The sequence below is a fragment of the Kogia breviceps genome, chromosome 9, assembly GCF_026419965.1.
Source record: "Kogia breviceps isolate mKogBre1 chromosome 9, mKogBre1 haplotype 1, whole genome shotgun sequence".
In the NCBI taxonomy this organism is placed as follows: Eukaryota; Metazoa; Chordata; class Mammalia; order Artiodactyla; family Physeteridae; genus Kogia; species Kogia breviceps.
In genome coordinates, this window is record NC_081318.1 from 112,441,603 (window position 1) to 113,018,318 (window position 576,716).

The following is a 576,716-nucleotide window of genomic DNA, read 5'->3' on the forward strand; positions in this document are numbered from 1 at the left end:
ATCTCTCTTATGGTTATTGTTATAAATCTTTTCTTATCCTTTTGCTATCAACCTATTTGTGTCTTTGAATCTAAAGTGTATTTTCCGTAGATAGTGTGTAATTGAGTTTGGTTTTATATTGCCTGACAATCTGTATCTTTTGAATGGGATTTTTTTTCATTTACATTTAATGTAATTGCTGATATGGATGGATATATGTCTGTCAGTTTTTAAAATTTGCTTTCTATTTGTCTCAGGTCTTTTTTATTGTTCTATTCCTCTTTTACTGGTTTTTTTTTTTTCGTGTTAGATAAATATTTTTAGTGCACTATTTTAATTTCTCTAATTTTTTTTACCATATTTTAAAATGTTATTTTCTTACTAGTTACACTAGGAATTACATTATACATCTTATCACAATTCACTTCAGATAAAAACTTTGCTCCAGTACATCTCCTTTCCCTCACCTCTCCTTTGAGCTATTATTGATATATATTTCATGTCTATATAGGTTATTAATTTAAGAATGCAGTATTATAAATTTTTGCTTTACACTACCTTATGTCTTTTAAAGAAGTTAAGAAAAGTAATAAGAAAAAATATAAAGTGTTTTATATTTATCCACGTATTTACTATTTCCAGTGCTCAATATATCATCCTGTGGACCTGAGTTACCTTTTGGTGAGACTTCCTTTCAGCTGGAAAGATTTCTTTTCTTTTTAAATTATTTTATTTTATTTTATTTTATTTTATTTATTTTTGGCTGCATTGGGTCTTCATTGCTGTGGGAGTGCTTTCTCCAGTTGTAGCAAGTGGGGGCTACTCATCGTTGCGGTCTGCAGGCTTCTCATTGTGGTGGCTTCTCTTGCTTTGGAGCATGGGCTACAGGTGTGTGGGCTTCAGTAGTTCTGGCTCGTGGGCTTTAGAGCACAGGCTCAAGTAGTTGTGGTGCATGGGTTTAGTTGCTCTGTGGCATGTGGAATCTTCCTGGATCCTGTGTCCCCTGGAACCTGGACTGGAACCTGTGGGCTGGAACCTGTGTCCCCTGCATTGGCATGTGGATTCTTAACCACTGTGCCACCAGAGAAGCCCAGAAAGATTTCTTTTAGTAGTTCTTGAAAGGCAGATCTGCTGCCAACACATTTTCTCAGTCTTTTTTAGCTGGGAATATTTTTATTTCTCTTTCATTTTTGAGGAGTAGTTTTACTAAATGTATAATTCTTAGTTGACAGTTTTCTTTTTAGCATTCTGAATATGTCCTTCCGGACTTCCTTGTTTCTGATGAGAAGACAGCATTCATTGTATTGTCTGTCTCTTGCCCATGAGTCCTTTTCCTCGTGATGCTTTCAAGATTTTCCCTTCATCTTTGTCTTTTAAAATAATTAACTAAGTTGTGTCTAAGTGTGCATCTCTTAGTGTTTATCCAACTTGGGTTTATTAAACTTCTTGGATTTGTAGATAAATAGTTTTTCATCAAATTTTGGAAGTTTTTAGCCATTAATTTTTTCAATTTTTTTATGCTCCCCTCTCTGATTCTTCTAGGACTCTCATTACCCATAAATCGATACACTTGATATTGTACCATAGGTCTCTGAGTCTTTGTTCATTTTTGTTCAATCTTTTATCTTTGTTATTCATATTGAATAATTTCTATTACTCTACCTTGAAGGTTACTGCATCTTTTCTCTGCCATCTCAAATCTTCTGTTGCAGAAAGGAAAAATTTTTATTTAAGTTATTATTAACTTCTGATAATAATTCAGACCAAAATTTCTATTTGGTCCTTTAAAAAATAATTTATATCTCTTTATATATATTTCTATCACTATCTTTAAAGCTGGGTTTAAGCCTTACTGAATTTTATACCCAATTAAATTTGCACATTTACAAATTGGTTATATGTGTAAAGAGCAGGTCTCACACAGTTGAAAATTAAAATAATATGTGTAGTGAAAACTGAGAGAAATTCTACTAGCTTTCTGAGGACAGAGGGAAAAAGATGAAGATGGAAGAGAAGATGGGGATTATGAAGGACAGAGACAGAAAGCTGACCAAGTGTTTCTGGGGTTTTAGAGGGAGGAAATAAAGCAGTTAGAGTAGAAGGAACAAATAAAGTAAGAGCAGATTAAAATTCTACTGACCTAATAAAGGAGTGAACTGATATACAAGCAAAATTAATAAAATCAAATCTATCAGACTTACCCTGGCAATATTTTTGAACTACAAAGATAACAGCAAAAACACACATTCTTATAAATATCCAGAAAAAAAAGGAAGAGATGGAGCACCCACAAATGTTTAATAAATATACTTAATCTCTTGGCTTTCCTCTGTAACAGTATTATGAGGAAAAAAAAAGGCAGAAGCAGTGTCTACAGAATTTTTAGTGCAAATGATATGACTCAAGAATGTGATGTGCCACCAAATTTTTATTAAGCTGTGAGGGCGATAAAAAGACCTTTCCAAATAGTCAAAGAAAATACACCATTTGTAAACCTTCTTTAAATAATAACATAAAAATTTGTTTCAGCCAACCAAAAAATAAACTGAAAGAAATCAAGGATGAGAAAGTGAAGATATCAAAGGACTAAAGGTGAAAATTAAATTTAATTATTATAAAATTAGTTAAAAATTAAATCCAAATGTTAATGCTATTTATGAAACATAAAATAAAATAATTCAATATGTCATCTAACTAACAAACGTTATTGCTGGGGCAGCACAAATTTTATCCTGTATATCAGTTCTGACCGGTTTCTATAACTGCCTAGAAAACAATACTGTAAAAGATTCTAAAGCCACATCTTGACTCAAAGGGAAAGAATTCTGTGATGAATTAGAGGTATTTTCTATAATCAATCTGTGATGTCTACCTTGGGTGCACAAGTGGGTATAAAGGCTCATGTGCTATATTCATGGCACCTTGCATTTCCATAGCCTGGAAACAAAGTCAACATAATTCACAATCTTGACTAAACCTAATATCAAAAGTTTATTGAGAGTTAAAATGTAAGGCAATAGAATAAACGTGTCATATGTGTGTGTGTATATATAAAACATATTATAAATCTGCAAGGTGGGGATTTCATTTGTTAATGGTTTAAACCAGGAATATAAATCACTTTAAGGATCTGTTGAAACATTTTCTGAGTAGTGTTTACAGACTACAAGTTCAATGAGATATTAATCTTAATTGGTATGTTAAAAATAAATCTTTTCCAGAACAAATAACCTTGGGAAAGCTACACATTAAATCAACATCATAGATATTGATTAAGATTAGAATATTAATGTCTTTAAGAAATTCTACATTGAAAACAACTCATAACAAGTAACTATAACCCTTAACCCAACTTACCAACTATAAAGCAGGCTTGGTTGCCAGCAATAACTAGTTAATATAATTAGGAATAAAGTTCTATTCATAAGAACACAATACAAATAAATAATCTGTTAATAATACTAATAAATATGTGCAGAACATATAAGAGAAACATTATTGAGAGGTCTAACAGAAAAATTTAATAGTAAGTTATGCCATATTTCTGAGTGGAAAAACTGAAAATAGTAAACATATCAGTTTTTGACAAATCTCAGCCCAAAGTGCTATAAAATTATTCTAGGAAGCTGAAATAATTATAGTTAAGTTTATATGATAGCACTAATAGGTAAAGCTGGTTATAAAATTAAAAAAAAAAAAGAGCCAAGATTGTGTAAAGTAATACTATTAATTCTGGAAAAAAACAGAATGAACTTTTTGGCCAACCCAATACAATCAGGTATTAAAATGTATGGTAAAGAGATACATTTCTTCAGATAATGGTCAATAGTTTATTATGAACAAACTTCCACCTATTAAAACTAGAAGTGCTGGATTAAAAAATAAAAAAGAAGACATTGGAGACCTATCAGGAGAGCAGAGAGAGACTTAAAGCTTCAAATTTTTTAAAATAAGGGAATTTCAGATAGGTGGACTCTATATTTAAAAGGTGGAAGAGAGATTCCTCTAGTCTTATGGGGCAGAAGTGACCAAAATTACAGTTCAGGAACCATGAAAGAAGTCAGACCCTGCTAAGTCAAGGATTTTATTTGGGACTCTCAGGGGCAAAACCAGAAACAGATCAGCATCACGAAGATTGAAACAACTCTGTCCTTGGTGGGATTAAGTTGACCTGCTGCTACATTAAGTGCCTGCCAGTAACAAAAATAAATCCTACCTAGAGGGATATAAAAGTATTTAGAGCCATAAATGGCCTGTAAGATTTTTCATACATGATGTCCAGCAGACAACACAAAATTACTAGGAATATCCAGTAATTGGAGTCAAGACCATATGACCAAAAATCAGTAGGGATAACATACAGTGAAATCAAAATCACAGGAAATCCAGGAATTGGAGTTATCAGACACTGATTTTAATTTAATTGTAATTAATATGCTCAAGGAATTAAATAACAAGAAGGAGAATAACAGAGAACTAGGAAATGAGGAATCAAGGAAAATCTTTAAAATGTAAAATATAATAACTGAAACTATTGAGATGCCTTTAATAGCAAATAAGCATAGATGGGGTGATGATGAGCTGGAATAAGGTAGCCAGGTGGAAAAGGGGTAGAAAATATAGACAAGAACGTCAGAGACATTTGGGACATGATGAAAATGTCACACATCTATGTAATTAGATTTCTCGGAGAGGATAAATAGTGGAGCAAAATCATTATTTAAAGAAATAATGAAAAAAAAAAGAGGTAATGGCCAAGAATTTTCAAATGTGATAAAAGGCATCAGTCCCCAGATTCAAGGAGCTGAAAGAAGCCAAAATAGTATAAATTTAAAAAAAAAAAACTGAGACCCAAATACTAAGAAAAAATTTAGGAGTATTTAGAGGGAAAACAAAACAACCAAATTTCAAAGCTGCCTGAAACCTCTGGGTGGGGGGCGGGGGCAGATCAGTGGGAACAAAGAAGCTTCTGGGCTGGTCAAGGGTTACTTGTGGCTGAATTGGAGGGGGGGCAATAAGGAGGATCCCATGGACTGGAGAATCTTTTCCCCCACCTTGAGGCATCAGGTAGCCTGGCTGGAGGGAACTCCCCTTGTGCCCTCTGGTAGCATTGGCAGGGATCAAAGGAATTCCCAACAGAACCAGATAAACCAGAGGAAATAACACTTCAGAGTCTCTGAAAATGACATTGTCATTGGAACTGTCATCCACAAATATAGGCCAGGACCTGTGTGCTAAACTGTAAGTGAACAGAGCTGCAGAGGCCTGAGGAACAATAACAAGTGATTCATCCCTCACTGGAGTCCAAGAAGGAAAGGAGAAAGAGAGCAAATCGGAAAAAAGAAGTGTTGCTGAAAACTTGGGATCTAAAGAAATTGAGAGCTGAAAACATCCAAATGCAGAGGGAGACGTAAGCCTATAGATTCAAGAGTTCAAATGAATCACAAATAGGGTCAACTCCAAGAAATCCGTGCTAAGGCACATCATAGTTAAACTTGGGAAAACTAAAGACAAAATAAAAATCTTGAAAGCAGCAGAGAGAAACAACACATTCGCTAGAGGGGACATCAATTGGGATGATAGTAGGTTTCTCACCTGGAGCCCTGGAGGGCAGATGGGAGACCACTTTTTCAGATGCTGAAAGAGATAACTGTTAACTATAAGTTTTATATTTAGGGAAATGATCTTTCAGGAATGAAGGGGAAATAAAGACATTCCCAAGTGAAGAAAAACTAAAAAGAACTACTCACATAAAGACCTACCCTTAACAAATGGCTAAGGGAAGTTCTTCAAACAGAAAAGAAATGAGAAAAGAAGAAATTTTGGAGCATTAGGAATGAAGGAGGAACAAGAAAAAATAGAAATACCCGTACATACAAGAGACCATTCTCACTGAGTTTTATAATGATATTTGATAATGGAAACAAAAACTATAACAACACCTGATACTCAAGACGATGGTATTTAAAAGTGGGGACAGTAAAAGGACACAAGTGGGAGTGGGGTTTCCACACTTGAGTCGACATGGTAAAATGTGACGGTGAGCGGACGGTACGTCCCACGCGTGTCTTGTCACACCCCGAGCCACCGCCAGTAAGAACACCATACGAAGAAATGCACTCAAAAACAGAATAAATAAATCAGGATTAAAAAATTAATAAAATGGAGAACAGGTTAGTGTCACCAGGGGTTAGGCGTGGGTGGGGTGGGAGTTGTTACAAAAATACAGCATGAGGGATGCTTGTGGCGATGGAAGTCTTCTGTGTCTTGACTGTTGCCAGTAGACCCACACATGTGATAAAATTGATAGAACTACACACACAGAGACACACACACACACACACACACACAGACACACACAAAGTATAAGTAAACCAGGGACTCTGAATAAGATCAGTGCACTGTATCAATGTCTGTACTGTGGTTGTTATACAAAGTTTTGCAAGATGTTGCCATAAGGGAAACGAGTGTCAGGGTACACAGATCTCTCTGTGTTATTTCTTGCACCTGCATATGAATCTATAATTACCTCAAAATTTAAAAGTTTAGTTACCTCCCTCCCCCCAGCATGAAAACAATATGCCAAAAGGCAGGAAGAGAACTCTAACATTGCTTAGGAAGTGGTAAAATACTTATAAATAAGCCAAGGAAGCGTGTTGTAATATCTAGGGTAACTGCTGAAAGAACAATAAAAGACTGTAAAACTATCAAATAAATAGAGAAAGAAGAGAAAGCATTTTTAAAAAACAGTTGAATCAAGCCCACATGAAGCATGGAAGGAGAAAAATGAAGCAGAGAACAGGTGCTAGAAGTAGAAAATAAATTGTAAAATGTTTGATTCAAACCTACATATAAAAGTAGTTAGGAAAAGAAAAACAGAAGATGTTCCAAATAAAAAGACCATGATTGTCAGACTGAATTTAAAAATGAAATATATTAAGATTTACACCTTGGATATAAGGAAACAGAGAGCTTGACAGTTACTTCTTTGAAAAGGCCAATCAAATTGGTAAATCCCTGACAGACAGAGCATATCTTACCAATATTAAGGATTCAGACGGGGACATTACTACAGAAACTATGCACAGAAAAGCTAATATAAAAATTTTATTAAAAGCTTTATATTAATAAATGTGCAAATTCAGACAAAAGGGTGAAATCCCTAGAAAAATACAGCTTTTCTAAACTGGCACAATAGGAAATAAAATGTTTGAATAATCCTACATCTACTGAAGAATTTGAATCTGTTATGAAATCCTTCCAACAAAGAAAACTCATCCATTTGTCTTCATTGGTGAATTCTTCCAGACAGTAGAAAACTAAAAACCTTTCAACTCATCTTTACAGTGCTAGCATAATCTTGATACAAAATCTAGAAAGAATATCACAATAAAGAAAAATGAGCAGCCAAACCTTTCTCATGAACACAGATGCAAAACTCCCATCAAAATATTAACTGAACTCAGCAATATAATAAAGAACAATTTATCCCAACTTAATTGGCTTTAATTCGGAAAGTCAAATTTTGTTTAGCATTTGAACATAAACCAGTATCATTTACCACATTTACAGATTAAGGAGAAACATCTTATGATTACCTCCACAAATGAAGGAAAAGCATGTGATAAAATTCAATACTCGTTCAGGATAAAAATTCTTAGGAAACTGGGAATAGAAGGATCCTTTCTTAATCTTATAAAGAAAACCCACAGGGGCTTCTCTGGTGGCGCAGTGGTTGAGAGTCCGCCTGCCGATGCAGGGGACGAGGGTTCGTGCCCCGGTCCGGGAGGATCCCACGTGCCGCGGAGCGGCTGGGCCCGTGAGCCGTGGCCGCTGCGCCTGCGCGTCCGGAGCCTGTGCTCCGCAACGGGAGAGGCCACAACAGTGAGAGGCCCGCATACCAGAAAAAAAAAAAAAAAAAAAGAGTGTGGCTCTGGGGCTTCCCTGGTGGCGCAGTGGTTGAGAGTCCGCCTGCCGATGCAGGAGACGCGGGTTCGTGCCCCGGTCCGGGAGGATCCCACGTGCCGCGGAGCGGCTGGGCCCGTGAGCCGTGGCCGCTGCGCCTGCGCGTCCGGAGCCAGTGCTCCGCAACGGGAGAGGCCACAACAGTGAGAGGCCCGCGTACTGAAAAACAAACAAACAAACAAAAAACCCACAAATACAAAACAGAACACAACAAGGCGAATCAACCTATGGCAGCTTCCACTATGGCTGAGTAAGCTCTGTACCAAACCTCCCAGAGGCCAACTAAAAACTCCAGACAAAACACAAAATACAAGCTGCAGGTTCTCTAGGGGAGTTGATACTTGCAAGAAGAAAACGATACGGGGCAACGTTACTTTTTTGGCTTTTCGCTTGTAGTAAGGCCCCAGTTTGCACCATGTAGCCCAGCTAGCGGGTGTCTGAGCCCAGCTGGGATTAGAGAATCACCAACACAGGGAAAGGCAATGATTGGAGATGGGTTACTTCCAGGGAGGCGAATCACATAAAAATAACAAGAGTGGGGTTCTTAACGCTGGAGGAGGGTGTTACCAGTACGGAGGCTGCAGACTGTGCTTCTGGGTTGAATTCGGAATTATCCGCGTGAATTCATGGTTTTGTAGATAGATGTCGATCTACACGTATAGTATCTGTGATGTACACAGATACTCCACGGCTTGATCCACCGAGAAAGGTTGAAGCAGTGAGCACACACAGGCCCAGTTCTTGATTTCCAGCACCATCTTCCACCAAATGGAGCCGGAGCTCCTTGAAGGAATGGTTGATTCCCCGGGCTGGAGCAGGGAGAATATGACACGAGCCTGCAACATTCTGTTGTGTCAGACCATGACGACATAGTTAATTTGAACGGGAACCTATCAAAAAGACACAGATATCTCAGGTCATCCTGACATACTGTGTACTTTGGAACAATTTTCTTGGACCTCGAAACTAGAAAACTAAACTAACCGTACTCTCAACTTTATGACACATTGTAATCATTCGTCCACCTCATTGCCATTGTTCTTATCCTACAGACAATAATTCTGATGTGTTTAGTATATATTTCGGGAGTGTTCTTTCAAAATGTGTATTGGTATCTTGTATGCATGTATTTTTAATTGATTCCCATGGTATCAAAATATAATCTCATGCTGCTTATTACTCTTTTTTTTCACTAAGCACTATTTTTTAAAAGGTTTTTCTATGTCTTATTGTATACATCGAATTTGTTTCTTCTAACTCTTAAATAATTCTCCATGGAAGGCGTCTACCATACCTTTCCTACCCACTATTCTAGGACAGATTCCCTGTGGATGCTGCAAGAAGCATTGTCATATGTGAGCCCTTGAGGACTGCTGGGTTGTCACCGAGGAACCGTTATATGTCCTTTGACTAACAGTACTAGACTGCTCTCTTTAGCAATTCAAATCAATCTATATTTCTACCAGTATTGTAGGAAGGGGTTTATACCTCACATTTCTACTCATGCTTTCAAATTTTGTTATCTATGAACTTTGCCCGTGGTTTTCGTCATTAAACAGAAATAATTTTAATATGATCTAATAACAGGTGGTTGGTTTTCATTTTACTTAAGCTCTAGGCTTCTGTCATTCTTCAGGGTCACTAAGGTATGGTCTTACATTTTTCATAATTAACTTTAAAGTGTTGTCTTTCACACTGGAATCTTGGATCCATGTAGAACTCTGCTAGATTTGCTCTTGTACACTTGAAAGGTGACCAGTGCACTGAGGAACTGAATTTGAATTTTATTTGGTTTTAATTAATTTAAATGTGAAATCTGAAACTGTTATTTTCCGTCACACAAAACTAATTGTTCTGATAGGCATGCATTTAACTATTACATTATATAAGATATTATTGTTTTATTGTGGGGTGTTTGTCGGGCACATGCATCATTTCTATTATTACACATGAACATATTACCAATCTAATTGGTGTCTCCCAATTGGTTTAGTTAAAATGATTTTATTGGGCTTCCCTGGTGGCGCAGTGGTTGCGAATCCGCCTGCCGATGTGGGGAACGCGGGTTCGTGCCCCGGTCCGGGAAGATCCCACGTGCCGCGGAGCGGCTGGGCCCGTGAGCCGTGGCCGCTGAGCCTGCGCGTCCGGAGCCTGTGCTCCGCAACGGGAGAGGCCACAACAGTGAGAGGCCCAACTAGCACAAAAAAAAAAAAAAAAAAAAAAAGATTTTATTCTATACACTGATGTAACATCATAGTGTATTTATTGAACATATTATGAAAACAGGAAGAGTTAGAGTGATACTTGTGGAAATTGTAATTATTAAATACATTAAAAAATTGTTATTATTTAGTCAATGTATTTAATATCTTTCTAGTCTAAAAATAAGTATTACCAAATTTTTGTGTTTAAAATGAAGCCATACTACTGATGCAGAAACAAGTGGAGATGTAGATGTATATAACAAAAATCAGTAAAAAATGGAGAGATGTACGTAACAAAGTTTATGATAAATGGCATTTACAAATTGCTCTAACACAGCAAAAACATAGTAAAATTTAAACATAAGAAAGAGGATAATATTAAGAGACATTTACAGCAAATACAAAATTTCCAACCAAAAATAATTGATAAAACTTAATCACTTGAAATCAGAATTAAATGACCAACACAAAAATTTTTTATGATTTTTAATAGAAACTGGGTTTATAACTTTTGCCATCTATAGAATGGTTTAAATTCTTACACAGAAAAAAAAAGAATTTTTAGATAGGAAGGTGGTAAAGAAATTATTAAGTTATAGAAATTTTGTTAGAAAGTTACAAAGGAAAGACTAAAAAATATATTTTACTATAAGTGAAAACCTGCAATTAAGCCATCAAATAATTGCCCACAAAATACAATACTTCTCTAAGAATATCAAAGACCAATTGAGTCAACATTTGAAAAGCTGTAAACACATTTTTTAGCTTTAGATGTGTCATCTGTTATGAAATGCCACTCAACTAATACTTTTGGTATGCTTTATCCCAAAGAACTTCCAAATATATTTAGAAACACCGTCAATTCACAATCTAAAAAAATTGAATTTGTGGCATAGATCTTGTTGACTCTTTTACATCTTTTCAAAGAATAATTTCTGATAGATGTGGAGAAATTAGCTCCATTTACAACAGACAGTGTTCCAGCTATATTAAAAATCTGGATTCCTTACAATTTTAAAACAAGAGACTGGTGTTTCTCTTATGGCTTCATTCTACAGTTTGATAGATACTGAAAATATCTTTTGCTCAGTTTTCTGAAGCTTTTGATGAGCTACTAGGTCAGATGGTAATGGTGATTATTACCTTTGGTTCTGGTTTAAATAGAATGCACATTTTTTTCATCAAGTAAATATTTACTATAAATTGTTGGCATATACGATGAAGTTCTGTCATGTATCTCAAGGTAACTATTTCTCCATTTATTTATAAGTTCATATTCTATACCAGAATAGCACAGAATTCTCAATGTCTGCCATCTCAGTTCAAAAGACTTATTTAAAAAAATGATTTATGCCATGAGTTTTGTCTTATAAATGTTTTTCAAAGGGAACTACTAATGAATAAAGGTTACTATTTCTCCATTTATTTAAATAGTCATAATGTATTTATCCTTAACATATTAACATGGCAGATTACATTATAGATTTTCTTATACTGGACTATACTTATGTTCCTAGCATTTTATGACAATATTTTAAACATACTATTGAATTTAGTTACCCATATTTTATTTAAGATTTTTGCATCTAGATTCATAAGTGAAATGGACTTATAAATTTTTCTTTGCTTGTTTGCATGGACCTTATTTCGTTTGGGAACCAAGAATACACTAACCTCACAAAATGAATGGGACCATTTTTTTTTTTTTAAGTCTGGAACAACTATTTCTTCAGGTTTGGTAGCTGTGACCCAAAATCAAATTGGTAAGCTACCCATATGAAATGATATTCAGAGACAGTGTAGGACAAAGTCATCTTAGTGTTTTACTAATATCAGTGCTGTTGGTATTTATTCAGCTTGTTTCTAAACATTCTAAAATATTCCTCTTAGATTATAACAACTTGCCTTCCTGCAAAACACTTATAAAATATTTTCTTACTGGCTTTAAAAAATAAAATTGTTTAAAATATGTTTCATAGATGCATTTTATGGTTAATATACTTTAAACTGTTGACACTTTTCATGGATTTTTCTCTTTAGAACTTACTTTTAATTGAGAAAAATTTCTCCAGAGGTGCTGAGATTTCTGGTAGTTCAGAGTAAAAGCTACTAAATGGTGAATATTCTAATATTTTTGTGTTAAAATGTGTGTAAGTCTAAATATTTTCATAAGCATCAACTTTTTGCCTTTAGTCATTAGTACCTCCCTTTGACAAACATTTATAAGACAAAGCTCATGACATAAATCATCTTTTTTTCAAGATTCTTTTGAGCAGAGATGGCATGCATTGGGACTTCTGTGCTATTCTGGTATAGAATATGAATTTATCCAAAATAAAGAAATAAGAGCTCTATTGAAATAGTGTTTCTACACATCTAGATAATCCAAAACGCAATTGTAGATATTCGCCATTAAATCTAGTATATATCACTTGAGTTCCCATTTAATTTGTTCCGTCCCTTTTTTGCAACTTTGAGCTGGATACAGTAACTGGATAGGTCCTTAGGTGGTTTCAGTTTAATTTCCAAGAATTCCTTTTGTTAAAACAGAAATGCTGAAGATTTTTAGCCCTCCACTTGTTGAATATTTTTATTAGAGATCTCCAGCTGATTTGGAACAAAATATACCCCAAATTTACAGAACTTGTTTACAAACTGGTTTTTAACATGAAATATATATATATATCTATAACACGGCAGCAGCCAATATCATACTTAAGAGGGATCCGTTAGAAATGACCTAATTAAAGTAAGATAAATGGACCCATTATTTAACATTATACTAGAATTTGTAGCCAATAAAGCAAGAAATAAAACAGAAATGATGGATTCAAATATTGGAGCGTAGACAAAATTTTCATTATTTGCAGATGATATAATGTATATCTAGAAAATATGAGAATATTAAGTGCAAAACCTATTACAGCCAATAAGAGAGTTTGGTAAATGGGCCAGACACAAAGGAATTTCTTTAATTAATACTAGCAATCAATAACTGGAAAAATATCTGTAGAAGATCCCATTGACAGGGACAACATCAGCCAAAATTGTAAACTATGTTATACTAAATACACAGAACAGAACAAGAAGATCCTAGAACTTTCTTACTGGACGTAAGCGAAATGCTTATGTAAGTGGTCGTATCTGATTAAGGCAGCACGGGTGGCAAAGGCAGTATAACAAGAGAGAAGAAATGGGGTGTGTCTTCCCCACCATCTGGTTTCTCTCTGAGGAGAGGTTTATTGTCTCTTCCTTGACCGTCCAGCCCCTCCTCCACAGAGAATTACAGTCTGACCTCTGGAAGTTTTGACCCCAAGGCTGATCTCCAATCACCAAGATGCTTTGCCAACCACTCCCCTTCAGAGTTCATGCAAGAGGAACTAAGAAGCCCAGTTTAGGACTTATGCCCTGAGCCACGTTCTCTAACCTGGTGCTACTACCTGAGTGTAGTGTCCTTGCCCTTCTGTTTAATAAAGTCAGCACTTACTTCCCATGCAGAGGAGATGTGTGATTAATTTGTAGTTTCAAAAACCGATGACCGGGCTTCCCTGGTGGCGCAGTGGTTGAGAGTCCGCCTCCCGATGCGGGGGACGCGGGTTCGTGCCCCGGTCCGGGAAGATCCCACGTGCCGCGGAGCGGCTGGGCCCGTGAGCCATGGCCGCTGCGCCTGCGCGTCCGGAGCGGCTGGGCCCGTGAGCCATGGCCGCTGCGCCTGCGCGTCCGGAGCCTGTGCTCCGCAACGGGAGAGGCCACAGCGGTGAGAGGCCCGCGTACCGCAAAAACAGAACAAAAAAAAAACCGGTGACCACCCTGCCAAACCCATAACTGCATATTTTTTTTCCCTTGAGTTCTTCTCTCTTTAAGAGGCACAATGAAAGTAAAGGCCTATAGGAAAATAGCTTACGTCTGATGTCACAAGGGGCAAAAGAGAATCTGTGGCTTATTTTTCACCCTTGAGCAGATTCTTTCTGTCTTTGTTTTTTTCTTTGCTGTGTTTTAAATCTACCAAAGTATTCAATGATTAATTATTTTAACGGATATTTATATTAACCTACTATGTGCCAAGGACTGTGCTAAGCATTGGGGGTAAAATAATGAATGTATATATAATGTGTGTATGTGTATATATAGACACACATATGCATATATATGTTGACATGTATGAATGCACACACATATGTCTTATTTATGAAAATACTTGCACAAAGGAAAAAGACTGCAAGGGAATACAAAATATGGCAATGTCTAAGAGGTGATATTACAGGTGATTTTTAAGATATATATTTTTTCAAATGCTTATAAAGAGCATGGGTTACGATTTTTTCATCTAGGAAAAATATCCTGAGGAGCTTTTCAAAAATAAAGAGATTTGGGCTTCCCGGGTGGCGCAGTGGTTGAGAATCCGCCTGCGGATGCAGGGGACACGGGTTCGTGCCCCGGTCCGGGAGGATCCCACGTGCCGCGGAGCAGCTGGGCCCGTGAGCCATGGCCGCTGGGCCTGCGCGTCCGGAGCCTGTGCTCCGCAACGGGAGAGGCCACAGCAGTGAGAGGCCCGCGTACCACCAAAAAAAAAAAAAAAAAAAAAAAAGATTTGAGGGACTTCCCTGGTGGCACAGTGGTTAAGAATCCTCCTGCCAATGCAGGGGACACGGGTTCGAGCGCTGGTCTGGGAAGATCCCACATGCCGCGGAGCAACTAAGCCCATGCGTCACAACTACTGAGCCTGTGCTCTAGAGCCCACTACCTGTGTGCCACAACTACTGAAGCCCGTGCGCCTAGAGCCCCTGCTCTGCAACAAGAGAAGCCACCGCAGTGAGAAGCCTGCACACTGCAACGAAGTGTAGCAACCACTTGCCGCAACTAGAGAAAGTCTGTGTGCAGCAGTGAAGACCCAACACAGCCAAAAATAAATAAATAAATAAATAGATTTAAAAATAAAGAGATTTGAATTATTGAATCCTGTTGCCTGTTGCTATGCCCTGGGCATGTACTCCACACTGTGATGGGGTATAGATTTCTGCTTAAGAACCACTGCCAGGCTGGTGGTGGGTCACTATAATTGCAGGCTCAGCTCTTTTCTGAGATGGCTATATCTTCAAGGTAATGTGGTTCCCGAATGTTTCCGTTCTTATTTGTAGTCGCTATCTTATGTCTTTAACAGAGGAGCGCTGTGTTTGGCATTGATGAGCAGCCAAACCTCTAAAATATCCAGTCATCCACTCGCAATGAAGTTTCACGAAAAGGATGCATTAAATAGAGTTTGGAGACAAGGAGGCATATTAGAAAATGATCAGAACAATCCTGGCATATCTTAAGTCTCCTACGGTCCCAGTCGATTATTTATACATACACAAATAATTCATTGAATAGAGACTTGCCCAAATAAACCCAATAAGTTTTCTTTTAGTTGCCTCTGATATCTCTCCAAAGCAAGGTAATTTGTTTCCTTCCATCCTGGGTCCTTCGTTGCTGGGGTCCAAGTAAAGACCTCTCAGCTTTCAGTACAAATTACCTTTGCAACCAGGTGACTTCAGGATAATTGGATTTTTTCCCACACAGTCACTTTCTCAATCCTCTTTTATGTTGAAAGGTTTTTCCCAGAGGTGACTTCTGACTCTTAGGCTTTATAAACAAACAAACAAACAAACAAAATTACTCTGACTACTCTCACAGTGGACTCTGGATAGAACTGACATTCTTCCCAAATAGTCTTCTTAAAAGAAGTCACTCTTGGGCTTCCCTGGTGGCGCGGTGGTTGAGAGTCCGCCTGCCGATGCAGGAGATACGGGTTCGTGCCCTGGTCCGGGAGGATCCCACATGCCGCGGAGCAACTAAGCCCGTGAGCCATGGCCGCTGCGCCTGCGCGTCCGGAGCCTGTGCTCCGCAACGGGAGAGGCCACAACAGTGAGAGGCCCGCGTACCGCAAAAAAAAAAAAAAAAAAAAGAAGTCACTCTTTTTCATCATCCTTACTTATCCTCAGGCTTCTCCCATTTACCAACTCCTGGGATGCCTGGTCGGTATTTCAGAAGTCTAATTCATAGTTGAAATTTTCGCCAACTGGAAAGCAGAGAAGTTTTGCGGTTTCATCTATAACACAGATGAAATAAGGAGCAACGCCAAATCAACAAGAGAAGAAAACGTGAAAACAGACATTAAATTTCTCAAAGCTAAGATGTGTGTTTTCTCATATGTTCACATTCCCCATGTTGGGATACATTTTCTGATCTATATGTGATTAATGTGTATATTTTGATCATACAGTGCATTCTAAGTCAGAAACGTTAACATGTAGGAAATTACTATTTCCTCACCTTGAATGCTTACAGATGTGATTACATCTACGGTAGGTTTATAATCAATGGCATCCTGGAATGAAGAAAATAGAAAGTAGAGTACATTTCCCTCATGGTAAGCCCTGTCTTGACTATGAATATGAACGATTGAACATTTAACAGAGTAATTTGAGAACTTGAGTAATGCAGAATGGACATTCTGTTCCTCTCCGTTTGCAAAATTCAGCCACAAGGCAGAGCCATGTCTGGAGCCAATGGGAGATCTATATTTACATGTTAGGACGAGACTTGCTTCCTTTAAACCCTAAAATACTGCTGAAGATCTAGAGAAAAGAGGAACACTTAACTGGAAAGGGTTTGTATTGCTTTTCTCATTTTAACAAGAAGAGCAATTTTACTGGAAATTTAAAATGAACTGTATTTAACAAGATAAGGATGAAATTCTCTTTAACTACAAATGCAGATTATAGTACAATATTGGGTCCTCACTGGAGAAGAGACTGGAGGAGGAGGACGTAACACCTTAAAGGCGGCATTTGTGTGTGGCATTTTGTTATTTTCTTCTTCGATGTGAATAAATTGAAGAAGTCTCCAACAATTAGCCCTCGCCAAAGAGAACTGGTGAAATGCGTGCTGTCCTGTCTCTCATTCACTGAAGCAGGCAAGTGATAGAGAGCAGAGCTGCAGGCCCTCCAGGGAAGTTTGAGGTGTTTGGAAAGTGATACCAGGACACCAGTGACATTCACAACAGACTCACTGGTTGTGGGGCAGGGGGGCAGGGACACAACTGGCTGTGCGCCAAAATGCTTACTCTTCTGCATGTGAATCTTAATAAGATTATTTCAGACAAGCAGCAAGACAAGAAAAATACCTCGATTTTGATGCTAACTGTAATTACTCCACACTTGCCCTCACTGCCCAGTTTACACACCCAAACACGTGAATTTGGGAATTCCCTGGTGGTCCAGCGGTTAGGGTCACTGCCGAGGGTGAGGGTTCAATCCCTGGTCGGGGACCTAAGATCCTGCAAGCTGAGTGGCCAAATAAATAAATCCGTGAACTCTTCCTCCTCTCTCCCAATTTTTAAACCGAGTCAGTCAGGTAGTGTTACAATCTATAATAGAACGAACAAAATAGGGAAGGTGACCTTTAGTGGAAAATAGAAAATTTAATTCTAAGAACTCTCAGCTTGAAACCCAAATCCTGGTTCCCTCTGCTAGATAATGACGCAAAGGGTTCCTCTGTATTAATAGCAGCTCAGATGCGTTAGCTGTCCTGAAAGAATCGCCCCCAGATTGGAAACCTTAGCTCCAAACAGAAAATGTTTGGTACTTACCACCCACTTAAGAGAGAAAGGAGAATCCCAGCTTCACCCACCCGGTTACCAAGTAACCAGACCTGCCTCTTCCAAGGACTCCGGGATGGACAGCGTCAAGGCCAAGGGATTGCTTTGCTTTAGAGCTGAAGAGCCATTTCTGGGAGTTTTTGCTTGCAAATATAGAAGGGGGTATGGTGTAGTGAAAGGAGCCCTGAATTTGAATGAAAGCCTCTGCTGGGAGTCTCGTCTCTATCATGTTTGGACTGTCTTTAGACCAATCACTCACTTTCTGGAGGTGTGGTGAGGGGACCGATATTAACCATACAGCTCAAAAGATTATCATAAGAATCAAAATAAGACAATGGTTAAAAAAATGTAGCCTGAGCATTATGACATTATTGTTATTAGGAAGTTTAAGTGATTTGTTTAGCATATTCAAATTTTTAAAGTATGAATATTCTAGTTGTGTAAAATCAGGATGTTTTCTGGTACTTTCCCAAGTCCAGCTGTCTGCCACATCTCCCTGTACTGTGAACCAACCCTGGTGAAATTATATGTTATCTAATCTCAACATCGTTAACACGTATGCAAATCAGGTATTAGATTGAATTGAACTAAATTGTCAATTTTGGAGGTAAAAAAGGTCCAGTATTGACTTTTTTATAAGTTTCAACCTAATACTGCCATTCTCATCATGTAGATGAACAGATGAAGCTGACAGAGAGAAAAAAGATGAGCCCAAAGTGAAACAGGCAGAACAGGAATTTGATCTCGGGTCTGTCTGCATTATCACCGAGTCAGCTTACTTGAAGTTTGCACCATTGCCTGGGATGTAATTTTCTTGGCCTTGAACTGATTCAGCACAGCCTGTGGCTCTCATTTCCCCATTCATCTTGGGCTTCGTTTTCCTTTTGTCAGGAATTCCCCACACTTTCCACCACCAGCCCTGGCCACTCCTCCCTCACATCTCTTCCTCTGAACAGAGCCGAAAGAGTGATCTTTGCTGTAGTCAGTTTTCCAGAAGTCTCACTGCATTCTGACGACCGAGCATCAGCTCATATTTTGGGCCTGGATTGTGTGTTCTTTCCACCTTGTGCATATTCTTTGAACATTCCAGCCCGAGCTGGAGCCCTGAGCGTTTCTGAGCGTTGCTCGAATCTCCTTGAGCACACATCCTTTTGAGAGTCTTGGACCACGGAACGCAGCTTCTTTCTAATTCTTTTTTTTTTTCATGCTGATGACACTGTGCCTGGAAATCTGTTTTAGGGAGAAATTCTGTGTTTGTAAGTTCATTGCATCAGAGGCCCAAACCATTATTTTTATCATGGTTTTTTTTTTTTTTTTTTTTTTTTTTTTTTTTTTTTTTTTTTTTTTTTTTTTTTGCAGTATGCGGGCCTCTCACTGTTGTGGCCTCTCCCGTTGCGGAGCACAGGCTCCGGACGCGCAGGCTCAGCGGCCATGGCTCACGGGCCTAGTTGCTCCGCGGCATGTGGGATCTTCCCGGACCAGGCCATGAACCCGTGTCTCCTGCATCGGCAGGCGGATTCTCAACCACTGCGCCACCAGGGAAGCCCCTATCATGGTTTTTATTAACTCTTTTCTTAAAGCCATTTATTGACTAACGTACACCAACCCACGCATGGATTTTTGTAACAGCGTATATTTTCGAGTGCTCTTTACCTGTCAGTCACTGCGCTAAGTGTTTTACATGTGCTGTGTATTTTAATTCTCATACTAATACTCTGGGTTAGGTATTGTCATCAACCCATCGAACAGATAAAGAAAAGGGAATCCAGTTTCAAGCAGAGGGTTAGGGCCTAAGGAAGACCCTGCCCTTATGTCTTTTTTCTTCTATAAAATGACAATGACACTACTTCCTTGAGTTCCCAAATATTTGTCATGTGCAAACATCTTGCGAAGTTGAAAGCATGACACATGTTGGTTATAACACTTTTTAAAAAATAGTAGCATATAAAAAATATTTTGCAACCATCACTACGCTTTAGTTCAGATATTTTGGCTCACCCCAAATGGAAACCTGTACCCGTTAAGAAATCACTCCTTTTCCCTGCTGTGTGGAGAGGCCGCCTGTTATATATCTACTCAACGGTCGGTGGACATTTGGGTTATTTCTACTGTTTGGCTATCATGAACGGTGCTGCTATGAAAATTCATGTGTAGGCTTTGTTTTCCCACATGTTTTGAATTTTGGGGGGTATATACTTAGGAGGGGAATTACTGGGTCATATGATAATTCTATGTTTAAGTTATTGAGGGGCAGCCAAACTCTTTCCCACAGCAATTATACCATTTTACATTCCCACCAACAGTGTGCGAGTTTCCAATTTTTCCATATCCTCACTGACACTTGTTATTTTCCACTTTTTCAATTACGGCCATCCCAGTGAGTGTGAAGTACTACGTCCTTGTGGCTTAGAATTCAGTTTCCCTGATGACTAATGTTATTGAGTCTCTTTTCATGTGCTTGTTGGCCCTTTGTATATCATCTTGGGAGAAATGTCTATTCAAATCCTTGCATTTTTAAATTGGGGTGTTTGCCTTTTGGTTGTTACTTTGTAAGAGTTCTTTATGGAATTTAGGTAACAGACCCTCATCAGATATAAGATGTAAATATTCTCTCCCATTCTGTGAGTGTTTTTTCCCCTCTATTCTTCCGTCCATAACTCCCATTTAATTCTCTAAACTCACACATTTCCAACAAAATAAATATTTCTCACCATGAAGTAGTTCCGATGACGTAGCATGTTCCAAATTCTTAGAAAAATAGCCTAATGCTGCAGCAAGAGTAAACAGCCATTACGAAGTGAAAATAATTTATTTCTTTAACTTACCTAGCATAAAAGTTGAAATCCCTGGTTAGACTTAATCAGAATATCTAAATATCTTTAGACATTTAAAAAGTAGAGAAGTTGGAAATGATAAGCAAACGCTTCCGTCTTTTGACATTATCCTTTGATGCACGAAAGTTTTAAGCTTTTTGATGAAATCCAATGTGTCTGTTGCTTGTGCTTTTGGTGTCATATCTAAGAAATCGGCCAAATCCTTGGCCATGAATATTTACTCCTATGTTTTCTTCAAATAGTTGTAATATTTTAGTCCTTATATTTAGGTCATTGATAAATTTTGAGTTACTATTTGTATATTTTGTGAGGTAAGGCTACAATTTCATTCTTTTGCATATTGGATATCCAATTGTACCGATACCACTTGTGAAAGACAGTTCTTTATTGATTGAATGGTTTTGGCACCCTAATCAAAACTCAGTTAACCATAGATATATAGCTTGATTTCTGGACTCCCGATTCTATCCATTGATCTATATGTCTACCCTTATGCCAGTACCACTGAAGTGGTAGATTTGCAATAAGCTTTGAAAATTAGAAGTATGAATGCTCCAAATGTTATCAGGATTCTTTTGGCATTCAAGGTCTCTTGCAATTGTATATGGAATTTAGGAATGACTTTTCCATTTCTGTAAAAAAGACTGTTGGGATTTTGACAGGGATTGCATTTAATCTGTAGATCACTTTGGGAAGTGTTACCGTGTCAATAATATTAAAATCTCCAATCCATTAACGTGGTATGTCTTTCCATTAATGTACGCCTCCTTAATTTCTTTCAGCAGTGTTTTGTAGTTTTCAGTGTACAAGTGTTGCCCCTCCTTGGTTAAATTTATTCTTAAGTATGTTATTCTTTTGGATGCTATCGTAAATGAAATTGTTCTTCTAATTTCATTTTCGCATTGTTCATTGATAGCTTATGACTGATTTTTACATATTGATGTTGTTTCCTGCAAAATTGCTGGACTCATTTCTTAACTCAAATACATTTTTTGTGGCTTCTTTAGGATATGCTATATACAAAATCATAACACCTGCAAATAAAGATAGTCTTACTTCTTCCTTTAGAATATGAATGTGTTTTATTTCCTTTTCTTACATGATTGCTGTAGCTAGAACCTCCAGTACGATGATGAAGAAAAGCAGTAAAAGTGGAACCCCTTGTCCTGTTCCTATATCAGGGAAAAAGCATTCAGTCTTTTCCTACTAAGATATAAGTTGTGGGTTTCTCATAGATACCTTTTATCAGGTTCAAGACATTCCCATTTGTTATGGACTGAATTGTGTCCACCCTAAATTCATATATTGAAGCCATAACAACCCTCAAGGAGACTACATTCGGAGATAGGGCCTTTAAGGAGATAACTGGGTTTAAATGAAGCCATAAGTGTGGGGTCTTAGTTTTATAGGACTCATGTTCTTATAAGAAGAGGAGAGACACCATTATTCTCTCTCTCTCTCTCTCTCTCTCTCTCTCTCTCTCTCCATGCACACACAGAGGAAAGGTCATGTGAGGATGCAGCAAGAAGGCCACTATCTGCAAGCTAGAAAGAGAGGTCTCAGCAGAAACCAACTCTGATGATAAGTTTATCTTGGACTTCTCGTCTCAAGATTTGTGAAAAATACATTTCTATTGTTTGTCACCCAGTTCGTGATATTTTGTTATGGCAGCCCTAGCAGAAGATTGCACCATTTATTCTTAGTTTTTTTTAGTGTTTTTTAAGATCAGGAAGGGGATTTTTCTGCATCAATTTAGCTGATCATACAGTTTTTTTTCCTTTTTTTAATCGATATGTTGTATTACATTAATTAATTTTCAGATATTAAACCAACCTTGAATTCCGAGATAAATCTTACTTCCTGTTTATACACGTTTTATAATTCATTTAATGTGTTGCTAGATTTTGTTTGCTAGCATTTTGTTGACAGTTTTTGCATCTATATATTTTTTTAAGATCTTTTTTGATGTGGACCATTTTTAAAGTCTTTATTGAATTTGTTACAATATTGCTTCTGTTTTACGTTTTTTGGCTTTTTGGCTGCAAGACACGTGGGATCTTAGCTCCCCCACCAGGGATCGAACCGGCACCCCCTGCATTGGAAGGTGAAGTCTTAACCACTGGACCACAAGGGAAGTCCCAGCATCTATATTTATAGAAGATATTGGTCTGTTTTCTTTTTCTCGTGGCAATAGGGATTTTAGAATTTATGGAAGGTAGGGAGCAGGGGCAGATTACAAGTGTTCCAAAGATCCTAACCAACCAGGGAAATTTCTTCAAATGACAAGATAGTGCAGAGTGTGCAAGAAAGGGCTTATTGCATTTTATCTCTATCTTTGACACTTACATTAAGGCTTTCTTAATCCATTTTATGCCATTTACATAGTTAATTTTTGAATTGCCTAGAGAGAGTGGAACTAGGCTTTGTATCTGTGCCGGACCTGGTATCAAGCATATAATGTGCCTTTGAATGGACTTTTTCCAACCCCTTTGTTTCTTTATATTTGAGGTATTATCTATTAAAATCCTATTAAAAACAACATGAGCCTGTCTCATTGTGTTTGGCTGAAGTCAGATTCCAGTAACGTTAGGATTCCTTCTAATCACTACAGTAACTGGAATTAGTGACTGGGAGGCAACATGCTAGCACTGCAACCATTTTCGAGGTTGTAACCACATGGCATTAGTCACTTAATTTCTCCCTAACAAGTTGTGTCTGTATATACACATACATATATGTATTATATATACTTGTGTAGATGTAGCTCTGTGTATATATGATTAAACGCAATTCTATTTTTGAACCTTTAGTGGGAATTATGAGATGGTTCACAGAGATGATCTGGTTGGCTTAAGTCTATAGTCGAAATTGTTGCACTGGGTTAAAAAGTGAAATAGTGCATGGAAATCAATTTCTCATCTTAGGTTGTTTTGCATTTTCATAATAGTTCTGACATAGATTTGAGGTCTGAAATCTTAACCTTGGCTGTTTAATTTTCTTCTTATAAGCTACAAATGATTGTTCATTGCTGGTACTTCAGCACAGAACTAGAAGTGTTCCTCCACTACTCCCCCCACTGAGGGAAGGGCCCCAAGCTCCCAGGGAGTTAGCCTCACCACTCCAGGCAGCCACACCCCTCCCCGCTTTCCATCCGGGTGCCTCCCCGCTTTCCATCCGGGTGCCTCCCCACAAACTAGTCTCCTTTCCATTTCCTGCTGAGCTTGGTGATTGCCTAGTCCCTGCCAGTGTTACCCCACTTCCTCTATTTGGAGGTACTCTTCTACCCCTTTCCTAATTCATCTTCATGACGTGTGTTAAACTTTTCTATGTGAAATTGTCACTAATTCACTTCCTTCACTCTGGTGGCTCCTTTGAGCACCTCTATCTTGAAATTAGGTGAATTTTATAGGAGGAACTCCATCTTCAGCCATGTAGGGAGGTACAGAGGTGGGTCTAGGTAGTGCTTAGTCTGCCAGCCAGGGCAAGCAAACAAGAGTTAGAGGAACCCACGGGGCTGAGGATACTGTCTGGGGTAGGGGAAGGTGGACAAGAGTATCCAAGGGGCACATCTCAGTCAGGGATCAAGAAACACTGCCAGCTCTAAGAATGGGATTGGGATAGGCAGGAGGTGATAGGACCCCAGTGGGAAATGGAGTGTAGACTTTCAGCATTTCAGGTACATGATGCCAGGTGGGGGGAAAGCATTTGGAAAATTGGTTTCCAAAGACTAGGTCCTAGCCACCTTGTGAGGTGTTCAGAGACCAGGCTTCAAACTCCAAAGGCATGAGATCTGCCATGAACGAGGGGTTCAGAGGGCTGGATGGGACTGCAAAAGGGATCAGAGTCATTGTCCACAGCCTGGGTTGCGCACAGGGCAGGGACCAGCAACTGCAGACCTGAACAGGAGCTCCCCATTCAGGCCAGTGAGGACAGTGATGGTATTAAATTCTACCTGTTTGAGTGAGGAGAAGGAGATGGCTGCAGAGCTTTAAGTACTAAGCACCTTCATCAAAACTGATTCAGGACCTAAGGATGGGATAGAGAGGGGACATTTGGGTACAGGTGACTATTCAAATAAGTGTTTTTAAAGCTATGGGATAGATCTGGGGCAGTGAGGTTACAGCATCATGTCAGCAAAGGAGGCCTACTGACCAGGTCCAGGGTAAAGGCCTCAGATTTTTCAGGTTGGAGGGGATCAAGTTTTTCAGCGCCTCTTGAAGTGACCACAATCTCAGAAAAGAATTCACGATATTCATGAACTCGTGGCAGCTCACAAGATGCCAACTTATAGTTATTTTGTTAACTTCCAACATGAAGTACAGTTGACCCTTGAACAACACGGGTTTGAACTGCACGGGTCCACTTACACACAAATGTTTCCTGATAAATACTACAGTGCCATGTGATCTGTGGCTGGCTGAATCCGCAGGTGCAGGACTGTGGGTACAGAGGGTCAACTGTAAAGTTATATGGGATTTTTGACTACATGGAAAATGGAGTCTAACCCCCTAACCCCCGTGTTGTTCAAGGGACAACTGTATTCCTTTCTAATGACGTTCATACGTGCTACCCATGGCACCACTTCCAAATCAATAACCGTCAGGATATGATTAAGGGCACAGGATAATGGATGACATTTGAGGACCCTGGGAAAACCCACAGGACAATTCCTGGTACTACTTAGGTCTGTTAAGTGCTACTATCTGCCCAGTCCTTTTTCTTTGGGTGCTGTTGGCAGGCAGTCACTCACACCATTCCCCTTCTCTCTTTTCTAAACCATCTGCCTTGTACTGGTACCCTTTTCTCAGGCATGGTACTACCATTGGTTGGACCCACTGCCTCTTCATTTGATTTCTGCATGGTCTTGCTCTCTCTTTGCTTTAAGAGATACCCCGTCTCCTAAAGACTACTGCAGTGTGGCCATCTCCATTAGGTGAGAAATCTGATAATTTAAACTTGGAAGCTCAGCTTAAGCCTGAAGACATGCTACTTTTACTCCTCTGTATTGACCAAGCTGGCCAAACTAACTTAACGTCATGACATAACCTGTGTCCTTACAAGACGTTTTACCCTCAATAATTTGGGTGAATGGTTGGATGCAGAGATGGACAAAGAGCTTGTAAAACTCAAAATCAATGACAGAGGCAACATCTACTGATCTCCCTGTCTTTCATGAACTCTCACTTCCTGTCTGCATTTTATTATCACATTACAACATTCATTTCTCAGGGGGACTTTGCTTATTCTGCCTCATAGGACTCCTTCTCCAGAGATTCCACAGCCCCTTCCTGACCTGGGAACGTGCCACCACCCGGCTTGGACGCTGAGACTTGAGCCTAAAGGACTAGAGGACAAACCACAGGAAGGCAGATTCGTCGCCTGAGAATCTCGATAGAATGCAGACTCTGATGCTAAGGTTTCAGGCAGGACTCAAGGGTCTGCTTTTCTAACGAGCATCCCAGTGATCCAGACGCTGCTGGCCTGTGGACCTTGAGTGATGAACCCCTAGTGGTAAAACCGTGGACCTTGAAGCCTCCCTCTCCTGACTGGTTATCTCGGTTTCCTCCACTGTCAGCTTCATGACCTTGGGAAAACTCCTTCACCTTTCTGAGCCTAGTTTCATGTCTACAGAGTGGGAATTCTCCTTGGTTCCCAGGCTCCTGTGAGGATGGAGGGCATGAGTGCTCAGTGGCTTGGATAGTATCTGTCACCTTCAATCCTCCTCTTCCAGCCTAACCCTTTCCTTTCAGGCCCATCTAAGTCCAGCCGGTCTCCGGCCTCTCTGCCTGGATGATCCCACAAGCAGGACATGGGACAGCTGTTTTGAGGGCTTTTTCAAAAGCATTCAATCTTCTCAGGCTCCAACTAGCTCCTTGGTTTGGTCACAGGCTCCCTTTCTCAGCTGGTACTCACCCTTCCTCTGGCCCCTGGATCACAGCTCCCGACACCTGGGCTCTTCCTGGGCCTGGGAGTTCTGAGCACACCTGGCTTAGATTCTCGCCACCTATGGACACTGTGAAGAGAAACCCCACCTTTGTGACATCATCCAGGGAGGGCAGGCAATACCTTTCTTTCACCCTAGCAAGGCTGCTGTCTGGATATAGTGAGAAAGTCTTGTTTCTAAACTGAATGAGGTTCTTGTTCATTTCAGGAGCACGTGCCCTCCTCCTGGTGGTCTGTCCCTCTGAGAAGTTGGTTGCTGGCCCACATTTTCCCAAAGGCTGGGTGACCCCGATGGCACCCTCAGAATGGCTCCTTTCTAGCCTTTAAAGACGACTCCAATTTCATCGCCATGAGAGCTGTGCAATCTCATATTGTTGATTAGAGCTTTGGTCACTGGTTTCCTGCCTGCAAAGAAGAGAGGAGAGTCTGGCATTTCTGCTCCAAAGAAGGGCAGGACACTCTTGTATAGAGAACAAGGGGAAATCATTAAGGTGTCCACCATTACCAAAGTATATGTAAGAAATGTGTTGTCTAAAGTGGAAATTGCTACCCTTGGGCAACAGGAAAAGGCTGGTCATTACATTATAAGTAGGAAATGGGAGATAATGAAATAGATGCCAAGCACACAATGCAACCTCTTGATAAGGGAGTTTGCATCAGAGGCCTTCCAATTCATCTTCGCAGATGGTTCTTCTCTCGGGCATTTAAACATTGTCTCTAATATCAATGGGTGAAATGAGCAAAGAGATTTGCCCAATTGTTTTTATTGTTGCCAATAAAGCGCTGGTCAGATATCCCCACAATGTCTGCTCAGACAGGAGAGCAACTTAACAGATCCAAGCTGGCTTGTGTGTTTCTGTGCTTCTGAAATGCCCCGCGTCAGGATGGCCCGAGGAAGTCGCAGGGGATTCATTGCATTCGAGTCTTAACGGACTCGGGCTTCAAACAGGCAACACGAATAGAGAGAATTCTGTAAAAATGTTTTCGCTCAGTTCCCTGAAATGCTTGGGACCATTTAACCATAATCTCTGGCTTGTTTTCTTGGATATCCCAGCCAGCTAACGGGTGGTAGGATTTCCGGTGAGAAATGTGGCACAGTGGGTGATTTCCCCAGCATATCAGAGAGGCAGCATCACTGTAAGGCCAGATTCCCACGAGGTCTCCATCCCGAGCGGCCATTATTATAGAATCCACGCCAGCTGGTGTCACAGACCCCTGGAGACCACCTCTGGCTTCTGCAGCTTCAGAACACGGGTCTCCAGGATGGAAAGTCCATGACTGTAAAGTCAGGACATAAGTTGGGACAAGGGTCCTGAGCCACCCCATTAGGTGGGTGGTACCGTATGAACCCTGACCTTGCACATCTGGCTCGCCCTCTGCTCTCATGGCGGTTGTCAAGTGAAGTGCGCAGCGGGGAAATGCAAGTGAGGCCACTAGGACACCCAGTGGAGCTCCCATTCACAGAGGGGCCTATGAAACGGGTGACTCCTGGCATTATGCAATGCACAGCCCAGGGGGCCGGGTGCGTGACCCACGCTTGGAAAAAGCTGTGATCTGGCCCCAAATCAAAGGGCCCCAAAGCATGGTAACTACGGAGAGAGTGAAAACTCCGAGTGGCAACCAATCCCAAGAAATCAGAGCTCGGGCCTGGGCTCCTTAGTACAGAGCTGGGGGGACCTAAGGGCTGAATCGGGCCCGAGGTGTGATCCATGCCCTCATGTCGGAGAAGGGGAAGCTTGGGCCCCAGTGGGAAGTGGTTTGTTTGCCCTGTGTCACTCAGAGCATCTTTGGCTGAGCCGGGGTGGGGACCCGCGGTTTCTGGATGTGAGGCCCGTACACTCTCCCATGAGGCCTGAGATGGTAGTGGGAACCCTGCTTGAGGAGGGGCTGTTGGGGGGATGTTAGGTGGACGGGTGGACGGCTGGGACCAAAGGTCGCGTGACACAAGAAAGTTTATGACACGTACACAGGCGCCTCTCTCTGAGCCGACAAGAAGGTGTTTCAGTGCTTCCTTTCTCTCTCTCACACACACACACACACACTGCTGCCCACCTGTGACTTCTCTTTCTCTGTGGACCCACATTGTTCTTAGCTCTTCACCGCAGGGGCAGGATATTCTTAAATCCAGCCACCCCAAGACTCTCTTGACTCCGCCTCCACACCGATGCTGCGTGCGGACGTGTGGGTCCCTAACTCTCACCTGTGGTTGAAGGGGGGGGTTGGCAGGGACACCTGGAAAGAGGGGCGGCCAGCAGGGGTCCCTGAGGACCCAGGACTCCTCACATGGGGCTTTGAAATGACCCCGAACTGCTCCCCTCGGCTGCAGCTCCTTGTCCCGGATGCTTGCTCTGCCTTTGGCTCCACATTGAACTTCGTCTTCCCTAGTTTGAACCCTGCTGAGCGAGGCTCCCCCGGGCAGAAGCTGCAGGATCAGAATGGAGCCTCACTCCTGAAGCAGAGCCATGAGCCCCAGGACACCCAGCTGCGTGTCCCCCCCCCTCCTGCTGGCACCCCCGACCCTGCAGATCTGGCAGCCGGCACACCGTGCGTCCCGGTCCTCCAGCCCTGGACGCCACAGCATCCAGACCCAGATGGACGTGGGACTTCGCCATCCTGCTCTGGGAACTGAGTCTGTTGCTGAGTGCTGAAGGGACGTCCGTCTGTCCATACCGCTGGGCAGACCTCATCCAGATGAGTGAATTCTTGACTTCTGGGTCACACAGAACTTGGTTGCAGTTTTGTAAATTAAATGATGCACGTTCACATCCCCTCATTTTGACTGTTGAGCTGAAGACCCCAAGAGGTCCGGGCCGGTGCTGAGCCTCATGAGGTCATGGCGGGACAGAGGGGCTGGGCTGACTGGTGTTGCTTGACCGGCTGCTCTGCGCCTGTTGCTGTGCTACACCTTCTACAGATTATCTCAGAGGGGCAGGTGGGAAAACTGGGGAACCACAAATTTTGTAACTTCTGACATCCAGGAAAGGACAGGCCTTAAGGGAAAAAGATAAGGGGGAGAGAGACACACATTCGGAAGAGCCGTGCTGGGCAAGGCCAGCCTGCAGCCGGCAGACCCTCTCTTGAACCGTCTCTGCTGCAGACGTGACTCTGCTGTGAGGACCTTCCCAGCTACAGCTGCCAATTCACGCCCAGCGTGAGCTGAGTGCCCGGGAGATCTGGGGGACCTCTCCACGCTGCTCCGGGAACGGTGGGGTCCTCCAGCTTCCCAGGGGGCAGGTGAGGCCCGAGGAAGGAAGCCAGACACCCCCAGGCCAGGTCTGGGAGCAGGTGCCCTGGTGATTCTCTGTTGCTAAGCCCCGTCGTCCCCAAGACTCTCCAGGAGAGCAGTGGCTGTCTGCTTTGCAGACACTGGGCAGCTGGCCCACTAGCCCAGGAGCCTGGCCAGTGCCTGCAGCAACAGCGCGATGAGCACTGTAGCCACGTGACCACCCAACAGCACGCTCCTTCCAAGCGTAAGAGTTTTCCCTCTTGCACCCCACTTCCAAGCTGCTGAGCCCGGCCTGCCCGCGCTTTGTGGCCCTCCTTCCCCCGGGGCACCCTCAGGCCTCGGTGGGATGGGCCTGACCCGCCTCCTGAAGAGCACAGGAGGTGAGCAGCTGCGTGCCCTCCCCCAGCCCAGGCCGTGAGAGCGACGCGCGCTGATGGAAGGGCGGCTCTGAGCCAGGCAAACCGATCATTTCCGAACGTCACCTGCCGAGCCTCGTGCTGCTTCCCTGCTTTACAGACGGGGAAACGGAGGCCGCATCCCCCCCAGACCCTGGGATCTGACCTCACGCTCCTGTCCTTCCTGGGCTCAATGCCAGCAAAGCAAAGGCAGCTCGTGTGGGGGAGCCACAGAAGCGCGTGCCGGAAAGGGGGCGGGCGCGAGCAAGATTCAGTGGGAGGGGCCTGGGGAGTCGCCCCCGTCCCCCGCCCCGGCCCGGAGGAAGCCAGCACCTCCCGCCAACACCGGGGCTGGGGCCCAGGCCCGTTTGCAAGCATCATCCAGCCCCGAGCGCCACCAAAGGGCCGGGCCGGGACCGGTGCTGTTGCGTGCGTGTCTGCGGAGGGGGTGCTGAGCGTGTGGGGCCCTGAGTGCAGGGGAGCGGGGATGCGGAGGGCAGGGCAGGCACGTGTGCAAAGGCCAAGAATAGCAGGCGGCCGCGCTCTCCAGCGGGGAGGAGACCCCATCCCAGCGGGCAGAGCGGAGGCTCTCAGGAGGAAGCAGGGACAGCTGGTGGAGCCCAGGGGCTCTCCAGCACGGGGCAGTTCCTCTCGTGTAGAAGCCAAGGTACGGATGTGGTTTCCAACTCTCTGGAGGCCCCCCGAAGATACGCATCCTGGCCGCGTGCGTGCCTGATTTAGAGATAAGTGCTGTTCTGGAGCCCAGGAGCGGGGGATGGGGGAAGGAAGGCGGGGGGCGGGGGAGGGGGGGCGACGAGGGGCGCCCAGTGCAGATCTCGTCCTCCCAGTGTCCCCTGCCCTCCGCCCGCCGCCCTGCGCGTCACGCCACTGACTCCCTGCCCGGCCGAGCCCTGGGGGTCTGAGCCTGTCCAGTGGACCCACAGAGGCCCTCCTGCTCTCAGCGCCCAGGGAAGCAGCTGGACTGAGGCTGGAAGGACTTAGCAGGGCGTTCACCGGACACACTTGCCTATCTCGGTCCATTTGCCGGGGGTGGGGGGCCCCCGCCAAGGTCTCCACCCCGACCTCACCGCCCAGCTTTTCAGCCCAGTCCCCCCCCCCCGACGCCGGACGCCCCATCAGCACACTTCCTCGTTTTACTGGTACCATCTCCTGGTGCATCTGCACTCCTCACCCAATATATCGTGGCCTCAGAGACGGAGCCACGTCTCCCTGACCTGGTCACCTCTTCCTGCCTCTCCTCCCGCGCCCCGAGTGCACCCTCACCAGGACCAAGAATGTGAAAATGCGTCCAGGGCGAACTGTGGCCTAGAGTATCCTACGATGCAGGACCAAGGACAGGGCAGCAGGAGGGCAGGCCTGGGTGAGGAGGGGAAGAGGAGGGGACCCAGGAAGGCGGGGACAGGCACTGTTGACAGTTGGGCCCTGGGCATCTCCCCTAAGGGTGGCAAATGGCCTTGCTGGCCCGGCTCAACTTTCCACGGCCTGGGAGGCGACCCAGGCCCCGGGAGGGCAGGTGACGGGTGTCACAGTCCCTCGGAGCCCAGAACGTGTGCATCAGTGCACACCTCCCAGCGCCAGCCAGCGTCTGTGCTCAGCTGCCGGGACCTCTGAACGGGGTCAGACACACCTGGCTGGCCTCACGTCTCTCCTTTCGCGTAGCTGCCTTGGGCCGCGTCTGCCCCAGAGTGAAGGCTCCTGCCGGCGAGGGCCCTGGGAGAGGAAAGAAAGCAGGACAAATGACCCGGCTCCGATCTCGGTGGCTCCCCTCCCTCTTAGGGGCTGCCATGTACATCAGTGTGACGGCTGTGGCCGCGTAGAGACCCCACTCTCCACGTCACACGGGCTGTTAGTGCAGGACCTGTGCTGAGTCAATTACAAAAACCTTCAGTATCAAGCACGGTGTTTGCTACTTGTCAGGGATTTAGTGATGGTTATCACACGAATGAATGAAAGAAAGGACGGCATGCTGTTTTTCAGCCCGCGGGTACACATTTGACTGTACTAGCCAGGATACAGGCAGACGCGTGGGGTGTGGAGGGAATTAGCACGTTCAAGTCCCCCCTGCAGCCCGGCAGAGAGCTCACTGCTTTTCCATCCCGCATACCGGATGGGTACCCCTTACTCACAGAAGCTGAGCAATCGTAATTATTCATTCTATTAATTCTCCTCACCCTTAATCAGACATCGCAGTTTATGTTTGCAATTTTCTTTGATAAACATGAAAAGAAGTCATGTTTTAATGCTGTGAGATGGAGATTTTTATATTTAAAAACTATGAAACCATTCCCCAGAGCATTACTAGTACCTAAAAAATAGCAAACAGATCAACATTTAAAAACTTCTGTGGCTAAATACGATCCATACAAGTCATAAATGTGTCTGCTCCTTTACAATCTGTTTTCTCGGATCCACAACGTTACTGGCTCTCCACCGCACCCTGTGATGTGGGTACCGTCATTTTCCTTTCACCAAAAAGATGCTACCAATACTCAAAACCTGCGTCGCAAGAGGTATTTATTATAATACGTGCGCATCCTTTCTAAGGACGCAAACTATGAGATTACAAGTGGCCCCCGGGGGGACCAAAGGGATGGATGGTGCGAAATGAAACTGAGAAGACGGAGACGTGGGAGGTGACCCTGATGCCCGTGGGCAGCGGGCACCTGGCTCTGGTCCCCAGGGTTGACCCAGAGAGACAGACACGCTGGTACGAGTAATAACTCCATCCTTTTGCATCTGTTGAGTAACCTCCGCTCATTTGATACTGCCTTATGAGGGAGGATAGTCGGGCATTTATCATGACACGTTAAAGAGGAGAAACCGAGGCCCGGGGCTGACCACGCCCAGCCCACCCGTGCAAGTGGCAGGAAGAGAGGGGGAACTTCTGTCTCCATCCAGCGCCTCCTGTGCCCAGGGTGAGGCCCCACCGCCTTCCAGCTCTCACACTCCACCCTCGGCACTGGTCTTGGGTAAGAGGGTTCTGGATGCGGCCGGTTGCACAAGGGCTGCTCAGTGAAGCCACCGATTGTCCTCCGGGCCTGTGCTGGGCACACGGTTATTGCACAGCAGAGAACGCCCAGATAAGGAGAGATTTGCGAAGTTCCCCGGTCGGTTTGCACACACTCCCATCTGACCCAATGAAATCACTCGCTGGTGGGCGAGTCCGGCGAAAGCCACGGGTGCCACCTGCTAACTCGGAATATGTGGCCTGGAGGCCCACAGCCCCCGAGCCCAGCTCCAGCGTGTTCTGTGTGACTTAGGGCAGATAACTTCTCTGGGTGTTGGTTTCCACCTGTGAAAGCGTTGCCCAGACAGTATTTATTTCACAGGGCGCCGTGGAAGAGAAACAAGGTAACTGCCCAGAGCAAGAGCCCTGTAAGTACGGACTGCAACGCTCCTCCCCGTAGAGCTGCTGGAATGCAGACGAGGCCTCTGGACCAACCTCCTCTGCTCTCTGGAGAATCGTTTCATTTACCTGCTACTTCGATGTCCAGTGTGACGGATGGAGGTATCTTTGGTAGCATCTCCCGTTAACGAAAGGGCAGAGCCCAGGCCGCAACTCGGTTCACATCCCAGGCCTCACGGCCGAATCTGAAGAAGCACGAATGGGCTGGCTGTGTTGGAGTCTCCTCCATCTCCGACCTCCTTCCGGAAAGGGAAAGAGTCTGTAGGGTCTGTAGGGGTGGCAGGGGGGCTAATGTGTGGAATTGTCTGAGTTACGCTCGAAGGAACCATGGAGGAGAAAGTCCAGCCAGCAGACTCCGGGCAGGGACAGGGCAGGGAGGGATGGGAGATTCTGTGGCATCCCCGGCGGGTCCAGTGACCTGCTAACCCCAGCCAGGCACACGGCCCTGGGAGTCCCGCACGTGGCCATGACTTTCCCAGCAAAGAGATGCTTCTGTTTGAGTCGTGAGGCTGCTGGCCTGTCCTGTGGTCTCACTGAAAAGACGTAAAGTTACAGCCATCAGACTTTGCAGAAAAGATTTTCAAAATCTATGTCTTCTGAAGGAAGATATTCTTTCCAGCAGGCGTTGTGAATGGGCCCTTTGCCCTGTGGCTCTTCTGCCTGATTCGAGATTCCACGCTGGCTGTCACGTGGGTCGGGTGGGAAATTCCTCCTCCAGGCTGAAATCCACCCTTGGAAAGCTGTGTGCTCTTGGACAACCACTTCAGTTTTCTCATTTGAAAAATACCTGCCTATTGGTTTATAATACTCAAGTTCGTGCTGACATCTAAAAAAGCAACAACCTATCATGCTTTTGAAAAAAAATATTTCTGCGACGAAAACAAAGATCTGGCTTTATGGATTTATTTTCTCCCATTGGCAGGAAGCCACCTTAGTTTTCTGTTTTAAAGCCTTTCTAAGGTTCTGTGAAAATGTTTGAACATATTTTATTCCTGAAAAATGCATCCTCACCCTTGGAGAGGACAGTTTCTTCAGAGAAACAGAAAATAAGCTCTGCCCATTGACCGTCGACGTGGGACACCTCAGCCATGGCACGGTACCACAAAGAAAGTCGGGGGTCTCTTAACAGAAGTGGCTTCTGTCCTTCATGCTATGTCTCTCTTCTTGAAGAAAGAAGAGAGAACAACTTCTGATCAGACAAGGCCGTTCTGTGATTTCAGTTATGGCCTCATTCCATCTGTTCTTGTCAGAAAGCACTCCGGACACGTGGATGCTCTTTGCAGCTAATAAAGAGGCGGGAGGCCTCGCTCTAATCAGTGCTAAGAACATAAAGAAACAAAAGAACACAGGCAAGGTGGAGAAAGGCGGCGGGCAATGGGGAAAGCCGGGCTTCTTATGGCAAATGAACTGGACCGAGATGCCAGCCTGGGGAGGAGTGTGGGTCTGTGATGAGGGCCGAGGGCAGGACCAATGGCCAGGCAGTGTGGGCCTGCTGTGCGCACCAGCAGGAGAGGTGCCGGGTAGCACCTAACAAGTCCCCACCCGTTATTTGGTACCCATGTGAGCATCCATCCTCGCATCCATTATTTGGTACCCAAGTGAGCATCCAACCTCCCACCCGTTATTTGGTACCCACGTGAGTATCCATCCTTGCATCCATTACTTGGTACCCAAGTGAGCATCCAACCTCCCACCCGTTATTTGGCACCCAAGTGAGCATCGATACTCCCACTCAATCCTCCATCAACTGAAACGTGGCTTTTGCCAGAAACCTCATGACGTCACACCACCGTCTCCAGCCGCGTGGCCTCAATGTCACACAGTTGATCTTTCAAGGGCATTTCATCCAGCTCCCTTTTCACTGTCCCCCTTCCTCTGCCCTGACACACTTGCTCCATCAGCAGGTTTTCACAGTTTCACCTTCACTTCTGACCACATCCTGCACCTACACGCTTCTCCTCACAGTGTCTGCAAACTCCTGCCCCATCTCCCTGGGCCAGGGCTATGGCCTCACGTGCATGCGTGCCCTCCAATGTCTTTTCACACAGAGACCAGAGAGACAGCTGTACCCACCACTGGACTCTGTCAGCCTCACCTACAACCCCCTTCCTCATTCTCAGAGGAAAACCCGCCTCCTTTCCGGGCCTGGACATCTCCCTGGAGGGGTCTGCTGGCTGCACGTCCTCCCCTTCTTCCCCAGCCCCGCTACTCCTCACAAGCGAGCTGGACCATCTCTCACCTCCTCAGTGCTCCCCTCGTGCGATGGGATGGGGGCTCCGGGGCTCAGCTCTTATTCAAGTCCCTTCCTCAAGGAGGCTACCCTGGCCACCGCCCACACCCCCCCCCCAGCCTCTACCAGGGTCCACCGTGGAGGGGAAACAACTGCACTGACTTTATGTCTCCCTGCTCCTCTGGCTGTAAGCTGAGCTCCCCATGGAAGGCGTGGTCTCTGGGCCCCCACCTGTACCCCAGCCCTCATCCCAGGCAGTGCTGAGTGGCTGAGTTTGAGGTGACAACCAATGCATCACTTTTCCAACATCGACTTCCCCTGAGACCCCCGGGCTTGTGCCCAGGCCTCCCCCCTTAGCTCTGGACGTCTGCCCGACCATCGTGGGCAAAACAAGCCACGGGGCCGCCACCCAAGGTGTACAGGAGGGCTCCCCCTGTCCCCTCATGCCTTCCGCCTCGGTGCAGCCGCCGGGAGGGCACCGTCACCCCCGCCTGCACTGGACAGCTCTGTCCCTCACCTGTTGCTGCACCGTCTCCTGAGGACCCGCTGTGTGCGGACACTGAGACACACGGAGACACAAGCACAGAAGCGTCCTTCTAGCAGTTTCCAGAGTGCCAGCGTCATCCAGGGGACAGACAGACAAGTTATGTGGTGACGCCAGTGATGCTGATGGGAGGGAAGAGAGATGACAGAGGCCGCTGTGGGGTCCGCAGGGACGCCGGCTTAGACTTGGGGGCTGGGGGGCTGGGAGGACGCCCCCAGGCCCATCCCCGCCTCTGTTCCCTCCCCACCGGAAGTCCTGGCCCAGCCGCTCATTTCAGGAGGGATTTCCAGCCCACGTGACGGCTTACGCTGTCGTCCGGCCCCGCGAGGGAAGGACTCAGCTGCCACCCCGCGTTTCATTAGACGTCCTCCCTCCCGCCCGCAGCACCTCAGGCTGCAGGCCCCCGCCCCTTGGCTTCTGGAACAGCCCTGCAGACCCCCGGCCTGGCCCACGGCCGGGCGGGCCCTGCTCCCCAAATGCCACGCTGGGAGCTGAGGTGGCCGAGTGACAGCCCCTGCCCGAGACAGGGAAGATGCTCAACTGTTGCCCAGCTACTGGGGGACAGGGGCGTCACCCCCAGAGTTGGCCCGTTTCTCACCCAGAGCTGGGAGCCCGTTCTGATTGGTGGGTGCCAGGACCCATCACTACTGCCACCTGCTGGCCAGGTACCCCACCTGCAGGCTCGGCTCCGCAAGGCATCTCTGATCTTTAGGTTGGTGCAATTCCCGATCCTTCCCCAGTCCTAGGGGAAGAAGGGTTCCTCTAGGGTGAGAGAGAGAGTTTCCTTCCTGTACTTCTTTCTCTCCTACTTCTCAGCGTGACCCAGACATGCGCTTCTCGCAAAGACAGCTCCCGCAGGAGGAGCGGCCTGGATCTCGAGGGGCCAGCAGCACCTGTCGGGCTGTCTGTGCCGAGAGGCCTCCAGGAGTGGCGGTGTGGCCTGCCCTGAGCTCGGCTCCAGGCCTTCAGCAGCACTGACTGCGCTTAGGCCAAAAGAGGCCATTTTACAATGTCTGTTAAGATGCCAGGCCCTTTGGTACCTGACTCTTTTGGAATTCTGGTTTTCTCAGGGTATATGCCTAGTATTGACAGTAGCCAGGACATGGAAGCAACCTAAGTGTCCATCGACAGATGAATGAATAAAGAAGATGTGGCCCATATATACAATGGAATATTACTCAGCCATAAAAAGGAACGAAACTGAGTTATTTGTAGTGAGGTGGATGGACCTAGAGTCTGTCATACAGAGTGAAGTAAGTCAGAAAGAGAAAACAAATACTGTATGCTAACACATATATATGGAATCTAAAAAAAAAAAAAAATGGTCATGAAGAACCTAGGGGTAAGATGCAATAAAGACACAGATATAGAGAACGCACTTGAGGACACGGGGAGGGGGAAGTATAAGCTGGGACGAAGTGAGAGTGGCATGGACATATATACACTACCAAATGTAAAATATTTAGCTAGTGGGAAGCAGCCTCATAGCACAGGGAGATCAGCTCGGTGCTTTGTGACCACCTAGAGGGGTGGGATAGGGAGGGTGGGAGGGAGGGAGACGCAAGAGGGAGGGGATATGGGGATATATGTATATGTATAACTGATTCACTTTGTTATACAGCAGAAACTAATGCACCATTGTAAAGCAATTATACTCCAATAAAGATGTTTAAAAAATAAAAAAAAGATGCCAGGCCCGACCAGCCACATTCTGGCTGGTTTACGTTTCCTTGTGACTCTAATCGTTCATGAAACAAGGAAGAGCTGGCCACCGGCTGCTCCCCTCTGGGGCTCTGTCAGCATCTCTCACTGGGACCGCTATCCCAGCGGATGGTAACTGTGTGTCCTGCTCCTCTGGTCCTTGCAGCGATGACCTTGGCCCCTCGAATGTGGGATCAAGTTCCCCTAAGAGCCAGGCCCTGCCGCCTGCCTGGCAGGCCGTCCAGACAAGCAGCCAGTGGGCAGCTGTGTCTGTGCGTCTGCTGGGTGGGGATGCCTCTTTACCAGGACACGCTCCTGCCTCTGACACAGCTTTCCTGATGCTCTTGTGTCCTCACCTGCGCCTCGCGCCCGGGTGGCCTTTGAAGATTCCCAAGAATCCCGACTTAGAATTGTGTGTTACGCTAAGCCTTTTCCGTCTTCTCTGTCTCTGAATTGTAACAAGGCGTGGATGGGGCCTGGGTCTGGGGCTTGGGGTGTCTGAGTGGCCAGGAGAAGGCTCACAGGAGTATCTCCCGGTCTTTCTTGGAGAAATTACAGGAGGGACCCTCAGAACAGAGGTGAAGACACGAGGCTCCGGGTTGAGGACATGAAGGAGGAGGAGATGAAGGCGGGCCCAGCCTCTTGGGAAGGACCCTGCTCCCAGGTGAGGGCTTGGCCTGGCACCCTGCTTGGTCACCTGCAGGCTCAGGGGTTACCTCTGAAGACCACCAAGGGAGGTTCGTTCATTCATTCACTTATTCGTCCGATAATAATTGAGAGTCCACTGCCAAGGACCACGCCAGGGGCAGGAGTAAGACACTGAGATGAAACCTCCACAGTTTCTGTTCTCAAAGACAGACGTGAAGAGTAATGAAAAATACCACTTGCTGAGTGTGTGCTTGCTTGGAGAACGCTGCCTCACACATGACGGGACAGAGCAAAGGGAGTCACCTGGCCTGGGCTCTGCCAGGCTCCCCTGAGGACGGGACCTCTGTCCAGAGAGCTGAAGGATGGAGGAGAGTCAGCTCGGTCGCGAGGGGGAGAGGAACACCCCCCGACAGAAGGCAAAGAGGCTCAAAGTTGCCAGGGCAGGAGGGAGAGGGACCTCTTTGAGGATCTGAAATAAGCTGTGAGCTGCAGCAGGGGGGTGCTAGGCTGGGGTCCCCTGCCTGCTCCCTGGAGACACTGGGGGAGGAGGCACAGTGAGCCCTGGGTGGTCTCTGTCCTGGGGGAGATGAGCAGACAACTGCATGCATTGCAAGGCATGAGAGGATGGTAAGAGCGGAGTTGGGGGGCTCCTCCCGGATGGGGGTGTCCGTACATAAAGCAGCACCGGGGCTCCCACAGGTGCTCCGTATCTGTTGAGCGAATGAATGACAAGGGGCTCTGCCCCATCCTTGGGAGGTGGCCTCCAGCACAGGAATGCTCCCAGGTCCTCCCGAGTTTCCCACCTTCCTCCCTCATCCCCAGTGAGGAGAGAAGGATGCTTCTGGATTGCTGAAGTCCAGGGATAACGAATGGGTCATTTTCTTCTGTTGAGCGTTAGGAAGTGAGATACAACAGAAACGGGCGATAAGACCCCTGCTCTCCTATTCTGTCGCTCTGGTTCTTGTATCCGGACTTGCTTCTCCTTGCTGGACATTTCCCCCACTACCATAAAAGCTCCAGGAATGATGCTACAGGTTGAGGCTGAGGGAACGAAAGATGGAAGGAGGTTCGTCACCCTGCTCCCTCGGGCGTAGGCTGGTGGTGCCCCTGGAGCGATCCCCCGTGGTTCGGGCCCTGCTGAGGCCAAGGGGGACGCTGGTGGGGACCTGGGCCCGAGGTTCAGGAAGAGTTTGTGGGTATCACCATTCCTGTCTCTTCTGTTTTAATGTTTGAAGACGGAGTGTGACAATAGCATTAAAGGTGAAAGCACAGGGGTTGAAGAAAGTGGAGGCATGGAAAAAAAAAATGCAGATAAAGGAAGTAAAACTGAGGGGGGCTGAGTAACTGTCCTGAGGCCACACAGAGAACTCTTCCAAGTGGGGAAGCAAACTGGTCACCCAGGCTCCAGGACTTTATTCTAATGGCTGCTCTGGGAGCCCCGGGGTCAACGAATCGTACAGATACGGATCCCTACACGTTCGTGGTAGCTTGCAGACTAAGGGCAGAGATTCCTTCCAAAGTGCACGTGTGCCGCACGACAATGTGGTTCTTCCCTCCGGAAGCGGTGTGGATTTCCCACCCCTGCCATCTGGAGCTGTGACTTGTATCGGTATCATTGATCATAAAATGAATGGAAATGGAACTGTGCAAGTTCGGGGTCTAAACCTTGGGAGATCCAGTGGTTTTCCTTTGGATCTCTTGAAACTCTGCCCTGAGACCACCGAGTAGGGACACCTGTGTTGTCTTCTGGAGACTGAGCGGTCACGTGAGGAGAACAGAGGCCAAGATCAGCTGCCCAACATGTGACCTCAGCCCCGCTGACCTTGAAGCTGAATGGAGCTGCGGCCTATCCTCGCGGCCCTCAGGGATCTTACTCATCGGTGTTTGAAGCCACTGAGTTTTGGGGTAGTTGGTTACGCGTCAGTCAATCGCAACACCACGTCCTTCACACCGGAAGCTCCCTGCGTCGTCTTGTCCCGTCCTCATGATGACCCTGCATGGTTCTCATTTGTCCATTTCACAGACAAGGAAAGTGAGCCTCCCGGAGATAGTGCAAAGCCATTAAGTGGCAGAACTAACGTTTGCGTCCTGTCTATGTGGCCCGTGGGCCACGCTCGCCCCGTTTCGCTCACCTGTTAAAACCACAGAGGTGGGGTCAGACGGCATGTCAGGTGCTGGAAACAGAGGCTCCCGTCTGGGTCTGTAGCACGATCTCAACTCATCTGGTCCCAGGACAGAGGGTACTGGAGAGTCAAGGGAAGGCACAGGAACCTCCAGGACACCCGAGCAAAACGGATGGGCTTGCGCTTCTACTGGCTTTACTGCATGGGAACTAAAAACTATTGTGAGTGCAGAGCTCTGATGACTGAGACCTCCACGGCTGCTCTTCTGCACGAAGCTGCACAGCCTGAGATGCGAGGGCAGAAAACACTGATGGTGTTGGTATTATTACTCACCTGCTGCTGCGTAAAACGTTGTCCCCAAATTTAGCAACTTAAAGTAACCTGAGGGAGGCTTAAAATTGCAGCGAATGTGTCGGCCCGGGATGCAGTCGTTGGAAGAGGCTGAAGCATCCACGTCTAAGCACGATGCTAGTGGCCGAAGGATTCGATCCATCACAGGGTCCGGAGGAAGAGGGGCAGGAGCAATGAGGAGGAGGGGAAGTCAGAACCTTCCATACCGTAATCTCGGAAGCCCCACACCTTTACCTGAGGCCGTGGATCGCACAAGCACTCCTGCCTGCGGCAAGGGGGGAAAAGGCGACGCCGGTGGGAATGCAGGAGGGGGTCACTGGGGGTCACTCCGACCCCAGGGTTCTTGCAGACTCGGTGACACTGCCGTGCCCACCCCTTCAGAGGAGGGAAATAGTGGCAGGAAGCCGGATCATCTCTGCCCCGGTAACAAGTGGCGCCGTGTCTTTTGACTCTGCAGATTTACCATGCAGAGGCTTCCTCAGAAGGTAGAACATGAAAAGGCTCATGGAAAACGAACCGGAGTGGAGGAATTATCTGATCATTCAAAGCAAACATGTATCACTTGATTGCATCCCATTCCCCAAAGCGACATAACGAAACATATCCACAATTTTCTTTTTTTTTTTTTTGCGGTACACGGGCCTCTCACCGCTGTGGCCTCTCCCGTTGCGGAGCACAGGCTCCGGACGCGCAGGCTCAGCGGCCACGGCTCACGGGCCCAGCTGCTCCGCGCCACGTGGGATCTTCCCGGACCGGGGCACGAACCCGCGTCCTCTGCATCGGCAGGCGGACTCTCAACCACTGCTCCACCAGGGAAGCCCCACAATTTTCTAAATGTCTATTACTCTCTGCCAGTCTCAGAAGTATTTCCTTAACATTTTCCAAAGAGAAACGGAGTCATTGACTTAGGGTCAGTGCTCTGCCAATTCTATAATCTCAAGTCTTTACTCAAAAGGTTGTTTCCTCTCCCGGGACAGCCCTTGCCTCCGCTGGCGCCATGGCTACCCAGTCATTCTACTCCCTCCATCTTAACTAAATCTATTTGATAAAGACGGAGACATTCCCACCTGGCTTGTTGATCTTTGATCAAAGAATTGCAAGAGGGAGAATCATTCATGTAAAGCCAAGAAGAGCAGACAAAAAAAGAGAGAATAGCACAATAGAGGAAGATAGCCGAGGAAAAGGGAGGAGGCCAGCATGTCCCGGCATCACCATCTGGGCTCCAGGCCTGAGTCTTCCTCACAGAGAAGCCAGAAAACTGCATGTCCAGGTGTCCAGAGGTTGGAAGGCCCATCGGGCACTGGACCACTACAGCTGAACACCTGCCGGAGAAGGTCCTCACCCTGAAGACAGAGCCAGAGCTTTCTATGCGCTGAAATCGGCCACGTCAGCGGGCAGCAGGTCCTGCGACCACCTGTACGGGTGTGTGTGCTTTGCCCGGAATCTAAGCGTGAATTAGGACAGGATTTCTGATAAAGAAGAACCGTACTGACTAAACACCGTTCATGAAAAAAGGAGCTTCTCCATTTGAAAATGTTGTGTTACCATACATATAACATGAAATCACTATTTAACATTTTTAAAACTTCTTTTATTTTTTTGAAGTATAGTTGATTTATAGTGTCATGTTTGTTTCAGGGTTATAGGAGAGTGATTCAGTTATACAGTTTTCTCAGATTCTTTTCCCTTATGGGTTGTTACAAAATATTGAGTACAGTTCCCTGTGCTCTACAGTAGGTCCTTGTAGTTTATCTATTTTATATACAGTCGTGTGTATCTGCTAATCCCAACTCCTAATTTATCCCTCTCCCTTCCCCTTTGGTAACCATAAGATTGTTTCCTATGTCTGTGAGTCTGTTTCTGTTTCATAAATAAGTTCATTTGTACTTTATTTTTAGATCGCACATATAAATGATATCATATGGTATTTGTCTTTCTCTTTCTGACTTACTTCACTTAGTATGATAATCTCCAGGTCCATCCATGTTGCTGCAAATGGCATTATTTCCTTCTTTTTTATGGCTGAGTAGCATTCCATTGTATATGTGACCACATCTTCTTTATCCATTCCTCTGTCGATGGACATTTAGGTTGTCTCCATGTCTTGGCTGTTGTAAACAGTGCTGCTATGAACATTGGGGTGCATGTATCTTTTTGAGTTATAGTTTTCTCTGGACATATGCCAAGGAGTAGGATCATATGGTAGCTCTGTGTTTAGTTTTTTAAGGAAGCTCCCTACTGTGTACATTTCCATGGCATTAAGTACATTCACATTGTTGTGCAAACATCACCACCATTGTCTCCAGGACTTTCACCGAAACTGAAACTTTGTCCCCGTTAAACACGGATGCCCCATCCCTTATCCCTCCCACAGCCCCTGGCACACCCAATTCTCCTTTCTGTCTCTCTGAATTTCACTAAGTGCTTCATATGATGTAACCTTACAGTATTTGTCTTTTTGCAGCGGACACTTCACTGAGCATAAGTCCATCCGCGGACTTCCTCAAAGTCCATCCATGTTGTAGCACGTGTCAGAATTTCCTTCCTTTTTAAGGCTGAATATATTTTGTTGTATGTATATACATATATATATATATACACATACCACATTTGTTTATCTATTCATCCATCACTTGGGTTGTTTCTACCTTTTGGCTATTGTGAATAATGCTGCTATGAACGTGGTATACAAATAATTTTTGAGACAGTCCTTCCAATTCTTTGGAGAATATGTCCAGACGGGGTTAGTCCTGATTGTCTGCTCAATTTTCAGAGGAACTGCCGTACTGGTTCCCACAGTGGCTGCACCAGTTTACATCCCCACTAGCAATGAAAAGTTTCCAATCTCTCCACATCCTCCACCTCCTTGCCAACACTTTTTAAAAAAATAAAAGTCGTCCTAATGGATGTGGAGCTTCTTTGTTTTATAGAGTAGGAAGCCAAGACAGCAAATTTAAACAGTTTGCTTAAGGTCACCCAGCGAATAAGTGACGAGGCAGGAATGGCACTCAGGGGTCTGAATCCAAAGGGCAGGGTTTCCTTTCGTTCCCTTCCCAGGTTCGTAGCACACGAGCTCCGACTTAGAGGGGCTCCTGCCGGTTGCAGGGAACTGCTCATCGGGGAGAGATCTGTGCTTGGTGTGTGTTGGTAATGAGGAAGAGGTAAAAATATTTCCAGTAGCTAGAAGTGCATCTGCAATTGGTTTGGTCAAAAACGAGTCGATAATCTGGAACAGATAAAATCAGAATACCTCCTGATCTTTGGTGTGAATGCCCAGGGATCTGAATGTGGATAATTTTGGAAGCCAACTGAAGAGTTGAGTTATGACTTGTCTCAAAGCTTCCTGCTTTCGGTTGGGACTGGAAATGGCCGTGCGGGCCCTGCCAGGAGGTCTTCACTCGTGGTTTTACTGGTTGGGGCTAATTTAGGAAGTGCTGGAAATCTTGTAGAAACCCCTTGGGAAATTTTTACCTTGTTTTCCTGCATCAAAAGTTCCACTCAGTTAAGAAACCTCAAAAGTGACATCTGGTCACCCTATACTGGCTTATCTGGGCTAAACCTCGCATTCTTTCTTCACTGCAATTCGGTATCAGGCAGCACAGCCTGGGGACATAGGCCAGGCTGGGCAGAGAGATTTACTGGGCATCCTGTTGGCACTAGTCTGTGTCGTCCCATTTCACACACGTGTCACCCCGTGAAATGCGTGTTCCTACCTCCATCTCACCCCAGAAGACCCGGAAGACCTGGGGGTGCAAATAAGGTGAGTGAATTTATCCAACATCCCTCAGCTAATAAACAGTCAACAAACCTGACACATGTGGTTCCACAAATGACACTTTTCTCATTACCCCTGTGTTTCAAAAGAAAGATTGGACCTCTTACTCTAGGAGGTGAACACTGAAATTTCCCCATCCAACAGAAAGCATCCATGTGGCTTTAGGTTCAAACTCCGGCCCCCGTGGGCTTCCCTCCTCTCCTCCTATGGCCACACCTGCTGCTCTCCACACCTGGACAGGCCGGCCCCCCACCCCCACCCCCCTCCCTTGCCTCATGCTGTTCCCTCACAGGTCCGCAGCCTTCCAACCTTTTAAGGCCCTGCCCAAAGGGTCCATCAGAGACCCACAGGATCTCCCGCTCTCTCTCCAATTCCCCCAGCACATGCCTCACAGCTTCTGCACGTACACCCCCGTGAGCTGCCCACATGTCTCTTTTCACCTAAAAGAAGTCATGTGCACAAAATGCCCAGCACGGTGATGACACGTTCGGGAGTTCAGTGGAGGATGACATGAGTTACAGCCCAAAGAAGGAAAGGAAAATGTCTATGCAAATCTCAGGGGAAAGAAAATGTGAACTTGAAGCAGAAAATGAGTAACCTTTTAAGATTAAGGTTCGAATGGTTGAGATTCGGGGCTGGGGGAACAGGGGACTCAAAGGATGGAAGAGAGAAGTGGGCCATTCACAGTGAGGAGGGGCTCCCTCTGGCTAAGGCGGGGGTTCCTATAGCACACTCGCGGCGGACCAGGCTGAAGACCTTACGGTCTTTGAGAAATCAAGCTTGACATCCCTTCATGAAACAGAAGCAAAAAAGTGCACATCACCCAGTGTGAAATCAGCCACTACTCATTCATTTGCATAATCCACCTTTGTGCATGTTTACCATGTTCAGCGAATCACAGGTGGGTTCCTGCCCGTTTAGAACAGACAGTTGAGCAAGAAGGATCAGGACCCAGACTACTGTCTTTCCACGTGATGTCCACTGTGAAGAGATGCTTGGCAATTCACACACTTGAACAAGGGCGTTCATCATTTTAGCCTGGAGAACTATGTCCTACAGGCATAGTTTACTGGTGGCAAACTTGTAATTACATTTGCTCACGGCTGCTCATTAAGAGTGGAAGATCAGGAGAGGAAATTCCAGCTCATTTTTTCCTCCTTAAAATCAATTTTAATAATTATGAACTGTGTTCCATGGCCAAGTCATCCAATTCTCTTCCTTTGAAAAAGGAAACAGGGAAAAGCTTTTTTTTTTTTTTTTTCCATTGGAATATATTTGATTTACAAGGTTGTGTTAGTCTTGGGTGTACAGCAAAGTGAGTCGGTTATACATATGCATATATCTAATCTTTTTTAGATGCTCTTCCCATATAGGTCAGTACAGAGTAATGAGTAGAGTTCCCTGTGCTACACACTAGGTCCTTATTAGTTGTCTGTTTTGTATACAGCAGTGTGTATATGCCAATCCCAATCTCCCAGTTTATCCCTCCCCCACCTCCCCCTGTAACCATAGGTTTGTTTTCGGTGTCTGTGAGTCCAGATACTCGTTATTATAAAGACACAAGAGACGCTTGCCGTCTTGCTTTCTCAATCTGTGATTCAAATGTGTTCTCAGCCACTTGGAAATTACGTGTAAGGTCTTCAAGCTGCATTTACACATCCAGCAACATTTTGAGCTCGAAAAGAAATTAGAATCAGAACATCACTTATCTCTGGAAAACTCGGCACCCAGGCTGGGGGCAGCCCCCTGTTAGTCACGGCCCATTTCCATACGCCCACCCAGCAGGGCAGGAGGACCCCTGCGCCCACGGGGGGCGGCGGTGAGTCAGAGCGACCTGGGTCTGGCTTAATGTGTGACTCGCGGACGCCAGGCCCCTGGGAGCCTCCCTACCTCCTGCCCCGGCTACGAGCTTCCTGCAGCCTGGTTCTCAGGTCCCAGCTTCTCTTGTGTTCGCAGAGCACAGCCCACAGGCCTTGTCATCTGACTGGGTCAGAGACAAATCAGCTATTTTCACATGGGGATCCGTCTCTGGGGTCTGAATCAGTCTGCGGCGGGGGGAGGGGGGGCTCGTCCTCTGTTCTTGGGTGCGGAGCAATTTGGTGCTCTTCTCTGTTGCCTCGTTGCTTCTGAAGAAGACAGTGCACGTGCAGTGAGAGGCATCGACTTTCCTGGAGGCAGAGGGCTTTTCTGCCCAGGTGACGGGGCTGATGATCAGGAAGCATCTGTTTCCCCCCACCTTGTTCTGTGACCGTGGATGGGGGTGAAGATGGAGCTGGAGTTTGGGGGGCATCCTGAGGAAGAAGGGGGAGACCCAGTGACGTGGCAGCTGCACTGGGATCAGGAGAGGCTGCAGGTGGATGGGGCTGAGCGATGCCAGGAGCAGGACCAGCTGACATGGCTTCAAGTTCTCCTCTCTACACCATAATCCCCTATGTTGGCCTCAAACCTGGGGAGAGTCATTAGAGATGACAGCCTCAAGTTTAGCTGGGATGTGAGGCTAAAAGGGATAAGCTCTGACAGTGATCTCATCGTAAGCAAGCTGGAGACTTCCAGAAACCTGGAGGGGTGACAGGAGCTGACAGCGCCCATCAGGATGGATCTGGGGAAGTGAGGGTTCCCCAGCGGGCTGCTTGAAGGGTGGGGCTGCCCTGGCCCTGGCTGGGAGGATGATGGGAAAGGCAGGGGTGGTTAGGGGACACTTACATTCTCTCATGTTGATGCAGTTCTAGAGGAAATTTATCGTAGATTGAATGTCAAGGTGTCCTAAGTCTAAGGTCTATTCACATATAATGCCGGTGAATAAGCAAGCTTAAGAGCACGTCCTGTGAAGGTCAACGTGAACCAGAAACACAGAGACCCCCTTGAGGCCCAAGGGGAGCCCTGAGAGCAGAGAGGTGGAGGTTTGCAGCCAAAGACCCCAGGGAAAGGGGAAGGGCCAGCCAGGGCCCTGGAGATTGTCTGGGGTTGGAATCTACCTTGTATTAAATATTAGCAGCATGGCCTCAGCCAACTGACAGGTCCACCCATGTTAATCACTCAGACTGAGTGTCTACATCTTCACGTGGTGTGATGGTTAATTTTCTGTGTCAACTTGGTTAGGCTCCTTAGGCAGCTTTTGGCCAAACAACCACTGTGGATGTTGCTGTGAAGGGTATTTGTTTGTTTGTTTAGGTGAGATTAACGTTTACCTCAGCAGATCTTGAGTAAAGCAGATTGCACTCCATACGCGGGTGGGTCTTGTCTAATCAGTTGAAGGTCTTCAGAGCAGAGACTGAGATCCCCTGAGGAAGAAAGAAGAAATCCTGCCCCAAGACTGCCCTTCTGTTAAATCATGGACACACACATACATGCATGTTTTAGGATCTCACATCTTAAAAGAAGAAGATAAAAAAGCCCCACTCTTGGTCTCCTATCCCCCTCCTGCTCCTGGACCCTTTTCCTCTCAGGTGTCCAGCAATGCTCCCTGCAGGGTGGTTCCCGGTCACCCAGCACTGCTGTGCTTTGAGCTCTCTGTTCCAGCCCTTCCACCCCCTGCAGCTCTTGCCGGGCACCGAGGAACTCCAGGCCCAACCCAAAGGGCACATTTAGATCTTAGCTAATTCGACCTCTTGACAGTAGTCAGCACCATTTCCTTCTTACATCTGCTTCTCCTGCAGGCCTCTGGGGACCCTTAGCCCATGCTCTACCTCTTATCTCAGCCTCCTTTCCAGTCTCTCTGCTTGGTGTTGAAACATTGCTGGGCCCAATGGCTCTGATCCAGACCGTTCACTTCTTCACCTGAACCTCTTCCAGCTCTGTGGATTCAAACACCATGCTCGTGCTTATTACCCCAATTCTCTTTCTGCTGGTCAGGGCTCTCCCTGAAAATCCAGACTCTCACCTCCAACCATACACTTGGCACGTCTGCCATCTTCTCAGGGTCATAGCCGAGCTCTTAGCTCTCACTGTCATTAAATGGGTCTTCCTGTCTCAATGAACAGATCTGCCCTGTTGCTCAGGCCATGAATAAGTATCATGCTTCTCTTTTTCTTTTCTTCTGTACTTGAATTTGTAGCAGTTCTATTGAGATACCATCCCATACCTGAGAATTCACCTGTTGAAATGGTACAGGTTGGTGTTTTTTCTAGTATATTCACAGAAATGTGAAACTATCACTGCGATCAAAGTTAAACATATTGTGTCACCCCCAGAAGAAACTTTGTACCTTAGTAATGACCATACCCTCCCACCCCAGCTCTCCTCCTCGAGCCCCTGGCAACCAATAATCTACTCTATGTCTCTATAGATCTGCCTCTTCTGCACGTTTAATAAAAATAGAATCATATAATATGTGGACTTTCGTGTCTGGCTTCTTTCACTTAGCATCACGTCTTTGAGGTTCCTCCACGTCATGGCTGCATCGCCACTTCATCTCTTTTACTGCCAAACAATGTTCCATTGTATTGATTTCCCATAGTCCTCAGTTGATGGACGTGTGAGTGGTTTACACTTTGGGGCTATCGTGAATAGTGCTGCTATGAATGTCCGTGTACCAGCTTTGGCGGGACACACATTTTCATTTCTCTTGGCCCGGTGTCTGGGAGCAGAGTTTCTGGGTCACATCATAGCTCTGTGCTGAGCCATTTGAGGAGCTGCCAGACTGGTTTGCAAAGTGGCTTCACCACGTTGCCTTCCCACCAGTGGTGAATGGTGGTTCCAGATTCCCTCCCTCCTCGCCAGCACTTGTCATTGTCTCTTTTGGCTCGAGCTGTGCTATCTGTGTGACTCATTTGGTGTGTGTTACGGGCTGAACGTTCATGCCCAGACCCTTCCAGAATTCATATATTGAAATCCTAACCTCGTGATGTAGCAGTGTTAGGAGGTGGGGCCTTTGGGAGGTAATTAGGTCACGAGGGTGGGGCCCCCATAATGGGATTAGCACCTTTACAGAGAGACCCCAGGGAGCTCTCGAGCTCTCGTGCTGCCATGTGAGGGCACAGCAAGAAGACAGCCATCCATGAACCAGGAAGCGGCTCCCCGACAGACATGAAATCTTCTGGCACCCTGACCTTGGACGTCCAGCATGCAGAACCAGGAGAAACGAGTGCTTGTTGTTTAGGCCCCAGTCTTCGCTGTCTGTTACACATCCCGAGATGATGGAGTGCGAGATGCCTCGCTTTTCCAATAACCACGGCCCAAGTTGTGGAAATCGCTGGAAGCTTTCTCTGGGACTTGGCATGAGAACAGGTGTCAGAAGGATGGAGAGGATTTCGGTAGCTGTGGGGAAAAGGGGAGGGTGTTCCCGGGCAGTGTGAGAAATTGTTTCCCTTCACGGGATTTTTCTCTGACCCTTTGGCTAAAGCGTGGGCTACCCTGTGATGTCCTGTTGCCTGAGGCTGGAGGCTGCTCTCTGAGCGGTTCGGGCACTTTGACAGCCTAGACGCTGGAGAACGACGGTCACGACCAGGCTGCAGTGCCATCCCCACCCCCTACCCCTGCTCTGCGTCTTTCCTCATTCCCCGACGAGCCCCATGCCGCAGCCTGGCTCACGTGGGACGCACTGGACAAACGAAGAGTCATATTTAGGGTTTCTCCCCACAAGACCACAAGCGGCGAAGGGTGGTCAGGGAAACAGGTGAAGTTCACGGGACTCCATCCATCTAGGGTGACGTCAGGAACATTTCAGCAAGAGTGTGGGAAGACAACAGAGTTGGCTAGAGTTGGAGATGCCTGGAGGAGCCAGTAAGAGACTCAACAAAGCTCACCTTTCTCTTACATATCAGAGGTACCAGTGTTTAAACAATGAATACCCGGTTTGAATACTCTATTTACTCAGTGACTTCAACCACAGCTTTGCGTGGCGGAAGCAGAATTCCACCTTGGAAAGGATGTCTGTTAAACAGGAGACATTGGAGCAAAATCTCTCCGAAGGCAGAAGAGAGAGTGGCTTTTTTTGGACTTGAGACACCATCCCCTCCACAGGGGTTCAGAGCCCCGGGGAAAGGGGGTGGGCCAATTTAGGTAAAGAGCCCAAAGCCTTCGGAAGGGAAGGGATGAGGACCCCAGGCCCCTCCGACTGGGGTTTTAACTAAGCTCCTCCACCAGCAAAGGACCCCAGCTCAGCAGGAGGTCAGGGGCCGAGGTGGGCCTGGGCACAGCCAGGCCGGCTGCTTGGATGGCTGCCCTATGACTGGGGGTGAAGGTGAGCCATCCTGGATGGGGCGGATGCACACGGGGGGTGACCCCAGGCTCCCGGCAGGGCAGCCCCGTAGCCGGGGCCTGGGACAGCCCAGGCGCCGGCACAGAGCGGACGGTGGCCGTCAGACCAGCAGAACGGGTGTCCAGCGGGAAGCGGTGACAGGTGAGCAGACCTGGCCGGGTGTCCCCTGCTCCGTCCCTCTGCTTGGAAGGGGACTCAGAGCTGTTTCCTTGGACCACCTCGGCCTCCGAAGAGAAATACAGACATTTTTGCTAATAAGGGCAAGTGGAGGCTCGAGCAACGAATAAGAAAAAAATGTGATTGACTTTGAACCCCGCGCTGACGAAGCAGCTCACCTACAGATAGCAAGAAGGAAAACTGTTTTCTACTCCGGGAGGTGAACATAGCTTGGCTTCTTCAGACACACCTAACGGATCATTATCACCCACAGCCTATAGAAAGAGTGATGGAAAGTCAATAGCCTTACATTTTCTACCTATTATGCGAAGGAATTATCTGTGGGTATCCTAAAATTTTAAGCGAGGATTAAATACTCTCGTTGCGTAGATTCTACGTATGTGGAGTCTTAAAAAAAAGGTACAAATGAACTTATTTGCAAAACAGAAAGAGAGTCACGGATGTAGAAAACACACCTATGGTTACTAAGGGGGAGGGGGCGAGGGATAACTTGGGAGATTGGGATTGATGCATACCCACTGCTGTATATAAAATAAGTAACTAATGAGAACCTGCTGTAGAGCACAGGGAAGTCTACTTAAGACTCTGTAATGGCCTCTATGGGAAAAGAATCTAAAAAAGAGGGATATATGTACATGTATAACTGATCCACTTTGCTGTACACCTCAAACTGACACAACCTTGTAAATCAACTCTACTCCAATAAAAATTATTTAAACTGTGTGCCTGCATCTCTTTCCCCTGATGACACCCCCTCCCCCATTCAACGCGGTGGCTTGATAATGAGAAACCAAGTCCCCATTCATCTCTGGGCGCAAACGACACTGCGTGCAGACGTGGGTTGCCGGGTTCTTTGTCCTGGGCCTGCACCATCCTTCTCATAATGGCCGTGGCTTTTCTAGCGGCAGAGAGAAGAGGCAGGTCTGAAAGTCAGTGCCCAGGTTGAGGGTCTGTTTTTATTGTCTGAAGTCTAAGCAAAATCATATCACCTCCCTGGGGTCTGCTGTGTGTGTTGAAAGGACGTGTGAGGCTCAATGAGACGAGAAGCGACTGTGGCCTCCCTTCTCACGCTACCGGCTGCTTGGAAATAGTTTGTCAAGTTGTATTTATGGCTAGACAGGCTCATGCGGTAGCTGTCGAGTTAGCCGCCTGGAACTATATTGGAAATGGAAAACGAACGAGGCAAGCGAGTAATAAAGGGTCAATTAAGGCTCGGGGGAAGAGAGGAGAAGAGACAAATTCAGAGAGAGTGGTAAAAGGGGTCAGAATGTTTTATTACTGCCTTAAAATATCAAGGGAAAAGGAGTGCATAGAGAGAGTCTCTCCTCCCGTCTATGGAGAACGCACACTCAGAAAAGCACCAGGCAGCAAATTGAGTTTCATCACCGTCGTCATCCTCGTCACCACCAGAGTCACCAGGCTTCAGGTGACAGCTCTGCCCCATCATCTAGTGTAACTGTCACCGGGTGTGTAGTGACGTGGGGTTATGATTACCCCAACTTCACAGGTGGGGGCAGTGAGGCTTAGGGAACTGGAAGTGTCCCGCCCAGATTCACCCAGAAGTCACTGAGGGAGCTGGTTTTCCAGCCTCACTTTCTAACTCCTAAGCTTTGCTCTTTCCGCCAGACCACAGCCTCCACCGTGGAGACAAGGATGGAAAAGCTTCGGCCAAATTCTGGCCCCCGCTGAGCCCGTGTGGCCTGTGAGTCAACTGGAAGCTCCGTGAAACCCTGGCCCCCACGAAGCTCATGGGGGCCCAGCGGTGCCATGAAAACGGGGGAGGGTTGCCAGATCATCTCTGGGGGGCAGCCCACTGGCTAAGGGGTGAAGCCCGGGTTCCTGGAAGAAAGGACAAGGAAGCAAGGGCTGGTGTGCAGGAAGGGGTCCCCAGGATTAAAGGTGTGCATAAGGAGAGGAGATAAAGTCCCTGTTGGGGTGCTGGACCCCACCCGGCCAGGGCCCTTCCGGGGCTGTGGGACGCACCCCAGAATTGCCCCCGGAGTCACAGAGGAGGGGCGTCTGTCCTCTGGCTCCACTCCCTGGGAACAGTGGGTGTCTCTGGTACCCTCACTCCTCACACCACTAGTTGGGCCCGATTGCAGCATCTGCATCCGAGGGGGACAGGGCTGGAAGACAGAGGTCCTCTGTACAGTTGAGGCAGAGCCGTCAGCAACCCCAGTGGCGGGAGGAAAAGGCAGGCGGCCGAGAGATGGGAGCCTAGAGCCACCAAGTGTGGACACAGCCCTGCTTCCAGGCGGGAGTCAGAACCTGTGCGTATCCGTCAGGGGCGCGTGCACACAATCAGGAGCTTCTGTTCTACAGGAGGGTAGCTTCCGCAACATTGTTAACCAACTAGATATAAAATTTTCAAAAGAGGGTAGCTTCCTCCTGGCTCTAGGACGGCTAAGGGCAACTAGCCCAGGAAATCTCCAAGAGTCTTTTCCCGGTTGAACCGGTGACACTGTGGCACGTTTGCACAGGGCTTTACAGTTTACAAAGTACCTCCGCACACACCACCTCACCTGATCCTTCTGGAGTGTTCCATGAGCTAGTCCTTGCTGAGAGTGCCATTTGCCAAGGAGGAAACGGAGGCCCTGAAGGGCTACACAGCTGTTAAGGGGTGGGGGGGGAGGACAGACAACTCCAGAGTTCTTCTTTGCTTTTTTTTTTTTTAAAACATCTTTATTGGAGTATAATTGCTTTACAATGGTGTGTTGGTTTCTGCTGTATAACAAAATGAATCAGTTATACATATACATATATCCCCATATCTCCTCCCTCTTGCGTCTCCCTCCCTCCCTCCCTCCCTCCCTCCCTATCCCACCCCTCTAGGTGGTCACAGAGCACCGAGCTGATCTCCCTGTGCTATGCAGCTGCTTCCCACTAGCTATCTCTTTTACGTTTGGTAGTGTCTATATGTCCATGCCGCTTTTACTAACCGCTTTGGCTTTCTACAGGTTCACATGATGACACAATGTGGATGCCTATGCACGTGCTTTCCTGGACATTACTGAGCCTTCTCTGCAAATAAAATTCATCCGGGTTCCCCAGCATGAGGTCCATTAAGCCACCTTTGTGCTTTGCAATGGCAGGGGTGGGGGCCTGGGAAGAGAGATAGTAGGGGCTTAGGTCTCTCCCGCCAAGAGGGGGCACTTATAGTTCTTCTTTCTTTCCACTTTGCTTCTGGACCAGAGGTCTTATATTTATGTCATCACAGAACAAACAGAGCCATGAAGATGTTTCACAGGTTTCACGACTGATTTTGTGGGCACTCCCGGTTGGTGTATCATGTCTCTTTCCTGAGTGTCTGCTTTGTGCCAGAGAGTGTGTTAGCTCCGCAGCAGCCCTGACTGTGAGAGGATCACCGATCCTACTTTATAAACAAACCTGGGCCCGTGGAGGTGGAGTCTTACCCAGACGCCTGCAGCTAACAGCCAACCTGATAAGACCCAACTCCACCTCGCCTTTGGAGAGAGAGAGGGGGATGGAAGATATTCGAGGGACATCACCCCTCATTTGGGGGAAGAAGTTATTTGTTCAGGTCGTAGAACCGGTAACCGTGTGGGTACAGTGTTCTCCGGTTCTAACCCATCATCCAGGTATGGCTGCCTCTGGGCTGTAGCTACCATGGCCAGGGGACTGACGCAACCATCATTGTCATAAAATATTCACTTACATTTATTGAGGACTTCTATTTTCCTGGATCATCTTATTTTCCAAATGGGTATAATGACTGCACCCATTTTACAGACAAAGTAAACTAGCCTTTCAAAGATTAAAGACAGAAACAGGGCTTCCCTGGTGGCGCAATGGTTGAGAATCCGCCTGCCGATGCAGGGGACACGGGTTCGTGCCCCGCTCCAGGAAGATCCCACATGCCGCGGAGCAACTAAGCTCGAGAGCCATGGCCGCTAGGCCTGCGCGTCCGGAGCCTGTGCTCCGCAACGGGAGAGGCCACAGCACTGAGAGGCCCGCATACCGCAAAAAAAAAAAAAAAAAAAAAAAACAGAAACAGAGTCACAGACATAGAAAACAAACATAGTTACTTACCGAAGGGAGAGGGACACATTATGAGTATGGGATTAAGAGGTACAAACTACTATGTATAAAATAGATAAGCAACAAGGATGTATTGCACAACACAGGGAAATGTAGCCATTGTTTTGTAATGACTTTTTTTTTTTTTTTTGCGGTATGCAGGCCTCTCACTGCTGTGGTCTCTCCCGTTGTGGAGCACAGGCTCTGGACATGCAGGCCCAGCGGCCACGGCTCACGGGCCCAGCTGCTCCGCGGCATGTGGGATCTTCCTGGGCCGGGGCACGAACTCGTGTCCCCTGCATCGGCAGGCAGATTCTCAACCACTGTGCCACCAGGGAAGCCCTGTAATGACTTTAAATGGAGTATAGTCTATAAAAATATTGAATCACTATGTTGTATACCTGAAACTACTATAATATTGTAAATCAGCTAGACTTCAGTTTAAAAACATGCTCAAGGACAAACCAGGGCATGTTAGAGCTGAGAGTCCAGCCTGGCACCCAGGCTCCCGAGAGAGATGAGAGGTCCAGGGAGAAAGGCAACAATTGTCTTAAAGCAAGACTCAGTCCCGTCCTGAAAAGCAAGTTGCTTAGGACTGTTTAATCTTCCATAACTCATTTGAGAAGCAAAGGACTTGTGGAGGCTCAACCGTCAGACAGTTTTACAAAAGTGTAAAGTTTCACAACATGGAGACCAATTGTGTTCCATGCACCTCCCAGCACCTTCCACGGAAGAAAACACAACAGCTTAGATGGGGCGTCCTTCCCTAATGGTGGCTTTGGAGCTCTGAGACTCTGGGAGACACATGCAAAAATGTGTGTATGGATAAAAAAGATGTGGTACATATATGCAGTGGAATATTACTCAGCCATACAAAGGAATGGAATAATGCCATTTGCAGCAACATGGATGGACCTGGAGATTATCAGACTAAATGAAGTAAGTCAGACAGAGAAAGACAAATATCACATATATCACTTACATGTGAAATCTACAAATATGATACAAATGAGCTTATTTACAAAAGAGAAATAGACTCACAGACATGGAAAACAAGCTTATGGTTACTAAAGCGGGAGGGAGGGATAAATAAGGATTTTGGGATTAACAGATACATACTACTATATATAGATAACCAACAAGGAGCTAGTGTATAGGCCAGGGAGCCCTACTCAATATTCTCTAATAACCTACAATGGAAAAGCATCTGAAAAAGAATATATATATATATATTCAAATAACTGAACCACTCTGCTGTACACCTGAAACATTGTAAATCAACTCTACTTTAATTTAAAAAAAATTTCAGGAAACAGAACCAGCTCCTGTCAGACGGGACATGGTCATTCAGTGCCTTATGCGGTAATACTTCAACCATGACACTCTGGCTTGTTAATCTCTAATAAAAACTTTGTAGTCAACATCCTCGGAAAAAAAATGTGTGTCTGTGTGTGTGTGTATGTGTGTGTGTGTGTGTATGTGTGTCTAGAAGGGGGCGGGACACGTGGACCAAGGGAACAGAATGGCACATCTGTCCTCAAACGCTGCGGGTCACCCAGGGCTCTGGGTCCACAGAGAGGAATGTAGTGTCACCCTCAGCAGGGTGGACGGCCTGGTGACTGAGGGCTGCAGGAGGGTGATGTGATGACGTCACCAGCAGGGCTCCCTGGGCTCAGCATGCGGCCAGGACACGTGGGAGCCTCTGCGTATGGCTGCGTTGGTTCCTCTGCCCAGCTGTGCTCTGGGTCAGGTGAGCTGTGCTGAGGGCAGTGACAAAGGAGACAAGGAAGGGCATTGTCCCAGGACCAGAAGGAGAAGCTGGGCTCCCGACCGCAGGAGCCCGTGGGCACCACACCCTTGCAGCACGCAGGGGGCAAGGGCTGGTGTTTCTTGAGAATTTTCTCCCTGTGACCCTTTGGCCCAGTGCCAGCCCCGCCCTACGCCTGGTCCCATGACGGTCGGGCAGCAGCCCTGGATGTTCGCTGCATCTTGCGCATGTCTACCTCTGGCCTTGAATGCAGAGGGGGAAGGTCTAGTCCGAACTTTGGCAGAGAAGTAGTTTGGGGGCTTCATCAAGAGGCAAACAGCAAACGTGTGTACACATCAGTGGGCCGGCCCACTGTCTAAAAGGATGGGTGTCTGTTTACCTGGGCATGTGTTGTTAGCACGCGTCTGCCAGGTAAAGGGAGGTGGGGGGGCTGGAGAGATGAGCAGAGTCGGGCCGATGCCTTCAGGGGTGCCTACATTCAGAGAGGAGGCAGGTGTGTGCGTCATCAAAGGGGAAGCTGCAGGAGAGCCAGATGGGAACTGAGAAGAGGAATATCCTTCTAGATTCTGGGCCACAGCCCTGCTACGTGATGGCAGGGATGGAGGACCCACTGGAGGTTGGAGCCAAGGCATCTTTGAGAGTCTGTGGCGTCACAGGACCCATTAAATATCTGGACCCCCTTCTTCCCAGATTTTAAGACTTCTCTCCATTGGCAGCAGGTGTGAAGGGACCTGGTTCCTCTGTGTTTCTTTTCCCCTTTGGGAAATCTCCGTTCTTATAATTGCTGCTCACCCCTCATCAGCTAGGATGATTTCCCAGCTGCTGGTCTCTGTCCCTCTTCTCTCTTAAGAGATCATAGACATGGATATGATGGTTATTAGTATGAATCTTTAGAAGAGAATAAAAATCTTTTTAAAAACCTCTTATTCAGAATCATGGCATCTGAATCATTTTGGAGCTACCAAACAGAATTTATTTGGGCTAGTTTAAAGGCTAATTGACACAATTTCAATTTCAAATGGAAACACTACTTATAATGCATTGTCATTCATCTTAATGGGTGTTAATGTTGAAACATAATTGAGACTCTTTGCCTAAGAGCATCATTAACCCCGTTATTGCTGATCAATGTACAGAGATGTTCAAATACAGATGCTCGTCTGCTCTGATTGGATGCACAGTCTGGGGTCCCCGTCCTGAGAATATCTGGAAGAAGAAGGAGCCTTGCAGATACTTTGGTGTGTAAGCCTTGGATGTTGAGGAAATAAGATAAAACATGAGGTGCCTAGCATCCTGCCTGGAACAGAATAAGGACTCAATAGATAGTTTCTGTTTCTCACGGAGATGATAATTTTTGCAGCTGTTCTCCAAAAGCTATATTTATTTTCTTTTCCCAAGCCGCTTGGAGATCCCCATTGGGTCTAGAACGTATATTAAGCTACAGAAAGTGTCTTAGGATACATAAGCATCGCGACCGTCATTTGCACTTTCTGTATAGGACGGGAACGCCACAGAAGCTTTCGTATGCGGCAGAACATCAATCTTCACAGCAGCCCCATGGCGTACGCGTTACTGTTCCACTTTCCGCATGAGGACTCGGAGGTTTGAAGATGTTAAAAAGTCCCCAAATTCACAGGTAAGGGGCCTTTTAAGGGATGGAGCTGAAATTTCATCTGACTCTTTGGCCCAAACTCCTAATGATTACACCGGCCCAAACCCTGATGTAGGACGCGCCACACGTTTCCAGAAGAAAAAAAAGTGATTTCAGCTGGCTCCGTTCTGTCGTAAACCTCTGCCCTTTTCAGTTCCCTTTGCCTCAGGCACCCTTCACCCCAGGGCCCAAAGCCCACCACCGTGACCGTTTCCCTGAACGCACTGCCCGGTGTTTCCTCAGCCACTGGGGATGTGGTGGGTCCCAGCTCTGCCCTCAACTCTCAAGGGCAAATCTTCCAAAGCGTTGCTGAGAACTCAAACGTCTGGGCTTGTCTCCCGTTGACGGTGTTTTTGCAGGTCTCTCCTGACGGCAAAGACCATAAGTGGGGGCCTTCTTTTTCTGGCTTATCAAGGTGGGAAGTGCATTCAAAGCCTCCCGGCATCAGCCAAGCCTTGCTGCAGCTGGACGTCGAACCAACACATTTACCCAGAGCATATGTTACGTGCCAGGGCTCTGGACACCGTGTACACGTATAGGAAAGACCTTGCCTCTGATAGGAAGGCGCTGTCTGCAGTTCAGTGCAGAAATGCAGGTGTAAACAGTACAGTGGTACGAGGCGATGACGGTGACGACAATATTTAGCTTTCCTGAGCCTCTGTGCCAGGTGTGAACGTACTCAATCTGGATCAATCCTCACCGCGAACCCTATGAAGGAGCGTTTTTCATGTGGGGAAACTGAGGTCTAGAGAGGTCAGAATGACTTCCTCGAGGTGATGCGGCCATCAGGTGACAGGATCGGGATGTACGTCTCTTTCGCCTGGCCGCAGAGCACGAGCTTTTGAGCACCCCACAGGGTCCACCGTGGAGGGAGGACAGACAGAATCTCCAAGCTTGAGCAGGAACTTGCCGAGTGAACCAGAAGAGAGGACTATTCCCAGCTGAAGAAATACTACGCGCCGAAACCCAGAGGTCAAGGTCATCTCGGTGGGAAACCCATGCAGTGTTACTGAGGCAAACTTCCTGGTGATGGGTGGGGCGGGGACACAGGGAGAGAAGAGGAAGTGGCGAACAGGAGGTAGGGGCAGGTCACAGAGGGCCTCGGGGCTCTGCAAAGCCAGGGGCTCGGTCCAGCTGTCGATGGGGAGCCCCTGAAGAAGGCGGGGGCCCCCTAAGCTAGGGCCAATCCAGTGCCAGGGTTAGGACGGCCACGTGGCTGTGTGTGGGATGGGGGGAGGGGGTGCGGCTGCAGGCCGTGCACCTGGACTCGGGGACCAGGGCTGTGCCCCGAGTGCGGGGCTGCTGCGGGGGTCCAGGTGGGGCGGGAGGAGGACTCTGAAGCCGTTTCATGGGTAGAAGCATCAGTACTTGGTCAGAAAGTGGACGAGCGCCTGGGGGGGGGTGGTAACGGGGTGTCACGGTCTGTGTGGCAAAGGAGCAGAAAGGGGACCACTTAGGCAAGAAAGGGGCTTTGTCTGGAGAAAGTTAGGTAGCATAGCTCAGAGTTAAGAAGAGTTGAGACCCCCACCTCGGAGCTCGTTCGGGTCTTGCTAACAGGAGCATGAGGTGTGAAGCTCCATTTCTTCTGGTCTCTTTGAGTCCAAATGTGACCGAGTGCTACTAGATCGGAGTCCACGGGAGGCCCGGGAGGAGATGGGGGTCCCTCGTAAAATTGGGCTTTCTAGAGAATGCGGCGGAGTTTGGCCAAGGCCCCCCAAGACTGCAGTCCAGGCTTCCCCTCTAGCGAAGGACACCACGAGCCCAAAGGAAGACAAACCGTCTATTTTGTAATGAGTAGAAAGATTACGCTTTACAGCGCGTGGATAGTATCTCTGACTGTGAAATGCAAACCGATTTTAAGAATTCACACCCCCCTCCCCCAACTGAAAAGGAAGTTCCTCTGTGACAGAAGTTTTCGGTTTGTTGAGGTGTGTGTCAACCTGGGGTCAGCTCGCCATGGACAGTGCCCACTGGCGGTCCTGCAGCAGGAACTGTCGGAGTCTGAGCTCTGAGGGGACGAACGGAGTCAGGTGTGCGAGGATGGACAGGCAACAGGCCTGGGACAGCAGACCAGCCCTGGCCGTTCCTAGCTGGGTGCTTGGGGTCAAAATCCGTGAGTATGAGTTTCCTCGGAAATTTCAGCAAACACGTCTGTTCCAGACCACACCTTCTTAGCTTCTGATTCAGTAAGTTGAGTCCTTAAAAAGTTCCAGAGGTTCAAAACCACAATGAGGTACCACCTGACACTGGTCAGAATGGCCATCATCAAAAAGTCTACAGGGCTTCCCTGGTGGCGCAGTGGTTGGGAGTCCGCCTGCCGATGCGGGGGACGCGGGTTCGTGCCCCGGTCCGGGAGGATCCCACGTGCCGCGGAGCGGCTGGGCCCGTGAGCCATGGCCGCTGAGCCTGCGCGTCCGGAGCCTGTGCTCCGCAACGGGAGAGGCCACAGTGGTGAGAGGCCCGCGTACCGCAAAAAAAAAAAAAAAAAAAGTCTACAAATAACAAATGCTGGAGAGGGTGTGGAGAAAAGGGAACCCTCCTACACTGCTGGTGAGAATGTACGTTGGTGCAGCCACTATGGAGAACAATATGGAGGTTCCTCAAAAAGCTAAAAATAGAGTTGTCATATGATCCAGTGATCCCATTCCCGGGCATATATTCAGACAAAACTCTAATTTGAAAAGATACTTACGCCCCTATGTTCATAGCAGCATTATGTACAATAGCCAGGACATGGAAGCAACCTAAGTGTCCATCAACATATGAATGGATAAAGAAGATGTGGTATTCATATACGATGGAATACTACTCAGCCGTTAAAAATGAAATAATGCCATTTGCAGAAACATGGATGGACCTAGAGATGATCATATTAAGTGAAGTAAGTCAGACAGAGGAAGACAAATACGATATGATATCACTTACATGTGGAATCTAAAATATGACACAGATGAATTTATTTCCAAAACGAAAAGAGACTCACAGACATAGAGAACAGCCTTGTGGTTTCCAAAGGGGAAAGGTTGGGGGAGGGATAAATGAGCAGTATAGGATTAATAGATGCACACTACTATATATAAAATAGATTACCAAATAGGACCTACTGTGTAGCACAGGGAATTCTGCTCGATACTCTGTAATAACCTACATGGGAAAATAATCTGAAACAGAATAGATATATGTATATGTATAACTGAATCACTTTGCTGTACCCCTGAGATTAACACAGTATTGTAAATCAACTATAGTTCAATAAAAAGAAAAAGTTCCACGGGTCATAGGATGAGCAACAAGGGTGAAAAACTGATCAACAGGAAACCCCCCAAACAATCATGTTTCCACAGCCACTCAACTCCCACCACGTGCCAGGGTCTGTGCCGGGCGCTAGGACCAGAGTCATGGACGAGACAGGACCCTTCGCCTCCTGGAACTTCATGTCGTGGAAGTGGTCATCCGTGAATGAGCCCGATGAGAGAAGGAAGTGTTGTCACGTCAGTCCGGGTGGGCCCTGCTTATCACCTGCTGGAAGCTTCCTGGAGCCTCGTTAGCTCCTAAATTCCTAAAAACTTTTCACTGGCGATTCTGGACTTGGAGATGGCTCCCATTTGCTGCCCACCAAGTCCCATGATGGAACATTTCGGAAGCCACAGGTGATGGGGGGAGGGGTGGAGTGGGGTAGGCAAACTTGGGCCCGAAATGAAGCCCTTTCTCCAGCCCTCCCTTTCTCCGGATGTCCCTGTTACATCACGGGGATGGCTTTTGTGCTGCCCGGAGACATTTTTCTGAGGATCAGTGCAAGTCTCTTGGGTCTGGTCCCTGCCTGGTGCACCCCTGAGGCCCCCTCCACGGGCTCAGCCCCTCCTTCGGGGTGCATCCCGAGCAGAGGAGACGTGTACCAGCGGACATGCCTCCGAACAGCTGGGGATCCAGACCAGCTGCTAGAGATACAGGTCTGGAGCCGCAGCCTCTGCCCTGTCTGGATGCTATGGTGACTCAGAGTGCAGAACGGAGCTTTCCAGACAATTAGGCAATTCGAGGGCGGCAGACCAGCCTCCAGATTGAATCCAGCCACGAACTGGTGAACCTGCACTGCCTGGCCGTGTGCATTTCCACGGGGCAGAAGCCAGGAGCCTGCAGTCTGGGAAGAGCTGCCCCCGGGGGGAAAGAGGAAGCGTGTGTGCGGTCAGGGCGGGGGAGGGCGAGGCGGAGAGCCGGAGGAGGCGTCGCCTGGCCTCGGGGGGCCTCAGTCACATTCTCCACGACCAGCAAACACAGTCGTCTGAGGGGCTAAACGGTTCACTGTGGGTTCACGTGACACACGTGTCTCTGTGCAGGTGCAGAGGGGTGAGCGTTTTCATCTGGCCGGCCGGCCGGGAGGGAGCCGGTGTCAGTGAACGTCTGGGGAGAAATGCTGGCTGACGGGGGGGAGTGAAGAAATGGTAGAACCCTGATTAGAATAGAGATGCCGGCGGCTGATACGGCCTTGGGTGCCGTGGAGATGGATCTAGGCTTTCGCCTAAGCACAGCCTCACAGCTAAGATCATGGGCTGCGATTAGTCATCTTGGGTTCAAATCCCAGCTTGGCCACTTGTTAACTGGTGCCGTGAGTCTGTTCCTTAACCCTCTGCATGCAGGTTTCCCCAGCTCTAAAAGGGAGTAGTGATAGTACCGTGTGTGTGTGTGTGCGCGTGTGTAAAGGCTGTCACTGTAAGTGAGATGCTTAGAACCATGCTTGGCAAAGCGTCAGGTGTCTGAAATTTTTAGCTAGTATTACTAGTTGTAATGGCAGCTGTGTATGTTTGGACACGTGTAACCTAAGCCCCAATTTTCTCATATTTTCTAAGTCTATGTATAGGCTATATATATACAGACAGACCTCTTGGAATGGCTGTACAAGATGAATGGGGTAACGTAGCTAGTGGCATCTGGGCCCAGACCTCCCCGACCACTTGACTCTTGCAGACAGAGACCACCGTGTTACAATTTTGTATTGCCTGCATTTTTGCTTCCCTTTTTGTCCCTTAGGGCTTAAAACTACAGGCACGGAGTGCAAATATGTTCTTAAATAAAGTGATATTTGAGGTTTCCAGGGATGGAGCAGTTAGCAGGGAGAGGTAGGGACAGAATGCACCATTCTCGTATCTGACGAATCTGGCTTTTAAACCTTGGCATTCGTTTTCCCGGCTTAGGGAATGGCCCTCCATCTCGGGGGCCCTGGTAGCCCCGGTGAGACTTCATCATTTCCAGGAATCGCTGCATCTGGAACCTACACATCCACCCGGAAACCCGGGAGGGATGCCGCCGAGACAGCTGCGGCCGCCAGCGTGCGTCCCAGAAGCCCTTGCAGCAGGGACCACCTCAGAGGCTGCCCGGGTCCCTCGGCCCAGGGTCAGGGGGACTTTTCGCTTGGGACCCTTGGGCAATCCCCTGCTGTTACCCAAACGGTCACAGGGCCTGTCTGAGACACAGCGCAGGACGGGCTTCTCTGAAAGTTTCTCCTGAGAGGAAATGTGAGCGGGCAGAGGTGCTGGATAAAGGGAACTTCTGGGCTGGCTTTGTCCAGAAATTTCCTGTCAAGTGTTTCACTTCACATTTAGGAAAGGATTGAGGAACTCTTGGGAATCTAATTAAAAAAGGTTCAGACTCAGTGAAAAGAAATTCTCTACCCAGGCCTCTCTTCAGGGCCTGGGACACTGCTTCTCAGCGGCACGTGCCAAGGAGGTTATTTTACAGCCTCTCTTTGTGTCTTGACCTTCTGGTGGCCCCGAGCTTGCACTTGGCATTGTTTTTGTTGTTTTCTTCGGGTCTCAAAAAAAAAAGAAAAGAAAAGAAAAGAAAAACAGGAGGGCTTCCCTGGTGGCCAGTGGTTGGGAGTCTGCCTGCTAACGCAGGGGACGCGGGTTCGAGCCCCGGTCCGGGAGGATCCCACGTGCCGCGGAGCGGCTGGGCCCGTGAGCCACAACTACTGAGCCTGCGCGTCCGGAGCCCGTGCTCCGCAACGGAAGAGGCCGCGACAGTGAGAGGCCCGCGCACCGCGATGAAGAGTGGCCCCCGCTCGCCGCAACTAGAGAAAGCCCTCGTGCAGATACAAAGACCCAACGCGGCAAAAATAAATTAATAAACTGCTACCACAAAAATCTTTAAAAAAATGCTAAAAATAAAAAATTACAAAAAGAAAAAGAAAAACAGGAAATAGTGTAAGTGGTTCATGTCTGCAGTACACCCTTGCTCTGCAAAGCGCGTGAATAAACATGGCCACTCCATCCCCAGATGCTTTTCTGTTTCTCCCAACCCTTTACGCTAATAACCTTGCCCCAGGCCAGACCTGTTACTGTAATACTTCTATTAAAGTATGCATTAAAACTTCATGCAGAAACGAATATATATTTTTCAAAGAGAGCGTCTTCTCAGCCCTCCTCCGTGGGTGTTAAAGAGTAGATTTTGGAAGACTGGAGAGAAAGAAAAGAGGACGGGATTTTCTTTTCATTTCATGGATCCTTATCCCGTATTTAATGCAGCCTCTGGATTTGAGACACAGCAAGTGAGCTCGTAATTATTTCAAACAGTTAAAAAAGCTAGTTAATGATGTTCAACACAAGTAATCGTGTTAATAGTAAAATTTAATTTCTTACAAACTTAAGTCCTCATATCTTGTGGGATGCATTGTGCTCTAGGGTGTCTGAGTGAATTAAATTCTCTCCTGCACACTAAAGCATCAATTTCCTTATGGTAATTATCTGCTAGATTGGATCTGTCAGAGGCAGGGAAGCAAGCCTGACACTATACCCTCTTTACAAAAAATGATTACAAAAAATTAAGACGAATGAGTAAAATTAAGGCCGCGGCTGGTAAGCCTCTCCAAAGCTCTCACGGATCACTCTACATAAGATACCATTGTGCCGGGGACTAAGCCTTTAATGACTTAGCCGTATAATCAAGGCAAGTCCATTAAAGGACACCAGAAGTTACCGATCACAGAGATAACAGCGAGAAATGATTTTTCGCCAAGGAGAAGCAATTTATTAGACACAAAAACGCATTTCTGATGGAAGCGTCTGGAGAGAGGAGGAACTTGGTAAAGTTGGCAGGATTCCTTTCCTGGAAAGTCGGACAAATGCCGCGCTGCCGGGCCCCGAGTGGGCTCTGCCTTTGACCCCGGCGTCCCTGGGGTCCAAGTGGCTGTTCTGAGCTGGAACCCACAGGGTCTGCTGTGGCCGGCGGCTGCCTCTGGGGTTCACGCTGCCCCCAGACCCGGGCTCTCTGGTCCGGATCCCTCAGAAGCTGACCCGGACGGAGGCAGCCTTTGGCTCGGGGCTGAACTCTCTGACGGCATCGTGGCAGCCAGGCCGTTAACCTGCTGATGCAGAGCCCAGCCACGTGTGAAGGCCCTCAGGGTATATAACGGCCCCGCTATCACGGCCAGCACATGGTTTAATGAACTCGGAGTCTAAAGCAAAAGCAGAATCCCCATGGAATCCCAAGGCGAGCTGCCCGATCTCCGGGCACAATGAAAAACACATGGCTTGGAGTTCAAGGCCCTGGACCAGTCACCCCTCCCATCTCCAAGGTACTGTCCCTGCCACCAGCCCCAGCCGCGTCTTGGTCTGGGCTTGTCCTCTTGCCCGATCATTTCCAAGGGCGCCCCGGCCCCTCGGCGATGACAGGCTGCTGGCCCCACCACTGCTCTGCTCTGGGCTTCGCACCATTCTCCCCGATTTACTGAACTTCTCCGGGTCTCGGTTTTCCGATCTGTAAAATGGGATTTCTCGCGGCAGCACAACCTCTCCGGTTTACGGGGGCGTCCAGGCAGCGCCGGGCTGGCGTGTCCTGGGCACGTTCCAACCCGAGGGGGACTTCTGCCAGCAACCATGCTTCTCCTGGCTTCACGGCAAACTGTGTGTCCATCTTCCTCTTCTCTGCTGCCCTCTGTGAGGGCGGGGAACGCGTTTTGGTTTTCATCGTGTTCCCAGGACCTAATGCAAACGCGGACAGATAGTAGGTGCTTTAAAACGATGGCTGAATGGCAGGTGTGGGGAACTGGAATTGTCCAGTCTGACGTGAAAACTAGGAGCAATGAATTCTCACTGTGAAACCTCAGTTTTCCGCCATTTGAACGCCCTTGAGAATCTGGGTTCTGCCCAAAGGCATCGCATTGGTCAGGGATGTGCGTGGCACCTCCCGAGGGGAACGCCGAGGACGGGGCAGCCTTTCTTGGGCGGCCGGTGGCAGGGGTGGTGTCAGGGCAGGGAGGCCAGGCCTGTCCGGCTCAGACGGTCACTGCCGCCAGCCTTTCCTGTCCTGAAGCCTCTGTCCTCATCACCTGTCAAGGCTCCTGGGTTTCCAGAGCCTGCTCCAGCCACGTGGGGTCGGCTATTGTGCTGTCGCCTGGACCCTGCACGCGGTCAGCTCCTTCCTTAATCCGAAAGACCCCCGCTCGTCCTGAAGGCCACGTTTCCTCTGACGGCTTCTCTTAAATGCTCAGGGAAAAGAAGCTGCTTTCATGGCACTTTCTTTAGATTTCCCTAAGAGCACCGATGAAATTATAGCGCCGGCTAATTGGATACGATCTGTCTCCCCCGGTCGTTAGCTACCGAAAGGCACAGGGCATACGTTTATTCTCTGTTTATGCCCACGGTGGTCTGCAAGCCTGTCCTGGTATCAACCAACACCCAGGAAGGTCACCTTACTCTCAGGTGACCAGGGATACACAAGGTGTCCATGGGACGGTGCAAAATATTTATGCACCAATTGGATTGAGTGAGCTGCTTTGCCTCCAAACTGGGCTTCTTGGGGGCACCTGCTGATTCCTCTCTCTTAGCCTTCACCCTCCTTTCTTCCTGTTGTCAATATTGGTCATTTCTCACAGCATGAGGTTTTTCTTTTTAATAGTGTTAGAATACAGATAACGAAATGTATCATCGTAACCGTTTTTTTTTTTTTTGTGATACGCGGGTCTCTCACCGCTGTGGCCTCTCCCGTTGCGGAGCACAGGCTCCGGACGCGCAGGCTCAGCGGCCACGGCTCACGGGCCTAGCTGCTCCGCGGCATGTGGGATCCTCCCGGACCGGGGCACGAACCCGCGTCCCCTGCATCGGCAGGCGGACTCTCAACCACTGCACCACCAGGGAAGCCCACCAGAACTTTTTCACCTTGCAAAAGTGACACTCTGTTCCCATTAAACAATCCCCTTCTTCCCTGCCCCACCCAGCTCCTGGTAACCACCATTCGACTTGCTGTATCTGTGAATTTGTCTTCTCTACACAGCTCATATAATGGAATCACAGGGTATTTGTTGTGTGTGTGTGTCGGGGGGCTGGCTTATTTCACTGCACACAATGTCCTCAAGGTCCATTCACGTTGTAGCATGTGTCAGAATTTGCTTCCTTTTTAAGGTTGAATGGTATTTTATTCTATGTACAGACCTCGTTCTGTTCTCCATTCGTCCTTGGGTAGACGCTTGGGTGGCTTCAACTTTTTGGTCACTGTGAACAATCTTGACACAAACATAGGCATGCAAGTACCTCTCCAAGACCCATTTTTAACTCTTTTGGATTTATACCAGAAGCAGAATTGCTGAATCATATTTTTAATTTTTTGAGGAACCTCCATACTGTTTTCCATAGTGACTGCACCAGTTTACATTCTTACCAACAGTGCCCAAGAGTTCTAATTTCTCAACACCCTCACCAACCCTTGGCATTTTCTTTTTCTTTTCCTTTTTTTTGGACAGTAGTCATCCAAGTAGGTGTGTGGTAACATCTCACTGTGGTTTTGATTTGTATTTCCCTAAGGGTTAGTGACATTGGGCATGTTTTCACGTGCTTGTTGACAATGTGTGCATCTAATTTGGAGAAATGTCTATTCAAGTCCTCTGTTCATTTTCTAATTGAGTTATTTATTTTTTTGTTGTTAAACTGTAAGAGTTACTTTTATAATCTGGGTATTAACCTCTCGTCAGATTTGTAATTTGCAAATATCTTTTCTCATTCTATAGGTTGCCTTTTCGCTCTGCTGATCGTGTCTTTTGATGTACAGGAGTTTTTGTGTTGTCATAGTCCAACTTCCTCACTTTTATTTTTGTGGACTATGATTTTGGTGTTAAATCCAAGAAGTCATTGCCAAATTCAACGTCATGAAGCGTTTCCTCTGTGTTTTCTTCTAAAAGCTTTCTAGTTTTCGGTCTTATATTTAGGTGTTTGATCCATTTTGAGGAAATTTTTAATATGATGTAAGGCAAGGATGCAGCTTCTCTCAGAGCATAAGTTTTATACTAACAAGTTTTTAATTTTGTTAACAAGTTAACAAAAAGGGAAGGGAAGGTAAAAGCTGAGAAGGACATCCTGAAAGACAAAGACGATCTCATCCTGCCATATTTCAGTCCACCAACACCTAACTTAGCAAATGTTTCTCAACTGAGTACACATCTCTACAGGGATAATGCGCGTTGAGTTTGTACCTCAGTCTAACTGCGTGAATTCCTTGCCCTTAGACCAGAATTTTGCTCCTTCATTGGCATCTCTGTCTGTTGAACGCTCCCACCACCATTGACGAGTTTGGGGCACAAGGGGCAGTCCCCTCTCCCAGGAGGTCTGCAGTGGGTGATGAGACCCAGTAAATCCAAGCCAAGGTTCTGGAAACTGGAGAGAATTAATACATATTGCTCAAAGGGTTGGAGTGGGACCTAAACAGGAAGTTGGGAGAGTTGGGAACTGAAAAGAAGTAGCAGTACGTCAGGACAGGTGATGTGGTCATGTCATGACTGCTATGAACCCCATGGACCCTGTGCCATCCACGACAAGTCCTTGGACCAGCCTTGGTCCCCAGGAAAGATGGTGGAGGCAGACCGGGATCAGAGGTCTGGTCTGCACCAAGGGTAGATGGGCCTGGAGTAACAGGGGCTCTGAAGTCCAGCAAACACCACACTCTGACTGGACGGCCTTGACCAAGCTGGGCTCCAGGCCTGGTCAGGGATCTTGAGAACAACTTGAGTTACCCTAACGGAAGCTAATGGAATGCTCTTTGGTCACTCTTCTCTCTGCCATCCCACCCCCACAACTCCCCACCCAGGGATGGTATTGGGTGAGGCTTAGGCACCCAAGACCCTTAAGATTGTGACCTACACCCCAAGAACATGGGAACTGAAGTCCCAGGTTAGCAAAACTGCGTGGACCAGCTTTGTAATCAATGCACTTTGTGTGAACCCAGCCCCTGTGATTCTGTTTGGGAAGTAAATGAAAAATCAAAAGAGGACCCAGAGGGCCTGGTGGCGCAGCGGTTGGGAGTCCGTCTGCCGATGCAGGGGACGCGGGTTCGTGCCCCGGTCCGGGAAGATCCCACGTGCCGCGGAGCGGCTGGGCCCGCGAGCCATGGCCGCTGAGCCTGCGCGTCCGGAGCCTGTGCTCCGCAACGGGAGAGGCCACAGCGGTGAGAGGCCCGCGTACTGCAAAACAAAACAAAACAAAACAAAACAAAAAAGAGGATCGAGAGATCTAAGTGGCCATATAAACCCAACAAGCACCTGAAGTAACCCATGCAATCCTCATAGGTACTTCATAGTCAGCCTATATTGTCAGAAGGTTCTAGCTACTCATGACATCCTGAAGAGTGAGTGGACAAGAACTTAGAAATCCTTGAACTCTATCCTTTAATTTACAGGGGAACACCTAGGACCCAAGGTTGCCACATGACCTGCTTGATGACATCATGCAGCTGATGCAAAGTAGAGGCCACTGTCCCCAGCATCTTTTCTATGTCATTTCTGCTCCTGCAACTCCTTACAGACCAATTGACAAGGTTTAAGAATTTCCAAGGCCATCATAAAAAAAAAAAAAAAAAAGGTATGATTATTTTGTCGAATACTTTTACCTAAATAATTATGGGCTATTTACCTTAGTTTTAATACTTTGCCTGAAAAAAACATTTTGACACGATGACCATTCACACAAAGTACCCACCTGTTCTGTAAGTAAAATTAATGGCAGAAAAGCACAAACTGGGCTTCAGAATGAACTCAGGAACAATCGGGATGCTAGGAAGAGATCTTGCCCGGGACAGGAAATCAAGGGAGTAGGTTTCCAGCTAATGAACAGACGGGAATATTTTATTTGAGTTAAAAGAGCAGAAAATCAGCTTCATAGGGAAGGGATCTGAGAAGGTTTCGTGGCAAAGTCTCCCACCTGAACCAGCCAATGACCTGGATGTGAGAAAAGGACGCTTGTGGTAGTAGAAATTGAGGAATACAGCTGGATCAAGTCATCCAGTCAAATTTCACCATCAGTGGATGGCATCAGAGCCAAATGCTTTATACCTTGATTTGCTTCCTCTCCTACCTGACCAGCTCTCTCGGACAGACTCAGAAGTAAACTTCCCCTATTTTATTCTAAATAAGCTTCAGCAGAAACCCACTGCCTGAGGGATTTCACAACCACCCTGCAGGATGCCTCTCTACTAGCAGGCAGCCCGTCTCTACTGTTCACACCTTCCTGAGTTCTTTCAGGTACAAACTTCGCAGGTGAATCAGTCCACAGGTATCTTCCACTCCGGGCAAAGTCTTCTCCACACGTCTGCTCGTGTGGTCCTAGGGCAGAATTCTTTTTAGCTACAGTATATGCCAAGTCTCATGTGTATCTGCATGCAGAATACAGGGTGCTTTTTTTTCCTGGGCTATAGTAGGATTTTAGTAAGTGTTTCCTAAAATAGTGAGAAATCAAAGTGAATGAGTTTGCAATTTTCCCCTCTTATCCTCACCATCGTAGGAGTCATGTTAGATAAGATGGTGGAGATGTAAATGGATACGTGGTCTTTCACAGACATGAACCCCAGTTTACTTCTTCCAACATCTGTTGAGTCCTCAGTATACTCTAGGCAATGTCTCTACCGTTACAAGACATAGTTGCTGGCATTACAGGACAAACAGTCATATAGATAAACAATTATGAAACAGTTTACAAGTAAATAGATATATGTATAAAGCACAATAAAATGATGAAGGAGTAATTCATTTCCCCAGGGGGCTAGTAATTAACTCCCCCTGGAATATTACTATCTAGTGTTTACGTTTGGGGTGAGGAAGTTGGTGGGAAACGCAGACCTTCCAGGCAAAGGCAAGAGAGTTTGTAAGAAGGTGTAAAACAAAACTGGCCACCTCGTGACGGCCACGTGGGATGGGTGCAGGCGAGCCGAAGCTGGTCTTGGAAAGAAAGGTAGGGTCCGTGCTGTGTAAGACCTGGGGAGCCCTGCTAAGGGCTGAGGATTCTTTCTGGGGTTTGTTGGGATTTGTTCTGAAGGTAGAAGGACTCTTAGCAAAAAGTTGACATACACAGATGTGTGGTTTCGAGCTGTCCTGGAACAACACTGAGGAAGACGGATTTGAAAAGCATAGAATGAGGGAGGGAGGAAACACTGGAGGCTGTTACAGAAATATCAGACGTGGGGTGACGAAGGCCTTGTGAATGAAAAATGTTGCCGCCATATCAGTAAACAAAGGATGTTGCAGCCATCACGCCATCACATGACAGCTGCCCCAACAGTGACCCCTGAGGGGACCCAGGATGGAGAAGAGCAGCGCACTCGCCCCAGGTAGCTGAGGTGCACATCAAAGGGATGATTTCAGGGAGCCCAGACTCTGGCATCTTCCCATAGATGCATAGAGAAGCGCTAAATTCCTTAACTTGAGACGTGTGGTTTTCTTTAATTAACAGTCATCTTTTGATGTTCCTCCTACCTGGTTTTTGTTGCAAATCTCCGGAATATCCTGGGTTCCCCTTACCTCTTTGGAGCCGTCCCTCAGAGCAATCTCAGAGGCGGCATCCCGGGCTTAAGACCTCAGTTTTGTCTGCCAAATAAAACATAATTCTCAACTTTTAGGTTGTTTATATTTCTTCAGTTCACAAACCAGAAAAGCAGAACCAGTGGCATATAAGTATATGCGTGGGTGTATGTGTTTGTATATATCCTGGTGTTGGTATACAAATGTATATGTACACATGCACACACACACACACACACACACACACCATTTTCAGTGAACTCAGTAACAGAAGGGGGCGGGCCGAGCAGCCCAGTCTTTGCACAGCTGGAAGGCAGCGCTGCAGAACCCCATCGCCTCCCTTCCCACCTTAACTCTAGGGGGAAGCTCTCCATTGCCCGTCCTCACCGGAAACACACTGGAACAGAAATCCTGGGGAGTGGACCTCAACCACGAACTACGAACATGGTTCAATTTCCATATTATTGCAACTAAACTTGAAGCAACGACCTCTTGTGACTTTTAATATAGAATCAAAGAAGCATAGCCCCAATTGTCTAAAAAGTCTGTTAAGACATGCCTCTCCTTTTCCACGATCTATGTGAGGCTTCACTTTGTTTAATATACTGCAAAAACACCTGTTGCCACAGATTGCAACACAGAAGCAGACACAAGAGTCCAGCTGTCTTCCAGTAAGCCAGACACCAAAGAGATCTGCAAAAATTAAAACGATGAGGCTCATTTAATTTTTTGTTGTTTTGCCAAATATAGTTATTTTTCATAAAAAGTAGACTGTGTTAACACGTAATGGCTTTGTTATTATGGCTTTAAAATGAATTAATAAAAAGTTTAAAATTGATCAGTTTTAATTTCTAATACAGTAAATACGAATGACATAATCCAGATGAGCAAATGCCCTTGGTGACTTTCGTCATTTTTAAGAGTGTCAAGCAGCCCTGAGATCAAATGTTTGAGACCCGCCAGCCCACACAATGGAGGAAGTCAGCTCACATCTCTCCAGTGCGCCATGTACTTTCCTCCTCTGCTCTGGCTCCCCTGTTGCCTAGAAGGGTCTCCCCTCCCCCCCCTTTAGTGAGGTCCTAGGGTCATGGACCCCAGGAAGAATCATCTGTTTTCCATTCCTCCCTAAGGGCTCCCTAGCTACACCTACTGCACCTGGGACCCTGCCTCACCTCACGCTGTTTATCCCTGCAGCTGGGCCACACTCCGTCACCCCCAGAACCTAGCGTGCTGGAGGGAGACCCCTACTCTGAGGTTCCTTAACTGAAGAACCAGAGCAGCTAGCATAGCACACTCAGATCCATGCTAAAGGCTGAGAGGTACATGGAGCTTGATACAAAAAAAGGTTGTGGATGTGTCTACATCCAGGCAGATGGATCTCATGCCCAGAGAAGCAGGACAGTCACCTTTTCTGGAATGGAACATACACGTAGAGTAAGATGTTGCTTTTTTGAAGGAATTTGGCAGTTCCATCTGGCAGGTAAAACCTGAATTACAGGTATTTTCAAAGAAATAGTTTCTTCTCCCTCAATAGCAATTAGAATGAGTGGTACTTGATTAAATATAATTTGTGATAAGCTGCAATCAGAATATCAGTTGTCTGAGGGGGTTGGAAGGAGCAGATCTACAGAGGCCAAGGGTTTTGAGGAAGCCAGACACCAGCTAAATTCCTCATTCTGCCATGAAGCTGGGTATAGCCTCGGGTACGAGTCTGAATTCAGTTCCTCATCTGTAACATGCAAGAAACAATACCCACCCTGTAGCGTATTGGGGGTGATTAGATGAAATATTGCTTTGACCTAGCAGTGCTAGGTCAAAGCTAGCAGTGCTTTCACTCCTTTGCTTCCCTTCTCTTCTGTCTGCTCCTCCCCTCTTACTTAAATTGAGATGAGGTCTCCAATCCACAGTCAGCATTCTTTTTATAGTGTCATTTACATCTTCACTTGCCAAATTCAGAGAAAACATAATAAAATTATTTAAGAATCCTGATGATTGGGTCCAAATTAGTGAGACTGTACCGGATAAAAAAAATCTTTATCATGTACCAAAATGTTCGTTGCAGCTCTATTTACAATAACCAGGACACAGAAGCAACCTAAGTGTCCATCAACAGATGAATGGATAAAGAAGATGTGGCCCATATATACAATGGAATATTACTCAGCCATAAAAAGAAATGAAACTGAGTTATTTGTAGTGAAGTAGATGGACCTGGAGTCTGTCATACAGAGTGAAGTAAGTCAGAGGGAGAAAAACAAATACCATAGGCTAACACATATATATGGAATCTAAGAAAAAAAAATGTCATGAAGAGACTAGGTGTAGGACGGGAATAAAACACAGACCTACTAGAGCATGGCCTTGAGGATATGGGGAGGGGGAAGGGTAAGCTGAGATGAAGTGAGAGAGTGGCATGGACATATAGACACTACCAAATGTAAATTAGATAGCTAGTGGGAAGCAGCTGCATAGCACAGGGAGATCACCTTTGTGCTTTGTGACCACCTAGAGGGGTGGGATAGGGAGGGTGGGAGGGAGGGAGACGCAAGAGGGAAGAGATATGGGGACATATGTATATGTATAACTGATTCACTTTGTTGTAAAGCAGAAACTAACACACCATTGTAAAACAGTTATACTCCAATAAAGATGTTAAAAAAAAATTGACTTTTGAGATCCCTTTCTATTTTCATTCAAGTTTTAACTTCAGTTCCACATCTTAAAGGTCAGTGCCAAGTTCCCTGACCTGAAAGTTTCTTTCTTTTCTCTGAGGCTCTAACGTGTGTATAGTCTGCACCATGTAATTTAGCCCTTAGTGATATATGGTCTTATTGTTAATGAAGATTCTTAAGCTAAAGTAGAAGAACTTAACATGTTGTGTGTCCCAGATGCTCTCCCAGTAAAAGTGTGCACAGATTTGCACACACACACACACACACACACAAGTTAGCATGTAATTTCCGAAGCTCAGGTTCCGCCAGCTGGGAAGGGAGAAATACAGATACTTCTTCTCAGCACTAAGCAGAGATTAGCTGCTCCTCCGTGCGCTGGCCAATGGGAATGCAGACAGAGCTGCAGATTCAAACTGTGAGCAGTGAGGCGGGCACTGGGAGAGCAGAGGGAGGCGGAAGGCAAGAGTAGGAGGGAAGTTGACCTCGGCACCAGGTGAAGGAAATGCTCTGAGGGAGGAAACACGGGGAACAAAAGGAGGGCGTGAGTGCGGGTACTGCGAGAGAAGAAAAAGCACATTCCGTTTTATGAGTTGTAGGTTCAAACTCATTTTCTGCTAAGGGAACTGCTCAGAGTCCAGGGTGAAGACTTACCCATCCACCCATCTGTGTGCCTGGTCATACATCCATGTGTCCATCCTTCCATCCATGTATCCATCCCCCCAACTACCCATCATTCATCCACCCACCCGTCCACCCACCCATCCATCCATCCTGCATCCACCCACCCATCCACCCACCCATCCACCCACCCATCCATGCATCCATCCATCCACCCACCCACCCATCCACCCACCCATCCACCCACCCATCCATGCATCCATCCATCCTGCATCCACCCATCCATCCATCCATCCACCCACCCATCCACCCACCCATCCACCCACCCATCCATCCACCCACCCACCCATCCATGCATCCATCCATCCTGCATCCACCCATCCATCCATCCATCCACCCACCCATCCACCCACCCATCCACCCACCCATCCATCCACCCACCCACCCATCCATGCATCCATCCATCCTGCATCCACCCATCCATCCATCCATCCACTATTACACAGATATTTTAAAGTATCTAATAAGCACCTGGCTAGGTATAGGACCTGGTTGATACCTAGATAAATAAAACACAGTTCCAGACTTCAAGGAATGGAAAAGGAAAATACCTAAGCAGATCTTATCAAGACAATGAGATAATTGCTATAATATATTACAATACATACAAAACCTAAGTAAGGCAATATTAGCAGACAGAAATAAGAGAGCTTATTTGAGAGCTGTAGCGAAAGAGAGAGAAAGTAGAATCCAAACTGGATGTCAGGTGACTCTCAGCTTCCAGCTTCAGCACGTGGTGAGTCGTGGAATCACCTGCTGGCTGGGATTGCAGAGACCGAGCAGGGTCGGAGAACACAGGACACGGTTAGTGGTGGGAGAAGGGCTGGTCGTTACGTGAACAGTGCATCCACTCCAAGAAGGGGAGCCAAGGTCTGTTTCAGACGAGCGTTATTTTTAATTATAATACTACTAGTTAATATCATTGAATATCTCTAATGCAGCAGTTCCTTACGTATGTTCCCTCCTTTAACAACCAGCCAGCATCTTCCTAGTGAGAACGGTGAATACTGAGGACATAAATTTTTTACGACAAATCAAGGCAGGTGCTGTGCAGTCTTACAGCTCCCCCCCCCCCACCCGCCCTGCCTGCTCTGGGGAAATGCAGACTTTGACCTGGGCCAGTGAGTCAGCTGTGAGGGAGGAGCTCATGGAGCCCACTGCTCCTTCCCAAGGGGATAGGTCTTCACGGGATACCCATGTCAATTTAGAAAGTTAGAAAAATCAGCATTCAGATTTAGGAGAAAACTTTGACCTAGAGGAAGCAAATGCCCTGCTCTCATATTCAGGGGCCCCAGGAGGAGCTGAGTGGGAAATCTGGGGTCCCCACCCCTGTACCCAGGAGGGATTCTCTGCTCTGGACCCCAGGGAAGCTCTGTCCTCCTGCTTCTCCTGGGCCCCCTCCAGTTCAGACCCACTGCTTTCTTCTCAGGCAGGAAGTGAAAAGTCGCTCACAAGAGGTGCTTCTGATGCAAAGTGCTACCTCTTGGTGGGGCCTGTGGGGAAGGAAGGGGTGAGGTCACTGTGATTGAAGGGGGCTGAGGCTTTCTGAAGAAAAGCACCTTCTCTCGGGTGCCCACTCCAGGCACCCAGAAGGGCAAACAATGCAGAATTCAAAGGAACGGTGAACAAACTGCAGCAAAAACAGACACTGTACCCCGCTTTCACTAACCTCACCTTTTAAGCAGAATAGGGTACAGGTTCTGCAAAGGTCCCTGGGCTTTGCAGAAATATCAGGCGCTGCCACCTCCCTGGCGTGGTGGCCTCCACCCCTGAGCCCCAGGGGGCCCTCTCGAGGGGCAGCCTGGCACTCGGCTGTGCCACTCGCAGGCCAGGCAGAGCCTCCCTCATCGGCCTCTGCAGACCCCTGCCTCCAACTACAGAGGCCAGAGGGCACCTCCAATGTTCTGCGCCCCAAACAGGCAGTGGCCAGACCTCCTCGGGCGACCTGGAGCCCCAGCTGAGTCTGCTGAAAGGAGTCACACGTAGGGGGTGTTTTCCACCAGAAGGCCCTTCAAGAACACCCCCGAGAGCCACCATCCCTCCACGTACCCTGCAGGGCCTTCCTCTGCGCACAGACACACAGACACACACGTCCCTCTGGGGACCTGGTTTGCTCTGTCCCCGATCATTCAGGGCGTGTGGACCTGCTTCCCTGTCCTCCTGCTGTTTTCAAAAGGTCTCTTTGAAAGCCCCTTGTGAATTTCCCTGCCGACTCCAGAGACCCCCTTATCTTTTTTCAGCTGGTAAGTTCATCATTAAATAATTCTTAGAGAGACACAGGCCACTGATTTTCTGCAATTTGCATCACCCCACTTTAACATGTGTTGAAAGCTGAGCCTTTTGGTCCCCTGGTTTTAGAAGTACATTAAGATTTCTGTGACCTTTACGAGATGGCAGGTGAGACATATTCTTTTCAATAGCAAAAGCAAGAACACCGATAACCTAAAGTGCATATTACTGACCTTAGTTTGATAAACAAATTAGGAGAGAGAACTCTTTTCCCAAAGGGAAAAGAAACTCAAGGGGTCTTGAAAAGTTCAAATAGAATAATTATGGACAGATGTTATCAGACAGACAGATAGATCGAGAGATAGATAGATAGACGATAGATAGATAGAGATAGATGACAGATAGATAGATGATAGATATAGAGAGATGATAGATGATAGATAGATGATAGATGATAGATTCCAATATTTTGCAGGCATGATTCAGATTCATCCGTCTTTTGATGTGCTGCAGGGCTTCATACACCAGCTCCATGTTACATCTTAGGGAATTTCCTTGAGTTTTTAAAGGATTACACATCTGGCCAGGACCTGGAGGACAGAACACGTGGGAGACGGGTCAGAGTGCACTGGCAGCTGTGCCCCAGGGCGCAGCCACAAGCCCCTCCCTCCGCATCAGTGTTGGTCACGGCCGTCAGCACGTCCTAGGGCTGAACCTGCCCTCAAGACCTGGATTTAGTCTGCGTGGACCTCCTTACTGGTGGGTCCAGGCAGTTGAGCCACTGTGTCCATGCCACCAGCAGAGCTCAGCTGGGGGGGACGTGAATCCCTGTAAGTGGAACCCAAGTCACAGGAGTGGAGGGGACCCGACGGCCACGGTGTCTCTAGAATCCAGGGTCCTCCACTGCAGTGTCCAAAATGACGGTGACCTCGGGGTCTTGGTCTAGCTTCCTTGTTGGCCTAGGGTCTGCAGTGGGCTTGCGGACCTCTCAGTAAGGATCCCCCGCCCCAGGACACCCTGCTCAAAGCACTGTGACTTTCAGTGACCCTCTCAGGGAAGATTTACTGTTGCATTTGTCCTCTTGGGAAACTAGTTGAGGAGAGAGAGGGTGTCCCTGAACCGTCAAATGCGGCTGAGATGGGTTTGAAATATCAGATCTACCAAAATTAGTTCAGGTCTCGCCATCCAGCTACCTGAGTGGGTTTCTCCTAGACTCTGCTTCGACGGTGCACGTCAACCCTGCCACCCGCCGCGCCCCAGACCTGCCCCGACACTCACAATCCTGCCTGGGATCCCAGGGCTGTGCTTGGCACTGGGTGGGCCCCACCTGCCCCGTCCTCTGCACAGATGCCCAGAGGTCTCCCCACCAACACCCAACAGCCCCCGGGACCCGCACCTGCCTGCCCTCCTTCCCACCACAACCCCCCCCCCCCCCCCCCCCCGCCACCAGGGCACATTGCCAAGTCTTCTCTGTCTGCTGCCTCCTGGCCCTGCCCACAGAAGACACATAAAAGCGGTCAGCCAGCAATGGAAAAACCGATCTATACAACACGTTAGCACTTTATTTCCAAAGTGGGAATGCAAGGATGTGAAGCTGTTTGCATCCCAGTCTACAAGCTTGCAGCAGAGTGGGGTTTGCCCGGAAACCCACGCTGGGTGAGCGCCCCGCGAGGGCGGCGCCCTTCCTGCGCACCTGCCATCAGTGTGAATGCTGCGTGGGAGTGGCCTTTCATGTCGATTTGCACCGGCGTGTGAGGAACCTACGTTGTACGGGGGTGAGATGGGAACTGCCTTGATGACAGTAATTGTGAGTGTATTCACAACCAGCCGTAAGAAGAAAATACCAGCGCATCAAATAAAACCACAGTGCAGCGTGTGCACCGTTTGGATAGAACACAGAAGGACTGACGGTGACTCAAAGTCCGAAAAACAACCACCAAAAATCAGGGCGCCCAGATAGCGCCTTTTCACGAAAGTTTATAAAAAATATATTGTGCGCCTACTGGGTGCCCGGTGCTCTTACGGATTCGCACTTGTTACCACGCCTCCCCAAAGCCGATATAATTTATTTCCATTTTCCAGAACAGCCTTCATTTGGGTAAACCAAGGTCTTTTATGGCCAAGAGATATAATTAGTTCCACTGGATGATCCGGTAAGTGGATTTGTGTGTATGCGCTTACACAAGTACACCTGTCTTGCGATAGGAAATCTTTTTACTTTGAAAAATGCAGCGTAGTTTTTTGAAGAAAGGTTGCTCAATTTACGACACTAAGGATTTATTTTTATTTTATTTTTTTAACATCTTTATTGGAGTATAATTGCTTTGTACTGTGTGCGTCAGTTTCTGCTGTGTAACAGAGTGAATCAGCTGTACATATACATACGTCCCCATATAATGTGTGTATGCGTGTGAGCTGAGAGGTGAGCACATCGCTATTGTCTGCAGCCCCCTTGGCACAATCATCGTGTTTTTACATTTTCTACGGCTCCTGTTTGTTCGCCAGCGTGAATGCTGGACGAGGACTCACAACTCCTGAACCCCGGGCATCTCACACATTGTTTCTTCTTGGGATATTTGCTGAACGACGAATGTGCGCCAGACAAGGGTAGACACCTTCCACGCTATCTCAGGGAACGGGGTTCTCGGTACTGCTGGGGCTACTGTCATACCCGTGTTTGTGATTGTAATCATAGCACTATTTCTATATTCCTATGAATACGGAAATATATTATGTTCTTTCCCTCTCCGAAGTGTGTCTCAGAGCCGTGAAGCAGCTCACCAGCACGGGGAGGAGTTTAGTTCCCTTCAGGCTGATCCTGAAACCCAAGCTTGTAGCCAGAATGCCGCCTTGCCTCCCGGGCTTTAAATGAGAATAGTGATAGAAAACTCCGTCTTCAAAGCAGATGTTTAAAAAAAAATCAATCCTGAAAATGTGTTTTGCAGAGAAACATACCCGCTCCTCAGTTAATTGTAGTTATTTTGCATTTTCTTCTTTGCCTTTTTTTATTTGAGCAGTTTATAGATCACAAAGCAGAACTCTTTGATTCCTGGAGGTTAAAACAATCCAGTCCACCCTAGACGAAGCGAAGCAAATGGGCCTACTGTAGAATATGCTCATTTATTAGCAAACAGTCCTGGGTCATCAGCTTATTCCTGCTGCTGGGTGATTTGGCCCAATCCTGCCGCCAACCTGATTCAGGCAGGACCAGCAGGGCTGGAGGTTGCCCCCAACCCAAGGCAATTGGGACAGTTTTTACCACTCAGTCCCGGCTTGGGTTTTTCCTCCCTTAGCCAGTGCTCCATTATTTTGCATGCAACACTAATGCGGAAACAACAAAAGTTTAATGTAATCTGTGTCTTATCAGTTCCCCCAAGGGTGAAGGCATCTCCTAAGAGTACAAGGCTCTTATAGTAGGAACAGAAAAATCTGAAACCATGTGAAAGGAGGGGACAGCAGGTACACTGCCCCCCAGAATCAGTGGTCCCCGGCTTGGGCATGTGCCAGAGGCCTCCAGAGGCCTGTGGAACACCCATGTTGAACCGGAGGCCGGGTTCAGGTCTGTTGGGGTTTCTAAGCTAATTTCTTTACTTGATACGCTTTGAGCTTCCTGGCAGGCATGGAGAAATGGAAGCACTTCCCATTTTAGCGTTTTCCATTTTCAGGAACTGTAATTTCACTCCTGTATGTATTACAAATCATCAAATTTTAGAAAAGACTGAGGCAGATGGCTTACATAATCCTCAAACTCAGACACCACTTCTTCCAGAGGGACAAACGTTTTCCTGGTACTCAATTCATAAAAGAAATTTGGGGGGTAGTTTCCTTTATAAGGGGTTTTGAAGTTTTAAGGATATTGTCTTCATATGACTTTTCCAATTTTCCAACTTTAAAGAAATACATGTCTACTCTAGTAGCAGTATAAAATACAGAATTAAAACTATTAACTTTTTTAAAACATTTTCCCACATTATTCTATATGTTCACATATAAAATTAAGATAATTAAATATACTGTTGTAAATTCTGCTTTTTGCACTTACCAATAATTGCATGTGTATCCTTCCGTGATAATAAATACATAGAGAGCCCCATCATCTTTTTTTTTTTTTTTTTTTTTTTGGTACGCGGGCCTCTCACTGTTGTGGCCTCTCCCGTTGCGGAGCACAGGCTCCGGACGCGCAGGCGCAGCGGCCACGGCTCACGGGCCCAGCCGCTCCGCGGCACGTGGGATCCTCCCGGACCGGGGCACGAACCCGCGTCCCCTGCATCGGCAGGCGGACTCTCAACCGCTGCGCCACCCGGGAACCCCCCATCATCTTTTAATGCATGTATTGTATTTTGGTATATTCATGGACAGCAGTTTATTCAATTTTCTCTTGATGAGTATTGAGTTGTTTCTAATTTCGCAGTTACGAAATGCTGTACCTTCAACTCCTTTATAAAACATATTTGCTCACTGGTGAAATTATTTGCTTGACAAAATCCTAAAAGTGAAATTGCTAAGTCTGAACTTATGCCACTTGGAAAAGCTCTTGAAACATTTTGCCAAATGCCCTCTGGAAAGGTGTTAGCAATGTCAAGACCGACTAGAGGAAGGTAAAGATACGGATCTCTTCCCATGAGCGCCGACCACAGGTGAAAAGAGAAATACTACTGTTATTTCTCTAATACTCCAACATTTATTTATTGGCCACTTATATTTCTTGTTTTGAATGTATTTGTTAATATCCCTTGTCTTATTTCTATTGGTATAATTATTTTTTACCGTTGCCTGTTTTTAGAATGAGGATATGAATCTTCTGTCTGACGTATTTTCCCAACAGGCTTGTCTTAAATTTTTTTGGCAGTATCTTTTAATACTAAAAGTAGTTATTCTTTTCGTCATGATTTCTGGCTTCAGCGGCCTCTTTGGAAAAACTTTCCATTATCCACATGTTATAAACCAGTTCTCCTGTATTTCGAGGTCACCTGTCCAAGGCTGTAAATTATCCATTTAAAGCTGTATTCCAGGAGCAGTTCTCTTCTGTTCTATGGGTGAGACCTGGATCTTTCCTTTCTGTTTTGTTTCCAAATCGTTGTCTCTATATCATCTATTGAGAAAAAAATCTGTCCTGGGCTCAGGGGTTTAAAATGATTTCTTTATCTGTCCATTTCTAGATTGTCTTTTCTGCTCTCCCATGAGTGTCATATTTTTCATAGTGTTACACTTGTGTAATGTTTTTACAATCTTACTTTGCAATACATTTATTTGCTAGAATGAGCTCATTCGTGTGCATTTTCTCTTCCAAGTGAACTCTTCAATAATTTCCGACACTCTCTTCCGCCGATGTTTTACAGAAGCTGCAGAGGTTCTCTGTGTCTCTGTCATCCCTGGTGATAAAGGAAAGCTGAGGCGGTAACACGGAAGGGAAGCCTGGACTTGGGGACAGGAGCAGAGGGCAAGCATCAGAGTCATCCAAGACCAGAGTTCAGAACTTGAAGAGCAGATGCAAATCTCTGAAGCTACCTTCCTTTTGATTTTTATGGTTTTTCAGTTGAGCTGCTGCCCATGGAAACCCAAGTCGTACAACTTGCACTTGGAGGTAAGGGCCAGGGACGCTGGTGTTGCCATGTTGGCCTTGGACTCTGGATCTGTGGTGAGCAGCGTTTGCATTTGAGCTTCACGGGGGAAACGTCTGAGCCAGTGGTTGTGAAAATGAAGAGCCGCCATCTCTCTTCTGGCTGTGGTCCAGGGATGCTGCGGACAAGGCCAGCATCCTTCTAGAAGCAGCTTTGGAGGTGCTCAGTGCTCTGATGGGTACCTAGGGATCTGCCCCGCGGAGGATGGAAACAGTTATCACAGGCTGCAGGGTGTCAAGATCGGGTGCCGCGGGTGCCCTGCCATAGAAAGGCCCAGAATGACAAACAGGAGCCTTGGATTGGGAGCAACAACTCCTCCTGACAAAGTGACCTGCCGGGGATGTTTACCGCAAAATGTGATCGCAGGTCCCTGAATTCATCTACCCCCTGGACAGGGCTCATCCTTCCCATCCGTGTTTGGGTGAGAATCTTGCAGAGATGAAGATTTTTGTTTTAGTCCCATTTTTTTGATAGAACTGCTCTTTCTGAAAATAATTGCACTGCACGATCGGGTTCAGGTAAAGCCATCCCTTTTCTGTGAAGGCAAGTCAGCTCCGCAGGATGGATGGAGGGTGGACGCCTGCCTTCCTGTGCATCCTGGTAGAAAGGCAGTGCGCAGGGCGGGTCTGCGGTCAGCGTCTAGGTCTGCAGAGGTGTCAGCTCGGGCAGCAGATGATCCCCAAGCGAAAACAGCTGATTCTGCCCTTCCGATGGGAAAGCAGGGCCAAACTACCCCCAGATGATTTACACATCTGTTTGGAGTTCTGTGGGATCCCCATCTCATTCTGAATCTCTTGGGAGAAGGAGAAGTCATCCTGCCTCTGTTTGCTTGTTTTTTAATAACTCAGGGAAGGTTATTTGTTGTGCCGAGAAATGGAGTGGCCAAGGTTCTAAGTCCGGAAAGCCTGGGTTCTAGTTCTAATTCTGCTAATGATGAGTGTGTGACCTCCGATCAGTACTTCCCTTCTCCTAGTCTCAGTCTGCTTATTCAGAAAATAGCAAGAGGTTTGAAAAATGCCTGCTGTGGGGTTGTGGATCACATGTGCTAAGGTTTACACAAGCGAACGGGATCTACAGACGTGTGGATACGAATATAACCTCGTGCGGGAGGACGGAGGGATCCCACACAGCCCGCATCCATGGCTGAGAGATTCTGGAGCTGGAGCTCCACTCGGTCACGGCCCAGCCAGGCCACACGCTGACCCTAATGTGGTGATGTGTGGTCTCTCCTGCCTCAGACCCTCACAGAGCCTGGGCTGCTCTTGTGTCTCAGAAAGAGAGACACTGGAGCCAGGCAAAGGCCGGCTTTTGTCTTCTGTATCACAGGCGCTGTCCCCATGCGATACACTCTGTGTGACAAGAATGCCCCTTTCTCTCTTCATATTCTGTTTTCTCATCGACAGCATACGGGCCTTGGACTGGATAATCTGTGATCGTAGAATCTGTGATCTAGGCTCCACAATTATAATCCCCGCATGAACCCCAGCCTCTAGGTAGGCATTCCAACTCGAAAGAAGAGTATTCTAAAATAACACCTCTGCTGCTGGGGGCTTCCAGAAGACCTCGGCTGCCATCCTGGAATGGTGGCACCACCAAACCTTGTCCAGCTTGTACAGACACACTGGGAACATGCTTTATTTGATTTCTTTTATTTCCCCACTGTACTGTGCATGGCGCCTCCCCAAGGCTCAGGTGTCACTCAGGGCAGGTCCCTTTCAGTAGCCTACAGTTTCCTTTTCCTTCTTATTGAAGGGGTTGTAGGGTTTCACAGTTGTGACCATTCTAGACAGTGGCCCCTGGTGACGGAAGAGGTCGACTGCTGTTTCTCTCCATACGATGCTGTAACAGAAAGGAGGGGAAAAAAGACACATAAAATAAAATAAAAGCATATAACCTCATCTATCCTCCAACTAATGATACACACGTCGGGGTGGGGGGTGGGGGCTGGGAGAGAAAGAGGAGAAGCACAGAACAGAAAATGGTTAGTCCTTGTGTGTATTGTTTCCTTTATTTCATTTATTTGCATTCAGTTCATTGATTGCATTCTATGCATTATACACACATATCCATTCAGTTTCATTGATTGAAAATCTACTTTGTGCCTAGAATTACAGTAGGTGCTAAGAATACAGAAAATACAGACAAAAGGAGGTGAGGCTGCAGAGGGACACCTGAATAACCCAGGGCTACCACACAAAGCCTCCGTGGGGGTGGGCTCAGGGTGTGAGGGCACCCAGAGGTAGAGCCACCTTTCTGGGTTGGGGAAGGACATCCACCCAGCGTCTACGTCAGGGAGGAAGCAGGAGGGTCACGGTAAAGGCCAGCTGGTGCAAAGGTCCGAGTTCAGGGGGACGGGAAGGTGGGAGGGCATGGAGCATGCGGGCAGGGCTCGGAGGGGGAGAGGGGGACAAGGGCAGAGCGGGAGGGCCCACGTGCAGGGCTGAGAGCTGGCTTCACCCTGCAGGTGGGGTAACCTGGTGGCTCCCTCACGATGCTCTCAACCCACACCGTAGTCTGCTCATCTCTCCAACGGAAATGAGGCCCCACCAAGTTTCCGGTGAGCATTAAAAGAAAGGAAATAACCGTGAAAATGTAGAATGCTATGAATGCAAATGATGCTTTCCCCCTTTGGTGTCCAGAGGTGTCCACCGCAGCATGGACCTGGGTCACGCGATCTCTCTTGAACAACTGCACACAGCCCGTAGCAATCCTGCCATGAATTTGCTGCCACGTGAATCAGACACACACACACCGCGATGCTCGTACGTGGCAGAAGTTACAGAGGACACGGCCAATGAATCTCCAGCACCCTCTTTTTGCGCTGTGATGATCATGAAGTAGCAATGTTTTTTTCTTGTGCTGTGAAAAAGAGGCTGTTGGAATGAGAACTCCTGCTTCTGTGAAGGTTGAATTCCGGTGCGAGGGGAGCACAGGGAGCACTGAGCTGTGCTGGACACAGGAGCGGACGCCCTTACCCTCAGACCTGGAGCCTCACAGCACCCCTCTCTGACCCGTCTCCTGCGCCCCCGTCTCCCCACCCGGAACCCCGGTCCCATCATCCCTTCCTGCTCCTTTGCCTCTCCTCTCAGCAATACCCATCCCAGGGCACTGCTGGTGTCCTGCACACCACCCTCCGCACGTGTCACGGGGACCGCACGGCCCTCCCTCCCTGGGCATTGACATTCAAGGCCTAAGCTACTCGACCCCAGACCACCACTGCGGCCCATCGGCCACTGTCTCCACCGCAAGTGCGCCGTTCTTGCCCTGGGCGCGAAGGGGGGCCCTCGGTCCCTCCCCCCCGTTGTCCTATGGGAGCTTTTCACGTGACAGCGAGAGGAGAGCCCAGAGCCCCAGAGGGGAGAGGGCTGGGAGGGCGTGGAGCAGCGAGGGCGGGCAGGGTGGCTGCTCCAGGGGGAGGTCTGATTCTCCAGCGGGGAGGCCCTGGGCCTGGCCAGCCAGCAGGGAGGGAACAGGGCTAAAGGGGAACCGGAGCTCACAGGGAAGGAAGAACCTCTGAGGCCAGTGGGAGCTTGTCTTTCTGGGAGGTAAGGAAACAGAAGCAGTGGTGGAAGTAGCGATTCTGAAGTGGGGGGAGGACACGGGGTGGGGGTCCGCCAGAGCAGGTCGGCGGGGGGGCCTGGAGAGCAGCAGGGGGGCCCTCTGCAGGGGCAGGAGAGGGGCTGCTGCCCCCACGGGGTGGGGCCGGCTTTCCATGGAGGGAGGGCGGCGAGGGGGGAGAGCATCCCTCCGGAGCGCCCAGGGCAGGCGCCGGGCAGGCGGCTTCTCAGGAACAGCAGAAGAAACCAAGAGGATCAGGAGGCACCCAGCTCACTAAGTTCCGTGATACTCATCGGGTAGAGACTTAGACTCTCACGGTCGCTGGAAATTTTTAGCGGAGAGAAAAACAACGACAACGACAAAAACACACTAAGTGTCGTGTCACAAAACATCAGAGGCAGTACTTCGCCACGGAGAACCTCAAAGACCTGACTTTTTCTGATCACAGGCGCCAGGACAGGTGCAGGCCACTGGCCGCCCTGCTGCAGGCCGCCGGCCCGTGTCAGCAGAGTGCTTTTAACAATCTACGCGCCCCCTGTGCTTTCTCACCGCAGAGCCCTGCTGCCGCGTCAGGAGCCCTGGTCTGGGGGCACGCAGGGGTCATCTGGGCTCCCAGCCCAACACAGGCCTGTCATTTCGTGTCACACAGTGGGTGACACGTGTATTGCTGCCACTGTCTGTGCTTCCAGAGCCGCTGTGCACCGAGAACCCCAGAGAAGACAGCTCCGCGGGTCCTTGGGCCCCACTCTGGGACGGCAGGTGACAGCTGTGTGTGCGGTCTGTGTGGGGTGAGTGCGGGGCTGCCAGGGGTCAGCCTGAATCTGCTGCTGCGGCCACTACCACAAATGGCCTAAAGACTCGGGCTCTTTTCTCAAGTAGCAGCAGTGACCACAGTAAGAACAGGAGTAGTAACGGTGGAGGCTAGTTTCCCACGTAGGAATAAAGATTCCTCTGAAATATATTAGGGACTTCGGACGGCTAGCTCACGTGGCTGCAGAAACACGCCAGACCACGAGGCTGTCGGGGACGAGGTCTGAGAGATTCGGGGCGAGAACCGGCTGCACTTGCCAGAAAAAGTATCCCCGAGTTTGGTCTCTCCTGGCTCGGGAATTGCCCAGACGCAGGGCGTTAGCCTAGCTTTCCTGGGCAATAAGTCTAAACGACAGATATAAGGATGCGTTTAATTTTGACGTTGTTTCTTTCGGTCTTTCAGAGGGAGTAAAACACTACGTCTAAATTTCTACCAGCCCTGCCTTGGGAATCTGTGTGACGTTTGATAATGTGTCTTGAGAGAAAACGGACTGAATGCAAAACACCAGCCTAGGAAGCCAATGACCCGCTTTCAAATGTTTCCCACTGGGTGGCCCAGAGATGCCGGCCCCTTGTCCAACTGTCCGAGCTGAGCTCAGCTGACGACGCGCCCCGTCGTCCTGCGGCCACTGCCCTTACCGCGCGGCTCTCTGCACACAGTTCACACGGCGGCGGGCGGAGGCCTGAGAGCTGCCTCGCTTAGACCCCGCGGCTGCGCGATGCGGGCTGCCTGGGGCGGGCGGAGGCCTGCCCTCCAGTATCTGCGAGACGAAGCCCACTGCCCCGAGAATCACGGCACGGGCCACCTCCTCCCTCCGTGAAGTCTTCGCTGCACCCACACAGATGCCCTGCCGGCCTGGAGCCTCAGTTTCCTTACCTGTCAAATGGGAAAACAAGAGACCTTCCTCCCAGGGTCACAGGGTTGATGAGACCAGTCAGTCCTTACAGGGCAGCGTCCCAGAAGCCCTCAGCTGTTAAGTGACTGTCACTATGGCGACCCCGGGCATCCTCCAGGGTAACTGGTTTATCCCTTGCTCACCGCTAGACTGGGAGCTCCTTGCAAACTGGATCTAACTCTTGGGAACTCCTGGCACCGTAAACATTCGTTGACACAAAGAAAGAACACACGCACACGAGTGTATGATGAGTGAACTGATGTATGAACCGCGGGCCGAGGCCCCCGAGGCCCCCGCCATATCCTGCCTCTCGGGATGGTCCGGAAGCCCATCAAGGCAGGAGCTCGGACTCTGACTGAAGGTCAGCACCCACCAGCCCCCCTGACCACCCAGCTTCCTGGGTCCCTGCCCAGGCTCTCTCTCGGACGTCACCCTGCCTTTTCTTCTGCACAGCATGTGTCTCTCTCCAAAATCGTTTTAATTCATTTCTTCAGATACCTGTATGCCTCTTTGCTTCTGTCTTGCATGCCAGAACGTAGGTTCCTGAGAGCCTGGAGCGTTCCTGCTCAACCCGGTGAGCACAGAGCCTTCAGCAGTGCCTGGCCCAGGGTGGGTGCTCAAAGAATGTTTCAGGAATGAGTGGATTCTCCACCAAAAAGGAGAAAAGGCACCAATGGAGGTGGGGGGCTGCGTCGGTCCCCCTCCCAGATGCACACCCACCGACCCACCACGAGAGCTTATTTACTGGCACGGGGCCGGCCTCTGGACCCTGCATTTGCATCTTGGGGGCTGTGTCATCTTATCTGCAAGGCCAGGACGCCCACAAGATGCTTTCAAAGTTGAGGTGTAACGAGCAATAATGCACTGCTTCTCGCTGGCAGCTTCAAAACACAGGGTCTGCGCTGAACTGCCATCAGAGGTCTCCTGTTTTCAATTTGCAAAACGGTGTTTAAAAATATATACGGCAGGCTTCCTGGGTGGCACAGTGGTTGAGAGTCCGCCTGCCGATGCAGGGGACGCGGGTTCGTGCCCCGGTCCGGGAGGATCCCACGTGCCGCGGAGCGGCTGGGCCCGTGAGCCGTGGCCGCTGAACCTGCGTGTCCGGAGCCTGTGCTCTGCAATGGGAGAGGCCACAACGGTGAGAGGCCCACGGACAGCAAAAAAAAAAAAAAAATTTATATATATATATATATGACTTTCAACCAAAAAAGTAAGGTGGCTCTTCACAAGAAATGAATACGTGTCTCATGCAGTGTGTTCCATGCATGTTCTGAGGATAATGCAGAAGGGTGATGTGTCTGCAGAGCTGAGCCCAAGAGGCAAAGACGCTGTCCGCCTAAGATGCATTAAATATCTTAATATGCTCCTTTGAGCCACAACAGCGGAGAATGAACTCTTCTGTCTTTCTGGACTCGACACCCTATTTTTTAAACAACGTAAATGTACTCTTAGTACTCAATTGCTCTTTAATGGGATCATCATCATTAGGACACCTCCCCACTGAGTAATAAGACTCCTACTTACTGGTGCACTTCTGAATCTGGCAAGGGGGTCGTTGATGGATGAGCAGAATTTGCTGGATGGGTGGCTGTGAAATGAACCTTGCCAGTGTATCCTGGGATATTGGCAGAGCTAAAGGAGAGAGGGCAAGAAAGGAAAGGAAAATAACAATCCGTGAAATAGTCACGGTCACCAGCACCCAGCTAGGAAAACCTAAAGGAGGATGCAGTCTAAAGGTTTTGTCCCACGTCAGGTCTGGGAATCTGGCTGCCAGACGGCAAAGCGTGCAGGCAGGGGGCAGAGATGTGCAGATGACAGCCGTGCTCTAGGACTAAAGAAACTTACTTCAGGTCCATGTTTTTCTACTGTTGCCATTTGCATGTGTTTTACATACATGATTCACAGTTGAGCTCTGTTTTCTCATGAAGGTGGACAGGTTTTTCTTATCAAAGGGTGGACCTGGGTCCCACATGGAGCTCTGTGACACCAACTCCAATATCAGTCACAACTGTGATTTTTTTTTTTTTTTTTTTTTGCGGTATGCGGGCCTCTCACTGTTGTGGCCTCTCCCGTTGCGGAGCACAGGCTCCGGACGCGCAGGCCTAGTGGCCATGGCTCACGGGCTCAGTTGCTCCGCGGCATGTGGGATCTTCCCGGACCGGGGCACGAACCCGTGTCTCCTGCATCGGCAGGCGGATTCTCAACCACTGCGCCACCAGGGAAGCCCACAACTGTGATTTTTAAATAATAGTTATTTCTTGCCACCGTTAAAGTACTGATTTCATATAATTTCCTGAAATTGCACAAATTTAACTCAATTCCACTTACTCCTCTGCTTCCCTGGTCCTTTTCCCCTCCAGAGAGAGAGAGAGAGAGAGAGAGAGAGAGAGAGAGTAAAAGAAAAACACAAGAAGGTCTGGCAGGGTTTTTCAGTGTGGGTATAAGATCCCTCTCTATAAAGGCTAGCAAACATCCAAAAGAAATATTTTAATGGGTAATTCAGAGAAGTGTGAATAATAAGTACTGTTTTTGCCATTTTTACAGCACCTGAAACCCTTTCCATGGATTATTTCCTGAGGAAGAGGTGGGCCCAGTCCGAGTGCTGCTTAAGACATGCAGCCTCGCCCCAAGGTGCGAGGAAAAATGTGAGGTTGAGACTATTTGCAAAGAGCAAGAACACACTCTCTGCAGATCACAAGGCTCCCTCAAATAACACCCATCTTTGTGAAGTTCGGCTCTCACGGTCCTCTTGGTGCCATGGCGAGGAGAGGGCCAGGGCTCAGCTTGCCCCGGCCGCTCCACGGCCCCTCCTCGGGAGCGTGACATCCCTCCGGAGAGGGCCCTTATCCTCGATGGAGGCCCAGACGCGAGGCAAAGAGCGGCGAGGACCGAGCCCCCGCGGAAGGCAGGAGGGCGGCTCCTCTCAGGGCCTCCTGGTCTCGCCCCGTGCTTTCCACGCGTGCAATAAGCCAAGGAAACCTCCAAGCACCACTGACCGCAGGAGGAATTTTCAAAATACGGAGCTTCAGGGAGGGTGCTCCGTACAGACTCAGGGACAGACAGACAGTGGAGGGCGGGGCAATGAACGGGGCGGGCTCAGGAGCCGGGGCTCAAATCTGGGCCTCAGCTACGAGGCCATGGGCAGGAGGGAGGCCAGATTCTACTCGTGTCTGTGGGCAGGCAGGTCCTCTGGTGTCCTTCTGGGCACGGATGATGTGCCCCTGGCATCCGCACGTTACGGGAAATGACGTATCAGGTAGGAATTGCACCAATAAAGTCCCGTGTCTCTTCCAAGAGCATCAGTCTACAACCAGCTGGCTTGCAGGCAGTGAAACAGGGGACCCCGATGCAAAGTGAAGGGCAAAGCACATCAAGGGCAACAGCAGAGTAAGCAGTGCAAGTTCATGGATCTTGTGACGCCAGGAAAGTCAGGGAGCCAGGCCCGCCTGGACCTCTTCGCCAGCAGCAAGACTGTCCTCGTCTTCGCCAGCTGCAGCCCGAGAGCGCGTGCGGCCTCTCCCAGGGCCCTGGGGGTCAAAGGGATTCAGTGAAGGTGAAAGCAACCGTCGAGTCTTTAGCACTTAGTAGGTGCTCAATTAATTGAGCATATTAAGATTTTAAAGAAATAAGAAGTGTACAAATTAGGAGCCTGGCAGGCGAAGAATGCAGTTCATCCGGGACAGGCAGCTTGAGAGACGTGAAGACAGACAGTGGTTTCCAAACGCTGCTGAGCCCTGACAACTCGTGGGGATTTTTCAAAGGTACTGATGCCTTACTCTTACCCCCAGACATTCTGATTTAATTGGCAAGCGGTGTAACCTGGGGATTGGGGTTTTTAATCTCTCCAGATAACTCCCGGGGGAAGCCAGGTTTGGAAGTGTCTGTTTCAGGCTTGTTGCAGGGACCTGGGTGAGTAAACCAATGCTGTCCAATTCTAGGCAGGGCCCTTCAGGGTTTCTTGGAATTTCCTTGAAGAATTGCAGCCGTATGTCAGAGAGGTAACAAAAAATGGGGCAAACTCATTCATGTGTCGTGTCTCTCCCCAAACGTTCATTAGAGCTTCCATGCATGTTACAAAGGAAATCCCCTTCCTCTGCGTGAGAGGTTTTTTCCACTGCCCCTAAAACACCTGCAGAATGAAAATGCCTCTGAAGTCACAACCTTCCGTCAGAGCAGTTAAGAAGTCAAACGTGGAAGCAAGTGATGTGTCGGTCCCAAGAAGGGCTTGATTTAAAACGTCACCCCACTATATGTGCCTTGTGGCATACGGGTTTATTGATGTTAAACGGTATTATACATTACGTTATAATAATGATATTATATCACATCATATCTAAAAGTACCACCCATGCACTAGTGGACTAGATTCAAGATAAGCTGCTTAGGCCTGAGAAGTGAATTCAGTTGCATAATAAACTGCCACATATTTGAAAACGAAAGTCCTCACCCACGCTGCTTCTAAAATCTCTTCCATTTAACCCTTTGGCAGGGGCGTCACAGGGGGGCTTTTTTCCATCTTAAGTGCGACATGTTGACCTTATATCAAGAGGAGACCGGTCTCTGGGGGATACTCTGCAGAGCTGCGGCTGATGGGTGACACGGTGTTTCAGATGGAAGAAACAAAAGTATTAAAGACACTGAAATGTACAGGCTCTACGAGAATGTCCAGAGCAGTTGTACATTCAAACCCACTCCCCCATTTAAGGAAAGCGAGAGAAACAGGAAACCATTTAAAAATAAGCGAAAAAAAAAAAAAAAAAAGAAAGAAAAAGAAAATAAACGAAGTCTTCATGTTTGCCTTTGCTCCATAGCTGCTATAGTCTTTTGAACACCTTTTTTGGTACCCAATTCCCACAATAAGCCTAGAGTTGGTTCGCTAATGGGTGAATTTGAATAAATTGTTGCCTAAGTTTACAGCTAATTGGTTTTGCTCAGCAAAGCATAATAAAGTAGAAATTAAATAACTTGAGAAATATAAGGAACTTCAGTAAGTCAGTTAGAAGGAGGGAGCCCAGATGGTGTGCAATGAAAAGCTAAATAGAAAATAAAGAAAACACGGAGAAAACCATGTTACATGTAGACCATAGGTCTTGCGTACATGGATTAGAATTCCAGCGTGCACACGTTCTTTCTCTGTACCACAGGCCTGACGAACCCTCACTGAATGTGCACCCTTGAGGACACTTAACATGAGGTGACTGATTCAATCTCCCAACACTCTGGGTCGCCGGTCCTGGTATCATGCCCCTGTCATGGATGCGGGCACCGGGGCCTCAGAAAGAGTCTAAGTCACGTGCCCAGAGACAGCCGAGCTGGCAGGTGGCGGGACTGACCCGGCCCAGGAGGCCCCCGACAGCCAGGCTGCCAGCCAAGGCGGCAGAGCTGTGCCGGGTCAGGCCGGTCGGCCGTGTTCAGGGTGTGGGTGTCGTGCAAGTTCAAGTCATTCGGACCCTCGTTGATGGAGAGCTATTCTGTGTCAGGTACAGACCTAGCGGAACTCAAACGGGCCTGATTCCTGACAGCGTTCACATTAAGGAGTAACGTTGTTGAATGCACAACTAGAGGTTTCCAGAACCCAAGTGGGGGCAGAGATCACCGAGGCACAGCTGGAGCCAGAGGCTGAGAGGCACACGGAAGGGGAGGCGTGGGCTCACAGTGTCCGAGGCCTGGCATCGGCCTTCGGGGCTGCCCCCCGCCAGCCCCGTGACCCTGGACACAGGGGTGGGGGGATTTGCAGCTCCCTTGCAGGGGGCGGGGGGCCGGGCTGGCCGGGCCAAGTGCTGGCCTAGGGCACGTGTGGACGGAGAAGGAGGCGGGCCTGGGAAGGCTGAGGGGAGGGAGGGCCTGGGAGCTGTGACTGGTTTCGCTGATCGTTCTGTGAGAAATCGCAAGAAGACCAGAGTCATTCTGGCCACTGGGCTGTGCCCCCCTGAACGCAGTAAGATGTGGCAAGATCTCCAGGACCTGCTCAGGGATGAGTTGCACCCCTACCGTCGCCATGCTCTAGGCGGTATGTTTTTCTCCCTCTGTTCTCAGGGAACCTTCACCTCTTGCATCTGGGAGGGGACACAGAAAGGAGCCGACAGCCCCGTCAGAGAGGGGCTGACGCCCCGGAAGCTCTCACCGGCCAGAGGCTGCCCTGGGGTCTGAGGGGCTGTTCTCCTCGCCTCTCAAGGAGTGAGTACCTGGACCTCTTACATAATTTACTCGGCCTCAACCTCCTCATCTGTGAAGTGGGGAGAGAACCTAGTCCCCCCCCCCACCCCCCCCCCCCGCCTCTGGCTTCATCACACTGCTTTGAAAAACAAATGAGAGAGTCGATGTGAAAGTTCTCAGAAAAGGCAGAAGTGCGGGTTAGCGTAAGGAACTGCTATTCACAGCCCTTCTTGGACCTGCCTTGTGGTCAGATTTGGTTAAGGGTGCAGCGCCCCCCGGGGACGGGCAGGGCGGCCCCTTCTTCCACCCTCGGGCCTTGGCCCAGGGGTGCCTGGAGGTCACTTTGGACAATTACTCATTATTTGCAAATGCTTCGTCAGAGAGACGACAGAGGTAAAGGCGCAGTGAATACGAAACTGGGTGAAGTCCTGAAACAAAAGATTATGATTTAGTGGAAGACAGCACGGCGGAGGCGCCAGGCTGGTCTGGGAAACCAGACGGCAGTGTCTGGAAAGCACCGGCTATGGGGTCGCGGGGCGCAGCCCCTGCTCTGTCACCTGGACGTGCCTCTTTCCTGCCCAAGCCCCAGCGTCCTCGTTGGTAAAGGGAGGGGCTGGACCAGCCGAGATGCTCGTACGTGAGAGCCCACGTGGTCCATGGCAAAAGAAAAACACTCTCCGTTTTCTTAGGAAAGGGCAAGGTTCCATGCTTTCGGATCTGCTGTCACACGTCACTCTGTAGTCAGGCACTCCGCACTGATGACTCCTGAACGCCAGGCATTTTGAAACAATGTGGGCCACAAAATAATTACTAACCGAAAACAGACTTCTCTTCCATCTCATTTTATAATAAGCTCTTGCAAAGACTATGGCTCTAGTATTTAAGAGTAGGATGAAAAAACAGATTTGGAAAAAAATGGTGGTGGGGGGGGAATCTCTACGTTAGTCTTACCTTGTTTGCTTGACACAGGTTATAAGTGAGGATGGACTTTTTACCTTTTTTTGTTGTTGTTGTTAATTCCTACTCAGTGCCTGAGCTTCAAGAGCTGTTGAAGCCAATGGATATTGTGGATTCTAGTCCCTGAACTAGGCCCGAGTTAGAAGTTAGGAACCTCAGTGGAAACTGAATTAACGTCTTGAGTTCCTTAACGAAATATCTTCCAATAACTGGGCATCACTACCAAATCAGAAAATAGTTTATTAATTTAATGAGAAAGCTCATGCAATAATTCTGCTTTTAAGGAGTTGTTCTACAGAAATGGATGCATAAAACCATGCAAAGATATATGTGGAGGAGGTCTATTGCTGTATTTTTTTTAGCAATAGGAAAGATTTTAGTAACTACTTCGCCTATGTGAACTATGATATAGCTTGTAGTGGAATATCACGCAGCCATTAAAAAGGATTTTCATAGCCCTGCATAGAGCCTGGGAAAACGTCCATTGCACCTGTCAACCCAACACCGCCCCACACTTGCATACACACACAGCAACATGCGGCGACCTACAGGCAGAAACTTATGCACGTTGGGCGGTAAAGGCTAAAACATATATCACTTCTCAATACTGGCCCTGAAAATTAAAGAGGTATTCTACTATTGACAACCATATTTGAATTGTTTTGATAATAAACACAGTCAGAAGGAAAAGAATATGCTATTTGGTGAGCTTTAAGGCCAGCATTGAAGGTGTGTGTGTATACACATTGGACATAAACTCTGGTTCCACTGTACATTTTTATAATACTTCCAGGAAAGGATTTTGCAACATGCTTAAGAATGTTTAGGTATTTTGACCTCATGATCCATTTCAAGGAGTCTCCCTTAAGTAAATAACTCCAAATTAGAAGAAGAATCACTTAAAGAGCGTTTGACAGCATTATTTATCATAGCAAAAAATGGAAAGAGTTTACATATGTAACCTAAGGGAACTAGTCAATGATAGTACATCTACACAAATAAAAAACCATGATGAGTTCATAATAACATGTACCCATGGTGATGTTGCAATGTTCAGGTAGTAAAAATTATATATGTACTCTGATCATAGCTATAGAAATATACACAAACAAGATTCAGGATGACAGATGGAAATATGCCAAAATATTAATAATACCTATGTCTCTGTGTAAAAGTTTAGTTATTTTCAAATTGTTATTAATTTTTCCTGTACTTTTTTCTATAACGATCAGATTCAGTTCTACAATTTTAAAAGTTATTTTTAAAACTATCAGTATAATCACCGCCAATACACTGGGCATGTCAGATGGCGTGGTGGCCAGAATACAGAATCAACGAATGAGGAAAATTTGAAAACATTTACCCTTTGGGGAAGTTGGTGATTCCAACCATCTGAACCCAAGAGGCAGTAGCCTTGACTCTGTCTGAAATGTGGCCTCCACTGAAGGAGTAGCGGCAGGTACAGCTCCTGTCCTAATTGTCATGGGTTATGAGAACCTTAAAGATGATCTCATAAACATATTTCCCTTTAAGAAAGTTTAAGATGAGGAAGCAAAGGAAGAGTCATATTTGCTTTTGAATAGGATGGTGCTCTACTCTACTGGGCACAAAGTAAGTTTATGTGTTTCTGGGTTTTGGACCTTATGCAAATGACGTCATGTTGTATGCAGTCTTCTATACTTTGCTCAGTGTGGTACTGTGGAAAGGACACACAATTTTGTTTAGAGATTCAAGTATATGTAGCCAAACTATCAAGCAAAGCAAGCAAAGGATAAGCACGAAGTCTGATGTGATGACTTCTGGGCTGGGAAAGGAGACCAAGGAGATGAGGTTGAAAGGAATATACAGGTGGCTTAAAAGATACAATACTATGTCCTTAGCTAGGCCCGGGGTGCACAGGCATTTCCTTGTTATTTTACTTTATATGTTACATATGACACTGTACATTTTGTATCAGTAGCTCATAATAAAAAATGGAAAACCTTTCTTTGTGTTAAAAGGTTAAGATTCTGTTAAAAAATGAAACCTCATCCAAAGAAGAAACTTTGCAACCTTGGAGGCCCTCTAGTGGCCAATTTTGGGAAGTACAGTTAATGTCCAATTCTTTTACATAATCCATTCAACTTCCTTTCCTTAAAAACACTAATTAACAGCAAGATGAGCTAGAACGGCATGCTCCCAAATTTACTCAAGTTAAATGGTATGTTCTACATCAAATTTTTAAAATGCTTCCAGACTGCTCTTTACTATCCTTGAAGAATGACCCAGAAGAATACATTTTATTCTTTAGCAAGAATGTTTCATAAAACATTCCAAAATTCAGATGTACATTTCAAAGGAGAAATAAAATTGTATGCCAGTAGGATATTTTCAGTTGGGTTTATCCTCATATTCTTTCTTGAAATTTTTTGAGAACTGCCACGTTTAATAGCAATAATTTCCTTGCAGAAATTATGGAAGAATCATAACCAACGAACCCTTCCTCAGGACTCAGCTAAAACATCACAGCCTTCAAGTCTCGTGGGTGAAAGTGGCCTCTCTGTACCACTGAGATCAAAAGCACTAAGCTCACTGCTCAGGAGACTTACTCCATGCTGCCCTATATTATCATTGCTGGGGTGCAGGTTAAGTCTTTGTCACAGTACATGGAATATTTTATGTATTCTCTCCTCTTTTTTCTTTCTTTTGTGTTTTTGGTTGAAATAGATCAACTCATTTCATTCTTCAATGCAATAAGTTACAGAAATATATTTTAAAACCAAAGTTAGGGACTTCCCTGGTGGCGCAGTGGTTGAGAGTCCGCCTGCCGATGCAGGGGATACGGGTTCGTGCCCCGGTCCGGGAAGATCCCACGTGCCGCGGAGCGTCTGGGCCCCGTGAGCCGTGGCCGCTGAGCCTGCGCGTCTGGAGCCTGTGCTCCGCAACGGGAGAGGCCACGACAGTGAGGCCCGCGTACCGCAAAAAAAAAAAAAACAACAAACCAAAGTTAGTTTTGAAGCCTATTTTAGTTTGGCCAAGGAGTCAAAAGAATTAGAGAGCCAGAATATATAACACGGGAAAATTCAAAATTATTATAGGGTGTAGAATAGGTCTGAAGGACAGCCAATGTGAAATTTAGCTATTTCGTCTCATGGGCACAAATGATGTTTTAAAAAAATAGAAAGCAGCTAACATTTAAAATACCGTCGTGACTCACACTATATAGACTTGCAGGGCACCTCCTGCAAGGTTTTCAGTCACCGCAGAAACTGATGGGGTAACAGGCGTGATGTGGAGCAGCTCAGTGGCGTAATGAAGACAATGTGGTATGTATATACCACAGAATATTACTCAACCATAAAAAGGAATGAAATAATGCAACTTTGCAGCACCATGGATGGACCTAGAGATTATCATACTAAGTGAAGTAAGTCAGACAAAGAAAGACATATCATACGATATCACTTATATGTGGAATCTAAAAAAAGGGTAGAAATGAACTTATTTACAAAACAGAAATAGAGTCACAGATGTAGAAAACAAACTTATGGTTACCAGAGGGTAAGGGCGGGGAGGGATAAATTGGGAGATTGGGATTGACATAGACACACTACTATGTATAAAATAGGTAACTAATAAGAACCTGCTATATAGCACAGGGAACTCTACTCAGTACTCTGTAATGACCTATCTGGGAAAAGAATCTAAAAAAGAGTGGCTATATGTGTATGTATAACTGATTCACTTTGCTGTACACCTGAAACTAACACAACATTGCAAAGCAATTATACTCCAGTAAAAATTAAAAAAAAAAAAAGACACAGAACGTCAGCTTCCTGTAGTGTATCCTGTGAATCCTAGGGAAGTAATTTCGGAGGCTCAGTATTTCCACTGGTGAAAGTGAATATATACATACTTTTTGTATATATTATATATATAATATATTCATGAAACATAGCATGTAAAGATATATTGCATATATACGTAGGCGCCCAGGTTAGTGAGTGCTCAAAACTATAATCTCCTTTGTGAGAAACTACGGTCCTTTCAGGAAACAGGTATCTTTCTTCTCAAGCAGTGAGTAGCACCAGGTTGTTTTTTTTTTTTTTTTAATTTTATTGAAGTAGAGCTGATTTACAATGTTGTGTTAATTTCTGCTGTACAGCAAAGTGACTCAGTTATACACATATACACCCTTTTTCAGATTCTTTTCCATGATGGTTTATCCCGGGAGATTGAATATAGTTCCCTGTGCTGTGCAACAGGACCTTGTTGTTTATCCAGGGCCGGTTTTTAATTGCTTCATCCAGTGCAAAGCCCATGACCACGTTTCCTCCTGAATAAGAAAGTGAGGGGAGTAATCGTAAGTGGAACTCACCAACTTGAGCTCGTATAAAGAATTTCAGAGCTGCGAGGCTTGGCGAGAGACGTGATGTCTCCGCGGGGGGTGTCAACGTCATCAGCGTTTGTAGAGTGCACGCAACCCCTGTTAGCATGAAAAGAACCGTAGACAAAATAGATGCACACCTCCTAACCTGCAAAGGAAATCTTGCCAAAATAGATCAAAATGCAAAATGCAAAAAATTAACCATGGTGATGGAACAATTTGCCTTAAAAAAAAAATAAAGTAAGGAGACTTTCTCTCTCTAAAGTAAGAGTTGAGCTTCGGTCTGGGCCAGAGTGAGAGCAACAGCTAGTTTGTGGGTTTTTTTTTTTTTTTTTTTTTTTTGCGGTACGTGGGCCTCTCACTGTTGTGGCCTCTCCCGTTGCGGCGCACAGGCTCCGGACGCGCAGGCGCTCAGCGGCCATGGCTCACGGGCCCAGCCGCTCCGCGTCACGTGGGATCTTCCCGGACCGGGGCACGAACCCGCGTCCCCCGCATCGGCAGGCGGACTCTCAACCACTGCGCCACCAGGTAAGCCCCTGGTTTGCGTTTTTGAGCAAAGAAGCAGCTGCTTCTGCAGCTCTGAGCCAACTCCTCCCTGGAGCTTGGAGGCAGCCGGGGCGAGGCAGAGATGGGTGTCGTCATAGCTGAGGGGCCTCCTGCGGGCACAGAAACGGGGCAGGTGCCTGGGATTGTGGACAACTGGCGATGTGCCTGTGAGAAGGTCCAGTTAGTCCACAGCGGTGAGAGGGTGTCCCGCGGGCACTTCTGGGGCCACTCGTAGGAAGATGAGTCAGCTCTAAAGTGGAACTGGCGTCATGAGGGGGGAGGGCAAAGATGAAAGGCCCAGATTCCTCTGTTTTCTTGGATTTCCTTTGTTCCAAGGTACTGTGATCTGAATGTTTATGCCCCCCCCCCAATTCATACGTCGAATTCCTAACATCCAAAGGTGATGGTATCAGGAGGTGGGAGGTACTAGGGTCATTAGTGTTCTTATAAAAGGGACACCACGAGCTCCTCGTTCCCTGACCCACGCGTGGACACAAGTCTGTGACCGCTTGGCCGTCCCTCACTTCCAGCCTCCAGAACTGTGGGAAATAAACGTCTGTTGCTTACAAGCTGCCCAGTCTGTGCTATGTTGTGACAGCAGCCCAAGCTGACTAAAGCACAAGTTTTTTCTCCACTATAAAGCAGAGAAGACCCCAAGGGCGGATGACGGGACACCTGTGCCGCCCACGGAGAGCCAAATTTAAATAGAAAAGCAAGAGATCGCATTTCCTGCCCTTAGCTTTGCTGAGCACATTGCAGCTTCCACATCAAGTGTAAAAGCCTTTCTGGTTGACAACACCCAATATTAGTAACATCCAAGGTATTTTATTTCATAAAATAACCAATTTGGGAAAACTGAAAATACTGCTCCCCCTTTCTTTCTTTTAGTAAAATCTTTAACACATTTTTGATGAAACTCTGGACAGGTATCAGGCTAGGAAAACATTAGAAATCTGTTAGAAAGCCTAAGCTGTTTTAAAAAGTGAATTACAAACATGAGTGAGCTGAAAGCAACTACAATTTAGATGTAAATCTAGTAATTTTTAAAACATTAAGAAACATTGCTTACGTATAGAGAGGAATGCATTTGCTTCTGGAACTTGGACTCACACTTAGAAAAAGAGAAAACATGGGCAACTGAGTTACTGACATTAATAAACATCAAATGATTAGATTATTTCTCTTATTAAAAAAAGTTTTCAGAGATATCCCATAGGAATGGGCTTCCAAAAGTTTGTAATGTTAAGCAGAAAAGATTTAAAGATGTCGTTTTTAAGTGATGAAAATCAAGCACACAACAAATTGACTCCAAACAGCCAAGGACACGTAAGTCCCTGTTGACTCCTATGATTTAGTTCCAAAGCCTCTTCTCCCGGGTTTTTCTTTGCTGCTTTTGTCCTCAATGGTTAGACATGTCATATGTGGCAAAGCTGACCTCTCACTTTCTTAGACACGCAGAAGGTCCACATTTGCCTGGCTCTTACTGACCATCTAGTGTAACTCTCCATGGTGGAGAGGAAGCAACAGTGGCCCAAAGGAGTTCAGCGACTTACACAAGATTGCAGTTATTTAGGGTGCTTAGAGGAGCTTGGGGTTTATTGTGTACTTTCCCTGCTCCAACCCTAGAATCAGCCATTTTTTCCAAGGATCTCACAATGTCTTTTATTGGAGAGTGGCATTTTATTTTTTTAATTATTATTATTTTTTTTTGTGGTACGCGGGCCTCTCACTGCCGTGGCCTCTCCCGTTGCGGAGCACAGGCTCCGGACGCGCAGGCTCAGCGGCCACGGCTCACGGGCTTAGTTGCTCCGCGGCATGTGGGATCTTCCCGGACCGGGACACGAACCCGTGTCTCCTACATCGGCAGGCGGATTCTCAACCACTGCGCCACCAGGGAAGCCCGAGAGTGGCATTTTAAACCAACGTTTTGGAGCTAGACGTGCTTCTGGCTGCTTGTGTGTCCCTGCTTCTAGGCCCTCCCAGAGGACAGAACTAGGACTATCTGGGTGTATTTGAACCCGTGTGTATCCATATATCTACATATATTTCTGTATTTACTTTCTGCATATATATATATAATATATATATATATATATAAATAAAGGGATACCTCAGAGATATTATGGGTTCGGTTCCAGATCACGGCAATAAAAGTGAATACCACAGTAAAGCGAGTAACACAAATTTTTTGATTTCCCAATGCATATAAAAATTATGTTTACACTAAACTGTAGTTTATTAAGTGTACAATGGCATTATGTCTAAAAATGTCTATACCTTAATTTAAAAGTACTTTACTGCTAAAAAATGCTAACCATAATCTAAGTCTTCAGCAAGCTGAAATCTTGTTGCACTAGTAACATTAAAGATCACTGATCATGGGCAACCATTACAAATATAATAATAATGAAAAAGTTTGAAATACTGTGAGAATTACCAAAGTGTGACACAGAGATGCAAAGTGAGCAGATGCTGTTGGAAAAATGGCCCCGATAAGCTCGCTCAAGGCAGGGTTGCCACAAACCTTCCATTTGTAAAAAACACAGAATCTGTGAAGCACAACAGCACAAAGTGTGCCTGTAAACATGAGTTCGTGGGATGTCCCCAAGTCTGATCAGCACCACAGGGCTCATTCTCAGCCTTTTCTCCCTTATTCACCGGTTCCTTCTCTCACCATCTACCAAAGATTTACTTTTTGTCACATGTAGCAAAATGTGACAAAAAGGCACAAGTCGTGCTACATGTTCTTACATGTAGTATACGTGTAAGAAGTGTAGAATTGCCAACCTGTGTCTTGGTGAGAAACACATTTACCAAGTAGAGTATAGATAGTATTTACATACAGTTCTTTTTGTCCTTAGCCTTACAGTTTTGTGTCAAAATACTGTTTCCAAGTTCATGAAGGTCCAAATTTAGGATCACTCCTGTTTTCCCCCATCCACTTCCATGGAGTTATGTCATTTGTTTGTAATACAGATTCACTTGTTACCTTCTGAATTCCATCCTGGATTTTCCCACCATCCTGGTATATATTTCTCTCTCTTTCTCTATTTTTTTACTTTGCATTCAGTACAGTTTGTTCTCCATGGTGTACATACAGTTCCATGGGTTTGACAAATACAGTCATATGGCCAGCACCACAGAACCGTATAGAACTGTTCCATCACCCTAATGTTTGTTTACAGGCTCTTTGTCTTCAGCTCTGTCTCCCTCCCCCAAATCCTGGTAGCCACTGATCTACTCCCACCCTTGTAGTCTCGCCTTTTCTAGAATGTCACATAAATGGAATCATGCAATATGAGATCTTTTGGATCTGGTTGCTTTCATTGAGCAAAATGCTTTTAAGATTCATCCTATTGTTGTGTGTTGCGTTTGTTCTTTTACATTGCTGAACAGTATTCCATTGTATAGCTCTGCTCTAGTATCCTTATCCAATACATGTTTTTCCATTCACCTGTTGAAAGCAATCTTGGTTGTTTCTAGGTTTTGAAGATTATGATTAGAGCTGTTATGAGCATTCACATATAGGTTTTTCTTGCTAATGGGAGCAGCATTTACTAGAGGAAGGCTCCAGGGTGAGTGGATCCCTCAGGAGTTCTGAGATGTGGCAGAACTGACTAGGACTTACAGCTTTTAGTTGAGTAGATGATTCATCATTAAAACAATAAATGCAATGGATGCATAGAAACTGGGTGAGCTATTTGCTATTTTACCACATGACATGTACATGTCATGCTAATAAAGATGCTAATAAAATTTTTCTTTTCTTTTTTTTTTTTTTTGGCTGTGGCACATGGCTTGTGGAATCTTAGTTCCTCAACCAGAGATTGAACCTGGGCCCATGGAAGTGAAAGGGCCTAACCTAACCACCATGGCAGTGGTTAGGTTGAGTCCTAACCACTGGACTGCCAGGGAATTCTCCCGAATACAGTTTTTTATTAGCACTCACGTAATATTAAGAGTCAGCACCAGCAATTTACATCTTTATTCTTTTAAAAGATATTTGAATGGGATTATCAACTATTTCAGCTTGCTGTGTTTATAAGGAACTTATATTTTGGATGTTTTAATCTTTGATTTAAATTATTACCATTCAATTTATACATTGGAATCTATTATTTTTATTGGGGTGTTTTATAACTTTGGTTAATAATCTTTATCAAAACTTTACATATGCTTTTAGAATATGGCTCAATAAAATCGGTTTGCTGACACAACTCAATATTTTTCTCAATACTGTCATTACTTGCAATTCCAGATTCAGCATTTAAACTTGATTATGATTTTGCATATTTCCAGTTCACTATACTTTTTTATTATAATAATAAAAAAAAATCCTTCTTTTTTTTTAACATCTTTATTGGAGTATAATTGCTTTACAATGTTGTGTTAGTTTCCGCTGTATAACAAAGTGGAATCAGCTATGAGTTGATTGAATAAATAAATAAATAAATCAGCTGAGTTATTGACATTAATCTACATCAAATGATTACAGTATTTCTCTTATTTAAAAAAGTCTTCAAAAACTTCAGTCTTCAAAAAAACGTATCAATCAGTTATACGTATACTGATAGGAGATATCCCCATATCCCCTACCTCTTGCGTCTCCCTCACACCCTCCCTATCGCACCCCTCTAGGTGGTCACAAAGCACCGAGCTGATCTCCCTGTGCTATGCAGCTGCTTCCCACTAGCTAGCTATTTTACATTTAGTAGTGTATATATGTCAATGCTACTGTCTCACTTAGTCCCAGCATACCCTTCCCCTTCCCTGTGTCCTCAAGTCCATTCTCTATGTCTGCTGCCCCTAGGTTCCTTAAAACCATTTTTTTTAAGATTCCATATATATGTGTTAGCATACGGTATTTGTTTTTCTGTTTCTGACTTGCTTCACTCTGCATGACAGATTCTAGGTCCATCTACCTCACAACAAATAACTCAATCTCGTCTCTTTCTATGGCTGAGTAGTATTCCATTGTATATATGTGCCACATCTCCTTTACCCATTCATCTGTCGATGGACACTTAGGTTGCTTCCATGTCCTGGCTATTGTAAATAGTGCTGCAATAAACATTGTGGTACATGTCTCTTTTTGAATCATGGTTTTCTCAGGGTATATGCCCATTGGTGAGATTGCTGGGTAGTATGGTAGTTGTATTTTTAGTTTTTTAAGGAACCTCCATACTGTTCTCCAGAGTGGATGTATCAATTTACATTCCCACCAACAGTGCAAGAGGGTTCCCTTTATTCCACACCCTCTCCAGCATTTATAGTTTGCAGATTTTTTTATAATAGCCATGGACACATAACAGATACTCTATATGATTTTCGACTAAGTAAAAAAGTTCTTCAAACTTCTCTGCTCTCATTTTCTATGATGCTGGACATCCTTATCTTGTCCTCTCTCTCTGAGCCTTTCCTTTCTGTTTTGGTTTTATTTTTCAATAAAATATAGGTTTTCTTCCTTTAACTGTTTATTTTAGCAATCAATGTAGGTAAGTAAAGAATTGTGTCTGATAGTCTTTGAATTCCTCACAGGATCCAGGATATTGTGGACACAAAGGAGATGTGTTATTAAAGAAAAAAGAAATACATTTAAAAATCAAATTCTAGGGCTTCCCTGGTGGCGCAGTGGTTGAGAGTCTGCCTGGCGATTCAGGGGACACGGGTTCATGCCCAGGTCCAGGAAGATCCCACATGCCGCGGAGCGGCTGGGCCCGTGAGCCACGGCCGCTGGGCCTGCGCGTCCGGAGCCTGTGCTCCGCAACGGGAGAGGCCACAGCAGTGAGAGGCCCGCGTACCACAGGAAAAAAAAAAAAAAATCAAATTCTACTGGGGAAAAATGCTTACTTTTGTGTAGAGGACTTGTAAAACGAGTCTTTTGCATTATATTTCTTGTTTGATTGTAAAAGTGGTTCTCCATCATCCTAGAAGGGGCAAATAGTAAGTTTAAAAAGATTAGATGTAAATGAACATTGCTAATGTTTTATATTCACCATGCTTTCTTTTTCTCTCTTTCTGCATTTTTCTTCTTTCAAAGCACGTCTTGGATCCAACGCATTTAATGCTTTCCTACTTTCCTCTGTTGTCTTGGAAATTTACATTGTGTGTGTGTGTGTGTGTATGTGAATGTGTATACTCCTACTAATTAAAATTTACAAATATATGTTATTCTACTCATTTCTGATTTTTGGCTTAATAATTTTTTTAAGATTGAAATGTATGTCATTAATTTTAGACCTTTCTTGTTTTCTAATATATACACAAAAGACTATTTTTTTCTTCTTAGCACAGTTTTAACTCCTTTATACAAAATTTGATATGTTTCATTTTCAAATTTAGCATTCAGTTTAAAACATTTTCTAATTTCTCCTGTGATTTCTTCTTTGAGCCATGGATTATTTAGAATTGTGGTGTTTAATTTTAAAATATTTGATGCTTTCCTAGACATCTTATACTTATTTATTTTTAATTTAACTCTGTGATGGTTTGAGAACATATATAGTAAATTACAGTTACTGATATTTGAATGCTAAACAAATCTTGCGATCCTGGAATAATACCCACTTAGTTGTGATGTATCATCCTTTTTATATATTACCAAATTCAATTTAGCAAAATTTTGCTAAGGATTTTTTTGTCTGTTCATATCAGACTAATTTTTGTTGTAATATATTTTTCATATTTTGGTGACAGGCTTCTTTTGTCCTAAATATATTAGGTAAAATGATATTATTTCTTCCTTAAATAACTGATCTTACTCATCAGTAAAACTATCTAGCCCTGGAGTTTTTTCTGTAGAAAGTATTTTGATAATCAACTAAACGATTTAATAGATATAGGGTTACTCCAACTTTCTTATTATGTCACTTTTGTTGTGTTTTCAAGGAATTTTCTCATCTTAGCTAAGTTGTCAGATTGACTGGCATAAAGTTGTTTATCATATCCTTTATTAAAATAATAAACTGTAGGGCTTCCCTGGTGGCGCAGTGGTTGAGGGTCTGCCTGCCGATGCAGGGGACGCGGGTTCGTGCCCCGGTCCAGGAAGATCCCACATGCCTCAGAGTGGCTAGGCTCGTGAGCCATGGCCACTGAGCCTGGGCGTCTGGAGCCTGTGCTCCACAACGGGAGAGGCCACAGCAGTGAGAAGCCTGCGTACCACAAAAAAACACACAAAAAAACTGTATTGAGGTATAACATACTGCAATGAACTACATTCGATAAATGCATACAATTTGATGAGATATTATAGCTGTGTATACCCATGAAAACACAACAGACAAGATTCAGAGCATTTATATTTTGCAGAAGTATTTCTCATGCCCCTTTGCATCCATATCTCCCCCTGTTCCCAGGTCAGGGCAACAAATGATTTGCTTTTTGTCACTCTCTATTGGTTTGCATTTTTAGAGCTTTATTTAAATAGAATCAGTTGGTATGTAATATTTTGTTTCTGGCTACTTTCATTCAGTATAATGATTTTGAGATTCACTCATGTTGTTGCATGTATCAGTAGATTTTTATTGCTGAATACTATTCCATTGTATGACTATGCCACAATTTGTTCATACTTTCACATGCATGTGAACATTTGTTTCCACATTTTGGCAATTATGAATAAAGATGCTTTGAATATTTATGTTCAAGTCATTGTGTGGATATACATTTAAATTTGTCTTGGGTAAATATCTAGTAGAATGGCTGGGACACTTTATAGGTGTGTGTTTAACTTCTAAACAAAGTGTTAAAGAGTTTCCAAAGTATCTGTAATGTTTCACGATACCACCAGCAGTGGATGAGAGTTCCAGTGTTCTGGATCCTTGTCAACACCTGGAATTTTCAGTCTTAAATTTTAGCCATTGTGGGGATATACTGTTTTTTGCTAATGACTCAGCATGTTGAACATCTTTTCAAGTATTTTTTAGCCATTCTTATTTTTTTGTGTGAAGTGTCTGTTGAGATCTTTTGTTCATTTTTTACTTGGGTTGTTCGTCTTGTTATTGATTGATTTTAAGAGGTTTTTATATATTATAGATACAAATCCTTTGTCATATATGTGATTGTGAATATTTTCCCATTGTGTGGCTTGCTGTTTCACTTTCTTAACAATGAATTTTGAAAATCTAAATATTTTTAAAATTTTACAATTTTAATTTTATACTGAGGCCTATTATCCATTTTAAGGTTAATTTTTTGTATATGTTAATATAGTAAAACTTGATTTTTTTTTTCCCCATAGGATATCCAGTTATTTTAGTAATATATTAAGACTTCCCTTTCTTCACTAAAATGCCTTGGCACATTAAAAAAATCAAATGGTAATATATTAAGTGGCTCCACTTCTGGACTCTCTTTTATGTTCCATTAATCTGTATCTATCATTTTCCCTTTGGTACTGATTATTGTAACTTTATAGTAAGACTTGAAATCAGGTGGCACAAATCCTCCAAGTTTATTCTTCTTATTCAAAATTGTTTTAGCTATTTTAAGTTTCCATTTTATATTGGTTTTATTATCAGCTTGCCAATTTCTTCAAAAGTGCCTCTTAAGATTTTGATGGAGTTTGCACTGAAACTATCTATAGATCAACTGGGGAAGCATTAACATATTAACAATAATAAGTCTTTCAGTCCATAAACTTGGTTTGCTTTCCATTTATTTAGGTCTTCTTTAATTGATTTCATTCAGCAATGTACTCTAGTTGTTGGTGAAGAAAATGTGCATGTGTTTCACTAAATTCCCTATTGTAAACAGAATCTTTTGAAATTTCATTTTCCAATTGTTGGCTTCTGATATGCACAAATACAATTGGTTTTTGTATATTAACAATAAACCTATGCCTTTAATAAATTCAGCTATTACTTTTAGTAGTTGTTTTGAAGATTCCTGAGGATTTTCTATAAATATTATGTCATCTCTATGTAAAGATAGATTTCTTACTTTCCAATATTTATGACTTCTACCTCTCTTCCTCATCCTGCTGCAATAGCCATTACTTCCATTGGATGGAAAATAAAAGTGGTAAGAGCAGGCATTTTTGTCTTGTTCCTGATTTTAGAGAAAGAAAATTGTCTTTCATCATTACTTTAGCCTTAGTTTATCACAGATGCCTTAGTATCAGGTTGAGGAAGTCTTTATAGATCTAATTTGTTGAGAGTTTTTTTTTTTTTTTTTTTTTTTGGTTTTTGTGGTACACGGACCTCTCACTGTTGTGGCCTCTCCCGTTGCGGAGCACAGGCTCCGGACGCACAGGCTCAGCAGCCATGGCTCACGGGCCCAGCCGCTCCGTGGCATGTGTGATCTTCCCAGACTGGGGCACGAACCCGTGTCCCCTGCAACGGCAGGTGGATTCTCAACCACTGCGCCACCAGGGAAGCCCCTGTTGAGAGTTTTTACTACAAATGAATATTGATTTTCCCTTCTTCCTAGATTAATTAAATAGTGTACAATTATTTGTTATTTATTATTGGAAGAGATCTCTTGGGCACTATTAATCTGTGCATGTGCATGCAGACAGGTTGGGGATGGTGGTGACACAAAGGAGTTTACTGTGTAGATAATTCAACCTAATGATAAGAGATGAGCAAATATAAAAGCTGCCTTCAACAGATATTGACCTCACCACAAATGAAAGCAGATGAATATATAAAGATGGAAAACAGGTTTCCTGGTTTTGAGGTGCTCATGAACAATGGAAAAGACAGACATGTAAGTAGGTAATTTCAGTATAATGTGGTGACTGTGATAATTGTTGAGCTCTGAGTGCTCTGGGAGTGCAGAGGAGGGACATCTAATCCAGCCAGACTGTAGGGAGTTAGGAACATCTTCCTCAAGACAAGACCTGACCTCATCTTGACAACTGAGTATGACTTGGATAACAAAGGGGAAGTGGAGGAAGAAGAGTCATTCCAGAGGGGGGAACAGTACGTACAATGGTAGGCTTGCCCTATGAGAGCAACATCACAACTCTTCCTGAAGGTTGGGTACAGCTACATCTTGAAATGGCAGCCAGGGAATGGTGGAAGATGAACAAAAGAGGTAGGCCAATGTCAGGACATGAAAGCCTTGCACCTATCCTCCTTAGTTAAGTCTTAATAAGAGAGACTGAGAACTTTGGCAAATGACTCTGGTTTGGACAGGGGACTAGTGTAGGTGAAGATCATGGTTGTACCATAGAGATCCTTTTCCTACCCCATGGGGTCTTCTAACTTGGTCCTCTACTTTTTAGCTTTGTCCCATGAATTAATCTAACTCAGCGAAAGATGAACTAAAATGTTAAAACTGGGAGCTAGCTGGACAGTACAGAGATATCTAAGCAGACGTGAGATGAATTGTGAGAGGGATTTGGGATAACACAGGAGCACCCTGGTCACCGTGGACAGCAATCTGGTGAAGCTCCATAACAGACTACAGCAATACTTGGGGCTTAATAATGTATATACTTCCTGGCTAAGGTGCCATTGTGACCTCGTGAATTATTTGACCCCCCCCCCCGAGTCTTATTTTTCTTACCTTTAACGATTGTTGTCAGAGTTGTAAAAACTACCATTAATGTATTTAAAGGAATTGGCAAATTTCTGGCATGCAGTTTATAACATTAATTACCAGTTAGTAGTTGTAACATTATTAGTACCTGTAGTAGTAATGTAGTAATATCATCTTCATAATGATGATGTTGATTCAGTCAATATTTGACCAATCAGGACAGAACCTGCAAACTCAGAAGTGGCAACGAAGGGCTGGAGAACAGGGGACCCTCTGTGGATTCTGAAGGTAAGTGTGAGAGAGTAGCAAGTGAGAAGGCCTTGACACAGCACTGCTGACTGTGAAGATGGAGCAGGCCATGTGAGAAGACTCCAGGAGCAAAGTGCATCCCCTGCTGCCAGAGAGCAAGGAAACGGGTGCCGCAGGTGTCAGGGACTGTATTCTGCACAGCTGGAGTGAGCCCCAAAGTAGATTTCTCCCCAGAACCTCCAGATATGAACAAAGAACACACCTTGACTTTGGCAGTTGGATCTCAAATAGAGAACACAGTTAAGCCTGCTCAGGTTTTTGACCCACAAACTTGTCAGTAATAAATGGCCTTTGTTTAAAGGTGCTCAGTTCGTGGCAGTTTGTTATAGCAGCAAGAGGAAACTAATACAGAAGCAGAGGCAAGAGGCCAAGGCAGAGTGAGGGAGGCAGTGCCGAATTCCACGATCATTTCAGTTTTGAGAAGAAGGATAATTCTGTCTGTGACTCAGCTGGTCAAAGAAAACCCTCCAGTAGATTCTCATGCCATTAGCAGCAATATGGCACTTTTTGGTATCCTCTGATTTGAAGCCATTCTAGCAGCTACTTAGAAAAAAAAAAAAAAGGAAAGTAGAAAAATAAGAAAACTAGAAAACTAAAATTTTGACTTCAAGCCAGAGTAAAAGTAAACAGGGCAATGAATTACAACTATATACCTCAGGGGCACTACGCTTACATCTAAGTATGATGACATCCTTTCTTCTACCTTGTTTTAGTATCTACTGCTGCAAAATAACCTCAAACCTAGTAGCTTAAAACAACCATTCATCATCTACTGGGACTCTGAATTGTTCTGTCATAAGGTATAGCTCCGATAGCTGAAAATGTTCAAAATGACCTCACTCATATGGCTGTCAAGTTGGTATTGACTGTTAGCTGGGAGCTCAGCTGGCCCTGATGACCAATGCCTTATTTTTCTTCCCCTCTGGATCTAGGTTGGGTCTCTCACAAAATAGTGACTGAAACTCCGGGGGAAGAATCCCTAAATGAGCAATCTCAATGTGCAAGTACTTACCAGGCCTCCACTTGCATCATGTTTGCTAATATCTTATTGGCTAAAACCACTCATATGTCCAAGCCCAGAGTCATCATGAGAAGGAAACAGACTTCATTTTATGGTAGGAGAAGTGGCAGGCACACAGAGGAAGGGGTGAGCTGCCAAAAGCCACTTTTGGGAAGAGCTATTACATACCTCTCCTTCATAACCCACAGTCTCACTTCGTTGCTTTCATGCCACCAGACAAATATCAAGTCTTTTGTCAAGGAAAGCACTGTATTATTTCCTTGACAAAAGTATTTCCTCATTTATTAGAGATTTAACATGCTTAAAGCATCTCCTGCTACAGCACTTGGTCTTTGCCTTTCCCACATGCTCCACTCGCTGCCTACCAGGCACATTCCATACAGGAACACCGCCCGTGGCTTTCTTCTGGAAGTTTCTCACCACTTCTGGGCCAGGCTTGTGACACCCTCTGGGAGTTCTTACAGAGAAACCAAAAGGTGCAGCAGTCAGTGAGTGTTCATCAAATTCTGCCTCCAGGAATGTGGTGGAGTTATTTATGCAGGGGTTGCCTCTCTTCAGCTCCTGTTCTTACAAGACCCCCAAATTTACTTTCAACTACTTTCCCATTGCATTTCAGCTCCTGTAAACTCTTTGATAATCATCCGCAAATTAATTTTTTCAAAGGAGAGAGACAGATAAGGATGCATGATACCCAATTATCAAAGTTAAATATAAATTCCTTTGTGGCAAAATTAGGTTATCTGTGCGTTTAGAATAAATTATCTTATATATACTTTGTGTTGGCCACATACTGATGAATGTATTTTTTGAAAACCAAATATTTTTTTACAAACAGGTTTATAAAAGGCTTATCATTCTTATCACTTTTTCCTTACAATCCCTAATTTAAAAATAAGAATTCCTTATTTGGTCTTTTACAATTTTACGTCAAATGAACTGCTAAATACTGAATCTTAGATCCATGCTCTTCTCTCTCATTTGAGTGTTTAAAAATTACAAAGCCCATGTCACTTCATTTACCTCCAAGTCTTGCTCTGATGGAAATGTCTGGTACTGCCCTGGAATTCCATCTCCTGTCCTGTCTTAGTTCTTCTAATAACATTTTTTTCCTTTTTAATGTCGTCTGAAATCCTGTGTCTGGCCTGGGAACTCGATGTTGAGGTTTCGCATCACTGAAATCTACCAAGCTTGGTATGGTTCTGCCAATGCCAGGCTTTAAGTCAGCATCACCACCAGGACTCACAAACCCTGAACAGGGGTCAGCTAAGGGTACATCATCATGAAGTGGAAATAATGGATAATCTGGCCCATATGGTGGGGGATAAGGATAGTGTAAATGATAGTCTGGCAGGACTGAAGGGGGATAAGGGTGAAATTTAAGAAAAGTAGGGCTGCATTTCTCTTCCATTCTGCCACAGTCATGTCTGTCCTCAACTCCTTTCACAAAAGGCATGTTCAGTTTTCGTAAGAGAGCATGATAGTGTGGGTAGTCTATATTCTCAACAGCCTTTGTTCTTGAAAGGAAGGATCCTTCAGAGATACTTATCTTTCCAGGTGTGTGCTGTGAATCCATATCTACGGCCTTTCTCTTTAAAATTGTGGGTGACTGTATATTAATTGCTTCTGAAGTCTCCTTTCTCTTTAACTATAAAACCACTGAGGATTGGTTAACCTAACATAGTTATTGATTTGGCTTTCTCAATGTCAACAGAGTAGAGTTTTTTCTTTAAAAAATTTTTTTAAGGTAAATATTTTTTCTCCATCAAAGGAAGTAAGGGACCAGAACAGAAAAAAAAAAAAAACCAAAATGAAACAGAGTCCATGTTGCTTGGCAACAACTAGAACTCTTACACATTGGACCATTTATTATATACATCATAATTCTTAGGAAAAACAAAAACAGATTTGTCAGTAAGATCTCCATGACAGTTTACTCAGCAATGCTCAGGAAAACTGTGCTCATTTGTTATTTTTAAATTTTTCCATAAGTTGATACTTTATGGGTAAATGAGATTCAGTAAAGGGTATAAATAAAGCAGTTAATAAAGAGGCAATATATTTTTTAAAGCATATCTCTGATATACTTTAAGTATTTACCTGACATAAAAAAAGTACAAAACACACTGCCTATACAAATTGTAAATTTAAATGCAGTGCAAAAAATGAACATGTATTACAGCTAAATCAATGTATCTAACTTTTAAGGAAAGTAACTTGCAATTTATAGTCAAAGTACAGGTTCATCTTTTATGTGCCCTACATTATCCTTACTTACGTTTTTGCTACCATGATGGCAGAGTAAGAGCAATGAAGTTCTGAAACTCATTTCAGGAAACTACAGTAAGTAGCAGCTATTAGCTCAATGCAATAAGAGATATCATCAATATACTGTTCATTTAAAAGCTCATTTCAACTAGGTAACTTGGTCTTGCATGAAAACTGCTATCAAAGGAATTCCAGACAGTAGAATATGGTCACAAAAGCTAACACCATCCCTACTGGAGTAAAAAGTGCAAATACGAATGACAGACCCACGTTCTTTTTGATTTTCAGCAATCAGCTTTCCATCTTTAGAATCACACCAGACATTAACTAAGATCTCTAATATTACTTCCTATTCTCAGGTTGAATATTAGGAATTTACACAGCAGACCACGGCAGGAGGGGCTGCTGAATTACAGAAAACAGAGATTTCAAGATTTAGCATGGTCTGAACGGTCCTCTCTGCCCTTTATTCTCTGTAAGTCCACAGTCCAAAATTCATTTGGTAAAAACCATGCTGTGCAGGTTGACTTGTTTATAAAAATTTAAAGGAAGTTTAGCAGAATATATATCCAGACAAATACAGTGATTTATTGGGCACTATTCAGTAAAATTTGTTTACTAGGTGTGCTCAAAGGAAGTGCAAGACCTTGACCAAAATGCTGGCTGGATCTAAATCATGCAGGTCTCTTTACTAAGACATGCCTGAACAGGCTGAATTCAATTCAGGACTTTATACAGATTAGAAAGGATTTCTAAAGAAGTAAATCTACTGAGTAGAATTAACTGTACTGGATACATTTTACCAATTAGCACATGCATAAAGATAGCCAGTAAACCCAAGAACTAAGCACAAATTTCAATTTCCTTTGTTAATAAGAACGAAGGACTTCTTTGGATATTTACGTAATCCTTAAGAAATGTCTTCATCCTGGTCCTGGTCCAAAATGAACTCTCCTTCCTTTCTGCTAGATGTTTTCCGTTCTTTTCTTTAAAAAAAAAAAAAAATTATGGTTATTTGAATGCTTACTTTATACCAGGAACTATCCCAGGAGTTGAGGTTAACATGGTGGCGAAACAGACACGATTGTAGCTGTGAAGACACAGTTGGTAAAGCAGGCCAGCTGAAAGACAGCAAGGGGCGATGCTCTCTGTGGCACAAACAAGATACATCTGAAGGCATCGATGTTCGAGATACGCCACCGAACAAAGTGGACTCAGGTGGGTGCTCAGGCTGTCAGTTCGAAAACCCTCCTCTGGAGTGGAGGACACCTAGCGATGGCTTTCAGACCACCCTGGACCACTCATTTCTTCTGATTACACAGGGTCATTGGACATTGTGTCTTCTGTTGCTTAAACTTCATTCTCCTATGTACTTGTACCAACTGGGTAAGATTTACTTGTATCGTAGCTCCCTTCACGTGAAGTGAATCCTTCCCGCCGCAGAAACGCAGAGGATTCTAACACGTTCTGGCTATAAACGCCCACGTAGGCGGACGGGTGGTTTTATGCATCTTCCTGAACTCAGGTGATAAAAGACCATCTTTCGGGCTGAGCGCTGCACGCGGTCCATTCCATCTAAGGCTTTTGCCTTGTTCTTCCCCCCCAGCCTCTTCCTGGGGCTCAGGGCCCACTTCCATTCCCGGTGGCTGGGCCTTGCATCCATCGCCCAGTTGCTTCCCATCAATCCGTAGGTAGTCAGCAGCCAACGTCAGAAGAGGCAAGCAGCCCTCTCGGGCTGCACCAGCCCTCACTCCCGTGACCCTCGCCCTGTGATCCAGAGTCAGCCTCAACGCTCTGACTCGGCTAGCCCGTCCCTTGGCCCGCGACTCTTCTGCGGCTCCACAACTTTCCACAGGTCGCCTATGCTTTCCGGGTTGCCTGAGCGACGGCGGGGTCCTGAAGGCGGGCGACTTCGCGCCCCACCCCCACCCCGGCCTCCATGACCCGTCCAGACCCGCCCCCGCCCTGCCGGAAGTGGTGGCCCCTTTTCCGGCCCCTCTTCCGGTCCGCTGGCGGGCGGGTGGGCGCGAGCTGCCTAACGACCTTCTGCGCTGAGTGTCGGCCGGCGGCGGCGGCGGCGGCGGCGGCGGCGGCGGGTGGATGGAGGCCTCGGCCCCCGGCCGGGCGCGGCGGGGCTGGCGGCGGTCCCGGGCCGCGGGCTCCCCGCTCTCCCGGGCCGCGGTGGTCCTGGTGTTCTCCGCGCTGGTGCTGCGGGCACCCCCGTCAGGTGAGGCGGCGGAGGGCGGCTCCGGACCGCGGCTCCCGGAGGTTTTTGTGTGTCACGTGCGTCCGCTGACGGGAAAGCCTGTGTCACTGGTCCCGCTCTTGAATTTAATAGGAAGGCTGGGCACATTGATGTCGTATAGACTGGCGAGGTCATTCAAACACCCACAGCTCAAGGCTTGAGATTAAATTGGCTGTTAACAAGCCCTTTATCAGCCCCCGGGTCCTTTGCCAGCGTTCCACGACGTACGGGGCTCAGGATTTCAGTGTATTTCGAAATGAAATAGACATCCCGCCGCTTTTTCATTTCCCGTGGTCCTGGAGCTCCATCTATCGGTTTTAGCTATAAAGTACAGGAAAGACTGGGAACTTAAAGTTTTGATATTCGGCTGCCGCCGTTTGTTTCCTCCTTTTGAGTCAGAGATCCGAAATACTTTCTCATGTTTTCAAAATAGAGTTAAGATACCGAAGGGAGTGCTTAATTAAACGGTCGTCATTTAACTAGGACGGTTTTGGCTGCGTTATTTTGCGTTCAAGTTTTAGACTTCTTAGAAATAAAGTATCTCCCAGAATTGAATCATAGAAAGCACAAAAGAGGTTTGTTTCAAATACAATTTGTGCAGAAAAGGGGCAATGAAAAAAGAAGCCCTCCAAGAATATAAATGAGGAAGGGCAGCGGAGGTAGACAGGGGATAGGAGGAGAATGGAAAAAATGGAGTGAAGAGACATTACAAAATATGCCAAAGTCCAAAGGTCATTCTAGTTTAAGTAGATACTAGCCAATAGCCGTTAATTACCCCGTAGGAGAAGGGTGCTTCTTGTGGCCACGGCCCATGATCTTATGCTAGGTACGACTCTGTGTGTGTGTGTGTTGTCTTTTGATCCAAGAACAAGATCCGGCCTGAGGATATAAGAAGTAGACTAAGAACGCAGTATCTTAATATGTAAGGTATGAATAGCGAAGCAACATGTATGTAGCGTTTTATAATTTATACAATAGTCCATTCAGTTCCTACAGAAACTCTGAATCTGGAATTTAGTCTCATTTTGTGGATGAGAAAACTGAAGCTCGTGGAGTTTTAAGTGACTGTCCTAAGACTAGTTGGTGGAAGTTGGGATTTAAATCCAGGTCATCTGACTTTGAATACCATACTCTGCTTTGTCCTGTGCCTCCTCTCTGTTAACAGCAAAGAGGATTTGGATCTCAGCTTTATTGCATTTTTTCGCTGCTCCTCCCACTTGTCTGTGCACACTCCTGTGTCCATCAACATTTACTTGTTCAACGAGGACTGAACATCAGAATATATCATATTTAACAGTTATTATTTAATATTTGCTATGGGCAAGGTATAGTGCTTGACGGTTTATTTTTTTCTTGATTAAATCTTCTATTTGCTTGCTGGTTTTTGCAGAGTCAAAGCATGGCTTACAAAGACCTTCCCAGTCTGGCCCTAACTTCCTCTTCTGCTTCCCATCCCTGTGTCCTCCAGGCTTAAGGAACATACTTTTTTTCTTCCAGTTTTATTGAAGTCTAAGTGACATACAGCACTGTATAATTTTAAGGTGTACAACATAAGGATTTGACTTACATACATCATGAAGTGATTATCACAGTAAGTTGAGGGAATGTCCATCATCTTATATGGGTACAAAATTAAAGAAATAGAAAAAAGTTTTTTTTTCCTGTGTTGAGAACCCTTAGGATTAATTCTTAACAGTTCAAGTGTGACATACAGCAGTGTTAATTATATTAATCATATGTTTATCATAATAATTTATAGTATCATATGGTTTATTACATGCCAAGTATGTACTTCTCTTATAACTAGAAATTTGTACGTTTTGACTGCCACCTACTGAATGGGAGAAGATATTTGCAAAGAATATATCCTTTAAGGGTTAATATCCAAAGTATGCAAACAACTCATACAACTCAACATCAAAAAACAACAGTCTAGTTAAAAAATGGGCAGAGGATCTGAATAGACCTTTTTCCAAGGGAAGACATACAGATGGCCAATAGGCACGTGAAAAAGATGCTCAACATCACTAATCATCAGGGAAATGCAAGTCTGAACCACAATGAGATACCATTCTCACACCTGTTAGAATAGCTATTATCAAAAAGGCAACAAATAACCAGTGCTGGAGAGGCTGTGGAGAAAAGGGAACCCTCCTGCACTGTTGGTGGGAAAGTAAATTGATGCAGCCACCATGGAGAACCGCATGGAGGGTCCTCAAAAAATTAAAAATAGAGTTACCATATGATCCAACAATATCACTCCTAGGATTTATCTGAAGAAAACAAAAACACTAATTAGAAAAGATATATACATCCCTGTGTTCATTGTAGCATTATTTACAGTAGCAAAGATATGGGAGCAACCTAAGTGCCCATCAGTAGATGAATGGATAACGAAGATAATAGGTACATACAGTGGACTCTTACTCAGCCATAAAAAAATAATGAAATCTTGCCATTTGTGACAACATGGATGGACCTAGAGGGTATTATGCTAAGTGAAATAAGAGAAGGACAAATGCCGCATGATTTCACTTATATGTGGAATCTAAAAAAACAAATGAACAAACTTATCAAAACATAAACAGAGTTATAGATAGAGGACAAGCAGGTGTGTGCCAAAGGGGAGGGAAGAAGTAGATGAGGGAGATTAAGCGGTACAAATTTCCAGTTGCAAAATAAATGAGTCACAAGTATGAAATGTACAGTGTAGGGAATATAGTCAATAGCAATGTAATGTCTTTGTATGATGACTTATCATAACTAGACTAACGGTGGTGATCATTTCAAAATGTATAGAAACATCAAAGCACTATGTTGTATAACAGGAACTAACAAAGTGGTGTGGGACAATTTTATTTCAAAAACAAACTCATGGAAAAAGAGATCAGATTTGTGGTTACCAGAGGCGGGATTGAGGGGAATTGGATGAAGGCAGTCAAAAGATATCGATTCTCGATACGTTGACGTAAACACTGATCCTACTGTTGAGCTTATAGTCAAATAAAGAAAATTATGTCTGTGCATGAAGAACTGTAATACAATGTAGAGTGAGTGTTGCTGATGATGTACTAAAGAGGTAAGAAATGAGGACAAACAGAAGGTTTGAGGGAGGAGGGACTTGTGATTTGGATCTTGAAGGGTGGGGATTTGGACTTATTGAGAGTATTCTAAGTGGATGTAGAAAAAAACTGAAGGTGAGACATAATAGGGAAAGCGGTGGGCATGTTAATTTCATTGGAGCGTATGAAGGGAGTAGAGCTGGAACAGAGATACCAGATATCAGAGGATATTGATTTATGGCTCCCCTCCAACAAACATCAAATATACTGCGATACTATCCTATTCGAATGTCTTGAAATTTGTAATGAGCAAGATTGTTGATTAATTCTGTTCTTTTTGTTTTTGATAGTTGGATATTTGGCTCAATTACCCAGAGGTATTCACTTGACCCAAGAGTCAATGAAAATAGTGGGATCACCAAATTTTCCAGGTATTAATAAATAGATTTTCAGTAATTGTAAGAAAGTAATTGGCATTTGTTTAAATTTTATCAATCTTTTGCAAAAGGCTAGTGTTCCCCAGTTATCCTAGTTTCCTATGGCCCTTTTCCTCTATGGAAATGGATTAAAGTTGTTTCCACAGAGTTAGATTCATATAGTTTAATTCTGTTTGCTGTAACTTCTTAAGTATGCCTAAAATAATTAATTCTAAGAGCTATCTAATTAAAGTTGTCTACAGTGTTTTTGCTTGTTATTGTATAATAATTAAACATAATATTAAATGTATGCACTTCTTTTTTAAAAAAACACTTTTTAAAAACATTAATTAATTAATTAATTTTTGGTTTCATTGGGTCTTCGTTGCTGCACATGGGCTTTCTCTAGTTGGGGCGAGAAGGGGCTACTCTTTGTTGTGGTGCATGGGCTTCTCATTGTGGTGGCTTCCCTTGTGGAGCACGGGCTCTAGGCGTGTGGGCTTCAGTAGTTGTGGCATGCGGGCTCAGTAGTTGTGGCTTGTGGGCTCTAGAGCGGAGGCTCAGTAGTTGTGGTGCACAGGCTTAGTTGCTCCGTGGCATGTGGTATCTTCCTGGGCCAGGGATTGAACCCATGTCCCCTGCATTGGCAGGCGGACTCCCAACCACTACGCCACCAGGGAAGTCCCCATATGCTGTTCTTATGCTAAAACTTTTTAAAAATGGGATCTGTATATCATAAAGATTTTGGGTTAATAAGATTTTGCAGTAGTAACATGAAGCATAGCATCTACAACTTTTTTTGTGGATATATATTTTTGAGGTAAATTCACATGCTTTAAAATTCCTCCTGTAAAGTATACAATCGAGTAGTTTTTAGTATATTGACCAGGTTCTGAAACCATCAGCACTATGTAATTCCATAACATTTTCATCACTCTAAAAAGAAACACTGTACCCATTAAGCAATCATACTCCAGCCCTTGGAAACCAGTAATCTACTTTCTGTCTCCATGAATTTGTCCATTCTGGACATTTCATATAAGTGGAATCATATACTATGTGGTGTTTTGTGTGTGGCTTCTTTCACTTTGTATGATGTTTTCAAGGTTCATTTATGTTACAGAATGTATAATTTATTTTTATGGCTGAATAATATTCCATTGAATGGATATATTACAATTGTGTATCCATCAACTGATGGATATTTAGGAAGTTTCCACTTTTCAGCTATTTTGAATAGTGCTGTTATGAACATTTCTGGACAAGTTTCTGTGTGAACATATGTTTTCAGTATACCTAGGAGTAGAATTGCTGGGATATATGGTAACTCTATGTTTAACATTTTGAGGAACTGCCAAACAATTTTTCAAGGAACCTGAACAATTGACACCAGAAACTTATGAGGATTCAAATTTCCCAACATCTGTATTAACATTTATTATTGTCCATCTTTTAAAATTTTAGCCATCCTAGTGTATGTGAAGTGGATTCTCATTGTGCTTTTTATTTGCATTTCCCTAATGACTAGTGATGTGGAACCTCTTTTCATGTGTTTATTGACCATTTGGATGTCTTCTTTACAGCCTGTTCAAATACTTTACCCAATTTTTAATTTGGCTGTCTTTTATATTACTGAGATGGAAGAGTTTTTTTTTTAATATGTTCTGGATACTAGATCCTTATCAGATGTTGGATTTGCAAATATTTTCTTCTATTCTATGGATTGTGTTTTGATTTCTTGATAGTGTTCTTTAAAGCACACATTTTAAACTTTGATAAAGTCTGATTTCTATTTTTTCTTTTGTACTGGTGCTTTAGGAGTCATGTATCAGAAGTGATTGCTTAATCAGCAGCCACAAAGTGTTACTCCTACGTTTTCTTAAAAGAATTTCATAGTTTTAGTGCTTTTATTTAGATCTTTGATCCATTTTGAATTTTTGCATATAGTATGCAGTAGGGATCTAAATTCATTCTTTTGCATGTGGATATCCACTTGTTCCAGCATCATTTGTTTAAGAAACTTTTCCTTCTCTATCGAATGTCTTGGTGCTCTTGTTGAAGAGCAGTTTGCCATAGATGTATGAGTTTTTTTTATGGACTCCAAATTCTATTCCTTTGATATATATGTCTTTCCTTACACTAGTGCCACACTGTCTTGATTGCTGTTGCTTTATAATAAGTTTTGAAACTATCAAGTGTGAGTACCTCAAATTTTCTTTTTCAAGATTGTTTTGGCTATTCTGGGTCCTTTGAAATTTCGTGTTACTCTAGAATCAGCTTTGGCAATTTTTGGAATAAAAGCCCATTGGGATTTTTATAGGGATTGCATTGTATCTGTTGATCAATTTTGGGAGTATTACCACCTTAATGCTCTACAGTCTTCCAATTCATAAACATGGAGTGTCTCTTCGTTTATTTAGGTGTTCTTTATTTTCCTTCAATGATGTTTTACAGTTTTCAGTGTATGAGTCTTGTACTACTTTTGTTAAATGTATCCCTAAATATTTTATTCTTTTTGATGCTACTGTAAATAGAATGTTTTTATCAATTTAGTGTTTAGATTGCTCATTGTTATTGTATAGAAATACAATTGAGATTTGCAAATGGATATTGTATTCTGTTATCTTGCCGAATCATTTATAGCTCTAATTTTTTAAATAGGGGGGAGGGGGAGTTATTCCTTAAAATTTCCTGTATATACTATCATGTCATCTGCAAATGGAGGTAGTTTTATTTCTTCTTTTACAATCTGCCTATTTTTCCTTGCTAGTTGCTCCAGGTAGAACCTCCAGTTCAATATTGATGTTAACAGATATCTTTGTTTTGTTCCTGACCTTGGGGGTCTGGGAAAGATTTCAGTTTTCGCTATTAAGTATTATGTTAGCTGTGAATTTTTGTAGATGCCCTTTATCAGATTAAGAGAGTTCCTTCTGTTCCTAGTTTGTTGAGTGCTTTTATTGTGAAAGGGTATTGGATTTTGTCAAATGATTTTTCTGCGTATATTGAGAGGATCAGTGGTTTTTGTCCATTATTCTATTGATATGATAAGGTATTACATTGATTGATTTTTTGTATTTTGAATTAGCCTTGCATTTCTGCAATGAATCTGAGTTGATTATGATGTATAATCCTTTTTCACATTGCTCGATTTGGTTGCTAGTATTTTGAAGATTACATGTACATATTCATAAGGAAAAGTGGTCTGTAGATTTCTCGTGTTGTCTTTGTCTGATTTTGGTTTTACGGCAATAGTAGCTTCATAAAATAAGTTGGAGTGTGTTCTCTCCTCTTCTATTTTTTTGGAAGTTTGTGAGGTATTGTTAATTCTGCTTGTTTTGTAGTATTCACAAGTGAATTCAACGGTGCTGGGCTTTTCCTTGTGGGAAGTTTTTTTTGTTTTTTTTTGTTTTTTGCGGTATGCGGGCCTCTCACTGTTGTGGCCTCTCCCGTTGCGGAGCACAGGCTCCAGACGTGCAGGCTCAGTGGCCATGGCTCACGGGCCCAGCCACTCCGTGGCACGTGGGATCTTCCTGGACCGGAGCACGAACCCATGTCCCCTGCATCGGCAGGCGGACTCTAAACCACTGCACCACCAGGGAAGCCCGGAAGTTTTTTAAATATTTCAATCACTTTACTTGTTTTAGGTCTATTCAAACTTTCTATTTCATTATGGTTTCTGATGAGAAGTAAGCTAATTTTATTGAGGACCATATTATGTAATGAGTTGCTTCTGTCTTGCTGCTTTCAAGAGTGTTTCTGGGTTTTCACAGTTGATTATGATGTGTCTAAGGTGTGGATCTCTTTGAATGTTTCCTAGTTTGAGTTCATTGGGCTTGTCTGATATGTGGATTCATGTTTTTCATCAATTTTGGGAAGTTTTTGCTATTATTTCTTCAAATATTCTTTCTGGCTCTTTCTCTCCACTCTTCTGTGGAACTTTTATGCATATACTGGCATGCCTGATGGTTTCCCAAAGGTCTCTGAGTACTGTTGATTTATCTTCACTTATCTTTCTATTTTTCTTTTTCTCAGATTGGATAAATCCCACATTGATGTAACGTAAAGTTTGCTGATTCTTTCTTCTGTCTGTCGAGATCTGTTATTGATTCTTTACTGTGAATTTTCATTTGTTATTGTACTTTTTAATCCAGAATTTCTCTTTGGATCTTTTTAAATACTTTCTATCCCTTTATTGATAGTTTCTATTTGGAGAGACATGATTTTCATACTTTTTTAGTACTTTAGGCATGATGTTCTTTGATCATATTTTAAATAACTGATTTAAAGTCTTTGTCCATTAACTCCAAAATTTGGCTTCCCTCAGGGACAGTTTCTATTGGTGGCATTTTTGCTGCCTCTGACTATACTTTCTTGGTTTTTTTGCATGACTCATATTTTTGGTTGAAAACTGGACTTTGTAGGGAATATTATGTAGTACTCTGGAAATCAGATTCTTCCCCTTTCTAGGTATTTATGTAGTTGCTTTTTGTTGTACAGGCATACTCAGAGATACTGCAGGTTCAGTTACAGGCCATCACAATAAAGCGAGTATCACAATAAAGTAAGGCACATGCATTTTTTTGGTTTCCCAGTGCCTATAAAAGTTACGTTTACATTGTACTGCAGTCTATTAAGTGTGCAATAGCATTGGGTTAAAAACCAATGTATGTACCTTAATTAAAAAATACTTTATTGCTAAAAAATGCTAACCATCATCTGAAACTCAGGATTGCTACAAACCATTGATGGTAAAAATGCAAAATCTGTGAGGTACAGTAAAATGAAGTACAGTATATTGAGGTATTCCTATAGCATTTGTTTAGCATTTTACTTTTCTGAACTAATTCTCTTTAAATTCTGTATTCTTTGTCATGTGTGGCCACTGAAGTCTTTGCTTAGTTAGCTTAGTTAGGCTAATGGTTCAACAGAGATTTCATTAAACACCTGAACCAGTTAGTCTCCTAATATTTTCTGAGAATCCTTATGAGCTTGTCATGGCTTACCTTAAACGTTTAGCCAGGCGGTTGACAACTCCACCATATCCTTCACTTTCTGCTGTACAGAGGCTCAATTTCAGCCAGAGGTGAGAACTTTAAGGCCTCTCATTCTTTACTGAGCATGCCCAGTCTTGGCCACATGGCCTACTTTGTGCATGCACATGCCCTTCTATTTTCCTAGGAACGTGTCAGAAGTTTTCAAAGCTCCCATTGACATGTCATTACCCAGCTTTTCCTCTTAAGCTTTTGGTTAAGCTGATGTTTACTCCCACTGCTTCAGGCATTTACAAAGTTAAGTGGCAAGCTCTAGTTGTTTTTGACAAAGACTCTTGGGGAAAAGGCTTTTTACAGTGGATGTGCTCCAAGTTAGGTCATGTAAAGATAGCTTTGTGCATAGTGTCTTCCAGGACACTGCCAGAAAGGTGAAATAATGACAATTCTCTGGGAAGGAGGCACTGAAGTCCATCTAATCCCATCTGCCCCTCTAGTGGCTACCAGGCTGCTGGTTGTAATGGGAATAGAGCAGCTTAAAGTGCTACAAGCTCACTGTTTTTACCAGGTGTATTTGCTAGGGCTACCATAAAAAATTACCACAGACCTGGCAGGTTAAACAACAGAAATGTGTTGTCTTACAGTTTTGGAGGACAGAAGTCCAATCATGGAGGCTTGGGTGGGTCCTTCTGAGGGCAGCAGGACAAGGACCTGTTCCAGTTCTCTTTCCTTGGCTTGGAGATGGCCATCTTCTCCCTATATCTCTTCACATTGTTTTCCTCTGTGTTTGTCTGTGTGTCCAAATTTCCCCTGTTTATAAAGACACCAGTCATACTGGATTTGGTCCTACCCTGATGACCTCATTTTAACTTGGTTACTTCTATAAAAACTCTATCTCCAATTAAGTTCACTTTCTGGGGAACTGGGAATTAGGACTTAAACATATGACTTTAGGGAGAAGCATAATTCAGGCCATGACACCGAGATTCGTTTGTTTTTCCTGAGTACATTTTTCCTGGGTGCTGTAAGTCTGATTAATTTCCAGAGTTCTGAAAATGTTGATTCTAACAATATGTGCCATTTTCTTATTACCTTGATGAAGGGGATGATTTTTGGAGTTGTTTACTCTGCCATTTTCACTGATACCACAACTTTTATCACAGCTTTTGTTTTAGAACTACAGCTTTCAAACCTAAATTATAAAACAGTCATCTATAACTAACTTCGCTTTTTATTGGATGTGCTTAAATTTATCCTTAAAATGAATTAACATTTCAGTTAAGAAAAACAACTGAATCTCAGTGTGATGGACTGAATCATCCTTCTCCCTAAAATCATATGTTTGAGTCCTAATCCTCAGTTCCCCAGAAAGTGAACTTATTTGGAGACAGCATCTTTATAGAAGTAATCAAATTAAAATGAGGTCATTAGGGTAGACCCAAATCCAGTATGACTGATGTCCTTATAAAAGGGCCAGTAAGTCGTGCTGAGGAATGACACATTAATACAATAAGCATTTATTAAAAGTAGAAAAAAGAAGAAACATTTAAACTGAGGTGAGTAGGAAATAAAATGAGGAGAAATTAATGAAAGAGACAAGAGAAGAATAATAGATTGAATGGAACCAAAAGCTGTCTTTGGAGCAATTAGTAGACAGAGTTTTGGTAATTGTTTCACAAGAGAATAATGAAAGTAAAAAAATATTATGAATAAATTAAGATATGGTGAGATTTAAAAATCAGAACTTAATATTCTGAATAATTTTATATAATAAACTTACAGTGAATAACTCTACCAAAATATAAGTTTCTAAAACAGACTTGATTATTACTTGTAAACTAATAATTAAATTCTCCAGATTGTTAATCAGAAATTTGTTTTGCTTCTTCCTCCCTTGCCAAAAAATAAATACCAGGCTATATAGTTTCCAAGGACAAAAACACTTTACGTAGTCTTTCAGAGAAAATTTATAGAAGGAAATCTGCCTAATTCATTTTCTGTGGCTATTATAATCGTAGATGCCTAGCTTAATAGTGCTGAACACTAAATAACAAATTTGTACTGAAGTTGGAAAAAGACAAAGGATAATGTAAGAAAATTATATACAGTTACATTTATGAATATAGGTGCAAGTGTCCCAGGAAATCAAATTACCAAGAATTGAGGGGAACTTTCTTAACCTAAGTAAGGGTAGCTATCTAAAAGCTACATTCAATAAGCATGATGTTGTATGGTTAAAGTTTAGAGACAGTTTCTTTAAAGTTAAGGAGAATTTTGATTCTCATAGAAACAATTTTTATTTTACTGGAACACGAAAGTCTTAGTATATGGTTGATTAGTGAAGTGTTGCCATGGGATTACTGAGGAGTTTCTAGAAGCTTTTCTAAAAGCTTTCTTATGAGTAAATGCGAAACAATTGAATCTTTACCGTGTTCCTTTTGTATCTCCTAGAGGATACTATTTTTGCTTGTTTAATGAGCAGTGCTCTAAATTTTAAAGCAAAGTGGGAAAAATGCTTAATAATTAAAGTCAATCAAAGCACATATTTGTCAATTTTTAAATCACATTACAATTTTAAAATTCATACACTGTGTTACATCATTGTGAGTAATGTATTGTTCCCTAATCTAAACAAATTTATCTTGTCAGTTTCTTTCAGGTTTGGTGTCTTTGCAAAACAGATGAAGTATAGATATAGAATTATCTTAATACTTTGTAATTAAAATAATTTTATGACAACAAAGTAAGTTGATATATGAACTCTGAATAAAAAGACCAATGCATAATGCTGAGATTAAGATACACTTGCACATGCAAATAAAATAAGTGTATGTTTTTGAAAGTTAGTTATATGGAATGCAATTAAATTTAGTTCTTACCAAGCAATAGCAATAATCCAAAGAAAACTTCTGAAAACATGTAACCCAGACTACAAAAATGTAAACCATTATAGATCATGAACGAACATAAAATATTACTGGAACATTTTAATATTTATTTTCAGTGAAAGTCTATGTTATGCTCCATCAAAAGAGTCCACACATGTTATGTGTAACCCAACGACTGCGGAATTCTGAACTCATAGACCCATCGTTCCAGTGGCATGGGCCGAAAGGAAAAATCATTTCAGGTGGGCTTCTGTTTCAGTAGTTATAATTAAAAATTATATGTATGAAATGTACTCAGAACAAAAATAATATTTGTATCTCATATACATTTATGTATTAGCTCACTTCTTTTTCTTGCGATTTCTTTTTGGAGTTAGAGTCTTACAATGTAGATGGCATGACCATTTTTTTCCAGATCTTAATTTGAGATAGAGACACACTGGATGATTAAACTGGAGAATTCTCTAAGCATCCATATTTCAAAAAATTTTCCTTTTTTATTGTAAAATTCATAAAATCATTTTGGTTACCTCAGTTAGACTTTTGTTAGCAAAGTATGTATGAAGAAGCAAATAGGATTCTGGTTTTTGTTAAAAATACAAATGAGCACTTTGAGCTCTAGGTTTAAAACTCTGGTTTTGTTTGTTTTATACAGCCCCACATAGGGACAACTTGAGACTTTATTAGTAGTTACGATTTTACATTTTTTATCTTGTATTTCACTCTGATTAAAATCCTGACCAGACAGTATGGATTATATTTGAATTTAACCTAAATATTAATATCCATTTTGAAAAAACTGACTAAATTTAACATTCAGTATTTTAGTATGAAAAAGCTCTTAAATATACTGCATGGTTTGGCAGTAGCTGTGTAATAATATGTTACTGATGCTGTGCTTACAAAAGAGGAATTGTAGTACTCGGGTACTCATCCAGAGGAGAAGATGGACTTGAGATACATCTGAATAGTAGCCTTACAGTTTTCAGATTTTTGAGAAAACAAGGTCTTATTCTCATGAAGGTACGTTTTTCCACATAGAGTTTACTATTGGTATGATTGATTTGATCAACATTTTCTCCATTCAACTTATTTTGTTATTTTGAAATGCCCATCTTACCTGTATTCTGATATTTCATTTGCTAAAAGCTGATTTGTTTTTGCAGTATAGTTTAAAAAATATCGCTTAGCTGTTTTTGTTTTCAGCCTTGCTGAAAATTCAGATAATGAATTTTCATCCTAAATATCTGTTCAAGGAAGTACCTTTTGCATACCTTCTGTGGAAGTTTTTCTTTATTGCTTTATTCACCCTGTTTTCTTTCTCTCTCTTTTCCTTCCCTCCCTACCTTCCTCCCTTCTGTTCCTTCTTTCCTTCCTTCTTCTCCTTTTTTTTTCCCTTATTGGTGTTTTGAGATAGTGCTTGTGGATGAAAACCTACAGGTTTATTTTATAGACCTGGATGGAGGAAAGCAGTATATTCATACAAAGACTTGCTCAAGAAACATTCATAAGACATATTTATTTTTTAATATGTTTTAATTCATGTTTTATATAGTTGAACAATCTAAGTTGTACATTGCTATAATATTTATGTTGATTCTAAAATAGCTCAAGGTTTAAAGAGTTACTTCACTCTTTAGGTTAGGTGGTATGTCTCCAAAATGAATTACTCGGCTCTAGGTGAGTGACTACCTGGTGGCTGCCATTGTGCCCAGCTTTGCAGGAGGTACACAGAGCAGCGTGACCTCTGCCTGGCTGCAGTACTAGAGAGTGTAGGAGGGGGTCAGCAGAGGTCAGGGACAGAGGTCCTGAGAGGCTAGGCAGTTAAGATAAATCAGCGAAGGGGGCCAGGAGTAAAGGTATCCAATATTGAAAATAAAATCAACCTTTATTTTTATTGCTTTCTAATAGCAAATAATATAATGCAAGCATGTATATTAAATATATTTTACATTTGTTATTAAAACTCCGTGAGTTCAAAAATAGAAGCATTTAAGTATTGATTTGTTGTGTTGTAATTTGTTACTCCTTTGATTTGAAAATTGAGATGTGAAACGTGCTCTTCTCTGAGATGCCAGGCCAGGTCTTGCAGCTTGTATTGCAAAGTATAATATGTAAGTGAATTTTGAATCCTTCAACTAGAAGTGACATTTTATATTACTTTCATAATGGAAAACAGATGTTCAAAAACGTAACTGTTTCCAGGTAAGGATAAAATCATATAGATGCAATGGTTTTGTATTTGTAAGGACTATTCTCAGAAAATCCTGGTATTCTGACATCATGATTACAGTTGTGTTTTCAGTGCAGTGTCACATCATAGTTTGCTGTGTGCCAGCTTTAAAGCTCAGTACTATCACTGTAATTGCAGAGAGACGTGGAAAATGTCTAATTTTATTAAAGCTTGGAAAACAGAGAAGCTTTTTGGACTCTAGGTTAAACTACACTGTACTTTTGTTATCTTTTTATGGATATTCCAAAGATGGTTCCCCTACAGGTGAACCAAAGAAACACGTAGTTACGTACTTGCACCTCCCTTTGGAGAGAAGCATCCAGGTTGTTTAGATGGTTGTACAGTGTGGAGGCCAAGTCTTAGACTTCCTAGGCTCTCTTCCTCTCACCCCCACTGCCGCCCTGTTCTGTCTATCTGTCTTCCAATATTTTTGGTTTACAAAGGTAAAGCATTTATTGCAGCAAACCCTGTACCTCTTTCTTCAACCCTAATACCATTCTGATGAATTAGCTCTTTTTGGTGTGTGGACTTTCCCACTTTTTAAAATGTTCACACAAACCTATATAAGCATGCGCGCGTGCGCGCGCACACACACACACACACATTGAGCTTTACCCTGTAACTGCATCCTTATTATGTTTTTTTAAAAATGAGATCATAGATTATATCTTACTCTACCTTAATATTTTTATTATGAAGCATCTGATAAATACAAATCTGTATAACAGATTGTAAGTTATGAAGCGTAATAAAACAGACATTCTTGAGCTTGCTATAGAAGCCATGATATACCATTATCATGAGTGTTGAACCTTCTAACATTGAAAAATCCCATTCTTCTGTCCCCAACCCCTCTTAGGTAAACATTATCCTGAACTTTTACAATATTATTCCTTAGCTTTTTTCATGCATTTACTGTGTGTATGAATACACACACACAAATACATACATATATCTATGTATGTGTGTATTCATACACGTAGTAAATGCACATATTTAAATATATATAAATATAGATATACATGTATGGATATATTCTGCAAGCATATTTTTACTTTAGTGTTTTTATTTTGAATTTTATAAAAATAATCAACACGTATACTTTTATCATGTAGCAGATTCTGTTCTAAGCAATTTACATATACTAATCATTTAAGTTTCACAACAGCTCTTTGCAGTAAGTACAGTCATTTTCTCCCTTTTATATGTGGAAAACAGGCATTGAGAGAACAAGGTACTTTCCTGAAGTCAGGTGCCTTTGAAGTCTGGCTTCAGAGTTCACAGATGATAATCTAAATGAGGTAGGACTAGGATTTTCCCTTCTCACCATTTTGTGACTTTTTGTAGTTTGTGTCTTTCAAGGAATTTGTCCAACTTAGATTTTTTTCAACTTGTCGAATTTATGTGCATAGTTTGTGATATTTTCTTGTTATCTTTTTGATATATCCAGAATCTCTATGATATGCTCTTGTTCACTCCTGGTATTGGATTGGATGTCTTTTCTCTTTCATTTTGGTCTCTCTGGCTACATGGTTAACAATTTTATCAATTATTTCAAGGAACCAGCTTTTGAGTTATTTTTCTTTAGTATTTTTCTGTTTTCAGTTTCATTGATTTCTGACTTTATTATTTCCTTTCTGTTTGCTTTGGGTAAAGTTTGCTTATCTTTTTCTTTTGCTGGTTGTAGAATTCTGGATTGGCAGTTTTTTTCTTTCAACATTCCAAAGATGGCATTCTGTATTCTTTTTGCTTGCATAGTTTCTCGTGAGAAGGCTGCTATAAAATAGTCCTTATCCCTCTGTAGGCAGTGTGCCATATTTTTCTGATTAATTTCAAGATTTTTTCTTTCCCTTTCACTTTCAGTGATTTGAATACTAAATGCATTTTTTTTGGTTATTTGTATTATTCTGCTTGGTGTTCTATAAGCGTATTGGATCTGTAGTTTTGGTTTATCATTAATTTTTGAAAATTGTTGGCCATTATATCTTCCAATATTTCTTCTGCTTCATCCTGTCTCTCTGCTCCTTCTGAGATTTCTATCACCCTTATGTAACACTGTTTGAAATTGTTCCATAGCTCTTGGATTCATTCTTCTTGGTGTTGTTTTGCTTATGTTATTGTTGTTGCTTTCTCTCTTTGGGTGAATTTCTTTTGATCTATCTTCAAATCATTGATTCTTTTCTTAGCTGTGTCAAGCCTCTTTATGAGCTCATTGAAGGAAGACTTCATCTGTGTTACTGTGTTCTTTTTTTATAGTTTTTGTTTTTTTGGTTTGGTTTTAGTTCTAACATTTCCATTTGATTATTTCTTATGGTTTCAGACTCTGCTGAAATCACCTATCTGATCTTGCATGCTTTCTACATTTTCCATTAAATTATTTAATACGTTATTCATAGTTATTTTAAACTAACTGCCTGATACTCCTGACATCTGTGTCATTGCTTGGCATTTTGGAAATGTGCCATTCCTTACCCTTCTGTATGCTTCTTAATTTTTTAAGAACATCTTGAATAAGATAGTAAATATTGAGATAATTATTTTTATATTTAAGATGAACATTTTTAAAAATATTATTAAGGCTTTAATATTGGGAGTTTGTGTTAAACTAGTCAGGAATTGTCTGGCTTTCATATTGGTTATTTCTGTGGTTACTGAAAACTTATTTTTCTCCATTGTCTCATCTTTGGCTTTCGTTTCTCCTTTTTTGCTTTCTCTAGAGAGAATCTTTCTTGCAGCTCTCTTAGCTTGATTTCACTGCATTTTTGCTGGACTCTTATTAGTGATGGGCAGTTGGGAGAGAGGGGCAGTCTCTAGTGTTCAGATTCAGCATTAGTCTTTGGCAGGTGTGGTGTCACTGGACCTTGTGGGTGTGGCCTTTAGAAGTGCTTCAGCCTGTCTGCCGGCTTTAGTGTCGGCCTAGTACTTCTTGCTGACTTCCTCAAGAATGAGTTTTTTTTCTTCCTGTTTCCTTCCCTAGTGGGAACATGTTTCCACAGTTACCACTAGGCAAGTGACCATTTTTGTTTCTTCTCCCTTGTAGGTTAAAGCATTGCTCGTCACCAGGAGGTAGGGGAGATGGGCAAGGGTGGAGTTTTGGCAGGGCTGCTGGCCCCCTCCTCTAGCCAGTACCCTGTGGGAATCTTGCTCAGGGTTCCCCTGATCTTCCTTTGAACACCCAAAGGTTTTCATTAAGGTAAAGCCTGTAAGAGGGTGCAGCTGCCTCTGCACTCCCCCTGCCCCCACCTGTGGTCCTCGGAGGCTTCACATGCTCACACTGGACAGCACTTGGCTTTTAGAAATTTATTGAAAACTTTTAGCCAGATGTTCTTAGACCATTGAAGCAAATGCTTAGGTCTAGGTTCTACCGGCAGGCCCTGTTCATTCCTGGTTCTCAGGGTTACTGGTTGCCCTACCTGCCTCATTTGTTTGATGGGTTCAAGAAAATTTGTCGGTTGACAGTTTGTCTCTTTTTCCTTATTGTTGTATGATATTGTTGCTCTTATAGTCACTCTCCATATCTGAGCAGAAACCAAAGGTATAAACCTGTTTTTAAAAATAAGTTGTAATGAAATGGTGCTTAAATTTTGCCATATAATTTTAGAGCTCTAAGGCATGTGCCTCTAGAAATCTAATCCAACTCTGAATTTTTAGATGATCAAGCTGAGTTTTAGAGAAAGAAGTTCTGACTTCAGTTTAATTATTTATTGACTGTCTGCTGTTGTATGAGTTCTTATAGTGATATCTTATAGTGATATGCCTTGGCATCCTGAAATTCCCATTTAAACTTAGTTTTGTAAAAGTCTGTTTGTTAAGTGGTATTTGTTAAGTGGGTTCTTCTCTTGGTTATGAAATCATCTGGGTATCTTTTCAAAGTATGCTACTTTTAAATTTTTTAAAATAAGAAGGTAGCCAGAGAGTGTTTTCTTACAAATTGTATGATACTAGATTTTCTGGCTGTCATAATATTTAACATAGTAGTAGGCATTCAAATATATACTAATACACTTATTAATGCTTCTGGTTTGGGAAATTTTATTTCAAATTTTTGCCAGGGAATGCATAGCTTCATTGCTGACATGATATTCTAAAATTTCTTTACGATTTATGGGCACCTTTTATCATATTACTATGATGTATCTGTTTGTGTCCGCTGAAATATATATATAGCAAACACTTGAAAACCTTAATCTGTTCTAAAAAAGAGACAACATGTTATGATAAATATGTACTCTTTCATCAAAAGATATTCATGAAGAAATAGGCAGTACAATAGAAGTGTATTCTAAATTTATATCACATTTTTCAGCTTTATCCAGGATATAGAAATGGGAGTTCTCAAGGCATAATGCTCTGTGTAAATCCCTTGAGGGTGGGTATATCCATCTATTCATTTCTCCTTCAGTATCTGAAACAGGGCTTTTCATGTGCTAGCAACTCAACAAATTGTTAGTGAAAAAATTAATAATGAAAATTTCTTCACTAAGAACATTCATCTTTTGTCTTATTTTGAAGCAATAAATTTCTTCAAAATAAATTTCAACTTGACAGTTATAGGCAATAAATTATTTTCTTAAAATAGAAAAAGATGAGTATTTATTAAGATAATATTTTCAATTCTAATGAATAGTTTATTAAATTATTGAATGAGTTTTAATATCTAATAATTTTTTCTAATGCAAACCCGTGGTTATGAACTTTGAGAGTAACCATTTTTAATTGCTTAATGATTTATAGCTTTTTCAAGTACTTTAACATTTCTTGTATTTATTATTCAAAAACAATTCTGAGATATATTATCATATATTATGATTCTTTGTTGTGCAAATGAAGGAGCTAGACTTAAGAAAGATTAAGTGATTATCCCCAGTTACACAGTTTATGAGAAAGAAAGGCACACCTCAAAGCCAATTCCTAACCCTCTAAATCAGACTTCTTTCCCATTACACAACATGGCTCTCTCCCAGTGTGGTACTTAAGTGATGCTGAAGTGACAAGTGACCTTATGTCCAAGTTCTGACTCCCAGCACTGCAGTTCTGATTGTGTGACTTCGGGTGTCAAGTGATCCAGTCTCCTGTTTTCTTTCTTCTGCAACCCTCAACGTTGTAATCCAAATTTTGCCAAGTACCTTGTGTAATGACAACAAATCCCTAGGTGTTTGTGATTATATTGAATTAGCCTTTGTTCTGGCCGCACTGTTTTATCCGTTTCATATATATTTTTTATGCTTAATGAGAGAATAACTCATCAATAAAGTATTTATATGAATATATACAAATATAATTACTTGATAGTATGTATAAGTATATACTATATTATATGTATATGAGTACTGATCGTGCCATTTCAGTGCGACAAGCAGATCAGGAGCACATCATGTGTGTGTGATTGTTAGTCTCTTACCACTTAGGCAGCCACACACTTGATGAACTCTGGTTAGTGAAATTCTGACACTAAGAAGTTCATCTTGGCACCCACTGTCAAGAACCACCAGACACAATGACTATGTCCCCGACTCCTTCAATGATTCTGTAGGTAAATTTGGATGGTTTTTCTCTGTTAAGAAAATATTTTGTTATTTTATCTCAGTCTCATGTAATTTAAGCTACTGATCACTGTATCTTATTCCTCTATTAGGAAACAGCACCGCACAAGTGACCTCCACAGGAAGCCTTGTATTCCAGAACTTCGAGGAGAGCATGAGTGGGGTTTACACGTGTTTTCTGGAGTATAAACCTACTGTGGAAGAAGTCGTTAAAAATCTCCAACTGAAATATGTTATATATGGTAAGAAGGGATTTTGGTTGTATTTTAACATTTCTTAATGTTTTCAAATATTTACATATTTTAACAGGTTCGTTTTAAAGGGATTTTGTTATGTTTAATCTCTCTTAATTAAAAGTTTCTGCCTGCCTGTATTTTGTGAAGTGCTTTGTAAGGGGTTAGTGGTAAGGGAAGATCTTTTTTCTTCAGGGGAATGTTGACATGTACAGATCCATTTAAGACAGTGCATAAAAACAGGGTGGTATGGAAATCGTGTTTTCAGAGAATGAGCATTATATTGTACTCTGTACTGCTTTTAAATTCCGAGTATCCTCTTGATGGTGCACTGCCATCCCCGTGAACAGGAGCATAAATTGCTACTGTATTAAAACCCCTTTCCAAAAGTAGCTTGATCTGTTGAGGTCTGAGACTGGAGAGGTGAGTTGGTCGTGGAGTGGCCAGGAGAAGAGCCTGAGTGAAAGTTCCATCTCACTGCTGGGACCCACGCATGGAGAGAGAGTCAGGGTCCTCAAGGCTGTCGTGTCTCACCTCCAGAGCTTCTGAATATGTTACCCTACAGTAGCAGGTTTTGCAGGTGTAATTAAGATCTTGAGACGGGGAGACTCTCCTGAATTACTAGCGTGGGCCCAGTGCAGTCACAGGGGGTCCTTAAAGAGGAAGGCAGGATAGCCAAAGGCAGAAAAAGGAGACGTGGCAGTGAAAGGAGAGGGTGGGGTAGGGTCTACAAGCCAAGGAGGTGGCAGGTCTCTGGAGCCTGGCACTTCCAGAGCGAATGTACCTTGATTCCAGCCTTGCAAGACTCACTTTGGACGTCTGATGTCCACAACTGTGAGCTAATACATTTGTGTTATTTTAAGCCACAAGGTCTGTGGCTTAAGAAGTTAATATACCATTGAAAGCAATAGGATGCTCATGCAGCATTGTTTTCACAGCTGGGATGCAGAACAAATGGCAGAATTATTAATGGTTTCCTGATCATTTTTATACACTAAAACACGGTGTTCCATATATCCAAAGAAAGGCATAATTTTCATGAGAAATTATATTAACTTTGTTAGGCAAATAATTTGTTTAAACTTTGTAATCAGTCACACTTCATTTTTGTTACATAGTTTTTCCTGTAATATATGATATGTGTTATTTCATATAATTTATATAGTTTATAACAAGTATACTTTGAAATCTCTCATAAGGGTATATTCACATAAGCTAACAAGTGTAACAGTGCCTAAAATGAATGCTGGTTTATAGTAATGAAAATGATAGCTAATATTTACCAAGCATTTATGCTGTGTTTTTACGTGTAATTATAATAATAACAGCAAAACACGTATATTGCTTATTTTTGCAAGGCTGTTTTTTGAAGTGCTTTATTTATATTCAACTTATTTAATTCTCACAACAAACCCGTACAGTAGGTGCTGCAATTTTCTGTGTTGTCGAGATGAGGAGACAGCGGCACCGAGTGGGTTAGGTGACCTGCCCAAGGCCACACAGTTAGAATGTGGGACTCAGATTTGAATCTAGGGATTCTCATTCTAGAGTTAGTATTTTTATCTCTCTTGATATCCTGCTGTGCCCCACTGTTATAACAGTGGCAGCGGGATGACACATCATTTAATAAACTGATTTTGGAGACCTGCTATTTTTGTGCTTAAAAAAAATTATGTAAGTCATTCTGTTTCACTCTAAGGATCCACTTTAGTGTTTCCAATGCCACATGGTATTCCAGATTTTCCTTGCACATTCCTCAGTTGATGATTGTTTCATGTGTGTCAGATTTTCCCTGCCTCAAACAGCAGTGTGTGGAACCTTGAAATAAGTCCTTCAGTCTCTTCCTCCCTGAGTCCCTCTGTGCGTGTCTCTGTGTATGAGTCCCTCGCTCATTGATCTGTGTGTAAACACACACACACACACACACACACACACACACACACACGTGTTCTTGTATTATAGATGTTAAATTGTTAGTATTTCGCTGAGGTGATTCTGTAAGGTAATATCTTCTACAGGGTTTTCACAGTGTTATTTTGATGATTCTGCCAGTTGCCCTGCAAAGAGTGTACAGTTTGTATCCCCGCCACAGTACATGAGAACCTCATTACCTAAAATGCCCTTAGTATACTGTATCTTGAATTGTTGCTAATGTAATAGGTTAATAATGGTATTTCATGGCTTTAATGTTTATTTTTTGGTCATTGATGGGGTTTTTTGAGTTTTGCTATTTACGTGGGCCGTGAACAAAAGTTTTGCTTTTGTTGCTTTTACTTTTGGTGTTGGATTAAAAAATTTATCTCTAAGACAGTAAGTCAACGAGCTTACTGCCTGTGTTTTCTGCTAGAAGTTTTATGGTTTCGGGTCTTACATTCAAGTCTTTAATCAATTTTGAGTTGATTTTTGTGCATGGTATAAGACCTTGGTTATATTCTTTTGCATGTGGCTGGCCAGTTCTCCCAACACCATTTACTGAAGAGACTGTCTATTCCCCATTGTATATTTTTGGCTCCTTTGTTGTAAATTAATTGATCATATATGTATGGGTTTATTTCTGGGCTCTCTGTGTGTTACATTGATCTGTGTGTCTGGTTGTATGCCAATACCGCATTGTGTTAATTACTGTAGCTTTGTAATATAGCTTGAAATCAGGGAGCATGATGCCTCCAGCTTTGTTCTTTTTTTCTCAAGGTTGCTTTGGCTATTTGTGGTCTTTTGTGGTTCCATATAAATTTCTGATAGTTTTATTTCTGTGAAAAATGCCATTGGAATTTTGATAGTGATTGCATTGGAGCTGTAGATTGCTTTGTGTAGTATTTAACATTTTAACAATATTAATTCTTCCAATCCATGAGCACAGAATATCTTTCCATTTATTTGTTTCTTTTTCTATTTCTTTTCTTAATGTCTTATAGTTTCCAGTATTTTTACAGAGCCAGAGTTTTCAATTCAATGAAGTCTGATTTATTAAATTTGCTTATTAGTCATGCTTTTGTTGTCAAGTCTAAGAATTCTTTGCCTAGCCATAGGCAAATATTTTCTCCTCTTTTGTGATAGTTTTGCTTAACATGATGCAGTTTCAGTTAATTTTTGTGTACGGTGTGAGGTTTAATAACTTTCATTAGGATATCCAATTGCTCCAGCATGATTTCTTGAAGTGTTTTTGTATCTTTGTCAACAGTAAGTTGAGAATATTTGTGTGGGTCTATTTCTGGGTTTTCTAATTTCTTCCATTGATCTATGGGGTTTGTTCCTCTGCCAGTGCCACTGTGTGGATCACTGTAACTATGTAGAAACCCTCAGTACCAGGTAGAGTAATTCCTTCCACTATTTATCAAAATGTTTTTCTTTTTTAGGGCCCACCCCTTTCCTTATATATTTTAGAATAAACCTATACGTATCTACAGTGTATGCTGCTGGAATTTTGTTGGGAATTGCATTCAATCGATAGATAAATTTGGAGGATGTTTGCCATCTCTCTCTGTCTTTTTTTTTGGCCATGCCATGAGGCATGTGAGATCTTAGTTCCCTGACCAGGGATCGAACCTGTGCCCCCTGCAGTGGAAGCTGGACTGCCAGGGAATTCCCTCTTTCATCTCTATATACATGCTTTCTTAAGTGTATACCTAAGTATGTTTTGGGCTTTTTTTTGCACAATTGCAAATTATGTTAGATTTCAAATTTTGGATTCTACAGGATTATTGCTAATACATAGAAAAGCAATTTATAAAAAATAAGAAAAATACCCATTTATTTGCTCATCCATAAGAAGCAATTCCTCATTTATTCAAGTTTTATCATGAGATTGCAGCAATTCAGTCACATATTCAAGTTCTACTTATAATTCTGTGAAAATACCAAAATATGATACAAAGACACAAAGTGAGCAAATGCAGAAAAAAATGGCAGTGATAGGCTTGCTTAACATAGGGTTGCCACAAACCTTCACTTTGTAAAAATGCAATATCTGCTAAGCACAATAATGTGGAGCACAACAAAACGAGACATACTGTAAAAAAAAAAAAAGTGGTTTATTATTTGTGTCTTGATCTAGAATTAAAAAAAAATGTTTGTAGATTCTTTGTGAGACTGTCATGTCATATGTACATAGGGACAGTTTTGTTTCTTTTCAATCATATGCCTCTTATTTTTCTTTTTTTATTGGGGACACTAGGGCTTCTGGTACTGTGTTGAATAAGAATGGTGAGAGCAAATATCCTTGCTTTCTTTGTAATATTAGGGGGAATCATCCAGTCTTTTACTATTAAATGTGGTGTTAGATTGGTTTTTACATAGATGCCTTTTATTAGGTTGAGGAAGTTTCCTTCCATTCCACGTTTGTTGATATTTAATTTTTTATTGTGAAAGGATGTTGGATTTTGTCAAGTGATTCTTCTGCATTAATTGAGATAATCATGTTTTTTATTTTCTGTTTTATTGATACGGTATATTGCATTAATTGATTTTCAAGTGTTGAACCAAGCTTGGTTCCTGGGATAAAATCCCACTTGGTCATGATGTATAATGCTTTCAATATACTGATAGATTCATTTTGCTGGAATGTTGTTGAGAATTTTTGCATTTATATTCATATGAAATATTGGTCTGTAGTTCTATTTTCTTGTGGTATCATTTTTATCTGGTTTTGCTTTCATGATAATACTGAGTATGACTTGAGAATTTTTTCTTTCTCTTCTGACTTTGGAAGAGTTCATTAAGAATTTTTAATATTTCTTTAAATGTTTGGTAGAATTCATGAGTGAAAACATCTGAGCTTGGGTTTTTCTTCCTGGATAGTTATTTTTTCTGATTACTAATTTAATCTTTTTGCTTGGTATAGCTCTATTCATACAGTCTAGTTTTTCTTGAGTCAGTTTCAGTAGTGTGTGTCTTTTAGAGATTTTTCTATTTCATCTATCTAATTTATTGGCATACAGGTTTTTATAGTATCCCTTCGTAATTCTTTTTATTTCTGTAAGGTCAGTAATACTGCCTCCATTTTTATTGACAATTTTGTTAATTTGAGTCCTCTTTTTTTCTTGGTCACTCTAGCTAAAGATTTATAAATTTTGTTGATATCTTCAAATAACTATGTTTTTGTTTCATTGATTCTATTGTTTTTCTATTTTCTATATCATTTATCTCTGCTCTAATTTTTATTATTTCTTTCCCTCTGCTTGATTTAAGGTTAGTTTTCTCTTTCTTTCCTAGTGTCATAAGGTAAAGGTTTCAATTACTGATTAGAGATCACATTATATTTTATACTTATATATATAATTTTGTATATATAATTTCCCACAATGTACTGCTTTAGCTGTATTCCATAGGTTATGGTTTTTTTTTCAATTTATATCGTTTTTTTTTGTCTAACTTCTCTTTTGATTTCTTCTTTGACACATTGGTTACTTAGAATTATATTGTTTAATTTCCACACATTTGAGAGTTTTTCAGATTTTTTCTGTTACTGTAATTTTATTACATTGTGGTCAGAGAAAATACTTTGTATTATTTCAGGCCTTTAAAATTTATTGTGATTTGTGGCTTAAAATAGTCTCCATCCTTGAGAATGTGCCAGAGCACTTGAGAAGAATGTATATTCTGCTGCTGCCAGGTGGAGAGGTCTGTAGATGACTTTTGTGTATATTTGGTTTCGGCATTATTCAAGTATTCTGTTTCCTTGTTGATCTTCTGTCTAGTTGTTTCATTCATTATTGGAAGTCTCCAAGCAATATTTTGAATTGTTTTTATCATTGTTTAATGGTATAATCATTATCATATCATCAAAATGATTACTTCTTTTATCATTTCTGTCAGTTTTTACTTCATTTTGGTGCTTTGTTCTTAGGTGTGTGTGTGTTTATAATTGTTCTCTCTTCCTGAAAGGTTGTCTATTTTTATTATAAAAAAATGTTACCCTTTAGCTATAGTAGCATTTTTTGTTTGTTTTAAAGTTTACTTTGCCTGATAATTGAATAGCCATTCCTATTTTCTTGTGATTGCTGTATACGGGATGTATTATTTTGCACCCCATCACTTTCAGTCTATTTGTATCTTTGCATGTAAAATGTGTCTCATGTAGACACTAAGTAGTTCATTGCTTTTAAAATCCAGTTTCATAGTCTCTGCCTTTTGATTAGATAATTTAACCCATTCACATTTAATGTTATTATTTATATAAGTGGATATGCTCTATCATTTTATTTTATATTTCCCTGTCTCATGTGTTCCTCTATTTCTCATTGTCTTGTGAATTAAGTGACTATTTTCTAATGTAGCATTTTAATTACTGTAATGATTTTTTACTATATATTTTTGAGTCACTTCCTTATTGATTGCACTAGAAGTTACCACATATATCTTAACCTATCAGAATCAGTTTGACATCTTTACAAATTTAATTCTAGTGAGATATAGAAACCTTAGTCTTATGTAGATCTATTCCTTTTCCATGCTTTTTGTGGTATTAATATTATACATATTACACCTGTAAATGTTACAAAACTAACAATACATTTTTATAATTATTATATTGTGTAACTTTAATTCAGAGAAGCTGAAATTAGGAGAGCAAGTGTATATTTATAGATTTTGTTACATTAGCCTTCTTGTTTATCATTTTTTATTTTCTTTCATTGTTTGCTTTTTTTCAAGTTTCCACCTGTAGTCATTTCCTTAGTCTAGTATAGCTTTGCTCCCACCCACCTCCATTGTGCTCCTATTGAAAAATATATATTTATGTTTGGTCCTAGTGATACATCATATACAAATTCTTTTATAGAATTGCTTTTTAAATCAGTAAAGAGGAAAGAAAGTAGAAGAAATATGCACTTATTCTGTCTATATAATTACATAATTTACTGGAGTACTTTGTTTTTTTGTGTGGATTCAGATTATTGACTGAGGTCATGTTCTTTCAGTCTTGTTAAAAAACAAAATTCAAGAAAATTTGAAGATCTAATTAGCTTTATTAGGCAATTCATGAATCGGGGAGCATCCCATCTAGCGACTAGAAGGTGGCTCTGAGGGGTTGTATGAAATGGGAGTTTTTGTAGGCAGGAGGATGGAGCAAGGGAGCTATTAGCAAAAGAAAAGAAAGGATTATTTTTAGACTAGGCCCTCTTTTCTTGAGGGCGTGGGGAAGGGAGTGGCAGAGCAGAGGTTTTGGTTTTATCATGCAGGTTGCTTCTTCCTCTGGGGACTGGAGGAGGCCTGTGTGATAGTATACTTTACTGTTAGACTAGAAAATTCCAGACTGGTTGATTAGGATTACATTTCTGGGAGAGGTTGAAACTGCCATTAGATTAGATATTAAGTGTAGTTTTGGTATCTTGGGATTTAGCACATGTGAAATAATTTTGGGCCTGTGGTTTTCTTTTTAACAGTCTGAAAAACTTTTAGCTGATTCTTTATTCTGTCAGGTCAGATCTACTTTTGAGCTTCAAATTGTGTTTTTCCTTTCAGTGTTTTTACTTTTTACCTGCAGAATTTCCACTTGATTCTTTTTTTTATAATTTTTTATAGATAGTTTCTATTTGATGTGACATTATTAAAATACCTCCCTTCATTAATCATGATTTTTTTTTGTTATTTTAACACATTTATAATGAATGCTTTGAAGTCTTTCATTCTTAATATTTATCTTTAAAAGTGACCACATCTGGTCACTCTTAAACAGGCAATTTCTGCTTCCTCGTTTTTTCCAGTGTATGGGTTGTACTTTCCTGTTTTGTTGCATGTCTCATAAATTTGTTTGGAAACTGGACTTTTTCAATAATGTATTGTAGCAACTCTGGGTACTGGTCCATTTCCTTCCCCCACCCTCCAGATTTGTCATAATTTTATCCTGTTTATTTGTTTAGCAACTGACTAGATTATTTCAGTGAGGTTCACTCCCCCTACCACCATAGTGTGAAGCCTCTAAAGTCTGTCCTAGGAAGATGCACCTTGGGTGTACCCATAGAGGTTTCATGTATATGTTGTTTTAAACAATGCCCTAAGGCATAAATTCCTCTAAAACCGATGCAGTTCATTTTGGGTTCCCCAGGCCTGTTTGAGATTTGTTCTGACCTCAAGATTGCTCCTTCCAGCTGACTCCTCCTGTGTTGCTCTCTGACAAACTAGGCTGCCTACAGTTTCGCCTCCTCCCAGTTGTCTTTCCCCATATTGCCAGTGTTTTTGAAAGTGCCCTGAGGTTGGAGCTTCCCCACAGTTTATCACAAGGATGTCAGTCCCTTTGAGAAGAGATTCTGAGCTCTCTGTTCTACAGCCTGCTGCTCATCCCTGGCAGATTCTCTGAGCCACCACTCTGGAGCTGGGGCTGGGGACAGTGGTGTGCTTCTCTGTGAGTGACACACTGCTTTAGGAACTTATCACCTGTTGGAGGGGGTAGCAGCAGCAGCCCAGGGTCTCCACAGCATGTTTTTCCTGGTGTGGACACTTCACATGACGAGCTGGATGAGGCTGATGGGCTCCCATTGTTTTCAGAATTGCTGCAGCCAGGTTAGAGCCTCCGTCTCACAAAGAAGGGATGGTGGAAGGAGGGAGCCTTCACCTCTCAGCTGTACTCACCCACAGCTTCCCTTTAGCACCAAGTAGCTCTGGTCTGCATGAGAAAGGCTGACCTCCTGTCCCTTCTTGGGGAGAGGAAGCCTTGTGCCCTTGTCTGCCCCAGTCTGGAGTGGGGCTTCCATCTAACTTGGATTTTGTTGACTCCTTCATGATCTCTAAAAACCTTTCCTCTTAACTATTTATTTCTGGAATACCAATTAAACATATTTGTTAGGGCTCCTTAATTTATCCATATCTTTTCACTTGTCTTTCATATATACACATCTTTAAATGTGTTTTAGGTACCATTGTCCAATTTATCAAACCTCTCTTCAGTGGTATGAAGTCTGCAAGTTTAGCTAATCTATTCACTTTCTGTTTTAACTTTGGTGCCGTTTTTCTATTTCAATGATTATACTTTCCATCCCCAGTATTTCCAATTGGATCTTTTTCTTTAAAATCTCCACTTGTTCTTTAGTCATATGTACCAGTTTTTGTTTTATATTTTCCTATTCTTAATTTATTACTTTAATATTTTGAGATATATATTTCTTACTTTTATTTTTAAATTTTCATAACATGTATGAAAACTTGTTCGTACCCATATCCCTCACAAAAATAGGTGTTATTGCTCTTTTATTTCTATAGGGGTATAAAATGTTATGCCACTGTTGTGATTGCATTTTCCTTAGTACTAGTATCTCTGAGCATCTTTTTCTGTGCTTATTATTCCTTTTGAGATTTTCTATTCATATTTTTTTACCTGTTTTACGAAGTTATTGTGTTCTTGCCAACTTCTAGTAAGTTCAAATACTCTTAACTCTGAGTATAGATCAGTAGTTTTCAAATAGTAATCTGTGGACTCCTTGGAGTCCCTGAGTCCCTTTCAAGGGGTCAGTAAGGTGAAAATTGTTTTTGTAATTATACAATGATATTATTTACTGTTTTAACTGTGTTGAGATTTACAGTTGCAGTGGGTAAACTATTGTGGAACAGTCATCCACAATTACCCTAAAAAGCTGTTAAAATGTTTCTTTCTAACCAACTACATATCGCTATGAGGCAATAAACCAACATATCATATGTCATTGAATGCACAAGCAAGTATAAGAATCCAGCTGACTTCTATTAAGCAGAACTTAAAGAGCTTTTCAAAATATAAAACAATACTACTGTTCTCACTGATTTTTTTTGAAAAGTATTATTGTACCTAAAAGTGGTTTTTTGTTTCTTGTTTTTTGTTTTTTTGTGTGTGTGTTACGCGGGCCTCTCACTGTTGTGGCCTCTCCCGTTGTGGAGCACAGGGCTCCGGACGCGCAGACTCAGCGGCCATAGCTCAGGGGCCCAGCTGCTCCGTGGCATGTGGGATCTTCCCGGACTGGGGCACGAACCCGTGTCCCCTGCATTGGCAGGTGGACTCGCAACCACTGTGCCACCAGGGAAGTCCTAAAAGTGTTTTTTTATGTTACTGCCTGATGAGTTTCTATCATTTTAAAATGAATAAACATTTTAAAAGTTTTTCAGTTTGAATTTTTTGTATCATAAATATTGGTAGATATATCCTACATTAAAGTTCTTTGGTGGTCCTTAGTGATTTTAAGAATGTAAAGAGATTCGGAGACCAAAACTTTTGAGAACAGCTCCTGTAGATGTTTTTGTCATTTTTTTAAATCATTCTCATTTTTCTAGAGCCGTATATGTCTTTTTTCTTTTAAAGCTTCTGATTTTCATATGAGGATTTTATTTTTTAAACTGTTGCAGGGATTCCCTGCAAGGACTTGCAGGACTCAGCAGAGTTGTACTCAAGGCTAAGGTGAGGGATACCCCGTAGGAGTGGCAGGGGGAAAGTCATGGGCAGAGCCAGGTGAAATCCATGTACAGGACTGCTCTGCTATTCTTCCTGTGTGAGGTTGCATTGAGCCCCCTCCTTTCCTTAGTGGTGAAAATCCAGTAACCCCTGTGCCGACTCGGCAACCAGGCACTGACTGGGAGCTAGTCGTGAAGGCTCCCTCTGCCTGACAACGACAGAAGTCCCAAACTCCCAGAGGTGCAGGGTTCAGTTCCTCAGGTGGGGAAACAGTTTTATCATATGGGGAGCAATGTCTGTCCATTTAGGGAAATACTTACCAGCCAAGGGCCAATCCTGTAGGCAGCCTCCAGCCTGCTATGTTCTCTTTCATACAACTTGTTAATAACTCATTTACAAGCGGATCCTGAGTTGCTGTGTGTGTAAATGTGTACTTCTCCCAGAGATAAGAAGCTGTCTTCAGACAGCTTTTGATCAGTTTGATCAGTTTTTGAGGGCATTTTGAAGATATTCTGGCTTATATTTAGATTTCTTTCTATCAAAGGTAATAGCATGATACATGCCAGATTTCTGGAAGGAAAAAGGAGTTCTTTTTTAGCCAGTGAAACAGAGGAGTGCTTGCTCTGTCTGCAGTCCTTGCTGTGAGCCTTGCTGCAGCTTCCAGGTCCATCTGATAAGGTTCACTCTTCTACGTGGTGCTTGTATGTATCACATCACACAGCTTTGATGTGATCAATCATGATTTAATCAATATAAATCAGTCATTTATCATATGGGAATATATGTATCAGTAAATGCATGATATTGTTAGGTTTTTAAGATTTATGTCTCAATGTGACATTGTTTTTCAGTTTTCTTATTCACAGTTTCATGGACCTTTTTGGTGTGGTGACACAAATCTTTCTTCAGCTTACAGAGTGTTTTCCCTTTTTGTCCCCTGATTACCTTCTCCTTTGTCTGCTCTGTTCTCTCCTGGAACTCCTTCACTTTGACATAGGATATCTGGGATCTCTCTTCCTTTTCTCTTCCTTTGCTCTTGTCATTTTGTTTCTAATTTTGATCTATGCTATGTGAGAATTTCATTACTTCATCTCCAAAGATATATTTTTAACCTTGTTTTCATTTATTACTTCAATTAATTTTTAATTTTCAGTATTTGTATTTAAAAATTTTTTCCAGGATGCTCTTCGTATTTACCATCACTTCTCTTCTACAATAGCTTTATAATAGTTTTTTGGATATATTTTCTATCTTTACTAGTTAGAATTTTAAAAACTTATTTCTAAATGCTTCCTAAGAAAACACTCCCATTTACTATTGCAACAAAAAGTAAAATATCTAGGAATAAACCTGCCTAAGGAGACAAAAGACCTGTGTGCAGAAAATTATAAGATACTGATGAAAGAAATTAAAGATGATACAAATAGATGGAGAGATATACCATGTTCTTAACTTGGAAGAATCAACATTGTGAAAATGACTCTACTACCCAAAGCAATCTACAGATTCAATGGAATCCCTATCAAACTACCACTGGCATATTTCACAGAACTAGAACAAAAAATTTCACAGTTTGTATGGAAACACAAAAGACCCCGAATAGCCAAAGCAATTTTGAGAACAAAAAATGGAGCTGAAGGAATCAGGCTCGCTCCCTGACTTCAGACTATGCTACAAAGCTACAGTAATCAAGACAGTATGGTACTGGCACAAAAACAGAAATATAGATCAATGGAACAGGATAGAAAGCCCAGAGATAAACCCACACACATATGGTCCCCCTATCTTTCATAAAGGAGGCAAGAATATACAGTGGAGAAAAGAGAGCCTCTTCAATAAGTGCTGCTGGGAAAACTCAACAGGTACATGTAAAAGTATGAAATTAGAACACTCCCTAACACCATACACAAAAACAAACTCAAAATGGATTAAAGACCTAAATGTAAGGCCAGACACTATCAAACTCTTAGAGGAAAGCATAGGCAGAACATTCTATGACATAAATCACAGCAAGATCCTTTTTGACCCACCTCCTAGAGAAATGGAAATAAAAACAAAAATAAACAAATGGGACCTAATGAAACTTAAAAGCTTTTGCACAGCAAAGGATACCATAAACAAGACCAAAAGACAACCCTCAGAATGGGAGAAAATATTTGCAAATGAAGCAACTGACAAAGGATTAATCTCCAATATTTACAAGCAGCTCATGCAGCTCAATAACAAAAAGACAAACAACCCAATCCAAAAATGGGCAGAAGACCTAAATAGACATTTCGCCAAAGAAGATATACAGATTGCCAACAAACACATGAAAGAATGCTCAACATCATTAATTATTAGAGAAATGCAAATCAAAACTACAATGAGATATCATCTCACACTGGTCAGAATTGGCCATCATCAAAAAAATCCAGAAACAATAAATGCTGTAGAGGGTGTGGAGAAAAGGGAACAGTCTTGCACTGTTGATGGGAATGTAAATTGATACAGCCACTATGGAGAACAGTATGGAGTTTCCTTAAAAAACTACAAATAGCACTACCATATGACCCAGCAGTCCCACTACTGGGCATATACCCTGAGAAAACCATAATTCCAAAAGAATCATGTACCAAAATGTTCATTGCAGCTCTATTTACAATAACCAGGACATGGAGGCAACCTAAGTGTCCATCATCGCATGAATGGTTAAAGAAGATGTGGCACATATATACAATGGAATATTACTCAGCCATAAAAAGAAATGAAATTGAGATATTTGTAGTGAGGTGGATGGACCTAGAGTCTGTCATACAGAGTGAAGTAAGTCAGAAAGAGAAAAAGAAATACCAAATTCTAACACATATATATGGAATCTAAGAAGAAAAAAAAAGGTCATGAAGAATCTTGGGGTAAGACTAGAGAATGGACTTGAGGATATGGGGAGGGGGGAGGGTAAGCTGTGACAAAGTGAGAGAGTTGTATGGACATATACACTACCAAACATAAAATAGATAGCTAGTGGGAAGCAGCTGCATACCACAGGGAGATCAGCTCAGTGCTTTGTGACCACCTAGAGGGGTGGGATAGGGAGGGTGGGAGGGAGGGAGACACAAGAGGGAAGAGATATGGGAACATATGTATATGTATAACTGATACACTTTGTTATAAAGCAGAAACACACCACTGTAAAGCAATTATACTCCAATAAAGATGTTAAAATAAAAGCTTCCTACATTAATTTTCTTTTATCTTATTTTCCCTTGCTTTTCCATTTTCATGCTTTTCTTTAGTGCTTTTGAAATTCCCCACGTTTGGTTAGGAGACTCTGTGGTTTTCATTCATGTTTGTAAATGAATTAGAAGCTGTCGGTCTCAAACTTGAATACAAAGGCTTAGAGTAGCTTGGTCTGTGCACTCAATTTTGGCTTAAACGAGCAGGTAGGAAAGTGAACAGTGGTGGCTGTCACTTTAGTGTGAATGGAGAGTGTCTCCTCAGCAGGCCCCTTGATTAACAAAAGTAGCAACAGAGCTCCTTGTCTCAGAAGGTAAACTTTTCTGATTTCTAGTACCATGGATTTATCATTTTTATATTTCTTATGTCATTTCAGTGAGATTTTGAAATGGATAGAAAAAAAAACCTATTCTCAGTTTCAGGTGTTGTTCAGGAGCTCAATAAAGCTTATAGATAAGTTAGAAACATACTTTTTTTTTTTTGCCTATTGTTGGCAATTATATGACTCTTTTCTTCTAAGATGAATATTTAAACTTAGGGAAGTCTTGTACCTGAGTTTGAGGCAGCATGACATGGTGGTTAAGGGCACAGACTCTGGGCTAGGCTCCTCAGCTAGAGTCTCAGTTTTGATAGCACAGGCATTAGGCATGTGACATAGTGTCCCTCAATACATGCTGGATGTGAAGATTATACCAATCTTTAATAATCTTAGGAGATTTAAATGAGTTTCTATTTTTAAAGTGCCTATAACAGCATTTGCCACTTAGTAGCTGCTAGATAAGTGCTTGTTAAATTAAAAAAATATGTATATATGGCTGTATATAAGAACATATACAGTTCACCTTTGAACAACATGGGTTTGAACTGTGTGGGTCCATTATACATGGATGTTTTCAGTAGCAAATACTGCAGTACCACACAATTACACATCCACACATGCAGAACCCTAGATTCAGAGGAACATGGGTAAGGAGGGCTGACTATAAATTATATGTGGATTTTCAACTGAGGGTGTGGTTGGTGTTCCTAACCCTAACCCTGCGTTGTTCAAGGGTCAAATGTATTACAAATAATGATTTCTTTTGAATAGCTGAAATATATTTGAATTGCTTAAATAACCATTATTGTATTGTTCTCTGTTTAATTTTTTGCAGCTTATCGTGAGCCGCATTATTATTACCAGTTCACAGCTCGATATCATGCAGCTCCCTGCAATAGTATCTATAATGTTTCTTTTGGGAAGAAACTTCTTCAGATTTTAGGCAAATTGGTTCTTGACCTTTCCTGTCAAGTTTTCTTACTGAAGTCTGAATGCCATCATGTTAAAATGCAAAGAGCTGGTTTGCAAAATGAATTGTTTTTTACATTTTCAGGTAAGTATATGCAATTCTTTAAAGAAAACAGTTAAGACTGCAAAACTAATCTTAGAGACATGAGTTACTAGTGGCATTTTTAGAATGTAAATGCTATAGATCTTAATGTTTCATATTCTTTACTTTCACTTCTTAGATCTAATAGCCCCCAAATACATTTCTGCTGATTCATGTACTTAATGAAAAGTTTGGGTTCCCAAACAACTTAAACGTTGCTATGATAATTTACTATAGAATGGAATTTAGTATGAGGAATATCTATCATGATATTTAGCTACAAAGATTTAATTTGTAAAAGTATATAATTATATAATCTAAGTTAACAGTTTAGACCAGAGGGACTGTTCTAACAGCTTAGGTTGCTTTTCCTGACAATGCAGAGCAAAAGCCCAGTATATTCTGGAAAACCAAGAATTGGACTTAATATCTGGACTTTAGATTTATAAAGGGCCTGTTTATGAATGAACATTTAGGAATACCCATGCATGTGTTCTTAATGGGTCCCAGTGGCAAGAGGACCCTCTCCACTTTTCATCTCAAATGGTATGTTGCTGTTTCTTTCTTCTTTACCCTCTGTCCTTGATTCCTCTGCTGTCAGTGTTTGATTATACTTACCAATTTCTCTGATATTCCCTCTCTTTCTTGGCCATCTAGGATTGAATGTTTAGATACAAGTGAGAGGTGCAAAGCTTTCAGAGAAAAGAATAAGAGGTGTTCAACCCCATTTTCACTATCTTTTATCTTCCTTACTTCTTTTCTCTTCTCCAGAAAAACTTTTGAGTGTTGTTCTCCAGCCCCTGAGGCAAGTTATGAAAGATAGGCTGAGTCTTTCTTTAGCTCATCAAAGACCCACTGTTAGCATTTATAAGAGTTATGGGGTCCTTGTACCTGGTGTATTGAATAGGTGCTATTAATAGGCATTTAATAGTCTTGAGAAAACCTGAAAGTGTACTTGAACCCATAAGAGAAAAGAGATGATTTTTCAGTAGAAATGAGTTCACTGTGGGCTTAATTTGCATTTCTCTAATGACTCATGATGTTGAGCATCTTTTCATGTGCTTATTGACCATTCGTATATTTTTTTTTGGAGAAAAGCCCATTCAAGTCCTTTGTCCAATTTTGATTTTTTCCCTAGCTTTATTGATATATAATTGACATATAATAATATGTTAGTTCAAAGTGTACAACATAAGGATTTGATGTATCTATATATTGCAAAATGTTTACCATAATAAGGTTAAACACATAGGTCTTCTCATATAGTTACAATTTATTTATTTCTGCAGTAAGAACTTTAAAAATCTACCCTTCTAGCAACATTCGAATATATACAATACAATATTATTAACTATATTCACCAAGCTCTGCATTACATCCTGAATTTATTTGTACCCTTTGTCTTCCTACATTCATTTCCCTCACCCCCGATCCATGCCCCTGGAAATCACCAATCTGTTCTCTTTTTTTGAGTTCAGTTTTTGTAGATTCCACATATAAGTAAGGTCATACACTATTTGTGTTTCTCTGACTTGTTTCACTTAACAAAATGCCCTCAAGTTTTATCTGTGTTGTTACACATGGCAGAATCTCCTTCATTTTTATGGCTGAATAATATTCCTGTGTGTGTGTGTGTACCATATTTTCTTTATCCGTTCATCTGTTGATGGATACTTAGGTTGTTTCTATGTCTTAGCTATGGTAAATGATGCTGCATTGAACACGTGGGTACAGATATCTCTAAGAGATAGTGATTTCATTTCTTTCAGATGTATATCCAGAAGTGGAATTGCTGGATCATATGGTAGTTCTATTTTTTTTTTAACCTTTTGAGGAACCTCCCTACTATTTTCCATAGTAACTATACCAATTCATGTTCCCACTAAAGGTGCACAAGGGTTACCTTTTTTCTACATCCTTGCTAACACTCATCTCTTGTCTTTTGGATAATCATCATTCTAACAAATGTGGGTGATATCTCATGGTTTTGATTTTCATTTCCATGATGATTTGTGATGTTGAGCACCTTTTCATTTACCTGTTGGCCATTTTAATACTTTCTAAGAAAAAATTGTCTATTCAGGTCCTTTTCAATTTTTAATTGGGTTATTTGTTTTTTGTTTTTGAATTGTATGAGTTCCTTATATATTTAGGATATTATTGTCTTATCAAATTTATGTAGTTTTCAAATATTTTATACCATTCTCTAGGTTGTCTTTTCAGTTTGTTGATTGTTTCTTTTGCTGTGAAGAAGCTTTTTCAGTTGTATGTAGTCCCACTTGTTTATTTTTGTTTTCATTGCTTGTGCTTTGGTGTTATATTCATAAAGTCATTGCCAGCGCCAGCTTTTCTCTGTGTTTTCTCCTAGGAGTTTTATCGTTTAGGTTTTACATTTAAGTCTTTAATCCATTTTGAGTTAAATTTTGTGAGTGGCATGAGATAGGAGTCTAGTTTCATTCTTTTGCGTGTGAGTGTCCAGTTTTCCCAGTACCATTTATTGGGGAGACTGTCTGTTCTCAACTGAGTATTCTTGGCTTTCTTGTCAAATATTAGTTGACCTTACATGCATAGGTTTATTTCCTGGGTTTTCAGTTCTGTTCCATAGGACTATGTGTTTGGTTTTATGCCAGTACCATATTGTTTTGACTACTAAACCTTTGTAATATAATCTGAAATTAGAAGTTTGATACTTCCAGCTTCGTTCTTTCTTAGAACTGCCTTGATAACTTATTCAGGGTCTTTTGTGATTCCATACAAATTTAGGATTTTTTTTTCTATTTCTGTAAAAAAATACATTGGAATTTAGTAAAGATTACATTTAATCCATAGGTTACTTTGGGTTGTATGGATATTTTAACAATATTAATTTCATTCAATTCATGAACATGAGGCATCTCCATTTATTTGTGTCTTCTTCAGTTTCTTTCATCACTGTCTTGTAATTTTCAGTTTACAGACCTTTTATCTCCTTGTTTAAATTTACTCCTACATATTTTTTTGTTTTAGATAGTATTGTAAATAGGATTGTTTCTTTATTTCTTTTCAGATAATTTGTTATTATATAGAAATTATACCAATTTTTCCATGTTGTTTTATATCCTGAAATTTAACTGAATTCATTTATTAAGTCTTAACAGTTTTTTGCTGAAGTCTTTAGGATTTTCTCTATGTAAAATTACATCATATGCAGACAGAGATAGTTTCACTTCTCCTTGTTTGATTCAGGTGTCTTTTATTTGTTTGTCTTGCCGGACTGCTCTGGCTAGGACTTCCACTACTATGTTATATAAGGGTGGTGAGAGTGGGCATCCTTTCCTCGTTCCTGATCTTAGAGGAGAATCTTTCAACCTTTCATATTGAGTATGATGTTAGCTGTGGACTTGGCATACATGGCCATTATTATATTAAGGTAGATTCATTCTGTACCTAGTTTGTTGAGAGTTTTATTTTGAATGGAAGTTGAATTTTGTCAGATACATTTTTGCATACATTGAGATGACCATGTGGTTTTTATTTTTCATTCTATCAATGTGATGAATCACATTTGTTGATTTGCATATGTTGAACCGTCCTTGCATCTCAGAGATGAATCCCACTTGCTCATGTTGTTTGATGCTTTTAATGTGCTGTTCATTTTGGTTTGCCAGTATTTTGTTGAGGATTTTTCCATCTATATTCATCAGGAATATTGGCCTATAGTTTTCTTTTCGATTAGTGTCCTTATCTGGCTTTGGTATCAGGCCTTGTAAAATGGTTTGAGCATGTTACCTCCTCTTCAGTTTTTTTGAAGTTTGAGAAAGATTGACATTAGTTCTTTAAATATTTGGTAGAATTCATCAGTGAAGCCTTCTGGTTCTGGGCTTTTTTGTGGGGCTGGGGGGAGATTTTTGGTTAATGACTATTTCCTTACACACTATTGATCTGTTCAAATTTTCTACTTTATGATTCCGGTCTTGGTAGGTTGCATGTTTCTAAGAATTTATCAGTTTCTTCTCAGTTGTCCAATTTTTGGTGTATAGTTATTCATAGTAGTCTCTTTGGCTCCTTTGTATTTCTGAGTATCAGAGTAATGTCTCTTCTTTAATTTATAATTTCATTTATTTGGGTCCTCTTTTATTATAGCTAAAGGTTGTCAGTTTTATCTTTTCAAAAAACCAAGTTTTGGTTTTGTTAACCATTTCTATTTTTTCCTATTTCATTTATTTCTCCTCTAATCTATTATTTCTTTTCTTCTGCTAATGTTGGAATTAGCATGATTTTCTTTTTCTTATTCCTTGAGATATAATATTACGTTTTTATTTGAGATCTCTTTGCTTGATGTGTACTCATTTTGCTTTTTTCTAAGAATTTTGAAGTTTACCACCTACATTTAGGTCTCAGATTCATTTTGAGTTAATTTTTGTATATGGTGTGAAATATGGATCCAACCTCATACTTTTGAATGTGGATGTATGATTATTCCAACACCAATTTTGAAGAGACTGTTCTTTTCTCTTTGAATTGTCATGGTACTCTTGTTGAAACTTACTTAGCCACAGATATGTGAATTTATTTCTGGGCTGTTAATTCTATTTCATTGCTCTGTATGCCTATTCTTGTGCTAATCCACAACGTTTTGATCATAAGGTTTTGATAGTAGCTTTGTTTGTAGTAATATTTGAAATTGGCAAGTGAGAGTCCTTAAATTTTGTTCTCCCCTTTTCAACATTGTTTTGGCTATTTGAAGTCAGTTGCAATCCCATGTTTTTTTGCATCTGCTTTTCCATTCCTGTTGAACAAGGCCATTGGGGTTTGCATTGAATCTGTAGATGTCTCTAATGTTACCTCCTGAACAATATTGTCTTCCAACCCATGAACACAGGATAGCTCTCCCTTTATTTAGGCCTTTGTCTTACTCTGTTGGGCTGCTGTAACTAATACCATAGACTGGGTAGCTTATAAACAATGGAAATTTATTTCTCACATTTCTGGAAGCTGTAATTGTGAGGTCACAGTGCCACCATGTTTGGTGAGGGCCCTCTTAAGGGTTACAGACTTTTCATTATGTACTTACATAGCAGAAGCAGCTAGGGGTTTCTCTGGAGCCTCTTTTGAAAGGGCACCAATCTCATTCATAAAGGCTCTATTCTCATGACCTAAGCACTTCCTAAAGACCCCATCTCCTACCATCACATTGGGCATTAGCATTTCAACATAAGAACTGCGGGGGGGGGGGGGGGCGGACAGAACATATTTAGACCATAGCAGACTTCTTTATCTATCAGCAGTGCTTTATACTTTTCAGTGTATAAGTCTTACACCTCTTAATAAAGTAATTACTACATATGTTATTGTTTTTGATGCTATTGTAAGTGCAATAATTTTCTTTTTCACATTGTTCATTGCTAGTGTGTAGAAATTCATTGATTTTTTTGTGTGTATCTTACATCTTGGTTTAATTAATTAAGAGTTTTTTTATGGTGCTTGTAATTTTTAGTATTTTCTACATGGAAGATTATGTCACCTAAGGATAACAATAGTTTTACTTATTTCTTTCCAATTTGTATAACTATTATCTCTTCTCTATCTATTTTGTGCCAAATTGCTCTTGCTAGAATGTTAATATATTGTTTAGTAGAAATGGCAAAAGTGGACATCCTTGAATTGTTCTTGATCCTAGGGGAAAAGTTTAAGTGTTTCACTATTGAATTTGATATTGGCTGTGTGGGTTTTTCATAAAAGCTCTTTATCAGGGTGAAGCAGTTACTTTCAATTCCTAGTTTATTGAGTGTTTTATTTTTTTAAATCATGAAAGGTTGTTATCTTTTATCAGATGTTTCTTCTGTATCAAATGAGATGATCACGTGGTTTTTTTCCCTTCTGTGATTGTTGTGCATTGTAATTTTTGATTTCCACATGGTGAACCACACTTGCACTCCTGCAATATATCCCACTTGGTCAGGGTATATATATTTTTTTAGTATGCTGCTGGAATAATTTTATACTTCTATTATTGAGAGTGTTTGCATTCAAATTGATATTAGCCCAGAGTTTTCTTTTCTTGTGATGTTATTGTCTGCCCTTGGTATCAGGGTACCACTGGCTTCATGAAATGAGTTTTAAGAAGTGTCCCTTCCTCTTCTATTCTTTTGAAAGTGATGGAGAAAGATTTCTTTTAATAGTTAATGTTTGGTAGAGTTCACCACTGAAGCCATTGGGTCCAGAGTTTTCTTTATTGGAAGATTCTTGATTACTGATTTGATCTTTTTGTTACATGCCTGTTCATATTTTGTGTTTCTTCTTGGGCCAGTTTAGGTAATTTATATTTTCATCTATTTCATGTAGGCTATCTAATTTTTAGCATACTATTGTACATAATATTCTTATAATCCTTTTTATTTATGAAAGATAGATAGTAATGTTCTCTACTTTAATTTCTCTTTTTTTCTTTGTCTAGATGTTTGTCTTTTGTCTAAAGTTAATATTGCTTTTCCAGCTTTCTTTTGATTCATGTTAGTATGGTATGTTTTTCTCCACCCCTTTACTTTTAGTCTATCAGTGTCTTTATGTTTAAAGTGGGTCTCTTGTAGATGAGATATAATTAGATCTTTAAAAAATTCATTCAGACAGTCTCTGTCTTTTAATTGGTGAATTTAAACCATTGACTTTAAAAATGATTATTAGTGGAGTTGGATTAACATTTATCATATTTGTTACTGTTCTGTATTTGTTGCCCCTTTTCTTTTTCCTCTTCCACTTTTTTGCCTTCTCTGGTTTTAATCAAGCATTTATATGATTCCATTTGTTTCTCTTAGCATATGAATTATAATTTGGTTTTTACTTTAAGTGTTTGCCCTATAGTTTACAGTACACCTTTATGACTAATGCAAGTATACTTTCAAATAATGCTGTACCATTTCATGGGTAGTACAAGTACTTTACAATAGAATTCCCAAATATAAAATTATAAAATTATAAAAATTATAATATATAAATATATATATAAATTATTATTTTATATATAAAAATTATAAAAATGCAATAATTTATTTTACTCATCCATAAGCTTTTGAAAAGCTATTGTCAGATCAGTTAAGAATAAGAAAAACAGATTTACTATTACCTTCTTTTATTCCTTCTCTAGTGCCCTTCCTTTATTTAGATCCAAGTTGTGGACATGTATTTTTTTCCTTCTTTATGAAGAACTTCTTTTAATGTTTCTTATAAGTCTGGGTTTCTGGTGACAGATTCTCTCAGTTTTTGTTTTTCTGAGAAAGTCTTTGTTTTTATTTCAGTGTTGAAGAATAATTTCACGGAATTCAGTGTTTTCGTTTGGTGACTTTTTTTTCTTTCAATACTGTGTTTAAAATCATTCACACTATTCTCTTGCTTGCATGGCTTCTGAGGAGAAGTCTGATTTAATTATTTTCTTTTTAATTTTTTTCAATTTTCTTTTTGTGGTAAAATACACATACATAAAATTAATCTTAACCATTTCAAGTATACAGTTATGTCATATTAAATTCATGTCTAACTGTTATCATCATTCACCTCCAAAACACTTTCATTGTGGGAAGCTGATATTCTGTTTCTACTAAACAATAAGTTGCTCTTTTCCTTGCAGCTCCTAGCATCTACCCTTCTACTTTCTATCTCTGTGATTTTAACTAAATATCTCATATAAGGGGAATCATACAGTAGTTTTCTGTTTGTTTCTGGCTTATTTCACTTAGGAAAATGTCCTCAGGGTTCATCCATGTTGTAACATATGGCAGGATTTTCGTCCTTTTTAAGAACTAATAATATTTCATTTTGCGTATATACATTTTGCTTCTCCGTGAATGCATTGATGGCCACTTGTGTTGTTTTCAGTTCACTATTGTGAATGATGCTGCTTATAGGTGTACACATGTCTTTGTGGGGTTTTTTTGAGGAACTGCTACTGTTTTCCCACAGTGGCTAACAACATTTAACATTCCCACCAACAGTGTACAAGAGTTCCAATTCACCACATTCTCACCAACACTAGTTATTTTCTTTTGTTTTCATAGTAACCATGCTAATGGGTATTTGGTAGTGTCTCATTATAGTTTTGATTTGCATTTTCCTAAAAATTAGTTATGTTGAACATTTCCTGAGCTTATTGACCATTTGTACATCTTCTTTGGAGAAATTCCTAGTCAAGTTCATTACCCATTTTTTTTTAAAAAGTATTTATTTATTTATTTATTTGGCTGTGCTGGGTCTTAGTTGCGGCATGTGGGTTCTTAGTTGCAGCATGTGGGATCTAGTTCCCTGACCAGGGATCAAACCCAGGCCCCCTGCACTGGGAGCATGGAGTCTTAACCACTGGACCACCAGGGAAGTCCCTCATTGCCCACTTTTTTTTTTTGGTTCATTGCCCATTTCTTAATCTGGTTGTTTGGTTTTTTTTTGTATTGAGTTTTAGGAGTTCTCTACATATTCTGTATATTTATCCCTTATCATATATGTGACTTGCAGATATTTTTTCACATTCTGTAGCTTGCCTTTTAACTCTATTGCTATTGTGTTTTGATGCACACTTTCAAAAAATTGTTTGAAGTCCACTTGTCTTATTTTTTCTTTTGTTTCTTGTACCTTTGGTGACATATCCAAGAAATCATTGCCAAATCCAATGAAGCCTTTGCCATAAGTTTTCCTCTAAGAATTTTGTAGTTTTATTTCTTACATTTAGGTTTTTGATCCATCTTGAGCTAATTTGCATGTATGGTGTTAGGCAAGAATCCAGATTCATCCTTTTGCATGCGGATATCCAGTTTTCCCAGCACCATTTATTGAAAAGACTGTCCTTTCCCCATCGAATAGTGTTGACACTATTGTCAAAAATCATTTGGCCATATATTTGAGGGCTTATTTCTGGGCTGTCTGTTACATTGGTCAATATTTATGTCTTTATGCCAGTAACACACTCTTTTGGTTACTGCAGCTTTGTAGTAAATTTTGAAATCAAGAATTGTGATTTTTAGCTTTATTCTTTTTTAAGACTTCTGGCTATATAAAGTCCCTTGTGATTCCACATAGATTTTAGCGTGGATTTTTCTGTTTTGCAGAAAATGTAGTTGGGATTTTAATGTTGATTGCATTGAGTCTATAAATGTAACAATGTTACGTTTTCCACTCTATGAACATTGAATGCATTTCTATTTATTTATGTCTTAATTTCTTTCAACAATGGTTAAGTTAATTGTAAGTTAATTCCTGAGTATTGGTTAAGTTAATGGTTAATTAATTGGTTAATTCCTCAGTATTTTATTCTTTTTGATGCCTTTGTAAATGGAATTGTTCCCATAATTTTCTTTTCAGCCTTTTCATTGTAGTGTATAGAAACGCAGCTGATTTGTGTGTTGACTTTGTATTGTGCAACTTTGCTGAATTTATTTATTAGTTCTTAACAGTTTTATTTGTGGAATCTTCCTGTCTGTGTATGAGATCATAGCATCTCTGAACAGAAGTAATTTTCCTGCTTCTTTTCCAATTTGGACGCCTCTTATTTCACTTTCCTGCCACAATGCACTGGCTACAACTTCCATTACTGAGACGAAATGGCATAGTTGTATGTTGGCCCATCCCTGAATTCTGGCAATAAACCCCACTTGTGCATGGTGTATGATCCTGTTAGTAAGCCCCTGAGTTTGGTTTGTTAGTAAGCCCCTGAGTTTGGTTTGTTAGTATTTTGTTGAGTTTTTCATCAGTGTTGATCAGGGATATGGGTCTATAGTGTCTTATGGTGTCTTTGGCTTTTGTGTCTGGGTAACGCTGGCCTCAGAGGATGGGTTTAGAAGTGTTACCTCCTCTTCACCTTTTTGGAAGTGTTTGAGAGGATTGGTATTAATTCTTCTAACTGTTGTTAGAACTCACCACTGAAGTCATCCAATCCTGGGTTATGACGGTATTGTTTAAGACCTCTGTTTCCTTACTTACCTTCTATCTGACTCTTCTATCCACTATTGTGAGATATTGAAGTCTCTGAACGTTATTGTAGAAATGTATATTTCTCTCTTGAATGCTGTTAGTTTTTACTTCAAGAATTTTCATGGTCTGATATTAAGTGTGTAAATGTTTATATTTACATTACATACTCTTGCTGTGTTAAACCTTTTATTAGTATATATTGTCCTTAGCTGTCTCTTATACCCTTTCTTGATTTTAAGTCTATTTTATCTCTTATGAGTATAACAACTCTTGTTCTGTTTTGGTTACTATTTTCATGGAATATCTTTTTCCATCCTTTCATTTGCAATCTATTTTTGTTTTTGTATCTAAACTGAGTCTCCTATAGACAGTACATAGTAGGATTATGTTTTTTAATTCATTCTCAAATCTCTTCTCTTTTGACTTGAGAATTTAATCCACTTATTTAGATACTTATTTATTTTTGGCTGTGTTGGGTCTTCATTGCTGCATGCGGGCTTTTTCTAGTTGTGGTGAGCGGGGGCTACTACTCATTGCGGTGCGTTGACTTCTTACTGTGGTGGCCTCTCGCTGTGGAGCATGGGCTGTAGGTGTGCAGGCTTCTGTAGTTGTAGCACGCGGGCTCAGTAGTTGTCGCGCGTGGGCTTTAGGGAGCACGGGCTTCAGTAGTTGTGGCTCGCAGGCTCTAGAGTGCAGATTCAGTAGTTGTGGCACACGGGCTTAGTTGCTCCATGGAATGTGGTATCTTCCTGGTCCAGGGCTCAAACCCATGTCCCCTACATTGGCAGGCGGATTCTTAACCACTGTGCCACCAGGGAAGTCCCCAATCCGTTTACTTTTAAAATGATTATTGATAATGCAGAATTTACCTATGTCATTTTGCTACTTGTTTTCTTTATGCTTTATAGCAGTTTTGTTCCTCATTTCCTTCTATTATAGTCTTTTTTGTGTAGTTGACTTTTTTGTAGTTAAATGTTGAAATCTTTTTGATTTCCTTTTGTGTATATTCTATAGTTGTTCTCTTTGTTTTTACCCTGGGAATTACATTTCACATTCCTAAGTTTATAACACTCTAATCTGAATTTATACCAACCTAACTTCTACACCATATGAAAACTCTCCTTTAACAGCTGTATCCCCACCTCTTTCAGTTGTTGATGACATAAACTTGCCACTTTATAAATTGTGTGCCTCAAAATATAAACTAATAATTATTTTAAATGAATTAGTCTCTTAATTTATATAGAAAACAAAGTGTGGAGTTACAAACCAAAGTTACAGTAATACTAGCCTTTAGACCAATTGTTTTTTCTTAAGTATATTAGACTCTTAAGTCATGTATAGAAAAATTGCTGTTACAATCCAATCTGACAGTAACAGCAGCTTCTGTCGTCCGTGTGCTTACCTTTGTTGAGGTCTTTATTTCTCTTCATGCAGCTTCACGTTACCTTCTATTATCCTTTCACTTCACCTGCAGGACTCTCTGAGCCGTTCTTGCTGGGCAGATCAGGTGGTCACAAACTCCCTCAGCTCTTGTTTAGTTAGGAAAGTCTTCATTTCTCTCTCACTCTTGAAGTACAGTTTTGCAGGTTATAGGATTCTTTCCTTGCTCTTTCTTTTCTGGTACTTATCACCTTATCACAAAATATGTTTCTGTAATGATGACTGTTTATTGTTTTTATGTATTGTTGTTTATTCTCATTTTCTGCCTTAGAATATAATTTCCAAAGAGTCAGGGAGTTTGTAGATTTTGATCACTTATGTGTCTCAGACTCTTAGAATAACTCTTAGTATGTAATAGATGCTCATAATTACTTATTGAGTAAATAGGTAAATGAATGCATGCATATATGACTGTTCATCATTTTAGTTACCATGGCCACTACTGTAGTCCAACCTCATTCTCTTTTCAGTATTGTTATAATCATTTATCTCTTGGTAGAGATTAAGAATTGAGTTAGTCAAATGACTAATGCTATATTATATGGGTAGAGTTAAGTAGAATATTGAATGAGTAAACACATTTATACATACATATATATGGTACAAAAGGCAAAATAATTCCATTGTTAAAAATTGTATGATGTCAATTGCCACATACTCTTAAGTTCATTGCAATAGGTTTTCCTGATTTATATAAGATAAATTTTTACATTAGATTTTTGGCTGAAAAGAGTGATTTAACATTTGGAAAATTGCTTAATTTTTTAGTGGAATAGAAATATTAGACACATGGTCTATTTTATATTTCAAAAGCCAATTTAAATATTGTGATATAGTAGATTAGACCCATGAAAAAATATAAAATATTTTCTCAGTTTCATCTCTAGACACTGCAAAAGGACCCAAACCATGTGCAGACCATAGTTGTGAATCTTCCAAAAGACTATCTAAGGTATGTTATGTGAGGTGAGAAAAAAGAGGAAATGGTGAACATGCCCAGGGTGTGAGTAAGCATCTTAGGTCTTTATAGAACACACCACCACCACCCCCAACACACACACTTAGGGAATGCAACAATAAAAATAAAATTTCATCAAATAACATCAAATAATAAATGACAAGGATTTAGTGGAGTTAATATTTTTATGAAATCCTTTGAAATTTAGCATTTTGTAACTGATTGTATTAGGCAATAGGATTTTCCCATTTATATGGCCTTGTTTGCTATTGCAAATTAATTTATAACTAATAATCCAGAAGAATTCTTTCCATGTTACTGTTATTAATCCTAAATAATAAATTTGATCTATACTGTTTATTAGCTGTTTTCACATTGCTCTATACTCAGCATCTTGTATCTATGCTTAGGGTGAAAATTATGCTGTAGCGTCCAGCAGCAGTTTAATTTAGTTTTTTCTTTTCATTATACTTAACATATTATTCATGCTCAGTAAATTTATGGCAGATTTCCCTACTTCAGATTACTCTTCAGTGACCCTGAACACTTTATTAAAAATAATATTTTAAAATATTTGGAATACAATGTAATTTACATTTGATGGTTGTGAAAATTTTCTGTTAAAATCATAAGTAATGCATATTTATAGGTCAGTATCCATTACTTTTGCCCAGTGAAATTGACAGGAGGATGATTTCTTAATTTGTACTTATTAAGCCTCCTGAAATGTAGTTTAAATCATCTATTTATATATAACCAGATATTTCCATTTAAAAAACTTCTGTAGGGGTTACCTCTCATCCCAGGGATATAGTTTTTCCTTTACTTTTGAAATAGGAGTTGAATTTTAGGGCATTGAGGACAGAAAGCAATCTTATTTTTCTAATTCTGTTTCTTAATCCATGAGTACTATTTTAATTATTATTTAGTATACCCCACAAATTTTGTTAATATTTTGTTGAAATTTAAAATTTTTAAAATACTTTTTAAAATTTGTCTTGAGATATCTTCTTTGACCCATGTGTTAGAAGTGTGTTGTTTAATCTCCATTGATTTCAGTTTAATTACATTATGATCTGAGAGCAGACATTGTATGATTTCTGTTCTTGTTAATTTGTTAAAGTGTGTGCTGTGGTGGAGAATATTGTCTGTCGTGGTGAATGTTCCACTTGAGCTTGAGGAGAATGTGTATTCTTCTGATGTCATATGACTCAGTCTATAGAAGTCAGTTTTAACAGGTGATTCATGGTGGTGTTGAGTTCAACTATGTCCTTAGAATTCCTTCTTTTTTGTGGCTGTGTAAGATTCCATTATGTTTATAGGCCACAGTTTTTTATATATCCTTTCAACCACAGATGGACTTTTAGGTTGCTTCTTTGTCTTGTCTACTGTGAATAGTGAACATGGGAGTGTAGATATCTCTTTGAGACCCTGATTTCAGTTACTTTGGATATATACCTAGAAATGGAATTGCTAGGTCATATGGTAATTCTATTTTTAATTTTTTATGGACCTTCCGTACTGTTTTCTATAGTGACTGCATCAATTTACATTTATTCCAATAAAGTTATAAGGATTCCCTTTTCTATATATCCTTACCAACACTTTCTGTCTTTTGTTTTTCTGATAATTGTCATTCTGACATGTGTGTTGTGATAGTGCATTGCAGTTTTTATTGCATCTCCCTGATGGTTAGTTCTGTTAAGAATCTTCTCATATACCTGCTGATTGTATGCCTTTGGAGAAATGTCTCTTCAGTTCCTTTGCCTATTTTAAAATTCAGATCATTTGCTTATTATTATTATTATTTTGCTATTGAGTTTTATGTCTTCCTTATATATTTTGGAAATTAACCCTTTATCTGATACAAAGTTTACAAATACACTCCCATTTCATAGGTTGCCTTGTTGTTTACTTGTTCATTTCTTTTTCTGTTCAGAAACTTTTTAGTTTAATGTAATCCCATTTGTCTGTTTTTGCCTTTGTTGCCTGTGTTTTTTGGTATCATATCCAAGTTTTCATTGCTAAGACCAGTGTCAGACTTTTTTTCTCGATATTTTCTTCCAAATATTTTACAGTTTCATGCCTTACATTTAAATCTTTAATATATTTTGAATTGATTTTTGTGTATGGTAGACGATAAGGGTCCGATTTCATTCTTCTTCATCTGGAAAACTCGTTTGCCCAACACCATTTATTGAAGAGACTATCCTTTCCCCATTGTGTCTTCTTGGCTGTCTTGTGTAAGACCAGTTGACAGTATATGTGTGGGTTTATTTCTGGCTACTCCATTCTGTTTCACTGGACAATATATCTGTTTTTATGGTTTTTATCAAAACCATATGGTTTTGATCAATATATCTTTGTAATGTAATTTGAAATCAGGACATGTGATGACTGCAGCTTTGTTCATCTTGCTCAGAATTGCTTTGACTGGGATATTTTGTAGTTCCAGATGAATTTGGGTTTTTTTTTTTTTTCTGTTTCTGGAAAAAATGCCATTGGGATTTGGAAGCAAATTGCAATGAATGTCTAAATCCCTCTAGGTATTCTGGACACTTTCACAGTAGTCTTCCATCTGAATGTAGGGTATCTTTACATTTATTTATTTAAAAAAATTTCTCTCATCAATATTTTTTAGTTTTTAGTGTACACATCTCTCATCTTCCTACTTAATTTTACTTCTGAGTATTTTATTCTTGTACTCATGTAAATGGGATTATTTTCTTGATATCCGTTTTAGATAGTTTCTTGCTAGTGTGTAGAAATACGATTTTTTTAATGTTGATTTTGTATCATGCAGCTTTACTGAATTTGCTTATTCTATGAGTTTTTGTGGAGTCTTCAGGGTTTTCTGCATATATGAACATTTCATCTGAAAACAGATGATTTTACTTCTTTCAGATTTGGGTGATTTTTATTTGTTTTTCTTTTCAAATCGCTCTCTTTAGGACTTTCAGTACTATATTGAATAGAAGTAGCAAGACTGGGCATCCTTTCTTTGCCCAGGTCTTAGAGAAAAGGTTTTCAGTTTTTCACTTTTGAATGTGCTGCTAGCTGTGGAATTTTTCTGTATGGACTTAATTATTATATTTTGGCAAGTTCCTAACATTCCGACTTTATTGAGAAGTTTCATTATGAATGGATGTGAAATCATGCTTTTCTACATCTATTGTGATAGTCATATGATTTTTATTTTTCATCCTGTTAATGATTGATTTGTGTATGTTGAAACATCCTTGCATCCCAAAGATGCATCCCACTTGGTCATGGTATATAATCCTTTTAATATGTTGTTGAATTTGGTTTACTAGTATTTAGTTGAGGATTCTTGTATGTATGTTAATCAGGTATATTATCTTATAAATTTCTTTTCTTTTGGTGTCTGTCTGCTTTTGGTATCAGAGTGGTACTGGCCTCACAAAATGAGTTTGGAAGTGTTCCCTATTCTATTTTTTTTGAATGAAGTTTAAGAAGTTCTGGTATTAATTCTTTTTTAAATATATGGTAGAATTCATCTATGTTGACATCTGGTCCTGGAGCTTTCCTTGCTAGAAGGTTTTTGATAACTGATTCAGTCTTCTTATTTATTATTGGTTTGTTCATGTTTTCTGTCTTTTTCTTATTTCTGAATTCAGCCTCTCTATTTTGTATGTTTATAGGAATTTGCCATATATTCTAACTTATTCAATTTGTTGGCATATAGTTTTTCATAATAGTCCTCTTTTATGATTTATAAAAGAAAATATTTATGAAAGAAAATAATCATCTTTTTTCTTTCTGTGGCATCAGTTGTAATTTCTCCTCTTCCATTTCTGATTTTATTTTTTCTGATTTTATTTAAGTCTTCTTCCTTTTTTTTTCTTTGTTAGTCTTGCTCATTGTTTGTTTTCTTAGTTTATCTTTAAAAAAAACAGCTGTTAGTTTCATCATTGTTCTAGTTTTGTGTTTTCTGCTTCATTTATTTCTGCTGTAGTGTTTATTCCTTCTTTACTTCACCTAACTTTGGATTTAATTTGTCTTTCTTTTTCTAGTTTCTTGAGGTGTAAAGGTAGGTGTTTATTTGATATTTTTCTTTTTTTGTAACGTAGGCTTTTATTGCTAGAAATTTACCTCATAGTGCTGCTTTTTCTCTATCTCATAAATTTTAGTATTTTGTGTCTTTGTTTACATTTGTCTCATGATATTTTCTTGTCTTTATTCAGTGGTCCCAGGATGTGTTGTTTAAATTCCACATATTTGTGAATTGTTTCATTTTCCTTCTATTTTTGATTTCTAGGTCCACTTCATTGTGGTTGGAGGATATACTTGGTGTGAGCTTAATATTTTTATATTCATAAAGACATGTTTTGTGACCCATGCTAGAGAATGTTTGTATACACTTGAGAAGAATCCATTTTCTTCTGCTGTTGCATGGAACATTCTGTGGATCTGTTAAGTTCATTTGGTCTATTGTGTTCAAGTCTGGTAGTTCCTTATTGATTTGCTGTCTGAATAGTCTATCTATTATTCAAATTGGAGTATTGAAATCTCCTACTATTATTGTATTGATGTCTATTCTTCCTTTCAGCTCTATCAGTGTTTGCTTTATATATTTATATACTCTGATGTTGGATGTATATATATGTTATATCTTCCTGTTGAATTGATTCCTTAATCATTATATAATGACCTTTTTTGTTTCTTATTACAGCTTTTTATTATTATTATTATTATTTTTTTTTTTGCGGTATGCGGGCCTCTCACTGTTGTGGCCTCTCCCGCTGTGGAGCACAGGCTCCAGACGCGCAGGCCCAGCGGCCATGGCTCACGGGCTCAGCCGCTCCGCGGTATGTGGGATCCTCCCGGACCAGGGCACGAACCCGTGTCTCCTGCATCGGCAGGCGGACTCTCAACCACTGCGCCACCAGGGAAGCCCAGCTTTTTATTATTTTAAGGTGATTTTTTTGGATATATGTACATCCACCCTTGCTCTGTTTGGTTGTCATCTGCATGGGATCTTTTTCCACGTTTCACTTTCAGCTTATAAGTGTCCTTAAATCTACACTAAATCTCTTGTAGACAGCATATAGTTGGATGATCTTGTTTTGTCCATTAAGCCATGTCATGTTTTTTGCAGGGGAGTTTAATCTATTTACATTTAAAGTTATTATTGATAGGTAAGGGCCTACTATTGTCATTTTGTTAATTATTTTCTGTTTGTTTGTAGTTCTTTTGTTCCTTCCAATGTTGCTCTCATCCTTTGTTATTTGACTTTTTTGTGCATTGATACACTTTGATTCCTTTCTCTTTTTTAAAGATATTTTCTTTTTGGTTATCATGAAGCTTACATATAAATCTTATAACAGTCTACTTTAAGCTGATAACTTAGTTCATATGCATGTCTATATTGCATATGAATTGCATATGAAAGTCTATACTTATACTCTCCCCTGCACAGTATGTTATTGATGTCACAAGTTACATCTTTCATGTTGTACATCTGATTACAGATTTTTATACTTATATTTTTGATACTTTTGTCTCTAACTTTTATACTGGTTTAAAATGTGATTTATGTATCACCCTTACAGTATTACATTAGTCTGTATTTTCTGTGAGATTTATACTTTTTAATGTTGCTGTTAAGTGTTCTTTCATTTCATTTCATTTGGTGAACTCTCTTTAGCAATTCTTGTAAGTCAGTTCACTCACTTGGGCAGAGCACTGAGATGCTGGGACTTCTAATGGTGTTGAACTCTTTCAGTTTTTGTTTTTCTAGGAAACTCTTCATCTTTCCTTCATTTTCAAAGGACAGTTTGACAGGTATAGTATTCCTGTTTCATAGTTTTTTTGTTTGTTTATGCACTTTGGATGTATCATTATGTACTCTCCTAGCCTGAAAGCTTTGTACCGAGACATCCACTGACTTCTAATCACTGATAGTATTATTTGTGTTTGGGGGTACCCTTTATTTGATGAATTGCTTTTTTCTAGCCACTTTCATAGTTCTGTCTTTGTGAATATTGTCAAATTAATAACAATGTTTCTTGGTGTAGTTCCCTTTAGTACAACATATTTGGTGTTCTTTAAGGTTTATGAATCTGGATGCCCATTCCCTCTGCAGATTTAGAAAGTTCTTTGGTATTATTTCTTTAAATAAGCTTTCTAGTCCTTTTTCTTTCTCTTCTTAAGGGAACTCCATAGTGCATGTATTGATTTAGGTAATGATATCAAATAAGTCTCATAGAATTTCTTCACTCTTTTTTTCTTTTTGTTTCTCTGACTGGATAATTTCAAATGATCTGTCTTTTAATTCATTGCTTCTTTTCTATGCTTGATTGAGTCAACCTTTGAAGCTCTATTGAATTTTTAAGTCCAATCACTGTATTTTTCAAACTAGAATTTCTGTTTGGTTCTTTTCTATGGTTTGTATCTCTTTGTTGTACTTCTTGGGTTTTGTGTGTATGTATGTGTGTGTGTGTGCGCGCGCGCACACGCATACACATGTGCACATTGTTTTCTTGATTTTGTCTGTGTTTTCTTGTAGTTTACTGAGTTTCTTTAAGATTATATTGAATTCTTTTTAGGCAATTCATAGATCGTCATATCTTTGGCTTTTGTAGCTGGTTATTGGAGCTTTTTGTTGTTGTTCTTCTTCTATGGTATCATGTTTTATTGTTTCTTTGTGATCCTGGCATGCTGGAATTAGTGCCTGTGCTTTTAAAGAAAAGTTTCCTCTTCCAAACTTTATGGTCTGGCTTCAGGAGAGAATGATCTTTACCAGACTAGAGTTTCTAGGAGTCTCTCTTACCTTTCTTATGGCTACACCTCCTCAAGTCTTGCTTTTTCCTAGGGTGGATGTCTTAAAATTATTTCTTCTCTCAATCCTACAGAGCCATGTCAGGTTATGAGAGTCACATCAGGTGCTAAGAGCAAACCACTCATTTTTCCTGAGGGCAGTGCCTGAAATGCCAAGGCTTTTTATGCATCTTCCATTTCTCTCCCTCCCTCCTAAAGGGGATGCCTTGGAGTTTGCTCCTTCTCTGTAGTCTGCAGAGTCATGCCAGTGCCCCAAGAGTCACCTTTCTCTTTTCCCCACGGAAGTGCCCTTGATTCTGAGCCATGAGTTGCAAGCTCCATCTCTCTTCCTCTCTCCTGAAGGAACAGTCTCAGGGTTTGTGTGCCTTCACCAAATTTTGCAGAGTTTAACTTGCTGCAGGCTTCCATACCGCCTGCTTAGATCTGTGTGCCAGCTCTCAGGGCACACATGCCAGGTGCCATGAGTTTCCACCCCTTTTCTTCGTTCTCAGATTTCTCTAAATGATTCGGCCATGCTAATTTCCTCAGAGTTCTAGGTGCAGTAAGAGAGAAGTAGACCTCCAGAAGGAGTCCGCATGGGAAGTGACCCCAAGCTTGGGAAAGACAAACCTTCATGTTGCATTTTCCTTCCCCTGAGGGAGAAGTTGTGGTCGAGAGGAATCTCTCTGGGTGCTGAGTTTTGGTGACCTGGGAAAGTGGTGATGCAGTCAAAGTGAAACAGTTTCTCCTACCATTTTCAGTGTGTTTTATCTTGTGTTTTGTGGTCCTTGGGGGTGCTGGAACATTTCTACTATATTCAGGAGTTCTTAAAAAGTATTTTCATCCCTGAATCGTTGTCAAATCAGTGTTTTTGTGCAGTGAAGACTGGAATCTCCTATTCTGCCCTGTGGCTAACAGCATTCTTTTTGGATATAGTTAACAAATCAAGTTAATAATCCCTGCCTCTTAATTAGAATATTTAGACCAATTACATTTAATTTAATTATCAATGATTTGGATTTAAATCCACCATTTTTCCATTTTTTTCTATTTGTCCCATCTCTTGTAACTTTTTCCTTTTATTCTTTTGGATGATTGTGCCTTTTAAAGAATGATAATGTTTTATAGTCTTGTTTATTGCTTTATTGTTTTCAAATCATACTACTGCTTTATGTGGATGGGTTTTTATCATTCTATTATATATATCATTTAACCTGGTTTTCTATTCTTCTGGTTTTGCTCCTTCCCTATCTTCTTTGGATTGATTAAACATTTTTTAACTGACTTTTTTCTTGTTTTTTTTTTTCACTCTTTTTCTGGATTTGTTTCAAATTTTATCATATTCTTCGTAGCAGAACCCAAACTTACTTAGTTTATAGTACCTTCCAAAAAAGTACAAAAGCCTTAAAGACCTTTAACTCTTATGACCTGTTTTCATCTTTCAAGGTTTTGTTTTCTAGTATTCTAGTTTTTTAAAAATTTTTCACTTATTATTAAGATTGTTTCAGAATGTCAGTGTCTGTTTAGATTTCCCCACAGTTTTATCCATTTCTTTTCTTACGATTTCTTCTTGCATCTCAGTCTTTCCTTATCATGTATTTTTCCTTTTTCCTATGTTTATTGTTCCACTGAAATCTGAGGATTCATTACTTTGATCAGTTCTGGAAATTTTTCCTGCCAGAACACCTTTGAAAATTACCTGTTGTCCCATTTGCTTCTCTTGAACTCCCATTTAGTATGCTTCAGGTTACCTCATTGATTTCTCCACCTCTCTCTTACTTTTTTTTTTCTTTTTAAAAATATGTTCTTCATTTTGAGTTATTTCTTCAATTATTTATTGCATTTAATTGTTCTGGCTCCAGCAGGGCCTAATCTGATGTTCAGTCTGTCCACTGAGTTTTTAATTTCACTCCATTTTTTATTCCCTTCATTAATTGTAATTTAAGTAGGTAATTTTTCAAATATACTTTTTCTTTTATTGTGATATAAATTTCCTTTTCTGTGTTTTCATACCACTTTTATGTCTTCATGTGTTCTAAGGATAGTTCATATCATTTTTTGCTATTTTAGGTCACTGGAGCTCCATTATCTGAATTTCTTGATGGTCTAATTTGGCAGTTTGTTGACCCCACTGTTGTTTCTTAGTTCATCCTCTGCTTCATAATTCTGGCTGATAAGTCATGTTTGTCAGTCCTTTATCAGTAGATGTAGCTCCTTTGGCTTAGGTTGTGTGTGTTTTTCTGTAAAGTTACTATGTTTGCTTTTGCCTCATGTTCCATGGTTGTTCTCAATCAAAGCCAAATTTTTATGTTAATTTCTGACTTGGGGATCTTGTGCTGCACAGAAAGTACAACAAAACCCCACACCCACTTTGAAAGCAGACCATCGTGTAGGAATTCACAGAGGAGTTTTGCTTTCCCCCATTCCTCCACTCCATCACCGCCTCCTGCTGCCCCTCCCTACTCTATTGAGAGGCTTTCTTGTTATTTCCCTTTTGTAAGTGAATTTCTTTTCCTGCTCCATTGTTTTACTTAGAGTCTTTCTTGGTTGTTTATTTTGTTTGTTTTTAACAGCTTTAAGCCTTTTTTCAATAGCTCTTTTGTTTGTTAAATTATAACAAATACTGGAATACTCAGATTGACTTGAAATGAAATAGAGACTCAGCTAATATTAGGTTTGTAATTTTCATTTTTAGCAACTTTCTCTCTTTCTTTCTGTCTCTCCCTGTCTTCCTTTTTTCCTTTCTACATTTTTCTTCCTCTCTTATTGTTGAAATATAGGTACACAATATCTTTGCTTTGTAATGTTCAGTTAGGTGATTTTTAGTAGGATGATTTTTCAGACTATCTAGTGCACCATATGGTTGTAAATATGAAATCTTTTTCTGTATTTTTAAATGTCATTTCTCTCCTCTCCTATCTTATCTGCTTGCTATTTTTCAATTAGAAATATACTATTTAAAAAACTTTAATATGACAGTTTAAATCTCTAATAATTTCAAAACCTAAATTATAATTTATCTTTATTCTTTCTTTTAAAAAATCTGGTTTTCTAATACAGGTTTCATTTCTTGTGGAGCAACTACCATTTCAGTGACAATGCTGAGTGAAGGGTCGATTCTTTTGTCTTTTGCTTCAGGACTGAAGTAGACTACATTGCAAAGTTAAATTTTTCTTTATTCTAAAGTTCTGGGATTCATTATGCTTCTTAGGAGTGGATTTCAACTTTCATAAAATTCAAACTATTATATAACCCTTTACTTTCTTCCTCTTCCCTTTGGCTCTTTTTTGAAACTGAGCTTTATGTTATAGTTCTCTGCCTGTTTTACTGATATGAGTGAGTGTACATCATCCATGTTGGTGTTCCTACCACGAGAGGGAGAACTTTGTGTTTTTGTTCTAAACTTTTTAAAAAGTTCTTCATTGGGACATCGTCCTGCAAGATCTGGACACCCTACCTCTCGTTTGTTCACTGAGCACTGAGATTACCAGTCTTTTCTATGCAAATTCACAATTCTTTCCATTTCATCCAAGATACTTGTAAGCCTCTCCTTTTTTGTTTTTTTGGGGGTTTTTTGTCTTTTTAATTCCAGCCCCATTTGATGACTATAGTCATTTTCCAAAGAGATTCCCCCAATATAGGTGTTAACCAAAGGTTTCCAATGGACTCTATCTTAAAAGTGTGTTGTCCATAACACCTGGTACATAATGAATTCTCCCCTCATAGATACTGGAGCTCCAATTCAACTCTGGTCATGTATAATGTATGACATTTTTTGCCTATCCTAGGACTCCCATCACTTGCTGGACTAATGTAGAGCACATATTAAGCCTTCCTAGTCACCTTTTTTAGTACCTAATGTGTCATGATCAGTTGAGCATATTATGGTATTTAAAGTGAGCTGTTCAGCTTCTCCATGCAGAAGTTTATATAGTTTACAAACTATTGTTGAAGTGGTAATGATTTCTTGTTCTAGTCTTGTAATCAATAACCAATAATTATAGAACATATTCCTTTCATATATGTTTACTAATTCTATAAAATTTGGGGTGGGTGGGTGAAGGGAGGAGTAGCTTGGGCCAGGCAATCTGATGTTTATTCAGTTGTATTAATTATTTGTATCTTAAACCAGGTGATTAATCTATGAAGAATTTCTATAACTATGATTTGTTCTTATGTCATCCAAATTTGTCCAAAAATTTTTACTTTAAAATCTTTAATCTTTACCCAACTCAGAGATTTCTTCAGTTTCACACTTTGTTTGGTACAAATAATTAACCCCATGTCAACCATCAACATACTCATTATTTTAAAAAAATTTAGTCAATGATTCAAATAATTTCTTACCTTCTTTCCATTTTTATCAAATAAGAGATTTATCTTCATTCTCCTTCTTAGAAAGAAAACAGGAAACAGGAATCTGATATACATGATAATTTTTGTTCTTGTCAGGTTTTGCAAGGTATAGTTTCATTGTTTTTTTTTCTTTATTTTTCCTGCATAGGGTGTCAGGAAGCCAAGTGATTATAATCATGTCTCCTGATACTTTTATTTGTAGTCTTGCATTTAAATATAGTTAATTGGATACCAGATTAGTAGCTAATTAATTCATAAGCACTTCCTTAACCAAAATTGTAAATAGCAAATTTGACAGAATTTATTAGAAGTACAAGAAAACCATTTAGACTGTAAAAATATAGCAATTCAGTAATAGAATGAGTTGAATACAGTATATTGAAAAACACTTTTACAATTATTTATAGAAATTTTCATCGGAAGGATGTAATTTGTAAGGTATCTGGAGAAGTCAGTAGATTGAGATGCACCATTAGTGGTTATAGATGAGCACGATTTCATTTACCCCTGCTCCTGATTACATGAGGAGTACAGGTGAGCATAGGAGAACTGAGCAGAACTAACTAGCTTGTAGAGGGTGTGAACTCATGACCATACCTCATGCTTTACCAGGTAAGGCTTACCAGCCACTGAAAAGTATAAGCTTCTTGTTACTTTTAGGAATCAAGCCAGAATAATTACTATAAGTAAAAAGGTAATTAATTATAGATCAGAATTATGCCTTAATTATTTTGTAAATTTGATTTTTGAAACAGAGCTAGAAGTTTTAATGTGTGCTGTATTCCATCTTTAAACCTAATTTTTCTTTATTTAAAGAGTGGAGCAGATGTGTCAGGATATGCTTCTTAAAGATTCTTAAAGTACATTTCTTTAAGAACATTTAATTGTTAGAGTACCTTTCTGAAAGTACATTTAATTTCAAAGAGCTGTCTTGTTTTTGCTCTTATGCCCATCCATATATTATTCAAAACCAAAGGGACCAAAAAGTTTGGTTATATATTGAAATATTTTCTTTGTGTTGTATATGGAAGTACATTTAGAAATATTTGAGGTTTATAGGTGATATCTTTTCAGTTTTACAGGTGTTATTTATATCCTATGAATTCAAGAAAAAATAAGGACCTTGAGAATTTGTTTCCCCTGCTTCTAAATACATAAGCATCCTTATTTATTCTAAAATTACATTTATGTGATAATTTTTTCATACTGTATTTCTATTTCAGGCTAAAAATCTCATAGAGAGATTTTTTAATCAACAAGTGGAAGTTCTGGGCAGACGCGCAGAGCCATTGCCTGAGATATACTACATTGAAGGTACTCTCCAAATGGTTTGGATTAATCGCTGCTTCCCAGGGTATGGAATGAATATCCTGAAACACCCAAAATGTCCTGACTGCTGTGGTATGTAATGAACTATGATTTTATGGTTTATACGTATGAAAATTCACTTGTCTTCATTATGCCTAAGTGAATGTCTATCACTTATTTTTACTATCATTTAGGTTTGAAGTACTGTGTTTGAAAAGACTATGTCAATCTGAAGATTTACAAGAAAAAGGCCAACTTAGTTCTGGCCTTATTTTAATACTGGAGTGAAGAGGGGTTGGGGTGTTAGGAAGTTGTCTGGGAGGAAGCACAAATACTAGTTATGAGACACCTAGAGTTACTTATCTTAACAGCCAAAATATATTTCTTTTAGAATCAATTTTTGAAGAGTTTACATTTGTATAATCTGGATTAGGTAACTTTTTACTTTTTTTAAAAGTAAGTATATGAGTTGCTTTAATACCAGTTGTTCCTTCTGACCGTTGATCCTAGCACTAAAGGATCTGAGCAGCTATCTGGCTTCCCCATCTTTGTGTTCATTATAGGACTGTCTGTAGAGGCTGTTTAGGATGAGGATGTGGATTCACAGTCTCTGAATTTCCATCTGTAGCTGTGGAGTGAGCCAATTAACCTTCAGTCTTGAAAGGCTTTCTAACATAAATATCACTACATTAGTGCCATTGTTTGAGTCGTCTCTGTTCTTCCCTCTTTTCTACTCTTATGTTAGATTAAAAACCTTTTCATATGGTAGAGCACTGACTATTATTTTTGCTTTGCTTTATTTAACTTGGTTAGATTTTGCTTTACTTTTTCATAATTTTGTTTTTGTTTAAGGATGTGAAATTTGACAAAATATACTGAAAATTTATCTCAGGAAATACAGTACAAATTTAACAAATAAAGCACTTACAGATGCCAACCTTGTGACTGTTTTGATAATCTGTGATTATGCATATCACTCTAGAGCACAGAAAATTATGAAGAAAAGCCTGGCAATGCCAAACAGTGAAACAAAAACTTAGTAGTTTAGCTGTCTATTAAGTGCATTTATATTGTCTGTCAATAAAGCCTTAAGACAAACTACAAAATTTAAATAGTTGCATCTCATTAATTCTAAGAATTTTGAAATAAACATAGCTCTTTCAGTTGAAATGATAGGTTTCATCATAATGAGGAAATTATTATGAATAATAGTTTCATCATAATGATTAAATTATTATGAATAATAATTTCATCATTGGAGTTTTTTTGCGTTTATAAAAGTTCAGATAACACAATTTTCAGGTACTCTGATTTTACCATGTAATTATAACATTCAAGTTATTATATGCTGTACTATTTGATCAAGTTCATTAAGCAACTCTTTTATTCTTGACAACAAACACCATGGGAAGTATATAATGAAACTGTTATATAAATCTCCAAAATATTTTCTGCCTGTAAAATACTGCTTTGCTCTCCCAAATATATGTCTTGGCCCACAGAGCTTAGAGATACAGGAGGTGCATCCAGGAAACAATTAGAGAACAAGAGACCGCCAAACTACAGGGAAGAGAATGGAAAGGAGATTATATAAAGCAAACTAAGTTAGAGATAGGATGACTCTCTATATAGGATAAATATAATTGAAAAAAAGGCTTTCTGAGTGATTTGAGACTTGAGGTAAGACTTTGAAGATACAGGCTTAGCAAGTACCACCCAAGCAAGGGCATGACTGAGTGTCAGATTTCTGGGGGAATTTTGCTTGACTGGGACTAGAGGATTAGTATCAGAGGAGCTGTGGGGAATGACAGGCTTTGAAAGCAAAGTGGGAGAGTTCACATTTAATGTGGCAATAAGAGTCATATCTTTGCATAGAGGAGAGAAATAACATTTCTTTTTTGAATTTTATGGGATCATTATCATTGCTCAGTATACTTATCAAGTAATGATTTACTGTATCTCATTTTGTGTTGTTCTATGGTAAATAAATATTTTAATTTAGAATTACCTTTATGCTATTATCATCTCTGTTTGATTACTTAAGTGAGACTGAACTCCTTTTTTGCACAGAACTCATTAAATATAATGTGACCTTCAGGTCCCCATCGCATACAGTCATTTTTACAGAATTTTTACAGTGATTAATACAGTCTATATTACAGAAGGTTATCACTAAAAATTTTAAAGTGCACGTACTAGCCAAAAAACATTTATATCATTCTCCAAATTGGTAGGCACTATAAAGTATAACAATAGTTACAAGACAAAATTAACATATTAAATGAACTTATCCATTCAAATGTGAAATGGAATACTAGATAGAAGCACATAAAACATATGAGATACTTTGTAAAGTGACTTAACTTCCAAAATGAAGACATACCAAGTTTATGTTCATCAGAGATTGAGATAAGCATGTCTGTTATGTTAGGGAAGTTTATGTACTTTCTCAGCAGTTGGTAAAGTAAACAGTGACATTTTCTTTTTTGGATATCTTTACTCGATTAATCTTTATGTCTAGATCACAGATAAAGATCATTTGCTTATAAATCTAGAGACTTAACATTTCTACCTGTATTATTTTTCTCATTTCTAGTTAATTTAGCATTTTAAATTGATTTTCACTGAAAGTACTTCTTTACACATTTATCATTGCTTACTATATGCATCATTTTGTCAATCATTTGACACTGAATAATGAAAAAGTTCTAATTTGTGAATTATAGATGTCTCATAATTTCATTAATTATATCATAAAGATACTACAGCCAAAGACCAGCTAGAATATTATGTTGTTTCTGATAGAATTTTTTAAAACACAGATTCTAAAATACGTTTTACTGTGTAATTTCTGTAGTTTCTATTATTTCTTTAAGACTGTATATTTTGCTTTCCTTTTTATTTTACTCCTATTTCAGTTCATCAAATAACATTTTTTTTGACATAATATCCCACTCCTCCTTCTTCCTCTTTAAGCTATGGCACTGTCTCAAAGTTACCTGAAGACCTTCTCAAAAATATATCCAAGGTGTGGGAGCCACACATTTACGTTTATAAGCATCCTAGGTGATTTGATGGACATGAAAGTTTGAGTCTCTTGAGTATTGGTGTTGATAGAGCGCTACCTAGATAGGACACCTTTCCTTCTAATGAGGCAGCAGACTGTTTTTCATTGACTGTTATGGATGAATGTATAGCTCACTAATAGTTTATGCAGCACTGTTGTTTTCTGTTGCTTTCTTTATAAATAAGGTTTTCTGTTGCACATCCAAAACTTTGGGGAATCCCAGGAAACTTACGCAAGGAGCTCTTTCACAGTGATATAGTGTCTGTGTTAGTAGTTAGAAATAATTAGGTTACAGGTTAAACATCTTGAGATAATTTTATTAATAAAGTATATTTTTGTAATTTAATTATGCAGTGAAAGTGAATTGTTTAGTAGATACAGTTGTTTTTAATAAGGTATTTTAGACTCTAAAAATTTATCCTGCTCAGACATGCAACCATGAACTCGTTCTAATTTTACATATAAGGACCAAAAAATTGATAACAAAAAAATGTGCTGTCAACAAAGCAGACTTTAAGGAAAGAAGTCTTACTAGTTACACAGAGAGGCATTAAGTAATGATGAAAGGATAAGTCTAACAAGAAGAGGTGAAAATAAAATATTTCTAAATTTGTGAGGACTTAACATAGTTCTGAAATACATAAAATAAAAATTGTGAGGTAATACTGGCATATAAAACCATATAGAAAAAATTAAGATTGGACCCAGCTAAAAATTCACTTCCAGGTGTATTACAGACATATATACATAAAGAACTGTAAATGTTTTAGAATATAACAAGAAAATATCATGTCTTCAGTATCAGAAAAAGATTTCCAGAAAAACACACAAAAATCACTAACTTTAATAAAAAAAAGATTTTGTCTACATAAAAATTGAGTTTATCAAAAGACACTGCAAAGAGAGAAAAGATAATCTACAGAATGGGAAAATTATTTATAATGGATATAACCAACAAAACTAGTATATATAGGGCTTCCCTGGTGGTGCAGTGGTTGAGAGTCCGCCTGCCGATGCAGGGGACACGGGTTCGTGCCCCAGTCCGGGAAGATCCCTGGGCCCGTGAGCCATGGCTGCTGAGCCTGCGCGTCCGGAGCCTGTGCTCCACAACGGGAGAGGCCACAACAGTGAGAGGCCCGCGTACCGCAAAAAAAAAAAAAAAAAAAAAAACCTAGGATATATAAAGAACCCATAGAAAACATTTTTTTAAAAGACAAAACAATTTTGAAAAATGGGAAAAGATTTGAACAAGTAATTCACAAAAGAGTAATTCCAAATGGTCAATGGATCCATGAAAATATGTTCAACCTTTTTGTAATCAGGGAAATGTAAATTAAAAACGAGCTCCTACTATGCAACTATCAGGTGGGCAAAAAATAAATAGTCTCAATACACTAGGTGTTCAAAAAAATGTGGAGTCTTGGAGCAGCATACACTGCCTGAGTGAGTATAAATCTTGCCCCTTGGGCAACAGTTTGGCATTACTGTAAACATGACGATGCACATACTCTATGATCTAGCATTTGACTCTCAGGGAAATTTCCTCTCAGCATATTTTCTCATAGTCCCAAACTAGGGACAACCCAAATGTCTATTCATAGTAAAATGTACAAATAAACAGTGATGTATTCATACAATGGAACAGCTATAATTGGTGAATGGGAATTAACAACCACATGAATACATTTTATAAACATAACTTGTGGAAAAGAAGCTAAGCACAATGGAATCCATGTAATTTAGGCATAGCTAAACTCTGTTTTATAGAGATTTATTTGTGAATGCTGAAAGCTAAAACTATAGTGCAATCCAAGGAAGTTATCACCATGATACAGAAGAAGACTAGTGCTGACTTGTGGAGGGGAAGGAGTGTAAGTGGGTGGGACATAGGCAGAGTGTTAAGGGGTGGCAGATTTCTACGTTATGGCCTCAATGGTTTCCAGACAGGTTTTCTATGCAAACATTCATTATATTGTACATTTATGTCTTACTTTTTCTATGTGTTAGATTTCATAATAAAAAGGTAAAATATTAAAATTTTCCCTTAAAGCCTGAACACCATTGTTAACAACACTAAAGGCACGCTAAGGAAAAATAATAAGTGCTGTCTTTCTCTAATAATTCAAATTTATCATTTGTGTGTAGTATCACCTGATTTTTGTCTTCATAAATTTATAATTTTAACAGAGCTATCAATAAATGGTTCAGTGGGAATAATGAAATTATAATGACTTTTTTTCTGTTAACCATTAAGTTGTAAATATCATTCCATATTACTCTACTGTTTTCTTATTACTTTTATTTGTTAAAAATGGCCAACTAATTGTAGGAGTTATGTTTAAACATTTTGTTTATGTTGGAATTTAGATTATTTCCTATTTTTATTATTATAGTAAATGTTATTTACAAGAATACTTACCCAGCTTTTATTTTTTGAGTATTTCCTTGTATAAATTTACAGAAATGTGAATACTAATCTTAAATAATGAGCATTTTGAGTTTTCACATTTTTGGTGTACTATTTTAACAGTTCAAAACGTTCACACTATCTTAACCTCACAATGTATGTGTAACTACAGACATTTTTGAATGTCCTTTAATTGATTCTGAGCATGACTTTTCAGAAATTAAAAAGCAAAATTTTATAGCTGTGTAGAATAAAGACTGTATCTCTCACCCTGCTGTGTTCTGCTTAGACTGACATCCTTATCTGGGAGAGTTCAGAGGTCTGCCTTACACTCAGGGCTTGTTAACTGGACAACCGTCCATAGCACTTTATAACTGCTCATTCCCTTCTCTCTCGCCCACTGCCTTCCTACAGTTAAATTCTTGTTGAGATCTTCCACCCAAGTTCATCTGCTTGTCTTCATTCCCACTGTAGTCATCTTAATTTGGATTCCATTTTCTTGTGCCTGGAATGATTAGTTTTTTCCTAACTGGTATCCCTTTACTTTTTCTCCTTTTCAGTCCATATCTCACATTGCTTCCGATTATACTTGTAAATTCCAAGTGTAATCATCTCATTACTTTAAAACCTACAATAATAAAACCCTGGCTTCATAGGATAACTTACTATACCCTTTGTAAGCAAAATCTTCCTTATCTTGAGCAACTAACCCTTTATTGTAACACTGGTGTCATTTTTTATATTTTATTCCTCCAGGAAATGTGTTAGAATTCAGCAATACATAGCATGCTTACTAAGTGTCTGGCACTGGGGATACATTGATGAGAGACATGAACAAGTTGCTTCTCTGGTGTTTATATTTTGTCTGGTCAAGCAGCTTATGAACAAACAGGTGAATAAAGTCATTGCATATGATGATAGGCACAATAACAAGCATTAAACAAGGTGATATGATGCACCCTAGTGTACCTGGCAGTAAACAGGACGTCTGCTCACTTGAATAGGGTTGAATAGGGTTGAATGAAAGTGCCACTGTCAGAGGTCTGGGTAGGGATAAGGGATGTTGAGGCCCTGGGACTACAGCATCTTCAAGTAGCTACCATCCATAGGCTTGAAGAATGAAGATGAGGGACGAATGAGACAGTGGCCTGTGAGAGCTGGGGAAACAGGGCTGTCTGACACCAGCTGAGCTGTAGGCGCACAGTGAGGCAGCCACTCCATAAAACTGGCAGGAGGCAAGAGGAAGATAAATGTCCTGTCCTGCCGTCCTCTCATGGAGCCTTCCTGTGGCCAGACCCAAAGGAAGGGAACCTGGGTGATGGAGTCCATAGACGTTAGCTCCAAGAGAGGGAGCAGGGAAGAGAAGGGTGGGTGATGGACCAGGTTTGGGGTTCAACTGGAGAGTGTCTAGAGTGAAACTAGGGTATCCATTAATTGGATTGTCAAGGATGACTTCACTCAGAAAGTGACTCCTGGGACTTCCCTGGCGGTCCAGTGGCTAAGGCCCCCGTGCTCCCAATGCAGGGGGCCTGGGTTCGATCTCTGATCAGGGAACTAGATCCCTCATGCCACGACTAGGAGTTCATGTGCTCCAACTACAGATCCTGCATGCTGCAACTAAATTATCCCACGTGCCACAACCAGGACCCGGCTCAGCCAAATATAAATGAATAAATAAATTTGTTTTAAAAAGTGACTCTTGAGTTGAACCCTGCATGATAAGTGGGAGAAGATTATACAGAGATTTGTGTACCGAGTTTTCCTGGCAGAAAACACATACAAAGGTATGACTAAGCATGACATGCTTCAGAGCTGATTACTGGCCACGGCAATAGAAAGTATATTCAGTATATTGAAGACACAATCAAGAAAAAGTGTTTATGGAATGTAAAAGCAGGAGGAAAGGGAAGAATAAAGAGTGGTTCTTATGTCTAAGCATGAGTAGGTGGTATATACTGAAATCCCAGTTGAATTTTTTTATATTATGTGAAGCTGTAGTCTGATTTTATTTCATGTAGAACGCCCAGTTTCTCAGTATGATTTATTGAAAAGTTCATCCTTTATCCAGTGCTACATTTAAGTATCTCTAAAGGTAGATATGTTTCTGAATACTCTTTTTCCACTGATACATTAGTCTATCCCCAGCAATCGCACTACTGGGCATATACCCTGAGAAAACCATAACTCAAAAAGTCACATGCACACCAATGTTCATTGCAGCACTATTTACAATAGCCAGGACGTGGAAGCAACCTAAATGTCCATCAACAGATGAATGGATAAAGAAGTTGTGGTACATATATATAATGGAATATTACTCAGACATAAAAGGAAATTAAATTAGGTCATTTGTAGAGATGTGGATGGACCTAGAGTCTGTCATACAAAGTGAAGTAAGTCAGAAAGAGAAAAATATCGTATATTAACGCATATATGTGGAATCTAGAAAAATGGTACAGATGAACCCCTTTGCAGGGCAGGAATAGAAACGCAGGTGTAGAGAACGGACATGTGGACATGGGGGGAAGGAGAGGGTGGGATGAATTGGGAGATTAGGTTTGACATAAATTCACTACCATGTATAAAATACATGGCTAGTGGGAACCAGCTGTATAGTACAGGGAGCGCAGCTCAGTGCTCTGTGATGACCTAGGTGTGTGTGGGGGGAAGGAGGTCCAAGAGGGAGGGGATATATGTATACTTATAGCTGATTCACTTCATTGTACAGTAGAAACTAACACAACAGTGTGAAACAGTTATACTCCAATTTAAAAATAACAGTTATAACTTTTAATGAGTCTCAATCTCTGATAAGGCATGTCCTTTTGTATTGGGTTGGCCAGAAAGCTGGTTCGGGCTTGTCTGTAACATCTTACAGAAAAACCCAAGCAAACTTTTTGGCAAACCCAATGTTATGAGATCCGTTGCCTCTCCATTCAAACTTTTGGATCAGCTTGTCAAGCTCTATAAAAATGGCTGTTGGATTTTGATCACCACTTCACTGAATCTACAGTGCTATTTGGGAGAATTGTCATCCTACCAGTATTGAGTCTTTCAGTTCATGAACATGATGTGTGTGTGTGTGTGTGTGTGTGTGTGTGTGTGTGTGTGTGTGTGTGTGTGTGTGCGCGCGCACACATTTGCTTCTTCATTAAAATATATCCCATTAAGTCTTCATTTAAATGTATCCCAATTATAATTGTTCCTATAGAGGTCTTACAAATATTTTACTTAGATTTATATCTAGATAATTGTTTTAAATGTCTTATTTTGATATAATGTTAGACTTCAGAAAAATAGTACAAAGTATTCCTCTTTAACTTTCACCAAACTTACTGCTATAGGCTGAATATTTGTACCCCCTGTAAATTCATATGCTAAAACCTAATCCTCGGTGTGGTGGTATTTGGTGGTGGGGACTTTGGGAGTTGATTTTTGTATATAATGTAAGATAAGGCTCCAACTTTATTCATTTGCATGTGGATATTCAGTTTTCTGGCACCGTTTTTTGAGATGACTATCCTTTACCCATGGAATGGTCTTAGCCTCCATGTTGGACATCAGTTGACCATGTACATGAGGGTTTGTTTCTGAGACCTCTCTTCTATTCCATTGGTCTGTATGTCTGTGTTTATGCTAATATCACACGGTTTTGATTACTGTAGCTTTGTAATCAGTTTTGAAATCAAAAAGTGTGATTGCTCCAAATCTTTCTTTTTCAAGATTTTTCTGGTTTTTAGTGGATCCTGGAGTTCCACGTGGATTTTAGGATGAGGTTTTCTATTTCTGAAAAGAAAAAAATACATTTGGGATCTTGATAGGGATTGCATTGAATTTTTAGATTGCTTTAGGTAGTATTTTTATCTTAATATTAAGTCTTCCATGAACACAGGATGTCTTTCCAAATTTACATTTCCCTTCATTTCTGTCAGCAATGTTTTGTAGTTTTCAGTGAATAGATCTTCTGCCTCCTTGGTTAAAGTTATTGCAAACATTTTATTATTTGTTATGCTATAGCAAATGAATTGTTTTATTCTTTTCCATGTTGGATTATTCATTGCTAATTTATAGAAATACAACTATTTTAGCATATTGATTTCACATGGTGTGATTTTGCAGAATTTATTAGATTTAGTAGGGTTTTTAGAGTGTTGAGGATTTTATACATATAAGATCATGACATCTTTGAACAGAAATAATTTTATTCTTCTTTTTCAATTGTATTCATTTATTTTTCTTACCAAATTACCCTGTCAAGAACTTCTGATAATGTTGAATATAAGTGGCAAATGTGGACATTCGTAGTGTTCTTATCTTAGGGGGAAAACTTTCAGTCTTTCATTGTTGAATATGATGTTAGCTGTGAGTTCTTTGTATATGGCCTTTAACATGTATAGAGAGTTTTCTTCCATACATAGTTGATTATTGTTATTATAAAAGGGTACTGACTATGAAAAAATGTTTTTTGTATATAAATTGAGATGAGCATATGTTGTTTTCCCCATATTTCATTCTGTTAATGTGGTGTATTTTATTGATCAAAGTTTTGTATGTTGAATCATCCTTGCATTCTGGGAATAAAACCCACTCCCTCACAGTTTACAATCCTCTAAATATGTTGCTAAATTTGGTGTCCTTATATTTTGTTGAGGATTTTTGTATCAGTATTCATAAGGGATATTGGCCTAATTTTCGTGTAGTGTCTCATCTGGCTGGCTTTATAGGATGAGTTAGGAAGTGTCTACTACTCTGAATTTTTGGATGAGTTTGAAAAAAGAATTTGTGTCACTTCTTTAAATTTTTGTAGAATTCACAAGTGAAACCATCTGGTCCTGGGTTTTCTCTATGAGGAGGTTTTTGATTACTGATTTAATGTCTTACTAGTTTTACATTTATTCAGATTTTCTATTTCTTTATGTGTCATTTTGGTAGATTATGTGTTTCTAGAAATGTGTCCAGCAACTATACTCCAAAAAAAAAAAAAAAATCAAAGAAAAAATAAAAATAAAAATCCTAACCCCCCCAAAAAAGAAAGAAAGGTGTCCATTTCACTTAGGTTATACAACTTACTGGTGTACAGTTATTCATAGTATAGTTTTATATTGCTGTTTGTGTAAAATCAGTAGTAATGTCCCCACTTTCACTAATATTGTTATTTTAGTATTTTAAGTCTTTTCTCTTTTATTCATTGCCAGTGTAGCTGAAGTGGTTAATTTTGTTGATGTTTTCAACAAAGCAGCTTTTGGTTTTGTTGATATTCTCTATTAATTTCCTATATACATATATATTTTTTTACCTCAATTTTAATCTTTATTATTTCCATCATTCTGTTGGCTTTGTGCTCAGTTTGTCGCGCTTTTCCTACTTCCTTAAGTGAAGTCAGTTTAATAATTTGAGATCTCCCTTTTTTGATCTAAGTATTTAGAGTTAGCATTCTTTTGCTGCATCCCGTAAGCTTTAGCATATTGTGTTATTTTCATTTGTCTCAAGTATCTATTTCCCTTGTGTTTATCAGTTGATTCATTAATTGTTTAATAGTATATTATTTGATTTCCAAATATTTGTGTACTTTCCAGTATTCCTTAATGTACTGGTTTCTAGCTTTATTATATTGTAATCATAAAAGACACTTTGTATGATTTCAATTTTTTAAAGTTTATTGAGACTATTTGTTACCCAACATGGTCTGTCCTGAAGAATATTCCATGTGCACTTGATAAAAATGTGTATTTAGCTATTCTTGTGGAGGCTTCTCTGTATGTCTCTTAGGTCTAATAGGTTTATAGTGTTGTTTAAGCTCTCTATTTCCTTATTATTTTTTTTGTATGGTTATTATTAATGGTGGGTTACTGAAATCACTAATATAGCTCTCTATTTCCCTTCAGTTATTTCAGTGTTTGCTTTATATATTTTGAGACTCTGTGTCTAGGTGAGGTGCATATATGTTTATAATTGTTATCTCTTCTTGATGAACTGAATTGTCCATCATTAATATGTAATGTTCTTGTAACAATTTTTGTCCAAAAGTTAATTTTGTCTGACAGTAGTATGGCCACCCCAGCTTTCTTTTGATTAATCTTTGCATGTAAGATCTTTTTCTGTTCTTTCACTTTCAGCCTATTTGTGTTTTAGAACTAAATGGGTCTTTTGTAGTTAACATCAGTTGCATCATGTTTTTTTTCTTTTAATCCATTCTACCAATATCTGTCTTTTGATTGGAGATGTCAGTCCATTAACATTTAAAGTTATTACTTATTAGGAAGGACTTCTGTCATTTTTCTATTTGTTTTCTATATGTCTCATAGCTTTTTTTCCCCCTTATTTCCTCCATTCCTGCATTCTTTTCTGTTTAGTTGATTTCTTATAGTGACACTTTTTGATTCACTTCTCATTTCCTTTGTATATATAGTAAAGTTCTTTTCTCTGTGACTACAGTGGGAATGAAATATAACATTCTGTTATAACAATCTAATTATAATGGTTATCAATTTAACTGCATTCAGATATAAAAATTCTCATCCTTTACAACTCTGCATCTCCCTTAAATTATTGATGTTCTAAATTATATCTTTAATATTGTGTCCCCAATGACATAATTTATAATTGTTTTTATGCATTTGTTTCTTAAATCCTGTAGAAAACAAAATTAGTGGTTACAGCCTGAAACTACCATAATACTGACATTTATACTCACTATGTGTTACCTTTACTAGAAATCTTTATATCATCATCTGACATTGAGTTACTGTCTAGCATCCTTTCATTTGTACCTTGAAGGGACTCCCTTTAGCATTTCTTTTAGGACAGATCTAGTTGTAATGAACCCCCTCATCTTTTCTTGATCTTAATTTCTTGATCTTGGCTTAATTTCTCCAAAAGTTTTGAAGGATATTATTGCTGGATATAAAATTCTCAGTTGACACTTTTTTTCCCCCAGCACTTTAAATGTATCTTCCTATTCACTTCTGGCCTACAAGGTTTCTGTTGAGAAATTAGCTGATAGTCTTATGTAGGGCCTCATGTAAATGATGAATCACTTCTGTCTTGCTGCTTTCAATATTTTTCTATTCCTTTGTCAACAGTTTGCTTATAATGTGTCTGCTGGTGTGGGTCTCTTTCAGTTTATCCTACTTGGAACTTGTGTTTTTGGATTTGTCGATTCATGTATTTCATCAAGTTTTTGGACATTATTTATTTTTCTTTCTCTTCTTCTGGGATTCCCATAATGTATATACTGGTATCCCACAAGTCCCTTTGACACTAGTTACTTTTCTTCATCCATTTTTCTTTCTGCAGCTTAGATTTGGTAATTTGAACTGTCCTGTTTTCAAATTCACTGATTTATTTCTTGTGCAGCCTCAAATATGCAGTTTAACCCCTCCAGTTAATTTTATTTACTGTTGTTTCAGCTCCAACATTTCTGTTTCCTTTTTTATGATTTCTATCTTTTATTGTTATTTTCATTTTCTTCGTACACCATTTTCCTTATGTTCTTTGTTCTTTTTACATCTTTAGCTCTTTGAACATATTTAACATAGTCATTTTAAAGTCTTTTTTTTAAATAGGTCTGATATCTGGGATTCCTCAAGATTGGTTTCTGTCTTTCTCTTTCTGACTTACTTCAGTCTGTATGACAGACTCTAGGTCCATCTACCTCACTACCAATAACTCACTTTTGTTTCTTTTTATGGCTGAGTAATATTCCATTGTATATGTCAATTTACTGTGTTCCTGTAATGGACCATGTTTTTTTGAGCTTTTTAAAATTATTATTATTTTTTTCAGTTGAGCATTGGAATAATATAATGTGGTGACTCTAGAAATCATATTCTGCCCCTTCCCCAGAGTTTGCTGCTTTTGTTTGGTTTTTACTGAAGGTTTTAGTAGTCCCTTTGTTTTGAGACTTTTCCAAACTATTTTTGCAAAGTGTAAAACTATTTTACACTCGGTTGTGTGTAGTCACCAAAATCTCTGTCTTTGGACAAATCCTACTTCATTATTATATGCTGCTGGATTTAATTTGCTAATATTTTAAAGATTTGTGTTATTATATTATGTATTTTGTTGTAATTTCTTTCTCGGGTTTGGTATTAGGAATGTGCTAGCCTTAAGAAAGCAAGTTGGGCAAGTGTTCTCTCTTCTGTATTCAGGGGGGTGGGGGGGTGGGAACTGTAATTAGGTTTTTTTTAAAAATTAGGATTTACTTAAAATGTCATATGATTCATTAATGAAAACATCTGGTCTGGGGCTTTATTTTTTGGAAGGAAACTTTTCCACATTTGATGTGAATTTGGTCTAATTTTCTCATTTTTTGAAATAATTCTGTGCAGATATGTTTGTCTTTTTATATTCATTTTTAAGGTATTTGGGATGTCTTACAAAATTTCTAGTCCTTTTCTGCTAGTAGATTTATTTATTAATTTGTTTCAATAATTGGAGAGGGATTCTGTGCCCTCCAGATTTTAGTTCTTTCTTCTTGCAGGATTTAATTTTTTTCCCCTTTGCTAATTTTTCACTTCACCATGCAACGGCCAAAGGACACTTTTCCCTTTTTTCTTTTTTCTCTTCAAAAAATTTGTGAATATTTGGAGATTTTCAGGTATCATTTTGTATTGAGTTCTGACTTAATATGTTACTTATTAATTTAATTCATATATATAGTTATTTTATTGGAAACAATGTATATTCTGTAGTTGTTGAGTGTATTAGTTTATAAATATCAATTATGTCCAGGCAGTTAATAATTTAATAATTATAAAGGGAGAAATTGGAAGGAAGAAAGGGGTCACTGGTCCCAAGCAAGTTTGAAATTTAGAAGGGAAAATTCCAGTGTATTTCTAGTCTTGAGAATAGTCCTCTATAGCTCAATCCTCTGCCCACTGGACCCACAGAGGCATTACATTCTAGTCCATGAAAGTTCCATTATCCTCTGTTTCAGGCCTGTGGGTCTGACTTGGTCCACCACTGGACCCAGTACTTTTCCATGGGAGTCATTCCTTTTTTATTCAAGTGTAGTGCATGTTTGCAGATGATTAATTCTACCAGCCCATTTCCTGCTTGTAGAATTTTGGAAATCTAAAAACTGTCTTTAATTTGATCCTGTCTCTGTTCCCTTTAGTCCAAGTTAGCAGTGTTTCTGCTGTAAAAAATTCTTAAAAACCTTGCAGTTCTCCTATGTATATCATGGGTATTCACAGCATTAGTCAAGAGGGACACCTCTTGTGGAGGCACAGAACTTTCCTGCAATTCCATATCTCAGTTCCAGGTTTCTTCCAGGATAGTTGAGTGGACCTGTGAATACATAGTCTTGGTAGCAAAAGTTTATCCAGCCATAGCATTACTCTCTAGATCTTGCTTTTTAACAGTGGACTTCCTGATTTTAGCATTCTTTGAAATCTGGATAGGTTTCTAATTACCAGATGATGGTTCCTTTTTGCTTAGCAGTGCCATCGTCAATTTAACTCTTTCCTCCTGCATTTTACTGTAAGCATCAGGGCAAAGACAGAGTACACCTTTTATTTTGTTTTCTTTGTTGGGAAGTGTTTTTTGTCTTTTGGGGGGTTTTTTTTGGCTAAAAATTCCATTTCTTTAATACGTATGGCTGTTCAGGTTTTCTTTTGGTGGGGGAGTGGGTAATGTTTTGATAATTTGTGGCTGTCAAGATATAAACTTCTCCCTAGCCTTAGTGGCATCTCACAAATTTCGACATGATGTATTTTCATTTCCATTCACTTCATAATGTTCATTTCTCTTTAGATTTCTTCTTCAAGCAATTGGTTATTTAGAATTGTGGTGTTTAATTTCCAGATGTTATGGGAATTTTCAGAGATCTTTCTTTTATTGAAACCTAATTGAATTCATTTGTCAGAGAGAATATGTGTGGTTTGAATACTTTTTAATTTACTGAAACATGTTTTATGCTATATCTTTCTGGTTATTTTCATGCCCCTATCATTATGAGATATTTTTTGTTCCTTGTAATAATCTTTTCTCTGACTTCTTTTTTTTTTTTTTTTTTTTTGCGGTACGCAGACCTCTTACTGCTGTGGCCTCTCCCATTGTGGAGCGCAGGCTCCGGACACACAGGCCCAGCGACCATGGCTGACGGGCCCAGCCGCTCCGCGGCACGTGGGATCCTCCCGGACCGGGGCACAAACCCGTGTCCCCCACATCGGCAGGCGGACTCTCAACCACTGCACCCCCAGGGGAAGCCCCCATATTTCTTTTTGTTAGTGTTATCGTGGTTTATCAGTCAGGGTTCCACCAGAGAAAAGAATCAGTAGGATATATGTATATTGAGAGATTTATTGCAATAAGTTGGCTTATATAATTGTGATAGCTAACTAGATAATTCCAAAATTTATAGGGCAGGTCTTCCGGAAGGGCAGACAAAAAACTCTTGGCCACAGTCTGAAGCTGAAGTCCACAGGCAGAATTTCTTATTCAAGGGACCCTCAGTTCTGGTCTTAGGCCTTTCAACTGATTAAATCAGTCCCACCAGATTATCCCCTTAAAGTCAGCTGATCCTAAACATTAATCTTATCTACAAAATACCTGCACAACAATGCCTAGATTAGTGTTTAATTGAATAACTAGTATTGCTTAGCCAAATTGACACATAAAACTGGCCAGTACAAATGCTATGCCTTTTGCTAGCCCCTTACTTTAACTTTATATCTTCTTATTTAAGATGTATTTATTTAGGCAACATACAGTTTGATCTTGCTTTTTAAATCCAGTCTGACAGTATCTGCCTTGTAATTGGCCATCTTTAAACCCAATTTAATGTAACTACTCTCATTGTCAGGTTCAAGTGTATCATCTCACTATTTTCTATTTCCCCAACTTATTTTTTGCTCCTTCTTTTCCATTTTTTCTTCATTCAATTAAATTAATTGAATAGTGTTTGTGCTTCCATTTATCTGCCTTGTTGACCTATTAGGTACAGCTCTGTGTGTTTTTATTCTGGTGGTAATTTTAGGCTTATGGTGTATATCATTAATTTATCATAGTCTACCTTTAATTAATATTATACCACTTCATATGAAGTATAAGCATCTTAAAATATTATATTTCCATTTCTTCTCTCCTGACCTTTGTGCTATTGTTGACATCCACCCAGTTAAGCTTACCTGTGTCACAGATCCCACACTACATTGTTCTGTTTATTAAACAGTTTATCTTTTATGGGGATGTAAATGATAAGAAAAAATCACATGTATTTACCCATCTAATTATCCTTTCATTAGTCTTCATTCTTGGTGTAGACCCAATTCCACCTGCAGTTCTCTTCTTATGGCCTGAAAGATTTTATTTAACATTTCTTGTAGTGTGAATTTGCTATTGAAGAATATTTCATTTTCTTGGATTTGTGGACATGCAGTGCTCTTCAAATTTGGAAAATCGTTTTACTTATTTATTCAAATAATTTTTCTATTAGTCGCTTCTCCAGAGGTTCCAATTAAAAGCATATTAACCGGACTGACATTTTGCAACAGCTCTTTGTTGATCTCTTCATTAAAAATGTTTTCTGTGTGTTTTATTCTCTGTAGTATCTATTACTGTATCTTCAAGATTGGTCATCTTTCCTTCTACAATATCAAATCAATCAGTAATCCTACCCAGAGTGTTTTTCATCACACACAACATGGTTTTGGCCTCTAGAAGATTGATTGAAATGCTTTTTTTAATATCTTCCATATGTTATCTTAAGTTTTGAACATATGGAATATTGTTACATTAATTGTTTTAATATCCTTTTCCACATAGTCAGGGTGGTTTGCAATTAACTTTTTTCTTGAGTCATATTGTCTTGTTTCCCTCATGCCAAGTAATTTTTCACTGAATGCCAGATATTTGTGAATGTTCTGTTGTTTGGCATTGAATATTTTTGTATTTTTATATCTTTGCATTACAGAGTTTTGGGGATTTTTTTGAATTTTATTTACTTTTTTATACAGCAGGTTCTTATTAATCATCCATTTTATACACATCAGTGTATACATGTCAACCCCAATCTCCCAATTCATCACACCACCACTGCCACCCCCCACCGCTTTCCCCCCTTGGTGTCCATATGTTTGTTCTCTACATCTGTGCCTCTATTTCTGCCCTGCAAACCGGTTCATCTGTACCATTTTTCTGGGTTCCACATATATGCGTTAATATATGATATTTGTTCTTCTCTTTCTGACTTACTTTGCTCTGTATGACAGTCTCCAGATCCATCCACGTCTCTACAAATGACTCAATTTCATTCCTTTTTATGGCTGCGTAATATTCCATTGTATATATGTACCACATCTTCTTTATCCATTTGTCTGTCAATGGGCACTTAGGTTGCTTCCACGACCTGGCTATTGTAAACAGTGCTGCAGTGAACATTGGCGTGCATGTGTCTTTTTGAATTATGGTTTTCTCTGGGTATATGCCCAGTAGTGGGATTACTGGGTTATATGGTAATTCTATTTTTAGTTTTTTTTTTTTTTAGAAGATGTTGGGGGTAGGAGTTTATTAATTAATTTATTTTTGCTGTGTTGGGTCTTCGTTTCTGTGTGAGGGCTTTCTCTAGTTGTGGCAAGTGGGGGCCACTCTTCATCGCAGTGCGCGGGCCTCTCACTATTGTGGCCTCTCTTGTTGTGGAGCATAGGCTCAGTAGTTGTGGCTCACGGGCCTAGTTGCTCCGTGACACGTGGGATCTTCCCAGACCAGGGCTCAAACCCATGTCCCCTGCATTGGCAGGCAGATTCTCAACCACTGTGCCACCAGGGAAGCCCCTATTTTTAGTTTTATAAGGAACCTGCATACTGTTCTCCATAGTGGCTGTATCAATTGGCATTCCCACCAACAGTGCAAGAGGGTTCCCTTTCCTCCACACCCTCTCCAGCATTTGTTGCTTGTAAATTTTCTGATGATGCCCATTCTAACTGGTGTGAGGTGATACCTCATTGTAGTTTTGATTTGCATTTCTCTAATAATTAGTGATGTTGAGCAGCTTTTCATGTGCTTCTTGGCCATCTGTATGTCTTCTTTGGAGAAATGTCTATTTAGGTCTTCTGCCCATTTTTGTATTGGGTTGTTTCTTTAATATTGAGCTGCATGAGCTGTTTATATATTTTGGAGATTAATCCTTTGCCCGTTGATTCGCTTGCAAATATTTTCTCCCATTTTGAGGGTTGTCTTTTCGTCTTATTTATGGTTTCCTTTGCTGTGCAAAAGCTTTTAAGTTTCATTAGGTCCCATTTGTTTATTTTTGTTTTTACTTCCATTACTCTAGGAGGTGGATCAAAAAAGATCTTGCTGTGATTTATGTCAAAGAGTGTTCTTCCTATGTTTTCCTCTAAGAGTTTGATAGTGTCTGGTCTTATATTTAGGTCTCTAATCCATTTTGAGTTTATTTTTGTGTATGGTGTTAAGGAGTGTTCTAATTTCATTCTTTTACATGTAGCTATCCGGTTTCCCCAGCACCACTTATTAAAGAGACTATCTTTTCTCCATTGTATATCCTTGCCTTCTTTTTCATAGATTAGTTGACCATAGGTGCATGGGTTTATCTCTGGGCTTTCTAAGTTTTGAACATAGGGAATATTGTTACATTAATTGTTTTAATGTCCTTTTCCACATATTCAGGGTAGATTGCAATTAACTTTTTTTCTTATCGTGAGTCATATTGTCTTGTCTCCCTCATGCCAAGTAATTTTTCACGGAATGCCAGATATTTTGTCAATGTTCTGTTGTTTGACAGTGAATATTTTTGTATTTTTATATTTTTGCATTATTGAGTTTTGTTCTTACACACACAGAAAAATTGGAAACAGTTTGGTTATTTCTGGTCTTACTTTTAATTTATTTGGCTGAACCAATGTTCAGTCTAGGCTAGTCATTGTCTTCTATTGAGGGAAGAGTTTTCTGTTTACTCTGGCCATAAGCCTGTTATTCGTGAGTGTTTCCATACTAACTCATGGGATTATACACATTAACTGGCCCTGTGTGAGCACTGGGCACTGTTACATTACAGTATGGCAGTGGAATCTAAAAGCTCATGTCCTAAGAAAACAATAGAAAGCCATGACTTAGCCTCAGAAGTCAGCTGGTGTCACTTGTGTCATACGAAGTTCCACTTAGGAACAGAGGAGGTGACCTGGATGGATTATACTGCTCAACAAGGTGACAAATGTAAGAATGTGTAGAATGGGATGTATATATTGTTAGCCATCTCTGGGAAATACAGTCTGTCACAAGGCCCTTATATTCCCCTATTCATTTTAGAATCAGCTGGTCAGTTTTCATTTTCAGTAAGCCTGATAGGATTATGTTTTGGGGAGAAGGTGCCTTCATATTCATAAATGTGTTATATCTCTGTGTCTGTTTTTCATCTTCATTGTGGTATAATTGACAAAGTTGTATGTATCTAAGATATACAACTTGATGTTTTGATATATGTATACATTGTGAAATAATCACCACAATTAAACTAATTCACATATCCATCATGCTCTATACCTCACATTGTTACATATATACATATATATATATATTTTGTGTGTGTGTATGGTGAGATCATTTAAGATCTACCCTTTTACTAGATTTCAAGTATGCAATGTAATATTTTTAATTAGAATCATATTGCTCTACTTGGTTCTCCAGAATTTATTCATCTTGCACCACTAAAACTTTGTAATATCTCCTCATTTCTCCCTCTCACCAGTCCGTGGGAACCACCATTCTACTTCCTGCCTCTGAATTTGACTATTTTAGATCATGCAGTATTTGTGGGAAAATTTTTTTAATCAGCTTTTTTAAGGTGTCATAAATACACTCATTTTTAAATGTGCACATTTTAATTGTACAGTTCAGTGAGTTTCAACAAGTGTATTCATCCATTTAACCAATACCACTATGAAGATATAGAAATTTCCATTCCCCAAATTGTCCCCTTAAGCTCCTTCACAATCACAACTACTTATTAAATTTACCACTGTTTATTTATACATTCAGTTTTTGACAGGCATTTGGGTTGTTTCTAGGTTTTGGCTGTTGTGAATAGAGCTTGTAGGAACATTTCTGTGTACGTTTTTTGTGGACCTATGTTTTCATTTCTCTTGGGTAAATGCATAAGAGTTAAGTTTTAGGATAATATGGTAGAGTATTTTTAACTGTTAAGAAACTCCCAAACTTTTACAAAGTAGTTGTGTGATTTTGCATGTCCACCAAGCAGTGTATGAGATTTCTGGTTGTTTCATATTCTTGCAGTCTTGATATTGTCCATCTTTTAAATTTTAATCAGTGTAGTGCTATTTTATTTGTGATATAATTTGTATTTACCTTATAGCTAACGACATCAAATATCTTCTCATGTTCTCTGTGAGCATTCACATACGTTCTTTTGTGAACTATTCACATCATTTCCTCTACCCTTTTTCAGGTTATGATTCTTCTAAATATTGACTTACAAGGTTTATTTATGTATTCTGGAAACAGGTCCATATATATTCGTTTTACTTTCTTAATGGTGTCTTTCAAATACAGAGGTTTTAATTTTGACAAAACTAAGTTTCTTAATTTTTTTCTTAAGGAACCAAAGATATTGTGTCCATCCAAGAAATTTCTGCTTACCCCAAATTCATGTAGAATTTTTCCTATTTTCTTCTAAAAACATTGACCTTGTATTGTGTGGCCTTGCTAAAACTTATAGTTTTAAGTATTTATTTTTTATTTTTAGGATTTTCTTCATACCTAATCATCTCACATAAGAATAAAGGCAATTTCACTGCTTTATTTCCCATTTCCATGCTCTTTTATTTCTTTTTATTGCCCCCATTAGTCTGGCTAGAATGTTCAGAAAAATGATCACCAAAAGTGGTGAGAGTTGACACTCTTCCTGTTCAATTGTCAGGGCCCATGGGCTTTCCCCATTAGCTGTGATGCTAGCTGGCGGCTTTTAAGAGATGCTGTTAATCGGGTTGATGAAGGAAATTCCCTTCCATTCTCTATTTATTTTGATTTTTCATCATGAAGGAGATTGAATTTTGTCATGTCTTGTATACACCATTGAGATGATCATATGTTTTGTATCTTTTATCATGTTTTATGATGCATTGATCGATACATAGAAGTTAAACCAACTTTGTATAAACTGACCTCTAATATAAACTATATGTGATCATCATTCATAATTTCTACATATCGTTCGCTGAGGTTTATATGCTAACATTTAGTTAAGGATTCTTGTGTCTATGTCCATAAGGAACTTTGGACTATAGTTTTCTTGTAAATATTTATAAAATTTTATTATTAGGGCACTTGCTGTTTTAAAAATGAATTGCAGTCGTTCCCTCTTCTTCCTTTTCCTAATGGTTTATGTAAAATTTATATAATTTTTCCCTCAATACCTCATTGAAGCTATCTGTACCTTGAAGTTTGTTTAGTTTTGGTTTTCAGGGAACGATGCATGTGTGTGTGTATGTGTGTGTGTGTCTTTGATTTATTATCGCTCTTTGGAAATAAAATTTTTCTTTATAATGTTATATTTCAAACATCTAGAAATATAGAAAATGATGTTATAAACAAGTATGTTCAGATCACCCATTCCAAACAAATTTCATATTCTGTCACTTTCTTTGTATCCTAAGATTTAAAATGATTTAAATAGGACACAGCTGAAGCCTCCTGTGAAGGCCTCAACAATCCATTGTCTTCCTCTTCTGCTCAGATATATTCATTATCAGATCCTCTTCTGCTCACATATATTCATTATCAGAATTGGATATTTTTTACCCCAGTCCAGGATTTTATACTTTTAATTCTTATTGAGGCAATCAACAATGACAAATAGTATTGGTTTGCATGATAATCAATAAATGGCGTCTTGCCTTAAATAACCTCTACAACTTGCTTTGTTTGGGCTCCACAATGATATACAATTAAGTACGCATATTGAAATTATACAGTTTAATAACCTGGACACATATACATCCATGAAACTATCACCACAATCAAGAAGAAGATCTCTGCCGTAACCCTGAATTTTGCTTATGCCTTTTTGTAATCAGTCCTCCCTCAATATCCATTTCCAAGCAAATGCAGATATGCTCTGCATCACTATATATTTGCATGCATTTTAATAATTTTTAATAAATGGAATCATGCAGTATATAATCTTTGTCTGAATTCTTTCACTCGGCATAATTTTGAGGTTCATCAGTATTATCACATGTATTAATAGTTTGTTCCTCTTTATTGCTGAGTAGTAGTCCATTGTATGGATATACCACATTTTATTTATCCATTCACCTGATGATGGACATCTGGGTTGTTTCCAGTTTTAGGCCATTACAAATAAAGCTGCTATGAACATTCCTGTACAAGTCTTTGGGTGGACATGTGTTTTCAGTTCTTCTGGGAAAATACCTATGATTGTGATTGCTGGGTCATATGGTAAGTGTATGTTTAACTTTATTTTTTTTTAAAGCCAAATTATTTTTAAAGTGGCTGTACAATTTTCATGTTCTACCAGCAAAGTTGTGGAGTTCCAATTGTTCTAAATACTTTCCAAAGCATAGTATGGTATGCTCACTCTTTTTTAATTTTAGCCATTCCAATGTGTGTGTGTGTGTGTGTGTGTGTGTGTGTAGTGGTATCTCATTGTTTTTTTTTTTAAATTTATTTTTTATGTTTTTGCGGTACGTGGGCCTCTCACTGTTGTGGCCTCTCCCGTTGCGGAGCACAGGCTCCGGATGTGCAGACTCAGCAGCCATGGCTCACAGGCCCAGCCGCTCCGCGGCATGTGGGATCCTCCCAGACCGGGGCACGAACCCGTGTCCCCTGCATCGGCAGGCAGACTCGCCACCAGGGGAGCCCTTTCATCGTGGTTTTAATTTTCCTTTTTAAAATGTATTTTCAAGTTTCTATAGGATATTGGTATTCCTTTGCACAGTATCTGTTCAAATATCTTTCTCATTTTTTTAAGTGGGTTGTTTGTCTCACTGAGTTATAAGAGTTCTTAATTTAGTATGGACAAAAAGTTTTTTTCTGATGTAGGTGCTGTGAATATATTTTCCCAGCCTGTGGCTTACATTTTTGTTTTCAAAGCAAAACGTTGAAGAAGTCCAATTTATTAATTTTTTAAATTCTGTGATTCATGTGTTTTTGTGTTCTAATGAACATTTTCCTATCCTAAGGTCACAAAGATTTTCTACTGTGGTTTTTGTTTAGTACTTTTGGGTTGTGCATTTAAGTCTGTGATAGATATTGAATTAATATTTCTATTTGGTATGAGGTAAGGGTCAATAATCATTTGTTACAATACAGATAACCTATCCTGGTGATACAGCACCATTTGTTGAAGACTTTTCTTTTGTCATTAAATTTTCCTTGGTACCTCTGTCAAAAATTCAACTGACTATATTCATATGGGTTTAATTCTGCTCCATTCATCCTTTTGTTTATCATTTCACCAATACCAAAGTGTGTTGATTAATTGCTTGCTCTGTGTTTTTGAATTACTATAGCATATTGATTTTTAAATATTAACGTGGATCCCATATGTCTGTTTTATTCAGTGATTAGATGTCATAATTATTTTGTAGACCCTGTATTTTTTTGCAAGAATAAACATATCATCTGCAAATAACAGTTTTACTTCTTCTGATATCTGTGCCCTTTTTTCTTTTACTTTATCTCAGTGACTAGGTCCTCTAGTATGGTGTTGAATAGAAATAAAAACAAGCATTCTTATTATTTTTGTTTTGTATCTTATGTTTGTTTAACAAGCTCTAGCTGGAGGTTTATCAGTTTTGTTAGTTTCTTCAAAGAGCCAGATTTTAGTTTATTGGATTTTTCATTTGATTTCTATGTCATTAATACCTGCTCTTTAATTTTTTGTTTTTTTGTTTTTTTTTGCTTTCGTCCTCATCTGAAACTTAATGTGCTCTTCTTTCTTTAGTTTCTTAAGGGAGCAACATACCATCGATACATTGATTTTATATCTTTTTCTTTTCTTACATAAGTATTTAAGGCTATATATTTTTTCCTACCATTGTTATACCTTCATCCTACTAATTTTATTTATTTTTAAGTTTTCACTCTGTGCAAAATATTTTCTAATTTTCTTTGTAATTTTCTTTGTCCCAGGGCTCATTTCATAGTATTCTGTTTAATTCCCATATAACAGATCACTTCCAGTGTATCTTTATATTGTTGATTTCCAACAGCAGAGTGATACATTTGTTGTAATTGATGAATCTACAATGAATGAAATATCATTATCACCCAAAGTCCATGGTTTACATTAGGATTCACTCTTGGTGTACATTCTGTGTTTTTTTTTGACAAATGTGTAATGACATATGTTTACAATTATAGTATCATACAGTGTAGCTACACTACCTTAAAATTTCTCTGCTTTCTGCCTATTCATTCTTCTTTATCCCCAAGCCACTAATCTTTTTACTGTCTCCATAGTTTTGCCTTTTCCTGAATGTTATATTGTTGGAATCATACAGTGTGTAGCCTTTTCAGATTGACTTCCTTCACTTAGTAGTATTTCTTTTTAGCACTGAATAATATTCCACTGCCTTCTAGCAGTTATTGCTTCTAGTGAGAAGTGAGCTGCTACTCATACTTCTTCCCTCTTGCACCCTGCATTTAATGTGTCATATTTTTTACTCCATAGCATTTAGATTATCTTTACTCGGAGTTTATAGCAGTTTGACTATGTTGTGTGTAGGGGTGGAGGTTTTGTACATTTCATGTTGGTGTTTGCAGAGTTTTTTGGATTATTCATTTATGTCTTTTGTTAAATTCAAGGCTTTTGGTTCATATATGTCATTTATTGTTTTCTGCATTATTCTCTCTGTCCTCCCTTTTTGGTTATCAGTTACACATATGTTACACCAATTTATATTGGCTCAGGGGTCACATGAAGCTCTACTCATTTTTTAATTGAGTTGAAATTCATATAACATAAAGCCATTTTAAAGTGGATAACCCAGTGGCATTTAGTACATGGTGCTGTGCAACCAACACCTCTACCTAGTTCCCAAACATTTTAATCACCTCAAAAAGAAACTCTGTGCTTATTAAGTGGTTACTCCCTATTTTTCTCTACCTTCAGCCTCTGACAACTACCAGTCTGCTTTCTGTCTCTATTCTGGATATTTCATACAAATGAAAAGATACAATATGTGTCATTTTTCCTCTGGCTTCTTTCACTTAGCCTAATGTTTCAAGATTTAACCACATTGTAGCATGTATCAGTATGTCATTCCTTTTTATGGTTGAATAATATTGCGTTGTTTGTTTATACTTTATACACAGGCTATCCTGTGTTTACCTTTTTTGAGCAGTTTTCAAACTATTAAACACAGTGCCTGCACAATTTTACAGTGCTACCAATAATATACAAGGGTAACTATTCTCAACAACACTTGTTATTTTCCTTTAAAAAAGTTATTGCTATCCTTGTGTGTGAAGTAGGGTCTCAGTATTGACTTGCATTTCCCAAATGACTAATGATGTTGAGCATTTTTTCCTGTACTTGGTGGCCACTTGTATATTTTCAGAAAAATGTCTAGGCAAGTCTTCTGTTCATTTTTTCCTTTTTTTTTTTTTTTTTTTGCAGTACACGGGCCTCTCACTGCTGTGGCCTCTCCCGTTGCGGAGCACAGGCTCCAGACGCGCAGGCTCAGCGGCCATGGCTCACGGGCCCAGCCGCTCCGCGGCATGTGGGATCCTCCCGGACCGGGGCACGAACCCGTGTCCCCTGCATCGGCAGGCGGACTCTCAACCACTGCGCCACCAGGGAAGCCCTTCTGTTCATTTTTTAAATTGGGTTTTCTTTCTTTTTGTTGTTGAGTTCTAAGGGCTATTTACATATTCTTTATACTCAGACCTTAGCATGTGTATGATTTCCAAATGTTTATTCTCAGAGAGTTTTTTCACTTTCTTCATTTATTGTGTTGTTCATCGTTGTTTGCTTCCTCTTTAGTTAGTTCTTCTAGGTCCTTGTTAAATGTTTCTTACATTTTGTCTATTCTATTTCTAAGATTTTGGATCATCTTTACTATATTATTCTGAATTCTTTTTCAGGTAGACTGCCTATTTCCTCTTCATTTGCTAGGTCTGGTGGGTTTTTACCTTGCTCCTTCATCTGCTGTGTGTTTTTGTCTTTTCATTTTGCTTATCTTACTGTCTTTGGGGTCTCCTTTTTGCAGGCTGCAGGTTCGTAGTTCCCGTTGTTTTTGGTGTCTGTCCCCAGTGGCTAAGGTTGGTTCAGTGGGTTGAGTAGGTTTCCTGGTTGAGGGGACTAGTGCCTGTGTTCTGGTGGATGAGGCTGGATCTTGTCTTTCTGCTGGGCAGGTCCATGTCTGGTGGTGTGTTTTGGGGTGTCTGTAGCCTTATTACCATTTTAGGCAGCCTCTCTGCTAATGGATGGGGCTGTGTTCCTGTCTTGCTAGTTGTTTGGCATAGGATGTCCAGCACTGTAGCCTGATGGTCGTTGAGTGAAGCTGGGTCTTGGTGTTGAGATGGAGATCTCTGGGAGATTTTCGCCATTTGATGTTACATGGAGCTGGGAGGTCTCTTGTGGACCAGGGTCCTGAAGTTAGTTCTCCCACCTCAGAGACACAGCCCTGACGCCTGGCTGGAGCACCAAGAGCCATTAATCCACACGGCTCAGAATAAAAGGGAGAAAAAATAGAAAGGAAAGAAAGGAAGAAAGAAAGAAGATAAAATAAAGTAGGATAAAATTAAGTTATTAAAATAAAAAATAATTATTAAGAAGAAAAATTTTCAAAGGTTAAAAAAAAAAAAGGGACGGTCAGAACCCTAGGACAAATGGTGAAAGCAAAGCTATACAGACAAAATCTCACACAGAAGCATACACATACACACTCACAAAAAGAGCAAAAGGGGAAAAAATATAATATATCTTGCTCCCAAAGTCCACCTCCTCAATTTGGGACGATTCGTTGTCTATTCAGGTATTCCACAAATGCAGGGTACATCAAGTTGATGGTGGAGATTTAATCTGCTGCTCCTGAGGCTGCTGGGAGAGATTTCCCTTTCTCTTCTTTGTTCGCACAGCTTCCAGCATTCAACTTTGGATTTGGCCCTGCCTCTGCGCATAGGTCACCTGAGGGCATCTGTTCTTCGCTCAGACAGGACGGGGTTAAAGGAGCAGCTGATTCGGGGGCTCTGGCTCACTCAGGCCAGGGGGGGGGAGGGGCATGGATGCATGGCGAGCCTGAGGCGGCAGAGGCTGGCATGACGTTGCACCACCCTGAGGTGCGCCGTGCGTTCTCCCGGGGAAGTTGTCCCTGGATCCCGGGACCCTGGCAGTGGCGGGCCGCACAGGCTCCCGGGAGGGGAGGTGTGGAGAGTGACCTGTGCTCGCACACAGGCTTCTTGGTGGCTGCAGCAGCGGCCTTAGCATCTCATGCCCGTCTCTGGGGTCCACGCTGATAGCTGCGGCTTGCGCCTGTCTCTGGAGCTCCTTTAAGCAGCACGCTTAATCCCCACTCCTTGTGCACCAGGAAACAGAGAGGCAAGAAAACGTCTCTTGCCTCTTCAGCAGCTCCAGACCTCTCCCGGACTCCCTCCCGGCTAGCTGTAGCGCACTAGCCCCTTCAGGCTGTGTTCATGCCGCCAACCCCAGTCCCCTCCCGGCTTCCCACCTGAAGCCCGAGCCTCAGCTCCCAGCCCCCCGCCCACCCGGGCAGGTGAGTGCTGGTCAGCACCGCTGCTCTGTGCGGAAATCTCTCCGCTTTGCCCTCCGCACCCCTGTGGCTGCGCTCTCCTCCGCGGCTCCAAAGCTTCCCCCCACTGCCACCCGCAGTCTCTGCCCACGAAGGGACTTCTAGTGTATGGAAACCTTTCCTCCTTCACAGCTCCCTCCCACTGGTGCAGGTCCTGCCCCTATTCTTTTGTCTCTGTTTTTTCTTTTCTCTTTTGTCCTACCCAGATACGTGGGGAGTTTCTTGCCTTTTGGGAGGTCTGAGGTCTTCTGCCAGCGTTCAGTGGGTGCTCTATAGGAGCAGTTTCACGTGTAGATGTATTTCTGATGTATCTGTAGGGAGGAAGGTGATCTCCGCGTCTTACTCTTCCGCCATCTTCTCTCTTCCCTCACTTTCTTAACAATGTCCATTTGTGCACAGAAGTTTTATATTTTTATGAAGTTCAGTTTATTTTCTTTTTTATTGCTGATGCTTTTGGTGTTATTTCTAAAAAACCATTATGGAATACAAAATTGTGAAAAAATTACCCCTTTCCTTTTTTTCAAAGAGGTCATTGATGATTTGAGGTAAGTTCTAGAAAACGGTATGAGTTACAGGTCCAAATATATTCTTGGCTTGTGGCTATCTGGTCATCACAGGACTTTTCACTGAAGAGACTGTCCTTTCCCCCTTGCGTGATCTTGTCATCCTTGTTGAAAATCAGTTTGCCACTGATGGCTGTGGCTATTTCTGGACTCCCAGTTCTATTCCATTAGTGTACCTTCTCTCCTTTTCTAGTACTACACTGTTTTGATTATGGTAGCTTTGTAGGGAGTTTTGAAATTTAGAAGTGTGAGTACTCTAGGTTTGTATTTTTCAAAACTATGTTGTATATTTTTGGCCCCTTGCAATTCCATGTGAATTTGAAGATCATTATTTCCTCTCTTCAAAACAAAATGTAAAATAGATAGCTAGTGGGAAGCAGCCACATAGCACAGGGAGATCAGCTCGGTGCTTTGTGACCACCTAGAGGGATGGGATAGGGAGGGTGGGAGGGAGGGAGACGTAAGAGGGAAGAGATATGGGAACATATGTATAACTGATTCACTTTGTTATAAAGCAGAAACTAACACACCATTGTAAAGCAATTATACTCCAATAAAGATGTTAAAAAAAAATGAACCTGAGGGATTGTGATACAGGATACATTGATCTATAGGTTCCTTTGGATTGTATTGTCATCTTCACAATATTGTCTTCCACTTCTCCAACATAGGATGTGTTTCCATTTATGTAGGTCTTCTTTTATTTCTTACAACAGTGTTTTATAATTTTAATTTTACAAGTCTTCAACCTTCTTGCTTCAATTTACATCTAGATTTTTTGTGGATTATCATGCAAATATAATTGCTTCTCTACTTTTCTTTTGGGATTTTTCACTGCTAGTGTATAGACATAACCACTTTTTGTGTGTTGATCTTGTATCCTGCAACTTTGCTGAATTCCTTTATTAGCTCTAGTACCGTGTGTATATGTGTATTTACAGGTTTCTCTCTCTCTCTCCCTGTGTGTGTGTGTGTGTGTGTGTGTGTACATACACACAATCATGTCATCTACAATTAGTTTACTTTTCCTTTTATAATTCAGATGCCTTTTATTCTTTTTCTTGCCTAATTGCTCTCTGTAGAACTTTCTTTAGGACATTCTTGCCTTGTTCTTGATCTTAGGGGGAAAACTTTTAATATTTCACTATTGAAGATGATGTTAGCTTTGGGTTTTTCATAAAAGACCTTTATCAGATTGAATTTTTTTTCATTTTGTTCCTATTTTGTTGAGTGCTTTTATGATGAAAATTTTGGATTTTGTCAAATTCTTTTTCTGCATCAATTGAGATGATCATGTAGGTTTTTTTCCCTCCTTCTATTTGTATGGTATTTTACTTTGATTGGTTTTTATATGTTTAGCCACCTTTGCAGTTCCTGGGATATATCCCACTTGATTATGATGAATAATGCTTTAATATAGTGTTGGAAGTTGCTTGTTAGTATTTTGTTGAGGATGTTTGCATCTGCATTCTAGAGATATTGACATTTATTTCCTTGTCTTAGTAATAACTCTATCTGGCTTTGATGTCAGGGCAATGCTGCTATCACAGATTGATTAGTAAGTGTTTCCTCCTCTTCTGTTTTTGAAAGAGTTTGAGAAGAATTGGTTTAATTCTTCTTTAACTGTTTGGTAGTATTCACCAGTGAAGCCATCTCACCCTGAGATTTTCATTATTGGAGGTTTTCAGTTACTAGCTCAATATCTTTACTTGTTATAGATTTCTTCAGATTTTCTGTTTCTTCTTCAGTCGGTTTTTGTAACACGTGTGTTTCCAGGTATTTTTCATTTTTTTTCTAGTGTACCTAATTTGGTGGCATATAATTTTTCTTAAAATTGGCTTATCCTTTTTATTTCTGTAAGTTTGGTAGTGATGTTCCATCTTTCTGGAAATTTCTCTCCTCTCTCTTTTTCTCAGTCTACCTAAAGGTTTGTCAATCCTTTTAGTCTTTATAAAATCAACTTCTGTTTTCCTTGCTTTTCTCTATTTTTTAAATTCTCTCTGTCATTAATATTCACTTTAATCTTTTAAAATTTTTTCTTCTGCTATCTGTAGATTTAGTTTGTTGCTTTTTCATCCCTTCAGATGTAAAGTTATGTTATTGATTTAAGATCTTTCTTTTTTTTTTCAATATAGGCATTTACTACTAATAAATGTTCCTCTGCTTTCACTTAATCTCATATGGTTTGGTGTGTTATGCTTTCATTCTAATACATCTCAATATGTTTTCCAATTTCCCCTTTGATATCTTCTTTATCTTCTTGGCCTTTTAAGAATGTGTTGTTTAATTTCCACATATTTGTGAACATTCCACGTTTTCTCATGTTACTGATTTCTTCAATAGCTTCATTCTATTGTGATTTGTATATCATTCATTCTTTTTTTGTGTGTGGTATGCAGGCCCTCACTGTTGTGGCCTCTCCTGTTGCAGAGCACAGGCTCTGGACACGCAGGCTCAGTGGCCATGGCTCACGGGCCCAGCTGCTCCGCGGCATGTGGGATCTTCCCAGACCGGGGCGCGACCCCATGTCCCCTGCATCGGCAGGCGGACTCTCAACCACTGCGCCACCAGGGAAGCCCCTGATATCGTTCTTTTTAAATTTATGAAGGATTGTCTTATGTCCTAAAATATTGCCTGTCCTAGAAAATATTCCATGTGTACTTGATAAAAATGGGTATTCTGTTGCTATGAGTGAAGTGTTCTATACACGTCTGGTAATTTATTTGGTTTATAGTGTTGTCAAGTCCTCTATTTCCTTATTGATCCTCTTTCTAGAAACTCTTTCCATTATTGGAAGAGAGGTAATGAAATCTCCAAGTATTACTGTCTTGGAGCTATGTCTCCCTCTGTTCTCCCAGTGTTTGCTTTATATATTTTCTGTACCTGTTGTTTGGTGTGTATATTTTTATAACTCTTATATCTTCTTGGTGATTTGATCCTTTTAGGAATATGTAATTTCCTTTTTCTCTTATAACAGTTTTTGACTTAAAATCTGTTTAATCTGAATTAGTGCCAGCTCTTTTTTCATTACAGTTTCCATGGACTATCTTTTTCCACTTTTTCACTTTCAACCTAGTTTCATTTGGTCTAAAGTGAGTCTCTTCCAGATTGCATACAGTTGGATCATAAATATTCATTCTGCCAGTTTCTGTCTTCTGATTGTAGAATTTAATCCATTTACATTGAAAGTAATTACTGATAAGAAAGGACTTATTTCTGCCATTTTACTATTTCCTATTTGTCGATTGTTTTTTAGAGTTCTTTGAAAGTTAATTCTGAGAGTTTTTGCTTGATTATTTTCATGTTTCTTTAGTTGGGACTGTCATTTGGAACTGCCAGCATCTTTGCTGATGTTACTCTATTCATTTTTTTAAAACTCTTATTTCTCTTTCTTCTACACAATGGACAGTTTCTATAGGTATGTCTTTGTATTTACTGACATATTCTACTTCTGTCTTTATTCTGCTATTAAGCACATCCAGTTTTGTTTTGTTTTGTTATTTACTTCAAATATTTTACTTTTGGGGTCTAGAATTTTCAGTTCTTGTGCTTTTTAGTTTCCATTTCTCTGATAAGATTTTTCAATCAGTTTACTTATGATAATTTACTCCTTTATGTCTTTGAATACATTTATGCTAGCTGCTTTAAAGTCTGTATCTGCTAATTACCCACACCTCTGTTATTTTGAATGTTTTATTGATTTTTTTCTCTTGACTATGAGTTAGTTTTCTGTGTCTTTGAAAATCTAATAATTTTTATTATATGCTAAACTTTTTTGGTAGTGCTACGTACAGTCTTCTGGCTTATTTTTGCTCTGAAGAGAGAAATATGCTAGATTCAAAATCTAAACTGTCTCTCCCATTGTAGGCAGCATCTTCTCAGTTTGTTCAGCTTTCCAACTCTTCCTGGTTTTGAACTTCTTGCAATATCATTGACTAATGTGAAGGTCTCACGTCAGCCAGTGATCAGCATGGAATTCATATGAGATTTTAGAGTTCTTGCTTCTGTTTCTACCTGTTTCCTTGAATTTCTCCCATTACTTTCTATATCTTCTGGTGGCCTAGAAGTCTGTCCTCTCATTTTTTTGTAACCAAGTAGACATAATTTTTGCTTCAGTTTTAGCCACCCATGCACCACCACATAGTGTGGTGATTACCCACTGCTGAAATATATAATAATACTTTTACCCATTTGCCTGTCTTTGCTGCCTTTTCAAGGCTGTCAAATAGTGTATGTTTCCTCTTTCCAGATGTTATAAGTATTTTGTGCAGATTGATTAATTCAATATAAGCTAGAATTAGAATCCTTGGCCACTTGATTTTTAGCATTGTGGACATTGTCTTTGGTGCATTATTTTTTGTTTAATATTGTATAAGTCTTATTGCTTATTTTCTCTATTTGTTTGCCCTTATAAAAGTCTTACCTGCCTCACAACCAGGAAAAAATTCTCTAATAATTTATTTTATTAATTTTAAATTTTGTTTCTTTACTCTCAGGTCCATAAAATAAGGGTACATACCGTGTGTGTGTGTGTGTGTATACGTACGTATATATATACTTATAATATATGGTTCATATATACACACACCTACATTTGTATGTATATACACATATGTGTACATACACACAACTATATATGTCTTTTAAAGGGTACTCTTTTGTTTTACTGTTTGTGGTAATTAATGCCTTGATGTGTAGAGAGGGTAAACCACCTTTTTTCTTTTTAGTTGTCCATTTTAAATTGATTTGTCAAGTTATATAAAATAAAATTGTAGTTGAGGTTTTATTTATGAGTGCAGTGCAGGTGTAGATTAATTTGATTAAAATTTACGTTTTTACGTTAACAGCATAAAGTTGGATTTTTAAAAATCCAGTCTGAGAATCTGTCTAATGATAGTCTATTTTAACAGATTCACAGTAATGCAAATTGTATCTGTGAGATTCATGGACATTTTTGTGATTATTACACAATTTTTAAAAATTTTCTTTTCTATATAATATTCTATTTTATGAATATATCAAGGAGTATATATCTGTTTTATTGTTGGTTGAAATTTCTTCCTACTTCTCAGTTTTTCTACTGTGACAGACAATGGTGGTGTGAATATTTTTGTTTGTATATCCTAGGTTTTTAGATAATATTGGATCATAAGATGAGCAATTCATTAAAATATGTCAGATTGGGTTAATACAAAAAATTTAGAAAACACTTTTACAACGCAATGTAGGACAGATCCTGTCTACATCTATGCCAATTCTTTGCATAACCAAACTTTAAATATTTGCAATCTGATGATTATGTAATATATCACATTTTTTATTATGGTAAAATATTATAAGATTTAACCTTTTAAGCATATTGAAAGGTACAAATTAGTGGCATTAAGCACATTCACATTGTTGTGTAAGTGTCAATACCATCCATCTCCAGAATTTTTTCATCTTCCCAAACTGAAATTTTATACCTATTAAACACTAGCTCACCATTCTTCCCTCCTTTCAGTCCCTGACAACCACCCTTCTTCTTTCTGTCCCTGTAAATTTGGCGACTACTCTAGGTACCTCATGTAAATGAGATCATGTGGCATTTGTCCTTTTGTGATTGGCTTATTTCACTTGGCATCTATGTTGTAATATGTGTCAGAATTTCCTTCCTTTTGCAGGCTAAATACTATTCTGTTGTGTATGTATGTGTATATGTATCACATTCCCACCTCCAACATGTGTAGTACATGACCATCATACATTTTCATCCCATTCCACGGTACTTTTTATAATTTCACATTCCCACATTAACATCACTTTAGGTGGCCCAGCACTAATGTACCACATTTTCGTTGTCTGCATCTGTATGCCACATTTTCTTTATCCATTCATCTGTCAATGGACATAGGGTTGCTTCCACCTCTTGGCTATTGTGGATAATGCTGTACTGAACATGGGTGTGCAGATACTCTTCAAGATCCTACTTTTAGTTCTTTTGGATAAAGACTGTATTAGGTTGGGCCGCCATAACAAAATTCCGTATACTGGATGGCTTAAGCAAAATTTTTTTCACAATTCTGGAGGCTGGAAGCCCAAGTTCAAGGTGCTGGTGATTCGTTTCTGGTGAGTTCTCTCTTGGCTTGCAGATGGCATAATGGGCCACCTTCTCATTTTGTCCTCACATGGCCTTTCCTTGGTTCAAGTGTGCAGAAAAAGTTTCGATTTTGATGTAGTCCAATTTAATTATTTGTCTTTTGTCCTCATGCTTTCAGTGTCATATAAAAAAATCATTGTAAAATCTAATGTCATAAAGCTTTTTCTATGTTTTCTTCCAAGAATTTCATGGTTTTAGCTCTTATGTTTAGGTCTTTGATCCATTTTGAGTTAATTTTTGTATATATGGTGTAAGGTGAGTCCAGCCTCATTCATTTTCAAGTGTATATCCAGTTTTCTCAGCCATTTGTTGAAAAGACTGTCCTTTCCTCATTGAATGATCTTGGTATCCTTGTTAAAAATTATTTGGGAGTTTATTTCTATTTTTATTTGTCTGTAATTCTGTCTTTATGTCAGTACCAGACCACTGAAATTACTGTAGCTTTGTAGTACTTAAGTCAGCAAGTGTGAGATGTCCAACTTTGTTATTCTTTTACAAAATGGTTTTGGCTATTCTGAGTCCCTTGAGATTTCAAATGAGTTTTATGATGGATTTTTTTATCTCTGAAAATGCCACCACTGGGATTTTGATAGAGCTTTCATAGAATCTAGAGATTTCATAGATAGAGATTTCATGGATAGTTAGTAGTACTAACATCTTAACAATATTAAATGAACATGGGATGTCTTTCCATTTGTGTCTTTGATTTCTTTCAGCAATTTTTGGTAGTTTTCAGTACATAAGAATTTGCCTGATTGGTTAAGTTTTCCTATTATTTTCTGTCATTTTCTCATTGATTTATATGAATTGTGTGTGTTTTCTGAATGGTAGTGCTCTGTTGGTTATATAGCTGCAACTATTTCCTAGTTTTCTTGACTATTGTTACTTTAAGTTCTTAATTTTAATACCACATGTATCAATTATTTTCTATTATGGCTAGTCACTTCCCTTTTTAAGGACTTATTCCCTATCCAAAATTCATTAAGATATTTTCCTGTATTTACTTATTTCTTCATATGTCGATACCGATCAGTCACCAATGCTTCCTTCTCTTCTTATTGAAATAATCAAGTTTTAATCAGGCTGCTCTCATAACTGTAGCTGGGAGATGGTTCTACTCACTGGGACTCAGACCTGGAAGAAAAGTTCACTAATTTTGTACTTTAAATAACATTTTAGCATTTTTCCTCAATTCCATTTAAAAGAGAACAAAGTATTTCAGGATATATCCTAGGAGAGAGTGCTACAGATAAGGGCTCTGTGGTATAACACGTACTATATTATGAAGGTCTTTTAAATTATAAGAATATTTATTAGAATATCATTATTTATTTAAACTTTGGTTTAGATGATTTTACGCCAGTATCAGTTCTGTTTGTTACGGTCATATATAAAGTCTGTGTGTAAAGACTGCATGCAGGTTTCTCTTCTCCATATGTAATGATTTGACACTTTCAATACATTCACTAAATCTTTCCATATTTGTGCATCAAGAAATAATTAATATGTGTTTTGAGAGAAAGTGTACCATGATCACACACCTTTGAGAAATATTATATCATTAGAATTTTGCCACATACCTTTTCACTTTAAACACTCCTATTACTGCAGCAAATAAATCTATTTAACTTTGTTTACCAATTTTTTTTCCATCTGGAACATTAATTCCCAAATAAAATGTCTATTAAAACTTGAGGAACTCTGTGGAACCTAGAATGGAAAATACTTTTTCTGAGTGGCGGTTAAGATATTTCCCAATTTGAAAAAATCTATTTTAAAAAGAATAAGAAATTAAATAATATAATATGACCCAGACCCAGTCAGTGACATGTATTATTAAATCAGGGTGCTAGAAAAAGAATGTTTTTTTTTTTTGCGGTACGTGGGCCTCTCACTGTTGTGGCCTCTCCCGTTGCGGAGCACAGGCTCCGGACGCGCAGGCTCAGCGGCCATGGCTCACGGGCCCAGCTGCTCCGCGGCATGTGGGATCTTCCCGGACGGGGGCACGAACCGTGTCCCCTGCATCGGCAGGCGGACTCTCAACCACTGCGCCACCAGGGAAGCCAAGAATGTTTTTTGATGGCCCATGATACCCATGCCTTAGATGTGCTGTTAGTAACATCTTAGTGATCCCTTGGCTGACCACATCTGCAATAGGTTAGTCAGAGACCCCAGCCCAGTTAGGGGCTGATGGCATCCCATGACCTTGATGCCCGCCCCCCACAGTGGAAGAGGTGAGTAGAGGCAGCAACCCCGCAATGCATAGGGTTAAGCATTTATTGAATGCCCATCACATGCTGGGTGCCTTTTCATCTAAGTCATCTGGTTTCAGTCCTTACAATAATGCTATGACTTGATTGTTACTGTACCTGTTTTACAAATAAGGAAACTAGAACTAAGAGAATTGACTACTTTGCCCAGGATCCCAAAGTTAATCAATGGCAGAGAATGTATTTGACCTTGGTTTCTTCCTGCCTTTCTTTACTTTCCATCGCACAGAGGGAGTAGTGGTGACGTATTCATGGTATACATTGTCCTTATGTTAGGGATGACCAGACTGAGTTACGTTTTAGGCTAAGTAATTTTTCCAGAATTACACCTTTAGCCCATGATAGAAATGGGATTTGAAATCAGAGCATTGTTAGAAGTGATTTGCAAGTCCTTCCCTTATGGGGGGCTGTGTCTTTATTCATGTAAATCGTGGCCACTTTGCACCATCTGGTAGCCACATTTGGTCCTTGACCCCTTGTGGCTTCTTCTGTAACTTACAGGATGGCCCAGTCAGCCTTCTGCTGTCAGCATCGTGTGGTCAGTAAAGCTATGTTAGGTCAGTCTTGGTTTAAGCTGGATTAGAGTGAAAACTTAAAACTTTTGACTTACCTGAGGCATTTAGAGGAGTCAAACTCATAGAAACAAATTGTGGAATGGTGGCTGCCAGGAGCTGGGAGAGGGGGAATGAGGAGATGTTTAATGGGTATAGAGTTGCAGTTCTTCCCAGATGCAGAAGTTCTGGAGATTAGTTGTACAATGATTTGCATACATTTAACACTACTGAACTGTATACTTAAAAATGGTTAAAATGGCAAATTTTAATGCTATGTGCATTTTACCACAATTAAAAACAAAAAGAAAAAAAAGAACCTTCTTTGAAAATTTATCCTCCATGTAAAGTTAATTTACATGGCATTAGGAAACCATTACTTATTAACTTATTTTTTATTCACAGTGATCTGCAGCCCTGGATCTTATAACTCCCACGATGGAATTCACTGCCTTCAGTGCAATAGCAGCTTGGTGTTTGGAGCAAAAGCATGTTTATAGGCCATTATTTTGAGCTCTTCGGTGGTTGTTAAACACAAAAGTATATTTTTGAAATATTACTATATAATAAATCACTATTATGCCAAAATTAAATATATTAGATATTACCAAAATATGGTGTCATCCTTTTAATTGAAACATGGTATGTCCAAATGCTTTATATACAGAACATCCAGTAATCTTTATTCATTAGTGCCAGACCTACGTATGACTCCAAAATATTTCTTGGATCACTGTTTTTAAAATAGTTTCAAATATACTGTATTGGGTTAGCCCAAAAGATTTTTTTATGATTTTTCAAAAATAGCCCATTCTATCATTATTATATGTTGACTAATCTCAGGCCACCATATTCTTCCACAATCATTTTAATTTCAGCTTGTTTCATTCCTTTAATTTTATGGGATTTGACCTTTCATAGCTCAAAGTCACCGCAAGTCTTAATTATTGCAATTTTTAGCCACTTTAAGACCTAGTCCCAAACACACTATGAGTTTTTAATATAGTTCAATGTGGTGATCTTAAACTTTTCAGTTGAAAGTCCCTCAAATTACCTTTTTGACATTTTTTGAATGGAGTAATCATTGTATGTGCCTAAATTAACATTTGAGCTTTCACAACGTGGAGAGAAAGAGAAACTAAGCAGTTTCTTTCCCCAGCAGCACCTCTAGGGGTGAGAATCAAGCAGTCGTTTCACTTCCTTCACTGTTACAGTGTTCTGTGACAGATACCACTGCTGTGACCACCTAATACTTACTCTCTCACCCTGGGATGTTGTGTTTGAATATGAAAAACTACCAAAATTTAAATATTAATTACCAGGAAAATACATGAGTAAATTACAAAATTAGTAGCTTCTCAGTTTTCTAATTACTGTTTTAATTATATTCGTATCCACTTTACACTCTCTTGTAACGTTCCCTGTTTTTCTTTTCATATTTCCTTTCTGGAGACGTGAACATATGTAAATGGCAAATGCACACAGATTGGATCTGGGCACAGCTGTGCAGCACACTGGACAGGAGAGGCATGTACTTACACCGAGGCTCTGCATGGCTTTTTGAAAGTGTCCAGTAAATACATTAGCTTCTCCGTCGTCCTGTGGACAAACATTACTCTGGAATTCTCACACAAATAAGAGAGGGAAGGGAAATGACATTTCTTTGTTAGCCCTGTTGATCTTTCTTTAACAATCCCTTTGGACTTTCCTAATCATGACGTAATTGTTTTCATATATTTTTGAGAGGTTTGTCAAGAGCCGTCTTTCCACTATTAAGTCACGTATTTTTGCCGTTTTACTGTGTGGGTGAGATATTGTTCCTCTAGCACATGCTTTCTGTAACTAGCAAAAGCCCTATTAAGTCTCCATCTGTAAAAGTAGTGCAAGCTTCTAAAGTTTTCCAAATTTATTAATTTAATAATAAGATGCATTGGAGTACATATTCTTTGCTTTGTACTCCGTAAGTCTGGATTACTTTCTTCCTATTATTTAAAAGTCCAGAGAAGTTTAATTTCTGATACATCCTTCTGAGGCGTGACCAGTACTAGCCCCCTAGCTGGTCAGCTGGGAAGGCAGCGGCAGGGGTGACATGGTGAGGACGGGCACTGGAGGTCAGAAGAGACGGGTGATCTGGAATGAGAAGAGACAAGTGACAGGAGAATGAGTGGAGCCAGTCATGGACTTTCAGCTTATGAAGGCAGACCAGAAATGAGGCCACACAAATTCCAGGGGGCAGAACAGGTCAGATTTAAAAGTCCAGGCAAAAAGAACAGCTGGTAGAAATTTAAGCAGAGGATGAGCTAGGAAAAGAAAGAGAAGTGTTAATTACTTCTTTTTCTTGGTTCTCAAAGTGAGATGTTCTTGGCTCTGTTTTACCACATATCACATTTATTTTAGTTGGTTGTGTGTCTGTCTTCCACATTCAATTATACTAGTGTATTCCTAGTTCCCTAGTCATCTTCAAAGCACATAGTTATGTGCTTAATAATTTTTAAACTAATTCATAGATTATTAAAGTCCTGTGAGTATAAATAATAACTAAGATAAAAGTTGCTTCTGTTATATTAATAGACAGGTTGTGGAATGTTGAAAGTTGTTTTAAGCAATTGACAATATGTATGATAAAAACTGTAAACTAATCCCTAAGAGAGATTGTTGTCATAAGACACTTACAGGTGTTCATTATTTTTGTTTATATCAAAATAAGATCTTACATTTATATAATGCCTTAATTTTAACAAAACATTTTTTTCTTAATTACACAATCTGACGTTTACATTGACGTGTGAACTTATGGGAAATACGGTTCCCATTTTGTATTTTATCAATTAGATTTTTTTCTCATTATAGGTGTGTAATATGTATTCATTTGGCAATATGTAAAAAGAGTCTTAACAAGTTTGGTCCAGTAATTTCACTTAAAGGACACTATCCAAAGGAAGCAAATTAGAGATCAGGTGAAATATTCCATCCGATGGTACTAATAATGAAAATGGAATTAACAGAAATTATCTACAAGAATAAAATGGTTAAATAAATTATGCTGTTTCCATATGGTGGAATGTTGTGTAGTATTGTTTAGAGTTTTAAAACAAATGAACCAAAATGTTAATAGTGGTCATGCTATGTGATAGGGTCCTGTGTGAGGTTTTTTTGATACCCTCTGTTTTCCAGGTCTTCTACAGTGAAATAAGTTACTTTGGAAAATCTTGGAAGCAGTAAACATACTTTGGCAAATGACAGGAGTAGGCATTTGGGGAAGGCATTGTTGCTCACTCTCCAGTATCAATTCGCCCCCCTTCTTCCCAACAGAGCACCAAGTTTGTTTACTCCAGAGGACTATCCTTCTTGGCCAGTCAGCACGTGCCTGTTTTTTGGCCGCCGCTTGGTTGAAACCGTGAGGTGAACAGCCTGAGGAAGAAGCCCACGCTGAGGACCCCGAGTGGAGACATGGCAAGAGCCGGCACTTGATGCTGCTGCTGAATCGCTACCCTTATTGTGTCTGAATCCCAGCCTGCCCTGGGCTCCCCAGTTCTGTGAGACAGGAAAGTTCCTTTCGTTAAAGTAAGTTAGGTTTTCTGCAGCTAAAAGCATCCTAATTGGTAGAGAGTTCATTACAGGAAATAGGTAAAATAGAGGAAATTAGAAGTAGGGGGAAAATGCCATTTACAGTTTCATAACCCAGATATCAGCAATGTTGACATTTTGGTAAATTTCCTACTTTTGTGTGATTTTTTATTCATGTTATATGTTTTATTCATGTATATGCAGTCAGTATGTCCCTTAATACGTATTTTCCATACCATCTTATACACCTCACTAACATAATTTGAATGATTATTATATATGATACATTTCAGCAGAATTACTATAGTATGGTTAATCATTTCTAATTGTTGGACATTTCTGCTGCTTCCAGACTTTTGCTGTTTTATGTAGCATTACAGTTAACATCTTCTTTCTTAATACTCTGTGGTATTTTTAAGTCTTCTTTCTGCCCAGAAGTAGAATTACTGGGTTCAGATATTTCTAATCCTTAGGACCATTTGCCAAATTTATTTCCTAAGAATTGTATCAATTTATAGTCCCACCAGTGATATATCAGAGTATACATTTCACTGCACCCTCTCTGAATTCTATTTTTTTTGGGGGGGGGCACACCACACAGCTTGTGGGATCTTAGTTCCCTGACCACGGGTTGAACCCAGGCCCAGCTGTGAAAGTGCGGAGGCCTAACCACTGGACCACCACGGAATTCCCTGAATTCATTTTTTAAATTATTTATCTTGACAGATGGAAATAGTTTCCCATATACTTTCATTTTTCTGCAGTACTGGTGAGGTTGAGCTTTCCTTGTATAATTACGCTGCTGCTGGTGCTAACGAGTGTTATGTACCAAGTGCTTATTATGTGAAAAGATTTGTTTGAAATCCTTTGCGTATATTTTCATGTTTTTTTTACCCAATTCTGTGATTTATTACTGTATTACTCTCATTTCGTACATGAGAAGATTGAGTCACAATAATTGTATAACTTCCCCAAGTTTACAAGCTGATTAGTGGTGAAGATGTGTGTCAGTTACAGAGAGCCCTGATGCAGTGGTTTCCATTCTCTCTCGAGTCCAGCAAAGGTCGGGTTAGAGCTGGTGCCGTGTCTCTATAGAGCTGTCCTTACCTTGGGCCACCTGTTCTTTTTTGCTCCACCTTCCTTAGTGTAGCTTTTGTCTTTATGGTTGTAGGTGGCTGTTGTACATCTAGACATTGGATTGACCTTCTATTCAGAAAAATGATGAGATGAAAGCCCTCTACAAGACTTTTACATCACATTGAAGGGGACAATGTCCCAAGGACACGTAAGTGGGAAATTGATATATTCCTCTTTGATTCTCATTAATAGAGAAGAGGGGTTAAAAGTGGACATGGACTTGGAATGGTGTTGAGTGGGCCGGTGTCTTTATCTGACACAGAGCATCCATTTCACGAGTCTGCGTCAGTACATACCCTTCACATTAACAAGCTCTGCATGTCACATGCTCAGTGTCTCTCCCTCCCGCGTAATACAGGTTCAAACTCTCACCCAGTGAGTGCATTCAGGTTGAAGTTCAAAATCATGGGTGATGTGTGGAAGGTTGCATCAGGTCCAGGGTCCCTATGGTCTAGAGTTGATGTGCCTCCAAACTACCAGTATAAAATGGGTGCAAAGGAAGAGAGTGAATAGTTTAAAATGCCCATTCAGAAAAGGGAGTAAAGAGAAACACATCCCCGTCATCATCTTCCTGCCATCAAATATGGGTGAGTTCTTTGATTGGTCCCTGGCTCTGACCTCAGTGGCTATCTTCCTTCTCTATTCTATTCTACTTTCTGGAAGTCAGGGGCCCAGAACACTCATAAGCTATCACTGCCCAGATTTGGGTATCCAAGGGCAGGACAGTTCTCTTATGTTAGGTTGTGTTGTGTCCTCATGGTTAAGCTTGGTGACAAAAGATGCACAGGTGCCCTCAAAGGCCCCAGCTGGCCCCCACTTCTCCTCTGCTGTGCGTCTGACTTGCTGCCAGCATTGACCAGCAGTGACCTCAGTTATGCCACCCACTGCCTGATGTCCAGAGGCTGAGCTTCCCCAGGGGTCTCAGTTTCCACAGATCTGTCCTTTTATAGATGTAAAGACAAGATGGACTCCACTGATGGTGGTAACGCCTGGCATTTAGTGGGGAAACATCATTTAAATGATCACCTGTCATCACTCAGGGCCAAGTGCCTGTGGAAGACAAGGCTGCAGATGAAATATTACATTTTAATGAAGACAGTGAAGTATAAGGACCGCGATGAGTTGGTTGCTTCTAACTGCACTTGGTGAAAGAAAATGATGAGTTCAGGGCTTCAAAAAAACCCAGAAAGTTCCTATGACTGCCACGGAAGGGGCTCTCTTTTCCTGTGGCCACACAGATTTTTGATAAACAAACTTAAATTCGAATCCAATGGTGGATTGAATGATAAATCTACTTGAACTCACCACCTAATATGTTTCTCATGATAGAGGCCAGGCACTGGTTGGGAAAGAATTGAGGTGAGGACATGTGAAAGTCCCAGTGAAGCCAAACACATTAAGCCCAACATTCTACTGGGATTTGTTTGTCAGTAAGAGCAGCCCTTCCTCCCCTGAGGAGCCTAAACTTCCCCTTGCCTGAAGAGCCTATAATGGTCGTCCTAAAACAGCTGTCCTGTTTCCTCCCCCAAACTATCATTTTTCATTGCTTCTGAACCTAGACCTTAACTTGAATCCTGGCAGTCCCCAGGGTGTTTGGTTAGCAAGTGTTACCTACTACACGTATCAGAAGGATTGTAGTAGCCAGTTTACAGCAGAAGCTTACTGGGGACATGCACAGGCGACATTGGAGACACCTGATCGGGAATCCCCTGGCGAGTGATGTCTGGTATAATCCTGCTCCCTCGAATGCAGGCAGAACCTGTGACTTGATTTTAGACGACAGAAGATGTCAAAGATGGGAGTCACTGAGTTCCTTTTTGCTGGATCTGGAGCAAGAGATCCTTGCACTGGCACAGAAGCAGCTGCCATGTCGTGAGAGGACCTGTAAGGGGACCAAGTGGCCAGGGCCTGCAGTGGGCTCGGAGAGCTGAGGGCAGTCCCTGGCTGTCAGCTGGCAGGAAAGCAGTGCCTCAGTTCTAAGACTGCAAGGAATTGGATTCTGCCAACAGCCATGTGAGCTGAGATGAGGACACCGTCCTCCAGAAAGGAGCCCAGCCCAGCCAGCACCTGGCTGCAGCTCTGTCCCGGGCAGAGGACCTAGCTAAGCCATACCCCAGAAACTGGGATGCAAACGGGTGTTGTCCTCGTCCATGAAACGTATGGTGATGTGTTACACAGCAACCGAAAGTGTATAGCCGATGCGTAGGGAATAGGTCCTCGGTGTACTCAGCCAGAGTGGAAGGGATGCCGTGTTGGGTGGCGCTGAACGTATTGAGACGGGTGTCATCGCCGGAGAGCCTGGATTCAGTGTATTCGTTGGAGCAGCTGGGAATCGCACTAACAGTCCAGAGTGACCAGACTCTGAACCCAGCGGTGGGTAGCTTACACTGAATAAAGTTGACAGCCTGGAATTACTTGGTGTGTCGAGTAAGGCATCTGAAGGCTTAGGGAGGCTGGAATGCTGGAGTGGACGTTTTATGTGAGATGTCCATGCAGACTCCCCTATTTCTGGCCCCTGATGGGTCTAGAGGCCTCTCCCTTCCAGGGCTCAGAGGAGTTCTTGGTGAAGAGCGTGCTGGCATCTTGAGGTCTCTACTGGCAGCGCTCTGTGGTCCAGCGATGGGAGTTGAGATGGGCCTGGTGAATTACATGGGCTGTTGGCATCCAGGAGGAGTGCCATGCAGAGGCCAGAGGTGCTGGGTGTCGAGGCTGAAGCAGCGATCAGAACGACCAGACCACGGGGGTCTTGGCACATTGCTCATGGTGTCCCCAGACTGAAGGAGGTGGAGGGCAGTTCCGTCTGTGAGATTCAAATTCAGGTTGGTTTATCAGAGCTCCAGGCCTGTTTCAAAGAAGCCTGACTAAGCCATGGCAGTTGAGAATCGTGACTTCTTAGCTAATTTCCAGAACTGAATCAATTCACAGACTCAGAGGTATGTGTACCTTGGGGCAGAGGCAGCCCACGGGGGCTCTCTTGAGGAAGGACCCGCCACACGGCCCAAGATGTATGCTGCACAGCTTTCCAGCCTTCCCGGAAGGGACCCGCAGCCGCTTGCTAGGGTGGCTGCGTAAGAGAAAGAAACATACCAGCTATTTTGGAGATGACTCGACTCTGGCTCTCAACTGATGTTCCTCCCGGGAACTCACGATACCGCCGTGCTCAGGGTGGGGACTAGTAAAGGAGTGTGGGGTCAGGTCCGTGTCACGATGGGCTGCGTGGGCTCCCTGGTCCACTGCCTGACTCTTCCGAGCTGCATAGTCAGAAGAGCAGCTGGATGAATTCCTCCTGTTGGTTCCATGAGCTGCGGAGTTACTGGAACTGGAAAGACCTAGTGGAGCCCCTAGAGCTGTCCCCACCTAGGAAGATAATAAACCCAAAGCAACGTTGCATTTCTGGAGGGATTTAGGAGATTAATGCCATTTTCAAAGACTAGAAGGAGGAAGGATAGTGATTCCTCTCCCATCATCGTGCACGCATCTCTCTGACCTGGGCAGAAGACACTGGGCCTTGGACAATGACCGGCCAGCTCCATCAGGTGGGATTCCAGCTGCAACTTCCTTTACACTTGTTGTTTATTTACTAGAATAAATTAAAACGGTCCCTGATGCGTGGTGCAAAGCTGCTGATCTGGTGAATGCTCTGATCTTTGTACTTTCAGGTAAAGTCCACCAGAAGCAGTTTGTTTTCAGCTGGCCAGACAATAATAACACTTTTACTGTCCTACTGTAAGACTGTCAAATTCCAACTCTGTCATCATCTTGTCTGCAGATAACCTGACCTTTCCATTCCACAGTGTACCAGGCTGACCCACTGTGTTAAAGGCACCGTGCTGACTGCAATGCTAAACAGGAATCACCAAATTCTTCACACAACTTTGTGAGACACAGACGTGTCCGAAGGTTGGATGCAAGCCCCACAAGATTTCAGGATCCTGCCACCTTGGTGACATTTCTAGGGGTCTTGTGATCTGGCCCATGTTGATTTCCTTCCATGACTGTAGAAGAATTTCTTCGTCTGGCTTCTTCCAGCAAGAAAGAGGTGCAAAGCCAAAGAGGGGAATTCTCTTGATTTTGGAGTCCGTATTTATTTCTACTGATGTGTTTCTCCGGCTAATTTACTAAGTACCCTGGCAAGCTGCCAGTTTTGAATGAGACTCAGGCAAAAGATGGCTCTGCGGCTGTTGCAGGCCCCTGCACGAGCTGCTCCTGCCACCAGCCCTGGGCGTGCTGGACGGGTGTGCGTGAGAAGGGCTCGGGCGGGTCCTGAGGCCCGGGGAAGTTGATTGTACATGATATATTGGAAGCATCCCAAAGTGGACAGTTACAGCCGCGCTCACAGGTAGTCCCATAAGAGCGGTGAAGGGAAATCTTCTCAAGAGATGCAACTTGGAGCAGTGCCCTTGGTTTCCCACTTGGTCAGAAGTGAGAGTTGACTAGAAGTATGGAGCTGCATGGATTTTTAAGCAATAAGCAAAAGTTTAGTGGGACAAGATTGGAAATTGGGTGACGAGGAGGAGATGTTTGTGGCTGCATCTCTCAGGATAAGCACAGAGCATGGAGGAATGCACTCTAAGGGGAAACTCAGCTGAGAGAGCTTTGACCATCCAATACACGAGATGACCGTTCTGCGGACAGTGGTCCGCCTCTCCTTGCCATGAACCAAGTGCATGTTGACAAAGATGGAGGCTCTGCCTGATATCAAGACACAACCTGGCTGTAGCCTCTTCTGAGTGCCCGATCTTCCAACAGGAGAGTCCAACAAGGAGCCCCCATTACGGCAGCATTTACCAGGGAGACAGCCAACCACTGGGATGGCAGGTCCAGCAGCATGGGACCAAGGCCATCCTGAAAGGGGCCGTGCTTTGTTCATACTGGCACTGGGTGCAGATTTTCTTTCCATTATTTCTGCCAAAACCACCACCTGCGGATTTAGCAAATGCCGTTATCGCTGTGATTATAGTCCTCACAGCATTGCTGCTGAACAGGGAACTTACAAGAGGTGAAGCATGACAATAGACTTGTGCTCTTACAGTTTACTAGTTTCACCCTGCTCCCCATTACCTTGAAACATCTATAGTGACAGGATGGTGGGTTGGTCTGGTGAGGACTCTTCTGGTGCCACCTGAAGGGATCACTTGGAGGCTCAGGTGATGTCCTCCTGGGTGTGACTTATGCTTTGAATCACCAACTAACAGCAACGGCCACACTCTCCTCATTGATTTTACTCCTGTAGAATTACGGTGATTATTTGGAGAAGGGTATGGTGGGAGAACTGTCCCTACCTGTGTGGCAGTAGTATCTGGTAGTGTCACTTCTGTAGTTCAGACCCTCGTGGGTCTCCGAATCGTGTGTGTGTTGGGGAGTAGGTGACAGGAATGGCTTCTCATGATTACACCACAGACCAACTAGCAAACATTAGCTTCTGGTCTCTGCAATCGTGGACTCTGCTAGTTTAAAGGCAGTATTTATCAAGGGAGGAATGCATCTATTAAACTGTGAGCTGGAACTTGCATCTCATGCTCTTGAATCAATGCATAAGAGGGAGCTGACTGTAAGGTCAGAGTGATTGACTCTAGTGTTCTAGAGGAGACTGGGTTTCCCCAGCACTGTGGAGACAGGCAGGAAGGGTGGGGTCCTCCGTGGCGAGTCTGAGCACCCCGGTGTCCCGTGGCACAGTGAACCGAAGACCACAGTGCCCAGGATAGACGGGCTGGTGATGGCACAGGATGTGGGTGTAACAGCTGTGACAGCGCGCCTTCCCCACCTTCTGCCATAAGGTGTGACTGACCTATGGACACACGGCTGTGCTCTGCATACCCTGCTGTTTGCCCTGGCCCCGCGCTTCCTGCAGGCTGTGTCCCCCAGTGACTGAGCTCCGTGGAGCACAGAGCTCAGGCCCGTTATCTGCATACATGGGGTTTCTTGATGGGTGACTGTGGCCTGAGGGCTGCCCATCACCCAGCCTGCTCTGTCTTGGACCCGCGCTGCAGCCTCCAGCTCCACCCAAGGCCTCCCCTCCTTCCTCCTTGCTCCTCGGGGTCCAACCTGCATCTTACCCCAGGCGCTCCCATCCTCTTCTCTCTTTCTCCCCTTTTTCTCTCACACACATTTTTCCAAATAAGTCTCTTACACATCTGATCTTATTTTTGTGACTGTTTCTCAGGAGATCCTAACTGACCCAAGGAACGCCAGGAGCCAGGAGTAGTCGGGGGACACAGGCAGTAACGTGGGGCTCAGGGACTTATTCCCTGAGCAGCCAGTGGGCAGAGAGCGAGCTCACCTGTGTGCCGTGTGCTTGCAGGTGTGAACATTTGAAAGGTGAGGGGACAGTGATGCCAGCAAGGCCAACTGTTTTGGCAGAATACTGTTAAGTCAAATGGATGCTTTGAAAAGGAATAAAGAGAAACAGATGATTGAAGACTATGGGTCGAGCCAGAGGCCCCTTTGTAGCTACAAAAAGGCCCCATTCATTGCACTGGCAGCAACCAGGACGTTGGAGTGTGAGGGCGTTTGGTCAGAGGAACTGGAATATGAAATGGACTGTGCAAGGGTTCACTGAGCAGGACCCTTTCGGGGGGTTCCCCCGGCAAGGACTCCAGGCTATGCGCAAACTTACTGCTGGGGGGGCGGTGCTCTGAGAGGCCTGGGAAAAGTGATGGGCCACACTGAGCAGAGTGGAAGTGATGGAGCAGCCCCGGGAAAGTGATGGAGCAAGGAATGCAGACTTAGGCGTGCAGGAACTGATAACTGACACGAGGCCGAGAGTCCCAACGGAGCACTGTGTTCCACAGGGAGCTCAAGGGCACACCACTCACAGGGCCATCAGGGACGTGAGGGTCGCTAAGCACTTCATCGGCGGGTCTCCTCCACAGGCCAGGGCTAAAGGTGGGAGGGGCGGAGTAATGCAGTAATAAAGCCAGAGGGAGTGCCCAGCTCTAGGCACAAGTGACCACGGGCCCAGAACCGCCCACTGGGCGCTGAACCTGGGCTGACCCAGCAGCAGTCCGTTGTTGCCTGGAAGTGGTCCACTGAGGACTGAGTCCAGACAGGACCAGCGAGCCCAAGTACGCTGTGAGAGCTGGCAACCCCCAACCCCCATCTGATCCACAACCATGGCACCAGGGCCCTTCCCCACGCTCACATCAGTTCAACCAACTCAGGGATGAGGAAAATCCCAAGCTTGATGTATGGGTGCACTGGCTCCGTCGGTGAGCGCAAGCCAGAATTTATGAGCGGCTGCCCATTTCAGAGGTTGCAGAAAGACTGGAGAGGGGACGCTCTATACCTGCTCCTGGCCGGTGGTCCACAGGCTGGCTGCAGCCAGGGGCCTAGAAGGAAAAAGGCTGGAAGACTGGATGCCAAACTGTCTGGAGCGGGGACCTGTGGATGGACACAGGGCCATAAGCACAACTATGAGAACGTGGAGTCTCACGTTAACATCCAGCAGGAAGCTGTGCCCTGGAAGAGGCCCGGAACAAGCAAGTGGGTAAAATGTCGCAGCCAGCTTTCATCACGTGGACACATGGACAGAATGGCCAGGGTAATGAGGTGGAGCTCCGTGTGCTCCCAATGGCACGGACCTCCACTTTCCCGGACTCTTCCAGCTCACGCCACCTCTGAGTCCCTGGTATGGCCCCCTCCTCAAGGACACCAGCAACTGGGTAGCAGCTTGATGACATTCATCTTCCAACGGTCCGTCCTTTCAGGAATGTACACCCACCCGCTGCGTGGTCAGCACCACTGTCCAGGGTGCCACTCCCAGCCTGGCCCCAGCCATGGAATCCTGCACAGAAGAGTAGCCAACCGAGGGTGGGACCACTCCATAGCGTAGAAGGTGCAGGAGTGGACCCCCACCACCCAGCAGGGCAGCAGCAGTGCCACCTGCCTCTGCAGGTGGAGGGCGAGTGGGAGGCCAGCCCGCCCTCAGTCCACTGAAACCAGGGGGGCCTACACTTTTCTGGTGGCGTGTGCCCAGGGTAGGGTCGGAACGGGCAGAAACGTCTTCTGTCGTTTGGTCATCCTTTTCCCATCCTTTGGCCTTGCTTGGGGCACTTCTGTCTGTGCTATTGGCGGGCGTGATTTCAAGGGGAGACAGTAAGGAAACAGGGAACTCTCTGCGGTGGTCTTCCCCAAATCCCTCGGAACTTAGGCAGCCCCCTGCTTCTTTGCAACCTCCAGAGTCTTTTGTTTCTTTTGAGTGATGTCCAGGGTTTTTAGTAGAAAGAGGGAGAATCTTCGAGGAAGGGAACTACTGTATTTTGGCAGAACCAGACGTCTCCTGAAGTATAATTTGATTATCTTAATATCTTCCAAGTCTCAAGTGACTTTGCCTCTTCCATTCCTGACATTTGTTATTTGTACCTTTTCTTTCTTTTTGTTCTTGGTCAGTCCATCAGATTTATAATTTTCACTGTGACATCTCATTTGTCCACTGGGATGTTTGGGATTCTATTAATTTGCAACATATGGAGACTTTTTACTCAGCTCTTCTTACTTACTGATTTATGCTTTAATTCAACTGTTGTCAGGAATTACAATCTGGATGATGTCAGTTCTTTATAATGTGTTGAGACTTTATGGCTCAGCATAAAGTCATCGTTTATAAATTTTCCATATGTGCTTGTAAAAAAATATGTATTCTGTAATTTTTTTAAGAAGAATTATGTACATGTCCACTAGGTCAACTTTGTTAATTAAGTTATTCAGGTTGGTAAAATGTCTCTGAGTATTTTGTCTCCTATTCATTTTACCAGTTATATATAAAAATACTACCCTATAAATTCTAGTATATATTCTTATCAAGATCTAATGTTTATTTTTTGCTATTTTATATCCTTATAGTTTTAAGAATGCAGTTGACATAAAGATATTTTCAATCAAACAAAAACTGAAAAAAATCGCCACCAGTAGAAATTCACTAAAAGAGATACCAAAAAGTATTCTTTAGGCAGAAGAAATATGATTTGCAATGAAAATGAAGGAAGGAATAAAAACCAATAAAATAGCAGATACAGGGATATAGCTAAATGAATAATGACTCTCTGAAAAATAATAGTCAAGACCTGTCAGATATAAAACACGTAGAATTAAAATACTTTAAAATAATGGATATACATAAGGAAGAGGTAAATGGAGTTAAATTGTACTATGGCTTTGCCTGTAAAGTGATAAAAGCATCAATAAATATAACATCTTAATAAGGCAACTACTTATGTATACTACAGTCTGTACGGTACTGTTGCTGTATATGAAATTCGAAGTTGGCATTTATTTTCCTTCAGCACATTGATGATATTCAGGTGTCTTCAGAATTCCATGGTTTCTTTTGATACCAAAAGAAGAATTATACATTCTGTCCAGCTTCTTTTGATGCTTTTGGCAGGAAGATTTTTCTAAGTTATCCAATCTGCCAATTCAGGAATGTGAAGTTCTTAGCTTTAAAAAGAAGATTTTTGGTTTTTATTTATTTATTTTATTTATTTTTTTAATTTTTAATTTTTTTCGGTATGTGGCCTCTCACTGTTGTGTCTCTCCCGTTGCGGAACGCAGGCTCCGGACGTGCAGGCTCAGTGGCCATGGCTCACGGGCCCAGCCGCTCTGCGACATGTGGGATCTTCCCGGACCGGGGCACGAACCCGTGTCCCCTGCATTGGCAGGCAGATTCTCAACCACTGCGCCACCAGGGAAGCCCCTTTATTTATTTTTAAAGAAGTCTTCCTCCATGCTACAGCGGAGGAAACTCTAGTGAAAGTTTGCACTTAAGGTATTTACTTACTGTTAGACCCTATTTCTACTTACATAGTTTAATGAGCATTGCATTTAATTTTATATATATATATATATATATATATATATATATATATATATATATATATATATATATATTCTGGCTACACTGGGTCTTTGTTGCTGTGCATGGGCTTTCTCTAGTTGCAATGAGTGGGGGCTACTCTCCGTTGCAGTGTGGGCTTCTCATTGCGGTGGCTTCGCTTGTTGTGGAGCATGGGCTCTAGGCGCACAGGCTTCGGTAGTTGTGACACGTGGGCTCGGTAGTTGTGGCTCGAGGGCCGTAGAGTGCAGGCTCAGTAGTTGTGGCACACGGGCTTAGTTGCTCCGCGGCATGTGGGATCTTCCTGGACCAGGGCTCAAACCTGTGTCACCTGCATTGGCAGGCGGGTTCTTAACCACTGTGTCACCAGGGAAGTTCCATATTTAATTTTAGAAACAACAAAATGAAAACATATTGTTATCACAGTCTGTAACGTGAGGCAAGTTTATATTATAGATACTACTTAGTGTAATGTCCATCCTTTATTTAAATAAGAAGTGAAAGTCATAATATATATTGAAATAAACCTCAAGGATTATATTTAAATAACTCAAAATATTTATAGCATTTTGAGTATTTTTTAAATGACACATGTTATTATTCTTGTTTAATTTACTTTAAAAGACTGAACTATTTCAAAAGTATTTTTTTAAATGTAACTCTGTGTGGAAGTGCAAAACGCAGCTTAAAAAATAGTTTACTTTGGGGCTTCCCTGGTGGCGCAGTGGTTGAGAATCCGCCTGCCGATGCAGGGGATACGGGTTCGTGCCCCGGTCCGGGAAGATCCCACATGCCGCGGAGCGGCTGGGCCCGTGAGCCATGGCCGCTGAGCCTGCGCGTCCGGAGCCTGTGCCCCGCAACGGGAGAGGCCACAACAGTGAGAGGCCCGCGTACCACAAAAAAAAAAAAAAAAAAAAAAAAAAAAAAAGTTTACTTTGTAAATCAGCTCGACACACATACCCATGAAACAATACATACACATTGGACCTAATCATATAAATTCAACATCACATATAATTAAATATTATAAAACATTTTCCTGGCAGATATCATATATAAATAGGATAAAAACTAAGATATTATAGGTTTTAAATTTAAACATTTGAGAGGCATAGTATGGGGAAAAAATGAGTCCTAAATTAAGACATTCACTTTTACTTAATTAGAATCTTCAAAAAAAGTTTTATTATAAAATATTAACTATATTCCCTGTGCTGTACATTAATTACAATTACATCCCTGTGACTGATTAGTTTCATAACTGGTAGTTTGTATCTCTTAATCCCCTTCGCCTATCCTGCCCCTCTCCCCAACCCTCTCCCCTCTGGTACCCACAAGGTTGCTCTCTGAGTCTGTTTCTATTTTGTTTGTTCATTTGTTTTGGTATTTAAATTCCAAATATAATTGAAAACATACTGTATTTGTCTTTCTCTCACTTATTATTTGTCTTTCTCTGACTTATTTCACTGAGCATAATACCCTCTAGGTCCATCCATGCTGTTGCAAATGTCAAAATTTCATTCTTTCTTATGTCCGAGTAATATATATATATATATATCTATATCTCATCTTCTTTATCTATTCATCTGTCCATATCTTGGCTATTGTAAATAATGCAATGAACATGAGGGTGCATATATTTTTTTAAATTGAGTGCTTTCATTTTCTTTGGATCAATACCCAGGAGTGGGATTGCTGAATCATATAGTAGTTCTATTTTTAGTTTTTTGAGGAAATGCCATACTGTTTTCCCTGGTGGCTGAACCAATTGACATTCCTACCAACAGCACACAAGGGTTCCCTTTTTTTCCACATCATCACCAACACTTAATCGTTGTCTTTTTCATAATAGCCATTCTGACAGGTGTAAGGTGATATCTCACTGTGCCTTTGATTTGCATTTCCCTGACAGTTAGTGATGTTGAGCATCTTTTCATGTGACTGTTGGTCATCTGTATGTCTTCTTTGGAAAAATGTCTATTCAGGTCTTCTGCCCAGTTTTTTAATCAGATTTTTTGTTTCTTTGTTTGATATGGAGTTCTATAAGTTCTTTATATATTTTGGATATTAACCTCTTACTGGACATATTCTTTCCAAGCATTTTCTCCAAAATGTCTTAATTTCAGTAGTCTCATATTTCCAATGTATTAAGCAGTGAACACTTTTATATGGACCTCGTGCTATATAAATATATAAATATGATCTAGTCTGTGTGTTTTTTACAAATATTAACTCATTTAATTATCTTAAGTGTTGGTACTACAGTCTCTATTTTATTGATGAGCAGGGTGAGAGTTGGAGGTAGGTAGCGTGGACTTGATCAACATTCAGTAAGTGGTGGGACTGGGATTAGAACCAGCCTCCAATGGCGAAAGTCTTAACTGCTAAGTTACGTAAAGCAAAGAGATTGCAAACATCTATTAAGGATAAATGTTCAAAGGCTGCTCTGGCCTTTGTTTCTGGTGATTTTGATTCTGTGGATGTGGAATAAGGCCTAGGCCAGGGATGAGACCCACTTGCCTATGCCTTTTCACTCCTACCATCCTCTGCTGGTCCCAGATCCATCCCTCCAACTAGCATGTTCTAGCCCTTATTCCTAAAAGCATCATGGGCATTCCCTTTAGATCAATTTCCTCGTCTGTTTTTCCCCAACAGGAATTCCCCAAGTATCTTCAGCACTGAGCATGATATTCTCTATCTGTCAGATAAGCAGGAAAAATGGTGGTTGGAGAATTCTTCATTGTTACACTTGGTAGATAAAATCGATGTTGTCTGATAAATTTGCACAGGACATGAACACTTACAGGCAGACTCGCTTTCACTAAAGGACTTTAAAAATACATCATCACATATATATGTGTTAGCATACGGTATTTGTTTTTCTCCTTCTGACTTACTTCACTCTGTATGACAGACTCCAGGTCCATCCACCTCACTACAAATAACTCAGTTTCATTTCTTTTTATGGCTGAGTAATATTCCATTGTATATATGTGCCACATCTTCTTTATCCATTCATCTGTTGATGGACGCTTAGGTTGCTTCCATGTCCTGGCTATTATAAATAGAGCTGCAATGGGGAGGGGGAAGAGTAAGCTGTGACGAAGTGAGAGAGTGGCATGGACATATATGCACTACCAAACATAGGGTGGATAGCTAGTGGGAAGCAGCCGCATAGCACAGGGAGATCAGCTCGGTGCTCTGTGACCACCTAGAGGGATGGGATAGGGAGGGTGGGAGGGAGGGAGATGCAAGAGGGAAGAGATATGGGAACATATGTGTATGTATAACTGATTCACTTTGTTGTAGAGCAGAAACTAACACACCATTGTAAAGCAATTATATTCCAATAAAGATGTTAAAAAAATACATCATCAGGGCTTCCCTGGTGGCGCAGTGGTTGAGAATCCGCCTGCCAATGCAGGAGACACGGGTTCGTGCCCTGGTCCGGGAAGATCCCACATGCTGCGGAGCAGCTAAGCCCGTGAGCCATGGCCGCTAGGCCTGTGCGTTCGGAGCCTGTGCTCCGCAACGGGAGAGGCCACAACAGTGAGAGGCCCGCATACCGCAAAAAAAAAAAAAAAAATACATCATCACTCTCAGTCTATAGGAAAACTGTGTAATTCATAAATGTAGTAAATACAATCCCTGCAACAGTCTGTTAAAAATGAGAACAGAAACCTATGGTTTTATATTCATCTGGTACCTTGTAAATCATCACACATATTTGTAAATAATGCCATTTAAAATAATTTGGTTTTGGTTTTTTTTTTTTTTCATTTTCAAATACTGGGTCTGTGGAATCAGTATCTGAAATTATTCTTTTAAATTAATTCAAATAATAAGTAGTAAATAACACAAATACATATGTGTCTATATGCATGCTTATACTTACAGCTATGAGCAAACAGTAATAGACTTTATGAATTTACAGAAACAAATGAGAATGACAGAGTCCTGAGTAGCATCTCTCTCAGTCCGCTCCACACACCTTTTACTACTTCCATCTGTCTTTCTTTGATGTCGGACATCAAATTTTGATTCTTACTTCAGTGTCACTATTTGTAAGATCTGTATTTTTATGGTATTGATTCACCATAATTAATCCCAAAGAAATGCCTGCCCAGTGATGCATTGCTTCTTTTGTCTTTTGCTTGTTTTGTTTCAATCTGATCCTACTTATATTTACATTTATACTTCAGATCTCGGTGAATTCAGAGGGTAAATGTTTAACCATGTGTTTAGATGCACGCATGTATGGGAAGAAGCTTCCACCTGGAAAATACAGGTAGTTCTGAGGAATATATTGAGGGAAATTATCTCGCCCAAAGACTACTTTAAAAAATGTATTTTCTTTCTTTTTTTTTTTTTAAGAAAGGGATTCAACATGTAATGTAATCTTTGAGCTTTTAAATCATATTCCCAATATTTTAAAGGTTTCTAACACACTTTTTCAAATCTATATTAGTCTAAGTTTCAACCTTTCCATTTTGGTTCCAGATCCAAATTAATCATTCCCTTTACATTTCCCCCTTATTAGTATATAACATTATCTGTCCTTTCAAGAGTAGGTATGTTGTTTATTGTACTAAAAAAGCCCATTATGTTTCTTTTAAAGGCACTTATTTTTTTTAATTGAAGGATAGTTGATTTACAATGTTGTGTTAATTACCGCTGTACAGCAAAGTGATTCAGTTATACATATATATACATTCTTTTAAAATATTCTTTTCCATTATGGTTTATAAGATGATATTAAATAGAGTTCCCTGTGCTATACAATAGAACCTTGTTGTTTATCCATCCTATATATAAAAGCTTACATCTGCTCACCCCAGCCTCCCACTCCATATCTCCCCTAACCCCCTCCCCTCCTTGGCCACCACCATTCTGTTCTCTATATAAAGACATTTAGTTTTTCCATAAATAGAGGACAAATTTTGATTCTTACTTCAGTGTTGCTATTTGTAAGATCTGCATTTTTTTGTGGTATTGATTTACCATAATTAATCTAAACCTACAAAAAGATCAATAGGAAATCATATTTTATATGAAGCTCCTTTACTGCACTGATGCCTGTTTTTAAGTAGGAATGCTTTCTTCTAGAGAAAACAGTGAGGGAGGGTGGGAGCTGCTGGACTGACCTGGCCAGGGTCTGCCGACTGCTGGGACCTTCTCACCCCCTCAGCCACTCCCACCGCCACCGGAATTGTTTGCACTGGGGACAGTCTTTGGTTTTGTTTTGAGAAATAGCATGTGCTTTGAAATCACAGATTTAATATCATGTTGGGTTGGCAAAAAATTGCCTTCAGTTTTTAGGTAAAAATAAAAGACACATTTTTCATTTTCACCAAGAACTTTATTGAACAGCATATTTACCTTTTTGTTCCACTACCTTCTGCCGTTTTTCAAGCAACTTCATAATTCCATCTTCCCCAAACTTTATCTTTTTGAGCAAAGAACTGTTCCAGGTGCCTTTTACAGTCTTCCAGGGAATTGAAATTTTTTTCCATTAAGAGAATTTTATAAAGACAAAAATCAATGGAAATCCAAAGGTGTGATATTTGGTGAACTCAGTGGATGAATCAGAACTTCCCAGCCAAGCTGTAACAGTTTTTGCCTGGTCATCAAAGAAACATGCGGTCTTCCATTATCCTGATGGAAGAGTATGCGTTTTCTGTTGACTAATTCCGGACACTTTTCGTTGAGTGCCACTTTCAGTTGGTCTAATTGGGAGCAGTACTTGTTGGAATTAATTGTTTGGTTTTCTGGAAGGAGCTTATAATAGAGGACTCCTTTCCAGTCCCACCATATACACAACATCACCTTCTTTGGATGAAGAGCCAGCCTTTGGTGTGGTTGGTGGTGGTTCATTTTGCTTGCCCCACGAGCTCTTCTGTTCCACATTATATACAGTATCCACTTTTCATCGCCCGTCACAATTTGTTTGAAAAACGGAACATTTTCATTACATTTAAGTAGAGAATTATAAGCCGAAATACGGTCAAGATGGTTGTTTTCACTTAACTTATGTGGAACCCAAACATCAAAGTGATTAACATAACCAAGCTGGTGCAAATGATTTTCATTGCTTGATTTGGATATTCTGAGTATGTTGGCTATCTCCCGCGTAGTGTAACGTTGATTGTTCTCCATGTCTCGATTTGATCGCTATCAGCTTCACCTGGTCTACCCCACCGTGGAGCATCATCCAGCAAGAGATCTCCGGCACAGAACCTTGCAAACCACTTTTGACATATTCAATCAGTCACAGCACCTTCTCCATACACTGCACAAATCTTTCTTTGCGTTTCAGTTACATTTTTACCTTTCTTGAAATAATAAAGCATAATATGCTAAAAATGTTGCCTTTTTTCTTCCATCTTCAATATTAAAATGGCTAAACAAAAATTCACCAATTTTGCTGTCTTTTTAAAAATGCACACTGATATGACAGCTGTCACATACAATCTAACAAAATTGTTTCAAATGAAGTTAAAGACAACTAAGCACTAGTAGAGCCATTTTATGGAAATAAAAACCGAATTTTTTTGCCAACCCAATATAATGTGTGAAGATTATATTTATAATTAATTTATGTGAGTTAAATTAAACTGAAGTTTACGAGAATTAAATGAAAAAACGTGTGCAGAGTATAACTAACCCAGGAAGGCACTTAATACCTTTTTAAAGTCATTGGTTCCATACAATCTTAACCTCATAATTCAATCTCTACTGTATATCAGAAGGTAACAAGATTTTTTATTTTAAATTATAAATGACAATACCGATACAAGTTAATGACTTTAAGCAAAAGTTCAAAGTGGAATTTAATGCCATCCCTGTTTTTACTGACTTAAGGACCTGTAGGTGTCCTAGACCAAGAGTTCCATTGGTCCAAAGGCCATAGGTACATTTCTTGGTCATCCAGGCCTAAACCATACTTGACCTATAGGATACACTCAAGAAATATCTGTAACATGACATCACTGGTTGCAGGAGGTCAGCTGATACTCCTCCGGAAGAATACTTGATGCCGGTGGTACCACCCATTCCAGCCCTGACTGTGCCCCATGCAGGGAAATGGAAGCAGACAGACGTGGCCTTGGTTCTATCACTGAAACTCAGACACGTCATCTACCACGTCTTAATTTCCACATTGAGACAGCAAAGTTGATAAAATGAAGAAACCAGAGAATCTGAGATATCTATTATAGTACATGTCATATAATTGGCACACAATAGATGGCAGCTTACTTCATTTAGTTTCAGGAAGGTGGGTCCTAATATTTGGTCATATTTATAAATTTCAATGCAAGGACCATACCTAAACAAAGACATAAAAACCACTACTGATGCTTGAATACTCTTAACAAGAGATCTAGATATAGTTTAGTTAGGAGTAAAAGTATACGACAAACATTTAGACTAGGGAGTCATATTTTGTGAGGAATTACCTTTCAGTCTCACAACTGTTGAGATTGCCTTAGTAGAATTAGGGGAATCTGTGGCTGTTTGTTCCCTATATTTGTGTGGATTAGAGAGGAAGAGCATTTTGGAAATTCCTGTCTAATTTCTAAAGGCTCTGCTTTAAAGTCCCAGGCTCTGGTATAAAGCACAGTCTGTTTTTTCTGTTTTTTGTTTTTTAACATCTCTCTTGGAGTATAATTGTTTTACAATATTGTGTTGTAGTTTCTGCTGTATAACAGTGAATCAGCTATACCTATACATATATCTCCATATCTCCTCCCTCTTGCATCTCCTTCCCACCCTCCCTATCACACCCGTCTAGGTGATCACAAAGCACTGAGCTGATCTCCCTGTGTTATGTGGCTGCTTCCCACTAGCTGTCTATTTTACATTTGGTAGTGTATATATGTCAATGCCACTCTCTCACTTCGTCCCGGATTACCCTTCCCCCTCCCTGTGTCCTCAAGTCAATTCTCTATATCTGCATCTTTTTTTGGTGTGTGTGTGTGGTATGCGGGCCTCTCACCGCTGTGGCCTCTCCCGTTGTGGAGCACAGGCTCCGGATGCTCAGGCTCAGAGGCCATGGCTCACAGGCCCAGCCGCTCCGTGGCATGTGGGATCTTCCGGACCAGGGCACGAACCCATGTTCCCTGCATCGGCAGGCGGACTCTCAACCACTGCACCACCAGGGAAGCCCCTATATCTGCGTCTTTATTCCTGTCCTGCCCCTAGGTTCTTCAGAACCTTTTTTTTGTTTTTAGATTCCATATATATGTGTTAGCATACAGTATTTGTTTTTCTCTTTCTGACTTAATTCACTCTGTATAACAGACTCTAGGTCCATCCACCTCACTACAAATAACTCAATTTCATTTCTTTTTGTGGCTGAGTAATATTCCATTGTATATATGTGCCACATCCATCTTTGTTATCCATTCATTTGTCAATAGACACTTAGGTTGCTTCCATGTCCTGGCTATTGTAAATAGTGCTCTAATGAACATTGTGGTACATGACTCTTTTTGAGTTATGGTTTTTTCTGGGTATATGTCTAGTAGTGGGATTGCTGGGTCGTATGGTAGTTCTCTTTTTAGTTTTTTAAGGAACCTCCATACTGTTCTCCTATCAATTTACATTCCCACCAACAGTACAAGAGGATTACTGTTTCTCCACACCCTCTCCAACATTTATTGTTTGTAGATTTTTTGATGATGGCCATTCTGACCAGTGTGAGGTGATACATCATTGTAGATTTTTTTAAATTAACTAATTAATTTATTTATTGGCTGTGTTGGGTCTTCATTGCTGCACATGGGCTTTCTCTAGTTGTGGCGAGCGGGGGCTACTCTTTGTTGCAGTGCACGGGCTTCTCATTGCAGTAGCTTCTCTTGTTGCAGAGCATGGGCTCTAGGAGTGCAGGATTCAGTAGTTGCAGCAGTAGTTGCATGGGCTTAGTTGCTCCGCAGCATGTGGGATCTTCCTGGACCAGGGCTCAAACCCATGTCCCCTGCATTAGAAGGCAGATTCTTAACCACTGAGTCACCAGAGAAGTCCCCCTCATTATAGTTTTGATTTGCATTTCTCTAATGATTAGTGATGTTGAGCATCCTTTCATGTGTTTGTTGGTAATCTGTAGATCTTCTTTGAAGAAATGTCTATTTAGGCCTTCTGCCCATTTTTGCATTGTGTTGGTTTTTTTTGATACTGAGCTGCATGAGCTGCTTGTATATTTTGGAGATTAATACTTTGTCAATTGCTTCATTTACAAATATTTTCTCCCATTCTGAGGGTTGTCTTTTCATCTTGTTTATGGTTTCTTTTGCTGTGCAAAAGCTTGTAAGTTTCATTAGGTGCCATTTGTTTATTTTTGTTTTTATTTCCATTTCTTTAGGAGGTGGGTCAAAAAAGATCTTGCTCTGATTTATGTCATACAGTGTTCTGCCTATGTTTTCCTCTCAGAGTTTTATAGTGTCTAACCTTACATTTAGGTCTTTAATCCATTGAGTTTATTTTTGTGTATGGTGTTAAGGAGTGTTCTAATTTCATTCTTTTACATGTAGCTGTCCAGTTTTCCCAGCACCACTTATCGAAGAGGCTGTCTTTTCTCCTTTCTATATTCTTGCCTCCTTTATCAAAGATAAGGTGACCATATGTGTGTGGGTTTATCTCTGGGCTTTCTATCCTGTTCCATTAAGCTGTATTTCCGTTTTTTGTGCCAGTACCATACTGTCTTCATTTCTGTAGCTTTGTAGTATAGTCTGAAGTCAGGGAACCTGATTCCTTCAGCTCCATTTTTCTTTCTCAAGATGGCTTTGGCTATTCGGGGTCTTTTGTGTTTCCATACAAATTGTGAACTTTTTTGTTCTAGTTCTGTGAAAAATGCCATTGGTAGTTTGATAGGGATTGCATTGAATCTATAGATTGCTTTGGGTAGTATAATCATTTTCATAAATGTTGATTCTTCCAATCCAAGAACATGGTATATCTCTCCATATGTTTGTATTATCTTTAATTTCTTTCATCAGTTTCTTATAGTTTTATGCATACAGATCTTTTGTCTCCTTAGGTGGGTTTATTCTTAGGTATTTTATTCTTTTTGTTGCAGTAGTAAATGGGAGTGTTTCCTTAATTTCTCTTTCATATTTTTCATCATTAGTGTATAGAAATGCAAGAAATATCTCTGCATTTTGTATCCTGCTACTTTACCAAATTCATTGATTAGCTCTAGTAGTTTTCTGGTAGCCTCTTTAGGGTTCTCTATGTATAGTATCATGTCATCTACAACCAGTGACAGTTTTACTTCTTTTCCGATTTTGATTCCTTTTATTCTCTAATTGCTGTGGCTAAAACTTCCAAAACTATGTTCAATAATAGTGTTGAGAGTAAGCAACCTTGTCTTGTTCCTGATCTTAGTGTAAATGGTTTCACGTTTCACCACTGAGAACGATGTTGGCTGTGGGTTTGTCATATATGTCCTTTATTATGTTGAGGTAAGTTCCCTCTATGCCTACTTTCTGGAGAGTTTTTATCATAAATATGTGTTGACTTTTGTCCAAAGCTTTTTCTGCATCTATTGAGATTATCATCACAGTCTGGTTCTTAACTCAAGGCCGTCATTCAATAGAATGAAACTTGAGCTGGTTTCTGAACTTTCTGAGCCTACATTTACTTTTCTGCAAAAAAGGAGATAATGTTAACTACTGCCTGGGGAAACTGCATAACTCTTGGCTTAAAATATGTATTTATTGATTGCCTAATAGTAGATTATTTCAAACTACAAAATAAGTAACTCTGTTATATATAGGATGTTAATAATTTCATAGACATTACTTATTGGATACTTTTCACTCGTTTTCATTTTAATTGTAGGAAATACAGGCTTCCAAAGGAAATAATCCCTGAAATCAAGTAGAAATAAACATAGAATTGTATTCATTTGATAATGTAATTACAATAAATAAAGAAAATGGGAAAACCAATGTTCCCATAAAGTATACTGAAAGGCAATAGGCCTGAAATTAATTCCAGGAATTTTTAAAAATAGGAAATTAATCATTAAATGTTATTGAATATTAAATAAAATTGGGAAATGTTTATATTTCTTGAAACTTGAATTTAAAACTTAGGTGTCAATATTTACAATTGTTTTTATTCATCAGACTGTGTCAGTAACGTACTAAAATGACTGCAGGTATATCCTTTGATTTTTAATTAATTTATTTATTTATTGGCTGCCTTGGGTCTTCATTGCTGTATGTGCGCTTTCTCTAGTTGCAGCGAGCAGGGGCTACTCTTTGCAGTATGCAGCCGTCTCATTGCAGTGGCTTCTCTTGTTGTAGAGCATGAGTTCTAGGTGCATGGGCTTCAGTAGTTGTGGCATGTAGGCTCAGTAGTTGTTGCTCATGGGCTCTAGAGTGCAGGCTCAGTAGTTGTGGTGCATGGGCTTAGTTGCTCCCTGGCATGTGGGATCCTCTTGGACCAGGGCTTGAACCTGTGTCCCCTGCATTGGCAGGCAGATTCTTAACCACTGTGTCACCAGGGAAGTCCCTCCTTTGATTATTTTTGATAATTCTGTGTCTCAATAATGTGGCAGCCACTGGCTTTATATACTTCTCTGAACTTAACAGGTAGGAGTTAAACAGAATATAGTTCTTAGACCACAAAATGCCCATGTGCCAAGCAGTTAGAGCACATTTTCACTTACATTTTCTGAATGTTATTGAAACTCTGGTTGAGCGCTCTAGGCCAGCATGACTGTCCAGTGTCACTTAATGTTCAATGGAATTTATTACTTTTAAAATTAGCCATTTGTACTTAATTTCCACATTTCTGTGTTAGGTTACAGTAGCAGATTCTTCACAGTTTGACACTGGTGAAATATAGACAACCATCACTTTTTAACACTTTTCCAACAGGCTATGGAAACTTGTATTTCTGTACTGATAACTCAGTTCATTGATTTATTAATTCATCAGATACCTATTGAGGTGTTTAATTATATTATGTGAAAAAATTAAAATATTCAGAAATACTCAAAACTGTGAAAGAAAGTCAAAGATAAGAGATTTATATTCCAAAAGTTGGAAATAATCAGTAAAGAAATACCAAAACTGTGAACTTGACTTGTTTTATCATCAATAAGTACCAGTGTCTCCTCAGTATAAGAAATTACATTCAGCATCAGAAATTTTACACCAAAAGCCATTTGTTTCCTGACTTGCATCATAAATGGCCCATGACTATCTCATGGCTACTCACCCTAAACTCAGCAATACTGGGGACTGGGTAGGCGTCAGGTTCCTGGCCCGGGACCTTTGAGGTCTGCAAGTCAACTGAGACACCAAGAGACCACTGGGCAGGCAAACAGTAATGGGAGCTTTGAGTTGCTCTTCAAGAAACATGTTGGCCTTAAACAAGGGCAGCAAATAACTGAATTTATATGTTGACAACAACTCAATAAACCTTTAACATAAAGGTACTGGGTGATATTCTGGGGATGGAATGGTCCATAGCCTGAATTAAAGAGATTTAGAGTAAAGAATAGAGCAAAAGTAAAATGAACTATAATGCAAAGTACGATATGATTTCAAAATCATGCTAAAATACACTATTCACAACAGCCAAGACATGGAAGCCATCTAAATGTCCATTGACAGAGGAATGGATGAAGATGTGGTACATATATACAATGAAATACTACTCAGCCATAAAAAGGAATGAAATTGTGCCATTTGCAGCAACATGAATGGACCTAGAGATTATCATACTAAGTGAAGTAGGTCAGACAAAGAAAGACAAATATCATATGATATTGCTTATATGTGGAGTCTAAAGTATGACACAAATGAATTTATCTATGGAACAGAAACAGACTCACGGACCTAGAGAAGAGATTTGTGCTTGCCAAGTGGGAGGAGGGGTGGGAGAGGGATGGATTGGAGTTTGGGATTAGCAGCTACAAACTATTATATATAGGATGGATAAACAACAAGGTCCTACTGTATAGCACAGGAACTGTATTCAGTATCCTGTGATAGACCATAATGGAAAAGAATATATTAGAAAAAAAAAAAATATATATATATATATATATGACTGAATCACTTTGTTGTACAGCAGAAATTAACACATTGTAAATCAACTATACTTCAAAAAATAAATCATGCTAAAATAAGGTACCAAATGTATAGCAGGGTATAATATGACCATCCAATTAGGACTGAAGAATTCAGAAGTAATGGCCTTTGAGTTTGATACTGAAAAGTGGCTCATCTCTCCCTGTGCTGAAAAGGCAGGGGTGGCAGGTAGAGGCAGGTTCAGAGCCCAGTCTGAGGCACCGTGATCCTAAGGTGCTGAGAGCCAGCAGGGCCGGGTCAGGGTGTGGACCAGGACCCACATGTAAAGATGCCAGCCTGCCATGCTGAGGAGTCTGGCTGTTCTGTGTGCGATTGGGAGCATTCAGTCAAAATGGAAATCTAGGTTTAGGAAAATGAAATCGTAGACTGGGGAGGTTCTTTGGAGTGAGGAGCATGGAACAGTTCTACTGTGGAACCACAAGGAGTGGCAGCTGGGATGGGAAAAGTACGAACGGTAAAAATGCATTTATTCTAGAATAAGTGAATTGCTCACTCTAAACCGGATTCTTCAGGAAAAATGACTGCATCAGCCATCGGAGTGATAGTAAGTGGGCAGGTTTAGTAAGAACATTATGTTTGCAAATTATATTGGCCAGAGAAGCCATACGCTGTCACCAATGGTGCCCACTAATTGGGACGCCTGGAACTGTCCCCTTGTGCCAATGGGATGACATCTAGGTCACCTTTGTTAATTTTTTATTAATTCTAAAATGTCAGGTGTGTCCTCCAATGCAACACAATAACATCTGACTTTTTAAAATTAATAAAAAGCAGACTTGCTCTCTTGCCTATTAAAGCAAATAGAGTGAGTTGTTAATATTTGCTTATTTGGCTTGTGTCTATACTTTTGTTTTCTCTATGTTTCAATAATCTATATTTAAAATAATCGATGCAGTTTTCAATAATGCTTGTTAGAAACTGTATTTTTCATGTTTCAACTAATGGACACATTAAGAAGTCCATTTCAATGCTTAAAATCAAAAACAAACGAAAACATCTGAATTCTCTGAAATATTTTGGACATTTTTTAACATTGTACACATACAACACTTACATTGGGGGAGTGAAGAGAAGAGTTTATTAAACTTATTCATGATGCCACAAATTTTAAAATGTATAAGAATTCATCTCTTTATGTTTTACTGCACACAGGAGATGAAGACACTGAAGGTATGAAAAGATTGAAAAGAAACTAATGTGAGTTTCAAGGCATATAAATTCCTTGAGGTCAAGCATACACTCCTATCTCCATCTGTACTGCAGACTCTGGCATGTGGCGAAGGGTGCAGGTAAGGTTTGCTGTGTGCAGTAGTGAAATAGGAGCTTCTGTGAAATGTACAAGTACTGATGGATCCATCCAACAAGGAAAAGAGCCTATGGCTGAAAGAATGAATCTTAATTTGAAAATCTAAAATATCAGATTAGAAAATTCTAGAGTCACTCTATTGCTTATACAAGTAGCTTCAGGTTTTCAGATATTGATATAGGTTGAATAATTTGAAATAAATTCAAGGTAAGCTTGGAAATTCATTGGTAAGCATGGTTTCCTTTTTTTCACTTGAATAAACCATTCAACAACATTTATGAGGTACTCATGGAGTAGGCCTATTTGAATGTTAAGAATTATGGCTCTCCGATCACTTCTGCACTAGAATTTTGAGGCTCCCTTTTCAGTACTATGTCAAAACTGTGTTTTGAAATCAATAACTTGGACCCATACTTTCCTCTGTTAGAGCAGTTTCATCATTAGGAATCTCAGCAAATGTTCTATGGAAAGAGGAGGAAACCAAAATTTCCCCCGATATACTTTATGGATGTGAAAGTCTAATATCGACAGCATGAAGTAAAGAACCTGAGAATCACACACGTCTCTTGGATGCAGATAGTATTCTACATTAAGCCTATGCAGTGTCGTTAATCCAGGTTCTGCCCTGTGTTTGGCTATGTATTGTCCTTATGTGGAAAGAGGAGGGGCGGGGATTACTTTACTGTAATAGCGGCCCTGGGGCTCCGGTCGGGAGCATGCCCAGGACAAGGGTGGGACGAGTTGAGACCATTTCACAGGATGGTGTCAGGTTCACACTCTGTGCAACAAAATACCAGGTTTCCTGGAATTCTCACCACGTTTGAGGAGCCATCACCATGATTTCCAAGCTCACCGCCCACCCGGTAGGAGTGACATGACCAAGAGGAGCAGGGAGACTCTGGGCCCCCCTGCTGGGGTCTGTCTAGTTGCAGCGTGTCTGCTGGGGTGAGAAGAGGCTGCTTGTGTGCTGAGACATCCCTGCTGACCCACCTCTCCAGGAGGCTGGGGCCATTTGTCGACAAAATCATACCCTGATATAACCTCGGCTCATAAAAATCTTCTCTTGGATGATGCAGAGATGGCTGATTTCTAGTAGCCTTTAATACAAAAAAGTAAGTTCTGGAAAGCTGATCACACCTGAGCACGTCTAGATGGTACTTCCCCTGAGGATTTGCATGGAAAGCTGAGTGCAGAGCCCATTCGGCCCAAGGTGTTCTTGATAAACAAGATACAAATTAAATACAAGCATATGTAAATTTCTTGAGGATTCAGTTAGTGGTGGCTTTGCAGTTACTAAGGTCTACAGTGGGTCAACTTTTTAGTGATGACAAAAGTATCCATTTTTCTTGGGTATTATTCAAGCGTTAATGACTGAATGATTTCTTCTGTATGGAATGAAGCCTCTCTGACCACCCTTTGCTGACCTCTAGATCCCACCACGATTCACAGTGGTTTCTTATTTGTGTTGCACCAGAGGCCGAAAGTCCATGAAGGCAGGAAACCATGATTTATTCCTTTTTTTGTGGTCACAATAATTTGTACTTAGATGCTTAATTCAAAATTTTGGAATCAATAAATGTATGTACGGGGGAAAAGCTTTTAAGGCATTAAATAGTGACCTTAGTTCTGCCTTTTATCCCTAAACCTATTAAAACTCTGGCTACCTTTTTCATCAGCGTGTCAGGTGTTGATGTGATTGATAAAGGCAGAAATATTCTGTAACATGCACTGATCAGATCAGCGGGATTAGCAGTGGCCTTCTTTTATCCAAATGAAGAGAAGTGGTGTTGGTTTGGAGTGACATGTAACTCCAGGAACGTTGCCCGTGACCTTCGGCGCTGTTGTTTTAATATATTCAACAGAACTGCTTTCTCACTGGGCTCTTGCACAGTGACTAATACAGGTCTCTCGTTCAGGATTGGACTATGCCTGCCATGTAGGAGAGGATTGTCCCCAGGAGAGCCACAAGTCCATGGACTAGAGAGGTGGGATGTCCGTGCCACATGTAGACCGCAGGTAGAGACTTGTTCAGGGGTTGTTTCCCTTCCCTCTCCTCCAGAGAAACAGGGGTTCCCCTATTTGACTGTGTGCTTCCGCATGAGGTACCAGTGATGCAAATAATCCAGCCTATCCTGTTCCTCAGTTTGGGACATGATGTAAAGTCGTGTTCAGAAGAGAAAGTCAGGTAAGTGAAAATGAAATATCTGCATGCATCCATCAATGGCCCACGACATGGGAGCTTTGAATGAACAGAAAAAGCGTGTATTAGTTATCTTTGTACCTGCATCTCCCAAATGACTGAGAACGAAGATACTAAAAGCAGTAAGTTACAAGAAGGAAATATTATATTTGTGTGAATTCGACTGGATCTTCTAAGGATCGACACTATATATCTCTCTGTAATGAAACAGAATTTGGAGAGGATCTCAGGGAAAATCAGTTCCCTTATCTTATGATCCATTAATGGGTGCACTATTCCAGGATTCGAAGGAGAATCAGCGACCACAAATAAACCGTGATGGAATCAGAAATGCAGAAGAAATGCAGGTACGCGGCGAGGACAGTTGACAACACAGCATTTTTAATCTGTATCTATAGAAAACATTTATAGAAGCTGTCTAACAGAGGGATTATAGAAATACATCTCATATATAATAGTGTACTTACTGTGAAAATAGCACATTTATTTAGAAGTGGACTTTTTTGCCCAAAGTTCTTGTCGATGTTTTGAAATATGTCCATTTCCTTCTCCTGCAGTTGTCGTGACCAAGAAAAGAAAAAGTACCAACAGTTTTCCACGATTCCTCATCAAAAGTCTGCTCCTTTCGGTCGTTATTTCCCAGAGGCATCCAGAACGTTCAGATAGATCGGGAAAGGATCCTAGAAAACACCTGTGGTCCGTGCGGCCAGTCTCACATCTGCCGGCACTCGTGCCTGGTGCACATGGCCTGCCTCTCGATCCTCCAGGTGCCCTCCTCGTAGGTGCAGTGGCAGACGGTGCACTCGTCCGTCTTCACTTCCCTCCCGGCGGGGATGACAGCGGTCTCGGCAAAGCAGTTTGGGCCTGGAAAGAAGAAACCGGTTGCACTTAATTAGGGACTTAGCTTTACCTTGCATGTTTTATCCACTCCCTTTCAGGAAGGACAGTGAAAAAGTTACCATTTCAGGACTATGAAGTGTTCCCATTTTTTCCTGAAATGAAAGCCATGTTATTTTAAATGACACAAATGCACTTATTTACAAAACAGAAACAGACTCACAGACTTAGAGAATGAACTTAGGTTACCAGAGGGGGAAGGGATATTCAGGGGGTTTGGAATCAATGGACATGTACACACTGCTCTATTTAAAAGGGAGAACCAACAAGGACCTACTGCACAGCACAGGGAGCTCTGCTCAGTGTTATGTGGCGGCCGGGATGGGAGGGGCGTTTGGAGAATGGATACATGTATATGTATGGCTGAGTCCCCTTTGCTGTGCACCTGAAACTATCACAACATTGCTTTTTCTCTCTCTTTTTTTTTTTTAATCACAACATTGTTAACTGGCTATACTCAAATATAAAATAAAAAGTTTTAAAAAATTAAAATAATAAAATTTTTATGAATAACAATCCTGTGTTTTTCACCCACTGTGATTTTCAATTCGGGGGCCTTCTGCATGGGCTGGATCTGCAATCGTTTGATTCAATTAATTCCAAGTAATCATAGAAAAACTTGATTAACGGGGACTTTCAGAGAACCAGGCTTATCAGGAGAGACAGCAGAAACAAGCAAGTTGCTTGAAGTGACATAAATCCAGTGTGACCACCACAGCTCTTAGAGCAGGTTTCAAAGGGCAGCTTACGGAACAACCACCCGGACGGCTCTAGAAGCACTGGTTAGTGGTCCCACCCCCTAGCCCTTCTGACCCAGGTTTGGGGCTGTGAGTAGGGAATCTGCTTGGATAAAAGTCCCCAGGTGATGCCGATGCTGATGCTGGCCTGGGGCCACACTTTGAGAGGCACCGACTCAGCACGCACCAGGGCTACATCGTCAAGTCTTCCCTGAGAACCGCAGACCCCTCGATTCTGGACCAACATCACCTGCCAGCTTCTCTGCCAACAAAGGTGCCACACGCGTGCACCTTATTCCATGTAAAATCCAGGACACGAAGAAATGGTGATCAGGGAGATTGCCGGTGTGAGTTGTTTCGGTTGAAACAGATGGTTTCTGTGTTACAGTTCATTCCCCTCCGTCGTATGGGAACAGCTGCTCAGCCTCCAAACCTTTCTCTGAAGCGGAGACATCGGTCCTTACCGCAGCCTTGAACACGGGGCTCTCGTGCCCATCTCCCTTCCTTCGCTTCTACAGCCTTTGACAACGTGCTCACAGCAAAGCACGTCCAACGACGCTGTATCAAGCCATCAAAGAGATGAAAAATGTTCATCTACAAAACCTAAACAAATGAATCCACCAAAACCCTAGGATAAAAACTGGCTTTTTTTGTAATTCTAGTCAGAATAATTCAAAGCAGAGTAACTCACGCTTCAGTGGCTCTGTTTTCGGTGTCAGCCAAGGGGCGAGGATCACGGATCCTGAAGGTGGCCCTGGAGACCTCACCCCCGGGGTACTGCCCCTTCTCCCGCCGGGAACTCCGCTTTCCTCAGGCCCCTCCACGCAGACCCGCCCTAGATTCCTCCCCTGACCCCTACCGGTCTCCCTAAAACCTTGAAGCATTAACAGTCATCCAGCTAAGGAGGACCCCAAACGGAGATCCAAGCCGGTTTTCTCTCTCGAGCACTGCTCCTGGGTTTTCAGAGGTTGGTGGTCTCTGCAGGTTGCTGACACTCCACGCTCACATGCCTGGAACCACTGCCTCTCCGGTCCCACGTGATGGCTGTGTTGGTGGTAAAGTCACTCCTGCATCAGCTTTGGTGAACCAGGATACTTGTACTCCAGACCCTCCCCACCTGTAGGCCAACAGGAGGTTCCTGACCTCCAACCCCCTCACCCCGCCCACCTCCTGTTCCTCAGCCTCGGACCGTGTCCTCGGCTCTGTGAGGTGAGAGGCCAAAGGGCCACAGCAGCAGCTCCAGGGGGGACCCACCCTGTGAGCACTGGTCCCACTCGGCTCCTGGGATGCCCCGACTTTGACATTTGGCACCAGGTCTCTTTGGTGTGCTTTTTTCTTTGTTTCTTTTTGTCCCTTTCTCAGAGTTTAATTTGAGGGTCCGATCGCCTTCTAATTTGCCCTAATATCTATCAGTGTGCTTTGCACATAGAGGGTACTCCATAATTGCCCAGAAAACTTGTACCTTTAGATACAGATATTCACGGAGACTTACCTGTCTCCTCTTCAGAAAAATCTGGGTTCAAAATCTGGTACCACTACTTACTAGTTAAGAGATCTTGGACTAAGGGATTTCATTGTTTTGAGCCTTAATGTCCTCATCTGCAGAATGGGAACGCCATACATCACCAGGGTCCTGAGGATTAAACCAGAATAGATAGTACACTTCTGCCCTCAAGCTATTCAACAATTCCTATCCCTCTTGCCTGAATTAATCTATGTCATTGTAGTAGTCACTCCTAATGAGGTTTTTTTGTCTATTTTTTATATCACTGTAGGACTTTGGATCTTTCTTTTTCAATGATTTGCAACCACTGCAGTCTTTATTATTTTTTATATTCAAATTGTCCCAATTTGGCTTTTGAGTGGCCCCAGCTTTAGGCCGCTCCCATGTCCTTCAGACACACCCCCTCAGCTGCTACCAGCCTCTGCCACATCTGTGCCAACAACGCATTTTCAGCTCACTTTGCCCACATCTGAAATCAGCCGTTTCTCCGAGGGGCCCAGATTCCTTTGGTGGAGAGGAAAATTGAGGGTCCAAGGCCTGATTATTGCAAGTGCTCATTATTACTGGGGTGTCACTGCATCCAGCCCCTCTCAGTGGGCACAGGTGGGGACACACACACACGCGCACAGGTATTAAATTGTGAGTTGACATTATTAGGATTCATAATTCTCTCTTCTTAGATTTTACATGTGTACATCTTTTCTCTTACAGTGAAACACTTCAACTTGAGCATATTTATTTATGTAATTGATCCTATTAACTCTTTGCTTAACTTTACTTAGATTTTAAATTATGTACCTCCTCTTCCACTGAATCTCTTGTTTATTAAAATCACTAGCATATTCACCTATTTTCTCTCTCGCGCGGTTACGTAAAAGAGATTTAAAATGACACTGTAAGTGCTATTCCTAACAGGAAGATTTTCTTAGTTCTTAGAGTCGGTGTCCTTTGTTCCGAAGTCACCCAGCTCTTCTCTCCACGTGGCCGTGTGAACAGTGGTGCGTAGCGTGAGGCTCGTTTGTTGCGCTGTGCTCTCCCACCCAGCCACTGCGATGACCGGCTTCCCTAGCTCTAATGTATCCCCTGGGGTAACTTTCTTTAAAAGAATAAGCAAATTATTATTTATCTGTCTTTCTTTCATAAAAGGCAGCATACTCCTAACTCTACGTACCCGGCTTTTTTCACTTAAAAATATGTCCCAGGGGGGTTCACTCCACATCCGTACACAGGGCTCGTGTGAGGCAGCGCCCCCGTGTCCCCGTCACAAGCAAGGTCAGTGGGCATTCGGAAGCCGGCCTCCCAGACCCCCCGCCGTGTATAGGAAATGCTTAAATGCTGAGAGCATGCATTATCATTTGCTTCAGGCAAGGAAGAAATATGGTAAAGTGAGGCTCACAAGAACGTGCTGGTAGTGTATTAGTAAACTCTGTATTCACGAAGAAAAGCAAAATCCAACAAAAACACCAAGTGTTCAAAAAGGTAATTTAAACACCTAATCTTAGAGGTAGAAAGCAACAATTTACGCTTTGTCTCCTATAAGAAAGTGTTTGTTTCATAAGCTTTCAAAAAAGTCATCTCCTTATTACTGCTTAATGCATAGTGAGAAGAAACCCTGATTCTGGGTCTTCACTGAGTCTCAATTTCGGATTAAACTCAGGTCGAAAGTGCTACAAGCATCTGACTGTCAGGTATTTGTCTCCCAGGCCTGTGATTAAAAAAGAGTAATTATTCCTGGTAAAAGACTTTACTATGACATAATTTGTAAATTTTTGACCTTTCTTGCATCTGGATTATGTTATAACCACTTTCCTAACCCCTTGTAGAACTGTCTGTGTAGGTTTGGACACCACGTGGGGATACTTTTGTCTGACACGGCAAGACTGACAGGAGGGGAGAGGGAACTGTTCCAAATTCGTGCATTTTGTTCAAAAGTCACTTAACTCTTTTCCCTGTGTGGTCGTATCAGTGACACAGAGTTAGGCTGCACAAGTGTCGACCCTTGAAGGATTTATAAAATAAGCTTTCTTCATAGATATATAACTGAATCACTGTGCTGTACACCTGAAACTAACACAACACTGCAATTTTAAAAAAGAAGAAAAATAAGCTTTCTTCATCTAAAATGATTTTAGTCTGAGTAGAGGGTTATTCACATGACTTAGAATTATATGCACTGTTGCTATTTTTTCCTGCTTCAAATATTTGCTTCTGATATAGTTCAACAGAGTTACTGCTCCTGTACTTTGTAAATTCTTTTTGAATGAAAACCCCATAAAAGTGTTTGGTAAATTATGCACATTTCACTAAAATATAATTTGTACAACCTACTGATATTTCTATAACAGGTTCCAATTACTGAAAATTTCTAAATCTTCCATCTTAAAAGCAATGTTCCTATAAATTAACCAAATTATGAGACTCGTGTACCCAACTCCCTCTGAATATGTGTTTGTATGCACACACGCACACACACACATTTTCCTATGAACCATATTACTTTTTTAATTTTGAAGTTATAGATTCCAGTCAAACCAGGAATTTGGTACTACAGGGAGATTCTCCATGTGCCTTTCACTCAGTTTTCCCAGGTTACATCTTACACAGTTACAGCACAAAGCCAGAGGGAGGAGCTGACAGGTACAGTGGGTGTGTGCACACCTGTGTCATTTTATCATATGCGTAGTTTTGTGTGACCATCACCAGACCGAGATCCAGAACCGTTCCATCACCACCAAGACCACCCTCGTGCCTCCTTTTAGAGTCACTATTATCACCCTCCCCACCCCCCCCAACCCTAACCCTGGAAATCACTGTCCTTTGCATATCTATGGTTTTGTCATTAAAAGAATGTTATATATGTGGAATGGAACAGTACGTGACTTCTTAGGTTGGCTTTTTAAACTCAGCATAATACCCTTGAGACCCTGCCAAGCTGTGGAAAGTACCAATGGCTCATTCCTTTTACAGAGAAGATGTGTCCATGCTATGGATGGACCCCACTTTATCCATGCACCTACTGATGAACATTGTGGATTTCTTCCCAGTTTTTTGGCTATCGAGGATAAAGCTGCTTTAAAAACTCACGTACGTGTTTTGTGTGAACATAATCTTCGTTTTTCTGAGATGAGAGCCCAGGAGTGCAATTACTGGAGCCTACAGCACTTGTAGGTTCAGTTTTATGAGAAACTGCCAAACTGTTTACCAGAGTAACTGTGAAATTTACATTCCAATCAGCAGTCAGTTTATTTGCATTCTCAATCATAATTATTTTAAAATTCTGGTTTGATAATTCCAACATATCCTACCTGACTCTGGTTCTGGTCTCTTCAAACTGTTTGTTTTTTGCCTCTCAGTGCACCTCGTTAATTTCGTTTTGAATGGTCACCCATGATGCACTGGGGAAGAGGAACTACTCTAAATATAACTTCAGTAACCCTGACAGCAGGGTGGTGGGAGGGTTCTCAGTCCCATAATTAGGTCTTAATCTTTTCGTATTTGCTTCTGGACTGTGAGCTTCACAAGTGTTTCTTAGCCCCCCACCTTCCCCCTTGGTTGTACGGATGGCTCCGGGGGCTGGAGCTGGGTATTTCCCTTCCCCCACTTCAACTGCGCTTTGATAAAACCTCAACAGGTTAGGCTCTGGTCAAGTTTCTCCCGAGATCAGAACTTTTTTTAAAAGAACAGAAGGTTCTGAAATATTTCAAAAAGGATACGTAGCCCCTTCTTCTGTCAAAAGATGTCAAAGTTCACGTAACTGTGAGGACCCTCCATGTCTGGGGCCCCCGGGGCTCCTGACTCTCAGCAATTCGTCGCGTACAGGTTAGGTTTTCCTGCCCCGGCGCTGATTCGCACGGAGGTCTCTGCTCTGGTGAGTTTGATTCTCTACGTCTCTCCAAATTTTAGGGAGATTCAGTTTGCTTTGTGACCTTACTTCTCTGATGGATCTAAGAAGTGTTACCGATTTTTCCATTTGTTGAGCTTTTTACTTGTTTTTAGGATGGAGAGGTGACTGGAAACCCTACTGATTGACTTTTGAGCCAACTTTGCATTCCTGGAAAAAAAAATCCCTTGAGGTCATAACATAAAATTCTAGTTATATATTGATGTATTTGACTTGCTAATAAGAAATGTTAAGAAATGCTGTTGATTTATTAAAGATATTGGTTTGTACTTTTAAAAATATTGTCTGTGTTTAGTTTGGGTATCAGGATGATACTGACTTCATAGAATGGGTTGGGAAGTATTTCCTCCTCTTGTTGGAAGATTTTATAGAAGTGATATTAGTTCTTTAAATGTCTGGTATTTTTCTCCAATGAAAACATCAGGGCCTGGAGTTTTGGTGGACTTTTAAAATTATGAATTCAATTTCCTTAGTAGCTTTCAAACAGATTATCTGTCTCACATTCGTAAGTTGAGGCAGCTCATATTTTTCAAGGAGTTCGTTCATATCCTCTAAATTGTTAAATTTATGTGTGTAGAACTGTTAGTATTCCTTTATTATCCTTTTAATTTCTGTGGGATCTGTAATGACATCTCCTGTTTTATTCTTAATATCAGTAATTTGCATCTTCTCTATTTTTTTTCCTGTGTCATGTTAAGTGTTTATCAGTTTTATTGATCTTTAAAAAAAACAGCTTTTTATTTCATTAATTTTCACAACTGAATTTCTGTTTGCAGTTTTATTGACTTGTTTTTTTGTTTGTTTGTTTGTTTTTTTTTTTTGCGGTACGTGGGCCTCTCACTGTTGTGGCCTCTCCCGTTGCGGAGCACAGGCTCCGGACGCGCAGGCCTAGAGGCCATGGCTCACGGGCTTAGTTGCTCCGCGGCATGTGGGATCTTCCCGGACCAGGGCACGAACCCATGTCTCCTGCATCGGCAGGCGGATTCTCAACCACTGCGCCACCAGGGAAGCCCTATTGACTTGTTTTATTTTTATCATTACTATTTTATTCTTTCTATTACTTTCAGTTTGTTTGCTTTTCTTTTTCTTTTTTAAATAAATCTATTTATTTATTTTATTTTGGCTGTCTTGGTCTTTGTTGCTGCATACGGGCTTTCTGTAGTTGCGGTGAGCAGGGGCTACTCTTGGTTGCAGTTCACGTGCTTCTCTGTGGTGGCTTCTCTTGTTGTGGAGCACGGGCTCTAGGTGTGTGGGCTTCAGTAGCTGCAGCATGTGGGCTCAGTAGTTGCGGTATGCGTGCTCTAGAGCACAGGCTCAGTAGCTGTGGTAAACAGGCTTAGCTGCTCCGCAGCACGTGGGACCTTCCCAGACCAGGGCTCAAACCCGTGTCCCCTGCACTGGTAGGCAGATTCTTAACCCCTGTGCCACCAGGGAAGTCCCTGATTTTCTTTTTCTAGTTTCTTGAGTTGGTGATTTACATTATTGATTCGAGAATTTTCCTCTTTTCTAATGTAAGCATTTAGTTCCATAAATTTCCCTTTCAGTTCTACTTTAGCTGTGGTCTCATAAGTTTTGATGTGTGGTAGTTAACATTTTCATTTTCATGAAACACTTACTTTAAATTTATAGACTTGAAGCCCAAGAACTACTAAGAAACTTGAAAAAAAGAAAACACATATGATAACTTGATGAGCTGAAATATAAATTACTGAAGAGAATCCTGCTGTACAAAAGCAGTCTGGTCACTATAATTATTCAGTGGCAAAGAAAGCCACATATTTATATATATATATGACTTCATTAGTAAGTAGAAGAATAGCAACAGTTTTTAATCTTAATCTAATATCTGATATTTATATGGTACTTTAAAATATATGATGCACGCAGAAGAATTTTATAAATGGAAATGAGATTTAGAGGGAATAAACATTAGTCCAAGTCACATGGCTCCTAACTAATTATTGATACACTAAATTCTATTGCTGGCCTGGCTGTTACTCAAGGACGCTCAGGCTAAAAATGGCTAATTTCAAAATGAACACAGCATATAATGCCTTTTCTGCCTGAGGAACAGTTGTTCAAGCAGGCAGTTGCTGGGCGTTTGCTACCCTGAACTTTTCTGTGCTGCTCTGACTTCAGAGCAAGGAGTCCACACCTGTCGTTCACGTCACCTGCACAGTGACTGACTCGCAATGTCAGAATAGCTTGCATCAGGCCCAGCCCAGGACCCGAGGTGCTGGCGGGGGACTCAACCCCAAGGAGGTCTCTCATCCCCTTGGGAGCCCCATCCAGTCTCCCGAAACGCAGAGTCTGTGTCAAGCCCCCAGTTTTGCCCTAGTTACCAGTGTGAGTGAACCAGTGTCGCTGCCATATCAGTACAAAGGATGTTGCAGCCATCAAGCCATCACATTACAGCCTCCCAGATAGTGAGCCCCGAGGGAGCTCAGGATGGAAACAGGATGCCCTCAATCCAGCCGTCAGCCACCGCAGCCCGTCCCCCAATAGTGAGCCCTGAGGGCACTCAGGATGAGAAAGCACAGGACACTGGCCTCAGATACTTGAGGTGCAGAACAAAGGAATGATTTCAGTGAGCCCGGACTCTTGCATCTTCCCGTACTTAGAAAAGCGCTAAATTCCTTAACTTGACATGCCTGGTTTTCTTTAATTAACAGTCATCTTTTGATGTTCGCACTACCTCGTCTTTGTTGCAAAAACTCCTCTATATCCTGCCCCCCCCCCCCTTACCTGTTCAGAGCAGTCCCTCAGAGCTCTCCGAGAGCCTGTCTGGGCTTAAGTCCTCAGTTTTGTCTGCCAAACAAAGCAGAATTCTCAATTTTTAGGTTGTGCTTTTTTTTTTTCAGTTGACACTAATAATTCCCAAGTGAGAAAGGAGAAGATGCTAAGTAGCCGTGTAAGATAGGACGTTAACCTGTAAAAACTGGTCAGGTGTTTTCACTGTTTAGGCAAGTGGGGATGGAGACTCAAGGATGCTATGGATTTATTGACCTGTAAAAAGTCAGACAGCAGGTCATGGGATTTAGCAATCTCCTATATGCATTCCTTTCCCGGATGATTCTATGCATCCCTGTATTTGAACAGGCTCTTTTGTCTTCTTGCTGGTTCTATCCTTAGTGAATTAAACACAACTTTGCATGTGTAGTCTATCCATTTATGTAAAAATATAATTTATATATAATATTTTATATATATAATTTTACATCAGTTTCACAGTTTAGAGCAAGTACCCCTGACCAACGACTATTAGGATAATTATATGTACAGCGTAAATGTATGTGGTTCTTTATTGCTAGGAACTCAGTCTTGCTTTGCGCTTTGCTTCCCCTCCCTTTGTTCCTACAGGAGATGCGGGGTGGGAAAATTGAGGTGGAGAATGTTCGCACCACAGATATTAGACCTTGGAGATCTTTTATTCAGACTCCCTCAACACAGAGATGGGAAAGCTGAAACCTAGAAATAGCAAGAGATTAGAGTTGAGATTGTACATTAGACTTTCTTTTGCAAAGCGTGGATTTGTCTCTCAAGCGTTTCTGGTACAACAATCTAACATGCCAGCTGGCCCACCTGTTTCAAAACTGCAAGTGTGAATGACGACCACAGGGCACCCATTTGCTGTTGCCAAAGGCCTACGGAGGCTTCTTGAATTCAAATGTTATATTTTTAAAACATGTAAATCAAGTTTTTCACTTATTTCCGATTTAGACCATTTCTCCCAATACAGTTTTAGTGGTCACCGTGGAAAGCCGGGGTGGGAGCCTTGGAGCTCCTGGGACACACTGCTTGTTCTCAGGGTGCAAGCGGTGTCCACAGGGATGCCTGTGTGTGTCCCCAGATTCCATCCAGCCTACCACCCTGCAGCTGCCTCCTGGTTTCCTCCCCTTGGATGGCTCTGGGTCTCAGCTCCTGGGACCTCCTCCTTCAAGGGCCAGTCTAAGGCCCGAGCTCCCAGCTTCTGCCAGCATCTTCCACCTTCTCCTGCAGTCTGTGCTCCCCTCTCATCCCCGTACACAAGATTCACCTATGTGGGGAAACACTGGCGCCGCTGCCGGACCGTTTAAATGATTCTTCATCTTACTCTGGTAGTTAGACCTAGCTCTATTCAATACTACAGCACGTCATCAAGTTTAACCTTCAAAATAGAAGCCTAAGCAGCATCCTGAAAAAATGGAAGAAATGGTAGCTCCAGGAAATAGCCTTTATCCAAATGCCATTCATGTATCTGTGGACCAAAAAATGTCACCTGCCCTTCCAGTAAACAATGAATGTTGGGGCCACCAAGCCATCAGCCACTGTGGCCACCCCAGACTATGGGCCCTGAGGGGAATTCAGGATGGAGAAAAACAGGATACTGGCCCTGGGTAGTCAAGGTGTGCACCAAAGGAATGATATCAGTGAGCCCGAACTCTTGCGTCTTCCCATACATAGAAAAACACTCAATTCCTTAACCTGAGATAGCTGGTTTTCTTTACATAGTAATCTTTTGATGTTCCAACTGCCTGGTCTTTGTTGCAAAGATCCCTATTTTTGGCTCCCCCCCTTACCTCTTCAGAGCTATCTGAGATGCTACTACCTTCCAGGCTTGAAGTCCTGGGAAAGTCTGCCAAATAAAGCATAATTCCAACTTTTAGGTTGTGCACTTTTTTCAGCTGACATATCTAAAAAGCCACCTGAAACATACACAAGGTCAGCAGTGAAGATGACGTGAACGTTGTGAGATCAGAAATGAGCCCACCATGATGCACCAGCAGCAACTAAAGGTACACGGTCCATGGACGTCTGGTCTCCCTTGCAATTCCGGGTGTGGACAGCGACATCGCTGGCCTGTCCGCACATCCTGGCCACCCAGGCACTCGGATGAGCTTCTGAGTCACCCCCAAGACGGATCCTGGATTGGTCGGACCCCCCCTCATATTGGGCTTGTACAGAGGCCGAGAGGGTCTCATCAATTCTGAATGGTAAGCTTTGCAATCAGTAATAATGTTATGAATTAGAACAGAATCTATACTCACAATAGAATAAAATGTATTGAAACCACAGTTTTCCTAGCCTTCTTCAACACATACATTGGTATCTGAACAAGAACCGGATTTGGGAAATCAGTGAGTGTCTAAACCACAGCTGCAGAGCTGACAACGTGGATCAACACTAAGTCATGGTGAACAAATAAGGAAAAGTACACCAAGCATTGCCTGTTATGTCACATGAGCCAGGATTCAACCTAAGGAGGAAAGAGAAGAAAGGAGGTCTAGTGATGGTCTGGAAGGCATTTGACAGCCGGCTCTAAGATAGAAAAAGGATAAGGAAAGAAGACCAAGGAAGCAGAACGGCCAGTTACACTTTCATCGAGTCCACCCAGGAGCTGCCAACACGTGACTTTGGAAGGAGCCGCAGACTTGGGGACAGAAGTGACCTCCTGGGCGTGAAACCCAGGCTGCTCAAGAAAGAGAAACTTGCCCTCAGCAGGAAGGTTTTTTGATGATTTTGTCTAATTCGATTCTATGGGAAGACCAAACCTACGGCACACAGGACAGAAAATTATGAGACATTTTCAGTAGACCCAGAAATAGTCTGCTTCATTGAGAGTTTCCTCTTATTTTTTTTTTTTGCGCTACGCGGGCCTCTCACTGTTGTGGCCTCTCCCGTTGCGGAGCACAGGCTCCGGACGCGCAGGCGCAGCGGCCATGGCTCACGGGCCCAGCCGCTCCGCGGCATGTGGGATCCTCCCGGACCGGGGCACGAACCCGCGTCCCCTGCATCGGCAGGCGGACTCTCAACCACTGCGCCACCAGGGAAGCCCGAGAGTTTCCTCTTTTATTAATAAAAGTTCCAATTGTACAAAGTATTCTCCTATACCTTTAAATTCAGCTCCACAGCTAGTATCTTCTCTTTATTTTCCCTAGATTTATAAAATCAGTGCTTTTCATCTTTTTCTTTATTTGGCTTGTTAGCAGTCATAATTTCATTGATTTGGTCGAAGATAGAATTGATAAAACCAAAACCTATTTTTTAAAATCTTCTAACTCGTTATTTTTCTATTTGTTTTACTAGCTGCTAACTTCTGTGTTATTTTTGGACTTTTTGATGTTCTCTCCTTTGGAATCTTTGCTTGATTTATTTTTATCCTTGTTTAGAAATGGAAATATTTAAGACAATGATCTCCTTGAAGGATAGTACACATTCACAGCTGACTAGCTCGACGGTTTGTTGTGCAGAATCCCTTCCTTCATTCTTCTCTCTGTGTCCCTTTAGTTCGAAGTGGCCGTGTTCCTGCTGGTATAATCCCGTCTCCATTCCCGGCTTCTGCTGAGACGGCTGATTAAGTCCACAGCTCACCAGGATCACTGTATCAAATAGTTTTTCAGCCGCACCCCTAGTATTCTCTTTAGAACCAGCTTTCTAATTTTCTGAAACACTGGATAGGCTGAGAATGTTCCAAACCTCCACGTTCTGATTCCCTTTTGCTTAACAATTCTGTCTGCAGTTCGCCTCTCTCCTGAGAGCTGGCTGTCCTGACCCCTACAGCATCAAAGTGCTTTCCTCACCACCGGGCTCCGGGGGATTGCTGGGCGCTGCTCTCTCCTCTGCACAGGACAGATCCAAGGCCAGTAAGACTTTCTCTTCTTTGTTGGACTCTTTCCTTCTTTACTCCAGAAATTCAAACATGAACTACTTTATGTCTACGTACTGGACTCTCTTCACTGCTCTTCACTGATGCTTGGTGAGGCATTTCCATTAACAGACTCAAAAGTCTCTTTAACTAAGAACATTTTGTTGTTGTTAACTTGTGATCAATCTGTTCGCTGTTCCGATGTCTCGTTTAGGAAGTGAGATTTCACGCTCTTCCCGACTCTTCTCTGTCGACGTTTTCCTTTCCATCTTTACACACCATTTGCCATGTCCACACCTCTGAGCAAACTCACGTCACTTCTCCACTGCAATTTTGAAACACTGGAAAATAAAATTTTAGTTTTCTCATTAGCGTTCCTAATCTCCCTGAATTTCTTTAAATCCAATTTCATAGATACAGACCATTCTTGTCAACGTTTATTTTGAGAACCTAAATTACCTTTTATTCCAAATTCGTTTCCTCTTTCTTTCGGTACATTTCTTTCGGTACATTTCTTTTTGCACATGCGTTTCTCTTTTCGGATCCCTAGGGCATCGGTCATGCATCCATCAGCCTGAGCTGCTTCTCCACGGCAGGGCCTTGCTTTGATGTCCGGACCCTCTGATCTGGGAGGAGTCTCCCTGGACCAGGTTTCTGTTTGAGGGTACGGATCGCCTGACTTACCATTCCTCCCTCTCTCCTCAAGGTCAGACACCTCCCTGGCCTCCCTCTTCACTTCCTCAAAGATGTTTCTTTTTGAAAATCTCTTGCCTTGTCTAATCGTGTCTTGGCATCTCTGACTCAGAGGGCCCAGGCGAGCCCAATGAGGAGGACAAAGTCCGGGTTACAAGGTCGGGGGGCGGGGGCAGGGAGGGGGTGACATAAAACACTTGAAGGCGTGACGAGAGGACTGAACCTTGGGGTGGCTTGCCGCTTCCGAGCAGGTAAGGGGGAGGAAAATTCAGACAGGAAAGAGATGTAGATGAAGCTTATACATTGCCTTAATTCCCTTTTAGGAATTAAAGTAGAGAATCAGATTCCTTTTAATAATTTTTTGCCTGTGCTTCTGGAATGAGACAATTCTGATCTCATGGCTTTAGGGTTCCACGTTACTCTCTTCAACTGCAGTCTGGGGGTGCGGCAGCTACAAGCTTGCCAGGAATCGACACAACGCTGTGCTTCAACACCTGTCCAGTCTCTCCCTCCCTCCCTCCCCTGTCCCTCTCCACTCCTTTCCCTACACAGCTTGCAGAGTTGTATCCAAACTGTTATAATGACCCTCTAAATTACAGGATGTCTGGGGAAAGAGACTAGAAGAGAACACAAAAATGAAGACAGTGGATGCTTTACTGATGGGAAATAGTAGCGTGTTGTTCTCTTGTTTTCTAATTTATTTTTTATTGCCATAATATACATGTAAATGTTTTAAGGCGGGGCGGCAGGGGGATGGGGGTGGGGAATGAAGCCAGGCTCTATAGAACAAATGGAACATTCCAGAAATCTATCCTACTTCTATTTGCCAACTTTGGACAACTTCCCTGTAAGGGTGGGTCACTTCCCTTAGTTTTGTTTTCTGTTCAATCAATAAAAGAAAAGAACAAATATTGATTGCATCACCAGTTTGTTCTCCAGTTTTATGGCATATGTAAATCTACTCTTAAATATTTATATACACTCATTCTCCATGTTAAATAACTTCTAAAACAGAAAAATAATCTGTGAGTAGCAGTTAAGCAGGCAGATGGTGCTTGGATGCTTACCTAGGGGCTGTTTTCCTTTTCTCTCAGGCACATAAAATGATGCGAAAATACAATTTATTTTTAAGACAAGTTTCAACAAAGAATAGAAAAACTTAATCAGTTGCAGATTATGCCAAATAATAAAAACTTTTATTTTAGTATTTGTTCATCCTTTCTAAATATATCTGTAAATTCAACTCCAGGTATATATCTCTTTAATAATACAAAAATAAATCACTAATTATTTCAGTTAACATTATTATTATATTAAAAAATTTCAATCATTATTAAAAATAGAGAAATTTCCTTTCAAAAGCTTATTTATGGTTATGCTAATAAAAATCTAACCAAAGACATTTAGGGAAAATTGATACATCCTAGAACAATATCATGGTGGTATGTTTCAAGGACACAGGCAAAGCATGATAGATGCAGACAATAAGAATGTCTCAAAGAAACTGTAGAGCAGAACAATTTGCACATGCACCGCCCCCAAATATGTCTCTTTGGCATGAGGATTAATTTAGACTGATTATTTTGAAGACACAGAACGTCTTACATTTTTTCTTATTAGTTAATTAATTAATTAAATTTTGGCTGTGCTGGTCTTTGTTGCTGTGCGTAGGCTTTCTCTAGTTGCAGCGAGCGGGGGCTATCCTTCATGTGGTGTGCTGGCTCCTCATTGCCGTGGCTTCTCTTGTTGCAGAGCATGGGCTCTAGGCATGTGGGCTTCAGTAGTTGTGGCACGTGGGCTTCAGTAGTTGTGGCTTGTGGGCTCTAGAGCGCAGGCTCAGTAGTTGTGGCATGTGGGCCTCAGCAGTTGTGGCTCACAGGCTCAGTAGTTGTGGCTCACGGCTCTAGAGTACAGGCTCAGTAGTTGTGGCACATGGGCTTAGTTGCTTCGCGGCACGTGGGATCTTCCCGGACCAGGGCTCGAACCCGTGTCCCCTGCATCGGCAGGTGGATTCTTAACCACTGCGCCACCAGGGAAGCCCAGAAGGTCTTTCTTTTTACCTCCCCCTTAGCTGCCTAAAGATCTGAGATAGAGGGACTGTCCTTGGAACAGAGTTATCAGCAGTGACGGATGTCTGCAAAAAATTGGGACTAGGGGTGGGGGTGGGGAGGAACTGACAGAGCCCAGAAGCCAGATTCCACTCTGTGTCCCACTGTCCCAGAAAATATTTGTTTACCAACATTTGCTTTTCCATCTCCACGTGAATTGCCTTCACCCCCTTTGAATTTCCAAGCCACTACTCCCAACATCCTCTTTCGTCTTTAGCTGAAGATGGTATTTAAGATGAGGGCTTTGACCATTTTAGCAAGTTACTCAGTTTTCCTGGGTCTCTCCCATGTATACGTATTATTAAACTTTGTTTACTTTCTCCTGTTAATCTGTCTCATGTCCATTTTACTCTTAGACCAGCCAGAAGAACTTAGAGGACAGTTTCTTCCTCCCCAATAAAACTATGGGGCACATTTTGTAGGTCTCATCACACATATCTTGTAATTACATAACTAATTAGTTTTCTAATTATTTCCCAGGACAACCCACAGAACTAAAGCCATAACAGAAGAAGACAAAGGGACATAGAGGTATGATAGGGGTGTGGACTAATGAGCCCCTTATTGTTTAAACATTCTAATAATTCACCATTATTCCAGATTTCCTGTTACCCCCAATATAATTTCTGCCCTGGTCTTGTGAATGTCTCAAGTAGGACAAGCTGTATTGTCAGATGGGATGGAGTTGCTATGCAGGCGGGCAACACTCCAAAGATGTGAACTAGTAAAACAAAAAGAGAGAAAGACTTGGAGAGCTGGGGCCAAACTGGACTCTCCTCTCCTCAAGCTCACGTACCTTCACCTCCTGGACCAGTTGCTCCTAAGGCCCCAGGACAACTGCACGCATGTGAAACACAAAACTGGGTCCGGGGACCCAAAAGAACCAGGACCAGGAATGGGTAATTCCGAGCAAGGCCTCAGCCCCCAAGGAATGGAAAAGGAGCCAAGAAAGTGTGAAACATTTGAATGGATCAATTACCATAGGAAAGCTGGATAAAAAGTCTACTATTCAAAGAATATGCCAATGCCAGGTAAACTGATGGTTGATTTTAATGTAACCTTTAACCCTAGAGCTATTTAAACTATTCTGTCATAGGATAAAATAAAGATACCCCCAGCAATATCATGAAGCCTGGAAAACTTTAATTCCAAAGTCTAATAAAGATGGTAATGATGCACTGAGAAATGCAAGCATGGTTCAACATTAGAAAACTTACCAACATGTTTTATACTAATACCTATAACAGCAAATCCTTTATCATATGAAGTCATTTGATAACATTTAGCAGCTACTCTTAGTAAAACACTGCAAAGGCAGAAAAGCTCCTAAATAAAAGGAAAGCTGTTCAACAAAATCTAATGAGAGCTGTCCTCTTAAATGATGAGGCACTAAAATCATTTCAGTTAAAATCAAGGACTAGGGGTGCAGAGTCAAGATTGCGTACGAGGAGGATGCGGAATTCACGTCTCCGCACAGCCAGGGCACCTACCAGGCACCCGTGGGGGACCGTGGACACCTAAGGGGAAGGAAGGAACCCCAAGCGACCGGGTAGGATGTGGGGCATGGGGGGAGTGAAGGGGGAGGAGAAGTGGAGGTGGGACAAGACTGGCACCCCTGAGGAGCATGGATCCCACACCCAAAGGGGGAGATTGGGGGACCATCGGGAGGGCAGAGGATCAAAGGGGAGCGTGGCCAGGTGGATCCCCAGGAACCTGCTGAGATCCCAGGCCTGATCCTCTGACCACCAAGGGCCCCTCCAGCCACGCGGGTCCTGAAGGAGAGGGAGGGAGGGAAGGGGGAGCAAAAGTAAAAAGGCCAGACCTCTGGGACCAGCACCCCTGAGGGGCGGCTGGGGGAGGGGATGGGTTCCTACACCCAGTGGGACCCACCCACGGTTAGGGGTCCAGCGGGGACGCGGGAGACCCTGGGGGAGACAGTGGGGGAGGGGCACGAAGGAATGGAAGGGAACAGGGCTAGCGCTTTCCCTGTCCACTTAGGCACCGGGGAACCTGTTTGGCTCCCAGGCCTAATCCTCTGCCCTCAGAACGTCCCTCCTGCCATGCAGAGCTCAAGCTCCGCCCCTACGCCCCCACCCAGGGTCCCACCTCTACACTCAGAGACCCCCTCCGACAAGCTGGGCCTAAACCCCACCCACATACCCTCACTCAGGGCCCTACCTCCAAACTCCGGAACTCCACACTCCAGAGGCCCTCCTTTCACATGCTGCTGCTCCCCTTCTGCACAGGTCCTAAGCAGAGGCCCCTCCACATGCTTGAATGATGCCCCAACTAGGCCCCGCCCCCAGGGCCTTTTCTGGCTGCCTGGGTCTTGAGACTGGGCCCCACCCCATGCTCAAATGTCACACCACCACCCGCCTAGGTCCTGCCCCACACAAAACTCCATACCTGCCTAAGGTCCACCCCTGCCTAAACTCTGTCCCCATTGCCAAGACTTTATTATTTTTTCTTTTTTCATCTTTTAGATTGGGGTTCTGTTTTACCTAGTGGATTCATTGCTGTTGATTCATTTATATTTTTATTTTTTCTAATAAATCTTTTATTTTTCTAATTTGATTTTATTCTTTATACTTTGTTATTGTTCTCTCCTTTTGTCTTATTCCCCCCCCCATTTTTTTTCTCTATTGTGGTTTTATTTTACCATGTTGCAGTTGTTTCCATTGTATTTTTATTTTTCCTAATGTATTTTTTATCTTTCTAATTTTATTTTGTGTTTTATTCTTTGTTATTGTACCATTCCTTTTTTCTTTTTCTTTCTCTTTTATTCTTTTTTCTGCCACACCATGTGGCTTGTGGGATCTTGGTTCCCAGGCCAGAGTTCCGGCCCGAGCTCCTGTGGTGGGAGCTCTGAGTCCAAACCTCTAGACTAACAGAGAACTTCAGACCCCAGGGAATATTAATCGGAGTGAGGCCTCCCTGAGGTCCTCATCTCAGCACCAAGTCCCGGCTCTAACCAACTGCCTGCAAACTCCAGGGCTGGACACCTCAGGCCAAGCAACCAGTAAGAGGACTAGAGCCCCACCCGTCAAAAAAATACATTACAGATAAAGGAGCAAGGTAAAAACCTACAAGACCAAATAAACGAAGACACAATAGGCAACCTACCTGAAAAAAATTTAGTGTAATGATAATAAAGATGATCCAAAATCTTGGAAACAGAATGGAGAAAACACAAGAAACATTTAACAAGGAACTAGAAGAATAAAGAGCATACAAATAGTGATGAACAACACAATAACTGAAATTTAAAATACTCTAGAAGGAATCAATAGCAGAATGACTGAGGCAGAAGAATAAATAAGTGACCAGGAAGATAGAATGGTGGAAGTAACTGCTGGAGAGCAGAATAAAGAAAAAAGAATGAAAACAATTGAGGACAGTCTCAGAGACTTCTGGGACAACATTAAACACACCAACATTCGAATTATAGGGGTCCCAGAAGAAGAAGAGCAAAGGAAAGGGACTGAGAACGTATTTGAAGAGATTATAGTCGAAAACTTCCCTAACATGGGAAAGGAAATAGTCAGTCAAGTCCACGAAGCCAGAGAGTCCCATACAGTATAAACCCAAAGAGAAACATGCCGAGACACATATTAATCAAACTATCAAACATTAAACACAAAGAAAAAATATTAAAAGCAGCAAGGGAAAAGCAACAAATAACATACAAGGGAATCCCCATAAGGTGAGCAGCTGATCTTTCAGCAGAAACTCTGCAAGCCAGCCAGAAGGGAGTGGCAGGACATATTTAAAGTGATGAAAGGAAAAAACTTACAATGAAGAGTACTCTATCCAGCAAGGATCTCATTCAGATTCAAAGCTTTACATACAAGCAAAAGCTATAGGAATTCAGCACCACCAAACCAGCTTTACAACAAATGTTAAAGGAACTTCTATAAGCAATAAACACAAGAGGAGAAGAAAAAGACCCACAAAAACAAACCCAAATCAATTAAGAAAATGGTAATAGGAACATACATATCGATAATCACCTTGAATGTATTACATAAATGGATTAAGTGCTCCAACAAAAAGACAGGGACTGGCTGAATGGATATAAAAACACGACCCTTATATATGCTGTCTACAAGAAACCCACTTCAGACCTAGGGACACATACAGACTGAAAGTGAGGGGATGGAAAAAGATATTCCATGCAAATGGAAATCATAAGAAAGCTGGAGTAGCAATACTCATATCAGATAAAATAGACTTTAACATAAAGACTGTTACAAGAGATAGGAAAGGATACTACATAATGATCAAGGGATCAATCTAAGAAGAAAACATAACAATTATAAATATTTATGCACCCAATATAGGAGCACCACAATATATAAGGCAAATGCTAACAGCCATAAAAGGAGAAATTGACAGTAACACAATTAATAGTGGGGGACTTTAACACGCCACTTACACCAATAGACAGATGATTCAGACAGAAAATAAATAAGGAAATGCAAGCTTTAAATGACAATAGACCAGATAGAGTTGATTGATACTTTTAGGACATTCCACCCCAAAGCAGAAGAATATACTTTCTTCTCAAGTGCACATGGAATGTTCTCCAGAGTAGATCACATTTTGGGTCACAACTCAAACCCTGGAAGATTTAAGAAAATTGAAATTGTATCAAGCATCTTTCCCACCCACAACACTATGAGATTAGAAATCACTTTACTGGAAAGAAACAGTAAAAAATACAAATAAATGGAGGCTAAACAGTGCACTGCTAAATAACCAAGAGATCACTGAAGAAATCAAAGAGGAAACCAAAAATTACCTAGAAACAAATGACAATGAAAACACAATGATCCAAAACCTATGGATGCAGCAAAAGCAGTTCTAAGAGGGAAGTTCATAGCAATTCGAACTTACCTCAAGAAACAACAAAAATCTCAAATAAACAATTGAATCTTACATCTAAAGCAACTAGAAAAAGAAGAACAAAGAAAACCCAAAATTAGTAGAAGGAAAAAAATCATAAATATCAGAGCAGAAATGAATGAAATAGGAACAAAGAAAACAATAGCAAAGATCAATAAAACTAAAAGCTGGTTCTTTGAGAAGATAAACAAAATTAATAAACCTTTGTCCAGACTCATAAAGAGAAAAAGGGAGAGGACTCAAATCAATTAGACTAGAAATGAAAAAGGAGAGATTACAACTGACACCGCAGAAATACAAAAGATCATAAGAGATCATACAAGCAACGATATGCTAATAAAGTGGACAACCTGGAAGAAATGGACAAATTCTTGGAAAAGTACAACCTTCCAAGATTGAACCAGGAAGAATTAGAAAATACAAACAGGGCTTCCCTGGTGGCGCAGTGGTTGAGAATCTGCCTGCCGATGCAGGGGACATGGGTTCATGCCCCAGTCCAGGAGGATCCCACATGCCACGGAGCGGCTGGGCCCGTGAGCCATGGCCGCTGAGCCTGCGTGTCTGGAGCCTGTGCTCCGCAACGGGAGAGGCCACAACAGTGAGAGGCCTGCGTACCACAAAAAAAAAAAAAATTAAAAAATTTTAAAAAAGAAAATACAAACAGACCAACTACAGGTAATGAAATTGAAAATGTAATTTAAAATCTTCCAACAGTCAAAAGTCCAGGACCAGATGGCTTCACGGGTGAATTCTATCAAACATTTAGAGAAGAGTTAACACCTACCCTTCTCAACTCTTCCAAACAATTGTGGAGGGAGGAACACCCCCAAAACTCGTTCTACAAGGCCAACATCACCCTGATACCAAAACCAGACAAAGATATCACAAAAAAAGAAAACTATACACCAATATCACTGATGAACATAGATACAAAAAGCCTTAACAAAATACTAGCAAAGAGCATCCAACAACACATTAAAAGGATCAAGTAGGATTTATCGCAGGGATGCAAGGATTCTTGAATATACACAAGACAACTAATGTGATACACCATATTAACAAATTAAAAAATAAAAACCAAATGATCATCTAAATAGATGCAGAAAAAGCTTTTGACAAAATTCAACACCCATTTATGATAAAAACTCTCCAGAAAGTGTGCACAGAGGGAACCTACCTCAATAAAAGCCATGTATGACAAACCCACAGCAAACATCATTCTCAGTGGTGAAAAACTGAAAGTGCTTCCTCTAAGATCAGGAACAAGACAAGGATGTGCACTCTTGCCACTATTATTCAACATAGTATTGGTAGTCCTAGCCACAACAATCAGAGAAGAAAAAGAAATAAAAGAAATACAAATTGGAAAAGAAGTAAAACTGTCACTGTTTGCCGATGGCATGATACTATACATAGAAAATCCTAAAGATGCTACCAGAAATCTACTAGAACTAATCAATGTAAATTTAGTAAAGTTGCAGGATACAAAATTACTGCACAGAAATCACATGCACTCCTATACACTAAGAGTGGAAGATCAGAAAGAGAAATTAAGGAAACAATCCCATTTACCATCGCAACAAAAAGAATAAAATACCTAGGAATAATCCTACCTAAGGAGGCAAAAGACCTGTACTCAGAAAACTATAAAACAAAGATAACATAAACAGATGGAGAGATATACCATGCTCCTGGATTGGAAGAATCAATATTGTGAAAATGACTATACTACCCAAAGCAATCTACAGGTTCAATGCAATCCCTATCAAATTTCCAATGGCATTTTTCACAGAACCAGAACAAGAAATTTTACAATTTGTGTGGAAACACAAATGACCCTGAATAGCCAAAGCCATCTTAAGAAAGAAAAACGGAGCTGGAGGAATCAGGCTCCTTGACTTCAGACTCTACTACAAAGCTACAGTAATGGTACTGGCAGAGAAACAGAAATACAGATCAATGGAACAGGATAGAAAGCCCAGAGATAAACCCGTGCACATATGGTCACCTTATCTTTAATAAAGGAGGCAAGAATATACACTGGAGAAAAGACAGCCTCTTCAATAAGTGGTGATGGGAAAACTGGACAGCTACATGTAAAAGAATGAAATTAGAACACTCCCTAACACCATACACAAAAATAAACTCAAAATGGATAAAAGACCTAAATGTAAGGCCAGACACTATAAAACTCTTAGAGGAAAACATAGGCAGAACACTGTATGACATAAATCTCAGCAAGATCCTTTTTGACCCACCTCCTAGAGAAATGGAAATAAAGACAAAAATAAACAAATGGGACCTAATAATACTTAAAAGCTTTTGCACAGTGAAGAAAACCATAAACAAGATGAAAAGACAACCCTCAGAATGGGAGAAAATATTTGCCACTGAAGCAATTGACAAGGGATTAATTCCCAAAATATACAAGCAGCTCATGCAGCTCAATACCAAAAAACAAACAACACAATCCAAAAATGGGCAGAAGACCTAAATAGACATTTCTCCAAAGAAGACATACAGATTGCCAACAAATGCATGAAAGGATGCTCAACACCACTAATCATTAGAGAAATGCAAATCAAAACTACAATGAGGTATCACCTCACACCAGTTAGAATGGGCATCATCCGAAAATCTACAAACAATAAATGCTGGAGAGGGTGTGGAGAAAAGGGAACTCTCTTGCACTGTTGGTGGGAATGTAAATTGATACAGCCACTATGGAGGACAGTATGGAGGTTCCCTAAAAAACTAAAAATAGAATTACCATATGACCCAGCAATCCCACTACTGGGCATATACCCAGAAGATAGCATAATTCAAAAAGAGTCATGTACCACAATGTTCATTGCAGCACTATTTACAATAGCCAGGACATGGAAGGAACCTAAATGTCCATCAACAGAGGAATGGATAAAGAAGATGTGGCACATATATACAATGGAATGTTACTCAGCCATAAAAAGAAACGAAATTGTGTTTTTTGTAGTGAGGTGGATGGAGCTAGAGTCTGTCATAAACAGTGAAGTAAGTCAGAAAGAGAAAAACAAATACCGTATGCTAACACATATATATGGAATCTAAAAAAAATAAAAAAGGTTCTGAAGAACCTAGGGGCAGGACAGGAATAAAGATGCAGACATAGAGAATGGACTTGAGGACATGGGGAGAGGGAAGGGTAAGCTGGGATGAAGGGAGAGAGTGGCATGGACATATATACACTACCAAATGTAAAACAGATAGCTAGTGGGAAGCAGCCTTATAGCACAGGGAGATCAGCTTGGTGCTTTGTGACCACCTAAAGGGGTGGGATAGGGAGGGTGGGAGGGAGACACAAGAAGGAGGGGATATGGAGATATATGTATGTGTATAGCTGATTCACTTTGTTATACAGCAGAAACTAACACAACAATGTAAATCAATTTCACTCCAATAAAGATATTAAAAAATAGTAAACAGCTTGGAATATCATTATAAAACTGGCAAGACAAAAACAAACAAATGAAAAAAATCAAATACAAAATCTTAATATCAACCAGAGATAAATAGAGCAAAAAGTAGCTTGAGTGTAAAGTTGAACACTGGGAATCAAAAACAATGAAAAAAAAATCTTCAGAGTTTTGAAAGAAAATGTCAGTTAAAATAGAGGATACACTGAGGAAACATGATTTTAAAATTCTTTACATAAATTCAAGAAGACTTTTTGAGGTTTCACATATATGTGAGATCATGCAGTATTTGTGAAAGACCGTTTCAAATGAACAAGTACTGCGTAAATTCATTACCACTAGGCCCTCACTTACAGGCAATCTTCAAGCAGAAAATTTACTTTCCCAGAAGGAGCTCAGATTGGCAGACACTCAAAAGAACAGCAAAAATCATAAATATGTGAGTTAATATAAATGATCATTGTCTGAAGAAAATGACAATATTAATGTATTGCTGTACATGCAACAAAGTTGGAGGCATCACGTTTTCTGATTTCAAAGTATATTACAAAGTTATAGTAATCAAAACATACTGGTATTGTCATAAAGAGTGACATATGGACCAATGGAACAGATTGAAGAGTCCAGAAATAAACCCACAGATATATGCTCAACTTATCTTCCACAAAGGCACAAGAATATGCAATGAAGAAAGGATAATCTCTCCAATAAATGGTGTTGGAAAAACTGGAATTACACATGCAAATGGATAAAATTTGAGCACTAACTTAAGGTAAAACCTGACTTAAAGGTAAAACCTGAAACCATAAAACTCCTATAAGAAAACTTAGGTAAAAAGTTCCTTGACAGTGGTCTTGGCAACGATTTCTTGGATGTAACACCAAAAGCACCGGGGAAAAAAGGCAAGAGTAAATATTGAGACTATATCAAATTGAAAAACTTCTACACAATAAAGGAAACAACAAAATGAAAACACAACTTACAGGATGGGAGAAAATGCTTGCAAACCGTATTTCCAATAGGGGCTTAACATCCAAAATATGTAAGGAACTTATACAACTCTTCAGCAAAAACAGATGACCCAATTTTAAAAACTGGCAGAGGACCTGAACAGACACTTTTTTAAAGAAGGAATACAAATGGCCAAGAAGTACATGAAAAGATGCTCAACATCACTAATCATCATCAAATCCATGATGAGATATCATGTCACATCTGATAGGATAGCTATTCTTAAAAAAAAAAAAAAAAAAAAAGTTAAGTGTTGGCAAAGGTGTGGAAAAAGAAAGGGAACCCTTGTGCACTGTTGGTGGGAATGTAAATTTATACAACTGCTAGAGAGAACAGTACAGAGGTTCCTCAAAAAATTTAAAATAGTACTGTCATATAATCCAGTAATCCCACTTCTGGGTACATATCAAAAGGAAATAAAATCACTATCTCAAGAAATACCTGCACTCTCACGTTCACTGTATCATTATTCACCATATCCAACATAAGAATCAACCTAAGTGGTTATTGATGGATGAATGGATAAAGAAAATGTGGTATATATACAATGGAATACTACTTAGCCTTAAAATAAAAGGCAATCCTGCCATTTACGACAGCATGGGTATGACTAGAACATATTATGTTAAGTCAAATAAGCCAGACATAGACAAATACAGCACGATCTCATATGTGAAATTTGAAAAAGCAGAACTCATCGAAGCAAAGAGCAGAACTTTGGTTCTGCAGGAGAGGATGGGAAATGGGGAAGCGTTAGTCAAAGGGTACAAACTCCCAGGTATAAGATAGATACGTTCTGGAGATCAAATGTAGAGCATGGTAACTATAGTTAATAATAAAGCATTACATATTTGTGATGTATCTTAAGTGTTCTCACACACACAAAAAAATTCCAACAAGGTGACCATGTGAGGTGATGGATAACTTGGGCTAATGGAAGGGGAAGACAATAAAAGACCCCCAGACAGCCAAAAGAAATCAGGAAAGGAGAAGAAAATCTACTCCAAAGGATATAGGATACAGGATGCTGACCCCCGTGACTTAGGAATACACATTCTTGAACCACACTCACAAAACTCAGAGCACATTCCAGGGAAGGGGAAGCAGATGCAGCAGGCACAAGCGCCCACCAGTGGTGGCGGGAAGTGTTGGAGGCGCCTTTGGAGACCAGCACCCGTTTCAAAATTATACTAATAAAGGCTTCCATAAAAGCAGCCGATGCCTGAAAGCGACGGTGACTCTCCAGGGTGTAAGTTAGGACCAGATATGAGGTTCTCCCTGTTCTCCCTCCCTGATGGATACATCACACCAACTACAGACCAGAACTGGTCCATCCATGAGTCTGGATCTTGTTCATGGTAAGGCCTAACAGAGGAAGGCACAGGATGAGGGGAGGAACACGTGACTCGGGGAGTATCTCTGAGCACCAACTGTGTGCCAGGAAAGCGCCACATCCTTCTTCCCAAGGTATTTTCTCATTGGATTTGCACACCACAGTGATGGATGCTGGCAGCAACATCTTTCCTCCCGCTTCCTTCTGGCATCACCTCTCGTTCTGGCAGAGTCTGACATTCAAATAGGAAGTTCTGCGACTCCAGGGTGTCCCAAGGAATAAATGTGTGGTTAAATGCATTTGAACCCTCCAAACCTGTCAGAAGGAATTGAGCAAAACCACCGTGAAATGGGCACATCAAAAGCATCGCGCTGATAAATTTAGACTTTGCGTTTTAAGTTGACTTGGCAGGTTGTGTCATATTCCTTAGATATGAAGGCTAAGCAAATAACGGAACTCTACCACCGTAATTAAGAGAATCGTTTTCAAGCTGATTAAGCCATATTTACGCATACCAAATGAAGCCGTGTTGACAGGTAATGATTGAATATAGAAACAGGCTGTCAGGAGAAAGGGAGGAAGAAGGGGAATCTGAAAATGGGATAAAATGTCAAGGCTTCCGAAGAGGAAATTCTTACCCTGACCCCGCCCTGAAGCTGCTCTTTGTTAATGCTCATATACTTTCTCCAAATAGGTTATTTAGTGGACGTTCTAAATTAAATATGAATTAGGTAAAAGGCATATCCCCGAGTACACCTTGAGAATTACCTTACATTTAGATATGAGTTTGTGGTCTTAGAAGAGCTTTTACACACGTTTGATTATTTTTAGAACTCTGTGAGGCAGGTGCCACGGTCCCACTTTACAGATGTGGAAACTGAGGCTCATGGCTCTTAAGGGACTCATCAGAGGTGTCAACCATAGGTGGCAAGGAGAAAAATCAAAATCTGGACTTTTAAGTGAAAATCGTATGTACTTTCCATTGCATCAACCACAACTGCTCGCCATGTGGAAAAGTGCCTCTCCCCCCGTATTTTCTAATTTTCTTGGACAGTACACCTTAGCATCCTTCCACATAGACACGACTTAGTCAACCACTGACCCCGGAGTCCAGGTCCTCACCGATTCCTCACACTCCTGAGACAGCTTCCATATCCACTGCGGCCTACAAAGTGGATTATTTCCTTAGAATAAAGTTCTAGAACTAGAATCCAGATCACACATTCTGAACGTTTCTAATACTTTACATACGTTGTCAAGTGGGGTATGATTTCACATCCTCGGTGCAGAGGGGGATGCTCGAGCACAGCGCTTGTTCCTCTGCTCCTTCCTGCAGCTGTTTGTTAGCTGTTGTAGAAAACGCCAACCTGAAAACTCTGGGCGTGGTTCCTGGTGGGTTAGGGTGACATAGACTACGGACACCGAGGACAGCAAGAGCTACTGTCTGAGTGTTCTGACATGGGTCAGGCAGGGGTCCAGGCACTACATACATATAAATGATGCCACCCTCATCCTGTCTCGTCAGATACCCATGACTCCCTCACTGTGCAGAAGAGGAGGTGGGTACAGGGGTAACGTGGTGACCCTGGGCCCCAGAGCTAAGAAGGAAGGGGGCGTGTTCCATGAACTCGGAGTTTCCTTCCGTTAATGGAATAATCGCTCAGACAGATGTCCCCCCACCCAGGGCGCCCCCCAAGGACACGGCTTTCCTAGGCTGTCGCTAGCTCAGCGCAGGGGTCTCACGTGGTGAGTGGGTTGGATCCAAACGCTTGTACCTTTCCCTGTTATTTAAGTTCATCAAAAACTTTTCTTTTCATAGAAACAATATCATAAATCATTTCTAGCCTTGTCTCCAAAACTCATTTTAGCCATCTGAAACGACCTTAGAATGATAAAACTATTTCAACCACATCTTTGCACAATTTAAAACTCATTTCCATAGGAAATGGGAATTCCAGGAATCTGGCTCCCTCCTACAAAGAGGGGTGGGTGGAGGGCAGGCATCTTCAGCAGAGGTAAGGCTGGAAAAGGACGGCTCACTTGCATCATCTCATGTCGCTTAGAAGGAAGGTGGCCTGGCCCTGGGCTTCCAGTGGGGTCGCTCCATGTGCACAGCGAATTTATAAATCCCAGAGAAGAGAACAGAATACCATACATGCCCTAAATTCTCCCACCCAGACCTAGCAACTCTATCAGCTTCTGATTGTTTTACGTGTATGTGTGGGTGTATGCAGTTATTTGATTTTGCTCTTTCCAAACTTCGGCTACAACACCCAGGGTGAGGGTCTCTTCTGCCCATGAACTCCAATCCCATTCTTTGCCCTTCCCCAGAGAAAACCTGTATCAATCTATGCTGTGTGTGCTCTGGCTCCATCAACAAAACTACACACACACACACACACACACACACACACACACACACACACACACACTCCAATCACAATAGTGCATTGATTTTAATATGTTGGATTTTTACATTTAAACAAGCATAATGTAATATATAATACTATCAGAACTTGCTTTTTAAATTTTTACTTGGTTATATGTTTGACATTTCTCCATGTTGACATAAATTCAAATTCTGTAAAGTGGTATATTATATGAAAGAATGGACCATAATGAACTTATCCATTCTTCTAGTGATGGCCACTACGTAGACTGTTTCCATTTTCTGTGTTGTTAAAAACAATGATTTAACAAATATACTTGTTCATGTCTCCTTGTACAAAATCCATGAGGGCCTCTCTCTATGTACCCAGAATCAGAAGCGCACGATCATTGCACACTGCCTTGCTATACACATTTACAATTTTAAAATATTCTGCCAAATGTTTTCCCAAAGCAGCTCTTGCGCTGCACGCTGGCCCCAGCTGTCTGCAGCATCGGCCCCCCCACCCCGAGGCAAGATGTTATTCTCATTCTTCAGAATAATGGGTGAGAATTGGCTTTCTTCTGTATTGTTTTGCAAAGTAGTTCCCCAAAAACTACTCAGGTTGAACTGTTCCATATCATTCTCCTCTCTGCTCCTGCCCTTTTCCCAAGCATTTCTTTTTACTAATTTAGAGTTTCATTCATGTTAGGTACCAAATCCTTATTTTCATGGAACTTTTGTATTTTATTACAGAAAAATATTACATATATTTTTTATCCTGATTGAGACAAATTTCACCACCCCTTATGCTACAGATTCTCATAGACTGAATGACCTTTTTGCACATGTGGAGTCCTAAACCACCTGGGATTGGTGTTTGCATACAGGATGAGGCTCTCTGAGGACCAGGGATCAGATCGCCAGCAGCTGTCCTTATGGGCCTTTCTCTCTCTGGGTTCCAGCGGGGACCCCGGGTTGGGATGGGCTAAGCCAGGATGTCTCTATACTGCAATATCCCCACTCCTGGCTCTTAAAAATCATCATTTTGTAAACCTTTTTCTTTTGGGATGTTTCTGCGAATCTTTCCCTCCTGCAGATGCTTTTCTGGCTGAGGTACATCTTCTCTACATCTTTCAGCCGTAATCTGAGGGGATCACACGGTCTTGGTTCTTGTAAATGTAAAAATGCCTTCACTTCAGCCTGATTCTCAAAAGAGAGTTTTAATCACTGACGAATTTTAGTTGACAATTCTTTCCTCACCGCACTTTCAAAAATTTAAAATGTGTGTTGCCTGTTCCCGTCCATTATTGTTGAGGGCAAGATGATGTCACTTTCGATTGTTGGTGTTTTCTAGGGACCTACACTTTCTCTCTGGGGCTTTTCAGGAATTTCTCCTGCTGCAGCATCACTGGGATGCAGCTGGGTGTCCTAACCGGACACTTGGTGGACCCTTGTGAAGTGAAGAGCTCGCATCTGTAAGCACTTCTCCAAACTCCTTCATCAGTTGCCCCTCTGCCTCAACCCAGCCCTCCCCCTTCACTAAGGGAGGCACTTGTCACTAAGCAATTGGAGTTTTACTTTCAATGACCATACATTTCATTTGTAGCCCCCTTTTTTTTTTTACTTCTTTCGATATTTTAACTACCTTTTCTGTTTCATAGCCTGCTGTTCTTTAGACGTGTTATTCTTTCATTAGTTTTAGTTTTGTTTAGTTTTATTAATTTCTCCTACACATTGTCTTATTCTTTCTTGTCTCTTTCTCCCCCCCCCCCGTCTCTGTCTATGTATATATGCACATATATGTGTTTGGGGGTGTAATTTCCCTTAAGCCTGATTATAAAATGCATTATACTTTCTGTGGTCTCTGATTTTCTTGAAGAAACCATTGATGGGTTTCAATTTGTTCCCCTGACCTAATCTAAATCCCCTGCCTTGCATTCGCATAAACCAGGTTATCAACCTAATGTGTTTCCTTCCGTATAGGTTCATTCTCACATCATATAGGAACAAAATGAATAAAAACATACAGAGGTTTTTTTTTGTTTGGGTTTGGTTTGGGCCGTGCCCTGCGGCATGCAGGATCTTATTTCTCCGACCAGGGATCAAACCTGTGCCCCCTGCGGTGGAAGCAGTAACCAGCGGAACGCCAGGGAAGTCCCTAGACGTTTCTGTTTTGCTTTGTGCAACAACCCCTCTTAGGAAAAACAGCTTTTCTCTCTCTTATTTTTCTACCTAAAAACACATCATGGAAACTCCACCAAGTAACTCACCTATCACTAAGTCATCTCTTTTAATCACTCTATATTAGCTCATGAATGTATGCACCAAATTTCTTTCAGTCTTTCTATTATAGGTGAGCATTCACCATAATTCTTTATTTTCTCTGATTATAAGCAATGCCATAATAATAATAATAATAATAAACCCATAGCACAGACCTCCACGTGCTGGGGTTTTCACTGCATGGTGGTCGCAGGGGTTGAACTGTTGGGTTGAAAGGTACGAAATTGCAGTTCTAGGCAACCACACTCTCCTATTTACCCTGAAGGCAGTAAGAAGTCTCATTAAGATATCAGCAATAGATACCACCACTCACTTTTATTTTTACTACCCTTTTATTTATTTATTTGGTTGTGCCAGGCCTTAGTTGCAGCAGGCGGGCTCCTTAGTTGTGGCATGTGAACTCTTGGTTGCGACATGCATGCGGGATCTAGTTCCCTGACCAGGAATCGAACCCGGGTCCCCTGCATTGGGAGTGCAGAGGGTTAACCACTGCGCCACCAGAGAAGTCCCTCCTACTCAAATCTTGCTATAAATTGATATTGTATTTCTTGATCACTTTATTTTAAAAATACTTTTTTCATGTCCATTTTGGAATGTTCCAGTCTCTTGACATCCTTAGGGGCAAATCTCCAATTTGCTGGTTCTGTAGTTTATTTTTCACGGCTTTGTATTTTTTTTAATATGTTTTATCATCTTTGATAAAAACTCATATTCCAAAGGAGTTTTCTTCTAAAAAAAGCCCAACTTATATCCTGGAGCAGTTTCATTGTCACTTTGACCTCGCACTAGGGAGTTCACCTGTTATTAATGTTTTTTGATAGTTTCTTTCTTTTTTTTTTTTTTTTTTTGGCGGTACGCGGGCCTCTCACCGCTGTGGCCTCTCCCGCAGCGGAGCACAGGCTCTGGACGCGCAGGCTCAGCGGCCACGGCTCACGGGCCCAGCCGCTCCGCGGCACGTGGGATCCTCCCAGACCGGGGTACGAACCTGCGTCCCCCGCATCAGCAGACGGACTCCCAACCACTGCACCACCAGGGAAGCCCTTGATAGTTTCTTGAATTAAGGTTCCCCCATAAAGATCATTATGAAAAGAAGTGGTTCTAACTTCCTGCCTTGAGGGTGACTCTTACCCAATCACGACTTACTATGCATAATGTATTTTCACCAGTCTACATTGATGGGGGAAAACTTCCTGTTATTTACTCATAGTACTGTCATGGTTTCCCAGCTCTTGTTTTGAGAGGGGAAGCTACTCTGACCTTCTAGATGCACATGGGAGCTGCAGCCTCAGCTCACCTGTGCAGGTGTGAAAATCTCATCCCTTAAGACATGCCCTATCCTTTATTACTTAAGTAACTGTCACCACTATCATTTACTCATCTTTTAAAAATTTTAGTTTTCTATATAGTAGAATATACAAATGTTACAGGTTCATGAATATTTACACATGTACATACTTGTGAAGCTACCTCCCTGGTCAAAATATACAAGGTTTTCTATGTCCCCCAAAAGTTCCTATGCCGCTCACTGCTATGGCACTATTCTCTATTCTCTCACCATCCATTAGTTATCTTGTTCTTGAACTTCAAATAAACAGAATCATAGATTACATACTCTTTTGTGAAGGCTTCTTTTACTCAGAATACTATTTTTGAGACTCAACCCCTGTCTTGCATATAAGAAGCAGTTGATTCCTTTTGATAGCTGAGTGGTTCTCTGCTGTATGAATGTGCCATAGTTTTTAATCCATTCTCCTCTTGATGGGTGCTGAGGCTATTTCCAGTTTGGGGCTATTCTGACTAAAGCAGACACATAGACTTTTTTCTTTTTTTTTTTTTTTTTTTTTGCGGTATGTAGGCCTCTCACTGTCGTGGCCTCTCCCGTTGCGGAGCGCAGGCTCCGGACGCGCAGGCGCAGCGGCCACGGCTCACGGGCCCAGCCGCTCCGCAGCATGTGGGATCCTCCCGGACCGGGGCACGAACCCGCGTCCCCCGCATCGGCAGGCAGGCTCCCAACCACTGTGCCACCAGGGAAGCCCCCCACATACACTTTTATAAACATCTTTTGGTGACACGTGCACTGCTTCCCTTGGGTGTGTATCTAGGAGGAGAGCTGTGTGCATGGGGAGGCATGGGGTTAAGTTTGCCACATCAGGTTAGGAGAGCGCCAACTGCTTTTCTACAGTAAGCAAAACAGTATGGCATTGGCACAAAAACAGACACATGGATCAGTGGAACAGAACAGAGAGCCCAGATATAAACTCACACACCTAGGGTCAACTAATCTTTGACAAAGGAGGCAAGAATATACAGTAGAGAAAAGACAGTCTCTTCAGCAAGTGGTGCTGGGAAAGTTGGACAGCTACATGTAAATCAATGAAATTAGAACATTTCCTCACACCATACACAAAAATAAACTCAAAATGGATTAAGCACTTAAACAGGAGACATGACACCATAAAACTCCTAGAAAAGAACATAGGCCAAACATTCTCTGACATAAATCATACCAATGCTTTCTTAGTCTCCTAAGGCAATAGAAATAAAAGCAAAAATAAACAAATGGGACCTAGTCAAACTTACAAGCTTTTGCACAGCAAAGGAAACCATAAACAAAATGAAAACGTGACCTACGAACTGGGAGAAAATATTTGCAAATGTTACCACCGACAAGGACTTAATCTCCAATAAATACAAGCAGCTCATACAGCTTAACAACAGCAACAAAAAACAACCCAATCAAAAAATGGGCAGGAGACCTAAATAGACGTTCCTCCAAAGAAGACATACAGATGGCCAACAGGCACATGAAAAGATGCTCAAATCACTAATTACTAGAGAAATGCAATCCAAAACTACAATGAAGTACCACATCACACCAGTCAGAATGGCCATCATCAAAGAGTCTACAAATAAATGCTGGAGAGGGTGTGCAGAAAAGGCAACTCTCCTACATTCTTTGTGGGAATGTAAATTGGTGCAGCCACTACAGAAAACAGTATGGAGCTTCCTCAAGAAGCTAAAAATAAAGCTGCCATATGATCCAGCAATCCCACTCCTGGGCGTATATCCAGACAAAACCCTAATCCAAAAAGATACATGCACCCCAATGTTCACTGCAGTACTATTTACAATAGCCGAGACATGGAAGCAACCTAAATGTCCATTGACAGATGAGTGAATAAAGAAGAAGTCGTATATATATACACACACACACACACACACACACACACACACACACACACACACACACACAATGGAATATTACTCAGCCATTAAAAAGAATAAAATAATGCCATTTGCAACAACATGGATGGACCTAGAGATTATCTTGCTAAGTGAAGTAAGTCAGACAGAAAGACAAATATCATATGATATCACTCATATGTGGAATCTAAAATATCACACAAATGTACCAGAAACAGACTCACAGACACAGAGATCAAACTCGTGGTTGCCAGAGGGGAGGGGATGGGAGGGAGGGAAGGATTGGGAGTTTGGGATTAGCAGATGCAAACTATTATATAGAGAATGGATAAAACCAAGGTCCTACTGTATAGCACAGGGAACTATATTCAATATCCTGTGATAAACCATTATGGAAAAGAATATGAAAAAGAATAGATATACATATGTATAACTGAATCACTTTGCTATACAGTAGGAATTAACATAACAATGTAAATCAACTATATTTAAATTTTAAAAATTTTTTTAAAAGAGAGAGAGAGCACTCCAGCTGCTTTACATCCTTGGTATCACTTTTTATCAGCAGGCTTCTTAATTTTAACCATTGTGGGGAAGAACATATCCTTTTTAAAGACTATCTTTTATTTTTAACTCCTTTGACCAAAAGATATCAAAATAAGGATTTAAAATTTTGCAAAAGGATCGATATAAAAATCTAAGCTATTTAAAACTTAGAAATAACCACGACACAGAGATGGTAGCACATATTTTATAGTATCTGAGACCATTCTTTTTTCCTACCTGGAATTTTCCTACCCTAGTGTAGGCCTTAATTTTCAGAATCTTTCATCTATCTGGACTACTTTCTCCGGCCTTCTCCACCTGGACAGGGGAACATCGCCTTTCAGACCCCTCAACCATGCCTCCCTGAGGCCCTTGGTGGCATGAGTTCTCCATCCACTGAGTTATTCACAAATGCTTAATTTACAGCAATCATAACATGGAGTTATGGTCAATGTCGCCTCTTCTCCTAAACTTCCAGGTTACACCCACAACTTACTGCAGCATTTAAGCACCTAGCATTCCATGAATATTCACAGAAAAAATATGAATGAAAGAGTAAATGATCCCTCACTTGTAGGGTTTTCAAAAATTCCTTGTCCTTCAGAAAGATAAACAACTGACATTTTCCTAATTTGTAGCTTATTCTTCTGGAAATTATATTCCTGAAAACCGTACATAAATTCGAGACAAGAAAACTTCCTTCCATATAACGCCTTTCTCTACCTCCCTACATGAGATTATTTAAATGATGCATGTGAATGCTTAGAAAAATTGCTCATAGGTGTATGATCATCCACGTATGGCAACATTTGTAGGCATTTTCTCTACGAGGTGATTCTGTTGTTTTATAAAATATAAACATAATCTACTTATAAACATAAGTAGACATAGTGGCCCTGAATTAGAGGCACGTCATCTCACAAACACTAATAAAGTGTTGTCATCAGCTGATCTGTGATCAGGAAATAAACCACCAATGGATATTTTGAAATGTATACAAAATTAATTTGGCAAAAGAGGATCAAACCTGGTGTCCACTTTATTTTTTATTTATTTTTATTTTATTTTATGTTTTTTGCAGTTCATGGACCTCTCACTGTCGTGGCCTCTCCCGTTGCGGAGCACAGGCTCCGGACGCGCAGGCTCAGCGGCCACGGCTCACGGGCCCAGCCGCTCCGCGGCACGTCGGATCCTCCCGGACCGGGGCACGAACCCGCATCCCCTGCATCGGCAGGCGGGCTCCCAACCACTGCGCCACCAGGGAAGCCCCCATTCATTTATTTTTTAAAAATTTATTTTATTGAAGTAGAGTTGATGTTCAATGTTGTGTTACTTCCTACTGTACAGCAAAGTGATTCAGTTATACATATATGTATGTTCTTTTTCATATTCTCTTCCATGATGTTTTATCACAGAATATTGAATAGAGTTCCCTGTGCTTTACATTCATTTATTTTTAACAAACGAGTAGTAAGTGTCAGTGCGTGGGGCATGTTTTATTTAGTGTGGTGCATCTTTTCCTGGCACTTTTCTTAAACTGGGGGTGTGCTCCCCCAACCCCTCCTGTTTGTGCTAAGCAGCAAATTTTGATACAAAAAAAGATAACGAGAACTCAGCCTGTCTCATTTTCTCCTAATTCTTCCTTCTCAGCGATCTCCAGGAGTGAAAATTCTTTAAATATGTATTTCAGTGATATCTTGGTCAATATCATTTCCCTGTGTAATTGTTAAAGGATGTGGGACAAATAAAGGCTCAATCTCTTCACAGGAAGATGCTAAAATGATAAAGCTTTCTTCCCACACTCTTCTGCATCCATTGGACCCTAGAGATATGGCTCCAGGATATTTGTGGGACCACTGAGCATTGCCATTTAAATTTCATGAGCCATCTGTCTCCCCTGTGTTATAAGGATAATGATGTCTGGGTTCTGAATGTTCCTTGCTCCGGGCTAAAGGCTCACTTGGGGTCTCTTAGGAAGAGGAGGATTTCTGGATTTCTCTGTCCTCAGGGGGAAGGGGCTATGGCTCCCTGGCCCCTGTCCACTGGAACCACCCCAGGCTTGTTCCTGCCTCAGGATGTCCAAGTTGAAAGGAAGCAAATGCAGATCCAATCCGGCAACAGAGGGGCCAGCAGCACGTCCTAAAGCAGAGCTGCACTTTGCACAGAACCCCAGCTGCCAAGGTGGTGTTTACGACCATCCTGTGAAGTAGCCACTCGTATTTTATCCCCTCCTTCTAACGAATGAGGAAATACTGCACCCCTGACATTGGCAGTGACTCGGAGAAAAAATGTACCTCTGCCTCCTTGGTCCCCCTGACAGGAAAGAGGTGAGCCAAAGAAGGAACTATTTGGCTTACAAGCAGAATTTAGAGCAAAAATGGGGAAGCCAGGACCTTCTGGACTTGAAAAATAAAAGTTTCATGCGTCTAATATCCCCAACTGGTAGAAAAGTCTCAAAGGAAGAAATGGCCTTGGAAAAAAACATAAAATCAAGGCATGATTCTAAGATCTTTTATGAAGACCTAAGGACTTCAGGTGGTGCCTCGTAGGGTCTCCGCTGGACGGAAGGCACTGAGGGTCACAAGGACATTGTGTCCCAGCTGCTCGCGGCAGGGGATTCCTGGGCACTGAGACCAGCGCGGTCCTGGATGAGAACTGGGAGGAGCTGGGAGGAGCTTGTTGCTTGAGTGTTGGAGGAGGGTGAGTCACCGGTGCCGAGGCTGGACGGGGCTGGACCACTGCCGGAAGTGCCTGCTCTGGCGACGTCTCTCCGGACCGCATCCCTGCAGGCTCTGCACCAACCTGGTTCTCAGCTCACCCTGTACCTTGCTTTGGACAGTGAGACAGTAGGAAGCGACGCACAGGCAGGTTGAGGGCTGTCTTCTCCTGCTGCTTTGCAGAGCCCGGAGCCCCTCATGTGAAGAAGCCTGGGCTACCGGGCTACCTGCCTCCCCGATGGGGAGGGGCCACCATTCTTTTGTCTTGGCCACACCACGGGGCTTGCACGATGTGGGATCTTAGTTACGAGACCAGGGATTGAACCCGGGCCCTCCGCAGTGGAAGCGCCGAGTCCTAACCACTGGACCGCCCGGGAATTCCCGAGAGACCACCATTCTCGGAGGTCTTATTTTTTGTTTTAAACCATTGTAAAAGGTACATGCTTTCGGTCATGTTTTCTAGCTGAAACGTTTGTGTGTGTAGAAATATAATTGATGTTGTACATTGATTTTGTAAGAATATGAAGTTCAGGAAGAGGGGACTATTTTTACTGTGGACCGTGAGGTGAGGAGAGACCTTTAAGAACACGTGGAGAGAAGCCCCCACTGCCGTCGCCCCCCGCAGAGTCATGAGCTACAGAAAAGAAGTCTTTCCTGAGCCACTGAACTTTGTGGTGGTCGGTTATGCAGCAAAAGCCAATTGCTCAGTACTCGTGTTATTCCCATTTTTCAGCTGAGAAGACTGTGGGCTGAAATTTTTAAGTAACTTATCAAAGATTACACAATGGATGGGAGAGAATCCATGATTTGATCCAAGGTGATCTGATTTCAGAGTCCAACTCATGAATCACCCCCATGGTCCCCTCTTCCTGAACTTCATAGTCTTACAGAATCAATTACATTTCTACACACACAAAAATTCAGGTAGAAAACACCACATAAAACATGTCCCACTTACAAGAGTTTAAAACAAAAAATAAGACCTTTAAGAATAAACAGAGAGTGGTGTCAGCAAGATGGCAGGGTGAGCAGCTCCGCACTCCATTCCCCCCCAGAAACATTGGAAAACAAGCAGGAACTGTCAAAATCTATTTTGCTGGAACTGTGGACAACTTTCAAAGGTTTACAGCAACCAATGAATACTGAAGCCCGAAAGAGGCAATGTACAAATGGAAGAAAAGCCCTGTGGTGTTTTAACTTGCCCCCCGCCACCTCAGCTGCAGTGTGGAAGACTGCAGCTCACCCCTTCCCTGGGTGGGAACTCAGCCCCTGGTTCCCGGGGCAGCAGAGCTGACTGTATTTGCACGTTACTGTGTGTGTCTGTCTGAAGTTGCCTGGGCCTACCTGAAGGAGACACACAGGGTCTCTGCTTCTGCTAGCTCAGAACCCACGAGGGCAGAAAAGCATCAGACACTGTAAAGGACAATCAACCTGCAGCCACCGGGGTCAACAGATGACCCCTTTGGTGGATCAAAACATGACAGGCAACAGGCCACCTAGATCAAGGGAGGCGGAGCCTGGGAAGAATTTATGTCGCATGTTAAGGTAATCAAAAGTACACATGCTCAAGGGGGTTCTAGAAAACCACACATGCTCAGGGCAAGATACATGCTCAGAATATTCCTGAAAGGACCCTAAGCTTTCATTGCAGGCTGATCCTTATACTCAGCAGAAGCCCAGCTATGGACTAAAGTAGGGCCCCAGCACAGACTGAGCCAGTCTGCAGAGACTGGGGTTTTTGTTTTGTTTTTTTTTTTTTCTATCACTGTTCTCAGATAACATAGGAAATTCTGAAGAATCCACAAGAACGCTACTACTAGAGCTAATAATTGAACTCAGCAAAGTTGCAAGTTCAACACACAAAAATCAGTTGTATTTCTAAACACCAGCAAACAATCTGAACAAGAAAAAAATGTAAGTTAGCAATTCCATTTATCTAAAAGGATAAAATATCTAGGAATAAATTAACCAAGGATATGAAAAACTTCTTCACTGAAAACTATAAAACATTGCTGAAAGAAATTCAAGAGGATACAAATCAATAGAAAAAAAACCTCATGTTCATGGCTTAGAAGACTTAATATTGCTAAGATGGCAACATTCTCCAAAAGAATCTACAGATTCAACACAGTCTCTATGAAAATTCCAACAGCTTTTTTAAAAAATAGAAATAGAGAGACAAACCTTAAATTCCTATGGAATTGCAAGGGGCCCCAGCTAGTCTAAATAATCTTAAAAAAAACAAAGTCAGAAATGCACACTTCCCAATTTCAGAACTTAATACAAAGCTGTAGTAGTCAAAACAGTGTGGACTACAAAAAAACAATGGAACAGAATCGAGAGTCCAAAAATAAACCCACGGACTTCCCTGGTGGCACAGTGGTTAAGAATCTGCCCACCAATGCAGGGGACACAGGTTTGAGCCCTGGTCCAGGAAGATCCCACATGCCATGGAGAAACAAAGCCGGCGCACCACAACTACTGAGCCTGTGCTCTAGAGCCCGCGAGCCACAACTGCTGAGCCCGCATGCCACAACTACTGAAGCCCGCACACCTAGAGCCCATGCTCCACAACAAGAGAAGCCACCGCAATGAGAAGCCTGCCCACCACAACAAAGAGTAGCCCCCGCTCGCCGCAACTAGAGAAAGGCTGTGTGCAGCAATGAAGACCCAATGCAGCCCAAAAAAACAAAAACAAAAATAAACCCAGACACCTATGGCTAACTGACTTTTGACAAGGATGCCAAATCCATTCAATAGCAAAGAACAGTCTCTTCAACAAATGGCATTGAGACAAGTAGACAACCACATGCAAAAGAAAGAAGTTGGACCCTTATCTCACACAGTATACAAAAATTAAGTCTAAATGGATGTTTGGCTTAAATATAACAGCAAAACCCATAAAATTCTTAGAAGAAAGCAAAGGTGTACATCTTCATGACCCAAAATTTGGCAGTGGATTCTTAGATATCACACAAAATCATGAGCAACAAAAGAAAAAACGAGATAAGCTGGATTTTGTCAAAATTAAAAACTTTTGTGCATCAAAGGACATTTTATCAAGACAGCGAAAAGAAAACTCACAGAATGGGAGAAAATATTTGCAAATCGTATATCAGATAATGGCTTAATATCCAGAATCTATATTACTCCTATAATTCAACTATAAAAGACAAACAACCTAATTTTTAAAAATGGGCAAAGGACTTGAATAACTTCATTGTTACTTAGTTACTTGTTTATTAATCTCCCATCTCCTTTCTGCCTTTTTGCATCCTGGCAAACACCCTTCCCTGAATATAAGATCCAGGAGAGCAGGGAACTCACCTGCATCATTTATCCATCTATCCCCTGTGTCTAGAGTGGGAGGCGTGCAATAAATATCTGTTGAATGAGCTGTATGAACGAATGAATAAACTCTCCTTTTTTGTTCCTAAAAAGAACAACAACAACAAAAAGAACTGCAAGTCACAGTATTCGGGCCAGAGAGCGTTACTGGTGGGCCGGGCCGGGCTGCTGGGAGATGTCTGTTCATCATCAGTTTGTCTCTCACCAGAGAAATCAAGACCATGGACAGCAGCCGTGCCAGGCGGGGACCGACCTGAGATGACAGGGGTGCTCCCCTCCACCCCAGCGGCCTCGGGAGGAAGATCTAGAAGGTTCTGAGAAGGGGCGTTTGTGGGCGCAGAAGGGGCCCCAGCCCCAAAAGGCAGCCCTATACATCTGCACACGTCGGAGGCCAGGTTAAACCTCAGGGCTTAGTTCCTCCACTGACTTGAGAAAACCATCAGCCTCCTCTTGCCGCAGCTCTGGCACTCTCACCAGATCCCCGGGTGCCAGCCGGGAGCCGGCCTGCCCGGAGGGGGGAGGCCGCCCCTTGCGGGAGGCCAAGGACTGAGCTGGCCCCAGGGGACACTGCTCACCATCTGCTACCACAAGGCCCCCAGAAATGATTTGGGCGAACTGCCCTGTTCTCCTCCAGCTCCAAGCATGAATCCTGTCCCGATGTAAAGGAACAGGATCTCCCTAAAGCCCACAGGCCCCCTTCTCTCCCCTCACACCGTCCTCACTGGCCTTTCATCCTCACCTCTCCCCCTGGACTCCCATCCTTTTTCACTCCTGGACCAGTCAAGCCGACATCCTCCCTCAGAGCCCATCCTGGGAAAGGTGAACTCCCGTTCAGAAACACTGGCCGGGTCCCTGTCAAGTCAATGTACCCAACCACTAGCGATGCAGCATCTAATTAATCTAAGCTGTCAGGGATGATGAGAAGGACCCTGAAATATCACTAAGAAAGAAACTGGACTGTCAGGAAACTGTGACCCAAGGTCTTCTTCAACCACTGACTGTGAAACGTCCCAGTTTATAAAAGACAGTAACGTGCAAAAGAGAAAGCGGTGTCTTTTAGGAACCATGAGATATGCTCCTTGCTCTAGTAAGAACTTGATGTGAGCAAGCTCTTCACAACACAATCTCACTGATTTCTATTTTCACATCTTTACTGAGGTATACAGACATTTCTATTTTAAAACGCAGAAGCTGAGAATTCCTCCTCTCTCCCAAACAGACACGACGCGGTACCTGGCCTCGCATCCCTTAGGATAATAACTAATACTTCCTCCCTCGACCCTGGGCCAGGCAGAGTCACTAGTGCCACTAGCTGGACCAATAACTTAACCTTTCTGGCCTTCAGCTTTCTCATCTGCACTTAAGTGTGGACGACAGCTCTCCCACTCAGTGCTGGGACAAATGTGACCTACTTAGAGCACTGAGCACAATGCTTGTCGCATGCTAGAAATATATAAGTGGCAAGTAGAAAAAAATAAATGTACATGAAAGCCCTGTGTAGGGACTTCCCCGGCAGTTCAGTGGTTAAGACTCCCCACTGCAGGGGGCGCGGGTTGCATCTCTGGTCGGGGAAGTAAGATCCTGCATGCTGCACACGCGGCAACTCCCCTCCCCAGAAAATCACCCCCCAAAACCCTGTATATAAATCCTCTCACTTAGCCTCATCATAGGGTTCAGGTGCTACCGTGATCAGGAAATGTTAGCACCTGGTTTACCCACTGCATCCTTGCAACCGCGGACACCGGAGGGCCGACTGAGTTCTGGTGCTACCACGTTCTCCCAGCAGGCAGAGCGCAGACCAGCCCCGGGCATATGCCCACCCAGGCCAACCAAGTTCGGTTCAAGCGCATCCCCACGGGCCCTGGGGAGGACGAGGTGGGCGTCCCCACGCGGGTGCTGGTGACCAGCCACCCAGCCAGCCGTCACTTCCTGGCGGGAGGTGTGCTCCGCCGCGCCTGCGCCCCCCGACCCGCCTCGCCCCCCCCAGAAGAGGGCTCCCGCCTCCCTGGGCTTGCTCCCTGATTCTGCAGGGATCCAGGGCACAAGCACGGCCATCCCGGTGACTGTCCCCACTCGGAGATGTCACGCCTGCCCCTCCGCCTTGCGACCCTGTGGAGGCTGCAGCGCCCTTTGGGCCACGCTGAGTTCCTGTGGCTTTTGCTTCTGTCCTTTGTTGCTGTTGTTTTCAGTGTGGGGAGGAAGTGGGAGGGGAGTTGGATCAGTTGTGTAGTAATTCGGGATTTTATGGAAGCCGAATGACGCCCCCGCACCCACCTTCATCACTGTCAACGGGAGTCCCCGGCGGGTCACCCTCAGCAGGCTTGTAGTTCAAGGATGCCGCCACCAGATGGCGCCGCCGTCCAGGTCGCCCCCAAACACGCGTTCCATTTGGGGGTTTGCCGGACAAAGGAGGGTCCTTTAGGGCAAGTGGGGTAAAAGTCCAGGTCCCCAAGGCCTGTGCCGGCCCGGGCTCTGGAGGAAGTTAATTAAGACAGAGACACCCCCTCACCCTAGAACTACGTCTAGAGGAACGAGGCCCAAACCCGCAGTGACTTCAGGTGACCAGGCTCTTCGTCCTCAAACGCCCCCATCATCTCCAGAATTAGATGAAAAGCAAAAAGCCGCAGAAACAGCAACAACCGCTCAATACCGTTCTCCCTGGGCATGGGCTTCAGCCCTTCTGCCCCCAAGTTTAAAATAAAAACAAAGGTTTGGTTTAACATGGAATGAAATCATCTCCCTGACGTGCTGGGCAGAGCCAAGCCCTTCAAGTCCATCAGCAACACGTGACCTACAGCCACTGGGTACCGGAGGTCCGCAGGGGGGGCGACTTGCGATGGCCAACCCGTCCTGGGACCCGTCCCGGCTACTACAGAGCACACCCAGGTGCGGGATGCTCTGGACCAGGAATGCAGGGGCGGTGCCGGGAGAGGGGAGCCTGCGGGGAGCGGGGAGGGCCCGAGGGGGGGGCGCGGCCTCCGGTGACTCTCAAGGGCGGGTCTCGGTCGTGGATGGGAGGCCAGGCGGTGCCAGCCGCATCCCCAGGACGCTCGCGCGGCAGGTCTGATGAGTACGTAAGCTGCACAACTGCAGGCCCGGTCCCGCTTTGCAGCCCCTCCGGCCCCCACGTGTGAGGCAGGGCATCCAGCACACCAAACGGACGCCTGTGGGACTTCTCCCCAGGGGCTGGTCCAGGCTGGTACCCGGGTCCCAGAAGAGGCCCGTAGGAGGGACCGGCTCCACCCTCCTGTCTTTATCACCTGTGTTCTGAGGTTTGACCCTGGAGGGGCAGCCCCTCCCAGGCTGGGCTAATTATTAGACATAGTAAACAACTCCCCCGAGAGTGCTCTCCATACATAAACTAACCCATCCGGAGATCATCTCCTACCCCCATCGCTGTGGGGCCACTGCCCCCTGCCCTAATCCCCCGGCGCCAGGCTCCAGACAACTAGGGGCAGCCCTGTGCCCCCGGCCCCGAAATGCTTCAAAGTGCCAGGCCCGCGCCTGTTCCCCCGCGGGGAGCCGGAATCAAGCCTATTGCCCACAGCGCCTCGTCCCTCGGTGCCCTGACCGACCCTGGTGCCTCCGCCCGTGGCGTGAGTGCCCCTCCTCCTGGGAATGTGATGTTTCAAGCTCTCTTGTGAACGGCGGTCGTCTGCTGATCTGTTGGCCTCATCGTTACTAATAATCACGAAACCGGCATGGTCAAGTGCGTGCTCTTCACGCAGGTCACAGGGAGAGCACAGGGCGTGCGTTCAGGGACCACCGCCCAGGTCTGTGTTCAGATGTGCACTCACCGTGTGAGCCTCACAGCAATTCTACAACACAGGTAACATCGTGAGGCCGAGGTCAGCAGGAAAAACCGAGGCTGACAGATAATACAGAACCTGTCAGAGCTCACGTAGCTGATAACTAATCAGAAATGGAACTTAGAGCCTCGTCAGTCATTCTGTTAGAAAATGCTCTAACTTTTCGTTTCTTAATATTGTGTCCCACAGAAGATTCTTATCCCCTGGCAGTGACCCTTCTAAAACTCATCTATTCTCATAGCAAGGCCATCTCTACGGCTTGCTGTTCTTTTGAAACACTTTGCAAATAATAAGCCAACATTTTCAAAGACACCCAAGATTTGTAACACAGACCTTCGGCTCCCAGCAAGCAAGAGAGTTAAATTCTGCGTGTAGGAAATTCACAGCCTCACGCTGAATAATTCACATATGCAATCTGTCAAACTGCTAATTATTCCTTCAGAGAAAAACAATCACTTATTTGTTTCATAATATTTTTACCTCATCCAGGCAAAACTGCCAAGGTGTCAGCGTGATTAAGAAACCTACTTTTCTGCGTGTCAAATGCTGCTCGGGCAATTTACATATGCATCCATACGCAAGCCGGGGAAATGTGCGCCTTCCGATGTTGTGAAATTGTGAGTTCATTTGACAGATATGCAGTGGGGTGGGGGGGACTTCTTCTGGGTCAGCACCTCTGGGCACCTTTGGATACAAGACAAAAGTCTGTCTGGAGCTCACAGCTCAGTGCAGGAAGTCAGTCAGTCACAGTAACACAGCGTGATTAGGATCCAAGGATCGAGTCGTCTGTCCCGGACTCGCAGGCTTTCTAGGAGACAGTGCTTGATCTGCATTCTGCAGAGCCCACAGTTCTGCTTATTACTTTTGGCTGATTCTCTTACTTAAAAAAAAAAAAAAAAAAATTGATGTAGGGAATTCCCTGCAGGTCCAGTGGTTACTACTCAGTGATTTCACTGCTGGGGACCAGGGTTTGATCCCTGGTTGCAGAATTAAGGTCCCGCAAGCCATGCGGCACGGCCAATAAAAAAAGAAAAAATGATGTGTAAACATCTTAGGCTATTTCAGCAAATACTAGTTTTCACAACGAGGCCATATTGCATTCTCAGTTGTGTTCACATGTGCCCGAAACAGGAGGGAAGGGGGCAGGGCACAACCTTGAAGAGAATGACATAGCCATTGAGGACACAACATAAACTGGTTAGAACCAATTAGACCCAAGGTGGCAGAAGATTCGACTTCCACTAGACTTTAAGCCTCATTATATGCTCACTATAATACACCGGCATCTAAATGACACATCCACAGGTGCCATGACAGTTCCAGGGCCGTCCAGAAACGGTTAAAAAGGGGGCAGTGGCCCAATTCCTGGAAATCTCTGCCCCTTCTCCAAAATAGTAGGAATAATCTTCCCACTCATTGGCCTATGAAATTACCTAGCCCATAAAAGCTAATCACTCCATATTTCGGGGCCTCTCACCTTCTGAGATGGCCTATACTCTGTCTGTGAAGTGTTTCTCTCTAAATAAATCTACTTCTTACCTATCACTTGTCTCTCACTAAATTCTTTTTGCAATGAGACATCAAGAACCTGAGCTTCATTAAGTCCTGAGACCAGGTGCGTGATCTCAGTTAAAAGACGGTGGGTTCGGGTCCCACCGTGGACTGGGCGGTTTCAATCTCGGGATGTTTCCGGCTACTACAGGGGCTCCCAGCTGCACTGTTGGACTCCCAGGGTCCAACACACGGAGTCCTGGACCTTCCAAGCCCAGGCACCGCACAGGGGCTTTGGCCTCAGGAACGGCAACCAGGCCGAGTTTCCACATCCCAGCCCCGCCCTTACTGAAGGCAGCCGTCCTTCCCAGGGCTCCTCCGGGGTAAGTCCCAGGCTTCTCTCCACCCCAGGCACAAGAATGTGAAACTCAACTCTGCAAACAAGAAGTTGGGTGGGACTCCAGACGTTTCGGAACAAGGAAAGCCTGGATGCCCCTCAGTGCCGATGGCACGAGAGCGTGTGGGACAGAGCCCTGCAGATGACAGGATGTTGCCAAGGGTTAAGTTAGCGCTATAACCAGGAGGGATCCTGGCAGGAATGAAAGAGCTCAGGGGACACACAGACCGAATCCACATCCGGCCTCTTCACCTTGTCTCACTCAGCTCAAGCTGCCGTAACAATACATCACAGACGGGGTGGTTTAAACAACAGATCTCAGAGTGCTGAGAGATAGGAAGTCAAGTGCTGGTGATTCCATTACTGAGGGAGCCCTGGGCTGCACATGCCGCCTCCTCCCCGTGTCCACACATGGTGCAAAGAGGGTGCTGGTGTCTCTTCGTTTTCTGATAAGGACCCCTATTGGATTAGGGCCCCCATACGACCTCTTTAAGCCTCATCTCCAAACGCAGTTAGGCCAAGGGTTAGGGCTTCCACATAAGCATTTCAAAGGCAAGTAGTTCAGTCCACAGCAACCCGTGCTAGTTGTGTGACGCTGGGTACGTTATATGCCACTTCTAAGCCTTGTTTTTGGATTTGCGAAATGTACGTTATATTTATTTCATAGAGTCACTAAAAGGTTTAAAGGCTCCATAAGATAGGTGAAAAGCTCACAGAAGATCCTGGAAACTTGTGGGTCTTGAAAACGACATGGCAGTTAATACCATGACCATCCAAACGATTCGAGGATGTTGCTTATGTTGGCTAATCCCTCCCTCAGAACGCTGCTCTCACACAGCCTGCTGCCCCCCTGCCCCAAGAGGGGCGGCTTCCAGGAGGAAGGCCTGGAACCCACGCTCCCCACTCCAGCGGTGAGGCTCCCTCCTCCCCCAGCCCCTGGAAGGGTGCCAGCTGTGAACATCTGCTTCCCCACGGACGAGACCTGGGGAGCCAGGAGTCCGCGCAAATCCGGCCCTGCTTCCCCCACCTCTGCCAAGGGCCAGACCCCCTGACAAGCCCAACCGCTTCCTAGAAAGTGAAACCAAAGACTCATCTGCCAAAAATACATTATTTAAAGAAGCGATTACAGGTAAATCTGATTGTAAGCCTTTGACACAAGACCCTTCAGGAGTCCCGCGTGGGTGAGCCCCTCTGGGACATCCAGGCTCATCCCACAGATGCTGTAAAGTAATGCCTGGATTAACCCGACCCTCTGAGACTTGCTTATTCACCCCCGGGGAGCCAGCTTCTCTTGGAACTGCTTTCACTGAGCTGGGCCTGGTACTATCCCCTCACGGATGTAGAAGGTGATAAGCAGATATTCAAACCTTTTGGCTGCATTTCCTGTAAGGATTTCAGAGATGTTTTTTATTACGATATATCATAAAAACTCATGGGAAAATTGCTCTGGGGCCTCAAAAGAAGAAATAAATATGCTCCTCTTCCAGCAATATGTTTTATTTGTATTATTAACACCATGGATCATGGAAGGGGTTAGATTTCTCCCCCTTGGCTACTAGAAATGCAAAGCAAAATGGGTATTCCGTCTCCAGTAAGTGTATAAGACCTTCAGAAAGCATTTGGGGTGCTGACTTTGCTACTAGAGTTACGTTTTTTCTTCCTTTTCGAATTGCATCAGTTTTAGATGATCAAGACGGAAAACAAAGGGCAAAGTTCATTCCTGAGCATGTCTTTATTGTCCTTTTTCTCACCTTGACAGAATCATCTGACTAATGATAATCACCCCAGGATTTTTTTTTTCTCGTATTGCTATTCCTGGGTAATTATTAGGGCTGCTGATACCATTCGGTGACAATTAATTACATAAAACATTCCCCATACATTTGTGTATAGGTAACAACTTACAATGTCAAGGTTAAATGAAAGGAGAAGCACCAGTATCCATCTTAAGAGCTGCTCTTATAGTGTTTCACAGCTCCAGTCAACATGACACAAGTGCACTGTAAGGGCCTTTCCAGGGACTGCACAACAAGGGAAATAAGACCAAGTGATGTGGGAAAAAAAACTGCATCAGTTTATAAATTTTAAATCTCTTCATATTCTGTATCTTGCATGAGCCTCGTCAAGTACATTTTCAAATGAAGTGCAGCGTAGCAGGTAAAACTCCTTTTTCACGTAAGCTTCCCAACTTTGACCGAAGAACACACACAAAGCCAATGATTCCCCCAGGGTTGGGCCAGGCCAGGTACCCTATTCTGAGGGTGGCCTGGATCCACAGCCAGAACTCTCTCCACTCCCACACCCAGCCTTCAGGATTCCAAGGCAACACTTGAAGTGAAGGATCACTGCATTTTTAGCCAGTAAGAGGGGACCCTAAAGGTCCTTCCTGTGTCCTGGGGACACCCATGCTCCCGCCTGGCACGGCAAGCTCCTATCTGAGGTTAGTTGTTGTTACTGGTGTCCTTGCATTTAATACCAGTTTTTTGGTAGCTATCTTTTTGATAGAGACAATTTTCAGCAATTATTCTAAGAACGTCTATATTTAATTAAGTTCGCTTACACAAGGAAGTATGAGAAACATTTACATGGTCCATTGAGTTTCACAGAGCTCTGGTTATTTAAATATTCCCTCACTGAATATCACAGTTGCAGTTCTTAATTTCAAGTCCTCACATCTCTATGGAATACGTTTAAAAAAAACATTTGAAAAGAACTTGGTCATTTTTGTTAAGGTTTTCAACTCACTTCAATAGCTGCCACATATGTTCATCTGTAAAGCCCATGTTTAATGTCGCAAACCAAATAACCGAGACTTCAAAGACTGAAGTTTCAAGCCATTAGTGACTATATTCTTTAGCAACTAATTGCCCACTCATTCTTACATCTTTTGAAATTTTGTTCACATGCAGAACAAGGTAGTGTGAACTTCTGACCTGGCTTCTCTCTGAGAAGGGTACACAGTATAGGCATATCTGTAACTAAACAATGGTTTGGTTTCTTTTTCAGAATATATATACATATATATATATATAATTTTATTTTCCTGGCATATCAAAATTCTGAAACATTTTGCCTGACCCCAAGAAAAAATTTCATAAATTCTGTGCATGCCTAAGTATAGATTTTAAATATGGTTGGAAATAAAGCCATAGACAAGACATTACTTTAAGTGTAAAAATTTTCATGAATGCCATCAACCTACACACTTATCTCTTAATTTATTTTAATTCAAAAATTTTTACCAGTTCGTTTTTCAGATATAAATATACTCCTGGAGTTACCTGGCTAAAATACTCTATCTAAATTAAATTTGATGACTTAATGCCATATTGGATTAATCTGGGAACAGCATCCCAGACTTTGGTTAAACCCAGAATGAAAACAAAATGCCTACCAAGTCCCTTCTTCTGGCTTCTGTTCATGATTATATTCAAGTTATCCTTGAATGTCCGGGAATGGATAACCAAAGAGCTGCATTTTCTCCCAAAGCAATTTAATTTACCTTCGATTGTCTTGTATAAGGAACTTAGTCATGATGTTATTGGAGAGGCTTTGTTTTTTTCATAAAAAATTAATAAACAGAAATCCCAATTAAATAGAGCTGGGAGGCCCAGAGGAGGAGCTCTTATACCCAGAGACCACAGCCCAATACCCCAGAGACCACAGCCCAGCCTGACAGGAATAAGACAGACCCGTCCTCTTTCCAGGCAGGGACTCTGTTTACAAAGCCCACCCCACCTTGCTTTTCTTCTATAAAAGCATCCTCCTCCCCACGGGAGATCTTGCACTTGGCTCACCAGGGTTGCAGACCCTGACTTGCAATTCTCTCCTGATCCCAAATGAACCCAAGTCTATTTATTTCAGGTTAACAATTTCTTCTGATTCAAAAAATGGTCATTATAACAAACTGGAAGAAACACGTTAATAAAGAAACAAAAAGTATTAATAACTTTCCAAGACAGATAGCCAATACCATTAACTAATGTCTTTCAGTGATAATCAACAAATCAATAGCCTATTTTATTACATTTTCTAATTAGTTGTTCCAGGGGTATAGGAATACTAATGACTGCATCAACAATTTAGTGGAACTCCTTTATTATCTGTACTGGCTTATCAGTAGATTCTTTGGATTTTTCTACATTCTGTGGTCTGTGAATAAAACCTTCTTCCTTACCCTTGAAATTCTTATTCCCTTTATGATTACTTCTTGTCTCATTATATTTATTAGAATCCTCAGTAAGGCGTTGAATTTTTAAAACCTGGTGTGAATGGTTATTCTCTTCTTTTTCTTGAAGAGAATACTTATGTTTCAGCATTAATTACAGGTGTTGGGCTTCCCTGGTGGCGCAGTGGTTGAGAGTCCGCCTGCCGATGCAGGGGGCGCGGGTTCGTGCCCCGGTCCGGGAAGATCCCACGTGCCGCGGAGCGGCTGGGCCCGTGAGCCGTGGCCGCTGGACCTGCGCGTCCGGAGCCTGTGCTCCGCAACGGGAGAGGCCACAACGGTGAGAGGCCCGCGTACCACACACAAAAAAAAATTACAGGTGTTTTTTTCATACTACATTCAGGTCTTTAAACTTTGCTTCTGTTCTTACTTAACATGATTTTTATTTTTTAGCCATGAGTGGGGGCAGAATTTTGTCATTTTTTTCTAGTGAAACTTTAGAAACAATCACACATTTTCTCATTTAATGTGTTAATGTGATCAATACCTCATTGATTTTCTTATTCTGACCATTTCTAAACCAGGGAATTAAATCTACCTGATCATAATGTGGTTATTGTTTCATATTGATGGATTTGGTTGGACGGTATTTTATGTAGTATTTGTTTTATTTATGTTTTTAAGTGAGATTGAGTTACAGATACTGTCTTTTTTCAAGGTTTTTTTGCCTCATAAAGACTTGGGAGAATTTCCTATCCTTTATTCAAAGAAACCCAAGGTCCACCTCTTTATGGAAAGTTTGATGAAACCTACCTGTAAAACAAATGGGACCTGTTTTTTGTGAACAGGTTTTTAAAAACTAAATCACCAATTCTATTTCTTTAATTTTTACATTGCTACTTAGGGCTTTTATTTTTTTCCTTGGGACAATTTTGGAAATATATATATATATATTTCTCAAAAAATGCTTATTTTACTTAAGTTTTCAATATTTTTGCATAAATTATTTACTGTATTCCTTTTCTAAATTTTTATAGCTTCGATTATAGTTGTAACCAGGTCTCAGATCTTTTCTCCTTCTAAATATCACTTGCCTTTTCTCTGTTTTATGCTCAATCTTGTAAGTTTATTATTATTTTAAATCGCGATCCCTCCTTCAGTGCAGTTTTATCGTTTCTGGGGTTCCTTTAGTCTGACTTGTGAAAATGCCATCGTGTGGTCTGAGCTTCCTTCTGCCAGAATTCCACACATCTAAGTGTTCGTCTGTAATCTGGGACACCCCCCAGGCAGCACGCAGGACCACCCGCCGCAGTGCTGAGACCTGACCCTTGGCAGCCTGGCTGCCACCTGCACCCACTGTGCCTAAGCCACCCCAGGCCCTTAGTCTATGCTGAGTCTTTTGCTCAAGAAAATGCAAAGCTGCTAAATGGTCCTGCCCAGCTCCAGAGCCGAGCCACAGGCCGTAGCTCTCTCTCACCCTTTTTCTGTCAAATTCCATTTCTCCAGAACCCCCACCCCCTTTTTCTGCTCTATCTTCTGGTCCCTCACCTCGTGTCAGGGGGAGCTGAGTTCGTCGTCTACACTGGTCTCTCCCCCACTGCTGCGGTCTGAAAAGGATGAGTCTCGCTGCTTTTAATCAGTACCTAGTATTCTGCTCCAGGACGGCCTCCAACCCTGTTTTATCCGCTCCGCGCCCCTTGCACACAGGAACATTTGCACCCCTGGCCCACGTGTGTGAAGGAGGGCAGAACAGGCCTCTTGCGAATAGGATTATTGGGGGCTGATTTTTTTTTTTTTTTTTTTGTGGTACGCGGGCCTCTCACTGTCGTGGCCTCTCCCGTTGCGGAGCACAGGCTCCGGACGCGCAGGTTCACCGGCCGTGGCTCACGGGCCCAGCCGCTCCGCGGCACGTGGGATCTTCCCGGACCGGGGCACGAACCCATGACCCCTGCATCAGCAGGCGGATTCTCAACCACTGCGCCACCAGGGAAGCCCGGGGGCTGATTATTTTGAGCGGCCGCCAACCCCTGGAGAATCTCAGAAAACCGAAGTTGCCCTTTTGTGAAGGAAATTTACATTTATAAGGGAAATCTCCCTTTGTGAGGGTGTCTCCCTCTCCATACCAGGAAAGGAAGGAGGACTAAGAAACGCTCCTCCAAGGGGAATGAATGCTCCCAACTTAAATCTGCATGACAGCCTTTCCCCTATTTACTGTGCTTTTTCCTTTTACCTCATAACCGGTCCCCCGCTCCCTCCAACATCATTGGTCTTTTTAGTTAATAAACTTCTGTTTGTGTTCCTCTTGCTAATCTGTCTGCTGTTATAGGGGGTCTCAGGCAAGAACTACGGAAGGTAGAGGAAAAATTAGTTTTCCTTCCTTACTTGTGTCATCTGTTTAAGTATCTCTGCCCTCACCCTCCATCACACACAGTCTAGTTAGAAAACTTTAATCAAAGGGTATGTTCTCGGCCTTCTGACTCACAGTGTGTGTACAGCCGAATTTCCAGCTGGAATCACAAGTCAATCCTTAGAGCTGCCAGCGAGTCTCAAACTCCCGGAGTCACTGTGGCACTGACTGTCTGATATTCCTCGGGTTTTTTACATCTCTCTTCATTTCTGGCACCTGACGATGTTACTTACTTTTTCTTCTTTTAAACAAAGTTGTATTTTTCAAAAACAGGAACAACAACAATATATATATATATATATATATATATATATATATATATATTTACCCAGCCTTTTATATTTCCAGTAGGAGGGGTTTCATGAACCTCAGTTCCATCTGCCATGTTGTCAGAAACCTTTGTATTTACTATCGATTCTTCAGGATGTTTTACAGACACTTAGTAGAACTAACAAATCTGCTGAATAATCAACTTACTCATCAGCTTGTTACAGGCGTGTGTATTTCCGTAACTGGAATCTGACTCTGATAAGCTTTGATTCTTGTTTCCAGCCTGGGCTTCTTAATGTGTGAAGAAAGCTCTGTGCTCAGATTCAGCCTCCATATAATTGAACTATTTGATTCCCACAGAGTCCCTCATGGAAATGAATTCACCTCTGGGGATAATGAATAGAGGACAGAGGAACAGACAAATGAACTACATCCAGTCAACCCTGAAGTTTGCCCCAAGGCCTACATAACCCATAAAATGTTATTCAGCGGATCAGAACAGCCCTGCTCAAGGAGGAGAGAAGAAAATGCAAGCCCAACTCACTCCCAAATCCTACCCATCAACACAGGACCACTGCTGGTCTCGTCCCACCAATATACACCAGCCCCCCATACAGGCCAACCTTCTAGACCCCTGGATGTGATGATCCAAAGGCCATGTCCATGGCCACCTCTCTGGCCTGAAGCCCTCCTCTGAGTTCCAGAATCTAACTCCCTACTTGATAAAACCACTTGGATTTCTAATAGGCTTATCAAACTTAACTCATCCAAAACTGAACGCCAAACCAACCCCACCCACCACCTTGCTGTACCCACAACCCTCTCAGAATCAGCAAATATCAACCCCATTCATCTCGTTGCTCAACTACCTGCAGTTCATCTCTCTGCTGACCCCTCTCTGTCTTGAATGCCCCAGTTCAATCCATCAGCAAATATTACTGGTCTTATCTTCTTTGATCTCCAGCCCTCTCTTTGCTCAGCCTGGTTTCCTGGATTTTGCACGTTTCCAACTCAAGACATACATGGTCTATATATAGTTGCAATTCTGGAAAAGTCCTTCTCCCTGGGACACTTGTAGAGTATGACCTCCTTGGTGTCCGCAGTTTTAACCCTGGGGCCTGGTGGAGTGCCTGGCAGGCACGTTGCAAATCACTGGAGAGAAGTGAAATGACCCCTGGGAACATCTCCTTGTCAAGAAGCAATGGAACTTGACAATGCTGAGTTTCATCTGAAGGTCAAGAAATCTCCCCACCCTCTTGTGTTCTAGTAAACAGCAGATTGCAAAGCCTCTCTTCCCCATGGGTTTCATCTGTGAGATGAAACTCACAGATGCCTGCCTGTTTACCCAGGAAAAGGCCAGACCCAGACCCTCCCATTCATGCCTCATAAACAATTAGCTGAACTGTTTTATCCCCAGGGATCAAGCAGAACAAAATGCATGTTAACCTCTCTCCCAGCGCCTGACATCATATTACATCTTCTAATTTGATTTTCAGATGGTGAGAAAATGACCCAGAAATAAATAATATATAAAATGATAATTTTCATATTAACTAAAAATTCTAAGAATAGAGCTACAAAGAATCTAGGTGCATAAGCTGAACTAACCATTTATATTTTATTGTGAGGACACCATGATCAATTAAAAATCACGGTTATGTGATCTTTGGTCAAATTATTAAAACACACACATTCATACAAATGAAGGATAATAAAATCCAAAAAGCAGCCTTTCCATGAAATCTTTTGAAAATGTTTTCTTACTCCCAAACCATCTCTCAATTCCTGATGGAAGAGCTGAGCAACAACGATTGATATAACTCTTCACCTTTCAGCCTGAGCAGTAGAGAGCCCACCCTGTTGCCCCTAGAAGAGGCTGGCCTCAGGTAGAATGTTCTCTGACCTTCTATCCACCATCCCCCTTTCATCTCCCCCCCCACCACACACACACACACACACACACACACACACACACACAGCTCTCTCCACCTCGATCACTCCTCTCTATCACAGCAAACCTACTTGACCACACACACACACACACACACACACACACACACCCAGCTCTCTCCACCTCGATCACTCCTCTCGATCACAGCAAACCTACTTGACCACACACACACACACACACACACACACACACACACACAGCTCTCTCCACCTCGATCACTCCTCTCGATCACAGCAAACCTACTTGGCCAGGCTGGAGACACATGCAGGTGTTATGGGCACAGTGTTCTTGCCTGTGGCAATGGTTCTTTTCCCCCCTTGCAATAATCCTTCTGAGCAAATGTCTCTCCTCACTGAGTTGGGAATTTTTTGATAGTCTGTTGCCTTGCTGAAGAACAGGGTGGTATTTGTCCTTGCCTTACTCAGGACTTCCTCACTGTCACAAAGGCACGGCCACCCAGTTATCACCCACCCCGCTCCAGTGTGGAAGGTCACAGCCTCTGCGGCACCCACCTCAGTGGGGAGCAGCCCCTGTTATTAGAAGCTTCTCTTTACCCTGAGACAAAATCTGCCACCTGTGTATTCTGCACCCGCAGGTCCTCGGAAGCGAAGCAAAATAAATCTGTCCCTTTCCCAGGAAATAAGTACTCAGTTATCACATTTCTCCCATGAAACCTCAACATCTTCTCTTCTCCAGGTTAAGTAATTACACCAAAGACATACAACATTTGTCGTATTGTCCCTAAATCCTGCCGTCTACAGCATGGAATGATCTTCTTTATGACTGCCACTGAAAAAAAAAAATTAAAACTTAAGCTATCAACAATCTAAAGCACAGGATATGATTTCACAAAAAGAACATCCACATCAAAATAAATTAGAACGACCCCAAAGACTGACAAGAAATTAAAAAATCAAAACCACCCGTGACAAACAAGTCGGATGGGACAACTGAAGAAGAGAGGGCAGCAGGGGACAGGGACCCTCCACTCAGGAGCCAGGAGCAGCTTCTCGAAGCAATAGAACGGTTAGTCCCTGGAAAAAGCGGACAAGCATATGTTATTGCACCGGGCACGCTAAAGCGGCGAATTCCAGGGGACTCGGGGATTAATAAACTTTCTGTGAGGCGCAAAATACTGAAGAGGGAGAAATAATCAAAGAGTGATGTCAGGAAAACACCAGCCCAGGAAAAGTATCAACAGCCAACTATCAACAGACATGAATCACAGTAATAATGAGGTGAACTCACACTTTTGAAATCACATCCAGGAAACCCCACCTGGGATGAAATCAAGAGACCAGAGAAATCAGAGCATCCTCTCAGCACAGAGCTCCTGCCACCCCGTGGAGGAGTGACTTTGACGGAAACTGCTCCTCTTCTGTTCCAGGACTCCTACTTGCAAAGATATTTTTTAAAACTTTAAAGAAAAAATAAAGATCCTACAACGTGCCAGGACACCAAGAAGGAGAAAGCCTCAGGTTTATGCCTGGAGACTTTGAAAAAGGGGAAAGAAAGCTTCGGGAAATGTGCTGAGCAGTCAGAAGAAAGGGGGGCCCGCCTGAAAATATGCATCCCATGATGCTGACTGTTCCTTTGAAGGCAGGAGGAAAAGGTCTCGGTCGCTGGAGGACACGAGAATAATCTGTAAACACACTCCCACGGTCGTAACAAAATCATTACAAGCAGCAAGAGATCGGAGAGCAGCTTAACTAGAGAGAATGACACCAAGCCAATGGACAGTGGGTGAGATTCACAGGAGCCACCATGACGCTCTGCTTTCAGCTCGGGTATACAAAGTCTCAAGACGTGACCATCCCCACCCTAGGGAGAAGCAGCCGGGGAAGCTATGAAACCTAGTTTGCTGTGGTTGTCGTCTATCTAACATGCTAATCCTTAGAGAGCCGAGGACCCAGAAGGACCCGAGTGGACTAAATCCAGAAAGGGTCGAGCCTGCTTCTAGACAAGAGATGCCTTTATGGCAGCATCACGACCGGCGAGGAGAAGGCAGTCCACATCGTCACCAACTTGAATGATCGTTGAGTGGACCGGCTGATGCTTAGACCCCAGGAGAACACCGGCCGTGGAGGCCAGCAGAGCAGAGAAACCCCCAAAGCCAGGGAGCCAGGACCACGGCTGGGAGCATCCCCCAGAGCGACTCAACATTTCAGAAAGCTGGCCACTGACGTTTAAGACTCAACAAAAAAATATCAAGTCAAACTGTGTTCAAATCCCAAGCCCTGCTAGAGGGAAAGTCCGTATCTCACTCTGAAAACTTCCGAAGCCAGTGGGGAACTGAACCCACCTGGGTGACAGCAGGGCCAGGACACACTAGCGGAGGGGGGGGGCACCACCTGCCCACCAGAAGGGCTACATTGAGAAAGTCACAAGATCAAGTACTGGTGTAGGGGTTAGCCCCCGGGGCTCTCTTAAATTGTTGAGAGAAGTGAAAAATGGCACAAACTCTTCTTGTAACTTTAAACGCAAACCTAACCCACGACCCACTTGTTATTTACCTAAGAGTCATGTTGGAGGTGCATGTCCATGACAGGACTGGCACGGAAATGTCCACGACACTATGCTCAGTACAGCCCAAATGGGAGGAACCCAGATGTCCATGAGATTGTAGGATATTTGTACAATAGGTACTTCTCTGCAAGAAAAGGGAGCCAAAATACAAATAAGTACAGCGCCATGAAGGAATCTAAAAATATTACGTTGAGTGGAAGAAACTAGACACAAAATTTATCTTCACTTATGTGAAGTCTAGAAACACACAGAAATCATCTATAGAGATAGAAACCAGAAAATATGATTCTCTGGTGAGGGGAGGGGGGAAGTAAAAGGTAATATACATGAAGGAATTTGCCGGGCTGATGGTTAGGTGGGTGGACATAATTATCCAAACTTAGACGGGATGATTGAGATCTGTGTGTTGTATTGTACCTAAATTATGCCTCACTAAAAGAACATAGAAGCAAAGAAAGTTCATTCTGGAAACATATTCACAGAACAGCCTGGGGAAAGTGTTGCATTTTATGATGGAAAACTGAAGGACCAAGATGTGAGAAGCTGTCCAGAGGGCATGTCCCCACCACAGAAGTCTCCTGGAAGGATGGTGGGGTACCTGGGCCATTATGTGCAGAGATCACGGATAGTTCCTTGTACAAAGCGGACCTCCTAAATGTGGTTAGTCTTAAAAATAGGATGTGATGGTAATAATGGCAGAAAATAATGAATGCAACTTCTTTGAATATCATAAATCCTAGCAAATACATTTAGTCACATACAATTACCTCTTGTCTCATACAAAGAAAAGAGGGTACTGTTCCAATGAGTAATAAATACAGAAACAAAAAGAGACTACAAAGGCCAGCAACAATGTTGAACATACGGGAAAATGGGTTCAGTATTAATAAAACACTCAAATGCACTAGACTATTTCACAAAAAAGAAGATACTGCTGCATTTAAGGTGAACAAAACAAATTAAAGCTGGTCAAAACAACTTTGCTGAGTATAAAAAAAAAACAAAATCAAAATACATATTCTAAAGTTCTAGAACGGGCAAAGCTTCATTCTATTTGCATAAGTATAAAAGCTTCAGAATTGACTACCAAAACCCAAGAATATTACAAGCTACATAACATCTAAACAAACAAAAATGCAAGCCCTACTCAAAAATACAGTTGCAAGCCAAGATATTTAATTGTGTTATCAGAGTATGAAAACACCAGGCTAAGCAAAAAATAATAAAAATATCTGAAAATTTAATAAACATATGAAAACCTGTGAAGGTAACAGGGACAAGATGCCACTGATATGTAAGTAAATACAAGACAAACACAAAATAATTGTGGATAAACTAGTTTTTTCTGAGTGGCTGAAGATGAAAATTTTACCTAAGAAAATATACTGAATTTACGTAATAATAGATTTACCATAAGGCCAATAATACATAGTACTTGCTTAAAAAAAAAATCACACATGTATATTTATATAATACACCTATTAACTGCCAGACTCCATTAAATAACTTAAGCCAGCTTTTGTGATAATGTTTTTCAAACTTTCAATTAAATACTTCAGTCTGTTGATCCAGATGCCTACGAAATCTACTAAAGAGCTTTTAAATGTAATTACTGAAAATTTCCTACCAGTCTCATAGTGTATAAAAACATTAATAATTTTAAAAATCACTGGTTTTGACATGTAATATTTATTTCCACGCATCTCTAAACAGTGTATAATTTCAGTATGATTTCTTCTTCAAGCTAAAAATAACTGAGAGGAGGATTTTTCTTTGTTCCATTGGAATTTCCTAGGCCTGACATGCGTGTACTCCCAGACACAGACTGCGGCTTGTTGATCTGCATATCCTACCCTTAGAATCACACCTGGTTTAGTCCTCAACTGAAAATCATTGACTATACATTTTACTTTTCTAAGTCCATCAATAATTCATTTGGGGCCTAGTATAATGATCAATTTTTAAAATGTTCTAAGATGTTTAGCAATTTATTTTCATTTTTGATTATCAGATTTTGTGAGAATATAAAGTACAGCTTGTTAAAGAATTCTCATACCTTCATCCTGAAAACTAAAAGCAGAAGATTTTGGTAATGGTGGTGGTACAGTTGAAAAATCCTCTACAGATAAAAATGATGAAAACTAGATTAAAAGAATAACAATTAGAAGGCACTGGAAAGTCAGCAAAAGCGGACAAAAGCCTGAGAGACTTTGCTCTGAACAGACACTGAGAACAAAGTGTAAGAATCATGAGTTTGTGTCTTTTTGCTGATGGTGAACCCAACACCCACTTGCTACTCCAGTCACAGAAAAATCAGTGTTACTGCCTCCAGGATAGAGTCAGGGAAAGCTGGAAATTGAGGGGGGAAGTCCTTGCAGTGAAAGAGCCTCACAAAGGTGAGATGCAAAGCTGAGCACAAAGTCTACTTGTCTCCTGGCCGACCAGTAAGCAAGCATCTGCGGCAGAGAGTCCGACAGGCTGGCCAGAAGGAGGTGTGTGAGAGGGGAGTGCGTCCCAAAGGACAGAGCCCTGCGTAATGTCTGTGAATACGCTGCATGCATCTCCCAACACGTGTGCGGCTCGTGCAGAAGTAGGCTGAAGCCTTCCTGGCTGGAGGTGTACGAAGACACAGGTGTGATGGGCAGAGAAGTGGGGAGTGGGGAGAGAAATGTGAAGCGGGGAACAGACCAGCTGGGCCTGAGCAGCAGCAGGCACAGAACAAGTGCGGGGCCTCCAGATGGCACAGGGAGAGCCCAGGACATCGGGCTTGGGGAGGAGCAGCCGAGGCACGAAGGCCTGGGGCAGAGCGCCTGCCCTGGCAGGAGGGATCCACAAGTACACTGTGGGTCCAGGAAAGCCAGTGCCCACTGGGGCAGGACGCCAGTGATCCTCAGACAAACAACAGATCCGGGGAGCTGCAGCATCCTATCTACACTGTACAGTTTTGTTTTTTTTTTAATTGAAGTAGAGTTGATTTACAATGTGTTAATTTCTGCCGTACAGCAAAGTGATTCAGTTATACATATATATATATATACATCCTTTTTCATATTCTTTTCCATTATGGTTTATCACATGATAGTGAATGTAGTTCTCCTTGCTCTACAGTGGGACCCTGTTGTTTATCCATTCTCTCTATATATAGTTTTTAAACCAAAATGAGAAGCCATAAAAAGAAAACCACAGATATGTCTTCTCCAAGTTGAAGGAAAGAGGCTGTAGAAACTGACTCCGAACGGGTCTAGATGTCGGATTTGTAGACAAAGACATCAAAGCAGGTATTAAAACATGCAGAAATAATTCTTTTAAATGTGGTCTTAATGAGTCAATGGGTAAACATATAAAGTCAAAACTGAGGAATGAGAACTGTGAAAATACTTCTGTAACATTTCTGGAGCTAAAAGCACAATAACTGAAATGAAAAAAAAAAAACCTCACTAGATGAACTCAACAGCAGATTGGAGAAGGCAGAAGAAAGAGTCGGTGAACCTGAAGGTATATCAACAGAAATTATCTAAGTGAAAAACAGAAAGGAAAGTGGTGAAGGAAATATGAACAGACCCTCAAAGCCTGTGGGACAATTTAAGAAGTTTTCACTTGTGTACTTGGAGTCCAAGAAGGATAGAAGAGAGAAAAAGAAGCACAAAAAATAACTGAAGAAATAAAGGTTGAAAGTCTCACAAAGTTGGTGAATTTAGCAAGGTGGTAAGACAATAATTACTAAACAAAAATAAAATGTATTTATATATGGAAGCAGCAAGCAACTGGAAAATAAACTGTAATAACATTTCTATTTAATATTAGGAAAAATAATATGAAGAATTGAATTAACAAAAGTAGTACGAGACCTATACAATAAAAACTATAAAACATCACTGAGAGAAATTAAAGAAGACCTAAATAAATGGAGAGAGATGCTATGTTCGTGGACTGGAAGACTTAATCTAGTTAAGATGTCTATTCTCCAATATTGATCTATAAACTCAATGTAATCCCAATCGAAATCCAAACAGGTTTTTTGTAGAAACTGAAAGCTGATTTAAAAATTTGTATGACAATGCAAAGTCCAAAGCAATCTATAAAACAAGATTTAAATAATTCTACAGTAATCCAGAGTCCGACACTGGCATAAGGATAAGTGTACAGATCAAGGGAACAAAACAGATGGTCCAGAAATAGGCCAAACTTATATGGTGAACAGATTTTTGACAAAAATGTCACAATAATTCAATGGAGAAAAGATAATCTTTTCAACAAATGGTGCCGGGACAACTTGATATGAATTTGGGGAAAAAACAAACATTACCCCTTACTTCTCACCACCTACACAACGTATGTACTACAGACAATGAGTCTGAGGCCTGAAATCACAAAACTTCTTAAAAGCAATACAAGAGAAATTTTTGTAACCTGAGTTAGTCAAATGTGCCATTGATAGGATACAAAAAAATATAACCCACAAAAGGAAAGCTGATACAGTAGCTGCCACCGAAATGAAATACTTCTGCTGTTTGAAAGATGCCGTTAAGAGAATGAAAATGTAATCCACAGACTGAGAGAAAATATTCACTATATATCAAAAAATTTGTATTAACCTCTTCAAGTCAATAATAAGGATCAAACGACTCAACAAAAGTTGAGCCAAAGATTTGAAAAAGCACTTCACGAAATAAGCTGTGCAAATGGTCATCGGCCACATGAAACCATGTCCAGCAGTCATAAGGTGAAAGCAAATTTACGTCTACTAGAACTAGCAGAATTTCTACAAGTAAACACTGTCAAACCATGTGTTTTCAAGGATACGGAGTAACTGTGTATTATGATGTGTCACGAGTGTTGTGCTGACCCCATTTTGGAATCAGGGCTGAAATCTCTCAAGTCCACTCCATGGGCAGTTACTAAGCTCCCACCCCTAACTTCTTCCTTTCTCAGGCTCTGACACTCCTGAGTTAGAAAACACACACCCCACCTACAGAGGTCCCGACACCTCCCACGCAGGAATGGCCTCCTTTTACTAGAGACCATGGAATTATTCAAAATACCCCAAATCCCCAGAAAGCTCAAGTAGCCCCACCTGCCAACTGCAGGCCACCCCCACGTACAAGGCGCCCTGGAGGGTTCCAGGCTGCTGTCACCCTGACCCTGGAGGCATGCCCTCTGGAGCTGCAAGTAACAGAGTTCTGCCTTTCATCGTCCAAATGCCTTCTAGTCAAAGAACCCAGTATCGTTTAATTATGAGACAAACTGGGGCTAAACCCGTCCTAAAGAGCATGTAAAATGGAACAGCCACTTTGGGAAACTGCTGAGCAGTTTCTGGCAAAGTTAAACACACACACACACACACACACACTCACACTTAGCAGTTTCCATCCCTGGGAATCTACCCAAGGTATCTCATTGCTGCACAGGGGCTTCTAGGTGAACGCTCAGAGCAGTGCTATTGACATTTGTCAGAAACTGAAAACCACTCAAATGTCCATCAAGCAGTACATGGATTACTTGTGCTATACTCACAGATGGAATGCAATAAAAATGTGGTCTATCCATACAATGGAATATAATAGGATGCGGTGTTGTCCACACAGTGGAATGCTACCCGGCAAGAAAAGGGTGTGACTGACACACATGCAAGAACAGGGCTGATGAATCTCACAAACATAGCAGATGAAGGAAGCCAGACGCAGGCTCATCTCTCTGATTCCAGGTGCATGAGAAGCTTTGCTTTGATTCCAGAAACTGAATTTTAAAAAAAGACAACTGACTTTGTTTTTGAAAGTAGCTGAATTGATATTCTATCTAAAGCACACGAAAAACTGATGCAACACTGACTTTGAGTTTTACTATGTTTTTCTACTGCTGTTGGAGCCAACATAGTAACAGCTATGTTTTACTTTCTGTACAAATACAAAAAACCCTGCAACCGAAAAGGAGCAAAGTTACTCTAGAGTAAGTGGCTCTCGGTGAGACTCCGTGGCTCGGATGGTGACAGGTAAGTCACGCTTTCTGCTGTCATGCCTGTTAAATCATTGTCTTTATTTTTTTTTAATTAAATTTATTTATTTATGGCTGCATTGGGTCTTCGTTGCTGCGCGCGGGCTTTCTCTAGCTGTGGCGGACGGGGCTACTCTTCACTGCAGTGCACAGGCTTCCTCACTGAGGTGGCTTCTCTCGTTGCGGAGCACGGGCTCTAGGCGTGCGGGCTTCAGTCGTTGTGGCGCGCAGGCTCAGTAGTTGTGGCGCACGGGCTTAGTTGCTCCGTGGCACGTGGGATCTTCCCGGACCAGGGCTCAAACCCGTGTCCCCTGCATTGGCAGGCGGATTCTTAACCACTGCACCACCAGGGAAGCCCCTAAATCATTGTCTTTAGACGGTCTTCTCAAAATGTCTACCAACTTATGAACTACAAGCTGATACTTCTTAAACAGATGGATGTTTTCTAGTTCATTCCTATCTGTTTAGTGAATTCACTACAGCTCTCTAAAATGACTAGACAAAGTTTGTGCAAATTATGGGCTCATTTTCAACAGCTTTGAGAAACAGAAAATCAATACTAAAGGTCGGTTAAATGTTCACTTTCTTCCTAATTTCATTCCTTTAAAGAAAAATTGAGCTTGTTGCTAGGGAAATCATTAGTTGCTAAACAGCAAAGCATTATTCAGACTTCCATGCGGGGTGGGGGAGTGGGGGGCACACAGCTCAGCTGCTCATTCCTGTCCGATCACCTTTTCGGGGACTCCTGTGCTGCCGGAGTGCTGCTTCCTTGGGGTAGGATTGTCCATTTTCACCTTTTTGGTGATTTCAAAAAGGATTTTGACATGTTGGGCTTTTGCCCGTTAAGTGAGGTGCTGTAAATCACTGTAAGTTTAATGACAGGGAAAAACAGCCAGTTTCAGCTTTCCTCTGTATTCCCGGTATAGGCACTTAAACGTATTAACATGCCATCAGAACACAGAACAAAAATCAGATTCTTGTCTGTTTGATTAGAATTTGTGAACAGAATGTTACTAGTGGGGCTTTCCCGGTGGCGCAGTGGTTGAGAGTCCGCCTGCCGATGCTGGGGACGCGGGTTCGTGCCCCGGTCCGGGAGGATCCCACGTGCCGCGGAGCGGCTGGGCCCGTGAGCCGTGGCCGCTGCGCCTGCGCGTCCGGAGCCTGTGCTCCGCAACGGGAGAGGCCACGACAGTGAGAGGCCCGCGTACCGCAAAAAAAAAAAAAAAAAAAATGTTACTAGTGAAGCATCTTACTGGCAGGTGAAAGACTTTCTGCAGGCACTGGATTTCATTTTTATTGTTTTTTAAAAGTAAATTTACATTCTCTCCAAATTTCCTCTAAAGTAAGACCAGACTGGATGAAAATAGCTTTCTTTAAAACAAATCTCCTTTTATTCCCCCCTGCTTATAAAATCTTAATGAATGAGCCCTTCCTGGAGGCTTTTCATGACTCCCAGGGCCAGAGGGAACAGCCTCACACCTTCATTATTCTGATCCTGTATTTTAATAATGAACAGCAGGCTACCTTGGTGGTCATTGTTTCCTGGAGCCTGGGGTCTGAAGTGGTTGATGTGAGATGTTTCTGGCACTCAGAAATGGGTCAGAGCCCGAAGAGGCAGTGGGGTCAAGGGTCAGGAAGGTATTTACAAGAGCTGAAACGACAAAACTGTGCTTCCAGGGTCTGGGGAAATGATCAGTCTCTGACCATTGGTATGGCCAGCCTCTCAAAGTAAAGGCAGGAAGCTTGGTCTTATTTAGAAGGGATTAAGACCTTGGAAACATGTAAAGAAACAATATAGTTGACAGTTTATTCTAAACAGCCAAGAATGGAGGATGAAACGAGCAGGTCCCTGGGCCCTGGCCCTGGGGCCGTCCATGGCTGCACCGGAAAAAGCCGGCCAACACGGAATCACTCCTGGGGGTGGCAAACACAAAGGTCCGGGGGCCGCAGTGTTTCCTGTGATAGGAAGGTGAGGAGCACGGATAATGTGGGACACAGACATCGGCGCCGGCCCTTGGAAACAGGTGGCCGGAGCAACTGCAGAGAAGCAGGTGAGGTATGGCCGCAGCTCTGGGCAGGTTCAGCCCAGGAAGGCTCGTGGTGGGGAGGCGGGGGCCCTGTGGGCAAGCTGAGCGGCTGTGTGTGTGTTGGGCCTGTCCAAGGGGCGGCAAGGGGGCTTCAAAAATCTAATAATTGGGCTTCCCTGGTGGCGCAGTGGTTGAGAGTCCGCCTGCCGATGCGGGAGACGTGGGTTCGTGCCCTGGTCCGGGAGGATCCCACATGCCGCGGAGCGGCTGGGCCCGTGAGCCATGGCCGCTGGGCCTGCGCGTCCGGAGCCTGTGCTCTGCAACGGGAGAGGCCACAACAGTGAGAGGCCCGCGTACCGCAAAAAAAAAAAAAAAAATCTAATTATTAGGAGATAAATGAATTGGGGGCTTTTAGGGGGAAATGTTGGAGGCTTTTTGTAAATATTAATCACGTGTATTTTGTTTGCTAAGGCATATCCCTCCTTTAAATGACAGATATATAATAGGTTTTAATTTGCAAAGGCAAGTTCATATACATTCTCCCCTGTTTCATCTATTCCCTTTTACAGATAAGGAAAGTGAGGTCCAGATGTGGCAGCAGCAGAGGGTGGGTGGAACCAGAGCCAGCAACCCTGCCGCCAGCTCCAGGCCCCTTGGGGAGGGCTCAGAACCTCCCCCCCCCCGCGCCGGCCTGGTTTTTATGTTTCTCTCCATGTGCTTTAGAGGAAGGTGATACAGGGTTTTCTCTCTGTTGTTCTTCAAAGAATAAGTGTGCTTGTTTATCTTGTTAAATTACAGAATGACTTAGTGACATAAGGAAGATGAGAAAAAACAAGAAAACGTCCGAATTAACCAAAGAAAGGAACCTTGTTCTTTTTGTGCCCCCAAAGTGGATTGCTGAGTCAGGATGCCTGGGACATCCTGACTAAATGTATTCATCAGTGTCAAAGAATAATCGATTTTAGCACTGAAGTGCTCTTTTAAGTCATCTGGTCCAAGTTGGAAAGTACTTATCTCTGAACTCGGTTCCCCAGCCTCTGAACACTGCCGAGGTCAGAAAAGTCTTCCTTGTTTCAAAGTCCACCCATTTTTAGCCTGTCTCTCCAGAGGCGACCTGGATTCAGACGTACCAGCATCTGGTGCCCTCAGGAGGTGAAGTTTAAAGTGTACCTTGGTACCCACTGTGACCTCACCGCCTCAGGTGACCGAAGGTTGCCCAAACAACCGCATTTTTATCCAGGGTGATGAGAGTCAGGTTATAACACAGGTTAAACTACAGACACTTTATTCAGAGGCCTATCATTCTTATTATCTAATGTGAGCGCTCCTAAGTAAAGAGTGGTGGTGTTTTTCTCTCGTCTAATAATGCTTTACTCAGTGATGGCTGACGTGCTTTCCGTAGGCACTCAGGGAATGTGATTAAAGATAAATTCCGTTCACGGCTGTCAGGATTACCAAATTGTAACTACTCTTAAGCGAAGGCATTTGTTGGAGAAAAGATGAGATGCAATTTTCAGAACTGGTGGTTTAGGGGGACCTCCTGGGGTAATGGGCTCTTTTACACCTGGAGCTTATCCTCCTGAAAGACAACTAAGAGGTTTGGGTTTTGCTGTTAGTGTAAGAGCAGAATGTGTCTTCTGATCAACAAAGAGGGTATTTTACATCCCGTGGACGCAGCCACTGGAAGTCCTGGCTGAGAATATTCATCGCCCTGTTCTCCTGGAGGTTGGGCAAGCTGTCCCCAGGGCAGTTTGTCTCATGCTGTCAGCCACTGACAGCTCATTTCTACCAGAACGCATCCCATGGAAGGGTGCTGGATGCAACTCAAGTTACCTCTGGTAATGGCACCATTGATCAAGGTGCAGGTGGGGAGCAGGTATATGCCTGCCTTGGATGAATGGCTTTATTGTATCTTGTGAAAATTGATTTCCCTTTTGCTGAAGACACAGCCTGGAGGTAGCTGAGGCCATTGGATTAATGACCAAGTGGCTTTTAACAGATGAATGGTGGCGAAGGAGTATGAATGGATAATCTTCTAGAGGACAAAGGGCCTTTGCCTGTGAAATACAGCTGGAAATGTGACCTCTTCTGCAGCCACCATCCTTCCTCCTCCTGAGGCTAGGCCAGCTGCCACAGCGTTTGTGGTACAGATTTAGGGCTTCCATGAAAGAAAATCTGGTGATGAGTAGTATTTTTGCCTTTTTCTTTTTCTTTTTTCTTGCCACGCCATGCGGCTTGTGGGATCTTAGTTTCCCGACCAGACATTGAACCCAGGCTCTCGGCAATGAGAACACAGAGTCTTAACCACTGGACCGCCAGGGAATTCCCAGGGTATTTTTAAGAAGCACAACTTTTTTGTTGGTAAATATTTTAAAAACTTTTTTAAAATTGCAGTGTAGTTGATTTACAGTGCTGTGTTAGTTTCCAGTGACTCAGTTATACACATCTACTTTTTTCATTCTTTTCCCTTATAGGTTATTATGAAATATTGAGTATAGTTCCCGGTGCTATACAGTAGGTCCTTGTTCGTTATCTATTTTATAAGAAGCACACCTTTAAGTGGGGCCCCTAGGAGGCCAAGTGGGGAGAGAGAAGAAGGTCCTGAGAAGTGACTGGGCAGCAGGCGCCTTGCATTTAATCCTCACAATAAGCCTGCCAGGCGCCAAAGGACCATCAGCCCATTTGCAGTTGAAGAAACTGAAGGGGATAAGCAAGTCCATCCAGGGTACACGGGTTCAGCTGGAGAGCCACATCTGTCTAGCTCCAAAGCCGGGGTTTTCCAAGCTGCTTCTTCAAGGAATTGAGTCTAACTTGACAGCTCCACAGCTTGGACAAAGAGCATCTGCGAGCCACGGTCCTTCCTCCAAGAGAGCCTAAGACCTGTCCATCTGCAGGCTCTGGGCCCACCACCAGAAGAACTTCTTCCGTTCAAATACAAGTGTGCCTCTTCCATCCTAAAGACCCTTCTCTGGTGCCTCGTAGCCTCGAGATTAAATCTAACCCCCTAACAAGGCATAATGGTCATTCAAGAGCTAGTCTGTTCCATCCTTGCGCCCCTGCCTGGCAGGCCCCAGCTCTGCTTCCACCTCCAGGCCTGCAGGGCTATCCCAGCCCACAAACAGGGGGACCTTCACCCCTCCACTGCCCAGCCACCCCCGGGGGCCACAATCCTCCCTGGCCCCCTCAGAGCCTCCTCCCCCCTGGGGAAATCATCCCTTCCCCTCCCATGCTCTTTTCCATTGCCATCTTATCTCCTGGCATACAGCAGAGGATCAATCAGTATCTGCTGATTGAATGAAGGAAACTCTTCTAAATCCGTCATGTTAGTTAACTGTCACAAAACATCCACAGATGTAGCTACATTTAATATGTCCATTTTCCAGAAAGGATATGGAGAAATCAGGTTACTTGATCAAATTCTTACTCTGAAGCCCTCATTGTATAACGGGGCAGTCCAATAACTGGTTTTCACATCAGTGACTTTCAGTAATCAAGAACCATGAAAGTTCTCTTTCAAGTTATTTTGCTAAGAAGGTAGAGAAGTAGAACACATTGTAGGAAAAATAGCATCGAAATACTATAGAGTTTTCAGGCTTAATATTCAAACAGTGGGCACAATTTTCTATAAATTAAATTAATGAAAGGTTAACAGTTTTATCATAGAACCAGAGATTTTACACTGTGCACGAACTCCTGTAAAACAACATGGCAATATGTACCAGGATGATAAAAGTGTTCCAAGCCTTTGACCTAATCATCTCACTCCCGTGACGTTATCCTAGTGAAATAAATCAAAAGCAAATAGAGGCCACACACACGGTGATGTGTTACTGCAGTATTACTCAGTTTTTTTCCTCTGCTTCCCTCACCACTTTCCTCATCATTCAACAAAAGTAGCAGACAGGTGATTTACAGACTACTTCCCCTCTAGATGGTGAGCTCATAAGGGCAGGAACCAGAACCTGACTCAACTTTGTATTTGATGTAAAATATATAATATGTGCCTCTAACTTTTATAAAAGCAATATATAAGCACACACCCACACACATACATACACACAGACTCCTCTACAAAAATCTAAAAAAAGAACCCAGCATTCAACAAAAGAGCCAAAAGTTCAACAAAAGAACATGCTTAATTACATCAGAAAACATGTGATTCAGGTTCTGCGTTGTGAGAAGGACCCACAGGGGAATTAACCTCCTGTAGGAAACAGGACAGAGAAGGTTTTCCAGGTGAGGACATTTGAGTGCCAGTCTTTATAAAAAGGGGGAGACTGGGAAGGGACTCCAGGCGGGTCCTCAGCAAGTTCAAAGGGCACGATGTAAACTGGAAGTGGCCAAGCCTCGTGGAGGCTGGTCTGTGACCTGAGCCCCAGACTGGTCTAAAATCCATGGCCAAATGCACCCAGACTCTAGGAAACATGTAAATAAAGCCACGGTCATACACTTTCTGCCTAGGTTCATGTGAGCACCTAACTCACGAAAGCACTTCATTGTGATAATCGGGTAGCAACGACTTCAGGGCAGTCTGTGTCTAACTTGATTTATTTATCTTAAAAACTAAGGTTTTGCCCCAATGTTTGCAAACAAAAGTGTCATTTTAAGCTAGTCACAAATTTGCAAAGAGGAGCTGCTAATTCAAAGATCTCCAGAGGAGATGAAAACAAATTAAGTTCCTGAAATCAAGAGATCAGCCCCGACCCAACCCTTCTCTATGTCTAACTTGTCACAAATGAGCAGACCTGAGAGCTGTCTGCACTTAGGACACCCAGCAACTTAGCCTGGCGTGGACCTCAGCAAACCCAGAGCTGATCTTAGTTCACGAAGGAGGAGGAACACCATGGGGCATGCAAGTGCTTCTCTAAAGCGTAAGTATCGACGCTCACTGGGCTCTGTGAGGATTCATGGAATACGATCTGAATCATTACTCCCACTAAACCAAAATGTAAGTAAACACACGGATAAGAAATCCGCTAGCACTTTGGAGTTAAGTTCTTGGCCTACATGGGGAAACGCTAACAAGAAGGTGAATAAAGCTTTTACATTAAAAAAAATCTATTTAGAATGCCATTTGCATCAACATGGATGGACCTAGAGATTATTATACTAAGTGAAGTAGGTCAGAAAGAGAAAGACATAGCATATGATACCATTTACATGTGGAATCTAAACTACAATACAAATCAACATATCTATGAAACAAAAACAGACTCAGAGACATAAAGAACAGACATGTGGTTGCCAAGCGGGAGGGGGGAGGGAGAGGGAAGGAGTGAGAGCTTTGGATTATCAGATGTAATCTAGTATATACAGGATGGATAAACAACAAGGTCCTACTGTACAGCACAGGGAACTATATTCAATATCCTGTAACAAACAATAATGGAAAAGAATATAAAAAAGAATATATATATAAAACTGAGTTACTTTGGTGTACAGAAGAAATTAACACAACATTGTAAATCAACTGTACTTCAATAAAATTGAAAAAAAAAAAAAAAAAGCACACTGAACCAGGAAAAAATATACCATATGGTTATATCAGCAAGTTACAAAATCACTGTGATCAGATTTAAATTCTCTTCATTTTAGTTTTTTTAACATAAAAAATAAGGCCAATAATAAACAATTCTACACCTCCAGAGACCGTAAATTGGAATGAGAAATAAACTTTATTTAGGTATTATTTTTTAGGAAAATTGCTTATTAGGAAGTCATTTCCTCTGGGGCGTTGCTCTGTGTAGGTGATATTTATTAAGTTTCTCTTTTCTGCTTCGGCTGCTAGAAAACTTATTGTCAACTCTGCAGACCGTCTTTAACAATGAGTTGTTATGAAACAGGGTGATGGGGAGCATGTATCTGTACTAACCTTTTCTCACTTGCCATTCAACAGTCATTTTCTCTCTGCCCTGAGATTTCAATTTTTAAAATATTACATACTACATATTCCTATAAACTCTAAAATCTCTAGAAAAACAACAGAAATGCATCAAAATCTCAAAAAGATCTCATTCATGCCTAAAGCTGCACAGCTCCACTGTGTGCTTCTCTTATTAAACTTGACTGGGAGGGAAATTTTTTTTAAAGTGAGAAAAGGAGCACCTCAAAGCAGTGGTTCTCCAAGGGGGGTTCCAAGACCAGCAGCACCAAAAACACCAAGGGAGGCACATATTAAAAATGCAAATTCTCAGGCTCCAGGCCAGACCAACTGGATCAGGAACTCTGGGGAGGGGGCGCGTCAGTGAATCTGTGTTATAACAAGTCCTGGAGGTGATGTTCAACAGGGTTGAGCTGGGTGAACCCTGCCTCCTGGGCTCTGGGATCCCAGAAGAGCACAATATCTGCATGAGATCTGGATGTACCCAGCAACCTCCATTCTCCCGGCATCTGCAGCCCCGTGTCCTGGGAAGTTGGGTCATCATGAGGGAGAGTCTAGAATGACACGGAGGAGTGCAGCACTGAAGGGGGCAGAGAGGTGTCCACACCGCGAGTGAAGAATACAGAAGAGGGGTTTGTGTGGGCTGCACGTCTGTGTCATGCACAGGGCTCCAGAGCACAGGAAGTCTAGAAAACCCCATGGGCCTCTATGGGTTTGTGTGTCTGCAACCCTTTATGGCCTCCTAGCTCTTCAAGGTACATAATGGTATATACTTAGAAGGGCCTCAGCTTCTACTGGCTTAATGAAAAGATTTCATAGTTATCAAAGGCACCAGTACAGGGTTTGAAAAGGCACTCTCTCAGGGAAGATGAAAAGATGTGTAATCAAGGCTGGCCTTAGAAGTCAATCAAAGGAAATTACAAAAATTTCACCTGTCTATCTTTTAAAGGGACTATCCAAATTTTTAGCAGTTTTATCGAGGTATATTTTAAACACCATAAAACTCACCCCTTCTAAGTGTACAATTTAATGATCTTAGTAGTCAAACCAGTTAATAAACATTCTCTCACCCCAGTAAATTCCCTGCTGCCCATCTGTGATTAATTACCCTCTCTGATCCTAGCTCTAGGCCACCACTGAGGGGCTTTCTCCCTGTGTAAATTTGCCTTCTCTAGACATTCCAAATAAGTAGAATCATACAATATGTGGTCTTTGCAACTAGCTTCTTTCATTTAGGATGTTTTTGAGGTTCATGCATTTTGTAGCATATATTTATCATTTGCTGATCTCTTTTTCTTGGTGGATCTCCATTGCGTGGATATAATCACGTTGTTTATCCATTCACCAACTGATGGACATTTGGGTTATTTCTATTTTTTTTTGGCTATGAAGGATAATACTGCTATGAATATTTACCTACACACCTTTATATAGACATGTGTTCAGTTTCCTGGGATTGAATTCCAGGATGGCATTGCTAGGACAGATACAAGTTTTTGTTTCACTTTTTAAGAAAATGCCAAACTGTTTTCCAAAGCACATGGACCATTCCCACCAGCAATGCTTGAGGATTCCAGTTTCTCCATATCTGTGCCAACACCTGATGTTGTCTATCTTTTTGATTAGAACCATTCTAGAGGGGGTATACTGGTATCTCACTGTGCCTTTAATTTTTATTTCCCTAAGGACCAAGGAGGTTGAGCATATTTTTATGTGCTTATTTACCATTTGTTTACCTTCTTCGCTGAATTGTCTGTTCAAATCCTCTGTCCATTTTTTATTGGGTTGTTCATCTTCTTATTGAGCTGTACGAGTTCTTTATACATACTGGATCTAAGACTTTTATCAGGTATATAATCTGTAAACATTTTCTCACTGTCTGTAGCTTATATTTTCATTTTTGTAATGAGGTGTTTTGAAATATGAAAGCTTTTAATTTCTATGATATTCAATTTATCAGTTTTTTTCCCTTTCATGAGTTGTGATTTTGGTGTTGAATCTAAGAACTCTTTGCCCAACCTAAGATCACGAAGATGTTCTATTTTTAATAATATAAAAATTATATAGTTTAAACTCTTACATTTAGGTCTGTGATTCATTTTGAGTAAATGTTTTTATATGGGGTGATCTAAGTAAGGATCTAAGTTAATTTTTTTCTTTTTTTCACAAGGGTGTCTAATAACCCCAGCACCATTTGTTGAAAAGGCTGTTCTTTCATTCCTTCCCTGTTGAAATGCCTTAGTATCTTGGTGAAAAATAAATAGGTAAGGATTTACCTTCTGGATTTATTTCTAGACTTTCAATTCTGTTCCATTATTGCATGTCTATCCTTACACCAATACCACCCTACGTTGATTATTAAGACTTTATAATATGTTATGAAATTGGATAGTGCAAATTCTCCAGTTGTGTTCATTTTCAAATTGTTTTGTCTATCTTTTATGATCCATAGGAATTTTTAGATCAGCTTGTCAATTTCTACCCAAAAAGTGTGTTGGGATTTGTATAGAATTTCATTGAATTTATAGATCAATTTGGTGACAACTGCAATCTTGATGATATTAAGACTTCTACTCATAAAATGTCTCTCCATTTATTTATATCTCTTTTCAGTAATAATGTGTAGCTTTCAGTGTATGAATCTTGCACATCTGTTGGTAATTTATTCCTTAGTATTTTATTCTTTTTGATGCTATCACAAGTGGAGCTATTTTCTCAATTTCTTTTTTATTGACCATTGCTAGTTGTTCACTGCTTGCTACAAAAAATGACTTTGTATATATTAATCTGGTGTTATTCTTCATTAGTTCTAATAGTTGCATGTGTGTGTGTGTAATCCTTGGAATTTTTCAAATATTTTTCATGACATCTCTGAGTAAAGGCAATTTTACCTATTAATTTGCTTTATTGTATTTTTTTCTTTCTTTCTTCTTCTTTCTTACCCCACCATGTAGGACCTCCACTAAAGTAGTGGATAAAAGTGGCAAAAGTGGATATTCTTGCCTTCTCCCTGATCTTGTTGGTGAAACATCCAGTCTTTCACCATTAAGTATGATGTTAGCTACAGCTATAGATTATTCATAGTTACCCTTTATCAGGATAGAAATTTCACTTTTGCTATTTTGTTGAGAGCTTTAATCATGAATGAGTGTTGAATACTGTCAAATACCTCTTCTCCATTTTTGAGGTCATTTTTCTTATTCTTTATCTTTTTGATAATATGCATATTACACTAATTGATTCTTCAGATAATAAACCAACCTTGCATTCCCAGGATAAATTTCACTTGGTTATAAGTGTATTATCCCTTTTATGGTGCTGGATTCAGATTGTTAATATTTGTTAAGGAGTTTTCCACATATAATCATGAAAGAAATTGATCTGTAGTTGTATTTTTGTGTGTGATACCTTTGCTTTGCTTTAGTACCAGGACCATAAAAAAACACACAGAATAAATTGAGAAATGTTCTTTCATCTTTATTTCCTGAATGAGTTTGTGAAGGATTGGTGTTATTTTTTCTTTAAATATTTGACCAAATATTTAAAGTGAATCCATGTAGATTTGGATTTTTATTTGTGGGAAACTTTTGATTACAAATTTGAATTTTTATTTCTTTTAGTGCAATTCAGAAATGAACTGAGTTAGTCTTAGTAATTTGTGTTCTCTTAGAAATTTGTCCATTTCTTCCAACTCGTCCAATTTGTTGGTATAAAGTTGTTATTAATATCGCCTTATATTCCTTTCCATTTTCGTAGGGTTGGTAGTAATGTCCCCTCTTTCCATCTTGATTTGTCTCTCCTCTGATTTTTTCTTAGTTTAGTGGAAGTTTTGTCAATTTTACTGATGTTTTCAAAGTCCCAAGTTTCAAAGAGCTAACTTCAATGATTCAGTTTCTCCTAAGCTTTTCCTATTTTCTATCCTCTTTATTTCTGCTCACGTTTTTGTTACTTTCTCTCTTTCACTGTGTGCTATGTTTTTAGAATACTTTGCTCCTCTTCCACTCATTCCTTAAGGTCGAAGCTTACATATGTATTGGAGAGCTTTGTTCTTTTCTGATATAGGTGCTTAAAGCTATAAATTTCCCTCTAATCACTGCCTTAGCACCATCCCATACATTTTAGTATGGTCTGTTGCCATTTGTACTAGTTCAAAATATTTTCTAATTTCTCTGTGATTTCTTCATTGACACATGGGTTATTCAGAAGTGTGCTATATAATTTGTAAATATTTGCAAATTTCCCAGATTTCTTCTGTTATCGATTCTGCTGAACTCGGTTATGTTCAAAGAATAAAGTTTGTATGAGTAAGTTCTTTACATTTATTAAGATTTGTTTTATGTCCTGACATATGGTCTACCCTGGAGAATGTCCACCAACTTGAAAAGCATTCTTCAGTGGCTGGGTGCCGTGTTCCACACATATGTCAGTTAGGTCAAGTTAGTTGACAGTGTCATTCAAGTCTTCCATATCCTTGCTAATTTTCTGTGAATTATTGAATAGCTTGTTGAAATTTCCAACTATGATTAAGTTTCTATTTCTCCTTTGAATTCTATCAATTTTTATTTTCTGTATTTTGAGGTTCTATTATTAAGTGCTTATACATTTTTTATTTGTTTTCTGCAAGTTTTCTGGCTCTATATTCCTCTGATCCTCCCTGACTGCCTTTTTAAGTTAATTAAATATTTTTTAGTGTGCTATGTTTAATTCCTTTGTTCATTTTCTTAGTATTAAAATATGCATCTTAATTTATCACAATCTACTTCAGATTAATACTAATTTCACTAAAATAGGAAATACAATTTATTGTTCTCTCATGACTCTACACCAAGAGCAGGCCCTATCACAGAACTACAATGTTACAAAAGTAGTGGTGAGTGGCAGCATCCCAGTACATACAACTCAGAGAGAAAACTTGTGTGTATGATTAGTGGAACTAGAAGAAGGACACAGAGGTCCACAGAGAGTTGGAATCCCTTTATATTTTTCTTTCTACTTTTCATCTCTACTTTTTGTTTTGCTGTGTTAGGATGGTTTATTTATTTTTCAGATATATGCATTGCATATATTTTTCCCAACATGTGAGCTGCTTTGCATTGGTTTAATAGTGTTGTTTGATGAACAGAGGTTTTTAATTTTAATAAAGTCCAATGTATCAATTCTTTCCATATGGTTAGTGCTTTTAGTATCTTTTAAAATTAACCTTTGCCTAATCAAAATCATAAAGATGTTCTATGTTTCCCTCTGTAAGCATTATTTTAACTTTCATATTTAAATCTGTAATCTATTTGGAACTGGATTTTTTTTTGTACAGTGTGAGGAAGAAATCAACATTTATCTTCATATTGCTCCCAAATGACCTGGTAGCATTTATTGGAAAGACCACCCCCTCCCCACTCTACTGCAGGATCAGCTTCATCGTGTATCTAGAGGTCTTTTATTCCTAAGTCTTTTCTGACTCTATTCTGCTCCCGTTTGTCAGTCTTTTGATCTTTGAGACAGTACCACAGTGTGTTAATCACTTTTACAGTATACATTTTACAGCTTTGTTGTTCTTCTTCTGTATATACACTGGTCAGTTTTTAACTTGTCTTTCCATGTGGATTTTAAAATCAATTTGGTAATTTGCATTTAAAAAGTCATTGTATTTTTTTTACTGGAATTATGCTGAATACATAGATTTTATTTAATAGAATAATTTGAGGCTGCTGACATCTTTACATTAGTGAGTTTTCCAATCATGAATACTGTCTATCCTTCCATTTACTGAGGATTTATTTAATTTCTCTCAATAAAGCTTTAAGATTTTTAAATGTGGCAAACGTGTCCAATTTTGTTAGATTTACTTCTAATTATTTGGTATGTATGATGTTATTTGAAAGAGTAGTTTTTAATTCATTTCTATTTGTTGGTTGCTGGTATCTAGACATACAGCTGATTTTTACATATTGATTTTGTAAAACAAACTTGGTATAATCAAGTATTAATTCTGATATTTGTAGTTTCCTTTATTTTTTTTATGGACAAGATCATGTCATCTTAAATAATGATCAAGTGTTTTCACAAGATTGGTATTATCTCTTTGGTAAAAATTTTGGAAAAATGTAATGTTGAAGGCATATGATGGGAGTAGGCTTTTCCTTGTGAGAAGGATCTTGATATGAATCACACACACACACACACACACACACACACACACATCATTCAGTTCTGTCCAACTCACTACATGTGGTTTAATTATGATCTTATCCTACCGTCTGAAATACACAAGAGAAAAACAAAAACAACCATGTCTAATTCTTAGTGCTTCTCACATGTTTTCCATGAACGTGCTTCTAATGATTTGAAGTCTCCATATTTATCTTTAAAATTTCATCAAAGTTTTCATTTTCCTCCCAAAATAGCCATATTCATTTTCTGGTGGAAATAAAGTTCTAAATAACTACCATCAAGTAGTACTGAATACTTCAGGGAGATATACAATCTATCTCTATACTCAGTGCCTTTGTGCTTTTGGCGTACGTATTCCCTCTTGGGTATAATATTCCACGTTGGAGAATCAGCGATAATCCCAACAAGGCCCTCATATTTCAACATCAATGTCTTACATTTGTCAGTTTCCTTCCTTTGAATGTTTAAAGTAAGGTAAGGTGCACACATGCAGGACGGAAGTCTTCTGATCTCCGGCTTGAAGGGAATGTGTGCTGTGAATGTGAGCCTCATCTGAGGTACACCAGCACGAGCGAAAACCTGAAATCCGGAAAGTCAATAGAACACTCACTGTTTGTATCAGTAGGAAAAATCCAAAAACCAGTCCCAAAGAAAAGAAAATCCTTGGGAGATTGATCTATACAAATCAACAAAGTGACTATTTTAAGTTGTATGTGATTTGTGATCATTTATTTATATTCCAGGCATTCTTGATTTCCAACTTTTGTTCCTTTGATGCAAGTGACTTTGGCAGCTTGCAACTGAATTGTGATTTTCCTTTCCATCCAAGCTAAGTCTATCCAAGTATTTAATTTTACAAGGTATCACTTTTGATGTCCTGTAATCTGTGATCCATCAGATGTATAACTTTTTCTTATTGAAAACACTGATTTTTGTGCACAGCAGTAGGGATGGACTACTGTCAATTATTCACTAATCTCAACCAATTATTACAGGACGTTCATTTCTGATAGAAACTGTTCTCATTTTTCAAGCAAATTTTTCAATAAGAATTCCGAACACCATTTGCCCTGTCAAGGTCAGAATACCCTACAGCTAGAGACAGATGAAAGACAGATTATATCTAGTGAATACGTTATAACAAAACTTAAGAGTACTTACATGATTAGACATTTAAATTTATTTCTGGGTGTATTCCTGAAAATAAAAGTTGTTGCTATTTCAATATAATTGGATTAAACCTTTGACTACAAATCCTTTTTTATCCTGTAATCTTTCTTAATCTAGGTTTTTTTTTTTTTTTTTGCGGTATGCGGGCCTCTCACTGTTGTGGCCTATCCCGTTGCGGAGCACAGGCTCCGCGGCCACGGCTCACGGGCCCAGCCTCTCCGCGGCACGTGGGATCTTCCCAGACCGGGGCACGAACCCATGTCCCCTGCATCGGCAGGCGGACTCTCATCCACTGCGCCACCAGGGAAGCCCCTCTTAATCTAGTTTTAAAAAACATATTCATCCTCCTTCTAAGAATCTTTAATACAATACCCCCAATCCTGCCTTATTTCATTCTATGCTGTCTCTCAAAGTGTAAAGGCAATGGCAGAGCATTCAGAAGTTTGCTATCAGGGCAAGAACCATCTCTCTGCCCAAACCATCAATGCAACATTAAAACATTCTGTGAATCTCTGACTATACCGTATTTATACAGGTTTTACTTTTGAACACTGTTTCCTTATTCAAATAATAAAATTATATCTTAATGTTAAAAACTGAATCCAACAGAAATAAGTGACTTTAAATCTTTATAAAATTTTAACATATCCACACACGATAAAGAATTCATTCAAATAATTTCTAAGTTCTCTAACTCCATACCCTAAGTGGGATATATCTTAAGCGCAAACGGAACTGCAAAAAAATCTTGCACTTTAACCAGTAGGTTTCACGCTGGTTGTGGTATAAATAGAAGGTATCCTGTGTGTATTATGAAAAAGAACAAATAAGCAAATGTACTGACAGTGCTGGGTTATATACAGAGATAGGGAGAGACGGGGACAGAGACAGAGCTCAAAAGAGATAAAGCAAATAAAACGGCAAAACGTGAATAATGGGCAAATACAGTGAAGGGTATACCTCCCTGGGTTCTTTGTGCTGTTTGTCAACTTTTCTGAGGTTTGAAACTTTTCTGAAGTTTCGGGGATTGAAAAAATCCTCAAGGATGGAAATCATGTCTTTCCATCTGTTGTAAACATCAAAACGAGGATTCCCTGACTGTCTAAGGCCAAAACTTTGTGTTTATTTTTGTGTCATAACTGACAAGAGCGACACAATATCTTGCACACTTAAGATGCCAATTCTTTGAGTCACTTATATTCAAGCCATTCACGAAGTGTCACTGACTCGGGAAGGCTCAGTCATGCCGCCTCGTGCAATGGGCTGCAGCCTGGACCTCAGTCGCTGTGGTCTCCTCGCCGACCCCAGGCACCAGCAGCCCCTCCCCACGCTTACTTCACTCCACACCACCGGTGGAGAGGCTGCCACCGTCCTGCTTCCACAGAAGCTTCACGTCCTCTCCTATTGATTCCTTTCAAGAGTTTTTAAATTTCTCATGGTGAAATCTGGGTATCTGTGTGCACTTGGTGAAAGGTATCCGTGGAGCCTCACAGCCCACACAGTGCGCACGACTGCAGAATCTCAGAATTACCGCAGACACTGATAGCGGCCCCGTGTAACCATCAGCCACTGACAAAGCCAACACCACACGGCCTGATGTCCAGCAACCCCACAGATGATGAGCTGATAACCTCACAGGTGAGCCCCTCCCGTCTCCGAAATGCTCAGGCCATGGAGTTGCCTTCACCTTTTTGAGACACTCTGCCCTGGCTTCGTCCTAGAACCGTGGCCTTGGGGCCACACAGCGACGGCCCAACCCCCTCCCAAGGCAGGACCCTCATGTACTTGAAGATGTGGTCTTACGTCCAGAGTCCGCCCTCTCCCACGCTGCGCTCAACTGCTTCATCCATCCACCGTCCTGAGCCACGGCTCTTCACCCACCCTCCCTGGGAACCCACTCTCCCCAACACCCTCTTAAAGTGATGCCCAGATGCATATGCAGCATCTCAGGTACAGAGTACTTATCCTTTAGGATGAGGAAACACCCTCCCTTGCTAACCAAAGCCATCCTGCCATTTTTCTTTCATAAAGCAGACAAGGCTTTTGATCTCGCCCAGGTTCTCACTGGGTAAGAGGGGGTTCTCTACCTGCCAAAGTTGCTTATGAAAAATATTCAATGACGTTTCACGTTTAATCCACTTAGTAATGAAAAGTCAATGAGCCCAACCAGCATGTTTGATTTGTCTCGGAAAGAGAGAAACTGCTTTGCAAGAACAAACAAAAGTTAAATTAAAATAAGCGACTCTCCTCAAGAGTGGAAATTGAATTTTCCCCCAAAGAACTAAACGTGTGTAAAACCCTGTGCTGACACGGATACGAGAGAGCAGGCCTTACTGGAGCCCAGCTCCCGCGGGTCCCCGGGGCCCAGAGGGCGGGAACCCGCGTGCAAGGGCGTAGATGCAAATACTGAAACTCACATGAATCCTGCAGTGCAATCCGCACTGCATCCCGTGCTTCACGGCGGGAAGCGCGATCGCGGGCCGGACGCCCATTCACCTACCGTTTTTGCAGATTGGGCAGCACTGGTCGGGCTCGTACACGGGGTCCACGCACTCGGTCTGTGGACACGCGGACACCGCGCACAGCACTTCCCCGCTGGCCTCGCAGCGGCACCGCTCGCACGGCGACACCTGCAAACAAAGGACACGGTCAGGGCAGTGTCTCCATCCTCGGCCCTGAACATCACACACTCACCAGCCCCGGGGTCCCGGAGCGTGAGGGCGGGGCCGGGGCTGAGCAGGCTCCCCTGGGGGGAAGGGGGAGGGCACATCGATGGGGTCTAGGATGCTCAATCCCTCCCAGCTCCGCACCTGAGCCTCTGTATTTTTTTTTTTTTTTTTGTGGTATGCGGGCCTCTCACTGCTGTGGCCTCTCCCGTTGCGGAGCACAGGCTCCGGACGCGCAGGCGCAGCGGCCACGGCTCACGGGCCCAGCCGCTCCGCGGCACGTGGGATCCTCCCGGACCGGGGCACGAACCCGTGTCCCCTGCATCGGCAGGCGGATTCTCAACCACTGCGCCACCAGGGAAGCCCGAGCCTCTGTATTTTTATCAGCCCACATAGTGAGCTGCTTTATAAGCTTTCTGTTGAAGAAAGGGTTTTGTTTCTTAAAAACGTAAATAACACGTCATATTGAATTCTTGCCCAGCCAGGCATCCCGCAGGTGGACCCCTTTCCCACAGCTCTGCCCAGGGCCACCCAGCCAGCCCGGCCCGCCCCCAGCATCTCTGCTGTGAGAAGACATCAGAGCAGGGCAGGAAGGGCAGGGTTAAGGGAAGCGGAAACGGGGGGCTTCTCAGGGCCGGGCACCCGGCCGGGAGCCGTCCCAACGTGAGCTCATGTCAGTCTCGTGGCAATACTAAACACCCCTACTAACACGATCACCCTAGTTTCTGGCGAGGAAACTGAGACCCAGAGGCATCAGGCCGCCAGCTGTGGGCAGACTTTTCATCCGAGACAGGGTTCCGGCTCGAGTCCAGGGCCTCTCAGGGGTCATCACCCAGCCTCACCGTGGCCTTCGTCTCCACGCTCCAGCTGGCCTCGCTGCACTTTCCAGCCACGGGCCCCAATTCTATCTTTTTGGCTGGCTCCGACCAAGCAAAAGGGCCGTTCCTGGCAATGCTGGCCACTGCCAACAAATCCTCCTGTCGTAACTCAGGCAGGCCGTGAGGGGATGATTTCTTTTTCCCTGGAAACCACCCACAGAGTGATTTTTCATCTGGGTTGACCCATGACAAAGCAGAAACAGCACACGTGGACCCAGCAATCGGGAGCTGAGATGTGGAAATATGTGCTTTAAAGGACAGTGCGGGTGGGACACGGGGTGCCAAACACTCTTCTGGGCAGGGGGGGCCCCCTTGACTTTTGCGTACAACACAAGTGGCATGGCCAGCACTGCACAAACAGCTCTCTCGGACGCTCCCTTGGTCTACACCGTGCAAAAACCCCAAACTGCAGCCTCCGCCAGGCGGCCTGGTTACTGCATGAAGCAGAAGCTCAATATGTGCTTAAAGGCACTAGACCACTGTCTGGCTGGGAGTCACGACTTAGCGGGGGTGTGTGTGTGTGTGTGTGTGTGTGTGTGCGCGCGCATGTGTGTGTGTGCGTGTTCGCGCTTAGAAAGTAACAAAAGAAAGAAAACACTGAAAACAAAAACTTTAGAGCGGCCCGGGACAAAATCTTGACCTGGTCTGCATTATAGCCTTAGAAGTTACAATCAGTCTTACAACAATGTAAAGGCACGTTTTTGAGAAGCAGTGCTGGCGCGAGAAGGTTCTCTCACCACCACCACAAGCATCTCTCTGCCTCCGCTCTCCTCCTGTCCTTGTTTCCTACCAGTTCTCTTTCCAGCCTGTAGCATCCTTGTGTCCAGGCTGGGTTTACTCAGCAAGCAGGATCAGAAAAAGGGTTTGGAATTTTAAAAGCAGAGACCCTGAGTTGCACAGGATGTAACCCAGCAGGACCCTATGGGTCCTTCCCAGAATAGACCCTCACCCACGTCCTCAGCCTGCCTTGCGTCTGTAGAAAAACTTCAGCCAAAGAGTAAATTTAATCAGAGAAGTGAGAAAATGCAGAAAGAAAGGAAAACAGTCAAGCAAGACAAAATAATACTTTAGCCATTAAACAAAGGCAAGGACCTTTATCTTAGTGCCTCCTCAAGGCCTATAGACAATATTCTGAGCCATGTCCTTTGATCTGTTTTGCTGATACTGACATCCCCACCGGGTGGGAGAAGTTAGCTGCAAGCTGCCCACCAGCACGGAGACCCCAGACCAGCTGGAACCAGGAGCTTGACGATGCCGACTCCCGATGACCTCACCAGCAGCCAATCAGAAGAAGGTCCACGAGCTGACCACGCCCTGTAAGACTCCTCACTGCCCCCTCCAGGGCGGGACACACAGTCTGGAGGGCACTGGCCCGCTGGGTCAGACGGTGGGGAGGAAGCCCCCACCCCGGGTGAGGTGAGGACAGTCCCATCTGGAGGGCTGGATAGTCAGGAAGGAGCAAGAGGGCCGGCGATGACTGGGGTCTGTCCTCAAGAAAGGGGCACGGCTCTTCCTGGAAGGCTGTGGGCAGACCTTTCATCAGAGACAGGGCTCCGGCTCGAGTCCAAGGCCCTTCCCACCCCCTCCCTGTTCTGCAGGGAGCAGGAAAAAGCCCCATTTCGGTTTGGAATTTGAAAGGAGGGAAGGGCCCTTCTGTCCTGTCCCGAGGACAGGGCTTCAGGAGAACAACGAAGGTGCAACTTCAAATCAGAAAGGCATCATCACAGGCCCCGAGGAGCCCCTCCGGGCCGCTTCCTGGGCAGGCCTGCAAACTAAACCCTCCTTCCTGCTCTGGGCCTGAAACATCGCCCTCTCCACCACAGAGCCGTGCTCAAACCACACACGCAGCACGGACTGCTAAATTCTGAAAGGTCTGCAACGTGATCAAACATTGAACTGTGGGTTTTACCATCAATACACATTTGGAAATTCTGGTTCAACTATATGGAGATGTTTACTTCTCAAAAATCAGAGCTGAGGGCTTCCCTGGTGGCGCAGCGGTTGAGAGTCCGCCTGCCGATGCAGGGGACGCGGGTTCGTGCCCCGGTCCGGGAAGATCCCACGTGCCGCGGAGTGGCTGGGCCCGTGAGCCGTGGCCGCTGCGCCTGCGCGTCCGGAGCCTGTGCTCCGCAATGGGAGAGGCCACAGCAGTGAGAGGCCCGCGTACCACAAACAAAACAACAACAACAAAAAATCAGAGCTGAGGCTTAGAGTGAGGGTCCCGAGTGTGTGGGTCCCTCCCCGGCCTCAGCTGCCAGCCCTCCTCTCGTGTGGCTGGGACCCACCCCACACCCCGCGGTAGCAGGTGGGGCAGCCGGCTACGGCGTCTGCGACCCCGGTGGGAGGTCGGCCTGCCCAGACCCTGATTGGATTCCACGTGCTGCTCGGGTTCCAGACACCAGGTCTGAGCACCACCCAAGCCGAAGGGCCCTCAGATACCAGCTCAAGCACCAGAAGGCCTCCTGTCAACCCATGTTCTTTGCCCTTCTGTGCAAACCGAAGGTAAGAATGCCCAGGGTGTTGCTGGATCTGCAAGCAGGCACTTGAGGTTCGAAGGTGTGTTTCTGCAATCCCGCGGGCGAGCAATAGCCACCTACACCTCGTATAACACGCCTGCTGACAGAAATGCCATCCTCTGCAACCTTCCAGGTACAAATCAAGTTTCGTACAGAACTTCGATGAGGCACCTAGAGGAACACCCGGGCATTTGAGGAAGAGGAGCCATTCTCAAGGTACCCACTATGGGCTGGAGTAGTCAACCGTTGTGCTGGAGAAAAAGAGCACCGAATTTTGCAGAATTGGGAGTGAGAGTAAAGAGAAGCTCTGTGCTACTCATTCCTTCATCCCAGGCCTGCGCCCAGGCTGATAAGATCCACTTGTGCTAGTTCCAGGAAGGTGGAAACATGGGTGATGGCGGGGGTGGGGGGGGACGGAGGAGGATGGGCTGGGAAGCTGGCAAAGGGCCAGCGCCTGGGCCAGCCTCGGGTCCAGGTACCGATGCTGAGGGCTCTCACCAGCCCCCTCTGCTTTCAGAGTCACCCCAGTGACTGTGGCTTATGAACGACAGTGCTGCAAGGTGGATCTAACCTGAAGCAAAGCCATGAAGAACAGACACGTCTGAGCATGTTTTCCACAAAGCAGCCGTGAATACAAAGTGCACAGCAGAGGGGAAAGAAAGATCTTAACTTGATGGTAGCTGAAGTATTTTCATAATTAGTTAGGCCCTTAGAATGCTCAGTAATGATATACATGTCTGTATCACGCGTACATAGGCAGTAAGGACTGTAAAATGCATACTGAGCCTGTTTCTAAACAACTAAGTAGGAACAAGCAATATAATTTACATGGGAATCAGTTCTCAGACGTAGAATGAGGCCTTCCTAACGGACAGTGCTTACATTCAGGGCCTCATACATAAAGGACCTACATGAGGTAAGTGGTGGCTTGGGAGGAGCTTCTATACTAGTTGTTTGTTAGCAGTTGTATTTTATCTCATATATTTCACATTGACAGACTCGGGTGCAGTTAGATATCTATCTATAAGGAGCTTTGCCTTGTGTCATCTCGTAACCGTGAGAAGGACCCGGCTCTGAAATACAGCAGAAGGCAGGTTGAATCTGAATCCCACTCTTGTCTGCGTCCCCAAATGTCTTTCCATTCTGGAAGGCAGAAACTTATTTCATACATGTACTCTTTCTTGTCTGATTTCTTTCACTCAGCATAGTTATTTTGAGATGTATCTATGCTGTATCCTCTTATTCATTTTGGACAATATTCCACTGTAGAGACATGCTACAAAGTTTGTTTATCCATTTACTTGTTTATGGACATTTGGGTTGTTTCTAGTTTGGAGCTGTTACCCATAAAGCTGCTGTGAAAATTCATGCACACAAAAAAAAGAAACTAATTTCCAGACACTTCCTCCTGTTCCATCCTGCCTACACGGCTGCACCTTCCACCACCCAGCAGAATGCCCACCTACTTGGGAAAGCCAACATACTTTTCTTAAATCCAGCTTCAACACATCTTTCTGTTCTGCGCTGCCAGAAAAGGCCAGTGGCCTGGATGAGAACTCAAAGATGCCTTGTGTCACCTGAATCCTGCTCTCTGACAAGCAACCACCATTACATTTCCGATCTGGAACTTTATCCTGTGGTTGCTGGCGTGGGTGCCATGAAACCCCACTAATTCCAGGCTGAATGCAGATGTCTCCTCAGGAACAGACAAATGAGAGGCATGAAAATCCCAGCATAGCTTCCCAAGGAATTGTAATGTTTTCATAGATGGGATTAATTTGTGAGCTAAGAGGTGTCAGCCCAGACCTTTCTCAGTTAAAACCATTCCACCTAAAAGAAAGTCTTCTCTCCATTTCTCTATTTTGTCCATCACCAGAGAGGTTCCATTTATGTTTCTAACCCCCATAGTGCTGGCTTCTACAATGACACAAACTAAGATTAACATGAAAACAAAGAGAAACCCTGAAATCCCAGCTTCCCCCTCCCTTCCTCTTTCCCAGTTCCTCGATCCCCCCACCCCTTCCTTCGAATCTCCATAAGCCCAGGACCCCTTGAATTCCTCCGGGGCGTGTTGGCCAAGAGCACTGTGTCCTGTCACTGAGAGCCAGCCGGACTCCCAGCCTGCAGTCAGCTGCCAACTAGATTCAGTGCAACTCAAGGGCCAGGGCGTGTCATGTCTCTGTCACATCCAGGATGATTACAGCAACTGAGCTGGTGCAAAACGCTGCACAGGCTCAATAAATATTGACTGAGTCAAGGAAGAAACCTCTGAAAGACACAGGAGCTGAAATTAACTTGCACAGCACACGAGGAGAAACATAAAAAATGACATCGACAGCTTTGCTTCAGGGAAGGCTGCCCACCACCTGGTGAGGAGCTGCTAGAGGGTTAGATCCCCACACAGGAGGCAAGGGGAAGAAAGGGAAATCTTTCCACTATGAGGGGTCAGGATGTTGATTACACATTTCATCCACAAATGGAAGAGAAGATACAGATGCTGGGATGATAGAAACACAAAAGCAGAGCTTTACAGAAGGGATCCGACAAGTGCATAAAGGGCACGGCTAGAAACAGGGTCCGTAAGTGCACAGCCTGAGATCAGGAAGCAAAACCTGGAGATTCTGGAGCGATCCAGTCCCGCACTTGGGGAGCAGGTGTCACACCCCCCTCTGCCTGTTACATCTTTCCTAACCATTCTACTCTGCGTGTCAGTGTTTCCTATATAGCGCTAACATTTATAAGGAGTAGCTGAGGACTCATACTTTCACTTACCCAGTGGACAAACTTCAGATCCCAAAGTGGAAGATGTACGATGTGGACACACCCACCCTGCAGGCCAGGGACCCTCCACTGACCAATCCCACAGGCTCACAACCCGAACAGAATCCTGTATCCTCACAGAGAGATGCAAAGACACACCCAAGTCGCTCACCTCTGTGCCCAGTCTGGCTGGGGAGCTGACACATAAAAAGAGAAAGTAACAGAAAAGCGGGCAGTGGCAGATGGCAGCTGAACTGTGTGCATACTATGGCTTTTAAAGGCAAAGCTGTTTCTTGGAGTGGGAGGGAGAGGAAAAGGATCAGACTGGAATGTGGATAAGTCAGCTGGGGAGGACAGAGCAGGTGGAGAGGGGCTCCACGGAGACAAGGAGGGGCCTCGCTGGCTCCACGGTTCCCTCCTGGGGCTGAGAACCTACCCCAAAGGGACTCCGAAATCTAACCTGGAGAGCATAACGTTTCCCACCATCAGCAGAACTAAAAGAAGTGTTCTAAAACCAAAGAACAAGAGCTCAGTGTTTGTGGATTTGAGTTTTGTTTACACATTATGACCCTCTTGTATAATTATTCTGATAACTTCCAATTGAGAAACAAGTTGCCATGTACAGAGATAAATACAGATTTTAACCTTTTTTTCCAGGAGTAATTTTTCAATAGTGCTCAAAATAAAAATCTAAAGTAAGTGTTTTAGAGTTTGGCTACTACAGCGTTTTATCATTTCATTTTTTTTCTTTACCTCCAAAACAACAATCTAAGTTAAAGTTTTGCAATCAGATAATCTTCTTAAAAAAAAAAAAAAATTCCTCTGTTCAAGCATATCTTCTCTCCCCAAAAAGGATGGTAACTTCTTTAACAACCTCTCTTTATTTTTCTGACGTTACATTTTAATAGGATAATGTTCATTTTATTTTAACGAAAATTTAATGTGATAAAATCAAATGATATCTGAAACTAATAAAAACAGAGAAAGGAAAAAAAAAAAGAGAAAGAAGAAACAAGAGGCAGGAGCTAAAATCGTCCTTGGCTTTGGCCCTGGATGTCAAGCACCCTCCCGAAGCCACTGTCACACTTTTGTCACCAGATGGCGAAAGCGTCCTTCCAGCTGCTGAGTGTCTTCCCAAAAGGGCCGGGAGTCACGGCTCCTTGAGCGCGATGCCCTTAAGGGGAATCCCCTTCTACTTAAACCTCACGTCTCCTTAACGTCGGATAACCCGGAGCTGTGATATTTTGGAGCTGGAAGAAAACGCAGGAGCAATGCTTTTCAACTCTGCTTTTTTATGGGCTGAACACACACCCGGGGCTCGGGTGAACTGTCAAGAAACCCACACAGCAGGGCAAGGCAGCGGCCGGAACACAGGGTCTGCTCAGGCCACAGGGCTCTGCTCGCGTACCATCGTCATGAGTGTGTCCTGGGCCACCCTGCCTGCTCTGACCACCCTCCCCTGACTCCCTGCAACATGCCTGGAAGATGCTATGCAGGTCCCAGCTTTCTTTTCAACGGTGACCTCAAACCAAATCCTTTCCCAACCTTACTCAAGTTTCCTCGACCTGAAATACCTTAAACTAGGCTCTGTCTCCACCCTGGGAAGCAGCAGGGTCCTGACCAGACACAGAGGCGCCCACCCAGCAGCCCATGTCTCCCAGGCTCTGCCCACTGTCTGAGGTGCCCCTGTCCACCAGGGCCAGCAGGGAGGGCTCCAGCCCCTCTGTCCCCACACCCCCATCTTCCCTGCCATGGGAATAGCAGCCCCGAAGTGACATGAACCTGATCCACGGCCACCTTCCGGCCTCCAGCACAAGCCAATGGCCACAGAGCTACAGCAAGCTGCTGCTTCCTGTACCTTCAGAGAAGATTTTGGTTTTGTTTTGTTCTTTTTGTCTTTCTACTGGCTGTCAGAGAACGGATTTGCATGCAAAGGGACTTAATTAAGAACTGTCCCCAGGAGCTGTCAGCTTCCAGTCTCAGGAAGAATACGACTCCACACAAACACACAAACACACACACACACACACACACACACACAGAGCAGATGAACAGAACAACAGTCTGACAACCCGACAAGGCACTGCTTTCTTCTCAGGCACCAAAGACTGACTTTTATAGTTTAGCTTGAGGCAGGACCCCCTAATGTCTTTCAAATCCTCTTGTGAATAATTCCCTCAGATAAATATGGATCACGTAGAAACTCACTTTCCAGGGGAAAGATGCAGGCAGTGTTTACATGTGTATTTCACTTGGTGGCAAACAGATGAAAATGAAGAAGGGTGCTTCTTCTGGGCTGAAGACCTGGGGGATGTCCTGGAAGGGTGCTGACCTAACAGATCACACAGTCCAATCACTTGTAGCAAAAACCTGCTGGCTTCCTGTTACAAACTGAATGCCCCCCCTAAACTCATATGGTGAAGCCCTCACCCCCAATGCAATGGTCTCTGGAGGTGGAGCCTTTGGGAGGTCGTAAGCGTTAGATGAGGCCACGGTCACGAGGGTGAGGCCCTCGGCCGATGGGATTAGTGTCCTTGTAAGGAGAGGAGGAGGGCCCTCTCCCCACCAGGTGAGGACACGGTGAGTAGGCGGTGGTGTACAAGCCAGGAGGCGGGTCCTCAGCAGAACCAGACCCTGCAGACACCTTGATCTTGGACTTCGAGCCTCCAGAACCAGGAGAAGTAAATTTATGTTGTTTCAGGCACCCAGTCTCATGCATTTTGCTCTGGCAGCCTGAGCTAAGACAGCACGTGCACCCCCATTTCTGTGGTGGAGGCAAGTGTGTGCCCACGGTGGACCTGCCCCTGGCACCCAGCCCTGGCCTGCTGCAAACAGAGCTGTGCAGAGAGGAGGAGAAGGGGCCAGTAAGGCTCGGAGTAACTGAGGCAGTAACCACAGGCGGATGGCCTTGGAGTGCTACCCTGGACCCTGGGCGCAGTCAGGTGGGGCCTCTCTCCTCCCACTTGGGAGCATGGGTGATGGTGAGATTTTGATGGAGTAGCTTTAGTAGATACTTTGCCTATTCACAGATTTCTAAATTAAGACCTTAATAGAACGGATGTGATGCCAACTGGGCGTGACCACCTACAGACTGGGGCTGGCGGCAGTTTTGTTAAAGCCAAACTCCTCTTAAAACATGGGAAGCGCTAAACCCTTTTTTTTAGAATTAGTATAAAAGATTAAGGATAAGTCATCCTTAGCAGAAAGAAGCAATGAAAAGGAAATGGTTTTCCTTTAACATATTAATGACTAAAACTAACTATCTTCCAAGAGAAGATGGGTGTGAGGTGAGATGTGGTGATTGGTTCTCTCAGGGATCACAAATTCAGATTCGTTCAGGCATTCGTCATGTAAGAAAATGAGGCAGTGAACTAGGTGGTAATAGGGAGTGGTGGGGACTGCAGCAAATGGAGAAAACACTTAATGCATTGAAACCCATGAGCGTATCTCTTCCTAATATAGGCGCGCACGCGCACACACACACACACACACACACACGCACACGAAGAAAACAATACCATGCTTCTCCCTTTCATCATTCTTCATTTGAGACGGCAGTAATAACGTTTAAATGCGCTAAGCAGGGAGCAGTGCAAGTGACCAGAGTGTAACTGAGCAGGACCCAATGGGTCTGTCTGTCCCGGGGACAGACCCCTCCCCATGTCCTCTGCCCTGGGGCCTCTCTGAAGTACCCAGATAACAGTATCCGATGCACATTTCCTGAGTTGTTTTGCAGATGCTAAACCCCTCACCAAATGTTAGATGTTAACTACTTGATGACCATGTAAGCCCATAGCCCCAGGCCTCCTGGAGCCTAAGGACTGATAATGTTTAACCCCTGTGACCCTGCCCTGTTCTCTCACCATCAGCTAATCCCAGAACTGTGCACGAGCGGATCACACACCCTTCGCCCCGCTCCCTCACCTGGCTTTTAAAAATGTTTGCTGAAACCCTCCGGGGAGCCCGGGGCTTTTTACGGCACAAGCCACCTCCTCGCATGGCCCTGCGATAAACCTTTCTCTGCTCCGAACTCGGACGTTTCAGTTTGTTGGCCTCACTGTGCGTGGGGCACACAAAACTGTGCTAACCAGAGGAGAGCTGACCCAGCTCCGGGAACAGGGCTCACCATCGCCAACTAGGACGCGGCCACCTGGATACATCTGAGGTCGCAGCCTGGCTCCCATCAGCCTGCCGCAGCTACCAATCACCCAGCAAGTGCTGGACCAGGGCAGGAGACCGCGGCACAGGCCTCCATGGCTCACACCTTTGGCCCCTGCACTTGCCCTTGAAGCTGAGCCTCTTCCAAAGCATCCTGACGTGACAACAGGCCAGCCCAGCGGTTTCTCCAGTTAATGAGGTCGCTTTCCACGGGGCTTTAAGAGACTGAGGGGCTCACTCACAAGAAAGGGATCCATCTCTGAGCTCAGATGCACCCCTGAGAGCGTCGGGACCACTCAGTGGCGTCGGCCTCTGTGAGCCGTCACCCTGGAGCAAGATGAGCTTATCTCTTTGACTCCCTGGAGGGCACAGGAGGCCAGAGGGGACTCTGCCGCAGGGGGGTGACCTGAGCTGAGAGGTTGACATCACGGCACAGTTTATCCCTCAGGCCACCAGCGTCCCTTGCTCCTCACAGGCCCAGGGAAAGGCAGCAGCCTTGTCAGAATTCTTTCTTTTCCTATCCCCACACTCCCTGACATTTCTGCCAAGCGTGACGTGGCTGAACCACCAGCCGATTGAGGCAAAGGTGCTCGGGGGGCCCTGCTCCACGTGGGAAGGGATGCCAGCATCCTGGCCAGCTGGGGACCCCCTGCACTGCGGCCCCAGGGGAGAAAGGTGTCACGGTGACAGCCGTCCACTGGCCAAGGGCCCTGTCTCCCCAGAACATAACTGTCAACAATGAGAGAGCGTGAGCGGGGACAGAGCTATGGCCCCCGACACCTTAACAGGAATGAATAAATATGAGTCCTGGCTTGCTTGAAACTAATTGCGTATTTTGTTTCCAGCCTTCTGAAACAAAAAGATTGAGATACTTTTTCCAAAAATGCATGAAATTTCAAAGTAAAACGTAAGTAAGAAATTGTTTTTAAAGTTGGACCAGGGAGATAGATAATAAATGAGTGTAGCATGTCAACCTCTGACAAAAGCAAAGACATGATCCAGAAGGGCCAACCCGTCTGGTACGGTGTATGTTAGTATTTATTTCTGAGCTGCTTCAGGAGCAGGGGGCAGATCACTTAGAAGTGGTCTGAATTTTCTTCCAGTAAGGGCAGAACAGCTGGCCATGGCCCGCTGGAGCTTGGTGCCACCTGTGACCTGTAGCCCTGGACGACAGAAAGAGCCTTTGAAAACGTCCACCTATTTCAGAATTTGGCCTCAAGCTGCACCAGCTCCCCAGCGATCATTTTGTTCCAAGAACATTTAAAAGTTGTATTTAATGGCATCTCCTGTTTAAGGATAAATTTCACAGCTCAGAATTCAGTGCAGGACACACCAACCCCTGCAAGGCACGGGAACATCACCCCACCGCCACAGCTGTCACCACCCTGGAGACCCCCGCTTTTGTCAACGGCAGCCGGGGTTCTCAGCCCCAGCACCCTTGATAATATTGGTTGTTGGGCTGTGCTGTACCCTGTAGGATTCCAGCAGCCTGTCTGGCCTCCTCCCACCAGATGTCGGTAACATCTGCCCACACCAGTTATGACAACCAAAAACGCCTCCACATGTGGCCAAAGCTCCCCCGTAGGGACAACGTGGACCCCAGTTGAGAACTACTGATCTGCAATTTAGTGAAGGGTGGGTTTTGATCCCGTCTTTCTTAACTCTGTGCCTCTGCTTCTGGGATCCTGTTTTGCTTCCTGGATTTCAACCTTTAGATTGCATCTGGAACTTCTTTTAGTAAAGGTTTTTTGGTAGTATGCGCTCAATTTTTGTTGAAAAATATTTTTGTTCAGGCTCATTCCTGAACGATAGTTTTGCCAGGTACATACACTGAATTAATGCTTATTTTCTCTTTGTTCTTTAAAGATGTTCTTCTACAGCTCTGGGTTTTCTATTCCTTTTTTCTCGGCCGCGCCATGTGGTATGCAAGATCTTAATTCCCTGAACCCACAGCCCCTGCAGTGGAAGTGCAGAGTCTTAACCACCGGACCCCAGGGAAGTCCTGGCGGAAACGTTCTCTTCTTGACGAGATGTTAGGGGTCAGCCTAGTTACTGTTATTTTGCAGGTAAAGTCTTTGCTCTGTGGTCCCTCTTAAAATGTTTCCTTTCTCTCTGGTGTTCTGCAGTCTCGCTAAGTGTGGTTTTATACATATACATACATATATTTATACACATATATGTATATATATATACATAAATATTTTATATATACTTAATATAGGTGTGTGTGTGATTTATATACACACACATACATATATCTTTCTTTAGATTCACTGGGATTCCTGAATCAGGAAATAGGGGTCTTTCAACTAGAAAGTCTCCGGCACTATCTCTTCATCTTCTCCACATTCTCTGCTACTTCTTTCAAAATTCTAATTGGATGTATGTTAGCCCTTCTTTCTCTATCCTCCATGTACCAAAACATTTCCTTCCTATGTTCTATCCGTGCATCTGTGTTTCATTCTGGGCAACTTCTTCAAATCTACCCCCAGATTCACTAAATGATCTCACAACCTGCACCTATCATCCTGTCAAATCCACCCCTTGCAGACTAGTTCCAATTACTGTAGCATTCCTTTATACAGGCTCTATGTGACTCCTTTCCAAAGCTGGCAAGTACTCGGTATATACTGAGGTGGTTTTTACCCATCCACTTGATTCCCACATGTATTTCTCTGCCTGTAAAAAAATATTCTCGTTTGTATCCCAACATCTGGGTCTGATCTGACTGCGTTTGTCTCGGCTGACTCGTGTTTCCGATGCTCTTTTCTCGTGTGTAATTGTTATTTTGACATCCCGTTCCTTGGAACCTTATTTGTGGGGATTCTCTGTGGCTGGAGAGTGTTTGCCTTTGTCAGATACCTGTGGGCCCTGCCAGCCTGGGACCACTTTCAACAAAAATATTCCACATGGATCATCCAGAGTGCTCCGGGAAGCACGATTAGGGGCTCCACACCCACAGCAGGGCATGTGCAACTGCTGAGAGGGAAGCCTCCAGCTCTGCCCAGTGCTGAGGCCATCCGGGGGGGTGTCTACACTGACCTCTCGCAGGACAGGCTCTTCCGGGGACTCTGCCTTTAGGAGAGGTACCCTGATCTGACTCTCCCTACCTGGGACCCTGGACTTGTGACGTGGCCCAGCCTGGCCTCGAGTACCAAGGGTGCAGGCCCCGGGCATCGGTGGACACCCTAAGACAGTCTCCCCTGAACGACTGACTTTCCTCTCTGGTTTCATACATCCACCTCTATGGACTAATTTCTCTTATTTTTTTTTTGCCATTCCTGCTGTGCTTTTGAGAAGATGTGTTTTATTGTATGAGAGCCAGGATTTCATGAGTTTTCTAAACAGTGGGTTTTCAGCCTATGAGTCTTCCATAGTCCCAGGTAAAATCATTTCTGCCATGAGGGGATATGCACAGAGCCACACGGCAGCTTAAGTTTCCATTGCTTTGCATTTCCACGGGCCTAGGGCTTCCCAGAGAGCTCGCAGGGCCACGGGCAGATGCCTGACATCATCGTTTTCTGCATCCATTCGAAAGACACCCTCTGTCCTGGACGCACCCCAGCGCCCGACAGAAATAGAAGGAGAAGTGAGATCCAGCTGGCAGGATCTCAGCCTTGGAACAGATAAGCAGCAAGAAGGATTTCCGGCTACATGATCAGAACCGTGCCATGAAGGATGGCTACAGGGGATGCAGACTTGAGCGGAAAACCATATCCTTTACTCAGTCTCACAACTGCGCCATCTGAAACAGGCTCTTCTGGTCTTTTCCCTAGAAAGCTGCCCCAGGATTCTTCTTCCTCTGTCATTTAAACACAAAGCATTAACAGCACTGGGATCTAGGTGAGGGGCCTCCACCTGCCTACCCTGCAGACCACGACCCCACCTGACCAACCTCTGGGCACATCACTCTCTATAGGGTCACTGCCCCCTTGACTGGAGGGACCTGACGGTATGTCACTGTACATCCAGGATGTAGCCCAACGCCTGCAAATATTTATCCAAAAAAGTATTTTTGAATACATAAATGCAAGCATGCGCTTTCTGTTGGGACTTATCAGATCGGAGAAGGAAATACTTCTGGGAACACACAGCCCCCTAGGTCACCCTCTAACGGTGAGGAAATTCACAGGCCATCTTGCCAGAGACCAAGCGCCTTGCTGGGGCAGGGCGTGTGCAGAGCTCTGCAGGTTTTCGTATCTCTCATTTCCTTCTCATCACGAGAGAGACGGCAGCGTCCTCTCCACGTTTTCCCGCCATCTAATAAGGGGGTTCCGAGTATTGTCCACAGGCACAGGGATGAACCAGAGCTCAAGCTCACGTCGTCAGAGGGTAAGGACTCTGTGCTCAAAGTTCTAGAAACCGACTGCCCACCCCAACTGCAGGACGGGACTGGAGAGCACGGCCGGGGTCCCTCCGTCCTCTGAGGCCGCCAGCTTGTCTGATCTCGAGGAAGGTACCCATTTTCTAGGGTGACGTTGCTCCACTTGCGAACAGAGAGCGTGACAAAGCCACATGGCTGTGGGACCCCGGGGAGTCACACCAAGGGAGGAGGTGGTCAGCTGGGGAGCCAGTGCCCTCCTCAAGGAGCAGCTTGGCCCTGGCAGATGGCTGCCACCTGGGGCTTACCCTGTTCTCACAAGAAACCAGCAACTGGAGTAGTTGTAAGAACCTCACTTGTTCAACGTCTGCTCTATCACACAGACGTCGGATGTGCCTTGAGCCAAGCAGAGCACCCCCGTGGGCCGGAGCTGGCTGTCGGGCCGTCGGTCTGCACCCCCCGCGTGGGCTTGGTGACCTCTGAGGTCTGACCCACGGCCGAGATCTGGTACCCGGTCCACTGCCTGCCGGAGCCTCCCTCCTTGCCCTCAGGGAGCTCCTGGGATCAGTGCTCGTCTCCTGCTTTCAACTCAAGACTTTATACTTTGAAGGCCACAGATACTCATTTTGTCCTCAATGGCTTGAGCAAAACCCAAGTCCACAGAAACAAACGCTTACCCAAATTGATTCAGCGTTCACCGGACACAAAGTGGACCAGGCACTCCAGGCCTGTATAAGCCCTCCCTTTTCCATGGACCAGAAATTCTCCCAGCCACGCACAGAATGCCCCTCCATCCCCACGGCATCAGGAAGGTAAAGAGGCAGAGTTGCAAGGAAGTGTCCAACAGGCCAGGACTCAAATCCTGGCTCCCCCATCGCTAGCTTGATGACTTCAGTCAAGTTACTTAACTGCTTTGAACCTTAGTTTTCTCTCCTCTAAAACAAACAAAAAATACCACCAGCTCATCAGTCTATTGTGTAAACCCTGCCCCGCCCCCAACATATAAAACATGTAAGCGATGGATGAATGCTGGTTTCCTTCTACCCAACATAAAAGACTAAACGTTAAGGTTAGCAGATATTGGTCCTGTCTAAAACTTCCATAAGACATTTGGTCCACACCCAAAGGTCCTTGAAATTCGGTCCTAACCAAAGAGTCCATGCCAAATGGCTTTGGACAAGACCAAATATCAAGGATCTTTCTTCTTTTTTTTTATTACGTATAGTTGACTTACAATGCTGTGTTAGTTTCTGGGGTACAGCAAAGTGATTCAGTATTATATTATATTAGTATATATAATTTTTCAGATTATTTTCCATTACAGTTTTTATAAGATACTGAATACAGTTCCCTGTGCTATACAGTAGTAGGTCGTTGTTGATTATCTATTTTATATATAGTGGTATGTATGTGTTAATCCCAAACTCTTAATTTATCTCTCCCCCTGCTTTCCCCTTTGGTAAGCATAAATTTGTTTTCTATGTCTGTGAGTCTATTTCTCGTTTGTAAAAAGTTCATTTGTGTCTTTTTTTGGATTCCACATATAAGCAATATAATATGATAATTGTCTTTCTCTGCCTGGTTTACCTCACTTAGTATGATCATCTCTAGGTCCATCCACGTTGCTACAAAGACCTTCTGCTATGGAGCAAATATCTTTATGTATGTTTTGGACCGGACAAAATGGTCTTGCAAAAATATCGAGGACCTTTTGGCAGAGACGGAATATCTTATGGACCAGGGGTTTTATGGAAGTTTTGGATAGGACCACATGTCCTGTGGGAACTTTTATAGCATTTGTCTCATACGCACAAATAAAGCACTGCATGGAGCATGTGAAAGAGCGGTCATTCACACTAGGTTTCCCCCACCTGAGTTAGGGACACATCTGAAAGGTCTAGGGAAACCACATGTAGTCTCCTTTCTTTAAAAAAAAAAAAAAGTTAACATTTAAATGGCATTGAACAGAAAGGCAGAAACTAAGAAGTCCAGAATTTGCCAAATCTTCCTAGAAGCCAAAACAAACTCATTCGTAGCAATAGCACACACATGAAATTGACTTACAGGAAAGAACATCGACTTTACACAACTTAGTTCATTTTCCTCGGCAAAGGAAAATAATAATGGTATTGTTTTGGTCTAAGTAACATCAGCCCAAAGAATATAAATACTATTAGACTGAAAAGTATGGAGAATTGTGTCTTTCTCTTTATTGGCACTTGCTCATAATTGCAGTAGAGATCTATTGAGATGGAGCTTTTGATTCCAAATTTCATGTAAGTTGTTTTTCATTGATAAGCTCCCAGAGAGGAGATTTTGCAACAAGTCCGCTGCTGAGGCCCCAGGAGGGGCTTGTGACTCAGCGGTGCCGGGTCATCTCACCTGTGACTCTACCTCGTTCACTGATCTTCTGTCCAACAGTCCCCCTGCTTTGCAAGACAGCCCAGCAAGCAGCACGTATCAATAACTCATTTTCTCTTTTTCTTCTAAGACTTAATACAATTGCCAATCAGACCTCCTGATCAGCTACCCAACGACACACAGAACTGATATCATCCCAACCGAAAGCAAAGTGAAATTTCAGTTCTCTTGTATCTCGGGGAGTCGCATGCATTCTGTTAGGTTCTACGAAACGTGGAAACAAGCTTGCAGACCCTGTTTCCGTCTTCACAGTTCCCCAGAAATCAGGATGCCCAGGAGGGGAACAGGTTCTTTGGCTGCTCAAAATGGAATCGTGTTTTAATTAATGAATTTCAAATTTGACGTGCTGCTGGCCTGTATGGCAGCTCTCGGGGGCAAATTTAAAAGTACGTATCATACGGATGCTACAAGGACCCACTGACATAAGCAAGTAGCACAGTAATTCCTGAAGTGGAGCTCAGAATGGAGTAGACATGGGTGGGTGGCTTAATTATGGTTATACGTCATTCCGTGCATTACCCATCACTCTGTGCCTTCTCTACAAATTCTTTCTTCCGGTCATACTTGCTGATGCATCCTCGCCCCACTGCGTGCCCTACACCTCCTTGGACCCAGGCCTACGAGGTCAACTCTGGTCACTGACCCTATTGTTACAGGCTGCACTGTGTCCCCTCGCAAACTCAGATGTTGTGGTCCTAAACCCAATACCTCAGAACGTGACTGTATTTACAGACAAGGTCTTTACAGAGGTAATTAAGGTAAAATAAGGTCATATGAGTTGGCCCTAATCCAATATGAGTGGTGTCCTTATAGGAAGAGGAGATCAGGACACAGACATGCACACAGGGACACCATGTGAGGACACAGAGAGAAGGTGGTCCTCTACACGCCCTGGAGAGAGGCCTCAGGAGGAATCAGCCCTGCCCACACCCTGATCTCAGATTTCCAGGCTCCAGGGCTGTGAGGCTGTAAGTTTCTATTGTTTAAGCCACCGGGTCTGTGGTACTTTGTTATACAAATGGCATGCCCCAGGAAGCAAGAGAGCATGTGAAATAGCATTCATGTATAAAAATTATAAACGGATAGACCAGCTTCCTTACTCAAAGTTGGAGGCCTGCTGGTGTAAGAACAGGACACTTGGTATAATTTCAGAGGCAGTGGAGGACATTCTACTAGTAACTATGTTTTTATTTGAATATACAAATTAAACTGCAAACATCCCTGGAGGAATGAGAGTATTACTCTAATTGTTATTAGCAGCTTAAGGGTATTGCACTGAAGGTCTTCTGCTGACATCTGCCTGACCCAGGCTGTAAAGAATGGGAATTTGAATGGGGTAAAGAGCCTTGGTGAGAAGGGGAAAGACAGGACTGAAGTACAGAGATAACTGGGCAGAGAGTGAAACCCAGCAGGACCCTGTGGGGCCCTCCCAAGTACACAAGCCTTTCTGTGCTTTCTATTTCTTGTTTGTAGGGGAAAGGTTTCTGCCTCCAAGACCTTCCCTGAGTTCCAAAGGTCAGATTCAAACAGTCACTAATTAGGGGAGTGAGGAAATGCAGAAAGAAACAGTAGAGCAGGATGTGGGAGGGTCCCAGTTCCTCCTGAGGGATGAGCACAGATATCTGATACATATCCCTGAGCTCTTCTGCAGGAACTAAGGCCCCCATCCGGGTGGAGGATGGTGACTTCAGGCTGAGCACAGATCCCTGGAGCACCGCCCTGTGACCTCACCACCAACCAATCAGAGGAGGGTTACACACCCTGAATCCCGCCCCCCCCCAGGTTTTCCCTATAAAACCTTCTTCCCTGAAACCCACTGGGTCTTTGGAGCGTGAGCCAGCCATTCTCCTGGCGTGGCCCTGTGATAAATAAACCTTTCTCGGCTCCGAGCTCTGACGTTGCGGTTTGTCTGGCCTCACTGTGCAACGGGCACAGGGACTGCAGACACATACCCAGGACAGACAAGCACGAGAGGGTAGGGAAGAGCCACGCTCTGTCCGGAACACGGGCCCAACAGCATCACAGGCACAAGGATCCGGGGTTCCACCTTCTCGGGCGCCCACCACGGGCTCCCAGCCTCCCTCAGTAACCTACTCTCTCTCGGAATGCAGAGAACAGAAAGCGCCTGCGTGGCTCCCAAGGAAAGAGGACCAGAACGGGCCTGCCTTTCCCCTCCCCTGACCTGGCCATGATCAGGAGCGCTCCAGACGTGACCCTATGGCACCACAACCTCCACTGGATTACATTCTTCTCAGAGAAGCGCAACGCGCTTCAGATGTAAAATGCTTTCCTTTCCTGTCTTCCATGTACTGTGTGCTGTGCAAACTGCAGGCCTTGATGGGTCTCCTGGAGGCTCCAGAGCAGCTACAGGAGCAGCTGTGCCCCACAAACCCCTGGACTCACAGCTGAGCCTACACCCCTCTACGCTTATTCCCAGAAAGCACCGCACCCTCTTTTGTTCGCGGAATGAAACTTGCACAAAGCCACACTAAGTTAGGGAAATGCCTTAGGAGTGTTCCTGATACTAACAGAATGAACAAGCATGATATACACAATGCAATCGTTATGCATTTGTACCTATCATAGGAGCAGGAATATAATGAAAATTTTATAGCAGCTGCGCACAGTGTCAGCCTAGCAGCTGGTCATGATTGGATGAAAGTTAAGAACAAAGAATCACTTGAAGATGAAAGATGCTCTTAATACTCTAAAAATAGCTTTACTGGTATTTTAATTCTTACTGATATTATAATCTTTCCAGTCTCCCTTTAGTGGCTATCATCTCCCATCTCAGAGTGGGAAACACATTCTACTTATGCGCCAATTTTGGAAAACAGGAATCCAATACAAGGCATGGACATACATACACTACCAAATGTAAAACCGATAGCTAGTGGGAAGCAGCCGCATAGTACAGGGAGATCAGCTCCTTGCTTTGTGACCACCTGGAGGGGTGGGGTAGGGAGGGTGGGAGGGAGGGAGACGCAAGAGGGAGGGGATATAGGAACATATGTATACATATAGCTGATTCACTTTGTTATAGAGCAGAAACTAACACACCACTGTAAAGCAATTATACTCCAATAAAGATGCTAAAAACAAAAACAAAACCGGTCCCCCACCCCCATACAACAGGCAGCTTCATGGCATCCAGCACTTAGCAATGAATAACCAGAATAGAAGTTTGAATTCTTCCTTCTACCTGTGATGGCTGCTCCGGGATGCGTTTGGGCTTTTGAGATCAAAATGCTAGTAATTCCTCAGCCTACCTCACGGACACTTATAAGAAATGACTATGGAACTACACACAGTGCAAACAATAAATGGTATTAATTAAAAACTAATCCCTCCTCTTTGATCTTGTACCTCTTAGATTTTCCTGTGAATCTAAAACTCCAGAGAATCGTTTGGCTACAGCCCCGTCCCAGGCCAACACGAAGGCCCCTCCCCGCTCTGGGTTCCACCAGCTCCCATGGCCAGCTTTACTTATGCACGTCCGGGCTGCACCCCAGAACATCTGGGGAGGCATCTGCCCGGCTCCCCAGTCCTCCAGGAGCATTCTGAGGGCAGGGTTCCAGACTGACTTCTGTAGTATGGCCAGCACCTGGTTCCTAGTAGGTTCTCATCAAAGTTGTCTGTCTCTCTAAAGGGCTGAAGCCAAGAACTGTCTTAGACAGGTTTGCCTGGAGATAAACCCCGGGTGTCAGGTTGTTAGAACTCCAAGGAGCCTTAAGGAATGTCGGGCCCTTACCTTACACAGGAGGAAAAAGAAAGCCAGAGGGGAGATGTGCTTTGTTCCCATGATGCAGCCGATTAGTGGCAAAACCAGGATGGAAAGTCATCTTTTCTGACCAAATCCCAGCATCTCCACACTTTCTACATTACCTATAGATCTGTCCTTCTCGGCTTTACATTACTAGTCCTACAACACTCAAGAATTCATTCCTAAAACTCACTACACGCTGTCACATCCTGGGCACGTTCTCAACTTGCAGATCTCAGAGGCTATGGTCTGGGCACCCTGAAGGATCCCTTCGCATCTGCCTCCTTCTTCAGCTTTGGGGGCTGGAGGGGCCAGGATGCCCTCTGCTGCCCGGGGAAACCTCTGGCAGGCCAAGTCCAGCTGGACTGAGCCGACCACGGGGGACTGGAATGACTGAGTAGCAGAGCAGTTGTCTCCCAGGCTCGGTAGTGAAGAAGCAGGGCTTTCGGGGGGGAGTTCACCCCTGGCCAGCACAAGTGCTGGGTGGCATCTCCATCCACGCCAGTGCCCCTGCGGGGCTGGGCTTTTGGTTCAAATAAGAGTGTAGGGGGTAAAAGCATGCTTGACCAATGAATCTGCTTCTTAACAGCTGTGTTGCCTTCGACACCTTTTTAAAACATTCTGTGTCTCAGTTTCCTCTTCTTTATCAGCTGGAAATAGTAGATAATTATCTACTTAATCGCGTGGTTTGAGGTTTAACTAAGTTAATACAGGTGAAAAATGCAGCCTGGAGCCTAACATACGGTAGGCATTCAGGAAATAGCGCTACTAATATTATTACCAGTACTCACCTAAAATAAAACCATTTTAAACCGTAACCTGGACTTCTTGTTTTTGCTGTCGACTATGTTTTGGCATCCATTGAGCAAGCATTTTTTTTCTTTTAATTTCTAGAACATCTGCCTGATACCCAGCACATAATCTAGGGAAACGGCTTATTTATTATATGAAGAGTCTCCCTTAATGAGCTGTTAGCTCAAGAACACATCCCAAACAGCAGGGTAAATTACCCTGTGTTTGAAAACAGGGCGAGCGTTTCGGCAGCAACACTTTTAACTCAGGAGCAGCCAATTAAGGTTAAAAGTACAGCCAGTGAATTTGCTCCGGCTGTTCGCCTTAGGGCCACGGGCTTCTCTGTAAGGAAACCCTTTTATCGTGAAGACCGAGCGAATGCACGTGGACTGGGCACACGGCTTTCAAACATTACCTCTGCACTGAGAAAGAGGGGTCGCGCTGAGGGGACGCGGGCACAGCGCCGCCCACCTCTGAGGCGCACAGAGCGCCTCTTCCCCAAAGTGGGGACTCAGAGCCTGTTCACCCTCTCCCGGGACGGGCGAAGTCGCCCGGGCGCTCGCCTCTTACCACGAATTCCTCCAGGGTCTGGTAGGTCTTGCCCCGGAACTCGCAGTAGTTCTTCCTCTCCTTGCACTGCGGGCAGCACTGGCTCGTGTCGACGTGGATGCAGCGTGGGTGCAGCCGCGGGCACTCGGGCTGCGCGCACAGCGGCCCCTCCTCGGTGCACAGGCAGGGGCAGGCCGAGGGGCCCGGCGCGAACTTCTCCCCGATCGCGTACACGAAGCCGCTCTCGTCCACGCAGCCCTTCCCCCGGTAGTCCGGGTACGCGTACTCCTCCGGCAGCTCGGGCGTGGGCTCTGGGTCTAGGCCCGCCGCGTCCTGGGCGGCGGCGGCCGGGGGCTCTTCGTGCGGGGTGTCCCCGCGGGGGCGCCCCTGCAGGTCCCCGGCCCCGGCGCCCCCGCCCTGGGCGGCCCAGGCCTGTTTCTGCCTGCTCCACGCCTCCCGGCCGGCCAGCCCGCGGCCGCCCTTGCCCTTCCAGTCCCGGCCGGCGCCGCCGCCGCCCTCGTCCCTCGCCGGGCGCCCGAGCTCGCTCACCCGGCCCGGGCCGTCCCGAGACGCGTGCTCGCGCTTCTCCTGGCCCGGCCGCTCGGGCGCCTGGGCCAGCTTCTCGAGCGGGATGCTCGGGCTGCACAGAGCCACCATCAGGCAGCAGGTGAGCAGCAGGGAACTGGACAGCGCGCCAACTGCCATCGCCGTGGAGCTGGGCCACCCCTACCGCGTCCCGGCGGCCGGGCGGGCGGGGAGCGAGGTCGACGGGCGAGTCGCATTCACAGCCCGGGGGCGCGCCGCCGCCAGTCTGGAGCCGCCGTCCCTGCGGAGAGAAAGCAGCACAGCTGAGCCCCGAGGCCCGCGCGCGCCCGGCCCGGCGGCTCCCGAAACGGGCGCGCCGGACCCCGAGGGCAGGGGCACGCCCCGGGGTCCTACACATCCCAGACTGCGGACATGGACACGGAAGCGAGTCCCAGAAAAACACCGGCCCGCAGTGTTCCCCGTGTCTTCGTGATCAGCGGGTGGCGGAGCAGCGGGGATGCAGTTAGCAGGGCCCGCGCCCCCTGCCAGGCTCGGAGGGAGCCACGGAACTCCGGGTTCCGGCCACACTTCCCGAAACGCTCCTCAGTGGAGAATTCCGCAGTGGAGCGGGCGCTGACGGCCGCGCAGGAAAATGAGAGGGAAACCCTTCCTCGCTTGCCCGAGGGTGTTTGGGGGAGAAGGGCGCGAGGGGGGTAAGAAAGCTCCCGGGACCCGGTGACTCATCCTAACAACTTTGCAAACGCCACCAGTGCGGGGCGCAGACGCCCCTTCCCCGCCCTCCGCCCGAGGCCTGGTTGCCCAGAAGAAGGTCCGTGACTGTCCCCCAGCCCAACCCCCGTTCCCGGTTGCGGGTCGGGTCTTTAGGAGGCTGTGGCTCCTCCACCAGCCACCCGGCAGCCGCCCAGCGACTCGGGGCGCAGACCAGAGACCCCTGCGTGGGCCGCAGCGCGCAGTCGCCTAATTTCTTTGACCCAGGAGGGGTCGTGGCGGCAGAGCAGCGGGGCCCGGCAGCACTAGGGTGCGCGGTGGAGGAGGCCGGGGGTGGCGGGCGCCGGGCGGGGCGAGCCCCCGTCACTCTGCCTGTCTCCGAAAGCCTCTCTGGTTCCCGAACTTTGTGCCGCCCAAAGGGGCCGAGGGAACCCTAGACGCCGCAGGGCGCTGGCCACCCAGCCTCTCTCCACCAAGCCCTCCAAGCCCCCTCGCCCCCCGGTTCAGCGCGCCTCCGGGTGGCTTCCTCCCCTCATCCCCACCCCCTCAAGCAGGCTCGGGTCGCCCGTGCCCTCTGCCGAGCCCCACCCCCGGCCCGGCGGACTTCAGCGCGGGCCATCACCCATGTGTACAAACTCGGGCTTGGGCTAGGGGGCTCCTCCCGAGCAGCAGGGAGGCGGAAGGGCGCCCCGGGCGCGGACACCCACCACGGACCCTCACCCCCCGCCCGGGGGCGGGCGCCCAGCCTACGTACAGGAGCGCAGGGCGCCGGCCGGACGCGGGGCTCGCGGCGGGCGCGGCCCCGGGGCGCCGGCGTCCATCCTCCGGCCGGCGGGGGCCCGGCGCGGGGCGCACCGCGGAAAGCGCAGCCCCAGCTGCACGCTTCGCCGGCGCGTGCTCCCGGCTAGGGCGTCTCCGCTGGCAGGCTCATCGCACCGCCGGCGGCCGGGAGCCGGGGCCCCAACTCGCGTCAGTGCCGGGGCCGTCCTCCGCCGCTCATCCTCAGGGCTGGTCCCCGCGTCTCCGCGACGAACCGTGCCCGGGGCCGCCCCGGCTCGGCCTCGCTCCTCTCCTCCGGCCGGCGCGGGGGGCTCCCCGGACCAGGCAGCCGGAGGCAAAGAGACGCCCGGAGCGCGGCGGGCGAGCGGCGCCGAGGCCGGAGTGGGAGCCCGCCGCCCGCCCCGCGCGCTCTCCGCCCCTCCTCTGCGGCCCGGGTTCGGGAGGCGTCGCCGCGGCGGCCGGCGCTGCCCAGGGGTTGGAGGGCCTCGCGCTCACCCGCCCCCTTCCAGGCCCGAGACCCACCTGTCAGCTTGCAGCGCAGCCGCCTCCCCACCTCCGCCTCCGGCTGCCATCCTCCGGCCTTGTCACTCACTCTCCGCTGGACCTTTCATCTGGGCTTTTTCCTTTCCTTTATTCCTCCCTTTAATTTCTTCCTTCCCAATTGGCCCCCTCTGGCTTTCCTCCCCGTGGACGGCTTGGTCTTGCGACTGTTGAAAAGCCAGAACCAAAGTGTGTTCAATTTGGAATTCGAAGGCCGTGTTAGCTTAGCAGCCCGTGGGAGGGGTTTTTTTTTTCCCTCTTTACATTCAGAAACCCGGAGGTAGAGGCGCGTAAGAGTCAGAAACTCATAAAAGCCCGTTCCGCGTGCTTTCGGGCTCCCTGCCCGTCTCTCCCCGGTCGATGCTTATGTCCCCCGTTTCCTGCCCACATGTCCTGTCACCGAATAGAAACATTTCGGGTTAACTTCGCTGGGATGTGAAACTGTCAAAGCAGAGGCCTGTGTGGTTCAGACTTGTTTTTACTCTTTGATCTTGATCAATGGACGTGCTAGTTTTCTTGGATAAAGGAGAAAAGGAAACTTCACATTAACCCCTAAAATGGGATTTTTATTATAGAGGTGGCCATTCCCAAGGCCATGGTTCCTACCCTGTCATCTTAGACTAACTGAAAATGCTCAGCTCACATGTATACACACACAACCTTTCCGCTACAAGGTCAGGCCCTGGGCTGGGGTGGGTGCTTTGAGACCGGTTCCTCTTCTCTCCCACCTCTTGATAGTGGACAGACCAGATTTAAATGAACTGCAGAAAGGCCCTCTCCCAGCCACAGAAAGACTGGGTGAGAGGAAGCTTCTCCTTATCTACGAAAACAGAAACAAAAAAATGAAAAAAAGGGTTGGGTGGAGGGTTTCCACGTCCAGAAAGGTTTAAGCCCTTCTGCCTTTGCAGCCCCTGCCTCCCTTTTCTTCCTGTCACCTCGAGGCAAGAGACGGGTCGCACTTGCCTGTGGGACAGAGCAACCTGGCCCCCCAGTCGTCACATAATCATGTTTGTTTTTGTTTTGACGAGAAGGGCTCTCAGAAGATTACACTGGCATAGCCCCAAGTGCATGTGACGAGTCAGAATAAAACACTAACAGTATGTGCGCAAGATTCTACTTCTGGCTTACAAGTTGCTTGGGGGTCCCGTGGAGGGGATCATGAAGTCTCTTCCCGTCGCACCTCGATCACGGGGCCCTTGGATCAGAAAACCTCTGTGCCGGTGCGCGCGGGCGCAGTGGAGAGCCCTGAGGCTGAGACCGTAGGGCCCCCCCGGGAAGGGCCTGACGGAATGAGGGGAGAAGTAATTTTAGAAGGATTTCTGTGCTTAGTGGCGAACGGTGTCCAAGCCGCCTTGGTTAGTTGAGAGAGTCCAGGAAGTAGCAGGGGCTTTGCAGGTATCGAGGGAATCTGATCCACTCCCCACCCCCCCAACCCCTCTCTCCCTCTCTGCAGAGTAAGAGGTGGCAGCAGGAAGATCTCTGCTCATGGAGTAAGGTGACATGGGTCTCACTGGGCTCCACTAGGGGCCAGTTTTGTGACCTCGGACAAGTCAACTGCTGTCTCAAGGTCCCCATTTTCTCATCTTTAAGAGGAAGAAGAAAAAAAATCCCCGAGTGGGTAGGAACCCCAAAGTGCTCTGGGACTATGGCATGTTTCTGCCCCCAGCCCTGTTTTATTAGTCTTAAAGCAACCAGCAGAAGCCCTGAGTCTGTGCTCAGCCCCAGGCCCGTCCGTAGCAGCAGGCAGGGCAGGTGGGTTCCAGGCCAAGTTCAGAGTCCCCTCCTCCTCACCTTTTCGGTGCCCTGAGGCCTAACTCATTGACCTTCCTCTTCACCAAGGCTTGTTTCTGTCTCCGTTTCAGGTCTCGTAGCGCGTCGGACTGTGTCTTAGCTCCACGGAGTCTGCACCCACCTCTGAAACAGTGGCTTATTAAACAAGGGGCTGGAGCTGTGCTTGATTCATCTCCCTGTGCTTACGGCCCAGGAGGCAAATGAGGAGGGAGGGAGAGAAGGAAAAGGGAAGGAAAGGAGGATGGGATGGGGGAGGGAGGGAAAACTAGGAGAACAGTGCTTAGCCTCACACAGTCCTGGGCCCATTCATAGCATCTCACTTATTTCACACAGTACACCTGGTCTTGGGGACACCACTATTGTTTGCCATTTTGCCAGTGGGGAACCACACCTCAAGGAAGTTGTGAGTTGGCTGGGGTCCCAGCTCACAGGGCAGGAGCCAGGTGACCCTGGAACCTCAGACTCTAACTCCAGGGCTTCTGGTCCAGTACCACAGCTCCCTTGCTCGGGTGGCGCTCTGTCCCTGACTTACTGTACGTGACACGAGGTTCTCCCCAGCTTCCCAATCCAGCTGAGCCCACGTGACTACACATTCTGGGCCCTACTCTCCTGAGAGCGCAGAGAGGCAGAGGGGTGGGAAACGACCAGAGCTGTCAGTTCCGGGGACGTCCTTGTGGTCACATGTTTAGACCAGACTAACCCACCCTGGGACTCTGTCCACCGAGGACTCGGGCACAGAGTGATAACTGCAATACTGAGGGAAGGTAACTCCTTGGAGGAAAAAGTCAGACCAGGTGCCCTGGGAAGGGGGGTGCATCAGAAGATAAAGTGGGAGGAGATGTCAGGAAACTTGGGTCTGCCCCCTGCCCCCGGGGGATGGGACAGTGTTGTCTGTGGGAATGGAAGGGGCAGAGGTTGTGTTTGTGGCTTGAGAGCAGAAAGGAGACTGTGGGATAAATTATGGGATGAGGTTAGGAGGATGAAAAAAAAAAAAAAAGCTGCGAAACAGAGGGCCTGGTGGAGACTGGAAAGCAGATGCTAGGGGCCAAGCGCCCTGTGCATTTTCTCCACGAGTCAAGAGCTGCTTGTGGCTGCGGGAAGAGCTTCTCCAGGGCCGGCCATGGACGGGGAGGGTGCTGCCAGCCTTACAGGGAGGGGATGCAGAGTGGCTTCTGTGGGAAGGAGAGCCTTCTGGAAACTCCTGTTCCAGGTAAAGACGGGGCAGAAAATGCAAAGCCTCGAGCCTCTCACGAAATCCTGCTGTTCCCCGATTGCCTGGGGCCAGTGCCTAAGGGTTGCTTTTATTTAGTTCACACCTTTGCAAAGCCGTACTTACCGTGAATTCTGGACTTGGGCCAGAGAAAAGGAAAAGCTGTAAAGTCTTCATCTTTCCGGGTTAGAGGGAATAAAAGCCACTCGCACCTGAAATCAGGGTCAGCGGGATTTTCGTGGTCAGGCAGAAGGCGGACCACTGACTCAACGTATATTGAGTGAGGGAAGCCACCTGGGGCGCGCAGGTGGCTTTTTGTGTCGTGCACAGAGCAAGCTGGCTACTTAAGCTGGCTCTGGATCGGGCCACTGGGCAGCAGAGGCAACAGCTCCGTCCCGATCAGCCTCTGCTCCGCGGCTGGGGTGGAGAGTCCCTGCTCCCGCGCTGGCCCTCTGCACAGGCTGCCCGATCACACCGCACCTCGGGACCTCATCTGTCCTGTTGTCCTACCTAAAGTCAGCAGCGTCTGTTCAGATAATCGAAAGGGAGACTCACAGATAATTCTTCTAAAATCTGCGGCAAAAGCATGTTTCCTGAAAGGAGGCGGCCAGGGATCCGTTTCGAATAGACTGTGACGGCCTGCACTGCTTGAACATCCCAGGCCCCCAGACCACATGCACGTGGACCAATACAGAAGTTTCCAAAACAGTCCTGATGGAACCCGGGCCCCTCAGCACGGGTTGGCCTGAGGAGGATAGCAGAGGGCTGTGGGCTTGTGCTGGCACATGCCGTGCCCTCGGAGCCGAGAGGTTCTGTGTGCATCGAGCCAGGCAGAAAAGCCTCGGGGGACGCCATTTAGGTTGCTTTCCTCCTCCTTTCGGACGGCTCCAAAGGAGGCAGCCCGGCAGGTGCTGGGTGCCATGCTGACCCCGGGCGGGGTTTTCCTTGGTCCATCAAGGGAGCCTGGGGTCCACTCTGGAGCACTTCTGAGATGGGATGTGTTTTCTCAGGGCTGCATCTCTGGCTCCTGGTCTGCCCAGGAGTCGTGGACCGGACTGGACAGTGATACAACCAGAGACCTCGCACGGGGGAGGCACACATGTCTCTGCTGGAGAGTCAGGCTACGTATCTTCCTGGGATGGCTTCTCCCCCAGGCCCCAAACTGACTGGCCTCTTGACCCTTCCATGGTATGCTGAGGGCACTTTGAAGTTCTCTGGTGGGTCTCAAGGCTCTCCAGATGTCACCAGCTCCCGGAGCAACGCCAGCAGCAGAGGAACGGGAACCTGGCCCGGGACACTGCTTGGGCTCGGGCCCTGGGCTTCCGCCGTGACCACGTGCCTCAGGACGATCATAAGAAGTGCCTCCTCGCCCCAGACACACTTCTGCATGGACCCCAAATGTAGGACCATCCAGACATGCAGAACTTAGGGGGACGGGGTCTGAGTCATACATCTGATACACAGCCTGAGGGAAATGGTCAGTGGTTTGTGCATAAACCGGGAGGAATCAAGGACCAAGGGAGAGGGTGGGAAGCGTGTGATGGCAGGAGGTCAGTCAATATCATTCATCCCATATCTCATGTTAACCATTCCTCCCGTTCCTGCTGCACACAGAGCCTTCCGCGGAGTCCACGTCTGTGGTCCTCCCTGGGTGGGAGTGGTGATTTGGACCTGCAAACCAGGACGAGGCTGGCACCATCAAACTGCCCGCACAGCCAACAGCCTTTTATTTTCAAATGCACTCCACTGAGCATCTGTGAGACAGCGTTGCATACACTTGCTCGGTGAGCCCTCTCACCTTCCGTGCCCCAGCCCCCTTACCGTAAGTCACCCCTGTATCCCTGGCCCCTGTGGCCTGTGCAGTATATAGCTGGGCCGTGACAAACGTTTATCAGATGAATTAGGGAAGGATGCAGACGGCGTGATCTTTGAGGATCTCCCCGTGCCTGCATCTCCAGCTTACTCCCCGACCTCCACACTGTGCTTGGTCACGCACTGCAGTCCTGCAGGTGCACTCGGGGGTCTCTCGACTTCCTCTGCCCTCCGCCAGGCTCTCTTCACTCTTACCCTTCTTCTCCTCCCTCAAGAATGTGCAAGTTAGGTTTTATCTCTAGCTCTCGAGGGAAACTCCTTTCTCCCAGCACCAGGCAGGAGGAAGCGTGAAGCTTCTCTGCAGTCTTGAACCAAGAAGAAGTCCCGTCTGCTGCTCTGTCCGTGCCCTCTTCATCCAGTGATCCCTCACTTTCTTGCAAGATTCAAGAAGGAAATCCTTTGAGGAATTGATTGAGGGTTGAGGGATTCAAAACCTGGTCACCACCACTGGTCAGTGAAGAGTTACTCGGGTCTCCGCTGGCAAGGGTTCTCCATCATACACTTGCGGAGTTGGTCCTCTGTACACAATCATCAGTCTTCATTTTATTCTTTACATCAAGTTATTCCATCTGGTCCATCATTCTAGGGATCCTCATTCTATCTTCCCATAAATTAACTCACCAGCCGAAGTTTATTTCGTCCAGAGATGTGATGAGCACAGCTTCATGTTTCTGTGGCCAAGGGTCGGTCTTCTCCGGGTACCACTGATGTTTTGCTTCCAGATGGAAACCAATTCACTAATTAGTATTTCTGGAATCAATTTTTTCAAACAATTCCAAACGCACCTTCTACGGTGCGTTCAAATCATATTTCTCCCTTGTGCCCCCGATATATTGTTATTTCATTCATTAGAGGTTTAGTTATTTATGCTGACACTGATTTTACTGGATGTTTGCCATCCAATATCCGTTCTCTTTCTTCTGATAACAAACATTGACCGTTTTCCTCTAGAGAACCAAGCCCACCTCCATCCTCAACCACCTGCTTCTCAGGCGGAGCTGTCAGATGGGGCAAGGGGCCAGGTCTGGCCGGGGTCACCGTCCCTCGGCCACGGTTGCATCAGGGATGGTCGCGTGGTCCTGCTGAGGCTGTGAGAGGCAGGTCTATCACTTTTGCTTGAATCATCTGAGAATTGAAGTTTTTTTTTCTCTTCCTCATTGACTTGAGTCTTGTAAAAATTAAGGCTGAACCTACCAGCGGCATCACTGGTTGTAGACTCTACCTGAAATGGAGACAGCCCCGAAGAAAGTCGAAGCAAAACAAGATGACACATTTGGTCCTGAAAATATTATGTGAGATCCTCACAGCCTCAAAGGAGACTGGAGTCTTCAGTGGTCAAAGCCAAGGCATATCTTTCTGCCCAAGTCTATTTGAATTGGAGTTTTCTATCCCTTGCAAACTCAAAAGCCCTGGCAAATATAATGGTTCATTGATGGAATTCAACGATATCATAATTCAAATAGCGGTGCCCAATATATCTGCAGACACCAAAATCCCACCATAATGGTTAGACTGTCAATGGTTTTAGTCCTTTTGTCAGCATTCGCAAAAGTGCCCTCTCACTTAGAAATGAAGCCACTGCTTTTTCTACACAAGAATTCCTTTCATGCCATCCCAGCAAATCCGCCTCTGTGCTCAGAGGCAGAGCTGTTTCTGAATTGTACAAAGAGTCACCATTGCCAGTGCTGCTACATTTTTTTTCTGGCAGCCCCAGCATTCAATCAAGATTTCTGGGTCTCTTCCAGTTATAACACCATTTAGAAATACTCAGCAGCTCCCAGCCTTGAATAATGTATTGACCCCTTTAAAAGGAGAAATATTCTCACAGACCCCCAGTGTTTACTTCAATTCTTTTTTATAGTAATCTTACTTAAACGTATGCGAATATAAAACACTACAAACTCTTAGGCCCTTAGCTTTTAAGCACCTATAAAAGTAAATTTACAGATCAGATAAAAAATAAACTACGAAACCAATAGAACTGCAATGAACCACATTAGTTTGAGGAGACAGAGGAGGACGACCCCTGAAGATCTGTGGGCAGTGTCGGCGGCTGTGTCCTCATTTACATAGGTTCTGAGCTCAGCATGGTGACTGGGTTGGTGCCTGGTAGGGTCTGGATCCTGCAGCATTTTCCTGTATTCAAATTACTTCAATGAGCGTGGCTCCCTCTAAGGTCATTGGCCTCTACTTATCACAACTACAGCATTTATTTATGAAGTCTCACTGCTGATTCTTTTTTTTCAATAACCATTTTTAAAACAAGTATAGTTAATTTACAATGCTGTGTTAGCTTCAGGTGTACAGCAAAGTGATTCCGTTTCATATATATATATATATATATGTGTGTGTGTGTGTGTGTGTGTGTATACAGAATATTGAGTATAGTTTCCCGTGCTATTCAGCAGGTCCTTTGTGCTTATCTATTTTTTTTTTTTTTTTTTTTTTTTGTCTTACGCGGGCCTCTCACTGTCGTGGCCTCTCCCGTTGCGGAGCACAGGCTGCGGACGCGCAGGCTCAGCGGCCATGGCTCACGGGCCCAGCTGCTCCGCGGCACGTGGGATCCTCCCGGATCGGGGCACGAACCCATGACCCCTGCATCGGCAGGCGGATTCTCAACCACTGCGCCACCAGGGAAGCCCATGTGCTTATCTATTTTATATATAGTAGAATGTGTACGTTAATCCCAATCTCCTAATTTATCCCTTCCTCCCCCCGCCGCTTTCCCCTCTGGTAACCATAAGGTTTTTTTTTCCTATATGTCTGTGAGTCTATTTCTGTTTTGATAATAAGTTCATTCGCGGCTATTTCTTATTGAGTCTGTGAGTATTAAAATTGTACCAAGTGTGGTGTCAGCGTACTCGTGAGCGTAACTGAGTTGTGGAAGTTGAATCACGTCACCGTCTTCTGTGAGGCGGTCACCTGGGGGTCTAGGTCAGGGTGATTACATTTCTCACCCACTTTATTGAGGAACAACTTACAAACAGTAACTTGCATAGACTTTGTATACTGTGCTACACTTTGACCAATGTGTCTACCTGAGTCACCACACACCAATCAAGGTGCACATGGTTACACCTCAGAAAGTGCCCTATTAACACCTTCAGTCAATCCCTTATCTGACTACCAACTCCACCCCTCACTCCCCAGTCCCCAAAAACTTCTTTCATTTTGCTGGTTAAGGACTCCCTTTCCCTGGAATCATGCAGCACCTTAGAGCTTTCTGTGCTTGGCTTCTTTCAATGTGCCTGCGATTCCTATATATGTCATGGGCACCAGGAGGATGATGGTTCTCGTTGCTGACTCATGTTCCTTTGTATGGCTCTGCCGTAGCTTGTTGCTTTGCTTGCCTGCAAACGGCCATTTAAGCTGTTGCTGGCTTTTAGAATAAAAGCTGACATGAGCATTTTTATACAAGTCTTTTTGTGGATACACGTTTCCCTTTTTTCCAAGTAGAATTGCTGTGTCTGTGATAAGTGTGTACATAACTTTATAAGTAATTACCAGGGGACTTCGCTTGCAGGCCAGTGGGTAAGTCCGCACTTCCATTGCAGGCGGCGCAGCTTCGATCCCTGGTCTGGGAGCTAAGATCCCGCGTGCCACACAGCATGGCCAAAAAACGAAAGAATAAGAAAGAAAAAGAAAAAGAAATTACCAAATTACTTTCCCAAATAGTTGTAAATATTGCACATTTCTACTAGCAGTACGAGTGTTCCCACTGTCCCACGTACTTATCAACAAGCTTGATCAAATTTTAAAAATTTTAGCCACTCTAGTGGGTGAGGTGGAAGCTCAGCGTGGTTTTCATTTGCATTTGCAATGTTAACTATTAACTAAGTTGGATACTTTTTCATGTGCTTTGTTGGGCTTTGGTGTATCTTAGTTTTGAAGACTCTGTCTGAAATTGCCCTTTTTAAAACTGGTTGTCTATCTCTTATTGAATTTCTGGAGTTTATACATTTTCAATAGAATTCCTATAAGTGTTATGAATGTTTTCTCCCATTTTCATTGTTTAAAAAACTTTTTAAAAGGTTGCATTTTCAATTTTTAACAATGAAATGAAAATAAAGTTTTAAAAGTCCATAGTCTCATTTTTTGAACTGTCTCCTGAAGAGCAGTAATTTTTAATTTTCATAAATAGCCTATCAAAGTTGTGTTTTATTCATTAGTGCTCTTTGTGTGTGTGTGTGTATGTGCTTTGTAAGATATCTTTGCCTGCTCCAAGGCCTAGCACAGTTTCTTCCCTGTTTTCTTCTGGATACTTTATAGCTTTAGCTTTTATGTTCAGGTCAAGGTAATTTTGTGGTTTACCCAAGTTTAGTGGTCAAGATTTATTTCTTTACTTTTCACATAGATATCTAGTCTTTCCAGCACCACTGTTAAGACAACTTTTCTTTCAGAATTCTCAAAATTCTATCAACCACCATGTGTAATTTTTGGATCTGTTGTGTTTCATGGATTTATACAAACATCCTTATGGCAACAGCTATCCTGCCCTATTTAAATAACTTTATAGTAAGCCTTGAAATCGATTAATGTAAGTCCTTCCAACCTTTAAAAAATGTTACTAGCTTTAATAAGTCTTTTGGGTTTCCATGTGAGTAGCTGAACCAGTATGTCAATTTCTACAGAAATGCTTGCTGGGATGGCGTTGAGTCTATGGATTCATTTGGGGAAAACTGACAACTTAGTAACATTGAGTCTTCTCATGTATGAACATAGTATATCTCTGTATATGTTTAGCTCTATTTTCTCTGTGGAATTTTTAATGTAAAAATCCTACGCATACTTTCTTAAATTTACTAGAAGGAATATTTTCTGTTTTTAGATGCTATTGTAAATGATACTTTACAATTTTATTTTCCAATTATTTATTGCTCATATATAGTAATGCAGTTGGATTTTACATACTGACCTGGGTAAATTCACTTATTAATTCTAATAATTATTTTGTACATTCCTCAGAATTTTCTAAGCAAAAAATTATATGGGCTTCAAACAAAGACAGTTTTAATTATTTTTCAATCTTTATTATGTTTTATTTTTTTAATGCTCCACTGTATCCTTTGGGGACCACCAACAAAATGTGGAAAAACAGATTCAGAGCCTTGTCTCCTATCCCACGTGGAAAGCCTTCAAATTACATGATTAAATATAATGTTGGCTGTAGGTTTATTTGTGTATTACCTTTATTAGATTGAAGAAATTTCTTCCTATTTTTTTCTTTGCTGATTGTTTTTATGGTGAACAAGTGTTGAATTTTGTCTATTTTCTTCATCTTTTAATCTGATTGTATGATCTTCTCTTAATGTGTGAATTATACTGCTTGTTTTTTGAATGTTGGACAAATATTGCATTTCTGGGAGAAACCCAACTAGGTCACAATGCTGGATTCAATTTTCTAATATTTAATGATGACTTTTATGTTCATGTTCAACAGAAATATTGGTCTATATGTTTTCTTCTTGTAAGAGCTCTATCACATTTTGCTGTTAGTTAATGCTGGCTTCACAGAAGAAATTGGGAAGCATTTTCTTATCCTCTCTTTTCTGAAAGAGTTTAAGATTCATATTATTTATTCATTAAATGTTTGCTAGAACTCACCAGTGAAGCCATCTGTACTTGGGGACTTCCTTGTTTTTGGAGGTGGTCATCAAGAGGACGTGACTGCTGGTTGACCCTTGATCTGGACCCAGGCAACTGGAGGCTCCTCACCTCTCCCCGTCCTTGGAAGGTGCGACCTACTTGCCTTCCCCAGGATAAAAGCTGCCTGAGGAGTAGAGAGAGTGTTGTTGAGACCACTCAGATGGTACATGTGACTGAACCCAGGTAAGGCCTCCTTGGTTTAAAATCTCAAATTTTAAGATTCTGATGGGCAGGTGCCAAGATCTACTCATCTTGAGGTGCCCAAGACAAGCCTCAAGTAAGTTCCCTGCTTGTTCAACCTCCTACCTGCCCATCTGGAGACTCTGCCTTTTTCTTCATTCTCTCCCTGCCCCCTGAGTAGGGGGACCAGTTTCAGATCTCACCTGGGAAGCTCCTGAGGTTGCAAACCCAACACTTGTGAGTAGAATTTCAAGTATAAATTCAATTTTTAAAATAAATATATCACAATTCAGATTTTCTAGTTTGTCCCACTTTGGTAAGAGATTTCCAAGAAACTTGGTCATTTTATTTAAGTTGTCAGATTTTGGCATAATGTTGCTCATACTATGCCTTTGTTATCCTATTAATGACTGAATAATTCAATCTGTAGTTGTCTTTCCAATTTCATCCTTACAGCTTGTGTCTTCTTTCTATTTTTCTTGAAATTTCATTAATCTTTTTTTTAAAAAAAATGTTGGGCTCCATTGATATGTTCTGTAGTTTATTTTCTGTTTCACTGGGTATTTCATGTTCCATTTTTTTTTCCTACAGTTTTTATGTTGGAAGCTTAGATAATTTATTTTATTTTATTCTATTAAAATATAACCATTTAAAGCTACTAATTTTACTTTAAGGAACACTATACCTACATCCTATATATGTTGATATGTTGTTGTTTCACCATTATTTCAAAATATTTTCTAATTTTTTTGGAGATTATTTTTCCTTTGATCTATTTCTTGTTTAAAGTCTGCCACAAATTTACCAAATATTTGGAAATTTTCTAGATATTTTATTATTACTGCAATTGAATTTTAATATAATTTAAATAGCAGAGAAAACATAATACTTAGGATTTCAGTCTTTTGAAATGTACTGGGACTTGTTTCATGACCCAGTATGTGATCTATCTTGATCAATATTCCTAGAGCTATGGAAAACATTGTGTATTCTGAGGTTATTAGGTGTAGTGTTCTACAAATGTCACTTATGTCAAGTTGGTTGATAATATTATTCATATCTTTTATATTCTTAGTGATTTTTTGTTTACATTTTCTATCATTTGCTGAGAGAGCGGTATTAAGATCTTTATGGTGATGTGATGAATTGGGAGATTGGGATTGACATGTATACACTGATGTGTATAAAATGGATGACCAATAAGAACCTGCTGTATAAAAAAAATTTTTTTTAAGAAATAAAATTAAAAAATAAATATAATTACATTTAAAAAAAGAAAAAGATACACATACACACACTTCTATATATGCTTGTTTCTATTCAGTTATTATGAACTTATATTTTCTGTCATTATGAACTTAACATTAAAGGAAAAATATACCTTAAAAAATCTTTATGACTGTGGATTTGCTTTTAATACCTTTAGTTCTGTCCATTTTTGCTTGCTATATGTTAAAATTGTTATATATTTTCATACACACTTAGGATTGCTAAATTAAGAAATGATCCTCTTCCTATCTGGCTATGCTCCTGTCTGAAATTCTTTTTTGTTTGATATTAACATAGTCACATCAATTTTTAAGCTCTTACCATTTGTATAGTGTGTCTTTTCCTGTTCTTTCAATCTTTCTACAGACCTTCATATTTAACATTCATCTCTTGGGACCAGCATAAAGGTGAGCATCCCAAAGCATGAGCATCTGTGTCCCTTCTTTATGGCCTTTTAAATGAAAATCTCTGCCTTTTATGTAAAGAGTTTAGTGCATTTTCATTTATTGCAGTTATTCACACAATCGGGTTTATGTCTACCATCTATTTGTTTTCTATTTGTCCCTTATGTTTGTGACTCCTTTGTTCCTCCTTTGTTGTCTTCTTGTGGGTTCCTTAGGTGCTTTTCATTATTTCATCATATCTCTTTTATTGGCTATTAGCTACATATTTTTGTGTTACTTTTGTCATGGTTGATATAAGGGTTACAATGGGTATCCTTAACTTGCCAGTCCACCTTGATTAATGTTACAGTACTTTATGTGTAAGATAAGAACTTTACAACAATATAATTCCATTTACATCCTATCCTGTTCTTCGTGCTACCATTGTTAGACATTTTCCTTCTCCATATGTTATAAACCCCAATTAATTAATATATAAAAACATGTATATATATTGCTTTGAACAGTCACAAATTTTTTTCAATGAGAAAAAAAGCAAAATAATATTTCTATTTGCTCACATGCTTATTCATTCTAGTGCTCTTCATTTCTTTCTAAAGTTAGAAGTTTCCATCTGGTATCTTTTTTTAGTTTCTTTCTAACTTGAAAATCTTCCTTTAGCTTGTCTTGTAGTACAGGTCTGCAGGCAATAAAATCTCTCAGCTTTCATTTATCTGAACATTTCTTCTTCATTTTAGAAATTTCTTACCACTGGATATTGAATTCTAGGCTGATAGATTTTTATTTTCCCTGGAACTTTAAAGATGTTGTTTCATTGCTTTTGATCTTCCATTGCTTTGAATACAAAGTCTAGTACTTTTTGAACATTGTTTCCATGTATCTAATATGGCATTTTTCTTTAGCTTCTTCCTTTTTATAACTTTTTATTTTATATTGGAGCATAGTTGATTAACAATGTTGTGTTAGTTTCAGGTGTACAACAAATGATTCAGTTATACGTATACATGTATCTATTCTTTTTCAAATTCTTTTCCCAATTAGGTTATTACAAAATACTGAGCAGTGTTCCCTGTGCTATACAGTAGGTCCTTGTTGGTTATCCATTTTAAATATAGCAGTGTGTACATGTCAATCCCAAACTCCCTAACTATCTCTCAGCCCCACCCTTCCCCCTAGTAACCACAAGTTCATTCTCTAGGTCTGTGAGTCTGTTTCTGTTTTGTAAATAAGTTCATTTGTATCATTTTTTTTTAGATTCCGCATATAAGCAATATCATACAATATTTCTCTTTCTCTGCCTGACATACTTCACTCAGTATGACAATCCCTACGTCCATCCATGTTGCTGCAAATAGCATTATTTCATTCTTTTTGATGGTTAAGAGAAGAGCTAACATCTATCCTTCTGAAACTGTTCCAAAAAATTGCAGAGGGAGGAAAACTCTCCCACTCGTTCTATGAGGCCACCATCACTCTGATAGCAAAACCAAAGACACCACAAAAAAAGGAAAATTACAGGCCAATATCACTGATGAACATAGACACAAACATTCTCAACCAGATACTAGCAATCCAAGTCCAACAATACATTAAAAGGATCATACACCATGAACTAGTGGGCTTTATCCCAGGGATGCAAGGATTTTTCAATATCCGCAAATCAATCAATGTGATACACTGCATCAACAAGTTGAAGAATAAAAACCATATGATCATCTCAGTAGATGCAGAAAAAGCTTTTCACAAAATTCAAAACTCATTTATGATATAAACTCTCCAGAAAGAGGGCAGAGAGGGAACATATCTCAACATAGTAAAGGCCATATATGACAAACCTACAGTTAACATCATACTCAACGGTGCAAAGCTGAAAGCGTTTCCTCTAAGACCAGGAACAAGACAAGGATGTCCACTCTCACCACTTTTATTCAACATAGTTTTGGAAGTCTTTGGCCTCTCTAAAGATTTTCTATATGTGGCTTTAAGCCATTTAACTATGCTGTTCCTTGGTGTCATTTCATTTATACTTATCCTGTTTAAAGATTGCAGAGCTTTCTGTATCTCTGGATTGCTGTTTTTGATCAAGTTTGAAAAAAATTTGGCCAACATTAAAAAACAAATTTCCTTCCTCTTTCTCTCTTATTCTTTTCCCATGCTGGGAAAGGATGCCCCAGCCCTTGATTGCTAGGACAGCCTAGAGCTTCTGGAGTCTCGTTCTTTTATATTTCTTTGCATCCACAACTCCCCAATGCTTCATTAAAACACTTTCCTATGACTTTTTATTGGTATAATAGGAGCGATCTTTTCACATCCTTCTAAATATTAACTGAAGTTAAATTTGCTCATATGATTTTAAAAATTAGTTGATGAGTGAAACTTAACTGAAAATCAATGAAACAAATACAAAAACCTCAAAGCCTATGTGCAAAAGTTTTCAGGATCCTCAGGGCTCACTTTAGAAAAAAAATTATTTTAGTCAATCACAGCTCTCTGGGAGGCTAAGTTCATAAGGAACTTTTCCTTGTCCTGCAAGCTTTATATAGAATATTGGAACAGTCAGTGGTGAGCCCTCTTATTTAACCCAGAAAACCAAGAACAAGATCCTCAGAGCCAGGGCAAGAGTCTGAGCTAAAAAATAAGGCTTCTTAGCTTGGATTCTTTCCACTTGAGATTGTAGATAAATGCGTAAAATACCTTATGAGACACACTTGTATAAAAAATATTGTATGCTGTTTATCAGAAACTCAAATTTAACTGAGAATCCTGCATTTTTATTTGCTGAAGCAGACAACCCTATTTCCATTGATTGCATAATGCTGACTTTTTGTGTTAAACGTTTCTATAAGAAGATGTGATAATGACAGCTTCTCCTTTTTTTCCAAGTCAAAAGGTAAAAATAAACGCCTATTTTAACATTCTACTCCTCTCTGTGACCAGAGCTTTGTAGGTAGAGACTTTTGACATTTAGTGAAGTCACTTTATGATCCTGACTTCTGGGGAAAGGATCCAAGCAAATGTTTTGTGGAACTAAAGTTTCTTTTATTATACTGTAACCTCCTTGTGGGAAAGGGCACACTCTTCTTACTGATATTAGAAGGGCATTTAATAAAAAATAATGCATGCTCATTTAAGGACATCTGGGGAATTATAACAATGCCTAGGAAAGTAATAAACAATAATGTGACTGCTCAAGAAAAGCTTCTTCACACTTTGACCCATTCCTCTCACTCTTTATAAGCAGAAGAAGGGTGTGTATGTGTCATATTTTTAGAATTGCTATGTCTCATACTCTAGCCGTCAGACTGTGACCATAGCTATATGCATGTTTACAGAAACAGCTTTCTGTTAGCCTGCAAGGTAACTTTTACATGCTGACTTCATACCTTTTTACACACATGTGCAATTCTGAAGGCCTAAGATGACTCTACCTTTTGTGTCTTAGTAACTGTTCTTTAAATTTTCATTTGTTTTTAAATTTGGAGGTGGTTAGTTTTTGTGTATTTTTTATATTTATTTTTTATTGAAGTAGAGTTGATTTACAATGTTGTGTTAGTTTCAGGGGTACAACAAAGTGAATCAGTTATATATATATATATATATATATATATATATTTCAAAGTATAGATATATATATAAACTTTCAAATTCTTTTCCCACATAGGTCATTACAAAATATTGAATATAGTCCGATGTGCTCTACAGTAGGTCCTTGTTGGTTATCCTTTTTTTTTTTTTTTTTTTTGCGTTATGCGGGCCTCTCACTGTCGTGGCCTCTCCCGTTGCGGAGCACAGGCTCCGGACGCGCAGGCGCAGCGGCCATGGCTCACGGGCCCAGCCGCTCCGCGGCACGTGGGATCTTCCCGGACCGAGGCACGAACCCGTGTCCCCTGCATCGGCAGGCGGACTCGCAACCACTGCGCCACCAGGGAAGCCCTGATTATCCATTTTTTATACAGTAGTGTGTATCTGCTAATCCCAACCTCCTAATTTATCCCCCCGCCCCCAGCCTTTTGGTAACCATAAGCTTGTTTTCTATGTCTGTGAGTCTGTTTCTGTTTTTTAAATAAGAGCATTTATATCATGTTTTTAGATTCCACATATACGTGATATCATATGATATTTGTCTTTCTCTGTTACTCTAGACCTGTTGCTTGCTTCTCCAGATGATAGAGACAACCTCAGACCTCCTGGTTAGCATCTCTCTAATTTCCCCTTGCAGAAACCCACCTGTTCCAGTCACAGCAGCTAATTGCTTGCTTTTTTGCAGTTTTGAGTCCGGCCAGCAGTTGGCTTTCCCACCCGCCTGAACTTGCTCTCGGTTGGAAGAGCTGTGTCCATCCTGTGCTGAAGTGGGCAAGAGTCATCTAGAGTGGAAGCCATCCATCGCCGAAGAAACCATACAACTGACCCAAAGGAAGAGGATGTCAGAATTCTTAGACGTAGGACTAGGCCATCTCAATAGTTCAGAAACAGCCTTTGATGTCCCTTTATTGGAGGATGAATGTTGTCCACAAAAATTTTACTGCAGTGAAAAATAGGAACTTGGGGGGCCATATGTAGTCTGCATAGTTAATCTGTGGCTTTATCCCTGGCCCGTGCATGGAGCATTTCCATTGTAATAGGGTGCTTAAAATTAATAAATATCTTTATTTGACAGGTGGCCCTAGATATTCTTTGCTTTGGAAAATCCCATCCTGAAAAAAACTAGTCTCTCCACAGCTCATGAACATTGGGGAACCGTGGCACAGAAGTGAAAGGAGGCCCCTGCTTTCAAAAATTGGTGCTTCTACAGGCTGGAACTAGAACTTAAATTTCAGGAGTCTTGATTACCAGAGAGTCCTGTTTGATATTCCCCCAAGTTTTTCTTCCCATAACTTTTCAAGGAAGCTTCCAAGTCTCACAAATCCACCGGCTTCAGGGAACTGAGCAAAATCATTTCCATACTTGGTCCCAAGTTCACTGAATAAATATTTCTCCACCTGCTAAGTGTCTGGAACTGAGCCTCTCTCTCCCCTCCTACTACAAATCTCTCTCATGCTCTGAAGTGACTCTTCCCTGCCCACCTAGCTCTTTCAGAGAAGGGGGCTCACAGCAGAGCTCTTGGGGCTGTGGGTGACACAGGGATTTCAGCGTTGCCTTTTCCTTCCTAGAACAAAAAGATCCCATGGAAGGCAGCGAGGTCAGGCCAGGAATGGTCAGTACAGGCCTGTATGCTCCCTGCTCAGGTGCTTGGGGTTCGGCTGCAGATTTTCCCCAAGTCCAGCTTCCTCGGATCGGTTTGCACTTATGTAAGTTATGGATGTGGGCAGGGTTACCTTCTTTCCTGGGTACCCAGGCTTCCGTGCACCCTGGAGACTCTGGGTCTCCCTCAGAAGTGTGGTCAACATACTGGGGAAAGAGGTTCTGCTGGTATTTTGTGGCTTAGAGGAGGCCTCTTTTCCAGCCAGTATAGTTGAGAAGAAGCATCAATTAGTGGTGCAAGCCTGTCGGCCAGACTGAGTCTTCCTGCTTCCTTTTCTTCCTCTTTTCATCCTTTTCTTTAGATCCCCTTCTGGACTCCTCCATCAGCTTGGGCCTCCCTTTCAACGAAAAGCTCATTTCAGGTGACTGCCTGCATTTAAATCACTTTCATGGTGGCAGTGATGGGACTGAAATAGTCTCTGAAAGCTAATGAACGTGAATTTCCATGGGCTTCCATCACTTATTATCTATAGATTGGAGGACAAGTTTGTTGCTTTTCAGTTTACAAAACTGAGTCAGTGATGTTCCCTCAAACAGGTGGTGTACGGCTTTGTGATTTAAGGCATATCTTTTCCCGACATGAGGAAGTCATTCACAAAGGGCTTAAGTTCCTCCTCCTCTTCCATTCCGCCCAGTGAATCTGTCTTAAGCAGTTGGGACTGTTGTTCGTGGAACGTCTGATGAATTCACTGCCAGCTGTTATCTGGTGACTGTCTGCCCTACATGTCCACCCTGGGCCCCCTCCTCCCCACTCAGCCTGGAGCTGGTGTGGCCCCTGGACCCCCAGGCTCTGGCCTGTCTCTCCTGCCCTGCATTCTGCATAGGCTGTTCTTTCGTCACTGGGAACTTTTCTAGTCCACTTGGACCTGAGTGTCATCATTTTCAAGCACTCAATCAAATGCCATCTTTTCCAGAAAACCTCCTTCCAGTGCCCCAATGGGACATAGCTAACGTCTCTGTATAATCATGACACATTTCTACACCCATCTCACGCACCCATAAAGGTCTCCTCACTTGTTATGTGGCTTGTCAAATAAAAGTTTCTTGGAGGAACTTGTCTCTTTCCCCATTACCTAGTAAACCCTGTGAGATCAGAATCCTGGTCTGTTTCATCTTTATGTCTTTTACAGAAGATTGCCATGTATTCAGAAGACTCGCTGCAAATGGCTTTTAGTAAACTGATTCATTTATTAAAATATAAAGTCCTTGCCCACACAGTCTCCCAAGATCTTTTGCCATTTTATGTCCTGAAAAGTCCATCTTTATTGATAAAACTTCTTCTCTGGCCTCAAGCTGGCCATTTAAAAATAAATTATGGGATCCTCAAAGCAGTAGTTATTTAAAATGCTAAAGCTGTTTTATTTATTACATGGAAAGCCTTGCATTCAAAGAGAGAAAGTACATTAGCAAAGGCAGAGAATTATTATACACGTATAAGCGTATACTCCTAGAAGAATATAATAAACCAATACATGAATGATTGTTCTTTCTAGAAAATGGAATTCTGTTACTTTTTTTTTCCATGTCTGTTTACCTGCATTTCTTATTCTCTTACAATGACTATATTACTTTAATTTATTGAAGAAAAATGAAAACAATGAAATGCCACAGCTAAAGTAAAAAAAAAAAAAAAGGAATGCCGTAATTGGGGGGAATTATCTGTTTTTCAAGGTGTAAGGAGCCGCTGCCATGTGGCGCTCAGTGAGCCTCCGATACAAAAGTGGCTGCGCTTCCCTAACAGAAACGCTGCCAGACTTTTCTCAGTTGGAAGAAAGCTCCGAAGGGAAGGGTAAAGTCTGCCTACATGCTGCACCGATATATAGAGAAAAATCCCAACAGCAATCATAGCATATTTAACATTGTAAGCAAGGAAAACTCTGAGCTTTGAACATCTAGAGAAGCTGGCAATTTATGAGCCAATGTGTTTTCTGAAAAAAAAAGAAAAAAGGTGGCGGAAGACATAAAGTGGGTTGCATTTTCCAAGCAGAAAATATCCAGGTAACTGCCGAAACGCTGTTCAGCTGAAAGCCACTTTCAGGAATCCTCTTTCATTCTACTGCTGTCTCTTACTTTCCCTTTCTCCTTCTTCGGGGGCTTGGCGGATGGAACTACCTTTGCCATTTGTGCTCCACGGGTCAGAAACCAGAGACGCTTTCACAGTTTTTCTCCCCTGTTGTTTAGAGTCATGGGAAATCACGATTTAGCAGCCACGTATAAATACTTGGTTTTAATTAAAAACTGTATTCGGGACTCTCTTAGTTCGTACTTCTCCAAATGTAAATAGGCGCTTTGGAATCCTCTCCAGAAGGACCGTCTGGGGAGGCCAGAGATCCCATTCATTGATTTCACTAGAAGAGGGTGAGTGTACAAACATCTTCCAGCCTGGAAATGTGGGAAATGCCTCACTGTTTGCTACGTCCTTTGAAGTTCTGAATTAGAAGATAAATGCTCATGTTTCTCCTGTCATCCTTTTTATTCCTGTAATTCTTCTTCTTCAGCCTGATGATGGGGAATATTCGTGTAGCGGTGCCACTCTGTTCTAACGCCTGGCTCACAGGTGAGGAAGTTAGAGCAGGGGGTGGCAGTGTGGTACCCCATCACTCGGCTCTGTATCCATCAGGGAGATGCCAGTGGAGGCTTTTCACCTCGCCTGACCTTTCATCCCCACATGCCAGCAACCCTGGCAGTAGGTCTCCCCCCAAATTTCCCCAAATGACCTAAATTTCCCAATGACCTATTACTCTTGAAGAGTCACACTATTTTAAAAAAATATATCATTTCGTTTTATGGTGGTAAAAACACTTAACATGAGATATATGATGAACAACGCTGGCTGACTTTCGAATGTTGAACCAGCTTGCCTTCTAGGGATAAAACACACTTGGTCATGATATATGACAATTTTTACATATTGTGGGATTTTATTTGTGAGGGTTTATTAAAGATGTATGCATTCATGTTCGTAAGTGATATTATTCTGTGGTTTTCTTTATTGGTACCATCTTTGCCCGGTTTTGGTATCAGAGTAAGGCTTGCATCACAAAATGTATTCTCCTTTTTGTGTTCCAGATGAGTTTGTGTAGTTTCCGTATTATTTCTTTCTTAAGTGTTAAAATTGAACAGTGAAGACATCATCTCCTGACGTTTTCTGTGCTGGAAGATTATTAACTGTCATTTTAATTTCTGTAATAGAGATAGGATAATTTGGATTATCATTTTTTAAGCACAATACCCTCTAGGCCCATCTATGTCGTTGCAAATAGCGAGATTTTATTTTTTAAATTAAAATCTAATTTAATATTTCATCATCTATAGATATATATCTCACAATTTCTTTATCCATTCATCTATCCGTCTAAGTGGATACCTATTTGCTTCCACATCTTGACTGTTGTAAATAGTGCTGCAGTGAACATAGGGGTGTCTATATCTTTTTGATTTAGTGTTTTTGTTTTCTTCGGAAAAATACCCAGAAGTAGAATTTCTGGATCATATGGTTGTTCTATTTTTAATTTTTTGAGGACTCTCCATACTGTTTTCCACAGTGGCTGAAGCAATCTACATTTCCATCAGCAGTGGATGAGTGTCCTTTTTCTCCACATCCTTGCCAACACTTGTAATTTCTTGTCTTTTCGATAATAGTCATTTTGACAGGTGTGAGGTGACATCTCACTGTGGTTTTGATGTGCATTTCCCTGATGATTAGTGACATTGAGCATCTTTTCATATATCTGTTGGCCATCTGTATGCCTTCTTTGGACAAATGTCTATTTAGGTCCCCTGCCCACTTTTTTTTTTTTTTTTTTTGCGGTACGCGGGCCTCTCACCGCTGTGGCCTCTCCCGTTACGGAGCACAGGCTCCGGACGCGCAGGCTCAGCGGCCGTGGCTCACGGGCCCAGCCGCTCCGCGGCACGTGGGATCCTCCCGGACCGGGGCACAAACCCGCGTCCCCCGCATCGGCAGGTGGACTCTCAACCGCTGCGCCACCAGGGAAGCCCCCCTGCCCTCTTTTTAAATCAACGTTGTTTGTCCTCATTTTGCCAGTCTCTCTGTGTTGTTTCTTCATATTAGGTATTTCAGCTCCATGGCCTGGTCTTGAAGGGGTGACCTTATGTAGAAGGTGTCCTGTGGGGTCCAGTGGCGCAGTCGCCCTGTCTCCGGAGCCGGGGTTATCCCCCGGGTGTGCTCCTGTCGCGGTTGGGCTGTGGCTGCTGCGGGCATCCTGGGGGGGAGGCGAGTCTGGCCCCCCTGGTGGGAGGCACTTTAGTGGGGCACCCGCTCCAGTGGGGGGAGGGCAGTAGCTGCTTCAGAGGGGCGGGCCGGGCAGGGCAGGTCCTCAGGGGAACAACAAGGTAGGGTGCACAGGGTGAGCTAGTTTGATGGAGAGCGACAGAAATGATACCCAACAGAGACAGGCCAGCGAGGTGGACGCAGAGTGAAGAAAACAGCGGACCTGCCAATGCCTGTTTCCATCCCCAAGAAAGCTCCTAGGGTTCCAAGAGATCCCTGTGCCCCTGGCACACTCCTTAAAATTAGTCCATGTATCTCCTCCTCCTAAGACCCAGGTGCCTCTGCTCTGGAACTCGGAAGGAGGGGGTTCATGGGGAAGCCCTTCAGGAGCGAGGTCGGCTTCCTGCAGCCCTCAGGCTCGCCTGGATGTAAGCCTGGCTGGTTTCCAAAGTCAGGCTTATGGCGGGGCTCATTCTCCTGGTGTAGGTGCCCCAGCTCGGGGGCCTGATGTGGGGCTTGGACTCCTTGTTTCTTGGGGGGAGGCTCCATAATGGTAATACCCCCCCCCCACACTTGGGAGTCACTGCCCTGAGGCTGCTGGTTCGGACCGGACCGCATCTCTTCTCCTCTTCCCCGTCCCCGTGTGGCCTTTTCTTTATATCCTTAGTTGTAGAAAACCTGTCCTGCGGGTCTTCAGGTCACTCGCAGAGACAGTGTCACAGTTTTGGCGTCTCCCTGGGAGGGGGGTGACGTCAGGGTCTTCCTGCTCTGCAGTCTTGATCAGACTCTGCTTGGAGATTCTTCTGTTCAGTTTTATCTTCATGCTATCATGTCTCAATTTTTATGAGCACTTTACCCTTTGCTGGATGTAATACATACAACAGAAATGTATGCCATGTATATGTCAGATACATACATATATTGGATGTGCGTGCAGTTCTTATTTATTAACAATGAGCTGTGATGAATTATATATTTATGCGTACAAGATAGATGCCATATATTTATCACATAGATCTCTTAATTATATATAATTCCTTACTTCCTTTATGGGGTAGTTCTTTTCTTCCTCTGAGCATGTTAACTTTTGTTGTGTTTCAGTTTTCTCCTCCCTGCATGGTCTTTATTGCCTCCGAGTTGGTTTTTTTGTCTGTTCCTATTATTTCAGGACATCTCTCTTTTCCCTGATAGGAGCTTTCTTCAGGTACGTGATAATACATGGCTGCTGTCTCATAATTAAGAGTCTGAGGGCTGGAAAGCTGATCAGAGGCTCTGAAATGGATGAGGCTTGTTAGTTTTGACCCCATCTGCAAGGGAGCTGTTGTGTGGTAACCGCGAACATTTCATCTCTAGGTCCTTCCTGTTGGGTTTGCTCAATTAGCCAGAGAAGAGCCTTTCCACCGTGGGGCGAGAGCCATCTTTCCACCATCAATGGGGAGCTTGGCGTGGGGAGTGGGAGGGTCGATGCTCTGTCCCCAGCAGGACCCTGCCCTGTCCCTGAACTCTCCTTTAATGGTGAGTACGTACCTGTACTCTCAGGTGAGCTTTGAATCCCCTAAGGCATTTCCAGGCTTTTGGCCGCCGCCTAGCCATGTAGAGTGGAAGGCATCTTAGGGCAGCATTGCTTCTCTTCTTGCTGTCACTCAACACTCTTTAAAAAAAAAAATATCCAAAGGTTACTTTTTATTCTAAATAAAACATCTTTTATAAATTTTAAGGATACTCTCGAAGATGTAGATCTTTCCCTGGGCTCATTAAGAAAGGGAAGGGAGAGCTTCCCCGGTGGCGCAGTGGTTGAGAGTCCGCCTGCCGATGCGGGGGACACGGGTTCGTGGCCCGGTCCGGGAAGATCCCACGTGCCGCAGAGCGGCTGGGCCCGTGAGCCGTGGCCGCTGAGCCTGCGCGTCCGGAGCCTGTGCTCCGCAAGGGGAGGGGCCACAACAGTGAGAGGCCCACGTACCACAAAAAAAAAAAAAAAAAAAAAAGAAAGGGAAGGGAGCTCTGGGTGGATCAGTGACTATGTGCAGGAAACACACACGGCCTCTGAACACACGCAGGCCTTGTGCTTCCACTTCCGAGTGCAATGAACAGGTACACAAACACAGCAAAGCTGCGTGCAAGGCCGGAGACTCACAGGAACGGATTTTTAAAAAAATTTATTCTGTTTCAAGTATAGTTGATTTACAATGTTGTGTTAATTTCTGCTGTACACCAAAGTGACTTAGTAATACACATATATACATTCTTTTTTATATTCTTTTCCATTATGGTTTATCACAGGATATTGAATAGAGTTCCCTGTGCTGTACAGTAGGACCTTGTTGTTTATCCGTCCTATATAGAATAGTTTGCATTTGCTGACCCCAACCTCCCAGTCCTTCCCTCTCCTAACCCTCCTCCCTCTTGGCAACTGCAAGTCTGTTCTCTATGTCTGCAAGTGTGTTTCTGTTCCATAGATACATTTGTGTCATATTTTGGATTCCACATATAAGTGATATCATATGGTATTTGTCTTTCTCTGTCTGACTTACTTCACTTAGTATGATAACCTCTAGTTCCACCCATGTTGCTGCAAATGGCATTATTTCATTCCTTTTTATGGCTAATTAATATTCCATTGTATATATGTCCCACATCTTCTTTATCCATTCACCTGTTGATGGACATTTAGGTTGCTTTCACGTCTTGGCTAATGTAAATAGAGCTTCTATGAACATTGGGGTGCATGTATCTTTTTGGATTATAGTTTTGTTTGGATATATGCCCAGGAGTGGGATTGCTGGATCATATGGTAGCTCTATTTTTAGTATTGTGAGGAACCTCCGTACTGTTCTCCATAGTGGCTGCACCAATTTACACTCCCACCAACAATGCAGGAGGCTTCCTCACAGGAAGGGATTTTTTTTTTTTTGTGTGTGTGTGTGTGTGTGTTATGCGGGCCTCACTGTTGTGGCCTCTCCCTTGCGGAGCACAGGCTCCGGACGCGCAGGCTCAGAGGCCATGGCTCACGGGCCCAGCCGCTCCGCGGCACGTGGGATCCTCCCGGACCGGGGCACGAACCCGTGTCCCCTGCATCGGCAGGCGGATTCTCAACCACTGCGCCACCAGGGAAGCCCAGGAAGGGATTTTTGACGTAAGTCATTTGGTTCCCAGAGTTGTTTGTCGAAGCTACTCTCACTATATATTCTCCCATTCGTTAATTCATTTGTACATTATGTGAATATTTCTGTGCTTTGCTTAGTGTATCCACCTTTAGGTCCATAAGTGGAATGTTGTTTTGAATATTAAATTGATGAAAAATACTGAAGTCCTGCATGACATTGCAGGGAGAAAAAAGGCTTAAAATGTGAAAAGAGAGAATTTGTATGTTACAGAACACTAGCCAGTAACCAGTGACTCACTGTGTTTCTATAAATGCCAAAATACTTTAAAATCCGAAATAAAATATTCATCTATGTTCAGTATTAGTAACCCTTATAAATCCTCTGGAACTGTCCTTAATTGTATGTTGGCACCAGTCTTGACCAGGATCTCATAAAACACACGAGCTCACAAGTTTCATACATATTACATTATCTAATAGATTTTTGGCAAATACTTAAAAAATGCAGGTTAACTTGATTTTTGCTTCATGTTTTCTAAGTAAGCTAATGAAGTGGACGTATGATATGAAAATGCTAAAAGCACTCCAAGAAATATATTTATCCTAGTTTTTCCTGAGAAATACTGAAATACATACTTAGACGTAAAAGACTATCTGGTCTCAAAAAAAAAAAAACCCCTTTAAAAAAGAGCTCTGAATTGCATCTGCCAATTTCTGAAGCATGCGAGCATGTGACTGCCAAACGGAAAGGTACTTTCTGCCCGGGGGCATCCCAGGCACTGGGTCCTGTACCCCCATCTGCACCCTGTGGTTACCGAAGCACAGGTGCTGCAGATCGCCAGCAGCGTTGGTCCGATTTGATGACTCCAGGCAACAGGGGGTCAAGGCAGACAGGCAACCTCCCTGGAGTCTGTCTGAAAGCTGCCCATTGCTGGGGATCTTGTGGTGCCATCAGCCGATGCTGTGCGCTGAAGCTTGTTACAGTTGCTCTCTTGCATTCTATTACATTGGTGGGTTGGGCTCCATGTAAGTATCTGTTGTTCACAAAGCATAACTGTTCCTTCCCTGTGTTAAGGGTACTTCATCCTTTGCACATTTCCGACACGTACTGTGCCTGTTTGCTGCAAGGCTGGCTGTGATGCTTGGAGCTCCACAGTTCGTGGTCTGGGCTGTGGTACCCTGGGCTGTACTAGGTCCTCCTCTCATCCTCAGGAGTGATGAGCAAGTTGGGGGACACAGCTGAAGAAGGGCTTGAGCAAGCTGGTCTTGCTGCCAAGCATAGGGAGTCCACAAGCCTGTCGGGCTGTCTGGCCCGGGTGGACACATCATACCCCTGCTCCATGCTGTGACTAGTCCTTTGCAGTGAAGGTCCCTGATGACGTGATATGCTGGTCACACTTGAGCCTTTGGGGACCGTGACCCCACGTGGCCTCGGGATGGGGGAGCCAACTGGGGTGGGTGCATCGGTCGGCTCAGCAGGGACCCCACTCTTGCTTGGTATTGAGGGGTTCTCCGTTGGGACTGGAGGTCTGCCACGTGTGACAGACACAGTCCCACGTATAGACGCTGGGAGGCAAGTCTCTGCGGAGGACGGAGGGACGGCCCACCTCACTCCTCTGTATTTAGCCCCATCCCAACAGCAGCTCTGGATACAGAGACTGGAGTCATCTGTCATGTGTGCGCTCAGGATTTTGCCCTGTCAATCATTCGGCTTCCAGCTGCTTCCCTGCTCGGGATTCGCTTTGTTCAGGTCTTCTAGGTCAGCTCCCACCCCATCCATCTGTTTCGAAGCCTTGGAAATTTCCTCTTCTTAGCTCCTTCCCTGTTCTCACCGTTTCTGTGGGTTTATGCCTCTTTTCAAATGAACATTTATTTTTAAAGTGTATCTGGAAGGAGCAAATTTGGACGTCTGTGTTTCATCTTCCATTTAAATCCAGAAGCTGAATGCACTCTGCCTGAATTCCTCCCCAACTCCACGATTTGCAAAGTGTATTTTGAAAATGAAGACAGTGGGAGGCGACCTGTCTTATTCTTCATTGCAACATACATTGTGCAGCCTGCCTGTTGTATCTAGTGATAGACCATATGAGAGACCCCCAAAAGAAATAAAACACCAAAATAATCCCAACAAAATATATACGTGTATAGCAATGAAGAAATCCTAGATGATCAATGAAACAGAAGTTCTTCAGAATAGGTTTTAGTAAACGTAAGACCTTACTATATTAACAAAGAATAATTATAAATCAACGGAGAGACTAAAAAGTTGGAAATAAAATGTTAATGAATGAAATAGTTATATATATATTACAAATCGTTTTATTAAGACTTAATGTTTTCGAGCAGTTTTAAGTTTATAGCAAAATTGAGGGGAAGGGACCGAGAGTTCCCATATAACCTTTCCCATGTTCACAGACACAGCCTCCCTCACTGTCAATATCCACCACCACAGGGTACATTTGTTGAAAGGGATAATCCTACACTGACAAGTCATTATCACCCAGAGTCCATAGTTTACATGACCGTTAACTCTAGATGTTGTAGATTCTATTGGTTTGAACAAATGAATAATCATATGGATATATCATTATGGTATCAAAGCAGTATTTTCACGGCCCTAAAATTCCTCTGTCCTCTACCTACTCATCCTTCCCTCCCCCCAACCCTAGGCAATCACTGATCTTTTCACTGTTTCCATAGTTTTGCCTTTTCCAGAATGTGATAGAGTTGGAATCATACAGTGTGTAGCCTTCCCAGATTGAATTCTTTCACTTAGTAATTTGCATTTAGGGTTCCTTCATGGCTTGATTGTTCCTTTGTCACTGAATAATATTCCATTGTCTGGATGGACCACAGTTTATCCACTCACCTACTGAAGGACATGTTGATGGCTTCCGAGTTTTGGCAATTATGAATAAAGCTTCTATAAACATCTGTGTGCAGGTTTTTGTGTGCAGTTTTCCAGTGCTTTGGGCAAATACCAAGAGTATGACTGCTGGATCATAGTAAGAGTGTGTTTAGCTTTGTAAGAAACCACCAAACTGTCTTCCAAATGGGCTGCTCCATTTTGCATCCCCACCATCGGTGACCGAGAGTTCCTGTTGCTCCACATTCTTGCCAGCATTTGGTGTTGTCAGTGTTCCAGATTTTTTTTTTTGGGGGGGGGATGTTATTCTAATAGATGTGCAGTGTGGTATCTCATTGTGTTTTTCGTTTGTATTTCCCTGGTGACATGATGTGGAGCATCTTTTCATATGCTTATTTTCCACCTACATATCTTTGGTGGGGTGTCTGTCAAGTCTTTGACCCCTTTTTTAATTGATTTGTTTTCTTATGGTTGCATTTTACACATTCTTTGTATGTTTTAGATAACAGTCTTTAATCAGATGTGTCTTTTGCAGATATTTTCTCCCACTCTGTGATTTGTCTTCTCATTCTCTTGAATTGTCTTTCACAGAACAAAAGGCTTACGTTTTAATGAAGTCCAGCTTGTCAATCATTTCTTTCATAGACTGTGCTTTTGGTGCTGTATCTAAGAGTCATTAACATACCCCAGGTCATGTAAGTTTTCTCCTGTGTTATCTTCTAGTATTTTATAGCTTTTGTTTGTTTGTTTGTTTTATGTTTAGGTCTGTGATCCATTTTGAGTTACTTTTGGTGAAGGGGGTAAAGTCTGTGTCTAGATTAATATTTGTGCATGTGGATATCAGTTATTCCAGCACAATTTGTTGTAAAGACTGTCTTTGCTCCATTGTGCTGCCTTTGCTGGTTCATCAAAGATCACCTGACTGTATTTCTGTGGGTCTATTTCTGGACTCCTATTCTCTTCCATGGATCTATTTGTCTGCTCTTTGGCCAAAACCACACAGTCTTGATTACTGTAGCTTTATAGTAAGTCTTGAAGTCAGGTAAGGTCAGTTCTCCAACTTTGTTCTTCTCCTTCAATATTGTGACACCCATAGAGAGTGTATGTGGATGTCAATATTCTACGTTGTTGAGTAGACCTGCTTTGCACTAGCACTGAGACGCAGCTAGTTCAGTCTAAGAGGCTATAACATTGCTTTATAACCATCATTTAACATTCTGATTGATCTCCAAGTCCATTCTAATTGATCAGCAATTAGAACGCTGCTGTTCTACAGCAGCATTGAATGTTTTGAATTTGCCTCTGTTTACACTGTGAGGAATTTGAATATCTGCAGGTGGGCTTTGACATGAGTTTGCCACTGAGAACTGGGGAAAGCTGTTAACTATTTTGCAAAATAAGGTAAAAGGAAGCTAAAGTGGGGAGACAGAAGGGGAGCGAGGTGGGGAGCCAATGACATGGCCTGAGCTTCAGGTACCTAGGGGATGAAGCATCCATCCCCTTGAGTAGGGAGATGGCCAAATGACCACTTAAGTTAACTTTGTTTCACTTAAATTCTTTTTTACCAATATCCAGTAGGTTCAAAGGAAATCCAAAGGCTGTAAAGTATACAGTAATCCAAACACCCAAATTTTCATCACCTGCTTCAAGAGCAGGAAGAGAACCAGCTCCCTGGGAACCTCTGTGTTTCCTTCTTACTTTCATCTTCTACCTTCCCTCCAATCCCAGTGAGAAAACCACCATCGTGTACACTGTATCTCATCATTTTTCTTTACGGCTTCATCTCAATCATCTAAATTTCACTTATTCTAGTATGTTGGAAACTTTCCATACATGTACTATTCAGTAATTTTTTTTCATTCAGTATTTTTCTCATGAGGATTATACACTGTGGCAAAATGTAACCATAGTTTTCTAGTTTTAGTTCTCCACACAATTCAGTTATATAAAAATACGAGCGTTCCTCATCCTGATTCTCCTGTTTTTAGACATTTTGTTTCCACTTTTATTTTCTTAGTATCGTCATCTGTGAACAATGTCTTAACTTCGGCTGCACACATGCCAGAAGTTCTCTAAGGTATGTGATTTGGAAGGAACATGCTGGATCATTTGATATACAAATCTTCAACGTCACTCAAGTATATCAAATTGTTTTCGGAATTGATTGTACCGGATACCAGCAGTGAGTATCAGCTCTCTTTGTTCTGTTGCCCCCCACCCCAAACATTACAAGTTATAAATGATTCAGTCATGGTTTAATTGATATTTACTTCAAATGAAGATGAGTATACGTTTATCTATTTGTCATTCATGTTTTTGCTTCCCAGAAATAGCTATTTAAGTAGCTTACTTATTTTCTCTTAGATTGGTTTTCAAATTGTTACTGAACTGTAAGCATTCTTGGTATGCTTTTTACATTGTCCTTTGATGATTACATATGTGGCAATATCTTTACCAAATTTCACTTTTCATTCTTTATGGCTGTTTGTTTAACAGAAGCTCTTAATTTTAATGTGGTCAGTATAGGAGCAAACCTTTTTCTAACTTTTTATCTGAAATCATTTTAGATTCATAGGAAGCTGTAAATATAGTGCAGGTAGGTTCCATGTACCTTTCACACAGTTTTTCCGATGGTCGCATTTTACTTAACTATAGTCAAATATAAAAGCCAGGAACTGAAACAGGTGCAGTACGTGTGGTTGTCTGTGTTCTATCCCACGAGTAGATTTATGTAACACCACAGTCAAGATACAGAACCGATTCATAACCACATGGATAGCCCTCCTGCTACCTTGTTCGAGTCGCCCAACAGCCAACTCCCCTGATGCTAACCCTAACCTTGACAATGTAACTGCAGAACCAGCCCAAACTGGCCCCATTCTAACTAGGTATTGAGTTGTTTTTTTTAGAGATAACACAACAAAACTGCAAGTCATGCATCTGAAGCATGAGCAAAGGAAAAATAATGCTGGGTTGATTGTTTTTGAAATCATTATTTAGGGTATATATGCACATATTTCTGCTTGGATACATACCTAAGCATGGAATTTATGCATGATATGATATATGTATAGTCAATTGTAGAAGAGTGTTTTATCTGTTTTAAAACATTTTCTCACATGTTGGTGCTGTGTGGTTATGGTTAGTTAGCACTTGTATGTTGATTGTATATCTAGCATTCTTGCTATACTCCTTTATGAATTTTTTTGTAAGTAAACATACTATCTGTACATAAAGGCTATTTTATTTTTATTGTTTTCAGTCTTGCCAAAAGACCATTTTCCCATTTACTAATATAACAGCATCACTTTTCCTCTGGTTATTATATCTAGCAATCATTCTCCACATTAGAATTTCAATCTTTCTGGGTTTTTTAATCGTGCGTGAAAATCTATCATTTATCAATAAACTCTAATTCTGGGGCGTCCCTGGTGGCGCAGTGGTTGAGAATCTGCCTGCCAATGCAGGGGACATGGGTTCGAGCCCTGGTCTGAGAAGATCCCACGTGTCACGGAGCAACTGGGCCCGTGAGCCACAATTACTGAGCCTGCGCGTCTGGAGCCTGTGCTCCGCAACAAGAGAGGCCGCGATAGTGAGAGGCCCGTGCACAGCGATGAAGAGCGGCCCCCGTTTGCCACAACTAGACAAAGCCCTTGCACAGAAACGAAGACCCAACACAGCCATAAATAAAATATATTTTTTTAAAAATTCTAATTCTTTTATGTTTACTTTAATTTTGATATATTTGAATTTGTTTCTCTTCATTTTATTTTGTGCCTACTATTTGGACTGGATCTTTGTCTTCGTCTTTTGTTTTTTTTTTTGTTGGATTGATTATGTAATACTAATCAGTCCTTTTTTTAAAAAAAGTAATAATTAATTAATTAATTAGTTTATTTTGGGATGCATTGGGTCTTCGTTGCTGCACACGGGCTTTCTCTAGTTGCAGAGAGCAGGGGCAACTCTTTGTTGCAGTGCGCAGGCTTCTCATTGTGGTGGCTTCTCTTGTTGTGGAGCACGGGCTCTAGGCATGTGGGCTTCAGTAGTTGTGGCACGTGGGCTCAGTAGTTGTGGCTCACGGGCTCTAGAGCGCAGGCTCAGTAGTTTGTGGCGCATAGGCCTAGTTGCTCTGAGGCATGTGGGATCTTCCAAGACCAGGGATTGAAGCCATGTCCCCTGCATTGGCAGGAGGATTCTTAACCACTGCGCCACCAGGGAAGTGCTAATCAGTCCTTTTATGATCTTCATGAACAAGACAGGACCTCTGAGTGCTTTAACTTATATTATTTTCCTTCCAACTTTTATACTACTTTTGTTCAGTATCTTGCTTTCCTCCTGTTTTGTTAACAGTAATATTAATGGTCTAAAGAGTAGATTATGTTACTAATTATTAAGTTAGTTACTCAACCTATTTGTTTGCTTCTCTGATTTTTCAGTGTAGATTATTAATCTCTACTGAAAATATAGTCTGTAGAATTTACTAAAGTATTTGTTGGTGGAAAAAAATCTCTCACTTCTTTTTCAGTAAAATATCATTATTTCTGTAGTTGATTTTAGGATTCACGTGATTCTGGTTTAGAGGATTCGTTTTTTAACCAGTCTGAAAAATTCTGAACTGTATTCCTAACAAATATTGCCTCTTGCTTAACCCTTCTATAATCTCTTGAATTCTTATTAATAATCTTCTATGTATGTTAACCTCTTCTTTATATTTTAAAAGTACTTTGTTTTTCTTTTCTCTGTGCTGTATTCTGAATAATTTTTCATAATCTATATTCATGTTTACTAATTTTATTTTTATCTGTATCTAATCTTCTCTTCAATATGTCTAATGAATCCCCAATTTTAATAATTTTTTCTCAGTTTTGGAAGTTTATTTATTTATTTCCCAAATCTTCCTGGTCCCTCGCTCATTTCTTATATTTCAAAGTACTGCTTTCACTTTAGGACAAATATTAATTTATATTCTGTCTCTATTCATTCTGGTATCTACATTGTGTATTTTTCTTTGTTTGTTTGCCTTTGCTCAAAGTGCCTCATTTCCTTGCATGTTCTAATGATTTTCTTTTCTCTTTCTTCTTATTTAGAAAATGCTTTTGGAAATTTATCTGTGAGTTGAAATGATATTCCTTCAGAGACTTGCGTCTGACAGTTGCCTCTAATACCACCAACCCAAGACTATATTAAGTTAAATTCTTCATCTGAGGTTTTTCAGGCAACACTGGTAGCACAGATTCTGTCTACAAGCTCTGGTTAGGTTTGGTGAGGGAGATTTTTAAAAAGTCTTCATCCACACTTTAGCTATAAACAACTATGTTTCCTGTTATTTCCTTCTGCTTTTCAGATTTTTTTTTTATACACCCTTAACCTGAGTGTATGATATTCATATCCCATCAGTAAACGTAAGTCACCATTCAGACTCCTGGCGCTGGGTCTGCCCAAGCTTTCTATACCTGTTCCTTACAGGAGTTCTTTTAAGAATAAGACCATGAATTTCTTCATGTTGATAAGATATAAACCCTTCTGCCCCTCCTAAGAATTTTTCAGTAAAGTTGGCTTTGCAGCTACTTAAATTTGTTTTGTGCCCACGTGTAACCCGAGATTCTTTTTATCAATATAACACAGATGGAGAGGACATTTGTAGAATTTCTAGGCAATTGATTGGTTAATCATTTCAGTGGAAACAGTAGTTCAGAGTCAGAGATAGCCCTAATAGTGTAAAATCTCAGAGAAATTGTCGAATACATTGTGAAGTCTTCATTGCTATAGACTGTGGATTACATACTGTAAAACTATTTTTTTTTCAAGATATGGGGACCCCATCAGATTTTCACCAAAAACAAATCATTTCTCAATGTAGATTTTAATTTCTCTATTTCATTTGAATTTGTGTCCCAGTCAAAAATCAATTGCAAATTTTATAGTCTTTTCTAGGCTATACAATTTCTGTCCTCTTCTCCTCTATTCATCTAATGAAACCAACTGCAATACTTTGGAAGACAATTGTTTTTCTTTAGAACCTTATTTTCATTTGTCTAATAGCTATCGCAGTTTATGATAATAGTCAACACATGGAAAACCCAAGAAGTGACTGTTGGATTAATTGAAATGGAATTGAATCATACAAGTTATCTTTTGGTTTTCTGTGAATTTGAACAAGGGGGTCCTCTTTACATAATTCAGCATAATCGTACTGCAAAATCATTTTTTGAATGTGAGTATGTAAAATGGACAGTGATTCTTATGGTAAAGAATAATTAGGAAACAACTACTTTTAAAGAATGAAAAAGTAGTCTAGTGTTAAATAGTTCATGTTCTAACATTTATTTAGATCTTTGCAAATAGTAAAGTGTTACATAAATGTTCAATTTTATTTAATTAAGATACTAATTTGGCCTTTTTACCAAGCCTGCTTTTAATTGCTTTAGAAGTACCAAATGCCTGCCATCAAAAAGAAAATACAAGCAATCAGACCCTCTATGAGCATAGCAGGTGCAGGAAACAAAAAGTATTGGATGATGCCTATCCACAAATTCCTCTCCTAGAAAGAGATTTCTGAGTTCAGTTTGTGATCCTGCAAATAGCATATGGATTTGCTTTGGCGCTTGAGTATCTAGTCTGATAGCTGATTTGCTTAACTGAGATCATGCATCTATTGTCTTAAAATACCCATCTGGAGAAAGTGCTAATTCTACAGGCAAATAATATAATGTATGTGAAAATGATTTTAAAACCAATAAATCATGATACAAATGTAGATTATCATTATAACTATTCCTTTGAATGTTTTTTTGGCTCTAGAGCTCTATCTACAGATGTTTTCTCTTAATATTCAAGTTTAAAACTCAACTATTGAAATGGAATGCTTTAACCTTGTTATAGTTTCTGAGCAATGGCCACACCCACAATTTTTTGGTTGAAATTTTTACAGGAGTAAAATGATCATGTATAATAATAATAGTTATTATATTTTAAAATCTTTATTGGAGTATAATTGCTTTACAATGGTATGTTAGTTTCTGCTTTATAACAAAGTGAATCAGTTTTACATATATATATATGTCCCCATATCTCTTCCCTCTTGCATCTCCCTCCCTCCCACCCTCCCTATCCACCCCTCAAGGTGGTCACAAAGCACCGAGCTGATCTCCCTGTGCTATGCGGCTGCTTCCCACTATCTATTTTACGTTTGGTAGTGTATATATGTCCATGCCACTCTATCACTTTGTCCCAGCTTACCCTTCCCCCTCCCATATCCTCAAGTCCATTCTCTAGTAGGTCTGTGTCTTTATTCCTGTCTTGCCCCTAGGTTCTTCATGACTTTTTTTTTCTCCTTAGATACCATATATATGTGTTAGCATACAGTATTTGTTTTTCTATTTCTGACTTACTTCACTCTGTATAACAGACTCTAGGTCCATCCATCTCACTACAAATAACTCAATTTCATTTCTTTTTATGGCTGAGTAATATTCCATTGTATATATGTGAAACATCTTCTTTATCCATTCATCTGTTGATGGACACTTAGGTTGCTTCCATGTCCTGGCTATTGTAAATAGAGCTGCAATGAACATTTTGGTACATGACTCTTTTGGAATTATGGTTTTCACAGGGTATATGCCCAGTAGTGGGATTGCTGGGTCATATGGTACTTCAAGTTTCAGTTTTTTAAGGAACCTCCGTAGGGTTCTCCATAGTGGCTGTATCAATTTACATTCCCACTAACAGTTCAAGAGTGTTCCCTTTTCTCCACACCCTCTCCAGCATTTATTGTTTCTAGATTTTTTGATGATGGCCATTCTGACCGCTGTGAGATGATCTCATTGTAGTTTTGATTTGCATTTCTCTAATGATTAACGATGTTGAGCATTCTTTCATGCGTTTGCTGGCAATCTGTATATCTTCTTTGGAGAAATGTCTATTTAGGTCTTCTGCCCATTTTTGGATTGGGTTTTTGTTTTATTGATATTGAGCTGCATGAGCTGCTTGTAAATTTTGGAGATTAATCCTTTGTCAGTTCCTTCATTTGCAAATATTTTCTCCCACTCTGAGGGTTGTCTTTTGGTCTTGTTTATGATTTCCTTTGCTGTGCAAAAACCTTTAAGTTTCATTGGGTCCCGTTTGTTTATTTTTGTTTTTATTTCCATTTCTCAAGGAGGTGGGTCAAAAAGGATCTTGCTGTGATTTATGTTATAGTGTGTTCTGCTTATGTTTTCCTCTAAGAGTTTGATAGTGTCTGGCCTTACATTTAGGTCTTTAATCCATTTTGAGTTTATTTTTGTGTATGGTGTTAGGGAGTGTTCTAATTTCATTCTTTCACATGTAGCTGTCCAGTTTTCCCAACACCACTGATTGAAGAGGCTGTCTTTTCTCCAGTGTATATTCTTGCCTCCTTTATCAAAGATAAGGTGACCATATGTGTGTGGGTTTTTCTCTGGGATTTCTGTCTTGTTCTATTGATCTATATTTCTATTTCTGTGCCAGTACCATACTGTCTTGACTACTGTATCTTTGTAGTATAGTCTGAAGTCAGGTAGCCTTATTCCTCCAGCTCCATTTTTCATTCTGAAGATTGCGTAGGCTATTCGGAGTCTTCTGTTTTTCCATACAAATTGTGAAATTTTTTGTTATAGTTCTGTGAAAAATGCCATTGGTAGTTTGATAGGGATTGCATTAAATCTGTAGATTGCTTTGGGTAGTAGAGTCATTTCACAATGTTGATTCTTCCAATCCAAGAACATGGTATATATCTCCATCTATTTGTATCATCTTTAATTACTTTCATCAGTGTCTTATAATTTTGTGCCTACAGGTCTTTCATCTCTTTAAGTAGGAGTATTACTAGATATTTTATTCTTTTTGTTGCAATGGTAAGTGAGAGTGTTTTCTTAATTTCACTTCCAGATTTTTCATCATTAGTGTATAGAAATGACAGAGATTTCTGTGCATTAATTTTGTATCCTGCTACTTTACCAAATTCATTGATGAGCTCTAATAGTTTTCTGGTAGCATCTTTAGGATTCTCTATGTATAGTATCATGTCATCTGCAAACAGTGACAGCTTTACTTCTTCTTTTCTGATTTGGATTCCTTTTATTTCTTATCTTCTCTGATTGCCATGGCTAAAACTTCCAAAACTATGTTGAATAATAGTGGTGAGAGTGGGAAACCTTGTCTTGTTCCTAATCTTAGTGGAAATGGTTTCTGTTTTTCACCTTGAGGATGATGTTGGCTGTGGGTTTGTCATATATGGCCTATACTATGTTGAGGAACGTACCCGCTATGCCTATTTTCTGCAGTTTTTTTTTATCATATATGCATGTTGAATTTTTTCGAAAGCTTTCTCTGCATCAATTGAGATGATCATATGGTTTTTCTCCTTCAATTTGTTAATATGGTGTATCACGTTGATGATTTGGATATATTGAAGAATCCTTGCATTCCTGGAATAAACCCCACTTGATCATGGGGTCTGATCCTTATAATGTGCTGTCGGATTCTGTTGGTTAGTATTTTGTTGAGGATTTTTGCAACTATGTTCATCAGTGATATTGGCCTGTAGTTTTCTTGCTTTGTGACATCTTTGTCTTGTTTTGGTATCAGGGTGATGGTGACCTTGTAGAATGAGTTTGGGAGTATTCTTCTCTCTGCTGTATTTTGGAAGAGTTTGAGAAGGATAGGTGTTAACTCTTCTCTAAATGTTTGATAGAATTCACCTGTGAAGCCATCTGGTCCTGGACTTTTGTTTGTTGGAAGATTTTTAATCACAATTTCAATTTCAGTGCTTGTGATTGGTCTGTTCTTATTTTCTATTTCTTCCTGGTTCAGTCTCGGAAGGTTATGCATTTCTAAGAATTTGTTCTTTTCTTCCAGGTTGTCCATTTTATTGATATAGAGTTGCTTGTAGTAATCTCTCATGCTCCTTTGATTTCTACAGTGTCAATTGTTACTTCTTCTTTTTCATTTCTATTTCTATTGATTTGAGTCTTCTTCCTTTTTTTTCTTGATGAGTCTGGCTAATGGTTTATCAATTTTGTTTATCTTCTCAAAGAACCAGCTTTTAGTTTTATTGATCTTTGCTATTTTTTTCTTCTTTTTATTGGGGTATAGTTGATTTACAATGCTCTGTTAGTTTAAGGTGTACAGAAAAGTGATTCAGTTTTTATGTATATTATTAGTTTTCAGATTCTTTTCGTTTATAGGTTATCACAAAACTTTGAATATATTTCCCCGTGCTATGCAGTAGGTCCTTGTTGTTTGTCTATTTTATATTTAGTAGTGTGTGTATCTATTAATCCCAAACTCCTAATTTGCCCCCCCCCAACTATCCCCTTTGGTAACCCTAAGTTTATTTTCTAAGTCTGTGAGTCTGGTTCTGTTTTGCAAGTAAGTTCCTTTGCACCATTTTTTAGGTTCCACATATAAGATATATCACATGATGTTTGTCTTTCTGTCTGTCTTACTTCACGTAATATGAGAATCTCTAGGCCCATCTATGTTGCTGTAAATGGCATCATTTCACTCTTTTTGATGCCCAAGCAGTACTCCATGGTACACTCTACCACATTCTGATGACTGCATCTGAGCAGTCCTCAGCCACTCTGCTCCTTGTGATCCCTTCCTTACCCAGAGCAGGACTTCTCCTCCACAGAACCCCTCACTGTCTACTTTCCAGGAGCTCAGATCTTATGCTGCTCTGTCAGCTATGTCCAGGAGATTTCTGAGAGCATGGACACCAGTGGGACTCTGCTTGGAGCCAGCATCACCTGAGGATGCCCCTTTGACCACTTCCTGTCCAGTGTTGTTCCTGGAAGCCCCGTAGGTGCTCTTGCTGTTTCAGAGGCTGAGGCTGACCCAGTACCTCCCCCTGGTTACCACCTCTAGGGTGGCAGCCTCTGCACTGACTTTCCTGAGTCCTGATGCACTCTTTGAGCCTCTTCATTTCTATATAAACACTTCCTCACTCTTTTTGGGGCTCAGTGGATCTCAGTCAACCCCATGTGTTTGTCTTTGGCTGCCCATCTCAGTCCCTAATGAGGTCTCGGTGCTATGGGCTAAACCTTGTCCACACACCAGGCCAGTGGAAGACAAGCCTAGTGGACACTTGGCCCTCCCTGCTCACTGGCAGTGGGGAAAGAAAATTGATTTTCCCATTCATGACGAATGCAATAGGCATTAACTGTTCTTCATCTTAAAAAAAAAAAAAAAAAAAAAAAAGGAAAAAAGAAAGGCAAAAAATAAAAGCAATGAAACCACAAACCAAAACACTAATATTGTGTGGTCTGCTGGGCTGACTCACCTTTGTCATTCAGGTATGTTTCAAGTACTTTCTATCCATTATTCCTTTTAATCTTTCTAAGGACTCTAGTAAATATTATGCTATGTTATATTGTATTATGGATTTTCTGGGTTGCTAGTAGTGAATAAAATCTTTGAATGTTAATGTCATGAAGTCAGGAACTACCCAGTCTGCTGATGTGAATATTCATGTCTTACATGGATGGGCTGTGCACCTTAGCCTCCCTCTAAGGCCCCCTCTTGGTGCACCTTCCTGCCTAATAGGCTGCCCTATCTGCATCTCTGAAGCAGATCTCCAGGTTTTCTATGTGATGCTAGCTCAGTCCTTAACACCTGGGAATTCTGACCTTTGTTCTTCAAGTTATGCAAACGTATATTTTGTTTGAGTAGCTCTCACTTCGTTTAAATAGACCTTCTTGGGTCTCTTGTGGCCAGGAGTCCCCATTATTCACTTTTTCCTACACCACACTTGAATAATCTCCTTCCAGTTGTCTATTTTGGATATTGACCCACTGGTTAGTGTCTGATGAGGTCACCACTCTTTCTCCGACTTGATATTGGAATGTCTTGCCTGCCCTCTCTCTCATTTGCCCTGGGGACAGAGGTTATTGTTCTAGCCTTCATTTTCGCTCGTGTGCATCAGTTCTTGAGGGCTCATCTTTTAAAAGAAGTTTCTCGCACCAATACACAATTCAATTATAATTTTGTTCATGTCCTCATGGTTCTATAAGATATTACACTATAGTTATTTCCCAACAGATAAAATGGAGCTGAGCAAATATTTTGAACTCTGTCAATATTATCAGAAGAAAGTGCAGAGGAAAATAGAAAATGTTCAGAGAAGTCCAATATCACCCCATCAGGCAGTGTCACAAATGCACCTGCCCAAGTTAAGGTCTCTGTCCAGATGTGATGCCAAGCCTCGAGGCCCTTGTGGTGGGTGGTCCTTTCTCACAGCCTTTTAGATAACGGGGATAATTTCTTTCCAAGAACAAGTAGACTTTTTAAGCATCCAAACCACACCCAACTTGATCACAAATCTCCCTTGGGAAAGAGAATAGAAACACTGCTGAATATATTTTATTTCCTAAAATTCACTCACCGACACTCCTAGCCCATTAATCACCTTTATGTGATTTTTTTTTTTTTTTTGCAAGAAGGGATGTGGTGGCTGCATCCATCATTTGAAGTCAGCCTTCATATCCTTTATCAATCTGAACACAAACGTCACGTTCAGAGACGAGCATCTTGGCTCATGTGCAGAGTGTAGGCATCATTTAGCTGGAATCGGGGAACATGATTGCCAGATGTTTGCTGCTCCTTCAATGGGTGGGACTAGCACATACATCCTCTAGCCTTGAGTTTAAGTCGTGTTTTTGTCACATCAGTCTCTACTAATTTAGGTCATTTTCTGACCACACCCTTATGGGCATTGCTCTCTTTAAGAAGGAACTCAAAGGTCTCTTTTGGCTGTTCCATCCAGAGCTGTGTCTGCACTCACTTCTTCTGCAGTGTGTACTAACCAAGGGTCCCGTTCTGAGATCTATGTCAGGAGATGCTTGAGTGGTCCACTGAGCCTCAGAAGGAAAAGATGCAGGAGTGTAACCCCTGGCAAAAACCTGGTAATTCCAAGAGGGGAGGCTCCATCCCCAAGAGGAGGTGGAATCGGGTGACCTTTGATACTTTCTACTTTATCATTTTAAGCTTTTTGTAAGAGAAATATTCAGTAGGACTATTGACTTTTTAAGGGAGGTGGTGTCTCTGACCCCCAGCAAGGGAGGCTGGCTGAAATGGCATATTGTGTACAAGATATGGTATAGCATATCATATCATAGGGGAGTCTTCACTGAGCCCAGGGATTGGCCTTTAAGCCCTGCCCACTGGTCACTCAATATTGTCAGAATCATAAAACTGACTGAGCTTGAGGGATGTTGACTAGTGTTCACTAAACTCCTGAGGAAAACATTTGTATACAGCAGATATTCAGTTTATTCATCTGAAATACCCAGGAGATTGCATTATCGTTGGAATGTGTTGTTGCTCCGTTCACTCTGGAGACAGAGGGCAGCTTGGGAAAGTTTGTGCCATCAGGGTGTTGTTTTCAGAGTTCAGAACTGACTGAGCTGAGTTTATTGGCTGGAGGTTGAATCAATCACCAATGGACAGTATTTTAATCTATTGTGCGTATATAATGAAGCCTCCATAAAACCTCCAAAAGGACAGGGTTCAGAGAGCTTCTGGGTTGATGAACAAGAACACATCCACATGCCACTGTGCAGGGCGCCAAACTCCATGATGACAGAGGTGCCTTTGTATCTCTTCACCCTTTGTATCTCTTCACCTGGCTGTATCTCTTCAGCTGGTTGTATCCTTTAAAACCCTTTGCAATACATGGGTAATCTAGTAAATAAATCAGCTTCCTGAGTTCTGTGAGCTTCTCTGGAAAATTAATTGAACCCCAGGAGGGGGTCCTCGGAAGCTCTGATTTATACCCAATTAGTCAAAAGTACAGGTAACAACCTGGTCTGGCGATGGGCGTCTGCCTGAAGTTTTGGGCAGTTCTGTGGGACTGAGCACTTTATCTGTGGGATCTGACGCTGTCTCTAGGCAGATGGTGTCAGAACTGAGTTGAATTGTGGGACCCCCCCAGCTGGTTTGCAGAGCATTTCTTGCTGTTTTGTGTGTGTGCATGGGGGGAACACCCTTCCTGCTCCCCTAAACAGTGGAATTGGGTACTGGACCCTAAATAGTGTCCTATGCAGTTGCACAGGACCCCCTCTTGGAAGGTCCCCATGCTTGGTTTAGGTCTCCACTCTCATCCTAGTGAGTAAGAGACCCTACCATTTCACCTGACACCAGGTCCCATAGACTATGTGACCAGACGCACATGGATACGCACAGAATTGCTTGCTGTGCAATGCAGAGAAGGCTTTGCCCTTGACAAGGTTGCCTGCAAGGGGTTCTGGACATGGGATGGGATGTTCTCTCAGACGTGTAGAAAGAAGGACAGTCTGGAGCATCATAAAGGAGAGGAGCCGTCCTAGTGATGGGAGGTGCTGGACAGCGTCAAGACCGAGGAGGTGAGCTCAGATTACAAACGAGACAGCCCAGACAAAGTCAGAAGCTGGGAAAAGTGGCCATTCCTTGTTGAGAAGTCGGTGGTTTGCTCTTAGACCACAAAGAGTGCAGGGTATTGGAGCCCCAGAGTTGGTGGTGCCTAAATGCCTTAAATGGCCCATGTGGATTCTCCTGTTTTGTGTTGGACTGTTTTCCTTACTAGAAACACTATAGTTTGAAAGACCTGGTTTCCTTTCCTGTATCGTAATGCTGTTACTGGCTCATCTCAGTAGCTGGACAATTTCTTCATTTTGTAGCCCAGTTGTTATAGATACCCTGAAAGAATGTACCTATGCCAAGAATCTTCAAATAAAATAATTCAATCTTTTGCAAGTGATCCATGGATAGCAGTTAAAAGGCCAGCACTGCTACCATCTGAAGAGACAGTCCATGTCATCTTCGTCCATTGGCTTTTTTTTTTTTTTTTTTTTTGTGGTATGTGGGCCTCACTGTTGTGGCCTCTCCCGTTGCGGAGCACAGGCTCCGGACGCTCAGGCTCAGCGGCCATGGCTCACGGGCCCAGCCGCTCCGCGGCATGTGGGATCTTCCCAGACCGGGGCACGAACCCCTGTCCCCTGCATCGGCAGGCGGATTCTCAACCACTGCGCCACCAGGGAAGCCCCGTCCATTGGCTTTTGAAGGAGGTTTCTCTCTAGAAGATTATAAGGCTTATTAATTCTCAATGGGGGAAACAAATCCAAATTAGTCTTTGTGTCTAATTTATAATGAAAATAATTGCCAACATTTATATGAGGGATGCTATGTTTCAAGTACTATACTAACCATAGATATCTCTAGTTATCCTCATACAAACACAATAAGGTAAGAAGATCAGTACGCTCATTTCACTGTTGAGAAAACTGGGGCTTAGAACATAGAGAACAGACTTGTGGTTACCAAAGGGGAGGTGGGGTGGGGAGGGATAGACTGGGAGTTTGGGGTTAGCAGATGCAAACAAGATCCTACTATATAGCACAGGGAACTATACTCAATATCCTGTGATAAACCATAAAGGAAAAGAATATGAAAAAGAACATATATATATATATATATATATAAATGAGTCACTTTCCTGTATAGCAGAAATTAACAACATTCTAAATCAGCTATATTTCAATAAAGTAAATTTTTTTAAAAAACGGGGGCTTAGAGAGTATAAATAATTTGTCAAAGGTTACATAGATAATAAATGTTGGAGCTGAGATTCTCGCCTAGGCAATCTGCCTCACAGAAGTCCCTTAACTTCCATACTGAATGTGAAACATAATTCTGACCCCTCTAATGTGCTTATTTATGTTGAATTAACCTAAGAAGGCTGATACTATTGCATTCATTGCTTGTCTAACAACAACTCTTTCTCTTAACCCCCGACCCACTACATGGGGAACTCAGACACTACCCCTCTGCGTCCACATTGCTCTAGAAAATACCCCACTATTACAGTACTTAGGACATGAGGTTTGATCATTGGCTAGCTGACCTGCCCTCTCCACCAGTCCTGGGTCTCTGGAAAAAAATGATGCTCTGTGTCTGAAATCAGCATCTAGAATAGTGTCCAACATCTAAGATCTCCTAACCCATATCAACTGAAGGGGTAAACAGAGGGCTGTGGATAATTCCAAACCAGAGTTTAGGAGGTTTCAGGGGAACACACTGGCACGCTGCTCTCCTGAAGGTTGGCCGGCCTCTGCCCATCTCATCTTCCACGCGCTCTCTGCTTCCTTAGTCGCGATGAGCATCTTCTTAAAGCTTTCACCTTTTCAAATGGTTGGCTATTTTGGTGTTTATGAACATGGCTATAGGGAGATTCTTGTCTTCCTTTAGATTTTTTCTCCTTTGTTTTTCTCTTCTCGACAACTCTTCCGGAAATTGAGAACTCCACAGAGAGGATTTAGGGAATGTCCAAAGCCTTTCCAGCCAGCAGAGCCACCCCATACTTCTCAAGACATTTTGACTTCTATCTTCAGGGAAGCCTGGGATTTGGAGAGTTGCGTAGAGATTCTTTGTTGGTTCTGCAGGAACCTAGAAGTTTGGTAATTCTTCTGTGTTCCCATCCCTGCTACAGAGGAAAGCTTTTGTTTTTCATATTTCACCTCCCAACTCCTGCCAAGTTACCAGTTTCTTGACTTCAGAATAGTCAGGAGCCAGGAAGAGGCACCCATTTTACTTAGAGAGTGTAATATTTTATGGCTATCTCCAAAGCTATTTTTTTTTTTACAGTTTTGCTTTTCTCATTCCCCTCCAGTCAAGCTACTGGGAGGAGATAATTCCACAGAAACTGCTGCCTTATTTGCTTTCCTTTCTGACTCATAGGGTAATGTGCTTACTCACCAAAGAAAAAGCCAAACTGAATCAAATTCACCTTCTGATTTCACACAATCATTACTCATGTACAAAGGTTATCAAGCAGTTTGGGGAGGTGAAGCAAAATAAAAGCATGATTGCTCTTGTTAAATCCCAGCCCTCACATTCTCTAGATACAGAATCTTGCAAAAGATCTGTTTTCTCTCTGAATTGCATTTCTCTTTTCTATAAAATAGAGTCTCTATGGAGTTGTGTCAATATTTAATTTAAAAAGAAGCCTGTGTAAAGCGTAATAGTGTCTGGCAAGTAGTGGGTGTACAATGCATGTTAATGTCCTTTCCAAGTTTCTATGCTAGAAATTGGATATCAAACATTCATGTAGTATAAGCAGGTAGCAGGTATCCGAATCAATCAACTGACCAGTCTCTACTTGGAAACTCTGGTAGTAACCCACTACCCTCCATGGAGTGCATTTTTTGTTTAATTCATTAATTGATTGATTGATTTTTGGCTGCGTTGGGTCTTAGTTGCTGCATGTGGACTTTCTCTAGTTGCGGTGAGTGGGGGCTACTCTTCGTTGCAGTGCACAGGCTTCTCATTGTGGTGGCTTCTCTTGTGGTTGTGGAGTATAGGCTCTAGGCACGCAGGCTTCAGTAGTTGTGGCGTGTGGGCTCTAGAGCACAGGCTTCAGTAGTTGTGGCACACGGGCTTAGTTGTTCAGTGGTATGTGAGATCTTCCTGGACCAGGGATTGAACTTGTGTCCCCTGCACTGGCAAGAGGATTCTTAACCACTGTGCCACCAGGGAAGTCCCCATGGAATGTATTCTAAGTCCTAATAGTAGAGAGATCTCTCTTAGAATGAATTGAAGAGACAGAGCAGAATTGGGCAGGGTGGCATGTGATTTTGGATTTTGCTTGACTGTCTGTGGTAGCATTTCCTTTTCCCATCCCCCAAGTAAGGAGGCCAGGTGGCCGACAGACTCTGGGATAGCTCCCAATGAGACCACCTCCTGGGTTTCATACCCATTGGTACTCTTCACCCTTGAGTGTGAGGAGGGTCTGTGACTCACTTTCCTCCAAAAGGATATGGGTGGTGATGTCACATCTATGATTACATTTGGCAAGATTGCAATGTGTGTCTTTCAAAAAGACTCTAGAGTACTCAACTGAATGTTTGTACTCACTCAACATCACAGAATGATCTTTACCATCTCTGCTCAGTGTTGTAGGAGCTTCTCAAACATGGGATGTTGAGTTCACAAGCTTGGCCCTCAACCAACCGTGGTTCCCTGCCACCTGCCCCAAGCTCTGGATCGGAGATCCCTCTCCTCTCATTACTTTTGTCCCTGTCTCTAGCTTTGGCATCACAGTTTACTGATGCTCTTGAAGTTGACCTTACTTTACCAAATACTCCAGGTGTGCATCTTGACTTGTGGTTGAGCATTTCTTGGATGGACTCTCTGGAGAATAGACCTCTGTGGCTTGACCTCCTAAAGCCTGAGAGATTCATCTCATGGGCAGCCTCAGTGGACCTTGCCTGGTGTTGTCTGTCCCCATTTCTCTTCTTGGTTTCTGTATTCAGGGATAGATGCGAGAAACATTATAGTTTTTTCAACTAGGTGCAAGGAAAAAAACAAACCAAAGCAGTTCCTTCTCCTTTACCCAAACTAGAGCAAGGAATTTCAACCTTGTTAATTTTGATCACGTTGGCTTTGCCACTGCCTATTAAGTTCATTTGAGATGCTGGCATCCAATAAATGTTCTAATTATCCTGGCTATTGTCCACTCCAAAAAATGATGAAGGCGCTGTCCAAATATTCAACTATATCCACGATACATTTGTAGGACAAATCTGGAGAACGTATAGAGTCTTATTCTCCAAAGTAAGTTTTAAAAAACCCAGATATTTCCTTCCCATAGGGTAGGACACAACCAGAGGAGTTGCTCAGACACTTAATGGAAATCTTGAGAGAAATTTAAGACTCTTGTGTTTAAGAGATTAAATCCAAATATTGAAATATATTGTTTCTTTTTCTTTATGTTTCATGGCAATTAGGTGTTTTATGCTTTTGTTTTTTGGAACGAATGGAAAAGTAGACACGACCTGCAAATGTATGTGATGGAAATTTTGTCAAATGTGGGCCACATGACTACCATGGACTCGCTTTTCGCACCATATGAACCCAATGCCCAGAGTTTACCTAAACTGTTGGTGTTACGGAGGGAGATTCCTAGTTTGCTCTGTTAAAAGAAGAGAGTGAAACAGAGACGTCCACGTGTCAGGCTCTCCTTGCTCCTCCTGTTGGAGATGCCATGGACCACACATCAATATGCTCAGTGGATCCTTTATGTATCTCAGTATTTCTGAGGAGTGCCCGAAATTAAAGACATTCATTTTCCTGGACCAGACACTTGTCTTTGCAGCCCCTGATGGAGACTCCCATCTTTACTGCAGGCCATCGGGCCGGGCCATAACGTTAGTCTTCAAAGTGCAGACCTAGATTCAAACTGAGCAAGAAAAAGAAAATGCTGTAGCTTGTTTTTTCAAACCTATCCCTTGACTCATAGATTCTTAAGCAACAGAAGAATTTTCCTCCTGATTTTCGTATTTTCAAAAGGATTGGCCATGGCTCATCTTCATCTGGAGAAGCCTTTGATGGGTTGTAACCATGTGTCCACTTTTAAATGAGTGGTACCGTCTAAGCATCATCCTGTTCCCCATTTACTGAAGGCCTTGTGCTAGGCTTGATGTTGGCGACACATTTCTTTAACCCTCAATTTCCTTATAATGTAGGTATTAGTATTTTTCTTTTGAAAACAAGGAAACTGAGGCTCAGAAAAGTTAAATACTCAGATATGTGACTTCAAAATCCAAAAACACGAAGATAATGTCTGCTTCAAACAGGCATGTTCACGCATATTTTGGTAAAAGGAGGATGATCCCTGGTGGTCCAGTGGTTAAGACTCCATGCTTCCACTGCAGGGGGCATGGGTTCCATCCCTGATCGGGGAACTAATATCCTGCATCCACCTGTCACAGTCCAAACAAAAAGGAGGGTGCTCAAATGGTGGGTAAAGCCGGGAAAGGGCTGTAAAAATACTCATGTCAATTTAAAGACACAATGACAGGACTATACACTTTATTGGATGGAAATGTACGTACTGAATAAAAATTACGTGGTAACTTAAATAGTTGTCTATTCAACAAAGGTATAAAAATACATTTATAAAGATATAAGTATGTTGCTTAATTTTGAGTGGGTTTGAAATCTGATCCCAGTTCTTTTTTGGCTTCTTTGTCTTTGAACAAGTGTCTATGAAAACTGCAGGAAAATGCATACACTCGTGTTTACAGGAGTCCGATGGGACAGACCCTCAGTACCAGATCACAGAAGCCATCTGAGTGAATTAGGCATGTGTATTCCATCCATCCTTCTCACACAGAGTAGAATCTCTCTCTCCACTTCCACACGTTTTTCAGGAAAGAGCAAAAGTTATTCCTTTAACCAAGCATCCCCCAAACTGATTTCTTCTTCCAAAGGTTTTTTTTTTTTCTCTGTAGAACAAATCTGTTTCAAACTAGCCAGTAAAAGCTGGAATGGTTCCTCAGAAGCTTCTTGTGAAGTCAAATTCCTTTAAACGCTGCGATCGATTGATTTATTGGCCCCAGTTCCTCACACCTCAGTGTATCCACACGCTGTGCGTTTCACTCTGGTATCCCTCCCATAAAGGCAAAGTCCACTTCCCTCCCCCTCGGCTTTGGGCTGTGCCTTGTGACTCGTTTTGGCCACTGGGGTCACAGCTGACTGGACTCAGGCAGGGGCTTGTGTTGTGGCTGCCCAGCTGGGAGGGCTCTCAGAGCGTCTGCTGGTGCCCCAGAAAGCCTGCTGGTCCTGCAGGGAGGATGAATGATAACATGGACAAGAGTTACCCCAGCTGATCCACTAACATGTGAGCAAGAAATAAATGCTTACATGTGTATGCCATTGAGAGTCTTAGCTTGTTTGTTACGCAGCGAGAGTTTACCATACAGACTTTACAGGACCGGGTCCCTTCTTATTCTTTTGCTTCACCTCCCAACTTGTTCCCTGGGGATTTTTCCCCAATGACTTTTGTAGGCTGGTATCTCCTTGAGCATACCTTGTTAGTTCACTTTGTTTTCCTGCTCGCCGGTGTGCTTGGAGTGATTTTCTTCAGACTTCTGTCTGCCTACTCCTCCAAGAGAAGGTGGTAAGTACAGGGATTAACAGAATGGCTTTGGGAGTCAAATGGCCCTGCACGGTAGGCACAGACCAGGTCACTTAAGCTTGAGTGTACATACCTGCTCTGACCTCAGTATTCCCATCTGAAAAATGTGGACCACAATTATCTCATAAGGTTTTTATGAATAGTACACATGCATAAATCATTTGTTATGTAAGTTTAACCTGCTCAGTGAGATTGGCTAATGGTATTTGTGATTATTGAATGTAATTAGCTAATTTGCTATTTTTCAAGTGTAAAATCTATATAAAGGTCATTTTTGTTTGGGGAATTGTTTATTCCCATCCCCCCATTTTCTGTCCCCCTGTTTCCCCCAAATGAAACTCACTGTACTGAATTGGAGTTAAGGAAACCTTAACCTCTCTGCTGGGGGCAGGGGGTAGATAGTTTTCATCCAGTGCTGGTTGGTACGTAGTAGGGTCACGTGTTTCTTGTAATGAACTTAACCCTCCTCCTGGATTATTGCCTCTTATTGCTCCCTCTACAAACCCAGACTTCCTGGGGCAAACTCCATTATCTGTGTTCCATTTCAAAGCCCTCCCTCCTTGTTCTGACTGTGCTTTCTGTTTACTTCTTAGAACAAGGGACATTGATCATTCTTGCGTGTTTCCTTCCCCTGGAACATCAGGGGCATGATTATTCATATGTAGGAGTAAACAAATTCAGCTTGTTTTCTTCTGGGAACCAATTAACCTAGAAGCTATTAATTTAGACTGGAGAAGAGGATTTTATAAAGCTTTTCCCTTTTTAGTGATGCATTCCTTGTAATTTTATTGTATTACATTTGGGAAATAACACGAGAGTCCTCTTGTGGTTAATTTAACACCTGTTCTAGAATGGAAAGGTCTTTTTTTTTTTTTTTCTTCTTTAACCATCAGTGCATTAATTATATTGCTTTTCTAAAGGAGAAAAACATATTAAATATATTTTGCAACAACTAACAAAAACCAAATTAAATGTTGGTTCTAGGTATACTGAACTATTCAAACATTTTCAGGAATATTGGATTCAGAAGACAAGGAACATAATCATTCCTGCACATTGTGTTTAATTCTGACAATTTTTGCAATCCTTTGGTGCCTATTTCTTTGTACAAGTTATGAGGACCTCACAACTTTGTTTTACATACGTTTTTGATAACTTTGAAACAAAAAAATGAAGTGTTAAGGATTTGAACTACTAAAGATCAAAGCATAATGAATATAGTAGAAAATATTGCCATTTTGAAGTCAGAGAAATGTGAATTTGGACAACGTACTTATTTACTGTGTAAAATTTAAAAATATCCTTTCTGCATCTCAGTTTTCTTAACCATAAAATGGAAATAATAGAGACAGCACAAACATACTGTGGGGTTAAATATACAGCCTCCAAAATATACTGGGTCCTTTCATTTGAATAACATTTGTTTGGTTAAACACATGATAGAACTTGTTTCTCTGTCATTGTAAGATGCTGCTGGGGTTACCCTCTTCAGCTTGGATCCTTCCCTCATTCGCTGTGTTACCCTGAGAAGGTCACCTGCCCTCTATGCTGAAGCCTCAGGTTCCTCAGCCACAGAGGGGGGCAATCGTTAAACCAATTCTGTAAGTTTATTTGAGTAGGAAAATATGTCAGAGGGTATGATTATCAATTGGCAATGGCATTTCCCTTTCTTTTTTTTCCTTTCTTTCCTTCTTTCTTTCTTCCTTCCTTCCTTCCTTCCTTCCTTCCTTCCTTCCTTCCTTCCTTTCTTTCTTTCTTTCTTTCTTTCTTTCTTTCTTTCTTTCTTTCTTTCTTTCTTTCCTTCCTTCCTTCCTTCCTTCCTTCCTTCCTTCCTTCCTTTCTTTCTTTCTTTCCTTCCTTCCTTCCTTCCTTCCTTCCTTCCTTCCTTCCTTCCTTCCTTCCTTCCTTCTTTCTTTCCAAAGATTCACAGAGATATAATTTACATATCACAGAGCTCACCACTTAAAGTGTATAATGCTTCTTCGTACACTTATTCAGAAATCAGCCACAATCTAAATATAGAACACTGTCATTAACCCCAAAGAAATTTTGACCTACCAGTGGAGAGGGGGGAGGGGCAGTATAGGGGTAGGGGAAGAGGAGGTACAAACTATTGAGTGTAAGACAGGCTCGTGGATGTATTGTACAACACAGGGAATATAGCCAATATTTTGTAATAATTGTAAATGGAAAATAACCTTTAAAATTATATAAAATAAAAAAGTATTAAAAAATTAAAAAAATTTTAATGTGTAAGGCTTCCCAGAGTCACATTATAATATAATAGTAATTTTAAATTAGCCTGCAAATGTGAATAGAATAGAAAATAAACATATACATAATTTTTAGTGAGACTATTCCATTTCTGGCACACATCTATTCCAATATAATAGTTGCAGTGTTAAGTTCAGATTAAAAACTCTGAACACTGAAAATATGGGTTTGATATAGTTTTTTTAAATGTAAACACTGCAGCTTTGGTTTTGTGTACATCTGGGTTGCTGTTAAAGGCACTCCAATGGGAACTGAAACTGGGAACCTCATGTTATATTGTATATTATTAAAATGAAATAAAAGATGGAATGAAAAAACCCTTTGACCTATTATCAGTCACCCCCCATTTCTACCCCTGACTGCCCCCAACTCCTTGACTCACAGCCTTAGGCAACATTAATCTACTCTTAGATTCACCCATTACGGCTGTTTCATATGATGGAACCATAAATATGTGTTGTTTTGGAGACTGGCTTCTTTCACCTGGCATAATGGTTTTCTTTTTCTTCTAGTTGAAGTATAGTTGATTTACAAAGTTGTATTAGTTTCAGATGTACAGCACAGTGATTCAGTTTTATGTCTCTATATATTCTTTTTCAGATTCTTTTCTTTTACAGGTTATTACAAGATATTGCATATAGTTCCCTGTGCTATACAGTAGGTTCTTATCGTTTATCTGTTTTATGTATAGTAGTGTTTATATGTTAATCCTAAACTCTTAATTTATATCCCCTTATCCCCTTTGGTTACCATAAGTTTGTCTTCTATGTCTGTGAGTCTGTTTCTGTTTTTTAAATAAGTTCATTTGTATCATTTTTTTAGATTCAACATATAAGTGATATCATGTGATATTTGTCTTTCTCTGTCTCACGTTCTCTGGCATAATGTTTTTGAGAAGCATCCATGCTACCACATGTATCTTACATTTCCATCAGTAAAGTATCAAAGTACTAATTCCTCTGCATCTTTGCCAACATTTATTATTCTCTTGTCTTTTTTATTTCAGCCATTCTAATGGATGAGGGGAGAAATTTTATTGTGCTTTTGAGTTGAATTTCCCTAACGACTTATGGTGTTGAGCATCATTTTAAAAAATTTATTATTTTAACATCTTTATTGGAGTATAACTCTTTTACAATTGTGTGTTAGTTTCTGCTTTATAACAAAGTGAATCAGCTATACATTTAATTATATCTCCATATCTCCTCCCTCTTGCATCTTACTCCCATCCTCCCTATCCCACCCCTCTAGGTGGTCACAAAGCACTGAGCTGATCTCCCTGTGCTATGCGGCTGCTTCCCACTAGCTATTGGGAGAAGCATGGTGGTCCTGGCTGAGGCTGGGACCCAGAGAGGTCAGGCAGGATCTGGCTGGGGCCCCACCACTGCCGTGACGGTGACTATGCACGTGCTCTCTGGCTCTGCTGGACTCTGCACCCAGTCCCCACAGCCCCACAGGACCACATTGTTGGAGCCCAGAGGGTGGCCCTGTCCCCCTCCCCCTCCCGGCTGCCTCCAGGTGGGAGAGGAGTTACTGGCTCTGGGGTGGCCTCTACAGAGAGAGAATCCTGCCTCCTCCAAGAGTGAGCAACATAAGTGCCCCCAAATAGGAAGGGGGTTCAGTTCCCAGGAGGCCCACGGGGACCACTCTCCAGCACAGACCCCTAGGGTTAGGGGGGTTGGGAGTGTGACAGGTGGGCAGGTGAGGACATGAATAAAGGGATTGTGATCCTGTAGGGATCATGGCAGAAAGAAATATCCATCACGGAAAGGTCATTGGCTTCTGTAGGTTTGTACGCTTAATAGCATAAACCTGACATTTTATACACTTTCTGACTGTCACGGCGTACATTCTTGGGGTTCATTGTAAAGGGAAAGTTTAGCGACTGAGGGGAGAGATCCTTTTGTAGACCTGAAATCTGTCCTTGGCACAGAATCTGGTTTTCTAGGTGATGATGAACTAGGGAGATGGCCTCAGATGCTCCCCTGGGCTACACTGTCACCTATTCTGTCACCTACTATCCTGATCATCTCTTACCTGCTTCGGTCATCCCTGGGCCTGTCTGTCCACTCTCGATATAGTGGCCACAATGGCCTGCATATCCCATTGCCCCCAGGACCCCTTTGTCATTTCTTCCTGGGAAATTCCTACTTAACTATCCAGAACCCTGTTCAAATGTCACGTCCTCTCTGAAGCTTCTCCTGATTGCTCTTATCCACATATCTCTTGTAGCACTTTATTCACCTGCATGTGTAGGTGATCTGCTCTTACATCGTCAATGTTTCAAAGGTTGAAAGTAACTCATGAGTACTTGTTTTTCTCATGGTCACATTCTTCCTACCAATCACCCGCAGAGAGTGTGGTTCGTAATCCACATTCAGTTCAAGTATATTGAACCTGATAATTAATTACTGCCAAGGGCAGCCTTCATAACTGCTGGGCACCTTGCCTTCTCCTAGGGCCAGCTGTTGAGATTTCCACCCGCCCCCTCCGAGGATTTGAGGCTGTTCCAGGCTCTCACTAGCCCCGCCGGTCACTCCGTCTCTTTTAGATTTTAGACTCCTCAAGCAACAGATTAATTTGGCGGCCCAAGGACAATTTCCCACCAAAGAGTCCTGTCATTCTTCCTTTCTTCTTTCATGTAAACATTTGCACTTGCCGACACAATTTCCACTTAGCATTTCTTTCTCTTTTTAGCAAATGAGGCAGTTACTACCTCTTCTGCACACAAGACTAGGGAGTTGAGAAGTGTCTACAAATCACAATGATTAACACTTCCCTCCCTGCACTCCATATCACCTATCTACAAAGCAATTTAAACGTATTAACTAAGTCAGCTAATTGGTAAACAAATACAAACTGTGGCCACTGTTCTCGAGAGAGCGAGCGGGGTTGAGATGTGGAGGCTCTAAGTGATTTGTCTGAGCACTTCAGCAAACGCAGTGCAGAGAGAGAGTCTGCACCGGGCATTGCTGGCTCTCAGCCTTGCACCAGGCTGCTGGCACAGGTCAGGGAGGGTGATTAGCCATGCAAATCAGGCCATTACATCCTACAAACGCTTCCCCCGAGGCCAAGTCTGCTGGCTGGGGACAGGCCAGGGAGAGCCAGGTCTTGAAGGGCCATATTAACCAGCTCAGCGGGGCCGTGCTCAATCTCAGTGGGAAAAGAAACTCCCATCCACTGGATCTCCTCTGCCACTGGGTTGTGGAAAGAACCTCTAAGTCCTCAAATTCAGGATTGTGGGAACTGCCATTTGTAAATGAAAGACGCTTTGAGAAAAGCTAGTTAATCACTTAATAGGTACTTTAAACAAAACACTGGCTAAGCTGTTCCATGATGGGCACTTGGGAAAAAAGGTAAAAAGCAAAAGACACAGTCTCTTTCCTTATGAGAAGGATCAAGGGGGCTGTTGTGTTCCAGCTGCCTTTATGTGTGTGGAACTCTTTTACATTCCCAGGAAAACTCTGGGAGGTGTGATTATTTGTATTTCTAAATGGAAGCCAGGAGAGATTAAGAAACTTGCCCAAAGGTTGGAGTGAACGTCTGGGGATTTAGACTCAGGTGCGTGTGATTTCAAATCTCATATCTTTTTAGTGAGTATACCATGAACACAGAAAAGCGGTCAAACCCAAAGTGATACATTTTCAGAAAATAATCTGCAAAAGAATATATATATGTGTATATATATACACCCGTATATATGTATATATATAACTGAATCACTTTGCTGTACAGCTGAAGCTAACACATTGTACATTAACTATACTTCAATTAAAAATCGTTATTTATAAACAAGCTAAAAAAAGTGATACATTTTCACAAAGTGAAAACACTCAAGTATCCAAGACTGGATAAAAATCACTCATCAACAATTAGCGTGACTGTTTTCGGGCACTTGTACGAGATAGTCACTGTTATGGAGACCATATCCTTTTTTTTTTTTTAAATTGAAGTGTAGTTGATTTACAATGTCGTGCCAATCTCTGCTGAACAACAATGTGACTCAGCTTTACACACATATATATATATATATATTTTTTCACATTCGTTTCCATTATGGTTTATCCCAGGAGATTGGATATAGTTCCCTGTGCTGTACAGTAGGACCTTATTGTTTATCCATCCTATTGCTACAAAACAGAAACAGACTCACAGACAGAGATTGGGCTTGTGGTTGCCAAGGGGGAGAAGGGGAGGGAGAGGGATGGATTGGTAATTTGGGGTTGGTGGATGCAAACTAGTATATATATTCAATACCAATGACCCGCTGAGTATAGCTGGGCAGCTCCAAAAGTACAGAACAGTAGAAAGGAAAAGCGAAGCGCATAAGAAGACCTGAGTGGTGACCCAGCCAGAGACACACGCTTATCTCTGCTCCTTTAAATAGGAGCTTTGTTCTCCTCTCTGCCTTCATGTCCTCATTATAAAATGATGATTAAGAGGATATGGTCTCAAATACCATATGATATCACTTATATGTGGAATCTAAAATATGGCACAAATGAACCTATTTACTCCAGAAGGTCAGCTACTTACTCCCCCATGATGGACATATCTAGGGAAAAAAAATCACTCTGTCTGTGCGCGATCTGGACACTGTGAAGGTCCTTGCTGGGGTGAGGTGCCTGGTGTCAAGACACAAGACTTGGAATGAGATGTAAGCTCACAAGTACATAGACTGATAGGGAGTTGGGGAACTGAGAGAGAAAATGAAGTTAAAATATAGGCAGGAGTGTTCCATTGTGCTTCTTATGTCCGATGCAGGCTGGGGAAAGTGGGGTGCGGCCGTCCAGTTAGCGTGAGGCACCTCCACGATTCAGCTAGTTTTAAGTTGGGGAAAGCATCTTGGCGGATGCAGACACGTCCCAGTGCCTGGTCCTTTAGTAGCCCTGCCTGGGTGCCAGTCTCCTCAACCAAACAACTAGAGTTTTGATAAGATGATCTCTACCTTGACTTGCAGCCCTAAAGATGCTGTAGTCTTGTCTTGTTTTGAGAGGATGAGTGGTGAGTATGTCAGGGACCGTGGATGCAGCTGGGGTGTCAGGACCCAAGAGTCTGGCCATTCCCACCCGTGCACATATCCTTCTCTGCAATTTGCTGGCCCTGTGTTGGGGCCCAGTTATTTTGACTTTCTGTTTCTATGTTACTTCATCTATAAAGATAGGGACAGTGGTAGTAACTTCCATACCGTATTTTTGTGCATTAAAAGGATCAATACAGTAAGTCCCCTACATACGAACCTTCAAGTTGCAAACTTTCAAAGATGTGAATGTGCATTTGCATGTCCAGAACCTGTGCCATCAACAACAGGCGTGAGTGACATTGCAGCTGGCCCTCCGTCTCCTGTTGCTGACGATCCTTCAGCTCTACCATCTCCACCTCCTCTCCCTCCTCAGTCAGTAACTCTTCTCTCCTGTTCACTCGATGCTGGCCCCTGTGCGCCAGCTGTTGTACTGGACCACTGTACTTTTCAAGGTACTGTACTGTAAGATTAAAAATGTTTTCTTTATTTTTTGTGTTTGTTTTTTATGTATTATTTGTGTGAAAAGTATTATAAACCTACGACAGTACAGTACTATACAGCCGATTGTGTTAGTTGGGTGTCGAAGCTAACTTTGTTGGACTTACTAACACACTCTCAGAATGGAACTCGTTCGTATGTAGGGGACTTACTGTGTATGGGAAACATCTAGAGCAATGCCAGGCATCTGATGAGGTCTCTATAAGTCTGTGTTATCGTGTCCTCCAAGTCCCTTGGGCGTAGGGCTGTGAAGTCTTGTTGAGGCCGCCTTCCCAGGGCCGGCATGTGGCTGGTACTTGCCGTGTGCTGGATGAAGGGCAGGAGGGTTGATGGGAAGAGTGATACAGAGACGAGCCTTCATCTCAGGGCTCTGTTGATGCTTCTACCACGACCCCATCGTCTCCTTTGTTTATTCCTTTGAGCTTAGTTGATAGAAGGATGTGTCTTTTTCTGCATCTTCCCTTAACCTGAGAGTAACAGCTGTTCTTCCATGAAGCACAGGCCGGCCCGCTTGGTAAGTAGAGTCCTGAACAGAATTAGAATGGGATCTACTTTTTTAAGCTTCTGTGGATGTGTTCCCTTGTTCTACCCGGCATTTCCCGCGATTGCCCTGTGGAATGGGAAGGGGGTTGGGGGAGGGGGTTGAGGGGACCAGCGGATGCAGAGCTGTTAGGAAGGGATTGCACTGACCAGGCAGGACGGAGGTGTGTCTTAGGGACCTGAGCAGCCCTTTGCAATATTTTCTTTTGCCGTGGACATTACATCTGTCATTCCAAAAAGGGTTGTGGGGGCATTGGCCTAAAAGGGAAATTTAGGGGTTGCTTTTCAGCATTGCTGGTAGCAGCTGCTCTGTCTCGATGACACCTGGAGTGAATATGTTGGATGTCCTAAGGATGAGGATAAAATCATAAAGTCCAGAGAGCGATCACACCGAAGTAAAACAACGGCTACCCAGGAAGAACTATAAGGATGCAAATGTTCCTCTCGGTAAGAACATCACACCACTTCCTCTCTCACCATGGACAACAGACCAGCTCCTTTGATATTGGCCTTGCAGATGAATGTTTTGTTATTAGGAAGAGTACACAATCAACACTTCAATCTGGAGGATGCTGAAAACAGCTGATTAAGTTACAATGAAAGAACCACACTCAAATGAACTCACCCTGCAAGGAGAGGCCCATGTATCATGAAGAAAGAATCAGATTAAAATGGACAAGCTTTGTAATAAAACTAAAGCAACAGGCATCTGGGAATTCAGGCAGGGAGATGCTGGTGGCTCCAGGTTTTCCAGAAAAAAAAAAAAAATTATAGGGTGTCCTGTCATAGGTGTTTCTGTTAAGTAGGGTTCTACTGGCTGATAAGAATGAAATTTCTTAAAGAAGGAGACATGTTTGTATTTATCTGTAAAGGTTTAAATGTACTATGATGTATATACATGGAGCTTGTTTGTTAATTTTTCTGCAGTACTATTTACCTGATGGAGGCTTAATAGAACTGAGTAGCACAGTCTAAAAGTGTGAGAGATGATAAATAATATTGTATTAACAAGTCATGACAGAACCAATATTATGGGTGTCATCTTGAATATTTTAAGTATTAGTGTTAGGTTGCTTTTTTCTTTTTCACTAAATATAACATGTATTACTCATATAAAGCTGTCACTTTGAGAGGCTGTACAGATGACAAACTCTCTGGAATCTGTCGATAGTATATCCTGTAATTTAAAAACTAATATGGATTCTCCTTTCCACTATTAACATATATCCATTATGCCACAGATGGGCACTTCTAATATTTTCATGTTTTCCTTTGTCTTCACCAGCCCTATATGCACTGGTTTTGTTTATTTGTTTCATGTAAATATAATCATATTATAAACAGACTTTTACTTCAAAACATACCAATTTGATATAAAGAATTAGTAAGTTCCATGACACTATGAATTTGGAATACCTTTGTCTTTGTTGCAGTAACTGAGTAATAAACCTTCAATTAATTAACGATTCCTCTGCTATTGGACTTTGCCCCCTAATTTTCAGTATCTTCTCACCAGTGTGCAAGTCTATTGCTGGAGATGAGCTTTACTTTGGAACCAGCCAGAAGATTTTCCTACCCGTGTGCGGTTTATAAAGGGTCTTTACAATCTTAGCAAATTCTTTCCATATTACTGGCAGTCGAGTAGATGACCTTCTCCTGCAGATACATCACGGTACTGCTCTCTGGCTGCAGCCTCTCCCATGGAATTTTCTAGAGTCAGCTTCTTGGATCAGGTTCGGTTAGAATGTTGTAACATAAGAGCAAAGGGGTCAGGGCTGGGAAGCTTTGCAGAAAGTGGAGACTTGGTGGTGGTGAGGGAATGGGGAAGTTTTGGCTGCCTTCTCCAAATCCACACCACCCCTCTCCTTGTGTGTGGCAATCGTGTGTTCTTAGGTGGGTAGACCCCACCTCCGACTCAGGAGGGCCAATCAGGGCAACACAGTGATTGAGTGATTGGTTGGAGGTGGGCTCATAGCTTGAGATGCTCCCCAAGTAGTGAAGCTGAAGACATTTTATAATCGCTATGGGAAGAGACAGAGAGTCTCCCCAGATGTGAAGAACGAAGCCCCGGTAACAGAGACAACCGCCTTTCAGGGGGCAAAGGCAGCACATTCAGGAGCCTAGAGCTCAAGAAATCACAGAGAAATAGCCCTTGCACCGATAGTATCAAGAGGACTGAGCATGAAACCTAGGAACCTCCAAACTTTCCAATCACTGAGCTGATAAAACTCCTTCCTGACCTAGAACATGTGAGGGAGCTTTTTGTTCCTTCTCACTGAAGAGATCCTAATGAAACCAGAATGCTGGGTTAGGCTGGAATGAGGAGAAGGAGAGGTTATTTTAAGGTAAATAATGGTGAGGAGAGGTAGCCAAGAAAAAGGCCAAGAGTATACGTCACAGTAAGGCAGACAGGATCGATGCAAGATAGGAAAGCAGATGTAAGAACATTCCATGGGGCTGGTCTTGCTAGTCCTTGTAAGAAACTGAAGCTCAAATAAATTAATTTTCAAATCTGATTTAGACCATTAAGAATAAGTCATGAAGCCAGGAATTGAGCTCGGATCTGGCTGATTCCCTGCTTTTTTGCTTTTTCGACTATATTTTCACCTTGTCACCTTTCACAGGAAGCCCATATGTCTGGCTATAAGGGAAGGTGTAGAAGATGCCTCAGCAATGGTTGGGTTTACAATGAAATATTCTTTCAAGACTGTCTCTTGCATTGACAACACTGGAGAATTTGTAACCGGAAACAAACAAAAGTTGAACCTGACCTGTTCAGAGGTCTGATTCCACTAGGCCATCTGGACTTTGTACATGTGTGTAAACATGGGAGCTGACATGTTCATTTGCATGGACCTAGGCTTGTCTTTTGAGTTATGATAATATAAGCGGCCTCCTAAGGATGAACGCAGTGGACAAGTGTTACATCTAATGCAAAGCAAAGTTGGCAAATGCTTATGGGTAGAAAACTCATGATTTTACATCCTGCTTTCATTAAATGCACTGGAAACTCTAGGGTGAGCTCTGTCTGTCACACTGACATCAGTGGGATAGAAGATTTTGAAGGTGGGCTTAATTCTGGAAATAAATGATATCTTGTCATCTGCATCCCGAGGATTCTGGTAGCAGGTGTTCTGTAAAATTCTTGGTGAGTGAGGAAACAAGGGAATTCTTAGGAGGAAAACTGCACTCGCTCTGCCAACTTCTACCTGTCTCAGCCTTCACTCTAGGGGCTAAAACTCAAATGCGTTTTTCTGGGAGAAAAAAACCCTGATCACTCCTTTCTGTTGTACTATTGTTCTTGTCATATAATCATCGATTTGGATTGACTCATTAGGGAGAATTGAGATGTTTTTGCTGCTGTAAACTTCAACTTCTCCTTAAATGATCAGTTACACGAGAGTCAGGGGGACACAAAGACATATGGATGGTGACTTTCTGAACAGCAGGGGTTTAGCTACATAAACTTGACATATTTGTATGGATGATTAAGTGGCGAGAGAGGGAACCATGACCAATTTCGCATTTATTATGTGCCAGTCACAGTGCAATAGGATTTATAGGCATTACATCATTTTGTCCTTACAGTAATCTCATGAAGAAAGCAATATAACCACCATTTTTCAGATGAGGAAAATGAGCTTTTGGGAGGACCAACCATACAGCTAAGGAGCGGCTGCCCTGGACTGAAACTCCTATCTCTGAATACAAAGCCACTGCTCATTTCTCTTACATCAGGAACACCTAGGACATAAACCTAGTTCATGAGATTCCAAAACTTGTACTCTTCAATTCACAAATCAAAATTTTAAAAGATACAATAGAAGAGACTGATGTATTAATGCACTATAGTTTGGGAAAGCAGAGTTGATATTAATATTAAAATATTTATGGTATTAAATGCATAACCTTTTAAAAATTGATTCCTGATTTAGACTAGATAAAAAAAGACAAAACATTCAGAATGAAGGTGGGAATTGGGGCATGTGAGTACAAATATTTGAGTGTTTTAATTGTTCGTTTGTAAAGTAGGAACCATTTACCTGCTTTTAAACAGATTTAACCTAAAGACCTAGTACATTCCTGCTCCATAGTATGTTTTCAAAAATATTGAATGTTATAATATCTGAGCTGTGAGTTAATTAAGCAAGATGTTAAACTAAAACGGAAAGTTGGAGATAGTTCCCATGAAAGAAACGTGCACAGATGTCAAAAGCTAACTACAAAACAATCATTTTATTTTAGTAATGCATTTTAATTCTTGTTCTTTTTCGATAAGCAGTAGGTCTTCAGACTGGAGTTTAGAAAATTCAGCTAAGGGAAATTCTAAAATAAAAATCACTACTAGAACTCAGAAATAAATTAATAAAAATGATTTTAGTGTTAATCTGAATATAAACCTACTTCTTCTTTTTTTTTTTTTTTTTTTTTAGGATTTCTAAATAATTTTAATACACCTACTTATTCTTGAATCCTACACCTAACTGGAGGCTACACCGAGAGTCAAGGGCAGACCCAAGCCGCTGTACCTGCCTCACCCTCTCTGTGGGAGCTTCGGCGGCCTCCTGGTGACCCCAGAGCGGCGGGTGTTGTGGGCTGCGCATGGGATGCTTTGTCCTATCCTATCATCACTACTGAGGAGCTACGCTGGGCTCCGGGCGGAAACGCAGCATCCTTCATCCAACACTTAGTGTTCGGCGTAGCACCTGCGGATGCCTGGAGCGTACACACTACTTCCCCTCCGAGGCAGCATCTCTGCACCTCTGCGGAGATGGATCTCCGTGGAGCTCAGCCGCGGAGCAGGCCGTGTGGATTTATGCTCACTCGTACTCCCAGCCGCATAGATCCTGAACCATTTGAGAAAGGACTCAGGATGAAGACGGGAATTAAAATATCGGAGTGACTAGCCCAGCTGTGTTGTTGAAAATGGCAAGGTTTGGAGGTACAAACGGGCTTTCCTTGAAAAAAACGAGGAAATGACAGCCAGAGCCCTGCCGGGCAGCCTCCACAGAATCAGCCCTCTTCCTCCTTAGGGGACGGGCAGCTCCTGCCCGCAGGGAGCTTCCAAATGCAGAGCCGGGCTCCGGGCCAGCTGCCCTGTCACGGGAGAAGGCGATTGAAAGGGTAGACAGAGGGCACTCAGATGTGAGTTTAGCACAGTGTTGCTTAGAGAGAAAAGCAATGTAGTGCCTCTCGGAGGAAGGAGTAGAAAAGCCCGCAGGACACATTCAGAGCGCTTGTCTCCTAGAAGATGCAAGGAGCCCCATCTTGCACCTGGCAGCTCTCAGGGCTTGGCCGCTGTTGGAGTCACCTGAACAGAGCTGGAAACAACTGACACCTGGGCCCTGCCTCCACGCTGTCCGATTGAATCTACCTGAGGTGGCATTTGCAAAATTCTCCCCAGGTGTTTCTAATATGGAGACAAGGTTAAAAAGTCCAACAGGACCCTCAAAATGATACCAATTCTATCTGAGGTACTGAAATTCTACTTAATTAGATAAAATCATCTGGACCTCACAAAGGCACAAGGCAGTGGTGGACAGATACACAGAAAGGAAATGACCTGCTCTGGGGCTGGTGGTGATGGTCAAGTTCAACACTGAATCGGTCAGACCTGTCACTCAGCCCCCTGGGAAAGGCCGTCCTCAGTGGGAACTTGAGTCAGAAACCAAATGGTTGGCAAGGAGAGTAAAACGCACCTGTCAGGGGAGCTGTTCCAGAAGAATAATGGCTGATCGTGACATTTACTAAATAGTATCAAAGCTTATGTCATAAAATGTGACTCAGGTACTGAAGAAAAGGGAAGAGAACAACTTCTAGGCATTGGATGTATTTAGTAGCAGACATTTCCGTTGCTTATTGGTAGAGGGAAGCCTCCCTCACAAGGCTTTTGATCAGGAGAGAACCAGATAGAGTATGAATGTGTCAATAAGTAGATCAGCACTGTGATGTAAGTGTGGTTCGAACTGGCATCTACGGTTATACCATTGTGGACACAGAAAAGGATGGAATAAGAAAAGGAAAATTCAAAAAGAATTCAGGTCTGGCAAAAAAATGAAGCTATTTTTTTAAAAAATCACATAACCTAAAGGGTATCAATAATTTTGGATAGCGACTGCATTACGTCTGTAGGTTGCTTTGAGTAGTATGGTCATTTTAAGGATGTTAATTCTTCCAGTCCAGGAGCACGAGAGTTTGAACTCTGCATCCATCCAGGAGGAAAGGCTATTTTATTCCATTTTCCTTGGCATGTGCCGGTGTTCTAGGGAGATCTTGGGTTTACTGGGAAGTAGTGGTTACAGTGAGCCCTCCTCTCTTTAACCACAGCAGCTCTGTTTTGCATTTTGCACTATTCAGTATTCTGGGGTTTTGAATCAGATTTTTCTCTTTTTAGGGAAAAAAATATCTGGTACTTAAAAAGAAGCTGCTCAGGAGACGAGTGAGCCCAGAGATTCTAAACAAATCCTTTACTCGTCACCATCTATTAACTCACAGGGACATGCACAGAGACTATTAACTCCCAGGGCTGTTGCTCTAGATGCAGAAGTGGGCTGGGTGAGCCCACCCTAGTTGCAGGGCTCCAAGGGCAAAACAAGTTACAGAGAGAGACTCTGGATGTAGTTTTTTCTGGCCAAGTATGCTTCCTGCTCTCCATCAACGTTTGTTGACGACTCATATTGAATCCACATTCGACTGTTGTTTAGTAAACTAAACATTTAGGCACCAAAATAAAAGCAGAAAACATTAACATAAGCCTTTTCATTCCTGGATGTGGACGAGATCAGATGCACACTCCCAGCCCTCGGCTCCCATAGGAAGACACGCGAGTTAAATGAATGTGTTTATATATTCAATCAGAGACAGATGATTGCAGCTCTGTTTGAATAAAGAGTAAGATGATCGAATTTCTTCTTGTACTGCATCAACTTTTCTAAATTCGTAGGTAGTCTGCACTTAGGCGAGAAAACAGGACTGGAAACTTCTAAGCAATGCTGATGGGTTTAATAGCGCCGAGCACGTGAATGAGAACACGGGTGAAGGAGACAGAAAGCACATCTGAAGAAGCATGCACCTGCGTGTGCCTGGCTCACATGTGTGCGTACACACACCCGGGTTCCCTGGTTTGACAACAGGAGATATTCGCCGTGAAAGCTGGATCATAAGCCCTTGGTGGACAGGCCTCGTACATCCAGTTCATTCTCTTCCATGACTGGGATTTAATGACTCATCTAATTTAACATCTCATGCCACGTTTCACCAAAGCCTGAGGCTGGGAGACCCGCCCTGTATCTGACCTTCAGCAGAGCTACTATTCCAGGTGGGACCACTGACTTCACTTTCCTGCTATGCCCACTGTCTGTGCTGGACCCCGTCTGTTTTTTAAAAATTGTCTCTAAACAATAATGGTTTTATCCCTCATAGATGGTCCCCAGTTGGTTGAAAAAGGATCATTTTCATACCGTGTCTGTGAATCTGGGTTAATTCATCTGAAGTGGTCTCGAGGTTCTGATTAACATTTTTGGTGTGTAAGCAGGTTTGGAAGCATAGCTTTCTGATATTCATAGCTGGGTTGAAAAGTTAGGAGGTTGTGATATTTTATTCTAATTTTATTCTACATAATATGCTCCACAGGGGATTCCTCACAGCCTAATGAGCCAGCACAAACAAGTCATTTCCTGTAGATCAGGGCTGCAAAGGGTCCAGCATCGCTCCTCCTCCTAGCCCTAAATTTGAATCTCTGCTGTCATTTTATTAATTCAAATATTTTTGTTGCTTTTTATCACTGCTTTTTCACCAAACGCCTTCATGTTGCCTTGTGTTAAAGCATATGTATATCTAATTATGGAATCACTGTTTCACAAAGAACAGGTTTAGTGAAACCAGGTTAAGCAAAAAAGGAAAGCTAAAGTGATCATTGGCAAACTCGCTGATCCCAGCATTAAAAAAAACAGGCTTGGGCTCGTGGAGGTCTGACAGCTCGGACCACGCTGCTCTCACTCCATTATCCTGGGAGCCTGCGCTTTTTCTCCTGGCCTTCATCCTTCAGCCCGATCCCTCTCTCCCTTCTCCCTGCCTTCTCTCTTACCCTTTGTTTCTCTCTCTCACTTTTTCTTGTCTTCATAAACCTGGATGCCCCGGACTTAGATTTAAGGCCTCCATTTAAATGGTTAATGGACTAACTTTAGGTTTCATGTCCTGATTCCAAACTGCACAAGGAAGAAATGACTTTCCCATCTTGCAAGCAAGGTCCATTCCTGTTGCAGTCATTGACACCCTGGCCCAGACCGTCTGGAGTGTGGAGTTGTGGGGGTCATTTGTAGCCACCGGAGCTGATTCTCTAACTGGAGATGTGAGAAGAACCATGGATGACAGGTTGTACCCACAGAAGAAGACAGAGGCCAGGCCAACACTGTAGGTAAGTTCTGCATAAAATTTTTCATAGGGTCTAGTTTTGAACAATATTTACTTGTAATAAAAGAATAGTATACGAAAGATGGTAAGAGAAAACAAAGCGTGAACCTTTGGGTAGGAAGGTAAAAATTATTGAGAAAAAAGAAGAAACAAGATGTAACAATGGAAAAAAGACCAACATCTTTTGTGACACCAAAGATACTTCACCACGTAGATATTTTTCGTCATGAAAATATTATATAGATACAGTGTGGCTATCTATGTATCTATCTATCTATCTATCTATCTGGAGGATGGTACTGTTAAAGGAGACCTCTCCCACCCACACTGACTCAGGGCCCCACGGGGTTGAAAGGACCTGAGAAAAGGAGAAAATTTCCTTTGTCACCAACCATCTCAAGAGAGTGAAACAGAAAATAGATGCACATAAGAGATAGGAAAGGTAGTTTGGCAGGTTCTTTTATGAGTCTTGAGGCTACTGTTACATTTTAGGAAAGTATAACTCCAGTGTTAGTGAAATGTATCTGTGGGCTACACTATTCCAGTTGACTTACATGCTGCAAATTAAGTTTAAAATAGTAAATATCAAAAAATATTCTAACTATTCTTTACCTGGTATGCAAAATTTGGTTTACACAAATCTCTATGGTCAGAGAGACTAGAAGAGACTAGGTCTTATATAAGATCTCTGCCCTTTTGTATATGCTTTGCATCCAAATGAAATATATTTTATGGTACATAACTTAGTTTCAAGTTCATAACTAAATAATTGTGGAGAATTTGTGTATATTTTTATTCTGTTTAAAAAAAGCCGATAAGTTTGCAATAAGTTACTCAAGAGGAGTTCTATTTTCAACATGGCAACAAAAGTCTGCATTTTTCTTCTTCTCCTAGAAATTATTTAAAAGTAAAAAAAAAAGAAGTAAAAACCCTCAAGTTTTAGTAAACCAGAAAATAGATATAATTGCTAGATTCCAAAAACATCCAAGAGTCTAACCAGAAGTGGAGAAAAGAAAAAGTAGGCTGGAATGAAGAAAGGGAGGGATCAGTGGCATTAGGTCTGAGAAATATGTATTAAAAACACCATTGTTGAAAGAGAAGATCACACACCTGAGTGTAAAAATCTTGCAGCAGAAACAGCCTGGACCAGCTTCAGTCAAAGAAGCAGAGAAGGTAGGAGGAAGAGCCCTGGGTGCTGTGAAAACTACAGCCTGGAAAAGCTCTCTGTCCTCCTCAGCTAATATGAACCTAATTCCAGGAAATTTGAGATATTACAAGACGAGATACAGAAGAGATAGAATATAATATTGGTGTAAGGAGAATGTAAGAAAAAAACAAAGAAAAGAGTAGCAGAGATTACTAGTAGATAAAGAACATTCCTTGGAGGAATATTGCCCTGGAGAAGATAAAAATTGTGATAGGGCTTCCCTGGTGGCACAGTGGTTGAGAGTCCACCTGCCGATGCAGGGGACACGGGTTCGTGCCCCAGTCCAGGAAGATCCCACATGCCACGGAGTGGCTGGGCCCACGAGCCATGGCCGCTGAGCCTGCATGTCTGGAGCCTGGTGCTCTGCAATGGGAGAGGCCACAACGGTGAGAGGCCAGCGTACCACAAAAAAAAAAAAAAAAAAAAAAAGTGATAAAAACTTTGGCTTAAATTAAAAACAAAAACAAACTCAAAAATTTAGTGAATAGTTGCCTCTATGAGGAAAGATCACAAAACAAGAAAAAATTCAAAAAAATCAAGGAAGAGACAGCATGACACAGGAGGAAATTAGGCATGAGCTGAGAGAAATATAATAAAACCATTATAGAAATAAAAACAAGTAAAGGGCAGGATGGACACCATGGAAAACATAGTAGGGGACATAGAGGAAAGAAACAAAAAAAGTAAACAAAATAAAAGAAAAATTAAAATGTGTTAAAAGTGAAAGAGAGAGAGAAAATAAAAACCATAAAACACAAGGAAAGGCAATTCAACATATACATAATTGGCATCTGCCAATCAAAACAGTATGATGGAAAAAAAAATTTAAAGATAAACTTGAAGAAGTAAAATTAAGATTCCAGTTTATATCTAGAATGATTATACCATATGCCAAGCAAGACCTTTCCTAAAATGGTTAACACTGAGGCATAGAATGGTGAAGTTATTGGAACTCACACATAGATGCAGGCACACCTCCTTTTATAGTGTTTTGCTTTATTGTGCTTCACAGATATTGCATTTTTTACAACTTGAAGGTTGCATCTCTGTGTCCAGTAAATCTATGGGCATCATTTTTCCAACAGCATTTGCTCACTTCATGTCTCTGTGTTACGTTTTGGTAATTCTTGCAATATTTTAAACTTTTTCATTATTATTGTATTTGTTATGTTGATCTGTGGTCAGTGATCTCTGATGTTACTACTACAACTTGCAGAAGGATCCTATGATGCTTACCATTTTTTAGCAGTAAAGTTTGTTTTCTTAGAGCATTTTTAAGCTTTATTAACTTCAGAACTATAAATGTTATAAGCTTACAAAAACTATTTAGAGTGCTTCATTATATTTTTATATACCCATTTATTGTTGTAAATTTTATTTATTTAGTATTTTTTAATTGACATATAGTTGTTGCACAGTATTATATGTTACAAGTATACAATATAGTGATTCACAATTTTTAAAGGTTATACTCCATTTATAGTTATTATAAAATATTGGCTATATTCCCCATGTTGGGCAATGTATATTTGTAGCTTATTTTATACCTAATAATTTGTACCTCTTACTCCCCTACTTCCCTTCTGCCTTCCCTCTCCACACTGGTAACCACTAGTTTGTTCTCTATATCTGTGAGTCTGTTTCTTTTTTGTTATATTCACTAGTTTGTTGTATATTTTAGATTCCACATAAAAGTGATATCATACAGTATTTGTCTTTCTCTGTCTGACATATTTCACTTAGCATAATGCCCTCCAAGTCTATCTATGTGGCTGAATAGTACTCCATTGTGTATATGTGTGTGTGTGTATATACCTATATACATGTGTATACATGTGTATGTATATATATATATATCTTTATCCATTCATCAATTGATGGAAACTTAGGTTACTTCCTTTTCTTGGCAATTGTAAATTGTGCTGCTATGAACATTGAGGTGCATTATCTCTTCGAATTAGTGTTTTTGTGTTTTTTTGGATATATACCCAGGAGTGGAACTGCTGTGTCATAAGGTAACTCTATTTTTATTTTTTTGAGAAACCTCCATACTGTTCTCCATAGTGGCTGCACCATTTTGCATTCCCATCAACAGTGTAGGAGGGTTCCTTTTTCTCCACACCCTCTCCAGCATCTATTATTTGTAGATTCTTTTCTGATGGCCGTTCTGACAGGTGTGAGGTGATATCTCATTGTGGTTTTGATTTGCATTTCCCTGATGATTAGTGATATTCAACATCTTTTCATGTGCCTGTTGTCCATTTGCATTTCCTCCTTGAAAAAATGTCTATTCGGTTCTTTGGCCAATTTTTAAATTGGGTAATTTGTTTTTTGATGTTAAGGTGTAGGAGCTGTTTATATATGTTGGCTATTAACTTGTTAACAGTCGGGTCATATCATTTGCAAGTATTTTCTCCCATTCAGTATGTTGTCTTTTCGTTTTGTTGATGGTTTCCTTTGTTGTGCAAAAGCTTTTAAGTTTAATTAGGTCCCATTTGTTTATTTTTGCTTTTATTTCCTTTGCTTTAGGAGACAGATCCAAAAAAATATTGCTATGATTTACATCTAAGAGTGTTCTGCCTATGTTTTCCTCTAGGAGTTTTATGGCATCTGATCCCTCATGAAAGGCATAAGGTTATATCAAAAAAGGAACGATAACAAAAACACTAGAAGGAACAAATCAATGCAGGTATATTTGTTCTAACAGATATGAAACACTTTTATAGAACCTTTCTAATTAAAATAACATGTTACTGTTCTTCTACTAGCATCATGTAGACTAATGGAAAGATAGTTAAAAAGACCTATACTTATAGATATTTAGTATAAACTAAAGTTGGTATCTCAAATAAGGGGAGGAAATTATGGACTATGCAATAAATATTATTGAGAAAATGAGGCTAGCCATCTGGAAAGAAATAATTTGGATCTCCACTTCCCAGTGAACAGCTGGAAAAACTCTATGTAGGTCAAAGATTTAAATGTAATTAATGAAAATTGGAATTTATTTATAACCTAACAGTGGACAAGAACTTTCTAACCATAACTTAAAATCCAAAACCCATAAAAATATAGTCTGACAAGTTGACTACTTTAGGAACAGTCATCAAAACCACAAAACATATATTTGGTCAAAACAAACAAACATAAACTGAGCATAGTCACAATTCAAATGATTGAAGAAATGTTCCAATTTGTATCACATAAGGGACTGATTTTCTTACTAAGTAAAGAGATACATCAGATTATGTGATTGAGTTTCCTCAACTCTATCAGATGGGCAAATTGAAAATTTGTTAATATTCTCTATTAGTAAGGCTGCGGGGATCAGGGAATCACATATACTGGAAATGTGGAAATATAAACTACAAGAGAGCAATTTATCAATATTGATCAAAATTATCAATGTATAACATTTGACCTATCAATTCTACTTTTAGGGATGTGTCCTATGACTATATTCACATATTTTAAAATAGCATATGTACTGTATAATTCATTGCAAAGCTATTTTTGACAGCAAAAAATTTCTAAATTTTCATTAATATGGGTTGGTGAATTCCGGTCCTTTTTTTGTCTATAAACTACTACTATGAAACAATTTTAAAAAATAAGGGAATCCACTATGTAGTATAATAAAAATATCTCTGGTGTATACAGTTAGTTGAATAAACCAAAATGCAGCCCACTTTGGGTCACATGCTACCACTTGTGTTAAAAAGTTGGAAGATGAGACAATATTATAATTTTTGCCTATGTGGTCATAAAGTATGTCTGAAGGATACACAAGAAAGTAATAATAGTAGTTACCTGGTTGGAGGTGAGGTGGATGGTAATTGTGCAGATGGGGAACAGAAGTGCCAGGGAGACTTCTCACTCTACTCTTTTACTTTTTATTTTGAATCACATGAATGTACTATCTTTTCAAAAATTCAGCAACTACTGTGAATATAAAAGTTATAATACTTCCTTGTATGTGTATGGGGGAGAATAATTCTGAATGAACCTAAGTGAGATTCATTGACACCTTTGAAATATATTCTAGATCTTTTGACTTTTTTTTTTTTTGCTATGGAAATTTCCAGTTGCTTCATTCTAAATATATATGTAAAGGATATTATTACTTTTTCCCACAAGCATTTTGAGAGTTTTTGCCTGATGTGTCCATTATTCCTGGGATGTACATTTTTTCCTTCATACATTAACTTATTAACTAATTATGTTTGAGACCTCGATATCAATGGTTTTAATAGTTCTAATGTCAGTGGAAATTGCTCTTTTAAGTGATATGATAAGAAATGTGTTGTAACTGCATATTATTTATACTGTTTATAAGTGGAATAGAATATGTGGTCAGCATAGTCGTGGGTTGACTATAGGCATATGAAATTTTAGAGACAAATTTATTCTTTGAGTCCACTGCTGGGTTGACATTATTTCGAGCAACGCCTAACCTAGTAGAGAGTCTTCTTATGGCTGAGCTGAGGTTTTGTAGCAACACCTGGAGTAATGACATAGGAAATGGCAGACACACAGTCACACAGCTGGCCAACTGCTGGTCCAGGGGAGACACAGGTGTGGCTGACCAATCACCATTTCATTAACCTATGTGGAATTTTCACTTCAGTCTAGGAAGTATTTTCTAATTTCCCTTTGTTCTTTTTTTTTTTTTTTTATCAATTGGTTATTTAAGTGTGTTATTTAGTATGCACATTTGAGAATTTCCCAAATTTCCTGTTATTGATTTCTGAGTTCCATTGTAGTTAGAGAACATACTTTGTATGATTTCTGTACTTTCAAATTTACTGAGGCTTGTTTTGTATACACTGTGACAACAAAGAATCTAGCATTTCAAAGATATTTCTAAAATAAGTAGCTATGTATGACTGAATCTTACCAAATTGTAAATCATTTAAAGACCAAACTGAAAATATTGAGTCTGGAAATAAGGTATAAAATGGAAATCACACCACCTGAATTTAGGAGCATCTGAAAACATGAATGTAAGCAAGCTCCCATACTTGCTGGATGGGTGTCTTCATGGACTGTTCGTTTCCCTGTTAGGTAAAATAATGAGAAGCACCATAGCTTCACATGTTCTATTATTTTATCCCCACCCATGAGTCTTTTCTATATGAAATAGCCCAGATCAGCTACTTTTGGTTGATTTATTCTCATATCACAGATGATTGCTGTTATCTTTCCTCAGGTATTTGAGATTTTTATGACAGAGAATTCTACATGGAGGGATGGACTCTGTAGTGTTTGTAGCAGGGACATGATGTATTCACCAAATCCCCTTCTGTTTTTTCCTGGGCTGACTTCTAGACCAGTAGTTCTATAACTTTTGGTCTCAGGGTTGCTTTACTTGTTGAAAACCTGTTGGTGACCCTAAAAACGCTTTTATTGGTACGTATTCTGTATATTTATATTTACTGTATGAGAAATTAAACTGAGAAATTTAAAAATCTTTGTTAATTTATGTAAAAAACAATAATAAATCTACCACATATTAATATAAATAATATTTCTCATGAAAAATAACTATATTTTCTATCACAAAAAATAGTCAGAAAAATGGTATTTTGTATGTATCTACAAAACAGAAACAGACTCACTGACATAGAATACAGATCTGTGGTCACCAAGGGGGATGGGGGAGGAAGGGGGAGGGATTGGGAATTTGGGGTTAGTAGATGCAAATCATTATATATAGAATGGATATACAATCTTTCTACTGTATAGCATAGGGAACTATATTCAATATCCTGTGATAAAGCATAATGGAAAATAATATAGAAAAGAATGTATATATATGTATAACTGAGGCACTTTGCTGTACAGCAGAAACTAACACAACATCGTAAATCAACTATACTTCAATAAAAAAAGAAATAAAATCTAAAAATCCAGAAAATAAAAGAAAAATTATATATTGTGTTTGCAAATCTCTTTGAGGTGTAACAGGATGATGCTGGATTCACACACCTGTTTTTAAACTCAATCTGTTGCAATATATTGTTTTGATTGAAGTATATAAGAGAGAAATATGACCTCACACAGACCTGTTTGTAGTTGGAAAATGCACTAGCATTTTGAGTATTCTCATTGTAGATATTAACGGCAGTTATAATTATAGACTTTCTTCTTTGATTCTTTACAAAAACCGGGTGAGAAGTAATTTCTTTGGGGGGAGGGCCACACCATGCAGCTTGCTGGGTCTCATTTCCCCAACCAGGGATTGAACCCAGGCCACAGCATTGAAAGCTCAGAATCCTAATCACTAGGCCACCAGGGAACTCCCAAGAATTATCAAAGTTAGTTGCAAAGAACTTTACATACACTGTTGCATTTATCTAGCTTGGACTCTGAATGTATCTTTTACCCATGCATGATTTTTGTAACATGAAGTGTCAGTCATTTGGAAAATATGGGTTCACTGGCTTGTGCAAATCTGCCTTCAACTGTTAGAAATGTAAAAGCATGAGGCGCTTACATTCTCACAAACTATGAGTCAAACATGGAAACTTGGCAGCCAGGAAAGAAAGCAAAGTCTAGAATGACCAGTCAGATGTGGCCCTACAGGGTAACAGAAAGGGGGAACCTCTAAATTGGTGGAGCCATGGGACGTAAAGAATAATGGGCCATGGAGATCCTTCTCCAGAACAAAATGAGAGCTAATCAGGGAATTCCTCCTAACCCATCAGGACCTGGGAAAGCTCTGGACCTGTGAGAGCTCTTTGTCCAGGTTCTGAGGGAGGGTGGATAGAGGCTGTCCCTTCCCTGCCCTCCTGGTACACACAGCATGTGTGTGTGTCGATCACATGACCATCTTTGTTGACAGGTCACCAGCCCACGAAGAGCCCATCTGCACCTGAAGATGAACACCACGTATCATGCAGATGCTTTGAAATTTCAGCTGGTTTTGGTATTTAGGTAAGAAATGAAGTATTGGGTTGGCCAAAAAGTTCGTTTGGGTTTTTCCGAAGGAACTTTTCAGCCAGCCCAATACTTTCCTTGGGGTAAGAGCAAGTGTCCCTTTGTTTGAGAGAAAGAATGAAGTGGATGTTTGGGCACAAGAAGAGAAGACTAGGGCAGAGACCCCCAGGGGTTCCTCACCATCTCATTTCCCCTGAGTGCAGAGCTGGGCTCCACTTCTGTGGTTAAGTGGGGCTAAAGTGCTGACCACCTGGCAGTGTTGTCATGCAAACCAGTCATGTTAAACCAGTTGTCATACTGGTTTAACTGAGTGAAAATGCTATTGTCGTGTTAAATAACAGATTTATCTATCGTTACCATTGTTGTAACACTAGCCTTATTCAGCTACTGTTGTTAACACAATGGATTCCACTTTTCAAGTTTACAATCTACTTATTTCATACATGAACTAATTTCTGTGAGCCAGTCAGTGGCTGAGTTAAGAGCAGTTCAGTGAAAGTGGAAGTGGCATTTCACATCAAATTTAATAACTAATGCCTAGTCAGTCATCTGAAATCACCAACTGAATAATATTTAGGGTTCTGATGAAAATCTTTGAACATATTTCAGAAGATAAAATAAGGTGATAGAGTGATTTTTATCTATTCTCAATTTGACTAGAGTCTTTTATGTGTCAAACAAATAGGTAGAAACAAAGAGAATATCTTGAAGGGAAGGCCTTAATTAACTAAATAAATTGGATTTGGAAGCAATTAAAGAGTAGAATTTAGCTTGCAGAAAAGTTAATCAGTGTTAATTAAGATAAAATTAAACACAGTGGATAAAACAATTTTAGAAAATATAATGAAATAGAAAATAGTATAATGTAGCTTCATCTGAGAAAGAAAGGAACTCCTGATGAAAACAGAGAAAACAAATGAAAATATTTTTTGAAAGTTAAACTAGAAAAAAAATTTATTTATCCATAAGTAAAGAAATAAGCAAGCCTCTAGAATTACCTAATAAGAGAATGGATCAATTTTTGCAACAAATGCCAAAAATTATATATAATTCAGAAGCATGACATTTAAATAGTAAAATGGATAAAGGAACTGTGATATGTCCATGGAATGGAAAATCATTAAGTGGTAAATAAAGAATGAATTGTTCTCCAAGTATCATTGAGGGAAAGAAGCCAGACATAAAGAAATATTTATAATTTTATTTACATGAAGACGTCATATTTATGACCAGAGAATTTCTTTATTTTTCCATTTTTATATGTGAATACTTTTTACCATTTCTAATACTAATGCCCTCAATCAATGGCCTGTGCTAATACTATTGCCTATTATCAAAACATCATTACTGGTTTGATTTTTTTCTCCTTCTGAACTTCTCAAAAGAGATGTAGCACAATGAAAGCACTGCAGCTGTCAGGAGGATTTAGGTACTAGACCTCCCTCTGCTACCCTAGCAAGGTATAATCTTGGGAAAATCATGTAGTTTCTTTGGGGATCAATTTCCTCATTTGTACACCAGAGAGTGGTTTATGGATTAGAAGCAAGGGCACCTGACTCTTACAGCAACATAACTGCAGTGATATAATTTTACCTAAACAACAACAATGACACCATTTTCTTCCCTAATTAGAAAGCCGGGCATTTCACTACATGAGTATAACTGCTTGAAAATTTGGATATGTGGAAAATATTCTCTGGAGCACATTATGATGTAACCACACTCTACCAATAACAAGAGAATGTAAGCATCGAGCAGGTCATTCCAATAGCACACATTTGTAAATAGAAACCAGAGTTAACTTTGTGCGTGATGGTCTTTTCCATAATAAAATGTACATATTACTAAAGCAAATAGGAACTGTAACAGCTGCAAACTCGCAGCTTGCCAATTTGGCAGTTGTTTGGAGACAGTGCAAATTATTAGCACTTGTACTGTGCTTGGAAGCCATTTCTGCAAAAAAAAAAAAAAAAAAAAAAAGGAAGCAATTTTATCCGAACATGGATTTTAAAGCAAGCACGTTGTCTTGGAGGGCACAAAGGGCAGAGATTTACATCAAACTGACACTTTGGACAGAGAGCATTTTGGGGTAATTGGGTGCCACTTGTCTCCTGTAACTGTGACCACGCTTTGACCTTGAAAGAGGCAAAAGGAAATTTTCTCTCCTAACAAAATTGGGTATATAAATGTGTGGGTTGCAAAGCAATCTACAGATTCAATGCAATCCCTATCAAATTACCACTGGCATTTTTTATAGAACTAGATAAAAGAATTTCACAATTTGTATGGAAACACAAAAGACCCCGAATAGCCAAAGTAATCTTGAGAAAGAAAAATGGAGCTGGAGGAATCAGGCTCCCTGACTTCAGACTATACTACAAGGCCACAGTAATCAAGACAGTATGGTACTGGCACAAAAACAGAAATATAGATCCATGGAACAAGATAGAAAGCCCAGAGATAAACCCATACACATATGGTCACCTTATCTTTGATAAAGGAGGCAAGAATATACATTGGAGAAAAGACCGCCTCTTCAATAAGTGGTGCTGGGAAAACTGGACAGCTACCTGTAGAAGTATGAAATTAGAACACTCCCTAACACCATACACAAAAATAAACTCAAAATGGGTTAAAGGCCTAAATGTAAGGCCAGACACTATCAAACTCTTAGAGGAAAACATAGGCAGAACACTCTATGACATCAATCACAGCAAGATCCTTTTTGACCCATCTCCTAGACAAATGGAAATAAAAATAAACAAATGGGATCTAATGAAACTTAAAAGCTTTTGCACAGCAAAGGATACCATAAACAAGACCAAAAGACAACCCTCAGAGTGGGAGAAAATATTTGCAAATGAAGCAACTGACAAAGGATTAATATCCAAAATTTATAAGCAACTCATGCAGCTCAATAACAAAAAAACAAACAACCCAATCCAAAAATGGGCAAAAGAACTAAATAGACATTTCTCCAAAGAAGATATACAGATAGCCAACAAACACATGAAAGAATGCTCAACATCATTAATCATTAGAGAAATGCAAATCAAAACTACAATGAGATATCATCTCACACCGGCCAGATTGGCCATCATCAAAAACTCTAGAAACAATAAATGCTGGAGAGGGTGTGGAGAAAAGGGAACACTCTTGCACTGTTGGTGGGAATGTAAAATGATACAGCCACTATGGAGAACACTACGGAGGTTCCTTAAAAAACTGAAACTTGAAGTACCATATGACCCAGCAATCCCACTACTGGGCATATACCCTGAGAAAACCATAATTCAAAAACACTCATGTACCAAAATGTTCATTGCAGCTCTATTTACAATAGCCAGGACATGGAAGCAACCTAAGTGTCCATCAACAGATGAATGGATAAGGAAGATGTGACACATATATACAATGGAATATTACTCAGCCATAAAAAGAAATGAAACTGAGTTATTTGTAATGAGGTGGATAGACCTGGAATCTGTCATACAGAGTGAAGTAAGTCAGAAGGATAAAAACAAATACCGTATGCTAACACATATATATGGAATCTAAAAAAAAAAAAAATGTCATGAAGAGATTAGTGGTAGGATGGGAATAAAACACAGACCTACTAGAGCATGGACTTGAGGATATGGGGAGGGGGAAGGGTAAGCTGTGACGATGTGAGAGAGTGGCAGGGACATATACACACTACGAAATGTAAATTAGATAGCTAGTGGGAAGCTACAGCATAGCACAGGGAGTTCACCTCTGTGCTTTGTGACCACCTGGAGGGGTGGGATAGGGAGGGTGGGAGGGAGGGTGACAAAAGAGGGAAGAGTTATGGCAACATATGTATATGTATAGCTGATTCACTTTGTTGTAAAGGAGAAACTAACACACTATTGTAAAACAGTTATACTCAAATAAAGATGTTAAAAAAAAAATAAATGTGTGGGTTGGATAAGCAAAAACTCAAAAAGAGAGAATTCCTCTAGCATTGGATGAATTATGTGGTTCTTGTATACAATTTTGAAACTGTAGAAGTTACAAAGAAAAAAATACCAACCAAATTCCCCTTTCTTAGAGATAAAGAGTTGTGATTTATTTGTATAAGATTGAAATCATTTAGCATATTAATTCTCCATCCTGTTTGCTGTTCACTTAACATTCTATCATATGAATTACTCTACATCATTACTTGCTTTTAAAAATAAAGTTAATTACATTTTGTTACTGTCATTTATGAGTCTACTATACTGTATTTAACCATTCTTTTATTTTGGAGATTCCCCCTTTTTGCTCTTATTTACAGAAGTGTGGTGACTATATAAATCTCTGCCTGTATTTCTGATAGTTTGCTGAACATTTTTGCTAGAAGCAGATGAAACTATTTGTCCACAGGGTGTCTTAATTTTAATGTCTTGAAACATAATTTGAAATGGCTTTCCAGAAAATATTTTATGTATTTTGTGTTCACAGCAGATGATGTGAATTTTAAACTTTATTCAATATTAAATCAGTATGGATTCGTACCCCTGATTGATTATAAGTTTCTTTAACACTCTGACCTTAACACAGGCTGGTGGGAATTCTTTCTTGTCTTCAGATTTCCCTTGACTACCCAAGGAGGAAACACTCACGGGTGTGTCTGAGGATAAACAGGGTTTACTAGTCAAAGCAGCTTTGAGAACAGGGAGCTGCTGGAAGTAATGGAGACTGTTTCTTGGAAGAGCAGATAATTAGAATCTATTTGTTTACATGGTAAAATATTTATTTCTCCAGAGATATTTCAAAGAAAGCAACGGACACCTTTTTCTGGTGAGTTCATAACACACACCCCTCACGGTAGAGGGATAGACCATATAATGCTTAAAATATCAATAACATGATTACATGACAGTAAGAGAGAAATCCTTTCCTTCCTTCCTCCTCTATGTTTGTCATATGACCTGGTTTCTGTTTCATATGGTAGTTATTTCTGTAAGGATTTTTGTCTTCTCTAATTGACTGTGTCCTATAAATCTAGCATCTGGACCCATGTATGGAACATTGGAAACACTAACACAAGGAATGAATACATCAGCTGAATGCTTTTGAGAGTTTTACCAGTGAGAATGTAGCTACCAGATTTAGTTCCAGGACTGTTAAGCAGTTTATTAAGTCCTAGGTTAGTCTATTTTTTTTCCAACCATATCTGGTGTCAAATTGATGAAGACATCAACCTATAAATCTATAAAGTGGTTTCAAAGCTTGGGATTCAAAGACTAGTGTCAAGACAAATAAAGTAGAAACGCAACCATAAGGCTGATAACTTTTAAATTTTATCAAAATAGAATTAATTATAATAAATCAATAGACGCTATCACTTTTATTTCATAGTAATCATTTTAGCATCCCCAAATAGGAAGGGTTTATCTCTTCTTCCTCATATGTTTTCTTTCTACCTAAGACTCATCACTCTGAAACTTTTGTTTCATATTCTTCTTGGAGTTGATTCTATACCTGACAAGTATTAATTTTATGGATTGATTTTTGTTGGTTTGTTTGCTTTAAAAAATGTTTATTTTTTCAGTGGCAATAGCCAATTGGAAGCCTATTTATTCTTTATCTCCAATTTTGTTTCCTTTAAATTCAGAAGTAACTTAACTAATTTACTATTTTAAACATCCCTCCTACCTTCTCCCTTAAATATTTTCCATCAACACCTGCTGTATATTGCCAAGGAGATTGTTCCAGTGTGTATCTCCAGCCCTTGCTCTGTTCATTTTACCCAAAAATGCAAAACAGAATTCCACTGGGCATCCTAAGGCCTCCAATTGTCAAAAATAGGGAAGAAAATCTTCAGGAGAGCTAGTTACGTTGAATTTAAAAATTCATGCAAACACAGTTTGGTTGGGGCAGGAATCCACTCCTATGGTCCATGAATCCTTGTAATTCATCCTCCTTCTCATCTTCACATTATGATTTGAACAAAGAACGTTCATTTTTAACTGAAAAATAACTTCATGGTATTGATAAAATAGCCTTTGTTCTCACTGGGCTGAGGCCCATCCATGAGCTGGCGTGGGCTGGCTTCTGGGCACTGGAGACAGGAAGAGGTGCTTCTCAGGCTGAGATCTCTCACAAGCATCTGTGCTGTGTGTCCTCAGACAATGGGGAAATTACTGTCACATCAAACGGGTAGAGCCTGAGCCTGTGTCTGCTTGTTCTGCAACTGTTTAATGAGAAATTTCTGAAATATCTTTCTGTAATTCTGAAATTCCAAAGAATCTTTCACAGCTTTATAAAATAAACAGATGCTACAGTTTATAATACAGAGTCATGGTCCGTTTCCCTCTTCCTTCCCAAATGCTTTCTTTCAACGAGAGGGTCATAATTTTGAACCCATTTTAACTTTGATGGACTGCTTGAGTGAGTTTGCACACATACAGTGAAATAGAAAAGGCTCCCCTTCCTACCCAGCAAGCAGGCTGGTGCCAGAGTGCATAGCTTAGTAAGGGAAGGTGGGCTGGCATTCAGCTCCAATCTGCCCCACTGGGTGACCCTCTTTGTTCAGATCACAAACACAGCAACTGCAGGTCAACCTCGCTTCAGACTGTGACAGATGAGGAATGGTCCTTCCTCTTACCAGCTCTCGGGTCCTCGTCTGAGCTTATTTCTGACTGTCCCTCCCAGGCGTGGGTCTGCTGAGCCTTAGTGACCTTTGTCCACCCAGCTTCGGTATAAAATCTTCCTGCCAGGATTAGGAGAAGCCAGTCCTTCGAGAGAATTTCAATGTAACGTGTCCCCTATTTTTGATCTTGGAATATCCGAGCCCACACTGAAAACTCAAAGAAACGTTAACACGTGCAAGAGGTGAGTCCAGAGCCCTCCTGGCGTATGACTTCCAGGAAGCACTTTGTACTGAATCAAACTCTGCTCTGTGTCAGGCTAGCCATCTGATTAACGGATCTTGTCAGGTTTATGGTCTGGGTGTCAGAATTAAACTCTTTTCTGTTGTTGCTCAAGCTTAATTTACAACTCATGACCCGAGGCTGCTGCATTGGGTGAGCATCTATTAGCAAGAGATGAGCAGCCTTAAAAATAAGCTATCCTTGTGAAGTATGAAACTTTCTCTGATCTGGCCCCAAACCTAATTATGCAGAGAAATACAATTAACAATTGAAGGGAGTGAAACACAGAAACTGGCATGTGGTTGGAGATCAGTGGATCCTAAAAACAACCTTTACAAGTATGTGATTAGTTTAAATAGTAAGACGCTTACCATTCACAATTCTGTTAAGTTTCAGGCAGTGAGGAAACACAATGTACTGTGTAATTTTCCATAGTGTTTGCTTGGGTGGCCTCAAAGTGTTTATTTTCCAACGTTACAACAAATCTCATGGATGCCCCAAATAATGGGGCCATTTACTGTGCACGGATTTGCTAGGTGCTCTTCTAAAGCTTTGTTTTTTATGTGTATTGGCTCATTGAAGAAATTCAGTTCAGCCGGGACACTGGAAAATTGAGATCTGAGGCCCTTTTTTCTATCTTTCAGGATCTTCATGATGATATTTCTCACCTCTGCTTCTCCCTATTCCCAGAAAACTGGAAAATGAGAATCTGAAGCCCCCTCTTTTGTAATTTTCGGGGGCTGTGTGGTGTCTGTCACATGTGCCCCTCAGCAACCCTCCTCCTGCCCCCTTTCCTCTATTTGCACGTGGTCAGGGTGACCGGCCGGGACTTAACGTCTAGGAGATTTCAGCTCATCTGACCTGAAGCAGCAGTCCGGCCGACTTAGCTCTCCCTACGGATTGGCCTTTCTGAGTCAGACGTTGTCCCTGAGTGCCGGTGGCTGTGGTGATATAGGATATAGACCTGGATCGTGAGTACAGACATTACCAGACATCATCCCAAAATGATTTCAGGCTTTGGGAATGGGCTGCCAGGTGCCTCAAACCACAATGTGACCTGCTGAAGAACTGGAACAGGGAGGTGGGCCTGACCAGGTGTCTCGGTTTGTCCAGGACTTTCTCAGTTTCAGCACTGACAGGACCTAGAAAGCCCATCATTTCTGGGCAAACCTGGACTTCTGGCCATCCTGTTACTCTATAGGTTTTCCATGGCAGGGGCTCTGTCTCCTTCATCTTGAATGTTTGTAAGGAGCTAGGCACTAGGGCAGAGGACATGCTCAGTAAATGTTTGCTGAATGAAGGAAAGAACGGATTAATTGCAAAAGGATGAACGTCAGCCAGGAACAAACAAACACAAACTAGATTCAAGCTGCTGATTATAGCGGGGGTTTCCCTGCAGCCCTCCAGGAGCTGAAGCTTTAACCTAGAAGTTTGCATCCCAGTGCTAATGACTAGATGGCCATACCGGATTCCCAGGGAAGAGAGAAGTAATGCTGAGTAAGCTGCCCATTTTGTATCTATTGCATTTTTTTTTACTGTCACTTTAATGAGCTTTCAAAAGGAATAGGGCTTAATGCCTGTGTTCAGTCTGCCGTCCTTACCCAGGATCCTTTTTACTTCATTTCAGTCCCCTTATATCTTTTTTTTTAACATCTTTATTTGAGTATAACTGTTTTACAGTAGTCTGTTAGTTTCTCCTTTACAACAAAGTGAATCAGTTATACATATACATATGTTCCCATATCTCTTCCCTCTTGTATCTACTGCATTTTAAGTAGGCAGCAGAGACCAGGGCAGGATGCTCCGAGGACACAGCTAAACCAGCTTCTAGCTCTGAGCTGCCTCTATTACTCACTTCTTGCCTCGCTATTGATTTCATTTATTTTACTCCCAGATTTGTGGCGGTATAATTTCCACAGAGAGTTGACTATTCAGCAATGGTCCTTGTAACCATAAAAATCTCATCGTCAGTCTTCCCAGCGTTCCAGCTTGGGCCGTGGATCTGATGACAGGGAGTATTATGGTATGTGGGGGGGGGCATTGAGAGGGATTCTTTACGATGCTTGGACCCATCTACACACCAGTTGTTTCATTTCAGCCATTTGCCAGAGGAACATCTACTTGGCCCTGTTCTGCTAAAATGGAGAGATTTTTTTCCAGCTTGGGAAGTTTTTACAGAACAGTCTTTTCCAGCTTGGGAAGTCTTTACAGAACAGTCCATGGGAAGGTAATAATTGGACCAGAGGTTTCCCACTTGGCTTTCATGGGTGGAACTTTTAGATATTAAAGATGCCTGTCTCCACCTCAGAGCTACTGATCTGGGGGTGTCACGGGCCATGAACCAGGACTGGGGGGACTCAGATGCCCTTCAGGAGTGCAAACGTGGGTTGGAACGCAGGGAGAAGAAGGCAGGAGAGTCCAGGCAGAGGGCTCCAGTGGGAATTCAAAGACATCCATGGCTGATGGCTAGTGTTTGGTGCAGGTGCACACAAGGGGAAGTTATAGAGAAGAAGGTAGCGTACGTTGGGACCACACTGGGGTCTCTCAGAAGGCTGTGCAAAGGGGTGTGAGTGACTGTTCATGGGCTTTGATCAGGAAGCTAGGATGTTAGATCTCAACTTTGGAAAGTCTCACCTGGAAGCAGAGAGCCCGTGTCTAGAGGCTACAGAAATATTAGAGGTGAGGCATGAAGACAGCTTTAGTTAGCGGGCTCACTGTGGGATGGGAGCAGGGAAAAGGCATCTCTCTGCAAAGACAGTTTGAGGCTCTTACTTGGCCATTCCTGTGTGCTCAGCCCACAGCAGGCACTAGGCTGGAGGCTGAGGTGTGTACACAAATTACCGTGTACGTGGTAGCTTAAAACACACAAACGTCTTTTCTTGTATTTGTGGAGGTTTGGAGTCTGAAATAGCTCTTCCCTGGTTAAAATCAAGGCGTTGCAGGGCTGCTTTTCCTTCTGGGGGTTCTAGGGAGGCATTTGTGACGTTACTTCTCCAGCTTCGAGAGGCTGACTCTATCTTCGAGCCAGCGATGGTGGGGTGAGTCCTTCTCACCCTGCATCACTCTGACACGGACTCTTCTGTCTGTCCCCTTCCCATTTCAAGGATCCTTGAGATTACATTGGCCCTGTCAGGATAATATGGAATTGACTCCTCATCCTAAAGTCAGCTGATAGGCAACATTAATTCCATCTGTGACCTTACTTCATCCTTTGCCAGGTAACATCACATATTCACAGGTTCTGGGCATTAGGAAGTGGTCATCTTTGGGGGGGGCATGATTCTGCCTCCCAAGTACTTGACTGGATGGAACCAGATAGACAGAGAAACAAATAAATGACATGCGTGCATGTCTGTGTATGTGCATCTGTACACATGCATAGTTGTGCATTAAGGAATGTGACCATTGACCGTAGCACGGAAAATGCTGTGACGGAGGAAATAAATGGGTGACACAGAGACTGTGTAGTGGAAGAGGAGACATCCGTACCCAGTACTGGGCTGGAGCAGGACCTTCACCTTCACATCAACTCACGGAGCACAGCTTGGCAACCAACCCTTTCTGGGTGAGAACTTTGGAGAAGCAACTTAGACTCTTTGCTCCTCCAGTTTCCTCACCTCCTGGGAAAGAGAATAATGCTTTATCTTTCATGACTGTTTTGAAGATTAAATGCTGTAACAATTTTTACCAAACATCTAGTGACACTGTTAATTCCCCAAGCCTAGAACTTCTGTACAGAGAAGGTCCTCGATACATTCTTTTTGAAAGAAGGAATTCATAATGATTTTTGTCTTGGTTCAACAGGGCTATTATTTTTGGAAGTATTTTCAGATGGATTTTCATATTCTGCCTTTTTTTTTTTTTTTTGCCCTGGGGATGTCACACCCATTAAAACAATGTTTCAGAGAGATAGAAGACACACTTGTTCAACCAATATACTCCTTTCTCCAGGTGGACTGTCAAGTAGTTTTTTTGTTTATTTGAGCTCATATCAAGATAATAAGGTTTGTAAGTCAGGCTTCGTGGAGACATACCCACAAAGAGCTGCGCTAAAAGCGGGAGGGAGAAAGAGGGAGAATTTCTTGGAGCTTTTTGTCATACCAAGAATCTGCTCAATACTCTGTAATAACCTAAATTGGAGAAGAATTTGAAAAAGAATAGATACATATATGTGTATAACTGGATCGCTTTGCTGTACACCTGAAACTAACATAACATTGTTAATCAACTCTACTCCAATATAAAATAAAAATTTTTTTAATATATCAAAACAAAAAAATAATCAAAGCTGGAGGATGTGTGTTGGTGTCCCTTCCAGAAATGAAGAATGGATGCTTTGCACCCGTGCTTGCAGGAATGAGCCTTGCTACCTTAGCGGAGCAGGAAGAGGATGCAATACAGACAAGGAGACCCTCCAAGCCAAGCCCTTCTCCCTGAACAGGTTCCAAAGTCTTTAAAACACAGATCGCTATGCCCCACATAGAGTTTCTGACTTGATGGGTCTTGGTTGGGTACAGGAACTTGCTCTTCTGACAATATCTCAGGTGGCACTGGTGCTGGTGGTCTGGCGACCACACTTTGAGAACCATTGCTCTGGGGGCAACTGCTGCCCCTGTGAGTCAAGGTCCATTAGCAGCTGTGGCAGCAGGTGACAAAGGATTATGTGGCATCACTGTAGATACCCTTGGATTTCTGTGTCTGGCAAAGCACCTGGAAAGTCCCTGGTGCTCAATTAGAAATGATGAGAATACAGTGGACCAGGCAACCTTGGGGTTAGAATTCAGATGACCCTTCAGGGAGAGAGTTTCAGGATGGATACTTCAGGCAGTCCCCCCCAAGAATGAACACTGCTCCGTTGAATGAGCAAGAATCTAAGCGATGGGATATTTTGATATTTTAACTAAAAAATCAAAGATTTAGTTAAGAAAAGTGTTTCCATTTTGTAAATTAGCCTAGGTTTCTTGGTACGTAGTTAAATATATTGTACTCTATATTTTACTTACACTTTTGTAGATAGGAAATTATGTGGATAATGGATTATAAATTAAATTTAAAAACTGAGTTTTTTTTCTGCACATAATTTGAGTAGAATATGTATAAATTGGGGATCTTACTGCTTTTGTTCACTTGTTCATTATCTGATTCTGCTCCTTTGATTGTAAGCTCTTTGAGGACGGGGGCTATGTTCGTCTTGCTCATCTTAGTGATTTGCCATGATTGGTGTTATGTGCTCAACAGATATTTGATAAATGAATAAATAAATCAAAGAAGGATCAAAGTGTGATAGCCATAGCCGACAATGATATGAAAGGTTATAAAGAAATAGTACACAGACATTAAATTATTTTCCAGTATATTCAAAGTTGTATAGACATGTTTATATTTTAATGTTAATGGTAAAACTTGGCACTTGATGTTTCCAACATGCAAAAGAACTAATCTGAGAAGGAGGTCCACGGGTCATGTTTATTGTCTTCTTTATCCTTCTCTGCTTTTACTAAATTCACCTGTTTAGTGTTGGCACAGGCTCTTGGATGAAAAAAAAAGCCCTATGCAAGTAAGCGTACATGAATATCAGCCAACATGCCCATATTAAAGAAACAGTATCGTAAAATGAAAGTTATTTCTTTAAGGAAAGTGGCCATGAGAGCCGCAATGATCAGAGCACGGGGAAATGGGGCTGTAATTTAAAGGACCCAGCAAACTGTGGCTGCATAATACAAGCAAATGCCAGTGCCGGGAAACAAGAGTTCCAAGTGCTGCTTCTGTCACCCAAAGAGCCCAGCTTGCTGCAGCCCTGGCCTGGCAGGAGGTAGGAAGCTAATGACAAAGGTGGACGCCCACGGTAATGGGAGAAGATTGCCTCATCGAAGGTCATGATGTTTCCATTTCGAACACAGCAGGTGTTCTCTCTACAGATGGTGCAGAGGAAAGTGGAAAATGGAAGCTCTTTAGGGACATGGTCTTGCTCTCCTCTCTTTTATCACATAGGCCATGGGTATGTTGGGGATATAAATATGGATGTAGACATAGATATAGATGTACAAGGAGATGCTGTCGTAGAAATATAGATGGGGAAGGGATGGGGATGGGGACGTGGATGGAGATGAGATGGAGGTGAAGATGGAGGTGTAGGTGTGGATGTGGATGAAGATGTGGATACAAATACAGATGTACTGTAGATGCGTATAAAGATAGATTACTCAGGACCTATCTTGTACCCCTTTCTCCAGCCTCCTGTTCCTCCTCTTATCCCTCATGCATTTTATATATATATATTCTGTTTTGTGCATACACTTATGCTGCTTCACATCCCCTGGCCTTTTCTTATGTTGTTTCCCCCATCTGGAAAACTCTTCTCTTCCTCTACATACCAACTTCAAGAATTAGCCCAGGAGTCACACTTTAGGGAAACTTTTCTGTACTCATAGGGCGGTTGGTCTGTGCCCTGTACAAATCTCAGCCCCTGCATTTTTCTCTGCCTTGGCATTTATCACACAGTGAGAATTATTGCCTTTTTGGTTAGGACTGGGGTTGGTGGGAGGAGGGTGAGCATAATAAAACAGTTTTCAAATTGGGTCCAGATTTCTCTGGGAGATTGCTAGCTTACACCTGATCACAGCCGGGAGATTTTAATGCCAACATATGGGGTTGTGCTCATAATTGCGTTGGTGCCAAGGAATGTTTCTTTCACTGTCACTGGCTAATGGGAAAGTACTAGGGTGAATTAACTCATGAGAGATGTGCTTTCATCTAGAGGAGGCCAGATGGCACCGTGGCACACGTGCTAATGAAGTTTCACAGTCGCTCAAATAGAGGCAAATGGTGGGAGACATGAGTCATTACAGACGTGGGGCCCGCAGACTCAGGGATGCAATTCACTGCGGTGAAACCACGTCCTCTACCTCATTCACTTGTTATTCTATTTAAATTATATTGGTTTTGTGGTTTATATGTTATTTGTAGGTGTTTTCCATATTTGCATGAAAGCTAAAGGAATTTATACTTGGCCTTACTGTCTTTAGGTGGTTAATATTACAACAAAATGAGTTGTGAGGAGGCTGTTTGAGCCCTTCCCCTCCCCCATAAAAGAAGTTTTGGAAACACAGCACAAATTCCTCCTTCTCCACCTGCTGTACAGGTGACCTTGGGAAACTTTCTTAAACTTTTTAAACCTCAGTGTCTTCTTTTGAAAATGAGGATAATCCTGGTTCCCACCTTATATCGTTTGTAAAATAAGATTAAATGAGATAATCAATATAAAATGTTTAGCACAGTGAGTTACATGGTTACGAACTAAATCCATGTTAATGTTAATATTATTCGGCAATGTGAAAGCTAGTGCTAAGTCTTAGGCAACTCTGTCCCTGAAGAAAGTCATGTGCTTGGAGTATACATAGTGTAAAAATGTTCATTAAAATAAATTCATTTTCTCTTCTGTAGTTTTGCAAAACTAGGCTTCTTTCACAAAGGTTTAGTGGTTTTAAGTCAGTCCTGAATGAATCAGAAAATATGTTGATGGCTCTGTCTTTCAACAATTGGCCTTTTAATGAGGCTACCGGCGCCACCTGGAATAGGTAGCCTATGACTCCTGGAACCCCAAATGGATTTCAGAATTCCTTTCACTGTCAAGCAAACCAGGGGCCTTTTGTTTTATAAAGTGATTCTTTCCCTTTATTTTTTTACTTTCTGTTTTTATTTTTCTTTAATTTTTTATTTTATGTCACAGTTAATTAACAATATTGTGTTAGTTTCAGGTGTACAGCTACGTGATTCAGTTATACATATACATATATATATTTTTTCAGATTCTTTCCCATATAGGTTATTACAGAGTACTAAGTAGAATTCCCTGTGCTATACAGTAGGTCTTCGTTGTTTATCTATTTTATATATAGCAGTGTATATATGTCAATCCCAGCTTCCTAATTTGTCCCTCTCCCTCTCTCCCTCCTCCTTGGCAATCATTAAGTCTGTTCTCTATGGCTGTAAGTCTGTTTCTGTTTCGTAGATAAGTTTATTTGTGTCATATTTTAGATTCCACATAAAAGTGATATCATATGATATTTGTCTTTCTCTGTCTGACTTACTTCACTCGGTATGATCACCTCTGGGTCCATCACTGTTGCTGCCAATGGCATAGAAATGGGAGCCCAGTGCCTCTCTAAGTCCTAGGTGGACTTACACCCAACCCCACCCCCCTTCTTTGTGTCAACTCAATGGTTTTCAATTGTACAGACATTTGTGTTATCCCTCATGTCCATCCACTGGGCCCACAAGCTCCTATTCACAGAGGGCCCTCCTCCACGGGAGCTTTCCTAACTTTATCCTGGTTCAGTGGACAGATATCCAGGAGAGGAACATATTCCCACAAGACCCTTTGTTATGTTCTGATGCTTGGATCCCCTCTACTGTGTCCCCTTTCGCCTGAATGACAGCTGGACTGGTTCAGACCTGGAGGTTCTACACCCCCTGGGGATTTCTGAGGTCGTCATTAGACCCTGATCAGACATCTAAAATATATCCTCATTCCAGAGAACCTCTTGGGTCAGACTCTAAATTCCCCTTCTCTTCAGCTGCCTGAAGTTGCCTTTAATGTGAAAATGACTTGCCCTAAAGTCGTAAAAGAGTAAAGCTCCTCACAGATCAGGACAGTGTGGGCAATGACACAGGGTTAGGAGCCTGGAAGCGGCCCTATTCTTTCAGGGGGGGACGCAGAGGCAATGTCTCTCTGACAGGCTCATTACCAGCATGGACGATCGATAGAAAGGAGGCACGGACCTGAACAGACATCTTAAAAAATGAAAACGTGTATGCAGTAAACCCACACAGCGAGGTTTAACAGCATGACTGAAGAGGGAGATGAAAATAAGGACCCGGTGAGGTCGTTTTGCACCCCCATTCCCTAGGCACAGGAAAGCCACAGATGCCAACTCTGGAGAAGACGGAGAACCACAAGGCTCTCATCCACTGCTGCTGGATGGACTCTTGGTGCAACGTCTCTGGGAAACTGCTGGGCCTTATTTCCGAACGTAAAATATCTGCACACTTTGTAACTATTGCAGTTTCACTTGATGGAACATACTTGAGAGAAACATTTACAGAACAAAGCCAAGAATGTTCATTGCATCCCTGCTCAGGATGTCAAACTTGGGAACAATCCAGGGCACCTTGACTGGAAAAGGGACTGGTCAGCTCTGTGTGTTCCCACAATGGAATATTTGCTGCCATTCAAAGAAGCAAATGCCAGCAGCATGTGAAACTAAGGGTGAATCCTGCAACATCATATTAACTGAAGAATCCCCCCCAGATTATATATGACCTGATACCAGGTATACAACATTTAAATAATATAGGTTAATATTTTTTGTGTATACACATATATGGGTGTATATCTATCTATATATATACACAGATCTTCCTCGACTCACGATGCGGTTATGTCTGACAAACCCATCCTAAATCGAAAATATTGTAAATTGAAAATGCCTTTAATATTGCTAACCTACCAAACATCCTAGCTTAGCCGAATCTACCTTAAACGTGCTTAGAATACTTACGTCAGCCTACAGTTGGGCAAAATCATCTAACACAAGCTTATTTTACAAGAAAGTGTTGAATAACTCATGTAGTTTATTAAATATTGGGCTGAAAGTGGAAAAAAGCATGGTTGTCTGGGTCCAGCATGGTTGCAGGTGTCTGGGTGCTAAGTGGGATCTTGTTTCTGGAGACTGTCTTGAGGGTAACAGAGTTCCAAACAGCAGACCAAGCACAGCCATAGGGGCCGGGGACCAGTAGGGACGTCTGGCTTCAAGTAGTATGGCATGAGCTTGGGGTCAGGACTCCTGTCATAGGACTGAAGGAGGCAGGTCTGCAGGGGGCAGCACAGGACCCAGCAGTGGAGTCTAGGCAATGGTCAAGAGGGGAGCCTAGGACTGGAGCAGTGATCAAGCTTCACGTGAATTCATGAGAAACAAGTCCCCCACTCTTATTGTGTTATTGTTGATTTCCTGTTTTATAGCTGTTAGCAGGTGCCTTATGTATTGTGGTGCTCCTATGTTCAGTGCATATATATTTATAATTGTTACATCTTCTTCATGGATTGATACCTTGATTGTTATTTTAGTGTCCTCCCTTGTCTGTTGTAACATTCTTTATTTTAAAGTCTACTTTATCTGATAGGAGTTTCCTATTCCAACCTTCTTTTGATTTGCATTTGCATGGAATATCTTTTTCCATTCCCTCACTTTCAGTCTGTATGCGTCCCTAGGTCTGAAGTGGGTCTCTTGTAGATAGCATATATATGTGTCTTGTTTTTGTATCCATTAAGCAAGCCTGTGTCTTTTGGTTGGAGCATTTAATCCATTTATGTTTAAGGTAATTATCAATATGTATATTCCTGTTACCATTTTCTTAATTGTTTTGGGTTTGTTTTTGTAGGTCCTTTTCTAGGTCTCTTGTGTTTCCCACTTAGAGAAGTTCCTTTAGCATTCGTTTTAAAGCTGGTTTGGTGGTGCTGAATTCTCTTAGCTTTTGCTTGTCTGTAAAGCTTTTGATTTCTCCTTCAAATCTGAATGAGATCCTTGCCAGGTAAAGTAATTTGGGTTGTAGGTTCTTCCCTTTCATCACTTTAAATATGTCATGCCACTCCCTTCTGGCTTGTAGAGTTTCTTCTGAGAAATCAGCTGTTAACCTTATGGGAGTTCCCTTGTATGTTGTTTGTCATTTGTCCCTTGCTACTTTCAATAATTTTTCTTTGTCTTTAATTTTTGCCAATTTGATTACTATGTGTCTTGACATGTTTCTCCTTGGGTTTATCCTGTATGGGACTCTCTGCGCTTCCTGGACTTGGGTGGCTATTTCCTTTCCCATGTTAGGGAAGTTTTTGACTATAATCTCTTCAAGTATTTTCTGGGGTCTTTTCTCTCTCTGTTCTCCTTCTGGGACCCCTATAATGTGAATGTTGTTGAGTTTAATGTTGTCCCAGAGGTCTCTTAGACTGTCTTCATTTCTTTTCATTCTTTTTTCTTTATTCTGTTCCACAGCAGTGAATTCCACCATTCTGTCTTCCAGGTCACTTATCCGTTCTTCTGCCTCAGTTATTCTGCTATTGATTCCTTCTAGTGTAGTTTTCATTTCAGTTATTGTATTGTTCATCTATGTTTGTTTGTTCTTTAATTCTTCTAGGTCTTTGTTAAACATTTCTTGCATCTTCTCGATCTTTGCCTCCGTTCTTTTACCAGATCCTGGATCATCTTCACTATCATTATTCTGAATTCTTTTTCTGGAAGGTTGCCTATCTCCACTTCATTTAGTTGTTTTTCTGGGGTTATCTTGTTCCTTCATCTGGTACATAGCCCTCTGTCTTTTCGTCTTGTCTATCTTTCTGTGAATGTGGTTTTTGTTCCACAGGCTGCAGGATTGTAGTTCTTCTTGCTTCTGCTGTCTGCCCTCTCCTGGATGAGGCTATCTTGAGAATTAATTTTTTTAAAGGGTTTTAAAAAGGAGCAAAAACAATTCAATGGAGGAAGGTAATTCTTCCAACAAATCGTGCTGACAGAAAAACAAAACAGTGAATCTAGACAAAGAGCTTACATTTCTCACAAAATCTAACTCAACATAGAGCATAGATCTAAATGTAAAATGCAAAACTATAAAACTCCCAGAAGGTAACGGAGGAAAATTCCAGGAGATATTAGATTTGGAGATGACTTCTTACCTATAACACCAAAAGCATGATCCATGAAATAAGAATTGGTAAGTTTGACCTCATTAATATTAAAAAGTCTGTTCTGTGAAAGACATTGTTAAAAGAATGAAAATACAAGCCACAGCATGGGAGAAAATATTTTCAAAACACCTATCTGATAGAGGACTGGTATCCACAATATATTTTAAAAGTCTTAAAGCTCAACAGTAAGAAAATAACAACAACAACAAAAATTAATAAAAGGGAAAAGTTTGAACAGATACCTCACAAAGAGGCTACACAGATGGCAAATGCACATACAAAAATATATTCCACATCATTTGTTATCAGGGAAATGCAAATTAGAACAACAGTGAGATTCCACTATACACCTGTCAGAATGGCCAAAATCAAGATCACTGACATCACCAAATGCTACTGAGAATGTGGAGCAACAGGAACTCTTGTTCATTGCTGGTGGCGATAAAAAATGGTGCAGCTACTTTGGAAGACAGTTTGCAGTTTCTCACAAAACTAAACATACTATTTCCATAAGATCCAACAATCACTCTCTATGGTATTTACCCAAAGGAACTGAAAACTATGCACACAAAAGAAACTGCACACAGATGTTTGTAGCAGTTCTATTCATAACTGCCAAACATTGGAAACAATCACGATGTCCTTAAGTGGGTGATGGACAGATAAACTATGGTCCATCCAGACAATGGAATATTATTCAGTGCTAAAAAGAAATGAGCTACCAAGCCACAGAAATACACAATGAGGAGCCTTAAATGCATATTATTAAGGGAAGAAGCAATCTGAAAGGTTACATATTGTATGATTCCAATAACAAGACATCTGAAAAAAGCAAAACTATGAAGATAATAGAAATATTAGTGGTTGCCAGGGGTTGGGGGAGGGATAAACATGCAGATAACAGAGGAGTTTTAAGGGCAGTAAAACTATTTTGTAAGATACTGTAATGGTGGATACATGTTATTACCCATTTGTCAAAATTCATAGGAAGAGTGAGCTCTAATGTAAACTATGGGCTTTAGTTAATGTTATTGACTCACCACTTGTAGCAAATGTACCACAGGAATGTAAGATGTTACTGGGGGAAACTGTGTATGAGGGGTGAGTCTGAGGTATAGGCAAACTCTCTGGACATTCTGTACTTTCCCCTAAATTTTTCTGCAAACCTAAACCTGCCTTAAAAAATAAATTTTATTCACTAAAACTCCAAAGAAAACAAAACAGTGTGTAACGCGTCTCGTATGTTCGCAAGTGTCCAATAATGTGGCTCCTTTAGATGAATAAAGTGACGCTCTCACCAACTCACCTGGCACAGATGAGTTCTCTATGTGCTGTCCCGCATCTGCTTGGCTGGGTGCAGCTCGGCCTCAGGGACTCCTAGGAGAGCACTACACCAAAAAGAGAAAGGTGTCAGCCACTTGTAGGGAGTCCTGAAATGTGGAAGGTGTCTGAGCTGTAGGCACCGCACAGTTGCGTGTGAATCATCTAGTGACAATTGACCAGTTTGCCTTTTCTGATTTCTCAGGTGCACACATCCTGTCTACACTGGGAACTTTACTGTTCAGCTTTCTATTATGAAAAGTTGCTTTAAGCCCCGGCTCACAGGGCTCTATCACTTTGACTCGTATCACTTGTTTCTGTCTAATAAAAATGGTTCTGGTAAAAGTGACAGATTCTGCTTTCATCTGCAAGGTACTATTTTGTCACCCAGCAGAGGGCAAGATAAGGACATCATTAAAGGCAGCGAGGAGGACCCAGGTTCAGTGCGGTGCACTCAACCCACACTCCAACTGCTCCCCTCTCCAAGAGCCTGGAGAAAAGACCCAAGAAAAAATGTGATGTTAAAGTACCCTTGGCAGTGCTATGGAACAGAAACCGGTACCGTCCCTGGGCTACAGGTTTTGCAAATTTCTGTCGTTTTTTATTCTGTTGGGAGCTGGCATGAGATCTGGTTGCCAAATCAGGTTCCCACCAACCAGAGTTTCAGGGTGTCAAGATCTGGGGATAATTTGAGAGACGAAGACAATCTCGAGGCTCAGATAAAGCTAAGAGCAGTCTGGGACATGGAGACGGGCTCCCCATGCCCCCTTCCTTTTTCAGACATGCACCCCTGCATCAGAACAGTGGATGGCGTCTGGAGGCCAGAGACACAGTGGGAGGGGGAGTCCTGAAGCACCTCCAGGCAGTCCCTAGAATGTTGTGTGTCTACAAGACATTCACCGGGAGCTAGGCCTCGAGATTCTGGGCTTATTTGCTTGTGTCACACTTTAGCTGGGGAATAGGAGCATCCTGCTATGGACACAGTTGCCAAGGAGACTGGTCTGGACAACCCGCTCCCGTCTCTTCCTTTCTCAGGGGTCTTCATGCCCAAAGGGTTGAATGGCTCACAGGCCAGCAGCTTTAACATATCACTTCCTGGGGGGATGTGTGGATGGAAAAACTGCTCACGGCTGAGCTCTCAGAATAAGCCGATAAGGCTGCCTGCTAGCCCACCCTGGAAACGTGAGGTTTGGACCAGCTTCTCTGATGGCGGCCAGAAAATCCCTGAAAATCACGGCACCAAGAGTGGGCCTCAGATGGTCAGTTAAGAATACAGAGATGGGGCTTCCCTGGTGGCGCAGTGGTTGAGAGTCCGCCTGCCGATGCAGGGGTCGCGGGTTCGTGCCCCAGTCCGGGAAGACCCCACATGCCGCGGAGCAGCTGGGCCTGTGAGCCATGGCCGCTGAGCCTGCGCGTCCGGAGCCTGTGCTCCACGACGGAGAGGCCACAACAATGAGAGGCCCGCGTACTGCAAAAAAAAAAAAAAAAAAGAATACAGAGATGGACCCGGAAGAGCTACCTGAGCCGCCAAGTTGAGGCAGTGCACGTCCCGGCGCCCCTCGGGAGCGCGGGCCTGTCAGAGCCGCCTGTGTGGCGCCTATCTCATCCGGGGGCAAGGCAGGCCGGCTGGAGCCTGCGCGCCCCCGCGGCCGACGGCGCCTCGCGCGGCCTGCCCCGCCCCCACCCGGGGCCTGCTCCCGCCTCTTTGGACCCAGCCAATCGGCTTGAGCTCTCCGCGCCCTCGGTCTCGCGAGCACTGCGCCCCCGGTGACTTCTGACACCGCGTATCCGCCATGCACTGAGAAGATCAACCTTGACAATTCTCCAGTCCCTTTCTCAGCCTGAAGGTGTCTCCATGAAGCAGAATCTTCACGCCAGGATATCAGGATTGCCTGTTTGTCCTGAGCTGGTGAGGGAGCACATCCCTAGAACCAAGTATGTGGGACACTTTTTCTCTGTCACTGGGACAGTGATTCGAGCGAGTCTGGTGAAGATCCTGGAGTTTGAGCGGGATTACATGTGTAACAAATGCAAGCATGTATTTGTGGTCAGGGCCGACTTTGAGCAGTATTATACCTTCTGTCGGCCATCCTCATGTCCCAGCTTGGAGAGCTGTGATTCTGCAAAATTCACTTGCCTCTCAGACTTGTCTTCATCTCCAACTAGGTGTAGAGATTATCAGGAGATCAAAATTCAGGAACAGGTTCAAAGGCTATCTGTTGGAAGTATCCCACGAACAATGACGGTTATCCTGGAAGATGACTTAGTAGACCGTTGCAAATCTGGTGACGACCTCACTGTTTATGGGGTTGTAATGCAACGGTGGAAGCCCTTTTCAGCAAGATGTGCGCTGTGAAGTGGAGATAGTCCTGAAAGCCAATTACGTCCAAGTAAATAACGAGCAGTCTGCAGGGATCAACATGGATGAGGAAGTCCGAAAAGAATTTGAAGATTTTGGGGAATACTATAAGAGTGATCCTTTTGCAGGAAGGAATGAAATATTGGCTAGCTTGTGCCCTCAAGTTTTTGGAATGTACCTAGTAAAGCTTGCTGTGGCCATGGTGCTGGCTGGTGGGATTCAAAGGACCGATGCTACAGGAACACGGGTCAGAGGTGAATCTCATCTTTTATTGGTTGGGGATCCTGGCACAGGGAAATCTCAAAATTCCTCAAATATGCAGCAAAAATTACACCAAGGTCTGTGCTCACCACAGGAATTGGATCTACCAGTGCAGGTATTTTATGTGACCATTTCAATTAATTTAATGTTACTACAGAAGCTAACACAATGGTTGCTTTATTGTGAAAAAGTACCTATGACAGGACACATTTCAAGATTTTTGAGTTACTGCCAAAAAACCTAAGTAAATATGTAGCATTACTTTTGTAGCTCCAAGAAAATATTTTAAAACCTCCACCTTAAAAAAAAAAAAAAAAAAAAAAACCTCCACCTTCACTTATTTTCCAAAAGCTTATTCCATATAGCTTTTTCTATCTTAAGTTTCGAATGATCCTATTCAATTTTCTCATTCTCTAATGGTTACTGTCAAACATGTTTATGTAGCATCTGTTATTCTGTGAAGATCCAGCAAACAGTGTTGAAATTAATTAAATAGGGGGAAAAATCTCACTTCATAAAAGTACACAGCTGGCGTAAAGCTTAAGGCATTTTCACGCTCATGGATCTCACGGGCAACAGTTAATTCCTACCGAAAATTCTTTGGCAGAAAATTTGTCTTAGTATATGGAAAGCGTACTTTCATCATTGCAACGTGTAGCTTCATTCATACATTGTAATGATTCTTCAACAAGAATATTTAAAGCCTTTGCTGATATAATGTCAAGATTTGATTATAAAGTGACTTCAGGAAAAAATTATTTTAAAAAACATATTTTGATGCCATTTTGAATTTTTACACTGTTTTGACTGGGGAAATATTTCTCCTATTCTCCTATAATAGACCTTTGGTTTCACACATTTTAAAAATGTTATTTGTTACTTGTTAGGGATGCCTACTGTCTGTGGCTTGTGCTCAAATTTCTTATGAGAAGCTTATAGTCTAAAACTTATTGTAAAACAGCAAATGCTCCATTAATGGTCCTATGTAACAAGAGCCCCATTTTAAGAGACTCTTAGGTTTTGAAATATAACTAAACAGTATATTAAGCATTGATAAGAAGGGATTTATGGATTGGGAGGTGTAGACAAGCTTTAGGATACTGGAGTCAAGAATATATGAAGAACACTTCATGTGCATTTTAAAATTGTTATGACCCAGTGTTCTAGAGTTCTGTATTAAATGATATTAACAACAAACAAATAAAGGTGTTTCCCGAGTTAAAAAAAAAAAAAAAACGAATACAGAGACGGATACTGTGATGGACTGAGTTGGGTCCCCCCTAAATTCTATTAAATGTTGAATCCCTAACCCCCAATGAGTGGTATTTGGAGCTGAGGTCTTTGGGTGTTAATCAGGTTTAGATGAAGTCATGAGGGTGGGGCCCTCATAATGGGTTTAGTGGCTTTATGTGAAGGACACTAAAGACCCCAGAGAGTTTCCTCATTTTCTCTCTCTCTGTTTCACAAGGACACAGCAGGAAGGTGGCTCTCAGCATCCCAGAAGGAGAGCTCTCACCAAGGAACCAAACTGTGTGGCATCTTGATCTTGGACTCTAGCCTCCGGAACTACATGCAGTGAATTCCTACGGCTTCCTCCACCCAGTCTGTGGTGTTTTGTAGCCCACAGACTGACACAGGGATGAGTTGGCAGCCCGGGAACAGCTCTCACCCCCATATTTCACTTTCTTGCTAAATGCTGTGGGGTTACAGGCATGAGCTGGACAGCCATACACGGAGGATCCGCCTCCTGGCCAACTTCAGGCCAGTGGTTGGAAAATCAGCTCAGAGGCTGAATTATCTAAACAGCTCTACCTCCAAGGTAATGCCTTCCCTACATCCCAGGAGGAACAGCCCCTTCTCCCTTCCCCTATATTCCCAAGAGTCACCAGCTGGGGCTGGACACCTGGGCTCAGAGATCAGTGACCAGGGAGCAGTGCTAGGTCTCTGAACGGCATTCACACCCTGCACAAAGAGGTGGTGCTGGCCTTCTGGGGCCACTTAATGGCAGAAGGCTGCATGCACCGATGGGGGCTCTGATGCCAGAGGATGTGCAGCAGGGACCCAACGGTGGCCACCAGCAGGGGACTCTGACCAAGCCAGACCTCATCATGCATTCACCTAGAAAGGGAATCCGTCATCCCTGGAGGAGAATAAGCATCTCAACAGAAGCAGGCCAGGCTCACCAGGTGGAAAGATTTCACCCAGGAAATAGAAAAGAAAGTAGAAAAATGTCACCGTTGGTGAGATTGAGAGAAGATGACATCTAAATAACAATAGGTAGTTATAAAGAAAGAATAAACTAGAAAATTGGTCGATGTCATGTTGGTGGAGATGATGTATTGTGAAAATTTCCAATGGGCGTGTCCCCTATCTGGGCAATGCATCACCAAATGCTGGCCAGTTAAAGTGTTCAGTTAAAACTAATTTGTTGTAAGAGTCACCCTGGCTCCCTACGTATAGATGGGATGGTAAGATTGGGAATGGTTGCAGTCAACAAACACTTATCTGTGGAAAGCTTCGTCTGTGTCAGTAATTAGCTGTGTACATTTACTGACATTGCCTTATTTATACTTTAAAACAACCCCATTATGTAAATATTACTACTTGAATTTTGTCAATTAGAACATAAAGGCATGACAAATGAACTTATTTACAAAACAGAAACAGACTTGTAGACATAGAAAACAAACTTATGGTTACCAAAGGGAAAAGGGGAAGGAGGGGTAAATTAAGAGTTTGGGAATAACAGATATACACCATTATATATAAAATAGATACGCAACAAAATCCTACTGTATAGCACAGGGAACTATAGTCAATGTTTTGTAATAACCTATAAAGGAAAAGAATCTGAAAAAGAACTGAATCGCTTTGCTGTACAACTGAAACCAACACAACATTGTAAATCAACTAGACTTCAATTAAAAACAAGAGCAACAACAACAACAAAAGAACATAAAGACACAAGACTTCTCCCTCTCTCTAAATTTCCCAAAGCCACAAACCTTCAAACATTGAGGAAGAAAAGTTTGGGATACTGGCCTTGATTCTATTCCAACATGTGGATACAGCCTTGAGTGGAACATGGGATTTCTTTGCTCCAAATTCTTACCAGGGAACCTAGTCTGAAACTCCCTGCCAGGTAGTTCTTATCTCACAGGTGAGAGTAAGCATCCCTGTTCACAGAGGATGGTCTAACGTTCCCTGTACCTGTTCCTCCAGCTGCCCCCGGATGACATTTGGCTTCAGTCAGAGAAGCAGAGGACTCATGAGACATATGACCCCCTGCCAAACTGCACCGTCCTACCTGCAGGTTTGCTTGTATCATACGATGGCCTTGCAGCTCATGTAAGTAAAGAACTGCTGGAACTTGTTGCTATTTTCACAGCTGCAGTATTGTTGAGGATGTTGTTTACTACCACACGTAGGTGCCGGGTAGGAGCTGCAAGCAGACAGGTGGAGGTCAGGGTCTAGAAGTCAGCGGTATGCAGAGAGATGGGGAAACATGGAGACCTGGGGGAAGTGGCAGTGGGAGGAGGTGGGGCCATGACCCTGAAGAAAGGTGGTCATTGGAGAGAAATCCAGGGATGCAATCAGTCATGGAGGGAACTAGAAAGGCTTGGGCCCTGCAATTGGTGCAAGATTGAAGTGGTAAAAAATGCATGAGTTTTTAAGTCCGAAAGCCCGAGTTCAACCCGAGTGCCTTGCATTTTCTGAGCTTCAGCTTTCCTCTATCACAGGGGGATAAAATTCCAACACACAGGATTGTCTTGAGGATGAAATAAGATGATGCAGGGGAGACACCTCGGATGATGATTGGCACATAGCTAGAGCTCAAAAACAGGGTGAAAACTACAAGTACCACCACCTAGAAGTCTGGGTACTGGTGCGGAAACTCTCAAAGTACACCTGCTTTCACAGATTCTCCTGGCGTTATTTTCTCTTGGCATATGGGGATGTATAGAGCCTGACGTGCATAGCAGGGTCAGAAGGTGGTTGCAGCTGGGGAGAAATGGGCTGTAGGACCAGCACTTACGCACCTTCCGCTAGTGCTTCATTCTCCCTGCCATCCCCTCACATGGGCTCAATTTGGAACAGCAGGTGTAGAGCCCCATCTTTTAGATGGCGAAGCAGGCAAGTCCCCTGAGAAACATCTGTGCCTAATAAAACACTGCCCTGGAAACAAACAAACAAACAAAAAGAAAAAAAGTATTTGGAGAAATGAGGTATCTCCTGATGACAGTAACATTTCATTGAGGTCCTTTTATTTAGCAAATTTCTTCCTCTGCTTGGATTCTTGCTACCATTTATGCTTTACCTAAATCTTCTCCTTTCATAAACCAGGATCTGGAAAGAGACATTCTTTTAAATAATTGAACCCCTCTGCTGTGGCACTGTTTCCATTTATTGCTTCAGAAATGTGGCTCTACTGATTCTCCTCCAAAATAAAAATAATTAGTTGGTATGATTTTCTTTAATTATGAGAGCTCTGGTTCTAAAAAGAGATCATACACTAAAGAACATCGTGTTTGAGGAGTGAGAGTGAATTTTAATATTCTTATTCCTTTGTGTCCCCAAGGAAGGAAGGAAGGAAGGAGACTTTAGTTTAATATTTGCCTGCTCTGTAGTAGGAAGTGTGTAGGTAATTTCACACACATGATCTCAAGTTTGGGTCACAGTCCCTCTGAAGCAGTTATTATTGTTTCCAGTCTCTAGATGAGGAAATAGGTTCACAAAACACAAAATATTAGGATGTGGAGGAACTAGGGTTTGAAGACCAATCTGTTTGATTTACAAACATGCTCGTTTCTATTTAGAGCTGTCAAAACCAGATGAAGACAGGGTCTTGCGGTGTTATGAAAATTTTAGTTCAAACACATCTCTGTGAAGCATGTGTTAATTGTGGGGCTCTATGGGGTTTGAAAAGAGTGAAAACTTGACTCTCTGCCTTCCGGATACTGTTTTTATTGATTGCATTCATTTTCACGTGTTCACCAGAGTACTGGGCCCAATGATAGGTTTTATGAAACTCCATAATCACTTTGGAGATCTGAGATGCTGGGGTTTGAGTTCCCGTCTTCCTAGATGCTGGGATGAGGGTGATGAGGGCCAGGGGCCGAGCAGAAAAAGGTCCACTCTGTTTGTGAGATGCCCAGGGGCTTTCAAAAGCAAAGTAGGACCCCCATCCAAATTTCGTGTGGGGAGGATCAAAATTCAACTTTGGGGAAAACTGGCTGAAAATAGACCATAACAATGATTCCTTCTCATTGCATATCAAGAGACAGATTCCCCAGATCCTTTGTTGCTAACTTGCTCCTTTTTGCACGGAGGGCCAGAGAGGCTCTTTACCTTCAAACTCAAGGGTTTTAACTCAGAGCTGTTGCTGGTGCCTTCCACTGTGCCAAGTGCTTTGTCCTTGGAGGCCTGTCTGGTCTCAAGCGCTTTGTCCTTGGAGGCCTGTCTGGTCTCAGACACAGAGCTGAGGGTTTTAAGACAGAAACCCAAGCCCCGCCCTCCTGAGGCCTCCTGCAGTGGTTGTTCATGGCCGCTTGGTTGCTGCTCTGGGTAACTTCTCTGTCCACGGAGGGGTGAGCACGGGAGGAGGGCGGGGCTGTTTGAGTCACCCTCGCTGCCCGGGATCATGATGTGAGGTCCTTCCCCCACACGTCAAGTTGCTCGCTGCTGGGAGTGCAAAGAAAACACACAAAGGTCCAGCACCCTGGGAGCTGAAGGCGTGCCCGTGGAGGGCAGCCGGGCCTTGCGCCGGCCCCAGGGACCCAGAGCCCTTGTCATTGGAAGCAGGATTAACTCAAGAGCCAGTCCTGACTCAGGCCCTGAGCAAGGGGACTTGCCGGTGGTGCTCACGTCAGACCCTTCACTGAGATGGCCTGAGCCTGCTGGGAAGTTTGGGGAAAGTCTCCTTAAGCCCAAGGAAGGCTTTGCTGCTGGAACACCGAGAGGAGGTGAGCTCTGGTGTCTCTTGCTTCCCTCCGGGAGAAGGCTGGAGTTCTCTGGGATGGATTTCTCTGCCGCCAGCCCTCCGTCTGTGTCACTGGTCCTCGGTCATCTCCCCAACTCCTATTCTGTCTCCCTCTTTCCTCTGACGCTGGGTTTTCTGTGTTTTTCCGGCTGTCCCATCTGTCTCCGGCCTGCTGCCAGCCGCTTCCTTGCCTCTGGATTGATTCCCATTTCCCCCACTCTCGTGACCTCAGACAGGCCTGCAATTCAGCTTGGAAGAGTTTGAGTTTTTAGCTTTTTTTTTTTTCTTTTAAATTCTGGTGAGGAAACAAGCATGCGCACATGCAGAACTGAGTTATTTCCTGCAAACTTGTGCGATTAGGAAACAGCTGCAAGGATGATACCAGGATTTGTAATAACCACACGCATTTGGAGGGACATAGAGATGTCATTCTGATGTGAGTCCTGAGTGCCAGGCTGGACGTCCAAGGGCTGATTATAGTCCTACCACCTCCTGGGGACAGCTGAGGGCATTTAACCACTGTCTCTTCTGGCGTCTCTTCTTGGGAGTGAGGGGAGGCTGTGGTGCCCCTCCAGTGGTGTGTTGGGCGAGGCGCGATTTCACTCTTCTTTTTGGGGGGACTGTATTTATTTCCGCCACCGTCTCTGCTGTATTGCTTTCCCCGAACCCTCTTAACTCTGCCCTCAGGTCATTGGACAAAGAGATGGTCAAAACACTGGCTCCTGCTGTGTTTGTCTGCGCCTTTGTTGGAGATGCTGATCAAGTGCCTCTGAGTCTTTCCTCCTCAAACCCTACCAGGCATCAAAAATGGGTGAACTCCAAGGTCACCATGTGACTTGGGAATATTACTTTATGGGTCACTGGTCTTCAGCTTTTCAGTTAAAGAGTCTGAGACATCAATCTGCAGGCCTCTAACAAGTTCTCAACCACAAAGCACAAAGGGTTTTCCTACAATTAAGCTTGGATTCTGAGCCTCTTATCTTGACTCCTAATCTGGAAGCACATGGTTGCTTCTTCCTGTCTCTGTTGCCCGCAGCTCCAGGACACTTGGGCACCTCTGGGGCTGCGGAGCTCCCTGCCCCTTTGTCGTAGCTTCAGTGTGTGTGATCCGAGGCCATTCCATCCACACATACTCCCAGTCTTATACTCAGGACCAATGACACTCTTTCTTCCCCTAAAACTAATTTCATTCCTATTCCTCTACTCAAGGAAACTGCAAACTCTCCCAACAAGTAAAATCTCACTTAATTCAGGGTGCAGGTGCTAAGGTGTAGAGTTCCTACTCTCTAACGTTAAAAGCAGTGGGGTCCATGGAGGTCAAGGAGCTCTATAACATAACAAGCTGAATCTTACTCAGTTTGTGTCAGGGGAGAAAACAAAACAGAATGAAAATAGAAACCCATTATGAACTGAATTTCATCTCTTCATAATTCTTTTGTTGAAGCCCTAACTTCTAATGGGGGTGTATTTGGAGACTGGGGCTTTAAAGAGGTCATTAAGGTTAAATTAGGTCATAAGGGTAGGGTTCTGATCCAATAGGGCTGGTGTCCTTATAGGAAGAAGAAAGGACCAGAGGTGTCCACACTGAGAAAAGGCCGGGTGAGGACACAGTGAGAAGGTGGCTGTCCAAGGGATTTTGGAGGGTAACTGGTACAGCGACGACACTGAGGCTGGAAAGGACCGTGGCTGAAGGAGTCCTCACTCCTGGTCCCAAGGCTCCTCCTTCATCCTCAAGTTCTCAGCTGCAACTGCAGGACTCTCAGCCCATCTCTATGGGTCAAATGTAACATCCTCTCACATCGGGGTGGAGGATGAACGGTGATACTTGCTATCTCAAAATAGGGAAAGAAGGCTTTCCTCTGGGTAAATGAGACACGGCAGGGAACCACTCAGCACCTTGGACAGTGGAGCAAAGGGCAACCCTGGCACCTGAGTCAACGCCGCTGCATTTGGGACTTGGTCCCTTCTGTTTTTCCCGGACTGCTCTTTATCTCACCTCTCACGTAAAAAAAAAAAAAAAAGAAATTGGGGGCAGCAGGTGTGAGCAGGGCTTTGCTCTGGGGTCAGCCTCTGCTCGGGAGCCTCTGGGAGGATGCAGTTATACGTCACAGGCAGTTTGTGGGTGGCGATGGGTAACGGTGAGGGAGAAGGGCAGCCACAGGAGACCTGCTCCCACCAACTTCTCCAAGTCTCTTATCTGAATTCCATTAAACAAGTCTCAGAAGTATCTCTGAAAGTCAGCAAATTCTTTGCCTGTTTCAGTTGAGTCCTAGATCCAATAACGTCTGAAACTGATTCAAACACCCCAAAGACGTGGAGGAGGTCTGCTCCCCTCTGGGGAAATGGGAAACGACCCAGGTGACTTCTCCAGAGTCCACTGCAAGCCCCGGGCTCCCGCACTTTCTTTGAAAGCACCCAGAGCAGGGTCATTTTCTGCAGGTGCAGGAGATCTTGCCCAAATCAAAGGCAGGGGGCCTGACATTTTACAGATGGGCTGAATCACTCTATAACATCCTGTGAACTTTCTTCTTGCATTTTCTGATTGGCTAGTTACAGTTCCTAAATTAACCACCCAAGAGCTAGGCTCCCCATCCCTGAGTTGCTGAAGGCATTCAATCTCATTATGTCTAATTATAACAACATATAGTCCGTCTGTGAATGAGATTAATCATATAGAATGTATCAAAGTCATGTCCAAGGACTGCAGGGCAGGTTAATTTGCTTCCATGAGTTTTAACTTGGCGGTTCCTATTAACATTAATGGGATTATTAGGTTATTATTAGGTTAAATCCAGTGCCATGAAGAAAAAAGAGTCATCAAACAGACACAAACAATTCATATAAGAAAAAAGTTTCCATAATAATACCCATTAAATGTATATATTAGACTAGAATTGCCATGAAGAGAAATCTTGTCATTCAAGAACTTGCTCATAAGTCTAAATGTATGCAGGGCCATGGCTGGTCACATACGCCCTGTGATTGTGACAAAGTGAGCCTATAGCCTTTGCCAGTGATTATTACTGTGAGGGAGACACTTCCTGTTCCAAGGACAGATCATTGACAATAACATCTGTTATTCCTATATTATCAAAATGAAACCTTTGTTTTCGGAAGATGCAACTCCAAGCAAGATGATACTACAATAGGTGCAATTTGTGTGCAAGCTAAATTATTTCCAGACAAATCAGCCTCTGACAAAAATTATCTTGGCAATCTATCGGTAAGAATTATTTGTGCAGTTAGGAGCAAAATGCAAAAATAACTTCTAAAAATGTACTCCTCCCTGAGTGCCTACCTTATGTTATTTTTCAAAACATAATTGGAACTGCAGAATGAGGGTCCAGAGGAATAGAAATGTCTCTCTCATTCACATGAGCTCTTTCTCTGTTAGGTTGCTAAGGTTGCCATCACCCAACGCCACAGATTGGTTGGCTTAAATAACAGAAATTTATTTTCTCATGAGTCTGAAAGCCAGAAGCCTAAGATCAAGGTGAGGGCAGATTTGATCTCTTCTGAGGCCTTTCTCCTCGTCTTGCAGACAGTAGCCTTTTTGCTGTGTCCTTACCTGGCCTTTCCTCTACGCCTGCCCATCCTTGGCCCCTCTGTGTATCCAGTATCTTCTTAAAAGGGCACCAATCAGATTGGATTAGGACCTCATTTCAACCTAATCACCTCTTTAAAGGGCCTGTCTTCAAATACAGACAATATTCTGAGGTAGAGAGAGTTAGGACTTCAACTTGTTAATTTGGGGAGCACACAATTCAACCCAGAACTCTATCATTCATCTGTATATCTTTACATGTATTTATTTATCTATCTATCATCTACCTCTCTATCTATCCAGTTTGTAAACCTAACATTTAAAAAGTTGGGTTGCTATAAAATTGAGAAGATTTGAAAATATAAAATGAACATATATAAGTATTTCTTTTGAGGTTCTGAGTTTTCACTGTGACCCTTCCTCCTTCTAGGAGTGGTCCTTTCCCATCTGTCATAGAGAGTCATCAGTTTCTGCTTCAGGAGATTATTGTATTTACTAATTTAATGCATATGAAAACACCTAGTCCTAAGTAGGCATTCATCAATACTTTCTACATCTTTTACTTTTGTATCTGCTATTCCTCTAGATTAAAAAAAAATGGGAAAAAAATCCCTCAGTTTTCAAATACAAGTTTAAATGTACCTTGTGTGGGCAAATTTTCCAGATGAATGCTAACACGAGACAAACAATTTGAACTCTGCTAAGTCCTACTTGGCCTATTTCTCTTAAGTAAAACTTTAAATCACCTTGAACTAACAATTTTTTTCCTTCTGAAACAAAAATAGATTTATAATATGTAATATTAAAATGATATATATTCATTTCAAAAATTTGAAATTTTACCAAAATATTAGAAATAGAGAAATCTACCATAAATTCTATAACTCAAAATTAACAACTGTTAGCATTCTTGAGAATCTCTCTCGTTCTATTTATTTGTGCACATGTAAAAAACACACATTTCCAATAAATTGAATCATTCAGTCATATTAGATTATCTAACGATTTTAAATGTTTTAGGTTATTTTACTAGTAGAGTTGTTATAATGGATGTTCTTCATGAGTTCCGGGATTGATATTCTGCACTGGTGTTACTTTTAAAGAGAAACACGCACAAATTTACTCAAATAATAAAACATTCAGTAATAAACATTTATTAAGCGTTAGTATACTTTAGGAGCGGAAGATAAAAGAAGCATGAACGGGACTTGGTGCCATGGGGTCAGAGGAGGTGATGGCTCTGAACTGGGATCTGGCTTTCATAAACTGGATGGGAGCCCTGGCAAAGAGCAGGAGCCCCAGTGTTGCTGGGGCAAAAATGCCATGGCTGGGGTTGAGCCTGCAGACGTGGCCAGGATCTGGCCAGGATGGTAAAGGATGCCCACACCGCACAGTTAGGAGGTTGGTGTCATGTGAGGGGGCAGCTCAGACAGGTCAGAGAGATTGAATCAATGCACATTTCCTTTGAGATGAAAGAAAGGAGAAATTCAGGGATGGCTCATACGTTTCCAGTAGTGGGGCCTGAGAAAATCAGCAGGGCCATCCTTGAGATGAAAACGCAGAGAACTTTTGGAACATGCAGACATTTCTGCTGTCACTCAGAATGGAAGCTGAGAGAGAGCTGCACGTTATCAGAACAAAGACACAGGCCCACTGGAGAAAGAGGCCAGGGAAAAGATGTATCATTAATTGTTGGAAACTGGACATTTTAGAAAAAATATCACAGCAAGTCTGGGTACTGCTTGCTATTATTTGTTTGATATTGACTGGTTGAGTGACTCCCGTGAAATTCATTTCCCCCATGGTGGGAACCCTCTATTGCTGCTTCCCAGAAGGCTTGCCCTTGGGCTTATACACAGTCACCTGGGATGGCAGTGGATTTAGCAGGTTCTCTCTGTCTTTTTCCATGACTCCCTGTCTTCTAGGGTGGCATTTCCACCTTATGCGCGAGCCAGGGTTAGGGTGATTGGAACCCCAGGAGTCTCGGTGCTGCCTGTCCAGGGTAGATCGTCAGCCCACAAGTGGGAGTCAGGTGGGAGAATGCATTTCTGATTTCTCAGCTGCAGTTACCCAGAACACGGTCTTTGCAACAAGTAGCTGGGAGACAGGAATGTTGATGTCCTGATCCTCCTGAGAAGATGTCTTAGCTCTTGTCTTGTAGCTGGAAACAGGAGCCAGCAGTTCTCAACTGCACCCATCTATAGGGGGGCCTCTTCTGCTCTGAGCCCAGAGGGCAAGGGTCAAATGCAAGACTCACTGCTCTTACCGAGTCCTAGGAGATTTTCTCAAATACTGGTTTCATCAATCACTGTGTGTCCTCAGGGCCACTTCTAGAAACATTAAATGATTATACATTTTAAAATACTTTTCACAAGGTTTACTGGGGATTTGGTCTGCCAAGATCCTAATGTTATCATTCTGGAAGTGTAACTCACCTTCCCTCCTTTGGAAAAAAATGTGTCCCTATTTTCACTAACTTTGCCAAAGATTGCCTTAACTGGTTTTGTCTTCACTTCACCTGCATTTGATGTGGTTGAGTCTGCCCTGGACATGAGGGGCTTTGGATTGAGATGGTCATCAGACTGTTTTATCACCAGGTGGATTTGGTTCATTTAGCTGCTGCGTTTGTTATCTATTCCTAGATACCAAAGTACTACAGATTTGGTGGCTGAAATCAACATACATATTTTTTTTGTTTTTGTTGCTGTAAATAGATTTTTTTTATATATCTTTCTTGGAATATAATTGCTTTGCAACATGGTGTTAGTTTCTGCTTTATAACAAAGTGAATCAGCTATACGTATACATATATCCCCATATCCCCTCCCTCTTGCGTCTCCCTCCCACCCTCCCTATCCCACCCCACTAGGTGGTCACAGAGCACCGAGCTGATCTCCCTGTGCTATGCGGCTGCTTTCCACTAGCCGTCTATTTTACATTTGGTAGTGTCTATATGTCCATGCCACTCTCTCACTTCATCCCAGCTTAGCCTTTCCCTTCCCCGTTTCCTCAAGTCCATTTTCTACGTTTCTGTCTTTATTCCTGTCCTATCCCTAGGCACTTCAGAACATTTTTTTTTTAGATTCCATATATATGTGTTAGCATATGGTATTTGTTTTTCTCTTTCTGACTTACTTCACTCTGTATGACAGAATACAGGTCCATCCAGCTCACCACAAATAAATCAATTTCATCTCTTTTTATGGCTGGGTAGTGTTCCATTGTATATATGTGCCACATCTTTATCCATTCATCTGTTGATGGACACTTAGGTTGCTTCCATGCCCTGGCTATTGTAAATAGTGCTGCAATGAACATTGTGGTACATGACTCTTTGAATTATGGTTTTCTCAGGGTATATGCCCAGTAGTGGGATTGCTGGGTGGTATGCTAGTTCTACTTTTAGCTCTTTAAGGAACCTCCATAGTGTCTGTATCAATTTACATTCCAACTAACAGTGCAAGAGGGTTCACTTTTCTTCACACAAACTCCAACATTTATTGTTTGTAGATTTTTTGATGATGGCCATTCTGCTCAGTGTGAGGTGATACCTCATTGTGGTTTTGATTTGCATTTCTCTAATGATTAGTGTTGTTGAGCATCCTTTCATGTCTTTGTTGGCAATCTGTATATCTTCTTTGGAGAAATGTCTATGAGGTTTGCCGTCCATTATTGGATTGGGTTGTTTGTTTTTACTTATTGAGCTGCATGAGCTGCGTGTATATTTTGGGGATTAATCCTTTGTCAGTTGCTTCATTTGCAAATCTTTCCCCATTCTGAGGGTTGTCTTTTGGCCTTGTTTACGGTTTCCTTTGCTGTGCAAAAGCTTTTAAGTTTCATTAGGTCCCATTTGTTTATTTTTGTTTTAATTTCCATTTCTCTAAGAGGTGAGTCAAAAAGGATCTTGTATGATTTATGTCATAGAGTGTTCTGCCTATGTTTTCCTTTAAGAGTTTTATAGTGTCTGGCCTTACATTTAGGTCTTTAATCCATTTTGAGTTTATTTTTTTTGTATCATGTTAGGAAGTGTTCTAATTATAATTTCATTCTTTTATGTGTAGCTCTCCAGTTTTCCCAGCACCACTTATTGAAGAGGCTGTCTTTTCTCCATTGTATATTCTTGCCTCCCTTGTCAAAGATAAGGTGACCATATGTGTGTGGGTTTATCTCTGGGCTTTCTATCCTCTTCTATTGATCTATATTTCTGTTTTTGTGCCAGTACCATATTATCTTGATTACTGTAGCTTTGTAGTATAGTCTGAAGTCAGGGAGCCTGATTCCTCCATCTCTATTTTTCTTTCTCAAGATTGCATTGGCTATTCAGGGTCTTTTGTGTTTCCATACAAATTGTAAAATCTTTTGTTAGTTCCATGAAAAATGCCATTGGTAGTCTGATAGGGATTGCATTGAATCTGTAGATTGCTTTGGGTAGTACAGTCATTTTCACAATGTTGATTCTTCCAATCCAAGAACATGGTATATCTCTCCATCTGTTTGTATCATCTTTCATTTCTTTCTTCAGTGTCTTATAGTTTTCTGCATACAGGTCTTTTGTCTCCTTAGGTAGGTTTATTCCTGGGTATTTTATTCTTTTTGTTGTAATGGTAAATGGGAGTGTTTCTTTAATTTTCTTTCACATTTTTCTTCATTAGTGTATAGGAATGCAAGAGATTTCTGTGCATTAATTTTGTATCTTGCTATTTTACCAGATTCATTGATTAGCTCTAGTAGTTTTCTGGAGAAAAAAAAAACGGTGACAGTTTTACTTCTTCTTTTCTGATTTATAGTCCCTTTATTTTTTTTCTTCTCTGATTTCCATGGCTAAAACTTCCAAAATTATGTAGAATAATAGTGGTGAGAATGGGCACCCTTATCTTATTCCTGATCTTAGAGGAAATGGTTTAAGTTTTTCACCTTTGAGAATGATGTTGGCTGTGTATTTGTCATATATGGCCTTTATTATGTTGAGATAGGTTCCCTCTATGCCCACTTTCTGGAGAGTTTTTATCATAAATGGCTACTGAATTTTGTTGAAAGCTTTTTCTGCATCTATTAAGATTATCATATGGTTTTTCTCCTTCAATTGGTTAATATGGTATATCACATTGATTTGCATATACTGAAGAGTCCTTGGATTCCTGGGGTAAACTCTGCTTGATCATGCCATGTGATTCTTTTAATGTGTTGTTGGATTCTGTTTGCTAGTATTTTATGAATTTTCTTGCATCTATGTTCATCAGTGATATTGGCGTATAGTTTTCTTTCTTTGTTACATCCTTGTCTGGTTTTGATATCAGGGTGATTGTGGCCTTGTAGAATGAGTTTGGGAGTGTTCCTCCCTCTGCTATGTTTTGGAAGAGTTTGAGAAGGATGGGTGTTAGCTCTTCTCTAAATGTTTGATAGAATTCACCTTTGAAGCCATCTGGTCCTGGGCTTAAAAATTTTCTTGTTGGAAGGTTTTTAACCACACTTTCAATTTCAGTGCTTGTGATTGTCCTGTTCATATTTTATACTTCTCCTGGTTCAGTCTAGGGAGGTTGTACTTTTCTAAGGGTTTGTCCATTTCTTCCAGGTTGTCCATTTTATTGGCATATAGTGGCTTGTAGTAGTCTCTCATGGTCCTTTGTTTTTTTGCAGTGTCAGTAGTTTCTTCTCCTTTTTCATTTCTAATTCTGTTGGTTTGAGTCTTCTCCCTTTTTTTTCTGATGAGTCGGGCTAATGGTTTATCAATTTTGTTTATTATCTTGAAGAACCAGCCTTTAGTTTTATTGATCCTTGCAATTGTTTCCTTCATTTCTTTTTTATTTATTTCTGATCTGATCTTTATGATTTCTTTCCTTCTGCTAACTTTGGGGTTTTTTTGGTCTTGTTTCTCTAATTGCTTTAGGTGTAAGGTTAGGTTGTTTATTTGAGATCGTTCAGGATTGTATGCTATAAACTTCCCTCTTAGAACTGTTTTTGCTGTCCCATAGGTTTTGATTTGTTGTGTTTTCATTGTCATTTTTTTCTAGGTATTTTTTTATTTTCTCTTTGATTTCTTCAGTGATCTCTTGGGTATTTAGTAGCATATTGTTTAGCCCCCATGTGTTTGTATTTTTTTACAGCTTTCTTTCTGTAATTGATATCTAGTCTCATAGCATTGTGATCAAAAAGATACTTGGTACAATTTCAATTTTCTTAAATTTACTGAGGCTTGATTTTTGTCCCAAGACATGATCTATCCTGGAGAATGTCCCATGTGCACTTGAGAAGAAAGTGTATTCTGTTGTTTTTGGATGGAATGTCCTATAATTATCAATTAAGTCCATCTTGTTTAAAATATCATTTAAAGCTTGTGCTTCCTTATTTATTTTCATTTTGGATGATCTGTCCATTGGTGTAAGTGGGGTGTTAAAGTCCCCTATTATTACTGTGTTACTGTCGATTTCCCCTTTTATGGCTATTAGCATTTGCCTTATGTATTGAGGTGCTCCTATGCTGGGTGCATAAATATTTACAACTGTTATATCTTCTTCTTGGATGATGCCTTGATCATTATGTAGTGTCCTTTTTTGTCTTTTGTAATAGTCTTTATTTTAAAGTTTATTTTGCCTGATATGAGTAATGCTACTCCAGCTTTCTTTTGATTTGCATTTGCATGGAAAATCTTGTAGACAGCATATATATAGGTCTTGTTTTGGTATCCATTCATCCAGTCTGTGTCTTTTAGTTGGAGCATTTAATCCATTTACATTTAAGGTAATTATCGATATGTATATTCCTGTTACCATTTTCTTATTGTTTTGGGTGTGTTTCTTATAGGTCTTTCCCTTCTCTTGTGTTTCCTTACTGGAGATGTTCCCTTAGCATCTGTTGTAAAGCTGGTTTGGTGGTGCTGAATTCACTCAGCTTTTGCTTGTCTGTAAAGGTTATATTTTCTCCATAAAATCTGAATGAGACCTTGCTGGGTAGAGTAATTTTGGTTGTAGGATTTTCCCTTTTGTCACTTTAAATATGTCTCACCACTCCCTTCTGGCTTGCAGAGTTTCTACTGAAAGGTCAGCTGTTAACCTTATGGGGATTCCCTTGTATGTTATTTGTTGCTTTTCCCTTGCTGCTTTTAATATTTTTTCTTTGTATTTAATTTTTGACAGTTTGATGAATATGCATCTTGTCATGTTTCTCCTTGGATTTATTCTGTATGGGACTCTGTGCTTCCTGGACTTGGTTAACTATTTCCTTTCCCATATTAGGGAAGTTTTCAACTATAATCTCTTCAAATATTTTCTCAGACCCTTCCTTTTTCTCTTCTTCTTCTGGGACCCCTATAATTCGAATGTTGGTGCGTTTAATGTTGTCCCAGAGGTCTCTGAGACTGTCCTCAATTCTTTTCATTATTTTTCTTTATTTTGCTCCATGGTAGTTATTTCCACTATTTTATCTCCCAGGTCACTTATCCGTTCTTCTGCCTCAGTTATTCTGCTATTGATTCCTTCTAGAGAATTATGAATTTCATTTATTGTGTTGTTCATCATTGTTTGTTTGCTCTTTTTTCTTTTAGTTCCTTTTTAAACAATTTCTTTCATTTTCTCCATTCTATTTCTGAGATTTTGGATCATATTTACTATCATTACTCTGAATTCTTTTTCAGGAAGACTGTTTATTTCCTCTTCATTTGTTTGGTTTGGTGGGTTTTTACCTTGCTCCTTCATCTGCTGCACATTTCTCCGTCTTTTCATTTTGCTTAACTTACTGTGTTTGGGTTTTCTTTTTGGCAGGGATTGGTGCCTGTGTTCTTCTGGTGGATGAGGCTGGATCATGTCTTTCTGGTGGGCAAGACCGCATCTGGTGGTGTGTTTTGGGGTGTCTGTGAACTTAGTTTGATTTTAGGCAGCCTGTCTACTAATGGTAGGGTTGTGTTCCTATCTTGCTAGTTGTTTGGCATTGGGTGTCCAGCACTGGAGCCTGCTGGTCCTTGGGTGGAGCTGGGTCTTAGTTTTGAGACAGAAGTCTCTGGGAGAGCTTTCACTGATTAATATTCTATGAGGCCAGGATGTCTCTGGTGGTCCAACCTCCTGGACTTGGCTTTCCCACCTCAAAGGCTCAGGCCCGACACCTGGCTGGTGCACCAAGACCTTGCCAGCCACACAACATGGAAGAAATGGAAGAAAAAAAAAGAAAAACAAACAAACAAAAATAACGAGAAATTTATAAAAAGAACATATAGAACCCCAAAACAAATGGTGAAAGCAAAACTAAACAGACAAAATCTCATAAAAAAAGTACACACATACTCACAAAAAGAGAAGAAAAAGAAAAAAAGGGAAGAGAGCAACCAAATCAATAAACAAACCCATAAATGAAAACAAACACTAAAAACTGAACTAAGATAAAGAAAACCAAAAACAAATGAAAAGCCAAAAGCAAACCCCAAATCCACAGTTTCCCCCAAAGTCCACTGCCTCAATTTTGGGAACTTTCATTGCCTATTTAGGTATTCCACAGAGGTAGGGTTTACCTAGCCGGTTGTGGGTATTTAATCCACTGCTCCTGAGCCTGCTGGGAGAGATTTCCCTTTCTCTTCTTTGTTTGCACAGCTCCTGGGCTCACCTTTGGTTTTGGCCCCACCTCTGCGTGTAGGTCACCTGAGTGTGTCAGTTTCCCACCCAGACAGGAGGGGGTTAAAGCAGTGGCTGATTAGGGAGCTCTTGCTCACTCAGGCTAGGGAGAGTGAGAGGTACAGTAGTCATGATTGGGATACCAGGAGTGCCTGAGGTGACAGAGGCTGGCCTGTAGATGCAACAGCCTGAGGTGTGCTGTGTGTTCTCCCAGGGAATTTGGCCCTGGATCACGGGACCCTGGTAGTGGTGAGTTGCACAGGCTCCTGGGAGGGTGTGGGTTGTGACCTGCCTTTGCACACAGGAACCTTTAGCAGCGGCAGTGTTAGTGGTCCATGTCCACCTCTAGGGTCTGAGATGATAGCCATGGCTCGTGCCTGTCTCTGGAGCTTGCTTAGGTGGTGCTCTGCCATCTGTGGGCACATGGAGCAGGAAGCCCCTCTCCTTGTGCACCCAGAAGCAATGGTCTCTTGCCTTTTTGGAAGGTCCAGACTGTTTCCCGGACTCCCATCCAGGTAGCTGTGGTGCACTAGCCCCCTTCAGGCTGTGTTCACACAGCCAACTCCAGTCCTCTCCCTGGAGGTTGACCTTCAAAGATGGAGCCTCAGCTCTCAGCCCTTACCTGCCCTGGCAGGTGAGCAGACAAGCCTCTCAGGCTGTTGAGTGCTGGTCACCACTGATCCTCTGTGTGGGAATCTCTCCACTTTTCCCTCCGCACCCCTGTTGCTGTGCTCCCCTCCATGGCTCTGAAGCTTCCCCCCACCACCACCACCCGCAATCTCTGCCCGCGAAGGGGCTTCCAGTGTGTGGAAACTTTTCCTCTGTCACAGCTCCCTTTCAGAGGTGCATGTCCTGTCCTTATTCTTTAGTCTCTGTTTTTCTTTTTTCTTTGCCCTATCCAGATATGTGGGGAGTTTCTTGCCTTTTGGGAAGTCTGAGGTCTTCTGCCAGCATTCAGTAGGTGTTCTGTAGGAGTCATTCCACATGTAGCTGTAGTTTTGATGTTTTTGTGGGGAGGAAGGTGATCTCCACGTCTGCCTCCTCTGCCATGTTGAAGATATCCTGATTTTTTGACTTCTCTTCTTTATGACGGTGTGAAAGTGAGACAGGCTGGGACCTGGGACCTGGGATCCTTTGCTGAAGTGCTCACACTTGGACAAACGTCTCCTCCAGCAACAGAATATAAAGAAAGTATAAAGGACTAAAAATAACTGCATGCATAGGCAGTTGGGACATATTCTAAGCACCAAGACAGAGAAGACCAAAAACCCAGCTGCCACTTCTGAGGTGCCAGGTGAAAAAGCAGGGTACATACTGTGCATGATCCCTGCACATGGCACCACCCAACATACATTTATTATTGCATGGTTCCTGGGTGTGAGGTCCATGAATGACTTAGCTGGATCCTTTGCTTAATTAATTATCCCTCACAAAACTGAAAGCAACATGTTGGCCAGGGCTGTGGTTTCATCTCAAAGTTCAGCTGTGAAGGATCCACTTCTGAGCTCATGTAGAGTTGACCCTTAACAGTTCCTTGTCAGTTGTAAGCCTAAGGCTTGAGTTTCTGGTTGGCCGTTGGCTGGTCCATCCTCTGTTCCTTGTTATGTGGGCCCCTCCATTGGGAATCTTTACAAAATGCTTTTTTCAATTCATTGAGATGACCAAAAAAAAAAAAAAAAAATCCAGACTTTACCTGGTTAGTGTTGATAATATTAGCTGATTTTTTAAAATGTCAAATCCGTATTACATTTCTGGAACACATCTGTTTTGATCATGATGCCTCTTCGTTTTTATACATTGTTCTGTTTGGTTTAATATCAGGTAGAGAATTTTGCATCCATCAGTGCTATTGACCTTTCTTGAGCTGTACTTTGTTTATCCTATTTACCTGCCCTGATTTCCAACTTAGACTTCTAAAAATAAGTCCAATGCAGATAAATGTAAATTACTAAAAAGTACTCATGACTTTTATTAATTTGAGTGATGTATGGACATGAGAGGAGTATTTTAGTATTTTAATGCACTGCTTGCATTAAACAAGCAGTGAGGATGCTGGCATAAGTACAAGCATATTTCTTGAACTAGTGAATATAATTTGAATTCTGACTTTCTTGGTCTGGGAAAGGCCTGAACAAAATTGCTACCCTTTTATTAAAATCATCATTGATCTCTGCTGCTATAGGAAAAGCTTGGATGCCCTTTATCACTAATAGTCAGGCTAAAGGAGTTAGCTAATTCACCCATCTGTATTTTAAGTGCACTGCAGAGAGATACACAAGTCAGTTAAGCTATCAGCAGGATAAATTAGCCTCCTACTAATGAGGAGGAAATTGGGTATTGTCTTTCATCCCATGTTTGTTATACTGCTAATGTTTTCCCTCTATTAACAGTCAATCTTTCAGATTAATTTTTTCTTTCTAGGAAAAATTGTACAATCTCAAAACCACAAAGCTATAAGTATTCAGAAGTCAACTGGTTAAATCTTTCATTTATTCACTCATTCAGTTGTTTCTTACTATGTCCACTGAGCACCTAAGACACCATGGGATGCAGACAACAGTTGAGTATGTACATGTGCATTTAACCCCCCTCTTTTCACTGTGGTACTTAATTCTTGCCTTCAGCTCTGACCAGTGCCTGCTTCCTAAGTAGCTCTTGTTTAGTCTCTTCAGGGAGTCAAGCTTATTCTGTGTGTGTTTTTTTAAAGTTTTTATTTTATATTGGAGTATAGCTGATTAACAATGTTGTAATAGCTTCAAGTGCACAGCAAAGCGACTCAGCCATACATATACATGTATCCATTCTCCCCCAAACTCCCCTCCCATCCAGGCTGCCACATAACATCGAGCAGAGTTCCCTGTGCTATACAGTAGGTCTTGTTTGTTATCCATTTTAAATAGAGCAGTGTGTTTTATTCTCTAGGTCAGGGTAGTTGTGTTCATGCTTATAGTGTAGAGTGTATCTGAGTATCTAACTGTTCCTTAGATAGATTTTCCATCTGTCCTCCTGTGTTAATCCCCATCATTGTCCATCAGAGGACCTGGGCCTCCCACTTCCCATGTCATCCCAGCATCCTGAGGAGTCATCAGTGCCCTTGTACTTGCTCACCCAGTACCACTACATCTCAAGGACTGGCCATCCCCAAACTCATCTTTCAACATCCTCTGCTTCTCTCACACCTTGTCCTGCATCTGTCTGTTTTTCATCTTCTCTTTTATAACATCTCTAATTGTGGCCCTCTCTCAAAATCTCTTTGTTCTTTCCACAGGATCTTATATTTCTTAGCAATTATTTCATCATATTTTGTATGTGTAAAATCTAAAAAGTTTACAAAGAAGAGCCTTCCCTTCAATTTCCATTACCATCATTGATGATCTTTAAGCAGGAGAGAGAACTGATTTAATCTGCATTTTAAAATACTTCTCCAGGTGGTATGTAGAATGTATGGGAACTGGAGTGAACGTATAGCAGTGTGGAATAAGTTAGGGGACAATTATAATATTCCAGGCAAGACAAGGAGCTGGCTTCTCCTTGTTTGGAAATATTTGAGGTTTGAAAGGAAGTTTAGAGAATTTTTGGTTTCAGCTCCAACATGTAAAAATCTTGGAAATAGTCATTCTTGTGCTTATAAGAAGGAAAAGCTAATCAAATTGAAAGTCAAAGATTTTTCTAGGACCCATAGAAGAACATAAGTCGCAGGGCAAACTCCAGTCCCCAAATCTCAGGAGACAGGTAAATCCAGAGACTCACAGTTGAAATGTGCTTACTGGGAGTCATAAACTCATAGAAATGCTAAATCATTATTTCTGAAAGATGATGGAGGCTGAGAGTGCACTAACATAAGGGTGAGGAACTCCTGGGACCCTGATATCATGGGTTTAACCTCTAGGAACCCCACTGCATTCTCACAGCTAAGACCCACAAAGATCCACTGTGGCTCTGGCAGGGGGAGGGCAAGAGTACATCATGAAATATCCCCAGAGCATGCTTCTCAACAGAGACTCAGGCTTTAGGGAAAAAGACTGGAAGAAGGGCATTTCTCCTGCTTCAGCCTCTGACCCCTTCCTTCTCAATTAAGAGGGCAAACAAAAAAACTAGGAAACCCTTGTGATGGTCAGAGTTCAGGGCCACAGACACACCATGGTGCTGAGATGTCACCCTAAGATGATAGAGCTTTTCCATCCCCCACCCCTTACTTCCATACTCTTTACTTCCAAGCCTCCAACATCAGGGCATGGGCTACATGGGAAAGGGATGAAACAAGCACATTCTACCCAAGCAGGAATTCTTAGGGAAGACCAAAGCCAGCAGAGGAGACATAGGCATGGATGCTAAATGAATTGAAAGTTTCTGACATCTACAGTGACAGCAAACATTAAACACAGCCCAAGTCCTCACCAGATTAACATACATCTAAACACTACAGGCACCCCAATTCCTCTTATGGGATGTAACATGTTCCACTTTTAACAAAAACTACACGGCATGACAAAGGCAAAAAACACAATCTGAAGAGACTAAGCAAGCATCAGAAACAGACTCAGATATGACACAGATGTTGGAATAATTAGACAGGGAATTGTAAATAATTATTGTTAGTATGTAGAGGACTCTAGTGGAGAAAGCAGACAATGTGTAAGAACATGGAAGTGTAAGGGAGATGGAAGCTGCGAGGAAAATTCTAAGAAAGAACTAAAAGGAAATGCTGAAAATCCAAAAATCTGTAACAGTAGTGAAGAATGCCTTTGATGAGTTTATCAGTAGATTATCCACTGAACTATAAATAGAAAAAAGAGTGAAAAAAAGAAGAGAATTTCTGAAAATTATAGGACAATTCCTAAAGATGTCCCATACATTTAAATCGGATATGAGAGAAGTAAGAGAAAACAGAGAGGAAGAGATTTGGCCAAGAATTTTCCAGAACTAATGATAAACATTAAAACAAGGATCCAATAAGCTCAGGGAACACCAAACTGGATAGATAACAAAATATCTACACCAACGCATGTCATATTTAAAGTTAAAAAAAAAAAACTAAAAATAAGCAACAGACTAATGAAAATCTTGAAAGAAACCAGAATGTGTGTATGTGGCAGTGGTGGGGGGCACATTGCTTATGGAGAAACAGCGGTAAGAATTATCATTAATTCTCATCAGAAACCATGCAAGCAAGAGACAAATGGGGTAAATATTAAATTGTTGAAAGAAAAAAAGTACTAAAAACCCAGAATTGTATACCTAGTGAAAGTACCCTTCAAAGTGAAGGGAAAATAAAGACTTTCTCAGATGATCAAACTGACAGAATTCATCACCAGCAGACCTGTTTCATAAGGTATGTTTGTTTGTTTTTCATAAGGTATGTTAAAAACTTTTTCAGTGAGAAGGAAAAGTATATAGATCAGAAACTCAAAGTACAGAAAGAAAGGAAGATCATAGGAGAGGGAATAAAGATAAAATAAAATTTTTCATTTTCTTAATTAATCTAAAAGATAACTTTAAAGTAATAATAGTAACAATATATTGGGAGCTCGTAGCATATGGATAATTGGGAATAGTTTGTTATAAGTTAACAGCGCTATATGTGGTGTGATATAGTATTATTTAATGGATTTAGATTAGCTAAAAATGTATATTGCAAGCTCTAAGGCAACCACTAAAAAAGTCAGAATAAACGTACTTGATAAGCTAACCAAAGAGATAAAATGGAGTCATATTAAAAACTGAATTACAACCACAGAAAGCAGAAAAAGAGGGTAGTGAAAAGAAATAATAATTGTAATGAATAGAAAAGAACTGGAAACATGGTAGATATTAATCTGACTGTATCAATAACCACTTTATATATAGATGTTTTAAACACACAATTAAAAACTGTACAAATTAGAAGAGACCAAATAAGATGGAACTACTTGTTGAATACAAAAAATGTTAAATATTAAGACTCAGATAGGTTAAAAGTAAAGTGATGGTGGAAAACATACCTTTATAACAGAAAAATAAAACCCCAAAACTGGAGTAGCTATACTAATTTCAAACCAAGCACCTTTCAAAAGAATGAAAATTATCAGGGATAAACATGGCATTTTATAATGATTAAGGAAACCAATTCTCTAAGAAATACCAATTCTAAATGTGTATGCACCTGACAAGGGAGCATGAGGTAATATCTGGTAGAACTAGAAGGAAAAATAGACAAATCCAGAATTATCATCACAGATGCCAGTGCCCTTTTTTTAGTAATTGATGGATCAAATGGAGAGAAAATCAATAAGGTTAGAGTTGACCTGATCAGTACATCAATCGATTAGATCTAATTGATATTTAAAGAACACTTCATCCAACCACAGCAGATACATGCTTTTTCAAGCTTGCATGAATTAGTGACAAAAATAGTCCAAACTCTCGACCATAAAACACACCCTAACAACTTTAAAAGAATGGAAATCATAGAAACTATGTTCTCAGACCACAATGAAATGAAATTTGAAATCAATAACTTAACAATAACTGAAATATCTCCAATTAATTGGAAATTAAACAACACTTCTACATAACACATGGGTCAAAAAAGAAGTCTCAAGAGAAATTTAAAAATACTATGAACTAAATGAAATTGAATATACCACTTATCAGAACTTATGGAGCAATGAAAGCAGTGATTTGATTAGAGAGAAATTTATAGCATTAAGTGCATGTATCACAAAAGAAGAAATACATAAAATCAATAATTTAAGTTTCCATTTTAGGAAACTAGGGAACAAGAAGAGCAATTTAAACGTTTGAGAAAATTGGTGAAACCAAAAGCTGTTTCTTTGAAAATATCAATAAAATGGAAAGTTCTAGTCAATCTAACCAAGAAAAAGAGAGCAACTGCACAAATTTTTAATATCAGAACTGAAAGAGATATCATCACTACTGATCCCATGGACATTAAAAGGATAATAAAAGAATACTATAAACAACACCATGACAACAAATTTGATTGCTTAGGTGAAATGGGACTGCTCCTTGCAATATACAAATTTCCAAAACTCACAGAGAAATAGATAATCAGAATAGGGCTAAATCTATTAAAGAGTTTAGATCAGTAATTACTCACCTTCCAAAAGAGAAATGACCAGGCCCAGATGGTTTCACTGGTGAATTCTACAAAACTTAAAAGTCATGTGACATCAATTTTCCACAATTTATTCCAGAAAATAGAAGCAGGGGGTCACTTCTTAACTCATTATACAAGGCCAGCATTACACTTATACTAAAACCAAAGAAAGACATTATGAAAAACCTATAGATGAATAAATCTCATGAAAATCAATCCAAAATTCCTTAGTCAATCAAATCTAATAATGTGTAAAAATACATTAATTATACCAAGTAGAATTTACTCCAATTATGTAAGCCTGGTTCAATATTTGAAATGCAGTCAATTTCACCAACCATGTCAAAAGGTGAAAGAGAAAATATCATGATTATATCAACAGATGAAGAAAAAATATTTGACAAAATCCAGTATCTAATCATCATAAAAACTCTCAGTCAAACAGGAATTGAGGAGAAACTTTCTCACTTCATAAAGAATATCTACAAAAATATACAGCTAATAGCATAGTGAATAGAGGGAAATTAGATCCTTTGTCATTAAGATAAAGAACAAGGCAGGGATGGTCCCTCATCATGCCAATTTAAGACTGTACTGGAAGCCCTAAAGTAGTGTAAAAAGACAAGAAAAAGAACTAAACTGCACACAAATTGAGGAGGAAGAAATAAAACTGCCTTTGTTTAGATGACATACTTGTCTATGCAGAAAATTCCAAACATTAGAGAGAAAATTTCCTGGAACTGATAATCAAGGATAAAAAAAAGTCATGGGATACAAGGTTATTATACAAATGTCAGTTGCTTGCCTATATATCAACAAGGGATAATTGGAATTTAAAATTTAAAAATAACTTCATTAACACCAAAACATGAAATGGTTATAAGTATCACAAATTATGTATGGGATCTATATGGGGAAAACTACAAAATTCTGACAAATTAAAAAAGATCTGCAGATTCAATGCAAGCCCTATCAAACTACCAATGGCATTTTTCACAGAATGAGAACAAAAAAAATCACAATTTGTATGGAAACACAAAAGACCCCAAATAGCCAAAGCAATCTTGAGAAAGAAAAATGGAGCTGGAGGAGAGTCATACTCCCAGACTTCAGACTAGACTACAAAGCTACAGTAACCAAGGCAGTATGGTACTGGCACAAAAACAGAAATATAGATCAATGGAACAGGATAGAAAGCCCAGAGATAAACCCATGCACATATGGTCATCTTATCTTTGACAAGGGAGGCAAGAATATCCAATGGAGAAAAGACAGCCTCTTCAGTAAGTGGTGCTGGGAAAACTGGATAGCTACAGGTAAAAGAATGAAATTAGAACACTCCCTAACACCATAAACAAAAATAAACTCAAAATGGATTAAAGACCTAAATGTAAGGCCAGACACTATAAAACTCTTAGAAGAAAACATAGGCAGAACACTCTATGACATAAATCACAGCAAGATCCTTTTTGACCCACCTCCTAGAGAAATGGAAATAAAAACAAAAATAAACAAATGGGACCTAATTAAATTTAAAAGCTTTTGCACAGCAAAGGAAACCATAAACAAGATGAAAAGACAGTCCTCCCAATGGGAGAAAAATTTGCAAATGAAGCAACTGACAAAGGATTAATCTCCAAAATATACAAGCAGCTCATGCAGCTCAATAGAAAAAAACCAAACAACCCAATCCAAAAAAGGGGCAGAAGACCTAAATAGACATTTCTCCAAAGAAGATATACAGATTGCCAACAAACACATGAAAGGATGCTCAACATCACTAATAATTAGAGAAATGCAAATCAAAACCACAGTGAGGTATCACCTCACACAGATCAGAATGGCCATCATCAAAATATCTACAAACAATAAATGCTGGAGAGAACGTGGAGTAAAGGGAACCCTTTTGCACTGTTGCTGGGAATGTAAATTGATACAGCCACTATGGAGAACAGCATGGAAGTTCCTTCAAAAACTCAAAATAGAACTACCATATGACCCAGCAATCCCAATACTGGGCATATACCCTGAGAAAACCATAATTCAAAAGAGTCATGTACCACAATGTTCATTGCAGCACTATTTACAATAGCCAGGACATGGAAGCAACCTAAGGGTCCACCAACAGATGAATGGATAAAGAAGATGTGGCACATATATACAATGGAATGTTACTCGGCCATAAAAGCAATGAAATTGAGTTATTTGTAGTGAGGTGGATGGACCTAGAGTCTGTCATACAGAGTGAAGTAAGTCAGAAAGAGAAAATCAAATACTGTGTGCTAACACATATATATGGAGTCTAAGAAAAAAAAAAATGGTTGTGAAGAACCTAGGGACAGGACAGGAATAAAGACGCAGATGTAGAGTGGACTTGAGGACACAGGGAGGGGGAACAGTAAGCTGGGATGAAATGAGAGAGTGGCATGGACATATATACACTACCAAATATAAAATAGCTAGCTAGTGTGATGCAGCCGCATAGCACAGGGAGATCAGCTCAGTGCTTTGTGACCACCTAGAGAGGTGGGATAGGGAGGGTGGGAGGGAGATGCAAGAGGGAGGAGATATGGGGATATATGTATATGTATAGCTGATTCACTTTGTTACACAGCAGAAACTAACACACCACTGTAAAGCAATTATACTCCAATAAAGATGTTTAAAAAAAAGATCTAAATAAACGGAAGATATCCTGTGTTCATAGATTAGAATACTTAATATTAGTAACTTGTTAATTTTTCCTAATTTAAACTATAGATTCAATGCAATCAATCCCAAACAAAATCCCCCAAAGCTATTTTGAAGCTATTGACACACTGATTCTAAAGTTTATACAGAAAGACAAAAGACCTGGAAGAGCCAGCGTAATACTGAAGAAGAACAAATTTGAAGGATTTACCCATTTTGAAGTCTTATTTTAAAGCTACAGTAATTAACCAGCATGATAATAGAGGAAGAATAGGCTCGTAGATAAATGCAACAAAATTGAGAGCCCTGAAGTAGACCCACACGCATATTAACAACAGAAGAAGGACAGCTGAATGGAGAAAGGATATTCTTTTCCTCAAGTGGTGCTGACAAAATTGGGCATCTATATGCAAAAAAAAAAGAAAAAAAAATGAACCTACACACAGACCTTACCATGTTCACAAAAATTAACTCAAAATCAATCATAGACCTAAGTGTAAAATGCAAAACTCTGAAAGTTCTGGAAGAAAAAATTATAGCGAATCTAAGTGACCTTGGGTTTGGCAATACGATTTTAGCTACAACACCAAAAACACAATCCAATGAAGAAAAGTGACTGTTGTATTTTATTAAAATTACAAACTTCTGCTCTCTGAAAGACCCTGTTAAGAGAATAAAAAGACAAGAAACAGGGAGAAAGTATTTCCTAAACACGTATCTAATTAAACGACTTGTGTCCAAAATATATAAAACATCCTGAATATTCAACAATAAGAAAGCGAACCAATTGAAAAGTGAATTTTAAAAAATGGTGGAACAGGAGCTCCCAGCCTCTGTCCCCCACCCCCTCTCTGCAGAAACAGCAACTGACTATCCACAAGCAAAAAATAGCTCTGCAAGAGGGATGGAGTCCACTTAAGAGGCTGTAGCAAAACCGTGGAGCAAAAAGCCTGAAAATAGCCATGTAAAAAGGTAGGAAGAATAGTTCCACTTTGCCTGCGTCGTCCCAGGCCCCAGTGCAGCACTGACAAGAGCCTAGAGTGAGCTCCCTCGTCCAGGAGTCCCCCTGAGGGAAAAGGAGAGCAGGGTGAGTGACCTGCCTCCCCAACTTGCAGGCCACTAGGCTTTACCCACCCGGGGGGCTGGGGAGGTCAGCATAGCTGAGATGTCTGGATACAGGTAAGAACGAAGAGGGGCAGGGGCTACCAGCAACAGTCACACAGCAGGGGTGCCTGTGGTCCCCAAGGGTCTGCCCTGCAGAGGGGCCCAGACGTCTTCACCGCTGAGAACCTCATAGCCTCGGGGATGCCAGCAGTTTTCACCGTTGAGGACCCTGCAGCGCTCACCACCATGGACCCCAGTGGCCTGCTACCCCGAGGACTATTGTAACTAAAACCAATAGCCAGCAGACCACTGTGGACCCCCTGAGGTCCTGCAGGATTTTGCATTTGCAGACTCCAGCCGCCCGGGCCCATCCCCCGCTGCAGCCACAGCTGGGCACGCCACCAACTCCTGCCCCGCAGCTGCCCGTGTGCTCCCAGTTGACCCCAGTCCCCGCTGCCCATCCTGGCACTCACCACCTGCACGTGTCTGCCGTCAAGCGCGTGCCCACCGCTGGCCCTGGTCGCCACGGCTGCCTTCCCTGGTCCCCTGCTACTGGACCCAGAGGCATCACTGGGTCCCCCAATGGTTCTCGCTGCCACTGTGGACCCCACAGCTCTCACCGCCAAGGAGCACGCAGCTGCCATGGTTTTGGACCCACGTTTCCTGAGCCCACGAGACACTGTGTCCCCAGCCCCACTCCTGGAGCCACTACACGCATGCATATCCAGGGCCCTGAGCCACTAGATCCAGGGCCGCAGCTCAGTCCCGGGTGCCAGAGCAACAGGGACAGGTCTTATTGATGCCAAATCCGTAAAGTCTCCAGGAGAGGTGACTGCTTCTTCAACTGGAAACCATCAACAAAATGAAAAGGCAACCTGTGGAATGAGAGAAAATATTTACAAACCACATATCTGATAATACCCAAAATATACAGGGAACTCATACAACTCAATAGCAGAGAAACAAACTACACGTTTAAAAAAATGGGCAAAAGACCTGAGTAGACATTCTTCCAAGAAAGATACACAAATGGCCTCTACAGGTACGTGAAAAGGTGCTCAGCGTCACGAATCATCAGGAAAATAGAAATCAAAAACATAATAAGATACGACCTCACACCTGTTGGAATGACTATTATCAAAAAGACAAGAGTTGACAAGTGCTGGCGAGGATGTGGAGAAAAGGGAACGTCTGTACGCTCTTGGCAGGAATGTAAAATGGTGCAACAAGTATGGAGAACAGTATGGAGGTTCATCAAAAAATGAAAAATGAAACTGTTGTTATATCATCGGGTGATCCCACTTCTGGGTATGTATCCGGAGTCACATCCGGGCATTCAGCAGTTCACGTCCTGATTTACACAGAGAACTAGGCTTCAGGAACCTGGGTGTCAGAGCACATCTTCAGAAAACGGTACAGAGGGTTTCTGGAACATGTTTTTGGGGTCCATTATTGCTCATGAAGGAAACGTTGAAACCTGCTGGAAAAATGGAAATTACCACCTTTGTCGCTATGCTCTGAAAAGAGCAAAATGAGACTCTTGGTGACATGTTATTAAACACAGACTTCACCACACTTAAGGTGCCAGGTGGCTGACACTTTTAAAGACCAGATTCAAAATTCCTTTTGCCTTCAATTAAGATAAACCCAGTCTTGATGTCTACTTGTAATTATGTCTTGAAGGATTCTCTAAACTTGAACTTTTCAGTTTGAGGTCTAACTGATAATTTCTGAAACTGTACTATAAATGAAGAACTACTTTTTTTTTTTTTTGGCTATCTGGTCAACTTTATTTATAAAGAGAAAATATGCTCAACATTGTACACCCTAAGCATCAAGGTCTCTTGATCTGCAGGCCCTGGATAGGAGGCTCTGTTTTCTTATCTGGCCTAGTCACTGCTCCATGCATTGCTTGAAATTATTCTTCTTGTCTCCCATCTTGACCTCTTCTGGTTCATTGTTCACCCTTCAGCCAGAGAGAACGTTTTAAAATGAACTTAACATTTGTAAAACCTTCCATGCCTTTCCAGTGCCCACAGGCTAAAGTCCAAACATGTTATTGTGACCTGTGACTGTGACATAGACTTGCTCACCTTACCAGTTTCATCTCTGGCTGCTCTGTATGATGTGTATGTGTGTAAATATACATGCCCATGTATAGGTTTATGTATACAGTCACATAAACAGTGTATTATGCCATCAAACCCTAAGAAACGTGTGTAAGATCCCGACGTGTACTCTCTTGACACCCATACTTGCTTCTGCTTCCTCACATAAGAGTTCTGACCCATCCTTGGATGTTTCTTCCTCCAAGAAGCCTTCCTTGATAGCAAAGTCAATACTAGATATACCTGCAGTATTTTAGCATTTGATTTTTCTTGCCCAATGTCTCATGCCACTGGTATAAGCATTGTTTTTTTGGTTTTTTGTTTTTTCTTAAGGGCCAGTTACCTCCAATACGAATTATTGTGATTAAGTACATTCATTCATTCACTTATATTCAAATATTTAGAAAGTACCTACCAGGCACTATTCTTCAAGTGTTCAGAGACCAGCAACCAGGCACTTGGGATAGAAAACAACAATTCCTGCTCTCCTGAAGTTTTTTCCCTTTGGGGAGTAGACAAGAAAAACTCAGCAAATGTAAGAAATAGATGAATTAAATAACATTTCAGAAGGTGATGTGTGCTTGGAGAATAGGGATATAGCCGGATAAGCGAGTTTGACAGAGAAGGAGTAGATAACGCTTGAGATTTCCAAGCCAAGACTTGAAGGCAAATAAAAAGAGAGTTAGCCATTGGGATTGTGGGTAAAGCACCTCCCCAGCCAAGGTCTTACAGTGGGGAAGTGTCTGGGATATCATAGGAAAAGCAGGAAGGCCCGTGTGGCTGGTGCAGAGTGCGGGATGGGTAGGAGGTCACAGAGGATAGAGGACACAGTGTAAGGATCTGCCTTGCCCGTTGTGGGGTCCTGCCTTCTCTCCCATGAGCTGGGGGGATGTGATCTCGTCTGACCAATGCTTTTCCCTCCTTCTTCCCTTGGATACAATGACCAGGGTGGGACCAATCAGAGCCTGTGGCGAGTTTAATATAAACACTGTCCAGTATGTAGGGGATATAGAAGGGTTTCTTTCTTTCTTTCTTTCTTTCTTTTTAAGGATAATTTTATGGTACACGAGTCATATCTTAGTAGATTTTTTAATTTTTAAATTTATTTTTATTTATTTATTTTGGCCATGCGGCACGGCTTGTGGGATCTTAGTTCCCCAACCAGGAATTGAACCCTGGCCCTCTGCAGTGAGAGCGCTCAGAGTTCTAACCATTGGACGGCCAGGGAATCCCCAAAGGGTAACTTTCTTTACTGTGAGATTCTTACTTGTGAAAGAATTGTAAGGCCAGAGTAGCCTATGGCTGTATTCTCTTCCACATGTCAAGAACTTGTGTAAGAATACAGTCAGTGTAGAGGAAAACAGTTCCATGAGAGAGACAAGGAAAAATCTCCATTGCATCATTTGAGATCTTACATCCAGCAATGGCTGAAGCCAGCTCATACCTTGACGATTAGGGTAAAATTCATTTCTTAGAGTTAAATATTTATCACGTACAAACTAGCTTTTTCACTAGTGCACCTTTCAGTGATCTGCGGTCACCTTCTAGTTTATTTTCAGGAAAATTCATTCTGGGGGCAGACGGCATTGACAGACATGGCACTGGCTTCAGCAGTTACTGACTAGTGACCCATCTTATTAAATCTGTAGCCTTGCTCACGTTACGTTCTTTCCAACCATGGGAAGTAAATCACAGACATCATAGGATTTCATCTGTAAGGGTCTCAGTGTGTCTCCAAACAATTAGAACTCTTTTTTAAAAACATAATCACAAAGTAGAATTCCTATGTCCAGAGTTTCACTGAGCTACTCCATGGCATCGATGCCTCAGCATCCAGTTTGTTTGGCCACGTGGCTTTCAGGGGCCATGAACTGACCTGAGCCCCTCTCTTCAGCACATGCCCTGGATAACAGCCCTTAGAGTCACAAGCAAACGTAATTTCCTGATGCGACTGCTTCAATGGTCCTTATGATCAACCGTCTAACCTCCACCCAAGACCTGTCCCTGTGAGCCCCTGAGATAAGACCCCCACAGAGCTTACCCCAAACCCAAAGGAACCCCAAAGCACTCGACTCACAGACCCTAACAAAAGCGCATGCCCCAGGTTCAGCCAGGCTTTCCCTGCCTGCGCCCTTGACCTCTACCTTGACCTCCCTGCAGGGCCGCAGGAGGTGGGACACTGCCTCCAGGACTTGTAATAAACTTCTGTCAATTTCTCTTGTGGTCTTTTGTTGAGCCATGGTTCCTCAGCCAACACCCTGTGTTCCACTTAAATGTTAATTGAACCAAGTCATAACAACATAAAATAACAGTACAAATTTTGATAGGATGCAGACATTGAACAGACAGACTATTTTAGGCAAGAAGGCTGGCTGCAACACCATGCCTTTGCGGCATGAGCTCCTAAATCATGGATATTTCCCCTTTGTTCAGATTTCTTTCTGTGCTGAGATTATCTGGTGTTATTGATTTCTGTCTTCACTAAAAGTATAAAGTATAAGGAAAAGAAACTTCATGATATTGATTTAAAGAAAGGAGAGGACTACAAGGTAATTCTAACGGTGATTTAACACCCTCTGTATTGAATGTTAGCTACTCCCTTAGAGATGTCATAGTGTTTGCACAAATCCAAGCCAAAGAGGTTGACCAGAATAATCATTTAGAAAGTATTCTTTGTAACATTTTCCTGTACTTCCTGTGGTTCCTCCTGCTTGAAGCCTCAGAGTATTTGTAATCAGCACTGCTTTACAAATTGCTCTGGGGAATTATTACCTTGAGATGAACAAAAACCAGAAAGTCAGTCATTAAAATCCACCAAAAGTTTCCCACTGACTACAGGGAATAAGTCGATACATATGTAGGTTGTGATAACAAGGCCAGTCCCCTGCCAGGTTCTTCTGCTGAAGCCTCTGGTTCATTGAACTTTATATCCCTAGACTTAGCAAACTGCATAGTAAATGCGCAATAAATTTTGAAGGAAAAGGAATAAGTTAGTTAGAAACCTATCAGTTTCAAGTTCTCTCCTGAATTGCAATCATAAGGTCCAGGGGACAGTGTTTACTAAGATAGGTTTCCTAAGACAATTGTTATAAGCAATTGGGCAATAACCTTTTTCTACAATCCTCAAGTGTATTTCAGCATAACAACTGGCCTAGCTGGGACTTGATAAACAGGCCTGACAACAGGTAAATCCCCTTGACAGCCTGTTTTTCCCTCCAGAGAGTGGGGCCAGCATCACAATATTCTCAGAGACGCTCTGTCTGGTGAGGGCTGGTGGGGCACCTCCACCCAGGGTACCACGATGAATTCTTGCTGAGACATTTAAGGACTCTATGCTGAGGGTATTTATTGACAAATTTCTTCAGAAAATTCTTATCTTTATTCTTCTGCAGGTAGTGGTATTAATCAACTTTCTTTTCATTCTCATCACTCCATTCTTTAAGGAGGAAAATTAATTAAATTTAAATTTGTTCCAGAGAAAGAAGTTAAATACCAAGAAATAACTTTTTTTTTTTTTTTTTCATTAAAGGGTATGCTTTAGAGGACCGCAGACCAGGATAATATATAAGATTTTTTTGTTCCCCAAGAACCAACTTTCACCTTAACATCATTCCTGTTCTAAATGCATGCTTTCTAAGTAATGAGTCTTTCTTTGTTTTCTTCAATATTTTCTTTGCCTTGGCTTTTTAAAAGAATATTTTTAATTTAAAAATTTTAATAGTGATAAAAGAAACATGTAACATAAAATTTACCATCTTAACCATATTTTAGCGTACAATTCAGTAGTGTTGAATTTTCATGTTATCCTTGGGCAGATGCATGCTAATCTTCTGCATCTTCCCAATTTTAGTGTGTATGCTGCTGAAGTGTGCATGTCCCCTTTGCTGTTTGAATATTTGAATGTTATGCCTGAGTATGTGTGGGTGTGTGTGTATTTGATATCCTAAAAATTCTTGGACTCATAGTTTATGTCAGTCCATAATTTTGGAAAATTCTTGGCCATAATTTTCGAATGAGTTCTTCTGTCTTTTATCTCTCTTTCGTCACCTCCTGATTTCAATTATACAAATGTTACTTCGTTTGCTAAATTCCCTCAACTCTTAAATGTTCTGATCTTGGTGGGGGGAGAGGAAGGAGAGGTTTCTGCTTTTTATTTCTTTTTGCATTTCAGATTGTCCTGTCTCCAATGTGACTGATTCGTTGCTGGGGTCTACTGATGAGCCCGTGAAAGGTGTTCTTCTTTTCTACTCCTGTGTTTTTGGTTTCTAGCGTTTTCAATTGATCCTTTCTTGCAGTTTTTATCTCTCTGGTGAAATTTCCAATCTGATCTTACACATTGTTTATTCTTTCCACTAGAGCCATATTTATCAACCTTGGCACTAATGATATTTTGGACTCTGGGTAATTTTATATTGTCAGGGACTGTCTGGTAGGATAGGCTATTTAGCAGCATCTCTGACCTCTACCCTCTAGATGCCAGTAGCACTCTTCAGACAAGACAATCCAAACATCTCCAGACATTGTCAAATGTCCTCTGGGGGCAGTACCTCCCCTCCCCAGCTGAGAATTTTTTTTTTTTTTTTTTTTTTGTGTGTGTGTGTTTGTGGTACGCGGGCCTCTCACTGCTGTGGCCTCTCCCGTTGCGGAGCACAGGCTCCGGACGCGCAGGCTCAGCGGCCATGGCTCACGGGCCCAGCCGCTCTGCGGCACGTGGGATCCTCCCGGACCGGGGCACGAACCCGTGTCCCCTGCATCGGCAGGCGGACTCTCAACCACTGCGCCACCAGGGAAGCCCCCAGCTGAGAATTTTTGCATTGGAAGCTTTACCCTATCAATCATAGTTATTTTAAATCCCCTGCCCCTTAGTTTCTTCAGACTGTGGGTTTTTCTTGCCTCTTTGTATGCATCATAATTTTTCATTGAAAACCAGAATGGTAAAAACAGGAGATATTGAGATAAGTGTTTTTATGCTTGAAGATGAGCTCATTTCCCTTCTGTTAGGCCTGAATATAGGTATGTATTAATGTTAATCTCATCAGGAATTGAGTAGGTTTTTAGGTTTGCTGTTGCACCAGCTCATGATGGCTTCCTTGCTTACCTTCATTTGTTCACCTTTTGCTGCTCCCTAGGGAGTCTGTCCCTGGCCGGACCCCATCTTTTTTTCCGCTGCTTTTATTCAGGGCTGTTCAGCATCCCTGGGGGTGGGGGTGGGGCCCACTGAAGTTCTCTCTGATGTTCTAGTTGAGTCTCAGTCTTCAGCCTTGCAAAGCGTGTGTTCCTGCCCTGCCTCAAGGTGTGACGCTGGGTCTGACGTACATGCCTTTCTGCACTGCCCTCCGGATCAGAGCTTGTTTTCTGTCCCTGTTTGTCTCCAGCTGTAGTTATTTCCACCGGTGTGCTCAGGATACAGTTTTGATGCCCTACCCCCTGCAGATTCATACTTGTCCCTGAGACCCCGGGGTACAGGAGATGGTCTGGGGAGCTGACAGTGGTGACCCCATTCCTCTCCAATGACTGCAGTAGGGTTCCGTCACACCACTCATTTGGATGATCCTCTCCCTGCAGATTCAGTCTTTTCTCCCACAGAGGACACAGTCAAGGAGAAGTTCTGGCCATGGCTATCGGTCCCTCCCATGGCGTGCACCATGGGAGAGCTTTCTGACAAATCTCCCCATCTTCCCTGTGAGTTTTGGTGGAAGTCCTGGAGGAAGAACCTCCAGGAGGTCGCAAATCCTATATATCTGAGACACCCCTACCCTGGATCCCGTTCACTGAAAAATGGGGTTCCCATTGACTTATCGAGGGTTTGGTGGCACTTACTCCAGTAAACAAATGCTTGGTGCTTGTTTTTCTCTGAAAATACATATGCTTCCCTAGATTTCAGGTTAGTTGTTTGCCCTAAGACCTCAGTTATCTGATTGGTTCAAGAAAAGTCACTGATGTAAGGTTTTCCAGGATTTTTCTTGTTATGAGCATGGGATTAACACCCTTTCTAACTGTCTACATCTCCAAGGTGAAAATGGAGAGCTAATCATTACTTTTGAAGAATATTTCCAATAGCAAGTGGACTCTGCGTTAACATTTTTTTCCTCCTTTAGCAGTTTAAATGTTTTTTTTTTTTCTATTGTCTTCTGGCTTGCACTGTTTTAGACAAAAAAAATCTGATCATGATTACTACCTTTGTTCCTCTGTGTATAATGGGTCTCTTTTCTTTCTGGCTTCTTTTATAGTTTTCTCTTTATCACTGGATCCCAGGAATTTGTCCATGATGTCCTTGTGGTTTTATTTTATGGTGCCTGAAGTTCACTGAGTTTTTTGGATCATTCAGTTTGGAAAATCTGTGGCCATTATTACTTCAAATAATTTTTCTGCCCCACTCTTCTATTCTCCCCTCATATTCTATTTATATATATTACAGTTAATATTATCTCACAGTTCATTCATTGTCCTTCTTTTCCATTTCTCCATGTTTCTATTTGGAGAGCACATCTTCAAGTATACAAATCTGTGAAGCATTCGTTTTAGGGAGTGGATCGTTTAGCTCTAGAATTAACCTTTGACTCTTTTAAAATATCTTCCAACTGTCCTATTTATGTTCGTGGTTCTCTTTCAATCTTTAAATGTAATTTTAATAGCTGCTAAACTCCCTTGTCTATTAATTCCATCATGTCTGTCATTTTTGTGCCCATTTCTGCTGAGTTATATTTCTCCTATTTATGGTTATGTTTTCCTGCTTCTTTGCAGAGCTAATAGTTTTCCACTGTTGGTTGGTCATCTTACATCCTAACATTCTAATTCTTCAGTGTTTGGATCTTTTTCGTTAAGTGTTAATTTATTGTAAATCAGCTTTAGAATTCCAAGGCTTTAAAAAAATTAATTGGTTCTGAGTAGCATTTAGTCCAGGGCTAAATTAAACTTATTCTGAGGGTACAGACTTTCTGGCATCTTTTCTGAATTACCAAGGTGTTCAACAAGGTGTCTCCCTTCTGGATCCTTGGAACTTGAACATCTTCTTGTGCAAACTTTGATAGCTTTTCAATTCCCAAGTCCTCCGTAGTTGGTCCTTCTCTGGTACTTTTCTCTTTCCTGACCTGTTTATGCACAGCTGAATACTAAAGCGGACATGTGCAGAATTCTAAAGTCTGTGGCAAATCCCAGCTACCTCAGGAGTTCCAAGCTCAGATCTGGAGGCTCATCTCAGAAAACTTGCTGAGTCCTGTCTGGGCTCTCCTCCTTGTGCTGCCATCTGGAAAGTTTCTGCAGGCAGAGCTGAGGTAATCATGATGTCACACCCTCTATTCCCTTTCAGGGATTGCAGTCCTGCACTGTCTCTTAGTTCATATCTGAAAACAGTTATTTCATATATTTTGTCTAGTTTTCTAGGGTCTTATGGTGAAAATACTTGCCTGTTAAAATTTATTCAACAGTGTCTATATAGAAAGTGTTTGTTTGCCTAAGGCAATGCATCTGTTTGCCTGATGCTCTGCTTCCTACTGACCTGTGAGCTTATTCAGATGGAAACTAATCTATTAGTTTACAAAGGGTCAGTTTAGTCTTCAGATCACAACTTCCATAAATTCAACATCAGCTACACTTTATCATTTTTATGTCTACTGTTAGCATTCGTTTTAAATTACTTTGGCTTTATCTATCTTTCTATCAGCAAGAATTTTAGGTAGTATCAGTTTTCTGTTATGAAAATAGAGGAGGAAATAATACTTGTGATAACTTTCTATCTTCCCCTATAGGTCTGTGTTGACCTTCCTGGGAGGATCTTTGTAGCTCCCTATTAAAGCACACAATTTCTCAGAACTTCTTGTTTTGTTTCTCTGATTCTTTTCCATGTTCCGAGGCAGACAAGATATCAGGTCATCTGATGAATTTTGCACAGCAGAGGGCAGAGAAGTGACTCTTCTGAACCAAATTCAGAATGCTTAGAGTTGAGGAGTAAATACAAAAATTATCTGATAGTTGAGAAAAATAAAGCATGAACAAAATAGTTTGATGAGCAAGGAAAAGCCACCGCACAGTGAGTATGGCACATAGATACTAATCAGTAATTATTTGTTAAGTAATGTAAGGAAGGAAGGAACTAATGAATCTGGTACAGGGAGGTAAATGTGGATGAGAAGCTCAGAAAAGACAATCTTAGGAAGTAGACACTTAGGTGGGTAAAGAGATGATGGTCTAATTCCAGAGACGTGGAGCCAATTTACTCATAGTAGTTGAACTGCAAACACTAGTTCACATGTAGTGCTTAAGCCGTAAGTGGTATATAGTTCAGTGCTATAACATTTTTCAAACACTGGTTGCTAAGTGCTTTACTAAGTGTAGTATATATTGTGTATTTAAGTCTGAGGAATTTTTATCATTATTATTTTCATTATTATTGTTATTCTCTTCATTCCTTTATTGCCATTTCATAGTACCCCATTGTGTGGATTTATCTGTTATTCACCTAGTCCCCCATTAATGGGTATTTGGCATGTTTCCAGTCTTTTGCCACTACATATAGTGTTTCATAGAAGAAAACTTATGCAAACAGTATCTTATATATTTACCAGTTTGCCTTTGAAGCACATTTCCAGAATGAGGAGACTTTCTCAATAAAAATGGGATTCACATAAAGCTTTGATAGGTAGTGTCACATTCTTTTCTGCAAGGTTAATATTTGGTATGAGGATACATGTATAATATAATACATGATTTAAGAACATGACTAGCATCTCAGAAGCCCTATTCAGGAAACTCCTCCACCCCAAAGTGACTATCATGTTGATGTCTGTAACTCTGATTTTGATTTATCTGTTTTTATACCACTACATGTATAAATAAAACAGAAAATACCCTTTTATTTACAGTTTTTGTTGTTGTTAGCTTTTGTTTTGTGGCGATTTACCTTTGAATTCAAATGTAATCATAGTTTGTTAATTATCATTTCCATATAGCAGTTGATTGTGCAAAAGAATAATAATTTATTTATCCTATATTAGGTAATGTATCAAGTTTTTATATCATTTTTGCCTGTTACAAAGATTGTTGCTATGATAATCTCGTGTCTTTTCCTGAACATATGTACACATCTGCACAATTTTTCATAAACATCTGGCATTAACTTAAAAATTACCAGACATTCTAAGATAGAGGACTATATGATCAAAATGAAGAAAAAACAAGAACTGTGTAAAAACAAATACACAGGTGATTCAGGTATTGTAGTTATGAGAAAATGATCTAGAAAGGCTATGGTTACAAAATAAGTAGAGTAAAAAAATTAATAAAATATTTGAAAAAATGGAGAATTTTATCATATACCTGGAAATATATATATATATAAAATCATTGAGCTGAAAAAAATATTCTACCAATAATTAAGAACTCAAGATGGGTTTATCAGCAAACTAAATACAGTAAAAAAGAGGATTACTAAAGTGGAATACAGATCAATCAAAACTATCCAGGCAAAACACAGAGACAAAAAAAGTGAAAAGAATGCAGTATACTGAAATCAATAACAAAAAATATGACTTCCATTAACACTTGAATTCAACACTGTACTGGAAGTTCTACCATAAGTGATAAGAAAAGAAAAGAAATAGGATGTTTAAGGATTAGGAAAGAAAGAAAAAAAACCCTATCATATATGAGATGACATAATTAAATACATAGAAAATCTAAAATAATCAAGTAAACAATCAGGTTTATAAATAAATTTAGCAAAGTTGCTGGATATAATATCAACATAAAATTTTTACTATTTTCACATACTAACAACAAATAAAAATGAACTAAAAAAAAATCACAATAGATTTGGGGAATAACAAAACTAGGAATAAATGTAATAAAAGATATATGAAACGTACCCCCAAAACTTAAATGTAACTGAGAGAAATTTAATATCATAAATAAATGAATGTGTATCACATTTCAATAACTAAAACCTTAAAAATGTAGATAGTGAAAATTTTCCTAAAACTGATTTATAGAATGCAACTAATCCCAGACAAAATCCCAGCACATTTTTTTCTGCAGAACCGTACAAGCTAATTTAAGAATGCATGGGAATTCACAGGGCTCAAAATAGCCAAGACAGGGGTTTTTTGTTCTTCTTTCTCTAATTGCTTTAGGTGCAAAGTTAGGTTGTTTATTCGAGAGGTTTCCTGTTTCTTAAGGTACGATTGTATTGTTATAAACTTCCCTCTTAGAACTGCTTTTGCTGCATCCCATAGGTTTTAGGTCGTCGTGTCTCCATTGTCATTTGTTTCTAGGTATTTTTTGATTTCCTCTTTGATTTCTTCAGTGATCACTTCGTTATTAAGTAGTGTATTGTTTAGCCTCCATGTGTTTGTATTTTTTACAGATCGTTTCCTGTAATTGATATCTAGTCTCATAGTGTTGTGGTCAGAAAAGATACTTGATATGATTTCAATTTTCTTAAATTAACCAAGGCTAGATTTGTGACCCAAGATATGATCTATCCTGGAGAACGTTCCATGAGCACTTGAGAAAAATGTGTGCAATGAACATTTTGGTACATGACTCTTTTTGAATTATGGTTTTCTCAGGGTATATGCCAAGTAGTGGGATTGCTGGGTCGTATGGTAGTTCTATTTGTAGTTTTTTAAGGAACCTCCGTAGTGTTCTCCATAGTGGCTGTATCAATTTACATTCCCACCAACAGTGCAAGAGGGTTCCCTTTTCCCCACACCCTCTCCAGCATTTATTGTTTCTAGATTTTTTGATGATGGCCATTCTGATCAGTGTGAGATGATATCTCATTGTAGTTTTGATTTGCATTTCTCTAATGATTAATGATGTTGAGCATTTATTCATGTGTTTGTTGGCAATCTGTATATCTTCTTTGGTGAAATGTCTATTTAGGTCTTCTGCCCATTTTTGGATTGGGTTTTTGTTTTTTTGTTATTGAGCTGCATGAGTTGCTTATAAATTTTGGAGATTAATCCTTTGCCAGTTGCTTCATTTGCAACTATTTTCTCCCATTCTGAGGGTTGTCTTTTGGTCTTGTTTATGGTATCCTTTCTGTGCAAAAGCTTTTAAGTTTCATTAGGTCCCATTTGTTTATTTTTGTTTTTATTTCCATTTCTCTAGGAGGTGGGCCAAGAAGGATCTTGCTGTGATTTATGTCATAGAGTGTTCTGCTTATGTTTTCCTCTAAGAGTTTTATACTGTCTGGCCTTACATTTAGGTCTTTAATCCATTTTGAGTTTATTTTTGTGTATGGAGTGTTCTAATTTCATACTTTTACATGTATCTGTCCAGTTTTCCCAGCACCACTTATTGAAGAGGCTGTCTTTTCTCCACTAAGAAAAAAAAATGTCATGAAGAGACTAGGGGTAGGACGGGAATAAAACACAGACCTACTAGAGCATGGACTTGAGGATATGGGGAGGGGGAAGGGTAAGCTGTGACGAAGTGAGAGAATGGCATGGATATATATACACTACCAGTGGATAGCTAGTGGGAAGCCGCTGCATAGCACAGGGAGATCAGCTAGGTGGTTTGTGACCACCTAGAGGGGTGGGATAGGGAGGGTGGGAGGGAGGGAGACACAAGAGGGAAGAGATATGGGGACATATATATATATGTATAACTGATTCACTTTGTTGTAAAGCAGAAACTAACACACCATTGTAAAGCAACTATACTCCAATAAAGATGTTAAAAAAAAAAAAGAAATGGGGGAGAGAGGAAGGCTTTTGTGCCCAGAAGCCCCACAGGGCCCTGCTCGGTATCATTTTTCTCTCAAACCCAAAGATCATCAGTGCTCATTTGAGACTAATGTGGAAAACAGATTGGAATGGTCTCCCTAATATCTAACTTAATGTTACTCTTTTAATCACCATGTTGTTTAAAACTGGATTTTTCCACTGAGATAAAATTGTGTTCCACCCTGTAACCCACTTTCCTTGGTCATAGTTTTTTTTTTTTTTTTTCTTTTAAACAACAAAAATAGACAGGTGTAAGGGTGCTGAGGCCCTGGTGGGACATGACACACACACCCTCATATACACCCACATTTAAGAAAAAACTTAACCTGGAAATACTCTGAATTTCATTTGTTGTTATATCTATACAGATCTCTAACACATATAGACTCTACAGAATTTAACACTTTATCTGAAGAAAAATGAAGGTAAATGTGAGTGTAGATACAGATGCAGAACCTACCAGGTGCCAGGGTGCTGGGCACAGGAAATGGTGCCTCGGTCACTATGTCCCCACAGACACTCTGCAAAGGGAGAAACAAGGCAAAAACTTGTGCCCAGCCACCATCAATTAGTGGAGAACTGGGTGTGCATTTTGCCTGATTCCAAAGTTTACCCTCTACTCATTGGAGCGCATCCTTTCCTTAAAGTTTTCACTATTTTATTTCTTTAATCTTCAGAAGAGCTCTCTATCATCCTGACTTTTTATATTAGCAAACTGAGTCTAAGAGCATTCTGTATAATGCCTAAGACTGGTACTTTTTAAGTCTCTTGATTCTAGACTTTAGTTCTTTGTACTACACCATACATGGAACAAATGTTTTTAAAAATTCAAAAAAAATCTGTACTGTTAAAAGATATACTGGGGCATATTAACATTTTTAAGGGTTTACTTGAGCAAAGTTCAATTTGAGTTGGGCAGCATCCAAGCTAGCAGATAGGAAGGAACCTCGAGTTGCTGCACAAAATGAAAGACTTTTTAGGCAGAAGGGATAGAAACAAGGAAGTTATACTTGGCAAAAAAAGTGGGTTGGTTCTGGCAAGGTCGCCATCCTTTACGGGAGAGCAGGGGCTGTGAGGCAGGTGACCTCACCTGTGCTGATGGGGTGATTCCTGATTGGCTGGTTTAAGATGTATATGTATGGCTGAGTCGCTTTGCTGTGCACCTGGAACTATCACAATATTGTTAATCGGCTCTACTCCAATATAAAATAAAAAGTTAAAAAAAAAAGATGCCATTCCTGGGAGAGCCAAACTGCAATTAAGTCTCAGTTTGGTGACTTGGGGCTTAGCATAAGTGATTCTATTGGGGACCCATTGTCTTGTTTTATAACAGTACAAAGATACTAATTAAAATGAAAAGAAAAATGAGCACCCCCCACAAAAAAAAGCCCCCCCGAAAACCAAGTTGATAGGAATCAGAAACAATCACATAATTAGTGAGGCCATAAGGACCAGTGCATCCTTGCATAGTGTTTGGTACAAAAGAGAGTCTCAAAAAAATTGATTAAAAATATGAGTATGAATTTTTGATGTGAATTTTATTAACAAACAACCTTTAGATAGAGCCAGCCAATTTACTTTCCATACATAAATTAACTTCTCCAGGTCAAGATCCTCCAGATTATATACAAAGGTACGAAAATGAAGTTGATGACTCAGCTGTCACATCTTTGAGTAGAGAACATACGCTGCGTTTGGAGTTTGGAGGAGGAATAATTGTATCAGGTTAATTTAGGAACATCTCACAAGACAAGTCCCCACTTAACAGCTCCAGGTAGTCAGGCTTTGTTTTTTATTATTCTCTACATAAAATGCACATACTTTACCATACATCAAGGTTCAGGAAGTATAATTTGAAAACATATAGAGTTACTTCTCTACAACCCAACCAGTTTTTAAAAAAAACTATGCGGAGGGAAAAATCATCTCACGTTCCATTCCAAATACAAGAATTAATTCCACGTAATCAAGGGTAATGTTTGGAAATTTGTTAACCGTGTATCTGTCTCCTGATTAGTGTCAGCACTGGGGGATCCCGTTACCGGATAAAAAGTGATTGAATGTAAACAGCCATATTAATGAGTTGATAATCCTGAAGAGAAGATTCTTAAGCCTTTTACCTTTTAAACATTACATTTACATTTATATTCATTTTAACATGATAGTTTGTTTATACAGTGCTTTTACTTTTTGTTAGGAAACAGGTTGGGGATTTTTGATTGCCATGAAAAAACATTAAATTTTTTTTTTCACAATTAATCAGAGATGGGTGTAAGTTTAGTGGTTTGTGCTGTACAGCTGATAGTAAGAGGAAATACTTGTATGGGTTGGCCAAAAAGTTTGTTCGTGACCCAATATAATTGAAGCAGCTTGAGATGCTAAAATTAAAAAGTTGACAAGATGAAAACATTCGAAGATTATTCTGTTAGTTTTTCCTTCTGAAGAGCAGGCTTAATTGTAATGTAACATAGTTAGATGTTAAAGACTGAGTCCAAAGCAATGATTCAAAAATTGAAATATTTATATTCTAGGAAGACTACCATGACCAAATTCGCCACAGTTAAGTAGGTGACTTTAAGTCTTTCATTTATAACTCTGATAATAAAATTGAATGAAATATCAACTACTATATCTGAGATTTAATATGTAAGATAAAGTGTTAATAATGCCTCGGCAAAATTTAGGATGATAGAAAGAAAGGAGTAAGTAAATGTTTTCACTCATATAATTGGGTCATAACAATTATTTTATCATTCATAAATTTGAAAATGAGTTAAATAGAACCATAAACTGGTTTAAAACTTAGAATGAAGACACAATATATACAAAAGCATCATTATAGCTTATGAGGTGTACCATAAGATGACATGTAAGAATAAATGTTTCATCAATGACAGTTATCATAAAATAAAGTTATATGCAATGCGTTGATAAAAATAAATAAACTATCCAACAGAACTGAGTTGGGCTCTCTTTCTTAAAGGAAATATATGGCAAGAAATATGAGAGAAGAACATTTATTTATTGAATTCTTATTAAAGATGGTGACTTGAGCCAACAAGTCTTCTTTCTCAAGACCTCACTAAATTATAATTAGAAAGTGTACTAATTATACAACAAAATAGAATAAGGGACTATGTAGGGGAGAGGGAAAGGGGAAAGGAAGCGAAAGAGGGAAAAGGGTGTGGAGGACAGTGAAAATCCAGTGAAATCAGGCTCCCTGACCACATACTGTGTGTCAGTAGACAAGGCTGCAATGAATTCAAAACTCTTGTAATTTGTTAATTGTTCTTTTTCTGACAAAATATGTTTTCCATAAAGCAAAGAAACAAAACAAGGACAGGTGAGAATTAAGATTTGAGGAATCAATGAAGCCACCTGAGGCAAGTATTCAAGGCCCCTTACAGAGGCTGGTTTGTGCAGCAGCCCTGGAGAAAGGTCAGTCCAGATTATGGAAGCAGAGACTAGGGGAATGGAGAGGAAGTTGCCCAGAAAATAAAAACTGTTCAAATGTCTGTTACGGTGGAGTCCTGAAAATGGTACAATTACTGGTTTGGAGGCTTCAGCAATGTCAGTGGGACAGAAGAGAAAGGGGGAGGAGGAGGAACTTAAAAAATGATTCTAGATCAAAGGAGACCAGAAAGATCTGACGGTTAAGAGCAACGTGTGATCCTTGTTTGGATTCTGCATTTGGGGGAAAAAAGCTATAAAGTTGTTATTATGACAATGGGGTAAACCCGGATATGGCTTATACATTAAATTAAAATATTGTATGAACCTTGGGAATTGTGAGATCAAAGTAAAATAATTGGATTGTAGTTATATGGGAAGACTTCATTCTTCTTAGGAGTTACATGCTGAAGTATTTAGGGGTGAAGTGATTTCACAATACACACCACTATGCTGTGTGTGTGCACATCTGTGTAAAAGAAAGGTAGTTGGAGAAAGAGAAGACAAGCTTGGCAAAATGTTAAACATTTCTGATAGAGGTGAGAGAATATAAGTGCTTACCGTGTTATACTTGCAGATTTTATGAAAGTGTAGTAAGTTCCAAACAATCAGAATAAAAATACAAAGAGGATCAGGTGGTGTAAAGGGGGAAAAAAAAGATGAAAAAAAAGGAACTCAAAGAAAATAAAATGTCTAGGCCAGAAAAAAAAAAAAAAAATATATATATATATATAAGCTGGGTAAACTATTTGACTCTTTAGTAAATACATTTAAATAGTTGTCATATAAGCATTGTTTATTGATTAAATTCTACTGGAAAAGTAAGCATGGAGTAGGCATTGCAGTAAAGTTAAATTTTACCTTTCAAATTGGGGAATCAATAGATAATATCTAAATCAGAAAAATAATATGAGAATTGCATTATTTTGATGTTTGGAAGCAACAATTTAGAAGAAACAGTAAGAGCAATGGTCCCCTGGTGCAGGGATGCGACAGAATCTGCATGTGTTTCACGACAAGCCTCCTGAGACAATGATCTTTTCTCCTAACTATGTGCATGGTTGCCACCTTGTTAAATGATTACTTAAAACTAAAATAATATAGGTTCTTGCAGTGTTCGATTAAGCACAAGTACATGGTTAGTGGAAGGTTGTGGTGCACATTAATGGTACAAGCTAGCCACTGGAAGGGCAGGGTGCTGACTGGACCTCAGGGACTCTGCAGGGTCTGAATATTAAGGAAACTCACCATCTTCCTTCTCATTATAAGCGAGTTTACTCCTCATTCAATGAAACGCAGCCTCTGAGAGCTCCTAAATTTACATCTTACAGCTTTAACTCAGGCACAAGCTCAAAAATCCACAGAAACTCTTCCTGAGTCAGGCCAGCGTTCCACACCTCCTACAGGTGGTGTGGAGACAACCTTGGCAGTTTCTGAAAAGAAAACATGGCCCGGAAGGGCTGGGGCTCTGAGTCTTTGCCCTGCTGGTCAGGCTGCCATTGTCCCAAGGGCGTCAGAGAAAGAGCAGAGAGGCCTGGGTAACAAATGGCCTTATTACTGTACAGCAGGGAGCCTGACTTTCCTTTTCTAATTTTTTTTTATAGCTTTATGGAGATAAACTTAAAATGCCATACAAGTCACTCACTTAACATGTACAGTTCAAGGGTTTTTAGAACACTTGCAGATATTTGCAATCTGCACAATCAATTTTGGAATATTTTCATCCCCTCCAAATTAAACCCTGAACCCGTCAACTGTTGTACGGAACGTGTATGGGGATGGGTACTAAGTGTGTGGGATGATGGGGGGCGTCGGGGGGGAAGACAACATTGGATCTGTCGGGCCCAGTGTACCAACAATCTCTGCTCACTGAGCAGAGATTCAGCATCAGTGTTGCAGCTCTGGGAGTTTGATGGATTGGTTGACTTGGACACGGACCAAAGAGTGGTCCACGGTGAGTGAGTTAGCAAATGTCAGATTTGCCTTGGTTTAATGGAGAGGAAGGGATTCCAAGTCTCAGAGACACTGGGCTGTCAGAGAGGACTTGTCATTGAAGACCTGCTCAGCACCCTAGGAGGGTCCAGGGGACAGCCTTTCGCTGTGACTGTGAGAAATAAATTTGTGAGGGCCACCCCCCCCCACCCCAGCTCCCCACACCCTTGGAGGGCTCTGTGATTGGTCCTTTCTGTAGGCCAGACCTCACAGTGAGAACTTCGGTGGCTGAACTGAGAACCCGATGCAGTGGGAGTGGTTGGACCCCGGGGTGGCCAGGGCCAAGCGGGGGTGGGAGCATGTGACAACCAAAGGCAGGCGTGCTCACTGTGATGGACGGTGGGATCAAAGCAGCGATCGCAGCGATCGGTCGAATAGTCTGACCGCTACAGCCCTAGGGCACCGGCTTATTGATTGCCATGGTGTTCCTAGATGTGAGATAGACGGAAAGCCTACTGAATCCTTACTTGATCTGTTTAAGAAGAAAAGTTCTAGGTCAAGGAAACAAAAGTCTAACTGGAATCCTAAAAACAGAGAGTTACAGCCCCCTGATCATTTTGCAGACTTGAACCAGTTTGCAGACCCAGAACCCTTTGAATGTAGGGGAGGTTGGGTCACCCCCAGGAAGGACCCTCCTACACTGACAAAAATGTATACCATGAATCTTCTGCTCAGCCTTCCCCAAAGGGAACTCCAGTTTTTTACCAGGTAACTGTGCATTGGTGAGAAGGAAATACTAAGATATTTGGGGGACGATGTCCTTTTCCTGGACACTGGCTCTGAACTGACACCCATTCCGAGAGAACCAAAATGTAACTGTGGCCCACCAGTCAGAGAAGGGACTTATGGGTGTCAGGCTTAACTCAGGTTCACCCCCCAGTGGGCCCAGTGAGCCCTCAAACCCATCCTGTGGTTGTTTTCCCAGTTCCAGGAAGTGTCATTGGAATAGAAATACTGAGCAGCCCGCGGAATTGCCACATTTGTTCCCTGACCTGTGGGATGAGGGATATTATGGTAGAAAGTGCCAAGTGTGAGCCATTAGAACTGCTCTACCTAAGAAAATGGTGAACCCAAAGCATTATCACATTCCTGGAGGGATTGCAGAGCTTAGTGCCACCATCTGGGCCTTGAAAGATGGTGTTTCCTACAACATTCCCCTTCGACTCACCTATTTGGTTTTGGAGGGTGAAAGTGGAGTGTTGTTAATTAAATCAGATAGTGACTTCTATTGCAGCTGCTGTACCAGATGTGCTTTCATTGCTTGAGCAAATTAACACAGCCCCTGGTACCTGGGGTGCAGCTATTAACCTGGCAAGCAGGTTATCCCTACTTGTCAATAAGGAACATCAGAAGCAGTTTGCTTTCTTCTGGCAAGGCCAGCAATACACTCCCCCTGACCTACTTCAGGGGTGGATCAACTCTCCAGGCCCATGTTGTCATGTAGTTTTCAGGGACCTTGATCGAATTTCCCTTTCACAAGATATCGTACTCATCAATTATGTGGTTGACATTATGCTGATTGGACTTAGTTGGCAAAAAGTAGCAAGAAGTGGGTCAGAGGGTAGGAAGTACATCTGACAAAAGCTCAGGGATGCAGTGGTGTGGGGCCTGTTGAGATGTCCACTCCAGCGCAAAGGAGAACAGGTTGCCTCTGGCCTCTCCTACAATCGAGATAGAGGCAAAACGCCTCGTAGGCCTCTTTGGATGTTGAAGGTAACCTATTCCTCCTTTAGCTGTGCTACTTTGGCCAATTATCATATAACATATAACATTATCCATTATCGTATAACAGAAGATGTCTCAACTTTATATCATAGTATTTATTTAAATATCATAAATTGTACATCATAGTATGTAAGTGAGGAATATCAAAGAGAAAACATCACTCAAAGATGTTACCTCCTTTTGAGGAAGGGGTGAGTGTGTTTTTGACAGCATACAGGATTATCATAGCATGTTTGGATGAATTATAACCTTGTTATTGCCTTTATTTGAAGATTAAGTTTGGTTTAAGGAGGTGTGCCTGTATGCCAAGATGACACAGGGTGTTCTTGTGATGATTAACTTGATGTGTCAACTTGCCTGGATCACGGGGTGCCCAGGCATTTGGTCAAACATTATTCTAGGTGTGTCCTGGATGGTGTTTCTGATGATATTAACACTTGCCTCAGTAGACTGAGTAAAGCAGATTGCCTTTCCTAATGTGGGTGGGCCTTACCCAATCAGTTGAAGGGCTGAATAGAACAAAAAGGCTGATGATCCTCCTGCAAGTAAGAGGGAACTCCTCCAGCCTGGAGGAGTTCCAAGCTGGAACATAAGTTTTTTTTCCTGCTTTTGGACTCTAACTGAAACCTCAGTTCTTCCTTTGGTCTCAAGCCTGCTGGCACTTGGACTGTAACTTACACTGTTGTCTCCTGGGTCTCCAGCTGGCTCGTTGCAGACCCTGGGACTTGTCAGCCTCCATGGTCATGTGAGCCAAATCCTTATAGTAAATCTCTCACATGCTCTCATTCTCTCATTCTATCTCTTTCTATGTATATTGTATATATATATTATATATATAATATGCATATACATCTACACATATGGTATGTTCCTCCATTTATTTATTTAGGTCTTCTATGTAGAGGTCATGCAAATCTTTATTTGGATTTATTCTTAAGTATTTGATGTTGATTGATAAATTTGCAAATGATTTGTTTTCCTTCCAGTTTCAGTTCTAATGCTTTGGTGCTGATATAAAGTGGAGCAATTCATGTGTGTGTGTGTATGTGTGCATGTATTGACCTTGTATAAACCAAAAAGCTAAATTTGTTTAGTAAACTCAGTTTCACTGATGATTCTGTTGCATATTCAACACACAGGTGAAAGCATGTTTATTTTTCCTGTCTTACTTCACTTTCTGGAATATTCAGTGGAATGAGAAAATAAGTCTATAATGGAAATAATTTCTTGTTAATGATCTCAGGAGAAAGACTTTTGATATTCACCAATGAACATTTTCCAAAGAACTAATTTATAGCTATGTTGATTTTTCTTCAATGTTCATATTTTTCTATTAATTTCTATCCTTATTTTTATGTTTTCCTTTCTTCTACTTTAATTGAATTTGATATTTTTCAACTAACTTATCTGATCTATCAGTTTTTTAAGAAAATTATTGCTTAATTCCCACACTTTTAGAAATATTCTTATTTTCCTTTAGTTATAGATTTCCACCTACATTACTTCCATTGTGGCCAGATAAAAACCTCATTTTATTTCAATCATTTGAAATCGATTGTAACTTGCTTTAAGGCAGAAAATATGATCAGTTAGTAAATATTCTATTTTTACTTGAAAAGAATTTATTTTCTGGGGCTTCCCTGGTGGCGCAGTGGTTGAGAGTCCGCCTGCCGATGCAGGGGACGCGGGTTTGTGCCCGGGTCCGGGAAGATCCCACATGCCGCGGAGCGGGTGGGCCCGTGAGCCGTGGCCCCTGGGCCTGTGCGTCCGGAGCCTGTGCTTCGCAACGGGAGAGGCCACAACCGTGAGAGGCCCGCGTACTGAAAAAAAAAGAATTTATTTTCTGCAGTTTTTGGTTGAAATGTTTTACATATATGGAGTCCAAGTTTGCTAACTCTTTTGTTTATGGTTTCAATAAATGATTTGTTTCTTAGCTTGTGCTGTTTTTGAGATAAGTATGTTAAATTTTTGAGTGATGATTATGGATTTGTGCATTTCTCAACTTCTGCTTTACATATTTTCAAGCAATGTTAACAGAGCCAAGGATTTTAAGATTTTCCTATTTAGTTGATAGGCCTAGTAATATGTCTTAATATTATTGATATTGACCTAATTATACCAATTCTCTTTGACTAATGGTTGTATGAAATAACTTTTTTCAACCTTTTACTTTCAAACTTCATTTAAACATGTCTCTTGTGAACATCATATTGTCAGGTTTTGGTTTTTAATGTAGTTTGTTGTCTTTTAACTGGGTTTTTAAAATTTATTTGAGTTTAATGTAATCGCTATTATATTTGGATTTAAGTCTACCGTCTTGCTACTTTATGGTCACGTATTTAAATCATTGCCACTGAAAGTCTAGATTGCTTTCATTTTAAAAGAATATCACCCAGGGGTACAGAAATCCTTGGCAATCTGCAGAGAGGCATAGCTTCTCCATCCAATCCAATCAGGAGCCTACCTGTGCTTAGTCTGCCATCTTTGTCTACTTTAGTCTACTCTGGTTTGTACGCACTCCTAAAATCTACTACTCCAGAAGTCTCAACTAAGTATCTCTGGTATTTTCTCTAGTCCCTCCCCTCTGGTGGCTCCTGAGTTCTAACTTTTGCTACCCAGAATTGTGAAGCTGCAAAACTGTCTGCTCTGCTGGTTAGTCCTTGTCTGTGCATTATTTACTTCTTGACCTGGGAAGCCTCAAGGGTCAAACTCCTCAAGGGGAAAATTGGGGATGAATGTTGGTATCACTTCCTTTCATCCCCCTTCTCTCTGGAATCCTAGACCCTCAACAACTATCTGCCTTAAGAGTCCAACTCTAGTGTGCTTTCCTTTCTGCCTCCGTGACATTCCCCACAGCTCTGAGAGATGCTGTGATTCACCTGCCACCTCTGGTCTCTTTCCTTGCACCAAGAATTGCACACGAGTAAAGGAACAAACAGCAGATAAAATGCTTCCTTTCCATCCACATCCTTGCTCCTGGGTGTCTTGGAAGTGCTCCAATCCTTCAAACAGATTTTTAAAAATATTATCATGCCTGTGTGTTAGGCTGGACAGGACTATTGGTCACAGCATCAAGTTAGTGTAGGAATCTTCTTGTGGTTTTAGTGCTCACTTTTCTTACTCGTCATGAGTTTGCACACCTTCACATGTTCATTTGTCATTCATATACCCCCTTTTCTGGTGCACCGGTTCAATATTTCTTGTCCATTTTTCTCTTGGGTTATTGGTTTTTGATGAACGGTTTTATAGAAGCAATCCATATGTTCTGGACACAGCCTTGATGGATGTATGACTGGTAAAATATATTCTCTCAGTCTATGGCTTGCCATTTCTCTCTCTAAATGCTGTCTTTTGAGAAACTAAAGTTCCAAATTTTAATGAAGTTTATTTATTTGTATTTTTCATTATGCTTAGCATTTCCTCCACCGGCCCCTGGAGAATAAATATTTCCCTATGCTAAGAATTAAGGGATTTTTAAAAACATTTTTCTAGATTTTTATTGTTTTAGAATTTAGATTTAAAATCCATTCATAATTGTCTTCTTATAGCATAAACTATATGTCATTTTTCATTTCTAAGCTGATGTCCAGCTGACTGAACAACATCAACTAAAAATAAATCTTTCCTCAATTATTCTGTAGTGCCAATTTATTTATGAATTGGGTGGTCGTTAAGTTTATGTATATTTTTGTAATCCCTGTACCATTCTATTTTTGATTCTTGTGGAAAAGTGCCACCATGTCTTAGTTACAATAGCTTTTGAATAAGTTTCATATTGAGTAGATTATGTTTGTGCAATAGCTGCTTCTTTATTACATCTTTTTGTTTTTTATGCCTGCAATTTAAATTTCCTTATAACTTAAAATTATCCTCTTGATTTACATCCCACCACTCTCTGCCCCGCACATTCTAGTGGGAATTTTCTTGAGATTACATTGAATGTATAGATTAGTTGGTGAAGTACTGTCACATTTACAATATCGATCCTTCCAATTTGTTAACAGAGTATATGCCACTCCATTTCATAGTTCATCTTAGATTTTGCTCAGCATCTTTTATAGGGCAATGTGTAAACAAAACCAAGGTTTGGTTGGATTTATTCATGTTTATTTGAGCTTTCTATGCTGTTTAAATGTACAATTATTAAATGTCTGTGCACGTAATGAAAGTTTACTATATCCTTTTCAATATTTATATTAATTTTTCTTGACATTGAGCTAAGACCTTCAGCATGTATTAAATAGAGTAATGATGTCAATATTTGTCTTATTTTTCCTAATCTCTTAGGAAAAGTTTCAACCATTATTTTACATTTTCAAAGTTAATAAAAATCTGCTAATATATCAGGTTTAAATTGTATGCTCTGTGTGTCAGTAACATGCATCCCGTAGAGAAATTCCTGATGAGAAGTTGACATTAATTCCTTATCATTTTTATAACTCATCAAATGTCTTTATTAGATTCTTAAGTTTTTCTCTAGTCTCAATGTATGATATATTTTGATTCCTTTCCCCCAAATCCTATAATTTTGCCTTGTTTTATTATGGAGTGGTTTTCCTCTCCAACTGTTTACAACTGTTTATTTTAGCTTTGCCTTCCTGGTTCCACTGTCTGAAATTTCCTTAATCTGTGAGTGATGTTTTTCTTGCTTTATTCCTTTATTTTCTCCATCATAGTTTCAAGTATCTACCTAAGTAGAGGTGTGATAAAGAGAATTTATCTGTCCTGGCATGTATAAAAATATCTTTATCTTGGCTTCAAAATGTGTTGCTAGTTTGGGTGAAGAATCCTATGTTATAAACAATGTTTCCTGAGAATTTACAAGCAATACTCCTGTGTCTTCTAGCATACAGTGTTGATAGTAAAATAATTGAAGTTAGACAGTTTTTAGTCCTTTGAGGTGACCCATTTGGTTTCCAGGAATTTTGCAGGATTTTCTCTTTTTTCTTGATGGTTCATAATTTCACAATTTTGAGTATAATTACCATACTCATTAGGAAGTTTCCATCAAAAAACTTCTATGTTTCAGCTCTGTTAAATTATCTTCCATAACATCTTTAATAATTTATTCTACTCCATTTACCATGATCTCTCCTTTGGGAAATCCTATTAATCAGATGATATTCCCAGATTTATTCTATTTGGATTAATTCATTTTTAAAAGAAAATTTTTATTCAATAGCTTATATTTACAGAAGTTGTAAAAATAGCACAGAGAGCTCCTGAATATCTTGCACCCAGATCCCCCTGTTAACATTTTAAGATACTATGGTATATTTATAACAAGTAGTGAACCAAGATTGATATATTAACTAAAGTTCTTCATTTACATTAGGGTTCACTCTGTGTTATCCCATTCTAGGGGTTCTCAGGTATGTAAAATGTTTTTGTTTTAAAATTATTTTTTAGTACTTCCTTACTTTCTATCTCTACAAGACCCTCTATGCAGACATCAGTGAAAATGGCAGAGCAAGGGACTCCAAACCTATCCCTCCACAAAACAATGAATAAACTGGCAAACTCTGTTGGAATAAGCTCTAAGATTTCTAGAATTCAATCAAAATCTTATGGCAACCAGGATAAAACTCAGGGAAGAAACAACAAAAAACAAGCTGCATATAAACCAGAGAGCTCATAGTGTTTCAATTTATGTGAGACCATCCCTCCCTTGAGGCTCAGTAGTGGCACTGAGAACAAAACCGGTATTTTGGTGCATGAAACTATTACTTGAAAGAGCAGGATGGACTTTTTCTCAAAAAACTGTGGTAGTTTATTTTGACCCATCTGAGAGGTCCTTGAAGGACTGCTTCAAGAGACTTGCCTTTATTTTGCATAACTCAGAACTCTCCCAGGTGGGTTAACCTGTCCAGGGATGTTCATTTAAAACATTTAAAGACAAATGTGTTAGCTGCTGCCACCTGGGGGCAGCGACAGTTTATAGGGAAAAAAGACTAACTGGGAAGCTGCTTTGAAAAGCTCCCAGCTTTTCTTGGGAACCTAGGCACGTGCACATCTAGGGCTGGGCACACAGGGAAGATCTGAGAAGGTCCCATGTACTTAGCTTTGGCTCTTCACACACAGAAGTGAGAGCTAAGACAGAGACAGAAACTGGTGACCTGAGTATTGAAGACATTTCCAAACACACAGCCAGCCTTCAAAGATGGGATTTTTGTCTGTTAGATTTTTTCACGTGTTTAAGGAAATGCTGTCAAACACTTAGCTGACCAGTAAGCTTGTAGCACAGAGACCTCAGTGGCTACATGTGACAAAGAATACAGGTTTTACAAAATTAGGAAATAAAAGTTACTAAACAAACAAATAAGTCCGGCAGCAAACTACAACACCCTCAGGAGAGAAGGGAGAATTTGATTTCCTGAACTGTCACATTAAGAATATTCAAAGTGTCTAGTTCTGCTGTACAGAAAAGTGACTCAGATATACATATATATACACATTCTTTTTTATATTTTTTTCCACTATGGTTTATCACAGGATACTGAATATAGTTCCCTGTGCTATACAGTAGGACCTTGCTGTTTATCCATCCTATATGTAAGAGTTTGCATCTGCTAATCCCAAACTCCCAGTCCATCCCTCCCCCACCATACACCCCCTTGGCAACCACAAGTCTGTTCTCTATGTTTGTGAGTCTGTTTCTAGTTTTTAACAAAATTTCTGAAGTATGCAAAGAAACAAGAAAAATATGGCCCATGCATAGAAAAAATAAATTAATAGAAACTCTCCTTGATGAAGCCCACATATGGATTTACTAGACAAAAGCTTTGTTAACTGTCTTAAATATTCACAAAAAATACCCCTAAAGAAATCATGTATAAAGAGTTTTAAAAAGCCAGGAAAAAGACTTATTCCCAAAAGAATACTATCAATAAAGAGAGAGAAATTACATAAAATGAACCAAATAACATTTTTGGAGTTGGAAAGTCATATAACTTAAATGAAAAATTCACTAGAAGGATTTAATAATAGATTTAAGCAAGCAGGAGGAAGAAGCGGTGAACTTGAAGAATGTGCAATAGAGATCACCGGGCCTGAGGAGCAGAAAGAAAAAATAATCAGTAATAATGAACAGGGCCTAGGAGACCTGTGGGATCCATTAAATATATCAATGTCCATATAACTCTCAGAAGGAGAGGAGAGAAAGAGGCTGAGAGACTATTTTAAAAAAATAATAGCCAAAAACTTCCCTAATTTGCAGGGCTATTGACTGAGTTAAATCCTGTGGTCAATGACCAAGTCCATCACACCTGCACAACGAAAGCTCAGTACAAGCTCTGGACCCTGAGCTCAGTGGGGTTTCCTGGCTGGTGATCATATGGCCAGAGCAGGGGGCAGATGCAGCCCCATTGCACACAGAGAAGGAACAGAGGTTCTGGGTTCGGTTCCCTCACAGACCTCACACTGTGGGTCTTCACTTAAAGGTCCTGACTTGTATCCTTTATAACAAAGCTACAGTCATACATATAGCTCTTTCCTGAATTCTGTGAATTGTTCTAGCTAATTGTCAAACTCGAGGGAGGTTGTAGAAACTACCTGGAATTGGATCCAGTTGCTCAGAACTGTAGGAACCTTTCAGAATCCCTGAATTTTTGGCCACAGTCTGAAGGGTGGGCAGTCTTGTGAGGGAGCTGTGTGAACCCCCTGGATTTGTAGCACATTGGTCAGAGGTATGAGTGGGTTTGTGACCACTGAACTTGTAGCATCTGAGGTATGACTGGGCTTGTGATGACTGAAGTTGTAGCATCTGAGGTTGAAGCCAGTTCTATTGGTGACTAGGTTCTTTAAACTGTAGGGTCTGAGACTAACTACAGGGGGGTTAGAATTGGAATTGTATTGAAGTATTGCATCATGCTAACCACTAAGAAAACAATATATAGTAAAATAAATAAGAATAACATCAAGGAGACCTTCAAGACGGTAGAAGAGTAAGACGCGGAGATCACCTTCCTCCCCACAGATACATCAGAAATACATCTGCATGTGGAACAACTCCTACAGAACACCCACTGAATGCTGGCAGAAGACCTCAGACCTCCCAAAATGCCAGAAACTCCCCACGTACCTGGGTAGGGCAAAGGAAAAAACAGAGCCAAAAGGGACGGGACCTGCACCAGTGGGAGGGAGCCGGGAAGGAGGAAAGGTTTCCACACACTAGAAGCCCCTTCGCGGGCGGAGACTGTGGGTGGCGGAGGGGGGAAGCTTCGAGGTCGCGGAGGAGAGCGCAGCCACAGGGGTGCGGAGGGCAAAGCGGAGAGGATCGGTGCCGACCGGCACTCACCAGCCCGAGAGGCTCGTCTGCTCACCCTCCGGGGCAGGCGGGGCCTGGGAGCTGAGGCTCGGGTTTCGGAGGTCAGACCCCAGGCAGAGGACTAGGGTTGGTGGCGCAAACACAGCCTGAAGGGGTTAGTGCACCACGGCTGGCCGGGAGGGAGTCTGGGAAAAAGTCTGGGCCTGCCTAAGAGGAAAGAGACCATTGTTTTGGGGTGCATGAGGAGAGGGGATTCAGAGCGCCGCCTAAATGAGCTCCAGAGACGGGCGTGAGCCGCGGCTATCAGCGCGGACCCCAGAAATGGGCATGAAACGCTAAGGCCGCCGCTGCTGCCACCAAGAAGCCTGTGTGCGAGCACAGGTCACTCTCCACACCTCCCCTCCCAGGAGTCTGTGCAGCCCGCCACCGCCAGGGTCCCGGGATCCAGGGACAACTTCCCTGGGAGAACGCACAACACACCTCAGGCTGTTGCAACGTCATGGTGGCCTCTGCCGCCGCAGGCTCGCCCCGCCTCCTACCCCTCCCTCCCCGCCAGCTTGAGTGAGCCAGAGCCCCCGAATCAGCCACTCCTTTAACCCCGTCCTGTGTGAGCGAAGAACAGACTCCCTCAGGTGACCTACATGCAGAGGCGGAGCCAAATCCAAAGCTGAACCCCAGGAGCTGTGTGAACAAAGAAGAGAAAGGGAAATCTCTCCCAGCAGCCTCAGAAGAAGTGGATTAAATCTCCACAATCAACTTGATGTACCCTGCATCTCTGGAATAACTGAATAGACAATGAATCATCCCAAGACTGAGGAGGTGGAATTTGGGAGCAACTGTAGAACTGGGGTTTGCTTTCTGCATCTAATTTATTTCTGGTTTTATGTTTAACTTAGTTTAGTATTTAGAGTTTATTATCATTGGTAGATTTCTTTATTGATTTGGTTGCTCTCTTCCTTTTTTACATATATAGATATATATATATATTTTTTTCTCTTTTTGTGAGTGTGTACGTGTATGCCTCTTTTTGTGATTTTGTCTGTATAGCTTTGTTTTATCATTTGTCCTAGGGTTCTGTCTATACTTTTTTTTTCTTTTTTTTTACTATAGTTTTTAGCACTTGCTATCATTACTGGATTGGTTTTTTGGTTTGTGTGTGTTCTTCTTTCTGTCTTTTTTTTTTTAACGTTTTAATTTTTAAAAATTTTAATAATGTTTTAAATGTTTAATTTTAATAACTTTATTTTATTTTTTCTTTCTTTCTTCTTTTCTTCCTTCCTTTGTTTGTTTGTTTCTTTCTTTCTCTCTCTCTTTCTTTCTTTCTCTTTCTTCTTTCTTTTTTTTTTCTCCCTTTTCTTCTGAGCTGTGTGGCTGACAGGGTGTAAGTGCTCCAGCCACGTGTGAGGCCTGTGCCACTGAGGTGAGAGAGCCAAGTTCAGGACACTGGTCCACCAGAAATCCCCTGGTTACCAGAATATCAAACAGTGAAAGCTCCCCCAGAGATCTCCATCTCGGTGCTACGACCCAGCTCCAAACAATGACCAGCAAGCTACAATGCTGGACACCTTATGCCAGACAACTTGCAGGACAGTAACACGACCCCACCCATTAGCAGAGAGGCTGCCTAAAATCATAATGAGGTCACAGACACCCCAAAACACACCACCAGATGCGGTCCTGCCCACCAGAAAGACAAGATCCAGCCTCATTCACCAGAACACAGGCACTAGTCCCCTCCATGAGGAAGCCTACACAACCCACTGAACCAACCTTAGCCACTGGGGACAAACACCAAAAACAATGGGAACTACTAAACTGCAGCCTGCAAAAAGGAGACCCCAAACACAGTAAGTTAAGCAAAATGAGAAGACAGAGAGAAACACAGCAGATGAAGGAGCTAGGTAAAAACCCACCAGACCAATCAAATGAAGAGGAAATAGGAAGTCTATTTGAAAAAGAATTCAGAGTAATGATAGTAAACATGACCCAAAGTAGAATGGAGAAAATACAACAAATGATTAACAAGGACCTAGAAGAACTAAACAGCAAACAAAAAGTGATGAACAACACAATAAATGAAATTTAAAATTCTCTAGAAGGAATCAATAGCAGAATAACTGAGGCAGAAGAACTGATAAGTTATTTTGGAGATAAAATAGTGGAAATAGCTACCACAGAGCAGAATAAAGAAAAAAAAATGAAAAGAATTGAGGAGAGTCTTGGAAACTTCTGGGACAACATTAAGTGCACCAAGATTTGAATTATAGGGGTCCCAGAAGAAGAAGAGAAAAAGAAAGAGTCTGAGAAAATATTTGAAGAGATTATATTTGAAAACTTCCCTAATATGTGATAGGAAATAGTCAAGTCCAGGAAGTGCAGAGAGTCCCATACAGGATAAATCCAAGGAGAAACAAGCCAAGACACATATTAATCAAACTATCAAAAATTAAATACAAAGAACAAATATTAAAAGCAGCAAGGGAAAAACAACAAAAAAACATACAAGGGAATCCCCATAATGTTAACAGCTGAGCTTTCAGCAGAAACTCTGCAAGCCAGAAGGGAGTGGCAGGACATATCTAAAGCAATGAAAGGGAAAAACCTACAACAAAGATTACTCTACCCAGCAAGGATCTCATGCAGATTTGACAGAGATATTAAAACCTTTACAGACAAGCAAAAGTTAAGAAAATTCAGCACCATCAAACCAACTTTACAGTAAATGCTAAAGGAACTTCTCTATGCAAGAAACACAAAAGAAGGAAAAGACTTACAAAAACAAACATAAAACAATTAAGAAAATGGTAATAGGAACATACATATTGATAATTACCTTAAATGTAAATGGACTAAATGCTCCAACCAAAAGACCTAGACTGGCTGAATGGTTACAGAAGCAAGACCCATCCATATGCTGTCTATAAGAGACCAACTTCAGACCTAGGGACACATACAGACTGAAAGTGAGGGAATGGAAAAGATATTGCATGCAAATCGAAATCAAAAGAAAGCTGGAGTAGCAATACTCCTGTCTGACAAAATAGATTTTAAAATAAAGACTATTAAAAGAGACAAAGAGGGACACTACATAATGATCAAGGGATCTATCCAAGAAGATATAACAATTGTAAATATTGATGCACCCAATATGGGAGCACCTCAATACATAAGACAAAGGCCAACAGCCATAAAAGGGGAAATCAACAATAAAACAATCATAGTAGTGGACTTTAGCACCACACTTTCACCAATGGACATATCATGCTAAATGAAAATAAATAAGGAAACACAAGCTTTAAATGATACATTAAATGAGATGGAATTAATTGATATTTATAGGACATTCCACCCAAAAACAACAGAATATATGTTCTTTCAAGTACTCATGGAACATTTTCCAGGATAGATCATATCTTGGGTCACAGATCAAGCCTTGGTAAATTTAATAAAATTAAAATCGTATAAAGTATCTTTTCTGACCACAACATTAGGAGACTAGATAACAATTACAGGAAAAAATCTGTAAAAAATACAAACACATGGAGGCTAAACAATATGCTACTAAATAACCAAGAGATCACTGAAGAAATCAAAGAGGAAATCAAAAAATACCTTCAAACAAATGACAATGAAAACATGATGACCTAAAATCTATGGGATGCAGCAAAAGCAGTTCTAAGAGGGAAGTTTATAGCAATAATATCCTACCTCAAGAAACAAGAAATATTTCAAATGAACAACCTAACCTTACACCTAAAACAATTAGAGAAGGAAGAACAAAAAAACCCCAAAGTTAGCAGAAGGAAAGAAATCATAAAGATCCAATCAGAAATAAATGAAAAACAAATGAAGGAAATGATAGCAAATATAAGTAAAAATGAAAGCTGGTTCTTTGAGAAGATAAACAAAATTGATAAATCATTAGCCAGACTTATCAAAAAAAAGGGAGAAGACTCAAATCAATAGAATTAGGAATGAAGAAGGAGAAGTAACAACTGACACTGCAGAAATACAAAAGATCATGAGACATTACTACAATAAACTATATGCTAATAAAATGGAAAACCTGGAAGAAATGAAGAAACTCTTAGAAAAGCACTACCTTCTGAGACTGAAACAAGAAGAAATAGAAAATATAAACAGACCAATCACAAGTAATGACATTGAAACTGTGACTCAAAATCTTCCAACAAACAAAATCCCGGTACCAGATGGCTTCACAGGTGAATTCTATCAAACATTTTAAGAAGAGCTAACACCTATCCTTCTCAAACTCTTCCAAAATATAGCAGAGGGAGGAACACTCCCAAACTCTTTCTATGAGGCCACCATTACCCTGATATCAGAACCAGACAAAAATGCCATAAAAAAAGAAAACAACAGGCCAATATCACTGATGAACACAGATGCAAAAATCCTCAACATAATACTAGCAAACTGAATCCAGCCACACATTAAAAGGTTCATACTCCCTGATCAAATAGGGTTTATCCCAGGAATGTAAGGATTGTTCAATATATGCAAATCAATCAATGTGATAAACCATATTAACAAATTGAAGGAGAAAAACCATATGATCTTGTCAAAAATGCAGGAAAAGCTTTCAACAAAATTCAACACTCACTTTTAATAAAAACCTGCCAGAAAGTAGGCAAAGAGGAAACTTACCTCAACATAATAAAAGCCATATATGACAAACTCACAGCCATCATCATCCTCAGTGGTGAAATATGAAACCATTTCCTCAAAGATCAATAACAAGACAAGGCTGTCAACTCTTGCCACTATTATTCAACATAGTTTTGGAAGTTTTAGCCACAGCAATCAGAGAAGAAAAAGAAATAAAAGGAATCCAAATCAGAAAAAAGAAGTAAAGCTCTCACTGTTAGCAGATGACATGATACTATACATAGAGAATCCTAAAGAGGCTACCAGAAAGCTACTAGAACTAATCAGTGAATTTGGTAAAGTAGCAGGATACAAAATTAATGCACAGAAATATCTTGCATTCCTATATACTAATGATGAAAATTCTGAAAGAGAAATTAAGCAAGCACTCCCATTTACCATTGCAACAAAAAGAATAACATACCTAGCAATAAACCTACCTAAGGAGACAAAAGACCTGTATGTAGAAAACTATAAGATACTGATGAAAGAAATTAAAGATGATACAAACAGATGGATAGATATACCATGTTCTTGGACTAGAAGAATAAACATTGTGAAAATGACTATACTACCCAAAGCAATCACCTCAAAAATGAATATCTACAGATTCAAGGCAATCCCTATCAAACTACCAATGGCATTCACACAACTAGAACAAAAGATTTCACAGTTTGTATGGAAACACAAATGACTGCGAATTACCAAAGCAATCTGGAGAAAGAAAATTGGAGCTGGGGAAATAAGGCTCCTGGACTTCAGACTATACTACAAAGCTGTAGTAATCAAGACAGTATGGTACTGGCCCCAAAACAGAAATATAGATCACTCGAATAGGATAGAAATCCCAGAGATAAACCTACGCTCCTTTGGTCACCTTATTTTTGATAAAGGAGGCAAGAATATACAATGGAAAAAAGACAGCCTCTTCAATATGAGGAGCTGGGAAAACTGGACACTACATGTAAAAGAATGAAATTAGAACACACCCTAACACCATACACAAAATAAACTCAAAATGGATTAAAGACCTAAATGTAAGACCAGACGCAAGAAAACTCTTAGAGGAAAACATAGGCAGAACACTATACGACAGAAATCACAGCAAGATCCTTTTGGACCCACCTCCTAGAGTAAAGGAAATAAAAACAAAAATAAAAAAATGAGACCTAATGAAACTTAAAAGCTTTTGCACAGCAAAGGAAAACATAAACAAGACCAAAAGACAACCCTCAGAATGGGAGAAAATATTTACAAATGAAGCAACTAACAAAGGATTAATCTCCAAAATTTACAAGCAGCTCATGCAGCTCAATAACAAGAAAACAAACAACCTAACCCAGAAATAGGCAAAAGACCTAAAGAGACATTTCTCCAAAGAAGATATACAGATTTCCAACAAACACATGAAAGGATGCTCAACATCACTAATCATTAGAAAAATTCAAATCAAAACTACAATGAAGTATCACCTCACAGCATTCAGAATGGCCATCATCAAAAAATCTACAAACAATAAAAGCTCGAGAGGGTGCGGAGAAAAGTGAAACCTCTTGTACTGTTGTGGGGAATGTAAATTGATACAGCCACTATGGATAACAGTATGGAGGTTTCTTTAAAAACTAAAAATAGAACTACCATATGACCCAGCAATCCCACTACTGGGCACATACCTTGAGAAAACCATAATTCAAAAGAGTTACATACCACAATATTCATTGCAACTCTATATACAATAGCCAGGACATGGAAGCAACCTAAATCTCCATCGACAGATGAATGGCCAAAGAAGGTGTGGCACATGTATAAAATGGAATATTACTCAGCCATAAAAAGAAGTGAAATTGTGTTATTTGTAGAGAGGTGGATGGACATAGAGTCTGTTGTACAGAGTGAAATAAGTCAGAAAGAGAAAAAGAAATACCGTATGCTAACACATATATATGGGATCTAAGTAATAATAATAATAAGGTTCTGAGGAACCTAGGGGAGGCACAGGAATAAAGATGCAGATGTAGAGAATGGACTTGAGGACATGGGGAGGGGGAAGGGTAAGCTGGGACGAAGTGAGAGAGTGGCATGGACATATATACACTACCAAATGTAAAATAGATAGCTAGTGGGAAGCAGCTACATAGCACAGGGAGATCAGCTTGGTGCTTTGTGACCACCTAGAGGGGTGGATAGGGAGGGTGGGAGGGAGATGCAAGAGGGAGGAGATATGGGGATATATGTATATGCATAGCTGATTCACTTCGTTATAAAGCAGAAACTAAGACACCATTGTAAAGCAATTATACTCCAATAAAGATGTTAATAAAAAGGGGATCAGCTAGAAAACAATAAAGATAACTTTTTTATTCACCAGAGAAAAAGAAAAATAAAAGTATGCTATTACTTTCCAATAAACCATAGCATCGTATTAAACAATTTTATATGTTTTAATATCTTGATCTATTTAAAATCCCATCATTCATCTCTTCTCTGGATGCCTTTCCTTTCTAAAATATATTATATTACTTTAAAAAATTCTCCATGAGCAAGAATAAATGGCTTAGAATACATTAATATCAAATGCATGTCATTTATACATATATTTACAATCTTTTTTGCCTAGCATCATCTAGACTGCAATCTTTAGTGTAACAATCCACGTAATATTTTACTGTAATGGAGGCAATAAAAATATAAAATTTACCACAATTTTGAGTTGCAAATGTTTTTTGTAACGATTATCTATGATAGTGAATTAGGTTGAACAGAAATAACTAAGCATTACTCTTTCAGAATTAACACTATAACAATTGTGAAAAACGGGACCTTCACTGACTTTCATTCTATTCTATTGTGCCTCTTAGGTACCCAGAATCTAATGTTCCTTTTTCAATTACCTAGTTCAAAATCTCCCTAAGCATCAAATCACATAATGAGATCACAAGATCCTTCCTGGGTTCTTAAAATATTAGTAAGCAAGTCAGCAACAGAGAATTGGCAAATGAGAGAAAAAATGTGAATCAAATAAGGAAAATGAGATGCTTTGATACTTACTTTGTGTTTTCCAACCATAGTAACTATTTTAAAGCATCACTTTTTCTTTTTCCCCTTAAAATGTTATTATCATGAAACTTCTTCATGGAGAGAGGAAACAACTAACTATACATAAATTAGTGTTCAAATCATCAGAAATCAAAGATTTTAAATTAAAATATATTTTTGTGATGTGGATATGGAGAGGTACAGACAGGATTGATCCAGTGTTTCATTTCTATACATTAATAATGAATTATCATAAAGAGAATTCAAGAAAATAATACCATTTACTATCAAAAAGAATAAAATACTGAGGAATAAATTTAACCATGGAGATGAAAGACCTATACTCTGAAAAATATAAGACATTGATAAAGAAAAGTAGAAGACAATGCAAATAAATGGAAAGATATTCCATGTTTCTGGAATGTCTATACTATCCAAAGCAATTTACAGGTTCAATAAAATCCCTATCAAAATATCCATGGCATGTTTAACAGAACTAGAACAAATAATCCTAAAATGTGTATAGAAACACAAAACACCCTGAATAGCCAAAGCAATCTTGAGAAAGAAGAGCAAATCTGGAAGTATCACACTCTCTGACTTCAAACCATCCTACAGACAAAATAATTCAAAACAGTATGATACTGGCACAAAAACAGACACATAAATCAATGGAAGAGAATAGAGAGCCCAGAAATAAACCCATGCACATATGGTCATTTCATCTACAACAGAGGAGGCAAGAATATACAATAGGGAAAAGACTGTTTCTTCAATAAGTGGTGTTGGGAAAACTGGAGAGCTACACATAAAAGAATGAAACTAAAACAGCTTTTCATACCATATATAAAAATAAACTCAAAATGGATTACAGACTTAAATGTAAGACAAAAACTGAAACCATAAAACTTCTAGAAGAAACATACACAGTATGCTCTTTTAGATAGGACTTAGAAATATTTTTATGGATCTTTCTCTTCAGGCAAGAAACAAGAAACAAGAGCAAAAATAAACAAATAGAACCTAATCAAACTGAAAAGCTTTGACATAGGAAAGGAAAACATCAACAAAATGAAAAGGCCATGTACTTAATGGGAGATATCTGCAAACAATATGTCCAAAAAGGAGTTAATAACCAAAATATATAAAGAACACAGACAACTCAACTTTTTTCAAATATGAAAGAAGTCCATTAAAATAAATAAGTAGAGGACCTGAATAGGCATTTTTTTTTCTGAAAAATACATACAAATGGCCAACAGGAACATGAAATGATGTTCAATATCACTCATCATCAGGGAAATACAAATAAATCCACAATGAAATATGACTTCACACCTGTCAGAATGGCTATTATCAAAAAGACAACAAATAACAAGTGTTGGCAAGGATGTGGAGAAAAGGGAACCCTAGTGTACAGTTGTTGGAAATGTAAATTGGCACAGGAAAACAATAGGGAGGTTCCTCAAAAAAATTAAAAATACAACTACCATACAATCCACTCCTGATTACTTATCTGAAGAAAACAAACGCTCTAATTTGAAACGATATTTGTACCCTAATGTTCATAGCAGCATTATTTACTATGGCTAAGATACGTAGGTAATCTAACTGCCCATCAACAGATGAATAGACAAAGAAGGTGTGGTATATAAGGAAATATTAATCAGTTAGAAAGAAGAATGATATCTTGCCATTTACAACTACATGGATGGACCTGGAGGGTAATATGCTTAGTAAAATAACTCAGACAGAGAAAGACAAACACTGAATGTTTTCACCTATCCGTGGTATCTAAGAAAACAAAACAACTAAGCAAGTGCAACAAAACAGAAACAGAGTCACAGGTACAGAGAACAAACTAGTGGCTACCAGAGGGGAGAGGGGTGAGGAGTGAGGGGGGGAGTGTCAAAACAGACGAAGGGGATTAAGAGGTACAAACTACCAGTTATAAAATAAATAAGTTACAGAGATGTAATGTAAAAAAAAAAGAAAGAAAGAAAAAGAAAAAATAATGACATCAAAATGGAACACTAGAAAATATCTATTAAGACACAACACACACACACACACACACACACGTATCGATTAAAACACACATAATGTAATGGAGGAACTAAGGAAATAAGTCACAGAGAAAACGAATAGCAAATTGACAGAATTAAGCACTTGCTTTTGAGTAATTACATTAAATGAAAAAATGGATTAGGTATTCCAATTAAAAGGGCAGAATGTGGCAGAATTGATTAAAAAAACGTAATGTAACTGTCTGTTTTCTAAAAGGGACTCATGTTAGTTCCAAAGACACAAATTGGTTGCAAGAACAAGAGAACAGTATTTAAGTCTGTAAGTAAAATACCGGATTGTCTATTTCTTCTTTGAATTCTTTTATTGTTTTCTGTCATGTGTCTTGAAGCTCTGATGATAGGCACACATGCCTCTAGAGTTTTTGTTGGGGACTGACTGTTTAATTACTAGCTAACAGCCTTTTTCTGTCTATGATAAGTTTCTTTTTGTTCCCTCTGGGTTTTTTTCCACTTTTTTCCCCTCTTTGCCCACTGCTGAATTATTTGAACACTTCTGGATTGTCATTTCTTTCCTTTCAGCAATTTAATAATATCCTTTCTTCCTTCTGGCCACCATGTTTTCTGATGAGAAATACGCAATCATTTGAATTGTTGTTCTCTACAGGAAATGTACCTTATTTTAACCTGGCTGCTTTCAAAATCTTACTCTGTCTTTAATTTCCAACAGGCTGATTGCTGGGTTCTTGTGTGTGAATCCTCTTTGAGGTTCATTGACTTTGAAAGTATAGGTATGGCTTGTAGCTGCATCTCTCCCATCTCCACCTCCACCTTCACATGGCCTTCTCTCCTGGGTCTTTGTGTCTAAATTTCCCTCTTCTTAGGAGAACACTAAACATTGAACATTTTTCCGAGAAGCTTTAGGTTTACAATAAACCAAGAGGGAGATACCAAGGATGAAGCTATGTTAACACATCTTAATCAGCCAAAGTCCATAGTTTACTGTCAGGTTCACTTTTGGTGTTGTGCATTCTATAGGCTTGGACAAATGTATAATGACATATATCTATCATTAAAATATCATACAGGGTATTTTCATTGTCCTAAAAATCCTCTGAGCTCTGCCTATTCATTTCTCTTCCCCTCCTGCTCCTGGCAACTACTAATCTTTTTACCATCTCCATCGTTTCACCCTTACCAGAACGTTATATAGGCATAACTGTAGAGTATGTAACATTTTCAGGTTGGCTTCTTTCACTTAGTGATATGCATTCAAGGTTCCTCCATGTTTTTCTGTGTCTTGATAGCCATTTCTTTTGAGTGCTGAATAATATTCCATTGTCTGGATGGACCACAGTTTATTTGTCCACTCAAATACCAAAGGAAATCTTGGTTGCTTCCAAGTTTTTACAGTTATGATAACATAAACATCCATATGCAGATTTTTGTGTGGACATAAGTTTTCAACTCTTTTAGGTAAATACCAATGGGTGTGATTACTAGATCTCATGGTAAGAGTATGCTTAGTTTTGTAAGAAAACACCAACTCTCTTTCGAAATGACTGCACCATTTTGCATTCTCCTGAGTAAAGGATGAGAATTCCATTTCTCCACCTCTTCCCCAGCATTTGGTGTTGCCAGTATTCCAGACTTTCTGGATTTTGACTATTCTAAAAGGTGTATAGTGATATCTCATTGTTGTTTTGATTTGCGTTTCCCTGATGACATATGATGTGGAACATTTTCTATGTGCTTATTTGCCATTGGGTATCTCCTTTGGTGAGGTGTCTGTTAAGGTCTTTGGCCTACCTTTTAAATAGGATTACTTATTTTCTGATTGTTGAGTTTTAAGAGCTTTGTACATTTTAGATAACAGTCCTTTATCAGGGATGTCTTTTGCAAATATTTTCTCCTAGTTGATGCCTTGTTTTCTCATTCTCTTGACATTGTCTTTCACAGAGTAGAAATGTTTAATTTTAATAAAGTCCAGCTTATTAATTGTTTCATGGATCTTGTTTCTGGAGTTGTATCTAAAAAGGCATCACCATTGCCAACATCATCTAGATTTTCTCCCATGTTATCTTCAAAGACTTTTTCTAACATACCTTATAGTACAAGACTTTTGGTGGTGAATTCTTTCAGCTATTGCATGACTGAAACTTAGTTTACCTTTGTTTCTGAAAGATATTTTCAGTGGGTAGAGAGTTTTAAGTTAAGAGCATTTTTTTCTCTCTTAGAACTTTAAAGATACTGCTCCACTCTCTTCTCAATTGCTCTGTTTCTGAAAATTCTGCCATCTCCCCACCTGTACGTACACCCTACATGTACCCCTGGCTATTTTACATATTTTCTCTTTATCACTGATTTCAAGAAATGTGATTGTGATGCATATTGGTGTAGTTTTCTATATATTTCTTGTGCTTGAGTTTTGTTGATTTTCTTGCAGTCGTGGGTATATAATTCTCATCAAATTAGGAATAGTTCTGGTCATAGATTTTTCAAATATTTTCTCTACCCCCTTTGTTTCTTCATGGGCTTGAGTTACGTGTATATTAGGACACTGAAAACTGTGCCATAGCTTACAAGTTCTTTCATTACATTTTTAAAAATCATTATTTCTCTCTGTGTTTCATACTGGATAATTTTTATTGCTATGTTTCCATATTCACTAATTTTTCCATCTGTGATATCCACTTTGCTGTTAATCCAATTTGGTATTTTTTAAAATTTCACATGGTGCAATTTTCAGACCTAGAAGTGTGAATCAAATATTTCTTTATATCTTCCATTTCTCTACTTAACTCTGTAACATATAGAATAAAGTTGTAATATATCTGTAGATCCTTGTCTGCTGATTCTGACACCTGTTAGATGCTTTTCAATGGATTTTTCTCCTCATTATGAATTACATTTTTTTTACTTCTTTGCCTACCTAGTGTAATATTTGATTGAATGTTAGAAATGATAAATGATACCTTGTTTTGTGATGTTTCTTTTTGTATTCCCATATGTGTGCTTGAGCTTGGCTCAGGGATACGATTAAGTTACTTTGAAACAGTATAATATTTTCAGGTCTAGTTTTTAATAATTGTCAGGTGGGACCAGACACTGGGAGGAGGGATAATGACTCTCCACTCCTAAATGAGGTGCATCTGGGCACTCTGCCTGCTGCCCCCTGAACGTGCCGTAGCATCTCACAGTGTTTTCTCTCATCATCTCAGCAGCTTCTTTCCCCAGCCTTGGATATTTTCTTCATGCACACATGTGATCAACACTCAGGTGAATACTCATGAGTGTGGTTTCTGTAATTCATTCTTTGTGCTGCTCTCTCCTCTCTGTGCTCTCTCCTCTCTGTGCTCTCTCTCCTGGTCTCTCCTGAGTCCTGGCTTTTCCTTTAACTGGACTCAGTCCACCTGTGCCCCAGCCTGTGTCTTCTCTCTCAAGGTCACTGAGCTAGTGTGGTCTGCACATCATTAGTTAAATATCTTTAGGGATCAATGTCCTTTGTTGCCTCATGTCCAGGGTCTTGAAACCATTGTTTAATATATTTTGTCCAGTTTTGTTTGCTACTTTAGGAGGGAGGGAAGATCCTATCTCTATTATTTCATTTTTGTTGAAAGTGTCTCTCCAATTGGTTCCTTACTGTTAAAATTGTATTTTTACATTGCCGATCAGATTTGCATATCTTACTACAACACACACACACACACACACGACAGTATTTCTACCTATGGAGAATTGTCAACATCCTTCATGAAGGCTGCTAACTACTTGTAGTTTGTAGATTGCATACTTTTGCTTCTGACCATTCATGCATTTTTCTCCTTGCCTACATAACCTTTTCATTTGGTGAGTTTATATCTGATTTTTAAAGTCTTGGTTTAAATATCTCTTTCTGGAAATCTTCAATGACTATCAAAATGAATTAAGTGGCCTCCTTTATAAAATTCACAGCCTCCTGAACTTTCTTTGGCATGACACAAATTACATTGCATCATCATTGCTTGCTTAATTTTCCATCTCTACATTAAACTGTGATTTCATCTCTGGTGTGGCTGGGAATTTTCACTAATGTAGTCTGCTCACCTAGCACAATTTACAAAGCATGACAAAAGTTCAGAAATAATTCTTAAATCCATGGATGTCTAAGAAGTGTGTTTTTTTTTTTTTTTTAATTTGGAATATTACAAGTATGTCCCTACCCAAGAAGCAAACTTTGGTGCATAGCTTACTGCTTGGGGATGTCAGTGATGAACTAATTCACTCAACTGTGTGCTTGAAAATCCATTTTTGGAATTGAGCAAAATCAGCTGATTGAGTCTGTAGCACTCACTCTGTTGGAAAACAAAATTATTTAGTCTCTTTCTAATTAACCCTTTCAAAACTCTTAAGAAACTGACTAAACATTTAGGAGGCATAGTTTATTTTTATGTTTTAATCTACACTGGATGATTCAGCTGGAAATCAACTAATTCAATCACTGTACTTTAAATGAATATAGGCTCTGATTTCTGGATGATGTTATCATAAATACCAACCAAATACAGAATGAGTCATAATATTTCCAAGGTATTTAAGCAATCAAGTCCCAGAGGCAACAGGAAGGAAAGTTATGTGACAACTCATCCAGGACACAGTTGTTATTGGAAATGTGATTTCTGCTTCAGTAGTGCATTTTGAGGGATGCTAAAAAATTACAGTGAAAGTTTAAGAAAATAATTATGTTCTCTGATGTTCAGTAATGGATGAAGTAGATTCTTTTAAATAAATATGACTGTGTAAAACTAACCCTCAACATAGCATAAGTATCACAGCAGTACATACGCACTAAAGGCATAATGGGTGCCTGTGATGTGTCTGCATTTGCACGTGGGCTGGTGTGAGAGTGACAGGTAGACAGGAATAGAGTCACTTCCAAGTTCAAAGGTGAGTTGTATAAATGCTGAGTTCCTTTCAGATATACTTACTTCAGGACTGAAGCTGCCAAAAGATAATCCTGCTTTAATTGAGAAACTCTTCTAAGGCAGTTAGTATGATATTTAACTTAAAATCAGATAACATAAAATAGAGGTATGCCATTCAAAATCACATATGCCTGTTTTACAAAAATAAGCCTCACTATTTATTTTGACCATAACATATACATTATTTAATTTAGTTTACTTTTTTTTTTTTTTTTGCGGTACGCGGGCCTCTCACTGTTGTGGCCTCTCCCGTTGTGGGGCGCAGGCTCCGGACGCGCAGGCTCAGCGGCCATGGCTCACGGGCCCAGCCGCTCCGCGGCATGTGGGATCCTCCCGGACCGGGGCACGAACCCGTGTCCCTTGCATCGGCAGGCAGACTCTCAACCACTGTGCCACTAGGGAAGCTCTAGTTTACTTTTAACAGAATGTGCAAGGTGTGTTGAAGCAGAACCACTGGAGAATCTGGAAGAAGTTTAGAAGATACCAGTGTGTAAATCCACCCTCCCCCACAAAGCCTGATGCCGGTGCAGCCTGGATCTCGGGACTTCACAAGCTCCTCAGGAAGTTCTAATTGTGGAGATGGTAGAGAACCAGCCTGTCAAAGGAAGAAAGGCTTCCAGACACACATTTTAAGGATTTCCCAACAAGTTTCATTCATGCATATGCTTTTTTCCCCTTCTTTGTAATTTGAGTTTTATAGTTAAGATTTCACAATATGCTAGAAATAGCAAACTTTCCAAAGCTCCAGCCCCTACCCTACATGCCTCCTATTAAGAGTGACAAGGTTGTTTTTAATGTTGTCATTCCCAAGTGACAAGTCTAGCAGTTTTCACATCCCCTGCATCATCTTGAATTCCCTTTCATACAGTGAATCCAATATTCCTATTACTTGTAGCCCTAGGCTTTCTACAGCAAGCTGGCTTACTTGCAGGCTGGGCTAGAAGCCCTGAGGGATGAATGAGGAGACTCCTAGGAGTAGAAGTAAGGGAAAATGCTGAGAGAAAGTGCATTGTGAAGTGACTGAAAGAAAATGCGGACAGAGTTCTCATGAGAAGGGATTCGACAGTGTTCATCTCAGAAAAATACTGCCATTGAGGAAATGGCGTGTGTCCAATCACTGAAATCTCAGACATTGTGCTTCTGTCTTCACAATGGCCACCTGTGTGGTGCCGAAGGAAGACACGTGAATGGGGGACAATGTTTGTAAACTGAAGTCTCTTTTGCCCTAAATTCCAGTGGTTTATCCTAGAAGGCCTGGGGAGTTGGTTTTGCCTAGCTGGTGATCTGAGTGGCTTAAAATACTAAGAACAGGATAGAAGACTATTTGAGCCTCTTTGATTCTATGTCTACACCCCAGTCTGGGTCTGTTGGATCTGCGTATTCTGAGGATGAAGTTACGTAATTCTGTGGAAAAGCATGGCAAGCAAAAGGTCAAAGACAAGGTTGACCTCAGAGACTTAGAACAGAGCCAATCTCCTCTGCCCACAGAGGGTTCCCTTGAAGCAGACGTATGCCACACACACATCCATCTTGGAGAAGAGACTTGCAGGAGGTGATGAGGAAACCTCAACAGGTAGAGTTTCCTCCATTGCTCAGAATCTTCCACCTGGCACCCCGAATCAATAAAATGTTTTCTCTCGACCTGACTTTCTACATGGTGTGTACGACAGAATCATCTTTGAGTCCTACTCAAAACCTTCAAGTACATTTGGTCACATTAACATGTTCAAAGGGATGATATATGACTTTCATGATAAAGTAAAATAAGCATGCGTCAGAGATTTTGCTCAACTCATGAATTAATGAGGGGAACATAGATGATGCTAATACCAGTCCAAATAGCATTTGAGAACCAGGGTATGCAAACGCAATTTAGTAGATGGCTGGGTAAGTGTAACACTGGTTAATTTCCAACAGGGCTAAAAGCCGCACTATGTAGGGTCATGTGTTCCATTGGAGAAACTTAACTGCAGTTCCAGTGGATACAAATCTACAAATTATCCTCTGCCCTTACAGAGTTATAAAGTAGCTCATTAATTAGAAAGTCAACACCAGCCCTGCACTGAAAGAGTACCCGGAAATTTATTTTGCCTGTTTTCATGTTTCTGAGCACTTTTCTCACAACTGTGGTGTGGCCGTTTGGTTTGGAAGTGTGCACAAGGCTGTGGCGGCCCCGCGGACCCCAAGAAGGGCAGTACTTGCACTGTGCTGGCCCTCACATAATGTTTACCCCTCGACACAGTGTTATAAGCTCGCCTCCATGGGTGGGGGACTGCGCCTCAGAGGAGCGAGGTTACTTATTCACAGATTCTTTGCGTTGGGGAAGACGGAGTCCTAAATGAAGTGAAATCTTTCTAATTCCAGAGTCCTGAGTGTCCTTGACCATAGCCTTCTGCTCCTGGTCAGGAGATGTGTGCTTCTACCCTATGTGACACCCACCTGGAAACCTCAGCTTGGATCTTGCATGATTTAGATCATCCTTACTTTGTTCTCAGCCTACATTCTGGTTCAAATTGGTGCTGACCTGCTTCTAACTTCCCTGTCCCTTAGCTTTTGCTTGTCCTCGAGGAAGACTCCAATGTTACCGTGGCTACCTTCACTCCGCTGCCTCAGATAAAGCTTCTGGGAAGTAAGAGGTTACGGAACTGCTCCAGGGGTGAAAGGAAGGTGATTCGGTGACACGTCCCTGTAACTACTATATTGGTGAACACACTGGTGTCTGCTGGGTAAAGGAGAGTCTTTATCAATAGGATGTATTGGGTTGTTTAGGATTGCTCAGGATCAACCCACCTATGGATTTATAAGGCATGGCAGCCTGAAAAATGTCATTTAAGCTAGATTGTTGCCTGTACATAAAGTATAAAATGAAAATGTTTCATGACTCAGATGTCTCTCTTTCCTGTAAGCATGGAGCCACATATATTATTTAGAGACGTCATATGCTAAAATGGGCCAAGTGTGTCCAATGTGATGAGAAAAGTCTATAGACCTCTCGCTGCTTCACTTTCCTCCTGGTTACTTGTCCCCTTGAAATTATGTGTGACATTGATGCTGGGAAAGAATGCAGTTTGTCTGAGTCTGATTTGACAATCCAATCCTCTTCTTTTTAATTGTTTTTATTGAAGTATAGTTGAGTTACAGTGTTGTACCAATCTCTGCTGGACAGCAAAGTGACTCAGTAATACATATATACAATTCTTTTTTAATATTATTTTCCATTATGGTTTATCACAGGATATTGAATAGAGTTCCCTGTGCTGTATGGTAGGATCTTGTTGTTTATCCATTCTATATGTAATAGTTTGCATCTACCAACCCCAAACTCCCAGTCCATCCCTTCCCTCCTTCCTTCCCCCTTGACAGCCACTAGTCTGTTCTCTATGTCTATGAGTTTATTTCCATTTTATAGATAGGTTCATTTGCGCTATATTTTAGATTCCACATATAAGTGATATCATATGATATTTGTCTTTATCTTTCTGACTTACTTCACTTAGTATGACAATCTCTAGTTGCATCCATGTTGCTGCAAATGGCATTATTTTGTTCCTTTTTATGGCTGAGTAATATTCCATTGTATCTATATACCATATCTTTATCCATTTATCTTTGGATGGACATTTAGATTGTTTCCATGTTTTGACTGTTGTGAACAGTACTGCTATGGACATAGGGGGTACATGTATCTTTTTGAATTATAGTCTTGTCCGGGTATATTCCCAGGAGTGGGATTGCTGGATTATATGGTAATTCTATTTTTAGTTTTCTGAGGAACCTCCATACTGTTTTCCATATTGGTTATACCCAAACCTCTTTTATCTCAATCTCTTTGTGAATTTGGCTCAGAAATATGTGGGTCCACCATGCACAGTTGTGTAGGATGGGCACTGCACAACTCTAGACTGTACTTTACTGTATAGGCTGTGCACAATCCACTCTCTGCAGCACAGCCTGGGTGATCACGTGGAGTGGCTCTCCTTGCAGAGTAACCCTGGCTTCAAAGGAAAGGACTATGTAATAGAAGTCTTCATATTATTAATTCCCTTTGACATTCTATAACAATTGAGGAAAACCCGCTGCATTAACAAGAAAAGTGTTTAAAATATGAAATTGACTTGGTTGCATGATATGATATGTACAACCACAAGTTATGGTTCTTCTGGGTAACTTTGTAATTGAACTATAAAATGTGTTATGTTTAATATTCACATGTGAAGAATCACTTTTTAGAGGAACGTCCATTCTGGGGAAACTAACCAGTGAAGTTTGCCCATTACCTGCCTCTATCAATTTCTGAGAAAAAGTCATATGCTACTGAAAAACCATTGATAACAGAGAAGAATGCCATACAGGGAAAAATAAATACCAACATTATCAAAAAATGACCAATTCTTGGTCTTGAGGAGTAAGCCAGCGGTTTTTTTATGTTGAGGCCGGAGAGCACACATTTTTGATTTCCAGGCTCACAGTATCTGTTGCAGCTACTCACCTCTGCCTGTGCAGTGGGAAAGCAGCTATGGACAGGACAGAAATGAATGGCCATTCCTTTAACTCTTGACTTACAAAAACAGGCAGTGTGTTGGTTCGTTGAGTGCTGGTCTAGAGGGAAGTTTTATCTGCTGATGGAAGACCACACCAGAACTTAGGGAGCTGGGGATAGACGTCAACTTAGAGGTGTTGCCTGTGGGGAATCCCCATGGATTCTATACTGTGCCAGGAGGATGGCTCTGAAACAGTCTTGAGCCTCTGAGCAGTAGGGGTTTCCAGGGGTAATATTACATGTTACTTTGGGGAAAGTTCCTTACTTTCTGAATAAGTCTTACGTGGCAGTAGAGACCAGAGCCTGTGTTTTCCTGCTTTCCCTAAACCCCTTCAAAAGTCTAGTGTTTCATTTCTCTTGCTGATTGGTGTGTGGGTGTGGGTGTGTGTGTGTGCGCGCGCGTGTGTGTGTGTGTGTTTATAAAATTCAGTTCATGAAGGTGATATCTCTCAGAGCTCTTGGACAAAGCAGTAATTTAGGGAACTCCCAGGGAGCTGGGACTGTGGTTGTTCTCACCTGGTGGCGGAAGATGGAATTCTCAGGAGAGATTCTGGAGATTGATCCAGAAATAAGTGATCATCCAGAATCTTTGGGCCTGAGCTGGAAGTCAGGATCCCAGAGACAAGCAGGAAGCTTCCTTCAAAGGCAGAAATGTAAATAGGGGTAGAATTAACATTCAGAAACGGGGAAGAAGTAGATCAAAGGGCTCCCGATTGAAGACAAGGGAAGATGCTCTAGTGATGAAGGCAAACGTTTCATGGTGTTTGTAATTTGCTAAATTCATGCGTGTGCCAGGCCAACCTAAAAGCGAGAGTAACAATCAGAACTTTATACTAATAAGGTTTTTCACTTCCAAGTGTTTTGGATTTCTTTTCTCTAATTTTAATTATCTTGCATTACTGCTGCCGAATGGGTTTTAACAGTGGAAGAAGTCTGCATAGAGCATAGAGGTTATTTAAAATGAGCAGGACACAAAGCATCTTTAATTTGCAATTGTTCTCGGCCCCCTTTCCTAACACGAGTCTTCCGGCCTGACATTCATTTACACAGATCTGATTTCAGTGCAGATCTCTTTGTCCCCTACATGTGGACAATGGTATCATTTACCTGTGTGTTGCCAGGTAAAGCGTGTTCTATCTCCTTTGTATGACCCACCTCATGACATGCTGTCATCAGCTTTCAGATGTCGTAAATCAAATCTTTAAGGTCTTTGTATCTGCTTTAGCACAAGTAACAAAAGGATAACTGATGTGTGTTTTTTTTTTTTTGAATGGGAAAATTCTACATTAGGTTTTTCTTTTTTTAGTGTGATAGTAACAATTTGGATCTGTTCCAGTATTTAAGTTGATAAGCATCCTTAAGGAAAAAAAAAAAAACTTAGAAATGTCAACTCATGTGGCTTCCCGGAATGATTTGCAAGTGTAAAGCACTTCCTCTGAGCAATTGGACGGTTGTTACAGTCTTCAAGAAGTAGCACGAGCTGAGGCAAAAGAAGAAAACCTCAATCTTTCCAGAGGAGCTTATATCACAGAGAACACAGGCAGAGAGTCAAAATGTGTGAATAACGTGCTCTCTACATAAATTCCTTCCATTAGAATTTGGGTTATGTGAGAGTACAAGTGTCATCTGAGGAGGCCAGCTGTCTTCCTAGGCTGTGCTGTTTATAGCAACGCCATGATCTGGATTCTAGTTCTCAGCTTTGCAGTTTCAGCAATTTACAGTTTTAAAGGCACCCAGAGTTGTTCAGATGCAGGAAGAAAAACAGATGCTGAGCAAGTACCAAGAGTCTGGTTTATAAACCAGAAGGCCCATCTGTTAAATGAGAACAGGAGATGAGAGATGTCCCTTCCCAGGCACTGGGGTGCTAGGTCTTCTAATCAGGCAGAACCTTCTCTCCTGTCTAGAAAGCTGACTTCGTTGTCCTGTGAATGTGGAATCACAGAAATATAAGAGCAGACATTTATCAAGTAGTGACCATATACTGGGTGTGGTATAAATATTTTACATGTCAGACCTTATTAAAACTCTTAATGACCTACAGGTTATGTCTACAGTATTACTATCCTTGATTCTGAGAAGGAAAACAGAGGCTTTTCTCAGCCAAAATTGACCTAGCTAGTGAGTGGATGGGTTGGGTGAGTCCGTGCAGTCTGGCTTCAGATGCTTTCAGCCTTTAAAAAAAAAAAAAAATGTTTAGGGCTTCCCTGGTGGCGCAGGGGTTGAGAGTCCGCCTGCTGATGCAGGGGACACGGGTTCGTGCCCCGGTCCAGGAAGATCCCACGTGCCACAGAGCGGCTGGGCCCGTGAGCCGTGGCCACTGAGCCTGCGCGTCCGGAGCCTGTGCTCCGCAACGGGAGAGGCCACAACAGTGAGAGGCCCGCGTACCGCAAAAAAAAAAAAAAAAAAAAAATGTTTAAAGTAGAGTTGATTTACAGTGTTGTGTTAATTTCTGCTCTACAGCAAAGTGACTCAGATATATATGCATATTCTTTTTCATGTCCTTTTCCATTATGGTTTACCACAGGACATTGAATGTAGTTCCCTGGCAGCACCTTGTGGTTTATCCAACATGTATATACTAGTTTGCCAGATGCTCTCAGCCTTTAGCACTTGTGCAGATTAGCACACAGGTACCAAACCTCCCGTAAGACACTTACTGTAATTCTTTTCTGTACTCATCAGACCAGGTGAGATGTGATGTCCTGACTACGGCTTTTAGAAGATCTGTGGCACAATAATTTGGAAATCACACATTTTCCAGTAAAGACAACACCATTTCATAAATTCAATTTGTTCAGTTCATTTAATGCAAAGAATTCAGCATTAATTGAATGAATGCTATGTGTTGAAAACCTGCCATATATTATTTCATCAAAATTGCACAAAAACTAGATCGTCTTCTTTTGACATATGAAGAATTTAGGCTCAGATATCTTGGTTAATTTTTTCCAAGTGTTACAAATCGTGTTATAAAATATCAAAAAGCAAACTTTTGGGAAACAGAAAAAGCCTGGTTTCCATCAAATTGCTGCCTCATTGATTCTGGGTGATTTATAACCATGGGGGTAATATCCCAACCACACAGAGGTGTCATCAAGACAGAAGGTGATTATTCATATGAAAGTGCTTTTTAAACACTAGGCAGCTATTCTCAGAAAAACTGCTGGATACAAATGGTCCTGTCACTTTGGCCTTTTGAACATCATTCAAAACCAAGAAGAATGAGGAATTCAAACTCCATCTTCGACAATAAACATCCATAACCCTGAAACCCTACGTGGCTCTGCTGCGGAGGAGTCTGAAGTCCATGCACCACAGACCTCAGACAGCAGGACAAAGGCCAGAGCCCTGTCCTTCCAGGAAGCAGGGTGGCTGGCTGCAGAGAAGGCATCTCCCCCTGTGCTTAGCGCCGTGGGCTGAGGCACAGACATCAATCCTATGGGCTCCCAAGAGTCGCTGACATTCTGCTCCATCTTCCACACAGACTCTGCAAATGCCAGGTCCTGGAAGCCCTTACACATTCCCTGTGAATAATGATCAAAAAGAGTCAAGAGATGCATCCACGGCGTTGCATGTGTTAGAACTTTACTCCTTTTTCTGACTGAATAATAGACCATTATGTGGAAGCATCACATTTTGTTAATCCTTTCATCTGTTGATGGGCAGGGACTGGGTATGAGGTCTCCTTGGAAGGTGATAAAGGTGCTCTGGAACCAGAGAGGCAGGGGCTGCCCAGCCTTCTGAGTGTATCAGTGCCATGGATCTGTACAGCTTAAAATGGTTAATTTTATGTTGTACGAATTTCACCTCAAAAAAAGTTGAGGACACAAGATCCACATCATGATGATCAAAAACAACAGGCAAGAAAAAATCATGCACAATACCCAATACAATAATGACAAAATGTAGGACAAACTAATGGCAGGAAACTATTTACCAGGAAGAGTGCTTTGGGGAAAAAAAATGTGACTAAATAATTTGCCATGAATTCAAACCTTTCGGCTACTGATGTTGGTTGAGGTTAAAATAATTAGTTTTAACATCTTTATTGGAGTATAATTGCTTTACAATGGTGTGTTAGTTTCTGCTTTATAACAAAGTGAATCAGTAATACATATACATATATCCCCATATCCCCTCCCTCTTGCGTCTCCCCCCACCACCCTCCCTATCCCACCCCTCTAGGTGGTCACAAAGCACCGAGCTGATCTCCCTGTGCTATGCGGCTGCTTCCCACTAGCTATCTATTTTACATTTGGTAGTGTGTATATGTCCATGCCACTCTCTCACTTCGTCACAGCTTACCCTCCCCCTCCCCGTGTCCTCAAGTCCATTCTCTAGTAGGTCCGTGTCTTTATTCCCGTCTTACCCATAGGTTCTCCATGACCTTATTTTTTTTCCTTAGATTCCATATATATGTGTTAGCGTACAGTATTGTTTTTCTCTTTCTGACTTACTTCACTCTGTATGACAGACTCTAGGCCCATCCACCCCAATACAAATAACTCGATTCTTTTTATGGCTGAGTAATATTCCATTGTATATATGTGCCACATCTTCTTTATCCATTCATCTGATGATGGACACTTAGGTTGCTTCCATCTCCTAGCTATTGTAAATAGAGCTGCAATGAACATTTTGGTACATGACTGTTTTTGAATTATGGTTTTTTCAGGGTATATGTCAAGTAGTGGGCTTGCTGGGTTGTATGGTAGTTCTATTTGTAGTTTTTTAAGGAACCTCCATACTGTTCTCCAGAGTGGCTGTATCAATTTATATTCCCACCAGCTGGGCAAGAGTGTTCCCTTTTCTCCACACACTCTCCAGCATTTATTGTTTCTAGATTTTTTGATGATGGCCATTCTAACCGGTGTGAGATGATACCTCATTGTAGTTTTGATTTGCATTTCTCTAATGATTAATGATGTTGAGCATTCTTTCATGTGTTTGCTGGCAATCTGCATATCTTCTTTGGAGAAATGTCTGTTTAGATCTTCTGCCCAATTTTGAATAGGGTTGTTTGTTTTTTTGTTATAGAACTGTATGAGATGCTTGTAAATTTTGGAGATTAATCCTTTGTCAGTTGCTTCATTTGCAACTATTTTCTCCCATTCTGAGGGTTGTCATTTGGTCTTATTTATGGTTGCCTTTGTTGTGCAAAAGCTTTTAAGTTTCGTTAGGTCCCATTTGTTTATTTTTGTTTTTATTTCCATTTCTCTAGGAGGTGGGTCAAAAGGGATCTTGCTGTGGTTTATGTCATAGAGTGTTCTGCCTATGTTTTCCTCTAAGAGTTTGATAGTTTCTGGCCTTAAATTTAGATCTTTAATCCATTTTGAGCTTATTTTTGTGTATGGTGTTAGGGAGTGTTCTAATTTCATTCTTTTATATGTACCTGTCCAGTTTTCCCAGCACCACTTATTGAAGAGGCTGTCTTTTCTCCACTGTATATTCTTGCCTCCTTTATCAAAGATAAGGTGACCATATGTGTGTGCGTTTATCTCTGGGCTTTCTAACCTGTTCCATTGATCTATATTTCAGTTTTTGTGCCAGTATATAGCTGACACGCAAATGCTGGAACAGGCATCCATTAAAAAGTGGTCTATCTTTACACCAAATGATAGACCAAGATTAATTTTTCTTATTCTTCAGCACCAATGTACGGCCCTGCGCTCTGCTGTTAATCTCACCAATCCTTACAATTCAACACTCTCTGGAACAGCAGCTCTCCACTGGGGACAGTTTTGTCTCACAGGGGACATTTGTCAAAGTCTGGAGATGTTTGTGATGTCGCACCAGAGGGGGGCTGCTAGTAGCATCTAGTGGGGAGAGACGCAGCTGAATATCCTGCAATGCACAGGACGGCCCCACCACAAAGACTGTCTGGCCTGAAATACCAGCAGTGCTGAGGCTGAGAAACCCACTCTGGAACATTGACATCATATCCCTTGTTTCGTCTTATTATATTCAAGTTATTGTTTAATTTTTGTGTAATCTTAAGCGTACAGAGTATTGAGCCCTGGCACAGAAAATTCCTGTAGATCATCCCCTTACTTCCTCCTATGCTAAAACAATCATAGAACACTTATTTCATAAACTAATTTCGGTTGGTTAGCATTAAGATACAGAACCTACTGGAATTGCATCATTCCTCTGCGAATAACCTGTTTCCTTCTCCATCATCCCATCCAGGACATCTATTCCCTTTCGTTGTCAATCTCCTAATTCTCCTCCATTCTGCGTCAGTACCTCGGTCTTTTATTTCATGACCTGGACACGTTTGAACAGGACCTTTCAGTTGTTTCGGGGAAATGTTCTCAATTTGGATTTGTCTGATGTGTTCTCATTATTAGATGGAGGTTGGGCATTACTGGGAAAGATCCCACAGGTGCCCTTCCCAGTGCATGGTATCTGGGGTACACATTATTGGTTTCTATTACTGTTCATGTTAATCTTTATCACTTGGTTGTGTGGTCTTATTCATATGACACTGTGTTTATGTCAGTGTGGAATCAAGAATATTTAAATTGTTCCTTTGTTTAAATGCAATACTTATTTATTTTGTTGCTCAAGTCATTCCAACTTGGACTAATGGGAATCCTTTCAGGCTGGCCTTTCAGCATGTCTCTTTATTGTTGTTGTTATTGTACTTTCTTGCTAGCATGTAAGGTACTCCAGGCTCATCTTGTTTCTCCTCTACCTGAACCCTGGAATCCTTTCTACATGAAGCCTTGGTTCTCATGATTAGAGAATGGTATTTAGAAACCACTGTCTGGACATGAAATGTGCTCATAGCCCCTGTGGTGTCACCAGTCCTTCTTAGCAGGTAGAAGTAGGAAATATATGTAAGTATACTAATATGCAAATACACAAATGTCTGTATTTATTTTTAAGCCTTTATCTTCACCTATATCTTAATTTTTTGTATAAGTTTAAAGTATAGGTCAGCATTTTTGTTTTGTTTTTTACTTTTTTGGCATATAGAAGTCTAATTATCTAAGCACCAAGTTAGTGAAAAGAGTCTACTTTTTTCCTTTGAATTGCTTTTTGCACTTCTGTAAGAAATCAGTGGTATAGGTTTACTTCTGGGCTCTCTATTCTGTTCCACTGAGCTATGTGGCTATGTCTATACTTTCATCAATACTACATTTTATTAGTTACTATACCTTAATAATAAATTTAGAAATCAAGGAGTGTGAGTTCTCCAAATTTGCTCTTTTCCAAATAATCATAGGCAAATAAGAATAAAAGAAATCTTTGAAACTAACACGTGAATTCCTGTTTATTATTGTCAGACAAATTGGGAAAACAGGGAAGTTGATTTCAATTCCAGGAAATGAATTAGTTTTATTTGCAGAAGTTTTTAATCCCTGGATATAAATCATTTGTCTTGCCTCAATTGTCTGCCTTCTTCAGGGCAGATATCGAGATGCAAACTAAGGAGAAGGGAAGAGAGACGCTGGGTAACCTACCTTGAAGCACTGATTTCCTTTGCCTTTATCCTGCAGCAAAGGTCTTCTTAAAAGATAGATTATATCTGTTCGTTCTTCCTTTCTTTGCTATATCTCGAAAGGTATAGATGTTGTTTTACCTATTAGAAAAAATGAATCATTTGTGTAATATGAGAGCCAGGCCATTGTATACCTGCTAGGTAATCTGTAGTGACTCTGCAAAATTAGTTCCCAGCGTCCATAACATCACCTTTCCCTTACCTCTTCACAGTTGATGTATTATCAGTAGAATGAATTTGTGCATGGTGATTACAAGTGAACAGAGCCATGGGCTATCCAAAATTCAATGAAATATCATATAGGCCAGAGAATATAGAAGGACAAGACGTTCCATTATGTCGAAAAGTCTTTAGACCTAGGATGAAAGACATTTCTACTGCTTAGGAGCCAAACAAATGTGAAATTCAACCAGTGGTAACCTGAGTGTACCTTTCTACAGGTACCTAACCTGAGTCTGGGGCTAAGTGCCCCTTTAAGTCACGATGTAGCAATATCACTGGGATTCAGTGTGTCCCATCAGAATTACACAAAATCATCTAGGCAGAACTCTTTGGTGTTAAGTAAACTCAATTAACTGGATTTGTGCTGTTTTCTTTAAATGTTTACTCCTCTTTTCACAATCTAAGCATTTATAATTAGGAAGAGAAAGGGTTAAAATATCAAAACCAGTTAAGATCTATTAAAATTAGAGAAATTCGTTCATAGTTGGCATTTTATATACTTTTGAGGTTGTGATATTCAAAAGAATTTGGATACCCTGTATCTACAATTTTTTAATGTGTATTGAGTAATTAACTTTTATCAGTGAATTTTACATTAAATAATTATTAAACTATGCATGTTATTGGATTATCTAAGAAAATTTTAAGCATAAAGTAGATTTAAATAGATATAAAGTATAAAGCCATAAACCTATTAAATTTAGAAAGTTTATTTAAGCTCTTGAGAATAAATTGTTTCTTGACTGAAATTAAAATACTTAAGCTAGAAATTAAATATATCATTACAGATAAGCAGATTTCAAAGGTGACTATTTAACAAACTTTGAAAATGGTACTATATATTATTCAAATACTCATTTGAAGTGATTGCTAAAATGTGCAAGAGTATAAATAGAATATTTTGTAAGTAAAAGCAAAATATTAATGAAGATCTAGTAATTTTAGCTTTAATAGTTTGAATGGTAATTGTTTAAAATGCAAATAAACTCTGATTAGACTTCTATTTGTTATATTAAATTATTAAAATTAATTTTCAAAGGCACACCGATCCCACAACATAAGGGACTAAAGATCCAAAATAGATGTTTCCCTTCCCAAAGTCTGGGAACAAGATCAGAAATTTTCACATTTGAAAACAGTCTAATTAATTACACAAAAGATTATTCTGGCAAAGGTACTTATGTGAATAAGTGATTTAGAAAATCATTATAGAGAATGTGTAGCAAATATTTTCAGTCAGACATGGGGTTAAGAGCAGGCATCTATGTCAGCAAAGCTTCACCCATAAGGGTGTGGATATTATCATTATTCCCATATTACAGATGGCAAACCGAAGTCTAGTAGGGTTAAGTAATTTTCCCAAAGACACACAGCTCGTGGGAAGTAGAGGCAGCTTGCCAACACTGATTCTGAGCACGGCAGGTTGCATCATTCCATCAAGGGCATGGAGGCTCTTCTCATAGATTTAGAGGACCAGACTTCTTTTCCTCTACCTAAAGATGGGACCACTTGTTCCCTTGTTTGCTAGCACTCTCATTGCCGAATAACAGTCTGTGAACTAACATGCTGATGAGGTAGGGTGTGCTCCCAGGTGAGCTTTGTGCATATCTGTTCTGGGTTCCTGGTTTAAAATCTCCCATTCCTCCCGGTAGAGGTGGCTGGTGGGGACTTCTTAGAAGGAGTCCTAAGACACCAAGGCCAGCAGTGAGAGCATCCTTTAGCCTTGGCAGCAAGAGTATGGTCTAAGGATAAGTGCCCACAGGCACTTTATATATATATATATATATATATATATATATATATATATATATATAAAATGTATATATGTCACTTTGCTGTACACCTGAAACTAACACAACACTGTAAATCAACTAGACTTGAATAAAAATAAAATTTAAAAAAAAGAAACGGCAAGAAAAGAAAAATGAGATTCTAGCATGAACACTGCAGCCCTGGCTAGATGCTGCTAGGGACAGGGGAATGAACGGTAGATTCTGTATGTACCTGCAGACATACTGTGTGCACAGTCAGACCGTGTAAGAATCTCGGGAGAAGAGAGGTGTGTGTCTGTGAAAGGAATTTTGTGGAAGGTTTTAGCTTAGTTTGCTGTGTGAGCACAAGGGCACCCAGGAGTTTTGGAGAGGGACTCAGGTGCTGACTGTTGTTTCTGAGAGAGGGGGCGTGAGATCTGATTTTTCTCTGAGGCTCCTTTGCTGCCCTAAGAGCTGCTTTTCCCTCAGAACCTTCCCAGAGGGGCCGCATTAATGGCCCTGTCCCATAAGTACCCACCAGCAGGCGTCCCTCCCCCCACAACTGGCAGGCAAGACGCTGTGCCGTGGGCCAGGTGGACCACCGAGAGGGCCGCCAGCTGGTCTACTGCACCAGCTCCCGATGCTCCTGGGCCTCGGAGACCTCGCCGCCCTTCGTCCTGCCCTGCTCAGCAGGGTCGCTGAACGACGGATGTGCGTGCCTCTTGGGAAGCATATGTGCTGTCCTAGCCGTCTCCCTCTCAGGAGGAAGAAATAAACGCGATTCGCATTTGACTCCATGGACGTCTTCACTCTTGTCGCCACATATGCCTAAATTCTGTGAACTCATCTTTAGCTCACAAAGCGAATCACTGGGAATACTTGGGCGTGGAGCCTGGGATTACAAAGATGACATTGCTCTATTTTTTCACTATGTCCATGGCATTTTTTCCTCATTACCAGTACCGCTGGGAACAGGAGTCTTTATATAGGTGAAGATTCCCGGGAGTCCTTTTGAGATGGAGGAGATCTCAACCAGACACCGTGCACATCTCTCTGCAGTAATGAAGAGTGATGTGACACTAGACTCAGCAAATGGAAAGGGGATACGAAGCACCCACCTTGCCGAGCAAGAGCTAGAGCTGCCTGGTCCTCCGGGACAATCCCACCTCATGGTTGCAGGGGCTGGACCACAGATCGACAGCTCCTCAAGTCCACGGCCATCACACCAGATGACACCAGCAGTGTCATCTTCCATTTGCTAACACATGTTACTAAAGTCAAATCCCATATTGGGTCCTGTGTCTATTTCCCTTTTTAAAAAAATCTTTATTGGAGTATAGTTGATTTACAATGTTGTGTTAGTTTATGCTGTACGTCAAGGTGAATCAGTTATACATAAAATAAATGACAGCTGACAAATTGATATATTCTGCTAATGGAAATCATAGCATTTCAAAGAACAACAGTTTCATATGCAAAATATATTCATATCAGAATGAGTGAGCTCTAATTATTATTCTTTCCTCTCCTCCATACATATTTATCCTTGACCTTTAGGAATGCCATTTTCTTTAGCTAAGTGTAAAGTCTTATCCCTTTCTGCCTGGAACCACCATCGTAACTGCCAAGCTCTGTTCCATCTGTATAATGCCTATGCAGCTTTTGGTGCATTTCTCATTAAAAATGGCTCTCTTGAAGATGGAAATATGTGTGGTGAAATGGCTCAGACTTGAACAAGCATAGCTTTGCAAAGTTAAGCTGTTGTCAACCTAACCTTGTGTGTGTATCACAGGGAATAGCAGGACGCCCTTGGAAAACTATCTTTTAAAGTTGACAAGCCTGTGTCTCAACAGCCCCAGATGAGTGTAAAAGGGCAGTATGGTCCCAGACTCCCTATTTATTCCTGCATTCAACATTTATTAAGAATTGGGCTTCCCTGGTGGCGCAGTGGTTAAGAGTACGCCTGCCGATGCAGGGGACGCGAGTTCGTGCCCCGGTCCGGGAAGATCCCACGTGCCGCGGAGCGGCTGGGCCCGTGAGCCATGGCCGCTGAGCCTGCGCGTCCGGAGCCTGTGCTCCGCAACGGGAGAGGAATGCTTTTTTTATGCCAGGCATTATATTGGGCATTACAAATATAAAGAAGATGAATAAAAGATTCTGACCTCAAGTTGCTCAGTCACAGATGTAATTATCAAGACATTGTAAATCAACTATACTTCAATTTTTTTAAAAATGAAGAAAAATGGGGGGGGGGGAATGGCTCTCTTTTCCAGCCCCTGAAATGTTTAAGATGAGAAGCTGCTCTCACATCCTTTTGTTTGACATTTTAGACTTACTATGTCTGCATATTAGTCACAAAATGTCTTGCCCCTTAGAAGACGATGTATTTTAAAGCCAAAGGAAACTAGGGCAGGGGTGAATTTTCTCTAATCACACTCAGAGAGAAGATGGTTTTAATGTAATGTCTTTTGATATATCAGACTAATATTCAGGTTTTCTTTGTGAAAAACAAAGAAAAAAGCTTTGGGGGAAGGGGAAAAGTCATCTTGCTTCTGAAAACATTTGTTTTTAACCTTAAAACATTTTTCTTGCTTCCCATGTACAGGGACTCACATGTTCTTAAGAGCTAGACAGTACCCCAAAGACCGCTTAGAACAGTTTCCTACAGAAGTAGAGTTCTCTTTTATAATAGCCACTGAAGATCACCAGTTCATCCTCAATTTTACACTGGATATAAGGAACTCAGAACTTTAGGAACTGGCACATTCTACTCCTGGACAGTGCTTATTATTTGAAATGTTTTTCTTACCTTAGGATAAAATTATTTCTTTGACATCCCCACCACTTGTCCTAATTCTACCACAGAATGGTAGAATCTCTTTTTCTTCCCCCTCAAATAAGTCCTTTGTACATTTAAAGACAAATTTCAGAAACTCCTAAATTATCTTTCCTGTGATACACATTCTAAATATATTCTTTCTTTCAACATTTATCCAGTGCTTATGTTATCTTTCAGCATCACATGCTACCTAGAGACACAGATGTGAAGGGAATGGCCTTTGCACTTAGTCTATCAGGGAAGATGTTCAAGGAAAAGTGAAGCATAGCATATATATGCATATATATATATATATATATATATATATACACACACACACACATATACATAGATGTGTGTGAGTTTGTGTGTGTGCGCATGTGTGATTCTTTGGGCAGGGGGAACAGACAAAAGAGCATGTAACTAAGTTGCCTTGTGGAGAAGATCAGGAACAAATAAACAGAGGTCCTGCAAGGTAAATCCTGAAGGATGTGTGAGAGCTTCCCAGGTATGAAAGAGAAAGAATTACCTTCCTTCTAGCAGAGATAAAAATGTAATGTAAAGGCAAGAGATAGCGAGAGCATGTGTCAGTGTGTTCAGGGACCGTCCAGGAGCTTGGGAAGCTGCAGCCAGTGTTGATGAAGGACACGAAGCTGGAACTACAAGTGGGGGCTCAGATCGCAAGGCATGTTGATTAACCCTGCTGGATACATTATGAGGACCACCGATGTGCTCAGGAAAGCAGACGGGTGATCAGGCTTATACTGAAAAAATAATTCTCATCGGTATGGTTGGTAAACTGGGATGGGCAAATGTAAGCCTAAGTTACTGTATAAGTCAAGGAAATAGTGGTGATGACCCAATGATGCCAGAGACTCTGAGGACATCAAGGAGCACTGTGACTGATCTGAGAGCAAGTCTGCAGGACGCAGTAGTAAAAATCAGCCATGAGGATAAGAGCAAGATGGGGTTCAGCAAAATAAGTCAGGAAATAAATCAGCAAAATGAATAAACAGATCGTAATGATAGAACAATATGCTAACACTCTTTGAATAAACAAAAGAGATGTTCAGCATGTCTACAGGAAACATAAAACTATTAAGATCACCTAACATATTTTTAAAAGAACTCTAGAGAATATCTATAGTTGAAAAAGTGCAATAATTGAAATTCAAAATACCTAGATATTAGGTACACTAGCAGATTTAACACAGCTGCAGAGAGAATTCATGAACTGGATGATAGATGAGGAGAAATAACCCCTATAGAGATAAAAAAAATGGAAAATATGAAAGAGGGATTAAGAAACCTGGAGGATAAAGCAAAAAGCTTGAGGATACCTCTACAATGAATTCCAGAAGGAAAGTAAAGAAATTAAATGGAATAAATAAAAAATAATATCTTTAGAATTAAAGAAAAAGGCAGTTACTTACAAGTAGAGAGAAGAGCATAATCAGAAATAAATTTCTCCTATATTCTTTATAGTTTTTGGTCATATTTACAGAGGGAAAAGGCATTGATTCCATTTATAATTTGACATGTTAAGCATTCCTGTTATAATTTCTAGGTGAGCAATCAAAAATATATTTAAAGCTAGTATCAGAAGAAGAAAAAGTTTCATACCAAGCTAGTTAATCACATAGCTTATATGATTAACTGAACAGGATAGGAAATCTAGTTTTTGAATGATAGGAAGTAATCTCTATGGTAGTGGTGATCATATTAAATTTAGGGGAGGAAGTTTCACCCCTCTTCAAGGAGCGCTAGCCCCTCTGACATGAACTCTTCAAAACTGGACCATTTTTACTTGTCCAGATGAGTGGCAGTATCTCACAGTTTAGAAAGACAAGAAACTGATGCTAGGGGTTGGACATTTCATCCAGTAATAACTGTCTCTTATTAGAGAAAATAAAACACAGCTAGTTTAAATCAGCTTAACACTTTAACACTGGCAGTCAGCTGAAGATTTTACTAAAGTTACTTTAACAGTAACATTTTCACATGGATAACTTTATAAGAATGTATTCAAAATAGAATAATTTAGGAAATTAAAGAGAGAAATTGTATAAATTTTTAATAATCTTATAATATAATCTGTTAAAGCAATGTAAATTATAATAGGATATAATGCACAAAATATACTACTATATACTATAATTATAGTATGATATATTTACATGTTAAATAAAATATGTGACATCACAAAGACTATAAATATATTTTAACATATATATTCCAATTCCATTGATCTTACAATATATTCAACAACAAACTTAACAAACGTAAAATAAAGATTTGGTTTTGCTTTAGCAGTGGAAGATCTAGGAGCAGAATAATCAGTTTTTACTTTTCAAGAGATTTCTTTGTTTAAACAATACCACTATGAATTCATGGTAAATAAGAGATACCACAACTTTCCACATCAGACTGCCTCTGATTTTACTCCTCACAGGAAAATTGTGAATTGTGTATTATTGTTTCCATTTTACAGATAAACAAGTTCAGAGGAGTGAGGTGACCTATTGAAGGTCACACTGTTGCCAAGTGGCAGAATTGAGACCCATTCCCTTAGCCTTGATCCATAATAACATTGATCTTGTCATCATCTGTACTTGAGTAGGAGGCTGCCAGGATGTGAAAGTGGCAGCCACTGCTATGGTTTATCGATTGAGAGAGAAATTCTGTTTGGGGAGAAATCTTTAGAACTTGGTGTTGTAGTTGGCACTTCAGCTGAATGCCTACTCTTTGTGGAATATTAAATTTCGAATCTCAAGTCTACAATTGGGACACCCATTTCACTGAGTGGTGGCACGGGAACACCCAGCTAGATAGAGAAGCTATGGCAACCGATTTCAAGCACAATTTTTAAAAGAATTTCAGTAAGAACAAGAGAATTCCATCATATTTGAACCAGGCAAACACATTCTTTCTTCCAGCACTCAGAGTAGAAATGAGTTAGATAGTCAGAGATTAATGTCTATACTTTTATCACTACCCAGGCTCTTTCTGAAACACTGAATTCTGATGTTTTCCCAGTGGACAAGGCCCTTTAGTTAATACTAAGCCAGACCAGGGTCAAAGCCATGGCTCTGTCCTATTAGTGACTCTGACTACACCTCCAAGATTTAAAGTTTTCTGCAGGCAAGACTTCAAAGGCAAGGAACTAAATAAGAGCCCAGCCTTCATGGGACCCTCACTATCCAGACAGCCACCTTCCTCAGGGACAAACCTGAAATGTCACACCTTAACCTCTTGGTATGAATTTAGGCCTATTGTGAAGAAGCATCGTACCTTTATTACTATCAGAAAGACACAGAACTTCAGACTAATTGTCATACTGACAAATACTTTTAGGTTCATGAGAACAGGCTCTGGACACTCTTGACATTATTGCCACTGAAAACCTGGTCATGTTTGCTGTGGACAAGAGCATAGGGGAAAAGTACAAGAAGACAATTGCCAACAACAGTGCCCTTTAAACATGGAAAGTATTGAGAGGCTGGTGACTGTGAGAAGCCAAGAAACAGGGTGTCTTTCTACAACCTCAGCTTTTAATACAAAGAACACCATGAAAGATAGAAACTCCTAAGAAGATCAATGAAGAGGAAAAATGGAAGATTCTTAAAAAGTGAGACAAAGCCATCTCCCTTCTGGGAAAGAACCCAGATGTCAGTGGATCTGTTGTCTCATCAGGAAAAGCTGGAGAATGTTGGCAACGACTCCAGGAGTGTCTGAATGCCGGGAAAAGGCTCAGGGCTCCCTGCATCTCAGAGAACTCTGTCCACAGCTGCTCCCTGATAACCTACTCTTGGAAGTCATCTCAGAAGGCCAGAGGAGCACAATCCACCCAGCTGGACACAGCCTTGGACAGACCTAAATTTTAAAGCCCAACAGGTTGAGAGAAAGTTAACCTATATCTGAGCCATGATATGAATTTCTAGACACTGAATTCTTGAAGAGGTGCAAGGTGAAATAAGTGAATTCCACAGCATCTATTGGAACTGAAACCATTGCAAAACCATTGCAAAACACAATTTACATCCTCTACTGATAACTAGTACCACAGAATAAACAAATACAAGTAGTCTTGTGAAAGTTTCAAACAACAGAAAGATGTATAACTCAGAAAGTAAATTTCCCCATAATTAGGGTTACGATTAGGAACTGAAAAATGAATGGGGGCATCTTTTGCAAATGTTAACTTCGCAACAGAACAAAGAAATTTAATTTATGTTTGACAGGTGCCATTTGCCAGGACATGGTGAAAAAAAAAAGATGTGTTAAAATGTCCCTTTGGTGTGGTGGGTGGGAACTGATGGAGGTGAAACAAGAATGGTAGAATGTTGATCATTGGGGTGTTAAAACCTTGTCAAGACCTTGAGGGCATTATGCTAAGTGAAATAAGCTGGTCACAAAAGGATGAAAACTGTACGATTCCACCAAGAGGAGACCCCTGGAGCAGTCTGAAACACAGAGACAGAAAATAGAATGGAGTTGTGGCAGGATAGGGGGTGATGTGGGCAGAGTTTTAACTTGAGAAGATGGAAGGTTCTAGAGACGGATGGTGGTGGTGAAGCAACATGAACGAACATACTTAATGCCACTGAACTGTACACTTAAAAATAGTGAAAATGGTAAATTTTATGTCATGTGTATTTTTACCACTACCACCACAACACAATCGAACAACTCTATCCTTGGATAAAACTTACTGACTCAAAATGGCAGATTCAGAACAACCTGTTTGATGTTATTACTTCCTTTAAAGCATATACATTTGCCCTGAAGGGAAGGTTCCGTTCAGAGTTTCCACAATACCTAAGAAGAAGCCTTCTTTCTAAAGTAGCTGCTCATTGCATGGGTTTTGTTTGTTTCTTTCTTTTGTGATAGAAATGAGCTTGTCAGAGAAAAAGCTATTAAAATCATTATACCAAACATTGTTTAATTTTCTCTCTTCATAAATCTATGTGATGACTAATAATTTTTTGCTAATGTGTTCTCACTAACTATCCAATATTGTTTACTTTTAGAAAAGTAGGGACATGCACTTATCACATGGAAATTTGGGGAAGAGTATTCATATGAAATAATAGAAACAGAAGAACAAACATCAAAATATTTTTAGTTAGGGGACCACATCACTAAGCAAAGAAATTGGAACAAATAACTTCAGGGTAGCAATTACCATGTCACCTATTTTCAAGTGATTATTGGAATTTCTTAGAGGTAACAAGGAGAAAAATTGTGAGGTAGCTGTTTCCCTTTCCATTTATCACACAGCCAATGGATAGCCGTTTGAAATATTATAGAAAATACTGCAAAGGTGGTCACCTGCATGCTTCATCATTTGCTAAAAGAAGAAATGGGAAATTATACGTTCCATCATCAGAAAGCATTTAAAACTCTTCTTCTTTTGCTCTCTCTGCATCTGTGATATATACACTCTAAAAGGATAAGCATGGATTTTTAACCTGTCAAAGAAATGAAGGAGGACCTGACTACCGTTTCAAAAAATCCCTTTTACCTTTAATGTTTATTTCAGAGTCTTGGAGCAGGTCTTGAATATTACTCAGAAGAGGGGACAAATCAGGCAGTGATCTGTCCTGGCACAAATAAAACTGACGGCTGTGGAAATGCTCCTAAGCCCCCGTGGAGCCGCAGCTGCTCTGAGCTGGATGACACTGGAGCAGGGGCTTGAAAGCACAGCGCACCTGGCTAGAAATGGGCCTCATGCACAATGTTCCGAAAGAGAATTTTGCTAAACTGGCTTTGTTCACCCCAGGGACTGAAATCTCCACCAAGACTTCCTGTCCTAATATCTCAATTTAATCCTACCTAGAGGGGTCCTTTAACTCAGGATCAGATGATGACCTCAGGTGTGTGAAGAATGACTCAGCTCACACGGTGATGAGAAGAAGTGATGAGCTGTGTGCACAGCAGCGTCCGGATGCCGAGTCATTCACCGTGCATTCCGGAAATCTCCAACTCCTCCTTTAATAATAATAATAGAATTATATAATATTAGTGAATGTCCTCTCTTTAAGTCACTGGACGAAGAAAGTGGTGTCCGAGTTAATATTGGTGTCTGTTGCTCAGGGTAGAGATGGTGTATTACCATGAAAACAGATCACAGCCAAAGGCATCCTCGGATTGGCCAAACTGAGTAGGGTGAGAAGCATGGTATGCAGAGGAGAGGGTCCAGTCGGGACCAACACGAAGGGTGTTGCCCTCGCTCTGCCACCCTGGGGCCATCAGCAGTCACGGAGAGCCAGTTAAATACTGGGATTGACCAAAAAGTTCCTTTGGTTTTTTAAGTAAAAATAAAAGGTACATTTTTCATTTTCACCAAGAACTTTATTGAATACCTTATTCGCCCTTTTGCTCCACTATCTTCTGTCATTTTTCAGGCAACTTCAGAATTCCATCTTCCCAAAACTTTTTATCTTTTTGAGCAAAGAACTGTTCCAGGTGCCTTTTAAAGTCTCCCAGGGAATTAAAATTTTTTTCCATTAAGACCAATTTGTAAAGACCGAAATAAACAGAAATCCAAAGGTGCAATGTCTGAATACAGAGGGTGAATCAGAACTTCCCAGCCAAGCTCTAACAGTTTTTGCCTGGTCATCAAAGAAACATGCGGTCTTGTGTTATCCTGATGGAAGATGGTGCGTTTTCTGTAGACTAATTCTGGACGCTTTTTGTCGAGTGTTACTTCAGTTGATCTAATTGGAAGCAGTAGTTGTTGGAATTAATCGTTTGGTTTTCTGGAAGGAGCTCGTCATAGAGGACTTTCTTCCAACCCCACCATGTACACAACATCACCTTCTTTAGATGAAGACCGGCTTTTGGTGTGGTTGGTTCATTTCACTTCCCCCACGATCTCTTCCATTCCACATTATTGTACAGTATCCACTTTTCATCACCTGTCACAATTTGTTTTTAAAAACGGAATGTTTTCATTATGTTTAAGTAGAGAATCACATGCGGAAATACAGTCAAGAAGGGTTTTTTCACTGAACTTATGTGGAACGCAAACACCAAAGCCATGAACATAACCAATCTGGTGCAAATGATTTTCATTGCTTGATTTGGATATTCTGAGTATGTCGGCGATCTCCCGCGTGGTATAACGTTGATTGTTCTCCATGTCTCGATTTGATCGCTATCAACTTCAACTAGTCTACACGACCATGGAGCATCGTCCAGCGAGAAATCTCCAGCACGAAACTTTGCAAAGCACTTTTGATACATTCGATCAGTCGCAGCACCTTCTCCAAACACTGCACAAATCTTTTCTTACATTTCAGTTGTGTTTTTACCCTTCTTGAAATAATAAAGCATAATATGCCTAAAATGTTGCTTTTTTTCTTCCATCTTCAATATTAAAACGTCTACACAAAAATGCACCAACTTTGATAAATTTTTTTTTTAATGCACGCTAGTATGACAGCTGTCACAATACAATGTAACAAGATTATTTCAAACGAAGTAAAAGACAACTAAGTGCTACTAGAGCAATCTCACCAAAAAAAACCCCGAATGAACTTTTTGGCCAACCCAATACCAAGGCTAATAGAAGCTCCTTGGAAGCCACGCAGATAGCCCCATCAGGTATAGAGTGAACTTGGGCATTTCCAGCTGTGAATCTGAGTTCCTTCTATGATAGAAGGAAGGCATCGAACCACAGAACTTTTATATGTGTGGTCCATGAGGTGACATAGGCAAAGGGCTTAGTGAACTGCCTGGAACATAGTGATTCTCCATGAAGGTTAACTCAAGTACTCAAGTAATAATAATAATAATAGCAATAATAATATACAATGTCTAGTCATAGCCTCACAAATCATGACATGGGAGTTTCCATCAGCACACTGAAAGAATTTCCAGCCTCCAAGAGTCAATTCATAAACAGCCAGTGATGCTAACTACATCAGAATTCCTGGGACTTCCTGGCTGTCCAGTGGTTAAGACTCTACGCTTCCTATGCAAGGGGCACAAGTTCGATCCCTGGTGGGGGAACTAAGATCTCACATGCTGTGCAGAGTGACCAAAAAAAAAAAAAAAAAAAAGAATTCATATCTACTTATTTGTCCTGGTGAGGTTTATATCCTTTATATCACAGAAGTACTGAAATTCTTTATTTTTCTCCATAATGCCTTCCTCCTCGTGACATCAGCGTTTCTCACACTCCTTCCACTAGCACTTCACCTGCCCACCCCATAATTACCTATCTGTTATTCACTCTTTAGGTTTCATCCTAAATGTCATGTTTTAGGACTTCCTAAAGACCTAAATTACCGTAGCGTGCCTTTCTAAGTGACCTCTCACTCCCTACTTCCTGGGATGTAGTGGAGACCTCCCATGTTGGTCTGTATGACTTGGTGAAGGGGGTAAACCTGTGTGATCTCCTCCTGTTCCTCCAGACCCACCTCATGCCTCTACATGATGTTCACCCCATGTATGTGTGTTGAAGTGAATTGAATTTGATAACTCAGGTTGAGGTACCACTGGTTACAGTGTTATTCATTCTTCAGAGTCTTGCTCAGATTTTATCCTTCCTTCACAGACTTTCCAGAACATATTTCATTGCTCCATCTTTGTGGTCCTATGTATCCTTTCCTGCCCTAAAACCACCTATCTAAGTGCCTGTCCATCCACTAGGCTGGGCAACAAGAGGGCATGTACTTATCTCTACACTGCAATGCGGAAGCTAAGAGGGGCTAAATTATAATTATAACTTAATTTAAATTATAATTCAATGAGAAAAGGGGAAGGAGTCTACGTAGAGTACTGCTCAAAGAAGGAGCCCTCTATTAAACTTGTAATTCAGAAAATGAGAAAAAGGGCAACTAAACAAAACGTGAATACAGAAGTGATGAAAAGTGGGGGGAACCTGGAGAGGGAGCTGGTGTTTGTGAGGGTCCCAACCTCAGGAGGATAAATCTGCAGGTAAAGTCCTTGTGGAATTTCCAGTCACCATCGTGGGCTAGAGTTTCAGCACTTGATTAGAGCAATAGTTGGGAAGCTTGGAAACTTTACCGGCCCTCCAGAACACAATTCATAGCTTTATTTATTTATTTTTTTGTATGTTTCATCTGTTTCTGTGTTTGCAAATAGCAATAAAAAGAGGTGCTTTTCTATGGAGACAGTGGACTGAGTCCCAAGGATCCAAGGAAAGAAACTCAGGGAAGGACACCTAGACTCACACTCTGGGCTTCACAGATTGAATACAGAATCCCTCTATGTGCCTTCACTATTTCCATATTTGCTTCTTGTTTACACATGGTCATTATAATCTTCCAAGATGACTGTTATTATTAGTGTGATGTCAAGACTTATTACAGATTTACAGTGAGAAAGACAATGTAGCATTTTTATAATGAGAAACAAACAGATTAATGGAATAGAATAGAGAGAGTGTCCGTATGTAAACTCACATGTATGGACAGTTGAGCTTTGATAAATGTCCAAAGCCAATTCAGTGAAGAAAATATGGTGTTTACAACAAGAAGGAGAGGAGGAGAGAAGGAACACACACTCACACATAGTAGGTATTCTTGTTAGGTGCGTGGATATGCACACCACCGGTGATACAGCCCTCTTCAGCCCCCCTACTGAAGACAGTCAGAACAGACTCTCCACTCAGGTCCAGTGCCTAGGATTCTAGGCTCACCTAAAATTAATAGGTCAAAGTTTAGAAATCAGCATGCCAGAATCATGACCATATCAGTAAAACTTCCTTTCTGCTGCTTCTTGCTGCCAAGCTAGCTACATTTTTCATGGTGTCAGTTTATGTATGTGATGAAGAGATAACTCAGATTCAAATTAGAAAGAAAAGAAATCTGTCATGTATGAGAACTGCACTTCGGGGAAGGAAGGGAATGCAAAGGTCTCTTTGTGGGGACAAAGGAGGCTTGCCTCCGGGGGCAGGGGGCCCAGTGAAGGGGAAGGGGGAGGGGACCATGACTCTGGACGAGCAGGAGACAGACATCAGCCACGAAGCTGGCAAACTTCAATAAATGCCATTTGGATGGCATGCTGATGACGTTTGGACACGGAGGGACTGAACTCCCAGTCAGGTCAACGGCCACTGATGCAGGCATCTTTCCATGTGTTTCCCAGTGATTCTGAGTCAAGAGCAAACATAGCTGGCAGACTGTGTAAGGATTCTCCTGTATTTTACTCCTCTCTCCAGTCAGTCAGTCGGTCAATAAATATGTATGAAGCTACCGCACAGTGCATTACCTGATTGAGGTGCTAGGATTTTCAAAGGGTTTCAGAACACTGTTCTAGTTCTTAAGAGTATTAAAATTCAAGAAAAAGGAAAGAGTTATAAATAAACATACTGCATTTTTTAGCAATAATCATTTGCAATCTCAAACATGGAAGGAACTTTCATGGTCATATAAGCCAAAGCAATTTTCAAAATGCGTGGCTGGTGAAGCACTCACCCATGGCGTATGCAAGAGGACACTTCTTCTGTTAGAGAAGAAAAGAAGAGACTATCTACTTTTGGAGCTTTCTCTTGATGTGGTCCTTTGGGTGCAGATTTATGCATTTTGCAATCATTGTAATATTTTATTGCAGGGAGACACACGAGATAGATGCTCCAATCTGTGAAAAGGCATGCTTCATTTTTAAAGTTTGAAGGCCACATATACACTTTTACCTCCATTAGTACTTTCAATATCATATACTACAGCTTTAAACAATCACCACGCAGACTATGATTTAAAAAAGGTTCCGGTGACCAATGTATGATTATTTCTGACCTTTAAGGAGCCTTGTCATGAAGGTATCACATTTGAAAACTCTCCACGATGCATACCAGTTTCCAGGGAAATTATGCTCTTCTGCAAATTTCCTCTTTCTTCTGTGATAGTCTCCTTTGCAAGGGGAGATGAGTTTCATCTGATAGAGATTTAGGGAACTCAAACCACTTCTGGATGATCAATTTGTCCTACCCTAAGTGGCTCACACATTTTATTAATGATCTGTTCTATAGTCTTATTTATGGTGAAGCCATAATTTTATCTCCCTCTCTATCGGTCACAGTCTTCATTTTTATTACTAGTATTATCACACAAGCGGTCAGCGTAGCACCTCAGTCGTGACCAAGCAGTCACTACGGTGACTATTGTTACTAATGTTGAAACATCGTTTATAAGCAGTGGACCATTGTTCTGCGCTTGTTAAAACTAACAGATCATTTTGTCATTCCTGGAAATTTTATAAGACTGTTTCTTTATGGCTTTCAAGTATTCATAAAGTCTATTCACAATTCTTTAATGCCACCTGGATTATTCTTTTTAAAAAATCCCACTAAGGGCTTCCTTGGTGGCGCAGTGGTTGAGAGTCTGCCTGCCGATGCAGGGGACACGGGTTCGTGCCCCGGTCCGGGAAGATCCCACATGCCGCGGAGCGGCTGGGCCCGTGAGCCGTGGCCGCTGCGCCTGCGCGTCCGGAGCCTGTGCTCCGCAACGGGAGAGGCCACAACAGTGAGAGGCCCGCATACCGCGAAAAAAAAAAAAAAAAAAAATCCCACTAAGAGATACATCTTTTTTTAAAGATTTTTTTTGGTTATTGAAAGTTCGTTATGTATACCATCCTGTTTAACTCTCATGACAAGCCAAAAACATAGGGATTATTTTCATCTCCATTTTACAGACAGACATTGAGGCCCAGGATTTCATTTATCTTTCCTGAAGTTATAGAGCTATAAGGTGGTAGATCTAGCCAGGATTTGGATTCATCAAGTCTGGGTGCAGGGCTCATACTCTTTTTAAAACAGTTTCATTGGAGTCGAGTTGATTTACAATGCTATTCTAGTTTCAGGCGCACAGCAAAGTGAATCAGCCATACACGTACATACAACCACTCCCGTTTATATTCTTCTCATATACAGGTCACCCTGCACCACACAGCAGGTCCTTATGCGTCATTATTCTGTACATAGTAGTGCGTATATGTGTCCATCTTTAAAAAATATTCCTAATGTGAGCGAGTCTAGCATCTCGATGTTACATTTTTGAGGGACCTCCGACTTCTCTCTATGTTTCATCTTTTGCGCCATCATAATGACACTTTTGGGTGCTTCCTACCTCTGAAATTTGTTTTCTTTCCCAGTTTTCTTTTCTATAGTAAAGCTTATCTTCAGTAACAGGGTGGGTTTTTTTTTTTTTTTTTTTTTTTTTTTGGTACTCACTTTCCCTAAAATTTAAGGATCATACTTGGCGTGAACCATCTTGAGTACTAAGGTAATTTGATCTCTTTTTCCCAATGATTTTTCCCTCATTTTTTAAAAGCCACTAATTGCTTTTTTAAAAGACACATTAGACATGCTCAGGTCTTTAAGAATTTTTTTTTCCAGCTGTCTATTAATTTTGTTGTTTCTGCTCCGCTTTCAGCTGAATTTCTGTAACTTCTCTTGACTAGGAATGATCTTGTGGTAATCTTAGCCCAAATTTATAATTTTAATGTTCTTCATTGTTTTAGAAACACTTTTTTGACAAAGTGATAATTTTGCAAATATTATACTGCAAATAGAATACTCTCTCTTTAGCACAAATGTGCTAATATTCTGTCTCTGCATCATAAAATTTACTGGCTCCTCAAGCCCCTGAAGACCCCTCAACGTGGCCACTTTTTTTCTACTTCTGGCCTCATCCTTACCATGCACTTCTCCTTATACGCACATCAGACCCACTGAATTTCTATGCCGAACACTTCATCTGCAGAGAATTATTTAATCTTCACAAAAATATTTTCAATTAGCCATCCTTTCCCTATGTTATACATGAAGATATTAAAAATCAACACTTTATATTCTTTTCCAAATGTCAAAAAACTGCTGAGATTTCTTCTGCATCTGCTGGGTCTTCTCAAGTTTAATTATTTTCACATTAAATTACATAGGCAAGAAACGCCAGAACTGGGCAAGCCTTCCAGAATGGTGGTGTGAGGACTTACAGAAATCTGTTCTTCCTATAAAAGCAATGAATATTGTCAGAAAGCATAAAAATTAACTTTATTCAGCACTCTCAGAATTAGCCACTGGCCGGAAACAATCTGAAGGGCCTTCACTTTGGGAAAACTGCATCACCTGGGTAAGAACAGCAGGGGCGCAGCTCTGCAGCTTCAGCTCCTTCCACCCCCTCCTCAAAGTCATGGCAGTCGTGACAAACAGCAGCCTTGAAATCTCTCCAGGGCAAGGCCTAGGGGTCCTCATAAAACCCATCAGCAGGGGCTTCCCTGGTGGTGCAGTGGTTGAGAATCCGCTTGCTAATGCAGGGGACACGGGTTCGAGCCCAGGTCTGGGAGGATCCCACATGCCACGGAGCAACTAGGCCCGTGAGTCACAACTACTGAGCCTTCGCTCCAGAGCCCGTGACCCCACGTCCCCTTCCCCCTCCTCATGTCCTCAAGTCCACTCTCTAGTAGGTCTCCATCTGTATTCCCGTCTTGACCCTAGGTTCTTCATGATCTTTTTTTTTTTTTTTTAGATTCCATATATATGTGTTAGCATATGGTATTTGTTTTTCTCTTTCTGACTTACTTCACTCTGTAGGACAGACTCTAGGTCCATCCACCTCAATACAAATAACTCAGTTTCGTTTCTTTTTATGGCTGAGTAATTATTCCATTGTATATATGTGCCACATCTTCTTTATCCATTCCTCTGTCAATGGACACTTAGGTTGCTTCCATGTCCTGGCTACTGTAAATAGAGCTGCAATGAACGTTGTGGTACATGACTCTTTTTGAATTATGGTTTTCTCAGGGTATATGCCCAATAGTGGGATTGCTGGGTCCTATGGTTGTTCTATTTTTAGTTTTTAACGGAACCTCCATACTGTTCTCCATAGTGGCTGTATCAGTTTACATGCCCACCAACAGTGTATGAGGGTTCCCTTTTCTCCTCAGTGGGGGAATTTTATATGTGAATTAAATGTCAATAGAACTTTTCACACACACACACACACACACACACACACACACACAAATCAACACCATTTGGCGATGTGCAGTAAGCTGCCAGTTTTCAGTCACTTACTTTAAATTCCTGAGTTTGAAGACTTCAGTCACCAAGACCCTCTCAGATACTCTCTGCTCTTATCAGAAGAGAGTTGTAAGTCTTATGAGCCAGCAAGAGCAGGGGTGAGAGTTTCCTGTCAGTCTGATAAAGTTACCACCCAGGGTCCTAATCGCTCTCTTCCCTTATGTGTTAAAGCTATCCCTGGAAACATTGCTTTGGGAAACATCTTGAATAGGTGTTTTGTGTAGCTTTGCCAAAATAACAGCTGCTTCTGTGTGATCCAAGCCATCCAGTGATTCTACATTTGTACAGTGTGAGCTAAACCCGGGGACATGGGGTCATCAATTCCCTCCATCCCTTTGTTGCCTTCAGACTTAGAAGGTCCAACATCTGACAGGTCCAGTGGGGAAATATATATCTTCTTACATCTTTCTATTTTTCAAAGAGAAAACTGATATCTAAAGAGATCATTTTTTAACCTGTTCCCTAAGATTTTATTCGTATTGGAGTACAGAGTACATTGGATAGTTGAAAGGACCAAAAGAACAATTTTTGAGCGTCCTTTATTTAACCTCAGTGTGGTCAATGCTGCCTTCCTTTCATCTCTATTTTCAATTCTTGTTGTTGCCACAAAGGGACCTTTCGGTGGCTGATTAGTGCTGCAGGATAAGGAGCAGAGGCAGCAAAACGCTGATGTCATAGAGTGCCCGGTGACTGCACCCCTTCCCCCACGTTGGCATCGTGGGATTTCCCTGGACCCTGTGCTACACAATCTCACCAAGTGCTGGATGTCAGAATCCAAAAAGGTTTTCCTCAGGAGCCAAGAAGAAATAAATGAAAACACAGAACTTAAATATTAATCCAAACTGGGTTTCCAGTAGCTGATGTCAGAGCAGCACTAGGTGGAGATGACAAAGGAATGGATCCTGGTGGACCTTTTGCTTGGATCTTCCAGAACCAGATATTTTGGCTCCTGTCATGAGATAAGTGGGTTCCCCAAGGGCTGTAAGTGTTGTGCCAGCCTCTGATGTAAGTTCGAGGGCTGAGCGGAAGGACCTTCTGCTTGTGGGTTATGGACGGTGGATGTGATGAGAAGTCCTTCCCTCAGGGTTTAGATTCCAACCTAAGAACAAGACTAACCATGGTCAATTAAGATTAATGTTGGAAAAATTGACCAGGGTTAATATCTTAGAAATCTATTTTTTATGCTTTATATATTATCTATCCTTTCTTTATATCTATCTATTCTTTCTATTTTCACTGTCTGGTTCCCTGGGAAAAATGGGCAAAGTACCTTTATTTTCAATCGTCCTAGGTGGGCAAATGTGGGTGCCATCTCCAATGGTGGAGAGAGTAGGGGATGTGTTACATTCTGTCACCAGCCTTGGCGGATAAATATTTCAAAGGATGGAGTGAAGAGTGGTGCTTGTGCACAGGAGCACAGGAGAGAGATCAGGAATATTTCTGAGGTCTGACCCAAAAGGGGGAAGGTCTGACCCAAAGGAGTCCTTCGCCTGGTCATCCCCGAAGAGAAATAAGTTTTGAGGGGAGGGTAGGAAATTGTCAACTCCCAACTCCTCAAATGAGGGAACAGAGGGAAATGAGGACTGAAGTTTCAGGATGTTATGTGATTTATTGCTATCTGCAATACTATTTCTACTACTTATTTAATTACATAATGCCTAATTTGAGAGCAGGCCAGGTGGGTTATGTCTTTCAAGTATCCCTGTCTTTAGCATGTCCACGGCTGTGTTTGAAGGATGGGAGAAGGCCTCATCTCGGGGAACGTGCCAACAGCTCTGTGCTTGTCCTTCCGTACTGTGCACTTGGGTAGAACACCCCCCCCCAACTTTCTCTACAAAGTCAGAGGCTGTGCTCTGGGACCTCCAACCTTTTGAACCACTGTCCCAAGGCAGAGTGAGAACTATCATTTCCCCTCTTCACAATCACACACCAAGACGTGTGTGAGCACACATCCAGACACACATGTCTGGAGAGCTGAAGGAAGGGAAGGAGACTGTTGCAGACACCTCAAAAAAAATGTACAGCCTTGCAACAGAGGGAGACCTTGCATTTCGGAACCACATAAAGACACTAATAAAAGATAAAAGAGGGACAGATTGACTTGCTATTTCCCAGGACATGGCATGAGAAGTCCACTGATTATGCTCCTGAAGTCAAATCTTTTGACCTTGTGGTTAATAAAAATTCTTCACAGTGATATTGAATGTTAAGCTCTGATTTTCAATATTGCTGAGATACTTTTATCTCTTTCTATTCCCACAACCTGGGAAAGTCTGTGTCAGAAGTGCAAGTCAGATGCCACTTAAGACAGAGAATTAAGCTGTGTTGTTCTAAGGAAATAGTTTCACACATGTTCTGTTTTTCAATGAGCTATGCTTTGACTTCTATGGGGGCCTTAGTTAATTTCTAGCAGCAGATAATGATCTTGGTCAGGAAAAAATAGAATTTGATTCTTTAAAATCACTAGTGAGTAAGGGGCTTCCCTGGTGGCGCAGTGGTTGAGAGTCCGCCTGCCGATGCAGGGGACACGGGTTCGTGCCCCGGCCCGGGAAGATCCCACGTGCCGCGGAGCGGCTGGGCCCGTGAGCCGTGGCCGCTGAGCCTGCGCGTCCGGAGGCTGCGCTCCGCAACGGGAGAGGCCACAACAGTGAGAAGCCCGCGTACCGCAAAAAAATAATAATAATAAAATAAAATCACTAGTGAGGGAAAATCACGTTAAAGGACCAGACATCACCTTTGCTAGTGTTGTATTTTTTCTATGGTGTCATTAGAAAGAGCAAATGCTTTTAGTGAGTTTCAGTGGATAAGGTGGTCTCTATCATCGTTTTCAACTGTATTCTTTGATTCAAATCTGTAGCAAGCAGATAATGGAACTCTACGGATTAATATTTTAAATAATATTATTTGTATAATAACTGTTTTTCCCTAATGAATCATCATCATTTGGATGTTCTATATTCATCCATGCAGGAACAATAATTACATGGGGAAAGAGAAGAAGTCATGACCAAGTGGCAGTCTAACCAGGCCAATGTCCAAAGAGCAAGTAGTACGAACGTCAAATAACTAAAGTCTATGGCAACTCAAATGTGCTACAAAGTGTATGGTGACCATAAAGGAGGTGGGAGAAGAGACAAAACAGAGGAAAACATGATGTCAGGCAGTTTGTAGTTATTGGTATCAGTCCAGGCTGGAAAAGTAGAAGATTAAGATCCAAACATTTGACACAACATTGTAAATCAACTATACTTCAAAAAAAAAAAACAAAAAAAAACCAAGTACCTCCTGAGTGAGGTGTATTCATGAAGATGAGTTATACAGAATATTGAGTAGCCACCAAGACGTCTGTGATGCTGGACAGTGTTCTGCAAAGTGAGGGCTGTGCAGGAAAGTCAATGACATTATATTCACTTCTTTCATTTAACTTAATTCTTTTCAAACCTATTATTCATAAATGTTTTGATTTTCTTAAGCACTTTTATTAAGGTATAATTACATCCAATAAACAGAATCTGTTTTAAGTGTGCATACAGTTCAATGAGTTTTATGTAATGAATGCTATGAATCACCACCACAATCAAGATATGGAATATTTCCCTCACTCCATAAATCCCCCCATGTGCCCCTTCCCAGTCAATACACTCCCCACGAAGCTCCAGTTAATCTCTATGCTGTTCTCTGACTAACAGAATAGATAGCCTTTTTCTAAATTTCACTCAAGAGAAATCAAACAACGTACGTTTCTTTATGTTTGGCTTTGTTCTCTTAGCAGAGCTTTTGAGATTCATTCATGCTGTGATCGGTAGTTTGTTTTTTATTGCTGAGTAGCATTCAAATGTGTATAGAATATATATATAGTATTGAGACTACGTTTGGAAACAGTGTCCAGTTCTATTATATGTATCAAAATGTACTTATCCACTCACCTATTAATAAACATTTGGGTGTTTCCAGTTTTGGGCTATCATGAATCAAGTATAGTGTTATGTATGTTTTTATTTCTCTTTTTTATGTTGTTGGCAAATTAGTATTTATTACTCTTAAAATTATATATATATACACTGCCTACTATCTTTTGTATAATATATTTAAATATTAAATAGATATAAAAATATAAGGTAAGGATGACAGCTTCTTACAAAAATTAAGTAGTCTAAACAAGATGTGTCTGAAGATATATTTGGGCATGAATATGTAAGTTTGAACTGCTTATACTAAATTAAGTATCAAAGAGTCATATTACTTGCAAAAGATATACAAATTATAAACAAAAGATGAACTATTTCTCTTGAGTATATACCTAGGAGTGGAATGGCTTGGCCACATATTAAGCACTCAATTGCTTTTTTTAAATTAGCAAACGGTTTTCCAAAGGGGCCAGACTGTTACACCTGCTTACTGGCAATGAATGAGAGTTCTGGGTGGTCCACATCCTCACCAACCCATATTCTAGTCTTTTAAAATACAGTCATACTAGTAGTGTGCAGAGGAATCTCACTGTGGTTTAATTTGAATTCTTGATGACTCACAATGTTGAGATTCTTTTCATGTGCTTACTGGACAATCATATATATATATTATATAATATATATATAATATATAATATATATAATCATATATATATAGTGATGTGTTTGCTCAAATTTTTGCTTATATTTTTATTGGAATTATTATGAAGTTATAGGAGTTAATTTTTATTAGTTTTATATTTTGTGAATATATTCTCCTTGCCTGTGACTTATCTTTTTCTTTAACAGTAGCTTTAAGAGTGAAGGGTTTTTTTGTTTTTTTTTTTAAACATATTTGTTGGAGTATAATTGCTTTACAGTGGTGTGGAGAGTGAAAGTGTTTTAATTTTGATAAAATTCATCTCATTTTTTAATTATGTGCTATGCTTTTTGTGACCTGTGTTAGACATATTTGTCTAACCCAAAGTCACAAAAATTTTCTAACTGGTTAATAGCTACTTATAGTGCTTACTCTTGGGGAAACTCAGGCGGTATGGTAATTTGGAGGTGCTTGGTTATACTTATTACAAATAACTTCTCACTCTTAGTGGCTCAAATTTTCAACCACTTAGTGATACATTTTGATGAGGATATTTTTATTAATGGAGTATAATTTATAAATATTTTCTTTTACTACTAATGCTTTGCTTTTTCTGTTTGTGAAATCTACCCAAGGTCTTGCATATATTCATTTATGCTATCTTTTCTAAGCTTAATTATATTACATTTTTATGTGGTTGTGCACCACAACTACTGAGCCTGCACTCTAGAGCCCATGAGCCACAACTACTGAGCCCGTGTGCCACAACTACTGAAGCCCGTGTGCCTAGAACCCGTGCTCCACATCAAGAGAAGCCACTGCATTGAGAAGTCTCACTGCAGCAAGGAGTAGCCCCCATTCGCTGCAACCAGAGAAAAGCCCACATGCAGCAGCAAAGACCCAACACAGCCAAAAATAAAATAAATAAAAATTTTTAAAATGCCAATTAGCACAAATAAACACATTAAACTAATAACTTTTGCAAATTTAACAGGAGTGAAAAATGGATTTTCATAGAAATTTATAGGCTGATTTTTTTTCAATTAAAGAAGTTTGAAAAAGTACAAACCTCTTAAATATTTATGAAAAGCCAGCTTAACTTTTTCATCTCCTATTATTAAACTATCCATTAAATATTATCATAAAAAACTAATAGTAACATATAAATGGATACTTCACAGTTCAGAAATATATTTAAGTAACATGATACACTATTAGAAGCAAGACATTCAAAATTAACATCATAAAATAAAAGATAGCCAAAATATTAATAAAACATAATTTTATGTCGCACAATAGTATCTCTGTGAAACAGTTGAAAACAAAGAGTAAACAGACCATTCCTTCATTTTTAATTTCCATTTTCAATTTGATGGAAAGAGAAATGCAGGGACTGTCTCTTAGTTTTATGTGACAGGTGCTCTGAGTGATGAAAAAAGCATTTGAGAGGGATTTTCCTACTGAGGCAAATAGAGAAACATAGGTTCAGATAAGAAGACACAAACCACAAGCCAGAGATGTAAGTATCTAGCAGAATGAAAGTGCCTACATTCTCTGCTCGGGTCTGACAATCCTGTTGATGAACTGCTCTTTGGAGTTTGTGGGCTGCTCCCCAGGTGAGGGCTTAGCACTTGGAAGATACATCCATCTTTGTCATTTATTGAGGTCACTTATTTCCTTCCCTTAGTGACATCTCTTTCTTGGATATGTTGTACAGAATGAACTGGCTGCTCAAATTATGACCTCATGTCTTGACACGTTAAGTGTGGGGTAGATTAAAAGGGAAAGTATTTGTAACTGGAATATGAGGGAAGTGAAGGGCAATAACTACTCTTTCTTGAGATTTACTATGTGCTAATTACCTTTAGAAACTTTGCCGGCCTTATCTTACTGAATTCTTCCATTGCCACCGGGAGTAAACCCAACTGAAGATGAGGAGCTGAGTCTGTAAGACCATTTGATGGTACCCAGCACTGGGCTAAATGAGAAGCCGCTGACAAGGAGCTTCAGGCAAATGTCCATTCCTCCAAGGTTTACTTGGGGTCAGAGAATAAACTGCTCCTGATTTCAAACTATACTATAGAGCTACAGTTATCAAAACAGTACGGTACTGTACAAAAACAGACACATAGCTCAAAGGAACAGAATACAGAGCCCAGATATGAACCACACCTAGAGGCAATTATACTGTGACAAAGGCAGCAATAATATACAATAGGGAAAAGACAGTCTCTTCAACAAATAGTGTTGGGGAGACTGGAGTTACATGCAAAAGAATCAAACTGGGCTACTCTCTCACACCATGCACACAAATGAATTCCAAGTGGATTAAGACTTACATATAAGACTTGAAACCATAAAACTGCTAGAAGAAAACATAGACAGTGCACTTTTTTGGCATCAGTCTTTGTTAATTTTTTGGATGTCTTCTCAGGCAAGAGAAACAAAAGCAAAAATAAATAAATGGGACTACATCAAACTAAAGAGCTTTTGCATTGCAAAGGAAACTATTAACAAAATGAAATGTCCTCCTACTGAATGGGAGAAGATATTTGCAAATATTCGATAAGGCATTAATAATCAAAATATACAAAGAATAATAAACAATAATAAAATATATGTCAACCACTCCTCCCAAACAATTGGATTAAAAATTGGTCAGAGGATCTGAATAGACATTTCTCCAGGGAAGACATACCAACAGGCAACAAGTACATGAAAAGATGCTCAACATCACTAACCATGAGGGATATGCAAATCAAAACCACCATGAGATATCACTCCTGTCAGAATGACCATCATCAAAAGACAACAAATAACAGGTGTTGGCAAGGATGTGGAGAAAGGGAATCCTCGGACATTGTTGGGGGGGAATGTAAATTGGTGCAACTACTATGGAAAATAGTATGGAGATTCTGCAAAAACTAAAAATAGAACTACCATATGATCCAGCAATTCTACTCATGGGAATTTATCTGAAGAAAATGAAAATACTAATTAGAAAAGAAATGTGCACCCCTATGTACATAGCAGCATTATTTGCAAGCTATATATAGCCAGTTATAAGAAAAATAAGTACTAGGGATGTAAATGTACAAGACGAAGGTAACACTATTATATGTTATATATGAAAGGTTTTTTAAAAATTAATTAATTTATTTATTTTTGGCTGTGTTGGGTCTTTGTTCCTGTGAGAGGGCTTTCTCTAGTTGCAGCAAGCAGGGGCCACTCTTCATCACAGTGCACGGGCCACTCACTATCGCGACCTCTCTTGTTGCGGAGCACGGGTCCAGACGCATAGGCTCAGTAGTTGTGGCTCATGGGCCTAGTTGTTCCGTGGCATGTGGGATCTTCCCAGACTAGGGCTCAAACCCATGCCTCCTGCATTGGCAGGCAGATTCTCAACCACTGCACCACCAGGGAAGCCCTATATGAAAGTTTTTAAGAGAGTAAATCCTGAGTTCTTATCACAAGAAAAACTATTTTTTCAATTTCCTCATTTTGTACCTATATGATATTATGGATGTTCACTAAACTTATTGTGGAGAGGCAAAATTTCTTTTGTTCAGTGAATTTGGAGACTTGGATCATATTTCCTTGACTTACCTCCAGGAAGAGACAGGCCCAAAGGATGCTGGGTACTCCCCTCTCCTGATGATCTCTGAGTGCCTCTCCATCTCTAGTTTGCTTCCTTAGCCCTGCCCATACTTCTGTAAGGACCGTTTCCTTCCTACTTCTTCAGTATCTTTAACACAGTAAGATGACCATGGTGTCCTGAAAATCATGTATTTTTCCTCTACTTTCCTAGTATAATATTACCAAAGCGATAGGGATTATTATGTGACCTTAGGGAAGAAAAATGATATCAACAGTATTTAAAATGGACTTTGTCACCAAACTATCAAGTTGAGGGTTTATAGTTAGTGTCTAAATGAGTTGAAGGAAACAAATTTGTATTGTATCAATAAATGTATGATTTCAACTCTATATCCACTCCATATATAAAAGCATATGGATAGCATAGGATTATTGTGATGGTTAAATAAACAAAAAATAAATAAATTCACATTACCTAATTGCACAACATTTGCTAAGTAAATGATGGATGCTCTTTTTTAAAACTTAATTGTGATATGTAATAATATGCATAATTTATTGTCCATGTGAAGAAAAAAAAAAAAAGTGAGTCACATCCATTTCCTCAATAAAGTGATATGGAAAACGAACCCAGGGCCTGGGTGCAGGCTGAGCCCCACGTGGGCTTCACTGTGAATGTTGGGGTGAGACAAGGCCAGGGAGCATGTGGTCAGTTGCATTAGCTTTACTTGGTGGCTGATGTCTTTAATCACCCTTATGTATCTTTAGGATTGGATTGATGTAGTATGTCTCTGGGAGAGCTATTTAGAATAGTTTTCTGGACATTACCTACATGTACCCGTGTGTCCCCATTCACATATAATGTGTGATACAACATCCACTAGTAACAGCACCATTTGTGTTATGAAACTGGGAGTAGCAATAGTATTAGTGATGTTTCCTAGATAAAAGGAAGAGAACTACAAGGCATAGTGTAGACAGCAAAGCCCTGAATTTAACTCTGTAAGACTGTGGCAAAGCTGAGCCGTCTTCCCAGGTCTCTGTATCAGCCGGAGTGTGATAATAAGATTTTTCACAGACTCTAACTTCCTGACAAGCTCACTGCCTCTTCTCAGTGAGGGTTTGTGAGGTCCATATGTTTTTCAAAATGAAAACGGTGGGCGTGAAATACACCCCTAGTGTCTAAGAAGCGCCCATTTTCTTCAATAGTGCAATCCTTTAACACTAAGTTATTAAGAAACCATACAATATGGTAATGATCGTCTTAATTCAGTAAGTATGGAAGTCCTTCAACCATAGAAGACATTTTTCTTTTGAAAAGCCTTTTCTTGGTGCTGCCTGATGAGAAACTCAAGAGCTTACCTGGCAATCATAGCTTCATTCAGCCTCAGGATGGCCACAATGCATTCTCTTTCAATGCTGAACTTGTCAACTGGTTATAGTCAGTCATCTAACCAAGGAATATTTGTGAGGAAATCACTTTTCTATTTCTGTTACATGATTTCAAAACACTGTCATGTAACAGAAAAGGTACATGTGTTCTTTGTCACACCTGAGAAAGGAAGCACAAGGAAATGGAGCCGTTCTACATTGGATGAGTCCCACTTCAAAGGGATTAGTGGCTTTCCCCAAGCTAGGGACATTCAAACAGAGGAGGGAGGAATGGACTCTTCCCTCTTTGCAGACAGCATTCCTTCAGTGGTCAGAAGACTGAGCCAGGAGATGTCCGACGTCTCCAGCATTGGCAAATCTGAGTGATTCTGAAACAGATCTACTGAGATGTAGTATGACATTGACTCTGATCCTTGTATTCTCCAATTAAAAATTAAATAAAATCATTAGATTAAAATAAAATTCAAGCTGAAAAGTAAAACAAAAAAAGAGCATATAAGTTCATTTTTTTCTAGTGGTTTGTGGAAAGACACCTTTTCTGAAGCCAGATTCTGAACTATCAGCAAGTTTCTTAAATTTCCGGGTCTCAATTTCATAATCCCTTATCTGTGAAATAGGTCTAATGATAATATATTCTCAACCTCAGAGTGGTCGTGAAGATCAAATGCCAAAGTCCTTGTCAACACTTGAAGGCAGTAATGATTAGAAAGCCCCAGCCTGAGTGTTTGGAATATGAATTCCCTGTCCATGTATTTCTCCTCTACTGAATTTGTTCCACCTCCCCCTCTCTCCCCCTCTCCCCCTTTCCCACCCTCCCCCTCTCTCCCCTTCTTTCTCCCCCCTCTACCTCTCTCCCCCTCCCCCTATCTCTTCCCCTTTCTCTCGCCAGCCCCCTCTCTCTTCCCACCCCCCCACACACTGGGCCTTCTTCGACTTAACAGGTCCCCTGGAAGCTCAGTGACCTCCCACAGCTGACCCTGTCCCTTTGCTCCAGACCTCCCCTTGATCCTGTCCTGTCCACAGAATAAACAGAGCTCCTGGCAGGCTTTGCATGGAAATGTTCCTGAGATCCTGGCTGAGTCCAAACACATGACCCTCAGTCCAGCACTTTTCAATTACAGCAGGATCTATCTTGTCTTTGATGGAAAAAGTTTTTCTGTTACTTTTTTTTTTTTTAACTTTCTCCACCATTTCTTCAAATACATACTAGGAATTGAAACAGAAACTTCTATTTGCTTGTGCGCCAGACTCTCCCCAAGGGGAAAAATGCCATCAAGTTGTTTTTCACACACATCACTCTCTGAGAACAAAATCAGCAGGTGAGAAGAAGAAAAACTAGCCAACAGAGTGAACCTTGAAGGCAGTACAGAGAAAAAAATAAGTAAGGAAAAAACCGAACTCACCAGTGTCTTTCCTGAAGAAGGTAGTGATTCTAGAAGGCCTATCAGTACTGCCCACTTTTAGGTATTTGTGTAGCATTTACTGAATTTACAGGATGAATTGTTTGCAAGTTACTTACATCTTTATGGCTTTTTATTAGCAATCTCAAAAACCAGATGGAGCATTTGGCTGAACCCTAATTTGAAGGTTATTCAACTGTTTAGGAAGGCTGAACTCTATGGCTGTCACACATTTGGATCTTTTGAATGCAAATTCTGAGGCTTTCTCTGGCCCGGAGGGCTGTCCTGATAAATTCTGTCCCCTTAACCTCACTGAAGTGCACACTGCCTCTTGTCATCTTATGTTTGGCTGGACATTTAACATAACGGATCAAGGTAGACTCCTGTCCTTGTGAGGCTGTGTGCCTTGCGAAAGTGAACTTACCACTAGGCTCCTAATAGTGGAGAGAAAAATATTAGAAATCAGAGGAATTACAGTATCTCCGACCCCTTGCTAAATGATAATTTTATGAAAATGAGGTATATAAGTTAATGTTACATTTTAACTCGGAATTGCACAATGATATTTATTGGCTGACTTACTTTATGTCTCCCTGTCGAATAGACCTTTGTCATTTCTCCCTGGAACTGTTCTCATAGGTCCATGATTGACCCTCCAGTTTCTAGAATCTGCTCCCAGACCTGAATTCCATAGTGTTCTATGTAACCATTCAATCATGCCACTTTCCTTATCAAAAACGTTCAACGTTTCCTATTGCTTTTAGATTAAGCCAAACTTAGCTAAGCAGTTAAGCATGACTAAAACCAAAAACAAATGAAAAACAAGACAAGAAGATTTTCATGATTAACGGCCTTCGGTTCCTCAGATGGACTTCAGGTCCCTTAATAAATCATGTTCTCTCATTGTTAAGTGCTCTGTGTTTTCTATGCGTTTTGTGTGCCTTCCTGGAAATGACGTCACGCTTGTTGGCTTTCTGTTCCACCCTCTCCCCATTGGAGTGAATATTCTTGGTGAAAAGAGCACTTCTTACTCTCAATATATCTCTAGCAGCAGACCTCGTGCCTGGCATTCACAGATGCTCCAGAAGGTTTATAAAATTTAATTAAATTCCAAATATACAATAATTCCCTTATTTGGCTTAAAGCATGGAGGATACCATTGAACCTATCTTCAAAGAGTTTTTAAAAATCCCAGGTTATCAGGGGTGACTTTCAGTACACTGTAAATGACTAGAGACAGAGGTGAACAAAATGAGATGGTACAGGCTCAAATCTGAGGAGTAAAACAGGGAATAAAGTGGGGAAATTGTCAGATTAAACACTGAGCCATGACCAAACGAAACTGAGTACACAGGAGTCAGGTCATGCAGTGACTAGAAAGTTCTCAATCTGATATTAAGACGAGTCTCTCTTAAAGAGAACTAAGCGCCGATACCCCAGATAATCTGCTGTGAGGATGAGTTTCTGGAAGGGACCCAGGTGCGCCTGAGAAGGCGCTTCTCCCGACCCCTTGGGGAGGGTCCCGTGAGGGTTGCCTCCCTGAAGGTCCTTAGGTGAGTCACTTAACCACTTCCAGAAAAAAATAATTTTCCTTTATAAAATTTGGGGGTTGGGATCTGATGGTTCTTAAGTTCTCAACCCTGAGCTTTGCTGAGTCTGCAGTTCTAATTACAGAGACGCACCATCAACCCTTAGCCGTCATTGGGAAGCCACACAATTCGGCATCCTCTGTTTGATTTCCAAGTTCATGGGGTGAGTAGCTGTGTCAAGCACGGCGGCCTGCAACTTATGTATATGATCCAGTGTAATAGATTAACCCCACGAAGGCTACTATTTTCCTCATTTTATAGGTAACTGGGGTCCAGAATGCTGAAATGAATTGCAAACTTTGGTAGCCATTTTATCCACAACATTATATGAGGTCTTTCTGGATAAAGTTTATATTCAGTTCAGAAATATTAACAAAATCATGTTTTCAAAGATATTTCTTTTCAAGACAATGATAGCTCGATCAGAATAACAACTATGACGTCGGCTGTGCCAGTGGACAGGCCTTACTTGGGATCCTGGCGCCTGGTGGCCCCCTGACACCCACTTGGATGTACAGTTGGGGACAGGTTCTGTCCAGCCTGCCTGTCCTAGCTGAGTGCAGGGGCCTCTGGGTTCGTCCTCACAGACCTCTGTCTGTGCCGTGCTGTCTCCATTCATCAGCTGAATGTCACCAACCACTCAGATTTTTCATCTATGAAATAAAATGGTTCAATGAGATTGATCTTTCAGATTTCTTCCAGCTATTATATTAAGCGAACGCATTTGCATTTTAATTACAGTTCAAACCCTGAGGCTGAAAATTGGTGACTCTATTCTGACTTCTGGAGAGAGAACGTTCATTCATTAACAAAGCCACATAGAAAAATGGAGCTAGTCCTTACTTTCATAAAATTATAAAAGAGTCTTTTAATAAAGTTACACATCTTTCCTCCTTTCCTATGAATCCTGGAGTTAGAAACCATATTAAAAATTACCCTGATGAGTTGCTAGACATAGTGAAGTTTAAACAGCACCTTTTTAATGTTATCTTGCTAACAGCATTGAGATGAACAGATTAAACGTATCCTAAAAGGAATCTGAAAATAAAAGGAACAGCATACTAGCACAGGAATGTTTTATTTTACTGTGTAGATTCCCTATAGCCCTAGTTTCACCTTTTCTCTTCAGCTCTGGTGGCTTTTGCACTTGGAGAATTGCACTTTTCTTTAAGTGTTTTACTTACATCAATGCCCAGGGCTGATTGCAGAGCACAGAGCAGTGATTCTCATGGCCTACAACTGCTGGCTGTCCTCGTTTCTACTCTGCGTCTTCTTCTCTGAAGAGTGATGAAGGTTCCTAGTTGATTTCCCTTCCTCCAAAGTTGCCCTATTCCAATTCACTGTAAATGTTAACCCATAATTTTAGCATCTATGTCACCGTTGCTTAAAGCACGGGTGGACACACACACACACACACACACACACACACACACACACACACACACACACACACACACACACACACACACACACACACCTGCAGTGGCTCTCCAGGAGCTGCAGAACTAGGCCCATCCTCCTGAGATTGATATTCAAGATGTGAACTTGACCATAGCCAAATTTCCTATTCTATCTTCTCCAGACCCCTTTTCTTTTCTTTTCTTTTTTTAGTATACTCAGGCCTAGTTATTGCAAAGTAGGCAATGCAATTGACACATACGCTTTATGTCTCGGTGTTGTGCCGGAGTTGGCTTTTACCACCTCAGGAGAGCTGATTACTACATTTTTTAAAGTTTTATCATCTAGCTATAAACACAGTCGTCCTTAGAAATCCAGTTACATAAACTGACAATTAGATCAATTAAAAGCAATAATAATCAACTCTCGTCATTCATCACCTCCAAGTTATTTTGTGCATTTTACAATGATCTATGCTTTGAGGTGTCATGGGATGTTTATACCATGGAAATTGACAAATGCTGCAAATCAGAGTTTTTCTCCCTCTCAGAGAGACAGCCAAACATCGAGTAGCCTGCCACTTCCCAAACCTACTCTGGTGAACTGTCCCCTCAATTATTACTTTTTCCTTTACTTTTAAATCCTCTGTTTCCTCTAGCTCTTTACTTTGAATTTGTAACATATTATATAACCTTTTACAATTGATTCCATCTTGACATTTTTCTATTTATCACTATACATTTTTTGGTCTATCTTATACTTTTGAGTCAGGTCCTCTGAGGGCATGTACACATGGTCTGACTTGGGTATTGTTATAACTCCCAGTAGCAGCAGAAAGCCTTGGATGCAGGATGTTCTGAATAATTTGACTTTGAATAAATGGGGACCCAAGACTTGTGTATATCCTAAAAAAATGAAACAACATCCTTCACACTCATTTCCCCCAACTAACATCCCAACAGTATTTTCCCTTGAAGGTCCAGGTCAAAGGTCACCATCCTTTCTAATCTTGGGGACCTTTCCAATTTCATGGTATCACCAATATTGTCTTTACTATTTTTTTAAACTTACTTTAAAATTCTGTCCCAGATACAGGGTTGATTCTAGAGTTTGTAGGTTTGAGAATGAACCCACTTGGGGCTCAGGAGACCTCTGGTTAAAAAAGATAAAGAGACATTCGTGGGGGGAGCACAGAGATGCCAGTAGAAATCCTTCCTCCTTCAGAGCTCTGATTTGGTGGACCTGGGGTGGAGCTCTTGCAATTCACCATTTATTCTGCGTCTGGCAGGACATCTGATCTTTCAGGAGAAAAATAAGTCATTTTAGGAAAAAGATTCTGTTGAAAATTTCATCAACAAAATCTATTATTCATAGAGGCTGGCCTATGGCTATATTTCAACTCAGTGAGTACAGATTATTTAATTTCAGTTCATTTTTTCCCATTACAAAATAGTACATGATAATTAGTGGCAAATCAACAAATTATAAATAAGAAAATAATCATCACTCAAAATTCAAACCTCCTAAGAGAACCCATTCTAAAATAAAAAATATTTCATTCTTTTTTACATTTTTAGGATCATTTACATATCTTGAGATTTGATTATAAACATTTTGGACTTTGAACATTTTCCTTTGTTATGCAGAATTGTGTGTAGGCTATTTAATGGGTAAAATACATTATCACATAGGTTTAGTAAAATTTCCTAAAAGATTTCTTATTTTTAGATGGTCTCCCAAGATTTCCTCATTAAAAGTAATGCTTCAACAAGCATCTTTCTTCCTTTCTTTCTTTCTTTCTTTCTTCCTTTCTTTCTTCCTTTGTGGCTGCATTGGGTCTTTGTTGTTGTGAGTGGGCTTTCTCCAGCTGTGGTAAACCGGGGCTACTCTTCATTGTGGTGCATGGGCTTCTCATTGCGGTGACTCCTCTTGTTGTGGAGCACTGGCTGTAGGCGCGTGGGCTTCAGTAGTCATGGCTCGTGGGCTCTAGAGCACAAGCTCAGTAGTGGCACATGGGCTTAGCTGCTCTACTGCATGTGAGATCTTCCCGGACAAGAGCTCGAACCCGTGTACCCTGCATTGGCAGGCAGATTCTTAACCACTGTGCCATCAAGGAAACCCCAATGAGCGTCTTTTAATATGAAACAATCATAGTATGTCAAAAACTTTAGTCAGACACTGTAACGTAAAATTGCTTAGGCAACTATATGAATATGATGAAATTTTTAATTTATATTTTAATATTTATTTTCAGAAACTTTGTCTCAATTCGTGTAGTAGCTCTATAATCTCATAATAATTTAAAAATAACTTTGATAATTTTTTTTGTGTGTGTGGTACGCGGGCCTCTCACTGTTGTGGCCTCTCCCGTTGCGGAGCACAGGCTCTGGACGCACAGGCTCAGCGGCCATGGCTCACGGGCCCAGCCGCTCTGTGGTATGTGGGATCTTCCCGGACCGGGGCACGAACCCGTGTCCCCTGCATCGGCAGGCGGATTCTCAACCACTGCGCCACCAGGGAAGCCCAACTTTGATAATTTTAAGACAAAATGGTACCATATTTGTCAATGTATTTTTCCTCAGTTATGTATATTTTAATTCCATTTATTATGTATTCTATGCCCCCATGATTCCAGTATTATTCAATCAAATCTGTCAATATTTTCTTTTGTGATTCCCTTCATTGATTTTGTAATAAATGTATTTTTAAATGTTTTACGTTTATAGAAAAGTTGAGAAGATAGCAAAAGCATTCCCATATAACTACACCTTGTGTCCCTCAGTATTGACATCTTATATTATTATCCACATTTGTCACAATTAATGAACCAACATTAATATTATTAACTAAAGCCAATACTTTATCCAGATTTCCTTAGTTTTTACCCAATATCCTTTATATGTCCCAAGATCTCATCCAGGATGCCATATCGCACTTACTCTCTATGTCTTCCTAGGCTCCTCTTGGGCAATTTCCCAGAAGCTTCTTATTTTTGACAACCATGACAGTTTGAGGAGTATTGCTCAGGTGTGCTGTAGACTGGCTCTCAAATGGATTTGTCTGATATGTTTCTCATGATTAGATTAGAGTTACTGGTTTTACCAGAAGACAGTGGAGGTAAACTGCTATTCTCACCACATCCTGTCAAGAGGACACGCTAGCAGCATGAATTAGCAAAGTGGATGGTAACCTGGTAACCTTGACCTCCTGGCTGAGATGGCATTGGTCAGATTTCTCCACTGTACAGTTTCCCCCTCTCTCGTTTTGTAACCTTTGGAAGAAAGTCACAATGTGCAGCTCACACCTAAAGAGTGAAGTGTTAAGGGTGAAACACCTACATCAATTATTCAGAATTCTTCTGCATGGGAGATGTGTCTATTCTCTCTCACTATTTATGCCCTCAATGACTGAGTTTTATGAATGTGGACCCATCGATACTTACTTTACACTTTGTGTTATAATTGTCCAGCTTTTGCTACTAGGAGCTTTCAGTTGTTTCCTGTGTCTCTGCAATATATTCCCATGATCATTTTTTTTTTTTTTTGAACACTCCTTTATCCTAAAGCAATACAGGATGCTCCAGGCTCATCTCCTATGTTTCCTGCCCCAGTTATAGAATGAGCATTTCTCCCAGGAGCCCTGCTTCCTTCTATTGGACAGTGGGATTAGAATCCAAGACCTGGGTGCCATGCTGCTCTTCACTACTGGGATCTAGTTGATTCTAGTCTTTTTCAGCTGACAGTGCAACTGACACAGATCTTTAAATATTTTCATATGTAACCAGCTGTATCCATATTAAGCTAAACATGAGTTTATACAAATGACTCCAAATCAATCCAACACCACATGGCTCATCTGGCCTCCTGCCCTTGCTGATCTGTAGCTCCCACTTCAACAGTGAACAACCTGGCCCCAGCCATCTGCTATCTATTTACATAACTGTTTAATTCCATTACACATCAATAAGACTATCAGAATTGCTAACCCAGACTCCTGCCAGAAACATTCTTATCAACAAGCTAATAGTGCTTTTGTGCAGTTCTTTGTTGTGTTTGGTCTTCAGACTCCACTCATTTCCATGGTTACCTAGGTCAACACCTCTCCCTTACCTCCAATGTTATTTCATACATCTGTGATGCAGTGATATTATTTATTCAAATTCTGCTTTACCTCCTGGATCCCCTGATCTCTTAAATGTTTTATATATGGGAATAATTACGCTCATCTCATGGAATGGTTGTAAGGGCCAACGAACATCAAACGTGTGACAAAACCTGGAATTTAGCTAATAGAGGCTGGAATATATATATATATGAGATGAGTTTTACCATTCCTGTTGTTAATTTCTAAGAGTTTCGAGAAATACATAGTTTCATGTGTCTACTAGTAAAATACAGAATCATTTCATTCCAATAAAACATCCCATGTGTTTTATCTGTTGTCCAGTGACAACCACTGATTTTTTTTGTTTTAGAATTTTACCTTATTTTATTAAACCATTTTTAAAAATCGAAGTAGAGTTAATTTACTGATCTTTTCACTGACTCTCTATTTTGATACTATATGATTTGGAATCATAGAGTGTGTAGCCTTTTCAGACTGGCTTCTTTCACTCAACAATAAGCTTTTAATATTCATCCGTGGTTTTGTGTGGGTTGATAGATCAGTCCTGTCTACAGCTGTTCAGCATTCAATTTGGGGATTACCATGTTTTGTTTATCCTCATGCCTATTGAAAGGCATTTTGATTTCTTATAGTTTGGTGGGATTATGAAAGGAATAGTTATGTGCAGGATTTTGTATGAACATAGTCTTTCAAACTGTTGAATAAATACCTAGGAGTATGATTCCTGGACGTCATGGCTAGACTCTGTTTAGCTTTGTAAGAACTGATAAACTATTTTCAGACGTGCTTGTTCATTTTACGTTTCCACCAGCAATAAATAGGAGTTTCTGTTGCTCTGCCTCCTCACAGAAAATTGATAGCAACAGTTTTACAGATTTTAGCCACTGGAATAGGTAGAGAGTGCTGTCTCACTATTGCGTTCATTTCAAATTTCTTAATGACAAATAATTTTGAGAAACTATTTATATGCTTTTTGCCATCTGTATATCTTCTTTTCTGATGTGTCTGTTCGGGTTTTGTTTTGTTTTGTTTTGTTTTCAAAAAAAAAAAGTTTGCTTGTTCTCTTTACGTTGAGTTTTAAGAGTTACTTGTATATTTGGGATACAAGTACTTTATCAGATTATGTGGTTTACAAATATTTTTTCCTAGTCTCCATTTTGTCTTTTCATTCTCAAAGCAGTTTTCACAAAGAAAATGCTTTTAATTTCAATTAAGTTAAACTTGGCGATTTTCTCTTATTGATCATGTTTTTGGTGTTATATCTAAAAACTCATTTCCAAACCCTAGATCATATAAATTTTTCCCAGTGTTTTCTACTGTAAGTGTTACAGTTTTGCATTTATTTTAATGTTTATGATCCATAGTTAGTTAATTTTTGTGTAAGGTGAAAAGTATTTCTGGGTTCATTTTTTTGCATATGGATGTTCAAATTTTCCAGCAAAGATTGTCCTCTGTTCACTGAATCGGGTTGCACTTTTGTTAAAAATCTGTTGACTCTACTGTGGGTCTATTTCTGGACTCTCTCTTCTGTTCCATTTATTGATTTGTCTATTCTTTCACCAATACCACATGGTCTTAATTACTGTAGCTTGCAACGGATGGTGAATCCTGCAACATTGTTCTTCACTATTTTTTGTCTATTCTAGGTCCTTTGCCTTATCACAGAAATTTAAAATAACTTTTCTGATATCTACAAAATACTTGCTGGGGTTTTGACTGGGGTTTCATTGACAGTATGAATCAGGGTGGGAGGACTTAATGTCTTAACAGCACTGAGTCTTCTAATCCACATATATGAAATCTCACTGTTTATGTAGAGCTTTTTTGACTCCTTTCATCTTTGTCTTCCATTTTTATGCAAACAAATCCTGCACTTATTTTGTTAAATTTCTGCTTGTCATTTTGTATACTATTATAAATTATATTGCGTTCTGTTTAATTTTAAATTCTAATTATTCATTTCTGTTTTACAGAAAAACAATTGACTTTTGTATATTGACCTTCAATCCTAAGCCTTTAATTTGCTTATTAGTTCCATTAATTTCCACTGTAATTTTCATTATTTCATTTCTTCTGCTTGCTTTCAAGCTTAATTTGCCCTCCTTTATTTATTTTCCTGGGAAGTTAGACTATAGTTTTCGATGTTTCTTCTTTTCCAAAAATGCATTAATGTTACAAACTTCCTTCTATGCACAGCTTCTGCTGTATTCACAAATTTTGATAAGTTGTGTTTTCACTTTAATTTAGTTGAAAATCTGTTTTACCTTCCCATGTGACTTTTCTGGGACCCGTTACTTATTTAGAAGTGCATTGTTTAATTTCCAACTATTTGGGGATTTTGCACCTATTTTCCGTTACTGATTTTTAGTTTAATTCCATTATGGTCCAAGAACATACTTTGTAAGCTTCCTATATTTTAAAATGTGTTAAGATATGTTTTATGTTCCAGGATATGGTCTATCTTGATGAATGCTTCAAGTGGGCTTGACAAGAATGTGTATTCTGCTCTTTCCTGAAGTATTCTATAAATGTCAACCATCACGTTGCCTGACAGTGCTGTTCAGGTCGTTTGTATACTCACTGATATTCGGCCTGGTTGCAGTATCACTTATTGAAATAGGGCTGTTAAATCTCCAAATTGCATAGTGAATTTGTCCATTTCTCCCTTCACCTCTATCAGTTTTGCCTCATGTATTGTTCTGTTCTTTTGTTAAGCTTGTTACGTCTTCTCAGAAGATTGTCTCTATCATTATGTAATGTACTTCTTTACCCATAGTTATTTTTTGTTCTGAAGTTTGCTTTGCCTGATATTAATATAGCTTCTCTTTTTGTTGATCATTGTTAGCACCATATATCTTCCTCCAAGATATTACTTTTATCTTATTTATGTCCTTTTATGTAAAGTGGGTTTCTTGCAGACAGCATATAGTTTTTCTTTTTTTGTTAGTCCACTTTGAGTGTCCATAGTTTGTGTTTGTTCACTTACACATTTCTTATCCATGTGTTAACTCGTGATTTCAATGCTTACTAAGAGGAATGAAACAATGAAGCAGCAAAACCTGTATGTCTTATTTTTTTTAATTTATCCCCTGTTCCATGTTCTAGTAGGACTCTGGAATATACAGAATATATGGAATATGTAAATACTGAGCCCAAAGTAAGGCCTTGGCTGGTATGTATAACAATGTAAAGAAGTGAGTTTGGGTCTGCAGCCCAGGCATCCTGGTAATTGGGAGAAGAACCAGGTAGAGGTCTGGCCCATGGAGGGAAAAATGTCTGAGCAATAATATTTGAAAAGGATTCATAAGAAGTAGTGACTACATATATGAAGGGAATGCCTTTGGTATCATCCCATACTATATTCAAATTTCCCTGATTTTTTCTAAGATGGCTTTCTCTGTTGGCTGCTTAGAACAAGAATAAAATATAGACCCCATATTGCATGTAGATATTGTGCTAAGATTAATCAGTGGGTTCATTTGGTGAGCAAATGAAAATGTCTCTCACCATTGAAAATGTTCCCATCTAATCTAATGTTGCCATCTGTTCTAATGATGACCTAAATCAGTTATTACCTTAAAGCTAAGACTTTCTAAAGCTTTCTATTTTTTGCTTATGTATTAAGTAGAATGCTTCAGTAAAAAGAAACTTTCCTTTATCCACTAGGTCTTCAACTACCCAGAAGTCAAAATTCATCCCTGAATAGTAAACCAAATGCTTGATCTTTCCTTCTATGAGTGAGGGAACATGCCTTAGTTGCTTCCAATTATATCTGCATTTGTTATCTATTGCTGTGTAGCAAAATACCCCAAAATGTAGCATCTTAAAACAGCAAACACTGACTATCTCACACAATTTCTGAGGGTTGGGTATCTGACAGCAGCATCACTGAAGTTTTGGGCTCAAGTCTCTCATGAGGTTGTGGTCAAGTCATGGGCCAGGGCTGAAGTCATCAGTGGACTTGACTGAGCATGGAGTATCTTTCTCCAAGAAAGTTCACTAATGTGACTATTGGACAAGGACTCAGCTCCGTGCTGGCTGTTGGCAGAAGGCCTCAGCTCACCTCAGCTCACGTGGACCCTCTGTGGGGTCTCTCATAACACGGCAGCTTCCTTTTCCCAGAATGAAGAATCCAAAACAGAACGTGAGCAAGGAGGAAAGCACTGTGTCTTCATGACCTCCTCTCCAAAGTCACATCCCCACACACTTCTGCTTTAAATTATCCACTAAGTCCAGGCCACACTCTGGAGGAAGGGAATCAAGGAGGATTGTCACAGAATCCTGTGGACATATTTTAAACCCACCGTAGGGTCCAGTGGCAAGGAAAAGGGATCTCAGCTCATCTCACAGAGCTTCTGCATCAGGCCTGGAGTCGGCCATTCCTCCAAGGCTCTCTGGTGCTTTATTATCTTTTATTTGAAATGTAAGGTTTCTTTGTAGAACTTTGTTGTTTTTGTCAAAGTATAGTTGCTGTACAATATTATATGTCAGGTGTAAAATCGAGTGATTCATAATCTTCAAATGTTATAGTCCTTTTAAAGTTATGATAAGATATTGGCTATATTCCCTGTGTTGTACAATATATCCTTGTAGCTTAGTTTGCTATTTAGAGACCACCGACTAGGCACTAGGTATGATTTTTCCATGGGGTTGTCATGGCTCTCGTAATTTTTTAGTAGACAGAGCTAGAATGTATACATTTTAAAAGAAAAAGCATGAGGCTATATTGATATTTTTAATTCAAATGTTACAAATATAGGTTTTACTTAATTGCGTTGCTTTTATGGTGTTTTCTCTTCGCCCTTACACTAAAAATATGGATTGCTAACAATGATGGCATATCAATTATTTGCATTTTTTTACCATGTGACTAAAATAGTTTTAAATAAGATATTAATATTACCAATAAATCTATTAATTGAAGCTTGGAATTCTTGCAGCCCTGGACTATATTCTACCAAGGATATATAGTCAAAATGTGATCTTGAAATGTCATTTATCTTCGTAATTTTCACCACATTAATATACCATTAAATTTATTAGTTTCAGCATGTTTCTAATATTTAATGATTTCTTTGCTTTTCTTTTAAAATTTTGCATTTCAGATATGTAAAAATTAAAGGATTTTGAAGTCAACACTGTGTAGCAAGATATTTTCAGAAAAGTCACACTTTCATCCAGGTCCATTCTACCTTTTTCTTTCTAAAACTTGATTTACTACTTTATAGCTTATATATTTTATTTCCAGAGTTGAAAATATATGCTCTCCTCTGCCCTTTTCCCCCCATCCTCTGTCACCTCTGGAGTTACAGAAGGTGGTGCTGTATACATATTTCTACTTTTTTTTTTTGGCTGCCTTGGGTCTTCATTGCTTCGTGCGGGCTTTCTCTAGTTGCAGCAAGCGGGGGCTACTCTTCCTTGCAGTGCGTGGGCTTCTCATTGCGGTGGCTTCTCTTGTTGTGGAGCACGGGCTCTAGGCATGCAATCTTCAGTAGTTGTGGCACATGGGCTCAGTAGGTGTGGTGTACAGGCTTAATTGCTCCATGGCTTGTGGGATCTTCCCAGACCAGGGCTCGAACCCGTGTCCCCTGCATTGGCAGGCAAATTCTTAACCACTGCATTAACGTAACAAAATCTTCTAGTGATGAACTCACATCAGAGGGCCTTAGTATCCTTCTTACAGATGCACAGTATACCACAGTGTAGATCTATTCACCCAACAGGCTTCGTATTTATGGATATTTTATGTGTTTCCAATTTTTGCTATTATAAACATAGTTACAGTGAAAACTTATTTCTGCCCCATATGTATCATTATAATTTCTACGAATAGGATTGATAAACTCAGAGGTAAATGTGTATGCCATTTTTTTAGATATTTCCAATTTCTTCTTAATGAAGATCT

At 41.6% G+C, this 576,716-nt stretch overlaps 4 protein-coding genes and 1 long non-coding RNA gene across 7 annotated transcripts; 3 read left to right on the forward strand and 2 right to left on the reverse strand.

Annotated features, from left to right (window-relative positions):
• Positions 1–85,500: 85,500 nt before the first annotated feature.
• On the reverse strand, positions 85,501–116,081 carry SPMIP7 (sperm microtubule inner protein 7). Its single transcript, XM_059073993.1, has 8 exons — positions 116,058–116,081; positions 113,910–114,477; positions 113,271–113,455; positions 106,925–107,001; positions 102,144–102,185; positions 100,520–100,627; positions 90,574–90,681; positions 85,501–85,624 (listed from the first exon to the last, which is right to left on the reverse strand). The coding sequence occupies exons 1-8, from the start codon at positions 116,079–116,081 to the stop codon at positions 85,501–85,503; spliced, it is 1,236 nt and encodes a 411-aa protein (XP_058929976.1).
• Positions 116,082–117,254: 1,173 nt separating this feature from the next.
• On the forward strand, positions 117,255–214,750 carry ZPBP (zona pellucida binding protein). The gene is made up of 8 exons (XM_059074706.2): positions 117,255–117,381; positions 120,812–120,892; positions 128,870–128,995; positions 136,622–136,771; positions 151,487–151,705; positions 163,954–164,030; positions 176,396–176,573; positions 214,637–214,750. The coding sequence occupies exons 1-8, from the start codon at positions 117,255–117,257 to the stop codon at positions 214,729–214,731; spliced, it is 1,053 nt and encodes a 350-aa protein (XP_058930689.1). The 3' UTR covers positions 214,732–214,750.
• A 1,437-nt stretch (positions 214,751–216,187) lies between these two features.
• VWC2 (von Willebrand factor C domain containing 2) lies at positions 216,188–352,901 on the reverse strand. 3 transcript variants are annotated; one of them, XR_010842354.1, is made up of 5 exons: positions 352,645–352,901; positions 350,110–350,914; positions 327,765–327,894; positions 245,844–246,240; positions 216,188–216,361 (listed from the first exon to the last, which is right to left on the reverse strand). XR_010842354.1 is itself a non-coding variant. In XM_059073954.2 (4 exons), exons 2-4 carry the CDS (start codon positions 350,791–350,793, stop codon positions 246,089–246,091), a joined length of 966 nt encoding a protein of 321 aa, XP_058929937.1. In that variant the 5' UTR covers positions 350,794–350,914; positions 352,645–352,901; the 3' UTR covers positions 245,736–246,088. The 3 variants fall into 3 exon arrangements, 1 of the variants encoding a protein (XP_058929937.1); XR_010842355.1 differs by lacking the exon at positions 216,188–216,361 and adding an exon at positions 242,871–245,415; XM_059073954.2 differs by lacking the exon at positions 216,188–216,361 and having other exon boundaries at positions 245,736–246,240.
• LOC136794882 (uncharacterized) lies at positions 218,975–246,719 on the forward strand. Its single transcript, XR_010842356.1, has 5 exons — positions 218,975–219,083; positions 243,023–243,159; positions 245,093–245,192; positions 245,658–245,723; positions 245,934–246,719. It is a non-coding gene; the product is annotated as an uncharacterized lncRNA (long non-coding RNA).
• A 95,171-nt stretch (positions 352,902–448,072) lies between the features above and the next one.
• On the forward strand, positions 448,073–449,057 carry LOC131762304 (DNA helicase MCM9-like). Its single transcript, XM_059073804.2, is given in 3 exon segments — positions 448,073–448,600; positions 448,602–448,934; positions 448,937–449,057. Coding segments are annotated over 3 exon segments (903 nt in total). The 5' UTR covers positions 448,073–448,126; the 3' UTR covers positions 449,033–449,057.
• Positions 449,058–576,716: the final 127,659 nt, after the last annotated feature.

Bases quoted from the DNA above. Each gene is read 5' to 3' on its own strand.
- ZPBP (XM_059074706.2), top strand. From the start codon at position 117,255: ATGGAGGCCTCGGCCCCCGGCCGGGCGCGGCGGGGCTGGCGGCGGTCC. The intron at 136,772-151,486 runs GTAAGAAGGGAT...AATTTTTTGCAG, and splicing joins ACTGAAATATGTTATATATG to CTTATCGTGAGCCGCATTAT. The intron at 176,574-214,636 runs GTATGTAATGAA...TTTTATTCACAG, and splicing joins AAAATGTCCTGACTGCTGTG to TGATCTGCAGCCCTGGATCT.
- SPMIP7 (XM_059073993.1), bottom strand. From the start codon at position 116,081: ATGAAGACATTTCTTAAGGATTAC. The intron at 90,682-100,519 runs GTGAGTTCCACT...TCTCTCCTTTAG, and splicing joins CTTTATACGAGCTCAAGTTG to CTCTGCCAATATCCCAGGAT. The intron at 85,625-90,573 runs GTAAGTAGGAGT...TTTCTGTTACAG, and splicing joins CCAGATTCAGAAGTGCACCA to CATCGTATGGAGAGAAACAG.
- VWC2 (XM_059073954.2), bottom strand. From the start codon at position 350,793: ATGGCAGTTGGCGCGCTGTCCAGTTCCCTGCTGCTCACCTGCTGCCTG. The intron at 327,895-350,109 runs GTAAGAGGCGAG...CTTTGTTTGCAG, and splicing joins AGACCCTGGAGGAATTCGTG to GTGTCGCCGTGCGAGCGGTG. The intron at 246,241-327,764 runs GTAGGTGAATGG...TCTTCTTTCCAG, and splicing joins CTGCCCAATCTGCAAAAACG to GCCCAAACTGCTTTGCCGAG.